General features: G+C 35.9%; 2 protein-coding genes across 3 annotated transcripts; both read left to right on the top strand.

The window, feature by feature from the left end:
- The first annotated feature begins 23,801 nt into the window (after positions 1-23,801).
- Positions 23,802-150,749, top strand: Ric (Ras-related protein interacting with calmodulin). The gene is made up of 6 exons (XM_090403071.1): positions 23,802-23,881; positions 54,410-54,644; positions 72,110-72,166; positions 83,561-83,634; positions 126,912-127,103; positions 150,269-150,749. The coding sequence occupies exons 2-6, from the start codon at positions 54,422-54,424 to the stop codon at positions 150,494-150,496; spliced, it is 774 nt and encodes a 257-aa protein (XP_090259197.1). The 5' UTR covers positions 23,802-23,881; positions 54,410-54,421; the 3' UTR covers positions 150,497-150,749.
- Positions 150,750-218,095: 67,346 nt separating this feature from the next.
- Positions 218,096-568,205, top strand: LOC150100328 (sorting nexin-25-like). 2 transcript variants are annotated; one of them, XM_090402426.1, is made up of 22 exons: positions 218,096-218,630; positions 238,906-239,094; positions 242,071-242,249; positions 259,484-259,612; positions 285,860-286,032; positions 295,875-296,061; positions 310,038-310,111; positions 325,383-325,459; positions 342,168-342,388; positions 350,612-350,651; positions 366,385-366,504; positions 387,209-387,356; positions 424,316-424,506; positions 435,439-435,570; positions 443,474-443,626; positions 470,779-470,892; positions 506,956-507,092; positions 522,824-522,892; positions 541,049-541,189; positions 556,025-556,206; positions 560,042-560,142; positions 567,857-568,205. In XM_090402426.1, the coding sequence occupies exons 1-22, from the start codon at positions 218,577-218,579 to the stop codon at positions 567,947-567,949; spliced, it is 2,904 nt and encodes a 967-aa protein (XP_090258552.1). In that variant the 5' UTR covers positions 218,096-218,576; the 3' UTR covers positions 567,950-568,205. The 2 variants fall into 2 exon arrangements, 1 of the variants encoding a protein (XP_090258552.1); XR_016549234.1 differs by lacking the exon at positions 556,025-556,206.
- Positions 568,206-569,851: the final 1,646 nt, after the last annotated feature.

Genomic DNA, 569,851 nt, shown 5'->3' with positions numbered 1-569,851 from the left:
AATTAGGATACTAAGGCAACTGATGTGAAATCAGCTGTCTCTATATTAAATGTCAATTTAAGGTTAGTATATACAACATCAGCAGAGTCTGAAGATGCTATCTGCATTCAGTCTATTTTTCTGATTTCGTCATTTAATACATTATTTCGTTTATGATGCTATTATACTGTTTTGCAGCATCAGCGAGTTTTAAGTTTTCTGGTTCAATATGCAACTCTAGTTTAGTGACATAACGGTTGCCAGATTACAAGTTATGACGGCTGCTATATAACTGTTTCTAGGGGAACGTATATTTATGTGGTCAATACAGGATGAGGTGATTGTATTTTCAACTATCTCAATCACCTCATCCTGTATTGACCACATAGATATACGTGCCCCTAGAAACAGCTATATAACAGCCGTCATAACTCGTAATCTGGCAACCGTTATGTCACTAAACTAGAGTTGCATATTGAACCAGAAAACTTAAAACTCGCTGATGCTGCAAAACAGTATAATAGCATCATAAACGAAATAATAGTAAATGATGAAATCAGAAAAATTGACTGGATGCAAATAGCATCTTCAGATTCTGTTGATGTTGTATATACTAACCTTAAACTTACATTTAATAAAATATATAACAATGCATTCACAAAATAAAAATAAGCTCCCAAACCACATGGAATCCATGAATAAAAGAAAACATATTAATAGATATACAAAGAAAAGATACCCTATGGAAACAACTTAAGAGCTCACCTACTACAGTTTTACAAGCCGAACAAAAGAAAACGGAATTACTTAACAACACAGATTAGAACTGCAAAAAAAGAAACTATTATAGAAACAAATTACAACAGCTCAGAACGACATAAAAAAACCCTGGCACCTGATCAATAGAATACTGGACAACACACACAAAAACTACTGCCTCAGAAGCAATAAAATACAGTTTTGCTTAAGAATCCAAATCCCTCAAACACTTCGCAAAAAAAACTTTAATCAGCACTTCGTGAGCTCTATCAAAAAAAAAAAAAAAAAAAAAACTTGCAAGAAACATTTTCTCCACATGCAAAGAAATATTCTCCACTAGGATCACAAGCAACTCTATTCCCCACAGTAACAAAAGAACTGTCACTTGCAATTCATCAAATTAACTCTAACAAAAGACCAAGAATAGAAGAAATCAGACTAAAATGCATAAAAAAATCAGTGAACTAACCTACGTCCAGTTACACTAAACTGTTAAAATCTTCACAATGGGGCACATACCTGAAACATTAAAGACTGCATCAATCACTCCCACAAATAAACATGAAAAAAACATTATAAGTAATTGCAGACCCATTACCACATCTGTAATCAACCAAATCATGGAGCACATTGTGTATCGCAAACTCTTTACATAGATAGAAAAATTCCAAATCATCCCTCAAACACTATATGGTTTTCAAAAAAATTAAGAAATAGTTCAGAAGTGGCGTTTGCACTCCATAGTACTTGACTGCTGAAAGGAAGACTTCAGTTCAAATCTAATCGCCAACTACAGGAACGTTTTCTAAGCTTTTTACGGCAGGTTCACGAGATAGTCGATCTCAGGCACGGGCAAGCGGGATTTTTGCCCCATCAACTGAACAAAAATCGACCGTTGAACCCACATCCAAAAATATTGTTTTAGGGTTAGAGACCACGACATGGCGACACTTGTTATCTGTCTCTTTTTTTCCTTTTTTAAAGGAACAGCAACACTCCTGGAAGATTTCAAAAAGCTGCGTTAGATAAAAACTGAGTAGTATTAGTTGTTTTTATTGACCTAACAAAAGCGTTTGACACACCACACCGACACACAAAACCTTGTTGAAGAAATTAATACATATCGTAAGCAGAGATCGTCTACTCCAGTGCTTCAAAGCACCCATGGAAAACAGAAAGCACATTACATATAGAGGAACAGCACACAGCAAAGAGCTACAACTAAGCTGTGGAGTACCATGGAAACAGAATTGGAGAAATTCTGTTCAACACACACACACACACACACACACACACACACACACACACACACACACACACACACACACACACACACACACACACACACACACACACACACACACACACACACACACACACACACACACACACACACACACACACACACACACACACACACACACACACACACACACACACACACACACACACACACACACACACACACACACACACACACACACACACACACGATATCAGCCATCTTCCCCTAAAAAGTAATATCTTCCAATATGCAGACGATAACAATAGTATTCATTCACAACAAGCAAATATAGCTTACACAAATATACAACAGGTCATCAATCTGATCACTAAGAGGCTAATAGAAAACGGCATAAAACCCTGTAAAAACAACTAATGATATTTAAAAATCCCCAAATCCTACCCGCAGAAAATAAATACCTCACTATCCAACATCCAATCTCCTATACACAAAGTGCTGATCCTAAAGCCACAACCATCACACAGGTGAAAACAACACGTTATCTCGGACTTCACTTCGATGCCTATCAAAGTTGGAACAGCCATACAAATTACCTACACAACACACTCAGAATAATAGCAAACAAACTATATCGATTAAAAGACATTGCTTCGAAATACATAAAAATACTAATCTATAAAGCATTATGCGAAAACATTTTAATACTAATCAACATTTTGTTGATTCCTACTTAATCCCTCAGTAGGAAGGGATTAAGTATGTATTTTATGATCATAGATCCGTATGTGTTCACGGGTCGGTTTGCCTGTTCTGAAAAATCCTCTACCTCTGTATGAGACCAGCTAACTCACTTTTAGTCAAAGGAGACCACAAATCATGGACGGTAATCGGACCGAGGACTTTCCGATCAAAGAGCTTCGTCTATACCGACTAAGCTACAGAGGTTCTAAAATGGTAAAATCATCCTGGGAACAAAGAGAAGGGCTGACACTCATACGAGCAGCAAGGACAGAACACAAAATATTTAAGGTGAAACACTGGTGCCACTACATAGTCATGCTAAAACATTACTTAGGTCCAACCTACAGAGTAACCAGAACAACATATTAGATAACAAGACCACAGTCAACAAACTACATAATATATATATACTGTATATATATATATATGAATAATAATCAATATGAAAAAGCCACCCTAAACTTCTACATACCTGACAAGATCAACATATTGCCATTCGACAAGAAAAACCATGAGATCTACAGAGAGCTTAGATATTACAGTCAGACTGGACTGAAAATTAGAGGGAAATTACTCATGCAAACATATAAATCTATAACAAATTCCTCTCAAACACCATTAGAAAGTCACAAATACTCATTATCCGAATCCAACATTCCAGTAGTGCACCCAGAGGAGGAGGAGGCCCTGACCCCAGAAAAAAGAAAAAAAAAAACATTAGAATTTCCAAAAATCTTTTCCTAATTAAAATACTTTATTTAAAATTTATGTTATGTCATGTCTTTTATCTTTATACTACTTATGAATTGGCAATCATTGCAGATGCTCAGTCAAAGGTCCTATGCGATGCATAGTATGTATTTTCAAATCTTTACATACATAAAACTACTCAACTCGGTCCCCTCCTCTCAAGATTAAATCTTGAGTGCGCTACTGCAACACTTTCCCTTTCAAAAATATTAAATTGTGCTCATGCAGTGATAGTCTGTGGGTGCCTGTACTTGCCTCTACATGTAAACCTGAAAAAAAAAAAAAACATTTATATATACATATCTTCATATACACGTTACCGAGCACATACATATTAACAGTTAAATCTACACCTGGTTCGCAATGGGTACTGAAACAAAACCACGAAACCACTGCTATCTATTACCTTCCTGAGATAAGCTCTGCAGAAACTTTGAGGAAGACAGTAGAAATGCCACCCAAATAAACGAGCAAGTATATCAATAAAGAATGTACTCAGTAGCTGACATACTGAATTTTTATCGAGAAATAAAACAATAATAAAAATAATTATGATTAAAAATATCTGCATTAAATGTACAGTATATGTATTAAATACAGAATGTATAAAAAATATTGAAAGAAAAATACAAATGACAAAATGCAGAAAAATTATGTACATAGTACCAGTGGCAGCCCGTGAAGTTTTAAGTGGGGGTGCTGCCTATACAAAATAATTAAAAAAAAACAATTTTTTTCCTAATTAGTAACCAATTTATTAATAAATAAATCTACAGATTTATTTATTTATCTATTAGTAAATTGGTTACTAATTAGGAAAAAAATAATTTTTAAAAAATTATTTTGTATAGGCAGCACCCCCACTTAAAAGTTCACAATATCATTATTATTATTTCTGTTGAATAGTGCATTGTATTATAGCATTGTATAATGAATTGTATGCACATTGATGCCAATCCATGTGTAAATATAATGGATAAATTAGGTAGATAAATAAATTTAGCTAGTTATATTTATATTTATAAAAATTTAAGTCCTCTATATTTTGTGCTGAATCTTTGTATTCTACAGAAAATATCTTAACATGTCTCATTGTTTGCACATGTATATATCTGTATGATAATAAACCTTGTCATTGTCAAACATTTTTATTTTTTTTTATTATTATTCGAGACTGAAAATTAGAGAGAAATTACTCTCTCTCTCTCTCTCTCTCTCACACACACACGCACACACACACATACACATATAAACCTATTCCAAATTCCTCTCAAACACTTACAAGTACACTAACATCCATATCCAAATCCAACCCCCCCCCCTCCATTTTTCAAAAAACTAAACCGTGCTCAAACAGTTGTAGTCCGTGGACTCGCGTTAGTGCCGGATTAAACCCTCTGGGGGCCCCTAGGCAGTCAAAATCTCGTCCCCGTCGCAAATTATCTCGTAATACACCCACTCTAGTGGGATAACATTGAACTAAGTAGTCTGCACGTCGGCCGCTAGATGAAGATGACCATTGTTACACCTGATATCTTAAGAATTTTTTTACTTATCTTAAGAAAATTTTTTACTAACTGACAGCTGACAAATGAGCGTTTAAGAGACAAACTGCAATGTGAGCCTCATATTTATGGTTTATGTACTTTAAGTTGTTAATGGGTACCATTGCATTAATACAGTATTTCCTCTATACAGTCTTTAATGTAAAGTTTTAGTTTCTTTGAGTTGATTCTTTTTTTTTTTTGTATCTTTTGGAAACAATTTAAGAAAGCTTGATTGCAATTTTCTTTCAAGATCAAAATCAATTATTTTGATCCGTTGTCGCAGGGCCCCTAAACGGAGTGGGGCCCATAGGTCGGTGCCTAATCTGCCTATTTGGTAATCCGGCACTGGCGCGTGTACTCACATCTACTTCCTACCCGAAAAAAAAAGCATACATATATATCTTCATATATAAATTTACAAACACGTATATATAAACAGTGAAATCTTCACCTGACTCGTGAATAATATATATATATATATATACTATTGAAATTAGGATTTACTCGGGATGTATACATTTATAAAAATAAATTTAACTGACTAGAACCCGAGAAAGTATAACAAAAACCTGTAATACATCAAGACTAGTTTCACCGGTGCTCCAACTCCTTCAGGTGAGAAATAAAAAACATAAGATATAAAAATAACAAGGTAAAAAACATGGACTTTCCAGCTTAATAAAAAGCAGAATAGTAACAGTCATATTTGAATAGGTGACCGAGTGCTACCGTTGGCATGAGTTGAATGTGTGCGACAGCTAATTTTAGAGCGCCAGTACTGGATTACTGCGCTATGAGAATCAGGCTAATTGTAGCTTAGATTGTTGTTCTAATGTGAAGGGTCCAGAACTATTTCTTTTGATTCGATAATTCTTCTTTCGAATTCATCCTTGCATATATATGCAAGTTAAATTTATTTTTATAAATATGAAAGAATGATCATTAACTCGGTTAACATATATATTTTTTAAAAATAATTGAATGACTAGAACCGAGATTTAAGTAAAAAGGTTTTAATATAAAAACACGACTAGCTTCGGCTTGTAACAGTCATCAGGTGACATTATAAAAGAAAGAAAATAGAAAAAACACTAAAACTTAAATAAACTATGAACATCATAGAGAGTCTCTATACATTATTGACATTAAATCGTTGTGGTTGTAATAGAATACATAACTATCGGATTTAATTGAAAACAACATACAGGTGCAATCTTTCTGGATGTGGCGAAAACCTTCGATAAAGTGTGGCACAAAGGCCTCGTCCACAAACTAATAACTGCAAAATACTCACTAAACCTCATCCATATCATAGACTCTTACCTGAAAGACTGAAAATTTCAAGTGAAACTCCGTGGGCTCAGATCCACTACAAGAAGTATCACAGCAAGTGTCCCGCAAGGCTCCCTATTATCGCCGCTGCTCTTCAACATTTTTATCTCAGACGTCCCAAGCACAGCATCAACCACCATGGCTTTCTATGCAGATGACATGACGATACTGACCAGATCGCTAAGGCCATACCTAGCAACACAACGACTACAAAACGCAGCAACGAATCTTGAAAAATGGTTTCGTAAATGGAGAATTGACTTCAATGCAGACAAAAGCACGGCCATACTATTTACAAGGAAGAAAGCAAACCATCACGGAGCAGTAACGATGTTCAATACTGATATCCCATGACAAAAAGAAGTAAAATACTTGGGAATCAAACTAGATAACCGACTCAATTTCAACTCCCACATCTCTCATGCCTGCAACAAAGCTAACTCAGCAATAAATCAACTCTACCCTCTACCCAATCGTAGAAGCAAAGTCAGTCCAGAAAGCAAATTAAGAATATACAAAGCAATCATCAGACCCATACTAACTTACCGTTCACCAGCGTGGAGCCACACCTCCCCTAGCAACATCAGAAGATTACAAATAATCAAACCAAATGCCTTTGAATGATCTTTGATGGCCCATGGTTTGTAAGGAACACCAGCCTCCACCAAGACGGAAACCTGCCAGACATACCTACGTTTCTCCTCCAGATAGCAACCAAGTACTTTGCTCAGGCATCACTGCATCCCAGCCTACTCATTCGTGAGTCATCAGATTACGATGAAAAAGACAGATGGAAACATAAACGCCCGAAGGCGGCCCTGATCACAGATTGAAATATTTCTGCACAGCCCTAATTAGGGCGAGCCAAGTGCTCAAAACTTTCTTTCTTTAAACAATTAAAAAATACCGATTACGGGATAAAAATCCAAGGGATTGATGTCCATCCAGCCATAGAAGATAGTTGTGATTGTATTTAAAGCTGTTCTTTCGTTTGTTGTATTGTTGGGAAAGTACGTGCTAGTAGCATTTCGTGAACGCCAGTGCATTATTAGAGCTGAATGACTATCTGGGAGATTGTAGCTCAAGATATTATTTAGATGAACAAGATTGAAGATCATTTCCCTAGATTCCACGATTTTTCTCTCCAGTTCATCATTGCAACAGAAGATATTGGTAGATTTTTCCCAGCAGACTTTGTGACTTTGGCTTTCATCATTAGGATTAGCCGAGAAAAGGATATGACTTGATAATGCACTGGCTCTTGTAAGTAATGTCCCTCATGTGTTCTTCCATACGCAATCCAACAGATTTGTCTGTCTGCCCAAAATAAGGAATATCACAATCACACAATATTTGTGTGTGTGTACATATACACACACACACACACACAAATATTGTGATATATATATATATATATATATATATATATATATAGATAGATAGATAGATAGATAGATATATCTAATCAGTTAAATTTTAATCTTATTAATATATATATATATATATGACAGAATGATCATTGACTCGGTTAACATACATAGTTTTATGAAAAATATTGAATGACTAGAACCGAGATTTAATTAAAATTTAATTAATTAAATACAACTACAACGTTTTAATGCTAATTATGTATAAAGACTGTCTATGATGTTCATAGTCTGTTAACCCTCAATGTTTAGTGTTTTTTCTTTTATAATGTCACTTGAAGAAGGCTGTTACAGGCCGAAACTAGTAGTGTGTTTATATTAAAACCTTTTTAATTAAATCTCGGTTCTAGTCATTCAATATTTTTCATAAATATATATATATATATATATATAAATTATTCACTTAACCTTCTGGACTGAATAATTCTCCTGAACAGAAAATGTGATAGCACCTGCCACCTTCAATTGTATATTTATAAATATTATGTATATGTGATGAGAACAATAACTTGTCAATGTCAAAAAAAAAAAAATATATATATATATATATTAGGGTTACCAAGTGATTTTATAAACTTGGTTATTTTACTCCTAATCCCAAGTAAGCAAACAGTTAAGTTTGCACCTGAACGTAGTTGAAGTCTAAAGGTGATGCAACACCAGGGCAACTCACTGTAAAGGTTGGTAAAGCTCTGATCACTATTCTTAGTATTTTCCATAATGTAAAGCACTTCTCACTAAGAGATGTATACTGAAATACATTATGGGTGGGGTCACTACCCAGACCGGTTTCAACCTTTTTTGAGATCTCCTCAGTTAGTCGCTATACCTAAATAAAAAGTTTTAGTAATACACAGCCTTATCAACTTTACCTATACAAGTTGCTACAAGGTGTTTTTATTTTGAATAAGAATCTCTGGAGGAGATAATATAGATGTAAATAAGTTTTTTTACCTTGGGTATTGTATTAGGGTTACCAAGTAATTTTATAAACTTGGTTATTTTACTCCTAATCCCAAGTAAGCAAACAGTTAAGTTTGCGCCTGAACGTAGTTCAAATCTAAAGGTGGTGCAACACCAGGGAAACTAATTGTAAAGGTGGGTAAAGTTCTGATCACTATTCTCAGTATATTCCATAATGTAAAGCACATCTCACTAAGAGATGTATACTGCAACACATTAAGGGTGGGGTCACTACCCAGATCGGTTTCAACCTTTTTTGAAGTCTCCTCGGTGAGTAGCTAGACCATAAATACCAAGGTTTTAGTAATAAAGTTGATAAGGCTCGGTATTACTAAAACCTTGGTGTTTAGGGTGTCACATGCCATCTTGGAATCACAATCAAATTGGAATGCTGAATTGAATGTCTTGTTTTTTTATACTGGTGGTTTATGTATCAGAAGTATCCTTGCAATAATTTTCTTACAAATCGAGCTCTCGTCGAATCGGATGGTTTTTAGGTTATTTCAGAAGATAAACGGTAGTTAGTGTCACTTATGCGTTCCACATGGAAGTATTCACGATCACAAAGCTCAAGTATGGTTATATTATCAAATGTTTGAACAGATATGCTAGTTTGAGGTGCGGTTGATATTTTCTTGACTGCCATCTTTTCAACTTATGACGATTTCGGAATAGATGTGGTGGTGGTAGTATTTAGTTTGTCCTTTGCATTTTGACAATATTTCTGACAATAATCTTTTTTTTTCTCTCCGAGGTATATTTTCGCTGGTAGGTTTGTGAAAAGAAGACTGCTGCTTCATATAAGTTTATTATTATTATTATTATTATTATTATTATTATTATTATTATTATTATTATTATTATTATTATTATTATTATTATTATTATTATTATTATTATTATTATTTATCTTTATAGCTGTCCAAAGGAAGAAAGGTGAATTATGAAGTGCAACAAGTGTCAGAAGGAATTACCGTCCGACGGATGTTGTATAACCTGCAGGAAATGCCATAGGAATCTTCACTTTATATGTTCCGGACTTTTAGAAACAACCTGGCAACGCAAATTTCTTCTCGTTTGGAAACAACCAAACGAGAAGAATTGAAGTGCCAAAACTGTAGTGGGAACAAAGAAACGCCACCACTCACGACGCAACTGATTACGCCAGAGGCCGAAACGGACGATGAACTGAACAGACAACAAAATACCGGTGAGTCTTATAATTTGAGTTCCGTAAATTTATTACTACAAAAAGGTTTAGAAAATATAAAAGCCAGCTTGGTAGATCTTGTCCAAGAACTATTTGATAAACAAATTACAAATAAAATTAGCGAATATGAAGAGTTTGTTAAATTTAATAATTCAAAAGTCGAAGAAGTTGTACAAACGGCAAAAGACATGGTAGTCTTTATTGATCTAACTAAAGCATTCGATACACTTACACATCAAACCTTGTTAGAAAAGCTGAGGCAATAGATGGGCCTCTTCACAGGTGGTTTACAAACTAGCTTCAAAATAGAAAGCATATCACACGTATCGGGTCAAACTGAAGCAGAGAGTTACCAGTAACCTGTGGAGTACCACAAGGAGCTGTACTCTCCCCAAGTCTATTCAACATTTACACGCACGATATTAATCAGCTACCACTCAAAGGTAAGATATTCCAATACGCAGACGATACAGCAATAATATCCATCCATAATAACGGAAGCATATCCCAAACAAATATGCAACATGACATAAATCTGATCACAGACTGGCTCACGAAAAACTCCATACACCTAAACTCAGAAAAGACAAAATTAATGATATTCAGAAATCCACTGACTCGACAAGTTGATAACAAATAAATATCCATCCAACATATGTTGCACTTTCCAACATAAAAAACACACAGAAGAGCAATACCACCACAATCACTCAGGTTGAAACAATACGATACCTTGGAATTTACCTCGATGCAGATATGAACTGGAATAGCCACATAAACCATCTACACAACAAGCTCCGAACAATAAGTGGCAAACTCTACATGTTAAAAGACATAGTTCCCATATGCCTAAAAACACTAATATACAAAGCACTATGCCAAAATATACTAAGACACGTCATAACAACGTATGCTTTCTGTGCACCCTACAAATTAAATAGATTAATGTCGCTATAGTACAAAATGATAGAACTGATCTTTTGTGAACAAAGAGGAAAAACGACCTTATATACAATGCAATGTCAGAACACAAAATACTGACAGCAAAACATTTATGTCACTATGCAGCTTTGCTGAAACATTATTTCGATGCCAACTACAGGACAGTCAGAAATACATACCGTATAACAAGACCTCAGACTACTAATTATATCACATATAAATACAATAATCACTACGGAAAGGCCACGCGAAACTTCTGCATCCCAGACATGATAAACAAATTACCTTTTGAATACAGAAACCTTACAAAATACAATAGCCCTGAAAAGAGCTCAAAGGACATACTATGAACAAGAAACACGCACCCAAAATACTACAAACTTAATGAAACACAATATATTTGTTGAGGCTTCCAGTTCAGCGATATCCCAAAAGTGTGCGCGCGCGCGTGCGTGCGTGCGTGCGTGTGTGTGTGTGTGTGTGTGTGTGTGTGTGTGTGTGTGTGTGTGTGTGTGCGAGCACGAATTTCTCAATCATAGATTTCGTAGCTTCCCAACACAGCAAAAAAAAGAAAAAAAAACCGAATAAATAATAACCAACTGGTATCATCCTCAGATAAGTTTACATATAAGCTTCGAGGATGAAAGCAAAGAAATTAGTTCTCATCCAAGATGTATCATATGTAACCAAGTGCATGTAATGGACGTATCACATGTAAACCTAAGTATTTAATGTATGCTTTACATACATTTGTTTACTTATAATACATACATTAAATACTTAGGTTTACATGTGATATGTACATTATCATATGTAAGTAATGTATCAAATGTAATTGTCGTGACGTTCTATTTTCATGTTGTGTTCTAATTTACCATCTAGTTTCAAGTCACTCTAATAAATAAAATAACTAATTGCGAATTGATCACCGATCCAAAAGTAGGGAAATTTATAATTATACTGCGCCACCCTATTTTAGATTAGTCTATATAAAATAGTAGGATCAATTCTTAATTAAGTTTGCAGTCTTCTCATTAGGCCGAATCATTTATTATTATTCTACTTGGGGTTCCTGCAAGATTCGAATATTTATGAACGGTGCAATAAAAAGGAATTCAGGCAAACACAATATTTAGATTAACAAAATAAAACATTTAATATATGATATATATATAACAAATACAAGAATACTGCTTTAAAATGAAACAATACAATCAACTTAATACATCTTGCTAAGTCACTCATGCCAATTCAATGTTCTAAGCCTTCACATACAATTCACAGCTTCAAAATCACAAGCTCAAGTTAATAAAACGAAACTTCTTATTTAATCAGTCTCCACATATCCATCAGCTATACTTAATGTTTAAATTCACAGGAAGCACTAATCAAGGTAGACGATATTCCAAGCAATCTTATTTCGGACTTTGAACTTCGAAGATATGTTAATGTTAGAATAAACAAACAAGTATGACTACTCTTACCAGATACAATCTTCAATACATCAATTAATTGTGAGCACACTTATGAATTAACTTATTTACGTTAGCGGAACACATTAATAAAAATTCTCCAACGATTTAACTGAACTACTGTTAATTGCGCTTCACTACTCAAAAAAAACACATCAATAAGGCACTGATATCTTTCCTTGTTTACTTTTCTCAAACCAGTTAATTTCAATATAATTCTTCTCAGGGCAACATAGAATTAAGACGTAATCCTAGACTAACTGGAACTAATCAGAATTTTTGCATTGAATGTCCAGTTCTTTATTTATCCGGTTACGGCAATAATCTTCCTTTACAACACAGCTGACTTCACTTACAGCTAAGTATATGATTCACTATGTTTTGGCTCACTTCTAAACACTATTCTCATGAATTCCTGCCTTAGAGAACTTATAATTTTCTTCCGCTTCTTTTGCTTGTATCCTACCTTCCTTCCCGCTCCGCAAAAACTTCCTCTCTTTCCTAATTCAAAATCTTCTATATATAATATCTTTCCTCTCCTTTCAGTCCGAAGGTCACTCTCTATTCGACTCGTGCTTGTTTATTTCATGCGTCTCCATGACAACAAATAAAAGCAAACATTTCGTTAATGTAATACAACGCTCTACTCTTACATAAGTGATTACATAACATTAAATTTTCACAAATAAGAATAAATAGAATATTTGAGCTACTTAATCAGCTCTTTCATTACGTATACAATTATTTATAATACACTTTTCGTTACTTTACATATATATTTTAGTTATCATAAATTTCTACACATATTATTATTTAATAAATTAATAGTAGGTTAAGTTTAGAATAAATATTTAAATAGTAATCCTTAATTAAGGAACAATAAATAATCTTTATACAAATTATGATTAATACATAATAAGCAATGTTAAATGTGAATGAAAAAAAATAAATTACACAACATAGTTTCATTCACAATTTAACATAATCAAATGTATGTAATAACTGTAACAAAAGTATACAATATAGAGTGATTATATCCATTGATATTGTATATATAGAGTGTAAAATTGCAAAGAAACATCTGTAAAAATCATCATTATGAATATTATAATAATATACGTTGTAAAAACAGTTATTGTTATTATTATTATTTAAAAAAAATGTTATGTACGAGAAAGTATTTGTAATGCATAATTGTCTTCATATAATGTATGTAATTTATCTGAGAAATAAAAAAAAATTATTATTATTATTATTATTAATTGAACAAATAAATCCAAAACTTTTGAGTCTCGTGAACATAATATTCGACACTGGTATTATTCCACAACAACTAAAAACTGCAATAATTACGCCAAGTTACAAACATGGAAAAAGAAACTTTACTCAGAACTACAGACCAATAGCTACCCTACCAGTCATTTCAAAAATTCTAGAAAAAAATAACACATTCCAGATTACAGAACTATTTAAAGAAGTACAACATCATCTCACAAAACCAATACGGTTTTCAGTAAACAAAAAGCACCATCACTTTATAAGAAGACATCGCCGACACAATAAAGAAAGCTCTCAACAAAAACAAGAACGCCATCCTTATACTGTTTGGCTTAACCAAAGCATTTAATACACTTGAACATGACATACTACTCACCAAACTATACTCAATAGGTATAAGAGGAACGCTGCATACATGGTTCAGGAACTACCTCTCAAACAGAACACAAGTAACAAAAATAGGTACAATTCACAGCCGGAGTATACAAATAAAACACAGTGTTCCTCAAGTACGCCATATTACCACCCACTCTATTCAACATATTACTATTACTATTATTACTATTATTACGGGCAACTCCAGGGAGTCATTAGACTCATCGAGGGAGGCCCCAAATCATATTCATCACAACTATTTGACATTCATACAGTATCTATCATACCTCGCCTTAAACTCATTCACTGTCACAGCATCCACTACAGACTCAGGGAGCGCATTCCACTCATTCACTACTCTAAAAGTAAAGAACCCAGCTCTAACACCTTTACTAACTACACTTTTGCCCAGTTTCCATGGATGTCCCCTAGTCCTCCCACAACCAGCCCTGTTCTCAAAAATATCTTCTGAATTAATTTTATAGAAACCCTTCAGTAATTTGAATGTCTCAATCATATCTCCCCTCCTCCGCCTATCAACCAATTTTTGCAACCCACAAATCCTCAACCTGTTCTCATACGGTTCATTCCACAGACCTGCTATCATCTTGGTCACTCGCCTCTGGATCCTCTCCACCTCCTCCCCATCAACAAGAAACCTAGGTGACCAAATCTGAGCACAGTAGTCTAGATGGGGTCTTATCAAGGCTCGATAGAAAGGAACAATAACCTGCTTGTCTCTACTTGTCAACGTATTCTTCAGCAACCAAGTGATTTGATGAGCTGTTTTGGTCACTTTTGCAATGTGTCCCCTAAATTTCAATTCCTTATCTACCAACACTCCTAAATCTCGTGCCTCATCAATTTCCTGGAGCAGGGTTCCACCAATGCAGTAAACTGCCTCCAATCTTTTCACCCCAAAATGCATAACCTTACATTTTGCCACATTAAACTGACATCCATTCTCCTTAGCCCAGACCTCCAATCTATCCAAATCATCCTGCAAAATTTTGACGTCATCTGCATTCACTATTGCCCTACCCAACTTCGTATCATCCGCTGTTAATATATATTAACAATGTTCATGACATGGCCATAAGAAGTCAAATATTTCATTACGCAGATGACATCGCACTACTAGCAATCCACACAGACATTAACACGGCCTCTCCAAAGCACAACAAGACCTAAATGAAATCACAACATACTTCTACCAAAACGCAATTCTACGGCACCAAAACACAGATGTTGATAATACACAACCCAAGAATCATACGCCCCGCACCACTATCACACATACCGCTGCATTAACAACAAAAATACTTGCCAATGTCCCGAAATCAAACCTGTAACAAATGCAAAATACCTTGGTCTCTACATAGATTGCCACCTTAAATGGACAAAACATATGGAATACCTATCACGGTATCTGCGAACCGACAAACCTATTACGTGCCGTAGCTGCAAACGTTGTGTCACCGACAGAAAAATTGGCATATTCTGCAGGTGCTGTTGCCACTGGCTGCACACTTCGTGCACGAAAATAGACGCAGATGCGCAAAAGCTACTTATCGAACTTAACCAGCCGTTCTTCTGTTCGCTGTGCCTCCCTTCGGCAAAACAACCTCTGCACATAGGTAAACGTGTCGAAAATCTCGAACAGCACATCAGTGCTTTAAATTAAACTTCTACTTCCAAAATACGTGCAGTCGAAGCTAAACTAGAACAAATTGAAAACCATCGCAACGTAAGCTCTACTTCGCCAACAAAAGAACTACGCGATCTAATCGCATCAACTGTAAACGACTTGATGGAGGCTAAACACAAAAAAACTCAACGCCATCATTTTGCACTTCCCGACCGAAAATGGAAAATCATTACAAGAGGACATCAACAAACTAGCTGAAGAATGCAACATCGATCCTGAGAATATCGTCAGGTGCCATTGTTTCGGGCCTATAAATAAAAGAACGGACGGAACGAACTTTACGCGCCTGGTAAAAGTGACTTGCAACACGCCGACAAGCACATCAAAAATAATAACAGCGATCAACAACAAGTTCAAAGACATCTGTCCCCAATAGCGCATACGTGCACAACCAGACTTATCATTTACACAAAGGGAACAAAGACGCCAGCTTCGAAGACAACTCGAAGAAAAACGTCAAAATGGTGACAACAGTTGGACCATCGACTACAGACAAGATAAACTGGTTAAAAAACAAAGTGATGCCACTAGCAGCCACCATGAAGACCAGCATGCAGGCACCGCATAGGAAATGTGCAAGATCCATGCGGTACAACATATGACTCAGAAAAACCCTACACTTCCACTTCACCAACATCCGTGGCCTAAACTCTAACCTTAATGGTGTCCACTACCACCTACAGTCTACCAAATCCCACCTATGCTTCATGGCAGACACTGAAATCTCACCCCCCCAGCACAACTTCTCTCAACCTTCCAAACTGCTCACCCTTTAACAACTTTCGTCCTAAGGTTGGTGTCTGCGTATACATCTGCTCTGACATACTTTGCCAGAGAGGACCCAAACTAGAATCATCCAACTTTGACCTTCTTTGGTTGAAAATATCCCTTGCCCACTCAGTCCAATTCATCTGCTGCCTCAATCGCTCCCCCAACACAACCAACCACCCTAAGCTCTTTAATTTCTTCTCCCTAAAAATCGATTTTCTCCAATCCCACTTTTCTAACAGGGAAATCATCTTCCTAGGAGATTTTAACGTCCACAACACTAGCTGGCTTTCCTCCCACAGTTGTACAGATCATGCAGGCAGAGATGCTGAAACATTTGCCATCACTAACGACCTTACACAACTTGTCCAAACGCCAACCAGAATTCCAGATAACCCAAACCACCTAGATCTCTTCCTCACCAACGACCCCTCCAAATATTCAGTGAAAGTAGTGATCCCCCCCCTGGGAAATTCTGACCACAGCCTAGTGCGCATCGCCTTCCCCCATGCAACAGCATTTACACAGACACTCCTATACAAGAGTAGGTTGGCATTATAACAGTGCCAAGTGGGACAGCCTCCGCAACTTCTATGTCACATTCCCATAGTTAGATTATTGCTTCCGACCTTCCAACCCAAACATATGCACCGAATTTATTACCAAAGTAATTCTCACTGGTATGAATACATACATTCACACAGCACTCTGAACTGCCATTCCCTAACGAAACTCTGGTTCTCCAATAGGTGTGCCAAGGCTGTAGAGACCAGACACCAGACATACAACAACTGATTGAAATCAAGAACCTTATACTCCTTCAAAGCTTACACCAAAGCCCGTAATAGATGCAAAAAAACATTCAACGCTTCCAAAACAGAGTTCGAAATAGCAAAAAGCAGGAAACTAGCAGCCTGTCCAAATGGGCTGAGCCTTTTGGTCTCTGGCCAAAGCAATTGGCCGTACCTTCTGTCCGACACTATTCCCCCCCCCCCAATCACACCCAGATGGCTCTACTGCATCATTACCCACAATCTTCTGGCTTCATACTTTGCTTCAAATGCATGCATAACTGAGGATGGTAAATATCCCCAAACCGTTCCAGACACCCAACATACAATGCCCCCTATATCCTTTTGTCAAGATGAGATCAGAAAAATACTGTCCATATTGGACACAAAAAAGTCTCCTGGCCCTGATGGCATTCTCCAATTATTCTGAAAGTTTGTACTCCAGAACTGACCCCTATCCTATGTCACACCTATATATATATATATATATATATATATATATATATACTCTCTCATTCCACTGGAATCTATCCAACAAACTGGAAATTGGCCTATATTCAGCCCATTCCCAAGAAGGGTGACAAGTCACTGGCATCCAATTACCGCGCTATCTCACTTACCTCAGTCCTGTCAAAAGTAATTCAAAAAATTATCAATTCCCAACTCCTACACTATCTTGAAGACACTCACCAAATAAATGACCGCCAGTATGGTTCCGCCACTGCCGATCAACAGAAGATCTACTCACATACCTCACCCATCTCTAGATAAATGCTATGGAGACGATTGGCGAATCTCAAGTGGTTGCACTAGATATCTCCAAGGGACACGGTCAACTGGGCGATGGTCAAATGGGCGACGGAATAAAAGATGAAATATGCAATTATTCTGTTGATCTATTACCAGGTAAAAATGAGTTAAAAGAACGGTATAAACAAAACATTGAAAAATCTTGCTTATAATTTTTATTTCTGAGCTTCACTACGTAAGGTGTCTTGTTTGGCAATTTATCATTTCGGCGTTTTGTGTGCGGTTATTTAGTTTAATACGGATTCGCCAGATATTTTGACTTCTATTATTGAAATTTCACATAGAATTACGGTATAAATATAAAATTTGAAAAATCTCGCTTATTATTAAGTTTATTTTATTGTCTGAAGAAGTATTTCTGAGCTTCACTGCGCTTAAGGTGTCTTGTTTGGCAATTTACCATTTGGACGTTTTGTTTGCAGTTATTTAGTTTAATACGCATTCGAAGATATTTTGACTTCTATTAAACAGTAAGACTAGTTGTTGTTGTTGTCGTTGTCTTGTCCTTTGAAGAGTCTTAGATGTTTCCGTGTGCTCTTTGTACTGCTTTGGCTATGTCTGTGATTTTGTTTGTATAGAGCTGTTGTTCAGGATTAGGATCTATTTCTTCCAAGGCTGCTGTAATTGCTGGACAGGTAAAGATGTGAGTGGGTGTCAGTTCAGTATTGGGGCAGTTGTTGCAGTTTCTATATGTTCTCGTATCATCTGTATTGATCTTCATTCCTCTATAATGTCCTGTTCGTAGTCTTGTAATCCTTCTGTCAGCATTGATCTTGGGAATTTGATGTTGTATCACTGGTTTCAATGGAATTAGTTTAGCTTTTGCTAGTGCATTGGCATCAGCAAGAGTTATCATATGAGTTTCTTGGTTGAGTTCTCTGGCCTCTTTGGCTAATTTATCAGCTGCTTCGTTGTGATCAATGCCTACATGAGCAGGAATCCATTGTAAAATGCAACTTTTACCTAAACACTTTAGATGATTTAAGAGTTTATGGATATCTTGTGTGAGCTTGGTATTGCCATTTTTGATTGCCTCCATAGCTGATCTTGAGTCACTGTAAATTATAATTCCTTCAGATTGTTGAGATGATGATAGATTTAAGTAGGCTTCTAGTGCTTTATTTATTGCGTAGAGTTCGCTGGTAAAATTGGAAGCGATTCTCCCAGATCCAACTTTTATTGAAAGTTTTTCACCTTTCGGGAGTAGAAGGAGAACACCAGCGCCTCCATTAATCATATTGGTGTCTGATGATCCATCGGTATAACAAATAACCTGTTTGGAGGATGAAAGAAGGTTGATGGTATTTAGGCTTTTTTCTTTAAGCATTTCTTTTGGTTCTTTTTCTGTACAGAGTTTGGTAAGGTTTAGATTTATGGAGGTATTTGAAGGTAAAGGACTGGAAAATAGAGCTTCTTTGTTTATGTGGACATTTAGCTGATCAAGACCTATTTCTTTCCTGATAGTGTCATCATATTGTAAAGTTAATGATCTGTGAAGCCTGCAAATTTGGTTCCAATTTTCATAAGTTTTTAGGGAGATATGATCACTTTGGTAGCTTCTGATATTATTTATGAATTTTATGGTGGCAAATTTTCGTCTGTCCTCCAGCAGGTCAAGCCCACATTCCTGTTGGGCTCTGATGTTGTTAGTGGATGAGACTGCACCAATGATAATCTTGGATGCTTTTGCTTGTATTTTGTCTAGTTTTTTCTTTACCGATGAGGCCGAAGGAGACCAGATAGGTGCTGCATATTCCATTATTGGCCTTATTAGTGTAGTGTAAGTAGTTTTGAGGATTTTTGGCTTTGCGCCCCAATTTGTTCCACAAAGCCTTTTCAGTATATTTAATTTTTTTAGAGCTCTGTTGGAAGTGTTAGAGATGTGTTGTGCAAAACGTAATTCCTGATCAAGCGTAATCCCAAGTAAGACTAGTTGTTTGTTTGTTTATTACATCGTTTCCGTTATTTGTGTCAACGTTACAGTTACCATGTGCAAAGAACAAGTTTCAGTAAATAAAAGGTATGTATTCAAAATTTATAATCTTAATCGTATACTAAATTGTATACGTGATAAGTAAATTAATTTAAATAAATTTCAAACTCTTGATTATCTCTCAAATGAAACAAATTGCTAAGTACAATTATATAGAAGTATAGAAATATTTCACTATTGATATATTTAAGAATTTTTTAGTACTATTTTTCAAATAGTACTGAAAAAATTCTTAATTATATCAATAGTAAAAACTTTTTCTTAGTTTTATTTTTATATTTATATTTCTTGTTTCTATTCTTCAGAAATGGATAATTCAAGAACATTAAGCCAAAGAGACAAGGAAAAATATGCTTGGAATGGGTATCTTTATGTTAAAGACAAGATTGATAAGAAAGGTTCAATTCAATTTTGGCGATGTGAAAATAAAAACAAAGGATGCAAAGGTAAATCTGGACAAGTGTCAGTGATGGATCACTAATTTCTGAAGAACAGGAACACACATGTAGCAGTTCTGGAAATGCAGCCAGAGTAATAACGCAAGAAGTTAGTACAACAGCCAAAAAAAAAAAAAAAAGCGGATACGACAATGAGCAACCCATCACAAATCAGAACTCAAGTTCCACAAAATGTTTCTTCTGCAGTAGAAGGAATGCTTCCAAATCATAGCAGTCTGTGCAGAAATATTCAAAGAAGAAGATTAAAAAATTTAAAAGCCCCAATTAATCCTGATTCTAGGGAAACAATAATTATTCCTGAAGAATACTTAAATTATGAATTCAGTCCATCACAATTTGAACGTTTTTATTGGCTGATTCTGGATCAGAACAGGTCGACCCCATGAGAATATTAATTTTTGGTCATGAAAGCCGTGCAGTGTGGAGCCAAAGCATGAATGAATTATTTATGGATGGCACATTTTTACTTTCTCCCCCTCTTTTTGCTCACATTTTTGTTATTTTGGCTAGAAAGGATGGAGGTCCTGTTTTATATATTGTTTATTACCTAATAAGACTTGAAACATACACAAAATTATTTTATATGATACATGAAATGTGGCCATTACTAGATCCCGAAAATATAAATGTTGATTTTGAAATTGCCATTCATCAAGCGTTACGTATAGTATTTACACAAGCTAACATAAATGATTGCTTTTTTCATCTCGTACAAAATCTTCGTAAGCATTTAGCTTCATGCAGTCTTTTAACCATATATAATTCTGATGCGCAATTCGCTTTAAATTCAAAAATGATCACTTCGCTTGCTTTCGTTCCAGAACAAGATATTATTTACGCTATTTCTGAACTTGAGAATCATTTATCCAATGAATTTGCACCACTTTTAGAATGGTTTACGAACACATACATAGGTCGTCTAAAGAATAACAGAAGCAGGGCTCTCCGCCGATTTTTTCCTCAAACGTTTGGTCTGTATACCAAAGAACAATAAAATGGAAGCGATAGGACAAATAATTTTGCGGAAGCCTGTCATCGAAAACTGCAATTGAGCTTTGGCAGCAGCGCAAGTCATCCAAATTTATGGATTTTTATAAATGGACTACAAAAAAAATTCATTATTGCATATAACTATAATATGAATTAATAAATTAAAAAAAATTGTCTTGCATTTCATATACTTTTTTGTTTTATTGTATATATGTGACATTTGTAAATATGTTTGTTAATTACAAAATAATATTAATAAATGAATTAAAACAAAACTATATTTTTTCTTTATTTTAATACTGTGCAATTATACTTTTTCATTTTAAAATAATTTTCGGACAACTCTTTTTAACCATCTCTTTCTTAAACGATCCTACAAATTTTGATATATGATATAAACGAAAATATATAATATACATATTTATTAACTAGCTGACTCATTTTTTTGTATGGGAAATTTCAATACAACTTCTATACAATTCGTAATTCTACATAATAAAAATAAACTTAATTATAAGTGAGATTTTTCAAATTTTATGTTTATACCTTTCTTTTAACTCATTTCTCAAAAAAAAATATTATTTAAATTTACCTGGTAATAGATCAACAGAATAGAATTGCATATTTGATCTTTTCTTCCGTCGCCCCCGTTGCCCGTCGCCCAGTTGTCGTGTACCCATCTCCAAAGCCTTTGACGGGGTCTCTCACAAAGGCCTACTAGGCAAACTACCATCATTCCGTCTGACCCAGGACTTCTGTAGTTGGATTGCCAGCTTTCTGTCTGGACACACACTGTGTGTGATGGTGGACGGCTCCCTATCATCTCACCATTCAATTAATGTTGGGGTCCTACAAGGTTCTGTCCTCTCACTAACCCTCTTTCTGCTATATATCAATGACCCACTGCAATTGACCTCCAACCCAATACACAGTTTTGCAGACGACAACACACTACACTCCTTGCTTGAATTTGATAAGCCTTACCCTACAACTCACCTCAACCTACCAAACATCAACCACCACCACCTTCAACTCCGATCTCCAAACCTTCCTACAATGGGGTATGGATGACCGCATAAATTTCAATGCCAACAAAACCCAGTTCTGTACTATTTCCCATAAAAAATGAACCATTTTTCCCAGTATCCTTTTTGATGATACCCAAAATTCCAGACAGTTTGAGATCTTGCTTCTTGAAGTGATCCTCACATCAAACCTCTCCTGGCATAAACGTATCCCAACGATTGCATCCTCAGCCTCAAAAAAACTAGGATTTCTCTTTCGCCCAAGACTTTACTTTCCCCCCGAACAGCTATTAACATTATGCAAAACACAAATTCGCCCGGCTATTGAATGCTGCTCCCACATATGGGATGGGGCCCTTAACACCTCTCTCTCTCTCTCTCTCAAAATGCTCGACTCAATACAGAGGAGAGCAATTAGATTTATCAATGATCCATTCTTTACCAGCTCTCTCCCCCATTTTCACACAGACGTATGGTCTCTGCAGAATGTATATTCTACAAATATTTCCATGGGAAATGCTCTTCTGAAATAACATCAATAATTCCTCCCCCTCAGTACTAAGCTCATTTTGAACAAATGCAGCTGCTAACTTCACTGCCCTCAATGGGCGAGCATATAGTTCACTAACACTCCATTCAAAATTCTTTCATTACAAGACAAAGGGGAATATGAAAAGCAATTTTGCTTCACCCATCTAGCCAGAAATGTTAATGTTAATGAATATATTTCACGCACAAAAAAACATTGTTCTGCTTTCTTGGGTAAATGAATAAAACCAAGCATATATTTTCTTGGTATCTTTGACACACACACACACACACACACATTCATACACGTTAAACTGGATGGATCATATATCGTTGAATACAAATAACCAGCTACAAAGATAACAACATCTAGAACTTTAAGATGCCTGATGACTTTTTGGTCTTGTTACAGGAAAAAACAAGGAGAAAAAAAGTGGGCGGGGTCTTTCGTTATTTATATGAGTCTTCGGACTCCTTGGAGGTATCAGGAATAATAATAATAATAATATCATGTGGTCCCATGTGTAACCGGAAACCATATGACGTATAATCGAATGACGTAGCCTGTGTGAAACTTTCCTAATGCTGTGGCGGAAAAAAAGAATATTTTATTGTCATATTTATGATCGCCTTTCGGTAAATTATTGGTTTAATGCCCATTCGGCATTTTCTGGTTACTGTAAAAGTCTTAAGTGCATTAGCTGTCTATCAGAGGTAACGTTGTAATTATTGATTACCAGGTGTTTTGAGCTGGATGGTCGAGTTATATTTTTGGAAGTTGGCTGGAAGGTTTGTAATGCGTACCTTTAATATTCAGTTATGTGTTTGTGTGCACATGTATTTAATCTTTGAAAGGTGTTAGCGTCATAATTGGGAAAGGAATGTAGAACGTGAACTATTATGTTTAAAGCATTTTGTTAACTGTATATGAGTTTGACATGAACGAGTCTAACACAGAAACATTTCGCCGATGTAATCATATACATACATATATTTGTTGATGTATTTTCATTGGTACGCATTGTACCGTTGACTTTGAGTTTCAATATGCTGTGACGGGTTGCCTCATAGCTATAATTAATTACTTTTTTAGTATAAATTACAACCTCAACGTACCACATAATTAATTTCTAGTAACGTGCAGTAATAATGGCTTTTAATTAGAAGAAAACGTGCATAATAATTTTTAACTATGCAAAAGGGAAAAAAATCACACGGGGAGAAACACTCTTCGTTTGAAAATTTCATAATAGCAAGACTGTTACAGTGAGTTGTCATTAGTGTAGCAGTATACGTAAAAATTTATTAAGTAAAATGAAAAGATAACATGTAATCATTTTAATTGATTACATGTTTTAATAATTTGAGTATTTTTATTATTTTGTTAGCAAGATGAAGAATACAATTATTATTATTATTATAAGGTATCTCCATGGAGTCAGAAGACTCATCGTTGCGGGAGATCTTACGCTCTACACATTATTCCCACCATATCATATGTGTGCAAAGATGTCTACGTGTGTAAGGCATTAGAGGAGAATAGAGATCTGCAAGTTGTCCAACTGTGTCAGGCAGACTGCAAATAACAGTATATAAAAGAACACGCAGGTAGATTATTATGTCTATACACGGATGCTAGGAGTATCAGAAACAAAGGGGGCAGAGTTTGTTGCCTTAGTCAATATGTTGTGACCTCAGATTGTAGGAATTAGTGAGACCTGGCTAATCAGAATCAGACCTACTAACTGGTATCGAGAGTCATGGGTACAGTATTTTTAGGAAGGATAAAGTGGAGAGGAGAGGAGGGGGCATGCTGCTAATGATATTGGATTACTTAAATCCAGTTAGAATTGACACCTATGAATGTAGTAATACTACCAACAATATTTCATGTGGAAGTGAGTTTGAAGCCATCTGATTTGAGGTGGAATCAAACAAGACAAATTACAGACTTGGTGGATCAGTAACTGGTGATGAAGAAATGCATCACTAAATAGAAAAGGTGAGCCCAAAAAGAGTAATCATAATGGGAAACTTTAATTATCCAAATATTGATTGGGCAGTAGAATCTCATGAGAAGAATGAAAATGCATTTATTGAGCTGTTGTGGGACAACTTCTTCAAGCAGCATGTGACAGAAGGAACTCGAGGTTAAAGAGTGTTAGATTTGATTATAGTGTCAGAGGGTGTTTCAGTTAAAGACATAACTATTCTGCTTCCAGTTGGTGACAGTGATCATGCGGTACTCACTTGGGAAGTGACTAAGTTTATGAATGTTCCATTCAGAAAGGGTTACATGCTGAACTACAAAGCAGGAAATTATGACCAACTGAGGTGTATACCGAGTTCAGTGGAATGGGATCTGTTGCTGGATGGAAAGAATATCGACAGTGCATGGGAAGCATTTAAACAATACTTAAATGATGTGATATCAGAATGTGTTCTGAGAGTTTAAAGAATAAATAGAGTAGGAATCAAATGGATGTGTAATCTTATTAAGCAAGAGATTCATAAGAAAAGGATGATGTGGAATCAATACCATTTTCATAAGGATGACGTCCATTATGAACGTTATAAGCAGCAGGCTAGAATAGTCACAACTGTTGTACGTAAAGCAAAATCTGAGTATGAAAAGAAACTGGCTTTGCATGCTAAAGACAACCCACAAGAATTCCATCGATATGTTGTAAGTAAAAGAAAGAATAAATATGAAAGAATAACTCTTCGAAATCCAGATGGCGTGAGGGTTTCAGATGCAGAAAAGGTTGTTCAGTTAATGAATGCCCATTTTGTTAAAGCTATCAACCTTGTGAATGCGACATTGAGCTCACTGTTACCTCTTCACTAGATGAGGAATGCAGGTGTATGAGGATGATCTATTAGAGCTGTTGCACAAATCGAATAAGAATTCAGTAATAGGGACTGATGGGATATTGGCACATGTGCTAAAAGAGTGTTCAGCTGAACTGGTCATTCCTTTGACCAGGTTGTTTAATATGAGTCTCAGAACAGGGAAGATTCCACAGGAATGGAAGGAATGTATGGTAATTCCATTGCACAAGGGTGGTGCAAAGACCGATGTATCCAACTACCGACCAATTAGTATCTCAGGAGTGGTGGTGAAGATTTTGGAAAAATTGGTTAGGGCCTGCATTCAGAAATGGGTTGACAGTGAATCTCTACTTTGCAATGAACAACATGGATTTACTAAGGAAGGTCATGTTTTAGCAACTCACTTATATTCTATAACGATCTTACCATTGAAATAGATGAGGCAAATGGATACACCATGATACTTTTGGATTTTGCTAAGGCTTTTGACAGAATACAGCATCGCAGACTGCTGCATAAATTGGAGAAAATAGGTTTGAGTTATACAATATTAGCATGGATAAGAGGATGGTTCACTGACAGATATCAAAAAGTGGTATATTGGGGAGATCTGAGTCTGCAAGGTATAAGGTAACAAGTGGTGTGCTACAAGGATCAGTGCTTGGTCCACTGTTATTCAATCTGTACATTAATGATATTGGGAAGGATTTGACAAACAACATACAGTTATTTGCCGATGATGCAACGATAGGTAGGGAAATCAGGAATTCTGCTGATATGCAGCTTTGTAGAATGATTTGAATAGGCTGGAATTGTGGGCATGGGAAAATGGGTGTCAGTTCAATGTCAGTAAATGTAAAGCCATTCACATCAGCATGATTAGATATCCAATGTCGTATTATATTGGTGGAATTAGGCTAGAAGAAACTGTGAGACTAGGCATCGTGGAGTGTTAATTGATAGGAAGTTGAAGTTTAGGGCCATGTGGCAAAGATTGCAAATACAACTCAAAACATAATTGCAATGCTGAAACGAATGTTCACATATAAAGATAAGGATATTATTTTGCCTCTTTTCAAGGCCTTGATAAGACTTCACTTGGATTATTGTGCGCAGGTCTGGTTTCCATTGTGATTCTGATCACAACGGAAACCAAAGAGAGTTTTCGTTGTGATTTAAAAACAATATCAGGATTGTGGAATACTGATTATGAAGGCTGATTGAGAATTTGTAGACTGCAGACACTAGCAAATGAGAAAGAGTGGGGGGATATGATTGAGACTTACAAACTTCTGAAATGGTCATACAGGATTTCAGTTGATGGAATTTTTCAATTTATGGAGGGTGGGGAAAGGACGAGGGCATCCTTGGAAGATGAGAATGAAGGCTGCCAAGAAGGGTGTGAGGGCTAGATTGTACTCTCAGAGGGTGATGCATGATTGGAATGGATTGCCATTGGATGTTGTGAGTGCAAGCAGTGTGAATGAATTCAAGAATAAGTATGATTGATGGTGTATGTAGTATGTGGCCTCCCTCGATGAGTCTCTGACTCCCTGGAGGTCTCTCTTAATAATAATGCCTATCATACTTCTCCTTAAACTCATTCACAGACAGCACTCACAACCACCTCTGGCTGTGCTTTCCATGTATTCTCCATCCTCCAAGCAAAATATCTGGTTCCAACATCCCTGTTGCACTCTTGCACAGTTTTAAGAAGATCCCTAATTCCCTCCCTCCCTTGCACTGTACAATCATCAGTATCATTTCTATAAAACCCTTTAATGACTTATATCATATCTCCCCTCTCTTATGCCTATCAGCTAGTTTTGAAGCCAACAGACCTTGAATCTATCCTCATAGAAAACATACCACTGACCTGCAACAATCTTAATCACGTGCCTCTGGATCATCACCACATCTTCATCACCAATGAATCCAGATGTGGCCTTATTAATACCTTATAAAATAGAACAGTAACATTCCTATCTCTGTGTGTGTGTGTGTGTGTGTGTGTTCTTCAACAACAATGTAATTTGAAGTGCTGTTTTGGCCACCTTTGTCAGATGCCCTCTAAATTTCAGTTCTCTGTCCACATCCCCCCCCCCCAAGTCTCTTACCTTGTTAATGTCTTGCAGTTCAATTCCATTAATATAATACACAGCATGTGATCTCAGCCTTATACTTAGCTACTTTAAACTGGCAGACATTTACTTTTTCCTGTAACACCAGCATAATGACCACTTAATAAGTAAATTGATTTGTTTGTGAAATTATCATTGTCAAACTAGTGGCAAATTCACTATTGCAAACAAGGTTTAAATCAAATTGTTTCTTAAACTCATTCACAATTTCTGGGCATGATACTTTTTCAGGCAATGCTCTTTGCTAATAAAGCTGTTCTTCATACAACAGCAAAGAAAACTCTTGAACAATCATGCAATTTCCAATGAATATCCTCCCTACCCTCTCTGTCCCATTCCATTACAAATCTCACTCGCATCATTCAGGCACAGAGCCCTCACTGACTTGAATAGTGGAGAGCAGGGGCGTGCCAGTAGTGTCTGTTGCCTGTGTGCAAAACTTTAGTTGGTGCCTCTATACCCAGTAGCACGCTAGTAGTGTCCGGCGCCTGTGTGCAAAACTTTAGTTGGCACCCCTATCCCCCCCTCCAATAAAAAAATCACTTTAAAAAAACGTTTTTTTTTTTTTTTAAAGTATTTCCTCTTCTTTGGTGCCTTTACTATCCTGGTGCCTGTGTGCATTGCACACATTGCACATATGGCCAACATGCCCCTGGTGGAGAGGTGTGATTACACCACTTTTCCTCCCTGTTTAAGTCTGTGAGGGATCTGCAAATGGCATTTTCTCTCAGAAGAACTGAAGATGGCATCTACATTAGAAACATCGGTAGAAAAGAAATATGCATGCAGAGTTTACAGAATTTAGAGTGATTACAGAAACAGAATGCTGGCATAACTAATGTTGATGATTTGAAGAAAACAGCATACAGATGTTTCTGAATTACGCCAATAATTTGTTATGTTTGAGCAATAGGAATTAAACAGAAAAGTAACCTTGAATGGCAGACAATTTTGCTAGTGGACCAGTATCAAAATGGGAAATTGGACATTGAGGCTTAATTTTTGCCTATGATCATACCCAGTGTTTTTTTTTTTTTTTTTTTTTTTCCTTTTTTTTTTTTTTTTTTTGTAAAGCATTAGGTGTCATTACTCATTCTTTTCTAGCAGGAAAAATTGAAAATTATAAGAATACAAAAAACAAAAAAAACCATATTTACTGATTTTTTTTACTTTATAGTGCGATGTTTTTTTGAATAAGAACAGCAAATTAAATGTATGTTTAACATAGCATAAATTCATTGTACAAGTTTATAAAGTAAAAAGTAAAATGTGCATGATAATTTTAATAAAAATTTTATACACAAATAGAAATTTTTGTATAGAAAATTGTGATTACATGGTAGATTTTATAACAGACAGGGCTTCGGAAATACTATTGAAATCTACTGGTCACAAAAAATGTTTACTTTCCAATAATATGACTTGTGGTGAAAGGTGTGTGTACATATGTATGTATACATATATCCTGATTTAAAGTAGACCCACACTTCACTGTGCAGGCATTCGAAAATTCCACAGAATAGGTTAGTCGATCCTTATTCCAGGATTTAGTGTCCTATGTTTGTAGATGTGTTTGTTACAGGCTGGTTTGCCTGTTCTGAGGGACAAAAAAATCCCCAAGGGAAAAACCCTCTACCTCTGTATGAGACCAGCTAACTCACCTTAAGTTAGTCGGTCTAACTCAAGGTGATGTCCAACTAAAGTTTTGCACATTGATGTCATCACATCATCAATGATGTGACATCCTATCACATCATTGATAGGAATCAAACCCAGGTCTTTCTGACCAAAGGGCTTAGTCTATACTGACTGAAAAAAAAATGTATGTGTATATATATATATATTTTTTTTTTTGTACAATAACTTGTAAAACCTGGTGTGTCTGTTTAGTTTTGCCACTAGTTTTTTTTTTTTTCCCACTCTTCACTGCTTGCTAACTAATTATGTCTTTAATGACTACAAGAATTTGTTCATTTCACTCTCTCATATATTGAAATGTACAGCATCTGAATTTTGGAGAGGAATTATGTAAAGAAATTCTTCTTCCTATTTTTATTTATGCATAGTAGTAGTACGTTGTTTTTCTCAAAGGAACTTGGGTTTTTTTCCATCCTGTATACAGGCAAATTGGCCATGAGAATCCCACAGTTTGCAGACAAAATATACTGTTGGTGGTAAGTGATAGATGGCATTGTGTGCTGATGATAGTAGTTTCGTGTAGTTGGAGGTTTAAGTAAAGGAGATAGTGAGATGTAGTTTAGTAGTGTGTACCCTTCCATGATGAGCCCAAGAATTCCTTGGAGGTGTCACATTATAATATAAATAATAATAAATTTCATATAATGGATGAGCAATATCTGTAGAATCATATAGAAGAAGACTTGCTACTGGGGTGTTTAATTTCCTTAACTAATTTTTGTTTGACATCAGCAGTAACTGACATAAATTCTTTACATTTCATGTCCTTTGATACTGTTTAACAACTGCGCCTCTGAAGTTTTCGAAGACAGTAAATGGTTTATTGAATTTAGTTGTATAACAGGCCGTATTAAAAAGGCATTTAAGGTGTTCAAACATTTTAGAATCTATTTTTCTTTGAAAAGTAGCAAGAGATATACTGCATGAAATTTTTGGTCAAGTATGGCACAGCATTTTTTGCGAAAATTGAACTAGAGGCCTTGAAAATCTGGAAATAATTTAGAGTTTTCAGTAGTCTCAGGATATTTTTTTGAATCATTACAGGATGCAACTTTGTAGTTTCCTTCTGCCATTTGTCTTGAAAGCAGGCTCGGCTCCTGTGTTTTTAATGTTTTCTGGTCCTATTTCTCCAAATCATTCCATTACCTGAGGCCAAAGATCGGTGAGATTAGCTGGGAGGTTGATTGTAGAACGAGAAAGAATGGCAGAATCTATATTGGTGATTGCTAATTGAATGATGAGCCTACAGGTAATGAAGAAAGTGGTTGTGGATAACCTTCTCCATCACTTTTTAATGTACTGAGGTGAGAGCAATGGGACGATTATTAGGTGGCTGACTTTTTTTATCCACTTTTGGGTATAGGCTGGATGTGGGCTTGCTTCCATACTGTTGAATAGATGCCAGTAGAATATGAAAGTTTATATAGATGATGCAAGATGGGTGTCATTTCCGGAGCACGTCTTGAGCACAACCAGAGGAGTACCATCTGGACCAGGAGCAATATTAGTATTAGGATTAATGAGAGTTTTTCTGATGTCGTTAGGCAAAATTTCAGAGGAGGCATGCAGTGGGCAGTTTGTAGAAGTATGGGAAGTGATTTGCTTTGGTCATCCAGGCAGGAGTTGGAGGAAATAAACTGATGCCAAGAGGTCTGCCTTTTCCTTGAGTGAGGTTACCATGGTGCCATTAGGAATGTAAGAGAGGTGGCAACAGGGAAAGAAAGAAGTTATGCCCAACAGCCTTAGCGAGAGACCAGAAGGTTTGACTTCCAGTTGGGCAGGAGGTAATTTTATTGCATTTCATTCTTATGAAGTCTGCTTTGGAATTGTTTAACTTTTTTATACAGGTTTCTGGCTGTTGGAAACCAGGTCTTGGATACAAGTTTGCATTAGAGTGGGGAATGAAGGCTCTTATTCCAGTGAGAATTATTTTGGTTATCAGTTCAGTGCAAGTGTTTGGATCATGAGAGCAAAAAGCAGTAATTTGAGCTTGGAAAAGCAGCATAAAATTCAAGTTTATTCTAGTTGGCACAATTATAGTGTCATGGGGGTATGAGGCTGAGATTGGCTGGTAGGAGGACAAACTGTAGAGAAGGAGACTAGTATACGTTTGTGGTCAGAGTGGCCAAGGGGAGAGCAGACATCCACAGTATATTCAGAGGGAGAGTTGGTTAAGATCAAAAATGTTGGTAAATGATAAGGATTGTTTGGTATTCTGGTTGGTAGATTGACTATTTGTATTAAGTCAAAATATGGCAAATGATTCAGCTTCCGTTCCTGCTTGATCTGTGAAGTTGGAGTAGGGGGAGCCAGTTTGAATTATGGATGTTCAAGTCCCCAAGGAGAACAATCTCACAATTCTCGCACTTAATTTGTATGAATGTAGTTGTAGATTGAAATAAACATTGTTGAGTTTGGAACTAAGACCATGTGGGTTTGTGAAGTGAATCACCTTTTCCACATGTAAACTATTTCTCTTTTGCTTGACTTTTCATAGCTGTTTAAGTTAGGTTGTAATGGAGTGAGATATGAAATATACAGCAACAGATTCTTTACTACAATATATATGGAGAATTTCACTCATCTCTTCTACAAATCATGGCCTTTGCAGTGCTCTCTGACCTACAACTACTTCAGCTTCAACAAAGCACATCTCCACAAGATGTGCTTTGTTGGCTCCCACTGATGAGACCTCAATAAAGGTCGAAACTGGTCTGGGTAGTGGCCCTTCCACTAATTCATAGCATTATACATGTCTGCAAGGAGATGTGTTTTGCATTATGAGAGATCCTAAGGCAAGTGATGAGAACTTATAATACCACCTTTACCATGAGTTGCCCCAGTCCTAAAAGTACTTCAGGTGCAAACTTTGTTTGTTAACATTTGGATAAAGGATAAGACTGAATATATAATTAGTGATTCATTACTAGTTGCTGGTACAAGCAAATGAGAAGAGTGAGGAAACAAAAATTGTAATTACCAAAGTTTAGAGCTGAAAATCTGCTCCCAGGTGTGATAGCGGCAAGCTGAGATGAAGAGCTGCGATTGCAAATGAGATATTATTATTATTATTCAGGCCTCCATGGAGTCAAAAGACTCATCGTGGGAGGTCCTTCCTAAGAACATAGTCTGTCAAGACTCATCGAGGGGAGATCCCCCCCCTTAGAAACACAAAGTCTATCATACCACTCCTTAAACTCATTGACCGTTCTCACTCTCACCACTCCATCAGGCAATGCATTCCACGGTTCAACCACCCTCCACGCAAAGAAACCACTCCTCACCCTCTTGCTCACAGTTTCCTTTCGTAACTTCCAGGGATGGCCTCTTGTCATCACTCCTTCCCGCTGTTCAACCAAGTGAAAAAACTCCCCAGTGTCAACCCTCTCAACAGTTTAAAAGTCTCAATCATATCACTTCTCCTTCTTCTATCCACCAAACTCTGCAGTCCACATTCCCTCAGCCGATCCTCATAACTATCCTTGTACAGTCCTGAAACCATCTTTGTATCCTTTCCACAGTTAATTTATCCCCTTCAAATCCTGGAGACCAAATCTGAGAACAGTAGTCCAAGTGTGGTCTGATCAGAGACTTATACAACGGAATGATAACCCTCTTATCTCTGCAGGTCAGTGTCCACCTCATAATTGCAGCAATCCTCTGTGTTACCTTCACCACCTTTGCAGTATGTCCCCTAAACTTCAGGTTTCTATCAACCCCAGATCTCTTGTCTCCTCTACTTCCTCCAGCATAACTCCTCCCATAGAGTATGCTGCAGCCCATCGATGTTTCCCAAACCTCAAGACCTTACATTTTGCTGCATTAAACTGACACCCCCCCATTCATTTGCCCATCTATCTAGCTTATTCAAATCTTCTTGCAGGGCTACCACATCTGCCCTATTACTAATAATACTTCCTAGCTTCTCATCATCTGCAAACAACTGAATATCCCCTTGCAATCCACTGGCAATGTCATTGATATAAAGGTTAAACAATATAGGTCCTAGTACTGAGCCCTGTGGGACCCCATTTATAACCCTTGCCTCCTTGAAACTGCTCCACCATACACAACTCTCTGATACCTATCAGACAGCCAATCCTGAATCCAGTTGACCAATCTGACATCTAGACCCATGTGCTGCAACTTAAATATCAGCTTATCATGTGGCACCCTGTCAAATGCTTTTGCTAAGTCTAAGAAAATTGCAGTATATGCCTTTCCCTCATCTGATGTTCTTGTAACTTTATTATAAAAGGCTAGAATATTGCTAAAACAAGAGCACCCTTTCACAAATCCATGTTGACTCTCACAGATAACATTACCCTCATCTGCCCAATGTTGTATATGGTCCCTCACTACTTTCTCCAAGATCTTAACAACTACTGATGACACACAGACTGGCCTATAATTAGACATTTCCAGTCTGTTACCACCCTTATGCAATGGCACTATCTTACCTTCCTTCCATTCCCTGGGCACCTTTGCCAAAACCAGACCTTCATTGAAAAGCCAGGTTAAAGGCACTGTCAGTTCCCTGGCACATTCTCTCAAAACTCGTGAAATACCATCCAGTCCCAAAGCTTTACTGACATCCAGAGTACTCAGTATCTGAAACACACTCCCCTATCCCCTCTAGCATTAAAACTGACTCCTCTAGGATGAAATACTCCAATAAAGTGTTCATTGAACAATTCCACTATGTCCTCTGCATCAGTCACTCTATTCCCATTTTTATCCCACAATATCATTCTTCCACAGTCATTTCTCCTCCTACTGGCCAAAGCTAAAAAATTCCCTAGGATTTTCTTTGGATCTTAGGGCCAACCTCCTCTCATATTCCAGTTTCGCTTTCTGTACCACACTAGTCACTCCTCTGGCCTGTGTCATAAATTATTCATGCATCCTCTCTTCACCTGTCTCCTTATATCTCTTCCATAGCCTCTTTTTCTCATGCAATTCCTGTTTAATATTGTTTGTCATCCACTTTACTCCAAATTGTGTCCTCTTCTTCACTCGTGGTATACAACTTACCATTGCTGCTAACAAAAATTCTTTCACAATTTCCCACGCACTAATGATATTCCAGCCTTCCAATTCCTCCCTCCATGAAACTTCCCGAAGTTGACGTCTAAGACTATTATAATTACCTGCTTTGTAATTCCACATAAGTTCCCATCTCTGATACTCCTGCATGTCTATTCATTTTCCAAGTCAAAACCATATGGTCACTCTCTCCAACTGGTGGGAGAGATGTCATCTCAGTTATTATCAACTCTTCTGATGCTATAACCAAATCCAAAACTCTTGAACCTCTTGTTCCCTCTGTTACATGTTGCCTAAGACATTTGTCCCTCAAGAATTCTAGAAAATCCATTCCCTTATTGCTACATGCATCTTCCTCTCTCCAATTTATACTGCTTTGGTTGAAATCCCCAATAACAATCATTCTTCTTGCACCTGCCAAACTTAGCTGTCTAAACATCTCCTGGTCTCCATCCTCTGTGCTCCTGGGTCTGTAGCAACACCCCACTAAATATCCTGTCTTGCCTACCTCTACCTGACACCATATGCTCTCAAAATCATTTGTCTCACTTCCTTCCAAAGCCTCCACTCTTAGAGGACATAGGTCATCACTTATCATAAGCAGTACCCCACCACCACGCTTTCCCCTCCTATCCTGACGAAAAATGCTATACCCAGCGACTTCTATGCCTGTTATTATATCCCCTTCTGTCAACCACGTCTTAGTGATCCCAATAATTTTTGGCCAGGCTGATGCTATCTGCGCCACCAATTCCTCTCCCTTATTCCGGATACTCCTGGCATTAGTATAAAACATATAAATGCCATTATTTCTATGCCCACCATTATCCCTTCTAGACTCCACTGGGCTCAGTGCTACCTGACATCGTCTCCCTTCTCCCAAGTATCCATTCCCACAAGAGGCCACCCATTCTATCATCCTTCCTGGGACACACTGACTCGTTCAGAACAGCAATCTCTCCAGATGCCTACGTCCTTCCTCATTCAAATGTAAGCGGTCTCTCACATACAATTCCTCTCTTTCCTCAAACGCACTCCAAGCATCCACACATTCCAATCATTCTCGCTATTATGCCATTCAATATCACCGCTCTTCTGTTCAGTTCATCATTATCATACCTAGGCAACACGCACACTATTTTTCCTCTCTCTGTCTTCTTTTGTACAGCCTCAAGCAAAAATCTCATATTTCTCGCTGCCCGACTTACATTACCACTCAAATCATTGGTTCCTACCATCACAATCATCTTATCCACCTTTTCACCTCTCTTAATTGCCATAGCCACCCTTTCTATTGTTCCTCCTGGCAGACACTCCTGACGCATCCTATCTTGAACACCACGGATCATTGAGTCGCCATACATTACACCTCTTACCATTCTCTCTCTCTCTCCTATTGTTTCCATTCTCTCCTCTTCTTTCATTCCCATAGGTCTCTCTCTCTCATTCCCTCTCTTCTACTGCTATTCTCTCTTCTAGCATTCCCATACCTCTCTCTCCTACTGTTTCCATTCTCCCCTTGTCTAGCACTCACATACATCTCTCTCATTCCCTCTCTCCTACTGTTTCCATTTTCTCCACTTCTAGCACTTCCATATCCCTCTCTCATTCCATCTCTCCTACTGTTTCCATCCTCTCGTCTTCTAGCATTCCCATATCTCTCTCTCTCTCATTCCATCTCTCTCCTGTTTCCATTCTCTCCTCTTCTAGCACTTTCATATCTGTCTCTCATTCCATCTCTCCTACTGTTTCCATCCTCTCGTCTTCTAGCATTCCCATCTCTCTCTCTCTCTCTCATTCCATCTCTCTCCTGTTTCCATTCTCTCCTCTTCTAGCACTTTCATATCTGTCTCTCATTCCATCTCTCCTGCGGTTTCCATCCTCTCGTCTGCTAGCATTCCCATACCTCTCTTCTACTGTTTCCATTTTCTCCTCTTCTAGCACCCACATACCTCTCACTCATTCCCTCTCTTCTGTTTCCTTTCTCTCCTCTTCTAACACTCCCAAATTTCTCTCTTTCCCCCACTCTGATTCAGCTTGCATTTATCTCTTCCATTCTCCTAATCTTATCTTTCATACTTCTGCTTTCATTCACAAGACATTCCACCTCCTCTTTCAGCTCATCTATCTCCCTCTGCAGGTCAGTCACTCTTAATCTAAATTCACTCTCCCAAACAAAACCATCTCCTAAACTTTCAAAGTCACTCATGCCTTCCACACTATCAACTATTATTTTCTCATTCATACATATATTTTTTTCATTCTCTCCTATCACGTTACTTGTCTTCCTACATTCATTCCCCGTTCCTGGAGCAACAAGGTCGGATATTGATAATTCGACACTTATTTCCTCCCACTGCCTGCATTTTGCACACATATGCTCTCCGCTCTCTTTAACAAGCCATATATCTAATTCTCGAGACGCATACATGCCACAAGTACTGCATGCCACAAAATCCCTTATGATATTTCTTATAATCGAGATCTTAAATGGCGGAGGACTTGGCAATACGCTACTTACAAATGCAGCTGAATCCGCCATCATTCCTTATTGCCGAGTAGCATAATCGTTAATTATTCAGTTAATAAATTCCATTAAATAAATAGAAAAAAAAAAGTACAAACAATTACAAGCAAAACAAAACATTTAAGTACACTAAATAAAATGAAATATAACTAAATACAGTAATGAAAACTTAGCTTCGTTTTGTCTTCCACCGTTATGCATTCAATTCCGACGGTAACCAAAATATATTATATCGCGACAGCAACTAACTTCCAAAAAACAACCACTGAAGTACACTCGTATTCAGAGAAACAATTTAGCACTCAAAAACGTAGAAAAACGGGGGAAAAAACGGACTATTCACCAATTAAAAATCACTTCTGCACAGCTTAAATTCACTGCCACATGCTCAAGATAGTTTACAAGATTTGCAGGAGTGTAGTGTGGAATGAGTTTGATGGATAGAAGTACTAATGTAAGCTGGCTGGTTTGCATTTAAATGGATTTAGAGTTGGGGGGGGTCTTGAGAAAGTATAGTTTAGTTTAGGGTTTAGAAGTGCAGAGTCAAGGAAACTAGTATATTCCAGATGGGTCCAAGCTACCAGCTGTTTGTGGGAGAGTGATCACATGATGCGATATGTAGTTCACCAGGTTCATAATGTTAGTGGGATAATCAATACAAGGAGTAAGGAAAGGTTGAGGGATGAAGGGGGCATCACATTTAATATATACTAATTCCCAGTATTATAGAGATGGCAGTTCATTTCAGGTTATTTGCTGAGATAGGCAAATTAGACTGCATGTCAAGAAGTATGAGTAGGAGTTGTCAAATTAGCACAGTAAATGTAAGTAAAATAATTAATTGGGACTTCCATGGGGACATAGATTGGATAGAGGAATGGTCACAGAGAGGGAAGGAAATCGCATTCACACAGCTGCTAAGAGATAATTACCTGATGCACCATGCAATTGAGTAGACCAGAGCTTCAGAAGTACTGTATTTGATCAAGAAGGGATATGGAGCAGGGAATTATGGCAAAGAAAGGAATCAGCTTGGAGCATTGGCATAGCATAAGTGTTTAGACAGAGAGAGATTGTCAAGGGCTGTTTGAAGAAACCAGTATCAAACTGTATACCCAGAGTTGTGGGGGAGAGGGGAAGTTGTGAAGGAAATGAGAAAATTTGAACATATATTTCAAAGAAAGTGCCTAAGGATTACTCCATTGACTCGTCATAATTTCAGGACTGCCTTTCTATTCCAGAAGTTTGGGAAATTGTTATTCTCAGTCATATTAATTTTATTTTATTCTATAATGACAACCCCTCTCCCATTAGTGTTTTATCCCAGCTATTGTGTGACTTGCATGTTTAGGATTGTATTGTAACAAATTTTTTCTGATGATAAAATTATTATTATTATACAGTAACAAATCATTTACACAGGGAAAATATTTATTTGTAGAATTTTTGGTTAAGTTTCCTAGCCATTGTCAATACAGTTGAAATAGATTAACACAATAAGAGCACTTAATATTGCAGTGACATGACAACATACGATATCAACTGCAGGAGGATTACTCCATCTCCAAACTATTAGAATTCAGAGAAATAAATATAAATAATTGCAATATTAAGAAACATAGGAATGAGGAGCGTTACTTACAGATGACTTCTCAAAAGTTTAGGAAGTTTTGCAAAAGCTTAAGGCAATCATTTTTGTTGAGGTTCAGACTGTGAATGACTTAACAACTTTCTTCATTTAATCTTTCAAGAAGAAAATAACTTGAGCTTTAGTTTGGTTCTGGTGAATTCTATGTCTAGTGGATAAAGTGTGGCCTGCTAAACCAGATTTATCAGTCTGGAAGTGAAATATAATTTTTATGTTCTTTTAGACATTTCTGAGCAGAACAATCTTTCTTCCCATAATAACAAAGGATGCATGAACAAGGAATCCTGTAAACTCCAGGATAAGAGAGGAGATTTGTCTTTTGGAGAGGCTAGGAAAGAATTTAGTTTATGAATTGGATGGAAAGACACTTGTCGATCAGTCTGGTGAAGAAGTCTTGCAGTATGTTAAAGGACTCTCAGAGAAAATTGCAAGACTTCTTCACGAGACTGACAAGTTCCTTTCATCTAGTTTATAAAATTCCTTCTTAGCCTCTCCAGACACCAATATCCTCCTCTTTTATCTTGGAGTTTACAGGATCCCTTGTTCAATTTAGCCTTTGTTATTAGGAACAGACAGGTTTTTCTGCTTGGATTCATCTAGAAGAACATGAAGGGTATATTTTGCTTCAAGAGTCTGATAAGGCTGGTTTAGCCAGCCATACCATACTATATCTTATCTACCAGACATAAAATTCATCGAACGAAACTAAAAGTCCTATACAAAAATTTTCTTCTTCTTCTTGGAAGATTATATGTGAGCCTTATATTCCCATTCCAAACCTCAACAAAAATGACCGTCTTAAAACTTTCCCAGTTTTGGGAAGTCATCCATAAGTAACACTCCTCATTCCTATGTTTCTTAATATTTTAAATTTATTTCCTTGAATTCTAATAGTTTGTAGATGGAGTTATCTCCTGGAGTTGAAAGCATATGTTGTCATGTGCTTGCAGTATTAAGTGCTCTTATTGTGTTAATCTATTTCACCTGCATTGACAATGGCTAGGAAACCTAGAAAATTCTACAAATAAACATTTTCCTAACACAAGTGTTATTCCATTATTGTATAATAATTTTATCATTGCATCATCTGCTTATGTTTCAATATTTAAATCTAAATATTTTTTCTCTTCTTTTATATAAAAAAAAATTGGTGTAAAGTGGATGACAAACAATATCAAACAGGAACTGCAGTTGAAAAAGAGATTATGGAAGAGATATAAGGAGAGGGAAGATACATGAAGAATATAAGACGCAGGCCAGAGACTAGTATAGTGAGGAAGGCAAAACTGGAATATGAGAAGAGATTGGCACTAAGATCCAAAGAAAATTATAGGGAATTTTTTAGCTATGTGGCCTGTAGGAAGAGAAATGATTGTGGAAGAATGACATTGCAGGATAAAAATGGGAATAGAGTGACTGATGCAGAGGACATAGTGGAGTTGTTCAATGAGCACTTTATTGATGAATTTCATTCTGGAGAAGGTTTTAATACTAGAGGGATAGGGCAGGTTCAAGGTTTAGAGGTGCAAGAGGAGAGTGTGTTCCAAATACTGAGTACTCGAATATCAGTAAAGCTGTGGGACTGGATGGTATTTCACCACCGGTTTTGAGAGAATGTGCTAAAGAACTGATAGCTCCATTGACCTGATTCTTCAATAAAAGTCTGGCTGTGGGAAAGGTACCCAAGGAATGGAGAGAAAGTAAGATAGTGCCGCTGCTCAAGGGAAGTAGCAGACTGGAAGTGTCTAATCATAGGCCAGTTTGTGTGTCATCAGTGGTTGTTAAGGTCTTGGAGGAATTAGTGAGGGACTATATCCAGCATTGGGCAGATGAGGGTAATATTATCTGTGAGAATCAACATGGATTTGTTAAGAGGTGCTCTTGCTTTAGTAATATGATTGCCTTTTATAATAAAGCGATAAGAGCAGTTGATGAGGGCAAGGCATCTACAGCAATCCCTTGATTAGTGCACCTAATGCATTCTTTAAAACAGGTGCATTAATCGAAAACACACTGATCGAATATAGTAACCTATTGGAAAATGTATAATTCGTTCCTCGGATTTCTTTTTTGACCCTTAAGTTTTTTTTATAAATGAATTAGGGTATGTCTCAGGGCCTAGTTAGAGGAAAACCGTGAAGCTGAAAGACAATAAAACATATTCAGAATATAAATTTATTATTCTGCTTCTTAACAGAGAATTGAGCTAACGTAGTTGGCTAGCATTCTGTTTCTTTTTTCTAACGGTATGGCCCTATTGCCTCCTCTGCAAATTTTACAGGTTCTCTCTTCACCAGGGTCAGTTTCTAAGCCTTTGCTGCTTAAAAACTTCGATTGTACGAAAACTATTTTCAAATTGTTTCTGTGAAACCTCTTTGGGCTTGTCAGTGATTAAATTTTCTTCATATTCTTCAGGATCTTCCTGCTGTGTATCTAAATTTAGCAGGTTGGAATCACTCAACTTCTTCTCAGAATGAGATTTAATTAACTTAGATTCATTTGAAAAGCCTCTAAAATCATTTGCACAATGTGGAAGAATGTGCTTCCAAACATCTTGCATATTGCTAGCAGTAATTTCATTCAACTTTGCGACTTTATATCTGAGATTTCTCTGATTTGGCTAGAAAAGTCTTGGAAGGCATTCACTTTCAAAAAAAGGGTGGTTTCATTGACATTAAATATTTGTTGATCACAATAGTCTCCTTCTTACACAATTTTCTTCAAAATCTCTGGATATCTCCTTATCTGCACTTGTAGCTTTGCCTGTGATTAGAACATTATGTAGGCTATTTCTCTTTTTGAAATGCTCAAATCACCCAGCACTAACGTGGAATTCTTCCTTCCCATCATTGATAGCCCTTTCTTTCCAGGTTACAAAGAGACAATGCTTTTGATTTAATAAGGCCAGTGTTTAGCGGGATCTGTTTTTGGTTACAATCTTCGATCCATGTAAAAAAAAGTCTAATTCAATCATTATAATACTTTGATTTAGAGTTCATGCATGATGAATTTGAAGCAGCCTTGCCTTTCTCTTTGTATTCAGCAGTTGATTCACCCATTTTTCTGTTCTTGTCCTATCTCTGCTCTGGACTTGCCTTGTTCATTTTTCTTTATTATTTCACGGTTTGCTTCCAGTCAGATTACTTTTCGAATCATTTTCACACTTCTATTTTTTGCTCACTAATTCTTTTACTCATCATTAAAGGTTAGAAAAATAATTTAAAATAAAAAAGTAAGAAAAACAATTGCACGAGATATGATTAGCAAAATGCTATGTAAAGCAGATGACATAAATTTTTGCGGTAAATTTGGAACATAGTGTACATGGAAATAGTGTAGTATGCCATTAAGAAATAACTTTGTAAAATGTTTTAAATCAGTAACTAAATTATTTAATCCTGGTGAGTGATTTTTTAAAATAGTTAGCCATGAAAAATGTAGATCTAAAATTTTTAAAATCGGTAACATTTATTTTTAAGATGTATATAGGCGCACTAATCGAATTTGGGTATCGAAAAAAAATGACGCACTAATCGAAAACACACTAATCGGGGGAACATTAATCGAGGGATTGCTGTACAGTTATTTTTTTTTTTGGATTTTGCAAAGGCGTTTGACAGGGTGTCACATGATAAGCTGATATTTAAGTTACAGCAGATGGGTTTAAATGTCGGGTTAGTCAAATGGATTCAGGATTGGCTGTCTGATAGGTATCAGAGAGTTGTATATGGTGGGGCAATGTCAAGTAAGCTGAATGTTACAAGTAAGGTTTCACAGGGCTCAGTATACTGGGACCTGTATTGTTCAACCTTTATATCAATGACATTGTCAATGGATTGCAAGGGGATATTCAGTTGTTTGTGGATGATGTGAAGCTGGGAAGGGTTATCAGTAATAGTGCAGATGTGGCAGCCCTTCAAGAGGATTTGAATAAACTAGACAGATGGGAAAATGAATGGGGGGTGTTGGTTTAATGCAGCAAAATGTAAAATCTTGAAGTTTGGGTTCTTTCGATGGGAGGATGCATACTCTATGGGAGGAGCTATACTGGAGGAAGTGGGGGGGTGAAATCTGGGGGTGATGATTGATAGAAAACTGAAATTCAGGGAGCATGTTGCAGAGGTGGTGAAGGTAACCCAGAGGATTGCTGCAATACTTAGATGTGTAAAAATAATCATAATTTAAAATTCTGAATATTTCTATAAATTGTTAGTACATTATTAGTTTTGGTTTCATAATATAATACGTATTGTCGGCACTTGCGATGTGCCCGTTAATGATGTTATTTTGTCAAAATGAAATGTGAAGCATTTAAAATAATTTATGTACTTACTGGATTTGGATAGTTGTGTTACTTTCAAAAATTTTATTGTGGTTTAGAATTATTAAGTGCTGTGTTTTGCAAAGACATTCTCGTAACACTAACGGAGACAGCGCTTCAGCCATTATACCTAACTTCTTGATTGCCACTTTCATGGAGAGCGAATGCTCACCGAGGAGTTTGATGGGTGATTGACAGCTCATAGAGAGAGAGAGAGAGAGAGAGAGAGCATTCCGTATCAAGGCAACGGAAACAACAAGAGAGTGTTTGGTATCGAAGTAATGGAGGAAAAACAAGAGAGAGCTAATGGAAGGTTAAGAATGCAGGCAGAGGAATTTTGTTCTTAGAAAGTTTATTTAGTTGTATGTGACTGAGAGGAATATTAATAGAAGATTCTGAAAAAGGAATCATAGAACTATTAGCCTTTAAAGTGGAGGAGTTAAGACTGTAAATAAGTACTGGTAAATAAAAGAAAATATTGCAATTGACATTCTATAGGAATGTTCGAGGAAACGCTGATTGGAAAATTTCATCTGTTTTAAGGATGCCAGATCCATCTGTTATTTCTACTGGAAAAGAAGACGGAATTTAGTAACTTAGATAAAGCAATAGACGAAACCTTTTTTGCTGGTACAAAAATCAACAAAATTAAACTGCATGAAGTAAGAGTACTTATACTTCAGTGAATTCAGAATATCTTACTTCATAGTCAGGAGGAATAAATGTGTGCTACATAAGGGTGATGAGAGAGGATCCTATGGAAACGAAGAGAATCTTATATCTTTGGAAAAAGGCCTTACAAAGAAACTGACTATGAACATTTTGTTATTGTGTAAACAAGGTGTTTAGTCTAGTAGATGTGATTAAGTATATGTTAAACAAACCAGTAATAGAATGAGTCAGAGAATGAGTGATCTCTGAAGTGCAAGTTTATTTTAAAAGGCCTTGGATGCAGTTAATTTTGTACTTAGTTGTGTAATTTCATTTGAAGTGTATATATTGTTTTTATTTTATTAAATGTGTACATTTTTGTATTTGGTCTTGAGGCAGTAATTTTTCGGATTCTGAAAGAAATAGTTAAGTCATTGCACCAATCAGAATTGAACCCTTGTGCATATATAAAAACACTCGGAAATAGAAAGAATCATTGTAGAGAAAATCTGATAACAAATGAGGATTGATAATTAACAAAATTAATGATCTCTAATCATCATAACAAAAATCCTGTCGGCTGCGCCATTTGTTATAAAGAGGTAATTATTTATTATACCTGCTGCGCCAATTGTTTTGATAATTATCAATCCCGTCGGCTGCTCCATTTTGTTATGATGATTAGAGATTATTTATTTTGACAAAATAACATCAATAATGGGCACATTGCAAGTGCCGACAATACGTATTATGAAACCAAAACTAATAATGTATTGGCATAAACAATTAAAGTACCAGTTTTTTTTAAATTTTTTTTTATTATCCCATGGTATTATTACACCAGATCATAGAGGTCAAGTTCATGTATTTTATACAGCACCTTTTCTGGGTTGTTATAGAGTTCACATTTGGAAATATTCATACAGTTTAGCAAATGCATTGGTGATGCTTCCTTGATGTTACAGATTTTGCAGGTGGGGAAGACTTTTATGCCATTGCTAAACGTGATTGGTCTTGTGTGGCTGTTCTTGAGGCGAGAGATCATTGTAGTGGCACTGCAATTAAACTTGGAGTTGATGGTAGCTCCTGGATTTTCTGCTGAGTACCAGTGGTGAGTCATGTCCTGAAGAATTGTTTTTTTTTTATGCTTTCTTTTTGGGTGGTTTTAAAAAGATCGAAATCTGTGGTATCACTTGATGTTGCTGCCATTTTTGCTACTTCATCTGCAGTTTCGTTTCCCTTTAATCCCACATGGGATCCATTGGAAGATTATTTCGGAATCCTTATGTAGTTTATGTTTTTTGCTATGTCTCTAAGTATTTCTTGATGGTTAGCGTAACAGTTCTTAATAGCTTGAAGGACTGCTAAGGAATCTGTGAAAAATATAAACTCCTTTGGGTTTTGTTTGTCCAAATATTACAGTGTTGTTTTAATGGCTATTAATTCTGCATGGTATGAGTTGCATCCAATACTGTTAGTTGTTTTTAGTTCTATATTTTGAGAGCTATAGATTAGTATGCCACTCCCAGAAATGCCATTTGGATTTTTGGAGCCATCTGTGTAGATCTTTATTGAGTCAGGTCCATATTCCATTATTTTTGAAAGCGCTAATGATCTCAAGATTTCAGTGTTTTCTAGGCTTTTTTTCTCATGTTTTCCTATTTCAAAATTGATAACTATATTACTTAAATTAAGGGGATATTAAATCCCACATAGTTTTAAAACCGAATAAGAAACTCAAAGATTGGAATCAGAGAGTTTCTTGCCGAATGTAGTGAACTATAAAGTATCGGCGACACTAGCGTTAGCCAATGCAAGTGATCCTAGTACGTAGTACAATACCGGACGACTCATTGCAAAGGTGGGGGAAGTTCAGATCGCTATTCTTAGGTATTTTCCATAATCTAAAAACACATTTCCTAGGAAATGTATGCTGTTATTACATTATGGAGGGAGGTCACCACCCAGACCGGTTTCAGCCTTTTTTGAGGCTTCATCAGTGAGTAGCTAGACCTAATATCAAAGTGTATAGCGAAAAGAACTTATGTACTCTGCAAACGAGTTTTCCAAACAGGTGCAACCATTAAGTTACTTAAGTATAAAGAGCTAATAAGCTTCATTTCGGCAATGAAAACATTACTTAAATTAAGGGGATGTTAAATCCCACATAGTTTTAAAACCGAATAAGAAACTCAAAGATTGGAATCAGAGTTTCTTGCTGAATATAGTGAACTATAAAGTATCGGCGACACTAGTGTTAGCTAATGCAAGTGATCCTAGTACGTAGTACAATACCGGACGACTCGTTGCAAAGGTGGGGGAAGTTCAGATAGCTATTCTTAGGTATTTTCCATAATCTAAAAACACATTTCCTAGGAAATGTATGCTGTTATTACATTATGGAGGGAGGTCACTACCCAGACCGGTTTCAGCCTTTTTTGAGGCTTCATCAGTGAGTAGCTAGACCTAATACCAAAGTGTATAGCAAAAAGAACTTATGTACTCTGCGAACGAGTTTTCCAAACAGGTGCAACCATTAAGTTACTTAAGTATAAAGAGCTAATAAGCTTCATTTTGGCAATGAAAACATTACTTAAATTAAGGGGATATTAAATCCCACATGGTTTTAAAACCGAATAAGAAACTCAAAGATTGGAATCAGAGAGTTTCTTGCCGAATATAGTTTATAGTTCATTATCGTTACTTATATATACTTATATACGTTACTTATATATAGTTCGTTATCGATACTTTATAGTTCACTATATTCGGCAAGAAACTCTCTGATTCCAATCTTTGAGTTTCTTATTCGGTTTTAAAACTATGTGGGATTTAATGTCCCCTTAATTTAAGTAATGTTTTCATTGCCGAAATGAAGCTTATTAGCTCTTTATACTTAAGTAACTTAATGGTTGCACCTGTTTGGAAAACTCGTTCGCAGAGTACATAAGTTCTTTTCGCTATACACTTTGGTATTAGGTCTAGCTACTCACTGATGAAGCCTCAAAAAAGGCTGAAACCGGTATGGGTAGTGACCTCCCTCCATAATGTAATAACAGCATACATTTCCTAGGAAATGTGTTTTTACATTATGGAAAATACCTTTGATAACTATATTTTTCCTGTCTTGATTTGGAGGAAATGCTGGATAGTTGGCTATTTTATTTGGACAATCCAAAGGAATTTTATTTTCCATGATTTCACGCATTGTTGATTTTTTTTTTATTTTTTTTATTCTGTTTGTTGGTTGTCAATTTTTAAAAAGTTCACTTGTTCTATGATGTGCAAGGTTGGCTCTTTTTTCTACAAATTTGGTAAGATTTTCTTGCCACTTAATTTTTAAAGGAACAAGGTTGGATTTGAATTCTGCTATTTTTTCAGGAGTTGTATTCCTTAGTCCACATATGATTTTAGCTGCATTTTTCTGAATTTTTCTAAGCTTGTCTAAACTGGTTTGTGATGTTTACATCCAGATAGGCAAAGCATATTCCATTATGGGATGGATAATAGAGGTATATGTGACTTTTAAGGTTTGAGCATCAGCTCCCCACTCTTTACCTGAGATACTTTTCATGATATTTGGTCTTCTTTTTGCTCTGACTGCAACATTGTTGATATGTTTATTGAAGCTTAGTAATGGATCCAGAGTAACTCCAAGGTATTTGGCGTTTTCATTAAATGTAATTAGTTGACCGTTTAGCTTAATCTTTGGTCTCCACTTTTTGAGGTGGTTATTAATAGTAAAAACACAGATTTCTGATTTAGTAGGCTCAATTTTGATTTTTTAGTTTTCACAGTATGTAGTTAAACTTTCAGTGGCTTTGTTTAAGCAACCTGCTGCTGTTTCTAGGTTGTTGTGAGCTGAGAATAGGACCAAATCATCAGCAAGCATAGCTATCTTTGTTTCCTTATTTATATTTTTATCTAAGTCATTTAAGTAGATGGAAAAAAGGAGTGGGCTCAAAACGTTACCTCGAGGGAGTCCCTATCTTATTTTCACTTTCTTGGAAAAGGTATTATTTATTCTAACTCGAATTTTTCTATTTCTTAGAAAGTTATAGATCCAGTTAAGAACTTTCCTTTCTATTCCAATATGACAAAGTTCGGAAAAGAGTTTCTGCCTCCACACCTTGTCAAAGGCATTGCTAAAATCTATAAAACCTACAATGGTGGATTTGGTAGGTTTGGTCTGGAAGTTATCTTGAATTGTCTGGGTTAAGTAGAAAAGTTGATTAGTTGTTGAGTGATTTCTTCTAAAGGCAACTTGAAAATAAGGTAGTATATTATTTTTTGTTTAGATAGTTGGAGTGTTATTTTTTCCATTAATTTGCCTGGAATTGAAGTCAGTGAAATTGGTCTATAACTTCCTGGTTGGTCTTGCGGTTTGTTGGGCTTTAAGATTGATATGATTGTGGCTGTCTTTCAGAACTTTTCCTTGTTTTAGGCTATTGTTGTCTAGGTGAAGTAGCCAATCTAGGGCTTGGGAAGGAAGATGTTTGATCATAATTCCTTGTATGTTATCTGGTCCACATGATTTATTTATATCTAGTCTCTCCAAGGCATCTCCCAATTCAGAGATTGTAAATGCATCCCAGAATAGTTGTTTTGATTTTTTGAGTAGTTTGCAGCATTTTTCTGCTGTCGAGCCTGTTTTGATATTTGATGGTCTTTCCTAGTATTCATCTCTAGTTTGCTTATATTTTGAAAATGAAAGGCCAAAGTATTTGAGAAATCCCTATCTCTAATTTTGATATTTCCATCTGGATCTTTTAGTGTGTTAGTCTCACTTGCCTTTGGTAGGTCTCTTTGTAAATTAGCAGTCAGTTTGCAAAGTTTGGTATCTGAAGTGTTTGGATTTAAGCGGTGGCAAAATTTTTGCCACCTAGATATATTATATTTTTGTTTAATTTCAGCATTTATCTTGTTGTACTCAATCCCGGTTTCTGGAGAGCTTTCAATTTTTAAGATATTAAATCATTTCGTTTAGCTATTTTACTGGCAAGTTCCTGGTGTGAACCTTTGTGTAGTGTGAAATAACTTTTCTCCTGTAGCCCTTTGGGATACTTTTCTTTGCTGCATTTAGGATAGTATTCTTCCAAGTTATATAGTCTTTGTCTAAGTCATCATGGTATGTGTGATCTTTCAGCATTTTACTTGCTTCATCCTTGTATTTCTCCCAATTTGCCTTTTGGAAGTTCCAATGATATTTTCTTTTTTGGGTGGGTCTAGTCATTTTTGGGTTCAGATTGATTAATATTGGAGTATGGTCGCTTCCTACTGGTTCCAAAACAGACCAAATAGCTTTGTCATGAAGATCAGGAGACACTGCAGTGATATCTAGGTTATCTTCTGTACCATAAGAATGAGACAGATAAGTTGGTTCTCCACTGTTGAGAGTTATTAGTCCTGTTTCTTCATCTAAAAAATCACTCAGGTTTTCTTCACTTGGGTTTATTTCCTCAGAACCCCATAACAGGTGTTTGTTATTCATGTCTCCTAAGATAATGGAGTTTTCTTCAATGAGATGGGATAGGTTGGAAAGATTTGGTCAGGAGATTTTGTCAGGAGGATGATAACGATTAAATATGTTTAATGGCTTTTTACTTGGTTCCAGTATTTGAATTCCTTGTATTTCAGTTCCTTCTGATACTATGTCTAACTCAAGAACTTTATATGACAAGTTTCGGATTAGTGTCAGAAGCTCTCCTCCATTTTGGTCCGTAGGCCTATCTTGTCATATGATTTCGTAGTTTTTAATGTTTAGTCTGTTGGTTTGTCGAAGTTGGGTTTCCTGGATGCAAATAATATCAGCATCATGTTTGTCAGCTAGTAGTAATATAAAGTACCATAAATTAAACAATTAAAGTAAAAATATCCAGAATTTTAAATTATGATTATTTTTACAGAAGGACGCTGACCTGCAGAGATAAGAGTTATCATTCCATTGTATAAGACCCAGATCAGACCACGTTTAGACTATTGTTCTCAAATTTGGTCCCCAAGATTTGAAGGAGATAAGAGTCTTTTGACTCCATGGAGGCCTGAATAATAATAATAATTCAATTTTTTATTTATTTTTCAACTTGTTCCTTTTTTATAATGATTTGTGATGCAAAATCTTGATTAATAAATATTTATTTTACTATTTCGTATGTGTTTTTTAAATATTGTATCTATCTGACAGCTTGGGCATTGTCAGATAACATCCTATATTCTAACAATGCTTTATTTAAAAAAATAACAAAAAAAAAAAAACAGTTAATCACCATACTTTTCTTCACTTTGATCTGCTTAAACAATGGAGAAGATCATCATCAGCTATTTAATTGTGGCTTCTTTGTTACTTGGAAGTTTATCGTTTAATATGGAACCTTACGCTCCTTTTTCTGTATGCAGATCTATCCAGCCATTACAAGCTGTGGAAACATTTGGAGGAAATTGTTGTGTGGTTGCTCCTGATATTCGAAGATAATTTGTTTGGATCTTGCATAGAAGCCTATTTACCAAATTATTATTAAATCACAACATTTCCTTATTCTTATAGAAATGTTTGTGGGAAGTAAAACATGATTAACGTTAAGTAAACAGGGATGAATAGTGGTACATGTCAATGCTATGTAAGTGCTTTTATTAAAACAAAAAATAAAAAGCCATAAAGTGAAATATATTAGCAGGTGGAAAGATGAAATCACGTGATTCAGAATTGGAGCTTTAAAACTAGGAGCACTATGGAAGATGAAACACAAAAGGTTTGTCCAGTATGTAATAATCAGGAAATGTTGTGATTTCTAATGAGGGCTTCACATATGTGGGAAAAGGACACAAGTTGTTATTTACATGAATCTGTATAGTAAGGTTTCAGGTTTCTTTAAAATATTCATATTTTTAATGGTTGTGGAAAGCTTTCATGTAGTTTCATTTTATTTTGGCTATCAGTTAGTGTGACTGGCAAGACCAGATTTGCCAAATTGTGAAACTTAATCCATTTTTACACTTACACTTTATTTCTGCTTTTCAATTTTTGACTGCAGTGGGTTCATGTATGCATAATGCATCTTGAACAGTGGTGGCTCGTACATAAGCACTGCAACACTGCAGCACCCCCCCAAGGAAAAAATGGAAAAAAGTAAATTTTGTTTGTGTTTATAATATTAACAATGTTTACAACATTATATAAATGCAATACAACATCTTAATGGTTACAGCTTATGTTTCGACATTGATTGAATAGTTAATAATTGGAATTGTTCGATTGATGCCTTAGATTACGACACAAATGCACTGCAATCTGACGCAGTGTTCGAATTATCACATTCGACCAATTGCAGCTTGACTCGCCAATATTTGCTTGCGCTTCTCATTGCATGTCACAAGTGATTCCGACACTGCTCGTTTGGGCAGTGTATTGTATGCTTGCGCACGTTATTTCTGTGAGATACGAAACTTTTATTATTGTGCGTGTTCGTGGTGAACTATTTTTGTAAGTCTTTTATTTTGTTGAAATAACATATAATTATTTATTTATTATAGATACAAGGTTATGACGAGTGTCACTGTTGAAAATATGAAAAGAATTATATTTTTTCAATTATTGTTACACGAAACAAATGCACTGAGAACTAATGCAGTCAGAATTATCTCGCCAATTGCAGCTAGACTCTCCGATGTTCGTTTATGCTTGGCATTGCACGTTACAATTTTCCCCTTAATTTTCCCGTTACCAAAACACCTTTGTGGGCAGGTGCATTGTCCTGATGAAAGGTGATTTTTTCTCTTCTGCAAACCGGGTCTTTTCTCGTGAATTTTTTAATCTAGTCTGGTTAAAAGATCCGAATAATATTCCCCGGTTATTGTTTTACCCTTTTCAAGATAATTAATAAACAAAATGCCTTTAGCATGACTTTTTCTGCTGATGGAACTGACTTTGTCTTCTTTGATGCTGAACAACTGGCTTCTGTCCACTGTTTTGACTGCTGTTTGTATTCTGGTGTGTAACGGTGAATCCAAGTCCATATTAATAAATGTATATTAATATGGACTTGGATATTACTTGGATATTACATCCATAGTAATAAATCATTGCACAAAATCAGTTTTATTCTTATTAAAGTGCTCCAAGCACTGTTCAGAAATTTATATGCGAGTGTGTGTTTTTGATCTGCGAGCAAATGCGGGACCCATATTGCACGAAGGTTTTTCATTTGCAATTCATCATGCAAAATATATCCTACACATTCTTTTGAAATGCCTATAGTCTCAGCAATTTCACTCACTTTGACTCGCTGGTCATCCAATACCATATCGTGCACTTTATCAGTGATTTCGTGTGCTGTTACACTTTTTTGACTTGGATCATCTTCAAAGCTGGTACGGCCATGTTTAAATTTGGCAGTCCATTTCTTAATTGTTGAAAATGAAGGAGAAGATTGCTCATAAACCTTTTTGAATTCCAAATGAATTTCTTTTGCTGTTAAACCTTCTTTTACAAAGAATTTTATAACTATACGATACTCAGTTTTATTCATTTCAAGGAATACAGACAAACACTTTTGCTTCAGACAACTGTATAAAACAAACTACTTGATAGAATGACTTGCAATTTCACATGGATGCTTATGACAGATGTACCAACTTAGAAAACAAAAAATCTTGCTGAAAGTGTTGCCATCTGTTTTCGAAGCCGAAAACTTTTCAGGCCACCCTCGTATTTGTATTTTTCATTTAATCGCTAGTATATTTTTGCCTCCAGCAGTGACTGGTGTATTATGCGACATCCACCATTGTATTTCATTCCATGTTTCAACTGTGTTATTTTTGGCTAAAGTTGGCCAAGACAGCCAATGAAATATAATCCTTTCCTTTAGTGTTATATAGCGATCAGCATTCGTTTCAGTAAAATTATGGAGATTACAACCATGTTAGGAATAATTACTTTAATTTCTGACACACACATAGAGACAAGCTATGTTACATTTCAAACAGTATGCTAAATGACAATGATTTGATCACCAGTTATTCTACTTGGCTGACCTCTAGTGAAAAAAAAAAAAAAACCTACATCAAAACTGTATTCTATTTATAGCATCAGAGAACAAATTCATATAGGTAGTTTTAATACAGCAAAAGTGGTGGTCTAATTCATAATTTAACACGAGTGTTGTTATCTTGGAGTTAAAATCTTAGATTACTTACAGTTCTAATTATAATTAACTGTTAGACCAAAAGATTATGTAGATAGAATATGTGTCATCCATATTCTTGGGATTTTTAGACCACCATTATTGTTAAGATTAAGGTGGTTGATAAGAATTTCACAGGCCTTCTTAAATTTATGCTCGTACCCCGTTTTGGTGTGATGTAAAACACAGGTGCCTTTCCAGTCAATTCTAACACTCTTCATGAAATTTTTTTTTTTTTTCACTAGAGGTCAGGCCAGTAGTATAATGGTTGATCATGCCAGCCTGGTTGGCCGAGTGGTTAGCGTATCCGCTCTCCAGCCAAAAGGCTGCGGGTTCGAATCCCGCCGTGGGCATGGATGTTATGATTGTCTGTGAAAGTACCAGTGGTGGTAGTCGGCGGTAGATGGCGTTGGTGTTAGGTAATGAAGGTTGGTGGAGTAATGAGACGAAGAGTTGTAGAGTAGATGCCCTCCCTCGATGAGTCTTTGGACTCCCTGGAGGTGTGATGTAATAATAATAATAAAATCATTGTCACTTTGGCATACTGTTTGAAATGGAATATAGCTTGTCATTGTATATATGTGTGTATAACTCCAGATGATCTTAATTTGAAGGTTGAAATGGTGGGAAATGAAAGTAATTATTCCTAACACAGTTGTAGTCTATAATTTTACAGAAATCAATGAAATAAGTTCAGCTAAATTGTGTTATTTCACTTGTCAATTTATACATTTAAATTTCTAGTAATACTTTCTGGACATGTGTAAGTTTTATATTCTTCAGTTTCAGAACATAAAATCTTCACAATCCCAACATTCACACAACTTGCTCCAAAAGTGGGTAGCCTTTACCGCAGCATCCCAGTAATTGATCATTGTAATCATGTTAAAAAATTCAATGAAGATGAATTGATAATATTGAAGTTAAGTATTAATTTTAATATTGTACCATTTTTCTCATTATGTGTCAAATCTATGGTAATTTTTATTTGAAATATACTATAGTTTGAATGAATTATATTATTTGCTTGTAAACTGATATTCTACCTAAAGTAGACATTTTTAGGAATGTTTGTTAGCTGATATTCCATTTAACTTTTATTTGCTGCTTGTATTTATTGTGTTTTCTGTAATTTTATTTTTATATTTATAAAATTATTCTTATCTGTTATTAAAAATAAAAAGTTGTTTACTGTGGATTATTCAAATATTATCATAATAATCTAACAAACTCTCTTGTAGAATTACAACTTGGAATATTTTTTATATATATAGAGAATAAACTGCATGCTCTGTGTTAACTGTAATAGTGGCACACCTCTGCCGGTGGATAATCACAATCAAATAAAACAAACTCTTTGTGATAATACTTGTCACATGCAAGTTGGAAGTGAAGGTGCTGCAGTGAGTATGACGCAGCAGCATTCAGAAAATCAAAACCAGACAACCAGAGGAGGGCTGAGAGTATACAAGATTGTGGTCTTAGGAGATGGGGGTGTTGGAAAAAGTGGTAAGAATGATAAGTTTATGCTTCTCTTAGTACATTGTTAACTTAATTTGTTAAAAAAGAAACATAGAAATATTAAATTTAGCACCATGAAAAAATCTTTATTTACTTGATAATTCCAATTTTATCCTTTAATATATGCTGTTTTTTTTTTTTAATCATATTGAGTGTTTTTCTTAGCTTAAATTTTCTAAACTTTTTTTTCCATATGTGTATGCATGTGAAGAAGTTTCTGAATGATAGCAATTAACAGGGTTAAAATTGATTTGAAGTGTTAGAGAACATATAGAAGCAAACAAATGAATCCAAATAATCTGAATTTTCATCAAGTTTTGGGTTTTGGTTCGGTTTGGTTTTAGTTCACTATTTTGGTTGAGTACTGCATGTCTCTACGATGTTTATTAATAGTGTTTTGCATTTTTAATAGTGTAAACAAGTTGACATTTATAGTGTCTTATTCATTGTGTAGCTATGAAATGGATACATCTCCAAGAAAGTATTCAAAAATATGTACTTTTTCTCAGCACACATCCATGACTCAAAGATAAATTGCCAACGAGTGTGGTTTGTTGGTTTGGGTACTGTTAATGCAATTTTAAAGAGGTTTAGGGAGACAGGTACCTTTTTTCTCCTGACAGAAAAAGAAAATATGAACAAAAAAGGGAAACTACACTTAAGATTGTTTACTAGTTAAATTTTCTGCTTTGGACTTAAATAGAAACTTGGCAGCTAGTGGGATTAATGTTTCTGACATGAGAAGCTGTCGAAGATTGTGGAAGCAGGAGGAACTGCCCACAGATGAAAAAGAAAAACTGTTGATGAAGGCTAAATGGATATGCAGGAAAAGAGGCTCCAGTAGGCAGAAGTGTACAAAGATTTGACTGTTGAGAAGTGGAATAAGGTCATATTCTGAAATGAGAACCATTTCTTTGTCAAAAGAGAGCAAGTACCCTATGTTTGTAAATCAGTAGCTGAAATTATCCCTCCCAACTTCAACAAACTCCTAAACACCCAGCTAAAAAGATGTTCTAGGGTTGTTTTACACATGACAGTCCAGGATCGCTTGTGCCTGTTGATGGTATGATGAAAAGTGACAAATACATCAAATTATTGTAGAATAGGGTGGTAACAGATCCAGAAAGGCAAAGAAACTCCTCTTCCAACAGAATTTCACTTCATGCCACACTTCAGAAAAAAGTGCGAGTTCCTCAAAAAAGACATCTAATTGCTTCAGTGACCAAGTAATTTTCCTTACATTAACCCAATAGAAAATTTGTGAACTGTAGTGAAAAAGGGACTGACTTGGAAAATTAAATTGTGATACAAAGAATAACTTAGCACAATCCATTATAAAAGTATGGTTTCAAGATGCAGAAATAAGAAAAATGTATTCGATGTTGGTAGAGTCCATACCTAAGCAAATTAATAAACTTATTAGTAACAGAGCAGCACATATAAATTAGGTATAGTTGGAGTTTAAATGTTATATATTTTCTTGCAAAATTAAAATTAATGTGTAATATTTCCATCTACTTTTTATGCCCAGTTTCCATGTTTGTTGTTAAATTAAGATTCTGTAGAGAGGACTTTTCAATTACATTAAGAGTCACGATGAATGTATGCACTTGAGGTATCACAAGGTATCTTACTACTGTAAACATATTTGCTGTTTATATGCTCACTATCTTCTAATATAATGCATCCCATGCATGCCAGTCCTTTGTGCACTCATCACTACCTTGTGCAACTTTCTTTATGGACCCTTTGTTCTTCTGTCCTTTGAAAAAAAATTTCCCTAGTATCCATCCAATAAATAATATAATATTTCTGTTCTCCAAACCACACTGATCATTATCAATATTTCCTCATTAACAATGCTCTGTACCACATCCTACCTTTATCCAAAGCTTCATTTGCAAATTCCTGTGACTAGATTTGAACAGTGTTCTAGATGTGTGTGGTCCAATCGGTGGCTTATTCAGTAGAACTACCACACCTTAGCTCTGTCTTAGCACTCTCCTGCGTTATCTTCACCACTTTTGTAATGTATCTCCTGAAATTCAATTCTCTATTCATCCATTACCTCAGTATTATTTGTTTCTCCAGTATAGTTACACTAATGTGCATCCTTCTATCTCTGGATCTCAGAGTTCAAAACCACATCCTTAGCTATGTTAATATGTTTGCACCTGGAAGTGCCTGCACATGCACAAACTACTGGCAGGAATTATCTTTAGCACATATATATATATATATATATATATATATATATATATATATATGCCACTTCTGTGTCGAGCAGTTGCATTTTCACAAAGCTTATATGGCATGTATAAGTTGCAACTTTTTTTTGGTAGAATTTTATTTGTGAAATTAGCATTTTTGAAGTGTCTAGATGATATTGATTTGATACCAGCAGGTGAACTCTAATATCAACTATGTCCACCTTTTGGCTTGGATCACCTCCTGTACCCTTTGAGGGTGGCTTTCCACCAATGTGCAACAGACATCAGTTGGAATTTTCCTCCATTAGAGCAGCACTAAGTTCAGTGACAGATCAAGGATGTGCTGCATTGGATCTCATTCACCACTACAATTTATCCCACAAGTGTTCGATGGGATTGAGGTCAGGACTCTGCACAGGTGAGGGTAGTCATTTAACACCCATCTCTTCTTACCATTCCATAACAGCTTTGTGACATGGGGCATTGTCATCTTGATAGTAACATGGGTCCATTCCTTGAAAACTCCACAGTGTAGGTAGCACCTGACTATCCAGAATATCAAGGTATTGAGCAGCCTTCATGGAACCATGGACAATGACCAGTGGTCTGACTCCAAACCAGCTGAATGCACTCCCACCACCAAACTTGACTGTGGGTACAACACACTGTGGTAACATGCGTTCACAAGTTTGCCTCCACACCCTGCTATCAGATTGGAAACAGGTGAACTTTGATTCATAACTCCAGAGTGCCATTTTTGCACCGGTCAGTTGTCCTGTTCACATGTTCTTTGCACCAGACCAGACGAGCTGCTTTGTTTGTTGTTATGTTAAGCTTGTGTATTACTGCTCTTCCATGGAAACCCAGTAAATGGAGTTCTTTTTGTTCAGTATTAGTACTCACCATGGTGTTACTGGTGCTCTAAAAATCATCATGGATGGTCTGTGCATTGTAGCCGGTTTTTGCATGCCACCTGTTTTAACACCCTCCTGTCCCTGTCAGCTATTTTCTGCAGCTGCCCTGGGTATTTTTCCGCACTAGTAATGCCAGAACATCTCCATTTGTTGATCACATTGCCACCCATTGATTTTGGGTGCTCCAGTTAAGCTGCAATGGCATGTATGGACACACCACCAATGTCACATTGGTGGTGTGTGACAAAGAGGACGATGACACCTCTCAAAGTTGCTGAGTTAGCAGCGTGTTGCCATACCTCCTGTATTCAATTGCTGCAATGAAATATTGCGTCCTACAATCTGTACACCAGTTTTTATGTTATCAAACCTGGAATGTTCCATAACTTCAAATAACAGGGGTGTTTGGACAATTATTGGTGTGTGTGTGTGTGTGTGTGTGTGTTCATGTTGATCTTTTTGCTTTACGTAAACTGTGTGCTTTCTGTACCCAATGATTGCATTATAAACAGCTGTTATACGTATTTTCTGTAACTAAATTTGAAAGAGGTGTTAGGACCAATGCATTCAGTTAGTTAATATGTTTAGTGCTACAAACAATCTGGTTTACTTGCATGCTTGCAGCATAATCTGTGGGAGAGGAGTGTTTCCCCCCCCCCCCCCCCGTTATGAGTGTCATTCCAGTTGTCTCTAATTACTGTAATGATTCTAAATTATAGTACATAAACTGTAAATGTTTATGTATTGGATTTAGTGATAAAGCTATTTGTTTTTCTTGTTTCTGCAGCATATCATATGTTTAGGTTGGAATATTTTTCATGTCTAGGAACATTTTTATTCCAGTCTTTGAAAACAACAGATGTAGTAAAAATATCTATCTGAATAAAAATAATACTTCATGTTATAGGAAGTGGTTGACTGCTTAAAAAAAAGGGGGGGGGGAATAAATGTAGGATTTGTCATTTTATCACCGTAAAATGTATACTGATCCTCAGTAAACAAAAGAAAATTCTTTGAAAACAAAGTGAAATACAAATAAAACTGAAATAAATACACACAACAATTGCAACAAATTTTGCAAAATGATATGCTGTTTTCCATCAACCCATGTATTCCCTGCCATGCCTAAATGAATCACGTAATCACATTATTAGTTCATTGGATTAGTCCTCTATAGATGTTTTTATTTTTACTGAACTACTAAATGTATATAGCAGCTGTTTATTATTGGTAAATTATTTATACTTTGCAACAGTGGTGGCCGGTGAAATTATAAGTGGTGGTGCTGCATATACAAAATAAAATAAAAAAAATTCTTTTTTTCCTAATTAGTAACCAATTTATTAATAATTAAATCTGTAGATTTATTTATTAATAAATTGGTTACTGATTAGGAAAAGAATAATAATTTTTTATTTTTATTTTGTATAGGCAGCACCCCCACTTAAAATTTCACCGGCCGCCACTGCTTTGCAAACAAATCTCTTTCCTTCTTGCAATTTTTTTTTTGTTTTGTTTTAATTGTGCCATCATAAATGCACTTATGTGTCTAGAATTTATAGGATCACATGCTATACACTCCACTCAGCAACTCGCAGGACACACTTAACAAATGTTAATTATTAATATTTCTAAATCACTTAGGGAATTGAAACAACGTAGATCCGAATATAAATTAAATAATACTTTAATAGATATTTCCGATATTTCGGCAATGTCTCATTGCCATTTTCTAAAGGAACTTACAAAAAGGCAGGTGCACACAGGCCATAACAATACAGTAACTGGAAATGAAGATCTGAAGCTATCGTTCTCCTAGAAGTCCTGATGGTGCCCTCTGGCGGGCTAAGTAGGCGTTCTTGGTCGTTGGGCTGAAGGTCTGCTGATGTATGCCTCCCAAATTTGGGGCAGTCGCATACAACCAAATTTGTTGAGGTTTGGAGAGTTACTTAGGGCAGAGGCTGATTCCATAAATAATCTTTCGAATTTATATTTGCTCCGGTGTATTATTGTTGCTTTCTTCCACCGTATTCTGTGGTGAGTATCCAGAGCATGGTCTGCAAGACCAGAATGGCTATATTTGTAAAACCGGATGTAGTCCTTGTGTTCAGAAATTCTGATATTCGCTGTCCTGCCTGTTTGGCCAAAGTATGACAGTTTACAACTGCAAGGGACCTGGTATACACCAGGTAAGTCTAGGGGAAGTGGTTGGTCTTTGGTAGAGCGGATAAGGGATGCCAATTTTCTGTAAGGCCTGTAACAGGAGGTGAGGTCATGTTTTTTTAGAATTTTGGTAATTTTTTCTGAGGTGCCTCGGATGTAGGGAATGGTGATGGATTTAGAGTAATCTTTTTGTGGAGGGGAGGAGGAGGGGGGGGGGGCTGTGGTTTGTAGGTTTTAATATTTTTTGGGGGGGGGGTAGCCATTGGCTGAGAAAGTGTTGAGGATGTGATTTAGTTAAGTGTTAAGGACTATGTCGTTAGAACAGATTAGTTTAGCCCTGTTGTATAGTGTTTTTACCACTCCATATTGTTGTGAGGGGGGTGGGGTGGGATTGTTGGTGGTTGGCCAAACAGGCAGGACAGCGAATATCAGAATTTCTGAATACAAGGACTACATCCGGTTTTACAAATATAGCCATTCTGGTCTTGCAGACCATGCTCTGGATACTCACCGCAGAATACGGTGGAAGAAAGCAACAATAATACACCGGAGCAAATATAAATTCGAAAGATTATTTATGGAATCAGCCTCTGCCCTAAGAAACTCTCCAAACCTCAACAAATTTGGTTGTATGCGACTGCCCCAAATTTGGGAGGCATACATCAGCAGACCGTCAGCCCAACGGCCAAGAACGCCTACTTAGCCCGCCAGAGGGCACCATCAGGACTTCTAGGAGAACGATAGCTTCATATCTTCATTTCCAGTTACTGTATTGTTATGGCCTGTGTGTACCTGCCTTTTTGTAAGTTCCTTTAGAAAATGGCAATGAGACATTGCCGAAATATCGGAAATATCTATTAAAGTATTATTTAATTTATATTCGGTTTGTTTCAATTCCCTAAGTGATTTAGAAATGCATAACCAACGTATAAGCCTATCTACGAGAATTAATTATTAATAATTCATTTGCCAGTAATGAAAGTATTTCTACTTACACTTGTTCTCTCCTTTACATTTCTCATTCTTACAACACTTATTAATGATGGTTCACATATTTATACCTTTGAGTAATTCAAATATACCAATCAAATATAGCATTCTCCTTCATAATTTTTCTAATATATCCTAGAACTTGTTATCCCCATTCACACAGATTTCATTACAATGAAAGAATTGTCATGATACATAGCATGTCTCTGCTGAAACCCAAGAACAAATTTCTGCAGAACACGTTTTCTCTCACCCCATCAGATAAGGTGATGCCAAGAGAGCTACAATTGCCCCAACATGAATGTGTTAAATCATTAATTCCATTCGTGCATCTCTCTAGCTTACCTTAAATCCTCCTTTAGTGCTATATCATCATTGCTAATAAACCTTCCAGTATCACTCACATCATGAGCAAATAACTCTCCATGTGACCTATTAACATAAATATTAGCATAAATATTGACCAGTAATGGTTCCAGCTCAACCTTGAACATAACCATTTTCTGTGATACAAATGGCTGATAGCATCAAAGAGTTGTAACTCTTGATGCTGTCAGCCATTTGTCAGTCCAATCTACTAGCCTAATATCTAAACCCATCATCATCCTTTCAGGGATTTATGCCTGATGGCCAGTTAGTATATGAGCTCTTATTAATTTTTCTAAAAAATCTTAATGACTTCAGATGAAATAACTTTCCTATTGTTCAGTACCTCCATTTTATAATCTTCATGTAACACTTCCTTCACTCTTTTACTCCTTAGAAACCTTTCCATTTGCAAGACTTCCATTAACCACCCAGATCAATATCATTCACAGTACATTCCCTTAAAAAGCATAATCTCATATAAACCTTTTTGTTGGCATTCAGAGCACAATAATTGTTTCTTCCTTACTAGTAAGACTAGAGCAAGATAACTGCTATTCTTTGTATGAATAGCAGTTTTTTTTTTAAAATACTTTTTATAGTCGTAAAGTGTAGTCCCTTTGATTTTCTAGTCATTCATTTTATTCCAAATCTTATCTCTCTTACCTTAGTTATTCTGAGCTGAATTGGCCGAGTGAATAATGCTTTGGCTCTGTAACTCATATGTTGAACCTCGCTTTGGACATAGATGTTTGCGAATGTCTAGGTGGCCCATGCATTTCACATTCAGTGGGCAACCATCACTTCCTGCTTAATAGAGACCTTGAAGTAGATTGAAAAAAGTTCCATTAGGTCACTAGAATAGGATTTCCAGATTATCTTTTTTTGAATTGGCACCATGTTCTTTCAAGTTCTTCCATCCATGGTATGGTCTCAAGTTGGTTCTTAGTCTGTTATAATCACCTGACTTGTAATTCTGCATAAATTTCTGTTTTTTTCTGATAGCTGCATGTTTACTCAACTCTACTCAAGACAATGATCACTCTTACCAACCAGGGTCAAAGAAATCATCTTATTTACAAATTATCTTATTTTACAACTAGACTAAAAACTTGATCCTCTACCATTTACTGTCTAAGAAACTGAGTTACTTTATGATTATCAATGGCTAATCTCCATAATCCCTTCTGGGTTCACTGGTTTATAGCAGCATTTTATTAAATATTCTAAAATGCCCAACTATACCCTGCATCTTACACTCCTGAGTCATCAGTTTCATTTCTAAGGCTCCCCTGAATGGACAACTCATCTACTGTTATGTGTAATTGTTCTTCTCCTCCACATGCTCTCAAAATATGCTGCATGTTTCACTTTCTGTTCCTATTAGGACTTCATCTTCTGTTAGGCTTGTTTTACTCCAGTCATCTTTTCCATAGGGAGTCAAATCCATAAACTTATTTCTGATGATCTGTCATTTGTATAGGAAAAGCAATGCATAGTTAGTATTTCTGTTAGCCTTGTATTTCTTTGTGTATAACATTAGTGACACATGTAGAGAAATGCTTACAATGCTGTAGGTTCTGTATCCTCTGTTATATATGGGATTGATATAAAATATATATTATTGCTCTCCCAGTCTGCTCAGGTATACTGTATAACCTCTCCTCACTTAAGTCACAATCTCTCACATGATCATCCCTGCTGCCTTCCACTCTGACAACTGTAATTTCCTCTCCTCAATGCTCACTTAATGAATATACTTTTAACATGTAAACATAACAAACAATATTTTATATACAAATATTTCTGTTTGAATTGATGTTAGTTTCAAACAGAAATATTTGACATAAACATAAGAAACAATAAAATGTTATGGTTTCTTATGTTTATATGTTAAAAGCATATTTATTATGACCCAAATGCTTCTGAAAACTCAATGCTCACTTGTTCAGGACTGCACCTTCATTGTCTGTTGTTTCTTTTATAGATGTAATGCATCTCCTGCATACAGCTCTTATCGACAAATGCACTTCAGAGATCCATATCTCAAAACCTTGCTTCTTACATATTCTTACTATCATGTCATTTTTCACTGCTTTCTCTTCAACTCTGTAGTATTATACCAAGGCAACACACTTATTCTCCCCACATTTTTCTGCTGCAGTCTAATATTTTAATCTTCCTCTATTCAATTTACACTGCTTTTCGGACCCTTCTTACCAGCATCTCATTGATATGTTGACTTTGCTCTCATTGCTGTAGGTCACATACACACAATCATTTCCTCTAGGTAAACACTCCTCTGACATTGTTCTGCAAACCCGAAAATCATTGAATCTCTATACATTATCCTCCTCAATCATTTATTTCGTTTATGCTGTTATCAGCCACTATGTTGTGTCTTTCACTCTATCATTTCATATATTTGCTTTGTTCTTCCACTCTTTTGTTCCTGTTTTTTAGTCACTCATGCCTTTGCTCTGTTAACCTCCTAATCTCTGTTCACTTTTCACAGCTTAGTTCTCATGTTTTCCATTTCCTTACCATCTGCATTTCTATACATGTCCTCAGCACTCAGCAAAAAATCAGAACATATTGGTGAACAAATGTTTTCTTAATAAAGAAAAACTCTGTATCCAACAACACTTTTGCATGCCACAAAGTAGTCATATATCTGTCAACTACTCACTTGATAATAGGCTAATGACAGTCCATTATTAACCTGTCAAAATAAGTTTTAATAGTACAAACTTATGTGTACTATGAATTAGAAAGTTTATGGCCAAATAGGTGAATTGCTGTTATGCTTTTGGTCCTAAATTGATTGTTCTTGATGGAAAATTCTATATACAGACTTGAAGGGAATATTGTGAGTTTCTCAATAATATCCTCTGTTGCTCTGTTTCAACTTTTTCCTGAAAAAGTTTGAATAATAAGTCTTGAACTCTTTTGAAACAAAAAGGAAAAAAAAAAGTTATCTTTTTTCTGTATGGCTATTAAAAAGCCCTTGAAATAATAAATAATAGCATTTGCACATATAAATGTCAGGATTGAAAAAGAAATTGTATAAAAAATCATATAAATGTATGAAAAGTTTTATTATTATTATTACTATCTCAGACCTCCAGGCAGTCAAATATGAAAATGGAATCATCAAGTCAGAATTTTTGGCAAAGCTCTTGATTTCCAGCAGTGTTGGCCACATGGCTTGATCAAAAGAAATAAAATTTCTGCCAAAAATAATTTTCATGTGTTTACTGCATTACTTTCTATTTGTCTAAAAAACATTTTTTTTTAATCTCTAAAGAATTCAGACAGATTGTGTTTCCCCATAAAGGGAAATCTGTTCAAATAGATAATTAAAAAAAAAAAAATCCTATTTCTATCTTCATGTTGACCTGAGAAAATCTAATTCAATGGATTATGCCTCATAAATGAATCTATGGCTTTCATTTTATAGTAATTATTGTTATTATTGGCAGGATCACTTAAGGTTCAAAGTCAAATAATTTGGAAGAGACTTCCACTTTGCCTTTCGGGAATGCAGAGAACTGACTGAGGCTTCTGACCTAATATCCATTCCTCACCTTCATATGGTATGCCCTGTTAGTAGGTATCTACTGGGCACTGAATGAACGAGGATGGGCTTCAGTTTGTGACTTAGCCAACCAAATTGTACTCTCAGTTGACTTTAGCTACAAATGCATATGATAGTAACACATGATGAAATTTCATGCTGGCTTTGCACAGTTAAACAAGGTCCCTGCTGTTTTCATTAGAAAACCTGGGTGAACACTGTAACAAGCTCCAACCCAATATCTAGAAGATGAAGAAGAACATATCTAACTTCAGAAGAACTGAAGATAAGGACCATCAGTATAAGGAGTATTAATGGGAAGGAAATTGAACTTGCAGAAGAATTGAAAAAGTGCAATGTGAACATAATTGGCATTACTGAGACAAAGAAGACAAAAACAGGTAGGATCTTAAACAAGTCGGATAAGTATAGGATATTATATTCAGGCAATAATAATCAAGGAGAAGAAGCAGTAGCAATAGCATTCCACACCAAACATGAAGATAAACTTCTTGATTGGAAGGCAGTTTCAAGTAGAGTTATGTGGGCAAACTTCAAAATATGGAAATGGACAATGAAACTATTTGTTCCTTAAAACCTTCTGTGGTTCCATAGAAGGTTCTAAGGAAGAATTGGAGGAATTTTTCAAGTCATTAAAATAGGCAGCTGACATAAAGAAAATGGAAAAAGTGGTCCTTGTTGGAGATCTGAACATCAGAGTAGGAAATGAATCCCATACAGTAAAATTTTGGGAAAATTTGGAGAAAAGCACAAAGCTAATAATGGTAAGTATTTGCTGGAAGTCTGATCTGGACACGGATTAGTCATCACTAACGCCATGTTGTTCCAACATAAAGAAGTGCATCAATTCATGTGGAGAGAACAATTAAGAAATAAGAAAACTTCTTTGACTATGTGATTGTTGATAGTGATGTTTATTCTGGTTCAGATTACAAGTGTATTGAGGATTTGAAATTGGAAGTGACGATTATAGTGCTAAAAAGGATAAAAATAAATATCACATTGAAAAGAATACTACGTAAGAAAGTCTTTAAAATAATTAAAGTTGAGCATCTTTTACAGATAAACTGTAGACTTGACTATACAAACATTATTGAAGAAAAATAAACTAGATTGAACCCAAACCTTGGAGTCTCAGTGGCAAACTCAGAAGGAACTAACTGATTCAACTAGGGAGGTAGTATGTGGTGAAGTTGTCTGCAAGGGAAAATAACACTCCATGGTGAACAAAAGAGATTAAAGAAGTGGTCCTGGAAAAGAAGAAAGCACAACAAAAGTTCTTAGCAAATAAGTCAGCAGATCCCTTAAAAGAGTGCAGAGAAAAATGTAAGAGAGCTAAGCGATGTGTAAAAGTGACTAAACAAAAGTCATGGGAGGACTTTGGTAAGAATATAGAAAATAAATAACAGGAAGGTGGCAAAATGTTTTGGAGGCTATTGAAAAAGCTCAGAAATGAGTAATAAAAAGAGTACTTTATCAAAGATGATAAAGTTGACATAGAAACTGGAGATAAGGCTATCCCAGATGTCTGGAGTATGACTGTTAAACAAAAAATTTTAAAAAAATCAAGGTTAAAAAAAGCCATCATAAACTTAAAGTGGAAAGGCAACCGGAGTAGATGATATTCAACCAGAAATCCTTAAGTATGGAGGTATAAAAGTTTTGCAGTGGGTACACTGCATAATTCAGAAAGCCTGGTCAGAAGGTTGAATTTCAAATGATTGGAGTAGAGCTCTCATATTTCCCATCTATGAAAAAGGAAATAAAGCTGAATGCGAGAATTATAAAGGAATTTCTCTACTAAGTGTTCCAGGTAAGATTTATACAAGCATACTTGAAAAGAGGTTGAGAAAAATTGTGAAAGAGAAACTTGTAAAAGAACAAGCTGAGTTCAAGCCAAATAGATGTTTGGAAGATCAGATTTTCACTTTACAACGAATAGTTATATATGTTCTGGACTAACTGATTAATACCGGCATTATTTATAATGCCTGACCATTATGAATAATGACAAACAAAATCGGGCACTATAATAAATTTCACATTGTTTATCATAATTTATCACACTGATGGGTCAATGTGATTACTGCTATCATGTGGTCAGGCAAAGTGATAATAATGATACCTTTTTGGCAGTTACAAGCGGTAGGGTTTGGGAGAGGAGAAATTCTTTTGAATTTCTTTTTGTCGGGTGATGTGAAAGGAACTTTGCCCAGGTTACTCAAATTTTTACAAAATTAGTGTATTTGACAATGATAGAAAAAGTGAAAGAGTCGAAAACCAAAGTGGCTTGGCCATATAAACATCATATGCAGACATTATAATATGCATATAGCAATTTGATTAAAAATTATGTTCGCAATGAAGAAATGTTTCAGATATTGCACGATGCCCATATCACTATTGGCCATGGTGGCAGAAACCACATGGAAAAAGAATTAAGTACGAAATATAGTACGAAATGGAAATATAAAAATATTACAAAGAAGATTATTGTAATTTAGGTTAGTTTTTTTTTTTTTTGAAAATCAAATTGCACAAAGGGAATGTAGCTTTATTCGTAACGTCTGCTCTTATTCTTAATGGAAAAAAGTGAAGGGTTTTTTTTTCTTTTTTTTTTTCCAAATCAAATTGTCCAAAGGGAATATAGCTTTACTCATAATGTCTGGTCAATTTAATAAATGAATCAATATTTATCAGACTGCATGGCCATTTTAGTCATTATTTATAATTGCCAGGCATTATAATGATCTATTGGTCATTTGCCCATAACATATGTATATTATGGGCCATAAGTTGGTACTTAAGTTTTGTAGATCTAGAAAAGGCATATAACAAGTTGTGCAAAAAAATGGAACATTATACAGAGCAAAACATAGTCTATATTTGCATAGATTATGTATCAGGAGTAAGATAAGAATACACGTATCTTTATTCTAATTCATCATCTGTATGGATCACATTATTAAAAAAAGGGAAATTATGCCTGATATTAGAATTATGCATGCCAAATTTAGTTTTTTTGCTTTATGCAGATGATATTGTACTCCTGAACACATCTGGTGCAAGTCTCCAGAATTCTCTAACTAAACTGAATAACAGCTGTAACAAATTTGGCATGAAAATCAGCAATATAAAGACCAAAACTGTGAAAATAGATAGGAACCTAGAAAACTTCAGCTGCATTCTGAATAAAAATTCTATAGAATGAGTAAAATATTTCAGCTATTTAGGCACAGTTTTTAGTGAAGATGGCAAGTTAAATTTGGAAATGGACAACAGAATAGGCACAGCTGATATTGTGGGTAGCCAGCTGAATAAATTTATATGGTGGAATATAAGAGCGAAATTAGCCAAAACGCCTAACTAGCAGTACCCAAGACAGTGTTCAAACCAGTTTTAAGTTATGGATCTGATAGTTGGATTAAAAATAAATCACTTGATCAGACTAGCAACCGATAATGTGAGAATTCTGAGAAAAATTAGAGGAGTGAACCGATTGCAGAATCATATTAAAAATGAAGATGTTAGAAAGAAACTTGACATTGTTGGCATTCAGGAATGTGTCAGCAGAGCTAATCAAGAGGAGTATGGCCACTTAAGTAGAATGGGTGAGGAAAGGTTAGCAAAACAAATGTTTTATGCTAAGATGGCCAGAAAGAGACCCAGAGAAAGACCAAGATCTAGGTGTTTTGATACGTCTTGGATGGGAATTGAAACCAGATCTTTCTGACCAAAGGAAACCAGATCTTTCTGATCACTCTATACCAACTGATCTAATCAACCAGTATGAAGATATCACTGTCCAGAATGATATAGTCAATGAGGATTTTTTTCATGTGTCTTCCCTCCATATGAACTTGTTCACATCTTTATGTTGGAACATGGTTTAGCAGTGACTAGTATGTATTCTGAGCAGAAATCCAGCAGATACATATTGTTATTTTCCCTTTTCTCCATATTTTCCCAAAACATTTTATATGCCTGGTGGGATTCATTTCCTACTCTGATGCTTAGAGTAGGAAATGAATTCATTCATTTCCTGCTCTAATGACTGAAAATTTTTCCACTTCTTCCTTAAGAGAACCTTTTGTGAGGCCATAGGCACATAAGTTTCGTTGTCCATTTCTCCATTATAAAGTTTTCCCATATATGCCCCCTGGCACCTATGATTTCCTCCCCCCCTCCCATGTTCCGGACTGGTAGGCCAGTTCTCCTTGAATTCTGATGACTTGAATTTCAAAGACTCGAAATTCAAGTCTTCAGATTTTTTTTTTTTTTCAGGGTCTTTCCTGTTGAACAAATTTTCTAAAATTTTATTATTTTTTTCACCTATATCTTTTGTCTTTTAAATATATTGTTATACAACTTAAATAGTTACTAGTTCACTTGTTCTATTATAGTCAGAAGACTATTTTTCATTCAATATTTTTGTTTTCTTTTGTGAAATCTTGAGATTGTTTTGTTGGCTTATTCATTATTATTATCAACAGATCTCCAGTGAGTCGAGAGACTCATTGTGGGAGATCCCACTCTCATACGCTCAACTCATCATACCTTGACTTAAATGCATTCACTTACCACTCTCTCTCAGGCAATGCATTGAATCACTCACCACTCTCCATGCAAAAAATCTACTGCTCACCACCTTGCTCACATCCACGTTATATTGCTTCCAAGAATGGCCCCTCCATCCTCCTATCTCCAGATATATATTCTATGAAAAATCTCATCCATGCTAATCTGGTAATTACCCTTACCAACTTATATGCCTCAATCATGCCTCCCCCTCATCCTTCTGTCCACCAGGCTTTGTAATTTGCATTTTCTCAATTTGTCCTCATATTCCAATATGGGGGTTTGAGTACCATAGGTGCCTAGGATTTCTTTTAGCACCATTTGTTAGCCGCTGCTCATACTGAACTTTTGCTATCCTTACTAAATGAGTCATCTTCCTTGCTTGCTCTTTGTACTCCTCATGTAACGAATTATCTCCACTCATCTTGTGCCGCCTCCACAATGCCTTTTTCTTTCAGATTGCATGCTTCACCTCTTCAGTCATCCATTTTTATACCTATCTTATGTAATCTCCTGGCCTTTGGAATACACTCAGTCATTGCCTCTGCCAGATAATTCCTGAGTAGAAACCAAGCAGCATTGATTTATTTCCTGTGCAATTTCTCCATTCCATGATATCTCTCCTGAGTTGGCCATAATCACCTCTGCCTTATGGTTCCACATATAACTCTTTCTCACAAAAGTCTTGAGATGGCTGACAACCACCAAAGTAATCACTTTATGGTCACTTTCACCAACTTGAGGAAGATGTGACACTTCATTTACCAGAATATCTTGTAAATCATTAATCCATCTCTGTTAGATACTACTTAAGGTAGTTATCCCTTAACAACTCAACAAATTCATTCTCTTTGGTTCCTGATGCTGTCTCTATTCCAGCTTATATTATCCATAATTGAAATTACCCATAATGATCACCCTTTTCTTAATAGCCAAACCAATTTGTCTAAACATTTCATTCTCACTGCCTTACACATTACAGGTCTATAGCAACACCCTACTAAACATTTCATCCTGTCCACCTCCACTTCACATTATGCTGCTTCAAAACCACTGTCAGCATTTGCTCCTTGCATCTCCACCGGCAAGATGGGTATAACTCCTCTACCATCATCAATAACACTTCTCCTCCCTTTTTGCTTTGTCTGTTCTTCATGAAAGACTGCATAATCCTTCCATCTCTATTCTCAGAATGTCATCCTCATTCGACCATGTCTCACTTATACCAACAATTTTTGGGCAAATGAACTCAATCAGCACTACAATTTCATTCCTCTTGTTTCAAATACTTATAGCATTTGTAAACATACACACTAGCTCATTTCTGTTTCTATAGCATGTCCCACTAACCCCATTTCTTGGACATGACTCCTCTACACTCTCTCTCTCCCCTGTCCATTCCTGTCTATCATCACTGATATTAAACCCCCCCCCCCTCTCCAGACCTAAATGTCATCCCCACATCCTTAACTTTCTTAATCCTTTCTTGCACACTCACACATATGATCCTGAAATTATCTACACTTTTCACTCGGTGTCCTCCCTGTCGATTTTGATCTCCCACGTTTCTTTTTCCACTCTGTGTACCTTCTTTCTTATTCTCTTCACTCGCCTCACCCACCTCTCCATTCACAAACTTGCCTACTTTAATCTCCTGCTCTTTCACAACACCTCTTGCTTGCAGCAACAGTTTTTCCAGCTAACTCACACCAAATCCATTCAAATATAGCCCATCTCTTTCATACAGCTCGAACTCAAACTGTTCCTCAAACTCATCCCACACATTCACAAAATTAACTCCTTTCTCCTCGCATAACTCTGCTAGCATAGCATTCTTAATCTTCACTCACCTTCTCAACTCGCATTATCATTCCTGGGCAGTATTGGCAAGGCAGGCAGATTATTATTTAACTAAACTGATTTTTGAATGATATCTTCATTATTTTGTGATTTAACTATCTGCATACAGCTCTGTATTTAAAACAGTTCTTGTTTAACAAGATATCTCATTTTATTGTGCTCAGATTTTTGTAAAATGTTCATGCCTAAAAATTATTAAAAAAAAAAATGTAATTTCAAGAATCATCTGGCCTTTGTAGATTGAGAAAATACATAGTGAAAAATTATGGAATATACTGACAAGATGAATATCCCCCCCCCCCTTGCACTAAATTGCATTTAGTGCAAGCTGTACAAAGTTTATATAAAGATACAAAAAAAGAAATTACAATTAAGAAATAAATTAATAGAAGAAATTGAAATTATTCATGGTGTGAGACAGGGATGTAATTTTTATGCATTACATTTAGTGCATGCTATATAATAATAGTTGTGGACAAATTACATCCCTGCCTTACACCTTGTTTAATTGTCTTCTGTTAATTTATTACTTCATTTGTAACTTTTGTATCTTTATATAAATTTCATATAGATTGCACCAAATGTAATGGATATTTTTTTTATACATGATATTTCATAATTTTCTCCATGTATACTCTCATAAGTCTGTAACTGTTAAATAAGTACCCAAATTCTCTTTTTTTTTTTTTTTCCAGTAATCTTTTAAGACATAGTTAAAGTTTATTAAAATATAATATAAATGATTGCTTTATTTCCGATTTATTTTTATTATAGCATTGACACTTCAGTTTGTTACCCACAGTTTCTTGGAATATCATGATCCAACAATAGGTAAGGTTTTAGTAAATGAAAATAAATCAGTCATGCGAGAATATTTTAAATAAAGTTGAATTGTATTCTTGAATTTTGATTTTATATTTATGAAAGCTATAAAATGCTAAAAAACAATAGATGATATACTTAGTCGATGGAAATTAGCATATAGAAAATTTGGCATGATAACTTTCATATGTAAGCAAATTTTAAAATTTGCTTATATATGAAAGTTAGCATACTTCAAAGTGTATCATGTATATACATATTTTTAATTTGTAAGATAAAACTCAGAATGATAACTTCCTTTATAACACATAATCAGATATTATGTGTTATAAAGGGAGAACTAACTTTTGAAGGGCATTCAAAGATAATGCAGTATACAAAACACTGCACATTGCAATGACCATTGTTAGGATCTTCTCAATTGTGAGAGGTTTTTTTTTTTTTTTTTTTAATGTTTATCCCATGTACAAGAACCTACAGTACATAAGTGCCCTATGTGAAGTGAGTACCAGCATTTCACAAGATATTTCTTAAACTTGCATTCCCTCTCCATAACCTAATACAGTGTATCCATTAAATTAATAGTCAATTGTAATCATATACATAAAAAAATAATAAATTAAAAAAAAAAGACATGCAAAATTATAGAGAAATCTCCTATTGAGTGTTCTGAATAAAAATGTATGCATGTACATGTGAAGAAGCTGAGAAAATTGAAGATGGAAAACACATTCAACTTTTATCATACTAAAGCTTCATAGAACAGTATTGAGTTATACTAAAGAGTATTTATTTGTCTGGGAGAATGAAATTTACGCAGGTTGTCTATTTTCCTATTTGTGGTTAGGTATTTAGAATGTTCGAAGATGTGTTTAAGGGTTTTGTGTGTGCATGTTATGTATGGAATCTTGATATTTGATGCTTGGCATTCATTGAGCTTCTTAACGTGCAGATAATACTGTTTTTGTGACATAGAGTTGAGAGCAAGTGAGTCAGTATTTAATAATAATGGGTGAAGCAAAGCTCTACAGCTTTAGATTATTACTTCCATAATATTTCTTGGATCTTTAGTGGGAAAACCCTAGGGTTGAATTTTGCTTTTCAGTTGCATGTGAGCTAGCCAGTGTCATATGGAGGTGGCAGGGTTCTTCCTTTTCCTGGCAATTTTTTTTTTTCCCTAAAAATAGAAAAACCAGCCAGAAGAATACACACAATTAACATTCATAGCACTATTCAAATAGAATTAACCATCCTATCATTGCATTAATTAGATTTCAAAGCCAAGTTACTTGACCACGACAGTCTGATCCTGACATGCAAGGGAAAATAAAAGATCCATTGTACTCACTGACCATTAAGATCCAAGACTGGCTTTTATAATCATAATTTTAGGATAAAATGGTTGGTCTCATGATTAAATATATATTCATGCACAGGTAAATTGTATTAGCTTTCTCTAGTTTTTTTAGTTGCAGGATGAAAATCAGTTTCTGGGAATAAAAACTCTGTCACCTCTGTATGAAACATGCTAACTCACATATAAAAATCCCTGATAAACGTTTTTCATAATCTAAATGGGATCAAATCCAGGACTTTCTAACTAGAGCTTATTCAAAATTGAATGAGTTGCAGAGGCTCTCCATCCAATTGCAATATGCTCTAGTCTCCATATGATAAATCCAATAATCTCCATATGATAAATAACGGAAAATTACTAAAGAGAAACAACTGCATATTTGGTTTAATCCTTTATCCAAGTGTAAGCAAACAGTTTGCACCTGAAATATTTTCAGGACTGGGACAACTCGTGGTAAAGGTGGTATAAATTCTGATCACCTGCCTTAGTATCCCATAATGCAAAGCACATATCATTATGGTTATTTATAATGCTATGCATTATGGTAAGGATCAATACCTAGACCGGTTTCGATCTTTATTGAGGTCTCATCAGTGGGAGCTAGACCCAGAGGTGGTGATACTAAGGTGGAAGTAATGCAAAAGTCATATCACCATATATACCAGTTGCCAAAAGGTGTCAACACCTTATTATTAAAATTCTCTGGATTAGAGATAGTAGATGGAAGTTTTTTCACTTGGCTATGCTGCCAATTACATATTTGGTTTAATCTTTTATCCAAGTGAAAGCAAACAAAGTTTGCGCTTGAAATATTTTCAGGACATCTAGTGGTAAAGATGGTATAAGTTCTGATCACTTGCCTTCTGTCTATCTATCTCTCCCTTCCATCTGATTCAGATGGGCTGGGTCTCCTCCTAATGAGGAGTCATGGCAAAATAATGCAGCCAGCACGCCACTCCTCTGCTGCATCCCTATTGGAGGTATTCATGGCTGTAGTCCATGTGCGTTCACAGGACCAGTTTGCGGGATGAAAAATCCTGGCTAAACTTGGGGGAAAACCCTACTGCCCTGAGTGGTAGATCCTTAAGCTCCTCACATCTCTGACGGGAATTGACCTAGGACACTCCTTTCCCATGCATATGATTACGAAGCGCACAGCCACTAGGTTAACCGTGTGAACAATCACTTGCCTTAGTATCCCATAATGGAAAGCGCATATTCTTATGGGAAGTATAATGCTATGCATTATGGAAAGGATCACTACCCAGACCAGTTTCAACCTTTATTGAGGTCTCTTCAGTAGGAGCTAGACCAGGCAGTGGTGATACTTAGGTGGAAGAAATGCATAGCATTATACATGCCCATAAGGATATGTGCTTTGCATTATGGGATACTAAGGCAAGTGATCAGAACTTATACCACCTTTACCACGAGTTGCCCCAGTCCTGAAAATATTTCAGATGCAAACTTTGTTTGCTTATCAAATATGTAATTGGTAGCATAGTCAAGTAACAAAACTTCCATTAACTATATCTTATCCAGAGAATTTTAATAATAAGGTGTTTACACCTTTTGGCAACTGGCATATGGTGATATGACTTTTATATCTTCCACCTTGGTATTACCACTTCTGGGTCTAGCTCCCACTGACGAGACCTCAAAACGGTCTGGATAGTGATCCTTTCCATAATGCATAGCATTATACATACCCATAATGGGGATACTAAGGCAAGTGATTAGAACTTATACAACCTTTACCACAAGTTGCCCCAGTCCTGAAAATATTTCAGGTGCAAACTTTGTTTGCTTACACTTGGATAAAGGTTTAAACCAAATATTTAATTGGTAGCATAGCCAAGTGAAAAAACTTCCATCTACTGAAGAAACCCCCCCCCCCCCACCATTGCCTTTCCATTGTGCAGCCTCTTCTTTCATTCTTTCTATCAACACTCTTTCTCTTCTTTTTATATGATTTGGATTACTGGTATTTTGTCTCCAATAATAATAGATTGAGCATCCTGTACTCATATAGTACTTTCAGCATATTTTTTTGACCACTCCTTGAAGCCATTCCTTGGATCAATTTTTGCCCTTTTCTGTTCAAAATATTGAATGCCAAATCACATATCTCATTCCCAAATCCACCCATAAAGCAGGCAACCGCTCTGTCTCCACAATGCTAATATCTGCCTGTATAGCCTTATTGCAACTTTTAAACATGATCCTAAGAAAGAAATAGATATGCTGTTACATCCACAGCAATATAGGCTTCCATACATGGGGATAGTTCAAAATATTTTCTGATTGATAGTGATAATAATATCAGTCAAAATATGATAGGTGATTATAATAACTTAACATGATTTGCAACTTAATAGTATATATAAAACACTGAAATAATAGTTCCCAACAAGTTCGTTAATCGTAGGATTTACATCTTCAGGGGGTAAATAGTATAACTTAAAGTTTAAACAAGAGAATTAATAAATACAAATCATAACCGTCTGGCTATTCAATAACATTTTATATCAACAGAATGCAGATATAAAATGTTATTGACGTTGAACAATACTGGACGATGTGACGTGTTCTCGTTCATACAGTCCGAGCTCAGATTAAGGTAGATTTTTTATTAGAGCTGACCACACTTGATGGAGAATTAAACCTTGATTTTTATTGCATTGGGTTGGGTTTTTTAGCATATTAGCAGCTTCTTTAAATTTTCTTATATAACTGTTGTTTTCTATGTGTGACATCGTTTTTTTTTTGCCAGAGTACATCGTGTCCAGTGGAAGTGGTATGGAAAGCAAGACCCGTTTTTTTTGTTCTCTTTTGTATTGTACGTCTTTTTGGTGTTCAGCCATGCGTATTTCTCCAGATCTTCCTGTCTGTCCTACATAGCAAATCCTGCAAAAGCAATGGATTTTGTGGACTCCTGGTTTTTTAAGAGGATGATGATGAGGTGGTTTTGGTGGATGTAGGAATCTTGAGATTTTTTCCATAGGAAGATAGGCTACTTTTATGTTGTGTTTGTTCATTAATTTGGCTAGCTTATCTGTAACATTTTTGATATAAGGAAGCGAGATTGCGTTTTTGTAATCCTGTTTTATTGTGTTGTTAGCTGGAGGCATTTTAAGGATTCTCTTGATGGTTTTTGTTTCATGTCCATTCTGTTGGAGGATTTGTGTTAAATATTTTAGTTCTTCATTACATCTTTCTTGTGTGCTGGAGATATTGTGTGCTCTGTCTTGAAGAGTTTTAATTAAGCTTATTTTTTGTGAAGGATGGTGGGGTGAGGTTGCATTTAGAAATCATCCAGTGTTTGTCAGCTTCCTATATACTGAGAAGGAGAGTTTACTTTCTTCATTAATTTCTAATAGAATATCCAGAAAAGGAAGTTTTTTTATTTTTTTCTTGTTCTAAAGTGAATTTTATGGGGTTGTGCAAATTGTTGAGATAATCTTTGAAATTGATAAGTTCATTTGTTGTTCCACTGAATATGATGAAAATATCATCCACATAGCATAGCCATATTTTTGGTTTTTTATGGTAATTCTTAAGAGCATTGTTTTCAAATTTTTCCATAAATAGGTTTGCTAATACCGGTGATAATGATGAACCCATGGCCAGTCCTTCTTTTTGTTCCCAGATTCTATCTTTATAGGTGAAAAAAAGTATTGTTTATACAATGTTTAAAAAGATTCAAGATGTCCGGAGGGAAGAGGTCTTCTAGGAGATTCAAAATTTCTTGTCTCAGGATGTTTGTAAACAAGCTGATAATGTCGAGACTTGCTAAAATGTCTGTTGGATCAATATGTATATCTTTCACTTTTTCTATGAAATGTTTACTATTTTTTATGAAGGAAGATGTTTTTCCTATATGTTGTGAGATCATGTTGGTGAGGTATTTCGCCAAGTTGGAAGTCGGTGAATTTCTTCTATCTACTATTGGTCTTAAAGGTATATCTGTCTTATGGATCTTTGGAACACCATATATTCTTGGTATCAAAGGATGTTTTGATTGTAAGTATTTTTTAAGTTCTTCCATCCAGAAAGGCATTTTTTTTAATTAGATCATTTGTTTTTTTCTGTGTAGGCCAAGTCGGGTCTCTGTCTATGGGTTTGTAGGTGTTAGTATCTTCCAGGAGACTTTTCATTTTGTTATCATATTCTATAGCATTTAAAACGACAGTTGTGTTGTCTTTATCTGCTTTTATTATGACAATATTTGTGTCATCCTTTAACTTTTTAAGGCAAACGCATTCATTGTAAGGTAATTAATGGTAAAGCTGTACTTTCTATACGGATAAGATCTGCCACGTTGTCCGGTAGATTTCTAATTCCTTTTTCTATTTGTGCTATGATATCAATTTTTGGAAGGAAACGTGAAATTTACAAAATGACAAGTTTCATAAATCCTACGATTTATGAAACTTGTCGGGAACTATCATTTCAGTGTTTTATATAACTGAATAATAAAAAAATGTGGTGTAATCACCGAAATATAACTTAATAGTACAGTCAAAAAAAATAAAAAAATAAAAAATCTTCCCAGCTTTCCACTTCCACTTTATCTCAACTTAATGTCATACCTTCAGACTTATGCTCATAATAAAATTTGATAGAATAGTAACTACTGCACAAAGAGAAATAATTAAACAGCAGATTTAATTGTTTCAATATTTTGTCTCTGTCATAGAGACTTCTTCAGGAATACAATGTTTAAATTGCAATAACACACACAAAGCAATAAGTGGAAAAAATGAAATCAGACTATATAAAAACTAAAGTCCTATGAGGGGTTGCCCTCTGTGTGGGTGCTGTTGGCTAGCCTTAATTGTTGAGCAGGAGACCTAAGAATTAAAGTTTCCCAGATCTTAGAAAGTTTAACACAACCAATGAGTTTTGTTGAGAGAGGATAAGTGTAGCAAGAAAACAAACTTGCTACCCTTATCTGTTCTACCCAAGATCAGCTCTCTCCTTTCTCAGTGCCAGGAGTATATAAAGTACCCTGTTCTTGCAAGTTGGCATACTTTGGACTGACAGGTAGATCAGTCGCCATTTATTTAGATGAACACAAAACTTTTATCTCAGTCATAATTATGGTCAATCTGCTAGTCTTTTCTTTCAGACCATGTATTAGATACCACTCACAGGATCTTCTGGGGGAAAAAACATCGCCATACTCCATCACAGCAAATTTAAAAAAAAAAAAAAAAAAATCAGCTAGCGCCTTTTTTAAAAATTTTTTTTTTTTTTATTATTATTATTATTCCCGTATACAGGAATAGGCGAGGCCATTTAGCCCTATCTAACTTTTTTTGGAGACTGAGTGGGCAGTTCAATCTCCACTGGTACCCAATCAGAGACAGATGGCCCAAGGCTATCACTAATTAAGCGGTACGCAGTGAAGAGAGACGGCTCAAATGTGCCGCCATCTCGTGGTCCCTAACCCTAACACAATATATTTAATGTCTGAAAATAATGCGAGTTCTACGGTCAATTTTCTTGAGTTTAAAGGACGAAAAACCCGTGTTTCCGGGAGGAAAAACCTGCTTGCCCGTGCCAGAGATTGACTAACTCAGGAACCGGTCTAAAAAAGGCTTAGAAAAATTTCCTCTAGTCACCGACTAGACTCGAAACCAAGTCTTCCTTCGTGCGGCCAAGCGCGGTGGTGTGCAAACGCCACATCCGCTGAGCTACACAGGCTATTTTTATGTCTATTTAGCCTATTTTTGTTTAAGAGTACCCCTTTAACGATAGCCATAAAACGTGACAAAAACTCCATAAACGTCCACCAGCCCTTTGGTCACAACTCCAATCAATAGAATACAACACAGATACACCAAACCAAAGACAGGAAACATCAAGCCAGCATGACATAGCCTTCACTTCCCCCCACGAGCTCTGAAGACGATGCACTGTCGAAACGGCTCACACCCCATTCTCCCACTCCTGATCTTGTCCCATAATATCCTCCTCCTCCTTCCCCTAAAATTTCTATGTTCACTCCCATCCCAACATATTCTCTGCCCACCTTTAATAATTTTTAAAAAAATATATAAAAAAAACCCAGGTTTTTCAAAAAAAGTTTGCATACCTCTTGCCTCACCAATAATTCTCCCACATCTCTCAAACACCACCCCCCCCACTTCCATTCAGGTCATACTTCCTTCCTTCAACAATGAATGTACATTGCCATATGCCGTAATGCCACTGAAAAAGAAGACAATCAGTAATGCCCTAAAATTTGAATAAAAAGCCAATGACATTATAAAAAAGAGATACTCCTAAACAGAAATAGGCTAAATAGCTATAAAAATAACATTTACTTAGAGGAGTAACATGAGAATTTTCCCAGAAATAATACCTATAAAAAAGAAAGACTGTTTTTGGAATCTGCAGTAGCATTCAGAAATCAAGAAAATTTAAACAAATATGGTTGCAAGAAACTTTCCAAAATTTGGGAAACATTAATCCTCAATGATCCCAATTTACAACTTAGATGTAGGTCTCCTACAAGCACCCAGAGAGCGTACACCACTTAGGACTATAGAATCATATCCACTTGTGCTGCCTTTTTGTGTGATTGTGTGTATGTGTGCTACAAGTGTTAGTTGTACTTCCTGAAGATGTCTTAGTAACTGAGACAAAATACTGGAAGCATTAAAAAATATATTTATTTAATCCTTTCTTAGTGCTGTCAGTACTCCATTCAACCTCTAGCACAGTGGGTCTTAACCTTTTTAGTGATCAGTACTCCCTTGAATCTAAAAATAAGTTCTCAAACCCCCCTTGAAAAATGTGTTTCTATTTTTTCTTTATTTAGGAAATTACATCTATTGCAAGATAATTTATTTATTGAAAAATAAACATATACATTTACATATACATACAAAACAATATCTCAATTTTTAATGGCTATGTTTTTGTTATTTATTCATAATAATACTTTTGAAGCGAGGCTCCTTTTTTGAAAGAGCCATGCATAAGTCATCATTTGCATTTTAAGCGATTTCTGGCTTTTGTTTTTATGTGCAAAAGTGATGAAAATCCCATTTCACACAGGTAGGTGGTGGCAAATGGTAAAAGTGTCTGCAATGCTGCTTTTGCCATCTGTCAATAAAGTTCTGTGTACACCAGAATTGTTCTAAGTCCAGTTTTTCAAATTCCATTTGAATACGTGCATTTGCTCGTATTTCATTAAGATCGTCTTTTATTAAATAGCTGTCGTCTATCAAATCTGGGTCAAAATTTAGAAACTTTTCTCGTACCTCTGGAAATGCTTTCTCGTACCCCCAGGGGTGCACACACCCCAGGTTAAGAACCACTGCTCTAGCATGATGTCCTCCCAGACACATGGGTATTGATTTCTCACTCTTCCAATTCCTCCATTCATGGAGCTTCCCCAAGCTGATTTTTAAGATTATGATAATCATCTGCCCTTCCTTACCCATATCATTATCCACATACTCTGGCATGTCTATTCATCCTCTAAGTCAAAACCACATGGTCACTCTAACTGGGGGCAATGATGCCATTTCTATTCCAATCAGATCTTCTGATGCTGTGACAAAATCCAAAACTCTTGAACCTCATGTTCCTTCTTTCTACTACATGTTGCCTAAGACATTTGTCCCTCAAGAATTCTGGAAATTTCATTCCCTTACTACTACATGCAGTTTCCTCTTTTCAGTTTATACTGCTGTTGTTAAAATTTCCCATAACAATAATTCTTTTCACATTTGCCAAGCTTGGCTGCCTAGACATCTGCTCTACTCTCTCTATGCTCCCTGGCCCATAGCAACTAAATATCTTATTCTGCCCACCTCCATCTCATGCCACATGCTCTCAGAATCATTATTATTCTCCAAATCCTCTATTCTGAAAGGACACAACTTATCACTTATCATAAACAGTACTCCTACATTATGTTTGCCTTTCCTTTCCTAAAAATGCTATGCCCTGCTACTTCTACTCCTGTCAGTATATATCGTCTTCCTTCAGTCTTGTTTCACTGACCCAGTAATCTTTGGACAAGCCGAAGCTATCAACACCACCAATTATTTTCCTTTATTCTGGATACTCCTGGTTTCTATACCTGTCATTATTCTCTCCAGACTCCACTGGATTCTGCAAGTTTCTTGCAATTGAAGTGTGGATTCTGTAATACAGAATCCGCAATTCTCTTAAGTGACTATTCCCCACAAGAGGCCATCCCTGATATCATCTACCCTGATAATTCTAGTTTTCCTGCACTGAAATTCACTTGTTTAGAGGACAACATTCTCTCCAGATACCTACATCCCTTATCATTCAAATGCAAGCAGTCTCTTGCTTACAGTTCCTTTCTGTCCTCAAATGCGCTCCAAGCATCATCATAAGCATAGCCTCTCTTTTGACATATTCTGGCTATTATACTATTCATTATTGACACTCTTCTTAGCTCTGCATTATCATACCTGCGTAATAACATACACACTGTCTTCTGCTGTACAACCTCAAGCATAAGCCTCATATCTCACCACTTTATTCACGCTTCCTCTCAAGCCATTCATTTCCACCATCAGAATCATCTCATCCACTCTTTCACCTTGCTTAATTGCCATAATCACACTGCCTATAGTACTCCAGGCAGACAGTCCTTGGACAATTTTATCTTGCACTCCATGGATCATCCAATCTCCATACATCATACCTCTTACCACTCTCTTCCCTCCTTGCTCACCTGCATCTCTCACTCTCTCCTCTGACACTTTCTCTCCTTGTTCTTCTGCTGACCTGCCTTCCTGTCATCTTTTCATCCCTATTCCTGCAATGTCTTGCTGTCAACTCATTCTTTCTCTTTCCCTGGTCTTCTATTCTCTCCCCTTCTATCATTCCCATAACTCTTTCTCCCCCCACTCTCATTTGCTTTGCATCTGTTGTTTCTCCTGTTTCCTAATATCTTTTCATGCTTAACTCATTCCTTATACATTCTACTCCTTTCAGTGCATCTCTCTCTCTCTTCCCCCCCCCCCAAGCAATCTACCCTTGCTTGACATTCATCCTCCCAATGAAAACCATCTAAAACATCTTCATGTTACATGGACACGTTGCAGCATTTATCGACAAGCTTGAATGTTGAGATGAATGACTTTAAAAGAAGTTAATATAGAAGAAGACTTTGGATAGAGCTTTTGTTGTGTAAGGATTAACAGTAGCTCAAGTTTTGTAGAACATGCTTTTGCCTTCCTCCAGAAGAGAACACTCTTAGGGTTCTTCTCTGAATACCTCCCCACAGAAAGAATTGTATAAATAAAGCTCTGACAGATAATTCATAACTGTCATAATTCTAATTAATTTGATGGATTCTGGTTTGTGTTTATAGTGCAAGTTGCACTTCTTACAACTGCTTATCCGAGATATTTTTTAATATCTTTCACAATACTTGATTGTGAATATTAAAATATTGAAAAATAGTGAAAGATATTAGAATTTTAGTTTTAATTAAACTATGCTGTTCCACTAAAGCTCATTATTTTGAATCGGCATTGATCTTGTGATATATGCTTGTGCTTTTTTTTTCTTCTACTTGCATGAACATGCCTGCAATATGTTAAGTATAGGTTTGTTTTATGAATATAAAGTTTTCGTATAAGTTACAGATAGCATAAGTGTTGAAACAATAAACTTAATGCTCTGATAAATATTACTGTAACTGTGAAAGAAAAAAAAAAAAACTGGGTTAATTGTGAAGTCCTGTGTTTGTCAAAATAAACCTATCCTTTTCATTGATACAAATTTATTTTTTAAAAATTCATTTGCATTTGTTATATGTGTGTGTGTGTGTGTGTGTGTGTGTGTGTGTGTGTGTGCGCGCGCGCGCTCGTGTTCTTGCACAGCAGTGATATAACTTTGGTATAACAAATGGAAATCCATATTTTTTTTTAAGACGAAGCTAAAAAAATTCATATAATGGATCATACTAATAAGGATTTTTATATTTTCATTTTTTTAAACTGATTATGTTTAATGTTTTTTTTTTTTTTTTTTTTTTTTTACAGAGGATGCATATCATCAGCAAGCTGTTATTGATGGTGAAGCTGCTCTTTTGGATATCCTTGACACTGCTGGACAGGTATCAGAGTTATAAATGTGATACACTGGATTGCAGTTAAATTACAGTAAATTATATATCATCCAGTCCTCCTCCTCTTCTGATTTAGCCAGGCTGCTTGTTGGTTTGAAGAATCAGACATAGCATAAGCATTTGCCATATATACTTGGAGGCAAAATTGTAGTGTAATTACTGAATGCTGTTTTTTATATTGTTTATAAAATTTAATTCATTGACCCTTCGGTTATGGTTATATTTAAAGTCTCCATAGCCCAGTCATTAGTAACAATGTCTTTTGGTCGGAAAGGTAGGGTTCAAATCCTAAGATACAAAGAACTTTTAAGGGCTTTTCAACTGAAAGTGAGTTAGTCAGTCGCATACAAAAGTGAGTTGTTCCCTCCCCCCTCCAGAAAGTCGAGTTTTTCATCCCACAAGTTGAAAACCCCACAAAAAACTTTTTTTTTTTTTTTTTTGAACAGCTGGAAGTTCTGATTCATATGGGGAAAAAAAAAAAAAAAAACCCATTCCTTTAGGCATCCATTTACTAATTCTCATGCACAGTTGATTGTTCTACCATGTAGCAATGAGCTGCCTTCCTAGTGTATCATAATCACTTACCTTGTAGTTCCACATATGTCCCCCTCCTAGTCAAAGCTCTCTTAAATACTTTCTTACCTCCCAAATAAACTGTATGATCAACTCATACGGTTGTATGAGTTATACTTATATGTATATGTTATACTTATACATAGATTCTCAGATGGCATTACTAGATCAAAATTTTTGTACCATGAGTCCCATCACATGCTGCTTAAGGTAGCTAGCCCTGAGTAATTGTAGGATTTTATTTTTCCTCATCTTGCAATGCCCTCTTTGCCCTCCATTCTATATCCCCATAGTTGAAATCATCCTCAGTGATTGTCCTTGTATCATAAGATTTATGTATATGCAGTTTATAGACCCACTTAGGTATTTTGTTCCATTAACTTCATATGTCAGGGAACAAAATACACTATGTTGACAAAAGTTTTTGGAAACCTAGTTTTGGTATATAAAAAAAAAAAAGCATTTCAGTTATGTCTACTACCAAGTGGGACCACTTTTTGCCTGAATGAAGGATAGATGCTGTCATTCAGGCCAACCAATATCTTATATGTCACAACAGGAATATTGTTTCATTCATTGCTATGATGCTACTGTGGTCGGGAGTAAATTTAGCTTCCTAATTGTTCTAATTCATCTCAAAGATGTTTGATGGATTTAAGGTTTAGACTGACTCTGAGCCACCTAGTTTCACTTCAACATAGTTTTGTAGAAGCCAGCCTCAGATACTCAGTGCAGCATGGTAGTATGACATAGTACTGCCAAATTACTTCCACAGCACGTCATGGTTTTGGGCATGTCCACCATCGAACCAAACCCCCATCCAACTGAAACCCCCCCCCCCCCCATACCAAATGAGCCTCCATCAAACAGAATGATGCAGTCCTGCTGGAACCATTTCCCAGATAATCTTTACATCCAAATATTATTATGAGTGAAAATTTCGGAAGTGTGATTTGTCACTCCACAGAACCCTTTTTCAATCATCTACAGTCCAGGAACAGTGTGAAAGACACTAGTCCAAACGTCACTTATCTTGGGGGAGCTGTGATGTGTGGCTTTTTAACTGCCATGGTAACCTAAGGCATGCAATTCTCTGTGGATAATTCTAGTGCTGATAGATTTCCCTGCAGCATTTTCCAGGTTGACTGCTGATGACAGATGCTCGAACCTTCTGAGACAGAGCTCATTGATTTCAATAAGTGAGTGTCAGTGGCCTCCCAGGGCATCTTCCTGCTGTGGTAGCACCATCAACTTTCCATCTACGAATGACATAATCAACAATGGCTTTCAGTATACTGAAATGGGTAGCAATGTCACTGATGTGACACCCAACTATCATCTCGTGTTGGAAGTTTCTCAGTTCAGCTGAACTTGACATAGAGTACAGTCCAAAATATGCAGCACATCCCACCTTTTATTACCAGAGTTATGCAGACACTTTCTGAATATTTGCATGTGGTAGGATCTGAAATTTGCATGGAAAGTAAGATGTCCAAATACTTTTTGTCAATTGTTAACACAGTGTATAATAAGATACATGCACCAAAAATACATACATGCATAAGTAACGAAAATGACGCATTTCAACTGAAAGTAGGCCTAAAGCCCTAAATAGTGCCCCAAATTGGGTGTCCAGTTATCGGGCTGAAGTATGGAGGATGAGAGCTCCCCAAATTTGGGAGTTTCATGCAACTAAATTTGTTGAGATTAGGGTAGTTTCTTAAGGCAAAAGCAGATTCAAGAAAAAGAAAGTCTTGCGTATTTACATTTGCTGGGATGGGTAAAGTGACTTTCTTCTAGCATATTCTATGGTGGATGTCCAAAGTGATCAGCAAGTCCTGAGTGGCTGTAGTGATGGATATAGTCTTTATGTTCAGCAATTCTGATGTTGGTTGTCCTGCCTGTTTGGCCATAGTAGGATAGTTTACAACTACAAGAGACCTGATAAATACATGGCAGGTCTTTTCCGTTCCGTGTTTTCTTCTTTTCCTTGATGGGAGTCACAGGGCACTATTGAGGGATCACGTCAGCCATCGGGATACTGGATAGGTTTCTTCCACTATCTGGAATTCACCGGTGAGGAACTGCTTAGGTTGGTGGGCATGCACGTACTCAAACAGAACGGCAAGGCTTGAATCAATATGGCAAGATTTCCCCTTAGACTGTAACCTCCGGTTTATCCTTGGCTTCAGACTGGAAACTCCCTTCGTGGACAGACTCCCATCTCTCTATTCTGGAACTAATCGACACCTCTCCTTCTCGACCTCTTGTGGACAGATCACACAAGATGAAAACAGGAAGCCCTTCTCAACAAAATTCCAAGCCTTATATTCTCAATATCCCTGCAGTTTGGGTTAAGTTTATTATTGGACCCCAAATGTCCCCGTACATGTCTTGCATGTAGTTACGAGAACCTCGTACAACAGCATACGAATGGCGGTTCTTGAACTTTCGCCGACAAAATCCTATTCTTCCCCTTTGATGTCCTTAATCCGGCTACGTGACCTATGGGACTTTTCGACTGATGGAGGCCATCCCTTTTCAATACTGACCTTGAAGGTCACCTGCTACAGGACTTGTAAATACATTTCAAAAGGAACTGCCGACTTACAGACACTACTCTTGGTTTCAAACATCCTACTTCTGCTCTTAAACAATGAACGAGTTAATTCCCTTTGGGCTTATTTCGATCTTTATACAAAGTTTAAACATACAAAACATAGATACATTATATACAAGATTTTTAATGTGTGTTCCTACGGTAAAAATTGATGTACTAGAGATTTTATTAATTTTCATAACATCGAGGTTTTTACACCAATAAAGGGAGTGCCACAGTTATTTTAAACTGAACAAATTGCCTAGGAAAAAATGAATCAGTTAGTCTTAGATAACAGCACCTATCAACTTGTGAAATATAACCCAACTAATTGGATTAAAAAGAAAACATAAGAATTACTTAAATCAGTCACTTCCTGGCTGAAAGATATGGTTAAAAAAAAACTACTACTTCACTATGCTTGTTCCCCGAGAATTTACGGTTTGCCTAAGATTCATAAACAGAACGTACTGCTTCGGCTGATATTTGAAGGTATCAGCATACCCTGTTATCATGTAGCCAAGAAACTAGTGTTAACACTCATCAAGGAGTTGGTAGGTCATTCCCTTTTCCTATATAAAAGAAACAAAACAAATAAAACAAAATTAAGGCTATTACACTTGATACTTTTTTTTTTTGCCTGCAAAAGAGGACACACCAGTGTGTTCGTTGTTATCCCCCCCCCCCCCCCCAAATGCTAACAATTGAAACTTTTGAGTTATGTGCTCTAGATTCCTTCACTTTAAAATCCAAAGTTTGTCTTAAGTATGATGATGTTGTTTCCATTATCTGGTCACATGAGACTCGACATTAGACACGTCAGCCATCTAAACAAACAACACAAATGCCTACAATTCACAGTTGTAGCTTCGTTTCCAAGAAAATCCCGAGTATATGGATGCCACACATTCTACCTACATGGCCTTTTGTTCTAAGAGTTCATTATAATTTACAATCAGTAATGTAGTATCTAGGATCTTCATCTTAATATAACAAACACTTATGCTAAATTATTGTTTAGGGCACCAATATTGCTGTATTAAAAGTATTCCTATTAATATACTCTCTGACAATGTTATAAATAGGATATTGCTTTGATGTAGGTTTTTCACAGGAGGTTAGACCAGTAGAATAATGGTTGATCAAATCATTGTCAATTTGGCATACTTTTTGAAATGTAATATAGTTCTTTGTGTGTGTGTGTGTGTGTGTACACACACACAGGTATCCCTTGATAGCTTGGAGGTCACGAGTAGCTGTGCATTCATATGTTAAGAGTGATATTCTGCACTTTTTTTTTTGCTGTCAGTTTGGTTTAACACATGTTGTGTAAAGGTTTATGATATTTGACAGTAAATTGTATCTGAGAGATACTGCTATTGGTTCCAATTCTTGTTTTTTATTTTGTACAATGGTTGTATTTTATTCAATCTTTTCTAACCTAAACCTTCTTCTATATTAACCTTATTCTATCAATATCCTACCGCCATTTATGTTGTATCCTATTCTTGTTCACACTTATTTTCAACCTTTGTTGCTTTATCTCCGTAATATACTATCGGGTAGCATGTGGTACCTCTGAGGGACAATGGAATTTCCTCGAGATAGAGACAGTATCAGAGTCTAAGATTTTCCTCTCGTAAAACGCCAAGAAATTTATTTGTTTCGCTGCGCCACTTAGCACTATTAGATTATTAAACATTAACAACCAAGAGGTAATCTCTGGACAGTACTTAATGATACCTATCAACTCTGCAGACGTGGCCAAAATATACACTTTTAATATCCTGCATAGGTTCGCATTAATATTTTATAAGCGGTGCATCGGATTCCAGAAATTACACAAAGTCTTTGTTAGAATCAAAAGCAAGGTTTATTATACTCAAAAGTTGATACACATAATAACATAAATTAAAATCCCATCTTAAGGGAGTTTCAGACAAGGTATATAAAATTCAAACACTACTATTATACTAAAAAAATTATACAGTGGCTTCCTAAAGTATGAATTATATTAACCTTCGCTAATGCATTAATCATGTACTATTCTCACAATCAATCTAAAATATGCCCTTTTAATATCCCGCATAGGTTCGCATTAATATTTTATAAGCGGTGCATCGGATTCCAGAAATCACACAAAGTCCTTGTTAGAATCAAAAGCAAGGTTTATTATACTCAAAAGTTGATACACATAATAACATAAATTAGAACCCCATCTTAAGGGAGTTTCAGACAAGGTATATAAAATTCAAACACTACTATTATACTAAAAAAATATATACAGTAGCTTCCTAAAGTATGAATTATATTCATATAATTAATCTTCGCTAATGCATTAATCATGTACTATTATCACAGTCAATCTAAGACTCCGTAGCTCTGTCAGACTACACAAGATAACATTCATATCTTTCACAATCTCTTTATGTTATGCCAATTCTTTACTATAAGCATATCCTTAAATTCATTCAGTATAAAGGCGAACATTAACACAATGACAGATAGTAAGGTAAAATCAATATTCTTCTAAAGTCCTAGCAATACAATCCTATCCTAGATCATTAATGTTCTTCTTCTGTAACATATTAACGTGACACAAATCTTTCATTCCTATTCAGTATAACACTATAACACAAGCAAAGTCTACTTATCTTCCCTTTTCGGTTCTTTAGTGCTTCATAGGTTCACAGGAGTCTGGCCTTCTGTGGACAGCCAGACTTGTTTCTTTTCGCGACGAATACAGCCACCAAGACCGTAGCTGCCTATCGGGAGCTGTCCGACATCGATGGCACTTGCACCCTCCGCTACCACGAGGGACGAACACACAGGAAATCCAGCGAAAAAAAGCCTTGTTACAGGGTCACATGACCCTTATATTTCCCCTATTCTTCGATTCTTGCCCTTTTCGATGTCCAGCCGACTCATACTTGCTATTACGTCACGGCGTCCATTCTCTGCCCTGCTCGTTGCACGTACGCTGACGTCATTGTTTACTTGGGGCGAGACACTCTCTCACGTTACAACTCCGTAACCTTTGGACTTGACTCCCCCCCCCAACCGTTGAATTTGTGCTTACATTCCATAACTCTTTTATACATGTTTTATAATGCTCTGCTAATGTTTTACACTTTCAATATTAAATTAACCACATTCGTGAATGGCACAAAATACATACTTATTTAACCTTTTCATAACAGAACACACTTGATTTATATATACATAATACTTATTCTACACTTAGAGGCACTTTATTGTATTTATCTCATTCTTTTGTTTGGAAAAGCATGTTAGACTGTGATAAGATAGGAATTCATAAATTTCCACTCTATCACAATCTAATACCGCGACCTCCGATGTCAGTATAGTATGATTTAGTTTTTTTTTTTGTTTTTTTTAATTCTTTGTTCAATAATTTCTAGTTTGTAGCTGAAAATAAATAAACCATCATGTGTTACTGAAATAGAGAGCCAAAGGCTTATTTATCATATTTATCATATGTTTTCCATAAATGTAAAGCACATCTAGGAGATGTGCTTTACATTTATGGAAAATACTAAGGAAAGCGATTTGGAGCTTACTCCATCTTTACTACGAGTTGTCCATAAGGTTGCTTGTGCTTGCATCTGCCGAAACTTTTAGTTTCTACATATTCAACACGAAACTCTTGTAGTTTCTATATTCGGCTATGAAATAATGCTGGATTCAATATTAACTTAATTTGTACCATCATGTATTATATTTGCAGTGTTTTTTCATTGTTTCATTGCTTGTTCCGCCGATCCGAAAAAAAACTAAAACTGTTCAAATGACTCTTGATAATTTCTTTTGATAAAAAAATTGCCATAAATAATGTAGGTACAAGTATTTATTAAACATTTACTTTGCATTCATTTTTTATCTTTCCTAAAAGAGTACCATATAAAACGAATTATTAATACAGTAATCGATCATGGACGAATTGTAATTTTTACCATTGATTTGATTAACGCGATTTTGATATACGCAGTAACATCAAGGGATTAATTAACCTCATTAATCGAGGTATACCTGTATACAAGGGTGGTCGGAAAAGTTCTCGGCCTCGACCATAGATGACAACACTATCAGCAAGATAGTGTTGCCATCTATGACTTATGACAGATGTACCAACTTAGAAAAAAAAAAGTTGATACATCTGTCATAAGCATCCATGTGAAATTGCAAGTCATTCTATCAAGTAGTTTATTTTATACAACTGTCTGAAGCAAAAGTGTTGTCTGTATCACTTGAAATGAATAAAATTGAATATCGTGTGGTTATAAAATTCTTTGTAAAAGAAGGTTTAACGCCAAAAGAAATTCATTCGAAATTCATAAAAACTTATGAAACACTCTTCTCCTTCTTTTCGACAATTAAGAAATGGACTGATAAGTTTAAACATGGCCATACCATCCTTGAAGATAATCCACCTGAAGGACATCCAAAAAGTGTAACAACGCTTTTTGAATGTCAGAAATCATTGATAAAGTGCACGACATGGTATTGGATGACTGGCAAGTCAAAGTGCATGAAATTGCTGAGACTATTGGAATTTCAAAAGAATGTGTAGGATATGTTTTGAATGAAGAATTGCAAATGAAAAAGCTTTGTGCAAGATGGGTGCTGCTGCTCTTGCTCACAGCAGATCAAAAATGCACTCGCATGAAAATCTCTGAACAGTGCTTGGAGTGTTTTAACAAGAATAAAACTAATTTTGTGCATTGATTTATTACTATGGATGAGGCTTGGATTCACCGTTACACAGCAGTCAAAACAGTGAACAGAAGCCAGTTGTTCAGTGCCAAAGAAGATAAAGTCGGTTCCATCAGCAGGAAAGGTCATGGTATTGGTGTTTTGGGATGTTTATTAATTATTTCGAAAAGGGTAAAACAATAAATGGGGAATATTATTCCAATCTTTTAACCAGACTAGATGAAAAAATTAGTGAGAAAAGACCCTTTTTGCAGAAAGAAAAAATTATCTGTCATCAGAACAAAGCATCTGCCCAGAAAGGTGGTTTGGCAATGGGAAAATTAAAGGATCTGTTCTATGAATTGTTGGAACATCCACCCTATTCTCCAGATTTGGCTCCCTCTGACTTCTACCTCTTCCCAAAACTAAAACTCTTCCTCTCTGGTCAGAGTTTTTTTCGAATCAAGAGGTGATTGCAGCTGCAGAGGAGTATTTTGCAGATCTTACTGAGAACCACTACAGGAACAGGATGATGGTGCTGGAGCATCGGTGAAATAGATGTATTAGTCTTAAGGAAGATTATGTCGAAAAATAAAAATAATTTTGAAATTATAAATTTGTTTTTTCATAGTTAGGCTGAGAACCTTTCAGACCACCCTCGTGTGTGTGTGTGCGTGCATGCGCGTGCATACTCCAGATACCATATTAAGGTATACTGCGTCATTAAAGTAATTATTGCTAACACAGTTGGTCTCCATAATTTACGAAAATGCATGATTTATGAATATGAATTAGATGGTATCCATCTAATTCATATCCATCCCAATTTGATCCAATTTACGCAGTAGAATTCTATGTGGAATCTTGTCATATACTTTGGAAAAGTCTAGCATTATCACCAAGTAGTCATTTCCCTTATCCAGCTCCATTGTCACTTGATTATAAAAAGTAATGAAATTACTAAAGCAAGATCTACCTTTAACAAAACCATATTGTCTGTTATAGAGTATCATATTTCTATCCACTCAGTCCTGAATTCTGTCTTTCACCAATTTCTCCAATACCTTAACCACCACTCCTGAGATGCTGATTGGTCTATAATTTGCTACTTCTGTTCTGGAGCTTCCTTTATGTAATGGAACTATTTTGTCATCTTTCTACTCCATTGGCACCTTCCCAGTACTGAGGCTTAAATTAAACGGCTTGGTCAGAGGAGCTGATAATTCCCTTGTTCGTTTTCATAATACGTGGGTGGAAATGCCATCTAATCCCATGGCTGTGTTCATATTGATGTCCTGTAATATTTTAAGCACCTCCATTTTTTCAACTTCTCCCATTAATGTCACCACCCAGATGGTACACCCCCTGCAAGATGCTCACTCAGTTATTCAACTATTTGGTTTATTTCTATTACCTCCCCCCAATCACACTTTTTAAAGTCGTCATTCCATATTTTTCCTCCTTTTACTTGCCACATAGCAAAATCACTCTAGGGTTTCTTTTAGCCTCATCAGTTAGTTTTCTCTCATAATTAGCTCTAGCCATCTTTATACCAGTCACCCTTCTTTGTCTGCACCTTTTACTGTTCGTGGGCATGCTGATCAGCTTTTTCTTTATTCCTGACTCTAGCAGGTATACATTCAGTTACTGCTTTCTTCAGACACCCCTTGACCACCACCTATTCACCACCATCTCTCCACTCCAAATTCTGTGGCCTTCAAATTCCAAATGCCATGGATCTGTTGAAAGCTGACTCCTAAGCTTGCCATATTCACCTGCTTTGTAATTCCAAATATATCCCTTCTTAATAGAAAATTCTGCATGTCTGGTTATCTCCCATTTCAAGACTACGTGATCACTTTCTCCAAGCAAAGGCAGCATGGCTAGATTGGTTGGTTAGTGTTATGTTCTCTGATGCAGTGATCAGATCTAGCACTCTTGAACCTCGTGTCCCCCTCCATTACATGTTGCCTCAGGTAATTATCTCTCAGCTGTATAAATTTTATTTCCTTCTCTACCTGACTATTCTTCTACCCAATCTATGTCCCGTGGTTGAAATTGTTATTATTCATAATAATTTCAACCACGGGACATAGATTGGATAAAATCTATGTGGGATAAAAACGGGGAATAAATTACTATTCCCATTTTTATCCCACAATGTCAATCTTCCACAGTCATTTCTCCTCCTACTGGCCACATAGTTAAAAAAAAAAAAAAAAAAAAAAAAAAATTTCCCTAGGATTTTCTGTTGATCTTAGGTCCAATCTCTTCTCATATTCCAGTTTCGCCTTCCTTACCATACTAGTCACTCTCCTGGCTTGTATCTTATATTCTTCATGCATCTACTCTTCATCTGTCTCCTTATATTTCTTCCATAGCCTCTTTTTTCATAGAGTTTCTGTTTAATATTGTTTGCCATCCACTTTACTCCAAATTGTGTCCTCTTCTTCACTCATGGAATACAGCTTACTATTGCTGCTAACAAATATTCCTTCACAATTTCCCAAGCACTAATGATATCCCGTTCCTCCAATTCCTCCCTCCATGAAACTTCCCCAAGTTGACGTCTAAGACTGTTGTAATCACCTGCCTTATAATTCCACATATGCTCCCATCTCTTTGATACTCCTGCATGTCTATTCATCTTCCAAGTCAAAACCACATGGTCACCCTCTCCAACTGGTGGGAGAGATGTCATCTTAATTATATCAACTCTTCTGATGCTATGACCAAATTCAAAGCTCTTGAACTTCTTGTTCCCTCTATTACATGTTTCCCAAGACATTTGTTCCTCAAGAATTCTAGAAATTCCATTCCCTTATTGCTACATGCATCTTTCTCTCTCCAATTTATACTGCTGTAGTTAAAATCTCTCATAACAGTCATTCTTCTTGCACTTGCCAAGCTCAACTGTCTAAACATCTCCTGGTCCCCACCCTCTGTGCTCCTTGGTCTGTAGCAGCACCCCCACTAAATATCCTGTTCTGCCCACTTCTACCTCACACCATATGCTTTCAAAATCCTTAGTATCACTGCCTTCTAAAGCCTCCACTCTTAGAGGACATAAGTCGTCACTTATCATAAGCAGTACTCCACCACCACACTTTCCCTTCCTATCCTGCCGAAAAATGCTGTACCCTGCTACCTCTATTCCTGTTATCATATCCTCTTCTGTCAACCATAGCTCAGTGATCCCAATAATCTTTGGCCAGGCTGATGCTATCAGTGCCATCAATTCCCCTCCTTTATTCCCAATACTCCTGGCATTGGTGTAAAGCATAAAAATGACATTGTTTCTATACCTAGCATTAACCCAGTAGAGTCTAGAGGAGGGTTCAGCATTACCTGATGTCGTCCCCCTTCTCCCAAGTACCCATTCCCACAAGAGGCCACCCCTGTTACCATCCTCCCTGGGACACACTGACTTTTTCAGAACAGCAATCTCTCCAGATGCCTTCATCCATCCTCATTCAAATGCAAGCAATCTCTCACATACAATTCCTCTCTGTCCTCAAACACCCAAGCATCCACACATTCTAATCATTCTAGCTATTATGTATTCAATATTACTGCTTTTCTGCTTAGCTCTTCACTCTAGACCACACACACACACACACACACACACACACACACACACACACACACACACACACACACACACACATTATCTTTCCTCTGTGTGTCTTCTTTCGCACAACCTCAAGCAAGAATATCATATCTCGTGTTGCCCAATTTACATTACCTGTCAAGTCACTTGTTCCTACCATCACAATCATCTCATCCACCCTTTCACCCCTCTTAATTGTCATAACCACACTTTCTGTCATTGCTCCAGGCAAACACTCCTCACGCATCCTATCTTGAACACCACGGATCATTGAGTCTTCATACGTTACATCTCTCACCACCCTGTTCCTAGATTTCTCACGTACATCCCTCGCTCTCTCTCCTCTAACACTTTCTCTCTGTGTTCCCCCTACTTACCTGCCTTCCTGACATCACTCTGTCTCTGGTTCCAGTGCTCACTTATACTGTTCTCTTATACTGTTCCTCTCATTCCCTCTCTCCTACTGTTTCCATTCTCTCCTCTCCTCACATTCCCTCTCTTCCACTGTTCCTATTCTCTCCTCTTCTATCATTCACATGACTCTCTCTCATTCCCTCTCTTCTACTGTTCCCATTCTCTCCTCTTCTATCATTCACATGACTTTCTCTCATTCTCTCTCTTCTACTGTTCCCATTCTCTCCTTTTCTACCATTCCCATAACTCTCTCTCATTCCCTCTCTTATACTGTTCCTATTCTCTCTCTCTCCTCTTCTACCATTCCCATAATTCTCTCTCATTCCCTCTCTTCTACTGCTCCTATTCTCTCTCCCCATAATAATTACCTCACTTGTACTCATCATGCTAATTTGTAAATGCATGTAATCTACATTCTGCCTAATACCACTTGGATTATAGCAGCAACCAATTATATATTTAGTCCTGTTAGCCTCTCTTTCACACCATTTAGCTTCAAATGAACTGCCCTCTGAATCCTTGTCCTTGCAATATACTTTTACTCTTTTTTGGCTTTAATTAAGAGGGCAGTTCATTTGAAGCTATCTGGTGTGAGAGAGGCCAACAGGACTCAGTATGTAATCCCTCCCGCTATCCTGTTTCTTCTGCCCTCTTTCAATTCTATTCATATGACCATGTCTCACTGATGCCTATAACTTGTGGACAAGTTGTGCTCACGAATGTCAGAAACTCCTTAACCTTATTTCAGATATTTCTGACATTAGTGTATATATAAACTGCAATGTCCCCTTCAGCCCATAACCTCCCCTACACCTTGTGTTACTTAGTCCACTAAAGTTAACCTGGGGTGCTGCATTTTGCTTCATGTGATCACTCTTCCACTTTCTCTATGTTGCCTGGACTCATGTTTACTTTCATCTTGTAAACATTCTAGTTTTTCTGACTTTGTACTTCAAAACTTTCACTGAACAACACTTTCTCAAGACTCCTGACACCAAATCCATATAGATGCGAGCCTTATATAAATTCTTCCTTCCATCAAGCTTGCTCCACAAATTGCACACCATTCCTCGTGCACAATCTGTGCACCTACTCATTCGTGAACATAGTGCCATTTCTCAGCTCGCCTCTATTACACCATAGCAACACACAACTTTTACTTTCTCACTCTCCTTTTTTGCATGCACTAGCAACATTTTTTTCTTCTTGTATACTATGCTGGTCACCTGCTAAATCATTTATACTTGCCAAAATGAACATCCTTTACCTTAACTCTCTGCATGTTTATAGCATAACTGACATCCTTTATTTTAGCTTCAGGAAAACAAGATTTTGTCACTCTCCTCAAGGACTCCTCATATCAGTGAATCACCTACAAAATTCAGTCATTATTTTCACTCTTGTGCTCTGCTTTCTCTTCACTTTCTTTTGTTTCTGTGTCATGCCATCTGCCAGGCATTTCTCCAACCACTCAGTTATTATGTGAAGAACTCCACATGAGTGTGCTACTTTTTCATTATTCTGGTCATCCTCTTAATTTTTCAATGTATCATTTGCACAGTCGCTCATACCACTTGCAACACTAACTACGTTGATTGCATTATCATGTTTAGTCTTTACTCACTTCTAACACTTCTTACTCTCTTCACACTTTTGGCATTTGCTCAAAATACTTTCAACAAACACATTCTCCAGTTACATTCTCCTTCCCAAAATCTCTCGTTCTGTAAAGGCCATACATTTGCTGCATATGATTCATACAGCAAATGTAATTGCACATATTAAAATCGCTCGCCATTGTTTTGTGCATCGGCGCTATGCTGCACAATACAGCGTGCAAGAAAACAAATATTAAATCTTTAAAAAATCATCAAATTAAAGACACTACCCTTACAGTTAATCACACAAACACTAATAAATATAAAAATTCGAAAAAGAATGTCTTAATAAGCAATAAAGGAATTAATGAAAGAACTTATCTTTCAGCACTGTAATTCACCACTCTCACTATCTTCCACCCTCTTGCAGTGAAAATTAAAATCAAATATAATCATAGCTGGAGATCTTAATGCCAGAATAGGAATGAAATAAATAAGATAGAAAGATTTTGAGAATGAACAGTAAAACAAAACTGCTGCAAGGTGGTGTGTTGTTAATTAGTAGGAGAGAGAGAGATGGGAGGATGGCTGTTCATTTGGAGGTCTGGTGTGAGATCAAGGCCAATAAGAAAAAATGTATGGTTGGTTGCTGCTACAGGCCAGGGAGTTCTAGGGATGATCTGGAAAATATAGATTGGAAGGAAGAAAGATCACATGGCAGGAAGGATATGAAATTTATACACCTACTGACAGATAACTACTTGATGCAACTTGTGATGGCACTCAGAGTTGCAGGAGTATTGGACTTGGTCATAGGATCAGAAGAGCGATCCATTATTTAGTGTCTTTTAAGTATTGAAAAGATCTTTACAAATAATCAAAAAGCACACTAGAATGGTAAAATCAAAGAATATTGTAAGAGTGATTATTGTAAAGATTGAATGAATGTAAAAATTAGTGACAGAATTTTTACTTAAGTCCCTCTACCCTTTGAGAACTAGGTTGGCCACATTGCTTCTGATTGGAGAAAGTGACCAATCAGTCTTTACTGTCTAGAAGAACTACAAGGCAGGTGATTATGACAAGCTTAGGAGGATGTTTGAATCTGTGTCATGGCATAGTGCTGCAAGGAAAGGATGTTAGTAGTGCATGGGAGATAGTTAAGAGGCATCTAGAAGAAGCAGTGTTAAATTGTATATCTAAGGTAAGAAGGTAAAATCAGGTAGGAGATAGATGGATGAGTAGTATCATTAAGCAAAAGCTGCAGAAAAAGAAAATGCTATGGAGGATATGTAAGGAGAAAGGTGACCAGCAAACTCACAAACAGTACTAGGGTCAGTACTGTTCATAACAGAGATCCATAACATGGATCTCTGTTGTGCAAATTAGAACAAATGGGGATAGATATGACATTGGTTATGTGAATAAGTGGGTTGCTGCTGGACAGATATCAAAAAGTGGTATACATTAAAGTAGAATCCAGGCAGAAGGTGAATAGTAATGTGCCTTAAGGTTCAGTGCTAGGACCACTACTGCTTAATTTGTATGTAAATGGTGTAGGAAGTAATTTGGAAGGAAATATTCAGTTGTTTGCTGATGATGCAAATTAAGTAGAGTAATAGTTATCAACAATGTATAGAGCTTGCAGGATGATTTAAATAAGCTGTCGGTGTGGACAAAAGATAATGGCGTTAGTTTAATTTGGAGAAATATAGAGCTGTGCATTTGGAGATAGATCAATTACAAGCTGTGTACCACATTGATTTGGAATTGTACTCAGAGAAATAAATGAAGCTAGGGATTTAGCTGTTGTAGTAGACAGAGGATTGAAGTTTAGAGGACATATTGCTAAGGTAGCTCATAAGATTACTTGGCTATTGAAGTACACAAAAATAGAGAGAAAGAAGTCATCATTCCTCTTTATAAGCCCTTGATATCTTCACATTTGAATTATTGTGCTCAGCTCTGGTTTGTGGAATGTTCTCTATGATGATGATGGGTTCAGGGTGTGTGGATTGCAGAAGTTGGTTAATAGGCAAAAATGAGGGCATATGATAGAAATATAAGTTACTTAAAGTGTTTTATAGAATTGATGCAAATAACTTAATACTGGTTCAAACCAGTTTTAAGTTATAGATCTGAGAGTTGGGTTAGAAATAAAGCACTTGATTAAAGACTAGAAACTACAGATATGAGGGTTCTGAGAAAAACTAGAGGAGTGAACTGATGGCATCAGTGACAGAATCATATTAAAAATTAAGATATTAGAAAGGAATTTGACATTATTAGCATTCAAGAATGCACCAGTAGAGCTAATCTAAGATGGTATGACCACTTAAATAGAATGGGTGAAGAAAGGTTTAGTTGTTTGATGCCAAGATGGCAGGAAAGAAACCCAGAGAAAGGCCAAGGTCTAGATGGATTGATTCAGTCACAAGTGTCTTAGAAACATGAAATGTTAGATATGACAATATATAGGAGTGCTCACAAGTAATAGACTGATTTGGAGGTAAATTGTTGATAGGAGATTAATAATAATGTAAACTTAATCATGTAGCGCTCTCATAGTAACCTGAACCTTGGGGGTACGTATCAGGAAACTGATGATTTAATGCAGAGGACATGCTTCAGAACTTGACTAGAGGATGCAGAACAAGAAGTCATCCTGGAAGTTGAATAAAGGTGTGGTTAGTAGGGATACAAGGACTAGATTTTTTCCTTGGAAAGTGGAGACTGAATAGAATGGGTTGCCAGTGTCAGTCGTGAATGTTTTTTCTGTTAATGAGTTCAAGGAGAGGTATGATAGATTGTGTGGGTAGTTTGGGTCTCCTGCAATGAGTTTTCAAACTCCATGGGGGTGTCCATACAATAATAATAATAAATGGAAAATGACTCATTGATTATATAATAATTAAAAAAAAATGAATACATTTTATAAACATAAAAAATGTATGTATACATGGTGTGCATGAGGACAAAAATCAAGACTATAGCAAATAAAAAGCAGCAGACCTCTTCCTAGATATCCAAATCAGAAGGAGGCTAGAAATAGATACAGATCACTATTTAGGGCAGTCACAATTATGGTTTCCACCAAATTGGTTACAATAAAATAAATTAACTAGAGAAACAAAATTTAATTTCACTGGTCTTTCCATCTTGCAACTGGTCTTTCTCTCTCTCTCTCTTCCCCCCCCCCCCCCCCTTGGTCTATATCTATCCACCTTTTGGTAGCTGATATCTTTCTATCCTAAATAGATATTCTTTCCATTTTTCTCTATATTCCTTGATCTTTTTATTTATGTCGTAAATATTGTTCTTTTCTGAATGTCTTCATTTCTTATATGATCCAATTTTCTGCATCCTTTAATTGCTCTTAAAAATCTCATCTCTGCAACTTATATTTTACTTTAATCTTTTTTTTAACAGTCCATGATTCTGAACCATATAACAGAGTGGTAGTGGCCATTATTTTATAAAATTTTAGTTGAATTTTTTTTTGTCTTGTTTCCTTATTCTTTTAATTGTTCCACAGATTTTCTGAAATTTCTTTACTTTTTCATCTATATCGTTATCTAAATAATTAAACTTTGTCACCTGTTCCTATTATTTTATTTTCTATGACTATTTTTGATCTAATATGATTTCGACCGTTAAATGCCATGATTTTGTTTTCTTTTTTGAAAATTTTAAATTGTATTGTTGGCTTATTTTATTTAATTCATAAACTGATTTTTGAAGGTCATCTTCATTGCCTTGTAATATAATTTGATCACCTGCATATAGCACTGTATTGATAACAGTTCTTTTAGTTATTTGGATACTTTTTTATTGTTGTTTTCCATATTTTAATAATCTGATCAATATATATTGTGAATAGAATTGGAGATAAGCTACATCTCTTTCTGATGCCTTAATTTATTTCAATATCTTCTGTTAATTTATTACCTAACTGTAACTGTATTTTTGTATCTTTATATAAACTTTGTATAGCTTTTACTAAATGTAATGGATATCCTTGTTTTTTCATTATGTTCTGTAATTTTTCTCTGTGTATTTTATCAGAAGCTTTCTTGTAATCTATGAAAGCCATTATGAGTCTAAATTAAATTAGTCTTTTTTTTTTTCAATAATTTTTAATGCATAAATATTGTCTATATATGATCTTCCATGTCTGAAACTATTTTGTTCTTCTGAGAGGATATTGTTTGCAATATTTCTAAGTCTTTTATTCAAGGATTTTACTGTTAATGTTGTAACCTGTATTTAATGTGCTTATTCCTCTGTTTCCACAATCATCTTTGTGTCCTTTCTTAAGTATAGATATAATCTTAGCTTTTAACCAATCCGATGAAACCTCACATTTCCTCCAAAAGTTATTTATTTTAAGAATCAGTGATGTAAATATTCTCCACCATTTTTCCAAAGCTCTGTATTTATGCCATCTAATCCAGTTGATTTTACACAGTTTATACAATTTCCAGGGATGACCTCCCTGGAAACTGTATAAAGAGGGTGTGAGTAGGGGAGTGAGAAGTAGGTTTTTTCATGCAGAATTGTGAATGATTGGAATGCCTTTCCTGAAAGTGTGGTGTCTGCAGAAAATTTGAGTGTGTTTAAAGCACAGCGTGATGAGCTGTGTGTATGATAAAAGGACCTCCCACATGATTCTTTGACTCCATGGGGGGTCTTGGATAATAATAATAAATTCTTGTAATGTTCTATCCATTGTTTCTCTTTTATTATGTTGATTTGTGCTGTATATCTTTCTTCATCGTTTAATTTCCTTAATATTTTGTAAGCTAAGCGCCTCTATAGTGCAACTGGAAAGAAGACAGTATGTTGTGCCCTTCGATGGGAAAAGGCCTAAGTTTGATTCTCGTTATGACTGGAAGAATCTTTATGTGGGTTTTTCCAATTAAAGGTGAATTAGTCGATAAAATTATGGGAGGTATCAGTGCTTTTTCTCCTGGAAACTCAGATTTTTCATCCTGCATACAGACAAATCGGTCTTCAGAACATGCGCAAATTTTCAAAGAAAAAATACTAGTAGTGGTAGTGAACAGTAGATGTCATTGGTTGTATATGATGATGCTAATAGCGGTTCACTGTAGTTGGTGGATGAAGTGGCTCCACCATTTCATCCACCAAGAATAGGTGCCCTCCTTCAATGAGTCTTTGAACTCCTTGGAGTGTCACGAAATAGTAATAATTGTCTTCTATGTATGTCTTCTTCTATTTTATTAATAAATCTATCCCAAGCATCTTATGAGCTTCCTGTACTAGTGTTTTAGCTATATTTCTTTTGTTTTTGTATATTTATTCTGATTCCTTTGTATGTTTTTAAAGGAGTGACTTATATGCCATTTGTTTTCTTTTATTGCATTTTCTATAGCATTTTCATTTTCTATAGCATATTGCATTTTCTAAAAAAAAAAATCTGGAACACAGTTCCAGATTTTTTTTTTTTTTTAATTTTTTATTTTTCTTTCCAAGGTCAGAAGCTGCTTTATGGATTATCTTTATTAAAGTTTTCCATTATTCTTCTATATCTTCACTGATTTGGGCTTTTTTTTAGGTAATTTGTTAATCATAATTGATACATCATTCTGATGCTTTCTTTTTGTAATAGATATATTTGTTCTCTTTCTGTGTTTTTTTATTTACTTCCTTTCTCCATCTCGCTTGTATTTCTGTTTTAGAGACTACTAAATAATGATATGAAAAAATTTCACTTCCTCTGTAAAAATGTACATCTCCCGCATGTGGAGCTAGTTTCTTATTAGTAATGATATGAATAGTTATTGGTCTTGTTCCTCTGCTATTCCAAGTATATTTATTTATATATATATTTTTTTTTTGAATAAAGTGTTGATTATTTTAAAAGTATTGAAAGTACAGAAGCCTAATAGTTCTTGACCATTCTTATGCAGATTTCCCCATATTTTCCTAAGACATTCGGGATTGGATTATTTCCAACTCCGGCATTAAGATCTCCTGCTATTAATATATAGTCATTTTTATTACATTTATTTAACTGTTTTTGTAGTTCCTCATAAAATTGTTCAGAATCCTCTTTTCTGTCATCTTCAGAAGTGTATATATATATATATATATACACACTCCTTTGATATTTAATTAGCTTGTATTTGATTTTAATTTTATTATAATTCAATCATTTACAAAATTATCAAATTATAAGTTAAATTAAAGGGTTACCAGCCTCATGCAAAAACCCCCCAACCTGAGGACCAGGGTATCTCTCTTAGTCTGTACCTTACTTCTTGACCTAATTATAAAGTAAAAATTGCTAAACAATTTAATTATAAGAAATTTTTATGAACAGAGGATTAATAACTATTTAGGGAAAAAAAAGAAAATGAAGACATTAAGAAAGGATGAATAATATGGAAAAAATTATTATCAGTAGCTTTATGAAAGTCTGGAGACACATAAAAATAAAAAAATACATATATGGGAAAATGACATAAGCAGTAATTCAAAAAAAAAAAAAACTAGCCTTTAAAAGATGGTCATCATCAAATTCCTGCCATGTATCCTCAAGGGGTGTACAGGATATGATAATACTACATGAAAAATTTACATCATTACTAACTTCCTATCTACAATTTTCCTCCAAATCAGTCTGTTACTTGTCAAGACTCCAACATTATTAGATCTTATATTTCTATCGTCTAAGGCACTTTGTACCATATCAGTCCACCTATATCTTGGTCTCCCTCTGGGTCATTTTCCTGCCAACATGGCAGAGAACGTTTGTTTTGCTAATCTTTCCTCTCTCATTCTGTTTAAGTGACCATACCATCTGAGATTTAGCTCTGCTAATGCATTCCTGGATGCTGACAATGTCAAGTTCTTTCCTAATATCCTGTTTTTAGTATGATATCGCCATTGATGCCATCTGTTCATGCCTCTAATCTTTCTCAGGACTCTCATATCCACAGACTCTAGTCTTTGTTCAAGTGTTTTACTTCTGACCCAGCTCTCAGATCCATAAGTTAAAACTGGTTTGAACACTGTCTTATATATACAGCTGCTTCCTACCATGCCATCTTTGTTGATTCTGTTGTCTATTTCCATATTGAATTTACCATCTTCACTAAAAATCTTGCCCAAGTAGCTTAAATGTTTTACTTGTTCCACAGGTTCTCCGTTCACAAAGCAGTTGACATTTTCAGTGATTCTGCCTATTTTCATTGTCTTAGTCTTGTTATTGCTGACTTTCATACCATATCTATTACAACAGTTATTCAATGTAGTCAGAGAGTCTTGCAGACTTGTAGCGAATTTATTTAGAAGTATAACATCGTCTGCATAAAGCAAAGAGCTGACATTAACATCTCCAATTTTGATATCATGTTTAATACCACTTTCTTTCATAATGTGATCCATATAGATAATGAATAACAGAAGGGATAATGTACATCCTTGTCTCACACCAGATTTAACATTAAACCATCTTCCTGTACTTCCTTCAATTATGAAAATTATAAAAGATTATTACAAAAGATGGTTAAGTAATAAAAAAAAAAACAAGATGAAACTGATAGAAAAAGATGAGCATTAGTCAAACCAGAAAGAGATGCAGAGAAAGTTGGGAAAAATTTGTATCATATCTAGAAATGTATATATATAAAATAAGATCCAATGCTTATCAAAAGCACATGAATGCGGATATAAAGAAACCACACATACAAATTGGAAAGGTAAATTTAAAAGCATTCTTAGATTACTTTACAGATATTTGGACAAATAATATTAACATCAAAAAAATTACTCCAAAAACTTACAAAATGTTTTAAATAATATAATAATGTTGAAAGAATTAAAGGACAACCTAATAAAATAAAAATTAAAAAATGGTAAATCGGCAGAAGAAGATGGAATAAACTTGGAATTGGATAAATATCATCATCATCATCAAATGCCTGCCATGTACCCTCAAGGGGTGTACAGGATATGACAGTACTACATGAAAAAATTGCATTATTACTAACTTCCTATCTACAATTTTCCTTCAAATCGGTCTGTTACTTGTCAAGACTCCAACATTATCAGATCTTATATTTCTATCGTCTAAGGCACTTTCTACCGTATCAATTCACCTATATCTTGGTCTTCCTCTTTGTCGTTTTCCTGCCAACCTGGCAGAAAACACTTGTTTTGCTAATCTTTCCTCTCCCATTCTATTTAAGTGACCATACCACCTGAGATTAGCTCTGCTAATGCATTCCTGGATGCTGACAATGTCAAGTTCTTTCTTAATATCCTCATCTTTAATATGATATTGCCATTGATGCTATCTGTTCACGCCTCTAATCTTTCTCAGGACTCTCATATCTGCGGTCTCTAGTCTTTGGTCAAGTGTTTTACTTCTGACCCAGCTCTCAGATCCATAAGTTAAAACTGGTTTGAACACTGTCTTGTATAATACAGCTAATTTAGTGTTCCGACTAATTTCTCTCTTATTCCATATGAATTTATTCAATTGACTTCCCACCATACCAGCTTTGCTGATTCTGTTGTCTATTTCTATATTTAATTTACCATCTTCAGTAAAAATTGTGCCTAAGTAGCTGAAATGTTTTACTTGTTCCACAGGTTCTCCATTCACAACACAGTTGACATTTTCAATGATTCTGCCTATTTTCATTGTCTTTGTCTTTTTATTGCTGACCTTCATACCATATCTATTACAACAGCTATTCAATTTAGTCAGAGAATTTGCAGACTTGTAGCAGATTTATTTAGAAGTATAACATCATCCGCATAAAGCAAAGAGCTGACATTAACATCTCCAATTTTGATATCAGGTTTAATACCACTTTCCTTCATAATGTGATCCATATAGATAATGAATAACAGAGGGGATAATGTACATCCTTGTCTCACACCAGATTTAACATTAAACCTGATAACTAATATTTAAAGAATTGACAGCATATACTAGCAATATAGATTAAATAAACTTTAATATATACTTTCCAATATTTCGGCGAACGTCACGTTGCCATCTTCTTGGGAACTTACTACAAAGACACGTGCACACAAGTACTAATAACAGCAAATGAGACTGAAGCTAGCGTTTTCCTAAAGTCCTGATGGTGCCCCCTGGTGGGCTATATTGGTAGTTCTTGGCCTTTAGGCTGAAGTTCTTGTGATAAAAGTTTCCCAAATTTGGGGCAGTCTCATGCATCCAAATTTGTTGAGGTTTGGCATGTTCCTAAGGGCCGAGGCTGATTCCATGAATAGTCTTTCATACTTGAACTTGCTGCGGTGTATTACTGTGGCGAGTATCCAGAGCATGGTCTGCAAGCCCAGAGTGGCTGTACTGGTGAAATCGGATGTAATCCTTGTGTTCGGAGATTCTGATATTTGCTGTCCTGCCTGTTTGGCCAAAGTAGGACAGTTTACAGCTGCAAGGGACCTGGTATACACCAGGTAGGTCTAGGGGAAGTGTTGGTCTTTGGTGGAGCGGATAAGGGATGCCAGTTTTCTATGTGGTCTGTAACAAGTGGTCAAGTCATGTTTTTTTAAGATTTTATTGATTTTTTCCGAGGTGCCTCGGATGTAAGGAATGGTGATGGATTTAGAGTAATCTTTATTGTGAAGGGGAGGGGGTGGTGGGTTGTGGATAACTGGGTTAAGTATTTTTTGGATTTTTTGGAGGGGGTAGCAGTTGGCTGAGAAAGTGTCACGGATGTAATTTAGTTCAGTGGTTAGGGCTTGATCATTAGAACAGATTATTTTTGCCCTGTTGAATAATGTTTTAATAACTCCATATTGTTGTGAGGGGGGGAGGATTGTTGGTGAATGTATCTGCCTGTATGGGTGGGTTTTCTATAGACTGAGAAAACCAAGGTTCCATCAGGTTGGCGGGTGACTAGTGTGGCTAGGAAGGGGAGGTTATTGTTTTCCTCTTTTTCCAGGGTGAATTTGATTCTAGGGTGTTGGTTGTTTAAGTGTGTTAGGAAGGAGAGGAGTGAATCCGGGCCATGTGGCCAAATAGCAAACACATCATCAACGTAGCGAAGCCATATGGTAGGTTTTTGTGGGGCTGAGTTTAAGGCTTTCTCTTCAAACGTCTACATGAAGAAGTTGGCCAAGGGTGGGGAAAGTGGTGAACCCATGGCTGTCCCCTCTATCTGTTTGTAGAATTTTTCCTGCCAAACAAAATAGCCTGAGTTCATTGTAAACTGAAATAGGGCTGAGATATTGGAAGGAAATTTAGCTTGGATTAGCTTTAAGGTTTCTTTGAGGGGACATTCGTGAATAGGGAGGAGACATCAAAACTGACCATTATGTCATTATGTTGGAGTGTAAGGTTTTCTATACTGGCTTTGAAGTGGGCTGAGTTTTTTATGTGTGATGGTGTATTGCCAGTATAGTGTGAGAGCGCTTTGGCTAAATGCTTGGCTAGTTTGTGGGGGAATCGCTGCCATCCACTATGGGACGTAATGGCACATTTTCTTTGTGTATTTTTGGGAGCCCATATATGCGGGGGGGGGGGGGTCTAGAGTTGTAGGGTTTTAGTCTGTTGGTAATCTCCACAGGCCAAGAAGTGACCTTCTTAAGGAGCCTATGGAGTTTTCTAATTTGTGAGTTGGTGGGATTGTAATCAATGGGGAGGTAAGTGGAACGATCTAATAATAAAGCCTTGAGCTTACCTGTGTAGTCTTTAAGATTGAGTACCACAGTGGCGTTCCCCTTATCCGCTTTGGTGATCACTATTTTTTTATTTCTCTTCAATTCTTGTAGTGCCTTGTATTCACTAATGGATATGTTGGATTTTGGAGGTTTTGCTTTCTTGAGAACACAGGCTACATCCATTCTAATATCGTTGGCGATGTGGTTTGGAAGTTGGCGAATCCCGCGTTCAATTTGGATCATTAATTCCTCGGCTGGTAATTTCTTAGGAGCAATGCCGATGTTGTGACCACGTGACAGAGCATGGAGTGCTTCTGGCTTTAAGGTAGCTGACAAAAGGTTAACAACAGTGTTGGTTTGTAGTTTAGGTTTGGACGCCGAGTTCTTTATTAATTTATCAAACTTGTTGATATGTCGGCTCCGTACTCGTTCAAATTCTTTTTTAGCTGCCGTACATGAGACGTCATGTAGGACCGAACAAAGCTCGTGATTCAGCGTAAGTGAAAGCTCATTTTCTAGCGTTGAAATAGCTCTGTTTATGTTGGCTAGGGAACCGTGTGTAGCGGTAATTTGCTCCCGAAGTAATGCCTGGCTAGTGCGGTTGTAAATACGGAGAGCTTTCTGTGAGATGAAGCGGTGTTTAAATTTAACACAGTTCGGGATGACTTGATTATCACGGCAGTGTCATCAGGACTTTAGGAAAACGCTAGCTTCCTAGCTTCAGTCTCATTTGCTGTTATTAGTACTTGTGTGCACATGTCTTTGTAGTAAGTTCCCAAGAAGATGGCAACGTGACGTTCGCCGAAATATCGGAAAGTATATATTAAAGTTTATTTAATCTATATTGCTAGTGTACGCTGTCAATTCCTTATATATTAGTTTTCATGTTTAACCAGCGTATAAGCCTCTCAACAAGAATAATTAACATTAAACCATCTTCCTGTACGTCCTTCAATTCTAACTGCTGACGTTCAACTCAAATAAAGACTAAGTATTGCTTGATATAATGCCCCTTTGACACCATATAACTGCAGCGTATTGAATAGCTTCTCTCTTGGCACCTTGTCATATGCCTTTTCCAAATCGACAAAACTTAAATACAGATCTTTGTTATATTCCCATGATTTCTCCACTATTTGTCGTAAAGTGAAGATCTGATCCTGACAGCCTTTATTTGGCCTGAATCCAGCTTGTTCTTCACCAAGCTTTTCTTCCACAATTCTTCTCAACCGTTTCTCAAGTATACTTGCATAGATCTTGCCAGGAACACTCAGTAGGGAAATACCTCTGTAATTCTCACATTCAGTTTTATTTCCCTTTTTATATATGGGTACTATGAGAGCTCTACTCCAATCACTGGGAATTCGTCCCTCTGTCCAGGCTTTCTGAACTATGCAGTGCAGCCACTGTAAGACTTTTATACCACCATACTTCAGCATTTCTGGTCGAATATCATCTACTCCTGCTGCCTTTCCACATTTCAAGCCTTTGATGGCTTTTTCTACTTCAAGTATGGGTATGTATTCCTGACTGCATGCCTGGTCAGTGTTTTTTATCACTGTGCTGTCATCACTGCTTGTTTCATTTAGCAGTTTTTCAAAGTAATTACTCCATACTTCAAGGATATCTTTTTCTCCTGTTTTCATGTCACCTTTATCATCTCTAACTCCTTTTGCAGCACTCTTTCCTCCATTCCTAAGCTTCTTCAACAACCTCCAGAATATTTTGCCACCTTCCTGATATTTATTTTCTATATTCTTGCCAAAGTCCTCCCATGACTTTTGTTTAGCTAGTTTTACACACTGTTTAGCTTTCTTACATTTGTCTCTGTATTCTGTAAGAGTAAAAGCTGACTTATTTGCCAGGAACTTTTGATATGCTTTCTTCTTTTCGTTCACTGCCTCTTTAACTTCCTGTGTCCACCAGGGAGTTTTGATTTTTTTATCCTTGCACACAACCTCACCACATGCCTCTCTGGCAGAATCGATCAATGTTTTCTTCAGAGTTTGCCACTGAATCTCCAAGGTTTGATTCCTGTTCTCAAATTCTTTCATTTTCTTTTCAATAATCTTTCTGTATTTTAGTTTACAGTTAACATTTGAGAGCTGCTCAACTTTTATTCGCTTTAAAACTTTCTTACATGTTATTCTTTTCAATATGAAATTCAATTTTATCCTGCTCAAGACTAAATAGTGATCACTTCCAATTTCAAATCCTCTGTACACTCTGGTGTCCTGCACCAGGGAGAAAACATCACTATCAACAATAACATAGTTAATGAGACTTTTCTTATTCCTAGCCTCTTCTCTCCATGTGAATTTGTGCACATTTTTATGTTGGAACATGGTGTTAGTAATAACCAGTCCATGTCCTGAGCAGAAATCCAACAGATATTTGCCATTATTATTAGCTTTGCTCTTTTCTCCAAATTTTCCCAAAATATTTTTGTATGTCTCACAATCATTTCCTACTCTGCTATTTAGATCCCCAACAAGGACCAACTTTTCCTTTTTCATTGTGTCAGTTACTTTTTCTAGTGCGTCACAAAATTCCTCCACTTCTACCTTAGTAGAGCCTTCTGTGGGACCATAGGCACAAATAAGTCTCATTGTCCAGTTCCCCATTCTCATATTTGCCCACATTACTCTACTTGAGACTGACTGCCATTCAAGAAGATTAGCCTCTTTTTTTGTGTTGAATACTATGGCTACTCCTTTTTTTCCTTGATTGTCATTGCCTGAATATAACATTTTGTATTTATTGCTCAGAAAGATCTCACCAGTTTTGGTCTTTTTTGTTTCAGTCACCCCTATTATGTCAATCTGGTACTTATCTAATTCCTCAGCTAGCTCCATTTCTTTGGACACAAGTCTCCACAAAAACACAAGTTAAGAAACTAAAAATCTTACTCAAAAAAGTATCTTCCTGGCCCACTGACGTCACGAAAAAACTTAAACCTTTCCGCTCCCGTCCCCCCGAATATACGGTTTACCAAAAATCCACAAACCCAGTTCCCCACTCAGGCCTATAGTAGATGCCACCAATGCACCTTGCTATAGACTATCTAAACAGCTGGCCAACTCTCTGATCCCCCTCACCAGAAGGTCCCCTTCCTACATAAAAAACTCGACCCACTTTAAAGCCCTCACAGAAAATTTAACCTTGAATAAGACAGACATATTGGTAAGCTTTGATATCTGCTCTTTGTTTACCAATATTCCCTTAATTGACACCTTATCTCTCTTAGAATACGTTTTTCCCTCTGACATCTTAGATCTCTTTTCCTTTGCCATTAACTCTGGGTATTTCTCTTGGAACAACAAAATCTACAAGCAGATAGAGGGAACTGCCATGGGTTCCCCCCCTCTCACCCCCCCTTGCCAATTTCTATATGGAAGATTTCGAAAAACAAGTCATAGACTCAGCCCCACTCAAACCTTCTATCTGGCTAAGATATGTAGATGATGTGTTCTCTATTTGGCCTTATGGCCCAGACACGTTAGACTCCTTCCTCAGTCATCTCAATAGTCTACATCCAAGAATCCAGTTCACTATGGAAAAGGAAAAGAACACTTGTTTACCCTTCCTAGACACCTTAGTCACACGCCTGCCTAATGATACACTTACCTTCACCGTATACAGAAAACCCACACACACAGGCAGATACGTTAACAAACTCTCCCCCCCCCCTCTCAACTATATGGCATTATTAAAACTCTTACCAAGAGAGCCCACAATCTTTGTACCAGTGGAACCACCCTCACTACTGAGATTAACCACACACACAGCACTTTCCTCTCCAATGGCTACAGCGATCACAGTATCAAAAAAATAATCAACTCCTCCCCCATTCCCCGTCCTTCTCGTCAACAAGATTTTAAAAATGCCATCACCATACCCTACATCCGTGGCACATCCAAAAAAAATAGCCTAGATACTAAAACAGTACAACCTACACACAGCTTATAAGCCCACCGCAAACTTGCTACCCTTATCCGTTCTACGAAAGATCAGCTCCCTCCTCTCTCTCTCTGCGTGGAGTTTACAAAGTACCCTGTTCCTGTAAGCTGGCGTACTTTGGACAGACAGGCAGATCAGCATCCATCCGTCTAGAGGAACACAAGTCTTACATTTTCAAACACAACTATGACCATTCAGGCTTGGCTGACCATGTTTTGGACACCACCCACAGGGTATCATGGAAGAAAACCACCATGCTCCACCACAGCAAATTTAAGAAAGAGAGACTTTTCTTAGAAGCAGCAGCAGCAGCAGCTCTCAAAAACCAACCAAATCTCAATAAATACGGTTGCATTAGGCTTCCAAAGATTTGGGAAACACTCATCACCAGAGTTCCTACCTTACATTCCAGGCCACCTACTACTGCCCTTAGAGGGCGCTCTACCTAGATAGGACTTTAGTGTCACCCACGTGGTTGGGCTTAGTATTGTTTGTTATTTGTGTATATGTTACATTAATTGTTTTTGTAATCCCCGTAGATGTCCTAGTGACTAAGACGAAATATAGGAAGTATTAAATTCTATTTTAATTCTTTTTGAGTGTTGTAAAAAATCCATTAAGCCTCCAACATAAATATCAAGTAGGTGGCAAAATATTCTGGAGCTTGTTGAAGAAACTCAGGAATGGAGGAAAGAGTGCTGTAAAAGGAGTTAGAGATGATAAAGGTGACATGAAAACAAAAGGAAAAGATATCTTTGAAGCATGAAGTAATTACTCTGAAAAACTGCTGAATGAAACAAGCAGTGATGTGACAGCACAGTGGTAATAAATACTGACCAGGCATGCAGTCAGGAATACATATACATACTTGAAGAGAAAAAGCCATCAAACGCTTCAAATGTGGAAAGGCAGCAGGAGTAGATGATATTCGACCAGAAATGATGAAGTATGGTGGTCGAATATCATCTACTCCTGCTGCCTTTCCACATTTGAAGCGTTTGATGGCTTTTTCTCTTCAAGTATGTATATGTATTCCTGACTGCATGCCTGGTCAGTGTTTATTACCACTGTGCTGTCACATCACTGCTTGTTTCATTCAGCAATTTTTCAGAGTAATTACTCCATACTTCAAGGATATCTTTTCCTTTCGTGGCTGCACTGCATAGGTCAGAAAGCCTGAACTATGCAGTGCAGATGACTCGATCTACTCCCCAATGATTGGAGTAGAGCTCTCATAGTACCCATATATAAATAGGGAAATAAAACTGAATGCGTGAATTACAGAGGTATTTCTCTACTATTTCTCTACTAAGTGTTCCTGGCAATATCTATGCAAGTATACTTGAGAAACGATTAAGAAGAATTGTGGAAGAAAAGCTGGGTGAAGAACAAGCTGGATTCAGGCCAAATAGAGGCTGTCAGGATCAGATCTTCACTTTACGACAAATAGTCGAGAAAGCATGGGAATATAACAAAGATTTGTATTTAAGTTTTGTCGATTTGGAAAAGGCATATGACAAGGTACCAAGAGAGAAGCTATTCAAAACGCTACAGTTATATGGCTTCAATGGGGCATTATATCAAGCAATACTTAGTCTTTATTTGAGTTGTAAGTCAGCAGTTAGAATTGAAGGAAGTACAGGAAGATGGTTTAATGTTAAATCTGGTGTGAGACAAGGATGTACATTATCCCCTCTGTTAATTCATTATCTACATGGATCACATTATGAAGGAAAGTGGTATTAAACATGATATCAAAATTGGAGATGTTAATGTCAGCGCTTTGCTTTATGCCGATGATGTTATACTTCTAAATAAATCCGCTACAAGTCTGCAAGATTCTCTGACTAAATTGAATAACTGTTGTAATAGATATGGTATGAAGGTCAGCAATAAAAAGACAAAGACAATGAAAATAGGCAGAATCATTGAAAATATCAACTGTGTTGTGAATGGAGAACCTGTGGAACAAGTAAAACATTTCAGCTACTTAGGCACAATTTTTAGTGAAGATGGCAAATTAAATATGGAAATAGACAGCAGAATCAACAAAGCTGGTATGATAGGAAGTCCATTGAATAAATTCATATGGAATAAGAGAGAAATTAGTCAGAACACTAAATTAGCTGTATACAAGACAGTGTTCAAACCAGTTTTAACTTATGGATATGAGAGCTGGGTCAGAAGTAAAACACTTGACCAAAGACTAAGACCGCAGATATGAGAGTCCTGAGAAAGATTAGAGGCGTGAACAGATAGCATCAATGGCAATATCATATTAAAGATGAGGATATTAGGAAAGAACTTGACATTGTTAGCATCCAGGAATGTGTTAGCAGAGCTAATCTCAGGTGGCATGGTCACTTAAATAGAATGGGAGAGGGAAGATTAGCAAAACAAGTGTTCTCTGCCAGGTTGGCAGGAAAACGACCCAGAGGAAGACCAAGATATATAGGTGGATTGATACGGTACAAAGTGCCTTAGATGATAGAAATGTAAGATCTGATAATTTTGGAGTGTTGACAAGTAACAGACTAATTTGGAGGAAAATTGTAGATAGGAAGTTAGTAATGATGTAATTTTTTTCATGTAGTACTATCAGATCCTGAACACCCCTTGAGGGTACACAGCAGGAATTTGATGATGATGATATGTTAAGTGGAACACTTTAAATAAACCAGGTATAGAAATTTTCCAGAATAATAAAATATGCTGTTATTTGCAGATGATTATAATAATATCAGATATGTAAGAAATTTACAAAGTTGCAACAGATATAATTTAAACATTATAGTAGAACAGTGGAATAAAAATATTATTGTTATTATTACGTGACACCTGCAGGGAGTCCAAAGACTCATTGAGGGAGGGCACTTATTCTACAATCTTGTCTCCACCACTCAATCCATCAAATATAATGAACCACAACTACACTAACACCATATACCACCCACCACCACCACCACCATTTGCATTTTCACAGACAATCGCAAACATCCATCCATGCTCGCAGCTCAAGATTCGAACCCGCATCCTTTTTAGCTGCAGAGCGGGTACGTTAACCACTCGGCAGTTGATATCCATAAATAAAGCTAAAACAATTGCATTTTGTGAACAAGCTCCAGTCAGAAGTAAAATAGTTATTAATAATAAAGTAATAGAAGAGATAAATACTTTTAATTATCTCAAATAATGTGAAATATATGAAAGAAAAAGTCATAAAATTAAAAACTACAAAATTTTTACATTATAGAATAGAATGCTCAGTCTGAATATTGTACAAAAAGAAACATGCCAGAATATATACAATATGTACGTTATTATATGGCAGTGAAATTTGGGCAATAAATAAACAAGATCAACAAAGAATAGGAAGGAACAAGTGAAATAAGATTCATTCAGCAGAATACACATTATTAAATAAACAAAAAAAAATGACACTTTATAAAAGAACTAAAAATCAATAGAAGGGTGTAAATCCCCCATGCAATCAAAAATCTACATATAACTTTTGACTCTCCCAAAAACTTAACTAATTACCTACTGTTGACTGGAGGCCTTATTGATAACAATCAGTCGATTATCACATTTTGTATATTATATTATATACTGTATTCTTACAATAAAGTAAGCTAGAGAAAAGAAAATGTCAAGAAAATCATAAGGAAGAGAAAATACATTTACAGTACTGTCCTATATTTATTGATACCGTTAGTTTACATCATCTGTATATGAGAAGAATTGTCTCTGTCAGTACCTACATCAGTATTGTCTTACATGATAGATAACACTGTCAGTTAGTACCTATATCAATATTGTCTTATATGATACAAAACTCTGTAGATGTTATACGTATTACTAACACTAGGCATCAAAATTATTATGACTAACATTATTATCCCTAGACATCAAAAATGAAAAGATAATGTGAAAAAGAAATTCATATTTATTTATAGATATAATGAATCATGCATTGATAAGAAAGAAGCAGCAATATGATTGCTTTATGGTAGCCCAGCCTATACACTAATGAATGAATCATTTTAAAATTTATTTTATGCTAATTACTTAATTTTAACTAATTAATTAATGATTAATTTTATGCAGTTATGATTTAATTCTGCATCTTTATGTTTCGTTACATTTTTCTCGACTGTGAATGGCACTATGTATGGTTTGTAAGCGATGATAGATTTGTGTATATTTTATTGTAGTAAATGATATAACAAACTAGTATCTAGGTATATATTATGTGTTCCTAACATATCTAACTTTTTTAAAAATTTCTTTCGATATTTCTAAGCTACATGGTTTCTTTGCGAGTTTTTTAAAATTTTTGCAAATCTCCAAAAAATTTTCCAATATGTTTATCGAAAAAATTCATGTATAAGTGGACCTGTGCCATTCAAATTCTTGTTGTTAAAGGGTTCAGTTCACTGTATAAGCAAAATTGAATAGAACATGTAAACCGAATGGCCAATATCTGATTTCCTAAACAATAAAATATAAACTAATTAGAAAGAGAAGGCCATGTAGATCTCAAAAGAGGATATTAAATTGAAAATGAGACAGAATAGCTCATATGATCTATATCCATATTTAGCATTGATGATTTGATATTGCTTGCCATTGAAGATTATTGTTTTCAGTGTTTAGTGTTGAATACTCTAGCTACTCCTTCCTTTCCTTAATTCTTATTGCTTGAATATAAAATGTTGTAATGATTATTAGAAAACTTGACCCGTCTTATTTGTTTCAATAATACCAATGGTTTTGATATCGTACTTCTCAAATTTTCCTGCAAGTTCCACTGTTGATACCTCTCCTGGTGGTGCTGCTTGTCTTGAATTCTGCTGATGTTTGGGTGGAGTTTGCTTCAGTAGCTGACTTTTCACTGTTTGTTTTGATTCCCTGATGAAAAGAGCAGGGTCTTGTTTAATCAGACAGTGCCTCCCAGCCATCATGGAATTTCATCATTTTATTTTGGTTTAAATCAATAGAGAATACAGTTTTTGGTTGGCTAAATCCCAAATTGTCAGCTCATCCTCATTTGTTCATTATCCAGATATCTGCAAACAGGATGTATAATGAGAAGGCATGGATTGGACATTTGGTTGATTGCCCACATGCCTTAAAAAGCTAGGTTGTTGATTGTTTAGTGACACCTAAAGTGATATTAGGAGATTCTGGGTATTTGGAGTAATTTGTTTGAAGAATTCTGAAATGAAATGACCATAGTGCATTCCCTGGAAGAAACCTTTCATTTAAACCATCTTGTTCTTCACCAAGTTTCTCTTCCAAGTGTGCTTACACAAATAACACTTGTAACACTCAGTAGGAGATTCTTCTGTAATTCTCACATGGTTTTATTTATTTTTATTTTTAAATAGATGGATACAATGAGAGTTATACTTCAGTCATATGGAAATAAGACTTTTTGTAGCCTTCTTGACTTATGTAGTGTAGTCACTGGAAAACTTTTATACTTCCATGTTTGAGTATTTCGGATCAATTATTTACTTTCCAGCTGTCTTGGCACATTTTGTGATGGCTTTTCCTATCTTTTTCATACATATTTCTTTTAGTATGATATTCATTTTTTTTAATTTTTTATTTTGCTCAAAATTAAGTGGTGATCATTTCCTATTTTGAAGTCTTTTCTATGTTCTTTCTTATATCCTGAACCAGTAGAAAGATCTTATTATATAACATCACAAGACAAGAATACCTTCAGAATATCAGAAAGACACAAAATATTACTTTGTGTTTTCTATCCACATTAAAATATGCAAATCTTTATTTTCGAACATGTTGTTACTAATGAGTTGTTCATACTCTGAACATAAATCTAGTGAGTAATCACTGGTATTAACTTTGCTCTTTTCTCTAAACTTTCCCAAAATGTCTGGTATTCATTTCTTACTCATCTTCAGCAAGAGCCAGGTTTTCTTTGTTGACTCTTTTGTCTGATTACTAGATAAATTCATGTTTCCTAAGTAAAGTATAACTTTCTTTTGGACCATAGGCACAATACACCTTATTATCCTATTACCCACATCACTCTACTTCAAGTTATCTGCTATTCAAGCAGTTTATCTTCATGTTCTGTGTTTGGAATACTGTGACAACTCTTTCTCTCTCTCTCTCTCTATCTGATCCCTGTTTACCAAAAAAAATTTTTTTTATACTGATCCCCATACACGAGAGGGCAAGAGACCTATAAGCACATCAGTGGCATGTGGGATGCAGATTGAGGGCTGAAATAGGTGTTTTCTTTTGTAAATAGCTTCAAGTCGCAATTGTTTGCGAATACTTCATGAGGAAGGCTGTTCCAGAGGACAGAGGGTTACGGAATCAAAGAAGAAGAAGAGGAGAAGCAGGTTTGGTGTGTTTGCAGTTGCACTGTAAAGGGATGCTGGGCAGCTGCTGCTCTTGTATTAACAGGTGCAACTGAAAGTGAAGGAATGATAGTTGCCAATTCACTGGAACCGTGATCATGGAAGTACCTGTGGAATAGACATAGTGCCCAAACACTGCATCTGTGAGATAGAGGTTGAAGTGAATCTGTGAGAGCATGATCATCAGTGAACCTAATTGTTTGCCTCTGGACAGCATAAAGAATTTTAAGGGATAGTTTTAGGTTCACCACAAACATGAGAGCAGTATTCTAAGCACGGGTGGATTTGGGATTTGTATATAGTTAGGAGTTGGTTGGGTGTAAAATAGCCTTTTGAATGAAAGAGAATGTTAGGTTAGGTTAGCTAACATTCTCAGGCTATTGATGTGTTTATGCCAGGAGAAACTGGAATTAAACATCAGTCGAGGCAGAGAGATCTGATCTTGTTTGATACTTGATGTGTTACTGAGGGTAAGGGTAGTAAAGCTGAGATCTTTTTTGTGAGAGAAAAGGCAAGACTATGTTTTGGTGGCATTGAACATGACAAGATTGTCCTCACCCCACTGAAGGATAGTATGAAGATCAATGTTTAAGGCAATCATAGATGGTTTTGTAGTCTGGGATATCAGAGTAGCATGGTTTGTCAAATGAGTGGAGAGTACCGTTGTCAGCAAAGCCATGGATACGATTAATGGTGATTGCAAGTAGGTCATTTATGAACAAGAGAAAGAGTAGGTGATAAGACAGCCTTGAAGCACTCCAGCATTGATTGTGAAGCTTGAAGAGAGGAAGCCATCCACAATGACTCAGAGAAAACTAGCCACTTAATCACAGAGGGTGGCAGGGAGACCAAAGAATGCAATTTGTTAATTAGGACATGATGCCACACGGTCAAAGGCTTTGGAAATGTGAATAGCAATGGCACAAGTTTCTCCATAAAAAAAACTTTCCTTGGCAAGTGTCTAGTGGTGGATGATGTAAGCTAGAGGTCAGCTGTAGATCTTGAATAGCAGAATCCATACTGGTGGTCGCTTATTAATTGGTGGCTTCTAAGTAGTGGAAGAGTTGGCTATTGATGACTCTCTCCGTTATTTTGGAGAGGTCTAAGGCATGGCAGTTGGTTAGTAGTTTGATGGTTGACTTCTATCATGTTTTTTAGGAATAGGATGGATATGAGATTGTTTTCATGCATTGGGATAAGTACCAGACATGCATAGTAGATTGTAGACAATGTAAGATGGTTGTTAATTCTGGAGCACAGTGTTTGAGAATTATTGGAGAGATGCTATCAGGCCCAGGAGACTTAAAAGTATCCAAGTCTATTAGTAGTTTCTTGATTTCTTTTTTTTTTTCTGAAAATATAAGAAAGCATACAGTGTTTGGATTCTGGTATGGTAGAGGTGATTTCCTTGTCATCAGTGCAGCAGTTTGAGGAAAAGAGTGATGCAAGGAGGTCATCTTTATCTTTGAGTGAGGTAACAGTGGTGCCATCAGGATGAGAGAGAAGTGGAAGTGCAGGAGACAGAAGTTGTGTTCAACAGCCTTAGTGAGGGACCAGAAGGCACAGCTTCCATTTGGACAGGAGGTAAGTTTTCTCCTTTTTGGCTTTTATGGATCTGCTGATGACTAATTTGCATATGTTGCTTGCCTTGGTGTAGGTAGGGTATGAAGCTGGAGTTCTTGAAGTGAGCCACTTGCAGTGAGCTAAATTTTTTTTTCTTCAACTGCTTTGATACACTTTCGATTATACCAGAGCTGGGAAAGTAGATGAGGATATGCCTTGAATTGGGGATGAATGTCTTCATGCCAGTGAGAATTTCTGTAACTCCTTCACAGCTGGTGTTAGGATCAGATGAGCAGAAACGATAGTCAGATAAAGAAAAGGAGTAGAAATTATAGAGGTCATTCCAGTTGACTCCTTTGTTAGTACCAGAGGATGCAAAGTTGGGGTGTTTGGAGGAGGGATGTTCTATGAGAGAGGTGATCTCTATACTATATCTGGAAGGAGAACTGATCAAAAAGAGATCCAGAGTATTTGGAGAGTTGAAGCAGGTTATCAGGAATCTGAGTGAGTAGATGTACAATTTGTGTTAGGTTATTACTTATAGCAAAGACTTCAGCTTGGTCAGTGGTGTTGGAATAGGAGAGCAATTGAAATTGTGAAAGTTGAGGTCATCCAGGAAGATAATCTCACTATTTGGGTAGTTGGATTGTAGATGGTCGAGTTTCATGGAAAGGAATGTGAAGAAGTTGATATGGTTATCAGTGTTTGGAGACCATTAAATGCAACAAATGAATGTTACTAAATGGGGAAAGAAACGAAATCTTGAGGCAAAGGATGCCAAAAGCAGATGATTCTAAATTAGCCATTCTCTGGCATGCTATGTCAGATTTCGCAAACACACAGATGCCACCCTTGTGATGAAAAGAATAACAAATTGTGTAGTTTGGACACTGGATGTGGACAGTAGGAGATGTAATTGTGATCTGGGTTTCTGTCAGGAATAAGATGTCTAGTCTTGAAGATTGCAAGTGGTGGTAAATGTTATTTGTTTTTGTTAATGCCATCGATATTAAAAAGTGGATGTGGAAGTGAGTTTTTTATGAAAAAATTCTGAATCATTTCCTAAAAAACTTGATGTGACTTTTTTTGATGGAATTAGTTTATGAGGGAGATTCATTTTTGTCATAGTGTTACTTTCATTGTTTGTAGGAGCCTTCATATGTTTAATAACATCTTTTATAACATGTAACATCTTGATAGTTATCATGTAGCAGTATCTCACATATTTTATTCCTCTTTGTTTCAGTAACCCCAATTTTGTTGACATGAGACTTTTCTTCTGCAAGTTCCACTTTTTTTTTTTTTTTTTTTCCCAGTGAAAATTCAATTGTTGGTGCCTCTCATCTGTTCTAGTGAGATTGAATTTGCTGTTAGTAATTTGCCGATTCATTGTTTTCCCTGGTTCTCAAATGAAAACCGCATTATCTTTATTTAAAATGGACAGTGTTCTACCCAAGATGATGTTTCATCATGTTGGACACATTTTTATTTGTGGTTTTAAACTAGCATAGGATATAACTCAATTGACTGATTCCAAATTGCTATTCCATCTGTTTTTGTTCTTGTCAGTAGGATATCTAATAATGGGGTTTCACCATGAGAAAGGGAGAATTGAGCATTTTGCTCAAAGCCCTGGTAACGTCACATAGCCTATGACAGGGCTATGAGAAGGTCTCCTTCCTCTCATTTATCAATCTCTTTACCTTTATATTTGATATTTGTTCATATTATTTTGTACCTTGTTTGTCAGGTATAGAAAATACCTTTATTTATCCCATCCCCATCCATAAAAGCTGTTATCCTTATAGTACATTTAGCATTAGTACCATAGTTGGGCTATGAGTTAAATAATCTGAAAACCCTTCTTTGAGACAAACACGAACAAGCCATATTGAGCCCTCTGTTAAATATGGCAATGACTAAATGATTTTGCACAAATTTTGCTCTTCATCTGCCACCTAAAGACATTCAACTAACCATTCAAGCCTACAGTGGGATTCCATAGCCTGCTGGAAAGCAGATATGCTAACTGTTCAGCCAGCCAGGTTGTTGATAAACATTCAGTAAAATTCAGTTATATGAAATTATTGTTACTTCTACTCAGTGCATTATTAACAGCTTGCTTCTTTTCTCTTGCTGCTATTCTGACTGATCTTATTTTGACCAACCATAGTAATAATTGAATGTACATTTTTAACTGGCTGACACTTTCAGATATGATAGAAAATTGTCTACTCTTTTTTTTTTGCAAAGAAGAAATTGCAATATGGTTTAATTTTTCTGTACTGTAAAAGAGAAATGCTTAAGCATCCATATTCCATGTTCCCCCCCTTTTTTTTTTGTTACAAATGATTCTAAACATATCCAAAATTTGCATAATGATATCGAAATTGGGGAGGGGGGGAAATAATTTTCACATAGAACAGTAATGAATTGATGGGGGGGGGAACTGAAATGCTATTTTGCAAGTCCTGGTCATGTTTGGTCATTGGTAAGCAAATAAAGACTAACATTGGTAGTTTTACAACCCATTTCATTATCCAGCATCCAGTATTTCCAAGCATTTCTGATACTATGTGTTTAAGTTCATATCAGACTTGACCATACATAGGTCCCTACTGTGTCAGACAGGCACATCTTCAAAAGTTTATGCAGCATGTTAGTTGCAACTTTTTTGTAGAATTTTATTTGCAAAATTAACATTTTTGAACTGTTTAATGGTGTAGAAAATTTCTGATGCAATTCAGATTCATTTCAAGTTTTATATATATATATATATATATATATAAAATGTGTGTGTGTCTGTGCACTTGTGTGTTACATCTTTATTTGCTTTTGTGCACCCAATGACTCAGCTATAAACAGGCATTAACAAGTGTTTACTATATATTTTCTGTAACTGAAAATTTGAAAGAGGATGTCAGGACAAATGTATTTATTTAGATACTATGTTGATGGTACAATAAAACTTTTGCTTGCAGGCTTGAAAGAAAATATTCTGGCCTAGAGATTAGAAAACATCAATATTCATCCCAGTTCCTAAAAAATAAAATCCCAGAGGTTAAGAATTATAGAACCATTGCTTTAATTTCACATGCAAGTAAAGTCATTCTGAAAATGATCCAACAAAGACTGGAGCCATATGTGAATAGAGAAATGCCACAAGAACAGGCAGGCTTTAGGAGAGGAACTAGAGAGCAGATAGCAAACATGAGATGGATTATGAAAAGAACAAGAGAATTTCAGAAGGAAGTATTCATCTGTTTTATTTTATTATAAGAAAGCTTTTGATTTCTTGGATCACAACAGATTGTAGACTATTATAGATCAACGGGAATACTTAACATCTAATTCTCTTGATAAGAGAGCTGTATGACAACCAAGAAGCTTCAATAAAAACAGTCTTTGGAGAAACAGGTAGTGTTTCAGTGGAAAAGAGGGCTCAGCATGGTTGCATATTGTTGCCCTATCTTTTTAATATTTATAGTAAATACATGATGAGAATGGCTAACTTAGACAAAGACCCAGCTGGAATTAAGAGTGGTGGCAGAAAAGTAGATGATACAACCCTTATGGCAGAATCTTCCTTAGTTTCTTCCATAAGGGTTGTATCATCTACTTTGGAGTGGTTGATTCTACTGGTTAAGAGAAAAAAAGCAACAAAGTCGGGCTTAATTTAAATATCAGCAAAAAAAACGTGATTGCTTCTGGCAGTATAGATGAATTTATGTTAGAGGGAGATAAAATAGAGATTTTTGAAACTTATGATTTACTGGGTTCCAGAATAAGAAATGATGTAAATGTGAAGATAAAATTAAAAGAAAGAGAGTCATAGGGAAAAAAAAAGCAATGTTAAACCTGACAAAAATTATGAAAGATAGAGATTTGAGCAAGGCCATGAAAGTTAGAATTGTCAAAGCAAGGGTATTTCCAGTAGTGAGGTATGGATGTAAAAGCTGATTATTAAGAAGAAAGAAAGTGAATTGATTCATTTGAATTATAATACTGGAGGAGATTAAGAATTCCATGGAATTCTTAATCTCCTCCAGTATTATAATCTTATACTCTAAAAAGGTTTTAGAGAGTATAAAGACAATGCTCCTTGGAAACGGTGATCACTAAACGGATGTTAATGTACTTTGTACATATTATGAGATGGATTCCTGGAAAAGGCAGTTATTTTGGAGAAGATTGGGGACATGATAAGGTGAGGAAGAGAGCTGGATGGACAACATAAAGGAACTTAATAATTTGAACTCACTATTGCTGGAAGAAAAGACTAGGCCAAGTGGGTGGAGAGCCTTTGTTCACATGATCATCAAGAGTCAAAAACTACTGGATGGCACTTAATAACAACAGGATCATTTTCATTCCATTTGTCTCTAATTGCATTACTTTTTTGCTAAATGTGGTACATAGATTGTAGATGTCTCTGTATTAGTGATATAATAAAAACTACTTTTTTTCTTGAATGGAATGCTTTTCACTAGGGACATTTTCATTCCAATCTTCAGAAAGAATATATATAGCGAGTAAAAATTTATAAATTCTTGAATAAAAGAAAAAAAGGATCTTGCGTATTATAAGAAGAGAAATGCATCTCTTGATTGCCAACACAATCCCAGCATATGCACGATTTGTTATCAATGAGAAAGAAGAGCTGCTGACAGAAAACAAGGGGGGGGGGGGACTTATGTAATGAAGGTAGGCTTCATGAAAAGGTGGATAATTACTTTGATCAGAAATTATTTACATGTATGTTGCAATGTAAAAAGTGTATACTGATTATCAGTGAATAAAAGAAATTAGAGAACAGCAAAGTGAAATATAAATACACAAATTGTACAAGTGATTGCTGATCCATTAGCCAACAGGTGTTTCTGCCATACCTAGATGAATCATCTGATCAACATTATTAATTCAGTAGATGATCCCCTTCCTGTAGTTATTTACTGAGCTATCAATGTATACAGCTGCTGTTTACTGTTGGTTAGTTATTTATATTTTTCAAACAAATCTTTCCCTCTTCCTATAAGTTTTCTTGCCTTTTCTTGCCCATCATAAATGAAACATCCATATCAAGAGCTCATAGAATTGCATGTAATTTACTCCACCTCAGCAGCTTATAGGACACACACATATATCATGACTGTAAATTGTTAATAATTAATTTGCCAGTAATGAAAGTATTTCTATTCGCACCTGTTTTTTCTTGCCCTTATATTTGATATCCTCACATGGCTCATTAATGTTGATTCACATATTTACACCTTTTAGTAATCCAAATAAGTATTCCACCCAAATATAGCAATTCTCTTTAATTATTGTTTTCTAATATATCCTAAAACACATTCATTTCACCTCTCTATGCAGATTTAGTTACAGAGAACCCGATATGATATATGGCAATGTGAAACATGAGATATTTTTGACCTACCAGAAGGTCAAGGTGGCATTGAAAGTTCTCCAGTTGCCCTGCATGAATATGTTAATATGCTGTATTTGACTTTAATGAAAGCAGGGAACTTGTTTCAGTGTTGTAGAAATTGAAGTTAACTGGAATTTCCAAATTAAGATATTTTAATGAGTAAGTTTTACATGAATTACACAGTTGCATGCATTTTATGAAGTATCATTTGTGCATACATGGAAAGTACATATTAAATTCATGTTTTCTTCAATAAACTTTCTTCTTCCTACATTTTTCCTGAGAAGGCAAAAGACGTATGCTGTTGCATTTCAGGCAGAATAATTTTGCATAGACTGTCTTTCCAGAAGCTGAATGCAAGTTTGTTTTCCTTCTTAAAATTTCAACAGATTAAATTCTCTTAGACTTTTCCTCTCATCTTTTTCTGGTTGGAATGCTTGTCAAGATGTTTTAACTTTTAAACAATTTTTTTTCTGTCACTGAAGAAAGTTTCAGGAGAAACGGAAATATCTTACAAGATGGTTGCCGTCCTCATTTTAGGGGATGACACTTGAAGAAAGTTTTATTGCTTCTCAGTTTGAAAAGTTTGAACATATATTCAATATTGGTATCTTTATGTATGAGGAAATTTTAACTTGATTAAATTATTATTATTATATATATATTTTTTTTTCTGAGAGAATTGTGGTTGGGTAATTTTTGTCCTTTTTTAATCGTCCAGCTCATGAAAAGCTTTAGCCTGTAGTAATATATTAGCATTAGTACTGTGGGATGAGCTAAGGGTTAGGTAATCTAGAGACCAAATACAGAATCTTTTAAAGTCACTATAGGAGTATAGTAAGCGGGACAGTGGTCTTGCACTAGGCAATGAAATTCATCTCCAGCCTAAAAACAAACATTTAGGCTCATGACAGGATTCAAAAACCTATAGCATGTTGGTTGGAGATGGAGAGCAAGTACATTAACTACTTGGCCAACCAAACTGGCAGTAGCAAAATAATTCTTTATTAATTTAACAAGGACATTAATTTCATTACAGTGAAATTTTCTTCATAAATAGGCTACAGACTACTCAATAAGCAAAAAACCCATTTCCTAAAATAAAGAGCCAAAAGGCTTCACTTCGGCAATGCAAATTTATAAAAATTAAGTGGATATTAAATCCAGCATTATTTCAAAGCTGAATATAGAAAGTATGAAAGTTTCGTATGAAATTTGACCAGAGAGAGCTTCTGGAATACACTCACCAATATTTATGAGTTGCCCTAGCTAGACCTTATAGGAGAGATGATCGCTATGCCCAGGTGTCAATATATTCCCCTTCTATTAGTCCATTAGTCCATTCTATTAGTCCATTTTGAAAAGGTTTCACTGGCCTGACAGCTGTTTCAAACAGGTTGGTTTTCATCAGATACCAGGCAGAAACCTTAAAAGAGCAAAAACTCTGAGTATTAAGAACTTTAAACATTGGAGAGGTGTATTTTTTGTAAGCGAACTCTCAGTCAGTGCATAAAAGTATTTATGCAAAAAACGCAAAAAAAAACTAGTTTCTTTGATTTAAAAAAAAAATAAATAAAAATCATACCACCTCTATATGTGATAGGCTAACCGTTGAAGAAATATCTAAGAATAAGTATGATAAATCTCATATGTCCTGATTTATAGTGATTTTCATACTGGTTTTCTTATATAACCTCTATCACCATGTAATATTTATTTGTAACTTTTTTGGTTTTAACAGGTAGAATTTACAGCAATGCGAGACCAGTATATGCGATGTGGTGAAGGCTTCATAATCTGCTATTCTATTACTGATAGACGCAGTTTTGAAGAAGCAGCTGAATACAGAAAACAAATAGAAAGAGTGAGGCATACTGACAATATTCCTATTGTCCTGGTAGGAAACAAGTATGATTTAGAAAATATGAGAAAAGTGAGTTTTTTTTTTTTTTTTTTTTTTTTTTTTTTTTTTTTTTTTTGTCACAAATATTTGCATTTACTCTGAATTATTTCATAGCAAAACTTGTTACAATTGTACATTTTTTTTATTCTCTCAGATTTTAATGAATAAACAGTGAAAAGTGTATTTCTTTAATCCAGGAGTAAGAAAGTGTTAACATCTTTCCTATGATATAAATGAAATGATATTTTTTGTTAGTATAGAAGTATTTCTATCAATCACATCAATGTGGTGACATTAAACTTGGAACATAGCAAGTCTGTGGGATCTTATTATCAGACCTGAAACTCAAGGGTTAGTCAGTCATGGTCTAGAAACTAAACAGTTTTCCCTCATGTCATTCAGGATTCTAATTACCAAGATTATAGTGTCACAATGAGTGAAATCCCTTAAAAATGTTCACAAATAACTGTTCCATAGCAGGATTTGAATTCATACCCGCTTGTAAAAAAAAAACACAAAAAAACATTGGCATGAACTTTTTGGTCATCAGAGATGAATAGCCACTTTTCAGATATGCAACAGTTGATAACTGAGAGAGGTGGGATGATGGTAATAATAGCAAGTCTGTGGGATCTCATTATCAGAATCAAGGGATTTTATTATCAGACCTGAAACTCAAGGGTTAGCCAATCATGGTCTAGAAACTAAACAGTTTTCCCTCATGTCATTCAGGACTCTAATAACCAAAATTATTAGAGTCAAATAACTGTTCCCATAGCAGGATTTGAATTCATACCCTCTTGTAAAAAAAAAAAAAAAAAAAAAAAAAAAAACATTGGCATGAACTTTTTGGTCATCAGAGATGAACTGCCACTTTTCATATATGCAACAGTTGATAACTGAGAGAGGTGGGATTATGGTAATTAATTTATGTTGACCAAGGTGAAAATGCAAGTTAATATCATAGTATTAGCAAGTCATTTACAGAATCAGACTTTGGTTTTCACCTTCTTCTTAAGTAGCTTCTCCAGTTTGGAAGTATGATACACTAGAGTGTCTGATCCGGTTACAGGCAAATTCATCGGAAAACAATTAATCGAAAGGCAGTTCATCGAAAAAGCAATTCGCCGAACGACAATTTAACGAATGGCAATTCGTCGAAAAGGCAATTCATCGAATGACTAATTCCTCGAATGACAATTCATCTAACGACAATTCATCGAAAATTTTTCGATGAATTATGAAAGAATTCATCGAAAAGTAATTTTTCTTGCAAAGTATTGTTTAAAAATCTTCAGTAACAATGCAGAACGTTACTCATGATACAGACAACATATTTAAGTGGTCATTGAAACAATAATAATTATTTTCTTGCATTTTAGAGCATTTAATGTAAGTGTACATCCTGCTTCATTGTACAGTTAGCGATTTATCTGTAGAGAAGACAGGAGTACCACATGCACTTATCTCCCGAATAACCTCGAAAACATGTAATTGCAGTTAATAAGGGGAGGAATAGGCTAAGAAATTCGTTCTACCAAATTTTGTCACAATAAATCTAGTCAATTGAAATTAAAAATTTCATTAAATTTCATCCAGCCAGAGCGAAGTTGCTAATATCATTTAGGAACTTCTTTATGGAAATGTCATGATACAAGTGATCCATTACAAACTAAAACTGAAACATGCATTCAGCTTCTTGTTCTGAAAACTTCTGCTAAGTCTGCGAGTTATTGTATACATAATTTCAACACTATTCTTTGTAGCCCCGAATATAGCTGAACTGAAAACTGGAAGGGTTCGACATTTTTTTGTAAAAGTTTCAAATACGGAATCCAAATAAAATTTTTTCATTAATAAATGTAATAAATAAATAAATTTACTGAGCATAAGTTAGTAGACCTAATACTGAGATGACTAGGCTTTTCCTCCTGGAAATAGGCAAATCGGACAAGAAAAACAATAAAAATCGATATTGTTCTGTAATTATTTGTTAGTAAAGCAGCATTGCTATACCAACAATCATTATATTGAGGAGGATGAGGGAAAATAGTGTTAATCATTAATATTAAGACTACTACTACTAATAATAATAAATTGATTCTTTGATGTAAATATTTTTCACAATATAATAATAAAATATACAGGAATTCAGAGTATAAATATTGGAAAACTTGAAAAAAATTCATTCCTGAAGATTTTTCAATCACGCTTCACTTATTTACTCCTATTTCTGTTATTCCTCAACGACAGGAGTGCCACATGCACTTATCTCCCGAATAACCTCGAAAGCAAGTAATTGCAGTTAATAAGGGGAGGAATAGGCTAAGAATACTGAGGAGTATATGTGGGGGTATATTTCTGGGTTTTGAGGAGGTGATCGGTGCAGTTTGTTAAAAAAATAAATAAAAGGTTAAAATATTCTCTAGGAAAGGAAAATAATAAAATAAGGAATGATGAATTAAGAGTCTTAAAAGAACAAACCTGTAAACCTTTTAGAAGCATACTCATCTGGTGTTATATTTAGATGAGCAGCGGTTGGAAGTCTTATTCGACTTTTGAAGGATGCCAGTGGTCGGCAGATCACAGTTAGAAAACATAGTGCTAAAGGAAATTGGAATTGGGTTGAGTTGTTTTGAATTAAGGAAGAAGCAACTGGCCTTAAATCCCTGCGTGTTTTTCTAATTCGGTTCGCTTGTTTTTCGGCAAGAAAAAAAAACAAGTTTCAGAGAGGAAAAACCTTCCATCCTCATATGAGACAGGCTAACTCACCTTCAGGTTTAAACGCCCTGATAAAGGCGCTTGACATCCTTGATAAACGTAGGATGCTGAAGTCCTTTTCAGCAGTTTCATTAAATGAGCTGTAGAATTTTTCTCTTCTCGGTTTCTGCAGTTTTGTAGAAAATAAGTTTAGGATGGAGGACTTTTTTTTATACATTCACGCCAAGTTTTTTTGTAGTCTTCCATTCTCCAGAGATGAGATGTTTCTTAAAGTTGATTTTTCTGTTTTGGAATTTTCGAGTTGGTTCGAAAATATGGCTCAACAATGTGACCATGCATGATCGCATTGTTGAGCCATTTTTTCCATGAGGAGACAATTACGAAAGTAGTACCTAAATATGCTAGAGAAATTTGTGTTTCCCCAAATTGAGAATGTGTAGGGCCTCATTTTCCAACATGATGGAGCAACTCCACATTATGACGACTGCACGTATCCCAATGCTTGTGGCCACTGCGCAGTCCCGATTTGATTCTGATGGATTTCTTCTTTTGCGTATGTTTATATTTGTGTATAAATAATTAAGTAAAGGAGTTTTTTTTAAGGGGAAGGGGTGGAAAAATATGCTACTGCACTTGGCAGCAAAATTTCTAGGGCCGGCCCTGGGGCCAGTCCTGGTGAATATGTGTTTGAGGTAGATATTGAAATCCCAAGTCGTATATTGTCTGTTGGATTTCATAAGCAGGTGCATTGTCCTGCAAAAGCAACATGCCTCTGCTTAGTTTCTCTAACTGATTTTCCTTCAGTACCTCCTTCAATTCCTTCAGAGCTGCTGTAACAGTTTCACCTTTCTTGAGGTAAGGTAAGGATTACACCATCCATATCCTAAAAGACAATGGCAAGAACTTTCCCTGCTGACTGTTTGGTTCGAAACTTCTTTGTCCATGGAGAACCTTTGTGTCTCCACTCCATTGACTGTTGTTTGTTCTCCGGGTCATAGTGACGAAGCCATGTTTCATCAACGGTTAGAATATGAGCTAAAAAATTTCACGAGGATGAAATCCCTTTATGAAATGTTCTTTTAACATCTCAACTATACCCGCCTCAGTGGATATCATTCACTGCAACCAGTATGCCCTGCCAAAAAATCGCTTTCCAAATGAAGTAGGATAAATAGTAGGATAATAAAAAGATATATACCTCTCAAAATAATCCAAAACAAACCAAAAAAACATTGCACACACACATCTTCGCCCCCACACGCCTTATAATTCATTTTTCGGTGAACTGTATTTTCGATCAATTGCATTTCGATGAATTGTCTTTTCGATTAACTGCTCATCGGTGAATTTCTTTTTCGGGGAATATTGTCTTTCAATGAATTGCTTTTTCGACTAATTGTTGTTCGATAAACTGATTTTCAATGAATTGTTTATTCGGTGAATTGCTTTTTTGATAAATTGTTGTTCGATGAATTGTCTTTCGGTAAACTGTTTTTCGATAAACTCTCCGGATAACGTCTGATCCTCTGCCATTCTTTTGATCTCATAATATCTCTTGTTACCCATCCATTTCTTGGTCTACCATGAGATCTTCTTCCGTCTAATTTTCCCTCCAGTACTTCCAGAGATATTTTCTCAACTGATCCTCTTAATATGTGTCCTGCCATTGTGCACTTTGTCTTTATAAGGTCTTCCACGAGTGCTCTTTTGGTTCCCATTAACTTCAATACCTCTTCATTAGTTTTTTTTTTTTTTTTTTTTCTCATTCCAAGAAATCTTCACTGTTCTCCTGTAACACCAGATCTCAAAGGCCTGCAATTTCCTGATTATAGATTTTGTATATGTCCATATATATACATTTTCACCTTATTCAATATAAGTGCATTACCATAATTTTACACTATAATTTCTCTAGACGATTAATTTTTCTCTAACCAGCAACAGGTGGTAAATTCAAACAGTGATCTCTATAGTTATCAAAAATATAAAGAACTTAGATCTAAAATAATATATGTTAATGAAGTTAAAACCTGCAGTTCAGTGGATAACATCTGCCCTTTTGGTTTTAAAGACCTGGCTTCAAAATTTTTCCTGATGTGAAGAATGTTTCATCTGAAAATAAGTTATCTGGATTCATGTGGCACTCTCAAGGTTTTTCATTCTCCAAGACAAACTGGGAATACGTGCAGTTGTCTGGCAGAGCAGCCTATGTAGATCAGCTTTAACTGTCTTTTCATAGCATTAATTAGGCTATATTAGTATATCATAGCCATGTTACTTGGCTGTGTTGAGCCTAGAAAAATTAAAACTAGAATATTATTATTTAAATATTAATATTAATTATGACCTTAATATGAAGGCCGAAGCGTCGGGAAATTAAAGCAATTATTCCTAACACGGTTGTAGTCTCCATAATTTTACTAAAATGAAAATGGAATTAATATTAAATAAAAGACTGACTGAACAAAAATTTGTTCAGTTAATTTTTATAGTTGTTTAATAATATGAATATGATTTAACATTTTGTCATTACAGATGTTGAAAACATATTCAAATGATATCAAATATAAAACTGAAACTGTATGAAGTGGAGGAGGGGGGGGGAGTATCTGGGTGTCTGTTTCAGCTTTGTTTTCTAGTTTTAACCAGGAGTGTAGTCAGGCCAGGGCGACACCCTGGTACTTCTTTAAAACTATCAAAATTTTTAAATTCATTATAATAAATTAAAAGAATTATAATAATAAGACTTATAATGCAGTTCCAGCTTTCGGTCAAAAAATAGCAGCTTGCCACTATTATTATATTATCTAATATATAATATTATATAATATAATATTAATTGAAATATATAATAATTAATATAATACAATAATAATAATAAATGCCACACTTTATGCTCTGGATTTTTGTTTCCAAGGTAGAGCCCTGGCATTATTTCTATTGGACTACACCCCTCGTTTTAACCAAACAGCAAAAATATCATGGAATACTTCCTGCAGCATTATTCCCACTGCTGTATTTTGTGATTGGTTAAGAGTGTCATTTGTGAGGCAATTCAGTTCATCATCCTGAAGGTTTCTACTTTTACTGCTAGCAGTAGTAAACTTAAAATAGCATTAGTCCAGTGAGATTTAGTCTTTAAGTTAGTGTGGTATGCTGGAGTTAGCTTGCATAAACTGATTGTTAAATGTTCAAGAATTTTGTGAGCTGGTTAAACCAACAGTTGCTATAAACTATAGAGCAGCACATGCTTCAATTCACAATGGCTAGCAGCATTTGGGCAGATATATGGTGAAACAGAAAATCCAACTGAGGCATGTAGAGATCGCTGCTAATTTTACAATTTTACAGGAATATTATTTTTAAACAAACATCTGTTTGATTTGCATGGGCTGTTTCTACTTAAGATAATGACATTTCTATGCTTGATATCTATCAAAGATTTCATGTATCTAGAATTGTTGTGAACCTGCTAAGGTCTTAATTTGGCCCCAGTAAAATTAAGTGGATGTTTGCCAATAATGGAATTTGTTCATACTTCAGTTGGTTGTAATTCTCCAAAAGAGAGAACCCTTCAATTTTTTTTTTAATAAACCCATTTAAAAAAAAAAAAAAAATTACCAGTGCACTGCTTGTTATAGCATATCACTTTGTTTTTATACAGGAGTGTGAGTCTACTGTATAAAACATTACAAGATATAGTTATTAGAGATCAATAAAAAATAAAATAATGAAAAAAAATGCATAATTTGAAATTTGGATGTGCTTCCTATTTTAATTACGAACTTTATTTTCTTCAGTTTATCAGTAAGAATTGAATGCAGAGAACACTGAACATAAACTATGCTTGTGAACAGTATATTCTGTGTACTTAACAGAAATATTCAGTTTCCTACACTCCATGCTAGAATCACCTATATCTGTAGCTAATGCTTCCTAGTTGTCAGTGGCACAGCTTTCTCTGCACAAGTTGTCTTTTTCATTTGTCAAATATTGCATTAGATTGATTACATTTAATTCAGACTTCTTTATGTTTTACTAGAATGCTTTCTTATAAATATGTCATCCTTTCTTTACCTTTTTTTTTATTTGAAATATTGAGAGCAGTATATTTTTTAAATTATATTTTTTTAATCAAGAGCTTTTTTAGCTATATGAAATAAACTAGTCTCAAAGGTAGACTTACTTGTTAGACTGGTTGGATGTGTGATTATCATATCGACTGTCCAATAAACAAGTTGCAGCTTCAAATTCCACTGTGGTCATGGATGTTTGCAAATGCCTTTAGGTGAGATGAATTTCATCACCCAGCATGAGACCACTGGAGACCATTGGAGGTCTGAAGTTTGAAAAAGTTCCATGTTTGGTCTCTAGAGCAGGGTTTCTGGATCTGATAAAAATAAATAAATAAATAAAGATACCAAAAAATATATAAAATCAGTAAAATAAAAAATTAAAAAAAAATCCTTAACTCACCTGTGTATGAATGGACTATAGGTTACAAATAAACCTTTTGTGGGTGGGAGGTGCATCTCTACTATTTGCTAGGTTTTGGTAATTTCTTCAGCCATAAATACACTAAATACAGTGAGAAAAGCATGATTGAAGATTGATGTCTCTTACCTCCCCCCTTCCTTTTTATAAACTAAAACTTTGTTTTAAGAACTATGTGATTTCAGAAGTTTATTATCTAAGTCAGCTAGTGTTTTGACTTCTGTTTTTCAGGTAGACTCAAATTAACAGTTGTTGGCCTCATTAGTCAAGTAGGTTTGAATCACACACTGACATAGATTTGGTGGGAGATGAATTTCATTATCTAGTTTGAGGCCACTGCTACACTTGTTGGAGGACTAAAATTATTTGAAAAGGTTCCATGTTTGGTCTCTAGAGCAAAGTTTTTGGATTATGTAAAATAAATAAAATGTGGAGAAATAAATCCACATGCTGATTTTCCATGTTTTACAACCTTTCATAGGTGTGAGTCGCATGAAAAAAACTCACTATAACAATATGCCAAAAAGTTGTCATCAAAGTACCATAACAAAGTGCAAACTTTCTTCTATAAGAAACTATTTGTTTAGACTCCCACCCCCCCTTGTGAGTTCACTAAAGTGAGAACTGACTGTAGTTACAATGAGTTAATGGTTATTAATATTTGATATATGTTCACAATAAAAAAGTATAACATTACCTGCATAAAATAAAAAAGTTGAATTCTTCCTTGGTTTGATATTAGTTTTAATGCCATTTCATAATGTAATTCATATAAGTGACATCCCTTGATACAGTGGGGGACAGTGTGTTGCTACAGACCTAGTGAATCAGCTGCTAGTGATGATGGACTGCTCCAGATAAACCTAATGGGTATGATTAATCATCATAGCTGAGCAATGAAATCTCATGAGAAGAATGAAGTCGAATTTATTGAGCTGTTACTTGACAACTTCCTTAAGCAGCATGTGACAGGATAAGCTCAAAGAATATTAGATCTGATTATAGTGTTGGGGGCAGGACAGTAGTAAACACATGACTTCTGTCTTTATTTGGTGACTGTAATCATGCTCTACTAACTAGAACATGATCATAGTCAGACATACATATATCATATATACACGTGTGTTGAGGCTTAAGTGCTGTGAAGAATTCATGTTAGAGGTTTAATGGAATATTAACAGCACTGAGAAAGGATTAAAACTAATTTTAACACTTTCAATATTTCGTCTCCGTTGCAGAGGCTTCTTCAGGGATTACAAAAACTTTTTGTAACAACACACACACAAATACAATACAAAGTGAAACTAAAGTCCTATCTAAGTGGTGTGCCCTCTATGGGCATTTGCAGGTGGCCTGGGATGTAAAGAGGGATCTCTGATAATTAAAGTTTCCCAAATTTTGGGAAGTTTAATGCAACTATATTTGTTTAAATTAGGTTGATTCCTGAATGCAGATGCAGATTCAAAGAATAGTCTTTCTTTTTTTTTTTGAATTTACTATGGTGGAGCATGGTAGTTTTTTTCCAGGAGATCTTGTGGGATGTATCCAAAACATGGTCTGCAAGACCAGATTGACCATAATCGTGTTTGCAGATGTAAGAACTGTGTTCTTCTAACCAAATGGATACTGACCTGCCTATTTGTCCGAAGTAGGCAAGTTTACAGGAACAAGGGACTCTATATACGCCAAGCACTGAAAGAGGAGCGAGCTGGTCTTTAGTGGGGCGAATAAGGGTAGCAAGTTTACTGTGGGGCTTAAAAGCTGTATGGAGGTTGTACTTTTTTAATGATCTGGCTATTTTTTTCTGAAGTATCACGGATGTAAGGAATGGTGATGGCATTTCTGAAGAGATGGTCGGGGAATGGGGAAGGATATGATTATTTTTTTAATTCTGTAGTCATTATAGCCATTGGAAAGGAAGGTGTTGTGTATGTGATTGAGTTCAGTTGAAGGGGCAGTTTTACTGGAACAAAGATTGTGGGCCCTATTGGTCAGAGTTTTAATAATGCCATATTGCTGGGAGGGGTGGTGGTGGTGGTGGGAGAGTTTGTGAATGTGTCTGCCTGTATGAGTAGGTTTTCTATATACAGAGAAAGAAAGGTTACCATTAGGAAGGCGTGTTACTAAGGTGTCTAGGAAGGGCAAACTATTATTTTCCTTTTCTATCGTAAACTGGATTCTTGGATGTAGACTATTGAGGTGACTGAGGAAGGAATCTAATGTGTCTGGGCCATGAGGCCAAATAGAGAACACATCTCTACATATCTTAGCCAGATAGAAGGTTTTAGAGGGGAAGAGTCAATGGCTTGTTTTTCAAAATTTTCCATGTAATAATTGGCAAGAGGAAGTGAGAGGGGGGAACCCATGGCAGTTCTTACATCTGCAAACACGATTATGATCAATCTGGCCTTGAAGGCCATGTTTTGGATACATCCCACAGGATCTCCTGGAAAAAAACTACTATGCTCCACCATAGTAAATTCAAAAAAGAAAGACTATTCTTTGAATCTGCATCTGCACTCAGGAATCAACCTAATTTAAACAAATACGGTTGCATTAAAGTTCCTAAAATTTGGGAAACTTTAATTATCAGAGATCCCTCTTTACATCCCAGGCCACCTGTAAATGCCCATAGAGGGTGCACCACCTAGATAGGACTTTAGTTTCACTTTGTATTGTATTTGTGTGTGTGTGTGTGTGTGTGTGTTTACAAAAAGTTTTTGCAATCCCCGAAGATGTCTCTGTGATGGAGACGAAATATTGGAAGTATTAAAATTAATTTTAATCCTTTCTCAGTGCTGTTAATATTCCATTAAACCTCTAACATGAAAATATATATATACATTTATAGGTGTATGTATGAATATTTAGAAAAACAAACATTCAGAAATGTGTATAAAACATTTAGAAAATGTTACATGTTGAACTTCAGACAAGGAAATTATGACCAACTGAGGAGAATGGTATGTTCATTCCCATGATATCAGTTGTTGGATAGATAGAAAGGATATCACCACTTCATGGAAGTACCATATTTTTCGATAGATAATGCACGCCCCCAACATTTTCATCACTCCTTTTGATGTATTGATAACGCACATGCGCCAACTAGTGGTAGAGTTAGGAAGTACAGACAGAGGACGGAGGAATTCTTTAAAAGAACATGCATTGCTAGTAATCGTTCTCTTATAACTAGTTGCATTGTTATTAGATCTGAATTACCCATGGAAGACAGAAGTACTTCTCAGAGAAAATCCTACACAGCACAGTTCAAGCTTGAAGTGGTAGAAGTAGCAAAGGAAAAAGGGAATCGTGAAGCTGGTAGATTTTTCAGTGTTGGAGAAAGTAGTGTTCGTGAATGGCGAAAGGCTGAAACAGTCCTGAAATGTTTACATATGAGGAAACGTGTTATGAGGTTTAGAAGGTGCTTGTGGCCAACCATAGAAAAAAAACTTTGATTGGGTTATTAGTGAAAGAGCTAAAGGCATGAGAATATCCACTGTCCACGTGTTGCAGGATTTCAAGGCCTACCCATCTTGGATTTTTGGAATTATGAAGAGAAACGATTGAAGTGTGCACTCCTCCACTAATGTTGGACAAAATTTGCCATGCTACTGAGAAGCGAAAGTAGTTAAATTTATTTCTTTTGTTTCTGAGAGAAAACTTGTGTGGGGTTGATGCTTGTCACTTTGGGAATATGGATGAGGTTACCGTAAGTTTTGACATGTCTAGTTCTAGGACTGTGAATCTGAAGGGAGTAAAAGAGGTTTCAGTTGTTACAACAGGGCACGAAAGGTTTAACTTTGCTGTGGTTCTCTGCGTAACTGCAGATGGTTCCAAACTGCCACCGATGGTGATTTTCAAAAGAAAGACTGTTCCAAAAGGTTGTGATTCCAAAGATATTATTGTTACTGCTAAAGATAAAGGGTGGATAAATTCCGAGGTTATGAAATTATGGTTAGAGAATGTGTGGTGAAAGAGAAAATGTTATTTTTCAACCCAAAATCTTTGTTAGTGTTGGATTCTTGTAGGGCACACACACGACAGCAGAAGTTAAAACAATTGTAAGTATTCCAAATTGACCGTCATTCCAGGTGGTTTAACAAAAAAAAAACTCCAACCCCTTGATCTTGCAGTAAATAAACCATTCAAAGACAATTTGCAGGCTAAATGGGAAAACTGGATAATGATGAATGGCATCCATGAATATAACAAAACAGGGCAGATGAAAAGAACGTCATATAAAGATATAGTTATGTGGATTGTAGAAAGTTGGGCTGCTGTAAGTGAAAACCGTGTTAGAAATGGTTTCATTAAAGCACAAGGGAATGCAGTGGTGTCCGGTGACAAAGATTATGAAGCTGAAGAAATACCAAAGGAAATTTTTAACGCAATTGATTGTTTTGATATTGAGTCTGATGAAGAATTTTTTTTGGATTTGAATAATGTAATGTTCAATAAATATTAAGTAATGCTTCTACCTTAGTTTTGTTATTACATTTGATTTACCTCTCATACCATTCAAATGTATACTGCACATGTTCATTTTTAACGAATTTAGACTTTTTTGTGTAGATAATGGGTGCATTATCTATCGAAAAATACAGTATTTAAAAAAAATACATCAAGGATGCAGTATTGGAATATTTTCTTAGTTTGAAGAATAAACAGGGTGGTAGTGAAGTGGATGTGCAGTCTTATTAAGAGGAGATTCTTAAGAAAAAGATGAAAGGAATACCATCCATATTAAATTCTTGTTGAGAGGCTTATACGCTGGTTAAACATGATAACTAATATTTAAGGAATTGACAGCGTATACTAGAAATATAAATTAAATAAACTTTAATATATACTTTCCGATATTTCGGCAAACGTCACGTTGCCATCTTCTTGGGAACTTGATACAAAGACATGTGCACACAAGTACTACACAGCAAATGAGAACTGAAGCTAGGAAGCTAACGTTTTCCTATAGTCCTGATGGTGCCCCCTGGCAGGCTATATTGGTGGTTCTTGGCCTTTGGGCTGAAGTTCTTCTGATAAATTTTCTCAAATTTGGGACAGTCTCATGCATCCAAATTTGTTGAGGTTTGGCATGTTCCTAAGGGCTGAGGCTGATTCCATGAATAGTTTCATACTTGAACTTGCTGCGGTGTATGACTGTGGCTTTCTTCCATCTTATTTTGTGGCGAGTATCCAGAACGTGGTCTGCAAGCCCAGAGTGGCTGTACTGGTGAAATCGGATGTAATCCTTGTGTTCGGAGATTCTGATATTTGCTGTCCTGCCTGTTTGGCCAAAGTAAGACAATTTACAGCTGCAAGGGACCTGGTATACACCAGGTAGGTCTAGGGGAAGTGGTTGGTCTTTAGTGGAGCGGATAAGGGATGCCAATTTTCTATGTGATCTGTAACAAGTGGTTAAGTCATGTTTTCTTAAGATTTTGTTGATTTTTTCCGAGGTGCCTCGGATGTAGGGAATGGTGATGGATTTAGAGTAATCTTTTTTGTGAAGGGGAGGGGGGGTGTTGGGTTGTGGATAACTGGGTTCAATATTTTCTGGATTTTTTTGGGGGGGGGGTAGCCATTAGCTGAGAAAGTGTCACGGATGTGATTTAGTTCAGTGGCTAGGGCTTGATCATTTGAACAGATTATTTTTGCCCTGTTGAATAGTGTCTTAATAACTTTATATTGTTGTGGTGGTGGGGGGGGGGGGTTGATGGGATTGTTGGTGAATGTATCTGCCTGTATGGGTGGGTTTTCTATAAACTGAGAAAACCAAGGTTCCATTAGGTTGGCGGGTGACTAGTGTGTCTAGGAAGGGGAGGTTATTGTTTTCCTCTTTTTCCAGGGTGAACTTGATTCTAGGGTGTTGGTTGTTTAAGTGTGTTAGGAAGGAGAGGAGTGAATCCGGGCAATGTGGCCAAATAGCAAACACATCATCAACGTAGCGAAGCCATATGGTAGGTTTTTGTGGGGCTGAGTTTAAGGCTTTCTCTTCAAAAGTCTCCATAAAGAAGTTGGCCAAGGGTGGGGAAAGTGGTGAACCCATGACTGTCCCCTCTATCTGTTTGTAGAATTTTTCCTGCCAAACGAAATATCCTGAGTTCATTGTAAACTGAAATAGGGCGGAAATTCATTGTAAACTGAAATAGAGATATCGGGAGGAAATTTAGCTTGGATTAGCTCTAGGGTTTCTTTGAGGGGTACATTCGTGAATAGGGAGGAGACGTCAAAACTGACCATTATGTGGCAGTGTAAGGTTTTCTATACTGGCTTTGAAGTGGACTGAGTTTTTTATGTGTGATGGTGTGTTGCCAGTATAGTGTGAGAGCGCTTTGGCTAAATGCTTGGCTAGTTTGTATTTTTGGGAGCCCATATATGCGGGGGGGGGGGGTCTAGAGTTATAGGGTTATAGTCTGTTGGTAATCTCCACAGGCCAAGAAGTAACCTTCTTAAGGAGCCTATGGAGTTTTCTAATTTGTGAGTTGGTGGGATTGTAATTAATGGGGAGGTAAGTGGATCGATCTAATAGCAAAGCCTTGAGCTTACCTGTGTAGTCATTAAGGTTGAGTACCACAGTGGCGTTCCCCTTATCTGCTTGGGTAATCACTATTTCTTTGTTTCTCTTCAGTTCTTATAGTGACTTGTATTCACTAATAGATATGTTGGATTTTGGAGGTTTTGCTTTTTTGAGAACACAGGCTACATCCAATCGAATATCGTTGGCGATGTGATTTGGAAGTTGCCGAATTCTGCGTTCAATTTGGATCATTAATTCCTCGGCCGGTAATTTCTTAGGAGCAATGGCAAAGTTCTGACCATGTGACAGAGCGTTGAGTGCTTCAGACTTCAAGATAACTGAAGAAAGGTTAACTACAGTGATGGTTTGTAGTTTAGGTTGTCTTACTTTGGCCAAACAGGCAGGACAGCAAATATCAGAATCTCAGAACACAAGGATTACATCCAATTTCACTAGTACAGCCACTCAGGGCTTGCAGACCATGCTCTGGATACTCGCCACAGAATAAGATGAAAGAAAGCCACAGTCATACACCGCAGCAAGTTCAAGTATGAAAGACTATTCATGGAATCGGCCTCGGCTGTTAGGAACATGCCAAACCTCAACAAATTTGGATGCATAAGACTGCCCCAAATTTGGGAAACATTTATCAGAAGAACTTCAGCCCAAAGGCCAAGAACCACCAATATAACCCGCCAGGGGGCACCATCAGGACTTTAGCAAAACGTTAGCTTCCTAGCCTCAGTTCTCATTTGCTGTTATGTAGTACTTGTGTGCACGTGTCTTTGTATCAAGTTCCCAAGAAGATGGCAACGTGACATTTGTCAAAATATCGGAAAGTATATATTAAAGTTTATTTAATTTATATTTCTGGTATATGCTGTCAATTCCTTAAATATTAGTTATCATCCATATTAAAATGTCAGTTATGAAAATTACAAGGTGAAGTTCAGAAGAGTTGCAGCTATTGTACAGAAGCTAAGTGTGTGAGTATATATGAAAAGAAAATGACTCTGCAAGCTCAAGACAACCTAAAAGAATTTTGTAATTATATTGTAAAAAAAAAAAAAAAGATTAATTTGTTTATGCAGATTGTATGTGGCAGATGCAGAAGAGATTGTTCAGTTAATGACTGCCCATTTTGTAAAAAAAAACTATCAACCTGATATAAGCAACATAGAGCTCAATTCTCTTCTACACTTGCGGTACTAGACCTGTTGCATGAAGTGAATATGAATTTTTCACCAGACACTGATGGAATTCTCAGCATGAATTCTAAAAGTGTTCATGCTGAGACTATTCCTTTGACCTGACTGCATAATTTGAGTTTGAGCATGTGGAATATTCCACAGGAATGGAAAGAATGTTTGATTATCCCATTGCACTAGGGTGGTGCAAAGACTGATGTGTCTAACTAGTGACCTATCACTATTTCTGGAGTGGTGGTGAATATTTCGGAAAAGTTGGTTAGTGATCACATACAGAAATGGGTTGACAAAGAATCTATACTTTGCAATGAACAACATGGGTTTACTAATGGAAGGCTATATTTGACTAACTTGTTCATATTTTATAATAATGCAACAGTTGAGTTATACAAGGGAGAGATTAAAATGGCCATTCCACGAGCATTTCAGATATGCTGGTTCACTCCACCATATAATAGCGAAACCATCTATTCCTTTTGTTTCCTTTAATTTTTTTTTTTTTTTCTATTATCATCGCTATATTGATATCTGTAGTTGGTTTTCTAATTCTAACTCCTTTGTACATTCCTTCATACATTCCACATGGGTACTTTTAAAATGTCCGAGATTTTTAATCATTTGCCTTTATTTATTCTTTCTTGGTTGTTTTTCATTGTTTCTATCCAATAAATTTTCCAGTAAAAGCATCCGAGTTACAGCAATTTTTTACTTGGTAAGGCAACTAGCCTTACTCAAATTCCTCAACCTTGGAAGACTAAGATTGGGGAATCTCTCTTAGTCTGGTACCTACCTCCCAACTTGTCCAGGTAGAGAGTACTTACCAGAAACTTAGCTACCAGTGGCATAGCTCTTGAGGTCATTGGTGTGTGCAAGCCCCCTCACCACATCAAGTTGGAGATACCATTAAGGAGACTTTTCGACTTCTACGAAACCTAAATATACCTCCATATCTTTGAACATTTCTAGTCAGATGTCACATACTCCACTGCCTTTTTACAATTTAAGGATTTTATGGCTTTTTCTACCTCGAATATTGATATACACTTCCTTCCGATGGCATTACCCTTGAACGTTTACTTCTACCATTTCATCAGTCTTTCAGAGTAATTACTCCAGTCGTATAAAATATCTTTCATCTTCAGTTTTCATGTTACCCTTTATTATTTCAGATTCCTTTCCTGAATGCTCTTTCCTCCATTTCTAAGTTTTTTCAGTGCCCTCCACAACATTTTTATAACCTTGTAATGTTTATCTTCTATATTCTTAGTCTTCTTTTGATTTTTGTTTAGCTCTTTTATAGAGTCATTGCTTGACTTTCTTACATTTTTTTTTCCCATTCTCTCAGAGCAAATTATGTTTTAATTGCTAGAAACTTCTGATATGCTTGCTTTTTTTTTTTTCCCTTACTGCCTCTTTAATTTCTTTAGTTCATAACTTCACCACATACCTCTCTGGTTGAATGTTTTCTTCAGTGTCTACATTTCACATCTGAAAGCTCTGTAAAAACCAATTAAAAAAAAAAAACTTTTTTACCTTTCTTTTCAGGATAGTAGTCATATAAAAAGGCTTGATTGGAAGTTTTTTCACTTGGTTATGCTATAAATTAAAGATACCAAGAAATTATATACTTAGTTTAATCCTTTATCCAAGTGTAAGCAAACAAAATTTGTGACTGAAATATAAGCAGGACAGTGCAACTCATATATAAAAGCTATTGACTTCACATCACTTGCCTTAGTATCCTATAATGCAAAGCACATATCTTACGGGTATCTATAATGCTATGCATTATGGGAAGGATCACTACACAGACTGGTTTCTCTATATTAAGTACAGGGTTGCCTCTCCAAAAACTCGTGATATCCCCAGATCATCCAACAATGAGTGACCTAAAGGATCAAAAACTTAGCGTTGTTCCCACTCAGTAACAGGCTCACTCTGTCACTGAGAAGAACTCTCAGCATTTGGCTTTACCCAGTGGCAGGCTAACCCCACCACCGAGCAGAACTACTCATATTTCATCTGAGGGGCAACAGCCTTGCCTCAGTTAACTTCATGGGCTACAGCATTGCCATCCATTACCCCTCTACCTGGGCAACAGCAACAGCTGAGCCTCAGTTAGAACTTCATTCGCTACATCATTGCTATCCATTACTCAAGCTTCCAACCGGTTTCGTCAGTGGGAGCCAGACAGAAAGGTGATACTAATGTTGAAATAATGCAGAAGTCATTTTCATATACGAGTTGACAAAAGGTGTCGCACCTTATTATTAAAATACTCTGGATTAGAGATGGTTGTTAGAAGTTTTTTTTAATTGCTTATGCTAAATATTAAAGATACCAAGAAATTATATACTTGGTTTAATCCTTTATCCTTTTGGCAACTTGTATGTGAAAATATGACTAATTCATTGCTTCAACCTTAGCATCATCTCTGGGTTTGGCTTCCACTGACGAGACCTCAATAAAGGTTGAAACCAGTCTGGGTAGTGATGCTTCCCATAATGCATAGCATTATACATACCCATAAGGATATGGGTATGTATAATGCATTATGGGATACTAATACCACTTTGCATTATGGGATACTAAGGCAAGTGATGTGAAGTCATTAGCTTTTATATAAGAGTTGCCCTGTCCTGATTATATTTCAGGAGCAACCTTTGTTTGCTTACGCTTGGGTAAAGGATTAAATCAAGTATATAATTTCTTGGTATCTTCAAAGAAAGGCTTAATTGTTGATCATTATCCATAATAAAGGTTAATGGTATAACTAACACCAAGACGGGAAAAAATACATTTATTAGATTCAGTAATATTTCACTGGTTTTCTACCCAGCATCATCATCATTTGAGCACAGTGAAACTGTGACAGGCACACAACACTAAACCAAGTAATTGTAGAAACAATTTAAATTGTAACTGACACAATGTCCTTATGTGGCACCCTCTATGAGTTAGATGACTACATAGTTAATTCAGAGAAGTCTGGCTCTTATCTTAAAATGATAGTCTTCCAGATCTGTAGTAAATTAATGCAACCATACTTGTTGAGGTTGGGGGGGGGCTTCATAGCTGATATTAAGCTGCTTCTAAGAATAGCATCTGACCTGTAACGACTTCTATGTAATAAAGATATTTTTCTCCATCATCTTGACCGTATGTGAAAGAGTATCCAGAGCATGGTCTGCCTATCCCAGCTTGCCATATAGATGATCTCAGATGTAATTTTTATGTTCTTCAAGGTGTATGTTAACTGATCTACCAGTCTATCCAAAGTAGCCTAACTTGTAGACACAAACTTTATATGCTCCTGGATGTTCAAGAGGATGTAGTTGATCTTTAGGAGAACATATAAAAGTAGCTATTTGAATGAAAGGTTTAAAAGTAGTATGGAGATCATATTTGCAAATATGATCTCCATACCACTTTCAAACCTTTCATTCAATTATTATTTTATTTTTATCATGTATGCATGGAGTAGAGAGAGAGAAGACTGTTTGATGTAGTGGTTATTATTTTTTTTTTAATTATCCTGTACTGCATAGAATTCTTTGTAAATAAAATTTTTGAGAAAAGATTGTGAGTTACTGGTTCTCTTCATAAATACTTCTTTCAAAGACATCTGCTTTTATGATTTGAAGAGGAATTAGTAGTAGGGATTTGTATAAATATTGTTTAATTTAATTGAAAGCTTGAATTTTTAGTCCCCTTTGCCTCAAATTAACTAAGATCTACTGTGAGCATTTGTGCCTGGATTATTTATTTTTATTTTCACTGCCACACATGAGAGGCTGCAAGTCATGTAGCAATGAAATGCGATGTATGGGCTTAGGTCAAGAGTGAAGTAACTGACTGATTGATTGATATTTCCATTTAAAGAGCTGGAGGCTCTTTGAATGGAGGTAAGTGCAATGAAAGATGATTGAGTTGCTGGTTTGGTGAAGCAGAAGTTCAACTGTATAAGGATGTTGGACAGCTGTTCATGTTGCAGTAGGTTTAGCAGAAATGGTGGACATAATGGGTGCTAGTTCTACTGAACAGCATCCATGGAAATATCTATAGAAGAGACATAAACATGTGCAGAAACTGAAAGATAGAGGCTGAAGAGTCTCATAGAGGAGTCATTAATTCACCAGACTACTCTCTTCTGAACAGCAAGAATTTTTAGTAAGGCATTAGGTGCACCACCACCCCAAATGTGAGAGCAGCATTCTCAGGCTGGGTGGATTTGTGATTTGTACAGGGTAAGTAATAACTGGACAACTGAAAAGTACCATCTTGAACATAGGAGTATGCCAAGTTTTCTGGATTCTATAGAAGTGATGTGATTATTCCAGGAAAGGCTAAGAGTAAGATTCCATCCATGAAGAGAAATCTGATCTCTTGACTGCTTCGTTGAGCATTGCCAAAGATAAGAGAACTAAGGTCTTGATTGTGAGAAAAATGACCAAACTGTGTTTTGGAAGCATTTAAGGTGGCTAAGTTGCTGGTATTGTCCCATTATATGATGGTGTAAAGATTAGCATTTAGGGCACCTGTCGGTCTTGAAGTTTGTTCACTGTAAGGTTTCTTGTATGAGTAGGATGAGTGTCACTAACCAAACTAAACAGGATTTGAGGTCAATGTGAGTAGGTCATTTATGTGTATATGAAGAAGAGGATGAGTGAAATAACAGCCTTGAGGAACACCTACTTTAATAGGAAAATCTGAAGAGAGTGCACCTTCCACTGTTTCATGCAGTGAACGACTTGAGAGAAAATTGGTAATCTAATTGCAAAGGAGTAAAGCAGACCATAAGATGGCAATTTGCTGACAAGCCCTCAGTGCCAAACCTAATCAAATGTTTTGCAAATGTCAAGTGCCACAACACCCAAGTTTCTCCAAACCTTTCCATGGCCCATGTTCATAGTGTGCGATGTAGGTGAGGAGATCTGCTGTGGATGTTCATTGTCAAAATCCATATTGCTGGTTCACTAATGGCTGTAAATATACCTGCATTCATGCTGTAGGATGGATGCCAATGAGTATAATAGAATATATAGATGTTAAAGAACAGGTGTTAGTTCAAGAGTAAATCCCTTGAGCATAATAGTGTAATTGCATCAGGACCAGAAGCCTTTTTGTTATCCAAGTTTTTCACAATACTTTTGGTGTCTTTCTGGCAGAAGGTCACTGGAGGGGATACACTGTTAGGTAAAGGAGGTAATTAATATTGTAAAATTGTTATAGCAGACCTTCCATTATAATAAACTATTTCTTTGTTCACCACAAGTTTTTATTAGTGAGAATTTGATTACAGGATGAACATTTCTGAAAAAATGCAAGAGCCATTCTTCTGTAAGGATTGAGAGTACAAATTGCCTCTTTTTTTTTTAGCAAAAGCACTTCACTATACATACATAGTTGAATTTAATTGGATTGGGTTTCAGCCATGATTGACAGTTTGAACTGAATTTTTTGTCTTGGTAACTGAGAACATTTGAGGAGGCTGTCCATATCATTAACTAATTTTATTACAGCAACTATAATGCATTTATCTGATCTTTAATCTGATGGTATTGCACAGACTTTTTTTGTTTGTTTGTATGTTAGACTTGTAAACATAACCACTGTTGAAAGAATATCTCATCATTCTATTATGTTAGAAAGACCTGGGTTTGAATCCCATTTAAGGTCCCAAGAATTGTTGTGGGAAGGGTTCAACTGAAAGTAAGTTAGCTAGTCTTATATTGGAAGTTGTAGGGTTCTCCTGCCAGAAACTTTGGTTTTTTTTTATCCAGACATAGTAAACTGTCTCAAAGCTTTATTTGCTTTGCTGTAATTCAAAACAGTCATTCCATTAGTGTGTCTCTAAAAAGCACATGCACATATCAGATATGAAGCACACAGCATTAACCATCTATCAACGCTCATACATTTCTGAATAGAATGCCCTAGTGTTGTACATGCAGTGAATTATCATATGTCTTCATTACTTTGTCTTTTAAATCAAGAGTGTGATGTCATGGTTCTGGAGGATGCACTTTTGTGATCTTTACATTAGCCCGAATTTCTTTGTTTACTGACAAAATCATTATTATGAAATATCAACTTCAGATATCTTCATTGTCGGCCCTTACTAGATACCACAAATTGTGAACTTCCACAAACTGCTAAATTATTTAGTCTTGTGTGGTTATGCTATTCTGTACCTATATATGTATCGGTATAGGATACCATATTCACTAGTTTCTATTTTATATTAAGGTTGTGAAATATTGCTGCATAAAATGCATTTCACAGACTACTTGAAAAAAATAAAATATAATGTCAAGATGCATTCTAATTCATCAGAGGAAAACTAAAACTTTTCTCTGTGGTAGATGCTAATTTGCTGAAGTACACATAAATAATAACTGATGAATTTGCTGTTTTAAGGATACTTGTGACATAAGACTGAATGATAAATGCACGTAAACACAAGAAAGATATTTAATTAACCAAATATTTCGGTCTGGAAATAGCAGACCATCTTCAGTGGTATTACAAGAACAGTTTTAAAAAATACAAGCTAGAATACTAACAATAGATCGTTAAAAATAGAACATGCCGCGTGATGTTATATCACTAAGTATTAAGTATAAAACGGAACATTTTGAAGTAGAGACATGATTGGGGGGAAAAATAAAAAAAAAAATTAATGAGTAATCTTGATTAGACTTTCCCAGATTTTTGATGTAGATATACAGTATATCTATATCAAAAATCTGGGAAAGTCTAATCAAGATTACTCATTAAATTTTTTTTTATTTTTATTTTTTTTCCAATCATGTCTATACTTCAAAATGTTCCGTTTTATACTTAATACTTTGTGATATAACATCACGTGGCGTGGTCTATTTTTAACGATCTATTATTCTAGCTTGTATTTTTTAAAACTGTTCTTGTAATACCACTGAAGTCGGTCTGCTATTTCCAGACCAAAATATTTGGTTAATTAAATATCTTTCTTGTGTTTATGTGCATTTATCATTCAATAACTGATGAAAAGTGTATTGATATAACAGTATTCAGCATCAATGTTTTTAACCCCACATACTAAGATAATAATATCAGCATATGAGGTATTGATCGAATTCTTATATGGCTTTGTTGTCTGTGGGTTTAGATAAATATTCACTAGCTTTTATTTTAGAGTGTCATTGTTTTCTGCATTGGCAAGAAAACAACTTCAGTATCCTATAGAATATGTAATTTAGCTAGTTAGGTATAGTTTTCAGCAAAGATGGCAAATTAAATATTTTCTTGTGAATTAAATAAGCAACTGAATAAACAATGCTAGTAAAATGGGAAGCTGCATGCATGTGCTTCCCTCTTACCTACACTATCCGATTAAAAATCTGCTTGGTCCACCCTTTGCTGCTATAACAACCTTCAATCTTTTGGAAGGGCTTTCCACTAGATTTTCTTTGCTGTGGTAGTTCTTTTCCATCTTCCAGAAGAACATTAGTGAGATTGTTTGCCTATGTTGAGTGATTCGACCTGGCTTGCAGTCAGCATTCCGATTCACCTTACAGGTGCTCAGTTGGATTGAGATCAGGACTCTATGTAGGCTAGTCAAGATCTTCAGCACCCATCTCTGTTTTTCTCTTGATCACCCTTCACACCTCTGAAGACAATGCCAAAGCATTATACACTATAATGCAACATTTCTTTTTCTTTCGTTCATTCTTTCTTTCTTGGAGGTTCCATTATTTGTTTTTATGGTTTTAAATATTCCATGTATATTTTTAATCTTTATTTTATTTTACAGTTCAGTTTTAATTCCCTTGTGATGTATTATTTTATGGTGTTCGGTTTTATGATTTTGAAATAAATTTTAAAGTTAGTAAGACAAGAACATGAAGTACTCCAGGCCTACCCCAAGGTATGCCTGAATATACATTAATTATGTCATATTTTTATTCATTAAAATCAGGAAAAAGCCAGTGCTTTCATATCAGGAATGCTCCTTAAGAAAATAAGTTTTGCAATGGTATATTGAATTAAACTATTTTCCTTCAGTGCATGTTATATCATTAAATCTACTACTGATTTAGAAAGCTGTATTTATTTGTCACAATAATTAGTAGCTCATGATCATTCAGTACTTTATATGTGAATAATGCAGTTTTCATAAGTGTGCACAAGAACAAATTAGTTCTGCTCTTGTAACAGTCTTCAATTTTACACTTTAATTTTAAAGACTGAACATTTCAATTCTTCAATAGGTATCGACTGAAGAAGGACAAGCATTATCAAGACAACTGAACTGCCCTTTTTATGAAACTTCAGCAGCATTACGACATTTTGTCGATGATGTCTTTCATGCTTTAGTTAGAGAAATACGTAATAAAGAAAAGGAACGTTTGCTTGCAGCAGAAAAGATGAAAAGGAAAACTAGTCGGTGGAGATGGTTACAGTCAATATTTAGGTTTATTTTTGGAAGGCATAAGTAAATGTTTTGTACAGTAAAAATCATTCTTCATTTTTCTTACCTCAAAATAAGATTAATACCATTTTAATTTTATCTACAGAAAAGATTAAAAATAACAACTTTACTTTGATCAATACATATCATTCGTCAGGCCTAAACTATTTTGTACTATAATATGCATTTGAATATGATTTTGTTTAACTACATTTGGCCTTTAATTTTGTTTCATCACTATCATAACGGTTATGTTTCTTATGCTTTTCTCTTATTCCAGTTCCCATGTATTTTGTTCCTATGTAACTATTAATTGTAAAAAAAAAATATTTTAATGTTAGTTGTACATTAATTAATTTTTGTACTGTATATTAGTATTTCTACATTATTTATTTCCAGGTTAGTGCATTATTTATTTCCACATCGGATTCGTTGCACCATATTACAGTGACTGCGAATTCAGAATTAATTATAAATCTTAATGTATAGATATTAAAGTATCTGTATTGTTTTTGTCATCTTTCATATATTTTATTGTTTAGTGTCTATGCATGTGTGTTTGTATTTTAAGTTACTTTTCTTATGTGTTCATTTTCTATGACTTGTCAAATGCTTTTTATTTGTAAACACTAAATACCCTCAGATTTTTATGATCTCAGTGTCATGTGTTTGAGTCCTAAGTTAGTCATTTTTTGTTGGAAATAATTTTATATATTATTATAAAAGATATAACCGGAAAAACCAATGACCACTAATGTTTCTGAAAACTTGTGCTGGCTTTGTATTTCCAGATTCATTTTTCTACTAAAAAATTAATTTGATTTTTTTCCCTATATGAAATCTGATGAAATTAATTTAAATGTATGCTTTGGTACTCTAGTATAGTAATATATTTTCTTAGAAATCAGGATGAAAATATTGTATTGTCATAAAACTTATATACATTTCATTATAGGAAAAATTATACATCACATCAAAGTACCACAAGTTTGGTTATCTGTAGTGATAGTCACATGGTTTTGGAAATATGCTTTGTTATGCAATGAATTAGTTGTAGTGTCTAGATACTAACATACTTAGGACAGTGTGAAGATATTGTCCAAACAACATTTTTTTCATATTGCCTCATTATGCCATCCTCCACAGCAGATAATTCTTAAAAACCCTGCTTTTATAGGCAAAAAAGTAATCAAGGATCACTTTTCCAGAGTTAGAAATGAAATGATTAGGAGAAGTCTTACTGAGAATGTGGCTCTTTTTAAAAATCTAATGCAAAAGTTCCTCACTGCAATCATTACAAGATTACTCACAGTATGAGGCTGCTATAGTTGGCATTACTTTTTGTAAGTAATATTTCATATAAATTTGTAGTTCTCTAAGAAAATATTGATTAGAAGGGTTATACATTAACTTTCAATGAAAATCTTTTACTTATAATTAGTTGAATAGCTGAAAATAATATAATCATCTCTAGATAATTGAAAAAAACATATATATATATAAACTTTCTTTTGTGTTTTACCTTAAAGAGATTTCTTATATATTTTAATTCGTCATTGAAAGAGCCTCATTAGTATATAAGACTTTATCCAGAGTGTAACTTAGAAAAAAATGAAGTTGACATGATCAGAGACAATTATAAAAAAAAAAAAAAAAGAAATAAAAAAAAAAAGAAAGGAAGGGATGCATTTCATAACATTCTTATACAGTACTGTCATTGATAACACAATAGTTGAATCTTGGGCCATTTCTGGCTCATACCTTGTGTTTTTTTGCTACTAAAAATGGTCGTTTAAAATTGAAATTGAGATCACCCAACTTACTTTAATAGTCTAAAAATCAAATTTCATTGTGTCCAAACACAACAGATGCAAAATTAGTTACTGGACACAGAATACTAAGCTTCATTGAATTCCATCTAGCCATAGTTGAAGTTAGTATTTTGTATCAATTGGAAATTTTGCCACTAAAAATGTTCGAGATTTCCCAGTGAATGTCTAGGATTCCAAATACTGAATTTTCAATAAAAATTCATCTAATAGCCAAGGGATGTTTTCAACTTTATACTGCAACTGAAGTTTGTAGTACCAAGAATGATTTCTTTCTAGTGTCTAAATCTATTTACCTTAAAGGAATATTAGTTTCCCAAAATCTCTCATTTATTACATTCACTTATCTTGGTCGCAAGAATAAAAGAATTATGATTCATACCTGTTACTACTTGGTTATCCTGCTTCCTGAAAAATCTCATGTATGTACTCGCTTCAAACTACTGGCTTAACTTAATGTTCTCCTTGCACAGGTAAAGTAAATTTTGTTTTAAGGAAAATCTTATTTCACAGATGTTAGCATATTAAAATAGGAAAGGCCAAAATAAATTCAAGTTTTTGGGTGTTCATCATTACAAAAAAAAAAAAAAAAAAAAAACCTGCGAGTTAGTGATGCTATATAATGTAAGATTTAATTACCGTTTTAATCATTTTAAATATGATAAAATAATTTATTAACATTTTAATCATCATGATATTAACTGCTTATCTTATATTTATGAGATTAAAATTTTGAAAGTATTTTAGTTAAGTACTGTAAATATCTAGGATAAGTTTTTCTAGTGTTTATAATAATGCTAATTAGTGATATTTTCATTTCTGTGTATGATTTTTTCCTACATATACAGTTAAGAATAGTTTATTGAAAACTCAGGTAGCAAAATTATTTTAATATCTGTTGAAAGTTTTTTACTTGGTTATACTAGAAAGATGCCAAGAAATTATATTTGTTTCATCCTTTATACAAGTAGCCCAGTTGTGAAGTTACTTCATGTGCAGACTTTGTTTGTGTTCTTGTACGTTCACCAACAGATCTAGTACTTTCTTCCTTCCAAATAATAATAACAATAACAACAACATTAGAGTTAGACACATGTGTTTAATATTTTTCTCTTCTCCCACCTCCCCATATGTCACATTCAGTGACACAAGCATAATTTCTCTTTTTTTGTCCCCCCCCCCCACTGTTCCCTAACCTTCTCTTCCCCCCCACTGTTCCCTAACCTTCTCCCCCCCCCCCGATCCAATACTCATGCAATCCGACTGGCATTAGCCAATGAAATATATTCTTCACTATTCAAACACTTCTCACACCAAGTTTTTAAATGAATAAATTTCAAAGATCCTGTATTAAAAAGTTTAGCAATGCTTGTTTTGCACATTTCAGGATGCTGAATCCTGAAATGTGCAAATCAGACTGTTTTTGCAGTATAATGCCACTTGTAAATTTTCCTAATGTTATTGAAGAAAATAGTTATGAAGATCTTGATAGAGAATGGCAACTATTGAAGACTGTAGAAGCATTGAAAAAAGGTCAAGAATTCATGTTTTTTTGGAATAAAGTTTTTGAAATGAAAAATGCTGTAGGAGAACAAATATTTCTTAATTTAACAACATTAGTTAAAGCTGTACTGTGCCTCCCTCATTCATAAGCAGCAACTGAAAGGATATTTTCAGCAGAGATTTTACTATTTCTGAAGAGTTAATTAATTTATCAAAATCTGCTAAAAATAATGAATAAATACTTCCAACATTTTTCTTGTGTGGGAACCTCTGTATATATGTAAATAGCATATTAAATAACTGAAAATTAATGTTACATAAAAATCTAGTACTTTTTTTTTTTTTTCAGATTTACTATCTTTTTCCTGCATAAGTTGGTACAAAATAATTTTTGCTGGGTGGTCACCCTGCTAATGACATTTTATAATGTTCATCTTTGGGTTTGCTTACCTCCTTAAGAGTAAGAGGCTCTGCTTGGTAGTAGGCCTTTGCCTGTCACTGATTGGAGCCACTGCTGAGTTTTCTTTCCTGGAGTGATGAGTTTAGTAGTAATCCTTTTTGCGTTGCTCAGTGAGATTTGGAGTGATCTTATAGATTACTCAGAGTTTTTGGGAGATGTATCCCTGCACTTCAACATATCTTAGTAAAGGTCGAAACCGGTATGGTAGTGGCCCTTCCCATAATGCATAGCATTTGTACATGCCCATAAGGATATGTGCATTGCATTAGAGGATACTAAGACAATTAATGTGAAGTCTATTATATTATCCTCTATATTCAAGTAGCTCAGTTGGGAAGTTACTTCATGTGCAAACTTTGTTTGCTTACACTATAATTTCTTGGCATCTTTAATTTATATTTTGATATCTAGAATATCAGTCCAGAAACTTGAATGTGAAAACCAACTCTTAACCAGATTTTTAGCTGTAATGTTGAGCTGCCATTCCATATGTTGATTGTGGTTATTTGAATTTTGTTGCAGTGCTTAATAGCTCTTGTTTGCCAGTATCTGTTTGTATTTATCCTTAACTGTTTTATGTATTCACTTTATTTAGAATTGATAATGAATAATTCTATATCTGAAATTCTTTTGTCGAAAGTATTTTGGGTTAGAAATTCTTTATAGTATCATGAAAACTATACAGTTATTGTTTTATAATCATAGAATAAATTTTTCTTATTGTCTTCATTATTAGCATTTGCAATATTTAATATATAATGCTTCTAGAAAAAGAAATATGTATTATAATATATAATATTTATATTTTATATTATGAATTTCATTATACAGTAATATATTGTTTATCTGATTGCATCAGGAAGGCAGTTTGCTTTTCTGATAATTGGAGGGTCAGATATTTAAAGTATAATTACATGTTGCTGTAAGAAGGCAGTTGACATGCAAGGATCGGTTGAAAGAGTCATTATTTTGAAATTCAGATAAATGGTAGGTTACTGTACTTTTTCTGGATTACTGAAATTCACCTCAGTGTACAGTTTAAGTGTAAAGGAATAAGGTACATAATAGATATTACATTATGTTATAAGCAAATAGGCCCTCTTACATTTCTATATTTTGTAATATTCAGATATTACACTAGTCAAGTACACTTTATTGGATTGTTACTCTGCATGATTAGTTTCTCATAAGTAACTTTTTTCTTCATTGAGCTATTATTTTGTCAGATTCCTGGTGTGCAGGTCGCTATTATATTTCATTATTTTAAGCCATTCAGTAATGTCATCAACCCACTTATATTTTGGTCTTCCTCATAGTCTTACTATTATTCCTTCAAACACTTGTTTTGCTTTTGTCTCCATTCTGTTTGTCGCCATACTATTTTAGGTTAGTTTTGCTTACATGCACTAGAATGTTAATATCAGTTTTTCTGATATTAACATTCTAGTGCATATTTACATAATTACAGCTCAGTAAAATTTAAGATGATAATGATATATGCATAAAGAAGAAAAAAACTCATTTTAATATTTCCTAGCTAATATCAAGTTTGATACTACTTTCCTTAATGATGAGGTCACACAGAATAGCAATATTCCATAAGAATTGTTTTATGATTTTGATTGCTTGGTTTAGAAATATGATTTTTTGCTCTGTCTTTGTCTTCTGTTTTTTGAAGTCCTCATCAGTATTAAAATAATCCAGGTAAGTAATTCTTAATGGAATCAGAAAATTTACTTGGAACTGATTCCAGACCACAAACTAGATGTTGTATTTCTACATAATTTCCCAATTCAATTTTGAAATTAATTTAATGGATACAATGGCAAGTGGGATACAGTATAGCATTATTGCATAATATCTAGCATTGTGATCTAACATTATTAGGTCCTTTTCCTTATTAGATACATATACAGTATATATACAAGGCTTAGCAAAATAGGAAAAATCTTACTATGAAAAAATATGCACTTGCTTGAGATTTGCCTTTTTTTTTTTAATATGTCCTAATAAGTCTGTGGAAGTTTTATCAAATGTTTAGTAATGCTTCATCAGTGTTTCTTTAACAGATTTTGTTTAGAAAACTTTTTCCTTTTTCTTTAGAAATTTTTTTTATAAAAAAAAAATTGTCACGTCTGCAGCTAGCTACTCACCACAGGAATGTGCTTGTCGAGTCCTGTCAGGGTTCAGCAAATTATGCAAAACTCGAGTTGCCAAGCAAAAAAATTATTTACTGCACACTACCCACTCCTCCCATTGTTGTATATTTCACTAAGTCAGCAGGAGTTCTATAAAGTATTTACTGATGTTTTTTTTTCTGTTTTATTCTTAAAAATATTTTCTTTAGAAAGTAATTTTTTATTGAAGAAAAATATTCTATTTTGTCCAGTCTGTAACTACTTGCCATCTGGCAAAATTTACTTGCCACGGGTGAGTTAGCAAGCATATTTGTTGATCCATATATATATATATATATATATATATATATTAAAAAAAAAAAAAACTGAGTAAAAATAATTCCATGTTTTTCTGAACTAACTGGTCTTCTAAAGTAATATTATTCCATTTTTATTTTGCTTACCATTTTAACACCTGTAATCTGTACTATAAACAGAGACTATTTTTTGGTTAATTTCTAAAATTTTTTCCTTCTGATTCATCTAGAAATTTAATGAATGATCTTTTATTTCATTTATCCTGTCCAATTGATTTCTGCTTACAGACCTGACTGGACTTGGCCAAATTTTACCATAAAAAAATCAGTACCACATACAACATTTAGGATTTTATCAAACTGACATTACTTGTCAGTCCACACTTATAGCACTAAAACTGCTGTAAATAAATATTGTGCTAATGTCAGTTGGTCACATGATAATGCCCATTCCAGTTTATTTGATCTGCCACAATCAAAGTGTAATGATTACTGTTGATGGATGCAAACCTTCCAATTTGCCTTGATGCTGCTGCTAGCTTAAATATCTATAGTTAGCAGTAGGGTTGCTGAGTCTCAGCTGTTTTTCTGTTCTAGTAATGTGAGATTTATTTTTCAAGTTCTGAGACCTCCTAGCAGTGGTGCACCCAGAGGGGGGGTCCAAGCAGCCCTGTCCCTCCCCCCCAAAGAAAAAGGGAAAAAACACTAGAAAAATTTCCAAAAATCTTTTCCTAATTAATAAAATTTGTTTTTTTTATTTATGTTGTGTCGTGTCTTCTGTTTCTATATTACTTATGAATTAGCGATCATTGCAGATGCTTAATCATAGGTCGTATGCAATGCGCAGCATCTACTCAACTTGCCCCCCCCCCCCCCCCCCCAATATTAAACCCTGAGTGTGCTACTGCCTCCCAGGACTTTACTTTCTTTCATAAATTATTTTGTAAATATATTTATTATCTTCCAATACATTTCATTGTCTTCTCTCCCTCTTTTTTTTATTGCCATTAATTCATTTATGCATTGAATAAAATTAGAGGTTTGAAATTAAGTTTTATAACATTTAATTTTGAATTAAAATTTTAAACACAAAGTAAAAAAAAAAAATATATATATATATATATATATATAGCAAAAATATATGAACATTAAGATACCAGATGCATCGAAAATGAAATTTCAACATATGTAATATGAAAAATTCTGAAGAGAAAAGTATAAAAAAGAGCATTTCATTTTTCATTTGAAAAATAGGCTTTTCAAAATATTACAACATTTACAGCTTCATCAATTAATCAACTTGGTATTTTATTGACAAAATTGCTCACCACTAAAAAATATTCTTTTACGTTTTATTATACTCAATCTAATTATCAATAATGCTTAGTATAACATTTTTTTCATTAATTGCCCTTTTCTAGTTAATTCCAAGATACTAAATTCTGTTTTGTAGTTTGATGTTGCATATTTAATATAGCGCTATTAAGTTCTTTTTCAATAGACATAAATAATATTTCATTTTCTGATGCATTAGATTCATCAAAATGTTATGTATGAGATGGAAAAAGTTGTGACACTAAATCTTCAGTTGAATAAAGCAGCATTATTCCATGTCAATGCTGCTGAAGAAAGTAGCATTGACTTGGAACAATTTGGAAAAAAAAAATCATCTGTTTTGTGTTTCAGAATTAAGTAAATATTTTAACTTTTTTTTCACTGCATTCTCTAGTAAGTGTTTATACATATCCTTTGCCACTTCTGAATTTATTCATTAAGTTCTTTTTTTAAGCAGAAAATTTTGAATGACTTCTGCCATTAAGTAAGTTGCATCTCTGTGACTTATACTTTATTATAGGGTTAAGAACTTCTAAAGTATTTTTCTAACTTAGCAATAAACAAAATAAAATTTTCAAACAGAAAGTAGATATTCGATTTGATATTGCCCTTTAAGCTTATTGTTTTTATATAGTACTGAATATTTTATAAGTTAGATTATTCTACTGTAAACCTTTTTTTTTGTCATGAATCATTAATATAATTTTTATTTATGTGTAAATGATTTATTGTATATTAAAAAATATAATTTCGATAATCTTGTGAATAAGTGATAATCATTATGCAACCTTAAGTTATTTTTGGGTAAATGTCCATAAACTGGATTCTTTATAATTAAATGATTAGTCAGAACACCAATCTAGTCATTTTCTTCATAATTAACTGACATTCAATATATAATATATGGTCTAAAAATGTAGTTAATTTAGATTACTAATTTATCTTTTATCTTTGCTAATTGTTAAATTTTTCATTATTATATATTTCAGTTAATTTTTGTCATGTAAATTTTCTGATTTCAGCAGTCATGTAATCATAGTGATCAAACGCAGTACACTAGTATATTTCAAACTGAAAGCATGGTAATCTTGAGAGGATTACCATGCTTTTATACAATATGGTGACATTCTTGAAACATGAAATAAATTCCAGTAATTTTTTGGAATTTACTTAATTCTTTATTGAATTTGTATCATATACATTATAATCATATGTAAATAATTCAAATAAAAAAAAAATTTTTTTTTGCCATCTAAAAGTTTGTTTTTCACTCAGAAAACAAGTACTTTGATATTGCAAATACAGGGGTGTCCATAGTCATTGATACCCTTTGATTGGAAACACATGGGTTCCATTATCTTGTTATGGGAGGAACATTTGTAAAGACTTTCCACCTAACCTAAAATTTCAGTTAGCTGGTTTCATGTGGAGGTGACAGGGTTTTTCATTGTGCATAATATGCAAATCAGGCAAAGGTCAATGCAGTTTATAGACAGAATATAGTAACTTCATAGCCTTAGTTGCTTTAATGCAATCTATGAGGGGTTTCTGAAAAGTAAGGTAACACAATTTTTTCTCGGTACAGAAGTCCATGCTTAAAAAGTCATTCTTTTTAAGGAGGCTGAACAAATGGAGGTCTGAAAGTGCTAACTCTGGGCTGTAGGGAGGGGGGAGGGCAGAGTTTTCCAACGATTACAGTGCAACCACTCACGAGTGGTGTGTGTGTGTGTGTGTGTGTGTGTGTGTGTGTGTGTGTGTGTGTGTGTGTGTGTGTGTGTGTGGAGTAGTGTTGTCATGCACCAAAATCATGCCGCTACAGGAGACCTGGTCATTTGTGTTGAAAGTTGGCTTTCAGTTTGTCCAATGTTGCACAGTAAATCTCTGAATTAATTGTTTCTCCCTTTGTCAAGAAGTCCACCAACAGAGAATGCCTTGGCAATCCCAGAATACTGTGGTCATGACTTTTCGGACAGTGGAAACAGTTTTGAATTTTTTGCACAGAGGAGATTGTGGATGTTTCCAGATCATGTAGTCTTTTTTGATCTCCAGGGTAAAGTGATGAACCAATGTTTCACCAACCTGTGACCAAGTGAGCAAGAAAACAACCCTCGACTTTGTCACTGCATCACAACAGATTCTCCAGACACATCCCCATGCATGTTTCCATGTGCTCCTCTGACATTTGTCAAGGCACCCAGTAGGAGCACACCTTTTAAAAGCCAAAGGACATCATGAACAATTTTATAAACAGTGGACTTACTCAAGTTCACCATGTGTGCAATTTCATGTAATTTCACTTGCTGGTCTTCAAGAACGATACCTTTAATGCATGAAATGTTGTCTTGCTCAAAGTTCCATCTTCAGAATTCTGTCTTGATCAACATTGGGAAGGGCCTGCCTTCCCAATGTCTTTAATGTCACTACAGCCTTTAAAGCTTGCTTTAAATTCATTGTGCCAAAAACACACGGCTGCTTTGACATCACATTTTCGCAATACACAGTAGCCAGTTGTTCACGGTGAATGTCACTTGGTGAAGTTCCTTTTGCTTGCAAAAAAAAAAAAATAATAATAATTTCACGGAGACCTGTTTTGGACCACACTTGCATAGTAGCTACCATCTTGCAACTGGAATTAACTGTGAGGTGACAGTGAACTGCAATGGCCTTTTGAATACTACTAACGAGTATCTATCCACTGTGTTTTATCTCATTCATTTTCACCATTATTAAGGGGAGAAAAAATGTTACCTTACTTTTCAGAAACCCCTCGTAAAACAACCAGCTGCAAATGTATTTTGAAATGAGACAAACCTTGAAGATTTAGGGTATTTATTAGTAGCTAAAATCTGTAGAAGGTAAGCAATAAGATATTGGTTCTTTAATTGCAGTGCCATTTCTAAGTGACAAGTCTGTAATGAATTTCATAATACATGACTGGAAAAGATGCAAAGAATTAATGTCCTTTTGCTGCAAGTCAAATCTCAAAAAATTAATCAATAGTATAGCTGTGTACTTTTTTTTAAGACCTAAACTTTAGTCCTGAAAAAGTTTTTCTCTTGAGGTTTATACTATTTTTACCTTTTTTAACATATTGACTCTTGTGTGCAGTAAATTACATGAACATAATTTTCATACATTCAGTTCTGCTGTATTACATGATTAAATAAGCAGAACATTTACAAGATGTTTGCTATTTATAAAATAGATCAAAGCTTATAAGCCAATAAATAAATGAATGGCTGAATAGCTTATAACAGTAATGCAGTTTATTCAAATAAATCACATTAAATATATTCTGTTTTGTAGCTTGTTTATTAATGTAAATGGTTGTTCAGTAATGAGCATTTTTTTTTTTTTTTTTTTTTTTTTGAGAAAGAGACGATTTAATCTTCACCATATTAGGAAATACTTTTTCAGGCAAAAAGGTTGGAAAAAAAAAAGTTTGTTTCTGTAATTAAACTGAAAATATCAAAGTTGTCTACACTGAGTGGAAGTAGAAGTTGAAATAGTATTGGGTTGATAAAGTAGGTGTGTATTGTAATTTTAGATACATAATTTTCAAATAGAAGCAGAGGAATTTTCTTGTAGTCTTACAAAATCTTGTATTATACTAGACTGCAATGATTTATAACAAAGTACAATTTTTAGTGAATTTGTTGTAGAAGTAAATATATTAGTAAATGATATAAAATGTTGTCTAGCATAGTACTGAATTTGTATTGAAACGTAGCTCTAAGCTTATTAAAACTTTAGATATTAGGTCCTAAATGTAATTAATATAATGTTGTAGTATGATCACTTGTAATCTTAATTTGTGTATTGTGGATAGTTGAAGATGATTGAACTACTATTCACCGTACTACAGTTTTGTCTGTTGGTGCTCTCTTATGTTTTTGATAGAAATTTTATTGCACATAACTATAATTGTCATTTTAATTTCATGTCTACTATTTAAACAAATTTACTTATTTTTTTTAAATTGATCTGTTACTATTTGCATTCTGTTGCTTGAATTGTATTCAAGTTTTCTGCCGAAGTTTATAATCATTGTACATATGGGAGAAAAAAAATGTATTGCAATATTTTAATCAAATTATAAATTCTGATTTTCAGTAAAAATTTGTTATTTTCATACCTTGGACACATCATTAAACATGAAATGCTACATTATTGTAATCTGTTTCAATCACTAATCTGGATTCCCCTCCCCTCCTACCTCTAGATGATTGTTTCTTAGTTAAGATAATAATAGCATTCTAGTAGTAATAGACAAACAACGAAATTTAAATCATTAATTTTTAAGATATTCATATATTACAAGTAAATAACTGTCTATTTGCATGCAGCAAGGAATGTGAATACACTGTATATCTAATTACATTTTTCATTACAATCAGTCAGATTAATATGCATAATTTATTTGATTAAAAATTTTTATTAAGTTTAAGTAAACAAGATGAATTAATCACAGTTCAGATTTTAGTCAAAAACATGCCTTTGTCAGCTGCTCTTCTGTCTTATCAATAATAGATATCTCACATATGCTAATATTTTGTTGTAGATCAGTCACTTGTTATAATACATAGAAGTATTTATTCTTATTCAGAAATAGGTAAATTTTTACTACATCTGTTGTTTCTGAAGACTAGAATAAAAATGTATACCATGAAAAGCATTCTGAACCTCAATAGACTATACTTCAGAAGCAAAAAAAACAAGTAGTTTTATTGTCTCACTAAATACAGGTACAGAGACATTTTCCAGTTTTTGTACTATTTGGCGACAATTATTATTCTAATTAGAGACAACTGAAATGACACTTTCATAAAAAAAAACATTCTTCTCCCACACAGACTCTGTGCTGCATGCATGCAAGCAAAACAGATATCTTGAAATCAGTTTAAATTACATTTGATATCATCAAGACACTCACAAATGCCAATTTTAAAATGCCAAATAAAATTCTACCAAAAAAACAGTTGCAACTAACATGCTGCTTAAGCTTTGTGAAAATGTAACTGCCTGATATATTTAAAAAAAAAAAAGATTAAATGGCGGAAAGCCGAGAGATAAAAAGTAAAAAATCTGTTTAATTAAGCACGACTGGTTTTGTCTTCATAGAAGACTTCTTCGGGTGCGCAATAAGAGGGAACAACCAACAAAAATTGCCAAAGAATAAAAAATTATACATTAAAGCTTTAGCATATTGACATTTGAAGCTGTTCTGTGTATCTCCTCATTTTTGGGCATATGCATGCATTCAACATCTCGTGAACAGCAAAGTTGGATGGCACGCAATGACAGTCTTAGAGATTATAACTGAGGTTGTTGCTAAGATGTATTTGATTGAGGACGATTTCTTTGGATTCCAGAATTTTTCTTTCTAGTTCATCATAGGAGCAAAAGATATTTTCAGATTTGTCCCGTGAGACTGGATGAATGAGGTTTTCCTCATTAGTGGCAGCAAAATTCAGGACATGGTTTGGCAGAGCACTAGCTCTTGTTCTACCGTATGTGACATCTCTTTTGTGTTCTTCAAGACGTAATTCGATGGATTTTTCCATCTGGCCAAAATAAGGTTTATTGCAGTTGCAACAAATTTGGTAAATGCCAGGATATTTCAGGTTGTCATGTTTTTGCTTCAGCCTACTTAGCAAGGAATGGAGTTTCAGAAGAGGAGTGAAAGAAGTCCAGATGTTGTAATTTTTAAGAACTTTGGCCAATTTTGGTGAAACGGAGCTTATATATGGTTGGGATATATAGCCTTTTTCACTATTTTTATCTTAGTATGGCGAGGAGGTGGATTGAAAAGTAACTTATTAACTGCTTGTTTTGAATAACCATTTTACTGAAAGGTAGTAAGAAGAAACTGAAGCTCTTTTTTAATATCTTCTTTTTCATGCAGGAGTAAGCGAGCATATTTGCCTAGCTTAGAGATAATACCAAGTTTTTGAGGTGGATAGTGATGGGACTGTACATGGAAATATCTGTTGGTGTGTAAGTTGGTTTGCTTTAAATTGAGATTTTTAATTTCTCAGAAATACAAGTGAATCTGACATCCAGAAATGGGAGAGAGAGAGATCAATCTCCAGTTCTGCAGTAAATTTGATTTTGGGGTGTTGACTGTTGAAGTGATCAAGAAAGTTCTTTAGAGATTCAGGACCGTGGTTCCAGATTAAGATGTCATTGATATATCTCTTTCATAATTTTGGTTTCAAAGGAAAGTAGGAGATAGCTTTTTCTTGAAAAGATTCCAAATATAGCTAATATGGGCAATAACGGGTTACCCATGGCTATACCAGATTTTTGTTTGTAAATGTTTTTAAACTGGAAATAGCCAGAATTAATACAATGAGTTAATAAAGACTTAACTTTTTTTGATAACTTTCAACAGAATAACCTGGCAACCTGAAATATCCCAACATTTGCCGAATTTAGCGCGATTGCTATAATCCATATTTTGGCCAGGCGAATTACGTCTTGAAGAACATAAAAGAGACGTCACACACTGTAGAACAAGAGCTAGTGCTCTGTCAATCCATGTCCTGAATTCTGCTGACACTAATGAGAAAAACCTCATTCATTCAGTCTTATGAGGCAAATCTGAAAATATCTCGCTGCTAACTAGAAAAAAGAATTGTGGAATCCAAAGAAATCGTCCTCAATCAAATACATCTTGATGAGTATTGTTAGCACAAAGTAGTGAGGAAAAAGTAGAAATTGGGTTATAATTGCTTATAAGAGTAAAAACCTACCTGTCTTTCATTGTTTTCAATTCCTTAACTTTTCCATCTTCACATCTGTTTTTCATTTCCTTAGTACTTCACACTAATGATCCAACAATGAGAGTCCCTTCTGCTTCACTGAAAAAGAGATTACTTCTCTAGGTGAGTGAGAGTTTAGTTACTTAATTTCAAATTAAATCTTGTATTTTGACAGACTACTCTGAAATAAAATAGCCTTGCTATTGTAATTAGTTTAAATATGCTGAACTACTTTCCTTTCCTCCTTGATCCATCTTCCCCTGTTTCTGAAACAGTCTCCTCTACTTTCCTGAACTATAGCTTTTAGCTGTTCAAGAACAGATGTCAGCTGATATCTTCTTTCCTCCTGTCTGCACCTGGCACTGAGATGCTATGTTTGCAACCTTTCATGAATAGCTTTGATATTTAAAAAATGTGATTGGAGTATATTGGCCCATTTAGGCCCTACTTCTACCTACTATTTTATTATATTCAAAAATAATTTTTGATTTAATAATCTTCACATATATCATGTTACAAATCCCGCTCCCCCCAAAAAAGTTCTCCCATATTCTAATTTTTCTCAGTTAGTTTCTAATTTAAAAACTGCAAACTTTTAATCATCATGCATTCTAGTAGATCTGCATTTTTTTCCAAACCCAATTATTGTCCAGGATCTCCTGGAAGTTATTTCTGCTTAGGCCAGAAATAACATAATTTGTAAAGATTAAGTTGTGTGTGTGTGGGGGGGGGGATGAAAGAGAAAGAAAGAAAAAGAATTTGCATTTGTTTTACTATGCAGTATGATTTACAGTAAGTTTGTTTCAATTGCTGCACCCTTTATATTCTATACTGAAAATCTTGGTATATCTTAACCTGTTTCCAAGCTTCGAATGTGTCTAATGTTTGGCATGTTGAGCCCTTAGTTTTCATTATTAATAAAAATACCATATCATAAAGTTTGGCAAATGTTGTTATAAGAATATTTGGTGTTTTTATCCATTTTCTTTTTAGTTTCCTCATCATTTGGCATCCTCTAATTGCAAGTGTGGTAGTTTTTCTGTGTTCATTGTTTAGATATGCTCTAATCATTATAGTTATGTTTAAAAAATAGTAATTATCATACTTTTTGTGTCATAGTAATTTAGTTCTGATCTTATATCTTCATTTACTCCTACCTGTACTTGTTCAGTTGTTTCTATTAATCATTCTGAAGCATTTCATCACAAAACTGTGGCATTTCCCTTCTCCCTTTTTCTTCATAAATCAGCTGTGTGAGCCAAGTGGTAAATTCAACACAGTTTTATTTTCAGCCATTTGATTATTTTGTTGCAGTTCCATATTATTTTAAGTATATTTACTGCTGTCCATCCTTGTCCTGCTCTGAACATTTATAGGTTTCATATACTTTAGGCTGTCTTGTTTTGAGGACTTTAAAATAAGCAAAATTAATTTCGGTTCAGTGACTCTTCTGAAAAAATTATCATATTGGATAATACTTTTTTATTTCCATTCACGTTTGGATTTTGTCATTTTTACCCCGGATGTTCACAGAATCAAAATGCTTGTTTGAAATCAATGAAGCAGCAATATAAATTTGCTTTATGCTATCATTAAATTTGCTATTATGTGGAATGAATGTTGCATCAGTTTTGCCTCTGTTACTTTGAAATCTCACTCATGATTTCTTCAACCATAATTTCAACTGCTCCAACAGAAATGATCCACTATCAGGTGGATTGTAACTCGCCACTTTTTTTTTAAGCCTCCACATTTTCTTTATATGGTCTTATTTTTAGAGGAACCTGTGATATAGTATAATTATTAAGAACAACACGTAAGTCCATAGTAATAACTTTAATTAATAAATAAGGTAGATATTTCGTACTAAAACTAATAGTACATCTTCAGTGTTACAAACAGATAGGAATAGAATACAAGTAACGAACATTCGGTGGATCACCTATTAAAATACAATGTTGTCGGGAGCTAGGAAATGAAAGAAATTTATAAATAATTAATATTTAAGATAATTAGTTTTTTAATGATTACATAAAACAAAAGTCTCCCAGATCTTCGAGAGAGAGAGAGAGAGAGAGGCAATCATTTCGATTTAAATTCGGTCGGTGTAATAAAGCTTCACAACTTTCTTTAAAGAGGTGTTCATATTTGAACCTGCATCTATGAAGATGAATAGCTTTATCCCACTGGATATTATGGGTAGTGGTAATACTGTGTTGTGCTAGACAAGACTTCTGAGGTTTGTTGTAATCAATATAATATTGATGTTCTTTAATTCTTTTTTCCACAGAATGGCCAGTTTGTCCAAAATAAGAAACATCGCATTCACAAGGAATTTGGTAAACGCCAGCCAAAGACAGAGATGACAGTTTATCTTTTGTAGAAGGCAATAAGGAAGAAATTTTGTTGATAGGAATATACGTGGGAATCAACTGGTACTTTTTTAAAATTCTACCTATAAGTTCTGAGATTCCTGGAATGTAGGGGAGTGGAACTCTGCGAACTGTTGAAGAAACCTTAGGTACTGGAACATAAGATTCAATTATTTGTTGGATTTGATTAGGGTGGTAATTATTAGATTCCATTAACTTTTTAATGATGGAAAGTTCTTGTAAGATTTCTGGAGAAGAGCAAACTTTATGTGCCCTATTAATTAGAGATTTAAGAATGCCAAATTTCTGAGATGTATGGTGAGCAGACTTTTTATGAATGTATATGCCAATAAATATGGGCTTTCAAAAGATGCTTGTACATAAGGTACCAGAAGAAGTTCGAGTAAGCAGGATGTCCAAAAATGATAAAGTACCAGAAGTTTCCTTTTCCATGGTGAATTGGATACGAGGATGAAGGCTATTTATCTGTTATAGAAAGGTGGAAAGCTCATCTTCAGTATGTGACCAAGTGGCAAAAACATCATCGACATGATACCAAAGAGATGGTTGAGGGTGAATGGATGAAAACATAGTCTCTTCGAATTGTTTCAAAAAATAGTTAGCCAAAGGTGGAGACAAAGGACTACTCATGGACTACCAATCGTGAATTGCATTGATTCTGCTACTTACCGAATTGCAAAAGTCTTGTCTCATTCTTTAAGTGCTCTCACTGGACATTCCAGATCCTACATAAATTCAACAGATTTCCTGGAAAAAATCAAGGATTTAAAAATCAGAGAGTCTGAGTTGTTAGTCAGTTTCGACATTGTATCTCTGTTTACCAATATCCTATTAGCTGACACAGTCAATTTATTATTATTATTATTAGACACCTCCAGGGAGTCCAAAGACTCATCGAGGGAGAGTGTGCCAACAGCATCGAACGATTGGCCCCTTCCAACTACTAACCGCGCTCAAACTTACTTAACTGAGCCGTTAGTAGCAGAGGCTCTACCAATTGACCAACCTTTATGAAGATTACCCTCCAGATATCGCAAAGATTTTCGAATTTGTTATTCATTCAGGTTATTTTAGTTGGAAAAACAAGTTGAAGGTATTGCCATGGGTAGTCCTTTGTCTCCACCTTTGGCTAACTATTTTCTGAAACAATTCGAAGAGACTATGTTTTCATCCATTCACCCTCAACCATCTCTTTGGTATTGTTATGTCGATGATGTTTTTGCCGTTTGTCACATACTGAAGATGAGCTTTTCACCTTTCTACAATAGATAAATAGCCTTCATCGTCGTATCCAATTCACCATGGAAAAGGAAAATTCTGGCACTTTATCAGTTTTGGACATCCTGCTTACTTGAACTTCTTCTGGTACCTTATCTACAAGCATCTTTTGAAAGCCCACATTTACTGGCAGGTACATTCATAAAAAGTCTGCTCACCATACATCTCAAAAATTTGGCATTCTTAAATCTCTAATTAATAGGGCACATAAAGTTTGCTCTTCTCCAAAAATCTTACAACAAGAACTTTCCATCATTAAAAAGTTAATGGAATCTAATAATTACCACCGTAATCAAAATCCAACAAATAATTGAATCTTATGTTCCAATACCTAAGGTTTCTTCAACAGTTCGCAGAGTTCCACTCCCCTACATTCCAGGAATCTCAGAACCTATAGGTAGAATTATAAAAAAGTACCAGTTGATTCCCACTTATATTCCTATCAACAAAATTTCTTCCTTATTGCCTTCTACAAAAGATAAACTGTCATCTCTGTCTTTGGCTGGCGTTTACCAAATTCCTTGTGAATGCGATGTTTCTTGTTTTGCACAAACTGGCCGTTCTGTGGAAAAAAGAATTAAAGAACATCAATATTATATTGATTACAACAAACCTCAGAAGTCTTGTCTAGCACAACACAGTATTACCACTACCCATAATATCCAGTGGGATAAAGCTATTCATCTTCATAGATGCAGGTTCAAATATTAACGCCTCCTTAAAGAAAGTTGTGAAGCTTTATTACACCGACCGAATTTAAATCGAAATGATTGCCTCTCTCTCTCTCTCTCTCTCGAAGATCTGGGAGACTTTTGTTTTATGTAATCATTAAAAAACTAATTATCTTAAATATTAATTATTTATAAATTTCTTTCATTTCCTAGCTCCCGACAACATTGTATTTTAATAGGTGATCCACCGAATGTTCGTTACTTGTATTCTATTCCTATCTGTTTGTAACACTGAAGATGTACTATTAGTTTTAGTACGAAATATCTACCTTATTTATTAATTAAAGTTATTACTGTGGACTTACGTGTTGTGCTTAATAATATTTATATGGTCTTCCTCTTACCTTTTCTCCCCTCTCAGTTTTCATTCCATACATAATTTCTTGTTTCTTCTTAATTTGTTTTGTCATCTAATGAAGATTTTGGGGAAGGCTGTGAAGCTGTTATGGTGCATTAGTGCTGTTGCTGTCAGTGAGCTGAGAATTAGACAATCCAGAAACTCTTCTCTAGACCACACATGGAACTTTTCAAGCCACTTCAGCGCCTCCAGTAAGCATAGTGGTTATCTTGCACTAGCTAATGAAATTCATCTTCTGTCTAAAGATGTTACAAACATCTTTAGGCACACACACTCTCCAACTGTTGGTTGGGGAGAGTGTGTGTGCATGTTGCTTAAGTAAACAGAAAATTTATTTAAGCAACATATCTGTTCTCCATGTGTATAATGTTCCATTGGTAGTAAATCTAAATGTTGTGATTTAATATTCTTTCATCTGGTTGATTTGACTTCATTTGGAAGTATTTCTAAGTGATGTAATATTTCTTGTTGTTTTCTAAATGTATTTAGGTGGTAGATGAATTTCATCATTGATATGAGACCACTATCCTGATTATTAGAGGCTTGAAGTAGTTTTAAAAAGTTTAATGTTTAGTCTCTAGAGTGGGATCTTCAGGTTATTTTAGCCTTCCTATGGATAGGCAGGTTAAGGGTTAGGTAGGGTTAGTAATTATCACTAAGTGATAATTACTATGCCATCATGTAGCGGAGACAAAATGCTCATGAATGTTTGATTTCATTATATTTCGTATAGTGATAATAAAGAAGTTAGTATGAAAAAGCTGTTTGGTGAGAATGACCATGTGGTTTTAAATGGGAGGTGGTTGGGCAGGTGCATACTTCATTTGAAAAAAAATATATATATATATCAAATTGTGGAACAAGATTGACAAACTCAGGAAATGCTGACCTACCATGGTGTGAGCAGTTGAATTGGAGATAAATCAATAGTGCCCAAGACTTGATTCAAAATCAATTACTGAATCAACTGTATACAATTACTGCATGGGGTTCTGAATTTAAAGTATCATTTCATATTTACAGACTGATGAACCTAAGATCACTCATCAAAATGTGTGTTCAAGCAGTTAACAACACATCCCAAACTAATCATGAAAGGGTCAAAAGCAAGAAACAACTAGTGGCATGTCTAAATAGCAATAATGCTTTCTGATATCTTGCTACAGCTATTGACACTGACCCCCCCCATTCCCAATTTTTGATCTCTTTTGCACTTAATTGGTCCTGTTGCATCATTACCCATAAAAAAAAAAAAGCCAATTTTCCGGTTATATTTGTTTTTTCAGATTCTGCTCTAATCTTGGTAAAATATCATATCATTCCAAACATGTTTGTGTGCTGCATAATTTTATTTAAATTGGAGACTGTGCCACAGAACTGAGGTGGATAGAATGAAAGATGACTAGGGAGTAGCAGGTTCAGTGAGTATGCAGTTCAACTGTAAAAGGATGTTGAACAGCTGTAGTACAAGTTCTTGTAGATCTGGCAGAAATAGACATGGATGCTAGTTCTGCTGAACAATTGGCCATGGAATATCTGTAAAAGAGAGACAATGCAGAAATTATCTTCTCTGGGATAGCAGCCGAAGAAAGTCTGTAAGAGAAGTGTCATTTATCAATTGGATTGCCCTTTTCTGAACATGATCAACTTATCCCTTATCCAACACATTTGTCACTTTATCATAAATTTCAAGCAGATTGCTTGAATTTTATGATATGCCCTTTAAAAACAAGACTGCTCTCTCCACAAACTCATGTTGACTGTCATATATACTGTCTGTCAACCCATCTGTATTCTGTTCTTAACAAGTTTGTCTACCACTATGACCACAACTTGCAGATATACGGACTGTAATTGAAATCTATCCTAGAACCATGCTTGTGATGAAGAGGTACTATTTTGCCTTCTTTCCACTCCTTAGGTACCTTTCCCACTGCAAGACTTGCACAGGTAACTGTTTTCAACTTTCCTTAAAAATATGTGGTGATATATCATCCATTCCCACACAACCTTATTAACATCTAACCAAGTCATGAAAATATAAATTATTTATATTTATTTATAAAAAAAATTGTTTATGATCACGTTTTTTTAATAAGAATTGGATTTTAATATTTCCTTCTGAAATGAGCTCCCTAGAATTAATTGAGAGAACTAATCTGAATACTGAAGGCAGGTTTTTATCATTTGTGGTAATCTTTATATTTTTCATTTTTAAAATTTAATGAATTTTAAAAAATGCAATCCTGATTCTCCATTGAAAAACAGAATATGAAAAATATAATATAAAGGAATGATTAGTCATTTCCTTTTTGAAAGTTTAAGGTGGCTAAATCAGGCATTAAAAAAATCAGCAGCCAGTGATAATAGAAATTAGAAAAGCAAAATTGGATTAAAATTTAAAATTTCGCCTGAGTTAGAGAACTTATCTCTTGGAAAGCAGAATCTCAATGTAGAGGGTCTTCATGAATGCATGATTGCTATTTAGTGTCAATATAAAGTTAATTGCTATGTTGGAACTCAAAAACTGTATGATGAATTTTTATGCAATTTGGTGAAAAGTATGGTATGTAAAACACCCACAAAAATTGTAAATAAATAGTTTAATTCAATAACAAATGGGTACATGAAGAATGAGATTGTCAAAGTGCCTCTGTAAGGAATGTGGTCAGAGCAATAATTCATACTCTTTATAATGGTGTTTCCAGAAGTTCAATTGGTAATAACCATTTCTTCTGTAAAGCTCTCCCAAGTCCTCAAGATTTTGTGTGGGGGGGGGGGGGGGATAAGTTTGAGAACCGCAACACATCTACTTAGAGCATCCCAGTCATGCTTGATAGGATTAAGGTCTGAAGACCTAGGTGGCTATAAACTTTGCTGAGCAAAGACAAGCATTATCTTGTAGGATAAATGTCTCCCCTATCTCATCCACATACAGACAAACATAGGGGTCCAGGACCTCATCTGTATAAGTTGCAACATTCATGCTTCTCTAGTTAGCACATACAGGTTGGTGCATCCACCCACCAAGATGCCTCCCCCAAACCATCACACTACCTCCACCATAAGTATCCCTTTCACAGATTTTAGAGAGATGGTGACATGTCCCTCGTCCTCTCCAGATCAGAGCCTACCAGGTATTGCTTAAGAGCAAATTAGGACTTATCTGTAAACCACACTGACTCTCATTGGTGTTGGGTCCAGTTGACATGCAGCCTGTCCCATTTCAAATGTCCTCTCTTATGATGCAGGGGTTATGTAGACTTCCAGTTTGGCACTGCTGTTTTGTCAAGTAGATAATTGGAAATGTCGGTTACCCACTGCACTTGTAGCCCATGGCCTTCCTTTACTGTATTTCTAGGATGCTGTTTGTGACTGTCGTAATTGGTTCCACAGTCTGTGAACTATGGAATGATTCGCATGTAACCATCTAGCTACCTCTGCCTGACTTTGACCAGCCTCTAGTCTTATGATGGCTCACCATCTGAATTCATCAGTTAAATGATGTCTTGCAACCATATCTCAGAATTTTATTGTGAAATGTTTTGTTCTTTTACTCCAGACACAAAATGGAAAACCATTCCAAAATATTCGCTTTTATGCTATGGTATATTTGCTTATACTGTTCACAGTGTCACTCATTTGTATATGATAACCAGATGCAGCATCACTTTTTACATAATGTACCTGACCTTCATACGTTCCCTTCCCTTCCCACCCCCTCTTGAGTTATCACGATTTTCTCTTTGTTCCTTAATTATTTATAGAACTAATTTATTTTGATGTTATTTACTAAATACAGTTACATCATCATAGTGGAATCTTCTTTATAACTTCATGCATGGTTGAAAGAAAGAGGGAAAAACTTATTAGAAATTACACTAGATATACAGCTGTATATACAGGTATACAGATCCTAGAACGAAAATGTGTTAATAAAATCTTGGATTACTCAAGAAATATTACAGCTTTGTGATCAGTGGAGAAGATTACAACCAATTGAGCACATTTGAAACAGCAATGAACAGTATAATTGGAACACAGATTAAAAGAAGGTAAAAGTTGAGGATAATCTTCATAAGAATAACCATACAACAGCACACCAAATAATTAAGAAATTAACAAAACTTTTTGTTTGTAAGAGCTGGATAATTGAGGTTTTGGATGGAACAAATAATACTGATCATGAAAAATATTGAAAAGATAGTATGATTATTCAAGTGTGATGATAACTTGAACCAACAAAGTCTAAAGGGAATTGCCCCACTTATAACAGAGAACAGTGATTATCCTGTACTTAGAAAAGAAGCAGAAAGAGCCATCTTAAAATCAAGAAAAACAGCAGGAATCGAATATCCCAGCAGGAGTACTTAAAGAAATTAGTGCACACCACAAAATTTGCCGGCGAGTATGGAACACTGCGACCTCACCAAAATACTAGCACACAATTATCCTTATTCCCATTCAAAAAAAAGGAAACAGCAAAAAGTGCAATCATTTTTAGGACAATTAGCTGCATCAGCCACCCAAGCAAAATATTTTTGGACATCAGTATGTGATGTCCAAACATCAATTTTGGACAATGAGTATTACAATAATGAAAGAATTCAAGAGTATAACAGAATGAAAATCAGCTAAATTAATGTGCTTAAAGGAAAGGACTAGTCTAGATGCCACCACATTCTGTAGCATATTGTTAGTTTAGTCCAGCAATGTTAGTTTTTAATAAGCAAACTTGATGCAGTATCATGCCTTGGTTTTTGTTGGTACAGAGTAATTTTTACTCTTCAAATAATGTCTGCATACTAGTGGTAGATGTGTGACTACAAATCCACAGAAATCTAAGACTGAAACTTCTTATTCTTGTTATAACCTAACTATCTTGGCTTTTTAGCAAAATTTACAATTTTCTTTTTCAGCATTGTGCTTTGATATTCCAAGGATTACAGTTTAGATATTACTCAATATCAAATATAAAACTTTTGCTTTGGTTTCATCCAGAATAAGTTATGTTTTAAAGATAGAGCAAACAATGTGAAAGTTAAATATTAGAAATCACACTGGTAATGAAGGCTGATTTAAAAAAAAAAATTGTCTTTTAAGCATGTATATTTCTTATTTTTTGCACCCCCCCCCCAAAAATCTAATTTGAAATTATGCTTTGCTTTTTGCATTCTAAAAACTAATAGAAAATTAAACTATAATTAAATTCATATATAATTAAATAAAATTGAAAAGTATTATAGATAAGATTTATTTCAAACTAAATTATACCAACTTGTTTCGCCAACTATAGCTGTTGGCTTCATCAGGGTAAAAGATATATAGATGTAAGACCACTTAAACACTAAAACTGTTACACCAAAACTGTAAATGAACCGAATACAATTGCATTTTTACAAAATACAGAAGAATGCGTACATCACACGCATAGAGTGTGTATGATCTCACTTGTTGTTATGTAGGAATGTTCTATAATTTGTAGCAAAATTTAATTCTGGCACGTTTCAAGATCTAATGAGGGTCTTCCAGATCTCAGGCAGAATTAATCGTTGGTTTCTATTTAGGTTTTGTTTTGAACAAATAACTGTTGTGGCTTCTTTTATCATTCGGGAGCAGAAATCCTCTTCTAAGTAGGGCATGGAGCTTTTGTCTCATTCTATGGTATGGTTTGTCCTAGAGAAATGAAAGGCTAACCCCGACATATCTTCTCTATTATTCTTTGCGTTTCCTATGTGTTTCTTTTTCCTGATTTCAAAACTTTTAGAAGTCTGGCCAATATAGTTCAAGCCACATGAGCAGGAGATGTTGTAGACTCCAGCATATTTGTAAAAAGGATGACTGTCTTTTGTAGATCTTAAGAATTAGCAGATGGTCTCTGAAGGTTTAAAAAACACCCCTATTCCATGTGGCTTGAGGAGTCTGGCAATCTTATTGGAAACTGTCCCCATATACAGAATTACGATAGTGGAATTATAATGTATATCTTCAGGCTGTCTTTGTGGTGGGTCACAGAAAAGTATCTTGTGGATCAATTTTCTAGGAGATAACAATACCATAGATTGAACTGCATTGGATGGTGTGTGGGGGGGGGGGACTTTTTTATCATTTCTATTTCTATCCATAAATGAAATTGTTTCATATTTCCTGATTTCACTTATCTAGCACTACAGAACAAAATAATAATAATTTATTTATTTATTTATTCTTATGGCAAAAGGAATACAGAACATGTACAGGTCAATGTCCAGTCTGGAAAGCTAATCCAATTGCGTAATCAGTCACCTGGTGGATGTCCTGTAGGCCACCACTGTGAAATTGGTGCCTTGGGCAGTCTTTCACAATATGAGTAATCGTCTGAGCCACAGGAGAACAATCACAATAAGGGCGGTCTAACAGCCTCCATTTATGTAGTAGGTAGCCACATCTGCCCTGGTTAGTTCTGATTCTGTTGATTGATGACCAAATCTTCTTAGGAAGAGCAAAACCAGGCTGCAGAGCACAGTGATCTTCTACCAGGAAGCTGTTGGGAGATTGTTGGGCCAGTATTCTCTCCACATCAGGTATTGATGGCAGGACAGCTGAGTTCATCCATGGACCAGAAAGGATTTCTAGATTTTAGGCAAAGACTAGGTGGATTTATGAGAGTCTGGATGCAGGGACAGGAATGGGTTGTTCGTTGCTTTATTAAATTCTTTAGTCGAGGTTTGTCTTCTCCGTATGTTTGGAGCAATGTTAGATAGGACAGGCAGCCAGGAGAGAGAGAGAGAGAGAGAGAGGGAGGGAGGGAGGGTGCTTCTCACTGTCCAACTAATTGTGCACATGATAGAGTTTAACTGGGTGCCTATAATGTGTGCACTTCTTTCCCAGACAGGGGCACAATATAAATACATAGTAATAGAACAATTTTATTTTTTGTGATATTTTTTAAAACAACCCTTCCACACAAAGTGCTGGCTTCTCTTCGCAGGCTGGACAATAATGCATTTCTTGTCATTTTTTAGCTTGGGTACAAATTCGACGTGGTCGGACGCAGTTTTTTTTTTTGGTAGGTGGGATGCTCTCTAAATAATGAACCTCTTCCAATATAACTTTCTTTGAAACTGGTAGAATCTCTTTTCCAATCAACACTTCAATGAATGCTTTTCTAAATTTTATAAGTTTTATGTTAGAATTAGTTACTTTATGAAAAAATTTGAATGCATTCGATTGCATATATATATATATTTCTATAATATGTAATGCAATTCTTTCCAGCCATCTAATGATCATAGCTGAGTAGTGCGACAGCATTTGATCTCATCAGTGAATCCTTGGCATTCCCTTATTATAATATCGAATTGTTTGGTTTCATCAAATTTTCCATTGCGGTTGGACACCTACCATTTCAACAACATGCATGTTAGAAATACAAAGTACTTCTCATTTGTCTTTCAATTTACATGCTATAGCAGGATCATTTTGCTGCCAAAAAACCTCCCATTTTTTCAATTTTCGATTTACCACCTCTATGGGATTTCCCTTTCTGTTATACTCAACTAAGTTTGATTCACTACTGACGAATTTACACACATATCGCCAACTCAGATACGCTACGACAAGTCGTAGCGTGTCGGAGTACAAATTAACTTGTAGTTGGCTACTGCGAAGAACTTTCTGTTACATATGCCAACTACAAGATAACTTGTGAGACGTTTTTTTCCCAAAAAAAAAACACATTCTGCATGTTTTTTGGTGATTACTATGCATTATAATTAGGGTTTTGATATATATGATATGATTAAATCAAATTGGCTTCTGAGACCCGAACCCTGAAAATTGCCTTGTAATCAACATGTTAAAGGTGGAGTAAAGCAAGGAGATAGGTCGTAGATTTTTGACATCATTTGTATCTTTACCTGGTTTGGGCACGGCAATTATTTTGGCTACCCACCACAGATTTGGTAATTTTCCAGTCATTATAATTTTTGAGAAAAGAGCAGCCAGCCATATTTGACCTTGTTGACCAAGTTGTTTTAGAAACACGGGAAGGATACTGTTGTGTTGCCCTTTCTTAAATTCTATTAATATATGTACAATACGCTGGACATTCCTATCAGCTTGCTACGGAGTAGGACCAGTAATTAAAAATCTGACCATCTCCCAGCCTTTCTTAGCTCTTCTATATAATTAAAAAACGAAATTACATCGTCCATTTCCTCCCCCGAAAATTGAGGAAACACTTGTTGAGGGTTAAAGCACTTGAAGAATTCATCATCATTCATTCCTGAACTACTATTTGGGGTAGACATACTTGCATTCTAAGTTAACAAAATAGTACAATATTTATTCTAAAATTCTAACACTCAACCTTTGCTATGTTCAAATTTCTGGTTAGAATCTGAAACCTACCTACATGTGAAAAAAATTATTTAAATTTTTTGTTTGAAATTCCTGTTTCACAGTCCTGTCGGCTGCGCTTTATGTTGGTCCCCCCCCCCTTTCTTAAATTCTATTAATATATATACCATACGCTGGGTCCTTCCTAAGGAGTCACGTGGTACCTCTAAAACACAAAGGAATTGCCTCAGGGTCGAGCCAAAACCAGCGTGACAAAGTCTTTGAAATCTCGCTTCTCTTAAAGCATTAGGAATATTTATATTTTTTTGCTGCACCACCTAAGCTATTAGATTAAGTTAAACATGTCTTAATCAAGAAGTGATCTCAAAGGTGTACTATGATTACCGACTTGCATTCGTGGCCTATAACATAATCTATTTTCCCCCACTTAGATTCATATCTTTTTTGCAAGCGGTGCATCAGATTCTAATATTCAGACCCTCAGATTAAAGATAGCAAAGGTTTATTTGACACATTAATACAATTTACAATACAAAGAAACTCAATCCAAAACTTCAATGTTAATCAGAGAAAATTATAGATGTCCTTATTAAGTAAGGACATCAAGAAGCAACATCAATATGTTATTTCACAAACTGACAAAACTTGCCTGCAATATTCACATTAATCTTCATATCATATCACATTACTCAGACTAAACCTTGATACTTTCAAAAACATGCACATTAGTTTAACCATATAGGAGTTACCTCACTATGCGTTCTAATATTAAGGTGCTACAGTCCTGACTTAATTATATGAAAATCCTCAATTTCCCTTAATCTATCTCATTTTATAACATCTTAATTTTCTTATACACACTATATAGATAAAGAATTTTCAACGTTACCGTACATACACACTGGTACTCCCCCCCCAACGTTCCTTCAACTTCTAACTGCCATTCTCTGATCGATCTCCCCTTCCGATTCATTTAGTCAGTGCTATGGCATGGATTTCTCTGGTCAAAGGTAAGGCCACACGATCCCAGTATAACTAGCCCACTCCAGATATAACGATGGTGTAAGGCAATTCTGCTTCCATGAGGCCTTGCCTAGATGCTGAGCCCTTTCCGTGGATTGCCTGTCAGTCGAACTGAGATGTGTTCTTTCATCGTACAATTAGGAGCACGTGATCCTTCCAGCTCGTAAGCAGCATATCCTATTACTGCCCTCGGGATTCCTAACAGAACTCTTCGCTGATCCTTTGTCCAAGCACTCCTATACAGAGATGCTTCTCCGTGCAACCATCTACCCACCAGAATACACGAGACTGCCAGCCAAGAGAGAAGAGAAAAAAAAAAGCTTTGTGTGTGTTGGGGGGGGGGGGGGATTCCTAACCCTTTTATATCATCTCCCCCCTATTGGCAATCACCGTAACTCACATAGCTCACCCAACGTGTATAATTTTTCCCACGTGGGTCTCATTTTGTATCGTTTGTTTTTTCTGACCGCTCGCTTCTGCACGTGCCGTGGGTGCGTGACTGCCTGGGCACAACCTTTCTTTCCGTCGGCGTGCCCGCACACTTTGAACTTTTGTTCACAGCAGCTTAATGTAAGTCATACTACAAAATGTATTATGAATTCTAACAAAATATTATTAATTTATAACATATCTCTGGCATTATACAATCAAGTAAGTATTCCTTCCTTGAAATATTCAAAATCTTTTTTCTTTATAATAATGTAATCTATATTTTACCAGTTGCGTACAGCACATATCTAGAAGCAAGCATATTCCCTACAAGGTTTTTCCCTGTTAAATGATGATAAAATTAGAATTCTTAGGAATCTCAATTTATCAAAGTTTAACAATACCATCCACTCCTGCAGCCTTGCCATTCTTGGTGAGTTTTAAGGATACCTATACCTCTTCTTGAGATACTTGGTGTACAAGTTCAGGAAGCTCAGGATTTGTCTGATGGAAGATTGCACAGTAATTTTCCTGATAGAGTTGGGATGTATCTTGGAGGTTTTCAATAAATGATTAGCCATTTGATCAGGAGTTATCTCTATTGTTTTGTGTTGTTGGTTCTGCCCCACCTAATTTTCTCAGAAGTGACCAGCTTTTCAGGCTAGATGTGGTGAAAAAGATTCATGGATGGTTGAGATTCATCTTTCCTTTCTGTTTTTATCCAGCATTGCTATGAGCGCCTTAGCAACAGTCAGGTCTTCAGTCTCTTCATATTTGGCTAAAAGTTCCTCAGTTTCTCTACTCCAGCATGGCATGTATTGTTTTCTGTAGCCTCTAGGAATAGAGGCTTTGGCTGCAGTTTTGATTAGTTTGACAAATCTTGGATAACAATTAGGGGTAGGTGGAATTGCTATAATGACTTGCTCGATTTATTTCTGAAATGCATTCCAATTGGACCTGCAAAGGTTCCATCTAGCGATTGGTGTTCTGCTGATTACTGGGATTGGTGTGCCTGTCTCTATTAGTGTAGGACAATGCTGACTATTAGGGAATCTGTTGAGGATGGTTCTGGTTGTTGGCAAAGGTTGTTGGTCTTTAGAGACTATGCGCAGATCTGGGGTGTAGGTTCTGTTCCATCTGGCTGAGTGGAGAGTTACCTTCCTGCTTGGCGTCATAAATCAAATACAGGTTATACAGGGTGTTCGGGATAAATTTGACATATTTATAATTAATTATATTTTTCCGTAAGTTACATGTATTAACACACACTTCTCTTCATTTAAAAGTTTGGACCCTTCTTCATTCATATACAAGATGTCAGAAAGGATGGATAGCTGGAACCCACCTGAATCATGGAAGAGAATAACTTGTATCATGATGATTCGTGCCCGCCATCAAAATAAGGATATTACGACTGCTGCCCAATGCTCCCTGAATACAGTAAAAACAATCAGGCATGAACTAGAGACTTGCAATGGTGACTACGAGGATGTAGCAAGAAGAAAGATCCCTAGCAGACGATCTGATTGCGTTCGTACAGCAGAATTCCTCGCAAATCTGCAGGAACAGGTGTTGAAGAACCCTGGCATTGGAATTCGGGCTTTGTTCGTGGAGTTGCTAACTGTAGTCAAGCCCTGGATAACAAGGGTAGCCAATGGTAGGCCGTATGTATGGCAGCAGGATTCGGCCCCTTGCCACACCTCTGAGAAAAGTCAAAAATGGTTGTCTGAAAATTTCTACGACTTCACCAGTCCAAATGTTTGGCCTCCAAACTCCCCAGACCTTAACCCCATGGATTATTTTGTATGGGGTGCAGTTGAAAAAGACACCAATCGCACTTCCAGTAATACAAAAGCCCAGTTAATGGATAAAATTAAAACAGTTTTTGCGGCCCTTCCCAGGGAGACTGTAGCATCAGCTTGTTCGAGGTTCCGAAGCAGAATTGAAGCTGTGATCGATGCTAATGGTGGTTATTTTGAGTAAATCTTGTTGATAGTATTGTAATTAACTCTGCCTGTAATGTTTTTTTGTCAATTCATTAAATTTAATAGATACAAAGAAGATTTTCTTTTTCCTTACGAAACTGTCAAATTTATCCCGAACACCCTGTATCTGTGACACATCTGAAAAATTAGCAAAAATCATAAAGAAATAAAATCTCACAATCCTCTTCTAGGGGGAAAGTCACTAGTGGAGTGCCTCAGGGGTCTGTTTTAGGGCCATTACTGTTTAACTTGTATATTAATGATATTGGGGAAGATTTGGATGGAGATATTCAGTTGTTTGCAGATGATGCAAAGTTGGGACGAGCCATGAAGATGTAGTTGTCTTATAAGAAGACTTGAATAAATTGAGTGATTGGGCACAGAAATGGGGATATGAGTTCAATGTTGCAAAATGTAAAGTTTTAAAATTTGGAAAACAAAGATGGGATGCAGAATTTATGCTTGGTGAGGATACATTGTTGGAAGTAGAGGAAATAAGAGATCTGGGGGTGATAGTGGATAAGGATCTAAAATTTAGGGGACACATCGCCAAAATTGTGAAGGCAACACAAAGGCTTCTGGGAATGATGCGGAGGACACTGACGTGTAGAAGTAGGGAGATTCTTGTTCCATTGTATAAGGCTTTGATTAGCCAGCCACACATGGACTATTGTGCCCAGATTTGGTCACCTGGTTTTCAGAAGGATGAAGAGATGTTGGAGAGGGTCCAAAGGCGACTGACCAAGATAGTTTCTGACCTCTGGAATGTTGAGTATGAGGAAAGATTGAGAAGATGCAACTTGCAGAGTCTGGTGTCTCTGGTGGACAGGAGGAAGAGGGAGAGATATGATAGAGACCTACAAGTTGGTAAGGGGTTATTATAGGATCAATGTTGGAGTAGTTCTACAGAAAATAGTGGGAGATCAGGAAAGAACCAGAGGTCATCCCTGGAAACTGTATAAAGAGGGTGTGAGTAGGGGAGTGAGAGGCAGGTTTTTTTCGTGCAGAGTTGTAAATGATTGGAATGCCTGGCCTGAGAGTGTGGTGTCTGCAAGGAGTTGGAGTGTGTTTAAGACATGTATGATGAGCTGTGTGTGTGATAAAGGGACCTCCCAAGATGAGTCTTTGACTCCATGAGGTCTTGGGGGTAATAATAATAATAAGAAGAAACTAGCATCTTTTATCCACTTTACCTTCCACACTTTCTAGAGCTGCCAGATGTTTACTAGGTTGCTTGCAGTTGCAAACTGACCTGTCCTACTAAAATCAAACAGGCAGGATTGCCAACATCCGAATTGCAGAACACAGAGACTGCATCGAGTTCCACGACTATGCCTACTCAGAACTTGCTGGCTATGCTTTGGACACCTGCCACAGATATACTGAAAAAAAGCCAACTTACTCCAATACAGTAAATCTGCTTCAGTCTTAAGAAACTTCCCAAACCTTAACAAATTTGGGATGCACTCGGCATCATACTTTAACCCATTTTAGCCCACTAGGGGCACTATTTAGAAAACTTTAGACTCAACTTTGGTTGCCATGTTACAGCTTCGTTTACCCAGTGTTAGTGCCTATATACACTTATATTGAACTGTGTTCTGTGATGAGAGTAGTTTGAATTTTATTAGTACTTCTGATATTTCAGAAAAGTTATTGTAATTAATATTCAGTATACATTGTAATTTTCTCAAAAAAGTAGTTATGAATATCCAATACATAAGCCTTCCCACAAAAAAAAAAAAATAACATCACATTTTAATTTGTTTCAGTAATGAAACAAATTAAAATATGTTACAAAGCAGATTTCTATAATACAATAGTTTAAAACGATGTCAAGAAATTATATTCTTAGTTTCATCCTCTATTCAAGCATAAGCAAGCAAGGTTTGCAGTGAAATATCTTCACCACTGGGTTCTTTGTATATAGGGCCCAATGGTGTCACATTAATTGCCTTAGTATCTCACAATGCAAGACACATATCCTTACAGACATGTATAATGATATGCATTATGGGAAGGACCACTATCCAGACTAGTTTCAACCTTCATTTGTGGTCTCATAAGTGGAAGCCAGACCCAGAAAAGATACCAAGATGACAATTGACATTTATGTCTTTAAGGGTGAAGCAAAATGCTTTTCACATTCCCCACTATCTGTTATGATTACAGTGAGGGTAAAATTTATGAGCAGTTTGCTCGCCCTGAATGGGCATGGAGATTATGCATCGTTACAGGAGGCTAATATAGCTTTTGGTGTTCTATATTTGAATATGTCCGTTGGCTCGTGTGCTGCAGCTTGCTGAACCAAATCGTTGAGATGTGTGGACGTCTTTAGGAAAAACTTGGATGCTAAGGATTGTAGAAAAGAACGATTGTAGGGAACATTTGTGTCTCTGTGGAGTTGGTTGTTTCTAACATACCACGGGGCATTCAGAATCATTCTCAAGCACTTGTTCTGCACTCGCTGTATTTTGATAATGTTAGTATTAGAGGTGAGGCTCCAGGCCGGAGAGGCATAGGTGATTATAGGACGAATCATCATCTGGTATAGTTGCAATTTGATTCTGTTGCTGAGCTTGCTATTTCTATTAATTAGCGGATAGATCTGAACTATGGCTTTAGATGCTTTTGCGCACGCAGACTTGATGTGTTGGTTGAAAGATAGCTTTTTGTCGAGAATCACACCCAGGTAATTTGTTTCTGTCTGCCAGGGGATTTTAATATTGAATAGTAACACATCCCCTGCAGGAGACATTGGCCTTTTTGAGAAAAGAACGGCTGAGCTTTTCAGGGGGGGTTGACTTCCACCCTCCAGCTTTAGAAGGTTTTCTTGAAGCTTTCTGGTAACGAAGTGGGGTCTGAGAGATCTGGTTAGTATTGCCATATCATCCACATACAGGGCCAAAATGGAATTCATCAGATTGTGTGGGATGTCTGACATGTATACAGAAAACAGCAATGGAGCCAGTAGAGATCCCTGCAGCACTCCAGCAAAGATATGGCACTGGGACGATGTAGAACCGTTGATTTTAACTTGCATTGATCTATTCTGAAGATATGAATGGATTAGATGAACCATTTTTAGTGAGATACCGGCTGAGATAAGTTTGTGCAGGAGTCCAAAATGCCAGATTTTGTCAAATGCTTTGGATAGGTCTAGGAAAACAGCTCCTGTCCACTGGCGGCAGTTGTAGCTGGTGGTGATGTATTTGACAATTCTGTGGATTTGCTGGGTAGTACTATGGTGTTGTCGAAAACCAAACTGTTCTTTAGGGAGGATGTTTAGGTCATTTACTGAGGTTTGGAGTCGTGAGAGGATGACCTTCTCTGCAACCTTACCCAGATTGGAGATGAGACTGATTGGATGATAATTCTGCGGTAAGTGTGGGTCTTGGCCTGGCTTATGTATAGGAATCACATCAGCCAGTTTCCAGGTGGAAGGAAAATAGTGAAGTCTTAAGATTGAATTTATTATACTGGTCAGTTGCACTGTAGCTTTTCGAGGCAGCAGCTTGATCACGCTGTTTGAGATGCCGCCTGGTTCAAGAGCTTTATTGTTCTTCAGTTTTTTTAATAATATCATATAATTCAACAGGTGATGCAGGTGTAATATGGTCAGCACTGGTATCTGGGAGGTTTAGTGCATGCCTGACCTGTCTGTGGATTTTGTACAGATGATTGAAATCTAAGTTGTTACCAAGCTTGAAGTAATGCAGAAATCATATAGTTCCAGTATACAAGTGGTCAAAAGCTGTCACACCTTATTACTAAAATACTCTGGATTGGAGATAGACATTGAAAGTTTTTTCACTTGGTTATACTATAAATTAAAGATGCTAAAAAATTATAGTCTTGATTTTATCCTTTATCCAAGTGTAAGCAAACAAAGTTTGCACTTGGCTCCCACTGATGAGACCTTAATAAAGGTTGAAACCAGTCTGGGTAGTGGCTCTTGCATTGTGGGATGCTAAGGCAATTGATATGAAGTCATGGAAGATATACAAGTAGTCCAGTCGTGAAGATACTTCACGTGCAAACTTTATTTACTTACACTTGAATAAAGTGAAAAAACTTTCAACAATAGTTTAAGGAATTCAAGTAAAAGATGAGAAATTATGCACCAGCTTAATTATCTAATGAAACTCTAATTCTCTAATGCCTTGATTTAAAAATAAACCGGGGATACATCATATGAGATAAGATGTTCAACATCTTATGTTAATAGCATTATGGTGTTTATTTTTTAAATAAAATCTGTGCTAAGTATCCTCTTCAGTTCCATGATATGCTGTAGATTTGATTATTTTCTATTGATTACAATATGTGGTTTTCTAGGTTTTCATAGCTTTTGTATTGAATAGGTAAAGGAAGTATCAAAATATTAAGATGTTCAATGGTATAAAAAATTTAATTCTGGAATTGAAGTCAAGTGGCTTCACACCTATAGGGAAATCTGATGGTACACTTTATTTGGTACAGAGGAGTTTTTTCTGAAAAACATAAGAATATATTTTCTTGTATAAGGAATTAACTCAGTAGTAATATAGTTAAGCATTATGCCATCTGAATAGATAAATGTATTTTTTATTGATCATATCTGATGTAATTGCTATGACACAACCATGGAGTCCCAGGACTTGTTGCAAGAGGTTACACTAGCACTACACAAAAGTACATGACCCATCATCTGTACTACACAATTCACTGTGATATTTTTTATCAATAGTTGCATGTTCTGAGACCTGTGCCTGTTTTGTAGGAGGAATAAAATGAATTTTAAGTAGGAAAAAATCTGCTATCCATACTCATGTAATTTTAATGTTAGGAAGTTAAATGACATATGCCTTCTCTAATTATTAAATTAGAGAGGGCATATGTCAGTTGTCTGCATGTTTAGTCTAGTGGCTTTGTTGTTTGCAACCATATGCCAAGTTAGCTGGTCTTGGACATGGACAGTAGGGTTTTTCCCACCAGTTTATCTGGAGTTTTTCATCCTGCAAGCAGGCAAACCGGCCCCATGAACACGTACAGGGTACAGTCATAGGATATAGTATGGCAAGGAAGGCAATGGGAAACCACCTGGCTCATAGTCATTTCCCTAGATGGTGGCGTACATATAGTTGCCCCCCCCTAAACTTCCGAAAGGCTATAACCTTAATAACATACGTCAGTTGATTGTTCAACTAAAATACCTCTTGTAAAATACATACATACTTTTTTTTTTTTAAATAACGAAGCCTGTGGTGCAATCATAATTAAAAGAAACACATATTAACCACAGTGAAAATTATTTAATTGTAAATATTTCATCCTAAGTATCTTAGGATGCAATTTACAATTAAATAATTTTCACTGTGGTTAATACGTGTGTTTCTTTTAATTACATATATATATATATATATAAACCAGAAATCAGCTATATCATACAGATAAGGAAAATTTCAACTACTTCCCCTGTTAAATATCATGTAACTTTGTAGTTCCTCTTTAAAGTAAGAATGTGTATTAAAAATATTTTATCATATTAAAATTGAATTTCTGTTTGATTATATAATTAAGTATAAATAAATTTTAATTATTTTCTTATTATTCGTGTGTTGTGAATTAAAACACTTAAATAAACTAAACATGGACTGCCAACACAAGTCTTTCTGCCTGTAATTCCTAAAGTAGAAAGTTTCTACCTGTAATAGCAATGATATGTACCTTCTGAAAGGTAAAATATTTTTTTTTTTAAGACAGTGAGTTATGCATCATCAGCCAGTACATCCCCTCTCCCCAATGCAGTAAGGATCACTGTTGTGGTTTTCATCCACAAGAGATTTGTAAACCTCTAATATGTTAGTGTTAGTACCATCGGTGGGATAAGAATCAAGATAATAGGAAACCTCACTCTAGAGACCTAAACATCGTTCAAGCCACTTCAGACCCCTGATAAGTAGCCCAGTGTGAGACCACTGCCCCACTTATTAAAGGCCTGAAGTGACTTCAAAAAGTTCCATGTTTGGTCTCTAGGACAGGGTTTCTGGAGTATGTAAAAATAAATCAATTATACAAAAATATAAAAATTGATGAAAAATGGGGGAGGGGAAAATCCTTAACCCATCCACAGTACAAATGTACTATAGGTTTACTAATAACCTTTCATGGGTGGGAACCACATAAAAAAACAAACTGGGACAGTGGTCTCATATCGGGCAATGAAATTTATCTACCAACTAAACAACTATCTATGCTCACAGCAAGGTTGGAACCCACAGCCTGTTAGTACGAGAGCTGATAGGCTGAGCACAGCTCTTAGCCAACTGAGCCAGCTTTAATTTTACAGATATTTAGAAATGCTGGATAAAGTTAAATATCATGTAACTGTATAGTTAACTTTTAGAGTAAGAATGTATATTTAAAATATTTTATCATATTAATATTAAATTTCTATTTGATTATATAACTAATTAAATATCTAAAATTCTGAATTATTTCAAGAAAATTAAATAGCTTGTAATTATTTTTAACATGTACAGCAAATTCCCAATTTTCTGTAGGTGGATTGATTATCTGGGTTACATAATTTGTCTGTATTTGTAAAAGAAAGTGTGATTTGATTTTATAATGTGGATTTCAATTTGTATGCACAAAGCCATTTGAGAATAGAAGTGGTTAAGATAATTGACTCACTTTCATTTTTTATAATATTCCATTTGATATATCTATCCACATCATATTAAGTTTTACTTGTATTATCTGTTTCTCAATTATTTGTGTTCTCCCAGCATTACCACAAATAATCAGGAGTATTTATAATGTAATATAATGTAAATGTAACTATACAGTTATTTACTCCAAATGTCTATGGCATTTCTTTAGTATGAAATTATAGCCCCCAACTAAAAAAAAAATTATTTTAATATTGTATTTAATGGTGCATTGTTACAATAAAATGGAAATGATTTTAGCATATTTTTGGAATTGTTATAGTTAGATATAATCAGAATTCTAGATTTTCTTACTGAAATATCAGTTATCAGAATTTCTGAATTTTGCTTAATTTAGTTGGTGGTGGTGGCGGCAGCAAGTAAATTCAATTAAACTTGTTTTGGAAGTTTTTCAATTTGATATCAAATTCAGAAATTACAGTTGTGTACTCTGTAACTATATATCTCTCAAGTCTTTACTATGGTTATGGAGGGGAGGAGGAAAATATAATCTGATAACATAATACACATATAAGTAATAAATTAAATAATACAAGGTAGTGATATATAGTATATGAATAAGAGATCGAGGATGGGTTAGTAATGTAAAAGTAAGTTATAAAAAGAATCAGAAGTTTTTTTGAATGCTGCTGTCAAATTTACAATTTCCTATTATCTTAAATAACTATCATCATTTTTTTAATAATACAAATTGCATCTAACAAAAATTATAAGGAATATTAAATTTGTTTTTGCATTTAAGAAAACCAGAAGGTGTAATTAACAATGGAAATTTCCACATTGGTTTGTTGTTAAATGATACTTGTGTTTGCCCAAGCAGTTGAACTTGCCATCTCAGATTATTTTACTGTGATAGCTATTTGAAATGTTGCTGCATGTTGATTATTGTTATTTGAATTTTGTAAAAGTCCAATAAATTTATTTAGTTTTAATGAATTGAATCTGAATATATATTTAAAGAATTTTTCCTTTGTATCCAAATTTGTACGCATAGACTATGCTTTGCACTGGTTTATTCTTAGCTGTAGATTATGATGTACATACTGTACATGCACAAGTTTTTATATGTAAATGTTACAGATTTCCTCTGATTCTTTTCATTAGATCTAGTCAAGAATTTTGTGTAATCATTAGTCTTGTTACAGATTGGTGCTTATTAAATTATAAACTTAAGTTGATATCTTAACTCATTTGTAACTGAAATGATTTACTATGGATTTATTTCTGTAATATGGGTACTTACTCCATCATTACTGTCACAGAAATTATTTATTAAAAGCATATTTATCAGCAGTTCTGTTCATGCATTTGCTTTAATGTAGATATCATTTAGTCGTTCATTTATGGATCACAGATTAATAGAAAAAATTCATTTTTTTCAGCTTGAATTAACAGTGCAATTTAATTTCTAAGCACGAATGGCTATATAACAGAATCAAGAAAGGAGGAATAATGTCTACTTGGAATTTGAAAAATATATAGAAAATACAGTGCCTTTTTATTATCATTATTATTCAGGTTTCCATTGAGTCAAAAGACTCATTACGGGAGGTCCTTCCGAGGAAACAAAGTCTATCATACCACTCCTTGAACTCATTGATCATTCCACTGTTCAGATACCTTTATGTTATGAAATATTCATAATGTTCAAACTTTGTTATGAAACCTGTCCAGCACACTTCTATCACCTCACCAACGAAAGCACCTGTTACTGATATTTTGTCATTTGCCATAAAAGCCTGTGTCATTTGCTGGTTTTGATTTCACATTTAGAATGATCAAAGGATTGATCAAATTAATTAATCAAATAAAAATATATATATATATGACAACAGAATGGTTTATGTGACCTAACTAAGCATAAACTATTGTGCTCACTCTAACAAAGCTGGAGGGAAAAAACAAAAAAAAACTGGTACATGGTGAAAAATAAGTCATTCATTTTAGAACATTGGCATTTGTGGCAAATCTAAAGAACCAGCAGGATCCTTCTTTTGTTATACTCTGTACTTGTTATCAGATGTCCTGGATCTCAAAGCATAAAAAGACGTTCAATCTGAATATGCGATCACCAGTAGTGACATTATCTCTTGAGCACAGCAAACACATACTCAAAAAAAACACAGTAATATTCAAATGTTAGGAAAATGTGTGAAACATGTGCTGTAGTTACAGAAATTTTGTAGCAACTAGACCAAATATCTATCAGTGTCAATTCCAGTATTTTTATAGTTAATTTCCGAAAAACTGAATCATAGAAGTCCATTAAATAAGATTTGCAATAAATTCATTCATTAGGAACTGCATGCCTCCATATTCCAGTAATTGAGAAAAAAAAATTAATGATATAGCTAAATGGTTGGTCTGAGTTGTTGGTTAGCATATCCACTTTCTAACCAGCAAGCTGTTTCCTTAAATCTTATGAGCATGGATTTGTGAATCTGTTAGATGATGGATGAATTTCATGTCCAGTCAGCATATACCCTGTTGTTGGAGGCCTGAAGTGGCTTGGAAAAGTATGATTGGTCTGTAGAATAGTGTTTCTGCATTATCTGATCCATAGCTCATCCCCCAGTACTAACATAAATGTACTCTCGTAGCATCCTTTTGTGAGTGAATATTCACATTAAAAAAAAAAAAATTAAGTAATTTAAGTGCTAGATCAAAATGTTCATTTACTTTCCTTGAGGACAGAAACTGAACAGGCCTCGATAAAAGTGTGTGTGTGTGTGTGTGTATATATATATTTTTTTTAAAAATAGATTTAATGACTTAAAAACAGAGATTACTTATAAAGATTTAATAAGATTAATACAACTAGTTTCGGCTTATAATAGACTTCATCAGGTATTCTTAAAGGAAGAGAATAGTAATAAACATTGAAGTATCTAAAAACTTGAAAATACAGGTAAAAAATCGCTACACATAATTGATACATAAAAAACGTATTTTTTCAAGTTGTTCTAACAGGCGTGCCATTGTTTATTGCAAGTATGCATGCAAACTCACGTGAATGCCAATATTGAACAACTTGAAAAAATATGTTTTTTTATGTATCAATTATGTGTGGCGATTTTTTACCTGTATTTTCAAGTTTTTAGATACTTCAATGTTTATTACTATTCTCTTCCTTTAAGAATACCTGATGAAGGCTATTATAAGCCGAAACTAGTAGTATTAATCTTATTAAATCTTTATAAGTAATCTCGGTTTTTAAGTCATTAAATCTATTTTTAAAAATGTATCACAACAAACCAAGTTGAAGCATATAATCACACACACACACACACACATATATATATATATATATATATTTGTTATTTATTTATTCGTTTGTGTTTCTACTTATTCATTCTGTCTTCTCTCTCAAATTCCATAATCACAAAAGAGCTTATCTCATACTATTATACTTGTATATATATTTTCCAGTTTAATGAAAAACATCTTCAATTCATTTGTTGAAGTGGGTATGGAGATAATTGCTCTGACAACAGGAGTATATTAATTGAGTACTTCCAAAGACACACCTCCAATGCAGATTCCATCTTGCTTTATGGAAGATATGCCATTTGCAATAGATTGAAGAAAGCTGTTGCTTTGATGACAGAACTAGGAATGAATTTTTTGTTCAAATAAAAAGAACAAAAAGAAACAGATTAATGACTGAAAAAGCAAATTCGGTACGGAATGATATTGGATTAAAAAAAAAAAAATCAATACCTCAAAACAAAAAAATCATAAAATAAACAGATCCCCCTACTGAAAAGCATGTTACCATATGTAGAGTACATGCCTATAAAAAAATTTAGAATCTTAACTATAAATGTTTCTGAGATATAAAGAAACAATCCTAATTAACATTGCTTTTATTATTCACAAATTAAATATAGAAAGCAATAATCATTGCTTGAGTAATGGAGGAACCTGTAAGTATAGATTTGATTATTACTATACGGGTATCTCCATGGAATCAGAAGACTCATCTTGGGAGACCCAAACTATTAAAACTATCTATCATACCCATTCTTGAATTCATTAACAGACAAAGCACTCACCACTGAGTCAGGCAGTGCATTCAATAACCACCCTCTTTCTTAATTCCAGGGATGACCTCTTATTGTTCCATCACTATTACACAGCTGAAATATTTTCTCTGCATCAATCTTATGAAAACTTTAGTAATTTAAATGTTTCTATCATATCTCTGCTTATCAACCAAGCTCTCAATCTATCAGTGTAGGGAGCATTTTTTTACACCACTCACCAACTTATTCACTCTCCTCTGAACCCTCTCCACTACTTCATCTTCAAGGAATCCAGGTGACCAGATTTGAGCACAGTAATCCAGATGTGGAAGTATCAATGCCTTATAAAGAGGAATAATAACCTCTATCTCTGGATGTTAGTTTGTTTTTTAATAACCAAGTAATCCTATGTGATATCTTGGACACCTTATCAATGTTCCCTCTGAATTTCAACTCCCTATCCACCAACACACCCAGGTCCCTAGCCTCATCAGTCTCTTTGAGTACCGTTCCATCAATGCGGCACACAGCTGGTAATCTTTTAATCCCAAAATGCATGACTACACTTTTCTACATTGAACTGACATCCATAACCTTTCTTCCATTTTGTCAGCTTATTTAAATCATCCTGCAAACTCTGAGCATCCGATTGATTTTTTTATTGCACTAGCCAACTTTACATTATCAGCAAACATCTTCCTTCGAGCCATTTCCTATATCATTTATGTACAAGTTAAACAATGGCCCAAGCACAGAGCCCTGGGACAAACTACTGGTCACCTGCTTCATCCTGGACTCTGCTCTTCAATACACTACTTTCTAGCATCTCTCCATGAGTCATTCTTTTATCCATATCACCAGTTACATTACATTACAATGAATAAAAGTGAAATAATATAATAGAGAAAATTAAACACATTAGGCAATAATATAGCAATATAAATGATTATGGCATAAATAAGCTGTAATAAAAGGAGCTATTTAAAATTTGAGATCTTTAATAATATGTTAGATACTAAAACGATACCAGGAAATAGAAAAAAAGCAATGATAGCCATAATTCTCAGAAAGGTGAACTCATTAAATGGAAAATTAGAAGGGTAGTATTCTCCTATTTGTGCCCTCAATTTCTTTTGTAAAACTGATAAATATGATTGAAACTGAATTCTTATTTGCGATATAAACATTATTTAAATTAAGCGGATATTAAATCCCATATTGTTTTAAAACCGAATAAGAAACTCAAAGATTGGAATCAGAGAGCTTCATGCCGAATATAGTAAACTATAAAGTATCGACGATCACTAGCGTGAGCTAATGCAAGTGACTCTAGCACGTAGTACAATACCGGACAACTCGCAGCAAAGGTGGTAAAGTTCAGATTTAAGTAACTTAATGGCTGCACCTGTTTGGAAACTCGTATAGCAGAGTATATAAGTTCTTTTCGCTATACACTTGGGTATTAATTTGGTCTAGCTACTCACTGATGAAGCCCCAAAAAAGGCTGAAACCGATCTGGGTAGTGACCTCCCACCATAATGTAATAACAGCATACATTTCCTAGGAAATGTGTTTTTACATTATGGGAAATACCTAAGAATAGCGATCTGAACTTTACCACCTTTGCTGCGAGTTGTCCGGTATTGTACTACGTACTAGGGTCACTTGCATTAGCTCACGCTAGTGATCGCCGATACTTTATAGTTTACTATATTCGGCATGAAACTCTCTGATCCCAATCTTTGAGTTTCTTATTCGGTTTTAAAACAATGTGGGATTTAATATCCCCTTAATTTAAATAATGAATTCTTATTCTTATCTGTGTAGCTCAGTTGGTATAGATGAAGCCCTTTGGTCAGAAAGACAAGGGTTCATGATGTGAGGAACTTTTATCTGGCCTCTTTCGACAAAAGGTGAGTTAGCTGGGCTCATACAGAGATATTGGGTTTTTTATCCCCCAGAACAGGTAAACTGGCCCCGTGAACACACGAATTGCAGTCAGAAGTACTTAACATGGTTCTTCCAGCCAAAGGTCTGATTCGTCAGCCCGAGACCAGATAAAAATGGGGGGATTGAGGTGGTGCCATACGTCTTTATAAAAGGGGTTCATTGCTGTTGTATCATCATATGAAATAAACAAAATGAATTATTATTCTTCATACAACTCAAAAAAAAAGATACTTTCTCCATTAGGCCCACCACAAAACTATTAACCCATGTTCAACAGCAGACCATGTACTTTCCTCCTGTATCGAAATTGGAACTGAAAGATGCTCTCTCCCACTTAAAGCAAAAGACAAGTCCAGGAATTGATAACATCAGACTCAGAGACATCCTAACACGTTATGAACAACTAAATCCTGTACCTCTGAAACTTGTGAACATGATTTTCAGAACTGGCACTATTCTTAAGCAACTAAGATCAGCGATAGTTACACCTATCTACAAAAATGGAAAAAGAAATGACGTTCACAAATACAGACCAATAGCTAACTTGCCTGTCATATTTAAACTTCTTGGGGGGGGGGGGGGAAGCAATACACAAGGCTACAAAACCCTTACAGAAATATAGCATCTCACAAAAGCAATACTGTTTCCAGAAATGGAAGAGAACAACCATGTTATTAGAGGGCATTACAAACGAACTACATAAAGCTCGATAAAAACAAATTTGCTATCCTTATACTCCTTGATCTTACCAAAGCTTTCAATGCTCTTGACCATGAAATACCTAGCCAAACTACACTCCGTTGGAATGAGGGAGACAGTGCATACCTGGTTTAGGAACAGACGGAATGCAAGTAACAAAAGTATACACGTTGCAGCCGGAGAATACAAATAAAGTGCAGAGTCCCTCAAGGAGCAATATTATCACCCACACTATTCAACATAGACATAAATGACATTCAAAACTTGGCCTTACAAAGCAAATATATCAATATCCAGACGACACGGCACTACTAACGGTCCACACAGACATAAACCCTCTACTCTCCAAAGAACAACATTACCTTAACAAAATACGAGGGCTGTTCAATAAGTAATAAGACTAATTTTACTGTCCCGAAAACACTCATCACAATATTAATTTCTCTGGAATAAAGAAAGTTGCTGTCTGTATTAACAAAAGAGGTTGATAGATGGCGTATATGGGTGATGTGGCAGAGTGTCACGTGACTAAATGTGAGCTTGTTGCGGCGCACCCACAAGCCGCGACCAGTCGACGAAATGGAAGCGTCCTTGGAACAGCGTTATGCGATTAAATTTTGTGTGCGTTTGCAAAAATCGGCATCGGACACTTTTAACATGATACGCGAAGCTTTCCACGATGAAGCAATGTCGAGGGCAAGTGTTTTTCGCTGGCATAAAACTTTTAAGGAAGGCAAAATGTGGAAGATCTTGAACGTGAGGGAAGACCTTCAACGTGCATCACAGAGACAATGATCAACACAGCAGCGATTATCATCAAGGAGGAACACAGAATTACAGTATGCCAGCTGTATGTTGTCCTGAATATTTCTGTGGGAAGTGTTCACTCAATCATGGCTGAACATTTGGGACTGAAACATGTTTGCACCCGATGGATTCCCAAACTCTTGACACCGGAACAAATGCAGCATCGAGTGGATGTGTGCACAGAAAGGAAAGAAAGACTGGAACAAGAGGGCGACAACTTTTTAAAACGCATCATTACAGTAGATGAAGCTTGGTTGTATCACTATGACTGCACCCCTTATTGCACCCCTACAATGAAACAACAAAGCAGTGAATGGAAGCATCTGTTTTCGCCTACCCCCAAGAAAGCAAAAACTGTAAAATCAGAAGAGATAGCTACTGACCTCGGAGCACAAGGCTTGGAGCCGATCAAGATTTCTCGTATGTATCGAGCGGACAAGCGTCCCATGCCTCTGGTCTTAGTGGAGATCAGTAAAGATCAGAGAGAAATCTATGATCTCAAAATAGTCTGCAACTTGGTGATCAGGATTGAGCCACTGAGAAGAAAGGCATCGACTGGTCAATGCCATCGCTGCCAAAAATTTGGGCATGCGCAAATGCTATGCAGAGCAGACTACAAATGCATAAAGTGCGGTGGCAACCATCCCTCACATACTTGCATCAAGCCAAAGACCATATCTGCTAAATGTGCAAACTGCAGCGGCCCACATCCTGCCAATTACAAGGGTTGTTCTCTACATCCATCCAACCTCCAAAAGTTTAGACAGGAGTCAGTCCCATACATTCAGAAAAGTATCATGAGATCTGTGCCTGAAATCAAAGCGCCGGTAGTTACGCCAGATAAATCTTATGCTTCGGCGGTTTCCTCACGTAACACCAAGTTACTCCCTGCAACTAGCAGTCAAAACTCCTCAGCAATTCTTGCTGCCTCACTAGGGGAGATGTTAACGGCCTTTAGCAAAACAAATCCAAGCCAGGCCGACACCAACAAATTCCTTAGGAATACTCAGGTCATCTTCTCTATGGTTAATGACTAATCCGGCCTTAACATCAAATTCTATGCAGATAGTATTCTGGAATGCAAATGGTCTCAACAACAAAATTTTGGAACTACAGGAACTTACAGATCATTTACAAATTGATATTCTCCTCATTAACGAGACTCACCTACGTCCCTGCGACAGTCCCAAACTCAGAAACTACTCGTTACTTAGAAATGACAGGCGCAATGCTAGAGGTGGAGGCACTGCCATCTTTGTCAGGAGAAACATCCGCTATAACGAGATTAAGAAGACTAATACATCTAACCTCGAGGAGACAGGCATAGAAATTCATACCAACAATGCAGGCAGCTTAAAGATTTATTCTGTATACAACCCCCCTGGCAAACCACTTCTCCGCTCCGATCTCTCTCAGCTACTAGACACCACTGAAGCAATAATTGTGGCAGGAGATCTCAATTCCAAACATCCTTTATGGAACAGCAAAAGCTTTAACAGCAACGGAATGATCCTCTACAATTTTGCCCCGAAGAGGAATATTGTTATTGCAGGCCCGATCGAGCCAACACATTACGGAGTGATCGGCAAACCTGATGTTTTGGATATTGCTATATTTAACAACATTTCTCATCAATTCCAACTTCAAGTGGTTGACGAACTTAGCTCGGATCACAATCCAGTACTTTTAAGTTTAGGAGGGGAACCTGAGCTCATTCCCAGCCAATCCCACACTAATTTTGCAAAATTCAAGGCTAAAATGAACACTATCATAGACTCAGTACCTACTATCTCTTCCCGTGAAGAAATTGACGTGGCAGTCAGCATCTTGAATGTAAAATACACTCTGGCTTATCCGCAGCTTGTTCTATTTTCACCCCAGCTCAAGCAATCTTACCTCCTGAAGAAATCCTTGTTTTGATCAGGAACAAAAATAGACTCAGACGCCGCTATCACAACACGCTATCTCCGCAAGACCGTCGAGAACTAAATAGAGCGTCCAACCTAGTCCGTTACGCATTAAAAGACCACCGGAACGAGCAATGGGAAAGAAAACTCTGTTCTCTCAATACTGAAGATAATTCTCTGTGGAAGTTGACTAAAGCTCTCCGTACGGATCGCTCTAACATCCACCCATTCACGGAGAAAGAGGTCTGTTTACAGAGATAATGAAAAAGCAGAAGCTTTCGCTGATGCTCTCCAACTTCAGTGCCGTCCTAATTATGCACATGCGGATCTGGTCTTCATTGAGAAAATACACCGTCGAGTACGCACTGCGCTTCAGCAACCTTGTAGCCGTGAAAATATCTGTGCAACCTTACCTAAAGAGGTATACTCAATCATTAAGAAGCTTAAAAACAAAAAAGCCCCTGGTCCAAATGAAATTACCAACAAAACAATTAAAGCCCTCCCACACAAAGTTGTCATGCATTTGGTAGCCATTATTAATGCAATGCTGAGATTAAATTATTTCGCCTCAAGATGGAAACAAGCTGATATATTCCTTATACTCAAGCCTGGTAAGTCACTTCAAATGCCACAGAAATATAGACCTATCAGTCTTTTATCATGTCTAGGAAAAATCGCAGAAAAAGTCATTCTCAACCGACTTAATGGGGAAGTGAATAAAAATAACATAATTCCTAAAGAACAATTTGGTTTTCGTACTGGACATAACACTACACAGAAATTCACAGACTGACTGAATTCATCACTACAGGCTTTAACTGGAAACAGCACACAGGAGCGATTTTTTGGATGTTGCAAAAGCATTTGATAAGGTGTGGCACAAAGGTCTCATCTATAAATTAATTTCAGCCAACATCCCTCTTTACCTTACTAAAATTATTGAATCCTATTTCAAAACCGTAAAATCCAGGTCAAGTTGCGTGGAATTCGATCCTCATTGAAAAAAATCACTGCTGGTGTCCCTCAAGGCTCGCTGCTCTCACCGCTGCTTTTTAACATCTTTGTTTCCGATGTTCCTAGCACATCACTAACCACTATAGCTAGTTATGCAGATGATATGGCAATTCTTAGCAGATCTCTCAGGCCATATATATCTACGCAGCGCTTACAAACTGCAGCAACAAATTTGGAGGACTGGTTCAGAAAATGGAGAATATCTGTAAATGCCGATAAAAGCACTGCCATTCTCTTCACAAGAAGACAAGCATCTCACTTTGGAGAAGTTAAACTTTTTAACACAGCCATCCCATGGAGAACTAGCACCAAATATCTAGGCATTCATCTTGATAATCATTTAAACTTTAACTCCCACATAGTTTATGCATGCAAAAAAGCAAACTCTGCAATTGTGCAACTCTATTCTCTCCTCAATCGAAGAAGTCAAGTCAGTAATGAAAACAAACTACGGATCTATAAAACAATTATCAGACCATCGTTAACTTACGGATCACCGGCATGGGGTCACACTTCCCCCACCAACATCAAAAAGCTACAAGTTATTCAAAACAAATGCCTTCGTATGATTTTTAACGCTCCGTGGTTTGTCAGAAATGCTCTCTTACACCGTGATGCTGATATTCCAGATATTCCCACATTCCTCCATAACAGTGCTGCTGCTTATTTTGCCAAAGCAGCTGTTCAGCCAAATCAACTCATTCAAGAGTCATCTAACTATGACGAACACGATAGGTGGAAACATAAGCGCCCGAAAGCAGCTCTGTTTATCGGTGCAGGGTGCCTCCGTACAGCGCTAAATAGGGTGAGCCAGGTGCTCGCTAATATTTAATACAAGATTATTTCATACAGAAGAAGGGATAGGAGTCCATGGGACTGATATCCATCATGCCACATCAGTTATCAGTTATCAAATGGATTAAACATATAGAATCCCTTCATAACAAACTAAGCACTATTGCTGCCAAAAACTCTTGGTAGCAAAAGATAGACTATTGACCAAGGTGAAAAAAAACAAAACTGACATATGGAATTTGTGAAACAATAGTCAGGTACGATATAACTGTACGCAAACACAGAAAACAGTCACTTACCAAATTTAGAAAAATTCCACTGAAGAATCGTTTCAACAGTGGTTTGAAGACCTGATACAAACCTTGAATTAAACAATACGCTAATAGCAAAACACAAAATCCTGAGTATAAAGAATGTAAGATACTCTGTACCAGTGGCGGCCGGTAAAAATTTTAAGTGGGGGCTGCATATATTAAAAAAAAAAAATTTTTCTAATCAGTAACGAATTTATTAATAAATAAATTTACATATTAAAAATATTTCATCCTCACCACGAACAAACACCAACAATAAAAATTTCGTATCAACAGCAATGACAAGCACAAACGAATATCGGCGTTAGATTGCAGTGTATTTGTTTCGTGTAACGATAATTGAAAAAGTATAATTCTTTTCATATTTTCAACATTGACACTCGTCATAATTCAGCTTTTTGTCAAAAAAAAAAAAAATCAGCTAGCGCCTTTTTTTATTCCCGTATACGGGAGTAGGCGAGGCCATTTAGCCCTATCTAACTTTTGGAGACTGAGTGGGCAGTTCAATCTCCACTGGTACCAATCGGAGATAGATGGCCCAAGGCTATCACTAATTAAGCGGTACACAGTGAAGAGAGACGGCTCAAATGTGCCGCCATCTCGTGGTCCCTAACCTTAACACAATATATTTAATGTCTGAAAATAATGTGGGTTCTACGGTCGATTTTCTTGAGTTTACGGGACGAAAAACCCGAGTTTCCGGGAGGAAAAACCCGCTTGCCCGTGCCAGAGATCGACTAACTCGGGAACCGGTCGAAAAAAGGCTTAGAAAAATTTCCTCTAGTCGGCGACTAGATTTGAACCACCAAACCCTTTCTTCGTGCGGTCAAGCGCTGTAGAATGCAAACGCCACTTCTACTGAGCTACACAGGCTCTATGTTATTTTAACAAAATAAAATAAGATTTACAAAAAATAGTTCACCACGCACCCGCACCAATAATAAACGTTTCATATCTCACAGAAATAATGCCCGCAATAATAAGATACACTGCCCAGACGGCAGTGTATCTAATGACGTGACGTGCATTGACAAGCGCAAACGAATATCGGCGTTAGATCGCAGTGCATTTGTTTCGTAATGTAAAGCGTTAATCGAACAATTCCAATTATTAACTATTCAGTCAATGTCAAAACATAAGCTGTAACCTTTAACATGTTGTATTGTATTTGTATAATATAAGCATTGTAATGTTATTATTTATAAACACAAACAAAATTTATTATTTTCATTCTTTCCTTGTGGGTGCTGCATTGTCGCAGTGCTAATGTACGGGCCGCCACTGAAAAATAAAAATTTCACGAAATTTATTTTTAAGAAAGTTTTGTGTAAAAAATAATAATTATAAAGAAAAAGAGAATTTTTTTCTCAAATGAACTTAGAGATTCTAAGGGATTGAAGAGATTCAGGACATTAAAGTGTCTCAGTTCTTGAGAGAACTGAGACACTTTAATGTCTTGAACCGATTAATTGTTTATTACTTGTTGTTGACTCTTTTAACAAACCCGTGCAAAAAAAGGTTGGAAAAATATACCATTATCAAATCCTTTTAATCTTCACAGTCTGAATCGGTGTCCGAATCACGACTGTGTTCACTTACAATGATCACCAAAGGTTCGCATAATTCTTCGATAATTCCGTCTCTGTCCCAATACATATTTTCCAACGAGGTAACATGAGAACAATATTTTCCCCAGTTTTGAACTGTAATACTTTCAATCGCCTGTTGTGAAATCTTAAAAAAGTTTCAACATATCAATATCCCTAGTTACGTTGCAACGACGAATGAAATTTTTTACTTTTTCCCAAACATACTCAATAACGTTAATATCACAATGATATGGTGGTAGCCTCAAAGCTAGGAATCCATGCTCTTTGAGCATTGTGTTGAATTTAAATAGTTTAGTTTTGGGCGAATGTCTTTTGACCAAATTGGGCAATTCAATTTTTCGCATATCTGGGGAATGTTATTTGCAGAGAGCCAATCTATAAGGACTTGCTTCTTATTAGAAGTTTGGAACTTTGTATAATTGAATGGAGTGAGATGAAGCATTATCAATTATAACAACAGCATTTTTAGGAAGGTTTGGAATCAGTTTTTCTTCTGTCCACTTGTCGAATCATAGAATTCATTTGTCCATGGTAATCTCCAGTAGTTGAATTGGCTTTATGTAGTAAGTTTGAATTTGGTAAAAACCCTATTTCTCCACCCACACACAAAATTATTTTGCGCCTCGACGCATTTCCGATTTGTAACACTCCACATTCTTCTTTAGATTGCCAATATTTTCCATAAGTTAAATTACTGTCAATCCATGTTTCATCTAGACACACAATTTGTCTTTTCTCCTCCCAGAAACGTCGTATTTGCTCTGAAATACTGCGTTCTAGGTAAAACAATGTCACTTCGTTCCATGATAAATTTCCTTTTATTCTGGGACATTTTGAAACAAAATCCGATTTCATGAAGTATTTTCCTTTAAGTTTCTCTTTTCCAAGGAACATTTCTTTTCTTTTTTTTTTTTTTCAACACAGGAATCAACTTCGGAACAGGTGGCACTTTATTCTCGCCCACATAAAATTCGTGAATAGTTCTTTTTATAACGTCTACATCAAAATTATTCAAAGCTACGTTTTCGATGTTTTTTTTTCTCTGGCCCTTTTTAGGAGAATTAAATTTTGGCTTATATTCACCATTTGATTCCCTGTGAATTCTTTTAACAGTCGACTCCGATACACCCGTAATTGAACTTGCAGTTTTTGTGATATGAGAAAGTGGAACAAGGAGACTGGCTGCTAACGATTCTTTTTTGCTAAATGTCAGCACGTTATGCAATATTCTTTTGCAAGAGCTACTGAAAGGTTTAACAGAAGAATTTGTTCACTGTACTGGATCCATCATACAAATTAATAATAAAAAAAAATGCAAAAAAGCGAAAACAAAAACCACGCTACTACAGCGACAGACAAGAAAGCACGTGATTTCGCTTGTTTGCGACCAATTCGTACATCCTTCATTTCTTTCTCCCCTTCAGCATAACTTGACTATTCTTGGCAATTCGCCAAATTATGTTCTAGAAATGAAGTGTGGGCGTATGATATCATTGTTCACCAAAGCAATAGCTATGATTAAGGCTCTAAATAGAAGATACGCTTGCTTGCCGCCATTTTGGATCTAGGGACGCCAACAGTCGCATTCGTTCGAACTCTTGACTTTTTCGACTTTATAGCGGAATGGGAGGTTGTTGTTCTTCAAATTCTATGAACGTAAGAGCCTGTGTAGTTCAGTGGATGTGGCGTTTACACACCACGGCGCTTGGCCGCACGAAGGAAGACTTGGTTTCGAGTCTAGTCGGCGACTAGAGAAAATGTTTCTAATTTTTCGACCGGTTCCCAAGTTAGTCGATCTCTGGCAAGAGCAAGCGGGTTTTTCCTCCCGGAAACTCGGGTTTTTCGTCCCGTAAACTCAAGAAAATCGACCGTAGAACCCACATTATTTCAGACATTAAATATATTGTGTTAGGGTTAGGGACCACGAGATGGCGGCACATTTGAGCCATCTCTCTTCACTGTGTACCGCTTAATTAGTGATAGCCTTGGGCCATCTATCTCTGATTGGTAGCAGTGGAGATTGAACTGCCCACTCAGTCTCCAAAAAAGTTAGATAGGGCTGAATAGCCTCGCCTACTCCCCGTATACGGGAATAAAAAGGCGTTAGATGATTTTTTTTTTGATTTTATATATATATGTAAACATAAATACGTGATAAATTATCATTGACCTGCTTGCTTTTTAAAAGTTCATATTGAAATATAAGAAAAATCTTATGAACTAGCATACAGTACGTTGAAAGTTTATTTTTCACTTGGTTAGACTATATAAATTTAGTTTAAACCTTCCTAGTGTGTGCAAACAAAGTTTGCGCCTGAAAGTATCTTCAGGACTGGGGTAAAGTGGTACAACACCGAACGACTCCTTGCAAAGGTGGAGCAAGCTACCAATACTCCTATCTCAGTATCTCCCATAATGCAAAACACATCTCCTTGCGGATATGTATAATGTTATGCATTAAGGGAAGGGCCACTACCCAGACTAGTTTCGACTTTTATTGAGGTCTCTTCAGAGGGAGCCAGGCCAGAGGTGGAGATACAAGACAGAAGCAATGGCAGGTCATCTTTACCTATAGGAGTTGCCAAACGGAGTGCCACCTTTTTATTAAATTACTCTGGATTTAGAGTAATTTAATAAATTCAACATCTTTCTCTGAGTGGCCCTTCCCTTAATGCATAACATTATACATATCCGCAAGGAGATGTGTTTTGCATTATGGGAGATACTGAGATTGGAGTGTTGGTAGCTTGCTCCACCTTTGCAAGGAAACGCCCGGTGTTGTACCACTTTGCCCCAGTCCTGAAGGTACTTTCAGGCGCAAACTTTGTTTGCACACACTTGGATAAAGGATTAAACTAAATTTATATAGTCTAACCAAGTGAAAAATAAACTTTCAACATCTTTCTCTAAATCCAAAGTAATTTAATAAAAAGGTGGCACACGGTTTGGCAACTCCTTTAGGTAAAGATGACCTGCCATTGCTTCTGCCTTGTATCTCCACCTCTGGGCCTGCCTCCCACCGAAGAGACCTCAATAAAGGTCGAAACTAGTCTGGGTAGTGGGCCTTCCCATTATACATATCCGCAAGGAGATGTGTTTTGCATTATGGGAGATACTGAGATAGAAGCATTGCTAGCTTGCTCCACCTTTGCAAGGAGTCGTCCGGTGTTGTACCACTTTACCCCAGTCCTGAAGATACTTTCAGGCGCAAACTTTGTTTGCACACACTTGGATAAAGGATTAAACTAAATTTATATAGCATACAGTACATATATTGTAAATACTGTTATTCTATTACACAGATCCCCCCCCGTATGTATGTATGTATGTATGTATATATATATATGTAAATATAAATTACTTATAAATTATCATTGTTTCAAAGATAATTACAAGTCATATGTCTAGTTTTGTTTTATTTTATTGTTAATATTATTACATGACACCTCCATGAAATCCCAGGACTTTCAGTTCCGTATTTTAAAGTACGGATTTAGACAATGCAGAATTTCTAAAATTAATAACAGTATTTTATCAAAATCGCTAATTCATATAAAAGCGGTACAACCAATAATAAAGGACAATGGAAATATTTTCTTTACGAATTCACGAAAACTGAATGCTTATGAACGTTATACAGCCACTTCTATTTACTGGTAAATGATACGAGCTCTAACCGCCAAGATAGCTCCAACATAGCGGCAAGTACGGAGGGGGGAACTGTGTAATAGAAGAACAGTATTTCCAATATATGTACTGTATGGAATCGAAAAGAATGGAGATTTCTGATTGCGTTATTTAGCGATGGGGTTAGCATGTTTACGTGGAGAAGAGGACGTGTTACTTTAGACTGAGCCTGATTACATTGCATCCAAGGTTTCTCAGTAATCTCACATTGCACTGGAGGTAGTGATTCCTACTGTACTGTCTCCCCCTCTGCACGAAATGTGCAAGAGGTCAAATGGCCGGCAGGCACCACCCGCAATGAGGACCTGTGGTGGTTTTAAGGTTTTATAGGGAGGTAGGTTTCTAACTGTGGCCAAGTGAAATATTGATACTCCTTTTCCCAAACTAGTAGGTTCTAAGAAGACATTGCTAGTAGACTAACTCAGTCTACAGGACACTTGCTGGCAGGCTTCAAGCCCTGCGGGATCATACATTGCTAGTAGTCCATCTAGGTCTACAGGATACTTTGCTGGCAGGCCCCCGGCCCTGCGGGATTATTATACTGCTTTTAACCCATCTCTGCTGGCAGGAAATCGCCACTTTGAGATGGACAACATCAAAGATCACATCCAGATCCTTAACAAGGAGCAGTCTCTAGAGGTGCTCAAACTTATAATAAGCAAATTAAAAACTGACTGGCCAGGATTTATAAAAGAGTACATTCACTCTAATGATGGAGATGATGAGGAGAATGAGATCTCACAAGAGGATCACATTGCTGCTCTCTCACCAAAATCCCCCTCTCAAAACATCTCTCAAGGGGAACACTCTCACAAAAGAAGAAGAACCATAGAAGACCAGATGGATGAAGACACACAAACATTAGAAGTCCCAAGGAACAAAGAAAAGGTTCCACCAGTAATACTAAGGGACAAGGACAAATGGGCCACTGACACAACAGCCCTTAGGGAACAAAAAATTGCATATTCCTGGGCAAATATTCAAGATGAAGGAGTCAAAATCCAACCAGCCTCAGTCACTGACTACAGACAGCTGACAAGACTAATGGATAACAAAAGTCTCCCATATCATACTTTTGCTTTACCCAGTGAGAGAAATCCCAAGGTTGTGCTTCACGGAGTGACCGAGGGTGTCACCTGTGAAGAAGTTACCACTGATCTTATGAGTCGGAACCTAACACCAGTGAAAGTGAACAGGATGCTTAGGGCAGATAAATGGCCATGCCACTGATACTTGTAGAAATTGATAAGACACAAAAAGAGATCTATGAATTAACAACGATATGTGGCCTCATAATTTCTACTGAACCACTAAGGAAGAGGTCAACAGCTGGGCAGTGCCATAGGTGCCAAAGGTTTGGCCATGCCCAAAACTTTGCAAGGCAAATTACAGGTGTTTATAATGTGGCGAGGGCCACCAGACAGTCATGTGTACAAAACCAAGATCCACTCCAGCTAAATGCGCCAATTGTGGAGGATCTCACTCCGCAAACTACAATGGATGCATTACACACCCAAATAACCGAGGGTTACAAAAAACTACCCTTCCAACACAATTCAGCGATGCTCAAGACAGCCGTGCCAGTCGCACCCCCAGCCCAAACTATCTCTAGCCCAGCAACTCAAGAAAGGAAACAAATGCCTAAAACTTATGCAGAGGCAGCACGAACAAAGGCTACTCCATCTCATGATCATATAGGCTCAAATCTAACATAAGGTACTAACTGACTCACTAGCTACCATACTACAAGAATTCAGTATGTCGAATCCTTCGCTTTCCTCCACGAAAAGATTCCTACAATGTACCCACTCAATTCTTACAGCCCTCAACAATGAATAGAAGAAAATTCCATCCCAACTCTCTCATGATCATGGCATGGAATGCCAACGGACTGAGCACAGCAATAAAACTCTAGAACTACAAGAGTTCTCTCACAGGCATAATCCTGACATAATACTGGTAAACGAAACACATCTCAGACCAGCTAATAATCTCAAATTACGGAACTATACTATGTACAAAACAGATAGACTAATCGGAAGCGGAGGAGGAACAGCTATATACATTAAAAACTAAATAAGCCACAATGTTCTGACCAATCCTCAAACCAAGAACCTAGAGATAACAGGCATTGAAGGTAAAATCTATGCTGTATATAATCCACCCAGCATTCCATTGCTGGTATCTGACTTGGACTCCATTCTCGGCTTCACTGACTCCATCATCATGGCTGGTGATTTGAATGCTAAACATTCAGCTTGGCATTGCTCCACAATCAATGACAAAGGTCGAATTTTAAATAATTACTCAACGCAAAATTCTATTCTTGTAACCGGACCCACAGAGCCCACCCATCACAGCTCAACTGGAAGTTCAGATGTACTTGACATAGTTGTCCTCAAAAACATCAGATACCAATATCAGCTGGAAACAATAAACGCACTTTCATCAGATCATAACCCTATTCTGCTTCAACTTGGTACACAAGAACAATTCTCCCCTCCCCACTATTTCATATCTTGGGACAAACTCTCCAGAATCCTACCTAATCACATTGGCCCAGTCCCTACTATTCACACTATAGAGGAGATAGAAATGGCTGCAAACAACGTTACCAGTCAAATCAAAAATGCAATAAAGTCAATTACCCAAACTACAGTCTTTCACCCTAGTGGACGGATCCCCGAGGAGATTATGGATTTGATTAGACATAAAAACAAGGCCAGAAAGAGGTATTATAACACAAGAGCCCCTCAATATAAAGAAACTTGAATCAATTAAACAGATATGTACGTGAAGCCCTCCAAAAACATCGAAACCAAGAATGGGAATCTAAGCTAATAAAATTAAACCCTGCGGACAACTCCATATGGAAGTTTCTGAGAACATTCCGCACCAAAAGACAACTTTTACCCCCAATTCAAACCTCGAATGGTATAGCTCACACTGATGGGGAAAAGGCGGAGGCTCTGGCTGATAGCTTGGAAAGTCAATGCAACCCCTCATATGAAAATTTGAACATTAATCTCATCTACAAGATTCACCGCCGAGTTAGGCAGGCCATAACACAACAAAAAGATGACCTAGAACCTCTCACACCTACTTCTCCTACAGAAGTTATAAACATTATAACCCACCTGAACAACAATGAAGCTCCGGGCTCAGATGGAAATACAAACGAAATAATTAAACTACTCCCAGGAAAGCCATTGTACATCTAGTCAACATAATTAATGCCATTCTCAGGCTTCAGTATTTCCCTTCAACATGGAAAATAGCAGATGTCACACCAATCAAAAAGATGGGAAAAAATGCTCAACTCCCTGAAAACTACAGACCTATCAGTATTCTGTCTAACCTTGGAAAGATTGCAGAAAAAGTAATCCTCACAATACTTCAATTACAAACGGATAAACTAGGTATAATCCTAAATGAGCAATTTGGATTTAGAAAAAAACCACTCCACCGTTCAACAGATTCACAGGCTGATCGAATACATTTCCGATAGATAAAAAACTAGAAGGCTTCAACCAGAACCTTCATACAGCTACAGTCTTTTTAGATGCTGCAAAGGCTTTTGATAAGGTGTGGCATCAAGGTCTTCTCTACAAGCTCATCACATTCAATATGCCTACTAATCTAGTTAAAATATTCACTCTTACCTCAGAGACAGATACATGCAAGTCAAAATAAATTAAGCTGTATCAACCAGACGCAAGGTTCTGGCGGGAGTGCCGCAGGGCTCACTCTTGGCCCCCTTGCTGTTTTCTATCTATATTGCTGATATCCCTCAAAACCCAAGCTCAACAATCACTGCTTATATGCTGATTATTATTAGCAAGATCTCTCAGCCCAAAACTAGCTATTAAGAGACTTCAAAGCAGCATTCATACGCTGGAAAGATGGTTTATGGACTGAAGAATTTAAACCAATCCACAGAAGAGCTCAGCCATACTGTTCACTAGAAAAAAGCCTCAAATCAAGGAAGATATACATTTACTAGGTGTTAATGTCCCATGGCAGAATACAGTCAAATATCTTGGAGTAATTCTGGATAAAAAAACTACAATTCACCAACGATATAGAACACATAAGTTCAAAGCCATCCAAAGCAATAGCGCAGCTCTACCCCATGATCAAAAGAAAAAGTAAATTCGATGCTCAGAACAAACTGCTCATATACAAGATGGTAATACGCCCAGTCATAACTTATGCATCTCCTGCTTGGAGTCATACTTCGAAAACAAATATTCAAAAGCTGCAGAAAATACAAAACAAATGTCTGAGAATGAGTTTGGATGCTCCGTGGTTCATCAGAAACTCTCAAATTCACACATATATATATATATATATATATATAGAGAGAGAGAGAGAGAGAGAGAGAGAGAGAGAGAGAGAGAGAGAGAGAGAGAACAACCTCCCATTTCACTACTATAAAGTCGAAAAAATCAAGAGCTCGAACGAATGCGACTGTGGACGACCCTAGATCCAAAATGGCGGCAAATAAGCGTACCTTCTATTTAGAGCCTTAGCTATGATGTAGTGATTGTAGAGCAGTGGAGGCCGGTGAAAATTTTAAGTGGGGGGAGGGGATTTGCTGCATATACAAAAAAAAAAAAAAAAAAAAAAAATCAGCGAATTTATTAATAAATACATTTACATATTAAAAATTATCTTGTTAAAAATATTTCATCCTCACCACAAACAAACACCAATAATAAAATTTCGTGTCAATAGTAATGATAAGTGCAAACGAATATCGGTGTTAGATCGCAGTGCATTTGTTTCGTGTAACGATAATTGAAAAAATATAATTCTTTTCATATTTTCAACAGTGACACTCGTCATAATTCAGCCTTGTATCAATAATAAATAAATAATTATATGTTATTTTAACCAAATAAAATAATATTGACAAAAAATAGTCACCACGCACACACACCAATAATAAACGTTTCATATCTCACAGAAATAACCTGCGTAAGGATACTAAAAATACACTGCCGTTTGGGCAGTATCTGATTGACAAAACGTGCAATGACAAGCGCAAACGAATATAGGCGTTTAGATCGCAGTGCATTTGTTTCGTAATCTAAAGCGTTAATCGAACAATTCCAATTATTACCTATTCAATCAATGTCAAAACATAAGATGTAGACTTTAATATGTTGTATTGCATTTATATAATGTTGCAAGCATTGTTATTGTTTATAAACACAAACAAAATTAAAATTTTTCATTTTTTCCTTGGGAGTACTGCAGTGTATCAGTGCTTATGTACGGGCCACCACTGCTCTCTACTATTACAAAGACACTATTTCAACAATGCTTACACAATAACAGAGAATCGAAACACATAACCAGACCAAACACAACTCTCTTCACAACCAGGCGTTATAGAAATTTATATGGAGCAGCCATGATGGAGCATGTTATACTCACATTACTCAAAAACTGGCCATGTATGTGAAACATCTGAACAGTTATAAAACATTAAAAAGTCGAACTATTGAAATTGTATCAGCATTCTTAGAACTGCAACATTTACGATGCATTTCACATAAAACATATTAACCACAGGAACAAATGCTAATAAAAAGTCAATGAAAAAAGAGGATGGAAATCAATATTAGATTACTTCATATTAAATGAAAATACATCAAAATTTTCACTAGACGTTAGAGTTCACAGAGGATATGAAATAAGCAGTGACCACTTCCTTGTTAAAATAAAATTAAGATTACCACCTAAATGGCTACAAGTAACAGGAACAGAAAGAAATATTGAAACATTTGTTTATAAAACTAGATTATTGAATGACACAAATGTACAATGGCTATATGAACAAAGAATTAACCAATATCTAGATAAAATAAAATAAAATGAAGAAATAGAAATAGAATGGCTTAATATAAAAACGATACTAAATGCAGCAGCAAATGAAAGCTTAGAAAAGACCAAAAAATTCAATAAAAGAAAAAAACTGAAGATCTGGGATGATACAATCAAAGAAATAATCAAAAAGAAAAAAGAAGCCTATCACAAATGGTTAAGCAGTAAAAGATTAGAAGATGAAATAGAATATAAAAGAATAAGAGCCATAGCTAAAAGAGAAGTCAGAAAAAGACATAGAGAATCATGGAATAAATTTGTTTCTATAGAACATGATTTATATAAAATAAGACCCAATGTATATAAGATTTTGAAACACCTAAATGCAGATACCAAAGAAAACATAAAATTAAACACTGAATTGAAATTAGAAGAATTTCTAAATTACTACACAGAACTGTGGACAGACAAATATTTTTAAAAAGACAACTGGCAAACAATTACCGAAAATGAAAAGGAAATAACTGAAGAAGAATTAGAAATCAGCCTGAAAGAAACAAGAAACGGAAAATCACCTGGAGAAGATAAGCTAGGTTCAGAACTATATAAATACGCAGGAACAAGATTCAAAGGAATACTCTTATTATTTTTAAATAAAATTTACTCAACTGGTATCCCCCCAATAGAATGAAAAAAGCAATTGTGATTCCTATCTTTAAGAAAGGTAATAGAGATGACCCTAAAAACTATAGAGGTATCAGTATACTAAATTCATGTTACAAAATATATAGCATAATCTTAAATAACAAACTAATGAAATATTCCGAAAACTTTATTCTAGAGGTACAAAATGGATTTAGAAAAGGACGATCATGTATAGACCCAGACTTTTGCCTAAAATTAATAGTAGAGAAAAGAAGAGAATATAATTTGGAGACACATATTACATTTATTGACTTTGAAAAAGCATTTGACAGAGTTAAAAGAAACATATTATTTAACATATTAAAAGAAAGACAAATACCAAATAATATCATAAAAGCTGTCACAAGTATATATGAAAATAATCAAATACAAATAAGATTAAATCACGAGCTATCATATACGAGAGAGATAAACCAAGGGGTCCGACAGGGATGTCCCCTCTCAGCAACTCTTTTTAATATCTACTTAAATGAAATAATAATAAAATGGAGTAAAAAATTACATAAAGGAATTAAACTTTCACCTACAGTTAACTTAAACACTCTCCTCTTTGCCGACGACCAAATAATAATTACAAATTCTGAAGATAACTTAGAGAAAGCAATTTTAAATCTAAATGAGATATCCAAAGATTATGGTATGATAATATCAACGGAAAAATCAAAAACTATGGCCTTTAAAGGACAACCAGCAAGAACTAAAATAGTATTAGATAACAAGATCTTAGAACAGGTGAATTCATTTAACTACCTAGGATGTATGATCACTTATGAAAATGAAAAAGATATAAACATAAAAATTTCAAAATATTTAAAAATAACAGGAGTAATTAACTCTATATTTAAACCAAACCTAGTTCAAAAACAAACCAGGCTAAAAGTATACAATACATTAGCCCTACCGGTCTTAATGTATGGAAGCGAAATCTGGACAATAAAACAAAAAGACAAACAAAGATTAACAACAGCAGAAATGAAGTTCATGAGAAAAACTGCAAAGTCTACCCTATTTGATCACAAAAGAAACGAAGATATTATGAAAGAAATAAACCAAGAGCCAGTAATTGAAAAAAGTAAACAATATAAACATAAATGGATGGAACACGTTCAAAGAATGAAAACAGAAAGATTACCAAAATAAAGGTGCGAATATCAGCACCTAACTCATTTTCAAAGAATGAAAACAGAAAGATTACCAAAACAAGCCTTAAAGTACATGCCATTAGGAAAAAAAAAACCAGGACGTCCTCTTAAACGATTCAACTATGACTTCTAAGGCCGGAACAGGCCATACTAGGCCTAAATCCTTGATACGTATGATGATGATGATGATGATGATGATGGAAAAGAGTTTAGTTAATTGCCGGCCTGGTTGACCGAGTGGTTAGCGTATCCATTTTCCAGCCAAAAGGCTGCAGGTTCTAATCCCGCCGTGGACATGGATGTTTGCGATTGCCTATGAAAATACTAGTGGTGGTGGTAGATGGCATTGGTGTAGAAGATGAAGGTGGTTGCAGTTCGTTGTGGTTGGTGGATTTGAGTGGTGGAGACGGAAAGGGTTAGACTAGGTGTCCTCCCTCAATGAGTCGTTGGACTTCCTGGAGGTGTCACGTAATAATAATAAGTGTTACTCCGACTGGCTTCAGAAAAGCTAACGCTAGCTTTGAAGTCAGTGGATTACTCAGCCTCATCATCCTTTTATTGCGAATATCAGCACCTAACTCATTTTCATAAATATATCATTTCCGTTCCTTGCATCACATCACTCTATTATGCGTGTAATGTTATCTAAATTATTATCAATGGAGCGAACTCATATTAAAAAAAGTATAAATAAAATATATGTTGCTATATGTTGTATATCAATACGCCATACAGTGAAAAGAGGCAGGCAGATAATTGTCGCCAGCTCGTGGTCCCATAACCCTGATACGGTATATTATTTTTCTGAAATAGTCTGGGTTCTACGGTCGATTTTCTTGAGTTTAAGAGGATATAACCCGATTTACTGGGAGAGAAAGAAGAAAAGAAAAAAAACTTGCCCATTGCTGAGACCAACTAACTGGGGAACCGGTAGAAGGAAGGTCTAGAAATGGTTCCTCTAGTTGATGACTAGACTCGAAGTGAGAATAATTTTCTTTTGATGTTTTCCAAATGCCATTCCCACAGTGCCACATTCCTTTCGAATTTATTCTAGGTATTTAGCGAGTTATTTTGTACAATGAAACATATTTTTAACAGGTGTGAGCAATTAAAAGCATTTTAAAGAAAAGATTAAGAGTATTCTAGTAAAGCGATACAACCTTGAAATAAAATCAGTAACCGAAGTATCAGATATATTAATACAAAGAATTGTGGCCACTGCAGAAACGATCATTCCTCATGAAATCAGAAGATAGGCACGACATTTAGTTCAAGACAACATCAGTTTTACCAAAATATTAATGGGAAAGATCAAAACATGTTGAGCACCATCACTCAGAAGAATCACTCAAGTTCTGGAAGCAGCTTTAGGATAATCCAAAATAACAAAATAAAAATGTGTTCTGGATAAATGAGATTAAAAAACAATTGCACAGCATGCGGATGGAAGATTTTGTCATAACCACAAAAGTAATTCAAAGGCAAAAAAAAAAGTAAGCGAAGAAAGGAAGTGTACCAGCGATGGCGATATGCACGGATTTTAGTTCAAATATTTGTCCAATACTCATGCTCGATTGGCTCATCAATTTAAAAACCTATCTATTGTGAACAGGCTCAATCGAAGAGTAGATGACAACCAGTAGGTCTATTCTCAATTTGAAAAACAAAGTAAAATCAGCTCTTCCATGTAATTACCTCGAAATTACATGGAACACTTGGCAAGTGGCCGAGAACACTTGGCAAGTGGCAAATGTTGATTAAAGTGGCCATTGGCCACTTTAAACAAATTTAAGTTATTCACTGTACAGGTATCCTTGCCTAATGCGGTTTTGCTTAACGCGGAATTTGATTAACGCAGCGAAATTAATTGCGACAACTCCTTTATATACGCGGCAATAGTTTTAATTAACGCGTCCTTAAATTTACCACGCTCACGAAAGTCGTGAGAATGATGACGTCATTCCACAACTGGGTCATTCAATCAAAATAAGAAGAGGAAAGTAATTACCTTAGATACCACGCTTTACATAATTTAAAGATTTAAACTTGGTGACAGTAAAAGTAAGATTGCAAGCGAATTTGGTTTTAAATTTCAACGAGTCTACAATACGGACTATTTTAGTTTAATCTGATAAGTATTGTGAGCAAGGAAAAGTTGCATCTACATCTACAAGTACGCAATGCACACGTAACCGAAGTGCTATGATGGTTGAAATGGAAGATCTGTTGATTATTAGTCTGGATGACTGCAATCAAAAGAGAATTCCAATTAGTACCTATAATATCACGGCCATAGCTCCAAGCATCTTTTCAAGAATTTAAAGAGACTTTAGTCTCTTTTAAATATAAAGAAGATAATTCAAAATTCGCAACTAGTAAAGGCTGGCTTGAAAATTTTAAATCTAGGCCTGTACTAAAGAATGTGAAAATAATAGGTGAAACTGCAAGTGCTGACGAAGATGCTGCATCTACATTTCCTGTTGAGCTGCAGAAAATTATCGAAGAAAATTATTACGATTAACCCCAAATTTTCAATGTAGATGAAACTGGTGGGGAAAAAATGCCATCTAGAAATTTTATATAAAAAATAAGCAGTGAAACCAAGCTATAAAGTATCAAAAGATCTCTTAAGTGTTACACTTGGAGGGAATGCTGATGGAGATTTTAAAGCATTCAAAGCTCTTTTGCCTTTGGATACAATGACGCATATGTCCAATCATTCACATACGCGTCTTTTGCAACTTTCAAAGCCTATTTTCTTAAAAAGACATTCTCAAGGGCAGCAGAAACAACAACGGGAGAAAATGCGATTATGCTCCAAGAATTTTGGACAAATTTTAACATTGAATACGCAATTGAAAGCATTCGTGACTCGTGGGAGCAAGTGTTTTCTAGTTGCGTGAGAGCTTTTTAGGAAACCTTTTTGCCAGAATGCGCTAATGATTTAGATGGTTTTCAGAATCCTGTGAACAACGTGGTTGAAGAAATCATTGCAATTGATGAAGACCTTGGTTTTGATGGTGCTGATGCAGAAGATGTTAAAGAATTGATGACTTCAAATGGAAAAGATTTCAATGACAACGATCTTCTTGAAATTGAACAACAACGCGCATATGAAGATAACGAAGAAATGGATGTGAAGATGAGGTTACAAGGGAGATAACAATCAATGAACTCGATGGACTATTTCGCAGTTTAGAATCGCTTAAGCAGCAAGTAATGGATATGAATCCAGATGTTAATTGAAGAATGCTTGTTTCCGAGGTCTAGAGAGTGGTTTTCCTTGTTATCGTAGAATTTATGCTAAGAAATAAACTAAAACTGATCAAACGACTCTTGATAACTTAAAAAAAATTGCAGTAACTAGTGATACAGGTACAAGCATTTTATTAAACATTTACTTTTCATTCATTTTTTTTATCTTTCCTAAAAGAGTACCATATAAAACGAATTATTAATATAGTAATCGATCATGGACGAATTATAATTTTTACCATTGATTATTATATTTGATTAATGCGATTTTTATATACTCGGTAACATCGAGGGATTAATTAATCGCGTTAATCAAAGTATATCTGTACTTCTTGAGAAACTTCGATTAGTTAATATTTATCACGACACCAATTTCTGCATATTGAACAAAAGGGATGTTGAAAAGACTCCATAGGAAGAAAATACCAGTTGTAAATTTACAAAATGCTTTCAAAAAATTGGAAAACACGAAAAATCAACTTACCAATAGAATGGATTGATTACTAGAATGCATTCGACACCTTGCCACATACTTAGATTAGAAAATGACTAGAAATATTTAGAGTGAGTAAAAACATCAGAAAATTAGTATACGAACAGTCATAACGTGGAGAACTCAGTTAATAAAATTTAGACAATCTGCAAGTCAATATTGAGAAAGAAATTTTCCAAGGTGACTCCCTATCACTTCTATTGTTTATCCGAGCATTGATTTCACTAACATTAATTCTAAAGAAAACTAACATTGGATATCAAACATCGAGGAAAGCAGAGAAAATATCACTTCTGTTATTCATTGATGATCTTAAGCTATACGGAAAATCATCTAGAGAAACTGAGTCACTATCGGAATTTTCTAGGAAGACATTTGTGTGTAATTTGCAATACTCCACATAGTTCGAGGTAAAAATAACATGCAACAAAGGAATCACATTTACATATGGAAGGAAAACTATAAACTGGTCCCAAATTTAATCCTACAAATACCTAGGAATTCTTTAGGCAGACTTCATTTTGAATTCAGAAGTCAAAAAGGAAACAGAATCTTCATATCTGAAAAGAGTTGAAAAGATCTGAAGTACGAATTGAATGGAGTAAACACTGTAACAGCAATGAGTATGTGGGCCATCTCTGCAATCAGATGCATCAGGGATAAGTGACTGAAGACAAGCCTATTTAGATGCGCATGATCGTAAAACAAGAAAATTAATGATCGGGAATGATGCCTTGTACCCACATTGTGATATGCATCGGTTATTATTGCCTGGAAAAGTCGAGGAAGTGGCCTTTTCCAAGTGAAGCGAAGTAGAAGAAAAACAACCTTTGAATGTTTATATCAAGGAAAGCATAAAAAAGATGCTAATTGAAGCTAACAATGAAAAGTGTTGAATGTAGTAGATTCGAAAAAGCAGTATAGGATAAAGAAATAGCAAACAAGATAGAATTGTGGACATATGAAGGTCCTCCGTGGACAATATTCGAAAGATATTGAAGGGAAAATTAACAGTTGCTTAATTTGACAATAGCCTCTGCACAGCATCATCATCATCATGCCCCTCTGCAAATTGAAGTATAAATATAAATGCTAAAATGTAGAGGTAATTGTATCTGTCTGTTTTAATTTAAAACCGTAAGTGTAAATTTTAATTTTATGGCTACTATTAATTTTTAAAATTAACAGCCTGTGTAGCTCAGTGGAAGTAGCCAACTTCTAGTCACCGACTAACTTTTTTTTTTCTCGATCGGTTCCCGAGGTAGTCGTTCTCTGGCACGAGCAGGCGGATTTTTCCGCCCGGAAACTCAGGTTTTTCGTCCCGTAAACTCAAGATAATCAACCGTAGAACCTACACTATTTCAGACATTAAAAAAATATTGTGTTAGGGTTAGAGACCACGAGATGGCGGCACTTGTTGAGTCGTTTCTTCACTGCGGGCTGCTTAAATTAGAGATAGTTTGGCCAGCTATCTCTGATTGGCTACTAGTAGAGACTGAGCTACCCACTCAGTCTCCAAAAGTTAGACAGGGCTAAAACGGCCTCCCCTATTTTCTATACGGAATAAAAGGCATTTTTATTCTTTTAGCTGATTTTTTTTATATTTATATTTTATAAAATTATATCGTCCTAATCATAATAACATGTAACAAATGTGCACTTCAGTCATGTAATTTCTTTGAAAAACAATAAACTGTTGTTAAAAATATTATTATTGTTATGTTTGGTGGTATTTATTTATTATTTTTTAATATATTATAAAGCACTACGGATATCTACGTTGTACTTTGTAAAAGGCGCTTACATCGCTACTTTCCGGTGGCCGTTGCTTTAAGTTATGATTATTTGTAGTAAAGTTTCATTTGTAAACTGTAGTATCATGTGACAATATGAATCTTACTGAATGGTTTTTAAGTCCTTTGAAAATTATAATGGACGTTTCTTAACTTACAGCATAAGTGACTAATGTCACTGTATTATTGTGGTAGTTGTGTAATATAAAATTCATGTCCAAGTGTTTATTCGTTAACGATACTTAAGTTTTGATTAAAGCTTTGTTGATCATTTATCATGCAAAGGCTAACTGATTATTGTTTTTTGTGGGTACTCCTTAGCAGATGAGCAGTTCTACCTGAATATAAATATCTTATGTATGACAGGAGTTCATGAAAGTGTTACTCCTTATTATGTGGTGTCAATTTCGCACACTAAGACGTTAATTGCCTCGTTTAAATGTGTGATAATGGCAATGCATAATCGCAGGCCTTGACATTTTTACAGGCGGTTCTTTCGACAATGTATCCTGTTTTCAGTTTCGGTTTTCATCTCTTAAAGGAGAATCCCAAACGAGTAAGTTCATTTGCAGTAACGAACTGCTGTATAGTAGTAAATGTACTGCACAAGAACTTTAGTATACCCTTTTGACTGAACATTGTGACCCAATTCACATGAATAATGAATCATGGAAAATTTAGAATGTTTGTGAACTATTTGTTGCATGTTTGAGAAATGCTGTTTTCTTATGCAGATAGTACCAAAAAAGTGTTTTCTGTCTAAAAAAAAAAAAAAAAAAATGAAGCACTTCCCCAAAATTGTAATGATTGATTAGTAAGTCTTAAAATATCATTTTTGGGGAAGTTCTTCATAATCTGAGATAATAATAAAAACAAAGAAATGATAAGTGAAAAAAAAAAATGAGACCAAAGTGAATTGAAGAAATTGGTGGCAATTGGAATTTTTATTACTTATAATCCCATTACTTCTTCATGCAGAAATGGGAATGTGAGAGTGAATATTCCATTTGTGAAAAAAGTGAAGGAAAATTATTATATAATGCTTCCAAGAAGGGCATATCATGAGTGGGCACTTCACACTGCATAACCATTATTTACACTAAATAATCAATGATTCGCTGACATAGTACATAATCCACTAACCTCAAACTACGCTATTGAACGATCAATACTATTTTCTATTTGAAAAAATTGAGAGAGAGAAAATTGAAAATAAGGATAACAAAATCAGATGTGAGTAAAGAAATGGGATTATTCTTGTAAATCTACTTATAGATTTGATCTCATGCTTGGTACTAAATGATGTAAAGATGTACAGGAAATTGTGTTGTCAGGATTGAGATAAATTATTTGTGATGGTTTCATGGAAGTTTGGAAACTTGTTGCATTCAAACATTACTGAATTTTAATGCCATGGATTTTATTATCACCTTACCTTGGCTCCAGTGAACAAATGGCCTCCCTTATCAAGTTAGTTAACTGATCACTGACTAGCTGTTTGTTATTTTTCTGGTAACATTTGGCAACTTGTATTTCAGTAATTCTGATTGCTTAATTTTGTTGGTGTGATTAGCTATTCAAGGTAAATAACCAGTCTGCTGTCATACTTTGTTTCATTACTTTATATTCCTTTAAACACCAGCAGAGCATCTTATGAGTATGTTTTGTACAATCATTTCCATTTAGGCTAAATTTGAGCATAGTTTAATATGCTGGCAAGCTGAAGGTGTTTTTTTTATGATAATTCAGGTTACTACAAGCTTCTGATGAGCAGGGTGGTTCTCATCATGGAAGTTTGGAAACTTGTAAAGATGGTTTTCATAACACACTGAGTTATGAAAATCATCTGCCACCTAAAGATATTCACAAAGATCCATATCATGGTAGGATTTGAACTCATTGGTCTGTAGTCTAAAATGTGAAGATGCTATTCATTCCAATAGTTGTTACACCTGCAACTATTTCATTACCAGTTAATAAATAGTCAACCTGTAAATAAAATGCTGGTTTGTCACTTACTGCATTTTGGTAACATCACTTTGGTGAATTTACTTGGATTTATGCAAATCCAGTCAAGCAAAATGCATTACATATGACTAACACCATCAATGCCAAACATAGTTTATTTCAAGTTATTCAGCCACTATACACAGAGAATTTTTATAATCATGCACAAATCAGAATTCACTCAATGGTATGTTTTGGTTCCTTGCTCTTTAATTTATATCTCAATATGTTAAAATGTAGCAAAGTAGTATGTAGCAGTGTGCCATGATACTGAACTGAGACCCATCATTTCAATATATGTTGGTAACTTGAACATTGTGAACAGGGGCATGCCAAGGGTATTTGCTGCCCGGGTGCAAACTTTTATCGGCCATCCCTAATACTGCATTGTATAATCCAAATTAGATATTAGCTACATAAAATGTTGCCCTATCAATGTTGCCACCCGGGTGCGGTGCACCCCTTTTACCCTCGGGTTGGCGCGGCCCTGATTGTGAACTTAGAAGTAATGTGTTCACTGTAGCTCAAGTGCAGGGTGTTACATTTTTGCCAGAATAATGAGATAAACAGAACTGTAGTTACTTAAAACTTAAAAAAGTTTTGTGTAGTGTCTTATAAATCTGACAGTATAGGAAAAATTCATATTTCTATATTTCTACAGGCCATAATGTTTCTGATCAAGGAAGAGTGAATCCAAATAATTCTACTCATGGGAAATTAGTCAATGAGAAGCTGCTGTTGAATTTAACAGACTGCATCCAAACTGTAAGCCAATAACAGATAAAAACAGCATAAGTAACATTTAGGGAGGTCCACTGATGATGATACTACAATGACTGCTATCCTTCTGTGAATAAAAGCTTTTGTTTTGCCCTTTTTAGTATTTTTGCTGTGAAGCTAGACTTATGGAATACCCAGTACATTTAATTTTTTGACAGTTCTTCATAGCTGGCATATAAAAAAAAGAAGAAAAAATCTCTTTTACATACTTCTCTTGTAAACAAGAGAAGCAGTTACAAATATCTGCTGAATATGTTTGATAATTCATTGCATAGCCTTAATCTTATCCAGAGGGATTCCTTTGGAAACTCATTGGTGAATGCAGTGCAGTCAGTGGAATATGTCTTTTTACTGGAAAGACCTGGGATCAGATATCCTGCTGATAAAGGATTTTCATCACAAGGCAGATTAGCTGGCTTCATATAGAGTTGATGCTAAAAACAAAGAAGCCATCTGAGCAATTATTACACCAGATGTATTCCCTTCATAGTCTTAGTGGCTTCAATTGTGACCCTTGACAGCAGCATTCAATTCAATGAATTTTCTGGTCCATTGAACAGTGGCATCTGTGGATGAAATTCAGGGAAGATAAGGTTGTTTTTCATCATCCTTGATGAATATTAAGTGAAAATGTATCTTCAAGAAACTGAATGAAATTCTACCAGTGAGGAATGGCTTTAATGTGACCCTAGACAAAAGCAGATTTTAGTTTTTATTTTTTGGTCCATTGTACAGTCACACCTGTGGACAAAATTCAGAGATGATAAAATTGTTTTTTCATCATTGCTAATATCTTCATCACTCCCTGATGAAGAATATCAAATGAAAATCTATCTTCAAGAAACTCAATGGAATTCTACCAGTGAGGTAGAATTTCATTCAGTTTGCAGAATGCTCTTGTGTTTTAGTGGTGTAGCATTATAAAAAATGATAGCAATTATAGAAAACAGTATTGTCTATAAAATGTAATATGAAAAATTTTTTGTATCAGTTTCCAGTATTAAGTGAATTGTCTTGAGGAGGGGAATTGAATGAATGGTGCCTAATCAGTATTTTATCCATCTGTTCCAGCTATTTTAACTGCAGGCATACCCTGGTCATATGGCATGTTAGATTTCAAACCACTGTCATTTTCTTCACATGTAATGGATTAATAACATTTTTAAGCAATCATGTGTGTAAATAATGTAAATAAAGCATTCATTTATGTCAGATATGCAAATGAAAAATTTAGAATAATTTTGCAAATGGAAAAGTTATTCTGAAGAGCTTAGTTTAAGGGAACATTCCAACCAGCTTGATCATTAATCTATACTATTAAAAATTTTCTATTTTGCCAATAAAATTGTCACATTTACAGATAACTGTAATATTAACTAGTGTAGGTGTAGCACTTTTCATTTCACTTAGAACTTTGTTGTTAACAACTCTAAGAACAGTAGTGCTAGGTAATTTTTAGCCTGCAGCCTCTCTCAGTGTTTGATACACCATCATCATGAAGCTTAATCATTTTAATCTTAGCATGTAATATAATATGCTTTACACATCTTCTTTTCACTGGAGCACTAGCACCCTTATGGCTATTAAACTGTGAAACAGTTTAATAGCCATAAGGATATAAGAATAGCCAAAACAGAGAAAGATGTAGGGAGCAATGATATTGTAAAAACTGAATTCACAAAATACTCTACATTGGTTGATTCATGGCAGTGTCTTATCACTAAAGCATTTGTATGAGTGAATGCAATGTTCTACAAATGAGCACTAGTCACAATTGAGAAGCATTGTAAAATTGGATTGTAGTAAAGTGAAGTGTCATAAAGTGGGATATTACTGTACATGGAAGGTGTTTAACTAAGGAATATTATCATAAATTTATACACTTGGGTATAGAAAATCTGATGTGTATTAACCATTTAACTAATGCATTACCATGTCTCATGCCTCCTGATGAAGAAAATCAAAACTATCATCATTATTATTATAATTCACAGTCCTATTCCAAACTCTTGAAACATCTTAGTTATCCATCTCTGCATTCTTTCAAGAATTTTTATATAACAACAACAAAAAAATAAAAAGCAGTGAAATCTTATTATAGTAGTCAAATTGCATTCTGAATGAGATACTTATTTTCTACTGTCAGTATGTCCTTGGGAACTTCATCATACCCAGTCCACTCCAAGGTCCCTTGCTGTCCCCAACTTGCTGTACATATTGACCACTATCATATGATCTTCCATCTCTGAATTCCAAAGTTCAGTTTTACATTTAGCTATACTGAATTATAATATTCACTATCTATCCAGCTATCAATAGATTCATATTCTCCAGAAAGCTCATCACATCAGCAGTGGTTTTCATACTTGTCTTTTAATTATTTACACTATAATTTAAATAATCTGAATAGCAGTAGATCAAACACAGAAACTCTGACACCTGAATTGTAATCTTGCAAAATTCAGAAATGGCATAGTATATTGATTTCTCTTAAATATAACTGTATTACTGAAACATGACCATCTTTTATTAAATACATCGTTACCCTATAAAGAATCCTGCTCTTCTCTATCCAGTCCTGTATCCTAGTAATAAAACCTTGCCATTCTTGAAATGTAAACTGATTTGTAAGTCAATATATTTGCTTTTCTTTTCTTCCACTTTTGTTTTATTTTATCTTCCACATGGAACCATCATACCTCTTCCAGTGTATAACACTCAGCAAATTAAAAAGTCAGAAGTCATCACATCCTGTCTTTCTCCTGTACATAAATGACATACATAATATGACATACTGTACATAAATCACTTATCCTATTCACAGCTTTGCAGATGATAGTACTCTTCACTCACCCTATTTATTTGACAAACTATACAGTACTCTGACATTCCAGACTACAAGATCATCTACAGCTAGTGCCATCTACATACTATCCTTCAAGGGGCGAGGACAACTTTGTTATGTTCAATGTCTCCAAAACACAGACTTGCCTTTTCTCACAAGAGTGCCCAGCTCACCTACCCTTACCCTCAGTAATATACAAGTCACCAGACAAGATCAGATCTCCCTGCTTGGCCTAACCTTTACCTTCAGTCTTTCCTGACATAAATACATTGCATCAATCAATTACCTCCTCAGCATTGTTCAAGAACCTATTTTACACCCAGTCAACTCTTCGCTATGTACCAATCCGAAATAATTCCATGTTTACAATACTCATATGTTTGGGGTGGTGCACCTAAAACTTCCCTTCCCTTAAAATCATTGATGCTGTTTGGAAGTGAGCAATTAAGCTCATAGATGATGGGTTTTTACAGACCCATTTCAACCTCTATTTCACAGGCACTTCCATGGTCACTTATCCAGTGAATTGGCAACCATCATTGCTTCACTTTCTTTTGCACCTGTTAATACAAGAGCTGCAGCTGCCCAGCACTCCCTTTACTGTGCAACTGCAAAATACACCAAACCTGCTTCTATTCAACCCCTTTTTTGTTCCATCCACCTCTGTCCTCTGGAACAACCTTACTCAAGAAGTATTCCCAAACAACTATAACCTGCAACTCTTGAATAAAAAAACATCAGTAAACTTCTATCTCAATCTTCATCTGCACTCCACACATGGTACTAATGTGCTTATAGATCCCTCAAGCTCTCATGTATGGAATCAATATACACACACATACACATAAAATGGGCACTTAAAGTGCTTGGTGAAAACATTCATGCTCGCCAAGCATTTTAAGGGAATTACCAATACCAGACAACTTGTATATCTTCCCATAATGCATAGCATTATACATGTCTGTAAGGATAATATGTGCTTTGCATTATAGGATACTAAGGCAAGTGATACGACATTACTAGCCTCTACATGCACAAATATTTCAGGCACAAACTGTGTTTGCTTACACTTGGATAAAGGATTAAACCAAGAATATAATTTCTTGGCGTCTTCAATTTATAGTATAACCAAGTGGAAAAACTTACAACCATCTCTAATCCAGAGTATTTTAATAATAAGGTGTGACACCTTTTAGCCACTCGTATATGGAAATATGACTTTTGAATTACTTCAACTTTGACTTCAACTTTGGTATCACCTCTGGGTCTGGTTCCCACTCATGAGAACTCAGTAAAGATTGAAACTGTCTGGGCAGTGACTCTTCCCACATCTCCCTAAGGATATGCGCTTTGCATTATGAGATACTAAGGCAAGTAATGTGAGGTCATTAGCCTTAGTATGCAAGTAGCCTAGTCATGAAGTTACTTCATGCACAAACCTTGTTTGCTTACACTTGGATAAAGAATTAAACCAAGAATATGATTTCTTGGCATCTTTAATTTATAAGGCCAAAAGGGATTCAGAAGGCAGTTCATTTGAGTCTATCTGGTGTGTAGAAGCCAACATAATGAAATATGTAATTGGTTGCTGCTATAATCCAGGGGGTATAAGGGAGAATATAAATCACATGCATCAGCATATTAGCATGATGTGATTGCAGATTGAGTAATTATTACTGGGGATTTCAACTATGGGGACATAGATTGGAAAAAGGAATTTATGGAGGGAATGCAAGGAAGGAAATGGAATTTATGGAGCTGCTGAAAGATAATTACCTGGGGCAGAATGTAATGGAGAGGCAAGGTTCGAGAGTGCCTGATCTGATCATAGCTTCAGAGAACTTAATAGTAACTAATCTAGCTATGCTGCATCTGCTTGTAGAAAGATCATCTAGTCTTGACCTGAGAGATGGAGACATGCAGAATTTTCTGTTGTGAAGAGGTATATAGATTTATAAAGCAAGTGAATATGACACTCTGAGTCAACTTTTAGCAGTGCCATGGCATATGAACTTAAAGGAAAGAGATGGTAGTTATCAAAGGGGTATTTGAGGAAAGCAGTATCAGAATATATACCTGGAGTCAGAAGGAGTTGAATGGTGAACGCTACAATGTGCAGGCAAGAAAGTGGGACCTGTTTGGTAAAAATGGGCAAAGCTAATTACAAGAGGAAGCCAGCTGATGAGACCAAAAGAAATCCTAAGGTGTTCTTTTGCTATGTGGGAAGTAAAAGGAAGAATGACTATGGAAGGATGACTAAAAAGTATTGATAGTGGGGTTGTAACAGAAGCAAACCAAACAATGTAATTATCAAGTGAGCATTTTACTGGGGGTGTACCATCTAGGTGGTGATATTGCAATGCCAGATGTGACATTGATGGAAGAATAAAGGTTGAAGAAATGGAGCTGCTTAAAATATTGCAGAACCTCAATGTGAATGCTGCTATGGTATTAGATGGCATATTGTACTGTGTATTATAGGAATGTGCAAGAGAATTATCAGCTCCTCTGACCAAGCTGTTTAATTTAAGCCTCAGTACTGGGAAGTTGCCAATGGAGTGGAAAAATTGCAAAATTGTCTGACTGCATAAAGGAGGCTTCACGACAAAAGTAGCAAATTATAGACTAATCAGCATCTCAGGAGTGGTGGTTATGGTATTGGAGATATTGATGAAGAACAGAATTCAGGACTGGTGGATAAGAATATGAGACAAAATGGTTTTGTGAAGGGTAGGTCTGGTCTTAGTAATTTGCTTACTTTTTATAATCAAGTGAGAATGGAGTTAGATAAGGGAAATGGCTACTGAGTGATATTGCTAAACTTTTTAAAAGCGTGTGACAAGATTCCACATAGAACTTTATTGCATAAATTGGAGCAAATGGGGATGGATATGAATCTGGTGATTTAGATTAGAGAGTGGCTGATGGACAGATATTAGCTCATGGAGGAGTTGAGTCCAGCAGAAGGTAGATGACCAGTGGTGTACCACAGGACTCAGTACTTGATCCTCTGTTGTTTAATTTGTATATCAATAATATAGGAAATATTCAGTTATTTGTTCAAGATGGCAAACTGAAAAGAGCAATGGTAAATGAAGGCAATGCAGAGATCCTGCAGGAAACAGACTAGCAGTAGGGACAGAGGTAAATGGCTGCCAGTTTAATGTGGCCAAGTGTAAGGTGGTGCACAGAAGAGATCAGAAGCTGCATATTGTATTAATGGAACTGAACTGCAGGAAACTGATGAGGCCCAGAGACTTGGGTGTGATTATGAACAGAGAGTTGAAGTTTAGAGGGCATGCTGCTAAGGTAGTGAGAACAGCACATCAAATTACATGGCCATTGAAGAAAATACAAGCAGGCATAGAGAGCTTATTGTTCCTCTATATAAAGCGTTAATAAGGCCACATCTAAGCACCTGGATTCCATGGGGATAAAGAAGTGGTGGAGATGATCCAGAGGTGAGTGACAAAGATTGTGGTAGTTCTATGGAATTCTCCATATGACAATAGATTGACAGTCTGTATGTTTCAAAAACTAGCTGATAGATGAAAAAGAGAAGATATGATAGAAGTGTTTAAGTTATTAAAGGAGTTTTACGTGATTGACACTAAAAACCTTTTTTCAGTACATGGCAGAAAGGGAGAGAACAAGGAGTCATCTGTAGAAATTGTGTAAGAGTGTGGTTAGCAGAGATGTTAGGACCAGACTTTTTGCTTGATGGTGGTTAATGGGTGGAATAGGTTGCCAGAGGTGTTAGTGAATGAATTTAAGGAGAGGTATCATAGGTATTGTGTGAATAATGGATCTCCTTTGATGAATCTTCATTTCACTCCCACTCAGTGCAATCATCTAACTTAGAAATACAGTTTTTCATTGTTGACCCCCAACTATTGTATAACTAGCTTGCACATAGTATTAATTTCATTTAGGTACTTTAGTATAGTGTAGTATTAGTAGTACTTATAAGTCTCCTCGGAATCCAAAGACTCAGTGCAGGATGTTGAACACTCGTGGACCACAATAACTATTTACCTTGCTTTGAAGACACAGCATTGGATTTCTCACCACTCACCATGGCAATGCATTCCACTTATTTATCACTTGCCATGCAAAAATCTTTTTCACTTCCTTACTCACATGACACACTCATGACCTGACTCACACACCCCTCTTTCAAGGGATGGCCTTTTGTTCTCTTAAAACCCACAACCTTATTCAGTAATTCTCCTGAATCTACCTGTTATGCTCTCCAACTAAACTGTTGCAATCATATCACCTCTCCTCTTCCTGTCTACCAAGTTCTGCAGACTACATTCCCTTAATCTCTCCTTTTTCTCCAACAATCACGATTGCCTCTTCACTCTTCCCCCCCCCTCTCCTCTCTTTCCTTATTACCCATATAACAAGGTGACCAGATTAGTGCATGCAGTTTTTTTCCTCCCATCATGGGAAGCCCCTTGTCTTCTGCACTTTCTAATTTCTACTTAGAGCATCTTGAAGAATCCCTATTCTCTTTCATACAACCCCAACCTTCCATTTGGGTTCAATATGTAGATGATGTGTTTGTTATCTGGCCAGACTTGGAAGAATCTATATTTAACTTTTTAAACAAAATCAACACCCTACACCCATGCATCATCTTCACAATGGAAAAGAAAAGGGTGGAAAAATTAGCTTTCCTGGACATCCTCCTTTCCCATATCCCTTCTTGCATCTTTGACTCTTACAAGTTCATTGCCAAAACCCTGAACCTTTCATTTTACATGTTTATTCACTGTGTAAACCTACCTTCACAGGCTACGTGCAGCAAGATTCAGCACATCATCCATCTCAAAAAATAGGCATCTTCAAATCTTTGCTCTACAGAATATATCTACTCCAATTCCCAAGCACTCCAACAAGAATTGGGTGCCATCCAATTCATCTTACTACAGAATGGTTTCACTTCAAGGAAGTTTCATGCATCTTTGACTCTTACAAGTTCATCGCCAAAACCCTGAACCTGTATGGCAAGTCCCTATCCCACATATTGCAGGCATCTCTGAGACGATTGCTAAGATCTTGAAAGGATACAATTTAGTTCCTACATTTTTCCCTCTGAACAAAATCTCCTCTTGGTTACAATCCATGAAAGATAAACAGAATAATGAAAGATAACATCTCTCCCTCCTTGGTGTTTACTAAGTTTAGTGTGAATGCTTCTGCTCATACTTTGGACAAACAGGACATTCTGTTGAAAAATAACACGAATGCCATTTTTATATTAATCACATTAATAAACTAAAAAATTATATTAATTTTTTTATGTTTATTAATCACATTAATAAACATAAAAAAATTATATTAATAAATCTGAAAAATCTGGCTTTGCTCAACATGGAGTGGACACTGACCATGATATCTTATTGCCCAATACTAACCTTTTACATTGCTGCAGGTTTAGGTTTGAGAAATTATTTAAAAAGAGTGCTGAGGCACTTATATACCATCCAAATTTAAATCAGAATGACTGTCTCTCTGTTGCCAAGATTTGGGAGCGTCTCATCCTCAAAAATGGCAAGCAATAGACTGTTTTATTTAGAAATTAATTTTTCATTTAATTTAATATAATGTTGTCATTTCATTATTATTATTATTATTCAGGCCTCCATGGAGTCAAAAGACTCATCGTGGGAGGTCCTTCCTAAGAACATAAAGTCTGTCAAGACTCATCGAGGGGAGGTTCCCCCCCCATAAGAAACACAAAATCTATCATACCACTCCTTAAACTCATTGATCGTTCTCGCCCTTACCACTCTATCAGGCGATGCATTCCACGGCTTAACCACCCTCCATGCAAAGAAACCACTCCTCACCCTCTTGCTCACAGTTTCCTTTCGTAACTTCCAGGGATGGCCTCTTGTCATCACTCCTTCCTGCTGTTCAACCAAGTGAAAGAACTCCCCAGTGTCAACCCTGTAACCACCTCTCAAAGGTTTAAAAGTCTCAATCATATCACCTCTCCTTCTTCTATTCGCCAAACTCTGCAGTCCACATTCCCTCAGCCGATTCTCATAACTATCCTTGTACAGTCCTGAGACCATCTTTGTCATCTGTCTTTGTATCTTTTCCACAGTTAATTTATCCCCTTCAAATCCTGGGGACCAAATCTGAGAACAATAATCCAAGTGTGGTCTCTGATCAGAGACTTATACAACAGAATGATAACCCTCTTATCTCTGCAGGTCAGTGTCCTTCTCATAATTGCAGCAATCCTCTGTGTTACCTTCACCACCTTTGCAATATGTCCCCTAAACTTCAGGTTTCTATCAATCATCAACCCCAGATCTCTTGTCTCCCCAACTTCCTCCAGTATAACTCCTCCCATAGAGTATGCAGCATCCCATCGATGTTTCCCAAACCTCAAGACCTTACATTTTGCTGCATTAAACTGACACCCCCCCATTCATTTGCCCATCTATGTAGCTTATTCAAATCAATCCTTTTGCAGGGCTACCACATCTGCACTATTCGCATCATCTGCAAACAACTGACTATCCCCTTGCAATCCACTGGCAATGTCATTGATATAAAGGTTAAACAATATAGGTCCTAGTACTGAGCCCTGTGGGACCCCACTTGTAACCTTCTGTCTCCTTGAAACTGTTCCACCATACACAACTCTCTGATGCCTATCAGACAGCCAATCCTGAATCCATTTGACCAATCTGACATCCAGACCCATGTGTTGCAACTTAAATATCAGCTTATCATGTGGCACCCTGTCAAATGCCTTTGCTAAGTCTAAGAAAATTGCAGTATATGCCTTTCCCTCATCTAATGTTCTTGTAACTTTTTATTATAAAAGGCTAGCATATTGCCAAAACAAGAGCGCCCTTTCACAAATCCATGTTGACTCTCACAGATAACATTACCCTCATCTGTCCAGTGCTGTATACGGTCCCTCACTACTTTCTCCAAGATCTTAACAACTACTGATGACACACAGACTGGTCTATAATTAGACACTTCCAGTCTGTTACCACCCTTATGCAATGGCACTATCTTACCTTTCTTCCAATTATCTAATTTAATTTTATTTCAAATCACTTAATTTTAAATTTGGATCTTAATTGCTATCCTATTTTATTGTAACCACCCACTAGGTGGCATGTGACTGAGCTCTGTAAATAGAATTATCATTCTTTGTTCTAGATTCACCTTGTAATTATGCTGATGATGATGATTTCAACCAGAGAAATATTTCTAGTTGAAATATTTGCAGTAATAAAAAAAATTATAATCCCTGTCTTACCGGAATGTGTTGTTAATACAAGGAGTGTTAAGGATTTTAAGATATGTTGTCAATTGATTGAACCTCCCACGATGAGTCTGTTGACTCCACGGAGGGTGTAATAATAATAATTTCAAATATATCCCTATCTGAGACATCCAGATGCTTGCCTGTTTTCTATCTTGTACAGTGCTTGATGTTGATTATCATTCATGTTGTTTAGAGAAGAAAACACACATCTGGGGATAATAATTAACTGACTATATATATATCTGTTAAATTTTTGCTGGGTTACAAAGTTACATACAGAGTAGTTCAAAATTCCACGTACAAGCTTTGAGAGAAGGTTGAGAACATCAAAATCAACCATATTCACATAGGAAAGCATGACCGGAAATGCCACCAGAAGGTACTAACAGGGACACAAAGATACAGAAATAACACAAGGCAGTAAGTAGTGTAAAAAACTTTATTAGGCATAACTGAACAGTTCAATAGTAGTTGGATACATAATATGGTAAATAAGGTGCATGTCCGCCATCTCAGTGTTCGTAAAATGACGCATGTTCTTCGTATGACGTTGAAAGCTTGAATGAGTAAGCCCCAATTGCTCACCTGGAGCTCTGGCGAACAGCACCACCTACCGCTTTCGGGTAGCGTTTCCGGTCATGCTTTCCTCTGTGAATATGGTTTGATTTTGATGTTCTTTACCTCCCCTCAAAGTTTGTATGTGGAATTTTGAACCATCCTGTATATATATATATATATATATATATATATATACGACCTATGCATTCAGGCACACCAGTAGAAAGGCAAACAGGCTGTGTAAAAGGCAAGCTCCTAAAGTCCTAGCTTCTACCCTCTCTCTCTCTCTCTCTGTGTTGATGGAATTTTGAGTGTGAATTTTGGAATTTTGCTAAAGATCTCTAGATGATCATTGCCCAGATTTTGGGTAAGGTAAGGGTACATATATTTATTCAAATGTGGAGAATATTGTAGTTCTATAGCCGATTTCCTGGAGTGATCTTTCAGCCCTTTGTTTTTGTAAAATAGAAAGGTTTTCTTCCAGTGACCCATATCAATAGCATAGTGTTTGCTACTCCAGCTCTGCTATAAGTATAAATAATGGACATAATTCCTATGTTCATTTATTTAGATATTAGCTTTTCTTTCTGTTTGTCCAAAGTATGTCAGTTTGCAATAGCAGGGAATACTGCAGACTTTAGAATGATCTAGATGATGTTGATACAGGTAATTAATTTTTGGAATGGTTTAAAGGAAGTCTTTATGTTGTATCTTTTAAGAATGTGTGAAATTTTTTCTGTGGTATCCTGAATGTAAGGGATAGCAGTAAGTTTTTTTGTAATCTAGACTTTGCAGTGGGATGGATGGAGAATTCTTTTGATTTTGGAAAAGGGAAAGCTATTGCTAAAAACAAATGTTTCATGTGTGATTGATTTCAGCAGATAGTTCATTTTGTTCAGAGCAGATGGTTCTAGCTCTGTGCACAAAGGGTTTGATAACATTCTATTGGTAGGGCTGATGATGTGATTGATAATGGATACCTACCAGTGTTGGGTGGGTTTGCTATAGAAAGAAAAGGATAATCTGTTGTGTAGTGTTGTGACCAGAATTTCTAGAAAGGGCAGACAATTAGGGTTTTCTTTTTTAATGGTGAACCTGATCCTACAGTGTTTGCTGTTCTTTTCTTCTTCTTCAACCTTCTGGTTCTGTCCACTGCTGGACGATATTATACAATTTAAGTTCATGTTTCATCCTTTTACTTATAGCTTTACAAATTTCTGCATATTCTATTTTATTGGTGTCATTCAAATCTCTTTTCATATCTCTTCTTTTCTTCATCTGATCTAAGGTTTCCTGTCTTAGTTTTTCCTCTCCTTGGTGCCTTTTTACACCTCCTATTTCTAGTGCACAATTCAAGATAGATTTTGTTAATATTTCATTAGCATCCTCGATGGTAGTAGCTGTGTTTAACTTTTTTAGTTCATTTTTGAGTGATTCTCTATAACAGCTTTTATTGTGCTAGAGGTTTTGTAGATTCACTAAATTGAACTTTTTTTCTTATGAGCTTATTCCGTTCCCATTTTTTGTTGATCCATACTTTTGTCCTTACTAGTCTGTGGTCGCTTCCTGTGTTAAATCTATTAAGCACTTTGGTATTATTTATTATATATCTTCTGTTGGAGAGGATGAAGTCTATTTTATTGTAAGTTTGTCCATTTGGGCTTCTCCAAGTCCATTTTTGGTTGATTTTCTTCTTGAAAAAGCTGCTCATAATAAAGAGGTTATTTTCTTCTGCAAATTCAATGTCTTTCTCCTCTTTCATTCCTCTATCCAAATCCAAATTTACCGATGGAGTTCAGATGGTCATCTCTGCTTCCAATTTTGGCATTAAAGTCACCCATTATAATTATGTAGAATTCTTTAGAATTATTTAATGTGGATTCTAATATTTCATAGAAATCTTCTATCTCTTCATCTGGATGGTCCATAGTTGGGGCATATACTTGTATAATTTTCAGTTGGTATCTTTTATTTATGAAGAGACTTAGTTCAGCTATTCTTGATATTATTTTGTTTACAAACAGGATATCTGTTAACATGTGCTAAAAATGTTTTCAACATATCCAGGCCATATGGACAAATGGAGAATATATTTTCTGGCTGTTATTATTATGAGCTATTCCATGGAGTCCTTAGACTCATTGAGGGAGGCCTTAAGCATCATGCCACTCACTATCCAACATCCGTGCAGTATCTATCATACTTCGCTTTAAACTCGGTCACAGTCATGGCACCCACAACAGACTCACTCACCATTCTCCCAGCGAAAAATATAGTCCTGACACTCCTGCTAACTACACTCTTGCTCAGTTTCCAAGGATGGTCCCTTGTTCTCCCACTGCTAGTACTTTTCTGAAAAATTCCCTCTGTATTAATCTTGTAACAATCCTTCAACATTTATGTCTCAATCATGTTACCACTTTTGCACTTCAACCAATTTCTGTAAGCCACAAATCTTCAACTTGTCCTCATAAGATTCATTCCATAGATCTGATACCATCTTGGTCCCTGACCTCTGGATCCTCTTCACCTCCTTCTCATCTCCAAGAAACCCAGGTGTCCAGATCTGCACATGTTAGTCAAGGTGGGGGCTCTTACCAATGCTCTATAAAGAGGTATAGTAACCTTTTTTGTCTCTGTAATCTGATTAAGTAATCCGATGAGCTGCTTTAGCCACTTTTGCAAATATGCCCTCCTCTAAACTTTAACTCTGTATCCACTAACACTTCCAAATCCTTGGCTTCATCAATTTTCTGGAATATAGTTCCATTAATGTGGTACACAGCTGGTAATTTTTCATCCCAAAATGCATAACCTTACACTTTGCCACATTTAATTGACATCCATTCTCCATTGCCCAGACTATTAGTCTATGCAAATCATCCTGCAGAATTTTAACATATCTTGATTAAGTATTGTTCTATCCAGTTTGGCATCATCTGCAAATAACTGAATAGTTCTCAAATCCTTTTCTATATCATTAATATACAAATTAAATAGTAATGGCCCCTTGACCACAACTCCTGATATTCTGATCAGTTGGTTAATTTGCTTCATCAGTCTTGGACCCTCCTGTATGCAATGGAACTATTTTCCCCTCTTTACACCCCCCCCCCCCCAGAACTAACCCAGAGCAGAGACTTTGGTTAAACAACATGGTCAAAAGGCACTGCCAATTCTCTAGCACCTTCTTGTAAAAACTCAAGCTACCATCTAATCCCATAGCTGTATTCACATCAGTCTATCTCTAGTTCATTTACTTCAGTTGCCATATAAGCCTTTGCTTGCTTGTTATTGAAATGTCTCCATCTGGATGATATACTTGTGCAAAGTGTTCACTTAGTAATTCTACCATTTCTTCTGCTTCAATTACCTCACTACCATTGGAATTTGTTAAAATTATTCTTCCATAATCATTCTTTGTTTTACTTGCAACATACCGAAAGAACTATTTGGGATTATCTTTGACCTGTACTATTAATTTCCTTTCATATTCTCCTTTTGCCTTTCTTACCACCCTTCTGGCCTGTGCTTTTTACAGTTCATGTGCCTGCAGGTCATCTTTCTTATATTTTCTCCACAAATTTTATTTTATTTTTTTGTTTGTAGCTCCAGCTTAATGATGGCAATAATCCATTTAACTCCCATTTAATTTATTCTCCTAACTCTAGGTATACAGTCTGCAATTACTTCCCTCAAACATTCCTTTACCACTTCCCATGCACTATCAACTCTCAGTTATTGCAGTTTCATGTGCCATGGAACTGATCCAAGCAATCTCCTAAGCTTGTCATACTTATCAACCTTATAATTTCATATGTACCCTCTCTTAACTGAAATTACAAGGCTGGCTACACACACATTTAGCCACCTCTCATGTCAAGACCATATAATTACTCTCACCAATGATGGCAGTATGGTCATATTGGTTATGGACAAATTCTCTGATGCAGTTACTAGATCTAGCACTCTCAAACCCCTACTGCATTCCATCACATGCTGCCTGAGGTAATTATTCCTTAGTAACGACGTAAATTCCATTCTCTCCCTCCAATATAGTATAGTCATATTTTGAGTAATATATGGCTGTTTATTTTGATGGGTTTATGTATATTTGTGAATAGGGAGACTATATCCAAACTTACCACATCAGTATTTTCAAGGATTATGACTGATTCTTGATATGGGAGGCACTGAAGTCATAATGTTGTATATTCATAATTAGGAAAATCAGTACTGTTAATTGTGGGTCTCAAAAATGTTTTCTTTGTGTATTTTTTTGTCAGTTCATAAATCCTTTGGGGAGGGGGGGTTGTTATAGCGTTGGTTCTTCCCCCCCACACCAGTCTTCATGGAACACTAAAAAAAACAAAAAAACAGCCTTGAATTCTTCTCCACTCAAACCAACATTATAGCTGTGCTGTGTTGATTATGTATTCTCCATTTGGCCACATGGCTTTGATATGTTCTAAATATTTTTTGTTTATCTTAAGAGCCAAACACTCTGGAATCTAGAAAGAGGGATAGTAAATCCTTTTATGTTTTTATAGCCGGGTACGAAACTCGGATCGAAATCCATAGAGTTTTATGCCAAAAAAAACTATCGGTGAGCCCAAGTGTAAATGATCACTTCAGTAGTACAACACCAGGGCAACTCCATGCAAAGGTGGAGCAAGCTCCGTCATTAACTTTAATATTCTCTCATAATGTAAAACCCAGCTCCTAAGAGATGTAATATATTGTTTTACATTATGAGAAGAGGTCACTACCCAGACCGGTTTCAACCTTTTTACTCATCAGTGAGTAGGTAGACCTGGAATATCAAGGTTTTAAGTGAACACGAACTAACATACCTCTACTTAAAACCTTGATATTCCAGGTCTACCTACTCACTGATGAGACCTCAAAAAAAGGTTGAAACCGGTCTGGGTAGTGATCTATTCTCATAATGTAAAACAATATATTACATCTCTTAGGAGCTGGGTTTTACATTATGAGAGAATATTAAAGTTAGTGATGGAGCTTGCTCCACCTTTGCATGGAGTTGCCCTGGTGTTGTACTACCGAAGTGATCATTTACATTGGGCTCGCCGATAGTTTTTTCGGCATGAAACTCGATGGATTTCGATCAGAGTTTCGTACCCGGCTATAAAAACATGAAGGGATTTACTATCCCTTTTCGCTGGTAAAATAGCCTTTCGGCTTATTAAACTCTGGAATCTGTTTTGTCATTGAAAAAAAATCAAACAATAATTGTTTGTCCTTTCTTGATGACCTGGTTATGAGGTTATTCAGGAAATGCTTATTATTTTTTGTCTATAGGAAACCTACCCATACTGTTAGCTGCATCCATTAATTAGTATGCCCACAGATACGAGACCCTTGGATACTTCTGTGCATGTCAACAGAAGGAGAATCCATATTGTGGGATGAGTTATTTATTATTACACATCGGAAAATTAACACTTCTCTTTTATGATCATTGTAGTTTTTACAAGTGGTAACTATTTTGCTTGTATGGAAAATTTTACCTATAAAGTACGTAATTTCGCATGTTGTCGACCAAATCAATTATCGCCTTATTTCTTTCTCTCCTTCGACATAAATTGACTCTTCTTGGCAGTCTGCCAACAAGAGCTCTCCCTTCTGTAGTCGGACTATAGTAAGGTGTTATTGAAACCTTAGTAATTAGAGCTAGAGCCATTTGCTCAGACCATATTAGCCTTTCTATTGAAATCATTCATATATGGGATTTTTTTAATGTATATGTATCTCCCTTTCCATACTCAATTCTCTGTCCATTTCCTCCACCTGACCCCCCCCCAAAAACCTGGATCACAAAAACTCTTTCCTTCCTCCCTTGCATCTAGGATACATTAGGAAAAAATTTCACATATTTTTAGGAGATATGAATTTCCTTTAAACCATACAAAAAATTGGCTACCCTTATTTATTCACCAAAAGATCCTCTCCATCATCCAGATCATTTAGGTATCTACAGTATTATCTGTCCTTCAAACTGACGTATTTTGGACAAATAGGAAGAATAGCTAACATGTGATAGAATGAACATAGGAACATTGTACATTATTTACACTAAAGCTATTCTGGAATGGTAGAAGACCATGGCATCTACACAGATGATATCTGTTGAAAGAAAACTTCCCTGTTATACAGAAGCAAATACAGATCTGAAAGACCATTCTTGGAATCTCCTGACTAGCAGTCTTACTGTACTTTACCCAAAATCTGGGAGGCGATCACCTTGAGATTTTCAGAGGAACAAGCAAGATTCCATCACCATATTCATAGATTATATCAGCTGGGACTTAGAATCCTGCCTTTTACACTCAATCTTTGTTTGCCTTCTTGCTGTTGTGCTTTCATGAATTAGAAATGTGTATATCTTTGTGCCTGTGAAGATGGTTTGGTGACCATGTTAGCTATTGGTCTAAAAATTTAATAACTAAATAAAGTTAATTATCATCCCTAGATGTGTTCTCTAGAAGACATGAGTGGCTATCTTCAAGTTGAGATCAAAAGATATCACTCTTTCCCAACTAGAAGTATAGCTGAACACCTTGTTCACATTCACAATTGGTAATTAATTTCTGAAATTCAGAACTTTTGATAGCTTTTACTACCTGTGATAGTTATCTCTTAGAAACTACTGAAATTCTTTCTTTAATCCTGTTAGCAGATTCTGCTTTCCGGTTTATTTTGCTATAACTGTTATCTCCTATGAACCTTACCTCTGGTATTCTTGCAAAGCTGATTTTAAATAAGCTAATTTTACTGATTAAGGAAATAAGTAAAGATTCTTAATATTTCCAGGTTTTATCATTCTTGTATATACCTGTTAGAATTTTGAAGACCTTCCCACTTTTTTTTAGTTTTGTGGAATTCTCTCAGTATGCTCTGCTGGCAACTTAATCATATTTATGATTTTTTGATATTCATCGCATTTTGAATTATTAAAGGGAATTAATTAAATTTAAATCTTCTTCTCAAACGAAACAGTTTTTATTTTGGATCATAGTAATTCTGAAACCTAAAAAAAAATATATATTTTAGCTTAATACAAGTTTTAATTCAAGACACCACAAAATATGATGCATTGATTATATGTATTGCCTTATATTATTATACATGTTTCTCTTATATTTATTTACATTGATCACAAATTCATGCCCAGTAAAAAAAAAAAAGCTTGTTAACAATAGCCAGGTAGATTTGTATTTATAACATTTATTTTTAAGATGTTAAAGAGCTTTGTACATGATATGTCATTTAAAATTATTACAATCCTTACAATTATCATGTTGTTCTTTCCAGAGTGTTGCACTAGTATTAGCAGTATTGTTTACTTTCCGTTACTGGGAATTATTAGGAACAATCTTAAAACTTCTGATATATGTTGGAGCTTCTTTATTTGGTGCCATCTTGGGATTCCTTTTCTTCATCTATACAGGAGAAGAATATAAAGTAAAGAAAAGAGCATTAACAGACCACAGATCATTTCAGGTTAGTTTTGTCTTCATCATCCATTTTAATATTGGGCCCAGTTGCTTGTCATTGCCACGTAACTTCTCTTTATGTAGAAAATTTTTTTGCTTGGTTAAAAGTAATGAGTATTTTTGATTTAATCCTTTATCTAAGCCTAAGGAAACAAAGTTTGCATGTGAGGTGGCAGTTAGGCTACTTTTATATAAAGGCTATTGACGTCAGTTTCATAATGCACACTAACTTCTTTTGGGATGTGTATATGGTTACTTATATACAGGGGTTTTGGCAGGGGTCAGCAACATTTTTTTGAGTGAAGAGCTATTTTTTGATCTGATTGATTTGATTTGCATTTTTAACAGTTTCTTGATTTATTTGTAATATAGTTCAGATTCAAAAATGTTTGCTTACAGAAATACATTGAACCCAAAACAGAGAGAAGTTCATACAAATAATTTCAAATTTATATACATGTTCATATTATTGCCATTTAATAATATAACATCACTTATTTAAAAAGTTGGATGATATATAATATGAATTCACATATTTATTGCAAACACTATGTACTCACAGATATTAGTTTGTTCCTGTTTTAACTATTTTTTACTCATCACTTCTGCAATGATTAACCTTTGCCACCTTGCAGTACGTTTGCTTTGCTTGTGATGTGCAAGCAAAGTAAACTGAAAATGTTTACTGCATGCACTTGCTGTACATGTAGGTTAAAAGTTAAAGAGCTGCATGTTGCCAACTGCTGCATTATGGAAGGGGCCCTACCCACCTGATTTTGATATTTATTGAAGCTTTCATTGGTTCACAGTAAACACATCATAAGTGCCTTGGCTTCAGTATCCAATGGTACTGACAATCATCCTACTGTCATTACCATCTCCTCTTTATTATCAACTCAAGCTTCATTTGCAGGAGTTTCTCCCACTTCCTTACAGATTAATAGATACAGAAAAAAAATAGCTGATGAACTTCAAGTTGTACACAGAGAAGAAAGCATACAAAAAAATAAAAAAATGAGAAAGAAAAATCATGGTGTTATATGAGTTTCTGTTAGTGCAGAGGAAAGAAGTTGACATCAGAGTTGCTGAAAGTGATCATTCCCTCCCTTCCAGGAGACCTTTACAACTGTAAACTTGATAACTGCGACACACAAGCTTTGCCACACTTCTGTAGACATTGGTTACTTTTTTTTTCCTTTCTTTTACACTTGCCAGAGGTGAAATTTTATTTTGTTGATCAGGAAAATGTAGATTGTATGTTTTACTTGGACTGGATAAAAATTAAAGTAGAGGTCTCCATCAAAGATGACTAAAATTTGTAGCTTACTTACCATTTGCATAAACTGCATAATGAATTGTATAAACTGCAGAGCTGATTGTAAAAGTTGGGATGTAAACATTTAACCAGTTCACTGGAAAGGAACCATGTATGACCGGTAATGAAAAGCTGTGAAGCATTGGATGTTCATTATTGTTTGCTGAAAATAATTCTTGAAGGCAGTTTCTCTGTTTACATTTTAAACTTGCCAAGAAATTATATTCTTGTTTAACCTTTTATTCAAGTGTAAGCAAACAAAGTTTGTACATGAAATATTTCATGCTATTTTACTGATCTACAACAAAGTTGTAGAAAGTTTTCTACAACAAAGCACTTCCTTTCAAATGTGTATTTGTACTTCTGAAAGGAATTCTGCTTTGCATTATGAGATACTAAAGCAAATGATGTGAAGTCATCAGCCTCTATATACAAGTATCCTAGTTGAGAAGATACTTCACATGTAAACTTTTTTTGCCTATACTGGGATAAAGGATTAAATAAGAATATAATTTTTTTGTCAAGTTTAATTTAATTTCTAACTGGATAAACTTTCTACAACTGTCTCTGATTCAGAGTATTTTAATAATAAGGTAATACACTTTACTACTTTATGAAAAACACATGCCTTCATTAATTCATCCTTGATTCTTCTGGGTCTGGCTCCCACAGATGACATTTAATGTTTTAATAATCTTTGGGCTTTGCTTCCTGGAGTAGAGCATTTCTGCTTGGTAATTGTATCTCAGTTGGTGCTTGCATCCTCTGTGCTTGGCTGCCAGAAGATAGAATTATAGTTCAAATCTAGTCACCCACTGTAGGAACTTTTTCAAATTCTTTCTTCGACCAGTTCTGAGTTAGTCAATCTCTGGCACAGGCAAACAGTTTTTTTCTCCTGGAAACTTGGGTTTTTCATCTTGTATACTCAAGAAAATCAACTGTAGAACCCACATTATTTTAGACAGTAACAAATCCTGTTAGGATAAGGTACCTAGAGATGACAGCACTTGTTTGCCAGTCTCTTCATTGGTGTCTGCCTGTAATTAGTGATAGTAATGGGCCAGCTATTTCTGATTGGCTACTGGTGTCAAGAATTGAACTGCCCACTCAGTCTCCAAAAGCTAGATGGGGTTTAAAGGCCTCGCCTACTATAAGCTAATTCCTTTAATTCCTTATAAGAGAATTAAAGGTGTTAGCTTATTCTTATACTTGGTAAAGTATTAAACAATAATATAATTTTTTGGAAAGTTTAATTTAACGGAATTTGTTATAATATTTTCACATAGTAAATAAGATTTTGAGTTATCTAAATTAAATCTTTATACTGTATATTATATAATTAACTTTTAATTTTTTCTTATTCCTATTTATTTAGTTTTTTTTTATTTATTATTTATTTATTTATTAGTATTTATTTGTTTTTCTGTTTACAAATTGTAAATAAACCATGATGATGATGATGATGATGATACCGTATACTAATCATAAATTTCAGGTTATTGTCTAGATTTCACATTTACCTTAAAGCATATTTAGCTTGTTATCTCCTGGTTGGGAAATACTTCTGATTTTAAAATGACATGCTATTTACCATTCGATTTAGAATAGAATATTTTTATATTAAAGTACTTGTTTTATTGAATATTTTAATGATTTCTTCATTTATAGGATGAATTTGAAGATCAGATTATTTCAAAGACAAAAGATATTCAGAAACGACAAACATTAGTATCTCGGAATGTTGATACAGTTATAAATGATATAATTGATCTTGCAGTTAAAGACTTTGTCAGCTGGTGGTATAAAGATCTAGTGACAGAGCATCAATCATTCATAAAGCTTCTGAAGTAAGTTCAGATTTTCATTACACAACTTAAAACATTTTTTCATGCATTTATACTTTTACTCTATAATAATAAAAAAAGAAAGAAAAGTGGAGTGGAAGGAAAAAATCAGCAAGCACAAATGCAAGTGATTTCAGCATATGCCTAAACTGTCAAAAATATTTTCACTTGTACTAGAGCAAGTGAACCTTTAAAAGTTCACATTTTGGTAGTATAGGTTCCTGTTCCTCTGCTTGGTATACTTGTACTTTCAAAAGCATGACTATGAGCCTAAAATTAGCCATACAAACACTTCGACATTCCATTTGAGACAATATAGTACCAGTGATGGTTCATTGAATTGAAATTTATTCCATTCAAGAAAATAGATAAAAGCCATATATTCATTTGCATGAATTACATAGCCAGGTATGACTTAAGCATTCTAGATAAACAAATGCTACATTAACATAGGACTCTGTCTTACTCTGTGATACAAAATTTTAGGAAGCAACACTAATGAATTACATTTTCTACTAGATAAAATAATACTGAAGCTTTTTTTTTTTTTCTAATGTGAATCTTGCCCATGAAAGATTATAAATGGAGAGGCTAAGGATTAGATAATCCTGCTTTAGAGATCTAACATGGAAATATTTCACACTACTTCAGGCTTTTAGCAGGATGTTAGTGTCACACTGGGTTAGAGAATTTATCTACATTTCCAAAAATTGGGACTTAGTCTCACAGCAGCTTCATAGGTGAGGTGTTAGCAAAGCGGTTTAGTTTTTAAGTCATCCAAAAAAAGCCATTCAAAAAATCAGTCCACAGGTCTGTCTCCACTTTTCAAAGATGAACTGCTGAGGGTAATAAACAATAGTGTTATAAGAATAGAATTAGTTCCAGATCCTAGAATATAATTTAAAGTTTTAGGTCTTGTATTGCTTAAATCTTGGATTAGTATTAGTATAGAATTACTAACATCAGATATTCATCATCATCAAATTCCTGCCATGTACTCTCAAGGGGTGTACAGTATATGACAGTACTACATGAAAAAATTACATCATTACTAACTTCCTATCTACAATTTTCCTCCAAATTAGTCTGTTACTTGTCAAGACTCCAACATTATCAGATCTTATATTTCTATCGTCTAAGGCACTTTGTACCGTATCAATCCACCTATATCTTGGTCTTCCTCTGGGTCGTTTTCCTGCCAACCTGGCAGAGAACACTTGTTTTGCTAATCTTTCCTCTCCCATTCTATTTAAGTGACCATACCACCTGAGATTAGCTCTGCTAATGCATTCCTGGATGCTGACAATGTCAAGTTCTTTCCTAATATCCTCATTTTTAATATGATATTGCCATTGATGCCATCTGTTCACGCCTGTAATCCTTCTCAGGACTCTCATATCTGCGGTCTCTAGTCTTTGGTCAAGTGTTTTACTTCTGACCCAGCTCTCAGATCCATTAAGTTAAAACTGGTTTGAACACTGTCTTGTATACAGCTAATTTAGTGTTCCGACTAATTTCTCTCTTATTCCATATGAATTTATTCAATTGACTTCCCACCATACCAGCTTTGCTGATTCTGTTGTCTATTTCTATATTTAATTTACCATCTTCAGTAAAAATCGTGCCTAAGTAGCTGAAATGTTTTACTTGTTCCACAGGTTCTCCATTCACTACACAGTTGACATTTTCAGTGATTCTGCCTATTTTCATTGTCTTTGTCTTTTTATTGCTGACCTTCATACCATATCTATTACAGCAGCTATTCAATTTAGTCAGAGAATTTGCAGACTTGTAGCAGATTTATTTTGAAGTATAACATCATCTGCATAAAGCAAAGAGCTGACATTAACATCTCCAATTTTGATATCAGGTTTAATACCACTTTCCTTCATAATGTGATCCATATAGATAATGAATAACAGAGGGGATAATGTACATCCTTGTCTCACACCAGATTTAACATTAAACCATCTTTGTGTACTTCCTTCAATTCTAACTGCTGACTTACAACTCAAATAAAGACCAAGTATTGCTTGATATAATTCCCCATTGACACCATATAACTGCAGCGTATTGAATAGCTTCTCTCTTGGCACCTTATCATATGCCTTTTCCAAATCGACAAAGCTTATATACAGATCTTTGTTATATTCCCATGCTTTCTCGACTATTTGTCGTAAAGTGAAGATCTGATCCTGACAGCCTCTGTTTGGCCTGAATCCAGCTTGTTCTTCACCAAGCTTTTCTTCCACAATTCTTCTCAACCGTTTCTCAAGTATACTTGCATAGATCTTTGCCAGGAACACTCAGTAGGGAAATACCTCTGTAATTCTCACATTCAGTTTTATTTCCCTTTTTATATATGGGTACTATGAGAGCTCTACTCCAATCATCGGGAATTCGTCCCTCTGTCCAGGCTTTCTGAACTACGCAGTGCAGCCACTGTAAGACTTTTATACCACCATACTTCAGCATTTCTGGTCGAGTATCCAAGGGTGGTCAAAAGACTCATTGCAGGAGGGACCGTTCTCACACAAAAATATCATCACATTATACCTTAAATCCATTCATTGTGTGTGTGTGTGTGTGTGTGTGTGTGTGTGTGTGTGTGTGTGTGTGTGTGTGTAGAGTGCAGACACTATGAATGGATTTAAGGCATGATGTGATGATATTTTTCTGTGAGAACGGTCCCTCCTGCAATGAGTCTTTTGACCCCCTTGGATATCTTATGTTAGTTATTCTATACTAATACTAATCCAAGATTTAAGCAATACAAGACCTAAAACTCACTCAGGCAATGCATTCCACTCACCAATGATTCTCCATGCAAAGAATCTGCTCCTCACACCATCTGTGTACTAGCTTCCAGGGATGGCCTCTTCCCACTACTTTATGAAAAATTTCTGCATTAATCTGGAAACAACCTGTCACACCAACTTGTAAGTCTTAATCCTTTCCCCTATCTCAATCCTATATCTTCTGTTCACAAGGCTCTGCAAATTGCATTCTCTCAATCTCTCATTATAACCCACACTCCATAGACCTGACACTAATTTAATGAATTTTCTCTGCACCATCTCTAAGATATTCTCATCCCTTTGAAATCCAGAGGAGCAAATCTGTGCATGGTAATCCAAATTAATACATTCTGATCAAACCTTTTATTTCAGCAAAGAGATTTTACTTCCCTTATACAAAGGAACTAAAATCTCTTTGCTTTAGCATGTCAGGGTTCTCTTCCTGATTGCCATAAATCATTGACATCTTCACATAATTTTAGCAAAGCAATTCCCAAACTTTAATTTTCTGTCAATCATTGCTCCCAGATCCTTCATCTCTTCCACCTCTTTTAGAATTTCATCATTAATTATATATTCTGCATCCTCCCATCCTTGCCTACCAAATTTCAAAACATTGCACATTAAAATATTAAATTGACAGCTCCTCTTTCTTGTCCACTCCCACAGTCTGTATAGATCTTCCTGTAAGGCCACAACATCTACTCTATAATAAATTTAATTTAATCCTTTATCCAAGTGTAAGGAAACAAAGTTTGCCTCTGAAGTATCTTCAGGACTGAGGCAACTAATGGTAAAGGTGGACCAATCTCTCATCACTATGCAAAGCATATCTCCTTGCAGACATGTATAATGCTATGCATTAAGGGAAGGGCCACTACCCAGACCGGTTATTGAGGTCTCGTCAGTGGGAGCCAGACCAAAAGGGGTCTCACTTATTATTAAATAACTCTGGATTTAGAGAAAGATGTTGGAAGTTTTTTTTTCACTTGGTTAGACTATAATAAATTTGGTTTAATCCTTTATCCAAGTGTAAGCAAACAAAATTTGCACCAGCAGTATCTTCAGGACTGAGGCTACTCATGGTAACGGTGGACCAAGCTGTCATCACTACTTGTCTTAGTATCTCCCATAATGCAAAGCACATCTCCTTGCAGACATGTATAATGCTATGCATTAAGGGAAGGGCCACTACCCAGACCAGTTTCGATCAATCAAACCTTTTATTTCAGGGATGGCCCTTTATTGAGGAGACCTTTGTTTGCTTGACGAGACCTCAATAAAAGTCTCATCAAGCTAACTTGTGCAAACTTTGTTTGCTTACACTTGGATTAAACTAAATTTATTATAATCTAACCAAGTGGAAAAAAACTTTCAACATCTTTCTCTAAATCCAGAGTAATGTTGTGTCCCATTCTTGTTTATTTATATATTTCCCTTATACTTTACTTTCCTTTGTATATCTTATCCTTTTTCTTCGTGTATCGTCACCTCCGTGCTAGAAATCTAAACTCTTGCTCCTCTTAGTATCCTAAAACATTTATTTTTTAAAGCTGCGCCATTTAGGATATTTAGTTTATAAAGAAATTTAAAACAAGAAGCAAATTCCTAAATAAGTCTAGAAGTGAAATAATCATGCAGTCGTAACCTCGATCTCGTAACTTAACTTTTTATCCCCCCCCCCCCCCCCCCGCATGCCTAGGTTTGTACGTTATAACAAGCGGTGCATTGAATGGCAATTTCAGACAACTGAATATTTGATAAGCAAAAGTTTATTAAACTCATAAATACAATACAGGACATTAAATTCTAAAAACTACAATTCAATACTAAGATGATACAATGTTAATAAGATAAGCAAAATACAAAAATTGAAAATTCCGCACTAGCACATGGGATAAGCTGTTATGCTTCCACAAAGGACTCTACGCACAAAAGATAAAGGGGCTTTCCCGTCAATGATTAAGTTGGCTTAAATCTTTCACCTACTTAAGCACAATAATATGACTCAATAATTCAATTAGACACAATTGGATTACACACAATAATTTACGAGAGTTATGTGGGCTTAACAGTTCCGTTACTATAATGAACGCCACATTCAGTTCTCTTGACCTTTCTCAGTTAAGGGTAAATTACACATACTAGTATCTATACACACTATTGCTCGTTCAGTAATACTGATAAACTAGTTCCCTCTTTCTCTATACTATTAAGCGAGCTAAAGTCCTAGTTCAACTCTTATTCAAGTCCTTCAATTGCTTAGTAATACGAATTACAATTACAGTCATATTAAATTAACAGAATTAACATAAAACTTTTCACAATACCGTTTGATGAAACTCTTCTACTAGACATTGCTTGTCTGCGATTCCTGAAGAAAATTTCCTTCTGTAGTGGGACATATTTGGGGTACTTCGGAACATGAGGGCCATCTCGGTTGCAGAATATCAGGTTTCTTCTAAGGAAACACGATCTATCTGCTGTTCTGCAGTCATCAGATTTGCCATGAGGATATCCACAATTTCCACTGATAGTCCTTTAGACTAGGGTTGGCTTAGTATGTGGTAAATACCTTTCTTCCCGACCATGTGGTGTCCTTTGTTCTCGATGGTAGGAAAACGGGACCTAAATCCCACTTACTAATATTCCATGTGGTGGCGGACGGGACTCCTGACCGTCACTCAGGAAACTGCATAAGGTATCCTCCAAACGAAAACTGGCAAAAGACCTTGTGTGTAGGGGGGAGTTTCCTAACCCTTTTATATTATGACCCTATCAGCACCTCCTGCAATTAATCCCCCCCCCCCGACATTTGGATACGTTTCTCGTAACCTGATAGGGTGGCATCTCCCTGCTGAACTTTCCATCTTTGGTGGGCCATGTGCATGCGACTGACCCGTAGCAGTGTCTAAATCGGAAACTATGACCTTGGACTTTACTTCGGTCCTAGGTAACCCTATGAGTCAGCTCTATCAAACTTTCTCAGCTCACCCATTATTTCTAAGAATTAGCATAACTTATAATCTCTTGTTTCAAGTGTATAACAAGCAAGCAAGCCTTTTACATGCAAAATTCTTATAGCTAAATACTGTAAATTAATTATCTCATTTTTCTATTATTATACAGTCAATGTTCTTATACGAGTTAACAATTATTCTTTTCAATATATTTATTTCATTTTATACTTAGATGCAAGCACGATTTTCTTTTTAAGGTTTCTACTTGTTAAATTATGATCAAGTAAATTCTCCTATGAAGTTTACAAAGATCACAAATTTAACAGTAATTTAATAATAAGGTGAAACACCTTTTGGCAACTCGTATAGGTAAATATGACTTTTCCATTGCTTCCACCTTAGTATCACCACCTCTGGGTCTGACTCCCACTGACGTGACCTCAATAAAAGTCAAAACCGGTCTGGGTAGTGGCCCTTCCCTTAATGCATAGCATTATACATGTCTGCAAGGAGATGTGTTTTGCATTATGGGAGATACTAAGACAAGTAGTGATTGAGAGCTTGGTCCCCCTTTACCATGAGTTGCCTCAGTCCTGAAGATATTTCAGGTGCAAACTTTGTTTGCTTACACGTGTATAAAAGATTAAACTAAATTTATTATAAGAAATATTCCGGTAATTGGACCACATGTTTATTAAGATAAATAACAAAAAAACAAACCCGACAAGTTTCATAAGTCGTTTGACTTGCATCTTCAGGGAGTCAAAAGGTAACTAAAAGTTTAAACACAAGAAATGAGAAATTACTCAAAATAGTTCATTCTATGCAGTTGTGGCTATCTAACTGTTCATTAAATTAAATATCCGAATGCAGATTCAGTGCAATGCTAAGTTTGAACAATGCTGGATGCTGTCAAGTTCTGTTGTTCACGTTCACATTGTCCGAGGTCTGACCTGGGTATGTTTTTTATCAATGCTCACCAAACTTGGTGTAGAATTAGGCCCTGGTTTTTGTTGCATTGCATTGGAATTCTAAGCATGTTTGCAGCTTCTTTAAAATGAAATGTGCACTGTTCTTAATGAAAGATGTTGTTTTTCCTATGTGTGGTAAAATCATGTTGGTGAGGTGTTTTTCTAAATTCATGGTCGGAGAGTCTCTTCCATCACTATCAGTCTTAAAGGAATACCTGTCTTGTGTATTTTTGGTACACCATATATTCTTGGAACTAATGGGTGTTTTGATTGTAGAGTTCTTCTGTCCAATTGGGTATCTTTTTGACTAGATCATTGGTTTTATTGTGAGCCTCAGCAGGTGGGATCTCTGTCTAAAGGTGTGTAGGTATTAGAATCTCCAAGAAGAGTTTTCATTTTTTTGTTAATCCTCAGAGTTCAAATCTACCTTTGCATTCCCTTCATCCACCTAAATTATCATGCTATTTTTGTCTGATTTTAGTTCTTTGAGTGCTGTATATTCCATGTAAGGTAGGTTCCTGGGTGGTAATTTGCTTTGTAATAGCAATACTGTGCTCTGTATGTGGATGAGATCTGATATATCACCAGGCAAATTTCGTATTCCTTTCTCTATTTGAGCTATGATGTCAATTTTTGGTAAGTAGTGTGGTGTTAAAGCGAAGTTGAAACTTTTCAGAAGTAGATTTTTTTTGGTTCTTGATAGGACTCTTGAAGAAATGTTAATTACTACTTTGGAGTAATCTAGATGTTTTCTTTGTTTTTCTTTTTCTTGAAGTAGTACATTAAATTTTTTAATTAAATTATACTTCTTTTGATCAGAAATCACTGCAGCTTTGTATGTGATATTGTCAATGTTGTTCCACCTAGGTCGGATGGAATTGATGTGGATAACTCATTGTGTAGAATAAATGTATCTTGGCTTATTTGTGCTAGTTCTGATCTAGTGGCTGTAATCCTTTCTAGAGAAAGGATTACAGCCACATTATGTAGGCCAGACGGGAAGATCAGGGGAAATTCATACGAACAAACACCAAAAAGAAGTGCAAAAAAGAAGAGAACACAAATCAGGCCTAGCATACCATATGACTTCCACTGGCCATAATGTACTCTGGCAAAAAAAAACATGTCTTACATTGAAAAAAATTGTTATGTAAAGAAATTTAAAGAAGCTGCAAACATGCTTAGAATTCCAACGCAATGCAACAAAAACCAGGGCCTAATTCTACATAGAGTTTGGTCAGCATTGATAAAAAAATATGCCGAAGTCAGACCTCGGACAATGTGAATGTGAACAACAGAACGTGACAGCAACTAGCATTGTTGAAACTTAGCATTGCACTGAATCTGCATTTAGATATTTAATTTAATGAACAGTTAGATGGCCACAACTGCATAGAATGAACTATTTTGAGTAATTTTCTCATTTCTTGTGTTTAAACTTTTAGTTACCTTTGACTCCCTGAAGATGTAAGTCAAACGACTTATGAAACTTGTCGGGTTTGTTTTTTTATTGTTATTTATCTTAATAAACATATGATCCAATTACTGTAATCTTTCTTATGAACTGCTAAACCACAGAAACCTTTGCCTTAAATTTATTATAGTCTAACCAAGTGGGAAAAAAATTCGAACATCTACTCTGTTTTGCTTCTTAGTTCTTCCCAACTTTGCATCATCTGCAAACAGCTGCATATCTCTAATTAAGCCTGCCCCAATATCATTAAGATATTTGTATGTTAATGATATTAACACACAAATATGGTATTATACAAATTAAATAATAATGGCCCCAATATAGATCTCTGTGATACTTCACTAGTGACTTTAGTGACTTTTCTCTTTTTTGTGATACCACAACCTGCTGAAACCTGACAAACAGCCAATTCACTAGTTGCTTCCAATGCCATCTGTTTCAGTTTAATTACCACTTGTTGTATGGCAGTCTATCAAAGGCATCTGCAAAATCCATACCACTGTATAATCATCCCTCTTATCCATTGAATTCATCACTGTTGTAAAACATAATCTTCCCCTAACAATCCCATGCTGACTATTATAATGAAAACTGTTATCTATCTGAATTTGTATCCTACTCATCACCAACCTCTCACACCTTAAACACAGCCACAGACATACAGATTAGCCTATAATTTGTACCCTGATCTTATACCCCCCCCCCCACTCATCCCTTCTGTAATACTCCACTAGTCACAACTTGCTGAAACCTGAGAGATAGCCAATTCACTAGTTTCTTATCCAATCTCATCTGCTTCAGTTTAATTTAATTACCAGCTTGAGGTATGGCAAGATGTGACAAGGGTGCGTCTAATTCCCTGGAGCATTACTTCCAGACACATGGTGATATATTCGCAAGTCCTGTTGTTTGAGTAACATCAAGTTCACTTAATTCCTAACTCCTGTTCATTCACTATCAGTCCCTTCTCCATGACACCCTCTGCACTTAATCTTTCATGATGTCACATTCATGAGAATGAAATATCCTGATAAATTGCTGAAGATGCAGAAGCATCTGTTCAGATATCCTTGAGTTGAATGAATGTGAGAATGGGAATGATCAAGTGATGCCAAATGGAGTTTTCCAGGTCTCAGAGAAAGAGATAGTCATTGTATGACATGAAGGTAGTTGTGTACTCAAGGGGGTTATTGCAGTTAATGTACACAAGTGTAAGAAGCATCAGAAATAAGGATGAGGAGTCACTGGCATTGGTCTGACTTAGCCAAAAATTGTCAGCATTAGGCAAGACTTGGTTGATGGAATATAATAAAGTTATAAGTATAGAATGCAAAAAAGTAATGTATTTTTGGGAAGGATAAAAGGAGCTGGATGAGAATATGGATGTTGCTGATGAAAGCTGAAAAATTGCAACCATGTAGTAGCAACAAAATAGACTTAGTTGTTGTTATAGGCTAGGAAAATACACAGAAAGATATGGATGCCATGCATTGATTAATTAGCATGGTAAATGCAAGGTGAGCAATCATTATGTGGGTCTTCAACTATGGGGACAGAGTTGAAAGAGGAATAAATAGATGGCACGATGGAAATGGAATTTATTCAGCTACTACTTGATGGAAGAGAGAGAGAGGTCTGAAAATGCTGGATCTAGTTATAGCATCAGAAGATACATCTATAACCAAAGTTGACCACTGTGCCTCTTATTGGGAAGAATGATCATGCATTCTTGTTTTGGAAGGCTGCGAAATATGTGGCATTTTCACTTAAGAAAGGCTGTGTGTGTGTGTGTGTGTGTGTGTGTGTGTGTGTGTGTGTGTGTGTGTGGACCTACAGAGATGTTGATTATGACAAACTTAGGAGGCAATCTGAAACAGTATTGTGGCATAAAAATGCAAGAAAGTGATATCAGTAGTGTATGGGAAATTGCCAGAGTAGTTTTTTTTGAGGAATTTGGTTTAAATGTTATATCTTATAAATATTAATATAATAAAAAAATATTTTTATTTTTTTGAGTTGTCATAATCATTATACTGTTATTTTATGTCTTGTAATGACTTAGAATAAATTAAATTTTCATTATTAATTTTCCAGTTTAGTCTGCGCAGTTAGCCTAGTGGCTGTGCATTTTGCAACCATATGGCTGGGGAAGGAGCGTCCTAGGTTTGATTCTCGTTGGTGACATGAGGAGCTGAAGGATCTTCCTCAAGCATAGCCAAGTTAGCCAGTCTTGAGGGTGGACAGTAGGATTTTTTCCCCAGTTTATCCTGGGGTTTTTCATCCCACAAAGCAGGCAAACCGGCCTTGAGAACTCAACACTACACAGCATAGGATACACTGGGGCATAGAGCTGACTACCTTATCCTGTGAACGGTTTGAGGTCTGATGATTAATAAACCCTTGACACCACAAGATAGAAGAGGGTAAAGGGAAGATGACATGAGATTTTCCAGTGTATTTATACTCATTCTTTCACTTCCCCTTTGATTCTAATTAGTGCAGCTTTTTCAGTTGAAAATTTTTGCTGCCCACTTGAGATAAAATTTTTATGGAAAATAACTTGCGGTCTAATTCAGTTTGACACTCCTGTCTTAATGCATAGCATACATATACACTGAAGAAGAGAATGAGTTGTGCATTATGAGATTCTGAGACCATTTGAGTGAGTTGCCTTGAACTCACTTTCTATAGCCAGTTACTGAATTATATTTCTTGACAAGAAATTATATTCTTCTTTTCATCCTTTTACCCAAGAGTAAGTAAATATAAATTTACATGCAAAATATCTTCACCACTAGGCTAAAAGGATGAAAAGAAGAATATAATTTCTTTTCAAGAAATATTATTAAGAGAGACCTCAAGGGAGTCAGAGACTCATCAAGTGAGGCCACATACTACACACACACACGAGCTATCATACTTATTCTTGAATTCATTCATACTGCTTGCACTCACAACATCCAATGGCAGTCCATTCCAATCATGCACCACCCTCTGAGAGAAAAATCACCCCCTTCTTAGTGGCCTTCATTCTCAACTTCCAAGGATGCCCTCTTGTCCTTTCCCCACCCTCCATAAAATGAAAAATTCCATCAACTGAAATCCTGTATGATCCTTTCAGAAATTTGTATATCTCAATCATATCACTCCCTCTTTCTCTTGTTTGCTAGTGTCTGTGGTCTACAAATTCTCAATTTGTCTTCATAATCAGTATTCCACTCTCCTTTGCACTCTCTCCACTCGATCAGAATCACAATGAAAACCAGGAGACCAGACCTGCACACAGTAGTCCAAGTGAGGCCTTATGAAAAGGCAAATTGACATCCTTCTCTTTACATGTTAAAGTTCGTTTTAGCATTGGATATTATCTTTTGAGCTGTATTTGCAGTCTTTGCTACATGGCCCCTGGACTTCAACTTGCTATCTATTAACACTCCAAGATCCCTACCTTGATTAGTTTATTCTCGCATAATCCCACAAATATAATATGACATTGGATATCTAATCACGCCTGAGTGAATGACTTTACATTTACTGACACTAAACCGACACCCATTTTCCCATGCACACAATTCCAGCCTATTCAAATCTATAATAAATTTAGTTTAGTCCTTTATCCAAGTGTAAGCAAACAAAGTTTTCACCTGAAATTATCTTCAGGACTTAGGTGAGGTAGTAACACCGGGCAACTTTGAGCAAAAGTGGACCAAGCTCTCATCACTCCTTGTCTCAGTATCTCCCATAATGCAAATCACATGTATACTGCTATGCATTAAGGGAAGGGCCACTACCCAGAATGGTTTCAACCTTTATTGAGGTCTCGTCGGTGGGAGGCAGACCCAAATGTGGAGATACTAAGGCAGAAGCAATAGGAGAGGTCATATTTACCTATAGGAGTTGCCAACAGGTGTATCATCTTATTATTGAATTACTCTGGATTTAGAGAAAGATGTTGGAAGTAAGTTTATTTTTCACTTGGTTAGACTATAATAAATTTAGTTTAATCCTTTATCCAAGTGTAAACAAACAAAGTATGCACCTGAAAATATCTTCAGAATTTAGGTAAGGTAGTGCAACAGCAGGCAACTCTGAGCAAAGGTGGACCAAGCTCTCATCACTCCTTGTCTCAGTATCTCCCATAATACAAAGCACATCTCCTTGCAGACATGTATACTGATATGCATTAAGGGAAGGGCCACTACCCAGACCGGTTTCAACCTTTATTGAGGTCTCGTCAATGGGAGGCAGACCCAAATGTGGAGATACTAAGGCAGAATACATATAGCAGTATACATGTGTGCAAGGAGATGTGTTTTGCATTATGGGAGATACTGAGACAAGGAGTGATGCGAGCTTGGTCCACCTTTGCTCAGAGTTGCCTGGTGTTGCACTACCTTACCTAAATTCTGAAGATATTTTCAGGTGCATACTTTGTTTGTTTACACTTGGATAAAGGATTAAACTAAATTTATTATAGTCTAACCAAGTGAAAAATAAACTTCCAAAAATCAGCAGTATTCCTGATTACCCTACTTTGCATCATCAGCAAATAGCTGTATATCACTTGTCAAATCCTTCCCAATATCATTAATGTATACAGATTGAATAACAGTGGACCAAGCACTGATCTTTGTGGTACACCACTTGTTACCTTAAATCTTGCAGACTCACATCCCTGTATACCACTTTTTGATATCTGTCAGTCAGCCATCCTCTTATCCATGCTAATATTCTATAACCCAAACCTATTTTCTCCAATTTATGCAACAGTCTGCAATGCTGTTGTATTCTGTCAAAAGCCTTAGCAAAATTCAAAAGTATCATGGTGTATCCATTCCCCTTGTCTATTTCAATGGTAACATTGTTATAGAATGTAATCAAGTTACTAAAACATGACCTTCCCTTAGTAAATCCATGTTGTTCATTGCAAAGTAGAGATTCACTGGAACCCATTTCTGAATGCGTGCCCTAACCAGTTTTTCCAAAATCTTTACCACTTCTCCTGAGAGACTAATTGGTCAGTAGTTGGATACATCGGTCTTTGCACCACCCTTGTGCAATAGAATTACCATACATTCCTTCCATTCCTGTGGAATCTTCCCTCTTCTGAGACTCGTATTATACAACCTGGTCAAAGGAATGACCAGTGCAGCTGAACACTCTTTTAGCACACGTGCTGTTATCCCATCAGTTCCTGTTACTGAATTCTTATTCAATTTGTTCAACAGCTCTAATACCTCTTCCTCATACACCTGCATTTCTTCATTTAGTGAAGGGGGAACAGTGAGATCAATGTTGCATTCACCAGGTTGCTAGCTTTTAACAAAATATAATTCAGTAACTGGTTATAGCAAGTGAGTTCATACTAATATTGTTGCTGCAACTGGAGTTAAGTGTATAACATAAACCTTTGTAATATCAGTATAAATGCCACACATATTAATGTTGCATTGATTTCATTTTTAAACATCCTTCATCCAATAACATAATCAAATTTAGCAGATGCTTTAGCTGATATGTGCATTATGAGATACTGGGACCATTTGAGTGAGTTGCCTTGAACTCACTTCCTATAGCCAGTTACTGAATTATATTTCTTGACAAGAAATTATGTTCCAAATTAAAAATCATATTAAAAAGGAATGCAATTCCATTATTAATTTTTTTTAACTGCTATAAATGCATAAAAAAAGAGCAATAAAGGCAGAGTAGTCATAATCATGGTGCTTTGCAAATGAAAATTCTCTTTTGTCCTGTCTCTCTTTCTCTGTTTTTCCATCCTTAAAATTATGAATTTTCAGCCTTTCCTGGATGAAGTTACAGGTAACCCTCGTATAATGCAGTTTCGATATAACACAGTCTAAAATTGTAGTAACCCTTGTTGAACGCAGTACTTATACAACACGGTTCTGATAAAAATGCGGTCTACAAATTGTAGTAACCCTTTATCTTTTCATATGTTTTTCACCGTGCGACTTAAAAATCATATTTTATCTTCATTAAATTTGTGTCTGCCTGTATCCCACATGTAATTATAAGTAGCAAATTTATATTAGAAGAAATACCCTTTAGCATGCATGTGCCTCAATTGTTTACCATATAAAACCTTTACTGTTGAAAATTTTCCTCGTTTCTGCCAGGAAAGTGCATTAAAAATCATAAGTGTGTTCATCTCAAGCTGAGCACTTTATTTTCTGGTGAGTTACATACAATATGTAATGATTGCTTTTTTTGTGTAAAAAATTATTTTTATAGTAATGGCCACAAACTGCGATGAAAGGGAAAAACCAACATTGAAAACAAAATTAATTTCTCTCGAAGAAAAATATTCAAAATCTTGGATCGGTTGAAAACCGGAGAAAAACCAGGAGTTTTTGCAGGGACTTTGAATTTAAATGAATCAACAATTCGAACAATCAAACAAAATGAACATAAAATCCGAGAAAGTGTTTATTGCTGGGTCAGTGATTAGTACAAAGCGTGTTGCTTGTGTGCACGATATTCTAATGGAAAAATGGAGAAATCTCTAATGATTTCGATAGAAGATTGCACCTCAAAAGAAAATTCCTATGGATGGAAATCTTATTAAATAAAAAACTCTCAAAGTTTATAAACATTTATAGTGCAGACCAGGTGTTCATTGCGGATGAATCCAGGTTATATCGGAAAAAAGTGCAAAAACGCACCTATATTTCGAAAAATGAAAGATCAGCTCCTCAATTCAAAGTTTTCAAAGATAGAATTACTTTGCTGTTTTGTAGTAATGCATCAGGTGATTATGTGACAAAACCAGTGTTTATTAACCACTCCTCAAATCCTCGTGCTATGAAAGATTAAAATATGCACTATTTTATTTTGCCTAAAACATTTATGCATTATATTATGCTCTAACATATATCTTTATAGTAAAACTTCTTACATTATAATCTTTTTACAAAAAAATGACATCTTTCACTTTTAATTAATATTACAAAGTTTGTATTAGTACAATTCTTTAAACAAAATTGGTATATCTTCACTTATTTACGAGCATTTCCCCTTTTAGTTTTTTTCTTTTTCTTGTTAAATTCTGAATGAGATATTTCTTAGTAAAAATATTTTCATTCAAAATTCAACAAAGATTTCCCCCTTCCCTAAAAAAATTTTTTCCAAAAATTTTATTTGTGTTTCCCCCTCACAATCTCTTGGGGGGGGGGTCTTGATCTTGACTTAGTAGCTCGTTTCTTCCATATCTTTCTTGGACTAAATATGTACTTTATCTCATTTTGTGTTTTAACCTCATGATTACACTTAGGTTTACTGCTGTCCTTCAATGCCTTGGGCCTAAACAATCCTTTCTTAGTTTTTTTCTCAGAGCTTACACAATCTGTTAGTAAATGTGCAGCCTTTGTGGCCAGTGTTAAGTTCCAACATAACAGACTACTTATAGCTTTTCTAAGCAGGAAAAGAAAACAGAGGAAGTTTGCATAATTAAATTGCCGTTGAGATTGTGTACTAACTTCCTGTCTTCTGTGCTTGTTTCTTCCCTTTCTGTTATGGAAACTCTTGGATTCGCTATCTATCTCAATATAGTTCATTCCGATTGATCTTGGACCATCCAGCCCTAACTGTTGTTCTGCACCACACTGGTTAATTGCCAAATAAATGCTTAACATTTGATTATTCACCTCTGAATTTGAAGATATCTCAGAATCAACCTGGCTAATTTGAGTCGCTTCATCAGCTTTATCATTCAGTGTAACATTGCCTTCACTTTGTCTTTTCCCCTTTCGTGACCTTTTAGTCCTATTCCTATAATTATGGTTCTCTCCTCTGGACCGTTTGTTGCCTATTAGGAATATCTCATTTCTTGAGAAGTTGCAAGAGAGCCTGTATCTCTGAAGAAAGTTAGTTCCTAAAATTATCTGAACGTTAGGGCAGGATGTCCTAGGGAGGACCAACAAATCCTGCCAAACAGACATTTTGAATTCAGGTAAGTACAAATTTATTCTTACCTTCTTGGTTGCATAAACTTTGGATGTTGTTAACCCTGATATTTTGATCGGTGTTCTCAGATCAGAAATCCCTTGCCACACACTGGATTTTATTCTGTGAAAGTAGTCTCCTGTTATGACAGAGGCCTGAGAACCAGTATCCAACAATATGTCATAATGAGGTGCTCTTACTGCACCTTTTATTATAATTTTTGACCTTCCTTGATGTTCATAATCCCACTGTCTACATTTATACCTATGAGGAGTCTGCCCAAACTTTGACTCATTATTTCTCATGGAGGGTCCCCTGTTATAAAAACAGTTTCGAGCTATATGTTCGATCTTACTACAACTGAAATATTCGAGAATTCCCTTTCTGTTTCCCCTTTCATTATTTCTCTCTGATCGAAGTAGAGATATTTCAGAGGTCTTTTTTGTCACCGTCACCAACTTCTGCATAACATCATCATCAAATTGATTCCACAAGGGCTGTTGAAGTCTTTCGACTTCTTGTCTGATTAATGCATCAGTCTCCTCTGGTTGAGGGATAGGTGACTCTGAAGACGTATCTGGGACTGCTGCCAGCTGTTTCAGTACCACATCAAGACGGTCTACTAAGGGCTGTTGAAGTCGTTCAATTTCCTGTTTCACCATAAAACGTCTCCATAATTTTCAAAAATGCATTTATGCATTATGTGCAATGAAGTTTAAGTACAATTTGTAATTTTTATATTTTTATACTATGTATTTGTTTCATAGTTTGTTTTCTTAACTTATATGAATTACCTGAATTAAATAAAAATATATTTTTTGTTGGATATGTCGTTGTTTATATAATTTAAAAAAACAAAACAAAACGAAAAACGATTTCAGAACATACCCCTGCTTTTTCTATGTGATCTGAGACTTGCATAGCACGATTTATATAACGCGACATTTCTGCGGAACCTAACATCCGCGTTATACGAGGGTTACCTGTACTGTAAAAATTAATTGCATTAATAAAATAAAAGAATGCATTTTTCACTGAATTCAGATGGTAACTATTATTATTTCTATAGACATGAAATTTGGCTTGTTCTTATAAATACTAAGGAAAGATTAAGAAAGATTGATGATGTGAAATTGCTTACCAATGATGTTGTTGTGAAAGTGCATCATCATTTTCAGCACATTCGATTTGCTAGTGGGTAAGTGTTTTTTTTTATAATTGAAGATTATCATTCATTTAAATTATTTCTTTAGTTGTTTTAAGTTTATTATTATAGTTATTGGTTCAGATGTGATTGGCAGTTTTGCTGTTTATTATTATTATTGTTCCATGACACCTGTAAGGAATCAAAAGACTAGTGGGTAGGTGTTTTTATATAAAGATTATATATGAAGGTTATGATTCATTTATACTGATTTCAGATGTAATTGGAAGTTTTGCTGTTTATTATTATTATTAGTCCATGAGACCTCTAAGGAATCAAAAGACATGGGGGGGGTGAGGGCACTGCACTCTACACAATCTGCTGTCTAACCATCTACTCATAATGCCATCCATTGACCACTAATATTTTTTTCTCTCTAAATTTAATTTCTGGGGTGTTTAAGGGTCAAAGCTGTATAACTGAGAGGAGACCTCCACGTAGCCTTTAAAGGAATGCGGAGAACCAACCAGGGCTTCTGACCTAATGTCGAATCCTCACCTTCTCGTGGTGCACCCTGTTGGGTATCTACCTGGATACTGAACGAACGAGGATGGGCTGGCAATTTGGGATTTAGCCGACCAGATTGTATACTTATTGGTTTAAACCACAATATTAAATGATGGTACAACATGATAGAATTTTATGCCGGCTGGGGCGTCGCCCAGTTAAACAAGGCCCCCGTTGTTTTCACCAGGGAACCAGGGCAAACAGCGAAAAGTCAGCTACTGGAACAAATTTAAAAATGCACCCCAACTCAACATCACCAGAGTTCAAGATCGATACTATCAACATAAGAAGCCTGAATGGCAAAGAAATGGAGCTAGCTGAGGAATTAGATAAGTACCAGATCGACATAATAGGGGTGACTGAAACAAAAAAGACAAAACTGGTGAGATCTTTCTCAGCAATAAATACAAAATGTTATATTCAGTCAATGACAATCAAGGAAAAGGAGGAGTAGCCATAATATTCAACACTAAATATGAGGCTAATCTTCTTGAATGGCAGGCAGTCTCAAATAGAGTGATGTGGGCAAATATGAGAATGGGGAACTGGACAATGAGACTTATTTGTGCCTATGATCCCACAGAAGGTTCTACTAAGGTAGAAGTGGAGGAATTTTTTGAGGCTTTAGAGAAATCAACTGACACAATGAAAAAGTAAAAGGTGGTCCTTGTTCGCTGAATAGCAGAGTAGGAAATGATTGTCAGACACACAAAAATAACTCTTAGTAAGGGAATACCATGAGTAGACATATAAATACAAAATTAATGATGGAAAATCTCACATAAAAAGATTTTTTTAATAGTATCATTTTGAAGATTCCTGTAACACAGGCAGAAATTATACTAGTAAAAAAATATTTTTACGTGAGATTTTCTGTCATTAATTTTGTATTTACATACAAAAATATTTTGGAGAAAAGAGTAAAGCTAATAACAATGGCAAATACCTGTTGGATTTCTGCTCAGAACATGGACTGGTTATTACTAACACAATGTTCCAACATAAAAATGTACACAAATTCACATGGAGAGAAGAGCAAGGAATAAGAAAAGTCTCATTGACTCTATTATTGTTGATAGTGATATATTGTTGATAGATGTTTTCTCCCTGGTGCAGGAAACCAGAGTGTATAGAGGATTTGAAATTGGAAGGGATTACTATTTAGTCTTGAGCAGGATAAAATTGAATTTCGTATTGAAAAGAATAACATGTAAGAAAGTTTTAAAGAGAATAAAAGTTGAGCAGCTCTCAGATGTGAACTGTAGACTAAAATACATAAAGATTATTGAAGAAAAAATGAAAGAGTCTGAGAACAGAAACCAAACCTTGGAGATTCAGTGGCAAGTCTTGAAAAAAACCCTGATTTATTCAGCTAGGGAGGCATGTTTTAAAGTTGTCTCTAGAAGGATAGAAAAATTAGAACTCCATGGTGGACACAGCAAGTTAAAGAAGCAGTGAAGGAAAAAAAGAAGGCATATCAAAAGTTCCTGGCAATTAAGTCAGCTTGTGCTCTTAGAAAATACAGAGACAAAGGGAAGAAAGCTAAACACTGTGTAAAATTAACTAAACAAAAGTCATTGGAGGACTTTGGCAAGAACATAAAAACTAAATATCAAGAAGGTGGCAAAATATTTTGGAGGTTATTGAAAAAGCTTAGGAATGGGGGAAAGAGTGCTGTAAAAGGAGTTCGAGATGATAAAGGTGACATAAAAATGGGAGAAAAAGATATCCTTAAAGTATGGAGTAATTACTTTGAAAAATTGCTAAATGAAACAAGCAGTGATAGCACAGTAGTAAAAAACACTCAACATGCATGCAGTCAGGAATACATATCCATACTTGAAGTAGCAAAAGCCATCAAAGGCTTAAAAAGTGGAAAGCCAGCAGGAGTAGATGATATTTGACCAGAAATGCTGACATATGGTGTTATAAAAGTCTTACAGTGGCTGCACTGCATAGTTCAGAATGCCTGGACAGAGGGATGAATTCCTGATAAATGGAGTAGAGCTCTCATAGTAGTCATATATAAAAAGGGAAATAAAACTGAATGTGAGAATTACAGAGGTAATTCTCACATTCAGTTTTATTTCACATTCAATTTCCCTCCTAAGTGTTCCTGGTAAAATTTATGCAAGTATACTTGAGAAACGGTTGAGAAGAATTGTGGAAGGAAAGCTTGGTGAAGAACAAGCTGGATTCAGGCCAAATAGAGGCTGTCAGGATCAGATCTTCACTTTACGACAAATAGTCGAGAAAGCATGGGAATATAACAAAGATCTGTATTTAAGTTTTGTCGATTTGGAAAAGGCATATGACAAGGTGCCAAGAGAGAAGTTATTCAATACGCTACAGTTATATAGTGACAGTGGGGCATGATATCAAGCAATACTTGGTCTTTATTTGAGTTGTAAGTCAGCAATTAGAATTGAAGGAAGTACAGGAAGATGGTTTAATGTTAAATCTGGTGTTAGACAAGGATGTACATTATCCCCTCTGTTATTCATTATCTATATGGATCACATTATGAAGGAAAGTGGTATTAAACATGATATCAAAATTGGAGATGTTAATGTCAGTTCTTTGCTTTATCCGGACGATGTTATACTTCTAAATAAATCCGCTACAAGTCTGCAAGATTCTGTGACTAAATTGAATAGCTGTTGTAATAGATATGGTATGAAGGTCAGCAATAAAAAGACAAAGACAATGAAAATAGGCACATTTGTTGAAAATTTCAACTGTGTTGTGAAATGTGAACGTGTGGAACAAGTAAAACATTTCAGTTACTTAGGCACGATTTTTAGTGATGATGGTAAATTAAATATAGAAATAGACAACAGAATCAGCAAAGCTGGTATGGTGTTAAGTCAATTGAATAAATTCATATGGAATAAGAGAGAAATTAGTCGGAACACTAAATTAGCTGTATACAAGACAGTGTTCAAACCAGTTTTAACTTATGGATCTGAGAGCTGGATCAGAAGTAAAACACTTGACCAAAGACTAGAGACCGCAGATATGAGAGTTCTGAGAAAGATTAGAGGCGTGAGCAGATGGCATCAATGGCAATATCATATTAAAAACGAGAATATTAGGAAAGAACTTGACATTGTCAGCATCCAGGAATGTGTTAGCAGAGCTAATCTCAGATGGCATGGTCACTTAAATAGAATGGGAGAGGAAAGATTAGCAAAACAAGTGTTCTCTGCCAGGTCGGCAGGAAAACGACCAGAGGAAGACCAAGAAATATGTGGATTGATGTGGTACAAAGTGCCTTAGACAATAGAAATATAAGATGTGAAAATGTTGTAGTCTTGACAAGTAACAGACTGATTTGGAGGAAAATTGTAGATAGGAAGTTAGTAATGATATAAATTTTTCATGTAGTACTATCATTTCCTGTACACCCCTTGAGGGTACATGTCAGGAATTTGATGATGATGATATACTTTGTTTGCTTACACTTGGATAAAGGATTAAACTAAATTTATTATTACTTTAGTAAATTTAAAGAATTTCTTGCTACTCCATTCCGATGCAGCAAAAGACATGGAGGGGAATTGTACATTGATGACAGAACAGTATTTAAGTATAATAATTTTAGTTTAATCCTTTATCCAAGTGTGAGCAAAGAAAGTTTGTGCCTGAAAGTATCTTCAGGACTGGGGTAAGGTGGTACAACACCAGGGCACTCCTTGCAAAGGTGGAGCATGCTACCAACACTCCTATCTCAGTATCTCCCATAATGCAAAACAGATCTCCTTGCAGATATGTCTAATGTTATGCATTAAGGGAAGGGCCACAACCCACTAGTTTCGACCTTTATTGAGGTCTCTTCAGTGGGAGCCAGGCCCAAGTGGAGATACCAGGCAGAAGCATTAGCAGGTCATCTCTACCTATAGGAGAGATGACCTGCTAATGCTTCTGCCTGGTATCTACCTATAGGAGAGATGACCTGCTAATGCTACTTCATGAAACCCAACAGAACAATACACAGCTTGGGCTTTCAATTTGTGCCTCACTCACCCTCTTTGCCAGAACTGACCCCATCTGACTATTTTCTATTCCCAAATTTAAATAAACTTGAAAGGAACAAAACTCACCACAGATGAAGCTGAGGACTGGTTTATGCAACAAGGAAAAAACTTTTTTTCTCAGAGGATTACAAATGATGCAGTAGCATTGTAACAAGTGTATAACACTTCTTGGAAAATATGTGAAATAATGTTTAAGTTACATGGTTCCACCTCCCAATTACATATTTGGTTTAATCCTTTATCCAAGTGTAAGCAAACAAAGTTTGCACCTGAAATATTTTCAGGACTGTGGCAGCTCATGGTAAAGGTGTATAAGTTCTGATCACTTGTCTTAGTTTCCCATAATGCAAAGCACATATCCTTATGGATATATGTAAAATGCTATGAATTATGGAAAGGGTTCCTACCCAGACAGGTTTCGACTTTTATTGAGGTCTCCTCAGTGGGAGCTAGACCCAGAGGTGGTGATACTAAGGTGGAAGTATCACCACATCTGGGTCTAGCTCCCACTGACGAGACCTCAGTAAAGGTCGAAACTGGTCTGGGTAGTGAATCTTTCCATAATTCATAGCATTTTACATATCCATAAAGATATGTGCTTTGCATTATGGGAAACTAAGACAAGTGATCAGAACTTATACACCTTTACCACAAGCTGCCACAGTCCTGAAAATATTTCAGGTGCAAACTTTGTTTGCTTGCACTTGGATAAAGGATTAAACCAAATATGTAATTGGTAGCATAGCCAAGTGAAAAAACTTCCATCAACTATCTCTAATCCAGAAAATTTTAATAATAAGGTGTTGACACCTTTGGCAGCTGGTGCATTACTTTCTCCTTAGTATCACTACCTCTGGGTCTAGCTCCCACTGACGAGACCTCAATAAAGGTCTAAACCAGTCTGGCTAGTGATCCTTTCCATAATGCATAGCATTTTACATACCCATAAGGATATGTGCTTTGCATTATGGGATACTAAGGCAAGTGATCAGAACTTATACCACCTTTACTATGAGTTGCTACAGTCCTGAAAATATTTCAGGCACAAACTTTGTTTGCTTACACTTGTTTAAACAATTAAATCAAATATGTAATCGGTAGCATAGCCAAATGAAAAAACTTCCATCAATGGTTCCACCTCAATTCCTTCGTGATGATTATCACAACTTTTCAGCATGCCCTTGTAAATTTTGAAATGCCACTTATTGAAATCTTCATGTTAAACTAAGTGTTCATTTTAAAGTGGTCATTAAAATCAAAAATGACCAGAAAACTAAAGCAGTCCATCAATGTTATAATTGGTCGCAGTTACCAGAGGATGAGAATACAAGTGATGAACATTGATTTTGAGGGAGAGGACAAAGCTGGTGTGAACACATCAGCTTCCTAATAGGACCAACGCCCAGCGATAGCTAGAATAAAATGTACTGCTTTCTCAGAAAAAAATTAAAGAAATATGGCAGAAAAATACAGTATTTCTTTAACTTTGAAGTTTAATTAATTATTATTATTATTATTATTATTATTATTCAGGCCTCCATGGAGTCAAAAGACTCATCGCGGGAGTTCCTTCCTAGGAAACACAAAGTCTATCAAGCCTCATTGTGGGAGGTCCCCTCCTAGGAAACAGTCTATCATACCACTCCTTAAACTCATTGACCATTCACGCTCTCACCACTCCTCACCCTCTTGCTCACAGCTTCGTTTCGTAACTTCCAGGGAAGGCCCCTTGTCATCACTCCTTCCTGCTGTTCAACCAAGCGAAAGAACTCCCCAGTGTCAACCTTGTCTCAACAGTTTAAAAGTCGCAATCATATCACCTCTCCTTCTTCTATCCACCAAACTCTGCAGTCCATATTCCCTCATTTCCTGAAACCATCTTTCACATTAAAAGTGATAAAGTTTGTGTGTGTAACAACATTTTGTGTTTGAAAGATTCTTTATGCATAAGGTAAAAAACTATTCTGATATAGACTTTTTACTTTTTTATCAAAATTTTTTGATTTTAATGGTTTGTACATATTTAGTTCTTTATGAAGATTTCACATAAGTGATTAATTTAAGCTAACATAACATTTTGGAATATACACATTAATTCTAGAATTCCATTTTTTTATAATTTCAAAGGAAAGAACTCTTTTAGTTCTTTCCTTTGTTTCCTGTTATTGTTCTATTTCTTATGATTTGTACTTTTGCATATTTTGATTTTATTTTTATTATTATTAATTGACACCTCCAAGGAGTTCAAGGACTCATCATGGAAGAGCACTCTACTCCACAACTCTGTTTCCTCTACTTGATCCTTCAACTATACAGTGACTACTACCATCAACAAGTATCTACAATTGTACACAAAGGACCTACCAGTCCTTTGTGTACAATTTCCCACCATTTCCTTTACTCTCTTTTCTCATGATTTCCTTTGTTCTATTTCCCATGATTTCCTTGAATGTATATCCCACCATTTTTGGTATGTTTATACACCCTCTGTAAAAAAGAAACCGAACTTTTCAAAAATAGACGAAACTAGTGGTGCCACCTGTCGTATCTTTTTGTTATCGAAAGCGGCAACCTTCATTAGTGTTGTATCAACTGCTTATGACGTTTCATTAGAAGCCGAGTTATAGTGCCAAGAGTGACAGTGTGTTTCGACGAACGGTCGGAAAACGAGTTTCAAACAGAGAGCTGCGATTGACTTTTGTGTTAAACTTGTTAAAAGTTTTAACAAAAAAAGAGTCAAATGCTTCAAAAAGCATATGGTGATGAATGCTTATCCTGTACTCAAGTTTACGAGTGTTTTATGTGATTTCAAAGTCGTCATGAGATGCTTGAGGATGATGAAAAGCCGGGCCATCCAAAAACTGGACTGAGCAAAGTTAACAAAAAGTGCATGATTTCATCAAAGAAAACCTGAAATCATCCGTGAGATTGATTGAAGATGAATTGGGGATTCCAAAATCAACTGTGCACAACATTTTGGCCGAGAGTTTGGGCCTTCGTAAATTGAATTTGAAATTTGTTCCCCACAAGTTGACCGACGACCAAAAAATGTATTGAATTAAACACTGCAAGGACCTCATTAAAACCACTCATATGGATTCAAACTTCCTTGAAAGGATCATTACTGGTGACGAAATCTGGTGTTTTGAGTATGATCCCAAAACAGATCTGCAGAGTGGAGACCACCAGAAGAGGGGCATCTGAAAAAAAGTCGCTTGGAGAAGTCAAAAGTAAAGACAATGCTGATTTGTTTCTACGATTTCAATGGCATTATCCACAAAGAATTTCGTTCTGCCTGGCCAAATGGTCAATGATGAGTTTTATCTTGAAGTTTTGAAGCGATTATTAGTGAGAATTCTTCGCGTATGGCATGAATATCGTGATGCAGGCAGCTGGTCACTTTTGCACAATAATGTACCATCTCATTGTGAGACAGTTTTAGAGCAAACACCAAGTTTGTGTGTTGGATCACTCACTGTATTCACCTGATTTAGCATCTTGTGACTTCTTTCTTTTCCCCCGACTTCATTTATTGATGAAAGGAAAGCGATACAACACCATTGAAAACTTTCAAGCAGCAGTAACCATGACCCCCAACAGTATCCCAAAAACTGATATAAAATACTTATTTAACGAATTAATTGACCGTGCCAAATGCTGTATCGAAGCTGAGGGAGAGTATATTGATTGAAACAAATGATTTGAATAATTATAATTGGCCTGTGTTTTATTTTCCATCAAAAGTTCAGTTTATTTTTTGGACAGAGGGTGTATATGGTCTTGCTATGCATAAATACTGTTCTGTCATCATTAAATAATTTCTTGCTGTACCTTTTCCCTACTGATTGATGTCATTTGCTAGGAAATTTGTAATAGTTAACTTAAAATAGCATTGGTTTTATAAGACAAGCTAGGACTTTTTCCATAGTTCATTATGGTGTATCATTTTGCTGTAATGTTCATCTACTATGCTACTTTGCAATTCATTCTCTTGTGCTTTGTTTAAGTGACTTCACTTTTTAGTACCATGTGTGCATGCACACGTTCTAACACCTTGCTAACTACACTCTTGCCCAGTTTCCATGGATGGCACCTAGTCCTCCCACCACCAGTCCTGTTCTCAAAAATATCCTCTGAATTAATCTTATAGGAACTCTTCAGTAATTTGAATGTCTCAATCATATCACCCCTTTTCCACCTATCAAACAATTTCTGCAATCCACAAATCTTCAACCTGTTCTCATAAGGTTCATTCCATAGACCTACTATCATCTTGGTCACTCACCTCTAGATCCTCTCCACCTCTTCCCCATCAAGAAGAAACCCTGGTGCCCAGATCTGGGCACAGTAGTCTAGATGGGGTCTTATCAAGGCTCAATAGAGAGGAACAATAACCTGTTTGTCTCTGCTCGTTAAAGTGTTTTTAGCAACCAAGTGATTTGATGAGCTGATTTTGCCACTTTTGCGATGTGTCCCCTAAACTTCAACTCCCTATCTACCAGCACTCCCAAATCCCTGGCCTCGTCAATCTCCTGGAGTACAGTTCCACCAATGTGATATACTGCTGCTAATCTTTTCACCCCAAAATGCATAATCTTAAACTTTGCCACATTAAATTTTCATCCATTCTCCTTAGCCCAGTCATCCAATCTATCTAAATCATCCTGCAAAATTTTGACATCATGTGCATTCACTATTGCTCTACTGAACTTTGCATCATCTGCAAACAGATGCACAGTTCCTCTCAGATCCTTTCCTATATCATTGATGAACAAATTAAATAGTAGTGGTCCAAGAACAGAACCCTGCGGCACACCACTAGTCACAGACTGTCTTTTGGACTCTACTCCTAAATAAACTACTCTCTGATATCTCTCCATCAACCACCGTCCTATCCATCTCACCAACCCTATATCCATCCCCATATGCTGCAATTTACTGATTAGAATTCCAAGTGGTATCCTGTCAAAGACTTCAGCAAGGTTCAGCAGTATCACTGTAAACCCATTATCCTTATCCAGTTTAGCCGTCACTGTGTTATAAAACGTGAGCAAGTTACTGAGGCATGATCTACCTTCACAAAACCATGCTGTCCCCCATACAGTATCCCATTTTCATCTATCCATTCCTATATTTTTCTCTTGACTACTTTCTCCAAGACCTTGACAACGATTCCTGATATGCTGATCAGTCGGTAATTTGCAACAGCAGTCTTGGAAGAACCTCCTTTATGCAGTGGAACTTTTCCCCCTTTTCCACCCCTCTTGGGACTAACCCAGACCCAAGACTCAAATTAAACAAAATGGGCCAGGGCACTGACAATTCTTTAACTGCTCCACGTATGACCCAAGCTGGTGTACCATCCAATCCCACAGATATATTCACATTAAGGTTTTGTAATATACTATTCGCCTCAATTCCTGTATAAACTATTGGTTCCTTCATTCCTGCAATATCACCACCTGGATGATATACTCTTGCAAAGTGCTAGCTCGGTAATTCCACTATATCAACTGATTCAGTTTCCTCCCTATTATCAGCATTGCTTAAAATCATTCTGCCATATACATTTTTTCTTTTACTTGCAGCATATCGAAAAAACTGTTTGGGATTCTCTTTAGCTTGCTTGGCTAATTTCCATTCATAATCCGCTTTTGCTTTTCTTACCACACTCATTACCCTTTTGGCCTGTGCTTTGTACTGTTTGTGTGCCTGCAGGTCACCTTTCTCCTTAAATTCCCTCCACAGTTGTTTCTTTTTTTGCAGCTCAAGCTTAATGGTGTTATTCATCCATTTAACCCCTACTTGATTTACTACCCTGACTCTAGGTATACAGTCAGCTATTACCTCCTTCAAACGCTCCTTTACCACTTCCCATGCACCCAGCCCTTGCAGTTTTACATGCCATGCACTGAACCAAGCAATCTCCTAAGCTTGTCATACTTACCAGCCTGGCAATTCCACATGTACTCTGTATTAATTGAAAATTTCATGCATTTAGCCACCTCCCAGGTGGCTAAATACCAACTGGTATGGATAGTGGTCAATAAAAGCTGAAAAATTGCTGAGAGTCCTAAAGTCCTAAGGATTTTAAGTAATTTCCTAAGTATTTTTATATATTATTTATCAATTTTTTCCTTTTTTGTAAGCATATTGCTCTCCAGCTTAATTTAATTTTATTACCTAATAGTAGGTAATAATAATAGGACTCTAGCTTTGACGTAGTAAGTTTTTTTTTTTTTTTTTTCCATCAGAGGTCTGGTCAATAGTTGTAATTGGTCAGTAACTTTAGCATGCCATGTAGATTGTAGTGCAGCTTGTCTCTTTGTATATGTGTATACTCCAGATGATGACCTTAATATGAAGATTGAAACATCGAGTGTTTATTTTGGTTTATATTAAACTTAAAGTTTTACTCTAACACGGTAGTTGTTTCCATAATTTTCGAGATAATCATATATATCATTGTTTGGGGGACTCGATCATTAGAGGTGTGATGTCTAATAAAATACACATAACATGCTTTCCTGGTGAATCAGTGAAACAAATAACTGATACTTTGCACAGAAAGAAAGAAAGAATGGGCATCAGAATTAGTAGTTATGGACACGAATAACTTATTTGATGAAAAAAGGATCATTGATAGAGACTTGAGGAAGTTGTTGCAGGAGTTAGAAGATAGTGAACTTTTAATCACAAAAAGATTGATTTATTTTTAACATATACAAACATAGCTTGAAAAATTTTGAGATGGCTCACTATTAGCAAATATCTCACTAGTCAGGTGTCAGCCTGGGTGAAGCACCATGGTAACCTAATATCATTGGGTAATGTGTCCGTTGAGTCCAATTAATTATTGCCGAGTAACACTACCAGACTGTTTCTTGCATTGTGTTCTGTGAAACCATTGGGTTTTACAGAAACTTGTAGAGGGTTCCTCTGCTCATAAGGGTATTTCTAACTTGTTTTAGATGGAGTTTTTGAAAAAAAAACCTTCAGAATAGGGAAAATACTATCTGGTGAAACCGTGTGTGTATATTGAGGAAGGGGAAGGGGTTTGAAAGGCACAGTTTCTATATTGCTAGGGTGCATGAGTCACTAGTCACTATGCTGCAGGGAAAGCATTAATGTGATTGTTATGATTTATTAAATTTATTTACCGATAAACAGCGTAAGTTTAGGGTATTTTTTTACCTTCATCATGATAGTTAGAGATCATCCAGATACTTGTTATGATCTTGTTATAGTAATTATCTATGTTGGAACGAAGACCTTCATATTCCACTCTGTTCAGAATTCCTACCCTATCCAAGACATAATTTTCAAAAAAAAAAGTTTGCCATGATACTAAAAATAAATAAATAAATAAAAATCGTAAAACTTGCTTTATTCTTTTCCCAAAACAAGATCAACAAAGCTCCAGACACTTGCAAAACCATCATTGAAAGGACAAAATGTAGAAAACTTGTCATCTGTGTTAGTCATAATTGTGCCTTCTAGTCTCACACAAAAACTGTTGAATGCATTTTCCATCCATCTGTGTTCTTGCCTCTTTCATCCAGGTGATAGTATTGGAAATCACCTTAATATAAAGCTGCTTTCCTGGCATCATTCTTTACTTGAGGAATATCAGTGCATACCTTGTGTGGCCTTTTCCCAAGAAGACATCAGAAGAATCATGATATACCTGAGCATCAAAAAAGATTCTAGGTGTGATAGCATCCCACAGTGTTCCCAAGAGATATGCTCCTGAATTAGCACCTGTTCATCTCTAAACTATTATACTTAGCTGGCATCCAGCAGATTTGCCAGTCATCATCAAATTCCTGCCATGTACCCTCAAGGGGTGTACAGGATATGACAGTACTACATGAAAAATTTACATCATTACCAACTTCCTATCTACAATTTTTCTCCAAATCAGTCTGTTACTTGTCAAGACTCCAACATTATCAGATCTTATATTTCTATCGTCTAAGGCACTTTGTACCGTATCAATCCACCTATATCTTGGTCTTTCTCTGGGTCGTTTTCCTGCCAACCTGGCAGAGAACACTTGTTTTGCTAATCTTTCCTCTCCCATTCTATTTAAGTGACCATACCACCTGAGATTAGCTCTGCTAACACATTCCTGGATGCTGACAATGTCAAGTTCTTTCCTAATATCCTCATTTTTAATATGATATTGCCATTGATGCCATCTGTTCACGCCTCTAATCTTTCTTAGGACTCTCATATCTGCGGTCTCTAGTCTTTGGTCAAGTGTTTTACTTCTGACCCAGCTCTCAGATCTATAAGTTAAAATTGGCTTAAACACTGTCTTGTATACAGCTAGTTTAGTGTTCCGACTAATTTCTCTCTTATTCCATATGAATTTATTCAATTGATTTCCCACCATACCAGCTTTGCTGATTCTGTTGTCTATTTCTATATTTAATTTACCATCTTCAGTAAAAATCGTGCCTAAGTAACTGAAATGTTTTACTTGTTCCACAGGTTCTCCATTCACAACACAGTTGACATTTTCAATGATTCTGCCTATTTTCGTTGTCTTTGTCTTTTTATTGCTGACCTTCATACCATATCTATTACAACAGCTATTCAATTTAGTCAGAGAATCTTGCAGACTTGTAGCGGATTTATTTAGAAATATAACATCATCCACATAAAGCAAAGAGCTGACATTAACATCTCCAACCTTGATATCAGGTTTAATACCACTTTCCTTCATAATGTGATCTATATAGATAATGAATAACAGAGGGGATAATGTACATCCTTGTCTCACACCAGATTTAACATTAAACCATCTTCGTGTACTTCCTTCAATTCTAACTGCTGACTTACAACTCAAATAAAGACTAAGTATTGCTTGATATAATGCCCCATTGACACCATATAACTGCAGCGTATTGAATAGCTTCTCTCCTAGCACCTTGTCATATGCCTTTTCCAAATCGACAAAACTTAAATACAGATCTTTGTTATATTCCCATGCTTTCTCAACTATTTGTCACAAAGTGAAGATCTTATCCTGACAGCCTCTATTTGGCCTGAATCCAGCTTGTTCTTCACCAAGCTTTTCTTCCACAATTCTTCTCAACCGTTTCTCAAGTATACTTGCATAGATCTTGCCAGGAACACTCAGTAGGGAAATACCTCTGTAATTCATACATTCAGTTTTATTTCCCTTTTTATATATGGGTACTATTGAGAGCTCTACTCCAATCATCGGGAATTCGTCCCTCAGTCCAGGCTTTCTGAACTATGCAGTGCAGCCACTGTAAGACTTTTATACCACCATACTTCAGCATTTCTGGTTGAATGTCATCTACTCCTGCTGCCTTTCCACATTTCAAGCCTTTGATGGCTTTTTCTACTTCAAGTATGGATATGTATTCCTGACTGCATGCCTGGTCAGTGTTTTTTACCACTGTGCTGTCATCACTGCTTGTTTCATTTAGCAGTTTTTCAAAGTAATTACTCCATACTTCAAGGATATCTTTTTTCTCCTGTTTTCATGTCACCTTTATCATCTCTAACTCCTTTTACAGTACTCTTTCCTCCATTCCTAAGCTTCTTCAACAACCTCCAGAATATTTTGCCACTTTCTTGATATTTATTTTCTATATTCTTGCCAAAGTCCTCCCATGACTTTTGTTTAGCTAGTTTTACACACTGTTTAGCTTTCTTATATTTGTCTCTGTATTCTGTAAGAGTAAAAGCTGACTTATTTGCCAGGAACTTTTGATATGCTTTCTTCTTTTCCTTCACTGCCTCTTTAACTTTCTATGTCCACCAGGGAGTTCTGATTTTTTTATCCTTGCACACAACCTCACCACATGCCTCTCTGGCAGAATCAATCAATGTTTTTTTCAGAGTTTGCCACTGAATCTCCAAGGTTTGATTCCTGTTCTCAAACTCTTTCATTTTCTTTTCAATAATCTTTCTGTATTTTAGTCTACAGTTCACATCTGAGAGCTGCTCAACTTTTATTCGCTTTAAAACTTTCTTACATATTATTCTTTTCAATATATACAATTCAATTTTATCCTGCTCAAGACTAAATAGTGATCACTTCCAATTTAAAATCCTCTGTACACTCTGGTGTCCTGCACCAGGGAGAAAACATCACTATCAACAATAACATAGTCAATGAGACTTTTCCTATTCCTTGCCTCTTCTCTCCATGTGAATTTGTGCACATTTTTATGTTGGAACATGGTGTTAGTAATAACCAGTCCATGTCCTGAGCAGAAATCCAACAGATATTTGCCATTATTATTAGCTTTGCTCTTTTCTCCAAATTTTCCCAAAATATTTTTACATGTCTCACAATCATTTCCTACTCTGCTATTTAGATCCCCAACAAGGACCAACTTTTCCTTTTTCATTGTGTCAGTTGTTTTTTCTAAAGCGTCAAAAAATTCCTCCACTTCTACCTTAGTAGAACTTTCTGTGGGACCATAGGCACAAATAAGTCTCATTGTCCAGTTCCCCATTCTCATATTTGCCCACATTACTCTACTTGAGACTGACTGCCATTCAAGAAGATTAGCCTCATATTTTGTGTTGAATACTATGGCTACGCCTTCTTTTCCTTGATTGTCATTGCCTGAATATAACATTTTGTATTTATTGCTCAGAAAGATCTCACCAGTTTTGGTCTTTTTTGTTTCAGTCACCCCTATTATGTCGATCTGGTACTTATCTAATTCCTCAGCTAGCTCCATTTCTTTGCCATTCAGGCTTCTTACGTTGATAGTACCGATCTTGAACTCTGGTGATGTTGAGTTGGGGTGCATTTTTAAATTTGTTCCAGTAGCTGACTTTTCGCTGTTCGCCCTGGTTCCCTGGTGAAAACAACGGGGGCCTTGTTTAACTGGGCGACGCCCCAGCCAGCATGAAATTTTGTCATGTTGTACCATCATTTTTTATTTTGGTTTAACTAATAAGAATACAATTTGGTCGGCTAAATCCCAAATTGTCAGCCCATCCTCGTTCGTTCAGTATCAAAGTAGATACCCAACATGGTGCACCATGAGAAGGTGAGGATTGGACATTAGGTCAGAAGCCCTGGTCGGTTCTCCGCATTCCTTTAAAGGCTACGCGGAGGTCTCCTCTCAGTTATACAGCTTTGACCCTTAAGCATTTGCCAGTCCTATAGCACAAACCAATATTCAGCTCATTCCAAAAATGGAGATTAATGTCTGCTGTCAAATTATTAACCTGCTATTCACAGCTCAATGCTCTCTCTCTCTTAAGTGATGGGAGCAATCAACTTCAACATCTGGAGGATCATCAACTAATTACTGACCACCGATATGGATTTTGCTGATCATGATTCCACATCAGACCTTCTTACTTACATTATCCTTCTCTGAACATGTCATGGATACATTTGGAGAAACCTATGCTGTTATATTTGATATTTCCAAGTCATTTCATAGGGGAATGGCATTGAGGGCTCCTTAACAAATTGCCATCTTGTAGGCTGTCTTCTTCCCTTTGCAATTGTATTGCCAGTTTTCTCCTCGGTTATTTGCTGCATGTAATAGTGGTGAATGTTCTTCTTCAGATTCTCTAATGTAGGATCTATTATTTCCTCATAAACAACCTTTTCTCACTGACTCAAACTCCAACCACAGTTTTGGTAATGAAAGCACTTCAGGATGGTGATGAAGCTTTGGCGGTACCAGCAAGCATTCCTGCTGTAAATGTTGGAGGAAATGCCAACTAGTTTGCACCTATATACTCATGCATCAAACCTTGCAGTGCTCAAACATCCAAGCTTCAAGATCATCTACAGTAAATATTGAACACTAATTTCCACACCATCTTTCAGTGGGACAATAACAACTTAGTTGGCTTCAATGCTTTCAAAACACAGATTTGTCTTTTTTTCTCAAAAAAAAGACCCTTTTTTTTTCTCACAAATAATGCCCAATTAACAGTTTAGACTAGATCTTTTCAGACTGACTTAGCCTTTTTTTTTCCTGGCATAATTGTATTGCATCTGTAGCATCCTTGGTTTCCAAAAAACTTGACATTATTTTTCATTTATTATCTAAACAAATCCCCTGTCCAATTTTGGAATACTACTTGCACATTTGGTCAGTTTTCTAAAACCTCTCTGCACATTCTTGAAGTTATCTAAGATGAGTGCACTTTAGTTGATTGACAATCCCTCTCTTATAGACTATCTTCAGCCACTGTCTCATAGATGGCCAGTTTCCACATTGTCTCTTCTACAGATATTTTCATGGCCACTGTTCAGCAGAACTGGCATCCATCATACTCTCCATTTCTGCTAACCCTACAGATATACAAGCAACAGCCAACTATCATCCTTTTTTGTTTGAACTGCTGTTCCAGTCATCTTTCATTCTATCTACCTCATCAGCATGGAACAGCCTTCCCCATGAAGTATATCCCAAAGACTACAACTTGGGAAGTTTAACATGCCATATTTATTTAGATTAGGCTGGTTTACTTTGTACCCCTTAAAGACCTTTCATGTACCCATGGGGGTATGAAACATCTTTAAAGGATATAGGACACATTTTTAAAATTTGATTACCTTTTTTACATGTATATTTTGTTGCCATATTGAGGCAGATAAGTGCAGGTTAGTACTGTAATTAATTTTTCAATAACTCAAATATCTAGAGGAAGGTTTAATAAAAATGTGTCTTGGCATTTATAGCCTGACCTCACTTGGGAGTGCATCTGGTTGACAACATGATCATGTTCCAACCACATGTTTGAACTTTTGCATTAAAATTTTAAATGCAGATAGTTGAAACCACATAGTTCAAAGTATCTGAATAAATTTGCTAAATTTTTGACTCATTTGTTGTTTTAAGGATTAAGGATGTTAGTATTCTAGCTTGTATATTTTTTAAACTGTTCTTGTAATACCACCGACGATGGTCTGCTATTTCCAGACCGAAATATTTGGTTAAATAAATATCTTTCTTGTGATTACGTGATTATATCATTTTGACTCATTTGTATCTTAAATTGTAACAGTCCTCAGTGATTGTTTCACCACCTGTGCATACATCTACATATATTTAATTATGTTTGTGTCACAAGTTATCTTCTTGACTTGGAGTCCATCTATGGTTAAAAATACTTGTAAAAAAAATAGAACTGGATTTCACCAAATTAGCTTCTTCCTAACAAACAATTTCACTCTTTCTGTTATTATTGAAAATTTAGGTTTCGTAATTTTTGTTTCTACTGTATGCATATTGGATTTGTATATAGCTAAAAATGTATTTAATAATTTAAAAAAATATTTCACTTGTTTGTATATTATAATGGGCATGTTAAAAAATACATACCTTTATAATTATCACATTTGAATGAAATATTATAACTTCTCCCAAATTGCCTTTGCTTGATGTTACTAAAATTTTAAAAGGAGTATGGGTACTGAAAATTTGGGAAACATTGCCATAGAGTACTGTATTCTTGTGCATCCATTATTGAGCATTGACAAACTTCTTCAGTACCTCTACGAACACTGAAGATGCTGATTGATATACTTTGCTATGCTGTCTTGGAACCTCCTTTATGCAATTAAAGTATTTTTCCGTCCTTCCACTTCATTGAGACCTTACCAGAGTTGAGACTTAAACAGCCTGGTCAGTGGCAGTGTCAATTCCTTAGTGCATTCCTGTAATATGCAGATTCTGCAATGCCCTAATTACTTCCAATTCATGAACTTCTATTCCAATATCAGTTTCTCTTACCTCTATCATTGTATTATTCACCTAGATCATAGATCCTTGCAAAGTAGTCACTCAGTAATTCAGCTATTTGAATCTACTGCTGTCACTACCTTCCTGTCTGCGCAGTTAAAATTTGGGGGGATTCAGATGGTGCTGTACTTCCCCATAAAAGGGGTCTCACGACCGTTATATCATCATACGCTATAAATCAATAAATCACCTTCCTACTATTAGCATTCATAAGTTATTCTTCTGTAATTATTCTTTGTTTCATTTGCCACTTAGCATCAGAAGAATTCAAAGATTTATTTTTGGCCTAATTTCCTCTCATTGTCAGATTTTGCCTTCCTTACCTTGTCGATCAACCTTCTTTCTGTGTACGTCTTGTAAGCTCCTGCTTAATGACACTACTCTACTCATCCATCTAGCATCCACCTGTGTATTCTCCTTACCCTGGGTATATGGTCTGACATTGGCTCTTTCAAACACCCTTGACCATCTCCCATGCAATCCTAACACATTCACCATTTTCCATGCACTTATAACATCCTTCCCTTGCAGATCCTTATGCCACTGCACTGCTTCAAACTAACTCCTATGCTTGTCTTATTAGGTTTAATGGAATGGATACATCAAAAAGGAACAATAAAATACAAGTTTATTAGATCCTATATTTCATCTTTATCATAGGGACAACATCAAGGATTACACTCAACAAGTGGGAAAAACTCCACTCAAGTCCTACGAGGGACACCCTCTGTGGGGTTGTTGGATATCCTTAGCTGCTGTGTGTGTGTGTGTGTGTGTGTGTGTGTGTGTGTGTGTGTGTGTGTGTGTGTGTGTGTGTGTGTGTGTGTGTGTGTGTGTGTTGGGGAGGGGGAGGAAGGTCTAAGAATTACACTTTCCCAAATCTACAGATAAGACTAAGGCTACAAATTATAGAACAATCTGTGTTTCTGGGATTGTTGTTAAGGCATTAGTGAAGTCGATGAGGACTAGGATTGATAATAGCAGTCTTCTGTTTGTTTGCATGAGTTTGTTAGGTAGAAGTCAAGTTTCAGGCAGTCTGCTTATGTATTACTACAAAGTGACAAATTCACTCGATAAAGGAGATGACAAGATAGTAGCTAAACTGAAATAGATGGGATTCGATAACAAACTAGTAAGTTGAATAGCTGATTGGCTGTCAGACAAGTATCAGCAGGTTTTATATGGAGGAGTGGTATCCCAAAAGAGTGAATTCACTAGTGGAGTGCCACAAGGATCTGTTTTGGGAACATTATTGTTTAACTTGTATATTAATGACATTAGGACCGGTTTAACTGGAGATGTGAAGCTGTTTGCCAATGATCCAAAGTTGTGAGTGGCGTTGAGAAGTAGAGCAGATGTTGTGGCTTTACAGGAGGATCTGAATAGACTATGTGAGTGGGCAAATTATTGGACCTATCAGTTTAATGTTGCAAAGTGCAAGGTCTTGAAATTTTGGTAGGCAAAGTTGGGAAGCAGAGTATACAGTTAATGGAGAAACTTTGAAGAAGGTGGAGGAGATGAAAGATCTGGGAGTGATGGTGGACAGAGACTTGAAGTTTAAGGATCACATTGCTAAAGTTGTACAAACATCCCAACAGATTATGGTAATAATGAGGACAACATTGACATGCAGAAGCAAAGAGGTTATAGTTCTTCTACTGTGCACAGATTTGGTCACCTGGTTTTCAGGGTGATGCAGTTGTATTGGAGAAGGTCCAGAGAAAGTTTACTAAGTTAGTGTCAGGTATGAGAAGAGATTGAGGGAATGCAACTTATAGAGCCTTGTGAATAGAAGAAAAAGAGGGGATATGATTGAGACATGTATGTTGCTGAGGGATAGTTACCAGATTAATATGAAGAAGATATTTCATACAGCAAATGGAGGCATGTGTTAAACCAGAGACCATCCAAGGAAGCTGTCTAAGGAGGGTGTGAGCAGGAGAGTGAGGAGCAAGTTCTTTGCATAGACAGTGACTGGTGTGAATGGAATGGAATGCATTGCCTGAAAGTGTGGTGAGTGCGGAAACTGTGAATGTGTTCAAGACACTGCTCAATGATCTTTTGGCATGAGAGAGTATAGACTTCTCATCAAAGCCTTACATAGGATAGCCATTACCTCTTTGCTTCTGCATGTCAATGTTGTCCTCATTATTACCATAATCCATTGGGATATTTGTACAATTTTAGCAGTGTGATCCTTAAACTTCAAGTCTGTCCACCAGCACTCCCAGATCTTTCTTCTCCTACACCGTCTTCAAAGTTTCTCCATTAACTGTATACTCTGCTTCCCAACCTTGCCTACCAAAATTTCAAGACCTTACACTTTGCAAAATTAAACTGATAGTTCCAATCATCTGCCCACTTGCATAGTCTGTTCAGATCCTCTTGCAAAGCCACATCTGCTCTACTTCTCAAGATCATTCCCAACTTTGGATCATTTGTAAACAGCTTCATCTCCAGTTAAGCCAGTCCTGATATCATTAACATATCATTAGTATAGACTCTACTTCTGCTCTACTTCTCAAGGTCATTCCCAACTTTGGATCATTTGTAAACAGCTTCACATCTCCAGTTAAGCCAGTCCTGATATCATTACCATACAAGATTTCTATATGGAATATTTTGAAAAACATTCCGTTGTTGTTTCAATAATGTTTCCAAAGTAGATTCATGTAGCATCCCAATTAATGACCTTCTTCTGTTGGGATACCAATCCTCCATATACAACCTGCTGATACCTGTTTGACAGCCGGTCAGCTATCAAACGTACTAGTTTGTTATCTAATCCCATCTGTTTCAACTTAGCTGCTATCTTGCCATGTTGTAGTCTATCAAAGGGCTTTGAAAAAACTAAGTACAGCACTGTAATATGCATCTCCATTATCAAGTGAATTTTTTGCCTTGCAATACGTAAACAGATTGCTGAAACACGAACTCTCCCCCAAGAAACTCATGCTGACAATCATAAAGAATACTGCTATTATCAACTGATTTCTGAATTCTGGTCCTCACCAACTCCTCTAGTACCTTAACAATAATCCCAAACACATTAGATTGGCCTATAATGATGAATAATTAATTTTATTGGACATTCTTTCAAGACGTGATATACTGTCAAATCCTATTGCTTTAACATCAAGTTTACTTAATTCTTCATATAATTCCTGCTCATTCACTATCAATCCCATCTCTGCCATACCCTCTTGCACTCCTGCTTTGCTTTCACGAGGATGAAATACACTAAATGGATCATTAAATAATTCAACTAGAGATCCTCTGCATTGCAAGTGTTGTCAACTGACATCCTCCTCCCATAGTCATTTTTCTTTCTATTTGCCATGTATTGAAAGAACTCACTAGGAAATTTCTTAACTTGATTAGCTAATTTCTTCTCATACTGCACTTTTGCTACCTTTGCCAACCAAGTTACCATTTTGATCTGCTCTTTGTACTCTTCATGCAATCGATCATTACTAACATTCATCTTATGTTGCCTTCTTCTTTCATATTTCACACTTAATCTCTTCATTCATCCATTTTACTTCTACTTATTTATCCTTTTCACCTTTAGAATACACTCACACATTGCTGCTGTTAAATATATCTTAATCAATGTCCATTCAACATCTATATTCTTCCCACTCAATCCTTTCCATGTTATAGCAGCCAATTGTCTCTTAAGTGTTTCATAATCAGCACCCTTGTAGTTCTACACACATCCTTTTTTATAGAAATTTTCAGGTGACTGGATGCAACTTAGTGATCACTTCATGGTCACTCTTGCCAACTGGGGGATGATTAGACATTCACAATCACAGTCTCTGATGACATAACTAGTTCTAACATACTTAACCTTCGTGTGCCCTTTCTTGTGCTGCTTAAGATTGTTGTACCTTAAGAACTCCAGAAATTCATTCTCCTTATTCTCTGATGCTATCTCTTCATTCTAATCATTATTATCCTATTTGAAATCATCCATAATGATCACCCTTTGCATGCTCATTAAGCCAAGTTGCCTATGCATTTCTTGGGCTCCACCTTCCATGTTGCTTGACCTGTAGCAACACCCCACCGAATATCTCATTCTATCAACGTCCACTTTACACCATACTGATTGAAGACACTGCCACACAGTTTCCTATCTTCATGAAAAATGTCATATCTCTCCATTTCTATTCCCATCAAGATGTCATTATCATCCAACCATGTTTTGCTCATTCCAACTATTTTTGGGCACACAAAAAATCAATGAATGCAACAATTTCATCTCCCTTATTTGTTACACTCCTGGCATTCATAAATAAACATAACAATTTTTTATTGGTCTATAATCAGTCCTACTTATGCTGTCCCCTATCTATCTGTGACTTCTCACCTGCTCCTGTCTGTTCATGTTCTGCCTGATATAGCCTTAAAGATTCAACCCCCCTCTCTCCTCCATGTGTTTATGGTCATTCCTTTCCTATACTGACCATCCACATATGTGCATTCATTACTACTTTCAGAATCCAGTCTTCTTGCTCTGTAAGAAGACTGGATTCTTCTTACTCTGTAAATTGGGGTAGACCCTGGCCTATCCCATTTCCCTGTCCAACTTGCTTTGCTGTTCTCACATCTCCATTCACAACCATATCAGTCTCACCTAGTTTAATCTCCTGCTCATTCACATCATCTTTGACTTCCACTGATACCTTGCTTGAATCACCCATTACACTTCCTTCCAGCAGCAACCTTTGCAAATGAATCACTCCAAACCATTCATGTTTAGTCTGGAGCTCTTTTACAGTGCCCATCTCTCAAATTTGTCCCATACATGCACAAACTATACTCCTTTCCTCTTCGCACATTTCCATTAACATTTCATTTAATAACTGTTCTCCATGTAATTCTGTAATTCATCATCATATCTGGGGAACAAACTACCCTTCCTACCACGCTGTTGTATTTCACTCTCCTCAATAATCTACTGATATCCAATCTCACATAAAATGACATGGTTGGGCATAGGGTTCCCCCTCTGCCTAACCATGTCATTTGTCTTAATCACAACCACTAATTCCCTTGCACACTTACTTCTCATATATAGTGCTTCAATCACCCTGTTCATTTTTCCTCCTGGAAAACATAGCTTATGCACCCTCTTATCCACCATACTTTTATGATAAAATCTCCATATAGTGCTATTCTTAATCATTCACTGCTTCTTTCTCTCCACTATCTTTCTTTTTAATTCTTTTGCACTCTTCTGTTTGTATTCACTATATGTTTAATTTCATTCTGTGCATGCCTCATTTCATTCTTCAACTCTTGAATTCCAACAATCACTTCTGCTGTTGCTTTGTCAGTCAGACTTTCTTCCATTTCCACAGCCATACCAGCGCTTGCTTCATCAGTCAGTCACTTCTGCTTCCATAATCATGTCCAGTTTTCCTTTTTAACCAATTCCATATTCACAATCAAACTCTCCATACTCATATTCTCACCATCACTTTTCTGGCTATCATTCTTAGTCTTACTTTCATCACTGCCTTTTCCCTTTCATCTGATATTCTTTAATTCTGGTTCCTAACTTGCATTTAAATTACTTCAATTCATTAACATATCATACTTTCTACATGCCCTCATTCTCTCACATCTCTTGTTTAATCTCTCAAGGAACACATCTGCCATATTCTCCCATGCATGCATATTACATTCCCAGAAACGAACGATGTTGGTGAAATCCACAACACTTAATGCACTTAACTTTCACACCATATGTCTGCATGACCTTGTTCTAACCACCATTTTCCCTCTGTTAACTGTTATTCTGAAAAAGTGTTTCAGATTGATTAACTTCGAAATGCAAACACATCACACTCAATCTTAACCAAACCAGACTAAAATTATGATAAACTTACACTAAAGAAGTTATAATATATCATTACCAGTTAATATTGAAACTTATCTTTTTTTTTTCACAGCCCATACATCATAGGAGACAGAACTGTTTGCTCTCTGATGATGAATTATTTACTTTCATATTTATAAATTTAGGGACACAAAAACACATGTGTTGAACAGATTATTTTATTAATTACTAATAAAATAAGACTTGACGTTTTGACCTCTGTATCAAGGTCATCATCGGAAGGATACAAGTGTATAAGGAACCAAGCTACATGCTCTAGCCCTGTACAATTTTTTAATTATTATTATTATTATTTTTTATCACTAGAGGTCAGGCTAGGGAAAAGGATTAATTAACTACGTAGATTTAGTTTACCAGTATACAGGGCTAGAGCATGTAGCTTGGTTCCTTATATACTTGTATCCTTCTGATGATGACTAATAAAATAAAACGTCAAGTTTTATTTTATTAGTAATTAATAAAATAATCTGTTCAACACATGTGATTTTGTGTCCCTAAATTTATAAATATGAATGCTGATCACCGTGTAACCTTAAAAGAAAGAATTATTTACTTTGTTGTTTGAGATTTTTGAGAGTTGAATTTTTCATTGTTATTTCAACAATTTTCACACTATCATGATGTTTGTAAGAAATTTAAGGTATTTAAGCTCTCTTTCTCCCCCCCCCTCCATACATATGATAATTTTATAAAAATCTAACTATATCCATCAACAGTTAAAGCATAATTTGAAACATTGAACTGTTTTTGGGATTATATACTGTGTTGCATAATTTTATCAAATAGTTCCATTCCACTGAAACCAAAACTGAAACAACTTTGCAGCTTTTAATTAAGAACGTGAATACTAAATTCCATCAAATTTAATCCAGTGATTTTTACTGTTATTAATATCAGTTTGAACTATTTGCTAACAAAAATATCCTGAATGAAACCAAAATGAAACAATATATGCATATTTTGATGTATATCATTAGACATCATATTTATTAGAATTTGATTTATCCAGAGACACGTAATAGCAGTATATAGTTTCAACTTATTTTGTCTATGTGAATGGTCAAACAAACAGTTTGAAATGAGATGACCAGTGTTTGTAAAGCTTCCAGATACTAAATTTCAATAAAATCCATCCAGTCAGAGTCCAGGAATAATGTATATAGTGATGGACAATTGAAATGAATCATGAATAACCAGTATACTGTTAACATCACCTTTCTCTTCGGTACTTTATATTGTAATTTTGTATTTATTTTTTATATTTTCATGGAAGAAAACCACATCTGTTCTCAGCTTTGTGTTGGACTTTTTTTTTTTTTTCAGGTCTCTTGCTTTCTCAACATTTGCTCTGAATTCTTGACCTCTATCAAAGTCATATTCTCCAAGTAAATGTGCATAGGTAGTTCATAATAAAAATGCAGTGAACTGTCAATCATTTAACTTTTAAATGGGTTAGTGTGTCATCTGACTTCTTGTACAGCACATTGTTATTATACCTTCAGTTATCCAACCAACATACTGCTCTGCTGCTTGATTGTATAATAGAGGGATTATGTAAAACATTCCACAGTTAACTGAAAAGTGAACCTTGTCTAATGCCCAATGGTAGGTTTCTCTTCTACTATCTTGCTAAAGCCAATGGTGAAAAACTGACCAAATGATATGTTATTCCTCAATCCATAATCTTCTGTGATACAGTTTTGTATATTTTTAGTAATAAAGTTTGCATTTAAAGGAGCGTTGGAATAGTAAATGATGTATGTACATTACATGCAACACATCACCATATTTGCAATTCAGAATATTACTGTACATCAAAGTATTTATAGTTAATTTTAAACTTAAAAATTACATATTATAAATGCATTAACTCGCTTTTTTTAAAACAAGAACATTTTAAAAGCATGTCTTTTTAAAGTAATACTGCCAACTGCATTTTCTGATGAATAAATTTGGTCATAAGTATTTAGAATTTTAGTGAAATAAAAAAATATTATATACATGAAATTTTGTGCAGGCCACCAGCAGAAAAAGTACCATATATGCTGTCTTCTTTTCTTGCTAAAAATGAAGAAGAAATACAATATGCTCGTAATATTACTGATTTCTTCCTTACCATTCTACTTCCTGTTGAATATGCAAGATGTCGTCCTCTACGTCATCTTTTACGAGAGATTACAACTCAATTTGGTATGTTTTTAAAAGTTTAAGATTATGTATATATAATTTTATTAGTAGTATTATTTCATTTTTATCTTTTTTATATGATGATGATTATATTTTTTATAAATGATGATTCTTGCTTTATAAAAAAGCAAGAATCATCATTTTTGTACACTGCAGGCAATGAAAATTTAGAGGCATGAAGTTGTTTGGAAAAGTGCCATATTTAGTCTTTAGAGCAGGATTTCTGGATTATCTAATCCTTAGTCCCTACAGTACTAATGCATTTACTGTGTATCCACAGTATTGACATAATGGATCCCCCCCCCCCCCCAAAAAAATAATAAAATAAATAAAAAAAATTTAAGAATACATGACAGTTTAATTTATTCTAGTATCCTTCCCAGTGTTTAACATTATCACCAAGCAACTCTATAGTTTCCCTCAAATCATTCCCATTATCATTAATGAATAAAATGAACAGCAGTGATCCAAGTACAGAGTACCTTACAGTACACCATTGGTCACCTGCCGTTTCTTTGATTCAGGGTTACTGGGTACCATATGCAAACTGCACTTTTTTTTTTTCTTCAGTAGAGGTAAACAGTTCAGTCTCCTGCAACGTACAGTCTGTGAAAAAATATACACTCCGATGTTAATTGTTATTGATGTTGATATATTATAACATTTGTGTAATTTTAGTTTGGTTTGGTTATGATTGAGTGTGGCTTGTTTGCATTTCATAGTTAATCAGTTTCAAGCACTTTTTCAGAATAACAATCAAATGGAGGCAAAAAATGGTTATAAGAACAAGATAATCCAGATGCATGGCACAAAAATGGAGCATGAATTTTACCAAGATTACCAGAGGTGTTTGTTGAGATATTAAACAACAGATGTGAGAGAGAGTGAGGGTTTGTAGAAAGCGTGATGTGTTAATGGCTTGTGGTAATTTGAATGAAAGGTAGGAACCAGAAGTGAAGAATACCAGATGAAAGGCTAAAGACAATGACAGATGTAAGACTAAGAATGATGGCTAGAAGAGTGAGGGTGAGAATTTGAGTGTAGATAATGTGATAATGCATATGGAAATTATTAAAAAGGAAAACTGAGAGTAATTGCATTAGTGTGCCTGACTGATGGAGCAATAGCAGGAAGGACTGCTGGAATGCAAGAGTTGAAGAATGAAGGAATCAAGATGTGGAATAAAATGAGGCATGTACAAAATGAAATTAACCGTGTGGTGGATACAAATGGAAAAGTGCAAAAAGAATAAAAAAAGATAGTGGAGAGAAAGGACTAGTGAATGATTCAAGAATAGCACTATATGGAGATTCTATCATAAAAGGTGTGGTGGATGTACAAGTTATATGAGAAGTAAGTGTGCTAGGGGAGTTAGTGGTTGTCGTTGCACATAGGGAAAATGTGAGATTGGATATTAGGAGATTGTTGAGGAGAGTGAAAGATAACGGTGTAACAGGAAGAGTAGTTTGCGTGTTGCCCAGGTATGACAGTGATGAGTTGTGGCAGAGAGCAAAGATCTTGAATGGAATATTAGTAATGGAAATGTGTAAAGATCAAGAAGTTCAGTTTGTGAATGTGAGAGACAAGTTTAAGGGACGAATGGAACAGTATAAGAGCAATGGACTAAATATGAATGGTTTGGATTGAGTCATTTGGGAAGGTTGCTGCTGGAACAAAGCATAATTAGTGATGTGAATGAGCAGAAGATTGGACTAGGTGAGACTGAGGTAGTTGTGAATGGAGAAGAGAAGAGAATGTGAGAACAGAATGCAAGTTAGACAGGGAAATGGGTGTGGGCCAGGGAGGTCAGGTAGACAGTGTAACGAGAGCAGATTTACAAAGTAGTGAAAGCTGCACCTATGTAGATGGTCAACATAGGAATGGAATGGTCAGGAATACATTGGTGGTTGGTATGGGGGAGGGGGCTATGGGGCAGGCAATCACAGATGGAAACAGCATGAGTGGGACTGGTTATAGAACCAAGAAATTAATTACCATATTTTTCCATGTATAAGATGATACTTTTTTGTAAAATTTTTATACCAAAAATTGGGGGGGGTCATTCTTATATGTGGGAGTAACTAGTTGAGAGACCTGCTGTGGCGAAACTGGCGGTACCTTGTCTCCACGAACAGGCTTCTGCCAATCACTAGCCTATGTTAACTCTGTCGATTGACGTCATTAATGGCTGATTCTGAATAAACCGATCAGAATTCTGAAAGCATTCATACATCTGCAACTCATTGGCAGTAAGTTAATGTATTAATAATATTTTGAGCACTAGCTCATAAAAATGTCCAAAAATAAAAAACGATTGTCATATTCTTCAAATTTCAAGTTAAAAGTTATCAATTACGCAAAAGAACATGGAAATAAAGCTGCAGAGAGACAATTTGGACCTCCTCCCACTGAGTGTATGATTAGACAGTGGAGATGTTTAAAATATTAATTTCTTAATTTTGGGTTCGAAAAAGTAGAGTTTGTCTTATACATTGGGGTGTCTTATACACTGAAAAATACGGTATGTTTTTATTGATCCCATGCATGAGAGGTCAAGTGACCTATAGGCACATCAGTGGCATGTGTGGGGGTGTAGATGAGGACTGAGATAGTTTTTTTTTTTTTTTTAAGAGCTACAAGTTGAAATATTTTGGGAATACTTCATGAGGAAGGCTGTTCCAGAGGACAGAGGTTTACGGAATCAAAGAAGAAGAGGAGAGGCAGGTTTGGTGTGTTTGCAGTTGCACTGTAAAGGGATGCTGGGCAGCTGCTGCTCTTGTATTAACAGGTGCAACTGAAAGTGAAGGAATGATAGTTGCCAATTCACTGGGGCAGTGATCATGGAAGTACCTGTGGAATAGACATAGTGCTGAAACACTGCACACATAAGATAGAGATATTGAAATGAATCTCTAAGAGAGGATCATTAATTAGCCTGATTGCTTGCTTCTGGATAGCATGAAGTATTTTAAGGGAAGTTTTAGTACATGATCCCCAAATTTATGAGCGGTATTGTAAACATGGAATTATTTCGGATTTGTACATAGCAAAGAGTTGACTGGGTGTAAAATAGGTTCTTGAATGAAAGCGTGTCAAGCTTCATGAATGCTTAGGAGACCATTGATGTGATGTGTTTATGCCAGGAAAAACTGGAGGTAAAGTTTAGTCCAAGCAAAGAGGTATGATCTTGTCTAGTGACTTGTATATTACTGAGTGTAAGAGCAGGTGGCTGGGAACTCTTGTGTGAGAAAAGGCAAGTTCGTATTTTGGGAGCATTGAATATAACAAGGTTGTTCTTACCCCTTGAAGGATGGCACTAGTTGTAGATGATCTTGTAGCCTGGAATGTCGAAGTACTGCATAGTTTGTTGAATGAGTTGGGTGAGTGGAGAGTACTAGCAGAGCAGTGAATAGGATAAGTGGTTATTGTAAGTAGGTCATTTATGTACAGGAGAAAGAGAGGAGGTGATGAGACACAGCCTTGGGGCACTCCATCATTGGTGAAGATATAAGTTACAAGGTTAGTTGTAGATCTTGAAACATAAAATTCATACTGGTGGTTGTTGATTAATTGATGGGTCTCTAAGTAGTGGAAGAGTTAGCTGTTGCTGATTCTCTCTCCATTATTTCAGGGAGGACAGATATGATGGCAGTTGGTTGATAAATGACAGTAGACTTCTATTAGTCTTTTTTTTTTTTTAATTTGAGTACGATAGATATGAAATTGCTTCCATGCATTGGGATAAGTACTAGATATGTATAATAAATTAGAGATGATGTAGGACAGATGTTAGCTCGACAGTGCACCCACATACCACTACTTGGACTCCCTCTCCAGGCACTACATGGCATACTCTTGACTTGTTAATTTGCTGAGAATATGAAGTTTCTTGGATGCTGAGGATGCTATTGATGTGATGTGTTTATATCAGGAGAGACTGGAGGTTAACATTTGTCCAAACAGAAAGCTCTGATCTTGTTTGTTGATTTGTATGTTACTAAAGGTAAGGGTAGGGGAGCTGAGATCTCTTTTGTGAGAGAAAAGGCAAGACTGTTTTGGTGACATTGAACATAACAAGGTTGTCCTCCCAATTGAAGGATAGTATGAAGATTAAAGTTTAAAGCATTGGTTGTAGATGATCTTGTAGCCTGCAATGTCAGAATAATTGCATGGTTTAACAAATGAGTAGGATGAATGGAGAGTGCTATTGTCAGGTAGTTCATTTATGAACAAAAGAAACAGAGTAGGTGATAGGGACTTGAGGCACTCAGCATTCATTATGAAGCTCGAAGAGGGGAACCCATATACCATGACTTGCAGAGAACAACCAGAGAGAAAACTAGCTACCCAATTACAGAGTGTAGCAAGGAGACCAAAGGATGACAGTTTGTTAATCAGGCCATGATGCCACACACGGTCAAAGGCTTCGGAAATGTCAAGGGCTTCAGCACAAGCTTCTCCGAATTTTCCACGGCATGTACTCTGCGATGGGTAATGTAAGCTTCAAGGTCAGCTGTGGATCTTTAATGGTGAAATCCATACTAGTTGCTGATTAATGGTGGACCTCTAAGTAGTTGAGGTGTTGGCTGTTGATGATTGACTTCTATCACCCTTTTAAGGAATAGGATGGATATGAGATTGCTTCCATGCATTGGAATAAGTACCAGATAATGTAGTAGATTGTAGAGATGATGCAGGATGGATGTTAATTCTAGAGCACAAGCTTGCACCTGCATAGCCACCCCATGTCAAAGCCACATGATCACTCCCCAGTTGGTGGCATCATGGGTGATGACATCTTCTGTTATCACTGACTGAGATGATGTTTTCAAGTCTAACACTTGAGCCCACATATTGTCAACTACATGGTGCGTAAGATAGTTATCCTCAAGGAATTCAATCTCCTTACTCACATGATATTCCTACTTCCAGTAGTTAAAGTCACCCATTATTATCATCTTTCTGTTATTCCAGTCTCATTTGCCTGAACATTTTTGAATTATCTTTCTCTGCATTCCCTGGCCTGTAGCAACATCCTACTAAATGTCTAAAATTTGTGCTTATCTTGACCTCACAGCAAATGGTCTCAAAGCCATTATCATTACTGCTTTCTTCAAGATCTATATTGAGAGGACACAGCTCTTCTGAAATTATCAGTAATACCCCCACCCCTCTTTTATCTTTGCTGTCTTTTCGAAAAATGCTATAACCATTATATTCTATTCCCATGAATATGTACATCTTCTCTTAACCATTGCTTGCCAACACCAATGATTTGTTGCTAACTGTATCAAGGTCACAAACTTTGCATCCTTATTCCAAATACTGCTTGCATTGGTGTATAAGCACAGTAGCTTTCTCATAATCTCCCTTTTCTTCCCACAATTCCTTATCCCATTATTTATGTCTTTTGTATCTGCTGCTCACATTGAGGCAATCCCTGTATTCCCATCTTGTTTTTCTCTGATTTTCTTGTTTATCTCACACCAATTCTGGTATCTTACACTCACAGTCCCATTATCTAGGTTTCTCTTTCCCTGTCTGGCTACACACACTCCTTTATCAGTTTTCATCAACAATCTACCTAGCTTCACACTACCACTCAAATGTAGACCATCTGCAGTAAACAGCTCTCTCCTACAAACAACTATTTAAATTTATGTGCTAGTTTGAACTCATGCTCTTGATACTAAACATGCTATTTGGTCAATCTCTTGATCTTGAACATGCTCTTGATACTGTTATTCTCAAACCTTTTCTTCTCTTCTTCTTCCACCTTTTGGTCCTGTCCACTGCTGGACGAAGGTGTCTTCCCATGGTTTTCCAGACCACTTGGTTTTCTGCCTCTCCCATCTATCTCACTCCTGCAACTTGTTCCAGTTCATCCTTTTGCCATCTTCTTGGTCTTCCTCTTTGCTCCATCCATTGGTCTCCACTCTTTTGTTTTACAAGTTCATCTCCTGTCATTGCATCTAGCAGTATGGCCAGCCCATCTCCACTTTTTGAGATATATTGACCATTTGGCTACAAGAGTCAGACACATTAGACCCTTTCCTCCATCCCTGAATCCAGTTCACTATAGAAAAAGAAAATAATAATAACCTGCCTTTTCAATGGCATCCTTCTCAAAAGATGCCATTGAGAAGACCATACATGTCTTCTCAATGGCATCCTTTCTTTCTCATTTTACGGACAACTCACCCATACCAACAGATACATACATAAACTTAACCCACCATTCACCCTCTCAACAGTATGGTGTTATCAAAACCCTTGCTAATAGAGCCTCCCAACTGTGTTCTACCGAGGCTGATCTTACTGCTGAACTCTCCTTTATTCACCAGACTTTCCTGTCCAATGCCAAAAAGGTCAACAAATTAATTGTTCCTACAACCTCCTCTCATCCCTCTCAACATTGACTACAGTAATGCTATCATTGTTCCTTATATCCAGGCTACTTCAGAATAAATAGCCAGAACTCTAAAAAAAAAAAAAGAAGTACAGTCTCTGCACAGCATTCAAACCTTATTTAAAGCTGGCCACCCCATCTGTTCACCTAAGGATCTTGTTTACCCAAGGATCCTTTGTAAACAAGGTTTCTTTGTTTACAAAGTTCCTCCTTCCTGAAACCTATCATGTTATGGTCAGACTGGGAGATAGGTTAACATCTGCCTAGAAGAATACAAAACAATTTATCTGTCGCCATAGGTATGGTCATCAGAGCTTGCTGACCATGCATTTGGATACACAGAAACAAATGAGAAGGGGGGGGAACTACTATGCTTCACCTCAAAAAATACAAATTTGAAAAACTTTTTTTAGAATCAGCAGCAGCATAATTAAAAAACTGACCTAATCTTGATAAATATGGTTGTATTAAACTTCCCAAGATTTGGGAAACTAATTCGTAGGGCTCCCACCTAACACAGCTAATGCTAGCCAACAGTGCCCATAAAGGGCACTCCTCATAGGACTTCAGGCTTTCAGTCTAATCTTTTCCACTTAATGTTTGTGCAAATTTGTGTGTGTTTTTGCAATTTTCATATTGCTTTTCTGATGATGTCTCAGTGACTGAGATGAAATATAGCAATGATTAAACAGTTGTTTAATTATTTATATGTGCTGTATTTATTCCATTAAACTCTATAATACTCTCTCTCCTACCTTCAAATTTATCCCATACATACATACATACTCAGGTCATCTTCCTTCACATTCTACCTATCATGCCATTAGCAATCATTGCTCTTTTCCTCATCTCTCTCTCTACTACCATATCTTGATAATAATTCAAATTTTCCCTGTCACTTTTCTGCTTCACTGTTTCAACAGCACTTGCAAATTCCATGCTACCCCATTCACACTTCCTTGCTAATCATTTGTTCCAACCTGCACAGTCAACTCCTCTGCATTTTCTCTCCTCTCTCTCTCTCCATAGCCTCAATTACTCTTCCTATCATTGCTCCTCTCAGACACATTTTAGAATCCTGTTCCATTTTCATATCTTTCACCATAGAGTCCCCATACAGAACTGCACTACTGTCCAACATTCCACTGCAATCATAAAAAAAATCATCTTTGGCTCATTTGCTACTGGCACCTAAACATCTAAGGATACAACATCTAAACTGATATTGTATCCTTGTTTCCACCTCTCAGTTTTCCAGCATCTATCAGATTCCTTGCTCTTGTGAGTTATCTTATTTCGGACAAATTGGAAGATCTGCTTTTATTCGTCTAGAACAGGGGGTCTCAAACTCAAATGCAACAAAGGGCCAGTCAATTAGATGTATATCAGATGTGGGCCATATTCAATATTATTCTGTGAACCAAAACATAAACTAAAAAAAAAGAAAGGCTCTAACAAAGGTCCTTTTGTTGCCAGGTCTTTAAGACTTATGTAAACAGTTACACCACCATTTAAATTTTTAATTTATAACCGTTTTTATTAATTTTGATTGTTAATATTTGGTTCTTTTTTTTATACTAAATATGAGACATTTTATTGGACCATGATTCTTTATAAATATATGTATATAATCGTCTACCAATTTTGCCAGCTGGAGTCTGTCTGGCTTCTTCAGAGCGAGAGTGGTTACACTAACATTAAATGCTACAACAGAAGAATGCAGTAACGACCTTAAAATCAGTTTAAAAAAATTGAAAAGGACAGGTGACATTAAGAGCATAAAGCATGGAGACTTAATCATTGTTAGTAGATCTTGTTTTTCTAGTTTTTCACGTAATTCAGTTCTGCTAAATATAGTGAATTTATTAAGCTTTTCCAAATGTCTTTTAATATCATGCCTTGATTTCTGTTGAGATTGTCTCCTGTCCAGAGTACCACTGCAGCTTCTTTAAAGTTTCTACATTTGAAATCTTCTTCAATATTTGGCATGGAGCTGTTGTCCCAATCAGTGGAATGGTTCGAAATTGAGAAATGATGGGCTAATCCTGAGGTGTCTGTTCTGTTGTTGTTGACATCTCCAATATGTTCTTTTTTTCATATTTCTAGGCTTCATGATGTTTGGCCTACATAATTCAGTCCACAGGAACATAGGATGTTGTATACTCTTTCTAGTCATATTTGTAGAAAGCGACGCTGTCCTTAGGAGATCTTAACATGTGCTGTGTAGTTAAAATAGGTTTAAAGGCAACCCTGATGTTGAAAGACTTCATGATTTTTGCTATTTTGGTGGAGACTGAGCCTGCATAAGGTATGACGATGTGTACTGTGTCACTTGAGGTTGTCACTATGGGTTGTTTCTATAGAAAATCTTTTGAATTATATTTTGTGGATAACCATTTTTGGATAGCGTTTTTGATATGAGTGAGAGCTCATCAAGTAGATCTTTTTCTTCCGTGATGATATTTATTGCTCTGTTTTTGAGCATATGTATAATGCTAAGTTTTTGTGCATAATGATAAGTAGATTTAAAATGAAGATAATGTTCAGTATTTTGCTTTGGCTTTTTCTATTTTGATTGGCTTTTTCTTGGGGTGATGATGACGCATTGGAGCTGTCTAGTTGCGACAGAGGTGGGAGAGTTGTTGGGCAAAAATTACAATTGCTTTGGCATGTGATCAGAAGGCTTAGCTGTCATTTGGACAAGATGCAAGTTTCCTGTTTTTTTGCTCTTACAAAGTCTGTTTTGGAAGCATTGATAGTTTTCTTGCTGCTGTTTCAAGCTTGGGTATAAGCAAAGAAGATGGAGTTCTTGTTGATCTGTGGTATGCTCAGTTTTTTGCTTGCATAGCGCATCTTCTGGAGAAGCAAGATTTACATGGGGGGGACAGCAATTTAGAATGGTGTGGGGGGAATGTATACTTTCATGCCAAGATAAGGATTATTTCAGTGCATGTGTATAGGTTGGAAGGCCAAAAACAGTAGTCCAACCAAGGAAATGCATAGCAGTCATGAACGTCATTCCCCTTGTTACTCCTACAATGCCAGACTGCTCTTCATAGAGAATGGCTGTATGAGCATTGGAGAGATAAGTACCTAGGGGATATATAACATTCAAAGTGTACTTGGAGGGATCACTAGTGAGGAAGAAATCTAGAGTATTTGGAAAGTGGTTGGGGTTATCTATTATTCTGGCAGGCATCTGAAACAATTTTTGAGGTCTTTAGTGATGGCGAATGTTTCAGCACCTCTACCTGCTTGGTCTGTGTGATTAGAGGAGAGCCAAACTGTTGTGAACATTAAAATCCCTCAGGAATTCACTGCTAGGAAAGTTTAGCTGTTTGCTGTATGAACAGTAATTCTACAATTATTGGTTTTAATTGGTTAGTTAGGAAGAACTGCTTCATATTTATAAACTAAATGTTTATTTTTTTATTAGTTTTATATAGGTTAGTTGACCTAGTGTGTGATCCTGATTACATCAATCAAAAACTAATTGGATATCTAAAATGGCAGCAGGAAGAAATGGAAAGGCATAATCGAACATATGCGTATGCTGAGACATATGAAGATTTCATTGATTTGATCAATCAGTCCAGAGAAGTGGAAGATTTAAAACAAATGAGGTAAAATGATATTTATATTTTATTATGATATTGGGTTAAATAATTTAAAAAATCTACTCTACAGATCAAATATGACACTTTTTCATGCTGTTTCAGGTGTAACTAGAGCAGTTGTCTCCCAATTAATAATAGAATTCATATATCATCTAAAATTCTATATGAAAATCTCTTATATAGCCTGGCCTTCAAATTTAGATGATAGTAATGTAAAATATATACAGTATATAATCCTCTCACAGCTGCCCCAGGATTGAGTTGGCAATCCTGGGGCAGCCAATTAAATGTTTGTGCTTCTAAAGTATTAATACTCAGCTGAAGCACCAGAACTACCATTTATGGAAACAGCTCATACTATGGACAAATTGGCTTGACTATAACTTTCGTTACCAAGTGCAACATCACCATCCTTTTCCCTTTGAGAATCTCAGAAAGCTTCCCACCCTAATGGATATTCCTGCTGCAACATACTCTGTCAGTGCCTGGAGGCACTCTGGTATATTTCTATGCAGAGAAAGGCATATTAAAGCTACAATATTGGGCACTCCCTATGTGAGTCAGGTTCATTACTCTCTCTCTCTCACACACACACATTGCCTTTTACCTTCACTGCTCTGTAAGTTTTCAGCATCTCAAAGACGAAAGATACTATCAAAAATAATGGTAATGTTGCAGTTGAGAAAAAATCCCATGCAAAAAATAAATAAATAAAATTATTCCACTTACTACATCAGAATTTGTAACCTTAATGGAAATGACATGCTCCACCACTTACATTAATATATTATAATATACATTAAAGATGCCAAGAAATTATATTCTTGGTTTAATCCTTTATCTAAGTGTAAGCAAACAAAGTTTGCCCCTGAAGTAATTTCAGGACTGGGCAACTTATATATAGGAGTTGTCCAGTCCTGAAATCTATATATGAGTTGCCCAGTCCTGAAATTACTTCAGGCACAAACTTTGTTTGCTTACACTTGGACAAAGGATTCAACCAAGAATATAATTTCTTGGCATCTTTAATTTATAGCATAACCAAGTGGAAAAAACTTCCAACATACATTAATCTGTATTATTAGTATGATGATATAGTGGCTGTGAGTTCCATATGGGATGTATGGCACCTCTACCATATGAGGCCAGCTAACTCACCTTTAGTCATAACAGACCAAATAAAGGTTCCTCGTGTCATTGACGGGAATCGACCCAGGTCTTTCCGACCAAAGGGCTTCACCTATGCTGACTGAGCTACGGAGAACCTAGAGAGTTTGCTCCTGCCTCCCACTGTATGAATGAATGCATCGGGGTTGTGGAGGGATTGTGGTAGCAATCTGTCGTTAAGAAATTTCTAAAATTTGGTTTTATGGATAATTTCAAACAACCGTAGATCCATTTCCTCTGATTCACTTCACCCTCTGCCACATTAATACATGATCTGTTATTTCTCATAAAACCTGAAATGATCCTCAGAAAATACTGTTCACTTCAACTATCCAAAGTAAATTCTACATGATTACCTCATGATTATTTCCATAAGAAAGTAATTCTCATGGAAAGGATTAGACGTTGGTTATGCATTTTTTACTAAATAATTTAAGGAAATTACAACGTCAACTAGGATATCCATTAAAATAAATTTTAATATACTTCAATATTTCGGCAACGTCATGTTACCATTTTCAAGAAACTTAAGAACAAGACACGTGCATGCAGGCACAACAAACAGTAAGTGAGGAAGAAGCAGGAAGCTATTATTTCTCCTAAAGTCCTGATGGTGCCTCCTAGCGGGCAATGTTGGTATTCTTGGGCGATTGGGCTGAAGAGAATCAGTTCTAGACTTCCATCTATCTTCCCACAAGCCAGTGGTTTTTTCAAAGTTTAATTTGGCCACTGAGACCTGTGCATATAATGTGTGTGCTGTAGTGGTTACATTCATTTCTTCATCATTACGTATTATAATGGTGACATCATCATATGCTGATTTTCAGATGTGGTTCTGTTATGCTGGTTTGTTTGTAGAATCTGGTGTTGGGTATTTTTTAAAGAAAGGTTCAATTAATAGGGTATATAGTTATCCAGAAAGAGGTCATCCTTGCTTAATCCCTCGAGAGGATGGTAAATTGTAGGTGAGCTGGTTATTGATTTTTAAACAGAAAAGTGCATCCCTGTATATCAGTTTTACTTTTTCACTAATGAGAGAACCATATCGAAATGGCTTTAGGATTTCGTACAAGGCTAATGAGTACTAGCTTTCATTTTGACTGTTTGCAGTTTGGATGAGATCCTGGAGTAGAATAAGTTTGGTGTTGGTCAATAACTTTGGGCAGTGAGGACTTTAGTTGGTTTGCAATAACTTTAAAAATGATTTTGCAGACTGTATTGATTAATGAGATTGGATGCCAGTTTTGAATGTCTGTGTGGTCTCCCTTCTCTAGCATCAGTCATGCTACTGAGGTCATGACATATTGTGAAAGCCCATCGTGTAAGCTTCTTGCAGTGTTTTAAGGGGAAGTGGTCCGAGTTGATCCCAGAAGACTTTGAACTTTATTGGGAGTCCATTAACGCCAAGAAATTTGTTCTTTGGCAAGGATTTGCATGCAGTTTTGAATTCATCTAGGATGATCGGTTTTTCTAAGTAATTCTGGTCTGTTGCAAAAATTATTTTTGTTCTTTTCAATATTTCATAGATGGCCTGAAGAAATGTTCCTATGAAGCTGTATGTATTCTTGTAGCATTGTCAGATTTTGGAAGTGATTTTATTTGGATCTTCTGTGATGCTGCCATCTTGTAGCATAATTGCTGAGATGTGGTTTGCTGCCTTGTTTTTTTTTTTTTTTCCCAGGGAGAAAAAATATTTTGTATATGCATCTGAAAGATTTTTGTGTGTGTGTGTGTGTGTGTGTGTGTGTAGCAATATAAGTAGGGCACCCTTTGCAGATTCTAAGTTTCTTTGTACGGCTTGGAGGGCAGAGCGATATTCAGGACTTTCTTCTGGGAGATGCTGGAGCTGTTGTTTAACTTGTCAGATGCTAATGTTCCTCTGTTGATTCTTCTGGTGGTAAATCTGCATAAAGGATTTTATTTACTTGTGATTTTAGGTAAGGCCACCATGTTTTCATTGGTTCAGTATTTGCTTTTGCAAGAGTGACGGTAGATATCAAAGCCTGAATGTTTAATTACATAATCTGAATCTTGCAGGAGGGTATGAAGATCCAATGGTAATCTCTGTACAGGCAAGGATATTTGTATTAAATACTACAGGTTTGCAAATAACCTTTCATGGGTGGAAGCAATGTAAAAAAAAAAAAAAACTTGTTCTACTGCTTGTCCAACCAAACCAAGCAAGTTATGAAAATGAATCTACAAAAAAGACTGGCAGTAAATTGTATCTGTACACAAATGCCAGGAGCTCATAACAATGCTTTCGAGAAAGAGAGAGAGGGGAAAGAAAAAAACAACATAAGTAATTTATTGAATGGAAAAAGATATCTGTACTACATAGAAATTGCTGTAGGTCTGAGATACTATTTTTAGAATTAGCATTGGCTACAAAGCACATCTCTACCCTCTACAAGTATGATGACTACATCTGTTTGTCAAAGATCAGGGCAACAGTCATTCTGAGACTAAATATAGTCTGACTTCTCCAAATTAATTTTATGGTTATTTGGCTCCTAGAGAGTGTCTTGTTAGGATGTTAGTTCTTTTTCACTTACAATTTGAATTGTTTCTACATTTGTCTAGTTGAGTGTTGTGTGCTTGCCATAGTTGTAATTTATGTTCTGATGATGCTGGGTAGAAAATCAGAAAAATATTAGCAGATTCAATATTTATATATTTTTTTTCTCTTGGTGTTGTTTATACTGTGAAGCACTGTTATGAATAACCACCAACTGACACCTGTACCTATCGGTATGTAAATGCCAGGATTATCAGGAACAAAGGGGTTGCATTTGTTCCCTTGGTGTAGCCTCAGATTGTAGGCATTAGTAGGCCTTGCTTTCACATGCAGATATACTAACTGGAATCAAGTGTTGAGTGTATGGTATTTTTAGGAAGGACAGACAAGATAGGAAAAGAGGACATATGCTGCTGTTAAATTGTGAATGAAACTATGTTGTGTAATTTATTTTTTTTCATTCACATTTAACATTGCTTATTATGTATTAATCATAATTTGTATAAAGATTACTTATTGTTCCTTAATTAAAGATTACTATTTAAATATTTATTCTAAACTTAACCTACTATTAATTTATTAAATAATAATATGTGTAGAAATTTATGATAACTAAAATATATATGTAAAGTAACGAAAAGTGTATTATAAATAATTGTATACGTAATGAAAGAGCTGATTAAGTAGCTCAAATATTCTGTTTATTCTTATTTGTGAAAATTTAATGTTATGTAATCACTTATGTAAGAGTAGAGCGTTGTATTACATTAGCGAAATGTTTACATTCATGCGTTGTCATGGAGACGCATGAAATAAACAAGCACGAGTCGAAGAGTGCGTGACCTTGGAACCAGAAAGGAGAAAGGGAGGCAATAAGAATTTTATAGAAAGAAAAGGAGAGAGTTTGAAGAGCCTGAAGGAAAGTAGGATATAAGCAAGGAAGTGAAAGAAAATTGTAAATTCTTTAGGGCAGAAATTCAAGAGCATAGTGTTTAGAAGTAGCAAGGAACGTAGTGAATCTTATACTCAGCTGCAAGTGAAATCAGCTGTTGTTATAGAGGAAAACTGATGTCGTAATCGGATAAATAAAGAACTGGACATTCAATGGGAAATTCTGATTAGTTCCACTTAATCTAGGATTACATCTTAATTCTATGTTGCCCTGAGAAGAATATAATGAATTTAACTAGTTGCAGGAAAGTAAACAAGGAAGGATATCAGTACCTTATTGTTGTTTTTTTTTTTGAGTAGTGAAGCGCGATTAACAGTAGTTCAGTTAAATCGTTGGAGAATCTTTATTAATGTGTTCCGCTAACGTAAATAAGTTAATTCATAAGTGTGCTCACAATTAATTGATGTATTGAAGATTGTATCTGGTAAGAGTAGTCATACTTGTTTGTTTATTCTAACATTAACATATCTTCAAAGTTTAAAGTCCGAAATAAGATTGCTTGGAATATTGTCTACCTTGATTAGTGCTTCCTGTGAATTTTAAACATTAAATACAGCTGATAGATATTTGGAGACTGTTTAAATAAGAAGTTTCATTTTACTAACTTGAGTTAAGAAAGCTTGTGATTTTGAAACTGTGAATTGTATGTGAAAGTTTAGAACATTGAATTGGCATGAGTGACTTAGCAAGATGTATTAAGTTGATTGTATTGTTTCATTTTAAAGCAGAATTCTTGTATTTGTTATATATATCATATATTAAATGTTTTATTTTGTTAATCTAAATATTGTGTTTGCCTGAATTCCTTTTTATTGCACCGTTCATAAATATTCGAATCTTGCAGGAACCCCAAGTGGAATAGTAAATAATTCGGCCTAAATAAATGAGGCGACTGCTAACTTAATTAAGAATTGATCCTACTATTTTGTATAGACTAATCTAAAAATAGGGTGGCGCAGTATAATTATAAATTTCTCTACTTTTGGACCGGTGATCAATTTGCAATTAATTGTTATATTGATAAGAGTGACTTGAACCAAGATGGCGGATTTAGAACATAACATGAAAATAGAACGTCACGACACTGCTAATGATATTAGATTTGAGTCCAGTCAGGGTAGGAAGCAGCTATGAATGCAGTTTCATTACGTATTTAGTAGCAGTGAGTTTGAAGCTATCTGATGTGGGGTTGCATCTAACAAGATAAAATACATGGTGGAGATGTTACAGAAGATGAAATGCATTAGCAAAGTAATCTGATGGATGCTAAATGAATAATCCTTCTCACGGGCGAATTTAATTATCTGTATACTGACTGGATATTTCTAAACACTTCCAAATGGCTAACACATGTAGAAAAATCCAGAATTTATAAAAATAACTCCAGTATAATTTATCCAATGTAACATGGACATTATCAGGGTAAAAAAGAGATCAGTAACTACATTCAAAACACGAATCAGATAACATGAAACATGTAGCATGTGCTTGCTAGCTCATTTCTCAGTCATAGCTGAGTTTGACTGAAAAATGCACTATTAGAGTGCAAGGGAAGAAATGGAATTGTTTATGCTACTAAAATTAAATAATCTAATCAATATTATTAAAAAAATTATGAACAGTTAATAGTAATTACTTCCAAAGCTTTGAAATTGGCATACAATCAAAGCAGTTAAGTGTTAGATGATTTCATAGTATTTCAAATGTTTCAAGGATTCTAAAATTTCACTTGTTGGATTCTAAAAATGCAATGTAGCCCTGATGTTCTTGGATTCTAATCTTAGCAGAGTGGCTGTGCTGTCCAAAGTAACAAAGCTGACATGAACAAGGCACCTTATAGACACCTGGTAGGGAGAGAGGTGGTGATCTGTCCTCGGTAAATGGTAGAAAAAAGTACATGGCTTCCAAGTTGGTTTGGTGTGGAGGGTCTGTGCTATTTTTTCAGACGTTCTTTTAAGGTAGGGTATGGAAATTCTTTTCACATCATATTGTAGTCTGCCTAATGGATGATAACTGTCAATAATTTTTTTGAATTGTAGTTTCAGTAACCAATAGTTACCAGAGTGTTATTTTATTTAATTTATCTAAATGAAAGGAATCAGAAGAACAGATTACACAAGCCCTGCATAGAAGAATCTATCTTCTATGATGGGGATGAATGGAAGTATGTGCCAATAAAGGAAGGTTTCTGTAAACAGAAAATTAAACACCACCTATATGGTTATGGATTATTAAGGTATCCAAAAAGGGAAGATTGTTGTTAGATTTGTGGTTAATAGGGAACTTGATATAGGAGTACAAGGAGTTTATTTTATACAGAAATTTTAGTAATTCTATCTGTGGGTGAGACTGTGAAGATATCATCAGTGACATGAAGCCAAATACGAGGTTAAGTGAAAATTATATGGATGAGTTGGTTTTCTAGATATTCCATAAAATAATCAACCAAAGCAGGTGAGATAGGACTGTATCACTGTTTCATTTATTTCTTAGAACAATTTATTCCGCCATGTAAAATTGCCTGCATTGTTGGTAAATTTAAAAAAGTTTACAATGCATTCAGTGAAATCAATTTGTAAAAACTTCAGTTTGTAAAAACTGAAGAGTCTCTTTTTAGCAGTATGTTGGTGAATAGGGAAATCACTTCAAAAGTGATTTCCCTATTCACCAACAGATGAATGGATCTTCTATCCAACAGACATAGATCTTTAATTTTTTTTTTCTCCAAGTCAGTTCTGCTCTTAATATAGAAGTTAGTTTGGAATTTGAAGAAGACGAGGAAGATGTTGGCAATATGAAAAGTGGGAGAACCAATACTGTTCGCTATTGGGCATAGTGAATAGCCAAATTTATGAACCTTGAGAAGACCTTAGAGACATGGCAGATGAGCATGATAAATTTATAACATCTCAACAGTAGTAGCATTCCAAGATTGTACATAGTCTTATAATTTTTTTTAGTTTATTGATTTGACTCTTTGTTGGATCCCTGATGATCACATTGTATGTTAACTTATCCCTCAGTAGGATATTGATTTTATGATTATACTCCATGATATCCATTACAACAAATTGGAATATGTTGAATTTCAGGCCATGTTAGGACTATATGAAATGAGACTGCAGCTAGGTCATCTCATTTTTCAAGCTTTCTTTCACCATCTACCTGTCTCATACACTGATTAATAGCACATCATAAGACAAACTTTTATCCTAGTGACAATAACCAGCTCCATCAACCCAAGCCTAAATCAAATCATGGCAGTCTAGTCTATGCAGGTACAGGGACCATAAAGAGGAAGTTGTTCTTTCTCAGCCCTGCATAGTTCATAGTCATCTTTCATAGTTTCCTTCCTATTGAGGGAGTGGGGTGGCAAACCTGTGTGTGAGTTCTGTAGTACTGGACTATTATTCACATTTTAATTGACTGCTCTTGTTTGAGCAATGAACACAGTCACTGTTTCAGTCATATTTATAATGAATCTGAGCCTTATACACTGCAAATTTTATCTGATTCATCAAGTGTTTATATCATTTTTAAATTTTTATAGAACAACAATATTTATCACTTTATATAGATTGTGTACATATTGTAATGTATTTTTGTTTATAAATGCAGTAATTTTATAAAGACTTTATTACCTGGTTAGTTTTATCTATTATTTTTATAAACATCTTACACTTGCACTTTTATACACCTTTTTTACATTTGTTTCTTTATACACTCATTTCTCTACCTGTTTCATTATATTTGTTTATTTGCTTATTTATTAAGTAATTATTACCATATGTACTGCAATGACTGGTATTGGCACCATATGACCTTAGTTGTTCTTGTGCCACTAAACCATTAACCAAATCCTACATTAATAGTGCTTGTTTTAAGTTCTGTTGAATTTTAGGATTTTCTGAGTAGTTGGATTTTTACTATTCACTCTGGTTCCCTGAGAAAAAATTGTACCTAGGTCTTGTTAAGCTGAGCAGTGCTCTGGCTTGCATGACATTTGATCATCATCGTCATCAATTTCTTGATATGTAACCTCAAGGGGTGTTCAGGCTACTATGATAGCATTACATGAGTAAGTTGACATTATTATTATTAATAATTGCCTATCAATAGTTTTTCCTCCAAATTATTCTGTTACTTGTCATCACTCCAATATTGTCTTATCTAATATTGCATTCTTCTAAGGCATTTCTGACTGAATCAATCCACCTAGATATAGGTCTTCCTATGAAGTCTTTTTCCTACCATCTTGGCATCAAACACATATTTTGCTAACCTTTCTTCCCCCCCCCCCATTCTGTTTAAGTGACCATACCGCCATAAATTAGTCCTACTCACACATTCTTGAATTCAAGCGATTTCAAGTTTCTTCCTAATGTCTTAATTTTCAATATGATTCAGAACTCTCATATCTGTGGTGTCTAATCTTTGATCAAGTGCTTTATTTCTAATCAGACTCTCAGATCCATAACTTAAAACTGGTTTGAACACTGTCTTGTATTTTATTTTATTATACTTTGTGCTGATAGAGCAGTACTACTCTTACATAATATCCAAAAGGACTTAAGAAGGCCGAAGTCTTTACATAAAAAGAAAGATTACAAGGGTATCAGCCAATGCCAGTCCTTGATATCCTATTTGTCATGTGCTGATGGTAATGCTAGGCCACCAGTGTACCCCTGCAGGGCCTTCAAAGAAATAACTTTAACATCACTCTTGGATAAACCAAATAAAGACAACTCTCTATAGCTAGCGGCACTCCACATGCCTTTCATAGAGACGGTGGTACTTGTAAAACGAGGAGCTGCCCTAAACTCCCCTTCTATTTGCCTGGCAAGGTCAGCATTTCGCTTGTAGTGCTTGAACCTTGCTCTTGTTTCAGTAAGTAAGTGAGCACCCAGTACTCACTACCTGAACATCAATCACCCAAACACCACCATCTCTCCTCATTACTATATCTGGCTTTCTAATGCCAGAAGTTGTTCTACAGTGTGGTTTAACTGTGGTCTCCCAACGTTTGTTATTAAAACAGTTAGCCAATATGGAGACCACAGCATCACGTCTCTGCACATGGACACCATGATTCCGGAAACAGGATTGGGAAATATGAGACAAAGTCTTGCTGTAACGGCAGCCAGCCGTTACAGCTAATGTCTTCACTGCCCCATCGGGCTGTGCAGGCCCTAGTGGGCAGGGAAAACTCAAAACCTGGAAGTAATCTAGTCCCGTCACATACCCACTGATGTTATGTGGGTACCAAGTGTGACTCTTTTATGTGTACCCATAGACAAGAGGTTGGTTGATCAACCTATAGTACATTAGCACCGTGTATGGTAGTGGGTTGGGAAAGGAGGAACTTGTTTACATTTGATTTAAATGATTGTAAATTGTATTCCTTGAGAAACACACCGGGTGGAGAGACCATTCCATAGTGCAGCAGTTGCAGGGATGGAGGAGGAGGAGGAAAAGAAACTTGTTCTGTTTGTTTCTAGGTGTACTGTGAAGGGATGTTGAGTAGCAGCTGCATATGTTCTATGCTCAGTACTGAGCGGAGGAATTATTGATGTTATTTCAGATGAGCATTTCCCATGGAAATATTTGTAGAATATACATATTGCAGAAACCAAACATCTGTACGAAAGTGGGAGGAGAGAGTTGGTAAGAGATGGGTCATTAATAAGTCTAATTGCCCTCCTCGGTATTGAGTCAAGCATTTTGAGGACGTTTTTAGGGACCCTACTCCATATATGGGAGCAGTATTCAATAGCTGGGTGGATTTGTATAATGTTAACAGCTGTTCAGGGGTGAAGTAACGTCTTGAGCAAAAGAGAAATCGTAGTTTTTTTGAAGCTGAGGATGCAATGGTTGTGATGTGTTTATGCCAGGAGAGGTTCGATGTGAGGGTAATTCCAAGAAGAGAGATCTCAAACTGTCTGGAAATTTAGATATCGTCAAGAAGGATACTGGGAAAAAATGATTCTTTTTTTATGGGAAATAGGACAAAACTGGGTTTTATTAGCATTGAAATTGGTATAAGGTTATCCGAACCCCATTGTAGGATGGCTTGGAGATCAGAATTGAAGGTGGTGGTTGATGTTCTGTAGGTTGAGGCGAGTTTAATAGGATAAAGTTTATCAAATGAAAGTGAGGAGTGTAATGTGCTGTCATCTGCAAAGCTGTGTATTGGGTTGGAGGTCAATGAAGTAGGTTGTTGATATATAGCAGGAAGAGGGTTGGTGAGAGGACAGAACCCTGCAGAACTCCAGCATTAATTGAATGGTGAGAGGATAGGGAGCCATCCACGATCACACAGTGTGCGTCGACAGACTCTACTAAGGAGGTGCCATCTACAGAACTGTAAAGCAAAAATGTCCATCTCTTATACTCATCTCTTGCTGTCTCAATCTGGGCACCCTGATACTGAGTCTACCCCTTCACATGTCTAAAGTCCTCGTGGATACTATGGCTATGAAAAGCCTCTCTACAGATAGGAGAGGATGAAGCTGCAAGTTTTCCTATTCTAGATAAGCAGAGGATGTGGAATCAACCACCTTAGTGATGGGACCCTGAGCCCTCTGTCCTTCACCCAAGCATGGAAATATGCTATTGGGGTGTCTGGCAGTAATCGGAGCCATGATCTAACGGCAGCATGAACAGTCCTATCCATTCGGAACAGTATTGACAGTACCTACCAAGAACCAACTTGTGGTAAAATCGAGGTAGGAGATAATAGGACAGAATAAAGAGCTTTGCTGTGGCTTAAGAGGAGCTCGCCTCAAAATGGTAAGCCCAGACTCTAAGGTAGAAAGGACAGAAGACTTCCCTTTGGAGTGAACATAACACCAAGGTATCTCAAGTCCTCTAGGATGGTCAAAGCATGCAATGGTATCGTGTTCAGAGAAAACTCTATACTCTTGACCTTTAGCTTTTTGTCGTGACCTGAAGGTACAAGAGCTAATGAACTAGATTTCCCAACATTAATATTCAGGCCTCTAATATGAAAGAAGTAAACTGCCTGGTCAAGGAGCTCCTGCAAGCCTATCTTTGTGGAGGTTACAAGAATAAGGTTGTCAACAAAGGCCATAGCATTGAAGAAAGAGGCATGCAGAGAGTAACCAACATGGTTAAGAAGAGAGTGAAGAAACTCATCTATGATGCAATTGAAGAATCAAGGAGATAGAGGGTCGCCCTGACAAATACCCCGCACCGTGGATATTGTGGTCACACAGGCCCCTGTTGTGATAGAGATGGAACCATCTATATAGAGCTCCCTAACATAGGTAAGAAAAGGTTCTGGACATCCGGCAACAGGTTCTTCCTGCTATCCTATTCTCTAAGGATAGCAGGAAGGGAGACTATCAAAGGCCTTTTGGAGGTCCAGGGATGTCATATATAGAGAGAGACAAGGCAGTGTTGGGAATCTGAAAAAAGAGAGGAAAGGAGGTAAATGTTCTTGGCACAGCCATCCAAAGGGATAAAGGCTTTCTGCTGGTAGTTGCGCCGTACATATTGCTGTTGTCATCTGACCAATATTGTATAGAAAAGTCTAAGAATCACTAGTGATATAGTAATAGGCCTATAGTCTGAAGCATGTGTAGAGGTTTCCTTCTTGGGAATAAAAATAGTTCTTGAGGCACAAAGATATGGTGGAATCACACTTATAGAGAGAAGAAGATCTATTAAGTCCTGTAGGAAAGGGAGAAGCACCCTACAAAGTCTTGATGCTGGGAAACTATCTGGTCCCAGGGGCAGATGAATTTTTATTTCTTGAATGGATATGGGACGATAAAGCTGTGATACATTTGTTTGTTTATTATACACTTCCAGTGTATAATAAACAATAATTCCAGTGTATTATACACTGGAAGTGTATATAACATCTGCATAAAGTATACAGCTAAATTTCATATCATCAATTCTAATATCAGGTTTAATGCCATTTTCCTTTTTAATGCAATCCATAGATGATGAATAAGAATGGAGGTAATGTGCATCCTTGTCTTGCACCTAATGTTATATCAATTCGTTTTCCTGTATTTACTTCAGTTTTAATTGCTGACTTACAACTTAAATATAAACTGTGTTGCTCTGTATAATGTTCCATTTAATTGTAATGTTTTGAAAAGCTTTTCTCTGGGCATCATGTCATATGCATTTTCCAGATCTACAAAACTTAAGTACAGATCCTTGTCACATTCCCATGATTTTTCAAGTATTTGTCATGAAGTGAAAATATGATCTTGACAATCTCAGTTTGACCTGAACCAAGATTGTTCTTCTCCAAGTTTCTCTTCCACAATTTTTCTCAGCCTCTTTTCAAGTATGCATGCATAAATCTCACCTATAAGAAAAAAAAAAAAAATGCACTTATGCCTCAGTTGACTGAGCAGTGCTTCAGTCTTCATGGCATTTGATCATGTTTTACCATATTTGCAGAGCTTGTATAATTTTGTGCTAGCTCACCAATCAGACAACAATGTCACTAGTCGGTTAGGTGTATTCTACCACAGTTGTCTAATATATCATAGTCACATGTTTAATCCTGCATCAAGTCAATTTCTAAGCTTCTGTTAATGCTATAGATAATTTTACCCCTTCAATTCTGCCCCTTAATAATATGTTTGGCAGTCTTTCTGGATTTATTCTTGAAAGATGTCCAAACCAGCTTAGTTGGCTTTTTTTAGTGCTGTAATTATTGTTTCTTTAAAGTTAAGTTCTTTTCTGACTTTTTCACTTGTTTTTCTTTCTGTCCAGTTTGTTCTGTTGATTTTTGTTAGGCATTTCATTTCAAAAGCATTGAGTTTATCCATTTCTTTTTTTCTTAAGATCCAGCATTCTGAGCCATAGAGTACCGTAGGAATTATCACTGTTTTATATATCTTTAATTTGAGTTCATTTCGTATGCTTTATCACTAATTTTTATGTAGTATCTGATTTCCTGTGTATCGAGAATACAGGGACTAGTTTTTTTTTCACTTTTCAATTTCAATCTATTTCAATCGGTCTACATTCCCTCAGTCTGTCCTCATAACTAACATCATACAGTCCCAATATCATCTTTGTTATCTGCCTCTACACTTTTTTCCAAGGTTTATCCCTTTCAAATCCAGGGGACCAAATTTGAGCACAGTAGGCCAAATGTGGTCTGATCTTTTGTTGGCTAAATTCCAAATTGCCAGTCCATTTCTCATTCGTTCAACATTTCGACAGATACCTGCTCTTCAAATACCTACTGCTCATGCTAAATAAATAAATTCAGAAATTATTACATTTAAAAGAATTTTGCTAGTTAAGCATACTTATTTTTTCATTATACTAATTTGAAATCATATCATGTAGGTATTCCATAGTTACAGAAATAATGCAAGCTACTACAATAAATCATATAAAGAGAGCAAAAGGAATGGATGTGGGTAAGTAGTTTAAATTAACTGGATGCAGTAGACTGACATAATGAATTGAAATGGCAGAATTATAAGTCATACACTATGTAGTGGGAGCAGTATTTTTGATTTTCGTGATTTTCAGTGCATACAATTAAAGAGAAAATGAATAAACAAATGAAAAGTATAGTGTACTATAATCAGTGATGCTAATAATAGACATGTAGGTAGATCTGCTCAAATACATTTAGAAGAAAACTAACACCCAGTTCCATGACTGATAAATCAAGTCTTGCCAGTCGCACCATTTCTACTACACAGGATTCAGTGGGGAAAAAAATCAGTGTTACACCAAAGCCATTTTTTTATTGGAAAGATTATATATATAAACCCGGGGCAGAGCTGACTACTACCGGGTGCGTCCCCAGGTGGCGGATTGGGGAACAGCCTTCAGATATGGAGGCTAGCTGCGATATAAGCAGAGCAATCTGGCGAATAAGCAGCCATGGACCAACAGCGACTGAGCTATCAGGGCATGGAGGAGCAGAAGTGGCAACTCTGTTTCACTTAAAACCTCACAAAGCCCAATGACAACTCGGTGACATGGCGAGTAGTGCCGCCATTAAATAAGCACCTGCTGGGGTCACTGCCCCTGACATTGGGAAGTAGCATTGTCAGTACTGACACAAGGTTAAAACCAAATGATGACGGAAAAGCTTGTGATCAGAGATTTGCAGATGGCAATATGATTATATTGTGTACGTCTGTAATACTGCAGAGCAGAAAGCAAACGGAGAAACTACTGCTCTACCTTATCTCCAGAACAACCACCATGGCGTGCAAACCCTTACAATTGGCCCCAAGTTCCCGGCATCCCTTAAATGAGACGGGTGCGAAGAATCTCCGGGCTCAAAATGGTGTCCACTTTTAAAATTGCAACTTGGAATGTCAGAACTCTGTATGAAGCTGGCAAATTAAGAAATGCCACAAGAGAAATGAAGAGGCTGGGCATCCGGATTTTGGAAATTTGCGAGACAAGATGGCGAGGATCTGGAAAGTGTCAACAAGATAATACGACAATGTATTACTCTGGGAATGATGAGAACAAACATCGACATGGTGTAGCTGTAATTGTAGATGAAGAAATCAATAAATCAGTAATAAATTGGATTCCATTTTCTGAAAGGATAATGCTGTTACAACTTAAGGGAAACCCCATTAACATAAATATCATCCAAGCTTATGCACCCACATCTGACAAAAGTGAAGAAGATGTTAAAGAGTTTTATGAACACCTAAAAGAGATTAAAAACCTAACAAAGAAACATGATATAAACATAATGATGGGTGACTTCAATGCAAAAGTGGGAAGAGGGGGTGATGGAGAAATTGTTGGCGAACATGGCTTAGGCACCAGAAACGACAGAGGAGATCGCCTAGTCCAGTTCTGTCAGGAAGAAGATCTAACAATAGCAAATACCTGGTTTAAACTTCCACCCAGAAGACTGTACACTTGGAAATCGCCTCAAGATAACCAACATAACATTGTCAGAAATCAAATTGATTATATACTGATAAATAAAAGATTCCACAGTAGTATAAAGAGTGCAAAGACTTATCCTGGAGCAGATATCTCATCAGACCACAATCCCATAGTTGCAGAAGTATGTCTTAGATTAAAATCAGCTAAAAAATCACAAAAGAAGAAAAAGAAAATTGATGTAGAAAAACTGAAAGACCCGAACATAAATAAAAGTGCCAAGACACAGCTTAACCTGCGATTACAACAGATTAACATAGAAGAAAATAAAAGTGTGGAATCTCTTTGGAATAGCTTAAAGAATGCCATCGTAACAACAAGTATTGAAGAAGTAGGTTATGTGAATAATATAAAACAACAGGAATGGATGACAGATGAGATTCTTTCTCTTATTGATACAAGAAGAATGTACAAAAACAAAGACCTTGCCAGGTATACAGAAACACATAACATCATCAAGAAAAAAATAAAAGAAGCCAAGGAAAATTGGATGAAAAATTTATGTACTGAAATTGAACTGCTTCAGAAGAAACATGATAATTTCAATCTGTATAAGAAAATCATCTGCACGGTTAGCCTAGTGGCTATGCGCTTCGCAACCATATGCCTGGGGAAGGAGTGTCCTAGGTTCGATTCCCGTCGGTGACGTGAGGAGCTGAAGGATCTTCCTCAGCCATAGCCAAGTTAGCCAGTCTTGGGCGTGGACAGCAGGGTTTTCCCCCCAGTTTATTCTGGCGTTTTTCATCCAGCAAAGCAGGCAAACTGGCCTTGAGAACTCAACACTACAGGCCATAGGATACTCCGGGGCATAAGGCTGACCACCTTATCCTGTAAACGGAGTGAGGTCCGATGATCAATGGACCCTCGACACCGCAAGGTAAAAGAGGGTATAAGGAAGATGATGATAAGAAAATCAACGAAATTTCTGGAAAACTGAGGAAAAAGCAAATAGTGTCTCTAAGAGAACTAGAACTCTTCTTCTAGAACTATTTTTCCATTTTCGAAAATGGAAAAATAGTTCTAGAAGAAGAGAATAAAGCACAGATTTGGATAAAATATGTAACAGAACTTTTCAATGATACTAGACAGAAGCCTATAAATATAAAAGATAACATTCAAGGACCAGCAATAATGAAATGCAAAATAGAGAATGCTATACGAACAAGTAAAACAGGAAAAGCCAGTGGACCAGATGGTGTGCAAACAGAATTTTTAAAATTAATAGAACCAGATAACATCAAACTTCTTGAAAAACTATTTAATAAAATATATGAAAGTGATGAATTTCCATCAGATTGGCTCAAATCTACATTTATCACTGTCCCAAAGAAACCCAAAGCGAATTCCTGTGGTGACTTCCGACTTATTAGTCTAATGAGCCAAACATTAAAAATATTTTTGAAAGTAATTCAGAATCGTATTTATAGAAAAAGTGAAGAAACTCTAAGTGACACACAATTTGGCTTTTGGAATGGTTTTGGTACTAGAGAGGCCCTTTTCTGTACCTAAATGTTGATACAAAAATGCATAGAAAAACAGAAATCTGTCTTTATGTGTTTCATAGATTTTGAAAAAGCATTCGACAAAGTCAGACACACTAACTTAATAGAAGTCCTTCAACAAATAAGGCTAGACGAACAAGACATAACAAATAACATAACAAATCTGTATTGGAATCAGTCAGCTACCGTTCAATTAGACAACATTACCACCAGTGATATTAACATCAAAAGAGGAGTGAGACAAGGATGTGTGATCTCACCACTCCTGTTCAACATATATGCAGAGGTAATCTTTAAAAAAGCATTGGAAGAATGTTCAGAGGGAATCACAATAAATGGAAAGATTGTTAACAACCTTCGATATGCAGATGACACCGTGCTAATTGCAGATAATATTATGGATCTCCAAAAACTCATTGACAGAGTATACATAGAAAGCCAAAGAATGGGAATAAATATAAACATCAACAAGACAAAATACATGATCATCAGCAAACATCCAGCCTCATCAATGAAACTGACACTCAGTGGGAAAAATATTTATCAAGTGTCAAGATATAAATATCTTGGTTGCTGGCTTAATGAACGGTGGGATCCAGAAATAGATATAAAGACAAGGATTGAAGTTGCACGGCAGTCCTTCATGAAAATGAGAACACTATTCTGCAATAAAGACCTAAACATGGAAGTCAGATGCTGAATGCTGAAATGCTACGTGTGGTCTATTCTGCTCTATGGAGTTGAAACATGGACATTGAAGGCAACAACCATCAAGAAAATCGAAGCCTTTGAGATATGGCTATACATAAGAATGCTAAAGATATCATGGACAGAAAAAATTACCAATGAAGATGGCTTAAAATCCATTGGCAAAGCTAAACATCTTGTACAAATAATCAAGAAACGAAAAACATCATATCTTGGCCACATCATGAGAAACAGCAAATACCAACTTCTACAAACTATTTTGATAGGAAGAATTGGTGGCAAAGGAACTAGAGGAAGAAAAAGAATATCATGGTTTGACAACATCAAGACGTGGACAGGAAAGAGCAGTGCACAACTGCTCAGATTAGCACAAGAGCGCAGTTTGTTCGCCAAGATGGTCGCTGACCTTCGATAGAAGATAGCACAATAAGAAGATATATATAAATAGCCTATATTGCATAATGTCTCTCACGATGTTAGAAGTTAACACAGTCTTGAGGAATATCAAGTGCTTGATCTTGCTTATTTTAATAATACAGTGGAACCTCAGCTGTCAAAGAATTCGGTTCCCGAACATATTTTCCGAACAAAAAATGCCCCGGTTTCCGAACAGAATTTTGGATCCCGAACAGGCAACCACGTGTTCTGTGTGCTGAGCTGTAAGGCAGGAAAGTGTCAGTTATGTGGCAGCCTTTGTTCAGTGCAGACACCTACTCGAATTTGCAGTGAGTTTTCTTTGTGTTTTGTTGTTTTTTTTTCCATAAATTATTATTAATGAAGCTGCCAAGGGGCCACAGAAGAATAGTGATAGCAGCAAAGCAAAAAGAAAAGTTGTTAGAACCATGATAGAGATGAAAAAAGAAATCATATCCAAACATGAAAATGGCGTTCAAAAATAAAGAGGCGATCAATTTTCGTCTATATTTTATCTATTTATTGCGTTTATTCTTTTCATGCAAGATTTTATGCATTTTCATTATGTTTGTATAAGATCTTAATAAGATCGTATATAAAGATGATCGCATAAGATCATCTTATGCATGAAGTACTGTTGTAAAGGTTTAAATAAACAATCATCTGGGGTTCGGGAATGAATTAATCCATTTTACATTAATTCTTATGGGAAAATGGTTTCAGTTTTCGAACAATTCGGTTTCCGAACAGCCTTCAGAAACAAATTAAGTTCATCAACTGAGGTTCCACTGTAATTTCATTGCCATGTTCTTTGATTTCTTCTGTGGAAGTACTGCTCAGATTTATGTGCTTATCTAGACACTTTTTTTTATCCTATATTTGTTTTTTAATGGATCTTAATTAGGTCCTGATTTTATTTTCCCTAGATCAGATATCCAATCTAGGGGAAATAAAATATTTCACCCCATACTCAAGTCCTATTCAAGCAACCTCTCATATATATATATATATATATATTCTGCTATTCTTTAGACTACTCCTCCTGTATTTAACATCACATTTCATAGTGCACACTATATTTGTCAAATGTTATTCAATTTTATGCTTTAACTGATGGTGATCTTGAAAAAGGACTGGAAATCCTGCTCCCTTTAAATAAATATTTTCAATGTAAGAGTATCTATATCTTAATTATTCATAGTTATGTTTACTATGTACCTATATTTCAAGATATGGAAATGTGTTACTGCTACTTTGAAATAATTAGCCATCACACTTTTTCATATAGCCATAGGGAAAAAATGCAATTTTTTTTTCACTTTCAGTTCACTCTTCCTCCTTTTCTAGAGCCATGTACTGTCACCCCTGTCTTTCAGTATAATTGTGCTTCATGTTATTTATATATTCGCCTATTGAGATCTTTAGAGATCATTTATTCTGACTGATATACGAGGTCTAACAGAAAAGTAATGAGATTTTTTATTTTTATTTTTTTATCACAACTGTCAGCACTGTTGAACTGATGATGATGTGGTATGTTAAAATATCTCCCACTCTTTCCATCAGTACCGGATTCTTGTCAGTAGGTTAAACACCTGTCAAGTTATTGTGTTTTTAGTAAGTATATGCCTTGTACTTTCATCATGAAAATGGAAAAGTAACATCATAAATAATGTTGTGCGATTAAATTTATGTTAAACTGAATGACTGCTACTGAAACATTCAATAAAATTACATGGTATGTGATAATGATTCTTTATCAGGTGCTCAAATATTTAAATGGCACAAGATGCTTTTGGAGGGTTGAACAATGCCATGATCCACGGAAAATTTGTACATCCTGAAGTGATGTCAATCAAATTTACCACAAAGAAATAGGATGCAAAAATGCATCCTATGGATTCATCCAGAGATCAAATGATTGGATCTTGCATCACAACAGTGTGCCTTTTCATTCTGCTTGGGCAGTTCATGAGTATTTAACTGAAAGTTGCATTCCAGTGTTTGAACTGCTGCTGTACTTGCCTGACTTCTCTCTGTGCGATGTTTCTTTTCTACAAGCTAAAAGCAAGATGAAAGGTACCCATTTTGAGGCTGTAGAAAAGATCCAAAGAGCTGTGACAGGGACCATAAATGAGCTAACAGAAGAGGACTTCCAATCCTGTTATACCACATGCAAGGAATGTTCGATCTGGTACATTTCATGCTGAGGAGTTATTTTGAAGGTGACCAAGATGTATCAGATGATTTAATTGAATGCATGTTTTATACAAATTTTGTCATTACTTTTCTGCTAGACCTCGTATGTATTTTCACATGAGCACTGGATCTGATTTTGCAGCTTTACTACTGTATATCATTATAGTTTCTTACCAAGGGTAATTAAAATATTTACTTTAAAACTTTTCACTCTATTCCATTATGTTGTAATATTTTATTTATCTTCTCTATTTAATAAACACCATTTATTTATTTATATATCATTTAAATATATATATATATATATATATCTTTTATCATATATATATTTCTTTAACTTAATATTCTTCTTGTATTTCCTTTTTTTTTTTTTTTTTTTTTTTTTTTTTTTTTTTTTTTTTTTTTTTGTGGTTCCCCTTTTGACACATGGCATTAATACCCTAGTTGAACAAATAACTTATTCATATCATAACTTAACCACAGTTTGCAGTCATGGCCAAAAATTTTCTATTAAGCTTCTTAAATCATTAATAACTTCTGGGTTCCCACCTTACAGGTCCGATTTTATTTAAGATCAGTGCATTGCAAAAGATTAAACTGAGTTAGAAACGTTGTATAAAAAAAACAATCAACATTTAATAATAGGTCAAAGAATTATAAACAGTGCAAGTAATTAAAGCTTCATTCACCAAAGAAATCCTAATTCTTAAACAAGTATTCAAACACAATATTCAAAGGACTCTCATATATATATTCTCAGTTAAACTCAATTTAGTACATTCCACTTCACAATTACTAAAAATTCTTCACACATAACAAGGAACTATTTAGGTGCGCATAGCAACAATAATTAATATTCTAGCATGCACCACACACATCATATAACTCCTAAGCTGTCACTCTTAACTATAAAGACTTAGTTATATGATTGGCAATTATACCGACATACTTTCATCCCTTCTAAGTTAAACATTTCAACAAGAAATTAATTCAGCATATACAAAGAATAAAATTCAAATTAACCCAATTTCATCTTAAGGAAATTTACTACGCTCACGTTTGGCTTGTTTACGGTTTAGCACAGATCAATGGGTGACTCATGCACATAAGAAAAATTGCTACCTTTTTTATTATATACTAATGAGTTCAGCAGTTCTTTGGGGGAATTATCTAAAATCACACACATAAAGAAAATGAACGTTACAGACTCACGTGGGTCTCTGACTGTCATGCATACGTCTTCCCTCCTTGTTTGTTATTTTCTTTCAGTGCTTCAGTGGTCTCTACTCTGTTCCGGGTTTTTACTTCTTTCCCTTCCTTTACAAGAGTCTCAGGGCACCGATGAGTAGTCACTTCATCGGTGCCCTGAGACTGGATAGGTTCTTCTGGCATCTGGAAATTGACTGGCAAGGAAACTGCGTATGACAGTGGGCATGCACGTACTTGAATGGAGTGGCAAGGCTTGGATTCACACGACAAGATTTCTCCTTAGATTGACCTTCAGATTATCCTTGGCTTCGCACTGGAAAACTGTCTCAGATGGACGGACTCTGTCTTTCCCCTCCAGACTTACAGCACCTCGACTTCTCGTGGGTAGATCAGGCAAGATGAAAATAGCAAGCCCTTCTTAACAAAACTCCGAGCCTTATATTTCTCATTGCCCCTGCACCTTTTTTTCAAGGTTATTGGACCCCAAATGTCCCCGTACATGTCTTGCGCATAGTTACGAGAACCTCGGACAACATCACGAGATTGGCAGTTCTCGAACATTCGCCGACAAATCTATTCTTCTCCTTAGACGTCCTTTATCCGGCTTTGGCCTACGGAACTTTCCAATTGATGCATGCTGCGCCCTTTCAATACTGACCTTGAAGGTTGCCTGCTATAGGACTAGTAAATACTTTTCAAAAGAAACTGCCGACTCATAGATATTACTTTTGGTTTCAACATCATACTTTTGCCTTTAAACAATGAGCGAGTCAATTCCCTTTGGGCTTATTTTGGTGTTTATACAAAATTTGACCATAAGAAACATAGATACACTTTATACAAGGTTTTTAAGGTGTGTTCCTACTGTAAAAATTGATGCACTAGAGTTTTTATTATTTTTCGTGATATCGAGTTTTTACAATGTGCAACAGTTGTACAAAAATGAAGCCAACCATTTCCCTCTCTGTATTCTAGTAATTTGACAACATGCATCTGACATTTGTAATTGAAGATTTTTGTAAATGCCTAGAAAATATTGTCTTCAGTTTGGAGTATCTCTGTCAAGAAATAGCAATTATTTGTTCCTCCTTCAGTACTATTTGTAAATTTAATTTTTTCATGTTTGCTGATTAAAAAAGTAGCCATTCTGAATCAACAAATGCTTTCTAAATATCACTCCTTGCTAAAGCAATAAAATGTTAAAGATATTTACTTCAAATAGTGAATGGAAAGTTTTTCTTATCTGAAACAGTTATAATTGCATCATCTAAGTAATTCTCATCATCATCAAATTCCTGATATGTACCCTCGGGGTGTTATGATAGTACTACATGAAAAGGTTACATCATTAGTGACTTCCTATTGACAATTTTCCTCCAAATTAATCTGTTATCTGTCAGGACTCCAGTATTGTGATCTTATATAGTTTTGGTCTTCTAAGGCACTTCATGTTGTATCAATCCACTTAGTCTTCTGGGTCTTTTTCTGACATCCTGGCAGAAAATATACTTTTGCTAACCTTTCCTCTCTCATTCTGTTTAAATGACCATACTACCTTAGATTAGCCTGCACATGCATTCTTGAATGCTAACAATGTCAAATTCCTTTCTAATATCCTCATTTTTGGTATGATGTGAATAAATAACATCTGCTATTGATGTTATCTGTTCACTCTCCTAATCTTTAAATGAACTCTCATACCTGTGGTCTCCAGTTTCTGATTAAATATTTTATTTCCAGCCCAATTTTCAGATCAATAAGTTAAAATTATTTGGATCACAGTCTTGTATACTGCTGATATAGTGTTTGTACTAATTTATCTCTTATTACATATAAATTTATTCAGTTGGCTTCCTACTATATCAGCTTTGCTAATTTATTTGTCTATTTCCATATTTAATTTGCTATCTTCACTAAAAATTGTGCCTAAATAGCTGAAATGCTTTGCTTGTTCTATAGGTTCCATTCAGGATACAGTTGATGTTTTCAGTGTTTCTACCTATTTTCATTGTCTTTTTATTGCTAATTTTTGTACCCAATTTATTATAGCATTTATTCAATTTATTTGAGGAATCTTGCAGACTTATACCAGATTTATTTAGGAGTATGTCATCAGATGCAATAAAACAGAGGGCTGAGGTTAATGTCTCCAATTTTGATATCAATTTTAATGTCATCTCCTTCATAATGTGATCCCTATAGATGATCAATAACAGTCCAGATGTTATTGATTTAACAGAAAGATGGTTTGATTTAACATCAAACCCATCTTTCTGTCCTCTTTCATTCTAACTGTTGACTTACATCTGAAATATAGATTGTGTATTGCTTGATATAATGTCCCTTTTGCACCATATAATTATAGCATTTTGAACACTTCATTCTTGACACCTTGTTATATGCCTTTTCCAGATTTACAAAACTTAGAATCGGATCATTGTTATATTCCAATGATTTTCCAACTATTGTCTGAAAGTGAAAATCTCATTCTTAAAACCTTTATTTTGGAATGAATGCAGTGAATACAGAGAATATTTCTCCAAGTTTCCTTTCCCCAATTTTTCTTAGCCTTTTATCAAGTATGCTTGAATAAGTCTTAACTAGGACACTCATTAGAGAAATTCCTCTGTGATTTTCACTTTCCATTTTATTTCCCTTTTTATAGATGAGAACTCTGAAATCTCCAATTCATTCATCTGGATGACTTTATCACCACACCTTGTGAGTTATGAAATGTATCAGAAATAAAGGAGTTTTTGAGGCATTGGTCAGCTCAATGGAGAACAGAAATTATTGGCATCAGTTCAACATGGTTGAGATAAAATGATACATAAAATTTAAGGGATGTTGTATTTTCACACAGGATAGGGCAAGAGAAGAGATGTTACTGATGACACCCAGGAAAAACTTCACCAGACCAACCGATGATAAGGTGTAGTTTAGGTCTGGAGGATACAGGTCATATGAGGCTATTTGGTATTGAGATAGTGGCCAACAATACAAAATATATTGTTGGTTGTTGTTGCTGCTGCTATAGACTAGGTCATGCACAGAAAGATGTGGATGCCATGCATCAGCAAATAAACACGAGTGTAGTGTGAGCAGTTATTATGGGAAAAACAATTACTAAGGGATAATTACCTGAAACAGCATGTAATGTAGGAAATCAGGATTTGAGAGTGCTGGTTTTGGTAAGAGCTAACCACAGTGCCTCTGATTGGGGAAAGACTGCTTCAAAAGAACATCCAACCTACTGCCTATCTGCTTTTTTGGATGCAGTTTATCTGCTATCATCATCAGTATCTCTCTCTCATCCTATCTTCTCTATCTTTGCTGAAAATATAAACCCTTTGCATTCTATCCTTATAACTACATCATCTGCTGTTAGCCAAGTCTCACTAATGCCTAAATTTTGTCAACACTATGAAACTCTTCTCACTTGTTTCCGATACTTCTGGCATTAGTATTTAGAAACTGCAGCATCCCTTTAGGTCCTCATCCATCTTTATTTCCTGAATTGACTACCCTACTCAATATTTTTGCTTTAGAAACTAGATTCTGTACTTGGCATTCTCACATTCACTGTCCTCATGGGCCTTCACACAAACTCACCTGCTTCAATCCTAATTGCTTAGGTTTTCCTGAATTTGCACTTTAGCATGTTTGGTGAACAAAGCTCTTTCTCTCTGGACACCTAACATCAAAACCATTTAGATGCAATCCATGAGCATTATGCAAATCCTTCTTTCTGTCAAACACAGAGCACAGATCCATAAATCCTATCTGCTGCCATACACAACATATCAGAATGCACAACACGTTGGAATGCTGCCAAAATCTGATATGTTGTGTTCCTAGATGTGTAGTGCACTGTTATTTGAGCTCTTTGCTTATCTTTTATTCTCTGTCAACTTTTCACATCACCAAGCTTCCCTCTCAAACATTGAGCTGTTGTTTTGATGGACGATTTCCAGTCATATATGAATACCTGAGTGACATAGTTTCTGTAACATCTGCACCAGAACATTTTGCATCAGCTCAGTCACTTAGACTATGCTTTTGGTCCATCGTTACACTGAATTGCATGGGCATGCAATTCAATGACAAAGGGGACAAAGTCCAAAATCCACCAGTTCGTGAAATTGCTGGGACTCTTTGCATACTGGCTAAAATATTTGCTATTATTTTGTTTCTTTGGCTTTTGTCTGACCAGTTCAATATTTTGCTGATCATCCCCAGCCAGACTCCAAAATCAGTAGTTTTCTTATGCACCTTCTTTAGTTGAAGGTCACAGAGGGAATGTTATATGCAATCTCTGTAAAAACAGGGAATGAACATTAGCACAACACTGCTTTGCAGATGCAAGTGGCAGAATGCTTAAAAAATCTGATTTCAAGTGGTCACCAACTAATGTGGGAGACAACTTTCACGTCCACACACCTGGTTTCGATGGAAGCTGCAGTGGTTATGAATCATTGAAGATGGTTTCAAATTAAATGGATATTGAATCCAACATTATTTCAAAGCCAAATAGAGAAACTACAAGCGTTTCATGCCGAATATAGAAACTATAAAAGTTTCGGCTGATCCAAGCATAAGCAAACCTTTCATGGCAGAGGCAATTTGTAGTAAAGGTGGATTAAGATCTGATCACTATTCTTAGTATTTCCCATAATGTAAAACACATCTCCTAGCAGACATGTATGATGTTATACATTATGTGTGTGTGTGCGGGGGGGGGGGGGGTCACTACCCAGACTGTTTTTGACCTTTGTTGAGGTCTCATCAGTGAGAGCCAGACATGCAGAACTTATACTTTACCACACGAGTTGCCAAATAAGGTTGTCACATTACAAAAGGTACCAAGAATTACCAAAAAAAGAGAATCAAAGGTCTTCACTTTGGCGATGCAAAATTATTCAAATTAAGTGGATATTGAATCCAACATTATTTCAAAGCTGAATAGAGAAACTACAAGAGTTTCATGTAGCCCCTATCATGAAAGGTTTGCTAACACTTGGATCCACCGAAACTTTTGTAGTTTCTCTATTCAGCACAAAACTTTTGTAGTTTCTCTATTCGGCTTTGAAATAATATTGGATTCAATATCCACTTAATTTGAATAATTTTGCATTGCCGAAGTGAAGCCTTTTGGCTCTCTTTTTTCAGCAATTCTTGGTTTTGTGATGTGACAACACTTTTTTTGGCAACTCATATGGTAAAGTATAAGCTCTGCATCACTTCAACGTTAGTATTTACATCTGGGTCTGGCTCTCGCTGATGAGACCTCAACAAAGGTCGAAACTGATCTGGGTAGTGAACCCCCCCCCCATAATGTACATCTCCTTTGAGGACATCATATATGTCCTCAAAGGAGATGTGTTTTACATTATGGGAAATACTAGGGATAGTGATCAGAGCTTACTCCACCTTTACTACGAGCTGCCCCTGTCATGAAAGGTTTGCTAATGCTTGGATCCGCCGAAACTTTTATAGTTTCTATATCCGGCATGAAACTCTTGTAGTTTCTCTATTCGGCTTTGAAATAATGTTGGATTCAATATCCACTTAATTTGAATAATTTTACATATCTGAAGTGAATTGGCTCTCCTTTTTTTCAGTAATTGAAGATGGTTTTACAAGTTCAAAAAAATGTTCACTAGAAGTGAATTTGTTCATATCAGTGGGAAGTTTGTAAAGCTGGAGTCAGTGTGCTGAAGAGAAAGATCCCTTCGAGTCATATCATCCAGTCACTTAGTCAGTGGTGGACAACAAACAGATGTAAAGGTAGAGCTCTAAAACTGATGTGCATTTCCAAATGTCACAAAAGCTCATGTAAGAAGTAGGTAGATAAGGAGTTCAATAAATTCATGTGACTTTGAAATTAATATAATTATTAATTATATCATTTTTTCATTTAGATGTCTAAAATGTTCAAAAACTAGAGTTTTCTAAGAGTTCAATAAATTCTTCATATTGTGAAATACAGGTAGAGTTTACTATTAAAAATGTTCAACAAACTGTACAGTTTCATTTAAAAAGTGTTCATTAAAATTGTCATATTGTGATAAGTACAGGTACAATTTCATATATAAGGAGTTCAATAAATTCATGTGACTTTGAAATTAATATAATTATTAATTATATCATTTTTTTCATTTAGATTTCGATAAAAAATAAAATAATTTTACTGTGCAAATTTCAAATAAAGCTCTTTCTAAAATATTTTAAAATAAAATTATTGACGAATATTCTCCTGTTGGGTTACCTTAAGGAAGAGGTGTATGTAAAAAGCCCCAGATAATACAACAGCAGAAGGACATTTGTGCCAAAATTAGAGTGCTGCTTCTTTCTATGGGACATGCCATAGAAAGGTGCTCTTCTTTGTGAAGTCGAAAATGGAATGCATTTATGTGATGTGGTTTTTCATAACTAATAAAAAAATCTCCAGGTTATGTATTTCATCATAACAAAAAAAGAATAAAACTAATTAATAAATAAAAAATCTATTAAATATTTAAACCCCTTCATGACTCTTGGGCCACCCTGTACTTCCAGTATCCATCTATGCTGTCTTCCTCTTGCATTTCCATTCTCTCTTAATCTCTCACACTGCTACTATTTCCATTGCCAAATGCTTCAGTCTCTTCTGTACCATTCTCCTGATCTTTCCCTTCACCTCTTATGATCTCTTGCTTGCATCACACATTGCACTTCCATCTAGCAACAGTTTCTCCAATTCGCTCACTTCAGAACATGCAATCTGTTATTTTGTAGAATTCCATTCTTCCCTCAGATACATGCCATACATCCACAAACTGCACTCCTTTCTTCTCACACAACTCTGCCAGCATACCATTCATGAATTTGGCTCTCCTCAATAACCTCCTGATATTCATCTGCCCTTACATTCTCCTTATGGCCATGTAAATCATTTGTTCCCACAGACACCACTATGGCACAGTCTTCAGCATTATGAAAGCTATGCCTATGATACTTAGATGAAAATTCTATGTTAATAAACTTTTTTACATGAGATTTCATCCATTTCGATAATTCTTTTAATTATGCAAACTCATGGTAATTCATTATTGAAATGACCATCCATATACTTAGCCAATTTCCAGGTCACTTTCCACTTCTTAAAAATTAGGCCATTTCCTAAAAATATGGAATCATAAAAAAAAAAAAAGTTACCAAAGTGAAATATCTTTTTTTTATTTTTATTTTTTTATTTGCAACTCTCTACAAGCAAAGATGTTATGTACTTCCCAACCCACAAGATGTTAGTTCAAATTCCACTAAGATGTGGGTGTTTTTGAATGCCTTTAGGTGACAGATGATTCTCATTGTCTGCTGAGCAATTTTTGCATTGATTGTTGGAGGTGAAAAAAATCATCTTTAAAAGATACTATGTTTGGTTTCTGAAGCAGAAATTCAGATAGGTGCCATCCTTGTGGTGAAAAGAATTGTGAAGTGTGTAATTTGAACATCGAAGGTGGACAGTAGTGGCATAGTTACTGTTTTGGATATCTGTCAGGAGTAAGATGTCTGGTTTGGATGACTCAGATGATGGCAAATGCTTTTATTCTATGTCACATGCAGAGCAAAGAATGAAATATTTAATTTTTACATCAGTCATTTGTTTGTTTTTAAGTAATTTTAATAATTTAGTTTTATACAGGTGAATATTCTACCAGATTTTTAAGCTTCTACAATGTACTTTTAGATAAAGAGTTCAGTCCTCAGACAACAACAAAAGGTGATTTGTTGCAAGCAAGAAATTTGAAACGGTATCTTAATCAGGTTTGTGCATGTTTTGAATTATTTATAGACAGCTGGATTGAATAATCAGTGAATTAAGTAATATTTAGGTTGTTGTAACATTTTTTGTGTCAGTTAATTGCTGCTATGATTAAAGTTTAAGAATGTATGTGTATCTTTTTAAAGTATGAAAAAAGAAGCCATTAAACATTTATTCATTGAAACAAATATAATTTATATATACTAAAGGATTAATGTTATTTTTTAAATGCTGAAATAAAACATGTAGATATTGAAATTAAATATTCTAATTTTATATTTCATCATAGATTTTTTTTATATTTCATCATTATAAATATTGCATTTGTTTTACTGCTTACTTTCATTGTTCTTTTATCATTTATGCAGAATTGTGCTTTTACATTTGTTTTATGCTTTTGAATTTTAAATTTATTGATATGATTCTGATAACTGTCAGACAAGCTTTATACTATGAATTATTAAGAAATTAAATTGATTTCAACAAGTCTAGTTCCATATACAATATAGTCACTTTGATGAAAAAGCAGCAATAATCACCCATATCTGATGAAGCATAATTTGTTAGGTGATCCATATTATGTTTTATAATTCAACTTAGTTCATATTTTTATTATAGTCCAGCTGATTAGAAGTAATTTAGTTTCCAAATATTAAAAGATTTATAACCAGATTTATAATATATGCATACCATAATGAAATCCTTCATTCTTGACAAAAAGCATATATACTGCCTTTTGTCAAGAATGTGGTCTTCACATTATGGTGTTTATTGACTTAGAAGTCAATAAACACCATAATGTGAAGAACAAACAGCAATGGCACCCACCTTAATAAGATGTAGGACCTCCTTTTGCTGCGATGACTGCAGCAATTCCTACGCGGCATACTTTCCACAAGCTTATGATAGCGATCAATGGGAATTTTGGACCATTCTTCCTGTAGGCATGTAATGAGGTTTTGGACTGTTGTGGGGTGGACCTCTATCATTCGATGCTCCTGTTCATCCCCACAGATGTTTGGTAGGGTTAAGATCAGGGCTCTGTGGAGACTAGTCAAATGTGGCTGTGTGCATGTCCACAAACCACACAGTTACAGCAGTAGCCTTACGACATGGTGCATTGTCTTGCCGAAAAAGACAATGGTCATTTCCATAGAAACACCACAAAATAGGAAGCATTGCATTGTCCAGAATGTTCAGATACCTGTTGGATTTCCATGTTCATGGCACTACAAACAGCGTTCTGAGGCCAAACCAGTTAAAAGAGGTCCATACCATCATACTGCCACCTCTGAATTTCATAGGGTTACACACTCTGGATGTGGAATTTTCTCTTTGCACCACTGAAGATGATGAAGCAACTTCAGTGGTGTAAAGAGAATGTACAGTGGGATGTGGAAGCTTGGAAAGCAATGTTATGGAGCAACGAATCATGCTACACTTGTCCATCTGCTCAGTAACGGGTGTAGCGTGATCCATCGCTCCATAACATTGCTTTCCAAGCTTCCATGTTCATTCTCTTTGCACCACTGAAGATGATGCTTCATTTTGGTTTGGTTAATGTTGGACTCACATATTGTGGTCCTACCATGGAAACCCTTGTTGTGAGCTTCAGTTCTGAACTTTCATGCAGATTCATGTTCCAGTGGATGCCTGGAACTTCCGTAATTCAGTGTGTGTTGATGAATGAATGGCAGTCTTTACATATTATTCGTTGTAGCACCCTATGGTCATGTTCATTGAGTTTGGTGGGGTTGTCCACTGCAGGTTGCACTTGCAGTTGACTCCCAGCACTTTCATTTCAGTATAGTATCACTGATTGTTGACTTGAGATGGCATCTTATCATAATGCCACTTTCAAACTCCATCATTTCCCTTCTCATAACAATTTCACCGGAATACAGTTGCACTGACTTGGGAACGTCATATTCCTTCAATTTATACTAGCTACAAACACAACTCATTACATGGCACAATGTACCTTACCGATGGGTGGATGTCCGTTGACTTCTTTCCAAGCAGTATATTTTTATTTGAGTATTTAACAAGCATATTATTGTCACTTCTTCCTCTTCTTTTTATTTTCAGATTAAAAAAAAATTGAATAGTATAGAAAGTACCAGTTAGATTCCATAAAAATAAATGATTTTGAATTAAGTTTAACTATTAACACTCTTTATTCAAAGTGAAGGCACAATATGTAATGCAACCATTTTACATTATATATGCAGTATGTAAGATGTTGCATTTTTAATGCTCTTGATTGAAATGAAGATATTGTGCTGTTGGAAATTGAGTGTTAATAGTTAAGAAATTAGAATAATTCATGGAGTACATTACAGGAGTTTGAAAAGTAGTGAGGCTTAACATTCAGTGAATCACTAATGCAGCAGTCATGTATATATATATATTCATGAATGTATATATAGTAACGTATATATGTCAATAATACATTACTATATTTCATATGATGGAAAACAATATTTCATATGATTAAGACAAAAATGTGCAGAAGAATTTTGTGATGCTTAGAAAAAATGATCAAGAAATATTAAAAACATTATGGAATGCCTAATAAGAGAGTAGCAGTACTCTGATGGCAGAAGCATTTTATAAAGGTATATATATATATATATATATATATATATTTTTTTTTTTTTTTTTTTTTTACAAAGTCTTCCCATGACTTTTGTTTAATAAGTTTACACAGTGCTTTGCTTTCTTGCATTTCTCTTTTTATTCTTGAATATCAAAAGTTACTTACCAGTAGTGGAAGTATGAAAGCGTACTTTTGATATGCTTTCTTCTTTTTCTTCATTGCCTCTTTAACTTTCTGAGTCCACCATGGAGTTCTGATTTTTCTGTCCTTGCAGACAACCACATGCCTCTCTGGCTAAATCAGTCAATGTTTTCCTCAGGGTTTGCTACTGAATATCCACACATAGAGAAGGGAAACAAACCATTGCCGTTATTCAATGCAAGCATGTGTTTAAGAAGTGGAAGTAATGAAAAAAATCTAAAATGAAGAATAAATTTGAAAAGAAAAACTTGTCCAATTCTGAGGATATTTCAGAATAAATGTTTATCATTGCTGTCCAAATAGCCGACATAAAGCTTTTATCAGTTTAACATAGGAATAACCTTTAAAAAAATATCTTTAATGCAGTTGTTGCAATAAAAATATTTTGATATTTTTGTGATATACTGTTTTGTATTTTCATTTTTTCTCTGTAAACATTATATATATTTAATATTTACATTGTGTTTCTAATGCTATTTACATTTTATACATAGTTTTGCTACAGTATTATACAGTAGTATTTACAGTATTTGCTACAGATCAAAAAGTGTCTGTCTGAACATCATTGTCATATGTAAGATTTAAAGAAAATTGGAAATAGGAAATAAATGAATTGGGACTGCAATGTCAAGGATAGTTTCTAATGTGTCCCACAGTTTAAAAAGATGGAAGATCTCTGGTGTTTAGATTTAGAAATAATGCTGTAGCAGTTATTGCTCTGAAATCAGCTTATCATGTCTGTTAATTACATATGTTGTTTTGGCAAGTTTTCAGGTTTTGTGGGATGTTTCTAAAATCTTTGATCTTTATGAACCAAACTTGGTGAGTGAAATCATAGACGTTTAGTGTATACTCCTCCACTGAGGCTTAAACAATTTTCAAATAGTAATTAATTAGTATAGAAACACAGTTTGACATTATTAAAATATCGCAAATAAATCTTCTTATAAAGGTGTGATTTTCTCGGTGTTATAATTTGGTGTTATGTAAGATAATCATACTTGTAATATTATCATGAACTAATATTATCAGAAATAATTATCATCAAGAAAGATCAGTAAACATAAAATTTGCCTCAAACAGTTTTGTAATAACATTGCACAGCAGCTTAATCAAGGAAGCAGTAAGAATTAGATAATTCATGGAGTACATTTCCTAAATTATCTTGTCTTTGGTGTGTGTGTGGGGGGGGGGAGGATAAAAATAACTTTTTTATTGGTTTGCAAAATTTTGCTACATTAGAAGAGACAAATCTTCTAACAATATGCAAGCCATGTTAAAGTGCAATTAATGTGCAGTTAACTAAAGCAGATGAGGTTGGATATTAGACTAGTGCATAGATGGCGAACCTATGGCACGTCCGAGAATTTTGCTGGCATGTCAACAATTTACAGGTGATATCCTTTTATATGCTTATAAATGATTCAACTTTTTTTTAAATTATTACAATACATACAAGTTAAATTTTGTTTTATACGAGAGAGCAGCTATGAAACATGCATATGATTGGTAGGGTATTAACAAAAGATCACGCGACCTAAAGACAAAGGCAAGCTGACTGTTGTTGAGTTGAAATGATAATTCTCTTCAACCAAATTCCATAACATCTGCAAATGTCATAACAATATTCATAATATATTTCTTAGTTTTAACACATTCACAATGTGGTGTCGTTTATTGTTCCGAAGGAACTTTTCATTACCAGCGAGCTCAACTCACACAAAGTTTCAACCCTTAGTTGAATTTTGTTTCAAGTTAGCCTTTGTGATCTGTCATAATGTCATCTCGAATTTCAAATGCAACAAAACAAACATTTATTTCATGTAATTGAAAAGTCGGACAATAGTTTTTAGTTAGATACTGCGTTTCAGTGCAACATATGGATTTGCTTGAGTTTATACAGTGTAGTTTCTGTGAGAGGGGGATGTGATTCACGTCCCCTCTCATAGAAACCTTTTTTATTCCCACTGTCTCTAATTGCACTATATTACACAGACTGCAAAAGCCTCTGTAACTTATTCAGGAATACAATAAAACTACTTGTTTTCTTGCATCTGCAGTATAATGGCTGTTGGGGAGGGCATGTTGTTACCACGGGGAACGAGTTACTATATTACTATCGCCTGGACGTGAACATGTTTAAACATTTTTCGTGTGAGAAGTATATGCAAAACCTTTTAATGTATTTTTTCATAAAGTGAAATTAGGGGTGCGAGGTCAAGTTATATTCGAGTAAATACAGTAAGCATTTTGCCGAGGTTAAAAATATGAGGCTTATTTTCTTGAATGGCAGGAAGTCTCAAGTAGAGTGATGTGGGCAAATATGAGGATGGGGAATTGGACAATGAGACTTATTTGCGCATATGGTCCCACAGAAGGTTCTACTAAGGTAGAAGTGGAGGAATTTTTTGATGCTTTAGAAAAAGCAACTGACACAATGAAAAGGGAAAAGTTGGCCCTTGTTGGGTATCTAAATAGCAGAGTAGCAAATATTTGTCAGACATACAAAAATATTTTGGGAAAATTTGGAGAAAAGAGCAAAGCTAATAATAATGGCAAATAACCCTGTTAGATTTCTGCTCAGTACATGGACTGGTTATTACTAACACCATGTTCCAACATAAAAATGTGCACAAATTCACATGGGGAGAGAGAAGTCTCATTGACTATGTTATTGTTGATAGTGATGTTTTCTCCCTGGTGCAGGACACCAGAGTGTACAGAGGATTTGAAATTGGAAGTGATCACTATTTAGTCTTGAGCAGGATAAAATTGAATGTCATATTGAAAAGAATAACATGTAAGAAAGTTTTAAAGCGAATAAAAGTTGAGCAGCTCTCAGATGTGAACTGTAGACTAAAATACACAAAGATAATTGAAGAAAAAATAAAAGAGTTTGAGAACAGGAACCAAACCTTGGAGATTCAGTGGCAAGCCTTGAAGAAAACCCTGATTGATTCAGCCAGAGTGGCATGTGGTGAGGTTGTCTGCAAGGATAGAAAAATCAGAACTCCATTGTGGACACAGGAAGTAAAAGAGGCAGTGAAGGAAAAGAATAAAGCATATCAAAAGTTCCTGGCAAATAAGTAAGCTTTTGCTCTTGGAGAATACAGTGACAAATGTAAGAAAACGAAACACTGTGTAAAACTAGCTTAGCAAAAGTCATGGAAGGACTTTGTCAAGAACATAGAAAATAAATATCAAGAAGGTGGTAAGATATTCTGGTAAGAAAATTGCTAAATGAAACAAGCAGTGATAGCACAGTGGTAAAAAAACACTCAACAGGCATACAGTCAGGAATACATATCCACACTTGAAGTAGAAAAAGCCATCAAAGGCTAGAAATGAGGAAAGGCAGCAGGATTAGATGATATTCAACTAGAAATACTGAAGTATGGTGGTATAAAAGTCTTATAGTGGCTGCATTGCATAGTTCAGAAAGCCTGGACAGAGCGATGAATTCCCGATGATTAAAGTAGAGTTCTAATAGTACCCATATGTAAAAAGGGAAATAAAACTGAATGTGAGAATTACAGAGGCATTTCATTACTGAGTGTTCCTGGTAAGATATATGCAAGTATACTTGAGAAAAGGTTGAGAAGAATTGTGGAAGAAAATCTTGGTGCCGAACAAGTTGTATTCAGGCCAAATAGAGGCTGTCAGGATCAGATCTTCACTTTACGACAAATAATTGAGAAAGCATGGGAATATAATTAAGATCTGTATTTAAGTTTTGTCGATGTGGAAAAGGCATATGACAAGGTGCTAAGAGAGAAGTTGTTCAATACGCTACAGTTATATGGTATCAATGGGGCATTATATCAAGCAATACTTAGTCTTTATTTGAGTTATAAGTCAGCAGTTAGAACTGAAGGAAGTACAGGAAGATGGTTTAATGTTAAATCTGGTGTCAGACAAGGATGTACATTATCCCCTCTGTTATTCATTATCTATATGGATCACATTATGAATGAAAGTGGTAATAAACATGATATCAAAATTGGAGATGTTAATGTCAGCTCTTTGCTTTATGCGGATGATGTTATACTTCTAAATAAATCTGCTACAAGTTTGCAAGATTCCCTGACTAAATTGAATTACTGTTGTAATAGATATGGTAGGAAGGTCAGCATTAAGAAGACAATGAAAATAGGTAGAATTATTGAAAATGTCAACTGTGTTGTGAATGGGGAACCTGTGGAACAAGTAAAACATTTCAGCTACTTAGGCATGATTTTTTACTGAAGATGGTAAATTAAATATGGAAATAGACAACAGAACAGAATCTGCTGGTAGGAAGTCAATTGAATAAATTCATATGGAATAAGAGAAAAATTGTCAGAACACTAAATTAGCTTCCTGAGAAAGATTAGAGGTATATACAGATGGCATCAATGTCAATATCATATTAAAAATTAGGATATTAGGAAAGAACTTGACATTGTCAGCATCCAAGAATGCGTTAGCGGAGCTAATCTCAAGTGGTATGGTCACTTAAACAGAATGGGCGAGGAAAGATTAGCGAAACAAGTGTTCTCTGCCAGATTGGCAGGAAAACGACCCAGAGGAAGACCAAGAAATAGGTGGATTTATGCGATACAAAGTGCCTTAGACGATAGAAATATAAGATCTGATAATGTTCGAGTGTTGACAAGTAACAGACTGATTTGGAGGAAAATTGTAGATAGGAAGTTAGTAATGATGTAAATTTTTCATGTAGTGCTATCATATCCTGTACACCCCTTGAGGGTACATGTCAGGAATTTGATGATGATAAATATTATAAATAAAATAAAATATTTATAAAATTATAAATAATTATTTACATATATTTATAAAATATTATATATATATAATAAATTTATAAATAAATAAATTAATTTTCTATTAATTTTTTCCCTATTAAAAACTGCCTGGCATGTCAGCAACTCGATTTGTAAATTTTTGGCACGCGCATCACTTCAGCAACTCGATTCATAAACTTTTGGCACCCACATATAAAAAGGTTCGCCACCACTGGACTAGTGCATTGAATTAGAGATTGACTATCTGATAGGTAACAGCAACTTGTATATTGGGGGGGGAGCAATATCTCAGAAGAGGAAAGTCGCTATTGATGTGTGCTAAAGCGATCTGTTTTAGAGCCATTGTTATTTAACCTGTATGCTAATAATATTGGGAAAATTTGGATGGGGATGTTCGCTTGTTTGAACTGATGCAAAGTTGGGAAGAATTATGAGGAGTACAGCAAATGTTCTGGCCTTACAAGATAACTTGAATAGATTGAGTGAATGGGCGTGGAAGCAGGAATACCAGTTCAATGTTGTGAAATGTAAAGTTTTAAAATTTGTGAAACAAAGATTATTAGTATTATTATTACAGGTGACTCCAGGGAGTCCTTAGACTCATCGAGGGAGGCCCTAAACATCATGTCCACACAACTATTCGGCATTTTCACAGTATCTATCATACCTTGACTTGAACTCATTCACTGTCATAGCACCCACAACAGACTCTGGCAGCTTATTCCATTCATTTACCACTCTAAAAGTAAAGAACCCAGCTCTAACACCCTTTTTAACCACACTCTTGCCTAGCTTCCATAGATGTCCCATAGTTCTCCCACCACCAGTCTTAATCTCAAAAATATCCTCTATATTAATCCTATAAAAACCCTTCAGCAATTTGAATGTCTCAATTATACCCCCCCCCCCCTTTTCTGCTTATCAACCAATTTCTGCAACCCACAAATCTTCAACCTGTTCTCATAAGGTTCATTCCATAGACCTGCTATCATCTTGGTCACTTGCCTCTGGATCCTCTCCACCTCCTCCCCATCAAGAAGAAACCTAGGTGACCAAATCTGAGCACAGTAGTCGAGATGAGGCTTATCAAGGCTCGGTACAGAGGAACAATAACTTGCTTGTCTCTGCTAGTCAAAGTATTTTTCAACAACCAAGTGATTTGATGAGCTGATTTAGCCACTTTTGCAATGTGCCCCGCTAAACTTCATCTCCCTATCTACCAACACTCCCAAGTCCTCAGCCTCATCAATCTCCTGGAGTACAGTTCCAGCAATGTGGTATACTGCTGCTAAACTTTTCACCCCAAAATGCATAACCTTACATTTTGTCACATTAAATTGACATCCATTCTCCTTAGCCCTGAACTTCAATCTATCCAAATCATCCTGCAAGATTTTGACATCTTCTGCATTCACTATCGCCCTACCCAACTTTGCATCATCAGCGAACAAATGAACTGTTCCTCTTAGACCCTTCCCTATATCATTAATGAACAGATTAAACAGCAGTGGTCCAAGAACAGAACCCTGTGGCACACCACTAGTCACAGGCCGTTTTTTGGACTCTACTCCTGAATAAACTACTCTCTGATATCTCTCCATCAACCACCCACCTATCCATCTCACCAATCCTATGTCCTTTCCCATATGTTGCAGTTTATGGATTAGACTTCCATGTGGTATCCCATCTAATGCCTTAGCCAGGTTCAGCAATATCACTGTAAACCCATTACCCTTATCCAGTTCAGCCGTCACCTTGTTATAAAACTTGAGCAAGTTACTGAGGCATGATCTACCCTTCGCAAAGCCATGCTGTCCCCCATACAGTATCTCATTTTCATCAATCCATTCCTGTATTTTTTCATTTTTCCCTTGACTACTTTCTCCAAGACCTTGACAACAACTCCTGATATGCTGATCGGTCGGTAATTTGCGTCCTCCTTTATGCAGTGGAACTATTTTCCCCTCTTTCCACACCTTCAGGACTAAACCAGACCCCTGAGACTCAGGTTAAACAACATGGTCAAGGGCACTGATAATTCCTTAGCCGTTTCACGCAAGACCTGTGCTGGTATACCATCCGATCCCACAGATGTATTCACATTAAGGTTCTGTAATAGACTATTCATCTCCACTTCATTCATTACAATTTCCGTATAAACTAATTGTCTTCCATTCTTTCCGTGTCACCACCTGGATGGTATACTCTTAGAAAAGTGCTCACTCAGTAATTCCACTACTATCAACTGATTCAGTGACCTCCTTACCATAATCATTTCTTAAAATCATTCTGCTGTGTACAGTTTTTTTTTTTTTTTGCTTGCAGCATATTGAAAGAAGTGTTTGGGATTCTCTTTAGCTTGCATAGCTAGTTTCCTTTCATAATCTGCTTTTGCTTTTCTTACCACACTCGTTACCCTTCTGGCCTGCGCTTTATACCGTTCGTGTGCCTGCAGGTCACCTTTCTCTTTAAATTCCCTCCATAGTTGTTTCTTTTTTTGTAGCTCATGCTTAATGGTGTTATTCATCCATTTAACCCATACTTGTTTTACTATTCGGATCCTAAGTATACAATCAGCCATAACCTCCTGTAAATGCTCCTTGACCACTTCCCATGCTTTATCAACATCCAGCCCTTGCAGTTGTGCATGCCATGGCACTGATCCAAGCAATCTCCTCAGCTTGTCATACTTGCCAGCACGGTAATTCTACATAAACCCTGTCTTAATCGAAAATTCCACACCTTTAGCCACCTCCCATGGTCATTATTATTATTATTATTAAACAAGACCTCATGGAGTCAAAGACTCATCTAGGAGGTCCTTTTATCTCACACACATCTCATCATACCGGGTCTTAAATACATTCAAACTCCTTGCAGACACCACACTCTCAGGCAAGGCATTCCAATCATTCACAACTCTGCACGAAAAAAACCTGCCTCTCACTCCTATACTCACACCCTCTTTATACAGTTTCCAGGCATGACCTCTGGTTCTCCCCTGATCTCCCACTATTCTCTGTAGAACTTCTCCACCATTGATCCTATAACAACCCCTTATCAACTTGTAGGTCTCTATCATATCTCCCCTCTTCCTTCTCTCCACTAGACTCTGCAAATTACATCTTTTCAATCTTTCCTCATACTCGACATTCCAGAGGTCAGAAACTACCTTAGTCAGTCGCCTTTGGACCCTTTCCAACATCTCTTCATCCTTCTGAAAACCAGGTGACCAAATCTGGGCACAATAGTCCATGTGTGGCCTAATCAAAGCCTTATACAATGGAACAAGAATCTCCCTACTTCTACACGTCAGTGTCCTCCTCATCATTCCCAGAAGTCTTTGTGTTGTCTTCACAATTTTGGCGATGTGTCCCCTAAATTTTAGATCCTTATCCACTATCACTCCCAGATCTCTTATTTCCTCTACTTCCAACAATATATTCTCACCAAGCATAAATTCTGCATCCCATCTTTGTTTTCCAAATTTTAAAACCTTACATTTTGCAACATTAAACTCACATCCCCATTTGCTTGCCCAATCACTCAATTTATTCAAGTCTTCTTGCAAGGCCACAACATCTTCACTACTCTTTATGGTTCGTCCCAACTTTGCATCATCTGCAAACAACTGAATATCTCCATCCAAATCTTTGCCAATATCATTAATATACAAGTTAAATAGTAATGGCCCTAAAACAGATCCCTGAGGCACTCCACTAGTGACTTTCCTTTTCCTGGATATTGCACCCCCATACACAACTTGTTGATACCTATCAGATAGCCAGTCTCCAATCCAATGCACTAATCTAATATCCAACCCCATCTGCTCTAGTTTGACTGTCAACTTATCATGAGGTACTCTATCAAAAGCTTTTGCAAAATCCAAATATATTACTGTGTATCCTTCTCCTCTGTCCAAGGAAGCAGTCACTTTATTGTAATAAGTAAGTAGATTACTAAAACACGACCTCCCTTTAGCAAATCCATGCTGTCCATCAAAGATTATACCATTGTTGTCAACCCAACTCTGGATCCTAGTTCTCACAAGCTTCTCCAACAACTTAACCACAACACCTGACACACAGATAGGCCTATAGTTTGATGCTTGAGTTCGATCACCTCCTTTATGAAGTGGCACAATCTTGCCCTCCTTCCACTCTTTAGGGACTCGTATTAAAAAAATATGTCAAGGCAGGTGTCAACTCTCTGGCACATTCCTTCAGAATACGCGGTGATATATTATCAAGTCCCACAGCCTTATTTACATCTAGTTTACTCAACTCCCCAAACACCTCTTCCTCACTTACAGTCAGTCTCCTCCCCATCATCAACTGCTCTTAATCTCTCCATGAAGTCACATTCACAAGATTGAAAGATCTTTATGAACTGCTCATTAAGTATCTGGGGGTGGGGGGGGGGGGGGGTGGGGGGGGGGGGGGGTGGGGGGGGGGGGGGGTGGGGGGGGGGGGGGGTGGGGGGGGGGGGGGGTGGGGGGGGGGGGGGGTGGGGGGGGGGGGGGGTGGGGGGGGGGGGGGGTGGGGGGGGGGGGGGGTGGGGGGGGGGGGGGGTGGGGGGGGGGGGGGGTGGGGGGGGGGGGGGGTGGGGGGGGGGGGGGGTGGGGGGGGGGGGGGGTGGGGGGGGGGGGGGGTGGGGGGGGGGGGGGGTGGGGGGGGGGGGGGGTGGGGGGGGGGGGGGGTGGGGGGGGGGGGGGGTGGGGGGGGGGGGGGGTGGGGGGGGGGGGGGGTGGGGGGGGGGGGGGGTGGGGGGGGGGGGGGGTGGGGGGGGGGGGGGGTGGGGGGGGGGGGGGGTGGGGGGGGGGGGGGGTGGGGGGGGGGGGGGGTGGGGGGGGGGGGGGGTGGGGGGGGGGGGGGGTGGGGGGGGGGGGGGGTGGGGGGGGGGGGGACACACTGACATAATGGTCAGTTTTGATGTCTCCTCCCTATTCACTAATCCCACTCAAAGAAACTCTTGAGCTCATCCAAGCCAAGTTTCCTCCCGATATCTCAGCCCTATTTCAGTTCACAATGAACTCAGGCTATTTCGTTTGGCAAGGAAAGTTCTACAAACAGATAGAGGGGACAGCCATGGGTTCACCACTTTCCCCACCCTTGGCCAATTTCTTTATGAAGACATTTGAAGAGAAAGCCTTAAACTCCGCCCCACAAAAACCCACTATTTGGCTTCGTTATGTGGATGATGTGTTTGCTATTTGGCCACATGGCTCAGACACACTCCACTCCTTCCTAACACACTTAAACAACCAACATCCCAGAATCCAGTTCACCTTAGAAAAAGAGGAAAACAACATCCTCCCCTTCCTAGACACTTTAATCACCCGCCAGCTTGATGGATCTTTGGTTTTCTCTGTTTACAGAAAACCCACCCACACTGGCAGATACATTCACCAGCAATCCCCCCCCCCCCCCCTCACAACAATATGGGGTGATAAAAACACTATATAACAGGGCAAAATTAATCTGCTCAGATGACAAGGCCCTGACTATTGAACTAAACCACATCCTCAACACTTTCTTAGCCAATGGCTATAACCCCCAAAAAATCCAAAAACCTATAAACCACAACCCCCCTCCACAATAAAGACTACACCAAGTCTATCACTATCCCCTACATCCAGGGCACCTCTGAAAAAATAACTAATATCCTCAAAAAATATGACCTTACTTCCTGTTACAGACCATATAAAAAGTTGGCATCCCTTATCAGCTCTACCAAAGACCAACCACTTCCCCTAGACCTACCTGGTGTATACCAGGTCCCTTGCAGCTGCAAATTGTCCTACTTTGGCCAAACAGGCAGAACAACAAATATCAGGATTTCAGAACACCAAGACTACATCCGGTTTCACCAGTACAGCCGCTCTGGGTTGGCAGACCATGCCTTAGATACCCACCATAAAATTTGTTGGAAGAAAACGAAAATAATCCATCGCAGCAAGTTTAAATACGAAAGATTATTCAAAGAATCTTCAGCAGCTCTAAAAAGCGTTCCTAACCTCAACAAATTTGGGTGCATGAAACTGCCCCAAATTTGGGAGACTTTCATTATGAGAACTTCAGCCCAACTGCCAAGACTACCAAATTAGCCCGCAAGAGGGCACCATTAGGACTTTAGGAACAGAATTAGTTTATTACTTTCTTCCTCATTTGCTTTGTTAGTTCCTTAGTGCACATACCATATCTTTATGTTCCTGAAGATGGCAATGTGACATTGCCGAAATATTGAAGTGATTCATTAAAGTATCTTTAATTAATATACTTCATATGCGTTGTTAATTCCGTAAATTAATTACCAGTTAAGTTGGTAAGGGGTTGCTGTAGGATTAACATTGAAGAGGTTTTTTCACAAAATGGTGGATGATCGAGGAAAAAGAAGAGAATATCCCTGGAAGCTGTATAAGGAGGGCATGAGCAAGAGTGAAAAGCAGGTTTTTTGCATGGAGAGTTGTGAATGATTGGAATGCATTGCCTGAGAGTATGGTGTCTGCAGAGAATTTGAATGTGTTTAAAGCGAGGTGCGATTAGTTGTGTGTATTACAAAGGGACCTCCTAGATGACTCTTTGACTCCATGGGGAACTTAGGATAATAATTATAATAACAACAACAATAATAATAATTGATGGATTTTGTTATTATTATTATATGGTATCTCCATTGAGTCTGAAGAATCATTGTTAGAGACCCAAACTAAATATTTTACACTCAAAACCTAGCATACCTCTCATTAAACTCATTCACATTTCTGGAAATTCATTCCACTCATTCACCATGAAAAAAAAAATCTAGTTTGTGCACTCCTACTAACCAAACTCTTACACAACTTCCATGGAAGAGATCTAGTTCTCTGTTTGTCATAGATTAAAAAATTTCCTGTGCATCAATTTTGTAAAACCCCTTTAATACCTTATAAGTTTCTATCATGTCCCATCTTCTGCCTGTCAACAAAATTTTGTAATCCACAAATCTTCAACTCATCCTCATAGGGAGTATCCATAGACCTGTCACCATCTTGGTCACTCATCTCAGAATCCTCTTTACTATTTCCTCATCCCCAAGAAACCCATGTGACCAAATCTCTACACAATAGCAAGATGCAACTGAATCATAGCCTTATAGAGAGGGGTATTAACCTCCCTATATTTAGTTGTTAGCATGTTTTTCAACATCCAAGTAATCCTTGGAACTATTTTGCCAACTTTTGCAATATGCACTCTGAACTTCAACTCTGTCCACCGTTATCCCCTAATCTCTAGCCTCATCAGTTCAGTACCTGCATTCCAGTACCATCGATACGATACACCTCATGTAACTTTTTTCAGTCTAAAGTGCATAACCTTACATTTTGCAACAGTAAATTGACAATCATTTTCATTTGCCCACAGTGTCAATCTATTTAAATCATCCTGCAGGATATCTACATCATCTTTATCAACAATTGCTCTCCCGAGTTTTGTCATCAGCAGACAACTGAATATGTGTGGCATTTGCATACATGCATTTCAACATCCCCTTGTACTCACTACCTTTTTGTGTAATGTCATTATGAACCTATTCAAATCAGAATCCTGTGAAATTGTATTCAGCATTGCATGAACATTTCTGTATACATGCTCATTTATCCCAGTGATGGCTAGACATATGCTTAATTGCTCCCCCCCCCCCCCCCAATATCTCTGGTTTCCCTGGTTTTGCACTTCAAAACTGTCACTAAACAACTTGTCCAAACATCTAACTCTAAAACTGTTTACATGTAACCCATCAGGCAGATATATAAGTGTTTTCATCCATCAAATTCACTCCATAAATCTATAATAATATAAATCTATAATAAATCTAGAATACCTGGCTTTCACCCAGGAGTCCCCGGTTTGATTCCTGGCATGGGAGGGATTTTGGTTGGCCAAGTGGATAGTGTATCCACTCTCCAGCCAAAAGGCTGTGGGTTCAAATCCCACTGTGGGCATGGATTTTTGTAATTGTCTGTGTGGAAATACGTGGTGTTCGGTGGTAGAGCAGGTGCCCTCCCTCATTGAGTCCTTGGACTCCCTGGAGGTGTCAAATAATAATAATAATAATAATAAATTGCACACCTTTCCTCCTGACAATAAGAAATATATATATATATAAATTTCCTCCTGCCAATCTTCTCATTGACTCATTAACAATCATGGCCCTTATTCTTGGCTCTGTCCTGTCATACTGAGGCAGAAGACTCACAGTCTTTGTCTCCTGACTTCATTTTCACTTCTTTCAAAAATTTTTTCATATCTTCTCTCATTGCATATCTCTCTGTTTTCAAATCATTTGTTTCTGTCATAACAGTCATTTCTTTCACTTCTCCCTTCTGCAAACTAACAGCTTCACAAACATCCTTGATCTTTGCACATGGGAAACATGCTTTTGTCATTTTCTCATTAAGTGTACCTCTTTTCATAGAATCTCCACAGAATATCTTATTATTTTCAGTTTTTTGCACTTTCGCACTTTCCCCATTCACATGGTAATTCTTTCTCCCATTGCTCTGGCTTCCATTTGGTTCTTTGAAAGATATGGGTTGATTAACTATAATGTAAAACTACATTTAGTATAAAACATATAAATTCTATAAATTCACAAAATATAAGAGTAATCGGGAATAAGTCCTCTAAAAATGTCAGCCTGGTTGGCCGAGTGGTTAATGTATCTGCTCTCCAGCCAAAAGGCTGTGGGTTCGAATCCCACCATGGGCATGGATGTTTGATTGTCTGTAAAAATAATAGTGGTGATGGTCGGCGGTAGATGGCGTTGATGTAGATGATGAAGGTAGTTGCAGTTGGTGGATTGGTGGAGATGGAGAGTTGTAGAATAGGCGCCCTCCCTGGATGAGTCTTTGGACTCCCTGGAGGTGTTATGTAATAATAATAATAAAATAATAATAAAAAAAATGTTTCTATCAAAGTTTCACATAGTTTACTCACATTTTTAAGTCCCATTGTTAAGAATAAATTTCTCGACAGTAAGCAGTCAAGTATTGTAATTTTTTTATATACAATTTATTTATTGGTACATAAAGGAAAAACCACTAATTTGTGTTTTTTTTTTTAGTTAAGATTTGCAAAAGGTTTGTGCGAGAGACGTATCAAATATCTTGGTGGCCCTGACTATTTGTCATCTGCTCTGGAAGGCCGAACATTTTTTTCTGAAGAAAAAGCTTCCTCTATTCCTGGGCGAAAAGTACTTTCTTTATCAGTCATCATGGAATCTTCTTATTGTAGACGATACCTTTCCAAATTCATGGAAAAAGAAGAATCCCATTCTTTATTGGGGTGCAGTAATTTAAATTTCTTTAGTTTTTATTTTAAAAACATATTTCCAGATTTCTCATTTTTGGATTTTTCAATTTGAAATTTATTTTAGGAAGAGTCAAGTTAATAATTAAATTTTATTTTAAAAACATCATGAAAAACTTCATACTTCATTATTTAATTAAAATATTTAATTTAATAAAACATAGTTATTTAATGCTATTTTTAGTCATCCTGTTCATTTAATCATGACCTCACTGTAACAATTATGACTTATTGACAGTATATTTGCTAAGACTATTTATAGCAGAATGGAATAGAATCTCATCAAAAACTATAATTGCTGTTTAAAAAAACACTACATATGCAAACACATCTGCATATAAAAATTAAATTACAAAAATGCTATAATATTCCTGATGGGAGCCAGAATTATGGTGCTAAAGCTAGGATGCACTAGAATGGTAATCCAAAGTTGCATCATTTTATGTTAAAAACATAAACTGCAGAAATTGTAAATTCAATCCCATAAAAACATACTGATGCTTATGCAATATTTTATTTTAAAAGTATGAGTTATTATAGTTGTCGCGAAATGTTATCAACAGCTTTCTTCAATCCATGACTAGATGAATGCCTTTCCATTCTTCTTCAATTCTTGGACGATATCTTGTAGTCTCTTGATGACTATAAATGTCCATAACATCATGATATCTTATCATCCCATCTCACCACTGGTCTACCTGTTTTCTAAAGAAACCAGGTAGACTAACGATTTAAAAACTCTACTCCTTGCATATATATACAATACTTTTTTAATAATATCCACAATAATTAATAATTATTGTAAATAATGAAATATTTGAAATTAATAATTTTCTGAATATGTATAATAATAAATCAGAAGGATGATTACTAATTATTTGTTTATATCTACTTTATTACCATCAGTCATCATAAAATTCCTGATATGTACCTCAAGAGGTATGCCAGTACTACATAAAGAGTTCTGCATTATTGCCGACTTCCTATCGACACTTTTCACATTATTCCTTTATCTGTCAGGACTCGAATATTGTCTATATGGATAGGATATTATATCTTATATTTCAACCTTCTAAGGCACTTCTAACATCGGCTAGATCTTGGTCTTTTTTCTTTTTATCCTAACAGTTCTGCTCACACATTCCTGAATGCTAACAATGTCAGGTTCCTTCATAATATCTTCATTACTTAATACAATTCTGCCATTGATGCCATCTTTTTTCCCCCCCTAATTTTTTTCAGCACTCTACCTAATATCATAAATTAAAGATGCCAAGAAATTATATTCTTGGTTTAATCCTTTATTTGAGTATAAGAAAACAAAGTTTGCATGTGAAGTAACTTCACGACTGATCCACTCATACATAGAAGCTAATGACTTCACGTTACTTTCCTTAGTATCCCCATAATGCAGAACAAATATCTTTATGGACATTTGTAATGCTATGCATTATGCATGTCCATAAGGATATTGAGAATTTTGATTTTGTGTTTTTATTGGGATTAGACTCGTTAAACGTGTTCAAACATGTCTACACATATAAGGTACTAGAGAAGAATAGAGATCTGTAAGTTGTCCAACTGTATCATACACACACACACTAGAGACACAAATATACAAAACATGCAGGTAGCTTATTATGTCTATACACGAATACTAGGGGGTATCAGAATCAGAGGGGTAGAGGTTGTTGAGGTAGCAGAGCTGATCTCAGGTGGTATGGTCACTTAAACAGAATGGGCGATGAAAGATTAGCGAAACAAATGTTCTCCGTAAGGTTAGCAAGTAAATGACCCAGAGGAAGACCAAGATATAGATGGATTGATACGGTACAAAGTGCCTTAGATGATAGAAATATAATATCTGATAATGTTGGAGTCTTGACAAGTAACAGACTGATTTGGAGGAAAATTGTTGATAGGGAGTTAGTAATGACGTACATTTTTCATGTGGTACTATTATATCCTGTACACCCCTTGAGGGTACATGGCAGTAATTTGATGACGATGATAATACCATTCAAAAGTTTATAGACCTCTATCATATCACCCTTCTTTCTCCTGTTAACCAGCGTCTGTAATCTACACACTCGCAATCTGTCCTCATAATCTAAATCTGATAATCTGGATATAATCTTTATAGCTCTTCTCTGCACCCTTTCCACAGCTTCTTTATCCCCTTGGAATCAGGAGACCAATTCTGTGCACAGTAATCCAGGTGTGGTCGTATTAAACTCTTATAAAGAGGCAAAATGACTTCCTTATCCTTACATGTCAAGGTTCATTTCAGCGTTGTAAGTATCCCCTGAGTTGTATTTGCAGTTTTGCTATGTGACCCCTTGCCTCCTCAGTTTCTTCTGATAACATGCCGCTGGAAATCGAATCATGCCCAAAGTGCATAACTTTACACTTAGTAACCGTGAACTGATAGCCATTCTTGTTTGTCCAAATTTCCAGCCTATTCAAATCATTTTGTAAGTGCCGAATATCAGTAGCATTCCTGATTGCCTTGCCTATCTTCACATCATCAGCAAACAATTGCATATCTGATGTTAGACTCTGCCTGATGTCATTAATGTATAGATTGAACAAGAATGGCCCAAGGACTGAACCCTGAGGTACACCACTGGTCACCTTAAATCTGGCAGATTCACACCCTATTATATAGGGTGTGAATAGATAAATCGATCACGAGGACTCCGAAGTAGAGGAGTTTTATGGTCAACTTAATGCAACAGTCACCATAGTGAATAGAAAAGACCTTTTGATTGTACAGGGCGATTGGAATGCCAAAATTGGAACAGACATCGGCAAGGATTATCTCCCATATGTCGTACCGTATGGCTATGGGGAGACAAACGAAAGAGGTTTTGAATTGGTCAATTTTGCCTCACAAAATGAACTTACCATTACTAACACTTTATTTCCCCATAAACCTTCCAGAAGATGGACATGGACTTCCCCTGATGGTAAAACACACAACCAAATTGACTTTATCCTTGTAAGCACAAGATGTAAAAACTCCCATCAACCTCACAAGAACCAGATCATTTCCTGGAGCCGACATTCGCAGTGACCAACCACAACATGGTCATCGCAACTGTGAATATGAAAACGAGGGAATGATTACCTACAAAATCAATTCGTAAAAGATATAATATTGAAAAATTAAAAGATCCCCAAATAAATACACTATATAAATACAAATTAAAACAAATTTTTGACACAAGCTTCAAGAAATATAATAGTATCGAATCTTAAACCAAATACTTCTCAAAAGATAACTGAGACAGCTGAAGAAATCCTTGGATACAAAAGGAAAATAAATAGACCATGGATAACCAAAAATATTTTGGACCTATGCGATGAAAGAAGATATTTGAAATCTCATATTAATAGTGGTGATAATAGAGAACAGTATAAAAATATTACTAAGATTATTAAAAAAGAAATCAAACATGCTAGAAACTTATGGATATTGAATGAATGCAAAAATATAGAAGAGGACTTAAATAAAAATAATTCTAAAAGTGCTTTTCAAATTATCAACAAGTTAACCAAACCTTTTACCGCAATTAATTGGAGCATAGAAGATGAAGATGGAACTCCTATCACGGATAACCAGAAAATAGTTGATAGATGGAAATGTTACGCAACCAAGCTTTTTCAAAAGGGCTCTCAACTGACCGATGATATTTTGGACGGAATTTTGCCAGGAGGTTCAGAGGAAGGAGATTACCCGATATTAAAAGAAGAAGTTATTGCAGCAGTTAGCTCCTCAAAAAATAGGAAAATCCCTAAAAAGGGAAACAGCAATAAATGTAACAACTATAGAACAATAAGCCTTATTAGTCATCCAAGCAAAATCCTGTTAAAAATACTATTGTCAAGAATCGAAAAGAAAATAGAAAGCAGACTATCAGATGAACAAGCAGGTTTCCGGAAGTCCAGAAGTACAATTGACCGTATTTTTACAATACACATACTAGATGAAAAATACATAGAACATAACAAAATAATCTGTCACAACTTCTTAGACCTTCAAAAAGCTTTTGACTCAATATGGCACGAGGCATTATGGTATTGACAACAAAATCATTAGGATTATTAAATCTCTTTATTCCTCATCTGATATAAGAATTGAAATTAAAAATTACAGCAGTGAACTGTTCCAGGCAGAACGGGGTGTAAGACAGGGATGCACGTTGTCCCCTCTTCTTTTTAATTGTTTTCTAGAATATGTCATAGATGAAGCTCTTTATGAATATGACACTGGAATAGTAGTTGGCGGACGAAAAATAAATAACTTGCGTTTCGCTGATTATATCGATCTTCTTGCAGAAAGTGAAGAAGAATTACAAGAGATAACCAGCCATGTTTTCGGAACATCAAAAAAATATGGATTATACATAAACCTACAAAAAACAAAAACAATGATAACCTCAAAATCAGACATTGAATTCTTAAAGATAGAAATTGGCAATAAATAAATTGAGAATGTAAAGAAGTTCACTTATCTAGAAAGCACGTTGAGTCTAGATGGTTGTTCAAAAACTGACATTAAATACCGAATTGCTAAGGCAACCGTGGCCCTACAGAAGTTAAAACCATTGTGTGGAGATAACAGAATAGCAATCACAACCAGATAATTGACACCTTGGATTCTGTCCTCTTATATGGTTGTGAGGGCTGGACTTTATTGAAGGAAGATGAGAGGAGACTCCTGTCTTTCGAAATGAAAACTTACAGAAGACGTTCAGAATTCCCTATACCACTCACGAAACCAATGAAAATGTCCGAAAACTGATTGATTTAATAGATAGGAGAAAAAAAGGGAAAATATTCTGATAGTCATCAGAAGAAGACAGATGAAATGGTTCGGACACATGAAGAAGACTAATGGCATTCCAAAGCAAGCACTAGAAGGAATCATTCCGGGATCAAGGGTTAGGGGCCGACCTCGATTAAAATGGACTGATAACATCAAAAAATTGACAAATTCCTCCCTTCCTCAACTGACATCAAGAACAAGAAACCGAGACAACTGGAGGAGGCTAGCAAAGAGTATCACCTACCAGCCGTGAATGACCCAACGGTTCATTTAGGACTATGGGAGAAGAAGAAGAATAGATAAAGGTTGGGCAAGGTTGTGTAGCCTTTTTGATGGCATTTTCTCAACATGTCCATACCATTGAAATTGTCTTCTTTTGATCTTTTCTATTAATAAGTCTGTATATTTTAGGTCTTGTCTTACAGTTTCATTTGTTTTCTTTTCTGTCCATTTTGTTTTATTTATTTTTCTGATACATTTCATCTTGAAAGCCTCCAGTTTTCATATCACTGTCTTCTTGAGTGTCCAAGTTTGTGAAGCATATAGCACAGTGGGTATTATAATTGCATTATATAATTTTATTTTTAGTGGTTTGAAGATTTTATTATTTTTCCAGATTTTTCCTAGCTTATTAAATGATAATCATGCAGTCGATATTCTATGTTTAATAGTGGTCATGGTATCTAAGTGTTCTGTTATTATTGTTCCTAGATAGTTGAATTGTTTTACCTGTACAATTGTTGATCCATTCAAGGAGAAGTTTACTTTTTCTCCGTTTTTTTTCCAATTATCAAGATTTTTGTTTTGTGTGTATTTATGATCATGCTGTATTGTTTAGGTTGGTTATTAGGTTCACCATTTTTTCTTTTGTGTGTGCTATCATTACAATGTCATCTGCATATTTTATGTTATTAAGGTTATAACCATTTAGGTTGACCCCTTTTTCTCCTTCCAAGGCTTGGTTTACCATATCCTTTAGGTAGATGTTAAAACGGTATGGGGATGAAGAGATGGGACATCCTTGGGCTACTCCTTTACTGGCATTTATTTTATCTGTTGTTATACTGTTGAATTTAATTATTGCTTCTGTGAGACTATAATATTTTTCTAACTCTATGGTATCTTCGTCGATTTGTTTCTGTTTTAATATTCTTAGTAAAGTTACTCTGTTTATTGAGTCGAATGCCTGTTTAAAATCTACTAAACAGTAATAGATATTTTTGTCATGTTCCCAGTATAATTCTGCTAGTCTTTGTATTATGAGATCTCATCCAATGTGGAGCAATTCTTTCTGAAGCCTGCCTATTCTTCACTAAGAATGATCTCATATGTGCTCTTTATTCTGTTCTGTAATACTCTTGTAAATATATTGTAAATTAGTATGATAATTCCTGTTCTCCAATCTTCTGATATTTCTCCTGATTTAATGATTTTGTTGAAAAGTGTGGTAAGGAATTTTAAAGTTGTTTGCTTTCCTTCTTTTCACAGTTCTGATTGAATTTGGTCTATCCCTGGTGCTTTGTCAGATTTCATTTGCTTGAGAGCATTCTCCACCTCTGATGGAAGGATCATTAAGGCATCATGTCTTGAGTTAGTGTGGGGTTTTGTTATTAGGTAGTTATTTCTTTCATTCTTAAAAGTTTCTTGGTAGTGTTCCATCCATATTGCTTTTATCACATTTGGATTTCCTGTTTCCATGCCCTGATGGTTGATCTTTGTTAAAGGTAGTGGTGAAAAGTTTTTTGGAATTTCTTTAATTGTGTTATGTAATGTTTCTGAGTTATGGTGTTTATATGCCTCATTGTTTTTTTGTTTAGCCAATTTTCTTTAGCCTGCCTGCAGAGTTTATCAATTTCGTTTTTGAGTTGTTTATATTATTTCTTCTTGTTTTCTTCTGAGGTATGTCTGTTTATTTTTGTTTTTAGTTTTCTTTTTTCTTCACATTTTTCTAAAATGTCAGATGTTATCCATTTATTATTGGGTCTCTTATAAATTCCTGAAGTTTTCCTTGCCAAGTTAATATTTTTTTCCCTGTTTTCCAAAGGTTTTCGGTTTCATCTGTTTGAGTCCTATTTATTTCTTCTATTTTCCTAATGTAGTCTAATCTTATTTGGTTATTTTTTTAATTTTTCCATGTGGAATTTATCAGTTCTATTTCTTTTATAGTTGACTTTGAATTTTATCCGTATTGTTGCAGAGAGGAGTTCATGGTCTGTATCCAGCGCTAGGCTTTTGAGTGTTCTTACGTTTTTGATTGAGGTTTTCCATTTATTTCTAATTAGGATATAATCTATACAGTTTTGTATTTCTGTATCTGGTGAAATCCAGGTGTATTTAAAACTAGGTCTATGGTAGAACATTGTGCTTGAGATGACAAGGTTGTTTTCTTTGCATTAATTGAGCATAGTTTCTCCCCTTTTGTTTTTGGTTCCTATTTCATATTTCCCCATTACATCTTTTAGCTCTTCTCTGAAAGTTCCAATCTTAGCATTGAAATCTCCGATGATCAATAAGATGTCTCTGGAGTTAGTATTATGTATTTCTTTTTGGAGATCATTGTAGAATAGTTTGAGGTCTTCTTCATTCTCACTTGCGTCCAGTGCACAAATCTGAATAACCTTTATGTGTAGTCCTTTTTCTTTGGCTTTTAGTCTAATTCCTATTTTTCTGGATGAGATAGGTTTAATATCTGTTATACTTGCAGCAAGATTTTTTTTTTATTAGAATTGCATCTCCTTCTCTATGAGTTGTCTCATCTTCCCAAATAGAATAATTTGCCCTCTGGTATGTTTAGGCATCCTTCTCCTGTCCACTGAGTTTCTGCGATTCCTATAATATCCCACTTTATCCTTTTCAGATTCTCTTGCAGAATTTGGAGTTTTCCTGCTTTGTATAGAGATTTGATATTTACAATAGCTATATACTTATCACATTTTGCTGACCACATAGAAGATTTCTCACATGCTATGCGAGGCTCGTGTTGTTGTGTTGGCTACCCCATACGCGGTAGTGCAAGATGTATTCAATAATCGTGTAATCCATGGAAGTTTTTGGCATTTTAGTATAGCCAGCTTGCCATTCTTCTGCCACACCCTTTGGTCCATAGCTCCTTATTCTTTATTCGGAGCAACCCATTGGGGCTCCCTCATTCGCCACCCAAGGGACGTGCCCAAGCTTTAAAATTCCACCATATTAATTCCTCCCCCATATTAAAATATAGTTCATTTTTGCTTATAGGTGAATTGAGAGGCCAAAGCAGTGACTTATTGCAGTGGAAGGTTTGCTATTGTGAATATATATATATATATTTTTTTTTTTTCTTCTTTTTTTCCCTAATGTGTATAAACATATTGGTCTATATTAATTAGGTTTTGGGAAGCAGTAGAAGAAATGAAGCAGGCAGACAAAGTAGGATATTTTTATATATTTTGAAATAAAGTTTATGTGATGAATAATACACTCAGTGGACAAACATTAGAGATAGGGATGACGGAAGTTGTCACTGGCAATCGCCATGCAGAGTGACACGTACCCAAACTGGACACAGACAGTAAATAAGTAGACATCGGGGCTTCACAACAGTGTATCGCAATCAACGAACATGAATAAATGTGGTAGTCTGTTTTAGGGTGTGGCGATCTTATCGACTTTGATCATGGATGTATTATTGGTACAAGACACATTGGTCATTTTTTTCTCAAGTGGTAAGAAGCTTAGGTTTCTCGAGGACAACTGTATCACGGGTTTACCTCAAGTATATACCCTCAACAGTCATACCAGCACCCAGCGAGCAAGTGGTGGCTGACTACACTCCATTGATGACTGGGGTTGAGGTAGACTGTCTAGTCTTGTACAGACCAACTGCAGGGAAACAGCAGCACAAATCACATCCAGTTTCAATGTTGGAGGTCCAAGGAGTGTCAGCAAGCAAATGGTACAACGTACAGTTCATACCATGGGCTATGGGAGGTGACTCCCTAATCATGTACCACTGTTGATAGCTCGTGTTGCGTCTTGCCTGGTGTGTTGGGACCATCAAAACTGGATCTCCACAGAGTAGATCAGAGTCGTGTTGTCTGATGAATTTCATTATCACTTGCAAAACTGATAGGAGAGTGTGGTGTTGACAGCATGAGGCCACAGCATATACATGGCCTCATCTTGCCAGGTCGGTTCTGTGATGGTTTGAGGAGCCTTCTCATGTGACACATTAGGTTCTTTATATGTCTGAAGAAGTCCTTAAACACTGCAAGTTACCAGAATGTGCTGGCTGATCACCTATGCACTTTCATGACCTTCGTGCATCCTACAGCCGATGATCCTTCAGCAGAACCATGTGCTGCCCCCACACCAGGCCACAACCACCCAGGCATGGCTCAAGGAACACCCATCTGAATTTGGGACCACCCAGTGGACCAAAGTCCATTTAAATAGAAACCTTTGTGTTGCCATAGAGTGAACTATCAAATCCATGTATCCAGGTCAATATCTAAGGCAAAGTTGTGGACAATGCTGTAAAAATGGCCGGAATTACCTCCAGCAACACTCTGGCATCTGGCAGAGTCAGTGCCTCAGAGAATACAGACTGTTATTCATACTAGAGGAGGACTGACATGCTATTAGGGTATGTAATGTTTTGTCCACTGAGTATAGAATGTCCTTTTAAAATCATATCATAAAGGTAAAGTTCTGCAAATTTCGAATATCGTTAATTGCTTTGAGTTCCTATTATCATAGTGTGTACCTATTTTGAATGAATTCCTATGATTTATGGATATGACAGAATACAACTTGTATTCTTATCTTATTGTTTCTTTCCTTAGACAATGTTTGGTATTGTGTTTAATATAATCTGTTGTATTCATATTGGACTTCATAGTATTAACAACACCAACTTGAATTCATTTATTGAAACTTATGTTTTGCTGGTTTTCTAACCAACATCTTCAGAGCACAAATAATAACGGTGACTAACTTATATTAAATTAAATTATAGTTATCTTGGCCAGATAACTATAATTTAATTATTTGGAGAAGTCTGATTAAATGGTTTTAGAATGCCTGCCCCTTAGATCTTTGGAAAATTAATGCAGTGATATTTGTTGAGGTTGGAGGAGTGCTTCATAGCTGATGGTGATTCCAAAAATAATCTTTCAGGCCTATGTAATAGTTCTATGTAAGAGTTCTATGTAATAGTGCTGTCTTATTCCGTTTAATCCTGTGTGACAGGGTATCCTGAGTATGGTCTGCCAGTCTCGACTTGTCATACAGGTGATCGTGGATGTAATTCTTGTGTTCTTCAAAGCAGATGTTAACTATTTACTAGTGTCCAAAATAGGCTAAACTACAGGGATAAGGAATTTTGTACACTCCAGGATGTACACTCTGGATACTCCATCACATAGGATTAAATAAATATGTGCTCCAATTCAAATGAAAAGAAAAGAGAAGAAATAAGAAACATTGCATTGACAGAAGAGAATAAAGATTCGAAGTGTAATCACCTTAGTTTTTTTTTATATCTGATCCACACACAAAAGTCACAAGACCTGTTGCAGATTCTGGCTTCCTACTTCTATTCCAATTCTTGCATATCTGATCATGGTAAATGTCCTCCAACCATTCCAAACACTCAATGTCGTGTTTGACCTTTTGCCAGAAAGAGATATCAGAAAAATTTTGCTCAAATTGGATACCAAAAGTCTCCTGGCCCTGATGATAGTCTTCTGATTGTTCTAAAAGTCGGTGCTCAAGAGTTTACTCTCACTCTCTGTGAGAGTAAACTTTTTTATATTGAAAAGAAAAATACATAAACGTTTTAAAAGAATCAAAGCCAAACAGCTTTCAGAATTGAACTGTAGACTCAAATAATTAGAGGCCGTGTAGCTCAGTGGAAGTGGCATTTGCACTCCATGGCGTTTGATTGCCCGAAGGAGAACCTAGTTTCAAATCTAGTCGCCAACTAGAGGAACATTTTCTAAGCCTTTCTTCGACCAGTTCACAAATTAATTGATCTCTGCTACAGGCAAATGGGTTTTTTCCCACTGGAAGCTCAGGTGGTTTTAAGGACCACACAATGGCAGCACTTCCCAGCTGTCTCTCTTCATTGGTGCCAGATATACTTAGTGATAGTCTTGGGCCAGCTATCTCTAATCGGCAGTTTGGCAGAGATTGAACTGCCCCCCCCCAGTCTCCAAAATTTCATCATCATCATCATCAAATTCCTGATATATATACCCTCAAGGGGGTGCACAGGATATGATAGTACAACATGAAAAATTTACATCATTAACTTCCTATCTACAATTTTCCTCCAAATCAGTCTGTTACCTGTCAAGACTCCAATATTATCAGATCTTATATTTCTGTCTTCTAAGGCACTTTTTACTGTATCAATCCACCTGTATCTTGGTCTTCCTCTGGGTCTTTTTTCTGCCAACCTAGAAAACACTTGTTTTGCTAATCTTTCCTCTTCCATTCTGTTTAAGTGACCATACCCCTGAGATTAGCTCTATTAATGCATTCCTGAATATTGACAATGACAAGTTCTTTCCTAACATCCTCATTTTTAATATGATATTGCCATCGATGCCATTTGTTCATGCCCGTAATCTTTCTCGGAACACTTATATCTGCGGTCTCTAGTCTTTGGTCAAGTGTTTTACTTCTGACCCAGCTATTAGATCCATAAGTTAAAATTGGTTTGAACACTGTCTTGTATACAGCTAATTTACTAGTTCTAATGTTTTGGCTAATTTCTCTCTTATTCCATATAAATTTATTCAGTTGACTTCCTGCCATACCAGCTTTGTTGATTCTGTTGTCTATTTCCATATTTAATTTACCATAGTCACTAAAAATCGAGAAATGTTTTACTTGTTCTATAGGTTCTCCATTCACAGTGCAGTTCATATTTTTGCTTCTGCCTATTTTCATTGTCTTTTTAGTGCTGACCTTCATACCATATCTATTACAGCAGTTATTCAATTTAGTCAGAGAATCTTACAGCAGATTTATTTAGAAGTATAATGTCATCTGCATAAAGCAAAGAGCTGACATTAACATCTCCAATTTTGATATCAGATTTAATACCACTTTTCTTCATAATGTGATCCATATAGATAATGAATAACATAGGGGGATAATGTACATCCTTGTCTTACACCAGATTTAACATTAAAACATCTTATACATTCTTCAATTCTAATTGCTGACTTACAACTCAAATAAAGACTAAGTATTGCTTGATATACTGCCCATTGCTGCCATATAACTGTAGCATTTATAATAGCTTCTCTATTGGCACCTTGAAAAGTAATATTAGATGGGCGCTCTTCAATGTACTAGATGAAGAGATCAAGGAATGACAGCTATATGGAGAATACTCATATGTAGTAATGATTACATTGTTCCCACCAGGAATATCATCCTTACTTTCAGCACACCCAAACTATCAACTTTTGCAAAAGCAGGATATCTAAACTGCCCAATTAGGTTCTACATTCCAGACTTTTTGCAATATTAAAATTATATCTCAATGCCTGTTGTAGCTCTCCCATCTCTGCCTAATGCGTGAGAACAAAAGCTCTAAAAAGACACCAAAATACCCTAATTATGAAGGAGATCACTAACCTAACCTAACCATGCATACTCCCAAGCATGCCAAAGGTGAAGGATGAAAATGAGATCTGAAAACTGAGCTTAGCATCCATCCATACCAAGAGGCAGTATACCACAAAAGTTGCAGCATCCAGTGGTTAACTGCATTACAGACAACTGTAATGGTGTCGGTAGGATGTTAACATGTATGGTAATCCCACAGTTTCCTTGAACTACAGCATCCTCAAATGGTATGATTTGCTTGTTGTCCTCTATAGCACATAAATAAAAGAGTAAAATCGATATGAGCTCATTCCTTAAGCCATGCAAAAAATGGCATGAGAACCCACTAATTAAAAAAAAAATAATAATGGAATGTGCACCACAGAGGATCAAAGGCATGCATCCAGTCCCATTAATAAATGGCTTGGATACCTCCATTCCCCCCAGAAGATAAAACCATTAATATACCTAGTGTCCTAGCATTTTTCATGGATCAAAACTTCATCAGCATTCTACCTTTTATCATGTAATTACCCTCCTCTTCCATTAATCCCTTAATGGTGAATTAAAGCTATTAGCAAATTAGCTGTAATGGAGTGACCTTCTTGACACTTGACTTAAAGTGTTCCGTGTTAACTGAAATTTCCTTTACTGTCTTTCGATATTTGACCTTTTTTTTTTTTTTTTTGCTGCACAATTTATTGTCTCTCTTTTCAAAAATGAACAGGAATTTCACATGTGTGAAAATAGAGATCAGCCTTTGCATTGAATGTGTTTAATAGTAGCAAACTTGCTGTCTTTTATTCTTGAAATCAGTAATAGAACAAGACAATTTACGTTCTTTCATCATCACCACCAAATTCCTGATATGTATCCTTAAGGACAATTTTCCTCCAAATCAATCTGTTACCTGTCAACACTCCAACATTATCAAATGTAATATTTCTGTCTTCTAAGGCACTTTTTATTGTATCAATCCATCTATACCTTGGTCTTCTTCCTGGCAAAGAACATTTGTTTTGCTAATCTTTCCTCTAATATTCTCTTTAAATGACCATACCACCTGAGATTAGCTCTGCTAACACATTCCTAGTTGCTAACCATGTTGAGTTCTATCTTATTATCCTCTTTGTAATATGATCTGATGCATTATTAAAAAAAAAAACAACAACAAAAAATGAGGATGTTAAGAAATAGTTTCTCCAAATTTCTCCATGGCCTGAGTCCAGAGGTGAGTGGTGTAAGCAAGAAGATCAGTTGTAGAACAAAAGTGATGGAATTCCTACTGCCTGTCACTGATTAGTTGGTGTGACTCTAGGTGGTTCAAGAGTTGGTTGTTGATGACCTTCTCCATAGTTTTAGAGAGAACAGAAGTGAGAGCAATTCGGTGCTAGTTCATTGGTTGACTTTTATCACCTTTCTTTGGGATGGGTTGTATGTAGAGACCTGTTTCCATGATAGGATAGAGGCCAGTTGAATAGGATAGATGTTAGTTCTCGGACACAATTTTTTAGCACAATAGGTGAGATACCATTAGGACTAGATGCCTTGCTTGTGTCCAGGTTATTTAGGATTCTTCAGATTTCATTTTGTCAGAAGACTATGGGTGACATGAAGGGAGCCGTTCGTGGTAGAGTGGAGGGAACTTGGCCCCAGTCTTCAATGCAGGAATTAAAAAAGTTTTGCCAGTAAGTTGGCCTTGTCTTTAAGTGAGGTGACTATAGTACCATCCAGATGTGAGAGTGGAGGAAACTTTGGTTGGCAGAAGTTGTGCCCAATGGCCTTGGCAAGAGACGACCAGGAGTGACTGCCATTTGGGCAGGAGGCAAGTTTGCAGCATTTGGGCATTGCGAAGCTCTTTCAAAACTTTCATGGTAAGCAGAGGTTTTTTCTTTTCTCTTTTTGAGAACTTTTTTTGAGAACCAAAGCTTGGACGGTGACTGAGAGTTTGGAGTGGAATGTGGGATGAAAGCCTTCATTCCTGTGAGGATGATTTCTGTTATTCGGTCTAAGCAGGTGTTTGGATGAGGAGAGCCAAAGCAGTAGTCAGACCATGGGAAGGAGGAATAGAAGTCATGGAGGTCCTCTCAATTGGCACCTTGTAGTGCCAAAGGACACAAAACTGAACTGTAAACTGGTGGATAAATGTCATTCTGTGGCAGAAGAGACTTGTATGAGGTTGTGGTCTGAGTTACCAGGAGGGGAACCAACAACCATATTATACCTGGAAGGAGAGTTTGTCATGAAGAAGTCAAGTGTGTTGGCAATTTGAAGAGGGGGGAGGGGGTTTGTCTGGTATTTTGGTCGGAAATTGATGAGCTAAGATAGGGCATTGCTGGTGGCAAACACCTCAGCATCCCTGCCTGCTTGATCAGTTTCACTGATCAAGCAGGCAGGAAAAGGGAAGCCATTGTGAATTGTGGACATTGTGTTCCCAAGAAGGAGGATCTCACTATTGGGGTATTTCGACTGCAGAAAGTGGGGCTTTAGAGAGAGATAGTTAAGGAGATCAGAGTGGTTGATGGTGTTTGGAGATATGAAAAGGGCAGGTTGGTTTGGTAGAGAAATTCTGAGCCAAAGTAGATGAAACAGTGGGGATTCAAAGGTTTGTGGTCTCTGGCATGGTATGTGTCTGTTCTGGTGAATGCACAAGTGCTGCCCTTGTGGTGGAAAGAGCTGTGTAATGTGTAGTTTGGGCAGTCGAGGCAGACAATGGCTGAGGTTGCTATTTGGGTTCTGATAGGAATATTACTTCTGGTTTAAATGACTGTAAGTGGTGGTGTACATTGTTTATATTGCTGTTAAGGCCACGGATGTTGGTGAAGTGGATGTGGAAACTTGTTTTTTGGTAAGAATTAATGTTTGTGAGTTGTTTGATTGGATTTCCATTGTTTTTTATGATTCTTTTGGTTGGATTTTTGATGTTTGTTATGGTTGTATTTTTTTATGAGTTTTTTTTAACTATTTTTTGTAGGAGAATTTTTGTGATCCACAGTTAAATCGCATTTCTTTGGGTTGTGGTCCATTATATTTGATTAGGAAGAAATAAAGAGAAAGTGAGGCATGCAGTAAGAAGTGACAGACTTGCAAACATACTGCTCACGCACAGGAAACTCATTCTCCTGTCTATACGTGGCCTCGACAGTTCCTCCTGCAGCTACAGTATCTGGTCTCTCTCCAGTCACAAATTGCCAGAATACTTGGCTGCAGGATTTTTTACTAGCTGATCAGGAAGCCCCCAGGTGCATTATTATCTGGTTCTGTCCCTTGTATCAACCAGCAGCCAGCCTGCAGAACCATTTTACTGCTGTACCCTTGAATGGAGGGTGGTCTGGGCCCCCCTGCAGTGAAATTGGTATGTCTTTGAGGGTATCACTCTCACTGCATGTGGGAAGAGTGGTGGGGGGGGGAAGAAACTGGAACCCTTTCTTGAGTGACCAACATGGCTGTAGCCACTTAAGGTCTCTAAAACACATTTGGTATGATTTGCAGGTGTTCCAAAGTAGTATAAGCCGATTTGTTCTTTTTTGTCAGCTTTCTCTCCATTCACAGCACTAAAATACTATTGGTTGGGGGGGGGGTGAGTCATTTAACAAAGAAGGTTTGACAAATATGTAACCATCATTGTCATCACTTCCTCATATATATATTCTCAGAGTACACAGAATACTTTGATAGTACTACACAATCAAGCTTATGTTATTACTTACTGACTTTCTATCAACTGTTTTCCAAATAGATTAATTTGGTAATCTGTATTGGTCAGATCTCCCATATTGTTAGATCTTAAATTTTGGTTCTGCACCTAGATTTTAATCTTCTCTTGAATCTTTTCCTAAGATTCCAGAATCAGACACCTGTTTTGCTAATTTTTCCTCTTCCATTCTGTTTTAAGTGACCATACTACCTTATATTAGTTTTGCTCATACATTTTTGAATTCTAATATTGTCAAGTTCTTATTCAATTTTTATATGATTCTGCCATTTAGATCATCTGCTTACTGACCTAATTTTCCTAAAAATTCTGATATCTGTCACTTCCAGTTTCAATCAGCTGCTTTATGACTATCGTTACTTGAGATCCATAAGATAAACTTCTTTTGAACACTTTTTTGTGTAAAAAGTGTTCAAAAGAAGCTTGTTGTTTTGGTTAGTTTTCCCATTTCAGTATCCATTTCCATAGTTCATGTGTCATATTCACTAAAAATTGTACCTCAAGAGCTGAAATATCTTTAGGTATGATTTACTACCTGTTTTTATAGTTTTTTTTTATTGTTGCATTTCATATCAAATTTGTAGCAATTATTTCACTTTAGTTATAATCTCAAAAACTCATAGCACATTTATTTAGTACAAAATCATCTGCATATAAATTTAAGAGCTGAGTTTAAATATATCATATTTGATAATAGTTTTTATTCCATTTTACTTCAAAATGTCATATACATAGTATGCTCCCTTAACTTTCAAACGCTCTTTATATACATCTTTGTTCTGACTGCTTTAGCTTTCAATTTAAATATAAACTACATACAGCTTTCTATACTGTCCCATGTATATCATGTAGTGTAGCTTTTTGAACAACTTCACTTGTGGCAGCTTATAACTAGCTCTACTTAAATAGAGACATTTTTCTTAGCTTTTTCCTATGTATTCATGCATATATCTTAGATGAAATACTCATTTGGAAAATTTCTCTATAATCATACATTGTTTATTTCCCCCTTTTTTTTTTTGTATGTGTGTGTGTGTGTGTGCGCGCGCGCGTGCTCATACTCCAACCATCTGGAAGTCAGTCCTCTGACTACACCTTCTGAATTACGTAATGCAGCTCCTATAATATTTTTAAAAAAATCTATATTTGAGTATCTCTGGTTGAATATAATCTATTCCACCCTTTCCATATTTCAATTAGTTATTATTATTATTATTTTTTAATTTATCTATGATACCAAAATGTACCCATGAGTGCATTCTCCTGGATATTTTCTACCACGTTTGTGTTTTCAAAGTAATTGCTGCAGATATCATCTTCAGTTTTTATGACCTTTATCACCTCTGTTTCTTTTTTGCATACTCTTTCTTCCATTTTTAAGTTTTACCCTCCTGTAACCTTCAGAACATTTTGTTTACCTTCGTGATATTTGTTTATCTGCTATGTTCTTTTCAAAGTCTTCCTTTTTTTCGTTACTCCTGTTTAGATACTTTTCATATAACTATATGTCTTTTCATTTTCTCTATATTCTTCAAGAGCTATGCTGACTTACTTCTGAAGAACTTCTAGCATAGTTTCTTTTTTTTTCCCCAGAATGGCCCTCTTCCTTGATTCTTGAAGTTCCGATTTTCCCCTCTTGCAGCTTTACCACATGCTGTCCTGGCTGAGTCGATTAAGATTTTCTTCAAAGTTTGCCATTTGGTTCACTAAAGATTGGTCCTAGTTTTCAAACTTTTTTTCATTGTATACGAGTCTACAATTCATCTCTGAATACTGTTCAGCTTTGACTTTTTTAAAGCTTTTTACATATTCTTCTGTTCAGTATGATATTCATTTTTATCTTACTCAAAACTAAATGGTAATAATTTTCTTCACCATCTCACCTATATATCTTATTCTGAACCAGTATGAAAATATCACTATCAACAGTAATAGAGTCAATAAGAACTTTTTTCTTATTTCTTGTTTTCTTTCTCTCTCTCTGTGTAAAGTTTTGCACACCTTTTTATTAGAACACAGCAGATACTAACTTTTTTATTCTTTCTCAATTTTCTGAAACATTTCTGTATGTCTAAAATTCATTTCCTGCTAGCGTTCATTTTTCTTTCTGTCAAAAGCTGCACTCTCTATTTAATCAAAGAATTTCTCTACTTCACCACCACTGATATCTTCCATAGGATCAGTCACATTTAAGTGATACAGCGATGCATATTAATATGTGAAAGGTTGTGTGGTGGTGGAGAAAATAAGTATATAACTTATCTGTTGTGTAATTTTTTTTTTTTTTTTTTGTGCTGATTTAGCTAATCTTGGGTTGTGATCATGCTGTTGGTTTTATTCTCACAAACATAAAACTCACTGTTCAAATATGTTTGGTAGTGTTACATGTAATATTGTTGCCCAAGGAGTATTATTATTATTTTCCTGATCTCCATGGATCACAAGACTTATCTGGGAGGTCATCACAAAGTCTAACCTACCACTCTTTAAACTCATCCATTGTCTGCACATTCATCACCCCTCTCAGGCAATGCATTCCATGCTCCTGTCACAATAATAATCCTTCAATAGTGTAAATGTCTCGATCGTATCCCTGTCTTCTCTCCACCAAACTCTGCGGTCTGCTCTGCCCTCATAATCAACATTCTACAGTCTGATATCATTTTTGTTATCCATTTTTGCACCTTTTCCAAAGTTTTATCTCTTGTGGTCAGTAGTGACCTTCTCAACATTGCAGCAATTTTCTGAGATGCCTTGCAACATGTCCATCTCTATCCACAATCATCCCAAGATCCCTTGCTTCCTCCATTTTTTCCATCAAGTGAGTATGAAGTATCTTATCTGTGGATCCCAAATGTTAAACCTTACATTTAATTGCATTAAAGTGATATCCCCATTCGTTTTCCCACTTTTTCGCACTATTCTTGAAGAGCCAAAACATTAGCACTATTACTAATAACACTCCCAAGCTTCACGTCATTTGCAAACAACTGAATATTACCTGTAGTCCTATGACAACATCATTAACATAAAAATTGAACAGCATTGGCCCCAGAACTGAACCCTGTGGAACTCCACTTGTAAGCTTCCTCCTCCCTGATACTGCTCTCTCATATATGAGGGTGGTCTGCCCTGGCCTCAATAATATTTATAATTCTTTATAAAAGAAGGTAAATATTCAAGGCCGTATCAGCCTTGAAGATGATTCACATGAAGGACGTCCAAAAAGTGTAACAACACCAGAAATCATTGATCAAGTGTATGATATAGTATTGGATGACTGGCGAGTCAGCCAAATGCATGAAATTGCTGAGATAGGCATTTCAAAAGAACATGTATATTTTGCATGAAGAATTGCAAATGAAAAAGCTTTGCGCAAGATGGGTACCATGCTTGCTTTTGAGCAAGCATTTTGAGAGAAGTGCATGAGAAAAGACCTGGTCAGCAGATCAAAAACGCACTTCATGAAAATCTCTGAACAGTGCTTGGAGCATTTTAACAAGAATAAAACTGATTTTGTGAGTCGATTTATTACTATGGATGAGACTTGAATTTACTATTACACACCAAAATCCAAACACCAGTCAAAACAATGGACAGAAGCTGGTTGTTCAAAGAAGACAAAGTCATTGACAAAGAAGACAGAGTCAGTTCCATCAGCAGGAAAGGTCATGGCATCGGTGTTTTGTGATGCTAAAGGCATTTTGTTTATTAATTATCTTGAAAAGGGTGAAACAATAACCGGGGAATATTATTCCGGTCTTTTAACCAGACTAGATGAAAAAGTTCACGAGAAAAGACCTGTTTTGCAGAAGAAAAAATCGTCTTTCATCAGGACAATGCACCTGCCCATAAAGGTGTTTTGGCAATGGGAAAATTAAGGGATCTGCACTATGAATTGTTGGAACATCCACCCTATTCCCCAGATTTGGCTCCCTCTTCTCAAAACTAAAACTCTTCCTTGCTCAGCATTTTTCTTCAAATGAAGAGGTGATTGTAGCTGTAGAGCACTACAGGGACGGAATAATGGCGCTGGAGCATCGCTGGAATAAATGTATTAGTCTTAAGGGAGATTATGTTGAAAAATAAAAATAATTTTGAAATAATAAATTTGTTTTTCATTGTTAGGCTGAGTTCTTTTCAGACCACCCTCGTACAACTCTCTGATATCTACCATAGAGCCAGTTACCAATCCAATCTGCTAGCCTGATATCCAAACTCGTTCAATGCAACTTAAAAATCAACTTGTCACCTTGTCAAATGCCCTTGAAAAATCCAAAAAAATGAGTGCATGCCTTAGCCTTATCCAATGCTCTTGTTACATTATTGTGAAATATTACCAGATTACTAAAACAAGAGTGTCCTTTAAGAAATCCACTCTGGCCTGCATAAATAATATTGCCTTCATCTGCCCAATTCTGTATACGAGCTCTTACCAGTTGACTCCTAAATCGTAACAACTTTGCAGGCTTATAATTTGATGCCTGCATTCTAATGCCACACTTATTCAATAGAATTATCTTATCCTCCTTCCACTCGACAGGAACCTATCGCCTTGTAAGACTTTCATTAAATAGCCAAGCTAATGGCACAGTCAGTTTCATAGTGCATTCCCATAAAACACTGGATGAAATTGCATCCAGGACCCTGCCTTATTAACATTGGAATACATCCTCTTCCTTGACTTCTAACACTTAATCATGCATTATCCTTCAAGGAGCTTGCTGTATGAAACACTCTAATAAAGTGATCATTAAATAGCTCAACTAAATCATCTGCTTTATTCACCCAATTCCCTTCTCCATCCAGCAAGGTAATGTGTCCACAATCATTTGTTTTCTCCTACTCACGATTGAAGAAAAACTCCTTGGGATTCATATTGGATTGCAGCACCACTCTCCTCTCATAATCTAATTTTCTCTCTTTACAATATTAGTCAATTTCCTACCCTGAACCCTATATTCCTCATGTAACTGTTGTGCACCTCTATGTTTATATATCTTCTATCTCTTCTTCAATTCCACTTTTATTTCTCTTGGCATTCATTTGACTCTAAATTGCTTTATCTTCTTCACTGGACGTATACAGTCTGCCATTTCTATCAATAACGTTTTCTTAAGTATCTCCTGGGCACTAAAGACCACTGTTCCTTCAAATTCTTTCATTCGTTATACTAATATGATTTCTAAGTCTATGATAGTCACCTACCTTATAATTCCACATAGCTTCCTTCTGTTTTGATAACTCAAACAAGCTGATTTCTAAGTCTATGATAGTCACCTACCTTATAATTCCACATAGCTTCCTTCTGTTTTGATAACTCCTTATGCCTATTCATCCTCCAAGTCAGGACTACATGATCACTTTCACCAATAGGGGGGATGAGCATACCATCTCAGTCACGATCAGATCTTTTGATGCTTTGACCAAATCCAAAATTCTGAATACTTGTGTTCCCTCAATTATGTGCTGCCTAAGACAGTTGTCCCTCAAGAAATCCAAAATTCAGTTCTCTTATTTACTGCTGCTGTCTCCTCTGCTCAGTTTATATCACTATAGTTGAAGTCCCCCATAATGATCACTCACTTTGCGCTTGCCAAATTAATTTGCTTAAACATTTCCTGCTCATTACTAGTTATATTCCCTAGTCTGTAGCAACATCCCACTAAATATCTTGTCATATAAACATCAATCTCGCATCATATACTCTCAAATTCCTTAGTGTTATTTCCATTGAGATTCTCCACCCTGAGAGGGCACAGTTCATCTCTTTTCATGAGTAGCACTCCACCACATTTACCTTTACTATTCTGTCAAAATATGCTCTACCCTTCAATTTTTATCCCTGTTAAAACATCCTCCTCAGTTATCCAAGTTTTACTTATACTAGCAACTTTGGAGAGGTTGAGTTAATAATGTCATAGACTCATTCCTTTATTTCTAATGCTCCTAGCATTTGTATGGAGAAATACTAGTGCATTGCCAATATTCTTATATCCAATATTATTCCCCTTATAGTTCACTTGACTGTGTAATGTATGTACACTGTCTTGTTTCTCAAGCCACTGTATCCAAATGAGGATATAGTGGTTGAGTCCCTCTAAATGCCTGTGCCCTTCTGCATTCAAATGTAATTCATCTCTTGCATATAACTCTCTTCTATCCTCAGACTAAATCCATGCATCCACATATTTCAGGCCTCTTTTCCTACACATTCTCACTATCATATCATTTGTTATTACTGCTCTTCTCCTCCACTCCACATTATCATACCTGATGAACACATTCATCTTTCCTTGGGTACATTGCTGCTGCACTCTAACATCAACCTCCAATCTCGCACTACATGATTAACACTACCTCACAGGTCATTCTTCCCAACCATTGCTATCATCTTCTCCACATTTTCACTCTTCTTCACGACCTCATTACATGGTAAGCACTTCTCTGGCATTCTATTCTGAATCATTGAATCCTCGATACGTGGTGCTTTTGAACAGATTTATTTATCTTCTCACTGGTATTCCTGACTCTTACAACTTTCTATACTCTCTTGATTTTCTTCAATTTCCACTTTTTCCCTGTCACTCCCATTTTCTCTCCTTCCCCTCTCTCTCTCTCTCTCTCCCTTGCTGTCTGATGCCATTCCCTTAATTTACTCTGTTTTCTCGCACTAGCCAACCTCTTCATACTCTTAATGTCTTCATTTGTCCTCCTCAATTCATTCTTCATTCCTTCCATCTCCTTTCTTAGCAGTTTTCTCGCACTAGCCAACCTATTCATACTCTTAATATCTTCATTTGTCCTCCTCAATTCATTCTTCATTCCTTCCATCTCTTTCTTAGCAGTTTTTATTTCTCTCTGCACACGTCCTGCTTTCAAGTTGCATTCCTGCACATAATCATGGCCACCAGAAAAACCATCTGCTACACTGCCCAAAATTAAATCCATGTGTATGTCTTTAATGTTCTCCTCACCCTCCAACATACTACTGGTATCCACAAACTGAATTCCACCTATGCACTATCTTCCCTGCCACTAAATGGTGAGGTCAAGATACTTCTGTCTCACAGCACCTCCTGTTGCCCACATTTCAAACACACATCATATTTTTATTCTGCACTGCCACATTTTTAAACAATGGGATGCATACGCATAGCAAGCAACAAAAATAAAATTCATGCAGTTCATGTTACCATCATAGATGTACTTGTGTCTGTCCATCTAGTAATAGTCTATCTTTCCAACAGCAGTAATAGTCTATCTTTCCAACAGCAGTAATATATATTGTTCTGATAATATATTGAATTGTAACAGCAATAATATATTGTTCTGATAATAGAAACTGAAATAATTATTTCATGCCTAAATATTGTATGCCTAAATGGCAAACTGAAGCCATTTAGGCATACCAAGAGTTCAATTATGATGTATTTAACTGTCTGACATAAAAGTGCTGTTTAACTGATATACAAGCCAGGGCAACTCTGATGCCAAAGGTTATGATGCCAAAATTTGCGTAAATTTTGAAACTTAAATTATATATCAATCATATAAATTATATTGTTTGTATTTGGCTATAAAACAAGAATGCATTTATAATATCCTTCGTATTAATATTTCAGCTTTTATTATTTCTAATGTAAAGTATTTGCTTATGCTTACTATTTTATTAATAATTATAAATTATACGATTGATAATTACAGTGTCTGCTAAATTCTAAATATCTTATAGTTGCAGCACGTGAAAATTTATTATCTTTAAAAATATTTGTTTGTTTTTCCATCCACTTTCTGTTATCGAATTCTGTAATTCATTTTTAGACTGCTTGGCATCAACTTGGAAATGATGTTGTTCAGACCTATATTAACAATCCAAGTAGTAACATAAGACTTTCGAAGAATATCCTGAAAGGAATTGAAGCGTTCATGATGGCCAATAAGGTATTTTTTGTGGAAGAGGCCTATAATTTCTTTCAAGTAAAATTTGACATATAATTGTATTAAAAAAAAAAAAACTAATATACTAATTATTTCTAATAAAGAGAAATAATTGTCTTCATTTCTTTTTTAATCTTTGTTTTATTACATGCCAAGTACTTAATTTAATTTGTAAACATTCCTGGTGCTTGAGAAATTATAGGTAATATAGTATCTAGCTTCCACACCATTGACTTTTTAATGATTGTCTAGCTCTGCTGTGAATCACCAGATACAGTGATAACTGTTATTTCATCTTTGATGAAGTAACAATTATTTCATTAACGTTTAAAAAATGTTATGATTCTTTCAATTCCTCTTGTAATGCATTTTTTTTTTTTAATTTTATCTTTGGCTGGTCAAAATAATCTGTATATTTGAATTAAAAAATTAAACAATTGCTGTTAGGATCAACTTGAAGCAAATTTGCTTCTGTCACAGGCATTTGAAATATATATAGCATTGGTAAAATTTTTCTGCAAGTTGAATGGTTTCTTCACATTATTTTGCCCATTTAGTTGGTTTCCAAATTCTCTTTTAATATATTATTTTAAACAAAATTTTCAAACACACCAGTAAAATTTTTTGTCTTGTAAGCATTGAATTGCTTACAAGACCACTCCTGCAAGTGTTCCAAGAAATAGTCTCCTGATGTTCTAAAGCAAAATAAATTTTATGTCGAAAAGAACCTTCACAAAAAATAGAATTAGTAGTAGATTAGATAAAGAATTTTGCATATACATGTAATTTAGGCAGAATATTTATGCCAGTGGCATTTGATACTCAGAATATGGATTATTATTACTCAGAAGCTGTTTCAGATATTTATATAGGTAATTTTTTTTATATTATTTATATAAGTATTCACTTTAAGACAACAGTTACAGTTGAGAAATCGTGGGAATATGACAAGGATCTGTACTTAAGTTTTGTAGTTCTGGAAAAGGTATATCTTTAACTTTTTTGTATCCACCATGGTGTTATTATTTTTCTATGAGGACAGAAAAATAAAAACACCATGGTGGACACAAGAAGTTAAAGAAATCCTGGAAAAGAAGAAAGCATTCCAAAAGTTATTAGCAAATAAGTCAACACATGCCCTAAAAGAGTACAGAGAAAAATGTAAGTGAGCTAAGCTATGTGTAAAAGTAGCTGAACAAAAGTCATGAGAAGTCTTTGGTAAGAGTAGGGAAAATAAATATCAAGAAAGTGGCAAAATGTTCTGGAGGCTATTCAAGAAGCTTAGAAATGGAGAAAAGAGTACAGTAAAGGGAATCAAAGATGATAAAGGTGACATGAAAACTGAAGATAAGAATATCTTACATATCTGGGGTGATTACTGTGAAAGACTGTTAAATGAACCAATTAGTGACAGAACTGTACTAGAAAATTTTCAAGAGGAATGCAAGGTGGAGTATATATATCAATACTTGAGGTAGAAAGCCATCAAAAACTTGAAATGTGGAAAGGCAACTGGAGTAGATGATATTCGACCAGAAATGCTTAAGTATATATTTACATGTATTTATTTCATGTTGCCAGCCTGGCTGGCCGAGTGGTTAATGTATCCGCTCTCCAGCCACATGGCTGTGAGTTTGAATCCCACTGTGGGCATGGATGTTTGTGACTGTCTGTGAAAATACTAGTGGTGGTGGTGGTCAGTTTGATGGAATTGGTGTAGGTGATGTGGTTCGCTGTAGTTGGTGGATTTGAGTAGTGGAGACAGAGAGTTGTAGAGGAGATGCCCTCCCTCAATGAGTCCTTGGAGGTGTCATGTAATAATAACAATAAAAAACAGAGTGTTTCAAAAGGGCTATTTACCTTCTATTGAATGACAATAGAAGGTAAATAGCAATAGATGAACAATTTTTATTATCATGCAATTGTGGCATAACACTTGAAGTTTCAACACAGATAGATATGACTGCCTCCAGTAATTCTTCAGACATCTCATTTCAGTCAATTTCCTGCCACACGCAGCAGAGCATATCTAGCATAACTTCAGCAATGCTGGCAGTAATTCTAGAATGCAGCTTATTCAAATTGTCTGGTAGTGGTGGTACAAACACTCAAGCAAAGCACCACGAGAAAACATCTAACAGTGTAAAGACAGAGGAATGCAGTGGCATGCTACAGGTTTCCCCTCTACTAATCCATCTCCTGGAAAATGGGTGTTGCGGTATGATCTTATGTCTGTTAGGTAATGAGGAGGTGCTCCATCTTGCTGAAAATGTAAGCATCCGTCGTGGTCATCGTTGTCCAATTGTGGTAATAGGTACCCAAGTAGCATGTCAGATACACACCACCAGTAAGGTGGACTCCAAAAAAAGAAGGGTCCATGCACTTTCTTCTTGCTTATGGCACAAAGAACATTAGCCTTTGGTGTGCCGCAAACATGTTCTATGATGGGATGTGGATTTTTGTTTCCTTAAATTCTTAGTTGTGTATTTACTTGCTCACTGATGTGAAAAGTGCACTCGTCACTGAAAACAATCGTGTCCTAAAAGTCATTTTGTTCTATCCTACTGATCATTTCTGTGTAGAAATCCTGGCATATCTTCTTATCGTCGTTCTTCAAATATATGAGCATAAATTTGTAGGGCCTTAAATGTAGATGCTGTCATAAAACACACTACACAGTCACATGTAGAATTCCAATTTGACAAAATGCCCATCTGGTTTGGCTTTCTAGGGCTTCTCTGGAAATTTCCCGAACTTCTTCCACAACAGCATTGGCAGCACGTGTCCTGTTGACCTTGGATGATGCACAGAACAGCTTGTTTCCAGAAAATTCTTGTCACATGTGGATTGTGCACCTACTAGGAGGTTCTTTGCTGTATTGTGTGTGGGAGTTCCTCTGAATTCGTGTTGCAGACTTTGTTTTCTCAAACCAAAACACACACCATGCTCACTCTGCAATTTTTTTTCATGCCATCTTTATTAGATGACAAAAATTAGATGAAAAAAAATTGCTAATAAAGTTACTTGGCCAAAAATTGATGTGTTTCACTACATTATGTCACTCACTCAGCTTTTGTATATCTTCCAAGATATTCTTTGTTCTCCTGCAACATTGTATACACCCTTTTGAAACACCCTGTGTGTGTGTGCGTGTGTGTTCATAGGAGACATTACTTTTGTAATGCCTTGTATTTTTTTTATTATTATTATTTTGATTCATGCATAGCAAAAAGCTTTACAAGTCACTGACTGGACAGTAGTAGTCTCTAGTTCCACCACAGTGAATGGCACTACTATCAGTTACAGAAGACTGCTCACTAATGGTTCAGAATGGCAGCATTTTATAAATGCATATATGAAGCAAAAAGTGGTAATTAAATTTCCTTACTGTGATAGATGAGTGTGATGAAAAATAAATATCTGTTTGAGAAATATGTGTGGAGATGATACTTATTATCAGCAGTTGATAATACTGAATTTGGTACACCAGAAATTTGAAGGAAGTCATCCTCTTTCTCTCTTCCACAACAATACCCAACCTCACACCAATGTGCAACAAGTGATAAAATCACAACAATTGGCTGGACTAACCTTGCCCCATCTAACCCATTACCTGTATCTGGCAACCTCTGATTTCCCTTTGTTTGGCTGCCATTTAAAGGATACATTCCGATGCCATTTTGCTAAAGACAAGAAACTAAAACAAGCTGTTTCTGACAAACTCCAACCTCTGAGTAAAAACTTTTACAGGGTTGGCATGCACCGTATCATGTAGCAATGGCATAAATGTATAGAGAATGATGGAAACTTGTTGAAAAATGACAGTATGCTTATGATAAATGGAGGCTAATCCATGTAGAAGCCATGTTAAATAAATTTTCTGAAGGAGGGAACAAATAAGAGGCATTATTTTGTACCATTCCTTTGTATGTGAATGAACACAATACCCCTGTATTTGAGTTGCCTCAGAGGCTTAAGGCTATTTACAGACTGGATTTTGATTGTAAACTGAGATCAGTATTTTATTATAATTAGGTAATAACGTAATCACTTATTAATTTAAATCTTTTTATTTGTAGAATTTTTGGCTATGTTTCATAGCCATTTTTAATATAATTATAGAGAAACAATCACAAAAAAGAGAAAATCAATTCAGTTAAAAGTGTGTGCAATATTATATGCACTATCAGCTGCCAGAACAAATTGTACAAACGGATAGAAGGAGCAGCTGTGGGGTCTCTTATTTTCCCAACTCTAGCTGATTACTTGGCACATTTCAAGCAACATATTCTGGACTTCTTTCACCCATCAAATTTAGTATGGATATGTTGATGATGTTTTTGTTGCATGGAAATCCTCATCCAATCCTCATGAATATCTTAAAAAAAAAACCAAGAATCAAATTTACCCTGGAAGTAGAAAATAACAGTTGTATTTCTTTTCTGAATGTTCTCATTCTGCTTCACCAAATGGTAATTTGAAGTTCTCAGTATATAGAAAACTAACTCATACTGAGAAATACATTGATTCTAACTCACATCACACCCTTGTCTGAAATATGGTGTTATCAAATCTTATCAATAGTATGTTCTACAGATTCTCTTCTAAACAAAGAAATGTATAGTATCAGAACTATCTTTATCTCTAATGGTTATAATACAAAAACTATCAATAAAATATTCAGTAATTATGGCCATTGGCTTAATCTGTCTCAAGAAAAAATTACCAGAATTTGTATTTCATATGTTAAAGGACTTTTAAAAAAAATAGTAAGCCTGCTTCAACAGGTTGACTTCCATCCAGTTCGCAAAATTATCACCTTTGTTATCTTTCCTAAAGACAAATATCCTCCTTTTTCTTATCCTGGTGTTTAATCCCCTGCTCTTGCAGCTTGTTATATGAACAGACTGGTCATTTTGCACAAATTCATCTTGAAGAACATCAAGAATGTATTTCACTTAAAGAACCCAATACATCTATTTTAGAAAATCACAAAATATACAAAGCATAGGATTTATACAAAACACAGGATTCAGTAGAACAAAACCAAAGTGTCATAAAAGTTATTTTCTTCTGGAAAGCCTGTACAAAGAAAACTATGATGCATACGTTCACAATCCAAACCTTAAAAACAATTACTTTAAACTTTCTCAATTTTGGGAAGTTATGCTGACTAATCTTCACTATTCATGATTCCATAAATTGTAATTAATTGTTTTTATTTAAAAATATTTTATTAACTAATTTATTTTAATTATTTTGGGATATCTATTAATGCAGATGGAGCTATTCTCCTGCAGCCAATAGTACATATATTATACACTTTCAATTGAATTGATCTCCTTTTTTTTTGTGAGTGTTTTCCTATAACTGTATTGAAAATGGCTACGAAACATAGCCATAATTCTACAAATAAAAAGATTTAAATTAACTTAAGTGATAATGTTATCAATTAGTTATGTTGAACTCTTCAACTTATGTCTCGATTTTTAGATCAGCAGTATTTTAATTTGCTCAATTCTCAGTTTGTTGATATTACATAAGGTCTGTGAAGGTTCATGACCTTAGAGTTGATTCTAATTGCCAAAGTTTCTGAAATACATAATTTTATTGCATTCTCTTAAAGATCATGAATAGCAGATGTTTCATTTCTTGACTTATTTGCATTGTATTTTGTTACAATTTCTGGTGTTGGTAGTGTTTTTTGGTCATTTAAAATGACTTGACTATTTTACCCTTTAAAATGTCTGTGCTATTTCAAAAAGATTTTCAAAACAAAATCATAGATACGCTGTTTGGAAAGAAGTTAATGGACACTAGTGTGCAGAACAAACAGCCATGCTCCCACCTAAATAAGATGTAGGAGCTCCTTTTGCTGTGATGACTGCAGCAATCCTACAGAGTATATTTTCCATAAGCATAGAATAGCAATCAATGGGAATTTTAGATCATTCTTCCTGTAGGCATGTAATGAGGCATGTAATACTGTTATGGGACAGACATTACTTGACTTCTTCCAGTGCTCCAGTTCATCCTGCAGATGTTCAATAACATTGAGATCAGGGATCTGTGGAGGCCAGTCAAATGTGGTGATGTTCACAAACCACACAGCAGCAGCAGCCTTATGATGTGGTGCATTGTCTTGCTGAAAGCGACAATGGTCATTTCTGTAGAAACACCACAAAGTAGGAAGTATTGCATTGTTCCAAATGCAATACTTCCATCCAGAATGTTCAGATACCTCTCAGAGTTCAGTATTCATGGCAGCACAAACAGAGGTCCAAGGCCAAACTAGCTTTATGAAGGGTCGGTCATGCCTTAGTAATTTACTATATCAAGTCAAGAACTATCCAACATTTGTGCAGTATCTCTCATCCTTGCTTTGAACTCATTCTAAGACTGTAGTGGCAAATTATAGACCAATCAGTATCTTAGAAATGGTGGTGAAAGTAGTGGAAAAAATTGATCAAAAATAGAATTCAGGAATGAGTGGATAGGAATATGATACTTTATGGGGGGGAAACATAGCTTTATGAAGGGTCGGTCATGTCTTAGTAATTTACTAACTTTTTATAATGGATACCGTTGTGGGACAGACATTACTTGACTTCTTCAAGTGCTCCAGTTCATCCTGCAGATGTTCAATAGCATTGAGATTAGAGTTCTGTGGAGGCCAGTCAAGTGTGGTGACATTCATGTTCACAAACCACACAGTAACAGCAGCAGCAGCCTTATGAAGTGATGCATTGTCTTGCTGAAAGCAACAATGGTCATTTCTGTAGAAACACCACAAAGTAGGAAGTATTGCATTGTTCCAAATGCTATACTTCCATCCGGAATGTTCAGATACCTCTCGGAGTTCAATATTTATGGCAGCACAGAGGTCCAAGGCCAAACTAGGAAAAACAGGACCATACCATCACACCATCACCTCCGAATTTCATAGTTGGAATCTCACCCTCTTGTAAGAGGTGTCACCAGGCATCCACCACATCCATCCATCTGTTTAGTAGAGGGTTTAGCATGATTTGCTGCTCCACTAACACAGCTTTCCCAAGCTTCCACTTCCCACTGTATACACACTCTCTTTGCAACACTGAAAGTAACACTGCATGTTGGTTCTAGTGATGTGGGTCTTGCATATTGTGATCCTACTATGGAAATTCATGTTGTGAGTGTTAGTTCTGAATGTTTTTGTGCAGATTTGTCTCCCAGTCAGTGCCTGGAACTCCATGTTCAACATGTCGGCTGATGAATGGCAGTTTTTACATATCCTTCATAGCACTCTATGGTCCCATTCAGTGCATGTGGTGAGTCATCCACTGCAGATTGCACTTGCAGTTGACTCCTTGCACTTCCAGCTCAGTTTGATAGCACTGATTGTTGACCTGGGATGACCTAATTTGTCAACCATTTGCCGAACAGATAGGTTTACAACATGGTACCCTATCACAATGCCTCTTTTGAACTCCGTCAGTTCCCTTCTTGCAGCCATTTCACCTGGACACAGTTGCATTGACTTGGGAGTATCATATATTATTTGCTTTTAAACTTGCATTGAATTCTTGAAATGACTTGGGTGAAACACTTTATGGCAACTTTCTGAATAGCAGATGTGTGGATGTCACAGAAGTCTTATTGATAGCTTAAATGAAGCTAGAAAGAACAAATAGATTGACACCATCAAAAGGCTGAACGTTAAACATTCAAGCAGGAAAGCATGGAGCCTCCTTAAAAAGTTGGGTGGTAATTCCCATCGCCTCCAAGCGAAAACTGCTGTTAGTGCCAACTGTATTGCCAATGGGATAGTGAATCTGTCCGGAGCTAAATCAGAAAAAAAATCACACTAAAATAATTAGAAAGGAATTGACTAGACTTAAAGAAGGGTGTTTTGAGGCGACCAATCTATCGAATCCATTCACTAAAGAAGAACTTCTTGCTGCACTACAGGGAGTGAAAATTGGTAAAGCACCTGGATTTGATAATATTCACCCTGAAGTTTTAAAAAACTCTGGACCAAATACAGCGGTATGGCTGACAAAATTCTTCTCTAATATTTTACAGAGTGGCAAATTACCAGCAGAATTTAAAAAATCGAAAATAATAGCCATCCTGAAACCTGAAATGCCTGCTGATAAACCTGAAAGCTATAGACCTATAGCACTGCTCAGTGTCTCTCTTAGTCTATTAGAAAGACTTATTTACAATAGAATTAGTACTATTATTATTGACACCCCCCCCCTTTGTAAACAAGCAGGTTTTAGGCCTTGCACAACTGTGAAGATCAAGTTTTGACCCTAACGACTCATATAGAATCTGGATTCAAATAATGCCTTAAAACTGGTGCAGTCTTTATAGACTTGACAGCTGCATATGACACTGCATGGAGGAACAGCATGATCTACAAGTTCCTTAAAATAGTGAAATGTAAAAAAAAAAAAAAAAAAAGACCCATCTGATCAGTGCTATTCTGTCTAATAGAACAATACAGGTAGTTATGGATGATGATGTGAGCAAGCCAAGAACACTTAACAATGGACTCCCACAAGGGTCAGTTCTAGCCCCTCTTCTATTCAATTTGTATATTTCTTACCTTCCAAGGACAATCACAGTAGAAAATTCATATATGCTGATGATCTATGCATCACATCCCAACACCAGAACTTCTGTACTATAGAGCAGTGCTTCCCAAACTTATGGATGTAAAGGCCCCCTTTTGAAAAATTAAAATATTTTATGCCCCCCCATTGAAAAAAAAATTGTAATACAGACATATCTTATTATAATATTTATTGTATTTATATTGAATACAATTTATATTCAAGATTTTGCGTTTGTAAGCTTTTTTGTGATTCTTATCAATACCTTTGAAATGAGACTTATATGAATAAGCATATATTTACTAATATTCATTAAGCACCGAAATATGCAGGAAGCAAAATTTGTGAACCAACACCAATGTGTGATTTTTTCCATTAAAATATAAAAAATAACAAAAAGAAATAATAAATAATAGAAATTAAAGATGTTTCTTTTAAGATTAAAAAAAGAACTGCTTAGTCTTAAAACATTTTAAATTTGTTTTCGTTATTTCACGGCCCCCTCAACAAAACTTGTGGCCCCCAAGGGGGCCACAGCCCACAGTTTAGGAAGCGCTGCTATAGAGCACATACTAACCAGTGACCTAGAGGAGCTAAACCACTTCTTTGAGAAGTGGTGTCTTATTCCAAACACTACCAAGCTGAAACATGCTGTTTCCATTTGAACAATAGCATGGCACATGACATCTTAAGAGTGCCACTAAATGGGAACATACTACTGCACAATTTCAATCCAAAGTATCTGGGCATAACCCTAGACAGAACCCTCTCCTTTAATAGACATTTCTCAAATATTGCTGCCAAAATCAGGACTAGAAATAACATACTGCATAAACTTGCCGGAACAACCTCGGAGAGGGCTTGTACTCCCACATTAAGGACATCTGCTCTGGGCCTTGTTTACTCAACTGCTGAATACTGCTCAGCTGTCTGGCTGAACAGTGCACCTGCTAGATTAATTTATATCATCCTGAATCAGACAATGCATATCATTTCTGGAACAAAAAAGACTACTCCATCATATTGGCTACCAGTTCTAAGCCACATACAACTTCCACAACTATGGTGCCAAGACAACCTGGTTTGCAATTATGACAAAATTTGCCAGAATTCACTGCTTCCTATGCACTCTGATATTGACAGCTTTACATCACAGAGGCTTAAATCAAGACACCCACCTATTATAATGGCACAATGACTTGTCACTGCGGGCTATGATGCAACAGCAGCATGACACATGGAATGAACTGCCCAAGCCCCAGTAATCTGGCAGACTGTCTTTAACCCAAACAGCTCTCCATCAGGGTTTGACCTACTTCACAAAATATGGACCTCCCTAAATCCATATTTTTTGAGCTTCCTTGTTTACTTGGGAAATAAGACCAAACTCATCTTGTGACTGTGGTGAGGATAACCAAACTGTACAACATATCACATTTGACTATCCTCACAGAGCCTACATAGGACTTGTAACTGACTTCATAAATGCTGTTGAATTTAGACATTAAATTTTAATTGTATATTTTTATGTGTATATATGACTAGTGTCACTTCACACTATTGTATTCTTTCATACATCTTTTATGCATTTTATTGTCTTGTACTACATCTTTTTTTTTTTTTTTTTTGTGTGTGTGTGTGGGGGGGTGGCATATGCATGTATTCTTCTTAACCAAACACTAAATAAATAAAATTATTGAAATGCGATTGAATTCATGAATTATGAAAGAAAAAGTCAATGAATATACAATTCACAAATCTGGATATCCAGTATTTCCCATCATTTCATATAATCATATTACCTCATGGCTATCTAAAGGTCTCTAAACTGATAAAGTCTCTACTAATTAGCTCAAGATTTAGGATCAAAAATGGAGGTAAACTATTCAGACATGTAAAAACATTTAATCATATCACTGTGATTTCTTAGTTTTTTTTTCAACAAACCTATTAATGTCAACATTCCATCCCACGGCACTTGGTATCATTCATTCCTTACTTTTAAATTATCAGTTTTTAAATTAATATATTTAATGTAGATATTCTTTTATTATTATTAGTTTCCTGACCTCCATGGAGTCGCAAGACTCATCGTGGAAGGTCAACACAAAGTCTAACCTATCACTCCTTAGACTCGTCCGCTGTTTGCACATTCACCACCCTCTCAGGCAATGCATTCCATGCTCCTACCACTCTCCATGCAAAAAACTAACTGGATGATCTTGTAGCTTAGGACGTCAGAATACTGTGTGGTCTGTCAAATGAGTAGGTTGATTGGAGAGTAATACTGTCTGCAAAACTGTGGATGGGATTAGTAGTTATTGTGTGTAGATAATTTATGTACAAGAGAAAGAGAGTAGTGATAGAGCAGAGCCTTGAGGTACTCCAGCATTAGAGGTGAAGTTTCAAAGAGAGAGCCCTATTGCAAAGTCATGGTAGAGGGCTCCCTCTTGAAGAAGAAGAAAGAAAGCTGACTACACAGTTATGGAGGGGTGCAGGGAGACTGAAAAATGGCAATCTGTTTAGTAGGTTTCAGTGCCACACATGGTTGAATGTTTTGCAAATGTCAAGGCCAACAGCACCAATTCTCTGAACCTTTCCATGCTACATGTCCAGTGGTGGGTGATGTAAGCTGCAAGGTCAGCTGTGGATCTTGAAGTACTGGTGGTCACTGATTAATTTGTGGCGCTCTAAGCAGTGGAGACACTGGCTATTGATGGCTTTCTCCATTATTTTGGAGAGGACAGAGGTGTTGGCAGTTTGTCTATAGTTTGATGGTAGATTTTTATCACCTTTTTTTTTGGAATAGGATGGATGTGAGATTGCTTCCATGCATCGTAATAAGTATCAGATATGTGTAATAAATTATAGAGACGATGTAGGATTGGTGTTAGCCATGGAACACATTTCAGAGCAATTAAGGAAATGCCATCAGGACCAGAAGACTTTTTAGTATCCAAGTTGTTTAGTTGTTTCCTGATGACTTTTTTTTTTGTCGAAAAACCATAGGCACATGGTGCCTGGATTCCAGTATTGTAGGAGGTGATTTTCCTTGGTCATGTATACAGAAGTTTGAGGCAAAGAGTGATGCCAGGAGGTCAGCTTTATCTTTGGGTGAAGTAACAGTAGTGCCATCAGGATGAGACAGAGATGGAAGTGCAGGAGAGCAGAAATTGCATCCTCACGGCCTTAGCAAGCAACCAGAAGGCATGGCTTTCATTTTGAAAGGAGCTGAGATTTCTACTGTTGGTCTTTATGAAATCAGATTTGGATCTACTAAGGACTGATTTGCATATGTTGCATGCTTTAGTATAGGCAGAGTCTAAATCTGGAATTCTTGGTGCAAGCTGCATCCAGTAAGCTGAACTTTTTCTTTAACTGCTTTGATATATTTTTGGTTAAACAAGGGCTAGGAAAGTGGATGTGAATTATGTGTTGAATGGGGGGGGATGGAGGCCTTCATAATAGTGAGAATAATTTCTGGGACTTGTTCATAGCAGGTGTGTTAGGGTCAGTTTAGTGGAAGCTATAGTTAGACCATGGAAAGGAGGAGTAGAAATTCTGGAGTTCTGAATTTGTGGATCTTTTGTAGTGCCGAAGGCTAAGTGGTTGGAAGATGGGCACAATCTAATACAAATCCCCTTTCTCACACAGTATTCTGTGTGAGAAAGGGGATTTGTATGAGATTGTGGCCTGAGTTGTTAAGAAGGAGAAGTGACTTCTGCAGTGTATCTGGAAGGAAAACTAGTCAAAAAAAGAGATGAAAAGTATTTTGAGAGTGAAGAGGGTTATCAGGGATTTGAGTGCATAGATGTGCAATTTGTGTTAGGTCATTACTTATATCAAAGACTTCTGTTCCTTATCCTGCTTGGTCATTGGTGTTGGAGTAGGGGAGCCCGTTGGAATTGTGGGTGTTAAGTTTGCCAGGGAGTTGACCTTACTATTTGGATAGTTGGATTGCGCGTAGTTAACTTTAAAGGAAAGGAATGTGAAGAGATCTGAGTTATTAGTGTTTGGAGACTGGTAAATGCAACAAATAGAAGTTACTAAATGGGGGCAAGGAAATGTTGAGCCAGAAAAGTCTTATAAACATCTATCTCACACCATATACCCTCAAAACCATTAGTATTATTTCCACTGTGATTCTCTACCCTGAGCAGGCACAGTTGTATCTCTTATCATGTGTAACTCTCTGCCACCATGTTCACCCTTCATGTCCTGCCAAAATATGCCTTCAGTTTCTATTTCTGTTATAACATCCTCATCAATTAACCAAGTTTCATTGATACCCAACAACCTTTGCAGAGGCTAAGGCAATCAATGCCACAACTTATTCCCTTTCTTTCTAGAAAAACCAGTGTATTGCCAGTATTCTTGTATCCATTATTACTCCTCTCGTATTTCACCTGGCTGTGTAATATAGTATTCACCCTCTTATTTCTAAAGCCACTAGCCCCCACATTAAGCTATTCCTGCTACATTTCACCTGTCCAATTCTAGTTTCCCTGCCTGATACACTCACTTGCCTAAAACACAACAGTCTCTCCAAATGCTTACACCCTTCTGCATCCCCCCGGACACATTGCTGTTGCACTATCTCTACCAACAACGTCAAATCTCGTGGTACATGATTTACACTACCTCTCAGTTCATTCATCCCAACCATCACTATCATCTCCTCCACATTTTCACCCCTCTTCTTCACCAGTGCCACTCTCTCTATCATTCCATGATGCAAGCACTCCTCTTGCATTCTATTCTGCTCTGTGCACCATGAATCATTGAATCTCTCCATACATGGTGATCCTAACAAATTCATTCATCCTCCTCTCACTGGCATCCCTGACTCTTACAGCTTACAATCTCTCACTGCTTTCTTTCCTGTTCTCCCTACTCCTTCTCATCTGTCTATCACTTATTTGCTTCCACACTCTCTTGACTTTTACAATTTCCTCTCTTCCACTGTCTCTCCCATTTTCACTCCTTCCTCTCTCTTTCTTGCTCTCTGATGCTTTGTTTCTACACTCTCAACTTTCTTCAATTTCCACTCATCCCTTGTCTCTTCTCTTTTTTCTCCTTCCTCTCTTCCTTGCTGATGCCATTCCTTTACACCTACTCTCAATCTCCTTGCACTAGTCAACTTATTCGTCGTCCTAATATCTTCATTTGCTCTCCTCCACTCAGTCTTCATTTCTTCTATCTTCTTTCTCAGCAGTTTTATTTTTCTCTGTACGCATCCTGATTTCAAGTTACGTTCCCACACACAATCATGGTCATCAGACAAAACCATCTCCATCTTCTACACTGCCCGAGATTCTCCCCACCCTCCAACACCCTACTGGTATCCACAAACTGAATTTCACCCCTTTCTCTGAGTAATATGGAAATTTCACTAAACTTCTTTTTGAATTTGAAAACAATATTTACATTTCGATCTTTCAAGTGTACAAAATATCATCACCCAACTTCACTGAATTATTCTTGGCACATTTGTAGCACATAGTATTCTATTGCTTTCTCTTTCCTCTATTTTGCAGCAGATGCATTGGTGATGTCCTGAACATTATGGATAAAGATGCTATGCTATGCTATCTTTATTAGACTTATTTAATAAATTCAGCACCATGCTAAATTATAAATAAAATTTTGTTAATCTAAAACACTGAGGTTTTAGTTTATTCACATCAAAATCTACCACAAGCCTACAGATGTAAGGAACTATCTGCATTGAATCATACCCACCTTCACTGTATAAATAAATCCATAATTCTAACATATTTTATAATCAGCTAACACCTTTTCTTCCCTTATAGGGAGTAGATGAAGTTTTTTAATGCTATCTAGCTTTTGGAGACCGAGTGGACAGTTCAGTCTCTACAGATAGCCGATCAGAAAGTCATATAAATTTCCTACATTCTTTATGGATTTAAATCATAAAATTAAATATATAAAGCAGATATTCCTGAACCAATATTAGCAATAACTAATTAATTATTTATGTGGGCATTGCAAAAAATCGAGAGGCGTTTAAATGAACAGTGTGAGAAAAAGAAAATTAAACAAGAAAATAAGAAACAACAAAGCAAGGAAACAGGTAAGTCAGGAAATAACGGAATTAGGTATGATCAGGTAAGTGACGTTGTGAGTAAAAAGAAAGAAGTTATTTGATATGGTGACTATAATAAAACATGCTACTGATGTGCGAGTTATAACATCGAGTTTTCCTGGAGCGAAAATTAAGAATATAAAGAAAGCAATTCAAAAATAGAAAAGAAAAGTAAACAAAATCGTAGTTGTGTAGTAGGTACTAGCGATTTAACTGGCGATAAGTTCAGAATGAGAGAGGACATGAAAAGGTTGTTGGAAGAGGCGAGAGTGAAGAGTGAGAAAGTGAAAATCGTCAATATTTTACCTCGCTATGATAAAAATGAATTAAGAAGAGGAGCTATGATGGCAAATATTTTGATGTGTAGGCTGTGTAGAAGGAATGGATGCGAGTTTTTGGATGTGTGGAGTGAGTTTGAGGGAAGATTGGATTTGTTTAAGTGTTACGGCTTACACCTGAATGCGTTTGGTATCAGGAGTCTGGAAATACTAATAACTGGTATGAGACTTACATAGAGTCAGGGAAACTAAATTATAAAGGGAGGAATGGTGTGAATGTGAGTGTAAGAGCGACAATGTTATAATATTATTATTATGTGACACCTCCAAGGAGTCCAAAGACTCATCAAGGGAGAGTGTGCCAACAGCATCGAATGATTAAAACCCTTCCAACTACTAACCATGCTCAAACTTGCTTAACTTTTTGCAAGCCATTAGTAGCAGAGGCGCTACCAATCAACCAACCTTTGCTGGTCTGTGTTAATATAATATAACTGTGTTAATGATGGGAATGGGCTTTATCATGGAAATGTTGGCAAGGAGAGAACGATTTTGGCTTTGTATTCATCCAGTTCAGACCCATCAAACATGTGCAAAGATGTCTACATATGTAAGGCATTAGGGGAGAATAGAGATCCACAAGCTGTCCAACTGTGTCAGGCAGACTGCAGACAAGAGTATACAAAAGAACAAACAGGTAGATTATTATGTCTGTACATGAATGCTAGGAGTATCAGAAACAAAGGGATAGAGTTTGTTGCCATAGTCAGTATGTTGCGCCCTCAGATTGTAGGCATTAGTTAGAACTAGCTATCAGAATCAGAAACTGGTATTGAGTGTAAAGGATAGAGTATTTTTAGGAAGGATAGAGAGGAGAGGAAGGGATGTGCTGCTAATGATATCAGATGACTTGAATCCAGTTAGAGTTCAGATCTATGATTGTAATACTACTACTAACAATATTTCATGTGGCAATGAGTTTGAAGCCATCTGGTGTGAGGTGGAATCTAACAAGATCAATTACATAGTGAGTGTTGTTACAGATCTAGTGGATCGGTTGCTAGTGAGGAAGAAATGCATCACCAAATAGAAAAGATGAACGTGAAAAGAGTAATCATAATGGGAGACTTTAATTATTCAAATATTGATTGGGTAGCAGTAGAATCTCATGAGAAGAATGAAAATGCATTTATTGAGCTGTTGCGGGACAACTTCTTCAAGTAGCATGTGAGAGAAGGAACTCGAGGGCAAAGAGTGTTAGAGATGATTATAGTGCCAGAGGGCATTTCAGTTAAAGATGTAACTATTCTGCCTCCCGTTGGTGACAGTGATCATGAGGTACTCACTTGGAAAGTGACCAAGTTTATGAATGTTCCATTCAGGAAAAGGTTACATGCTTAACTACAAAGCAGGAAATTATGACCAACTGAGGAGTATACTGAGTTCACTGGAATGGGATTGGTTGCTGGATGGAAAGAATATCAACAGTGCATGGGAAACATTTAAACAATACTTAAATGATGCGATATCAGAATGTGTCCCGAGAGTTCAAAGAATAAATAGGGTAGTAGTCAAATGGATGTGTAATCTTATAAAGCAAGAGATTCGTAAGAAAAGTATGATGTGGAAGGAATACTGTGTGCATAAGGATGACATCCATTATGAACGTTATAAGCAGCAGGCTAGAATAGTTACAACTGTTGTACGGAAAGCAAAGTCGGAGTATGAAAAGAAACTGGCTCTGCATGCTAAAGACAACCCACAAGAATTCTGTTGATATGCTACATGAAAGAACAACTCTTCTAAATCCAGATGACATGAGGGTTACAGATGCAGAAGAGGTTGTTCAGTTAATGAATGCCCATTTTGTTAAAAGCTATCAACCTGGTGTATATAACATTTAGTTCACTGTTACCTCTTCACTGGATGAAGAAACGCAGGTGTATGAGGATGAGGTATTAGAGCTGTTGCACAAATTGAATAAGAATTCAGCAATAGGGACGATGAGATATCTGCACGTGTGCTAAGAGTGTTCAGCTGAACTGGTAATTTCTTTTACAAGGCTGTTTAATATGTCTCAGAACAGGGAAGATTCTGTGGGAATGGAAAGAATGTATGGTAATTCCATTGCACAAGGGTGGTGCAAAGACCAATGTATCCAACTATCAACCAATTAGTATCTCATGAGTAGTGGTGAAGATTTTGGAAAAATTGGTTAGGACTCGCATTCAGAAATGGGTTGACAGTGAATCTCTACTTTGCAATGAGCCAACATGGGTTTACTAAGGGAAGGTCATGTTTTAGCAACTTGCTCACATTCTGTAACAATGTTACCATTGAACTAGACAAGGAGAATGGAATCAGTTTGCGGTATAGAATATTAGCATGGATAAGAGGATGGCTGACTGACAGATATCAAAAAGTGGTATGTGGGGGCGAGGATGTGAGTCTGCAAGATTTAAGGTAACAAGTGGTGTACCACAAGGATCAGTGCTTGATCCCTTGTTATTCAATCTGTACATTAATGATATTGGAAAGGATTTGACAAGTGACATGCAGCTATTTGCTGATGATGCAAAGATAGGTATGGTAATCAGGAAGGATGCTGATATGCAGTACTTGCAGAATGATTTGAATAGGCTGGAATTGTGGGCATGGGAAAATGAGTGTCAGTTCAATGTCATATATATAACCTCATTCACTTTGGTGTGATTAGATATCCTATGTCATATTATATTGGTGGGATTATGCTAGAAGAAATCAATATATGACATTTTTGTTTGTTGCCAAAGTACTTGATGACCAGTAGTGATATTGTGGAATGCCAGGCCTGGTTTATGCTCTCTTCTTTTTTCAACATCTTTTACATGTTTATACATGCTGATCTCTCCCAACCTTCCTGTCTGGCCTACATAACAAATGCCACAAGTGCAATGAATCTCATAGATACCTCATTTTTTCATGGGGTGATGTGGACGTTTTGGTGGATGTAGGAATCTTGAGATTTTTTATGAAGTTATAAAAAAGCCATTGTTGCATTATACTCACAGAGCAATGCAGCCACTTTGTCTGTAACATTCTTGATGTAAGGCAATGCGATTGCATTCTTGAAATCTTGTTTAAGTAAGGGAGTTGCAGGAAATATATTAAGAATTTTTCTGATTGCCTTGGGTTTGAAACCATTAAGTATGAGGTTCTATTTGAGGTAGTGTAGTTCTTCATTCCTTTTAATTGATGTGCTTGATATATTGCCCTGTCTTTTAAAGTTTTAATTGTGTGTGTCTTTTGTAATGGATGGGGATTTGAAGCTACATTTAAAAATCTTCCCATTATGGTAGGTTTTCTGTATATAGAAAAGGATAACCTTTATTCTTAATACATCTACTGCAACTTAATATCTTAATACTGAAAACTTCCCACAGAACTGTATAAAACTGTTTGAGTTAAAATCTAAAATTGACATAAGGTACTGTAGATAACAATTTAATTAAACGAAAGACTCAGAAACTGAGAAATACTATAATTAACATCTCCCAAGAAATAAATGTTTCTTGGGAGATGTTAAATAAATAAATGCAATAACAAACTTCTAAAAAAAAATTAGGCAGAGGTGGAATACAAAGATGGTTTCAGGATTGTACAGTGTTAGTTATGAGGATCAGCTGAGGGAATGTTGACTGCAGAGTTTGGTAGATAGAAGAAGGAGCAGTGATATGATTGAGATTTTAAACTGTTGAGAGGTGGTTACAGTGTTGACACTGGGAGTTCTTTTGCTTAGTGGAACAGCAGAAAGGAGTGACGACGAGGGGCTATCCCTGGAAGTTTCGAAAGGGAGCTGTGAGCAAGAGGGTGAGGAGTGGTTTCTTTACATGGAGGGTGGTTGAACCATGGAATGCATTTCCTGATGGAGTGGTGAGAGCAAGAACAGTCAATGAGTTCAAGGAGTGGCATGATACACTGTGTTTCCTAGGAAGAACCTCCCAAGGAGACCTGAATAATAATAATTAATTAAGAAAATGCGCTATTTAAAACAGAAAAAATATTCAAAGCATGGTGCAATGTATTAATTATAATTATTTATAAAAAATAAAAACATGAAAAGAAAATATGAAAAATTACATGACCATTAGTTCATTTTTGCCAGTATACAAAAAACATTCACAGAACTAATAAATAACAGAACAGCCTCAAGGTAAGTCAGCACATAGTTTAACTAACATGGTTACTTAAACTATGTGCTTCTGACATAATGTCCAAACCTCTCCTTCTCGTGGTGCACTCCATTAGTAGGTATCTTCCGAATGAACAAGGATGAACTGTTAATTCAGAATTTAACTAACCAAATTATATTCTCATTGAATTAAACCAGAATACAAAATAATGATACAACATTATTTAATTTCCAATGGGGCATTGCCTGGTTAAACAAGGCCCCACTGTTTTATTCAGAGAACCAAAGCAACCAGTGAAAAGTCAACTTTTGGAATAAACTCCACAAACTCCAAATCATCATTAGCAGTAGAATTCAAGATTCACTTTCCTCATGGGCATGGATGTTTGTGAATGTGTTTAGATGGGAGATGAATTTCAGTACTAGGTGTGAGACCACTGCCACACTTATTGGAGGCCTGAACTGGCTTGAAAAATTTCTGTTTCTTCATAAAGAAAAAAAATACAAAAAATATATATAAAATCATTAAGAAATAGAAAAATACTAAACCCACCTTTATGCCTCTATAAACTTATAGGCATAAATGCACTATAAGTTTATAGAGGCCATTCACAGGTGGAAGCCACATACAAAAAAAAGAGAGAAAAAAAGAATTAGGACTGGTAGAATTGGAGAAGCATAAAGGCAACATAATTGGTGTCACCAAAACAAAGAAGACAAAAACAGGTCAGATTCTTTTAAATAACAAATGTCATATTTAGCCAATAATGATCGGGGGGGGAAGGAAGGAGTAGCTACAGTATTCATCACTTGCACTACTGCTGTTCTGGACTAACGAACTATGCCATGGATAGAGATAACTGGATTCAGTAAAAAACCTTCCTTTTATACAGAAGCAGGTATAAATTAGAGACACTATTTTAGACCCTGCCACTGTGCTACAACATTCTCAAAATCTCAACAAATTCACTTGTTCACTTTAACAAAATTCTTGAGAGACTGTCATATTGAGACCAGCAAGAGTCCACTGCACCCATACAGGATGAGAGTTATTACTGTAGGATCCCTTGTTTTACATTCAGTTTGCATTTACCTTTTTGTTGGTGTGCCTGCACATGCTTAGTATTCTTTATGCCCATGAAGATACTTTGGTGAGCAAAATGAAAGATTGGCTTAATAATCTAATTAACTAAATAAATTTAGTTAATTATCTCCAGACATCTGTTTTCTCCGCTAAACATCAACATGAGAGATAACAGATTAATTTGGGGAAAAATGCCAATAGCAAGTCAGTAAGTTAGCAGTTCCATGTAGTATTAGCATAGTATTGCTATACAACCCCCCCCCCCCCCCCTTGAGGGTGCATATCAGGAATTTAATGATGATGGTAATGATTTTGTATGGTGGTTCACAGTTGTTGACAAGCAGTAAAAAATTGTGAAAACTATGGAAATTACTTAGTTATTAAAGTATTGCACATAATTTTATGTGTAGTTCTTATTTTAAAAAAGTGTTAATACTATTTCCGAATTGAAAAGATTTTTTAATTTAGGGTCCAGATGCATTTTTTCAAGCTCAAGAAGAAGTTTATGGTATTCTTGAAGAAAGATATTATCACTCATTTATTGTCAGTGATATATATCATAAAATGATCACTGATGCAGAAAAGAATGGCATTGATTTCACACACATTTCAGAAGGTAAATTAATACTTTTTTTTATGTTTGTATATAGTGTCTTTTAGTGGTTTTTTTTATTTAGATTTTTTTTTATATGTAGATCATATTTTGCATTCATGATTATTCTTATAAGCATTCCTCAGTAAGCTAAGGAACAGTTATTATATAATAATTATCTAATATATTGTAATATGATGTATATTTTATATTGGTTTCCCACACGCAACAGGTCACAGAATTTATAGTGCATTAGTGTTGTGAATGAGGAGATGGTTAAGGAGAAAGAAAGAAAGAATCTATTAAGTTTCTTGAAAACTTGGGGGGGGGGTTTGTATTCCCTGGGAAAATATGGGAAATGTTAGTTCCTTATATTTAGAATTATCTATGTACAGATGTTGACCAGCGGTTGCTAGTGTTTTTACATGATTACAGGAAAGTGGAGGAATAGTAGTGACAGTTCAGTAGAGCAATGTGCATATAAAAAAGACTACTGCAAAAAACAGAGCACCTTTGAGAAAATGACTGGATGGAGCCTGGAAGAGATGGGACCTGGACTTCTTAGGCAGATTGATGTTATTCTCTACACAATGAAAAATTCTTGGGGAGATTTTGGCTATGCCATCCCAGATGTGACAATGGTATTCTGAGATTGGTCAATTTGGGATTTAGACAGTGTCAGTTTAGCAAGAGAGATGGTATTGTGAATAAAGAAAAATATCAAGTTTTTGATGACTAAGTTATCTTCACCCCCACTTGAAAAAAGTGAAAATATGGAAGATCTTGCAACCAGTGGTGGCTCGTCCATAAGAGCTGCAGAGCTGTATTCAATGCAGCCCCAACATTGAGTATACTAGCCAGTACTACTTGCTAGTATACCCAATGCTGGAGCTTCATTCAATGTAGCCCTTATGGATGAGCCACTGCTTGTAACTATAGTCATTTGAGTATTACAAGGCTTCTCAAATGAAGAAGCTGAAATACTGTCTGTATCAAACATCAGATCCTTTGGGAAAAGACTAGTCTTTTTTTAGAAGCCATTTTTCTTGTGAAATGATTGTACAAAGAAAGCTGTGGAGACTTGCTTCATCACCTGAATCTGAACAGACATGGACTGAAATTATCTGTCTTATGGGAAATTGTTCTTCATAAATCTCACCATAGTCAATAGGTATATATCTATATATATATGTAACTTGTTTAATAAATGTCGTCAGGACCAAATAAGCTCACATGTTTTCATTGGTGAATCTTCATTTTGTTGCTTGTGCATATTTAGATTGAATTTTATACTGACAGTGCTCGTGATATTTAAGTGAAAATTCTATGAAATAAAATTCTCATGCAAGTCATCCATTGTTAATTACTGTCTTTAAAGATTTGAAGTTAGAAAGAGAAGGTCATTGATGTATAGGAGGAAGAGCATGGGTGGAAATGCACAATCTTGAAGTATTCTTGCATTGATAAAGAAATTTAATGAGAGGAAACCATTCAATCATTTTTGAATGGGTATATATTCAGGTTGTGCTAAGTGTGTGTCACACATCCATAAAACTCATGAAGAAATAAGTTTTAAGCAGTTACTTATTTGAAATCAATTTATTTTTTATTTATATTAGATATTTATTTGAAATAAATGGTCATGAACTGTTACAAAGATCAAATCATTCACAGTGTGACTATAAATCAGATAAGGTGAGTGATGCTATTCTCTACGTGGACCTGTGATGAAGCATCTATATGCATTTTTTCTGAGCAGGAATTGTGAAGCATGTTTTCTGGTGCATTTTCACAAGAATTAAAATCATGATTACCTGCAGCTAAGATGGGAAGTGCAGTTTGTTATTCAATGTGGTTTCCTGTTAGCTAATTGTGTATTTTTTCAACTGACATTTATTTTTAGTTAAAGAAAGTAAAAAAAAGTCTACTTCTTCCAAATTTATGTAGCATTTAATGACTTTGCCACTTGGAAATGAAAGATTGAACCGATGTATCAATGAAATGGTTTTTTTTTTCATAATAATGTAAGTATCTTTTGATACAAATTTAATGATTTTTAATACCCTCTTACCACAGCACACTCACTGGAATATCCCCCATATGCTACTTGCAGCTGTTGAGAGTACTGAGGAGAGAGAGAGAGAGCAATGGGACAGTAATTTGATGTGTAACACACTGGATAAAAACTTGTTTCCATGTTATTGGATAGATGCCATGATAGCTCATAAAGATGATTCAGGATGACCAGGAGACTTGCCTTGTCAGTTGGATTCCACTGATGAGACCTCAATAAAGATCAAAACTGGTCTGGGTAGTGGTCTTTCCTTTAATGTTTTTGCATTATGGAATACTGAAGCAGCTGAAGTCAACAGCTTCTATATACAAGTAGCCTATTTATGAAAATACTTCACAGACAAATTTTGTTTGCTTACACTTGAGTAAAGGATTAAAAGAGAATATCATTTCTTGTCAAATATAATTTACTTTGTGACCAACATTTAGCACACTTGTATTTAAAAAAAAAAAAAAAAAGAAAAGAAAAGCATACATAGTATTGTGAAAATGAGGATATATTTATGTTCTTGTGTGTTTGTGTTCTTTCCATGAATATTACAAACATATAATACAGTATGCATTATTAATAAATAATAATTCAGTATTATGTACTTATTGGGATATAAGTTTTCAAATAAAAATAAAGGCAAAAAATGTCATATTTCAGTCTAATTTTTCTTCTAAGTAAAAGATTAAAGCCATTAATAGTACCTGTTTACAGGGGCGAATGCTGGTCTTGAAATTCATGCTTGCTCTTGTTATCATTCAGAGAGTGAGAGGAGTGATTGAAGTCTGATTAGCGGAATAATGAATTACTGACCATTTAAAACTATATATTTAGAAATTTATGTACATTTAATCATACAAATACAACATTTATTTTACAAATGATATTCTATCTTTTTCAATTTAGCTACTTGAATACAAATTCTACCCTACGGTTCTTCTTTATGAACTGGTCAATAACATCGTCATAAAAAGTTGGTTGTAACTTAATTTTCCCAAGCAACACACACACTTGTAAAGGCTGGCTGAAGCTACTTTGACTGCATATAGCCTGTGTTTAAGACTATGTGAAGGAAGCAGAAATGGCTATGTGCATGCTTGAAATCACAGTGCTGCAGCAAGGACCTGGAAACTCCCACAACTGAGCAAGCCAAGGTAGCTTTGACTAGGCGAGCAAGCATTGGCCTTCAATACACAACGCAAAGCTCACTTATTGCTGTGCAAGCTTAAGACGTTTTCTGTCTACAAAAATAAAAGCTTAAGTGGAATGCTTATAAATGCATGCATTTATTAACAAATAAATATTACTTCTTTCTCAAGTAATGAGCTTGCGCAGCAAGCATGGAGAATTTGCCCCTGCTTGCTTAATTGACCATAGTTGTATTTCTTTTGTCAAAATTCTTTCTGATTATAAAATTAATTGCAGTAATTAATAAATTTTTCAGTACATAATTTGCACAAAGTAAGTTAAGCATAAAGATTTTTTTAAAAAAAAAAGTAATCAAATCATACTGATTACTTTCAGCTACTTTTATTAGCAAATAACATTGCTTAATTTATACAATATTAAGATTTCAATGCAGGCATCAAACTTTTAAAGTTTTAGTATAATGTAAATCATACCAAGAAATATAGTACGTAGAATTCCTAGTTGTGTCCTTCCCCACATAAGGCACTTGTTTGTAGTGGAGGGGACCTCCAGCAATGTACTGCCCCTTTCTTTTCTTTGCTTTTCTTGTATTCTTCGCTCTACTTCTGAGTCTTATTATTATTATCCTGTCTTCTATCCCACCATCAGTGGGATCCAATATCATGCCCACTGTGTTTGCCATGCAGTGCAACCAGAAAAGAAGATCCTAATAGTCTTATACTATGAGGTGCTACATAAAATTTTAGGGAATTTGAATAGTGCAGACAAACTGGTTGTAGTGTGGCCTTCTGGTTATAAGGGGCAAGCAGCAAGCACCCTTTGTGGATCAGTATGCCAGCAGTCTGCAAGCTTGAGAGGCTGTGTTCTTGGGTTATGTGCATTTTTGTAACATAGTGTTTTAGTGGTTTGGCAATTTTCTTCTCAAACTGAAATGGTGGATTTTATGGAGCAAGGTATCTGTATGAAATTTTGCTTCAACATCAAAATAACTTGCAGAAGCCTATCAAATACTTAAAGAAGTTGCCAAATTTACTGCAATCAAAAAAAAAAAAAAAAAAAAGTGCATCTTTAGCTGCAATGTCAAGTCAGGTTTTTTTTTTTTTACATCCAAGGCATTATCCACGAACCCCCCCGGTCAAACTGTCAATGGAAAATTTTACTGTGAGATTTTGAAGGAGTTAGGGGTGCATTCAGCACAAACATTCATGGGGCACTGCAAACCGTGATTTGTTGTTTGACAGCACCTGGCTTCCAAAAACATGATAGTCCTCCTCCTCCTCCTCCCCCCTCCCACTTTAATGGACACAACACTTTGTGAGATAGTGCCAATACAAATGGATGAGGTTGTATCATTCAGCAAATGTTTGACAATAATCACCTCTCCCTTCTTAATAAAACACTCAATATTTGCCAGAAGAAAGGCCAGTGCTCCCCTGCCTGGACCAGGCTAACTTGAATACTTTTTGCCATCTTGAAAAACTTAATGCTGAAGCAGTCAGTCAAACAGCTATCAATGAAGCAGTGAAGTATGTAATATTGTAGTGTTCAGATAGCCCACAATTCTGTTATCTCAATTGCCACTGTATCTAAAGCCTTAGCAGAATCCTGAGCACTAATCAGTCAAAGAGATAAGGACAAAGCTTGGGGTATATTCAGATCCTACTGCCATCAATTCTTATTGTTATCAAATGTACTCTGGCTAAAACACATTACATTAAATGTTAGACTCAAGAGCAATATTGGATCCAATTTGTCACCTATTAATCAAACAACCAGTGCAAAAATTGTATGGGATAAAATCTGAAAAATGAAGGGTAGATATTGTACACAAGCTAAAGTCATTGCAGACAACTTCGGGAGAAAATCTCTGCGACAGCCTCATATCCTCCTTAATTTTTAATATTCAAAGAGCAGCAAGGGAAACATTGGTTAAATTTTTCTACCAATGGGCTAGAGTCATGCAATCAGCCATTCACTAAGGAAGAACAAAAAAGAGCTCTTTTATTGTCTCATGCAAGGCAATAGGTCCTGATGACATCCATTATGAGATAATGAAACATCTTTCATTGTCTTCTGTGGAGCTCCTTCTCTTACTATACAACAGAATACTTACAGAGGAAACATTTCCAGATTCTTAGTATAAGTTAATTGTCATTGCCATCCCAAAACCAGACCAGCTGTTTTTGTAAGATATTGGAAAAAATGGTTAATGCCTGACTTCTCTGATATTTAGAAAAGCAGCGATCTTTTCTCCAATGCACAATGTGATTTTAGTGGACATTATTATTATTATTATTATTATATGGACACCTCAGTGGAGTCCAAAAACTCATTGCAGGAGAACCAATCTGTCATACTTCTCCTTGAACCCATTAACAGAGAAAGCACTTGCAACTCATCTGGCAACATCTTTCAATGGTGTGCCATTTTGTCCATTTTGAAGCATGTATAAAAGATGCATTCTTGAAACAAAAACATCTGGTATGAGTATTCTTTGACATGGAAAAAGCTTATTACACAGCTTAGAGATATGGCATATTAAAAGATGTCTATAACTTATATCTCAGGGGACACCTTCCTCTTTTTATTAAAAACTTTCTGCCTAGCTAAGTCTTCTAAGTCCAGGTGGAAAGTATGCTGTCTCAGACCTCAAAAAGGGGGATCTCCCCCCAAGGCTCTATCTTAAGTGTGATACTCTTTGCTTAAAGTTAACTCAATCACTAAACAGCTTCCTCCCACAATAGGCAATGCTCTGTATGTTGATGACCTCACAATTTATTGTCACTCTTGTAACATGAGGATAATTGAAAGACAACTCCAACAATAACTTGATCGTATCTTTTTGTGGGTTCTTAGTATTGGGTTTTCAGCAGAAAAAAGTGTCTTTGTAGGCTTTTGCCAAAAATGCACTCTTCGTCCAAATCCTGAGCTAAGAATCAAATTATTCTAGCAGCAAAAGAAGCCAAATTCTTAGGACCTCATCTTTGACAGAAAGCTTACATTCTTAGCACACATGTCATCATTAAGGAAAAAGTGCAAGAGAATGCTGAGTCTCCTTCACACTCTATCTTATACTGAATGGAGTGTGGTCACTCTTCATTGCTTCACTTTTATTATGCTTTTGTACGTTCATAGCTGGATTATGATTCCAGTCTACATTTCTGCAAGGTAGAGATGGTTTATAATGGTTGAATACTATCCATAATCAGGATATACAAATAGTTAGACTAAACCTGTTCTGTCGCTTACACAGAAACAGTTGTCTCTTAACTATACCATAAAAAATAGTCTCTTCCAGAGCATCCTACATGAACTAATAACTTTTTTCTGATTGGGAGGCTCGTTATCATGCACATCACACTGCCATTCTATTCTTGTATACATGTTAAAGAGATTATGCAAGCTATTGGTATGAATGTCGATAACATAACAGCATTCTTCCATGGCATGTTTGCACTCCATCATGCAACCTCTCACTGCGCCAATTAAGGAAGTCTTACACTTCATAATTTCTCTATATGCAGTTATTTAATATACACAAAGCAGAGCACTTTGATCTGAGACCCCTGTTCATTGTGCTGCTGTATTTCCTAACTTTATCATATCCAGTCAGATCCCACTTGACTGCAGTAGTTATACAGCTGGGTTGTATGGAATTCAGCTTGTGCATATAAAAGAAAATGCTACCAGAAGTGTCGGATTTATACAGACTCATTGCGTTCCTTACAGGCTACATCCTCTCCTGTCTACAATCCACATCCAGTGCTTTTCAATTTAAGTTGCGAATTGTATGCATTTGTGCTGTTTGTTTAGGTGGCTGAGGAAAGTGTCTAATGTCTGGCTGCCATGGGACCAGATAGCGAAAACATTGTTAACATATCTAAGCCAGTTATTTTATTTTATTTCATTTTTTTTTCACTAGAGGTCAGGCCAGTAGAATAACCTTTGATCAAATCATTGTCTCTTTAGCATACTATGTGAAATGTAATATAACTTCTCTCTCTATATATGTGTGTGTGTATATCCCAGATGATGGCCTTAATATGAAGGTCAAAACGTCGGGAAATTAAAATAATTATTTCTAACACAGTTGTAGTCTCCATAATTTGTCTGAAATGAACATTCCCTTTATTTCTAGTGTTCCTAGCATTTGTATACAAAAAAACCAGTGCATTGTTATGCTGGCTTATTTAATGGTATTGATTCACAACACCGAATAATTAGAAAATAATTAATATTTATTTACTCATTAGCTGATATTTTGCTGGTATTATATCCAGCATCTTCAGAGCACAAGAACAGTTGATCACAGTACACAAAACAACAACAACAATTTGGTATAAGTAGGATTAGTTTTAAAAAAATGTTTTAAAGCTGTGATTCCAAAAACAATTTTTCTGACTTATAATGACTTCTGTAAAGCACTTTTGTTTTCTTCTATTTGATCCTGTGTGAAGGGGTATCCAAGGCATGATCTGCTAGCCTAACTCAATCTCAAATCAAATCTCTTGTTAAACGATTCACACTACCTCTCAGGTCATTCATACCAACATTACTACATCTCCTAATACTCTCATTCTTCTCACACATCCAACTTCTCCAGCCTCCTAATCTCTTAATTCACCCTCTTGTACTCAGACTTAATTCCTTTTATTACCTTTCTCAGCTGTTCTATTTCTCAGGCATTTTGCTGAAAGTTTTGTGTAAAAAAAGGTTCCTGGGTTGGATAAGTTTTTTTTTTTTTTACTAATTAATTGTAAATAAGTGTGTTTATGTATAAGAATTGCATTAGAAGTTGTATGCATGCAGTGTTTATAGCATGTGGACTTGTTTAAGTTTGTTTACAAAATCATTAAACTTAAAGTAGAGTATAGTAACCGGCGAAGAAAAGATGGTGGTGACTTCTTCTTTACAAGAGTTTAATTTTGATTTTAGTCATTTTGGGAAATGTGAGGTGTGCTATATTTATTCATTAGATTATGTAGATAATTTATGGATATTTAAGGCAAATAGAAGGAGGACATGTGCAAAGTGGGAAAAATTGGTAAAAAAAAGTTACCAATTTTTGAAAATGAAATGAGCAACCTGCTAAGCTTAACAATCAATGATAGTAAGGATGATGAAAGCAATATGAATGTAGCAGAAGTCGAAAAACAGAGTGCAATTAATGGTAAGTTGGGAAGCATCATTGATGGTGAACAAGCATGTATGACTTGCAATATAACTGAGAGAGTGAATGAGAGCAAAAAAAATTATACAAGATTTTAAAGTTGAGTTGGTGAAGATGAGGCAAGAGATGAAATGGATGAGGAGTGAAATGAAGAGAATTGTAGATATGTATGGAAGAGTGAAGAAGACAAAAACAAATAATATTGGTATGAAAGAGGTATGAAAAACCCATGAGCAGCACTATATGGGAAATCAATTATTAGAGGTGTGGTAAACAAGAAGATGCACAAGTTTTGTTTTCCTGGAGGTAAAATGAATACAATGATTTTAGGCATTGGATATGAGGAGTAAGCAAGCAAAATAGTTGGTAGTGGTAATAAGGACAAATGATGTTTCCAGGAACAAGGAAAACGTAATATTGGATATGAGGAGGTGGTTGAGAAGGATAAAAAATAATAGTGTGATAGGAAAGGTAGTCATTGTGTTGCAGGTATGACGGTGATGAGATGAGGCAGAGAGCAAGAATTATGAATGATATGTTAACAAAAATCTATGAAGAGAAAGGAATGCAGTTTGTTAATGTGTTGAATGAGTTTAAAGGAAGAACTTGACTATATATGAGTAATGGATTACATTTGAATGGTTTTCGTATGAATCATTTGGAGAAACATAAGGAAGGAGAGATTGAAGTGGTGCTTATGAATGAAGATGTTGGTAGCATCAGTGTAGAGAATTAGAGAATACGTGTGCAAGACAAACAGGGAGACTCAGGTTGGACAAAGGAACACAGCATGAGAAAGGTTGATGCTCCAAGAGGATATTAATGCATGTGTAGACCAAAATGAAAGTGGATCAACTGAAATGTAGGGAAAACAGTTGGATTTGAAGAAGGTTCTGGGATGAGGAAGGAGAAAAATAAATGGCTCGAGGAAAGTATGGAGAAGTCGCATTTAATAAGTGGTATCGGTGAAACTTGTTATAGATCCAGGAAGTTGGATTTATAACAAGAGCTGTTACGTTTGTATACAAATTATAGCAATATTAGGAAAATGAAATAGTTGCATTGATTGAGAATGTTTACCCAAAAATTGTTGGAATAAGTGAGACATATTTGGATGAGGATGATATCCTGACAGGAATAAAAATGGAAGGGTACAATGTATTTTGTGAAGATAGAAAGGGTAAAAAGGGAGGTGGAGTACTGTTTATGATGGAAAAAGAATTGTCTTACAAGGTAGAGATGCAAGGCAGAAATAGTGCTAGTGGTTTGATGCAGTATGGTTTGAGATAGAGGTGAATAGAATGAAATACTTAGATGTTGTTATAGACTTGGTAATGTGGACCATAAATTAGTGACCATAAAACATATAATCAAATTAGCCAAGCAAATAACAAAAGAGTGAATCATGGATGATTTTAATTATGGCAATATAGACGGATGATGAGATAGCAACTGGAAGTAAAGAAATTGAGTTTCTTGAATGTTTGAGGGACAATTACCTGATGGTCTTGGATTTGATCATCTTGTCAAAGGATGCTATTATAAATGAGAAGTCAAATCATCCTCCAGCTGGTTAAAGTGGTGACCACAAAGCGATTACATAGGTGGTTGCCAACCACATGAGGACTGTTGTGAGGAAAGGGTATATGTGTAACTACAAGGCTGGTGATTATGAGAAGATCAGGAAACAGCTTGCAACTTTGGCATGGAATGAGAAGTTGCGAGGAAAGGAGATCATTGCTGCTTGGGTGCTATTCAAGAACTGTGTGTAGCAGAAACAATGTCTAAATATATTCCAAGTTTCAGAAAGTTAAATAAGGATAATGTGAAATGGATGAATGAAGAAATTAAGCATGCAATACAGATGAAAAACGTATTATGGAGGCAGCATAAGAGGAGTGTTCATTTCCATCAGGATTGCGAAGAACAGGCAAGGAGGGTGACTCAGTAAGGATAGCAAAAGTCTAAACAGCGGTTAGCTAATGAAGCCAAAAAAAAATCCTGATGGGAGTTATTTCAATATATAGCCAGCAAAAAAAAAAAAAAAAAAGATTTTTAAAGGATGACATTGATTGGAGAAAATGGTATAAGAACAACTGTAGAGAATATAATTTCGATATTTAATGAGCAGTTCATAAAGGTCTTTCATTCTTGTGAATGTGACATCATGGAGAGTTTGAAAGCAGTGAATAATGATGAGGAGGAGAAACCAACTACAAGTGAGCAAGAGGTATATGGAGATCCTTTCTTTCATGTTTACCTGGTGATCAGAATACATTTTGAAAAATTATGGAGACAACTACCATGTTATAGAGTAAAACTTTAGTTTAATATAAACCAAAATCAACACTCGACGTTTCGACCTTCGTATCAAGTTCATCATCTGGAGCATACACAATATATACAGAGAAACAAACTTCACTACAATCTACATAGTTTACTAAAGTTATACTGACCAACTGTTACTACAATTATTGGCCTGACCTCTGGTGAAAAAAAGAAAAAAATTAAAAAACCTTTACTACATCAAAGCTAGAGTCCTATTATTATCTATTAGGTTACAAAACTAATTTGGGTGGAGAGCAACATGTTTATATATATATATTTAAAAAAAAAAAAGAAGTGATTATACATATAAATTTCAACCAATTGGTATTGAATAGTTTCCTAAAGTATGCTAAATACTAAGTGGGCTGAATATGTGCCATCCAAATTCTTGTAATTTTTATGCCACCATTATTGTTGAGATTAGAGTGGTTAATCAGAATTTCACGGGCTTCTTTAAATTTTCTTTTATACCAGGTTTTTGTATGATGTAAAGAGAAGGTACTTTTCCAATCAATTTTGTGTAGGGTGTTGAGAGCATGATCTGAGAGGCCTGCTCACCAAAATTGTTATATTTAATGTGTCTTTTGTGTTCTTTTTTATGTATAGGGATTGTATGTCCAGTTTCACCAATATAAGGTAAGTTACAGGTGCAGTAGATGCAATAAACTCCAGGATGTGCCAGTGGGAGGAGAGGATCCTCCCATAATAGATAATAATAATAGGGCTCTAGCTTTGATGTAGTAAAGGTTGTTTTTTTTTTTTTTTCACCAGAGGTCAGGCCAATAATTGTAGTAACAGTTAGTCAGTAACTTTAGCAAACTATATAGATTGTAGTGCAGCTTGTTTCTCTATATATATTGTGTATGCTAGAGATGATAACCTTGATATGAAGGTCAAAATGTCGAGTGTTGATTTTGGTGTATATTAAATTAAAGTTTTACTCTATAACACAGTAGTTGTCGCCATAATTTTTCAAAAAGGTATATGGGGAATTGAGCAAACTTGATGTTAATAAGGCTGCGGGACTTCATAGTATATCACCACATATTTTGAAAGAATGTGCGAGGAAGTTGACATCTACCTTGACATATTTGTTCAATATGAGTCTTACAAGTTCCAAAGGAGTGGAAGGAAGGCAAAATTCATAAGGGAGATGACAGAACTCAAGCATCAAATTATAGTCCAATCTGCATTAGGTGTTGTGGTTCAATTGTTGGAGAGATTAGCAAGAACAAGGATCCAGAATTGGGTTGACAACAGTAGTATTATCTTTGATGGACGGCACTTATTTGCTAAGGATTAGTCATGTTTTGATAATCAGCTTACTACAATAAGGTAACAGCTGCACTGGATGATGGGAATAGGTACACAGTAATGTACTTGGATTTTGCAAAGGCTTTTGATAGATTACTGCATGATAAGTTGATAGTCAAACTAAAGTGGATGGAGTTGGATATTAGAATAGTGCATTGGATTGGAGATTGACTATCTGATAGACATCTGCAAGTTGTGTGTGGAAAAGTAATATCCCAGAAGAAGAAAGTTGCTAGCGGTGTACCTCATGATTCTGTTTTAGGACTGTTGTTTAGCCTGTATTATTATTATTGTTCCGCGAAACTCCAAGGAGTCGACAGACTCATCGAGAGAGGCCCTAACATCATGTCTGGAACAACTATTCAACATTCACACAGTATCTATCATATCTTGCCTTGAACTCATTCACGGTCGTAGCACCCACAACAGACTCTGGAAGCTTATTCCACTCATTCACCACTCTCCAAGTAAAAAACTAGCTCTAACACCCTTGTCAACCACGCTCTTGCCCAGCTTCCATGCATGGCCCCTAGTCCTCCCACCACCAGTCATATTTTCAAAAATATCTTCTGGATCAATCTTATAAAAACCTTTCAGTAATTTGAATGTCTCAATCATATCACCCCTCCTTCGCCTATCGTCCAATTTCTGCAACCCACAAATCCTCAACCTATTCTCATAAGGTTCATTCCACAGTCCTGCTATCATCTTGGTCACTCGTCTCTGGACCCTCTCCACTTCCTCACCATCACGAAGAAACCCTGGTGCCCATAACTGGGCACAAAGTCCAGATGGGGTCTTATCAAGGCTCGATACAGAGGAACAACAACTTGTTTGTCTCTGCATGTTAAAGTATTTTTCATAAGCCAAGTGATTTGGTGAGCTGTTTTAGTCACTTTTGCAATGTGCCCCCTAAACTTCAACTCCCTATCCACCAGCACTCCCAAATCTCTGGCCTCATCAATCTCCTGGAGTACGGTTCCACCAATGCGATATACTGCTGCTGTTCTTTTCACCCCAAAGTGCATAATCGTACACTTTGCCACATTAAACTGACATCCATTTTTCCTAGCCCAATCCTCCAAACTATCCAAATCATCCTGTAAAATTTTGACATCCTGTGCACTCACAATTGCTCTACCCAACTTTGCATCATCAGCAAACAAGTGAACACTTCCTCTCAAATCCTTTCCAATATCATTGATGAACAAATTGAAAAGCAGTGGTCCAAGAACAGAGCCCTGCGGCACTCCACTAGTCACAAGACATCTTTTTGACTCCACTCCTGAATAGACCACTCTCTGGTATCTCTCCATCAACCACCCTCCTATCCATCTTACCAACCCTATAACTATCCCCATCTGCTCCAGTTTACTGATTAGGGTTCCATGTGGTATCCTGTCAAAGGCCTTGGCAAGGTCCAGTAGTATCACTGTAAACCCATTACCCCTATCCAGTTCAGCTGTCACTGTGTTATAAAACGTGAGCAAGTTACTGATGCATTATCTACCCTTCACAAAACCATGTTGTCCCCTATACAATATCCCATTTTCATCTATCCAATCCTGTATTCTTTTCTTGACTAATTTCTCTAAGACCTTGACAACGGTTCCTGAAATGCTAATCGGTCGGTAATTTACAACAGCAGTCTTGGAACCACCTTTATGCAGTGGAACTATTTTCCCCTCCTTCCACCCACTCGGGACTAACCCGGGCCCGAGACTCAAATTAAACAAAATGGTCAAGGGGTACTGACAATTCTTTAGCTGCTTCTCGTACTACACGAGCTGGTATGCCATCCAATCCCACAGATGTATTGACATTGAGGTTATGCAATAGACTACTCACCTCCACTTCATTCACCACAATTCCCGTATAATCTACTGGTTTATTCGTTTCTGCAATGTCACCACCTGGATGATATATTCTTGCAAAGTGCTCACTCAGTAACTCAGCTATCTCAACTGATTCAGTTACCTCCCTACCATTGGCATTCTTTAAAATCATTCTGCCATGTACATTTTTCCTTTTACTTGCTACATATCTAAAAAACTGTTTAGGATTCTCTTTAGCCTGCATGGCCAATGTTCTTTCGTAATCCTTTTTTGCTTTTCTTACCACACTCGTCACCCTTCTGGCCTGCGCTTTATACCGTTCATGTGCCTGCCGGTCACCTTTCTCCTTAAATTCCCTCCATAGTTGTTTCTTTTTTTGCAACTCAAGCTTAATGGTGTTATTCATCCATTTAACCCCTACTTGATTTATTATTTGGACTCTAGGTATACAATCAGCCATTGCTTCATGCAAGCACTTCCTAGCTACCTCCCATGCACTATCAACTTCTAGTCCTTGCAGTTGTACATGCCATGGCACTGAGCCAATCAAACTCCTAAGCTTGTCATACTTTCCCGCCCGATAATTCCACATGTACCCTGTCTTAATTGAAAATTCTACACCTTTAGCCACCTCCCAAGTCAAGATCTTATGATCACTCTCACCGATTGGTGGCAATGTGGTCATATTTGTTAGAGCCAAATCCTCAGATGTAATTACTAGGTTAAGCACTCTCTGACCCCTAGTATTTTCCATTACATGCTGTCGCAGATAGTTATCCCTTAATAACCGCATAAAATCCAATTCCTTCCTCCCATGTGTCCTCTTTTCTCTTTAATCAATGCGACCATAGTTGAAATCTCCCATAATAATCACCCTCCTTCCACTCATTTCTTCTATTTGCTTGTACATACTGTCACCACCATCTTTTCCATCACCTGGTCTATAGCAGCACCCAATTGTATATTTCGTTCTGCTAGCCACAATCTCACACCAAATGGCCTCAAATGTGCTCTTTTCTCTATCCTGCAATTCAACTTCTATTCTCCTTGGCTGTAGCTCATCAGCTATCATCAACAATACTCCTCCCCCCATTTTATTCTCTCTGTCATTCCTGAACACACTATACCAATCACATTCAATCCCACTAGCTATATCATCTACAGTCAGCCATGTTTCACTAATACCAATAACCTGTGGTCTGCAAGTGCCAACCATGGCCAAAAACTCTTCCTTCTTGTTCCTAATACTCCTAGTATTAGTGTACATGAATTTAAGACCCCCCATTAGCCCCAACCCTACCTTGATGCCTTATATTAACTATCCCACTCTGGTTTGTTGTACTTATTTGCTCTAGCATATTATATTCATTCTTACATTCAACTGCCTCCCTAAGGACTGTATATCTACTCCCCCCCCCCCCCTTAACAAATCTAGTTTCCCTGAATTTGCACATCCACTACATTCAGCAACACTCTCTCAAGTCTTCTTACACCATAACCATTCAAATGCAGGCCATCCATCTTATATAGATCCTTTCGCCCATCAAACTCACTCCACACGTCCACAAATTCCACACCACTCGTCATACATAACCCACTCATAAAGTCATTCGCAATTATGGCCCTCCTTTTAAACTCACTGTCATACCGTGGCAAAAGACTAATCATTCTAACTCTCTCACTCTTTTCTTTTGCTACCGCAAACAATTCATTCAGGTCTTCTATCATTTCCATTTTATCTCCTTTCAAATCATTCGTACCTGCCACAACAATCATTTCTTTTACCTTTCCTTTTGCTCTCTAATAGACTCAGTTACATCCTTTATGGTCGCACCAGGTTGGTACGATTTTGTCAAATCCTCTACTAACACACCTCATACTAACGAGTCTCCATACAGCACTCTATCCTTCATTTTGTTCATGTTCACATTCATATGCCTATTTTTCCTGTCATACCTTTTATTACTGGTTGGTTCATTCAGTCGACCTTTGTTCATGCACTCTAGCTGCTGTTTTGCCCTTTCTATCGCACCATTCAACAACGCGATCTCACTCAATGCATCTATCTCATCTTTTTTATTCTCTGAGAAACCATTAATACTATCATTCACACTTTCTACGCTCTCATAATTCTCATGTACCACCTTGCCGTTTCTTGTCATATCGCTATTTTCTTCATTCTGAAGTTTGACAAAATTATCACACTCACGATCCGAAATACACTTCAATTCCTCATTCTCCCTACATTTTCTACACACATTCAATCCTTTATTATCATCTATCCACACTCCGACTGCACTTCGTAAAGCGTACATTTCACAGCTAGTACACTGACTCATTTCTTTTATACTACCGTTCTTTGATAAAGATGGCGAACCATCATTACTGGCTGCCATTTTCCTTCGTACAGGTGCCATAATTATTGCAATGTGTTTTATCAAATAATAAGTTATAACACACCAAAAACACACAAATAGACACACTAAAATATGCAAGGCAAACAAAACCACGCAATATTAAGTAATTTTATCAACGATAACTGAAAATAATACTTACCTTATCAGGAGCTTGCACGAACACTACACACTACGATATCCCTTATGTTAATGATATTAGGAGAAAACTTGAATGGGGATATTTAGTTGTTTGCAGTGATGCAAAATTGGGATCAAACTATGAGGAGGGGAGCAAATCTTCTGAAATACAAGAAGACTTCAATAGATTGAGTGATTGGGAATGGAAATGGGGAATGTCAGTTTAGTGTTGGGAAATGTAAGGTTTTAAATTTTGGGAAGCAAAGATGGGATGTAGAATTTATGCTTGGTAGGGATATATTGTTTTTGGTAGAAAATAAGAGATCTTGAGGTGCTGGTAGATAAGGATCTAAAATTTAGTGGCCACATTGCCAAAATTGTGAGGAAACACATCAAATTCTGGGAATGATGCAGAGGACAATGATTTATAGAAGTAAGGAGATTCTTGTTCCATTTTATAAGACCTTGGTTAGGCCACACATGGCCTACTGTGGACAGATTTGGTCCCTAGTTAATAAAAGGATGAAGAGATATTGGAAAGGCTCCAGAAGCAATTGACTACTTTCTGATCTCTGGAATGTTGATATGAAGAAAGGTTGAAAAGATTCAATTTACAGAATGATATTGGGAAGAATAAGAGGTCATCCTTGAAAGCTGTATAAGGAAAGTGTGAGCAAGGGAGTGAAAAGCAGGTTTTTTGCATGGAGAGTTGTTAATGATTGGAAATGCCTTGCCAGAATGTGGTGTCTGCAATGAATTTTGAATGCATTTAAGGTTAGGTATGAGCTGCCTGTATGATAAACAGACCTCCTAGGTGGATCTTTTACTCTATTGGGTCTTAGGATAATAATAATAATAATTTCTCTCTTTCCTTTTTCCTCTCACATTCCTTCTTCATGAACACTATTCTGGTTAAGGTTTGTTTTTTCTAGATTTATTTGGTGTCACCATATTTTCTATCAACTCCTTTTTTTTGTCTCTTCCTCCTCAAATTTCATTTCATATATTCTTCTTGGTATTCTTTCTACATTTTTTGTATTTATATGTTCCAAACCACTTCAAGTGAGAGTTCACAAACATTTCTTCAACACATTCTTGTCTCAAACCATTCCTATTGTTAACATTTCTTATCATCAAATTCCTGTTATATATTTATATATATATATATACACGCTCAAGGGATGTACAGGATATGATAGTAATACATGAAAAATTTACATCATTATTAATTTCCTATCTACAATTTTCCTCCAAATCAGTCTGTTACTTGTCAAGACTCCAATATTATCAGATCTTATATTTCTGTCTTCTAAGGCACTTTTTACTGTATCAATCCACCTATATCTTGGTCTTCCTCTAGGTCTTTTTCTTGTCAACCTAGCAGAGAACACTTGTTTTGCTCATCTTATCTCTCCCATTCTGTTTAAGTGACCATACCACCTGAGATTAGATCTGCTAACACATTCCTGGATGCTGACAAGGTCAAGTTATTTGCTAATATCCTCGTTTTTGATATGATATTGCCATTAATGCCATCTGCTCAGGCCCCTAATCTTTCTCAGGACTCTCATATCTGCGGCCTCTAGTCTTTGGTCAAGTGTTTTACTTCTGACCCAGCTCTCAGATCCATAAGTTAAAACTGGTTTGACACTGTCTTGTATACAGCTAATTTAGTGTTTTGCCTAATTTCTCTCTTATTCTATATAAATTTATTCAGTTGACTTCCTACCATACCAGCTTTGTTGATTTTGTTGTCTATTTCCATATTTAATTTATCTTCTTAATTATTTCTGCCTATTTTCATTGTCTTTATCTTTTTAATGCTGACCTTCATACCATATCTATTACAATAGTTATTCAATTTAGTCAGGGAATCTTGGAGACTTGTAGCAGATTTATTTAGAAGTATAACATCATCTACATAAAGCAAAGAGCTGACATTAACATCTCGAATTTTGATATCAGGTTTAATACCACTTTCCTTTATAATGTGATCAATATAGATAATGAATAACAGAGGGGATAATATACATCCTTGTCTGAATCCAGGCTTAACATTAAACCACCTTCCTGTACTTCAATTCTAATTGCTGACTTACAACTCAAATAAAGACTATGTGGCATTTTGAATAGCTTCTCTCTCTCTTGGCACCTTGTCATATGCCTTTAACAGATCTACAAAACGTAAATACAGATCTTTGTTATATTTCCATGATTTCTGAACTATCTGTCGTAAAGTGAAAATCTGATCCTGACAGCCTCTGTTTGGCCTGAATCCAGCTTGTTCTTCACCAAGCTTCTCTTCCACAATCCTCCTCAACTGTTTCTTAAGTATACTTGCATATATCTTACAAGGAACACTCAGTAATGAAATACCTCTGTAATTCTCACATTCAGTTTTATTTCCTTTTTATATATGGGTATTATGAGAGCTCTACTTCAATCATCTGGAATTCATTACTCTGTCCAGGCCTTCTGAACTATGCAGTGCAGCCACTGTAAGACTTTTATACCTCCATACTTGAGGATTTCTGATCGAATATCATCTACTCCTGTTGCCTTTCCACATTTCAGACTTTTGATGGCTTTTTCTACTTCAAGTATGGATGTGTATTCCTGACTGCATGCCTGGTCAGTGTTTTTTACCACTGTGTTGTCATCACTGCTTGTTTGATTTAGCAATTTTTCGAAGTAATTACTCCATACTTCAAGGATATCTTTTTTCTCCTGTTTGCATGTCACCTTTATCATCTAATTCCTTTTACAGCACGATTCCCTCCATTTCTGAGCTTCAACAACCTCCAGAATATCTTGTAACCTTCTTGATATTTATTTTCTATATTCTTACTAAGGTTCTCCAATGGCATTTGTTTAGCTAGTTTTACACAGTTTATTATTATTACGTGACACCTCCAGGGAGTCTGAAGACTCATCGAGGAAGGACACCTACTTTACATCTCTCTGTTTCCACCCCTCAATCTACCAGTGCCATCTACTGCCTGCCGCCTACACTACTGGAATTTCCACTGACAATCACAAACATCCATGCCCACGGCAGAATTCGAACCCTCAGCCTTTTGGCTGGAGAGTGGATACGCAAACTGCTCGGCCAACCAGGCCGTCAGCTTTCTTACTTTTGTCTCTGTATTCTCTAAGAACACAAGCTGACTTATTTGCCAGGAACTTTTGATATGCTTTCTTCTTTTCCTTCACTGCCCCTTTGACTTCCTGAATACAATTTGGTGTGTCCACCGTGAAGTTCGGATTTTTTTATCCTTGCAGACATCTTCACCATATGCCTCTCTGGCTGAATCAATTAATGTTTTCTTCAGGGCTTGCCACTGAATCTTCAAGGTTTGTTTCATGTTCTCAAACTCTTTCATTTTTTCTTCAATAATGTTTGTGTATTTTAGTCTACAGTTAACATCTGAGAGCTGCTCAACTTTTATTCTCTTTAAAACTTTCTTAAATGTTCTTCTTTTCAATATGAAATTCAATTTTATCCTGATCAAGACTAAATGGTGTTCTCTTCCAATTTCAAATCCTCTGTACACTCTGGCGTCCTGCACCAGGGGGAAAACATCACCATCAACAATGGCATAGCCAATAATACTTTCCTTATTCCTTGCCTCTTTTCTCCATTTGAATTTGTGCACATTTTTATGTTGGAACATTGTGTTAGTAATAACCAGTCCATTTCCTGAGCAGAAATCCAACAGATATTTGCCATTATTATTAGCTTTGCTCTTTTTCTCCAAATTTTCCTAATATATTTTTGTATGTCTGACAATCATTTCCTGCTCTGCTATTCTCTGCATTCCTTTGAAGGCTATGGAGGTCTCCTTTCAGTTATATAGCTTTGACCTTGAAGCACCCCTCCATTTTTTACTCTATCTCTTTTTTTTTCTCAACATTGTCCTTAAAACTTACATTTTCATATTTTGTATTCTATTTCTGATATTTCTGTTTGTTAGTCTCTATATCTCTGCTACATTAAGAAAAAATATACTAAAAGTAACTTCTGTTAATCAAAAGCTTGCACTTCAGTGGAAAATTACTGTCCTAAAGCAGACTTATACCATTTAAAAATGGTTTGGTCCTGTGAAATCCACTTCCTTATCTTTCTAATCTAAACTTTCATCACTAGAAAGTACTTCCCAAATGTTTTGGAGTGTTCACTACACTTCAGGATTTGCCCATTGAGCTTATCTCTATGATTTAAAACCCTGTTTCCACTCTTCTTACTATAATAGTTCTGTATTACACTGTTCCATTTGTCCAATTTATTCTGTAAATCTTCAGAATATGGCCAAATCGTCACATCATCTGAAAACACAGCTATTTCTCATTTCTAGTCATTGACTATGTGCATGACACTATTCATCACAACAATGAAGATAAAATGCTTCCTTGTCACAATCCATTATTAAGTGTAAACCACTCCAATTTTCCAAATTTAGTTTTTATAAAATTTAAAATTTTATAAAAACATTCTTGAACATGATTATTTCTTGTTTTTATAATGCCTATCTTTTCCAAACTAGTTCTTGTTGAACCCAATTCTTCTTGGCTTTCCGTATTAGGCAATTGTTTGCTTGTAACATTTTTAAGGGTTTAAAAAGTCTTCTGCCCATCTCCTCCTGGGTCTTTCTCTTGATCGATGTCCCTTTGGTTTATATTTCCAAACAATATTTGGCCATCTGTCCTCATTCATTATTTCCATGTGGTTTTCCTAGTTCTTTGTATAGTTTGTGATGTTTTCTGTTATGTTAATTATGGATAACTGTTTTCTTATTTCTTCATTTCTTAACATGTCTATTCTTTTATAGCCTGCAAGCAGTCTTAGGAACTTCATTTCTGCAGCTTCCACTTGTCTCTTATCTCGTTCTCCCCCAAGTCCATGTTTCACTTCCATATTTCAGAATTGGTTTGGCTATTATTTTATGTAGTTGGGTTGTTCTAGACATCTGTTTACTGAAGTGTCTATTCAAATTTCCAATGGCTGCTAGGAATTTTTGCTTTTTATATGCGATGTCAGTTTCTCCATTGGGGCTTATGTAATTTCCTGGATATGTAAATTTGTTCACTCTTTCTATTACTCTGTTGTGGAAGTTTGCATCTTTTAATTTCTTTACTTTGAAATGCTTTTGATTTTGTTTTCTTTATTGAGATTTTCATGTCATACTGTTCTATTGTTTTGTTCAATACGTGTAGATTTTTCTGTAATTGTCTTCATTTTCAGCAAAAATAACTTTATCGTCAGGTTAAAGGCTGATTAATTCTTTATTTCCTATTTTAATTCCTATGATTTTGTTTTTCCTCCATTCTCTTGAAATATTTTTCATATATATATATATATATATATATTGAAGAGTATTGGAGATAATCCACTTCCTTGAATGAGACCTCTATTTAATATTAAAATTAAATACAAAATTAATAATTAATAACGGAAAACTCACATAGAAAGATTATTTAATAGTATAATTTTTGCCTGTGTGTCACAGGCATCTTCAGTACATTCTAAGCTCAAATTAAACAATAACTGACAATTCCAAAAAGCGCCACCTAAGTAGCTGGTGTAAGATAACTAAAAAGGTTAATACATTTCCTAACAACAAGAACAAAAAATAATAATAAATAAATAATAAAAATAAAAAAATGCATACAATAAAAAGTTAGGAAAGATTAGCTGATTTATAAAGTACTATCTCCCATAAAGGGGATAGGCGTAAGCCGTCGGATCTGTTTAAGTTTCTTTATAAAGGCGTTCAATGAGGAACTGACTTTTGTGAAGGACTCTTGTTTTTCTCCAATGAACTCTATGTCTAGTGAAGATGGCATGTTCTGCAAGTCCAAACTTTTCAGGTTTAAAATATTCAATATAAGATTGGTGTTTTTTTAGCCGAATAGAGGTAGATCTTCCTGTTTGTCCGAAATAAGATAATCCACAAGAGTACGGAATCTGGTAGACACCTGGATAATTACGGTGTGGAGGCTTGTCCTTAGGAGAAGTGAGAAAGGTGAAGATTTTTCTAAACGGTCAAAAGGCAACAAAAAATATTCAGTGGTTTTAAAACTTTTGCTATACATTCACTAATGCCTTGTACATAAGGGATAGGAATGCACGTTATTTCTTCTGTATTTGAAGAGGAAGACATCTTAAAAAATCTACTCAAAGCTCTTTTAATGAAGCAATTCTTATAACCATTAGATAGAAAGGAAGAAGTTATATATTGCAGTTCTTTCTGTAAAAGATCGTCTGAAGAACAAAAGGAGTGGGCCCGATGAACCAGTGTTTTAATAGTTCCTGCCTTTTGACTGGGATGGTGATGAGATTCAGCATGGATATAATGACCTGTATGAGTCTTCTTTCTATAGGCTGAGAAATGTAGGTTACCATTCTGGTTGACGAAGAATTAGAAGATCTAAACAGGCTAACTGCTTATTTGATTCTACTTCTAGGGTAAACTGGATCCTAGGATGAAGTGCGTTTAACTTAGTGAGAAACTGTTGAAGTTCATCAGAAGAATTCCATACAGCAAAAATGTCATCGACATATCTGAACTAATGAGTAGGTCTGGGAGAAATGTTGTAAAAGATACGTTGTTCAAAATGTTCCATAAACAAATTGGAGATAGCAGGAGAAAGAGGATTGCCCATTGCTGTTCCTTCAATTTTTACAACTTATTTTTAAAGGAAAAATAACCAGAATGTATTACAAAATCAAATAATTTTACAATGTCTGAAGGAAATTCCTGTTGCATTAATTCAATGCAATCTTCAGACAATCTTTTACAGAAAGAACTGCAATATATAAGTTCTTCCTTTCTATCTAATGGTTATAAGAATTGCTTCATTAAAAGAGCTTTGAGTAGTTTTAACACGTCTTCCTCTTCAAATACAGAAGAAATGATGAATATTCCTATCCCTTATGTACAAGGCATTAGTGAAGCAAAAGTTTTAAAACCACTGAATATTTTTGTTGCCTTTTGACCGTTTAGAAAAATCTTCACCTTTCTCACTTCTCCTAAGGACAAGCTTCCACACCTTAATTATTCAGGTGTCTACCAGATTCCGTGCTCTTGCGGATTATCTTATTACAGACAAACAGGAAGATCTGCCTCTATTCGGCTAGAAAAACACCAATCTTATATTGAATACTTTAAACCTGAAAAGTCCGGACTTGCAGAACATGCCATACAGAATGTCCCATGAGGAACAAAAGTCGGTTCCTCATGGAACGCCTTTATAAAGAAACATGTGAAACTTTACTTCATTCTCCTAACTTAAACAGATCTGACGGCTTACGCTCATCCCCTTTATGGGAGATAGTACTTTATAAATCAGCTAATCTTTCCTAACTTTTTATTGTATGCATTTTTTATTTTTATTATTTATTTATTATTATTATTAGTTTGTTGTTGTTGTTAATCTTTGTACGTGAGTTTTCCGTTATTAATTTTGTATCGATATGTCTACTCACAGTATACCTCTTTTAAAATTTATTAAAATTAAAATTAAATTAATTTTAATATAGCTTTCTTCTGTTATATTTGCTATTGCTTTTGTGGTTTGAGGTGGAACTTTCAATTCATACAGTATATTGATTAATTTTGTTCTGTTGATTTGATCATATGCTTTCTCATAATCTAGAAAGGCCATATATGTTGGCGGGCTATATTCTATTATTTTTTCTATAATTTGATGTAAATGTGGGATCTGTGCAGGATCTTCCTTTCCTAAAGCCGTATTGTTCTTCTCCAATAATTTCCTTGGCCCATGATGTTAATTTACTTTTAATTATATCTAGATATATTTTATATCATGTATTTAATAAGGATATTCCTCTGCAGTTTCTGCAATCCTTTCTGTTTACCTTTTTTGAATATGTTTATGACTATTGCTGTCTTCCATTCTTGTGGAATGTTTCCTTCTTCTCATATTCTGTTTAGAAATTTGATTAATCGTAATTGAAATGGTTCAGAACTGTATTTGTATTGTTCTGAATTTATTCCATCTTCTCCTGTAGCTCTTCTTTTTTTAGTTTTTCCAATATTTTCTTTAGATTATTTAACTGTATTGGTTCTTCATTTGTTTCTTGACTTATTACTTGTTTTATTTCAATTTAATTATTATTTTTTAGTATTTTTATATATATTTTATAATATATTATTATTGTTTAGAAGCTGGGTGTAGTGATCGGTCCATTCTTTTGTAGAGGGCTTTCTAATTGTAGATCATCCTTTGTTTCTTGAGTCTTTTTTTTTTAATGATTTTATAGCTCTTTAGTTGAGGTCCATTTATGTCATTCTCTAATCTTGATACAAATTTTTCCCAGTCTTCTGATTTTCCTGGTTTCTCTTCTTGCCATTGCTCTGATTCTTTTTATATTCTATTTCATTTCCTATGGTTCTGTCATTTAACCGTTTAAGGTAGATTTCTTTTTTCTTTCTTATTAAAGATTCTATTTCTGGGTTCCAGGTTCATAGTCCTTTCCTTTTTCTTTGCAGTTTTGTTCCTATTGTTTCATATGCTGCTTGTTTTACTATTTTTTTAATGTTTTGCCATTCATTTTCTATATCTGTATCTTTGTTTATTTTCTTTGTGTGATTTGTAAGTCATCTTTGATATAGTTCTGATTTACTGTCTTGCTGTAACAGTTCTATGTTAAATTGCTCCTGCTTTTGTTTTTGTGTTCTTGTGTTGTTTCTGTTTCTCTGGTGTGGGATCTTAATAGTACTGATTAATATATAGCAGTGAGAGTCGATATTGCATCCTCTGTATACCCTGCAATTTCTTGCCAAAGTCTTTAGTTTTTCACCCACTATTATATAGTCAATGTTACTTTTATATCCTCTGGCTTCCCATGTATATTTATCTTTATGTTTCGTTATTATTATGTTTATGTCATTTTTATTATTTTATTTATTTATTTGTATTTTAAAAATTTATTTTTTACAAAGTCTGGAAATTCTGCTCTAGAATCCAAACATGAAGTTTTTCAAGTCATTTCAGGCTTTCGATAGACAGGGAAGGGTCAGGCCAGACTGCGTGATGAAATTCTTCTCCAACCTAAAGACAATATCAAACATCCATGACCATGATAGGATTTGAAACTGTGGCTTGCTTGGATAGAGAGCAGATGGTATCTGGAGAGTTCATCGAAAAGGCAATTCATCGAAAGACAATTCATCGAAAAGGCAATTCATCGAATGAACAATTCATCAAACGACAATTTGTTGCAAATGCAATTCATCGAAAAAACAGTTCACTGAAAATTTTAAATTTTCGATAATGTTATGAGAAAATTGATCCATTTAGAACAAAACCTGAACTGTGAATAAGGAGATTACAATGCTACTTTCATAGGGAAAAATTATAGAATAATATGGTTTCTTATAGTCTTTCTTGTCCGATAACTGTTTCATGTCTGTTCATGGGACTGATTTGCCTGTTTCCGGAAGAAAAGCCCAGCCGTATCTATATTATGCCAGCTAACTTACCTTTAGCAGAACAGGACTGATAAAAATTATGCGTAAATGGGATCCAACTACCCAAGTCTTTCTAACTAAACGGCTTCATTTTTACCGACTGAACTATGCAGGCTTCATTATTATTATTGTTGCTAGTAGTAATATGCGACTTCAATATAGCAATTATTATGGGATAAATTTTACTCGGATTCGCTGTTTGAAACTTTTACAAGAAAATGTCGAACGGTTGTTCCAGTTTTCAGTTCAAAGCGACAAAGAAATAATGTGTCCAAATTACAATAACTCTCTGACTTAAATGACTTAGTAGAAGTTGTTGGTACAAGAAGCTGTCTGCATGGTTCAATTTTTGTTCTAAATGGATTACTTTTACCATAACATTATTAAAAAATTTTAAATTTTCGGTGAATTGTTTTTCGATGAATTGCATTTTCCACGAATTGTCTTTCGATGAATTGCATTTTCCACGAATTGTCTTTCGATGAATTCGCTTTTCGATGAATTTTCCTGTAACTGAGCAGATATATTACAATAGACTAGCAAATACATGAAGAAGAAAGGAAATTTATAAGTTTTGGAAGGATAGTTATCTTTGATAGCATGTAAAAGAGGGAACTGGTAAATGCTGAATATGGTGACCTTATGTACAACTGTAAATAAGGCACTTTTGTACCTCTGGTTGAAGAAAGAGTCTGCACAGTTGTTTACAGGAGTTGATGGGAATGTAGGGTTTTCTCTTAGAAAATGATGAATCTGAAAATGCAAAGTTAACTTGAATTGGTATTACAGAACTGTAAATTTGAAATAATATAATGACGGAGAGAACTCAAGGGAAAGACATGAATACTGCATGGGTAAAAAGCGCCAAATGATACTTGAGAAGAACAGTGGTTTACAAATCCCCAGAGTTAGAAGCTTAAATTGAATGCAAGTTAAATGGATGAATAGCATTATTAACTAGGAACTACAAAAAACAAATAAGTATGCATGAGACAGATGGGTCATTCTATTGCCCAAGTGGTAAGAACCCTAGGGTTCTTGAGGGCAACTGTATCAAGGATCTACTACAAGTATACCATCAATGGATGTACCAGCACACAGCAAGCAAGTGGTGGCTGACAACAGGGCATTGATGACTGGGATTAATGTAGACTGTCCAGGCTCGTACAAAGCATCAACGAGCGAGCAGTATGGCATACCCATACCCTGCATAGAATGGGCTACAGGAGCCAGCACATCATCAGGCATTGCCGTCACCTGGTGTCAGGATCATGAAAACTGGATTTCTGCGGAGTGGACCAGAGTCGTGTGGCCTGATGAATCTCATTATCAGTTGTACCAAGCTGATGGGGGGGAGAGGGGGGGAGTGTTGACAGCATGACCACCAAGGTCAGCTATGTTTAAGGAGATGGTGGCTCTGTGATGGTTTGGGAAACCTTCTCATGTGACACATTAGGTCTCTTAGTGTGTTTGGAAAAATCCTTAAACACTGTGAGCTACCAGCATGAAAGCTATAAAAGTGTGAGCTACACACTTTTATGGCTTTCATGCATCCTACAGCTGATGGTCTGTTTCAGCAGAACAATGTGTCACCCCCACTGGGCCACAACCACTCAGACATGACTCAAGGAACACTCATCTAAGTTTGGGATCATCCACTGGACCCAAGGTCCCAAGATTCAAATCTGATCAAATTTCTCTCTCTCTCTCTCTCTCTCTCTCTGGGATTCCATAGAGCAAGACATTAGATCTATATATCCAGGACAATGTTTAAGGTGCAGTTGTGGACAATGCTGCAACAAGCATGGCTCGAATTACCTCTGGCAACTCTCTGGCATCTGGTGGAGTCAATGCCTTGGAGATCACAGGCTGTTATTTCTGCTAGAGGAGGTAGGAATTTAAGTTAAGGAGAATAATTTAAATGCAGATAAAAAAACAATCATAGTTTGGTAGTGTTATTCAAATTATAGAACAACTGCTTTGTTAGCATGTATCATATAGAAATGGTATAATACCTGGTTACTGAGGTGTGTGTGTGGATGGTATGGATCTTAAAAATATTGCAAATTTTTATTGTTAATACAGCAGTAGGATGAATGGAATATCCGTGCATGTGTAAAATAGTGTGAATTAGTAGTACCTTTGCCATGGTTGTTTACTGTGAGTCTTAACTTTAATACAAAATCATAGAGATGAGTGAGGTCCTTGCACAAAGGTCAACACCAAAAAAGATGATAACAAATTATAAAGAAGTTACTATTTCTGCAGTGGTCACTGAAGTCTTAGAAAGTTTAGAAACAGATAATAATAATATGAACCTTTACTGGAAATAACATGGCTTTGTGAAGAGGATATTTTGTCTTAGTAATCCACTTACATTTTTGAATAAAGTTACTTGAGTTGGATAAGGATAGTGACTACACAGTAATACTACCAGACTTCATGTAGGCTTTGATAGAATACTGTGCTATAAAATCATTACATAAATTATTGAGATTAATTGAGATAAATTATTAAGATCATTACATAAATTGCTGGCCTGGTTGGCCGAGTGGTTAGTGTATCTGCTCTCCAGCCAAAAGGCTGCGGGTTCAAATCCCGCCATGGGCGTGGATGTTTGTGATTGTCTGTGAAAATAATAGTGGTGGTGGTTGGGGGATAGATGGCATTGGTGTAGATGATGAAGGTAGTTGCGGTTGGTGCAGTGGTGGAGACAGAGAGTTGTAGAGTAGGTGCCCTCTCTTGATGAGTCTTTGGACTCCCTGGAGGTATTATGTAGTAGTAGTAATAATCATAATAAATTAGAATGCTTGGAAGTAGTTTGTTGGTATAGACAAGAGAGTGTCATGCCCAACAGATATCAAAAAATAAGGTATAGGGAATCTGATTCAAAGAGAATGAAGGTGATAAATGACTGCCATATGTCTCTATCCATGAGTTAGTATTGTGAATTTGTATTAATTATATTCTGCTTGACAAGGAAAATATGCTCTAAACAAAAGAATCAAGTAAATGCTAACTTCAGTTTAGCAGCAAACTATAAGAGATAGTTTGCTGCTAACTGAAGAGGATAAGATTGTTAGAAGATGGAAAGAAATCTACACTTTTCTACACTTAAAATCTCACTTTGATGAGATTTTAAGTGTAGAAAACAATGTAACTGACATTGTAAGAAGTTCAATACTGGAAAAGAACCTCTTATAAGCATAATTTAAATATTACATTTCAACCTGTATCTTAAAATGAAATAACAAACATAATAGAGAAAATGAAAAGTATAAAGGATTTGAGCAATGATAATATAGCAATAGAAATGCTTAAGACAACTAAAGAAACTACTGCTGATAAACTTCAAGTGATCTTTAACAATGCGCTAGAGACTGAATTGATGCCTAAATAGTGGAAAGAAGCAATGATAATTATAATCCTTAAGAAAAGATATCTCACTAGATTTGAGAATTGGAAGGGAATTAATCTGTCAATACCTGCAAAAATTTTGTAAAATATTGATGAATAGGATTAAAAATGAAGTAGAGAAGATATTAAGGCACATAGCAGGTTATAGAACTATATATATATGACATTTTTACTTTAAGGAACATCATTGAACATAGCATAGAACTTAGAAGCCCATTATACCTGAATTTTATAGATTTTGCTAAAGCATTCGACAGTATTGGTAGAGAAACTTTATTTAATTTTTAAAAGTTATGGAATTCCTGACAGATATATGAGAATAATCAAAGAAATATACAAGGAAAGTAAAAGTTGTGGTACTGCACTGCAAGCAACATCTTGAATAGCTTGGGATAAGATCTGGTATTAGACAAGGTTGTGTAATGTCTGGTTTATTGTTTAACATAGTCAGTGATTGGATTATGAGAAAAGATACAGGTGCAAGAAGAGGAATTAAATGGAATCCTATGTCACAGTTAAAATATCTAGATGATGTTGATGACATAGTTTTGATATCATCAAAATACAATGATATACAAAGAAAATCGGAAGACTTTTATAGAACAGCTGAAATGATTGGTCCTAAAATAAATATGACTAAATCAAAAGTTCTTAAACTAAACAGCAAATGCCACAAAGAAATCAAAATCAATCATCATGCTATAGAATAAGTTAAGAATTTTCCATGCTTGGGAGCAAATGTAAATACTCAAGTTGAAACTGATAGGGATATAATGCATACTAATAAAAGCTAATACTGCTTTCAGAATAAATAATATATGGAAATCATCCAAATATAATACTAAAATAAAGATCTTCAATAGGAATGTTAAGGCGATATTATTATATGAATCGGAGACATGGAAGCTGATGAAAAAACAGGAAGCTAAATTAAATAGTTTTCAAACAAAATGTCTGCATAAAACATTAAAAAATATATTTTGGGCCCCAATGTGTAACAAAGGATAATTTATATAAGCTGACTGAGCAAAAAAAAATAAAAAATCATTGATGAAAAATACATACTGAGAATGGACAGCAGAGAGATTCCTAGCCTTCACATGGATCTGAGAAGGAAAATGGAAAAGCAGAAGGCCTAAATTATGGCAGAGATTGATAGAAAAAGGAAAGAAGAATGGCTGGCTGGCAGAGCTGGAGAGAAGCTGAACTTGGTGGTTCCGGACAGAGGCATCTGGAAGAAATGGATCTTGGCTTTATGAGCTATGAGACACAAATAACATAAGTATATTCTGAATGATTTGAACGGATGATGGTTAGGAAGAAATGGCTCATGAGAGTATAAATTTGAGACTTCAGTAAATTATTATTGTGGACAGAGGAGAATGAGTGTCATTTTAATGTTATTGAAATGTGATGTTGCACTAGAGAATGGAGAGATTGTATGTAGGCTGTGTAACATATTGGTGGGATATGCTTAAGTAAATTGAGAAGGCTAAGGATATAAGTTTGACAGTGGATAGAGCTGAAGTTCAGGGAACACAGCATAGGTGGTAATGTAGAGTACAAAGGATAGCTGTTGTGTTGAAAAGAAAACTGAGAAGTGAATAAATTAATTATTGTTCCTCTACTAGCCTTGATTTGAGTGTATCTGGGACTATTCTGATAGTTTCAGTGTTCTGGAATAACTTAGGGATCTATATGCAACTTATAAACATATTATAACAATAACAGCGGCAGTTGCTGCTGCTGTTATTGTTATAAGTTGCATATAGATCCCCCTAAATGCATTTATTTAGGTATTCCACATTTTAGAAGCACAAAAAATGGAGTAAAATGAAACTTTCATATATAATATATTATTCCATGCTGTTATTTTATAAGATTTTAGCTTCAATATACTTTTTTCCTCCATTTGTATTCCCTATATCACTAAGAAGATTGTAATTATTATTTTTTTTTATTTGATAACTGAACTGTTGGTTATAAATTAAATTTATGTTACACTTTGAAATTAGTGCTTTAAATTTGTTCAAATAAATTGTTACTTTAATTTCAAAATATCTATCTATTCTATCTATCTTTCTATATATATATATATATATATATATATATATATATATATATATATATATATATATATATATATAAACAAGTTACAACGAAAAATTGAGGAAATTAAGTTTGCAGAATCTAGTGAAGTGGGGATTAGGGATATGATTAAGACATTTAAGGTGGTAAGGGGTTATTAACAGTTCAATGTGGAAAAATTGCTGGTCTTTGTAGTCCTCATGGAATTGGTTATTTCCACTTCTCTTATGCTGCCTCCATAATGCTCTTTTTCTCTGTATTACATGCTTAATCCCTTTATTCATCCATTTCACACCTACCTTATTTAACCTTCTCACCCTTGGAATACATTTAGACATTGCATCTACTAGATAGTTTTTGAAAATTCCCCAAGCTGCATTGATCTCTTTTCCAGCTAACTACTCATTCCATGCTACACCTGCAAGCATTGCTAAAGGGAGGTCATGTTTTAGTAATATACTTATTACAATAAGGTGACTGCTTCCATGGACAGAGGAGAAGGATACATAGTAATATACTTATGGAAGGATGACATTGATTGGAGAAAATGGTATAAAGACAGCTGTTGGAGAAGGTGTGGCTAAAATCTTATAAAATAACAGCATGGAATAATATATTGTATATGAAAGTTTCATTTTACTCCATTTTTTGTGCTTCTAAATTGTGGAATATTCAAATAAATGCATATATCCTAATTTAATGTATATTAATGATATCCAGGAAAAGGAAAGTTACTAGTGGTGTGCCTCAGAGGTCTGTTTTATGGCCCTTGCTGTTTAACTTGTATATTAATGATATTGGTGAAGATTTTCATGGAGATATTCAGTTGTTTGCAGATGATGCAAAGTTGGGACGAACCATGAAGAGTAGAGAAGATGTTGTGGCCTTACAAGAAGACTTGAATAAATTGAGTGATTGGGAATGGGAATGCGAGTTCAATGTTGCAAAATGTAAGGTTTTAAAATTTGGAAAACAAAAATGGGATGCAGAATTTATGTTTGGTGAGGATATATTGTCGGAGCTGGAGGAAATAAGAGATCTGGGGGTGATAGTGGATAAGGATCTGAAATTTAGGGGACACATAGCCAAAATTGTGACGACAACACAAAGGCTTCTGGTCTGGGAATGATGCGGAGGACACTGACTTGTAGAAGTAGGGAGATTCTTGTTCCATTGTATAAGGCTTTGATTAGGCCACACATGGACTATTGTGCCCAGATTTGGTCACCTGGTTTTCAGAAGAATGAAGAGATGTTGGAAAGGGTCCAGAGGTGACTGATTAAGGTTGTTTCTAACCTCTGGGATGTCGAGTATGAGGAAAGATTGAGAAGATGCAACTTGCATTGTCTGGTGAACACGAGGAAGAGTGGAGATATGATAGAGACCTACAAGTTAGTAAGGGGTTGTTATAGGATCAATGGTGGAGAGGTTCTACAGAAAATAGTTGGGAGATCAGGGGAGAACCAAAGGTCATCCCTAGGGGAGTGAGAAGCAGGTTTTTTTTCATGCAGAGTTGTGAATGATTGGAATGCCTTGCCTGAGAGTGTGGTGTCTGCAGAGAATTTGAGTGTGTTTAAAGCACTTTATGATGAGCTGTGTGTGTTTGATAAAAGGACCTCCTAGATGAGTCTTTAACTCCATGGGGTCTTGGGTAATAAAAAAATAATAATAAAGTTTTTAGTAGAATGAAGGAGGCAGGGGGGAGAACAAGAACAGGATGATTAGTCTTTTGCCATGGTATGACAGTGAAATGTTTAAAAGGAGTTTAAAATTGCAAATGACTTTATGCATTGGTTATGTATGACGAGTGGTGTGGAATTTGTGGACATGTGGAGTGAGTTCAATAGGCGAAAGGATCTATATAAAATGGATGGCTTGCATTTGAATGGATATGGTGTAAGGAGACTTGAAAAAGTGTTGCTGAATTTAGTGGATGTGCAAAATCAGGGAAACTAGATTTATTAAGGGAGGGGAGTAGATATATAGACCTTAGGGAGGCAGTTGAATGTATGAATGAGTATAACATGCCTGAGCAAATAATGACAACGAATCAGAATGGGATAGTTAATATAAGGCATCAAGGTAGGGATGGGGCTAATGGGGGGTGTCTTAAATTCATGCACACTAATGCTAGGAGTATTAGGAACAAGAAGGAAGAGTTTTTGGCCATGGTTGGCACTTCCTGACCACAGGTTATTGGCATTAGTGAATCATGGCTAATTGTAGATGATATAACTAGTGGAATTGAATGTGATGGGTATAGTGTGTTCAGGAATGACAGGGAGAATAAAATGGGGGAGGAGTATTGTTGATGATAGCTGATGAGCTGCAGCCAAGGAGAATAGAAATTGAATTGCAGGATAGAGAAAAGAGCACATTTGAGGCCATTTGGTGTGAGATTGTGGCTAGCAGAACAAAATATACAATTGGGTGCTGCTATAGACCAGGTAATGGAAAAAGATGGTGGAGACAGTATGCACAAGCAAATAGAAGAAATGAGTGGAAGGAGGGTAATTATTATGGGAGATTTCAACTATGGTCATATTGATTGGAGTGAGGAGAGGACACATGGGAGGAAGGAATTGGATTTTATGCGGTTATTAAGGGATAACTATCTGCGACAGAGCATGTAATGGAAAATACTAGGGGTCAGAGAGTGCTTGAACTAGTAATTACATCTGAGGAATTGGCTGTAACAAATATGACCGCATTGCCACCAATTGGTGAGAGTGATCATAGGGTCTTGACTTGGGAGGTGGCTAAAGGTGTGGAATTTACAATTAAGAGAGGGTACATGTGGAATTATTGGGCTGGATAGTATGACAAGCTTAGGAGTTTGATTGGTTCAGTGCCATGGCATGTACAACTGCAATGACTAGAAGTTGATAGTGTTGGGAGGCAGTTAAGAAGTGTTTGCATGAAGTAATGGCTGACTGTGTACCTAGAGTCTGAATAATAAATCAAGTAGGGGTTAAATGGATGAATAATACCATTAAGCTTGAGCTGCAAAAAAAGAAACAACTATGGAGGGAATTTAAGGAGAAAGGTGACTGGCAGGCACATGAACAGTATAAAGCGCAGGCCAGAAGGGTAACGAGGGTGGTAAGAAAAGCAAAAAAGGATTACGAAAGAACATTGGCCATGCAAGCTAAAGAGAATCCTAAAATAGTTATTTTGATATGTTGCAAGTAAAAGGAAAAATGTATATGGCAGAATGATTTTAAAGAATGCCGATGGTAGGGAGGTAACTGAATCAGCTGATATAGTTGAGTTACTGAGTGAGCACTTTGCAAGAATATATCATCCAGGTGGTGACATTGCAGAAATGAATGAACCAGTAGATTATACAGGAATTGTGGTGAATGAAGTGGAGATGAGTAGTCTATTGCATAACTTCAATGTCAATACATCTGTGGAATTGGATGGTATACCAGCTCGTGTCGTACAGGAAGCGGCTAAAGAATTGTCAGTACCCTTGACCAGTTTGTTTAATTTGAGTCTCAGGCCTGGGTTAGTCCCAAGGGGGTGGAAAGAAGGGAAAATAGTTCCACTGCATAAAGGTGGTTCCAAGACTGCTGTTGTAAATTACCGACCGATTAGCATTTCAGGAACCGTTGTCAGGGTCTTAGAGAAATTAGTCAAGAAAAGAATACAGGATTGGATAGATGAAAATGGGATATTGTATGGAGGACAACATGGTTTTGTGAAGGGTAGATCATGCCTCAGTAACTTGCTCACGTTTTATAACACAGTGACGGCTGAACTGGATAAGGGTAAAGGGTTTACAGTGATTCTACTGGACCTTGCCAAGGCCTTTGACAGGATACCACATGGAACCCTAATCAGTACACTGGAGCAGATGGGGATGGATATAGGGTTGGTGAGATGGATAGGAGGGTGGTTGATGGAGAGATACCAGAGAGTGGTTTATTCAGGAGTTGAGTCCAAAAGACGGCTTGTGACTAGTGGAGTGCCGCAGGGCTCTGTTCTTGGACCACTACTTTTCAATTTGTTCATCAATGATATAGGAAAGGATCTGAGAGGAAGTGTTCACTTGTTTGCTGATGATGCAAAGTTTGGTAGAGCAATTGTGAGTGCACAGGATGTCAAAATTTTACAGGATGATTTGGATAGTTTGGAGGACTGGGCTAGGAAAAATGGATGTCAATTTAATTTGGCAAAGTGTAAGGTTATGCATTTTGGGGTGAAAAGAATGGCAGCAGTATATCACATTGGTGAAACTGTATTCCAGGAGATTGATGAGGCCAGGGATTTGGGAGTGTTGGTGGATAGGGAATTGAAGTTTAGGGGGCACATTGCAAAAGTGGCTAAATCAGCTCATCAAATCACTTGGCTTCTGAAAAATACTTTAACATGCAGAGACAAACAAGTTATTGTTCCTCTGTATCGAGCCTTGATAAGACCCCATCTGGACTACTACTGTGCCCAGTTTTGGGCGCCAGGGTTTCTTCGTGATGGGGAGGAAGTAGAGAGGATCCAGAGACGAGTGACTAAGATGATAGCAGGTCTGTGGAATGAACCTTATGAGAATAGGTTGAAGATTTGTGGGTTGCAAAAATTGGTCGATAGGCAGAAAAGGGGTGATATGATTGAGACATTAAAATTACTGAAGGGTTACTATAAGATTGATCCAGAAGATATTTTTGAAAATAGGACTGGTGGTGGGAGGACTAGGGGCCATGCATGGAAGCTGGGCAAGAATGTGGTTAACAATGGTATTAGAGCTAGGTTTTTTACTTGGAGAGTGGTGAATGAGTGGAATCAGCTGCCAGAGTCTGTGGCGGGTGCTACGACTGTGAATGAGTTCAAGGCAAGGTATGATAGATTCTGTGTGAATATCGAATAGTTGTTCTTGACATGATGTTAGGGCCTCCCTTGATGAGTCTGTTGACTCCTTGGAGTTGCCCGAATAATAATAATAATATATCCATTCATTGAATGATTTCAGTATCTCATGCATTCTTATATGTTTCTCTGTAGACACTACTATTGTACTGCCATTTGATTTATTGTGGCATATCTGTTAGGATTTATGACTTGTGTATTCCCTCAATTGGCCTTTCACATCAAGCTGTTTCAATGTTCCTTCTAGCCTTTGTACACTCTAGTGTCTACAGAGACACTAAAAACACCTCAACAGGTGATTTCTAAGTTTTCATTTCTTGCACTGACCATTCTGATACCAGCTAACTGACTTTGCTCATAATTGCTTGGTTTAAGTGATTGGTCACTTATGGCATTGAATTATGTATGCATGTCTACATACATCATCCCTCAGTATCTTTCTGCTTAGGGATGGTGTATGTGTGAATGCATTACATGGCCTAAAATAGTGACACTATTTCTAATAAAGTGGTGGATACCATAGTTGTTAAAAGAATGCTTAATAAATTTGTGACTCATAGCATTGTATACATTCAGATAATTCATTCTATATAACCTCATTTTGAAATGTCAACTTTTAAAGATGTGTATGTCTGCTTATGTATCAGTATGTGGTTGATGTTATCTTAAGTTATTTAGATATTTGCTGGTAGGCTATATAACCATTAAATAAATTACCTTATTTAGATATCCCTGAAGAGCCAGAAAGTCCAGTAATTGATGATCCTGCTTCAAAAATAATGAAAGAGAAGTTTCATGTGTCATTATTTGATCATTCTAGTCATGCTAGAAATCAATTACATCAACTGGAAAGTAGGTTAGCTGATAAAACACAAGCTTTACAAGCACTGAGAGGAAATAATAAATCTGATTTAAAGGTATAGAAAAATTGATATTCTAATGACTTTTCTTCATATATAATTTTATTACAAAATTAGAAGCATCCATTAATTAAACATATCAAGTATATCAGTTATCAAAGTAATCAACCATTGAAAAAGCTTAACACATTACACATATACACATCTTATATGTCAATAAAATTTCTTTCATACCAAAAATATTTGTATGGCTTTTTAATAACTGCTAATAATAAGCTGATGGATTAATAGGACCAAGGAGATGGATACACAATAGTATACTTAGATTTTGCAAAGACTTTTGATAGATTACTGCATGATAAGTTAATAGTCAAACTAATGAATGGGGTTGGATATTAAACTAGTGCACTGGATTGGAGACTGGCTATCTGATAAGTATCAGCAAGTTGTGTATGGGGAGGCAATAATCCTGAAGAGGAAAGTCACTAGTGGTGTGCCTCAAGGGTCTGTTTTAGGACCATTGCTGTTTAACCAATAATAATATTGGGGAAGATGTGGATGGGAATAGTCAGTTGTTTGCAGATGTTCTGGGCTTACAAGAAGACTTGAATAGATTGAGTAAATGGGTACATGAGTGGGGATGCCAGTTCAATGTTGCAAAATGTAATGTTTTAAAATTTGGGAAGCAAAGATGGGATGTAGAATTTACACTTGGTTGGGATATATTGTTAGAGTTGGAGGAAATAAGAGATCTTGGGATGATGGTGGATAAGGTTCTAAAATTTAGAAGACACATTGCCTAAACTGTAAGGACAAACACAACAAATTCTTGTAATGATGGTACACTAACTTGTAAGGAGATTCTGGTTCCATTGTATAAGGCCTTGATTAGGCCACATATGGAGTACTGTGCACAGATTTGGTCACCTAGTTTTCAAAAAGATGAAAAAATATTGGAAAGGGTCCAGAGGTGATTGACTAAGGTAGTTTCTGATCTCTGGAATGTGATATGAAGAAAGGTTGGAAAGATTTTTGCATGGAGAGTTAATGATTGGAATCCAGAGTGTGGTGTCTGCAGAGAATTTTGAATGAATTTAAGGTAAGATATGAGCTGCCTGTATGAAAATGGACCTCCTAGATGGATCCTTTACTCCATTGGGTCTTAGGATAACAATAATAATTACTTCTTCCTTTCCTCTTTCCTCTCACATTCCTTCTTCGTGAACACTATTCTAGTTAAGGTTTCTTTTTCCTAGATTTATTTGGTGTAGCAAGTGGGGGATTTGAACTCAGGTTCTTTGCATCATAGGAGGGAATTAGATTCAAAAAATCAGGGGATAATATGATGATATATGAAGAAAGTTTTCAGCTGGGATGCAGAGGGCTCTATGTATCCTACAGAATATTCAAATTAAGCATGAAAAAGAAACTGTGACAAACATTTAGACTGCAAAACTGAAGCATATGTATACTTGCATTACAAGGAATGCATGCATGACTATCACTTTGACTTGCTTCTGTCAATGCAGATTTATGATTGACTTATTAATGACTTGCTGTAATAGCTACATTTCTATATTTTTGGCAACTAAGTTATACCTTTCTCTTTCAACTTGTTTCACAGCAATACAGAACTTAGTGGCTACTCCCAGCCAACTGTTCCTGTAATTTGATAGCCTGATTACAGGGATTGTTATTGGAGAAAATCAAGAAACATCATCATCCCAAAACATTTGTCACACTAGCCAAGTTATTAAAGCAAGACTACCCCTTCCCCAACAAACCCATGCTGTCTCTCTTGAAAGATTTCTATTCTCTTCGATCCAGATTTGTATTGTCTTACTAACCAGATTTTCTAACACCTCCACATTCCTCATCTAGTATACACACTGCCTAATAGTTTGATACCACTGATGTGGATTCTCTCTTGTGAAATGCCACTGTTTTTCCCTCTTTCCACTCTTTTGGGACTGTTCCTTTGCTGCACTCTCATAGAACAACCTCCAAGTCAAGTGCACTGCCAGCTCCTTTGTATATTCCCTTAATATGCAAGGTCCCATCTAGTCCTATGGCCTTATTAATGCCAAACTTGCTTAAAATTCTATACACTTCACATTCCTGAACTGTCAATTTTCTTTCCCTTTTCCTGTTTTTATTTTAACCCCCCCCCCTCTCAATTATGAAATACACTGACAGAATACTTTTTTAACATTTCCATTACATCATCCTTGGATATTATCCATGTAGCATTGCTAATAACTAAAGTCAATTGCCCATATTGATTCCCTTCTTCTACCCGTTACTTAATTGGAGAATTATTCAGGATTTTGCTTTGCTTTCTCAGCCAGTCTCCTTTCATATGCCAATTTCTCCTTTCTCACTATACTTGTCACATAATTCATCATTAGCTGGCCTGGTTGACTGAGTGATTAGCTTCAGAGAAAAGGCTGCAGGTTCGAATCCTGCCATGAGCATGGATGTTTGTGATTGTCTGTGGAAATACTAGTGGTGGTGGTGTGTAGTAGATGCCATTGGTGTAGTTGTGATTAGTTGTAATTGGTGGATTGAGTGGTGGAGACAGAGAGTTGTAAAGTAGATGTCCTCCCTCGATGAGTCTTTGAACTCCCTGGGGGGTGTCAGGTAATAATAATAATAATTTTTATTTCTATTTTATCTATCCTCCTAGCCTTAGGAGTACAATCCAGCATTTTCCTAAGTACTTGAACAACTTCATAATAAGTCACTAGTATTTTTCTTTGGTTTATCACAATTTCCCATTCTGTTTCACCTATACCTTTTGTTGAAGCTTGCACCTGCCTAGCTACTTACCACATCAAAATCATATGATCACTTTCCCCAGTTAGTCACGTCATGGTTACATCATCTGTTGCTACTGTATGAGATTATATTATTAAATTCAATGCTGTGTCCCATGTGTTGCTTCAACTACATGTTGCTTAAGGTAGCTATCGCTAAGCATCTTAAGAAATTCAGACTTCTGTATTTAAGTTTAATGAATTAAGATTGAAATACATGTTTAATGGTTCCAGTATTTCATTTATGTCACAGAAACAGCATAGGAGATACAGTATGCAAATTGTAATGATGTATACAAACAACACAAAATGTAAGTGAACAATATTAGAATGTAAGCCTAAAGTCCTGCAAGAACCAACTCTCAGTAGGCTTCATATCTACTTCATGTGCCTTTCCACATTTCTGTTATTAGAAATTCAAATACTGAAGTTTACTCAGATTATATTCCTCCTGGATATTTTTTACTACCTTCTGTCATTACCTCTTTCTTTTAATAAATTTTTCAAGATATGACTGTGAAGTTTTCAGAGATGGTCTCAGTTGGGAGGATGAATGGCAAACTAGTGGCTAACTTGCAGAGAGAGAGAGAGATGAGCTGAAATGAAAGTGGAATGTCTAGGAAATGAGATGAGAAGTGTGGAAGATGCGATTAGGTGAATGGAAGGGATGAATGCAAGGCAAATCAGAGTAGGAGTGAGAGAGAGTTATAGGAATGATAGAAGAGGAGAGAATAGGAACAGTAGAAGAGAATGAAAGAGAGTTATGAGAATGGTAGAAGAGGAGAGAATAGGAATAGTAGAAGAGATGGAATGATAGAAGAGGAGAGAACAGGAACAGCAGAAGAGGGAATGAGAAATAGTTACGTGAATGATAGAATAGGATCAGTGGAAGAGAGGGAATGAGAGAGTTATGGGAGTAATAGAAGAGGAGAGAATTGAAACAGTAGGAGAGAGTGAATGAGAAGAATGCGAGGGAGCACTGGAACCAGAGATAGAGTGATGTCAGGAAAGCAGGTAAGTAGTGGAACACAGAGAGAAAGCATTAGAGGAGAGAGAGAGAGTGAGCGATGCAGGTGAGCAATCGAGGAAAAGGGTGGTAAGAGGTGTAATGTATGGGGGGGGGAATAGAAGAGGAGAGAATAGGAACAGTAGAAGAGAATGAAAGAGAGTTATGAGAATGGTAGAAGAGGAGAGAATAAGAATAGTAGAAGAGATGGAATGATAGAAGAGGAGAGAACAGGAACAGCAGAAGAGGGAATGAGAGAGAGTTACGTGAATGATAGAATAGGAGAGAATAGGATCAGTGGAAGAGAGGGAATGAGAGAGAGTTATGGGAGTAATAGAAGAGGAGAGAATTGAAACAGTAGGAGAGAGTGAATGAGAAGAATGCGAGGGAGCACTGGAACCAGAGATAGAGTGATGTCAGGAAAGCAGGTAAGTAGTGGAACACAGAGAGAAAGCATTAGAGGAGAGAGAGAGAGTGAGCGATGCAGGTGAGCAATCGAGGAAAAGGGTGGTAAGAGGTGTAATGTATGGGGGGGGGAATCGATGATCCGTGATGTGCAAGATAGGATGTATTTGCCTGGAGGAACGATAGAAAGTGTGGCTATGACAATTAAGAGGGGTGAAAGTGGATGAGATGATTGTGATGGTAGGAACGAATGACTTGAGAGGCAATGTAAATTGGGCGGTGAGAGATATGAGATTCTTGTTTCAGGTGGTACAAAAGAAAATGCAGAGAGGAAAGATAATGTGCATTGCCTAGGTATGATAGTGATGAGCTGAGAAGAAGAGCAGTAATATTGAATAACATAATAGCTAGAATGTCCAGAAGAGAGGATTGGGATATGTGTATGCTTGGAGGGCATTTGAGGACAGAAAGGAATTGTATGTGAGAGACCGCTTGTATTTGAATGAGGAAGAACATAGGCATCTGGAGAGAGATTGCTGTTCTGAACGAGTTGGTGTGTCAATGCAGGGTGGATGGTAGCAGAGGTGGTCTCTTGTGGGAATGGGTACTTGGGAGAAAGGGGACGACATCAGGTAATGCTGAGCACAGTGGAGTCTAGAGGAGATAATGTTAGGTATAGAAACAGTAGCATTTTTATGCTTTATACTAATGCCAGGAGTATCTGGAATAAAGGAGAAGAATTCGTGGTGCTGATAGCATCAGCCTGGCCAAAAATTATTGGGATCGCTGAGATGTGGTTGACAGAAGAGGATATAATAACAGAAATAGAAGTAGCAGGGTACAGCATTTTTTGGCAGGATAGGAAGGTAAAGCGTGCTGGTGGAGTACTGCTTATGATAAGTGATGACCTATCCTCTAAGAGGCTTTGGAAGGCAGTGACACTAATGATTTTGAAAGTATATGGTGTGAGGTAGAGGTGGTCAAGACAGGATATTTAGTGGGGTGGGGATCAGGAGGCGTTTTTCTGCCAACCTGGCAGAGAACACTTGTTTTGCTAATCTTTCCTCTCCCATTCTGCTTAAGTGACCATACCACCTGAGATTAGCTCTGCTAATGCATTCCTGGATGCTGACAATATCAAGTTCTTTCCTAATATCCTCATTTTTAACATGATATTGCCATTGATGCCCCTAATCTTTCTCAGGACTCTCATATCTGCGGTCTCTAGTCTTTGGTCAAGTGTTTTACTTCTGACTCAGCTCTCAGATCCATAAGTTCAAACTGGTTTAAACACTGTCTTGTATACAGATAATTTAGTGTTTTGGCTAATTTCTCTCTTATTCCATATAAATTTATTCAGTTGACTTCCTACCATACCAGCTTTGTTGATTCTGTTGTCTATTTCCATATTTAATTTACCATCTTCACTAAAAATCGTGCCTAAGTAGCTGAAATGTTTTACTTGTTCTATAAGTTCTCCATTCACAATGCAGTTGATATTTTCAATGTTTCTGCCTATTTTCATTGTCTTTCTCTTTTTAATGCTGACCTTCATACCATATCTATTGCGACAGTTATTCAATTTAGTCAGGAAATCTTGCAGACTTAGCGGCTTTATTTAGAAGTATAACATCATCTGCATAAAGCAAAGAGCATACATTAACATCTCCAATTTTGATATCAGTTTTAATATCACTTTCCTTCATAATATGATCCATATAGATAATGAATAACAGAGGGGATAATGTACATCTTTGTCTTACACCAGATTTAACATTAAACCATCTTCCTGTACTTCCTTCAATTCTAATTGCTGACTTACAACTCAAATAAAGACAAAGTATTGCTTGATATGATGCTCCATTAACACCATATAACTGCAGCGTTTGGAATAACTTCTCTCTTGGCACCTTGTCATATGCCTTTTCCAAATCTACAAAACTTAAATACAGATCTTTGTTATATTGCCATGATTTCTCAACTATCTGTCATAAAGTGAAAATCTGATCCTGACAGCCTCTATTTGGCCTGAATCCAGCATTCTTCACCAAGCTTCTCTTCCACAATCCTTCTCAACTGTTTCTCAAGTATACTTGCATATATCTTACCAGGAACATTCAATAATGAAATGCCTCTGTAAGTCTCACATTCGGTTTTATTTCCTTTTTTATATATGGGTAATATGAGAGACCTCTACTCCAATCATCGGAATTCATCCCCCTGTCAGGCCTTCTGAACTATGCAGTGCAGCCACTGTACGACTTTTATACCTCCATACTTGAGCATTTCTGGTCGAATATCATCTACTCCTATTCCCTTTCCACATTTCACTATCAACAATAACATAATCAATGAGACGTTTCTTATTCCTTGCCTCTTCTCTCCATGTGAATTTGTGCACATTTTTATCTTGGAACATTGTGTTAGTAATTACCATTCAATGTCCTGAGCAGAAATCCAACAGGTATTTGCCATTATTATTAGCTTTGCTCTTTTCTCCAAATTTTCCCAAAATATTTTTGTATATCTGACAATCATTTCCTGCTCTGCTATTTAGATCCCCAACAAGGACCAACTTTTCCTGTTTCATTGTGTCAGTTGCTTTTTCTAAAGCATCAAAAAATTCCTCTACTTCTACCTTAGTAGAACCTTCTGTGGGACCATAGGCACAAATAAGTCTCATTGTCCAGTTCCCATATTCTTATATTTGCCCACATCACTCTATTTGAGAATGCCTGCCATTCAAGAAGATTAGTCTCGTATTTAGTGTTGAATATTATGGCTACTCTTCCTTTTCCTTGATTGTCATTGCCTGAATATAACATTTTGTATTTATTGCTCAGAAAGATGTCACCAGTTTTTGCCTTTTTTTTTTTGTTTCAGCCACTCTTATTATGTTGATCTTGTACTTATCCAATTCCTCAGCTAGCTCCATTTCTTTGCCATTCAGGCTTCTTATGTTGATAGTACCGATCTTGAACTCTGGTGATGTTGAATTGGGGTAAGTTTTAGGATTTGTTCCAGTATCTGACTTTTTGTTGTTTGTCCTGGTTCCCTGCTGAAAACAACGGGGGGGTATTGTTTAACCGGGTGACACCCCAGCCTGCATTAAATTCTGTCATGTTGTACCATCATTTGAAATTTTGGTTTAAGCCAATAAGAATACAATTTCGTCGGCTAAATCCCAAATTGCTAGCCCATCGTCATCCATTCAGTATCCAGGTAGATACCTAACAGGGTGCACCACGAGAAGGTGAGGATTGGACATTAGGTCAATAGCCCTGGTCGGTTCTCTGCATTCCTTTGAAGGCTGTGTGGAGGTCTCCTCTCAGTTATATAGCTTTGACCCTTAAGCACTGCTTCTTTAAATTTAGGAATTAGAAATAGTCAGATGGAGCCGGGTCTGGTGAATAGGGTGGATAAGGCAGACATTGAAAGCCCAAGTTGTGTATTGTCTGTTGGGTTTCATGAGCAGTGTGAGCAGGTACATTGTTCTGCAAAAGTGGCATGCCTTTGCTCGGTTTCCTGCACCATTTTTTCCACAGTTACCTCCAGAGATGTGGTAGAAAGTATCCATGAGGAATGCAGTCGTGGGTGTATATTTCAGTATTGTAGGTAGTAAAAATCTAGGAAATGTAAAAGGATAGAAGTAGAAAATATTTGACTATCAATGGAAGAGCCATTTAATAAAGTGCCAAGAGAAAAACTGCTTAAAAAATTGTATATATACACACATGTTTCTTGAAAATATGCTTTGGAAATAGCAAGGGTGGTCAGATGATTCTCCAAATCTTTCCATGACTAAAGTTAGTAACTGCTGTACAATGAGAAATGCAGAATCCACATTGCTGATTGCTAATTGATGGGTATATAGATAGTGAAGAAGCTGGTTTTTGGTGACATTCTCCATTTTTTTCTCTCAAGGAAAATGAAACTCAATATAAGAACTAGAGGAATTTTCCAGTTGAGAGTGTTTCAGATAATATTTATCTAAACATGCTTGAGAGAGGAGGCAAAGTAAAACTGTGAAAGGAAAATTTCTAAGGCTAAACCAATTAGGGATTGTCAAGATGAGATTTTGTTATTTAAGAAAAATATTTCAGAGATCATGAATAGAACATGGATCTGTATCCAAGTTTTATAGATCTGGAAGAGGTATATGATAAAGTGCCAAGAGAAAAGCTGTTTAAAACACTATAATTTTATTTTTTTATTAACCTCAGGCCTGAGAGATTACAAACATGTAACATATCACTGCTGTGTTATGTTACATGTTTTGTTACAGTTATGTTACAGTGAGGATATCTCTATACCTGTAGCAATACCTAATGTGAGAATTGAAGCTAAAGAATCAGAGGTATTAAATATATTGCAAAATTTAAATGCAAACACTGCTGTAGGCTTAGATGGAATATCAGCTCGGGTGTTGCGTGAATGTGCAAATGAATTGTCAACCCCCCCCCCCTCTTACTTGGATATTTAATTTAAGTTTGAACTCTGGTATGGTCCCTAGGTAGTGGAAGTTAGGCAAAGTGGTTCCTTTGCATAAGGGTGGTTCTAAAACTGCGGTAGTTAATTACAGACCAATCACCATCTTAGGAGTAGTGGTAAAAGTATTTGAAAAGTTGGTTAAAGACAAAATTCAAGAATGGGTGGATAAGGATATGATACTCTATAGAGGCCAACATGGTTTTGTTAAAGGTAGATCCTGCCTTAGCAATCTATTAACTATTCATAATAGAATAACATCTGAGTTGGACAAAGGAGCAGGCTACACAGTAGTACTTCTGGATTTTGCTAAGGCTTTTGACAGAATACCCCATAGAACACTGTTCTATGGGGTATCCTGTCAAATTGGAGCAGATGGGAATGGATATTAAATTGGTGATATGGATAGGAGAATGGCTCAGGGAGAGATACCATAAGGTGGTGGATCCGAGTCCAGAATGAGGCAGGTGACCAGTGGTGTGCCTCAGGGCTCTGTGCTTGGGCCAATGTTGTTTAATTTGTATATAAATGATATAGGAAATGGCTTAAAGGGAGATATTCAGTTGTTTGCTGATGATGCAAATTTGTGTAGCACAATAAAAAATCAAGCTGATGTTGAAAGTTTGCAGGATGATTTAAATAAGCTGGTAAAATGGGCAAAAGATAATGGATGTCAGTTCAATGTGGAAAAGTGTAAAGTCCTGCATTTTGGGATTAAAAGATTACCAGCTGTGTACTAAATTGATGGAAAGGTACTCCAAGAGATTGATGAGGCTAGGGACTTAGGGATGTTGGTAGATAAGGAGATGAAGTTTAGAGGACACGTTGCTAAGGCGTCCAAGATTGTACATAGGATTACTTGGTTGTTGAGGAACACACTGACATCCAGAGATAAAGAGGTTATTATTCCCGTTTATAAAGCATTGTTACTTCCACATTTGGATTACTATGCTCAGGTCTGGTCACCTAGATTCCTTGGAGATGAGGAGGCTGTGGAGAGGGTTCAGAGAAGAGTGACCAAGTTGGTGAGTGATATAAAAAATGCCCCCTACATTGATAGATTGAGAGCTTGTGGATTGCAGAGATTGGTTGATAGGCGAAGAAGAGGGGATATGATAGAAACATTTAAATTACTGAAAGGTTTTTATAGGATTGATGCAGGGGAAATGTTTCAGCTGTGTGATAGTGATGGAAGAACAAGAGGTCATCTCTGGAAATTAAAGAAGAGTGTGGTTAACAAAAGGTGTCAGAACAAGGTTTTTTGCCTGGAGGGTGGTGAACGAGTGGAATTCATTGCCTGACTTAGTTGTGAGCTCTTCGTCTGTAAATGAATTCAAAAAGAGATATGACAGATATTGTTTCGCTAGTTTGGGTCTCCCGCAATGAGTCTACTGACTCCATGGAGATACCCGTAATAATAATAATAAATAAATGCCTTCCTCCAAACTTATAAGACAACAAAATGCAAATAATCAACTTATCTATATCTAATCAAATTTCAAACCCTACCATATCAGTTTTATCTTCTGTTCTACCATTTTTTTTAGCAAAACAGCTTTTCTCCTTCAGTTTTTAAGGATTTGCAGCTCTTTCACAAATAACTGATTTGAATCAAAATTCTATTAATGAAATAAAGAGCCAAAAGGCTTCACTTCGGTGATGTAAAAATTATTTAAATTAAGGGGATATTTAATTCCACAATATTTCAAAGCCGAATAAGAAACTCTAAGAAATAATGTGGGATTAAATATCCCCTTAATTTAAATAATTTTTACATTGCCGAAGTGAAGCCTTTTGGCTCTTTATTTCATTAATGTATTTGTGCACCTCTTTAACAACTCACACTGTAAAGTATTAAAGCTGTTATCACTACAATCTTGGTATTTATTGGTCTACCTACTCACTGATGAGACCTCAATAAAGGTTGAAACCGGTCTGGGTAGTGACCTTTCTCCCTTAATGTATAACAACATACATCTCCTAGAGGATGAGTTTTACATTAGGGTTAATACTAAGAATAGTGATCCTAGCTTTATCCACCTTTACTACGAGTTGCCTGGTATTGTACTACCCAGGTGTTTGCTTATGCTTGGACCTCACCGAACTTTTATAGCTTGCTATATTCGTCATGAAACTCTTTGATTTATATCTTAGAGTTTCTTATTAGGCTTTGAAATAATGTGGGATTAAATATCCCCTTAATTTAAAAAAATCAAAATATGATCCAAATCACCATATTTATGTATGTGTACATTTTTTTAAAATTTGTTTTAGATGATGCATGTATTGGAGAAAGAAATTGATGAAATGAGAACTGAACAGCATCTTCTTAAGGATCACATTGAGAAGACTGAATCGTGGATTAAATATCTTGGTCAGTGGCAGGCCACTATTCAGGAATTTGATGTAAGCATTTTTGTCGTTTTTAGTATTTTTTTAATTCATAAGTTTAAGAGTCATTTAAGCATCATGACAGTTATCTCTCTTATACTTGTGAATCAACAGTCCCACTGATAATTTAAATGTGAAATAAGTGTGAAATTGTAGACAGAGTTTCATTGCACTATGAAGATGAATTTTTTTTTTTTTTTTTTAATTTCTTTTTAACTTCTCATTAAAATTGCTTACATTTGTAACAGAAACAAAATCTGTCACAGTTATTTAAAGGATATTCCTTCTGAATTAGGTCTAGGTTTATTAACAGACTAATTAAATATTAATTTTATGATATAATGAGTGAAAATCAATTCTAAATTCTTGATTGATTGGTTAATCTCTAAACAGGACATTAATAAGATATATATCTTCAGAATATGTGATTTTCTTGTTTAATTACTATCCCCTTAATCCCAGGTTTTGATAACAATAACTGAAATATTTCAGCACAGTATAGAACTTTATCTGGAGGCACATCCATTCAGAGGTGCATGAGGATTTCATGGAAAGCATGACTGTGACCAAATTTAATATTCTGTTCGAAAATCTTACCTGAATTAATCTCATCTTTCCCTTACATACCAAGCTCAGTGACTTGTCACTGCCAAGAAACTTGACATGAATTAATAATTTATTTCTAGCTTGCTATATTAATTTGTAATAAATTTTACTTAGATAAGTGGATTAATAAATATCAGGAAGGAAATTGTTAATTTCTTTAAACTTTGTTTTGAGAATCATCAGTTTCCTGATATATATATCCTCAAAGGAGTGTACAGGATGCTATGACAGTACTACATGATTGAATTATGTTATTACTAATCTCCTATCAACAATTTTCCTCCAAATTCATGTATTACTTATCAGCATTCCAATATTGTCGTATCCAATATTTTGGCCTTCTAGTATACATCTGACTGAATCAGTCCACCTAGATCTTGGTCCTCAGTTGTATCTTTTTCCTGCCATCTTTAAATCAAACATTTGTTTTGTTAATCTTTCTTCTTCCGTGCTGTTTAGATGATCAAAACCACCGTAGATAACCTCTGCTCACACATTCCTGAATGCTAACAATGTTAAGTTCCTTCCTGATATCTTCCTTTTTAATATGATTTTGGCATTGATGCGATCTGTTTCATGCTAATTTTTTCTCAAAACTCTCATATCTATGGTCTCTAGTCTTTGATCAACGTCCTATTTCTAATCCAATTCTCACATCCAAAAGTTAAAATTGGCTTGAATACTGTCTTATATATAGATAGTTTAGTTTTTTCCTAATTTCTCTCTTATTCCATATAAATTTATTCAGTTGACTTCCTACCATACCAGCTTTGCTAATACTGTTGTCTGTTTCCATTTTTAATATGCCATCATTACTATGCATGCATAAAATCATCAATAAAATTGCTGATTTTCATGCCAAATTTGTTACAGCTGTTATTCAATTTAGAGAATCTTGGATACTTGCCCTGGATTTGTTTAGAAGTATAGCATCATCTGCATAAAGCAAAGAGCTAAGTTTGATATCGCCAATTCGAATATCAGGTTTATGGCTACGTTCTTTCATAATGCAATCTATATAGATGATGAATAAGAGCAGAGATGTGTACACCTGTGCACCCTTGTCATGCCTTTTCAAGATCTACACAACTTAAATGCAGAATCCTTGTCATATTCCCACAATTTCTCAATTATTTGCCTTAAAGAAGACTGCAGCTTGTTCTTCTCCAAGTTTCTTCTCCATCCTCTTCAAATTCCAGTAACCAGATCTCAGCACAGAAATCTAGATGTGGTCTGATCAAAGTTATCAAATCTAGATGTGATAACTGATCAAAGCTTTATACAATGCAACCAGCACACTTACCTCTCGTGATCAATGTTCTTCACAGATTTTGCAGTATATCCCTGGAACATTAAATCATTATCCATAATTACCCCAAGATCCCTTGCTTCCTCCACTTCTTCCAGTATAACTCCACCAAGTGAGTACAAAGCACTCATCTATGGATCCCAAATTTTAAAACCTTACATTTACTTTACTTGCATTAAGCTAGCATCCCCATGCCTTTGCCCACCTTTCCAGCTTCTTCAGATCCTCTTGAAGAGCTAAAATATCAGCACTAATAACCCTCCCAAGCTTCACATCATCTATAGATAACTGAACATCTCCCTGTACTCCTGTAACAATATCACTGACATAAAGAGTGAACAGCAATGGTCCCATGACTGAACCCTGTGGAACTCTACTTGTAACCTTCCTGCTCCCCTATATACAACTCTGATATCTATGAGAGAGCCAATCACCAATCCAATCTACTAACCTGATATCCAGATCCATATAATGCAACTTAAAAATCAACTTGTTATGTTGCACCCTGTCAAATACCTTGAAAAAATCCAAAAAAAAAGACACTGTATGCCTTACTTTCATCTACTGCTCTTTACTGTATTGTAAAAGGTAACCAGATTATTAAAACAAGAGTACCCTTTAATAAATCGATGCTGGCCTGCATAAATAATATTACCCTCATCTGTCCAATTCTATGTATGAGTTTTTACCAGTTTCTCCAAAATCTTAACTACAGAAGAAATACAAACAGGCCTAGTTTGATACCTCCATTCTGCCACCACCCTTATGCAATGGTACTAACTTACCCTCCTTCCACTCTCTAGGAACCTGCACCATTACAAGAATTTCATTAAACAGCCAAGTTAATGGCACAGTCAGTTCCATAGCACATTCTCTTAAAACACATTGTGAAATTCATCCAGTCCCCTAACTGCCTAACTGACATTTAGCATACTCAGTATTCGGAATGCATCCTCTTCATTCATTTCTAACACTTCACCACTTATTATCCTTCTAGGAATAAAGCCTGTAGTACCAGGATGGAACACTCTAATAAAATTATCATTAAATAGCTCAATTATTATTATTATTATGTGACACCTCCAGGGAGTCCAAAGACTCATCAAGGGAGAGTGTGCCAACATCATCGAACAATTGTCCCCTTCCAACTACTAATAGAGCTCAAACTTGCTTAACTTTTGCGTGAGCCATTAGTAGCAGAGGCTTTACCAATTGACCAACCTTTGCTGGCATGTCATCTGCTTTGGTCACCCGATTCCCATCTACATCCTGCATCCGTCCATTATCATTTTTTCTCCTGCTTGCCACATAGTGAAAAAACTTCTTGGGATTCTCCTTTGATTGCAGTACCAGTCTCCTGTCATATTCTAATTTTTCTCTCCTTACAATACTAGTCATTTTCTTAGCTTGAACCTTATATTCCTCATGCAACTGCTCTCCACCTCTCTCTATGCCTTCCGTAATCTCTTTTTCTCCAGCAATATTCACCCTTTTATTCTTTTTGTCATCCATTTGATTCCAAATTGCTTTATCTTCTTCACTTGAGGCATACGATCTGTCATTGCTATCAACAATTTTTTCTTTAATATCTCTCATGCACTAACAACCTTTCTTCCTTTAAATTCTTTTATCCATTTCACTGCTGCAAGCTAGTTTCTAAGTCTATGATTGTCATCTGTCTTATAATTCCACAAAAGCCTCCCTTCTGTTTTGATAACTTTCCATGCCTGTTTTGATAACTTTTCATCTTCCAAGTCAGGACCACATGGTTACTCTCACCAATGTGGGAGGGAGGGGGGAAGTATGCCATCTCAGTCACAGTCAGATCTTCTGATACTATGACCAAATCCAAAACTCTCAACCCTCATGTTTCCTCCACTACATGCTGCCTTAAGACAGTTGTCCCTCAAGAAATTCAAAATTTCATGTCCCTTATTACTGCATTCCACCTCTTCTGCCCAGTTTATATCACTATAATTGAAGTCCCACTGAAATTCTCCACCCTGAGATATCATGAGTAACACTCCACCATGTTTACCTTCTGTATCATGCCAAAATATGCTATACCCTTCAATTTCTATCCCTGTTAGAACATCCTCCTGAATTAATGAAGTTTCAGTGATACCGACAATCTTTGGAGACATTCCCTTTATTCCTAATGCTCTTAGCATTTGTATACAGAAAAACCGGTGTATTGCCAGCCTTCTTATAGGCATTATTACTCTCCTCATACTTCAGCTGGCTCTGTAATATAGTGTACACCCAGTTATTTCTCAAGCCACTATCCCCCACATGAGGCCATTCCTACAACATTCCATCTGTGCAATTCTAGTTTCCTCCTTGACACACTTGCCTAAAAAACAACAGTCTCTCCAAATGCCCGAGTCCTTCTGCATTCAAATGTAATCCATCTGTGGCATACAGCTTCCTTCTACCTCAAACATACTTCAGGCATTCACATATTCCAGACATCTTTTCCTGCTCATTCTTGCCATTACACTGTTCTTCTCCTCCACTCTGCATTATCATACTGGGGCAACATGCTCACTATCTTTCCTCAGACAGATTTCTGCTGCACTGTGTTTAACATCAACCTCAAATCTTGTGTTACATGATTCATGCTATCTCTCAGGTCATTCATCCTAACCATTACTGTCATCTCCTCCACACTTTCACCTCTCTTCACTGCATTGCCCCACACTCTGTCATTCCACCAAGCAAGCACTTCTCTGGCATTCTATTCTACACACTCGGAATCATCGAATCTCCATGCCTGACACTCTAAATAGATTCATTCATCCTTCTCTTACTGGCATCCCTGACTCTTATGGCTTGCAACCTTCCTCTGCTTTATCTCCCTCTCTATCCCATGCTTCTCTACTCTCTTATCTTTCTGCAATTTCCTCTCTCTCTCTCCACTGTCTCTCCTATTCTCTCACCCTCCTCTCCCCCTTGCTCTCTGATGCTGTTCTTCTTACACCTACTCTCGTTCCTCTCACACTAGCCAACCTTTGTATCCTCCAAAGATCTTCATTCACCCTTCTCAACTTAGTCTTCATTCCTTCCATCTCCTTTCTTAGCAGGTCTGTTCCTCCCTCCACACATTCTGCTTTCAGTTGCCATTCTCTCTCTCTCTCTCTCTCTCTCTCACACACACACACACACACACAACACACAATGATGGCCATCAGACAAACTATCTCTATCTCTAATCACTGGTTCTTAACCTTTTAGTAGTTGCAGCCCCCAAGTTTGTAGTAACATAATAATAATAATTAAACTCTTTTTTAAATAGTGGTTTTACCTGATTATGATAACAAAAAAAAAATCAGAAATCAACTTAAATGTATTTTAATGAGACCTCAGTTGTTGATCACTCTCTACTAATTTGTCTAGTCTTGCTTCAGTTGTGTTACTCAATGCTGTTCGCATGCAGGAGTCTATTTGGAGTCGATTCCATTCTTTCGTTTTAATATTTACCATTGTGGAAAATCCCTTTTCACACAAATATGTAGAAACAAACGGCAACAAATTTTGAATGTCAATGGTAAACAGGTGTGGATATTCCCTCTGGATATTTAATAGTCTTGTCAACAAGAATTCCCTCCAGATATATATATCTAAAATTGGACCAAACATTTCTTCTTGAAAACAGAGATCAGACTTAAATCCTTTGTCAATTCCAGTAGTGTGTCATCATCCATTGGTAATAAATTTATAATTTTGCAGTATGGATTGACTCGCAGTGTTGCCAGCAGCAAAAGAATTAAACTGCATAATTCAGATTACTAATACAAAACAATACAAGTTTGAAACAAAGTAAAATAAAGAACAAAAAATAATTATTTTAAGAGGTTTCAACATTTTAAACACTAGAAATGTTCTATAAATTTTCCCCGGCTCCCAGATAAGAATCACTGCTCTAAACTATCCAAGTCTAAATCTATCTTTTGACAAGATAGATAAATATAAACACTTTAATATACTAAAAAAATGACAGGTATAAATTTATTAGAATACTACAGCCTATATGAGAAAAATGATAATAAGCATAAAAAGAGATAAGATCAAAACCAAAACCTCTGAAGTAACAAAAGGACTTAGACAAGGATATCCCCCTGTCCCCAGTATTATTTGGAATATATATAAATGAAATAATCAAAGAATGGAGGTTAATTAACAAAAAGGAATCCAAATAAAAAAATAATTTCATCTTAGATTCCTTACTTTTGTAGATGACTAAGTCAGAAATTGAGGACAATCTACAAAAAATTGTATATAAATAATAATAAAACAATATAATACTAATTATCATGATTATGATTCAGGACCTCCACAGAGTTACAAAACTCATTGTGGAAGGCTCATTCCAGAAAACACACTGTATCATATCACTCCTTGAATTCATTCAAGGAGCCTATGTAGCTCGGTGGATGTGGCGTTTGCACCACCGCACGAAGGAAGACTTTGTTTCGAGTCTAGTCGGCGACTAGAGGAAATTTTTCTAAGCCTTTTTTCGACCGGTTCCCGAGTTAGTCGATCTCTGGCACGGGCAAGCAGGTTTTTCCTCCCGGAAACTCGGGTTTTTCGTCCTGTAAACTCAAGAAAATCGACCGTAGAACCCACATTATTTCAGACATTAAATATATTGTGTTAGGGTTAGGGACCACGAGATGGCGGCACATTTGAGCCATCTCTCTTCACTGCGTACCGCTTAATTAGTGATAGCTTTGGGCCATCTGTCTCTGATTGGGTACCAGTGGAGATTGAACTGCCCACTCAGTCTCCAAAAGTTAGATAGGGCTAAATGGCCTCGCCTACTCCCGTATACGGGAATAAAAAGGCGTTAGCTGATTTTTTTTTTTTTTTAAAGAATTCATTCAATGAATATGCTCTCACCACCCTATTAGGCAATGCATTCCATAGTATAATGCATCAGTCTCTCAAGAAAAACTAAAACAATGGCATTCCAAGAAAAAATGACCACATGAACTAAAATAGCAGTAGACTATACAATAATTGAATAAGTCAATAATTTTCTGAGCTATAAATTAGGTTACAGTGAAGATTTAGACATTTCTTACAAAATTAACAAAATAATAAACAAAACATTAAGGCCAGCAAATACTCACAAAAAAAAAAAGCACACTAAGAATGTATAATATGTTATCAAAACTAGCATATTATATGGTAGTGAAGCATGGACAATAAAAGAAGGAGATCAGTAAAGATTTCCTTCTCTTATTGTCTGCAGCAGAAGTGAAATGCATGAGAAAAGTTATACAAGAGTAGATAAAAAAAAAAAGAGAAATACTGAAAGAACTAAACCAATCACCAATAATGGGAAAAAATAGAAAAATACAGATGACAGGATGAAAAAAACATGGCAAACGAATGAAATGCTGGATCAAGACTGAAACAGGCCATCTGGCCTAGATTCATGAAAGGAAGATGATGAGGAAGAATTTCATCAGCCAGTGTCAGTCTACTACCCTACTTTCTAGAAGCCTGAAGTGGCTGGAAAAACTTCCATATTTTGGTTTCTGGAGCAAACTTTTTGGACTATGTAAAAATAAATTAAATATATATATAAAATTATTAAAAAAAAAAGTAGAAAAAAATCCTTAGCTTCCCCATGGTACAAATGTACTATAGGTTCACAAAAACCTTTTTGTGGGTGGGAGCTACATAAAATAATCTTGAAGTACTTAATTGAAAATGTTCTCTAAAACAAGAAACCAAATTTTAGATAATAGTAGTACTGTTTGGTGTTGTAATGTTGCATACTCCCATCTTCAGTCTGATCTGCTTTCAAAATGATTTCAGTTAAATGGTAAACTAAGAAAATTCCTTATTTTAGGTATTTTTTAATTAACTGAAGTTTTTTATAGTTTTGTTATTTATCAGTATTGTCATATTTTTAAAAGATATTAATTTGATATTCCTCTGCCATGTTTAAAGTTTACTTATCAAGTTTTTAAATGGATTGTTTGTGTTTGCTAGATAGCCAAGGAAAATGATAAACAGGTTCCTTACTTCAATGTACTGGTTCATCTATGTAATCTTCATGAACCACCAAGCTCTTCGGAAAGTGTTGGCTGGGTTGTGTGCAGAAATATTGCTGCTTTCCATCATTTGCATCAAAAATTAGTTCCTGTAAGTTATTTTAAATCATCTAATCTTTCCTAAATTTATTTTGTTTAAATATATACATTTTTTTTTTAATAAGTTAAGAAATTATTGACCTTTTATAGTTATCTTACATTATCTACTGAGGTGATGCTTTTTAGTATTGTCTGTTAATATTTAATTGCCATTCTGCAAGTGAAAATTCTATGCTAATAAAGTTTTTTAGATGAGTTTTCCTCCAGTGTTATAATTCTCTTTCATTAAACATAATATTGTGCACATTTTGTAAATGCATTTAATAGGATGCGATATGACACTTGTTTGTAGATTGATTGAGTTGGAAAGTGATGATTAGGTAGTAAGAATAATATATTGGTTGGCTGACCAGAAGATAGTTAATGAATGTAGACAGTGTATTGCTACAACAATTAGTTTTAAATTCATCTGATATAAATGATCCTACTTTACAACATGCAAAATATCCAGTTGTTATCTGAAACAGTATGACCTTATCCATTGTTTTTATTTATTGGTTTTATGGTTATCATAATGAACAAGACAAAGCATGTCTACAAATTGTTAATAATAATAGATCAGCCTGTGTAGTTCAGTGGAAGTGACTGTACATCCCCAGTGCTGGATCGCCAGAAGACCTAAGTTCAATACTATTGCAAACTAGGGGAACTTTTTGTAAGCCTTTCTTTGAGAGGTTTCCAAGTCAGTCAATGTTTGGCATGAGTAAATGTTTTTCTCCTGGAAACTCTGTTTTTTTTTTTTTTAATATATATATATATATATATATATAAATTCAAGAAAATCAACCATAGAACTTACACCATTTTAGACAATAACATATTACGTTAGGGAACAAAAGATGATGACACTGGTCTTCTGTCTCTTCAGTGAATGCCACTTAAAATTAGTGTTAGTCTTGGGCCGGCTATCTCTGATTGGGTACTAGTGGAGATTGAACTATCCCCTCAGTCTCCAAAAGTTAGGTAAGGCTAAAGCAGCCTTGCCTATTCCATATTAAGGGAATAAAAGGCATTAGTGGATTTCAGATATATATATATATATATATATATATATATATATATATATATATATATATATGTTAAGAATACCAAGCAATTTTTAAGCCTGGTTTTTACTCCATTTCCCAAGTAAGCAAACAGACAAATAAGTCAAGTTTGCGCCTGCAAGTGATGCAAGTCTAGCTGATCCTACAGGTAGTGCAAGACCAGGACAACTCGTGGTAAAGGTGGCATAAGCTCCGATCACTAATCTTTATATTTACCCTTAATGCCAAAACACATCTCCAAGAAAGAGATGTATGATGTTTTGTATTAAAGGCAAGAGGCCACTACCCAGACCGGTTTCGACCTTTATTGAGGTCTCATCAGTGGGAGCTAGGCTAGAAATAGAAGTAGTGGCCTCTTGCCTTTAATACAAAACATCATACATCTCTTTCTTGGAGATGTGTTTTGGCATTAAGGGTAAATATAAAGATTAGTGATCGGAGCTTATGCCACCTTTACCACGAGTTGCCCTGGTCTTGCACTACCTGTAGGATCAGCTAGACTTGCATCACTTGCAGGCGCAAACTTGACTTATTTGTCTGTTTGCTTACTTGGGAAATGGAGTAAAAACCAGGCTTAAAAATTGCTTGGTATTCTTAACATTTATTATACCCAAGGTAAAATACTTTCTACATATATATATATATATATATATATATATATATATATATATATATATATTAGGATAACCAAGCAATTTTATATGCTTGGTTATTTTAGCTCCTAATCCCAAGTGTGCATATATATATATATATATATATATATGGTGAATTATAATAATGTTTGAAAATTATTGTAATATAATATTGAAAGTTATCTGAATTCATGGTGATCCTAATATTTAATACAATACATGCATTTAACAAAATAAAAAAGCAAAGCTGTTTTGACCAATTATCTCTTTTAGCCTACTTATAAATGAGATTTAATTAAGGCAAGATTATTAATTTGACCTACCAGTGTGCATTTTTTCAAGATATGCCATTTTTACCATCAAAATGCGCATAGGTATGTAAAATTAATAATCCTTCCTTAAATAAATAAAGCTCATTTAATTAGATTTCTTTTCACCTAGTTGTGATAGATCGGCTGCTCTGTTTCTTTTTTTAGTTTGATGTAATATAATGTTTTGTAAATATTCACACAGCCAATTCTTTTCTATATTTATCATGAAGAAAACATATAAACATTCTTACTGGTAAATATTGTTAACTTTTATTCACTCAGTCTTTTAATTTCCTCCTCCCCAATAATTTTAACCCTTAGCTATTTGATATATATGTTATAATGACATTTTTCTCTTTGTAAATAATTATGTTAACGTTGAAAAAATTCCTTTCAGAAGAAATTCCCTTTCAATTTTAAAATGAAGTGCGAGTGAATGATATCACTCAAACAAACCTGAGTTCGATTGTCATAATGATGTGAGGATTCTTTCTATGGGTTTTTTTTTTTGCTTGAGTGTTAGTTAGATGATCTCATATGGTGGTGACGGTAGGTTTTTCTAATGGAAACTCGAATTTTTCATCCTAAAAATGGGAAGATCAACCAAAGAATACATGCATTTAACATAATAATATACTCTTAAGGTGGATTGTTTAGTGTAGAGTGATGGCCTTTTGTGATAAGTCCCGATAATCTATGGAAGTGCTGTATGAAGTTTTTTTTTTTACTTGGTTAGAAATTAAATGAAACTTGCCAAGAAATTATTATATCATCATCATTAAATTCCTGCCATGTATCCTCAAGGGATGTACAGGAATTATTATATTCTTGTTACTAGAAATTATTATAATCTTGTTTAATTCTTTCTCCAAGTTTAAGCAATTTTCACACAAAGTTTCTTCATGACTAAATTATTTACATGTAGGAGCTGATTCATCATCATCTTTGTCATCCACCCAAGGCAGGTTGAGGTTGTTATGAACACTAACTTTCCAGTCCATCTATTGGAAGCCAAGTTATTTAAACTTCTGTAAGAGTTCCTATAAGATGTATAAGTTTCTTTAAGACTTCTGTATGATTCTTCCAGAGGCTGATTACTTCACATCAGTTGACTTAGTATCCCATAATGCAAAGGACACTTCCTTTTGGACTTACATAATGTTATGCATTATGGGAAGAGCCACTACCCAGAGTATCCTCTTTGAGAGTGTCCTCAAAAGGACACTCTCACATAGCTCAAAAATCTCAGTAGAGTCTCAGCAACTCCTAAAATACTCAACATGTGTGGGAAATGTAAGCAGCAAAAAGTTTTTCTAACATTTTTGCTGCATATATTTTCTCCTCGTGATGATCATCATGAGGAGAAATGTATCTTACAATAACAGATTATTGATCAATGTGACATATTGTATGTATTGGTTATGTGACATATGCATTGGTGGATAAGAATTTAAAGTTAAGGTCACATAGCAAAAGTTGCAAATATAACTCAGAGAATAATTTCTATGTTGAAGCAAACCTTCGCATGTAAGGATAAGGAAGTAATTTTGCCTCTTTATAAAGCTTTGATAAGACTACACTTGGATTACTGTGCTCAGATTTGGTAAATCTCCTGGGTTCCAAGGGGATAAAGAAGCTGTGGAAAGGGTGCAAGAAGAGTTACAAAGATTATATCCAGATTATGGGATTTAGATTATGAGGACAGATTGCGAGTATGTGGATTACAGACTCTGGTTAATAGGAGAAAGAGGGGTGATATGATAGAGGTCTATAAACTTTTGAATGGGTGTTATAGCATTTCAAATGATGAAATTTTTCATTATATAGAAGGTGGGGAGAGAACATGCGAACATCCATGGAAGTTAAGGTTGTTCTCAGTCAAAAAAGGGGTAAGAGCTAGGTTTTTCTATCAGAGAGCAGTGAGTGAGTGGAATAATTTGCCCTTAGGGGTAGTGAGTGCATCTAGTGTAAATGAATTTAAGGAAAGGTATGATAGCTGGGTTGGGTAACTTACAGCCTCCCTCAATGAGTCCTTGACTCCCTGGAGGTCTCAGATAATAATAATAATAATAATAATAATATTAGGAACAATAACAGGAATAATAACAGAATCAACAGGCAAACTAAAATAACCAGCTTCTTTTAAATTTTCAAAAATATATTTTTTACTTTTTTAGCCATTAAATCAATAATTTCATCACATGTTGTTTTTAGATAAATATGGTGACTAATACAAACCCAGAATTCCCATAACTAATAATCAACAAGAAAAGAGTCAAGTTGAACAATTAGTTATAATAATTCAAGAAAATTTACATTTATTATTATTATGATGATTCAGGAACTCCATGGAGTCACAAGACTCATCATGGGAAGCCCACCCTAGAAAACAGAATCTATCATATCAAAAATCACGCAAAACTCATATCACTTCTTGAACTTATTCACCATTTGTGCTCTCACCACACTACCAGGCAATGCATTCCATGGTTCAACCACCATCCATGCAAAGAAACACTCCTCACCCTCTCGTTCAGGACTTTCGCAACTTCCAGAGGTTCCCCCCCCCCTTTATCCTAGCTCCTTCTTGTTCCACGAAATGAAAGAACAATAGAATGACATCTCTTTTATCTCTGCTGGTCAGAGATAAAAGAATTGCAGCAGTCTTCTGGGTTACCTTCACCACCTTTACAATATGACTGTTGAATTTCAAATTTCTATCTATTATCACCCCCAGATCTCTTGCCTCCTCCACTTCCTCCAACAGAGTATGCAGCCTCGCATCGATGTATACCAAACTTCAAGACTTTACATTTAGCTGACTTAAAATGATGCCCATTCATTTGCCTATCTTTCATTTTATTCAATGCCTCTTGAAGGGCTACCATATCTGCACTATTACTAATAACCCTTGCCAGCTTCACATCATCTGCAAACAACTGCAATCCATTGGCAATGTCATTGACATAAAAGTTAAACAATGCAGGTACCAGTACTGAGCCCTTTGTGACTCCACTTGTAACCCTCTGCTTACTTGATATTGTTCCATCATACCAGGCAACAATCCAAAATCCATTTTACTAACCTGACATCTAAATCCATGTGCTGCAACTTAAATACCAGCTTATCATGTGGTGCCTTGTCAAATGGCTTCGTAAAATCCAGAAAAATGGTAGAATATGCCTTTCCCTCATCAACCGCTCTTGTAACTTTATTATAAAAGGCAATCAGATTATTAAAACACGAATGCCCCTTAACAAATCCATGCTGACTCTCACAGATAACATTTCCCTCATCTGCCCAATGCTGTAAGTGATGATCATTCACTAATTTCTTCAAAATGTTAACAACTACTGATGAAATACAAACTGGTTTATAGTTTGACACTTCTACTGCCACCCTTATAACAATAGCACGATCTTACCCACCTTCTACTCTTTGGGTATCTTTCCCATCGTCAGACGCTCATTAAAAAGCAGTCAACAGAGTTTCAGTTCTTTAGCACATTCTCTCAAAATGCATGACAAAATCTCATCCAATTCCATTACTTTATTGGCATCCAGAGTATTCAGTACTTGACACATACTCTCTTCTAAACCTTGGACCAGTCCCACCTCTCTCTCTCTCTAGTATTAAAATCTACTATCTCTACGATGAAATACCCCAATAAAGTGTTCATTGAACAACTCCACTATGTCCTTTGCATCAGTTACTCTATTCCCATTTTTATCCAGCAGTCATTTCTCCTCCTCCTCGTCACATAATGAAAGAATTTCTTAGGATTTTTTTTTTAATCTGAGGGCCTGTTTCTTCTCATATTCCAGTTTTGTCTTCCTCACCATGCTAGTCACTCCCTAGCACATCTACTCCACCCATTTCCTTATATCTCTTCCATAACCTCTTTTCTTACCTGCAGTTTCAGTTTAATATTGTATGTCATCTACTTTACAAATTATTGTAAAGTAGATTGTTTGTTTTAATATTGTTAGTCATCTAATTTACAAATTGGGTTCGTTTTCACTTGTGGTATACAACTTGCATTGTTGCTAATAAATATTCCTTCACCAGTTTCCAAGCATTGATGATATATAGCCCTTCCAATTCCTCCATCCCTGGGACCTGCTCTAAGCTAATTTCTAAGGTTATTATAATTACCTGCCTTATAATTCTATATACATTCCTTTCTGTTTAATACTCCTGCACGTCTCCTCTTCTTCCAAGTGCTAGGGACAAAGATGCCATCTCAATTATAATCAGCTCTTTTGATGCTATGACCAGATCTAAAACTCTTGAACTGCATTTTCCTTCTACCACAGTTTCCTCTTCCCAATTACTGCTGTAGTTAAAATCTCCCATAACAGTCATTCTTCTTGCAATTTCCCAGCTCAACTGCGTAAACATCTCCTGCTATTCACCCTCTATGCTCCCTTGCTTGTAGCAACACCCCATTAAATATCCTGTCCTGCCCACTTCTACTTCGCACCATATGCTTTCAAAACCATTAGTACCATTGCCCTCCAAATCCTTCACTCTGAGAGGACACATCACTTATAAGCAGTACTCCACTACCATGTTTTCCTTTCCTATACTGTTGAAAAATGCTATACTGTGCTACTTGTATACCTGTCAGTATATCATCTTCCATCAACCATGTTTCAGAGATCCCAATAATCTTTGGACAGGTTAATGCTATCAGCATCACCAGTTCATCTCCTTTATTTCAGATACTCCTGGCATTAGTATAAAGAATCAAGGCATTGTCACTGTTTCTATACCTATCATCTCCTCCAGACTCTACTGGATTTAGCATTACACAGTGTATCCTCCCCCTTCTCCTAAGTAACTATTCTCACATGAGGCCACCTCCTGCTACCTTGATAATTCTAATTTCCATGCATCAATACACTGACTCTTTCGGAGAGCAATATTCTCTCCAGATGCCTTGTTCAAATGCAAACGTCTCTTGCATACGGTACCTTTCTGTTCTCAAATGTCCTGCAAGCATCCACATAATCCAAGCCTCTCTTTTAATACATTTTGGCTATCATACTATTCATATTGATGCTCTTCTCTGCAGTTTTACATTATCATACCTGGGCAACACACTCGCTATTTTCCCTCTCTCTGTCTTCTTCCATACAACCTCAATCATGAACCTCGCATCTCTCGCCACCCAATTCACACTGCCTCAGGTCATTCGTGCCACCACCAATGATCTCTTCCACTGTTGAATTTTTTTTTCACTTGGTTATATTATAAAGATGCCAAGAAATTATATTCTTGGTTTCATCCTTTATCCAAGTATAAGCAAACAAAGTTTGTACATTGAATAACTTCACGACTGGGCTACTTGTATACAGAGACTAATGACTTCACATCAATTGCCTTAGTATCCCATAATGCAATGCGCATATCTTTACAGACATCTGTAGCTACCACCACCACCACCAAGACTGGTTTTGACCTTTATTGAGGTCTCATTGGTGGGAGCCAGAACCAGAAGTGATACCAAGGTTAAAGTAATGCAGAAGTCATATTTTCATATACAAGTAGTCAAAAGGTGTCACACATTATTATGAGACCTCAGTAAAGGTCGAAACTTGTCTGGGTGATAGCTCTTCCCATAATGTATAGCATTATACATCTCCATAACAATATGTGCATTATATTATGGGATACTAAGGCAATTGATATGAAGTCATTAGCCTCTGTATACAAGTAGCCCAGTCATGAAGTTACTTCATGTGCAAACTTGTTTGCTTACACTTGGATAAAGGATAAAACCAAGAATATAATTTCTTGGCATATTTAATTTATAGTATAACCAAGTGAAAAAACTTTCAGCATCTCTGTCTCTAATCCAGAGTATTTTAGTAATAATGTGTGGCACATTTTGACTACTTGTATATGGAAATATGACTTCTGCATTTCTTCAACCTCGACATCATTTCTGGGTCTGGCTCCTACGGATGAGACCTCCATAAAGTTTGAATCCAGTCTAGGGTAGTAGCTCTTTCTCATAATGCACAGTATTATGCATGTCTATAAGGATATGTGCATTGCCTTAAGAGATACTAAGCAAATGATGTGAAGTCATTAGCTTCTGTATACCAGCAGCCCAGTCGTGAAGTTACTTCATGTGCAAACTTTGTTTGCTTATACTTGGATAAAGGATTAAACCAATAATATAATTTCTTGGCATTTTTAATTTATATCGCTTCTACTCTTTTACCTCACTTAATTGCCATAGTCACACTGTCTAGTGTGCCTCCAGGCAGACACTACTCTGGCCTTCTATCTTGCACACCACAGATCATTGTTTCCATACATCACACCTCTTACCACTTTGTTTCTTCCTTGCTCACCTGCATCCCTCACACTTTCTCTCTCTCCTCTGACACTTTTTCTCCCACTTACCTGTCATCTTTTCTGGTTCCTGCACTGTCTTGTTCCCTCTCTTTCATTGGTTCTCCTATTCTCTCCCCTTCTATCATTCCTACTCTGATTCACTTTGTATTCATTGTTTTCAGTCTCCTAATGTCTTCTTCACACTTATCAACTTATTCCTGATACATTCTACTTCTTTCAGTACATCAATCTCTCTCTCTCCCCCCCCCCCAAGCTACCTACTCTCACTCAACATTCATCCTCCCAGTCATTACCATGTTCCAAAACTACACCATCATATAAACCTACTACTCCCTGGTTTTATGGTCTCATTTACATGCCACTCATTTTCCTCACACTCGATCATGCTATACATCTCTCTCAGTCAATATTCACCTGTTTCTGATGTAACATTGCCAAGGTCCATTGTCCTAATTTCTAAATCACAAATTTCTTGCCTTTTTTGCATTTTATGCAGACATGGACTCTTTGTTTCTCACCTGCCACATTTCTAACTGCTAGGATGCAAACATGCCAGAAGCACCACATATTACAAAATCCTGTAGTATGCTGTGTAAAATGTAGTACTTAAATGGCAAAGGACTTGGTGATAAGCCATTGGCAAACTGAACTGCAGCTGCCATCATTACTCAAACACTGCACAAAGAATACTAACAAACTATACTAGAATATTACATTTCATACAAATTCCCCAACTGTGAACTACCCACAGACTATACTTTCTGTATAAATTAGATTCCAAATAATTTTCAAGTAAAACTCTAATAAATTATAACAAAAACCTATCTTTTTTTCTGCTGATACCTTGTAATACATCTGACTATAACATCTCCTTCTGGCAAACCAGAGGTGAATTTAAAGGTGAATTAAATTTTTGTCATCACCTTGAAATATTAATCTTCATTCTACCAAAGTATGTGACTGCAACAATACATTGAAGCACCTGTCTTCAGTATTCTTAAGTTGTAAAGTGGATCCACCTTATTCTCATATGGTTTAATTAAAACAGGGTTTCGCCAATATCCTTAAAGCCATCATTGGCATAAGTGCAACCTTTATTTGAAAAATGCTTGCATACAAAAAAAATAAACATATTCATTTGATGGAGAATATACTAATCACTCTCAATTGTACTTTTTATCATTAATTTTTGTGGAGTGAGAGAGTCCTTGGGGAAATACCATACTTGATTTTTATATTTCTGTTTTGATTTTTTAAATGAACCTTTCCAGTGTTGACAGTTAACATGTACTTTTTGAACTCTAAACAAGATATCATCTTTAGTTAAAGTGCTCCATAGATCCACATCATTGTATTTTGTATAAATATTTTGTTGATGCTTTTCTGTATAGCAGTGTGAAATAGTGGAATTCGATATAGTTACCTTAGGAATATCTATAGGAATAGTTTCTGCTTTATAGTGTGCTGTATCAGTAGATGTAATTGCACTAGAAATATCTGTAGGAATGTTTGGTACATCAAGCTTAAAATATGTTTCATCTTTGAGTGAATCAACTAAATAATCCTCTAATAATTTTTTTTTTCTCTAATCACTCTTTTTCTTCTTATAACCACTTTCAAAACCACTCTTCATTTTTAATCCTAAGCAAACATTTATTTCTGATAAGTAAAAACAAATATTTTGAAATTTTAGTAAATGAAAGCTATTCACTGTTACTTTCATTATGGTATTGCCAAGGTCATTATGCAAGTTAATTATTTATTCAAATTATTAAATTGTTTACTTTAATGTTTAATACCTACTTCAATAATGAAGTAGGTATTAAACTTAAAGTAAACAAGAAGAGTTTCATGTTCACTTTAACAAGATCACACACTTATATTAACATAAAGCATGGAAAGCAAACTAATTCACTTGCAGTTAAAAAACAAAAAAAAGAAGAAGCAGGAAGAAACAATCAAATGCCAAACACAGAAGCAGATCAGAAATAAAACTGTGGCCTATTTCAGTTTTGATAAGCAATGACTATTAGGAAAAGGTGAAGGCTGGTCATCAATCAAAGATGCAACAAATACTTGTTGCATATTTCATCGATGCGGAATCTAGTGTAAACCACAAAACTTGCAGTAAACAAAAAAAAATTAGCTACCTGATTATGCTCCACTGCTCCTCACTCCCCTGCTCATACTTTTCTTATACAATTTCCAGTGATGGCCTCTTGTCTTCTCCTTGTCTCTCCTCATTCTTTGAGAAACCACATCCACAATAATCTGGTCATAACCTATTATCAACTTATTATATCTTGATCATATTTTCTCCTCCTCCTATCCACTAGTTTACATTTCCTCAATCTTTCTTTGCACTCAACATATCAGAGACCAGAAACAACCTTAGTCAATTGTCTCTGGACTCTTCCCAGTATCTCTTCATCCTTTTCAAAACTATGTAACCAAATCTGTGCAATAATCCATATACTGATCAAAGCCCTATACAATGGAACCATATTATCCTTACTTATAATATATGCATAAATGAATAAATAGTTCACATCATGTTGCATGTCTGTGCCGTTCTGTTTCAAAACTAAAGTAAAAAGAAAAATTATCAAATGATTAGATTTCATCCTGAATTTTAATGAGTGTGTTTGTATGTGTGGGCATGTGAACTGGAGAGTTTCTATTATGATTTTATGCCATGTAATAGTGAAGACAAACAGTTACATAGTCTTAATTTGTTTCACATATATCATCACACCATTTCTTTAATGAAAAATGTCATGAGTTATCTGTATATTTCACTGCTATATACTGGTGTGCACTATAGCTATATGAAATGTTTAGTATACAAAGATATATATATGTATATATATATACAGAAATATGTATATAACAACAACAATTCGTGGAGATCGTTTGTTAAATGATGGTGAATCAGATTACTCTGTTATGCATTAACAAGTAAATGTTTCCATCAGTTGGTCTGTAAAGAGCAAAAGTAATGAATATAGATAAGAGTAGATGTATAAGTAGTTTTTTCAATCACTTTAGTTGATTTTTCTGAATTGTTTCTATTAGAGATCTTTGCCAGCCTTCTTCAAGAATGACAGCATTTGGGATATAGTCATTCCATATACAGTATGGAATGTATGCATCGACAAGTATGGAAAAGCATCAACAAAATGAGAATATAACAACAACTTGCTTCATTTAACCAGTAACCTCTACTACATGTAGTGTTAGAAAAATTACATAATCCTTCTTCAAAAATTTAGTGCTGATGAAATAGGGCTATTTTATCATGCCACACTGGATGGTTCCTGGCATAATAAACACACGTTTATGTGCTTATTATGCCAGGAACCATCCAGTATGGCATGAATTTGGATCATTGAAAGGAATGGATCATGCAATAATGTTATGCTGTTCAAATATGTCAGGAACTGATAAACAAAAGCTTATTAAAAAAGTGCCAGACCTTGATGCTTTAAAGGATTAAAATGGAGAATTTGCCAGTTCAGTATCATGTGAGGCAAAAATGCATGGGTGACATCTAAATTTTTTAAGAATTCACTTATGAGTTGGGACATAGAATTAGGATGGAAATCAAGAAAAAAATTTGCTGCTTGTTGACAACTAAGGAAGTCAGTGCAAATGATATTGACCAATAGTTGATGAGAAATAAGCAACAAAACCATTCAAAACTATTATTGCTCACTGTAGCTTTAAACAGTCATGGATATGCCAAATATGGCCAAGAGTAAAAATTGACATCCCATTAGATGTAAACCACATTATAAACCATGAAGCATTTGCATCCATCGACAGTAATCTTCACTACTATTGAAGATTTTTAGGAGGACATTAGAAGATGAAGAAAGTGATAAGGATGACACTCCCCAGCTTCAACAAGTGACTATTCAGTATGCTAGAAAATTTATTACTGGATGATGAATCTGTTTCAACAGGGAAACAGTGCTATATCTGCACTTAAATACGTCACTGATTTTGTTTAATTTCACTCAAAAAAAAGAAAAAACTGCTATGCTCGATCAATTCATTCGCTGCTAAGAACTGCATGTGTAATTATTAATAATTACACATGCAATTCTTAATTAATTAAAGTCATTAGCTTATCTGTTAGTAATTTTGCTATGCAATAATGAAAAACTTGTCTAAACTTGTATTTTTTCATATATACGTATATCTTTTAATCTCTTGACATGCACCTTCATTTAATTGGAGTAGCCTCTTATTTGGGCCAAATTATGCCATTCCCAATGTGGTCCTATTAACCAGAATATGTTGTATATCCTAATATTGACTGAGGGATGTTCCATGTCTGGGAACATAAATGTGGCTTTGAGGCAATTGGCCTCAAAGTCATTATCATTACTGCTTTCTTCAAGTTCCACATTGAGAGGACACAACTCTTCTGAAATCATCTTTTCTTTATCTTTTCTGTCTTTTTGAAAAATGCTATAACCATCCCATTCTATTCTCATGATCATGTCATCCTCTGTTAACCATATCTCACTGACACCAATAATTTGTGAGCTAACTAACTAACTCTATCAAGGCTACAAACTCTTCACCCTTATTTCTAATATTCCTTGCATTGGTGTATAAGCACAGTAGCTCTTCCTTGGTTCCCTGTTCCTTCCGACAATTCCTTATCCCATCATTTCAGTAAGTTGACTGTTGATCCCACTGAGAACATCCCCGCATCCCATCTTGTCTTCCTCTGTCACTTATCTCACACTAATGTTGGTATCTTACATGCATGTTACCACAGTCTAGTTTTCATTTCCCTGACTAGCTACATGCTCTCTTCCTCTCATCAGTAATCTACTCAGCTTCACACTACCACTGTCACTCAACAGACCATCTCTAGCAAGCACCTATCTCCTACCTTCAGATTTATCCCACACATCAACAAATTCAAGTCCTCTTTTCCTGCATATTCTAACTATCATGCTATTTGTAATCATTGCCCTTCTCCTCGGCTCCCTACTATCATAACTTGGTAACACACAATTGTCCCTCTCATGCTTTTTCACTTCACTGTCTCTAGCAACACTCACAAATCACATGCTACTTCATTCACAATTTCTTGCAAATTATTTGTTCCAACCAGCACAGTCAACTCCTCTGCATTTCCTCTCCTTTCTATAGCCTCACTCATTCTTCCTATTGTTGCTCCTCTCATATTTGACACCTGCTCCATTTTCACATCTTTCACTATAGAGTCCCCCATACAGCACTACAGTACTTTTCCACCATTCCACTGAAGTCATTCTTCTCTGACTCATATATGCCACCATCCATCTTACGGTTCCAGCTACCTTAATTCTACTAATTAACCTGCCCATGCCTTAATTCATTCCCTCAACCTCACTAATTCTTTTCTGATATCCTCACTTGTGTTCATATCTTTTGTGCTATCTTCTTTAACATTCCTCATTCCTTTTTCTACCATTCCATCATCTTTCACATCTTTCTCTGTCTTACTACACTCTGCTATGTCATTTACGACACACTACATATGTTACTTCTGGCTCTCGCTACATTCATATCACTCATGTTATTCATGCTACCATCGATGCATTTATTCAGTAGACTGTTTGTTCACTTTTTCATAAATTTCTTACTATGCATTCACTGCTCTTTTACAGCATCTGTCTTTGCTATCAGACACCACTCATTCTTCTTGTTGCATTCTCTTTACTATCACCTTCAGTCACTGATACATTACTACCAATCAAGTCTGCATTCAAATCACACTTTGCACACACACCACTTTTTCCATCACCTTAGAAAGACAATTTATTGACTCATCACATTTATGTGCATAATTTACATAAGTGAACATAATTTGTGTATGTCTCACATTTCACGCAATGATTGAAATTAAAATTTAACTCTTGTAGAGACAAAGTTACTGCCATCTTGCTTTCAATGCTGGTTAGTATACCTTGCTTGAAGTTTAACAATTTTATAAACAAACTCAAGTCCACATACTACAACTGTTGCACATGAGCACACAAATATCCACAATTGATTAGTCAAAAAACCGATCTGGACCTTCTTTCACAAACCATCTGTCAGCATACCACAACCTGGTCATTTATTATTATTATATCTCTATATTTATATATCTTTATAGATACATAGATAACTATATAAATATATAAAGATATATAAATATAGAGATATAATAATAATAAATGACCAGGTTGTGGTTTGCTGACAGATGGTTAATATTACATTGCTATTCAGTTCAAAGATATAGAAATATAATAAAAGAAACACAGCATACAAATCATTCATTCAAAAACAAACAAAGAAAACAGAAGAAATGTACAAAAATAAAAGATATATAGCAAAAAAACAGTAAAAAAAAAAGTTCAAGATTCTTGGGGTGTTATTAATAAAATAGAATATGTACATAGTAGACAAAATACCCTACAAAATATGTTTCAAACTGGCTGGGTCTCTTCAGCTGTCAGACCAATGAAACTTTTATCAAGTACACTAATAAAAGGTGAATATACTGATGCTTGAGCTGCATTTGTGTTCTTTTCTGCTTATGTTGATCTCTATAAAATTTGGAATGAAATATTGCAACCACCTACACAGAACAGACTTTTCAACATGGAAGATCATTTATAGATAATGTCATCATCAAATTTGATATGTACCCTCGGAGGTGTACAGGATAATTATGATAGTACCACTTGAAAAAGTTACACCATTACTAACTTCTGATCAACAATTTTTCTTCAAATTAATCTGTTATCTGTCACGACCCCAACATTATCAGATCTTATATTTCTGTCTTTTAAGGCACTTTTTACTGTATTAGTCTGTCTACATCTTGGTCTTCCCTTGTTGAGCCTTTTTAAAGATAGATTGACTACTGTCTAGAATGGTTGAACTTGCAGCTGTAGTTTCGATTTACACAGGTTGTTAAACTTTTTGATGTGCTTGTTTTTTTTATTTTTTGCAATTCTTTCTATGCAGAAGCTTCTAAGATGTCCGAGAGAATAGACCAAAGTTCAGGTTTGAGTATCGTGGAAAGCTCTGATTGTAAGGAGCCAATGGTGGCATTTGTCGTGGAGAGGATGGCACGCATTGCCGCGATCTGCTCTCATAGTAATGCAAGGCTGGCATATTTATATATGTGGAGGGATTTTTTTGACTGAAATATGATTTTTAGTTTAATGCAGTTAGGTATCACTCTTGTATCCCAACACCTTTTTAAAAAGGCCAGCCAATTTAATTGCCTAGATAAGCGTAGTTTTGACTTACTGTATTGTCTTGATTTGTGTGCTATTTCTTCACCTTGAATTAAAGGCTTAAGTGCTGTGAGGACATCATGTTGGAGGCTTAATGGAATATATACAGCACTCAGAAAGGATTAAAACACATTAGACTCAGTCACCTCAGCAGCCTGCATCCAAGAATCCAGTTTAAATGGAAAAGGAAAATAACAATAGTTTACTCTTCCTAGACACCTTCCTAATGGTAACCTTTCCTTCACTGTATATAAAAAACCTACACATACAGGCAGATACATTCATAAACTCTCCCACCACCACCCCTCTCAACAATATGGCATTATTAAAACTCTAGCCAAGAGAGCCCACAATCTTTGTTCCAGTGGAACCATGCTTTCAACCGAATTCAACCACATACGCACACATCTTCCTTTCCAATGGCTACAGTGATTACAGAATTAAAAAAATAATCAGTTCCTCCCCCATTCCCTGGCCATCTCTTCAGAAGGATTTCAGAAATGACATCATCATACCCAACATCTGTGGCACATCAGAAAAAATAGCTGGGTCCTTAAAAGAGTACAACCTCCACACAGCGTTCAAGCCCCACCATAAACTTGCTATCCTTATCTGTTCTACCAAAGATCAGCTCCCTCCTCTCTCTCTCAGTGCATGAAGTTTATAAAGTACCCTGTTCCTGCAAGCTCGCTTACTTTGGACAGACGGGTAGACCAGAACCACCCGCTTAGAGGAACACAAATCATACATTTGCAATCACGACTATGGTTATTCCGGTCTGGGATATAACCCAGAGGATCTCCTGGGAAAAAACTACCATGTTTCACCATAGTAAATTCAAAAAAAAAAAAAAAAGAAAGACTATTTTTAGAATCTATGGCAGCACTCAGAAATCAACTGAATTTAAATAAATACCGTTGCATAAAACTTCCCAAAATTTGGGAAATATTAATTATCAGAGAAGATCCCACCTTACATCCTAGGCCACCTACAAATGCCCATAGAGGGCACACTACCTAGATAAAACTGTAGTCACCCACAGGTTTCACTTAGTATTGTTATATTTGGGTGTTATTACATTAGTTTTGTTTTTGTAATCCTTGAAGATCTCTCAGTGACTGAGACTAAATATTGGTAGCATTAAAATCAGTTTTAATCCTTTTCGAGTGCTGTATATATTCCATTAAGCCTACAACATAAAAAACTTGCATAAATCTTACCAAGAACACTCAATAAGGAAATACCTAAGGAAATAGATTCTCACATCCCTTTTTATAGATGGGAATTATGAGAGCTCTGCTCCAATCATTCGGAATTCTACCTTCTGAATGCAATGCAGTCACTGTAAAACTTTTATACCTCCATATTTGAGCATTTCTGGTTGAATTCATCTACTCCAGCTGCATTTCCACATTTCAGGTTTGTGATGACTTTTTCTACTTCAAGTATGGATATGTATTCCTGACTGCATTCCTGTTGGAAGTTTTCTAATACCATGCTAAAAACTGCTTGCTTAATTTAGCAGTCTTTCAAAGTAATTACTTCAAACATCGAGAATATCGTTATCTTCAATTTTCATGTCAACTTTATCATCTCTGATTCCTTTCACAATACTTTCTCCCATTTCTAAGCTTTTTTCGGTTGCCACCTTCCTGATATTTATTTTGTATGTTCTTACCAAAGTCTTCCCATGACTTTTGTAGCTAGTTTTATACAGTGCTTTGCTTTCATACATTGTCCTTTGTATTTTCTAAGAGCACATGCTGACTTACTCAGAACTTTCCATATGTTTTATTCTTCTTTTCCTTGATTGCCTCCTTTTTCTTCCTGAGTCTGCTATGGAGTCCTTGCAGACAGCCTCACCATATGTCTCTCTGGCTGAATCAATCAATGTTTTCTTCAGGGTTTTCCACTGAAATTCCAAAATTTGATTCTCGTTTTTAAATTCTTTCATTTTTTCTTTAATGATGTTTGTGTATTTGAGTCTACAGTTCACATCTGAAAGCTGCTCAACTTTTTTTTATTTCAAATTCTCTGTATACTCTTGTGCCCTGAACAAGTGAGAAAACATTCCAATAACTTATAACATAGTCAATAAGACTTTGCCCATTTCTTGCATCTTCTCTCCATGTGAATTCATGCACATTTTTATGTTGGAACATGGTGTTAGTAATAACTAATCTATGTCCTGAACAGAAATCCAGGAGGCATTTACCATTATTATTAGCTTTGCACTTTTCTTCAAATTTTCTCAAAACATTTCTCGATATCTGGTAATCATTTCCTACTCTGTTGTTTAGCTCTCCAACAAGGACCAACTTATCCTTTTTTATTGTGCCAACTGCCTTCTCTAATGCCTCAAAAAATTCCTCCATTTCTTCCTTGGAAGAACCTTATGTGGGACCATAAGCACAAATAAGTCTCTGGAAGAAGAACACCACTCTTTTACATCACAGCAAATATAAGTATGAAAGACTATTCATTGAATCTGCCTCAGCTTTAAGAAACTTTCAAAACCTCAACAAATTTGGGTGCATGAGACTACCCCAAATCTGGGAAACATACATTTTAAGATCATAAGCCCAATGACAAAACACCTAATTTAGCCCACTAGGGGACACTGATTAGGACTCTAGGCCTGATTTCTGTTATCTTTATTCAGCCTCATTTGTTCAGTGTTAGTGCCTGCATGCACATGTCTTTTTTTTTTGTTATCCCTGAAGATGGCAGTGTAATATTGCTGAAATATAGGAAAGTATTAAAGTTTTTTATAATTAATATTCTAATATACGTTATCATTTCCTGAAAAATTAAAATCTGCAAATAAATATCATTGTCCAGTTTCCCATTCTGATTGCCCACATCACTCTACATGATATTGTTGCCTGCCACTTAAGAAGATTATTCTCATATTTAGTGTTGAATAGTATACCTGCTTCCTGTTTTTCCTGATCTCATCTCATCTCCCCTTTTACCCTCTTTTATCTTGTGGTGTACAGGGTTTATTAATCATCGGACCTCAAACCATTCACAGGATAAGGTGGTCAACCCTATGTCCCGGTGTATCCTATGTCTGTAGTGTTGAGTTCTCGAGGCAGTTTGCCTGCTTTGCAGGATGAAAAACCCCAGGATAAACTTGGGGAAAACCCTACTGTCCATACCCAAGACGGGCTAACTTGGCTATGACTGAGGAAGATCCTTCAGCTCCTCACATCACTGACGGGAATCAAACCTAGGACACTCCTTCCCCCAGGCATATGGTTGCAAAGCTCACAACCACTAGGCTAAATTTTTTTCTTCTTCTTTTTCTTCTTTTAAATTTTTTGTCTTCTTTGTTTCAGTCACTTCTATTATGTTGATCTGGTACTTCCAGTTTTTCTACTAGTTCCATTTCTTTTCCATTGATACTTCTTACATTCACAGTACCAATCTTGAACTCTGTTGATTTTGAGTTGGGATGTGCTCCAGGATTTGTTCCAGTAGTTGACTTTGCAATGTTTGCCCTGGTTCCTTACAAAAACAGTAGGAGCCTTATTTAACTAAGCAGAACTCCAGCTGGCATGAAATTCTGTCATGTTGTACCATCATTTTACATTGTGATTTAAGCCAATAATAATACAATTTAGTCAGCTAAATCCCAAATTGCCAGCTCATCCTTGTTCGTTCAGTATCTGGGCAGATACCTAACAGGGGTGCACATCAGAAGAAGGTGAGGATTGGACATTAGGTCATAAGCCCTGGTCAGTTCTCTGCATTCCTTAAAAGGCTATTATTATTATTACATAACACCTCCAGGGAGTCCAAAGCCTCATCGAGGGAGGGTACCTACTCTACAACTCTCCGTCTCCACCAACTTCAACTACCTTCATTATCTACACCAAAGCAAACTACTGCCGATCACCACCACTAGTATTTTCACAAACAAACATCCACGCCCCACAGCAGGATTCGAACCCACATCCTTTTGGCTGGAGAGCGGATATGCTAACACTCGGCTAACCAGGATGCTATGTAGAGGTCTCCTCACACACAGCTTTGGCCCTTAAGCATCCCATAGATAAAATCTGTTTTAAAACAAATTGTTGAAAGAGATGAGAATATAATTTGGAGATATATTTAGCATTTAAAGATTATGAAAAAGCTTTTGATAAATAGAGAAAAACTGTAGAGTATAATGAAAAACAACAAAAGATGCCATTACATTTATTACAAACTATACAAAGTTTATATAAAAACACAAATACAAAGTTACAATTAGGTAACAAATTAACAGAAGAGATTGAATTAATCAAATTGTAAGAAAGGGATGCCGTTTGTCTCCAACTATGTTTTATATATACATATATTGATCAAATTATTAATTAAAGAAGAAACAATAAAACATGATAGGAACAATGAATAGAATTTATAAAAAAAAGGATGAGAAATCCAACTTAAATTTTATAAAGTAATGGCCAATCCTACTCTGTTATATGGTTCAGAAACGTATTAAAAGGAAAGATCAAAGTAAAATGCAGGCTGCAGAAATGAGATTTTTAAGAACAATTCAAGGATGCACAAAATTAGACTATGTAAAACACGAAGCCATTAGAAAAGAGTTAAGATATTTACAACTTAAATGAAATGATAAAGGAATACAGAGAGAAATGGGAAGAGCATTATTTACAATTGAAAGATATCGGCTGCCAATAGAAGTGGATAAACATAGACCAAAGGAAAAGAAGGAAAGAGGAAAACCAGTTGCAAGATGGAAAGACCAGTGCTTGCCTAATGCCTAATCCTTGATAAGAAGAAGAAATAGAAGTTTTCAAATTTTTGTGAGGTTCTTAGAAATAAACTGAATGAGCAGTGCAAGCATAGATATATTAATCAATATGTGAAGAGCAACTCATCATAAATATTTCTAATAGGCACATAAGCCTATACGATCTTCCAAGTATCCATTGATTTCATTATATATAATAGCAAATATATTTATGCTCTTATAGCAAATGCTCTTATATAATAGCAAAAACAATGAACGGTCTTTAGAATAAACATGGAAATTACTATAGAACATATAAAATATTTTAAGACAATAAAATCTGAGGAGTATGCTGGGTTCTGCACTATGGCTTCAGTTGTTGAATGTTGAAATATGGGAAGGATATTGACAGTGCATGGGGAAGTGTTTAAATGATGTGATATCAGAATGTACCCCCAGAGTTTGAAGAATAATTAGAGTAGGAGTGAAATGGATGTGTAATCTAATTAATTATTATGGGGGATTTCAATTATGGTAACATTGATTGGAAGGAAGAGAGGACACATGTGAGGAAGAAACTGAATTTTATTCAATTATTAAGGGATAACTATCTGAGACAGCATGTAATTGAAAATACTAGGGGTGTGAGAGTGCTTGACCTTGTAATAGCATCTGAGAATTTGAATGTAATGAATATGACCATGTTGACACCTATTAGTGAGAGTGATCATAAGGTCTTGACCTGGGATGTGGCTAAAGATGTGGAATTTTTGATTAAGACAGGGTATATGTGGAATTATCGTGCTGGCAAGTATGACAAGCTTAGGAGATTGCTTGGTTCAGTGCCATGGCATGTAAAACTACAAGGGCTGGATGTCGATAGAGCATGGGAAGTGGTCAAGGAGCATTTGTAGGAGGTTATGGCGGACTGTATACCTAGAGTCCGAATAATAAATCAAGTAGGGGTTAAATGGATAAATAACACCATAAAACTTGAGTTGCAAAAAAAAAGAAACAACTGTGGAAGGAATTTAAGGAGAGAGGTGACCTGCAGGCACATGAACAGTATAAAGTGCACGCCAGAAGGGTAACGAGTGTGGTGAGAAAGGCAAAAATGGATTATGAAAGGAAATTAGCCATGCAAGCTAAAGAGAATCCCAAACAATTCTTTCAATATGCTACTAGTAAAAGAAAAACTGTAAATGGCAGAATGATTTTAAGGAACACTGATGGTAGGGAGGTCACTGAATCAGTCGATATAGTGGAATTACTGAGCGAGCACTTTGCAAGAGTATATCACCCAGGTGGTGACGTTGAAGGAATGAAGGAACCATTAGTTTATATGGGAATTGTGGTGAATGAAGTGGAGTGAATAGTCTATTACAGAACCTTAATGTGAATACATCTGTGGGATTGGATGGTATATCAGCACGGGTCTCACGTGAAGCAGCTAAAGAATTGTCAGTGCCCTTGACCCTATTGTTTAATCTGAGTCTCGGGTCTGGTTTAGTCCCAAAGGGGTGGAAAGAGGGGAAAATAGTTCCACTGAATAAAGGAGGATCCAAGACTACTGTTGCAAATTACCAACTGATCAGCATATCAGGAGTGTCAAGGTCTTGGAGAAAGTAGTCAAGGGTAAAATACAGGAATGGATTGATGAAAGTGAGATACTGTATGGGGGACAGCATGGTTTTGTGAAGAATAGTTCATGCCTCAGTAACTTGCTCAGGTTTTATAACTCACTCACAGCTGAACTGGATAAGGGTAATGGGTTTACAGTGATACTGCTGGACCTGGCTGAGGCATTTGACAGGATACCACATGGAATTCTGATCCATAAACTGCAACATATGGGAATGGATATAGGGTTGGTGAGATGGATAGGTGGGTGGTTGATGGAGAGATATCAGAGAGTAGTTTATTCAGGAGTAGAGTCCAAAAGACGGCCTGTGACTAGTGGTGTGCTGCAGGGTTCTGTTCTTGGACCACTGCTGTTTAATTTGTTCATTAACGATATAGGGAAGGATCTAAGAGAAACAGTTCATTTTTATTCGCTGATGATGCAAAGTTGGGTAGGGCAATAGTGAATGCAGAAGATGTCAAAATGTTGCAGGATGACTTGGATAGATTGGCATTCTCGGCTAAGGAGAATGGATGTCAATTTAATGTGACAAAATGTAAGGTTATGCATTTTGGGATGAAAAGATTAGTAGCAGTATACCACATTGGTGCAACTGTACTCCAGGAGATTGATGAGGCCAGGGACTTGGGAGCATTGGTGGATAGGGAGATGAAGTTTAATGGGCACATTGCATACGTGGCTAAATCAGCCTCATCAAATCACTTTGTTGTTGAAAAATACTTTGACAAGCAGAGACAAGCAAGTTATTGTTCCTCTGTACTGAGCCATGATAAGACCTCATCTCAACTACTGTGCCCAGATTTGGTCACCTAGGTTTCTTCTTGATGGGGGTGATAGAGTTAGAGTCATTTACAACATTATAGTGGTAAATGAGTGGAATAAGCTGCCAGAGTCTGTTGTGGGTGCTATGACAGTGAGTGAGTTCAAGGCAAGGTATGATAGATACTGTGAGAATGTCATATAGTTGTGTGGAAATTATGTTTAGGGCCTCCCTCGATGAGTCTAATGACTCCCTGGAGTCGCCTGTAATAATAATAATTCTTTAATTTCATTTCATTATGATTTCATGATCTGTTATTCATGGATAAGGTGATTAGCCCTGTGCTTATAAGCATAGTATTCTTTTGTTTGAAAATTGCATTTGTTCTACTGGCCAGTTTTTCTGGATGGAAGACGAAAAAAAAAAAAAAAAATCTGAATTTCTGGGAGGATAACCCTACCACCACAATATGAAACCTGTTAACTCATCTCCAGTTGAAAAGCCCTGATAAAAATTCTTCACATTCCAGATGAAATTCGAACACAGGTCTTTCCAACCAAAAAGCTTTGTCTATACTGACTGAACTATGGAGGCTCTTGAAGGTAACTCCTTTTAAACTTATGTATGGAAATGAAATAATTATACTGAAGTTAAAAATTTTCATTTTATAAAAAAAAAATCTCTTATATAATAGCAAAATCAATGAACGGTCTTTAGAATAAACATGGAAATTACTATAGAACATATAAAATATTTTAAGACAATAAAATCTGAGGAGTATGCTGGGTTCTGCACTATGGCTTCAGTTGTTGAATGTTGAAATATGGGAAGGATATTGACAGTGCATGGGGAAGTGTTTAAATGATGTGATATCAGAATGTACCCCCAGAGTTTGAAGAATAATTAGAGTAGGAGTGAAATGGATGTGTAATCTAATTAAGCAAGAGATTCGTTAGCAAAGAATGATGTTGAAGAAATTCTGTGTGTATAAGGATGATGTCCATTATGAAAATTATAAGCAGCAGGCCAGAAGAGTCACAGGTATTGTCAAAAAGCTAAGTCCATGTATGAAGAGAAACTGACTCTGCAAGTAAAAGAATGAATGAATTTGAAAGAATATCTACTGAATGCAGATGGTATGTGGGTGACTGATGCAGAAGTTATTGCCCAGCTAATTAGCAGTCATTTTGCTAAAAGCTATCAATCTGGTATATGCAACATTGCACTCACCACTACCTCTTCACCGTATGAGGAAACTCGTCGATCATGAGAAAGTACTAGAGCTGTTGCACAAACGGAATAGGAATTCTACAATAAGGACTGATGGGATATCAGCACGGATGCTAAAAGAGTGTTCAACTGAACTAGCTATTCCTTTGACCATGCAATATAATTTGAGTCTCAGAACAGAGAAGATTCCACAAGAGTGGAAAGAATTTATGGTGATCCCTTTGCACAAGGGTTGGTGCAAAGATCGATGTAGCACTATCGACCAATCAGTATCTCAGGGATGGTGGTGAAGAATTTTGAAAAGTTGGTTAGGGCTTGCATTCAGAAATGGGTTGACTGAGAATCTTTACTTTGCAATGAAGCATGGGTTTACCAAGGGAAGGCCATGTTTTAGAAACTGGCTCACATTCTGTAATAATGTTACCACTGAGTTAAACAAGGAGAAATGTATACACCATGATACTTTTGGATTTTGCTAAGGCTTTTGATAGAATACAGCGTGGAAGAATGTTGCCTAAATTGGAGAGTATGGGATTAGATCATGGACTATTAGCATGGATAAGATGATGGCTGACTGACAGATATCAAAAAGTTGTGTATGGGGGTGTGAATCTTTAAGATTCTAGGTAACCAGTGGTGTGCTTCAAGGACCAGCCCTCGGTCCATTGTTGTTCAAACTGTACGTTAATGACATTGGGAACAATTTGGTGTGTGACATATAGCTATTTGTGAATGATGCAAAGATAGGTAAAGTAATCAAGAGTGCTGCTGATACGTAGTACTTGCAAAATGATTTGAATAGACTGAAATTGTGACCATGTGAAAATTTCTGTCAGTTCAATGTTAATAAATGTGAGGTCATGCACTTTAGTGTGATTATATATCCAATGCTGTATTATATTGGTGGGATTTTACTAGAAGAAATTGATCAAGCTACTGATCTTGGAGTTTTAGTAGGCAGGTAGTTGAAGTTCAAGGGTCATATAGCAAAAATTGTAAAGATAAGAAAGTCATTTTGCCTCTTTACAAGGCATTAATAAGATCTCACTTGGACTATTGTGCATGGGTCTGATTTCCTTGGTGATTCTGATGCAGTGGAAAGAGGGGGGCGGAAGAGAGAAAGAGTGTGTGCGCACGCGTACGCGCATGCAATGGAGCATGCCAAAAATGATATCAGGATTGTGGAATACTGATTATGAAGACAGGCTGGGAATTTGTAGGTTGCAGACAGAAGAAAGAGGGTGATTGAGAGTTACAAACTTCTGAAAGGGTTATATTTCAATTAATGGAATTTTTCATTTTATGGAGCATGTGGAAAGGAGACGAGAGCATTCTTGGAAGTTGAGGATGAATGCTACTAAGAAGGGAGTGAAGACTAGATTTTTCTCTCATAGAGTGATGTGTGATTGGAATGGATTGCTGTCGGATGTTGTGTGTGCAAGTAGCATGAATGAATTCATGAACAGGTATGACAGCTGATGCGAATAATATGGCCTCCTTCGATGAATCTCTTACTCTCTGGAGGTCTCGCTTAATAATAATGATAAAATCATGAGATGATTCTGGATCTTTGGAGATTAGCAGTTCATATGATGCAGGGGTAGTTACATCCTGTACTTCCAGATGACAATGACATCATCAGTGTACCAGAGTTAAAATTTCGGATATTTGCTGGTTATGTTAATTGCTTTTTTTTTTTGTCTCTAGAATCCTTTGAAAAAAGGTTGTAGAGTAGCAAACAGACCATTGGACTTAAAATTCCTGTAAGGATGATGATCCTGTGAAGAAATTTGTTAGGTTTCCACTATTACCACATGGCATCCTTTGAGAAAAAATGCAGTTAATTTATTCCAAAAATTTTGTCTCTATTAAATATAAATTATTAATGACAGCACAGGTCAGAAAAATTCAAGTATTTCTGCATAAGACACTCCCAACATTTGCAGATCCATTTCAACTGTGTGTGTGTGGGTGGGTGGGTGTGGGGGAACCTATCTAGTCTTTTTTCTAGTTGGTTAATCCTTATAAGAACAGAAAATAGATTTTAAAGGTCAGTGTTTACAGGAAAGGTGCTCACTTGGATTGGTGTTTCATGCCCAGCCACATCTTGATCATTCAGAACCAAAAGACTTTGTTAAGGTGAATGGCTAATCAAAGGAACTGTAAAAGGATGCAAAAACAGTTACTCTACAAGAAAGGTTGAAAGTTTCTATACTATCCATAGAAATGAGGAAACGATAGGCTTATATAAGTCTACTATTTGCCAGTATAATTTCATCAAGTGAGGCTATTCAAAACATTCTAAAGCAAAACTTACAGCTTTCTGTAAAGAAGTTATACTCTTCTACTTACTGAAAGTAGAATGTAGGCCATTGAAATAAATATGCAAGTGTGTACAATATTCTATCTCTTATATGATACTTTATCTCAGTTATCCAGATATATTCATAAAAAAAATAAAAATAATTGAATTGCTAGACTTTGAATGTCAGAGAATTAGCTATCCGAACTTATCTTAACCAGATGGCATTATGAGAAAACAACATACAATCAAGAAGGAAGAAACAAACTCCTGTATTAGAGATGCTAATACAGGAGTTTGTTAACAAATCATTAAAACTAAAATGAACATAATTATCATTCCAACTTTGTGCTTTCACAAGCTTATGCAGTGGTTACAGTGGATATGTATATGCTGTGAATAACATCCAGTAATACAACAACTGTTGTATGAAAACTTCAGTTAAAACCTTTGATGGTATGACAAGTCACTCTGTGTGCTTGCTTCTAATATGAATTAAATGTATAGGATTTTCATTTTAAGTGTTTATAATATTCTTGAAATGCAATGAAACTAATTTCAAGGCCAGTAATAATTTTTATGTTCTTTACTATCATATGGTGCAAAATAATTTTATGTTACTGGTAATGCTGCTTAAAGTAACATTAATAGTTAATTCTCATATTGTTTCTTTAGCATTAATCAGCCATATAAACAAAATTCCATATCTAACTTAAGAAAGCTTTCAACCACTTACATGCACACATTGTTTTCATTTATAATGAATGCATGACTTATTTTGTATTAACATTCATGTTTTTTCATAATTTTCAGGCTGCACCTTGGTTAAAAAAAATAGATCTACCAAGCCAGAGTAAGCCGCGATTCAAAGGTTATGATCAGCAATTTATGGGAAAAGCAAAGGTTTTTTTACAAAATTTTTTAACAGTATGTTACTTCCATTTTACTAGCATTATATTTCAAAACTTCATATACTTTTATATATATTATTTTCCCATGTAAAAAGAAATTTGAAATGAAACTGCCCCCCAGTTTCATTTCAAATATAGAATGAATGACACCATTGAATACTGTACTACAGTCATTTCAAGTGCACAGCAAATAGGAAAAATGTCAAGTAATAGTTACCATTGTCTTTTAACCCAAAAATTTTATTTTACTAGAAGAGTATTTATTTAATTGCCTATCATTACTCTATTCATCATCTGTTTTGCAGCACTTTGTCTCTCATATCTCTTTAAACACTATGTACTTGTTAAATGCCAACTGAAATCCACACATTTTTGTTTTCAGAAACAAATCCAAAACTCAAATGCCATCATTGTTGTAACACAAGTTACAACTTTGGAAACAACAATTGCAGAGTGCTTACTGTATTTCATCACCCATCACCATTCTTTTTGTAGATTGTTCACTCTTTTTTGTGTGTTCGTATGCAGTGGGGGGGGGGGACATTAGTTGGACATTCCAGTGCAGATTCTTGGCATGTTTTCACATAATTTGTAAGAATTGCATAGCATTGCTAGTGAAGACAGAGATTTCGACTTCTAGGCTATCATTCAGTATTTATTATTTCTTATACACAAGCATCTGATTTATGATGATTAGGATTTCTATACTTTTCCAATTGCTGTCTTCTGCTATGGATGTCATTGAGGTAATCCATGACAGAAGGTAGAATAAGCAGCCTTTGCATGTTAGTCTTCATTTTTGAAATTATGGATTCTACAACCCTGTTAGAATAACTCTTTTTATTATCCCAACATTTCGATCTTCATATCAAGATCATCATCATCTGGAGCATACATAAATATACAAGACATACTGCATTACTCACTGGCATGACCTCTAGTGAAAACAAATAATTACATCAAGCTAATTTAATTTTTGATTACATGAATAAATATTCTTGCTTACAGATGGTAAAGATGGTTTTCCTCCCAGTAACAGTAATGTCCTAAAAAAAAAAAAAAAAAAAAAAATATATATATATATATATATATATATATTACAACATGAATAAACTTTCTTATAGAATTTTTTTTTTTCCCTCCTTAACAGTGATGTCCTATTTTTCAGTATTAAAGTTATTATAATAACTAATATTTAAGGAATTGACAGCGTATACTGGAAATATAGATTAAATAAACTTTAATATACACTTTCCGATATTTCGGCAAACGTTACGTTGCCATCTTCTTGGGAACTTACTAAAAAGACACGTGCACACAAGTACTAATACAACAAATGAGACTGAGGCTAGGACGCTAGCGTTTTCCTAAAGTCCTGATGGTGCCCCCTGGCGGGCTATATTGGTAGTTCTTGGCCTTTGGGCTGAAGTTCTTTTGATAAAAGTTTCCCAAATTTGGGGCAGTTTCATGCATCCAAATTTGTTGAGGTTTGGCATGTTCCTAAGGGCCGAGGCTGATTCCATGAATAGTCTTTCATACTTGAACTTGCTGCGGTGTATTACTGTGGCTTTCTTCCATCTTATTCTGTGGCGAGTATCCAGAGCGTGGTCTGCAAGCCCAGAGTGGCTGTACTGGTGAAATCGGATGTAATACTTGTGTTCTGAGATTCTGATATTTGCTGTCCTGCCTGTTTGGCCAAAGTAGGACAGTTTACAGCTGCAAGGGACCTGGTATACACCAGGTAGGTCTAGGGGAAGTGGTTGGTCTTTGGTGGAGCCGATAAGGGATGCCAGTTTTCTATGTAAAACTTCATCTCCCTATCCACCAAGACTCCCAAGTCCCTGGCCTCATCAATCTCCTGGAGTAGAGTTGCACCAATGTGGTATACTGCTGCTAATCTTTTCATCCTAAAATGCATAACCTTACATTTTGTCACATTAAATTGACATCCATTCTCCATAGCCCAGAACTCCAATCTATCCAAGTCGTCCTGCAAGATTTTGACATCTTCTGCATTCACTATTGCCCTACCCAACTTTGCATCATCAGCAAACAGATGAACTGTTCCTCTTAGATCCTTCCCTATATTGTTAATGAACAAATTAAACAGCAGTGGTCCAAGAACAGAACCTTGCGGCACACCACTAGTCACAGGCCGTCTTTTGGACTCTGCTCCTGAATAAACTGCTCTCTGATATCTCTCTATCGAGCACCCACCTATCCATCTCACCAACCCTATATCCATTCCCATATGTTGTAGTTTACGGATTAGAATTCCATGTGGTATCCTGTCATATGCCTTAGCCAGGTCCCTTATCCTGTTCAGCCATCACTGTGTTATAAAACTTGAGCAAGTTACTGAGGCAAGATCTACCCTTCACAAAGCCATGCTGTCCCCCATACAGTATCTCATTTTCATCAATCCATTCCTGTATTTTTCCCTTGACTACTTTCTCCAAGACCTTGACAACGACTCCTGATATGCTGATCAGTCGGTAATTTGCAACCGTAGTCTTGGATCCTCCTTTATGCAGTGGAACTATTTTCCCCTCTTTCCACACCTTCGGGACTAAACCAGACCCGAGACTTAAATTAAACAACATGGTCAAGGGCGCTGATAATTCTTTAGCCACTTCACGTAAGACCCGAGCCGGTATACCATACAATCCCACAGATGTATTCACATTAAGGTTCTGTAATAGACTATTCATTTCCACTTCATTCATCACAATTCCCGTATAAACCAATAGTTCCTTAATTTTTTCAATGTCACCACCTGAATGATATACTCTTGCAAAGTGCTCGCTCAGTAATTCCACTATATCGACTGATTCAGTAACCTCCTTACCATCATCATTCCTTAAAATCATTCTGCCATATACATTTTTCCTTTTGCTTGCAGCATATTGAAAGAATTGTTTGGGATTCTCTTTAGCTTGCATAGCTAGTTTCCTTTCATAATCCGCTTTTGCTTTTTTTTACCACACTCATTACCCTTCTGGCTTGCGCTTTATACTGTTCATGTGCCTGCAGGTCACCTTTCTCTTTAAATTCCCTGCACAGTTGTTTCTTTTTTTGCAGCTCAAGCTTAATGGTGTTATTCATCCATTTAACCCATACTTGTTTTACTATTCGGACCCTAGGTATACAATCAGCCATAACCTCCTGTAAATGCTCCTTGACCACTTCCCATTCCCTATCGACATCCAGCCCTTGCAGTTTGACATGCCATGGCACCGATCCAAACAATCTCCTAAGCTTGTCATACTTGCGAGCACGGTAATTCCACATATACCCTGTCTTAATCACAAATTTCACACCTTTAGCCACCTCCCAGGTCAAGACCTTATGATCACTCTCACAAATGGGTGGCAACATGGTGATATTCATTACAATCAAATTATCAGATGCTATTAACAGGTCAAGCACTCTCACACCCCTAGTATTTTCAATTACATGCTGTCTCAGATAGTTATCCCTTAATAATTGAATAAATTCCATTTCCTTCCTCACATGTGTCCTCTCCTCCTTCCAATCAATATTACCGTAGTTGAAATCCCCCATAATAATTACCCTCCTTCCATTAATTTGTTTATGCATACTATATCCACCATCTATTCCATCACCTGGTCTATTGCAGCACCCAACTGTATATTTTGTTCTGCCAGTCTCAATCTCACACCAAATAGCCTCAAATGAGCTCTTTTCACTATCCTGCGATACAACTTCAATTCTCCTTGGCTGCAGTTCATCAGCTATCATCAATAACACTCCTCCCCCCATTTTATTCTCTCTGTCCCTCCTAAACACACTATAACCTACACATTCTATCCCACTAACTATATCATCTTCCGTCAGCCATGTTTCACTAATGCCAATAACCTGTGGCCAGGAAGAGCCAGTCAAGGCCAAAAATGCTTCCTTCTTTTTCCTAATACTCCTGGTATTAGTATACATTAAATGCAGAGGTCCCTTTGTCCCACCGCTATCTTGATGCATTATTCTAACTATCCCATTCTGATTTCTTGTCCTTATTACTGGCTCGGGTACATTATATACATTCTTACACTCAACTGTCTCACTGATATCTGCATATCCACTCCCCCCCCCCTCCTTGGTAGTTCTAGTTTCCCTGGTTCTGCACATCCTTTTTCACTTCATTCAGCAACTCTTTTTCCAGTCTCTGCACACCAAATCCATTGAAATGCAGGCCATCCATCTTGTATAAATCCTTTCGCCCATCAAACTCATTCCACACCACACCGTCTTCATAACCTGCGCATAAAGTAATTTGTGATTATGGCCTTCCTTCTAAACTCCTCTCTGTCGTACTGCAGCAACAGACTTACCATCCTAACTCTGTCACTCTTTTCTTATGCTACCTTTAACAATACTTTCAAGTCCTCTCTCATAAAAAATTTATCTCCTTTCAATTCATTCGTACCCGCCACAACTATCAATTCTTTCACCCTCTGTTTTTGCGCTCTAATACTCTCACTTACATCCTTAAATTTCGTACTCGGTAAGTACAATTTAGTTAAACTCACATCTATCACTCCTCTTAATAACGAGTCACCATACAACACTCTTTCCTTCATTTCAGAAACTCTCCCACTCTTATGCTTATTTTTCCTTTCAAACACTTGTTTATTTCCGTTAGCCGAGGCATTCTGGAAAGAATTTTGCAGGTGCTCTAACTGCCGCTGTGCACTTTGTATCACTGCACGCAATCTAGCGATCTCACCTCCCTTCAAATAATTCCTCATTTTTTTCATCATTTAAACCATTTTTCTCTCTCTGTATAGTTGCTTTCACTCTCACTTTGATCACCGCTCTCATTGCCATCTTGTACAACATCACAATTCCCTATTAAGCCACTATTTTCACTCACATTCTGGCTTTCTTCAACCATAACTATCTCATGACCTGACACATACTTCACTTCCTCACTTTGCTTACACTTTCTGCACATTCTCCCACCACTATCACTTTCCATCCAAACTCCAGCTTCCTCCGGGAATGCATACATCCCACACACATCACATTGGACAAACTCCCTCACATTACAGTTTTTGAACAAAGGCGTCGTATTTTTGGATGCCATTATCTTACGTCGCATTGGCACCATGTCTATTCTATGAAATGTATCATTAAAATACTAAATTAAATAAAACGGAATTCACACCAAAATCACACAGACCCAACAAGCTATCAAAAATAGACAATATTACGTTATGATTTAAACCAATATTCCAATTTTCACTCAAAATTATACTTAGCTTTCGGGAGCTCTCTGAAAACACTACACACCCTCTAGTTGCTGGTTATAGTTTTACTGTAGTCTGGTTTGCCTTTGTTTTTTATTGAGGTCTGGTAGAGAATTTTGTTAATAGTGTTTTGGCTGTATCCATTTTTTTGAAAAGTATTACTGATCACTTTAAATTCGTTTTTCAGTGCCTGTTCACTGGATCAGATCTTCAAATCCCTGTTTTTAGGTATTGATGATGCCTAGTTTTTGTGTTGGGTGGTGGTAGGAGTTTATGTGTATATATGGCAAGTATGTGTTGGTTTTCGGTAAACAGTGAAGGAAAGATTGTCTGAGGGAAGACGTGTGACAAGTGTATCTAGAAACGGTAGTGTGTTATGTTTTTCAATCTCAATTGTGAACTGTATGGTATGTTGCAGGTGCAGTAAACACGGTATACTCCAGGGTGGGCCAGCATAGGGAGAGGTTTTTTGGATGAGTTGAGTAAGCTTTTTAATTTTGCAGTGGTTTAAAGGTGGCTTTGAGGTTGTATTTTTGTAGTACTCTGTTTATTTTGTCTGATGTCCCTTTAATGTAGGGAATGGTTATAGTTTTACTGTAGTCTGGTTTGTCTTTGTTTTTTATTGAGGTCTTGTAGAGAATTTTGTTAATAGTGTTTTGGCTGTGTTGTGTTGCTTGTTTAGGTGGCTAAGGAAAGTGTCTAGTGTCTGACGGCCATGAGACCAAATTGCAAAAACATCGTCAACGTATCTGCGCCAAACTTTGGGTTTTAAAGGGGAGGAACCTAGAGCAAGTTGTTCAAAATGTTCCATAAAATGGAACATTGTATATTTATGTATGCTCCAGACGATGATCTTGATATGAAGATCGAAACGTCGGGATAATAAAAAGAGTTATCTGACACGGTTGTAAAATCCATAATTTCAAAAATGAATGCTGATCACCGTGTAACACTAAAAGAAAGGTTTGCATGCTAGTCTTGAAATCTTCGATTTCCACAATCATAATATAACATTAAATAAGTAATTTCCAGCAAATAATCTAGGAATTTGTGTGTGTGTGTGTGTGTGTGTGTGTGTGTGTGTGTGTGTGTGTGTGTGTGTGTGTGTGTGTGTGTGTGTGTGTGTGTTTTTCTGGCTGTTTTTTAGGATGAGATATTGGTTTTGATTAGGTTTTGGTTTAGACATTTTAAAATTAAAGAAATATGAAACTTAAAAAAACATAATAACATTTTTGATGAACAGGAAAGTCTTTACACTTCCTGTGATTCCTTTGTTTATAACCTAAAAAAAACTTCTTAACATATATGTAATACCTTCACATGCTTTCCAAATTTCAGGTCCCCCCACCACCTCCCTACATTCCAGGCCCTTCACTGACAGACATATGAAAACAACTCCACAGCAGCAGTCTTGACTATCCCAACCATCCTAATCTTTTATGGCTAATTCTGGGAATATAGAAGAATATATGAGGGGAGAGTGGTAAGTTCTGATAAACACCTAGAACAAAAATTATATTAAAGCAACTGATATGACCACAAGAAAGAACATACTGGTAGCAGAGTTATGAAGGTAACTTGTATTCTTATATCCTTGTGCTTTCTTTCTTGTGGTTATATCAGTTGCTTTAATATCATTTTTGTTGTAAGTGTTCATCAGAACTTTCCAGCACCCCCCCCCTCGTATCACCTGGTATAGTTCTTGCTTTGAAATAAAATTTTCTATCAAATTTGCAAATATATCAAAGATGAAAGTCTGAGTCTCTGTAACTTAGTCAGTAATATCATTACTCTTTGGTTGATGCAAAGAACCATCATAAGGGCTTTCTATCTGAAGATTAGCTGATCTCTTACAAAAGTTTTCAAGGATTTTTGCTTTTCCTCTTGAAAACTTCAGTTTTTCATCCTGTTAAGCAGACAAACCAGCCAGAGAATACAAGCAATTAACAGACCCAGAAGATTATGTAGATAGGATTAACCAACCCAGGTGTTTAATAACGGCATTACAGGTTCTGTAAAGCAGCTTACTTGGCTGATAGTTTTGAGCCTAACATGTTCAGAAAAAAAGAAGAATGAAAATCTGTGGCTGCTTTTCTGCTGTAAAGGCTTGCATAAGGAGAACAACAACAGTAAGCAAATTATGTGATACTGAAAAACTTTTGCAGGACTTCACTGCCATGGAACTGAATAGTAACATGATCAACATAGCATACAAAATGATAGCTTTGAGTGAAACAGAACATAAATTAGATTCTAAATGTTTACTGGGTTAAAAAAAAGAGTGCAGTTTTATCTTAAGGTTATATTTGATTATATTTGACTTAGTTATGAATTACAAGAATCTGTGAACAGTAAATATTTATTAACTCTTAAAATACTGAATTCCCTCAGTAGTGTATTATCTTTAGGTTAAGAAACAAATGGCTAAGATTTTGTGTAACAACAGCTAATATTTGCACATGACAAGTTACTAAAAATAGTGTCCAAACAGGATTATCTAAATTAAGTGTCAGCAGGTATAAAAAAAAAAAAAAAACAGTTAATCACTTTCTTTTATTACATTTCAAAAAAATAAATAAATCAAATTTTTTGTACCTTCAGTGGACATACAGAATACTATAACAGTACAACACATTTAAGCTATTATTAACTTTCTAATGAACAGTTTCTTCAAAATTAAGATCTTATTTGTCTCTAGTATTGTCAGACCTTACATTTTATTCTTTGAAGGTACTGCTAATTACATCAATCGATAGAGATTTGCTCTCTCTCTATGGGTCTTCTTCCACCATTCTGGTACAAACATCTGTTTGTTAACCATTCTCCTACTGTGCTGTTTAAGCATCCTATATAACTGTTGATTAAATCAACTTCATTTTTGAATGCTAATAATAAAGTTCCTATTCTATATCTTTAGTTTCAATATAATTTGATTGCACCATCAATTCTACCATATGTTAACACTCTGCTTTCCTCAGAACGCTTATATCCATAGCAGATAGTCTTTAATCATTTGTTTTATATTTAATCTGAGTTTCAAATCTATCTATTAGTTAAAATGGGTATGAATTATGTTTGTTTACTGCTAATTGATGTTTTTGCTACTTATTCCACCTAAATTTATTCAGCTGGCTCCTCACATCAGCTTTATCTGTTTACGTACTTAATTTTCCATCTTTAATTTATATAATTGTTAATTACCATATTTAATTTCTACACTAAAAATCACATTAAATAGCTGAAATGTTTTTTTACTTGTTCTATATATTTATGATTGAAGAATACATTTAACGATTTTCATGTCCTTGCCTATTTTTTTATAATTTTTTTTTTCTATTTATTGCTGATTTTCATACCAGATTTGTCATAGTAATTATTCAGATTGGTTAAGGAGTTGTAGTGAATTTACTGTACAGAGGATTTGAAATTGGAAGTGATCACCATTTAGTCTTGAGCAGGATAAAATTGAATTTCATATTGAAAAGAAGGACATGTAAGAAAGTTTTAAAGTGAATAAAAGTTGAGCAACTCTCAGATGTGAACTGCAGACTAAAATACACAAACATGATTGAAGAAAAAATGAAAGAGTTTAAGAATAACAACCAAACTTTGGAGATTCATTGGCAACCCCTGAAGAAAAGACTTATTGATTCAGCCAGAGAGGCATGTGGTGAGGTTGTCTGTAAAGATAGAAAAATCAAAACTCCATGGTGGACACAGGAAAGAGGCAGTGAAAGAAAAGAATAAAGCATATCAAAAGTTCCTGGCAAATAAGTCAGCTTGTGCTCTTAGAGAATACAGAGACAAATGTAAGAAAGCTAAACACTGTAAAGCTAAACAAAAGTCATGGGAGGACTTTAGCACGTACACACACACACACACACACACACACACAGCACTGATATATAACATGTTTTGTAATCTCTCAGGCCTGAGGTTAATAAAAAAAATAAAATTATAGTGTTTTAAACAGCTTTTCTCTTGGCACTTTATCATATACCTCTTCCAGATCTATAAAACTTGGATACAGATCCATGTTCTATTCATGATCTCTGAAATATTTTTCTTAAATAACAAAATCTCATTTTGACAATCCCTAATTGGTTTAGCCTTAGAAATTTTCTTTTCACAGTTTTTCTTTGCCTCCTCTCAAGCATGTTTAGATAAATATTATCTGAAACACTCTCAACTGGAAAATTCCTCTAATTCTTATATTGAGTTTTATTTTCCTTGAGAGAAAAAAATGGAGAATGTCACCAAAAACCAGCTTCTTCACTACCTATATACCCATCAATTAGCAATCAGCAGTGTGGATTCTGCATTTCTCATTCTGCAGCAGTTACTAACTTCACCCATTTCTGGACACATTAGTCATGGAAAAATTTGGAGAATCATCTGACCACTCTTGCTTTTTCCAAAGCATATTTTCATGAAACGTGTGTAAACATACAATTTTTTAAGCAGCTTTTCTCTTGGCACTTTATTATATGGCTCTTCCATTAATAGTCAAATATTTTCTACTTCTATCCTTTTACATTTCCAAGATTTTTACTACCTGCAATACTGAAATATACACCCACGACTGTATTCCTCATGGATACTTTCTACATCTCTGAAGGTAACTGTGGAAAAAACAGTGCAGGAAACTAAGCAGAGGCATGCTGCTTTTGTAGAATAATGTACCTGCTCACACTGCTCATGAAACCCAACAGACAGTACACAACTTGGGCTTTCAATGTCTGCCTTATCCACCCTATTCACCAGACCTGGCCCCATCTGACTATTTCTAATTCCTAAATTTAAAGAAGCGGTGCTTAAGAGTCAAAGCTATATAACTGAGAGGAGACCTCCACACAGCCTTCAAAGGAATGAGGAGAACCGACCAGGGCTATTGACTTAATGTCCAATCCTCACCTTCTTGTGGTGCACCCTGTTAGTTATCTACCTGGATACTGAAATGATGACGATGGGCTAGAAATTTGGGATTTAGCCGACGAAATTGTATTCTTATTGGTTTAAACCAAAATTTCAAATGATGGTACAACATGACAGAATTTAATGCCGGCCGGGGTGTCACCCAGTTAAACAAGACCCCCCCCATTGTTTTTGCCAGGGAACCAGGGCAAACAGTGAAAAGTCAGATACTGAAACAAATCCTAAAACTTACCCAAATTCAACATCACCAGAGTTCAAGATCGGTACTATCAACATAAGAAGCCTGAATGGCAAAGAAATGGAGCTAGCTGAGGAATTGGATAAGTACAAGATCAACATAATAGGAGTGACTGAAACAAAAAAAAAGGCAAAAACTGGTGAGATCTTTCTGAGCAATAAATACAAAATGTTATATTCGGGCAATGACAATCAAGGAAAAAGGAGGAGTAGCCATAATATTCAACACTAAATATGAGACTAATCTTCTTGAATGGCAGGCTAATAAGAAGTCTCATTGACTATGTTATTGTTGATAGTGATGTTTTCTCCCTGCTGCAGGACACACAGAGGATATGAAATTGGAAGTGATCACTATTTAGTCTTGAGCAGGATAAAATTGAATGTCATATTGAAAAGAATAACATGTAAGAAAGTTTAAAGTGAATAAAAGTTGAGCAGCTCTCAGATGTGAACTATAGACTAAAATGCACTAATATTATTTAAGAAAAAATGAAAGAGTTTGACAGCAGGAACCAAACCATGGAGATTCAGTGGCAAGCCCTGAATAAAACACCGATTGATTCAGCCAGAGAGGCATGTGGTGAGGTTGTGTAGAAGGATAGAAAAATCAGAACTCCATGGTGGACATAGGAAGTTAAAGAGGCAGTGAAGGAAAAGAAAAAAGCATATCAAAAGTTCCTGGCAAATAAGTCAGTTTGTGCTCTTAGAGAATACAGAAACAAATTTAGAAAGCTAAACAATGTGTAAAACTGGCTAAACAAAAGTCATGGAAGGTCTTTGGCAAGAACATAGGAAATAAATATCAAGAAGGTGGTAAGATATTCTGGATGTTGTTGAAGAAGCTCAGAAATGGAGGGAAAAGTGCTGTAAAAGGAATTAGAGATGATAAAGGTAACATGAAAACAGGAGAAAAGGTATCCTTGAATTATGCAGTAATTACTTTGAAAAACTGCTAAATGAAACAAGCAGTGATGACAGCACAGTGGTAAAAAACACTGACCAGGCATGCAGTAAAAAATACATTATCCATACTTGAAGAAGAAAAAGCCATCAAAAGTCTGATATGTGGAAAGGGATCAGGAGTAGATGATATTCGACCAGAAATACTAAAGTATGGAGGTATAAAAGTCGTACAGTGACTGCACTGCATAGTTCAGAAGGCCTGAGAGGGGGACGAATTCCAGATGATTGGAGTAGAGGTCTCTCATATTACCCATATATAAAAAAGGAAATAAAACTGAATGTGAGAATTACAGAGGCATTTCATTACTGAATGTTCCTGGTAAGATATATGCAAGTATACTTGAGAAACAGTTGAGAAGGATTGTGGAAGAGAAGCTTGGTGAAGAACGCTGGATTCAGGTCAAATAGAGGCTGTCAGGATCAGATTTTCACTTTATGACAGATAGTTGAGAAATCATGGGAATATAACAAAGATCTGTATTTAAGTTTTGTAGATTTGGAAAAGGCATATGACAAGGTACCAAGAGAGAAGTTATTCCAAACTCTGCAGTTATATGGTGTTAATGGAGCATTATATCAAGCAATACTTTGTCTTTATTTGAGTTGTAAGTCAGCAGTTAGAATTGAAGAAAGTTCAGGAAGATGGTTTAATGTTAAATCTGGTGTGAGACAAGGATGTAAATTATCCTCTCTGTTATTCATTATCTATATGGATCATATTATGAAGGAAAGTGATATTAAAACTGATATCAAATTGGAGATATTAATGTATGCTCTTTGCTTTATGCGGATGGCATTATACTTCTAAATAAAGCCGCTAATTCTGCAAGATTTCCTGACTAAATTGAATAACTTTTGTAATAGATATGGTATGAAGGTCAGCATTAAAAAGAGAAAGACAATGAAAATAGGCAGAAACATTGAAAATATCAACTGCATTGTGAATGGAGAACTTATAGAACACGTAAAACATTTCAGCTACTTAGGCATGATTTTTAGTGAAGATGGTAAATTAAATATGGAAATAGACAACCGAATCAACAAAGCTGGTATGGTTAGAAGTCAACTGAATAAATTTATATGGAATAAGAGAAAAATTAGCTATATACAAGACAGTGTTTAAATCAATTTTAACTTATGGATCTGAGAGCTGGGTTAGAAATAAAACACTTGACCAAAGACTAGAGACTGCAGATATGAGAGTCCTGAGATAGATTAGGGGCATGAACAGATGGCATCAATTGCAATTTCATATTAAAAACGAGGATATTAGCAAATAACTTGACATTGTCGGCATCCAGGAATGCGTTAGCAGAGCTAATCTCAGGTGGTATGGTCACTTAAACAGAATGGGAGAGGAAAGATTAGCAAAACAAGTGTTCTCTGCCAGATTAGCAAGGAAAAGATCCAGACCAAGATATAGGTGGTTTGATACAGTAAAAAGTGCCTTAGAAAATAGAAAAATAAGATCTGATAATGTTGGAGTCTTGACAGGTAACAGACTGATTTGGAGGAAAATTGTAGATAGGAAGTTAGTAATGATGTAATTTTTCATGTAGTACTATTACATCCTGTACACCCCGGGAGGGTTTATATCAGGAATTTGATGCTGATGATGATGAAATTTAAGCAATGTGAAATGATTAAATGCAGGGCTCTAGATTCGTAAAATGAATTGGAGCCTCAATTTATTAGTCTTTTTGCAATTGCACTAGTTGCGTTTTTTTTTTTTTTTTTTTATTATTAGATGCTTATTTTAACAATTTTAAGTTATTTTTCTTGTTATCTTATTATTTTTTTTTTCCAGATCTAATTATCTCAAAATTTCTTGACTATTTGTCTTGAAGTGAAAATCTAGTCTAGTCTTGAACAACCCTTATTTGCCTTGAAGCTAGCTGGTTCTTTTCCAAATTTTTTTCAACAATTTTTTTGCCTCTTCTAAGTATACTTATGTCTCACCTAGAAATCAGTAGTAAACTTTTCTCTATATCTGATATTCAGTTTTGTTTCTCATTTTATACAGTCAGTTCTCATTGCAGCATACACTACTATACGAAACTACAAAAAAGTCCCAAAAAAAGCCCCATAGATGCAGTCTATTGCTAAGAGAACTATTGTAGCTAAATTTCTGAGCTATGTTAAGAAAATATAACTACTGCTGAATCTCTGGTTGAAAAAAGTTTCATGTTTGGTATTTTTAGCAGCTGAAAAGAACACTAACTTGTGGGATAAGAAAGTTATTTTTTCATTTTACAAGGTCTTGATAAGACCACATGTGGACTACTGTTCTGAGGTATGGTCACTTGGTCTCCATGCTGATGAGGAAATAGCTGAAAAGATCCAGATAACTAAGATAATACATGGCTTTTGGAACTTTGCAGATGAAAACAGACTAAAAGAGTGTGGCTTCCAGTTTGGGAATTAGAAGGAGCAAAGAAGATATGATAGAAATAAGCAAACTGGTAATTGGGATCTTATGGTACAGATACAAGAAGAAAGTTTACAGTTCATGGTGGGTGGGTGGATGTGTGCATGTAGAGAGAAGAGCTCAGGGTTATCCCTGGATGCAAGGTCAGGAAGCATGTGAGGTTCAAATTCTTCTTGTAGCATGTGTTGAGTGAATGGAATAATATGCCAGTGGACATCATGAGTGCATCTTTGGTAACTGTTTTCAAGGGGAGGTATGATTGGTATTAGACATTGCATGACTGCAGAGGGCTCTTGATGTATCTCTGACTTTCTCAAGTTTATATGCGGGTGTTTAAAAGGGTGTATACAACTTTGCAGGAGAACAGAGAATAACTTGGAAGACATACAAAAGCTGAGTGCATGTCATAACATAGTGAAACACATTTTTGGTCATGTAACTTTATTACCAAATGACAACACTAGATGGCATGATACGTCACACCATTTGAAAATGGCAACTTTTGATGGTGCAGAGCAAGTTGGTTTGAGAAAATGAAGTCTACAACACAATTTCAGGGAAATTTTTTCAAGTCTCCCCCCCCCACCACCACACACACACAATATGGCAAATCGTGCACAATCTACATGTGGTACAAGAATTTTGTGGAAACAGGCTGTTATGTGCATCATCCAAGGTCAACCGGAAGGCCACATGCTGCCGATGCTGTTGTGGAAGAAGTTTGGGAAAGTTTCCAGAGAAACCCTGGAAAGTCAATCAGATGGGTGTCTCATCAAATTGGAATTCCACATGTGACTGAGTGGCATGTTTTACAACAGCATCTACATTTAAGGCCCCACATATTTACTTTCATACAACATTTGAAGAAAGATAAGAAGATATGCCAGGATTTTGGTACTGCTTGAAATGTCATTTTGTGTCCTTCAATATTTAAACTTTTTACTGCATAATTTATTGTCTCTTCCTAAAAATAAAAATGAATTTCACATGTGTGAAAATGAATAGAGTGACTTGAGGCATTGGATGTGAGGAGCAAACAAGCCAAGAGTTGGTAGTCATAGTACTGACAAATCACTTGACTGTGAATAACAAGAATGTAAGATTAGATATCAGGAGGTTGTTGAGAAGGATAAAAGATAATAGTGTGATATGAAAAGTAGTCAGTGTGTTTCCCAGGAATAACAACAATGATGAAGTGGAGAGCAAGGATTATGAACGATATGTTAGTGGAAATGTGTGAAGAGAAAGGAGTGCAGTTTGTTAATGTGTGAAATGAGTTTAAAGGATGACTTGAACTGTATAAGAATGAACTGCATTTGAATGGTTTTAGTATGAATTGTTTGGAGAGACTGCTGCTGGAAGGGAGAGTAATCAGTGCAGGAAATGAATCTGAGAAAGTATGAAACTATGTGAAAGTACAGGAGAGATTGAAGTGGTGCTAATGAATGAAGTAGTGGGTAGCAGGAGTGTAGAGAAAGAGAGAACAAGTGTAAAGACAAACTGGGAAACGGGGGGGGGGGGACTCGGGAACACAGCATGAAAACAGTTGATACCCTAAAAGGATGTGAATGTGTGTGTGTAGATAAGAAGGAAATGGGATGGCCTGCAATGTTGTTATTATTATTATTATTATTATTATTATTATTACCACGGGCTACTCCAGGAGTCCTTAGACTCATCGAGGGAGGCCCTAAACATCATGTTCACGCAGCTGTTCAACATTCTCACAGTATCTATCATACCTTGCCTTGAACTCGCTCACTGTCATAGCACCCACAACAGACTCTGGCAGCTTATTCCACTCATTTACCACTCTAAAAGTAAAGAACCCAGCTCTAACACCCCTGCTAACCACGCTCTTGCCCAGCTTCCATGGGTGACCCCTAGTTCTCCCACCACCAGTCCTGATCTCAAAAATATCATCTGAATTAATCCTATAGAATCCTTTTAGCAATTTGAATGTCTCAATCATGTCTCCCCTTTTCCGCCTATCAACTAGTTTCTGCAACCCACAAATCTTCAACCTGTTCTCATATGGTTCATTCCATAGACCTGCTATCATCTTAGTCACTCGCCTCTGGATCCTCTCAACCTCCTCCCCATCAAGAAGGAACCGAGGTGACCAAATCTGGGCACAGTAGTCGAGATGAGGTCTTATCAGGGCTCGGTACAGAGGTACAATAACTTGTTTTTCTCTGCTCGTCAAGATATTTTTCAACAACCAAGTGAGTTGATGAGCTGATTTAGCTACTTTCGCAATGTGCCCCCTAAACTTCATCTCCCTATCCACCAACACTCCCAAGTCCCTGGCCTCATCAATCTCTTGGAGTACAGTTCCACCAATGTGGTATACTGCTGCTAATCTTTTCACTCCGAAATGCATAACCTTACATTTTGTCACATTAAATTGACATCCATTCTCCTTAGTCCAGAACTCCAATCTATCTAAGTCATCTTGCAAGACTTTGACATCTTCTGCATTCACTATTGCCCTACCCAACTTTGCATCATCAGCGAACAAATGAACTGTCCCACTTAGACCCTTCCCTATATCGTTAATGAACAGATTAAACAGCAGTGGTCCAAGAACAAAACCCTGTGGCACACCACTAGTCACAGGCCGTTTTTTGGACTCTACTCCTGAATAAACTACTCTTTGATATCTCTCCATCAACCACCCAGCTATCCATCTCACCAACCCTATATCCATTCCCATGTGTTGTAGTTTACGGATTAGAATTCCATGTGGTATCCTGTCAAACGCCTTTGTCAGGTCCAGCAGTATCACTGTAAACCCATTACCCTTATCCAGTTCAACCGTCACCTTGTTATAAAACTTGAGCAAGTTACTGAGGCATGATCTACCCTTCACAAAGCCATGCTGTCCTCTGTACAGTATCTCATTTTCATCAATCCATTCCGGTATTTTTCCCTTGACTACTTTCTCCAAGACCTTGACAACGACTCCTGATATGCTGATCGGTCGGTAATTTGCAACCATAGTCTTGGATCCTCCTTTATGCAGTGAAACTATTTTCCCCTCTTTCCACGCCTTCGGGACTAAGCCAGACCTGAGACTCAGATTAAACAACATGGTCAAGGGCACTGATAATTCATTAGCCGCTTCATGCAAGACCCGTGCCGGTATACCATCCAATCCCACAGATGTATTCACATTAAGGTTCTGTAATAGACTATTCACCTCCACTTCATTCATCACAATTCCCATATAAACTAATGGTTCCTTCATTTTTTCAACGTCACCACCTGGATGATATACTTTTGCAAAGTGCGCGCTCAGTAACTCCACTATATCGACTGGTTCAGTGAACTCTTTACCATCGTCATTCCTTAAAATCATTTTGCCATGTACAGTTTTTTTCTTGCTTGCAGCATATTGAAAGAACTGTTTGGGATTCTCTTTTGCTTGCATAGCTAGTTTCCTTTCATAATCGGCTTTTGCTGTTTTTACCACACTCGTTACCCTTCTGGCCTGTACTTTATACCGTTCGTGTGCCTGCAGGTCACCCCTTTCTTTAAATTCCCTCCATAGTTGTTTCTTTTTTTGCAGCTCAAGCTTAATGGTGTTATTCATCCATTTAACCCCTCCTTATATCACCATTCGGACCTTAGGTATACAATCAGCCATAACCTCCTGTAAATGCTCTTTGATCACTTCCCATGCTCTATCGACGTCCTGCCCTTGCAGTTGTACATGCAATGGCACTGATCCAAGCAATCTCCTAAGCTTGTCATACTTGCCAGCACGGTAATTCCACATATACCCTGTCTTAATCACAAATTTCACACCTTTAGCCACCTCCCAGGTCAAGACCTTATGATCACTCTCACCAATAGGTGGCAACATGGTCATATTCATTACAGTCAAATTCTCAGATACTATTACCAGGTCAAGCACTCTCACACCCCTAGTATTTTCAATTACATGCTGTTTCAGATAGTTATCCCTTAATAATTGAATAAAATCCATTTCCTTCCTCACATGTGTCCTCTCCTCCTTCCAATCAGTGTTACCATAGTTGAAATCCCCCATAATAATTACCCTCCTTCCACTCATTTCATCAATTTGTTTATGCATACCATCTCCACCATCTATTCCATCACCTGGTCTATAGCAGCACCCAACTGTATATTTTATTCTGCCAGTATCAATCTCACACCAAATAGCCTCAAATGAGCTCCTTTCACTATCCTGCAATACTTCAATTCTCCTTGGCTGCAGTTCATCAGCTATCATCAATAACACCCCTCCCCCAATTTTATTCTCTCTGTCCCTCCTAAACATACTATAACCTACACATTCTATCCCACTAACTATATCATCTTCCGTCAGCCATGTTTCACTAATGCCAATAACCTGTGGCCAGGAAGTGCCAATCAAGGCCAAAAATTCTTCCTTCTTGTTCCTAATACTCCTGGCATTAGTATACATGAATTGCAGTGTTCGCTTTGTCCCACCCCTATCTTGATGCGTTATTCTAAATATCCCATTCCCATTTTTTGTCCTTATTGCTGGCTCAGGTACATTATATACATTTTTACACTCAACTGTCTCACTGATGTCTGGATATCCACTCCCCCCCCCCCTCCTTGGTAGTTCTAGTTTCCCTGGTTCTGCACATCCATTATCACTTCATTCAGCAACACTTTTTCCAGTCTCCGCACACCAAGTCCATTCAAATGTTGGGAAAACAGTTGGATTTAAAGAGGATTCTGGGATTAATAAGGGGAAAAAGCAATGGCTCGGGGAAGGTATGGAGGAGTGACATCTAAAACTTGTTATAGATCCAGGAATGAGCTGTTATGTTTGTATACAAATGCTAGAAGTATCAGAAAAAAAAAGGGAATGAAGTGGTTGCATTGATTGAGTTCGTACATCCAAAATTTGTTGGAATAAGTGAGATGTGGTTGAATGAGGATGACTTCCTGATAGAGATGGAGAGTTGACAGAGTAAAAAGTAAGTGAAGTTCTATTGATGATTAAAAAAAAAAAAAGAGTATGTTCATACAAGGGGGAAAGAGTGGCAGTGGTTTTGGCAGTATAGTATGATATAGAGGTGAATAGAATGAAATACTTAGTCGGATGTTGCTATAGACGTCATAATGTGAAGCGTACTTACCATGTAATGCATAAGCAAATTAGCCAAGCAAATAGAAAAGAATGATCGTTATTGAATAATTTTAATTATGACAATATAGACTGAGATGACTAGATAGTTTATCGAGTTTTTAAGGGACAATTACCTCAGTCAGTATGTAACAGAGGGCACACAAGGATTGAGAGTCTTGGATTTGATCATCTCATCACAGGATGTTGTTATAAATGAGGTGTCAAATTTCCCACCAGTTGGTGAAGAGTAACCATGAAGTGATTATACCATTATTGGTGCCAGCCATATGATGACTTCTGTGAGGAAAGGGGTATATGTGGAACTACAAGGCTGGTGATTATGAGAAACTCAATAGACAGCTTGCAGCTATAGTATGGAATGAGGAGTTGGTTGGAAAGGAGATCATTGCTGCTTGGGTGATATTCAAGAACTGTCTAGTAGAAGCAATGTCTAAACATATTCCATGTGTCAGGAGATTAAATAAGGTAGGCGTGAAATGGATGCATGAAGAGATTAAGCATGCCATACAGAGAAAGAAAGCATTATGGAGACAACATAAGATCGGTGGTAATAATCAATTCCATGAGGAGTACAAAGAACAGGCAAGGAGGGTAACAAAAGTGCAATATGAGCAGCAGTCATCTAATGAAGATAAAAATAAACCCTAGGGAGTTCTTTCAATATGTAGCCAGCAAAAAAAAAAGAATCATTATAGTAGGATGGCATTGATTAGAGAATATGGTATAAGGACAACTGCTGTGGAGGATATAGTTGATATATTTAATAAGCAATTCATATAACAATCTTTCATCCTTGGAAATGTGACATCATGGAGAGTTTAAGAGCAGTGGATATAAGGAGGAGGACTGACTGAGTGAGCAAGAAGTATATGGGGAAATGAGCTAACTTGAAGTTATCAAGGCTGTTAGAATTGGTATATCATCATGTATTCTGAAGGAAGATGTCAGGGAGTTGACATCTGCATTGACATATTTGTTTAATATGAGTCTTACACTGAGTTAAGTTCCAAATGAGTGGAAATAAGGCAAGATTATATCACTTCATAAGGGAGGTAACAGAACTCAAGCATCAAATTATAGGCAAGTCTGTGTGTCAGATGTAGTGGTTAATGTTGGAGAGGCTAGTAAGAACCAGGATCCAGAATTGGGTTGACAACAGTAGTATTATTTTTGATGGACATCATGGATTTGCTAAAGGGAGCTCATGTTTTAGTAATCAACTTATTACAATAAAGTGATAGCTGCTTTGGACAGGGGCGATGGATACACAATAGTATACTTAAATTATGCAAAGGCCTTTTAATAGATTACCACATGATATGTTGACAGTCAAACTAAGTGTATTGTGTTGGATATTATACTAGTGCATTGGACTGGAGATTGGCCACCTGATATGTATCAGCAAGTTGTTTATGGGGAAGCAGTATCCCAGAAGAGGAAAATTGATAGTGGTGTGCCTCGGGTGTCTGTTTTAGGACCATTGCTGTTTAACCTGTATGTTAAAGATATTTGGGGGAAAATTTGAATGGGGATATTCAGTTGTTTGCAGATGATGCAAAGTTGGAACAAATTATGAGGAATAGAGCAGATGTTGTGGCCTTACAAGAAGATTGAATAGCCTGAGTTAATGAGCACAGGAGTGGGAATGGCATTACAATGTTGCAAAATCTGAGGCTTTAAAAACAAAAACAATGATGGGATGTAGAATTTACAAGGGTGGTCTGAAAAGTTCTCAGCCTGGACCATAGATGGCAACACTATCAGCACGATTTTTTTTTCCATTCTTGTGTAGAGGCTTAAGTGCTGTGAGGACATTATGTTGGAGGTTTAATGGATTTTTTACAACACTGAAAAATAATTAAAATAGAATTTAATACTTCCTATATTTCGTCCTAGTCACTAGGACATCTACGGGGATTACAAAAACAATTAATTTAACATGCACACAAAAACTTACAATACTAAGCCCAACCACGTGGGTGACACTAAAGTCCTATCTAGGTGGAGCGCCCTCTAAGGGCAGTAGTAGGTGGCCTGGAATGCAAGGTGGGACCTCTGGTGATGAGTGTTTCCCAAATCTTCGGAAGCTTAATGCAACCATATTTATTAAGATTTGGTTGGTTTCTGAGTGCTGCTGCTTCTAAGAAAAGTCTCTCTTTCTTGAATTTGCTGTGGTGGAGCATGGTGGTTTTCTTCCATGATACTCTGTGGGTGGTGTCCAAAACATGGTCAGCCAAGCCTGAATGGCCATAGTTGTGTTTAACGATGTACGACTTGTGTTCCTCCAGGCAGATGAATGCTGATCTGCCTGTCTGTCCAAAGTACGCAAGCTTACAGGAACAGGGTACTTTGTAAACTCCAGGCAGAGAGAGAGAGGAGGGAGCTGATCTTTCGTAGAACGTAAGGATAGCAAGTTTGCAGTAGGGCTTATATGCTGTGTGTAGGTTATACTTTTTTAGTATCTTGGCTATTTTTTCCGAAGTGCCACGGATGTAGGGTATGGTGATGGCATTTTTAAAATCTTGTTCACGAGAGGGACGGGGAATGGGGGGAGGAATTGATTATTTTTTGATACTGTGTTCCTGTAGCCATTGGAGAGGAAAGTTCTGTGTATGTGGTTAAGCTCAGTAGTGAGGGCGGTTCCACTGGAACAAAGATTGTGGACTCTCTTGGTAAGAGTTTTAATGATGCCATATTGTTGCGAGGGGTGGTGGTGGGAGAGTTTGTGAATGTATTTGCCTGTGTGTGTGTGGGTTTTCTGTATACAGTGAAGGCAAGTGTATCATTAGGCAGGCGTGTGACTAAAGTGTCTAGGAAGGGTAAACAATTGTTCTTTTCCTTTTCCATAGTAAACTGGATTCTTGGATGTAGGCTGTTGAGATGACTGAGGAAGGAGTCTAACGTGTCTGGGCCATGAGGCCAAATAGAGAACACATCATCTACATATCTTAGCCAGATAGAAGGTTTGAGTGGAGCTGAGTCTATGGCTTGTTTTTCGAAATCTTCCATATAGAAATTGGCAAGGGGGGTGAGAGGGGAGAACCCATGGCGGTTCCCTCTATCTGCTTGTAGAGTTTGTTTTTCCAAGAGAAATACCCAGAATTGATGGCAAAGGAAAAGAGATCTAAGATGTCAGAGGGAAAAACGTTTTCTAAGAGAGATAAAGTGTCAGTTAAGGGAATATTGGTAAACAAAGAGGAGATATCAAAGCTTACTAATATGTCTGTATTATTCAAGGTTAAATTTTCTGTGAGGGCTTTAAAGTGGATCGAGTTTTTTATATAGGAAGCGGAATTTCCGGTGAGGGGGAACAGAGAGTTGGCCAGCTGTTTAGACAGTCTGTAACAAGGTGCATTGGTGGCATCTACTATAGGCCTGAGTGGAGAATTGGGTTTGTGGATTTTTGGTAAACCATATATTCGGGGGGGACGGGAGCGGAAAGGTTTAAGTTTTTTCGTGACGTCAGGGAGCCAGGAGGTTACTTTTTTAAGTAAGATTTTTAATTTCTTAACTTGTGTTTTTGTGGGGTTGTGTTCTAGCAGGATGTAGGTAGCGCGATCGCGGAGGATAATGTTCGTTTTATGATTGTATTCGCTGGTATTAAGAACGACTGTGGCATTACCCTTATCTGCTCTGGTGATGACGATACTTTTTTCTTTGCATAGTTTCAGGAGAGCCATGCGTTGGGCATATGATAAGTTACTTTTTGGAGGCGAAGAGTGAGCGAGGATGTTGGCTACGTCGAGTCTGATGTTGTTGGCTACCTCTGACGGTAAGCGACCGATTTTTTTTCCAAGTTGGTACATCTGTCATAAGCATCCATGTGAAATTGCAAGTCATCGTATCAAGTAGTTTGTTTTATACAGCTGTCTGAAGCAAAAGTATTGTCCTTGAAATGGATAAAATCGAGTATTGTCTGGTTATAAAATTCTTTGTGAAAGAAGATTTAACAGCAAAAGAAATTCATTCGAAGTTCATAAAAATTTATGGGCACTCTTCTCCTTTGTTTTCGACAATTAAGAAATGAGTTACCGGGTTTAAACGTGGCCACACCAGCCTTGAAGATGATCCACATGAAGGACATCCAAAAAGTATAGCAACATGAGAAATCATTGATCAAGTGCACGAAATGGTGTTGGATGACCAGAGAGTCAAAGTGCATGAAATTGCTGAGACTATAGGCATTTCAAAAGAACATGTAGGATATATTTTGCATGAAGAATTGCAAATGAAAAAAGCTTTGGGCAAGATGGGTGCCACACTTGCTCACAGCAGATCAAAAATGCACTCACATGAAAATCTCTGAACAGTGCTTGAAGCGTTTTAACAAGAATAAAACTGATTTTGTGCATCAATTTATTACTATGGATGAGACTTGGATTCACTATTACACACCATAATCTAAACAACAGTCAAAACAGTGGACAGAAGCCAGTTGTTCAGCGCCAAAGAAGACAAAGTCAGTTCCATCAGTAGGAAAGGTCATGGCACTGGTGTTTTGGGATGCTAAAGATATTTTGTTTATTAATTATCTTGAAAAGGGTAAAACAATAACCAGGGAATATTATTCCGATCTTTTAAACCAGACTAGATGAAAAAATTCGTAAGAAAAGACCCGGTATGCAGAAGAAAAAATCATCTTTCAATGCACCTGCCCACAAAGGTGTTTTGACAATGGGAAAATTAAGGGATCTGCACTATGAATTGTTGGAACATCCACCCTATTCCCCAGATTTTCTCCCTCTGATCTCTATCTCTTCCCAAAACTAAAACTCTTCCTCGCTGGTCAGCGTTTTTCTTCGAATCAAGAGGTGATTGCAGCTGTAGAGGGTATTTTGCAGATCTTACTGAGAACCACTACAGGGATGGGATAATGGTGCTGGAGCATCTCTGGAATAAATGTATTAGTCTTAAGTTTAATAATGTTGACAAATAGAAAATAATTTTGAAATTATAAATTTGTTTTTTCATTGTTAGGCCAAGAACTTTCAGACCACCCTCTTACTCCTGTGGGGATATATTGTTGGAGGTTGAGGAATAAGATATCTTTGGGTAATGGTGGATAATGGTCTAAAATTTAGATGACACCTTGCCAAAATTGTTAGGACAACACAATGAATTTGGGCAATGATGTGGAAGACACTGTAGAAGTAAGAAGATTCTTGTTCCATTCTTGTGCCTTGATTATGCCACATATGGAATATTCCCTGGTTATTGTGCATAGATTTGGTGACCTGGTTTTCAAAAGGATGAAGAGATGTTGGAAATGGTCCAGAGGCAATTGACTAAGGTAGTTTCTGATCTCTGGAATGTTGAATATGAAGAAAGGTTGAAAAGATGCAATTTACAGAGTCCAGTAGTTAGGAGGAAGAGAGGTGATAGATATGATGATGTACATGTTGATAAGGTGTAATGGTGGGTTAGGTTAGAGCAAGATAGTGAGAAGCAGGTTTTTTTGCATGGAGAGTTGTGAATGATTGGAATATAATGCCTGATAGCATGGTGTCTGTAGAAAATTCAAGCGTGGTTAAGGCACAGTGTGATGAGCTGTGTGTACAATGACAAAGGACTTCCGAGATGAATCTTTGACTCCATAGGGTGGGATAATAAATAAATAAATAAATAATCAATCCTGAAACACTGGAGAACCTCAAGCAGTAGTGCAGAATACATCAGGAATGTCTTCTTTCATTTTCATTTGTTGATTGACAGACATTCTAAATAGAATACTGGCATTTCTTTTACAGGCTGATACAGTATTTATGTCAAAATAATTTTTTAATTTATAGTAATAGTAATCCCAGTTTCACTTTTATTATCTAAAAATTATAAATTATTTGATGTAATTATCATGGAGAAAAAAAAAAGAGAAGGATTTGAAGTTTTTTTAAAACAAAAAAGGTGCAAATGTTACATAATTCATCAACTTTTTTTTTTGGAGGGGGGGGTACCCACCTTTTTGGCTTGCAGATATTTCAGATAACTTATTTTCAAAACCGTTCACAAAACAATTGTTGTAAACATAGATCACTTGGGGAACATGCTCATACATTTTAGTGTAAAATAGTAGTAAAAGTATAGCTACTTCAAAACTGCCTATCTAACCTAGCAGTAAATGTATTTTCAAATGTGCAGTGATGTCTTCTTTGTACTACAAGAAACTATCAGATGACAATAATAAAAAGAAGAAATAATGGAGTATTATTTCATTGAGTGAATTTACGGTGTTCTTTTTTGTTTTTCCGAAAGGAAAGTGCACAGGATTATTTTCGCTACTTTTGTCAACTTAACACATCTGAAATTATTATTATTATTATTATTACCCCAAGAACTCATGCAGTCAAAGACTCATCTGGGAGGTCCTTTTATCACACACATATCTCATCATACCATGTCTTAAACACACTCAAACTCCTTGCAAACACCACACTCTCAGGCAAGGCATTCCAATCATTCACAACTCTAAATGAAAAAAACCTGCCTGTCACTCCCCTACTCACACCCTCTTTATACAGTTTCCAGAGATGACCTCTGGTTCTTCCCTGATCTCCCACTATTCTCTGTAGAACTTCTCTACCATTGATCCTATAATAACAACCCCTTACCAACTTGTAGGTCTCTATCATATCTCCCCTCTTCCTTCTGTCCACCAGACTCTGTGAATTACATCTTCTCAATCTTTCCTCAGTCGCATTTGGACCCTTTCCAACATCTCTTCATCCTTCTGAAAACCCAGTGGCCAAATCTGGGCACAATAGTCCATGTGTGGCCTAATCAAAGCTTTATACAATGGAACAAAAATCTCGCTACTTCTACACGTCAGTGTCCTCCTCATCATTCCCAGAAGTCTTTGTGTTGTCTTCACAATTTTGGCAATGTGTCCTGTAAATTTTAGATCCTTATCCACTATCACCCCCAGATCTCTTATTTCCTCTATCTCCAACAATATATTCTCACCAAGCATAAATTCTGCATCCCATCTTTGTTTTCCAAATTTTAAAATCTTACGTTTTGCAACATTGAACTCGCATCCCCATTTCCGTGCCCAATCACTCTATTTATTCAAGTCTTCTTGCAAGGCCACAACATCTTCACTACTCTTCATGGTTCATCCCAACTTTGCATCATCTGCAAACAACTGAATATCTCCATCCAAATCTTCACCTATATCATTAATATACAAGTTAAACAGTAACGGCCCCAAAACAGACCCCTGAGCCACTCCACTAGTGACTTTCCTTTTCCTGGATATCGCTCCCCCATACACAACTTGTTGATACCTATCAGATAGCCAGTCTCCGATCCAATGCACTAGTCTAATATACAACCCCATCTGCTCTAGTTTGACTGCCAACTTATCACGAGGTACTCTATCAAAAGCCTTTGCGAAATCCAAGTATATTATTGTGTATCCTTCTCCTCTGTCCAAGGAAGCAGTCACTTTATTGTAATAAGTAAGTAGATTACTAAAACATGACCTCCCTTTAGCAAATCCATGCTGTCTATCAAAGATTATACCATTGTTGCCAACCCAACTCTGGATCCTAGTTCTCACAAGCTGCTCCAACAACTTAACCACAACATCTGACACAGAGATAGGCCTATAGTTTGATGCTTGGGTTCGATCACCTCATTTATGAAGTGGCACAATCTTGCCTCCTTCCACTCTTTAGGAACTTGACTAAGTGCAAGACTCGTATTAAAAAAATATGTCAAGACAGGTGTCAATTCCCTGGCACATTCCTTCAGAATACGTGGTGATATATTATCAAGTCCCACAGCCTTATTAACATCTAGTTTACTCAACTCCCCATACACCTCTTGCTCACTTACAGTTAGTCTCTCCTCCCCATCATTAACTGCTCTCAATCTCTCCATGAAGTCACATTCCCAAGATTGAAAGACCTTTATGAACTGCTCATTAAGTATCTCCACCACACATTCTGCAACAGCTGTCCTTATACCATAATAAATTTAGTTTAATCCTTTATCCAAGTGTGAGCAAACAAAGTTTGCGCCTGAAAGTATCTTCAGGACTGGGGTAAGGTGGTACAACACCAGGGCAACTCGTTGCAAAGGTGGAGCAAGCTCACAACACTCCTATCTCAGTATATCCCATAATGCAAAACACATCTCCTTGCATATATGTATAATGTTATGCATTAAGGGGAGGGCCACTACCCAGACTAGTTTCGACCTTTATTGAGGTCTCTTCAGTGGGACCAGGCCCGAGTGGAGACACCAGGCAGAAGCATTAGCAAGGTCATCTCTACCTATTATTATATTACATATTATTATAGTCTAACCAAGTGAAAAATAAACTTTCAACATCTTTCTCTAAATCCAGAGTAATTTAATAAAAAGATGGCACACTGTTTGGCAACTCCTATAGGTAGAGATGACCTTGCTAATGCTTCTGCCTGGTATCTCCACTCGGGCCTGGCTCCCATTGAAGAGACTTCAATAAAGGTCGAAACTAGTCTGGGTAGTGGCCCTCCCCTTAATGCATAACATTATACATATATGCAAGGAGATGTGTTTTGCATTATGGGATATACTGAGATAGGAGTGTTGTGAGCTTGCTCCACCTTTGCAACGAGTTGCCCAGTGTTGTACCAGCTTACCCCAGTCCTTATACCATTTTCTCCAATCAGTGTCATCCTTCCATAATCATTCTTTCTTTTGCTGGCTATATATCAAAAGAACTCCTTAGGATTCTTTTTGGCATCATTTGCTAATTGCTGTTCATACCTCTCTCTTTAGCTCCCCTCACCAACCAAATCACCCTCCTTGCCTGGTCTTTGTAGACCTCATGGAATTGGTTATTTCCACTTCTCTTATGCTGCCTCCACAATGTCTTTTTTTTTTTGTATCGCATGCTTAATCTCTTTATTCATCCATCTCACACTTACCGTATTTAACCTTCTCACCCTTGGAATACATTTAGACATCGCATCTACTATATAGTTTTTGAAAATTCCCCAAACTGCATTGATTTCTTTTCCAGCTAACTCCTCATTCCATGCTACACCCACAAGCTGTCTCCTGAGCTGTTCATAATCACCCCCCCTTCTAGTTCCACATATACCCTTTTCTCACAGAGGTCCTCACAATAATTATAAGAATGATATTAACTTAACTGTAACAGAGTTGCAACCTTCTTGACTTAGAAGAGTGAACTGTGTTACCTGGAAATTCCAAGTAAACATTTTGGTTGTTTTCAAGATATGTACACTTTGGAAGATTTGTTACTGAAAATATTGTGGAAATTATTTTTGCACTAATTTCCAAAACCTGTGTTAAACAATTATGTTAAAATATCCTGGTAAAAAACAAAAACAAAAAAAAAAAAGATGCTATCAAGGAACATTTATTGAAAGATGGTTTGAACATTATTTTTTTTTCTTGCACTTTTTATGAAAATGTCTTATCATTATACTTACAGATTTATATACAATGTTGTTTGTGAACAAGTTTCTCTGCTTTTATGAACAAGTAATTATGTTAAATTCTATTATATTCTTATTTTGAGGCTAATTTTTAAAATATCATAAATTTACTTAAATATAAAGAGCCAATAGGCTTCATTTTGGCGATATAAACATTATTCAAATTAAGGGGATATTAAATCACATTGTTTTAAAACTGAAAAAGAAACTCAAAGATTGGAATCGGAGAGTTTCATGCCAAATATAGTAAACTATAAAAGTATCGGCGGCCATTAGCTTGAGCTAATACAAGTAGTCCTAGTACATAGTACAATCTCAGGCTACTCGTTGCAAAGGTGGGGAAAGTTCTGATTGCTAATCTTGCTATTTTCCATAATATAAAAACACGTTTCCTAGGAAATGTATGCTGTTATTACATTATGGTGGGAGGTCACTACCCAGACCGGTTTCAGCCTTTTTTGAGGCTGGAATAAATTTCATATTCAGTAGTATATCAAATGAACTCATAGTTGAAAAACAAAACAGATTATTATTGTTGTTGTTATTGTTATTTGTAGAGTGGTCATTTCACTAATAATCATCTTGTTTCTTAACCGTTGTAAAATGTACAGTGAAATTATCTGAGACACTTAATTTAAATTTTATGTGCCTTTTGAAGGATTTGAATCACAAGTCCCCACCATGACCACTCACAATAAGTGAATTATAAATAACTACTTTCTTCTAGTTTTGTGTTTCTTACTTCGTGTGTATTTCACATTTGAGTATCTGAAATCTGTAACTTCACTTTATCAGTCCAGAAATGAAATGAAATAATTATTCTCTTATCTATATCCACTATTTCTTTGCAATTTTATTATTACAACCACTATCATATTTTCTTTCTGGGTTCACAGTTTTAAGTTCTTTAGGAAATAGCAATCAGCTAAATTTTTACAAATATATTACCTGTTATTGTCTATACTTAAAAAGTCATCTTTATGTCATGAAAGTCAGACATGAAGGTTAATGTTGTTTTCTGTCCTTAAAAAAAAGAAAGAAAGAAAGCTGAACAGCATGAAATAATTTTTCTCCACTTCTCTTTATCTATAAGGAATCTTATTTTTTTTCTTTGAATATGCCATAACAACATTATTTTTTACTTTGCTACATTGTGGTAAAGAACAATATTAGTACTACTTTGATATTTTCTCATCTGTGGCACACACACTGCCATAAAAATTTTAAAGACAAAGTTTCACTATCGGCAGACTGCATTCTTATTTACTGAAAATTATCTTATAGTAGGCAAATTTAAAAAAAAAAATATCGAAAGTGAAATTTCAAATTTCACTTTTGATATATGCACCTGTATATATTTTGAAAGATAACCTATAGTGAAAGTATTGCTTCTTCATGCTTGCTGCACAAAATCTAAACAAGCAGAAAATATGTACACAACAATCTACTTCATAACTAGTTATTTCAATTTGTAATGAGCGATTCTAGGAAACCAAGAAAGTTGAAGTGCAAAGAATTTGTAATGTTCTCTGTAAAATAAAATCGTAAAAGTGCAGACCTTTGCACAGTCTGTGAAGTATTCTTCGAACTATGATTATGAATAAAAAATAAACAAAATTTAATTTCGAACATACATGGACCGTTTTTTTTTTTTTTTTTTTTTTTTTAAATTTGGATTTTCATCATCATCAAATTCCTGCCATGTATCCTCAAGGGATGTACAGGATATGATAGCACTACATGAAAAAAATTACATCATTACTAACTTCGTATCTACAATTTTCCTCCAAATCAGTCTGTTACTTGTTAAGACTCCAACATTATCAGATCTTATATTTCCATCATCTAAGGTACTTTGTACCGTATCAATCCACCTATATCATGGTCTTCCTCTGGGTCGTTTTCCTGCCAACCTGGCAGACACTTGTTTTGCTAATCTTTCCTCTCCCATTCTGCTTAAGTGACCATACCACCTGAGATTAGCTCTGCTAATGCATTCCTGGATGCTGACAATATCAAGTTCTTTCCTAATGTCCTAATTTTTAACATGATATTGCCATTGATGCCATCTGTTCATGATTCTAATCTTTCTCAGGCCTCTCATATCTGCGGTCTCTAGTCTTTGGTCAAGTGTTTTACTTCTGATCCAGTTCTCAGATCCATAAGTTAAAACTGGTTTGAACACTGTCTTTTATACAGCTAATTTAGTGTTCCGACCAATTTCTCTCTTATTCCATATGAATTTATTCAATTGACTTCCTACCATACCAGCTTTGTTGATTCTACTGTCTACTTCCATATTTAATTTACCATCTTCACTAAATATCATGCCTAAGTAGCTGAAATGTTTTACTTGTTCCACAGGTTCTCCATAACACAGTTGACATTTTCAATGATTCTGCCTATTTTCATTGTCTTTATCTTTTTATTGCTGACCTTCATACCATATCAGTTACAACAGTTATTCAATTTAGTCAGAGAATCGTGCAGACTTGTAGCGGATTTATTTAGAAGTATAACATCATCTGCATAAAGCAGAGAGCTGACAATAACATCTCTAATTTTGATATCAAGTTTAATACCACTTACCTTCATAATGTGATCCATATAGATAATGAATAACAGAGGGGATAACGTACATCCTTGTCACACCAGATTTAACATTAAACCATCTTCTTGCACTTCCTTCAATTCTAACTGCTGACTTACAACTCAAATAAAGACTAAGTATTGCTTGATATAATGCCCCATTGACATTATGACTGTAGCATATTGAATAGCTTCTCTCTTGACATATGCCTTTTCAAGATCGACAAAACTTAAATACAGATCTTTGTTATTATTATTATTACGGGCGACTCCAAGTAGTCCTTAGGCTCATCGAGGGAGGCCCTAAACATCATGTCCACACAACTATACGACATTCTCACTGTATCTATCATACCTTGACTTGAACTCACTTATCGTCATAGCACCCACAACAGACTCTGGCAGCTTATTCTAAAAGTAAAGAACCCAGCTCTAACACCCTTGCTAACCACATTCTTGCCCAGCTTCCAAAGGTGTCCCATAGTTCTCCCACCACCAGTCCTGATATCAAAAATATCATCTGAATTAATCCCATAGAAACCCTTTAGTAATTTGAATGTCTCAATCGTATTTTCCCTTTTCCGCCTATCAAGTATAATTTCTGCAACCCACAATAATTTCAAATAATTTCTGCAACCCACAAATCTTCAACCTGTTCTCATATGGTTCATTCCATAGACCCGTTATCATCTTAGTCACTCGCCTCTGTATCCTCTCCACCTCCTCCCCATCAAGAAGGAACCTAGGTGATTAAATCTGGGCACAGTAGCCGAGATGAAGTCTTATCAAGGCACAGAGGTACAATAACTTGCTTGTCTCTGCTCATCAAGGTACTTTTCAACAATTAAATGAGTTGGTGAGCTGATTTAGCTGCTTTTTCAATGTGCTCCCTAAACTTCATCTCCCTATCCACCAACACTCCCAAGTTTCTGGCCTCATCAATCTCCTGGAGTACATTTCCACCAATGTGGTATACTGCTGCTAATATTTTCACCCCAAAATGCATAACCTTACATTTTGTCACATTAAATTGACATCCATTCTCCTTAGCCCAGAACTCCAATTTATCCAAGTCATCCTGCAAGATTTTGACATCATCTGCATTCACTATCGCCCTACCCAACTTTGCATCATCAGCCAACAAATTAACTGTTTCTCTTAGATCCTTACCTTTATCGTTAATGAACAAATTAAACAGCAGTGGTCCAAGAACAGAACCATACGGCACACCACTAGTCACAGGCCATCTTTTGGACTCTACTCCTGAATAAACTACTCTCTGATATCTCTCCATCAACCACCCACCTATCCATCTCACCAACCCTATATCCATTCCCATATGTTGTAGTTTGCAGATTAGAATTCCATGTATTATCCTGTCAAATGCCTTTGCCAGGTCTAGCAGTATCACTATAAAACCCATTACCCTTATCCAGTTTAGCCGTCACCTTGTTATAAAACTTGAGCAAGTTACTAAGGCATGATCTACCCTTCACAAAGCCATGCTGTCCCCCGTACAGTATCTCATTTTCATCAATCCATTCCTGTATTTTTCCCTTGACTACTTTCTCCAAGACCTTGACAACGACTCCTGATATGCTGATCAGTCGGTAATTTGCAACCGTAGTCTTGGATCTTCCTTTATACCGGTGAAACTATTTTCCCCTCTTTCCAGACCTTCGGGACTAAACCAGACCTGAGACTCAGATTAAACAACATGGTCAAGGGCACTGATAATTCCTTAGCCACTTCACGCAAGACCTGTGCCGGTATACCATCCAATCCCACAGATGTATTCACATTAAGGTTCTGTAATAGACTATTCACCTCCACTTCATTCATCACAATTCCTGTATAAACTTATGGTTCCTTCATTTTTTCAATGTCACGACTTGGATGATATACTTTTGCAAAGTGCTCGCTCAGTAACTCCACTATATCGACTGATTCAGTGACCTCCTTACCATCGTCATTCCTTAAAATCATTTTGCCATGTACAGTTTTTTTTCTTGCTTACAGCATATTGAAACAACTGTTTGGGATTCTCTTTAGCTTGCATAGCTAGTTTCCTTTCATAATCCGCTTTTGCTTTTTTTATCACACTCGTTACCCTTCTGGCCTGCACATTATACCTTTCGTTTGCCCAGAGGTCACCCCTTTCTTTAAATTCCCTCCACAGTTGTTTCTTTTTTTGCAGCTCAAGCTTAATGGTGTTATTCATCCATTTAACCCCTACTTGTTTTACTATTCGGACCCTAGGTATACAATCAGCCATAACCTCCTGTAAATGCTCCTTGACCACTTCCCATGCTTTATCAACATCCTGCCCTTGCAGTTGTGCATGCCATGGCACTGATCTAAGCAATCTCCTCAGCTTGTCATATTTGCCAGCATGGTAATTCCACATATACCCTGTCTTAATCGAAAATTCCAAACCTTCAGCCACCTCCCAAGTAAAGCCCTTATGATCACTCTCACCAATAGGTGGCAACTTGGTTATATTCCCATGCTTTCTCGTCTATTTGTCATAAAGTGAAGATCTGATCCTGACAGCCTCTATTTGGACTGAATCCAGCTTGTTCTTCAGCCAGCTTTTCTTCCACAATTCTTTTCAATTTTCTTGCATAGATCTTGCCAGGAACACTTAATAGGGGAAATACCTCTGTAATTCTCACATTCAGTTTTATTTCCCTTTTTATATATGGGTACTATGAGAGCTCTACTCCAATCATCGGGAATTCGTCCCTCTGTCCAGGCTTTCTGAACTATGCAGCGCAGCCACTGTAAGACTTCAGCATTTCTGGTCGAATATCATCTACTCCTGCTGCCTTTCCACATTTTAAGCCTTTCATGGCTTTTTCTATTTCAAGTATGGATATGTATTCCTGACTGCATGCCTGGTCAGTGTTTTTTACCACTGTGCTAACATCACTGCTTGTTTCATTTAGCAGTTTTTCAAAGTAATTACTGCATACTTCAAGTATATCTTTTTCTTCCGTTTTCATGTCACCTTTATCATCTCTAACTCCTTTTACAGCACTCTTTCCTCCATTCCTAAGCTTCTTCAACAACCTCCAGAATATTTTGCCACCTTCTTGATATTTAGTTTCTATGTTCTTGCCCAAGTTCTCCCATGACTTTTGTTTAGCTAATTTTACACAGTGTTTAGCTTTCCTTCTATTTGTCTCTGTATTCTCTTAGAGAGCACAAGCTGACTTATTTGCTAGGAACTTTTGATGTGCTTTTTTCTTTTTCTTCATTGCCTCTTTATCTTCCTGTGTCCACCATGGCGTTCTGATTTTTCTGTCCTGCAGACAATCTCACCACATGCCTCTTTGGCTGAATCAATCAATGTTTTCTTCAGGATTTGCCACTGAATCTCCAAGGTTTGGTTCCTGTTCTGAAACTCTTTTATTTTTTCTTCAATAATCTTTATGTATTTTAGTCTACAGTCCACATCTGAGAGCTGCTCAACTTTTATTCGCTTTAAAACTTTCTTACATGTTATTCTTTTCAATGTGAAATTCAATTTTATCCTGCTCAAGACTAAATAGTGATCGCTTCCAATTTCAAATCCCCTGTACAGAGGATTTGAAATTGGAAGCGATCACTATTTATTCTTGAGCAGGATAAAATTGAGTCCTGCACTGGGTAGAAAACATCACTATCAACAATAACATAGTCAATGAGACTTTTCTTATTCCTTGCCTCTTCTCTCCATGTGAATTTGTGCACATTTTTATGTTGGGACATGGTGTTAGTAATAACCAGTCCATGTCCTGAGCAGAAATCCAACAGGTATTTGCCATTATTATTAGCTTTGCTCTTTTTTTCAAATTTTCCCAAAATATTTTTGTAAATTTTTGTAAATTGTAAATTTTGGATTTTCATTCATTTATAAAATAATTGACCAAAAAAATTATTTGGAATAAAGTTCTTAGAGAATAAAACAAACACAATTAGCCTCAAAAATTGATAATGACAGTGGTTTTCCAAGGTGATCCAATATTTAAGTGAAGTTATTTTGTCCTGGTATTAGAAACTGTAATTATACAATAAAAGTAGAAAAAATAAATTGTAGGTATTTAGTCTATCTGATACAACTAAGACTCCACTTACCAAGCATATGGCAAGGAATTTGCTGTAGATAACTGAAACACTGCTGTGAGTGCAAATTGATCTGGTTGCTTGTTCTCATCAGCATGAAGAATTATTGCACTTTGTAATGAATGTGATGGCCAATTTGCACTTCTTATCCATGTTCTTTCAACAGATAGTATGTATCATATCGTATTCAGGTTTTAGTGCACATGTATACATGTCCTAGTCAGTAAGGAGGTTAAACAGTTAGCAAAACAAGTGTTTAATGCCAGGTGAACAGGAAAATGACCCAGATAAAGACTAAAATATACATGGAGTGATACAATAAGAAGTATAACTTATTTTAACAGTATTAACACCACCAAACAAGCTGTTTTATAAAAAATAGTCTACACTTTTTATGATTTTGCTTTATAGAGAATATTACAAGTATAAGTTCTTTGCACTTCAACCTTCTTGATTTTCCAGAATCACTTTTTATTTTTAATAAAATAGTTATATGTTGTTGTTAATGCCATTATAATAAGTTATGAATAATGTTCAACACCTGAGCTTGTGTATTAGACAGTATTCCTGATAGATAACTAATTTGGGAAAATTATTGATAGGAAGTTAGGTAATGGGAACTTTTCACGTAGTACTGTCATAATATCCTGTACACTCCTTGAGTGTATTCAGGAATTTGATGATGATGATAATAGTGTGGCAAGTGTGTGGAATGGGCTTCATTAAATGTTATGATTGCATCTTTGATAAGTGGAGAAATATGATAAGTATTTAAGTATGATTCACCCTCAGTGAATTCTTAGATTCCCTGAAGGTGCATTCATAATAATAATTTTTTTATTTTTAAATGTTATAAGTGAATACTACCATGTATTTATATGTTGTGATACTACAGCTGATGTTTTATTGTGACCAGGATTTAATATCTTTTATTTATTCTTTGTTATAGTTAGTAGTAAAACATGATGAACTGAATAAAAGCGAAGCTCTCTATAGTTTTCTCAGCCCAAGTCCTGACCATCTTAAATGTCCATTGTCACCACCCAAAAAGCCTTCAAAGTTCAACATTATACAGTTTTTTAGAAGGTTGGTAATGCAAAAATACATTTTTTCATAAAAAAACAAAACATTCTAAATGAAATTGTACCTTATTTTTATTAATTCTTTCTTTCATAGTTATACAGTGATCAACATTCATTTTAAAAAAAATATATGGAAAGAACTACAGGGTAATGGTAAAATCCAAGATAATCACTTGACATTTCAACCTTCACATCAAGGTTATCATCTGGAGTATATACAAAAAAACAAGCTATGTTACAGTCTACATAGTATGCTAAAGTCACACTAATTTGGTCAACCCTTAACATTATCAACCTGACCTGTGGTGGGGAAAAAAAAAAAAACCTTACTACTTCAAAGCTAGAGTCCTGTTATGTGTTTGGTTAGAAATTACTAAGAGATAAATTAAGCTAGAGATTACTCATAGATACGTTACAACAAAAGCAGTATTAATGGTATCCAGTAAGAGCTGAAATTATTGCTTAGAGTCCTAAAGTGAGGGTTTGCTGTTGAAGTTATGTGGACTGAATGTGTGTCATCTATATTCTTGGGATTTTTATGCCACCATTATTGTTTAGAGTAGAAGGATTGATCAGAATTTCACAGGCTTCCTTAAATTTTCATTCAAACCAAGTTTTTGTATGACAGTGTTAAGAGCATGATCTGAGACGTCTCCTTTACCAAAATGGTTAAATTTAATGTGTTTGTGTTTTTTTTTATTTTTTTATTAGAATTGTGCATCCAGTTTCGCTAATATAAGGTAAGGTACGGGTTCAATGGATACAGTATACTCTAGGGTGTATAGGGTAAGTTAGATTAGACTAAGGTTAGGGGGGGGAGGAGGAGTTTAATATGTTCTTTAATGTTACAGATGGTTTAAAAGTAGCATTAAGGTTGTAATGGTGTAGAATTTTATTTAGTTTATACAATAATCCTTTAATATATGGGATAGCTATGGTTTTGCTGTAATCTATACTATTTGCATTTTTAGATATAGTTTTATAAAGAATTTTATTAATAGTATTTTTTGCAGTAGCCAGTGTTTATAAAGGTATTGCATTTATAAACTCCTCCAAGGACCCCCCCCCCCCCCCCGAAATATATTGAATCTATTGCCTTAATCTGAATCTAACTTACCTTATTCTGGTGAAACCAGACACACAATTCCAATCCATAAAAAAAAAAGCAACACATTAAATTTAACAGCTTTGGTAAAGCAGGCCTCTCAGATCAAGCCCTTAACATATTACATCAAATTGATTGGAAAGGTACCTGTTCCTTACATCACACTTCTTCCCATCCATCTGTTGGGTAGAGTCTCATCAAGATAGGCCCTAACATCTTGATGGTAGTGTGAGGGTGCCCCATCTTGTTGAAAATAAAAATCCTCATCCTTAACTGCATTCTCCTATCTGGATCATCTTCGTCGAGAGCGTGTACTCTTCTTGGAATGTAACTTTTCCAATGACTGCGCTTCAACATGCGATGGACACTTGATTTTGATACTCCTATCTCACGGGACGCTTGTCGCACAGATTTTCTTGAGCTTTGACGATACATTTCAGTCATCCTTTCTTCTGTTGCAGGCCTCGTAGCTGTTCGTGGTCTTCCTGAATGTTGCTCATGGACATTTTGAACAGTTCCATCTTCTTCAAATTTATCTCTAATTCGAGTGATGGTAAGTCTCGTAGGTGGATCTTGTTGAAATTCTCTTCTAAACTGTCTTTGCACTTCCACTATGTTTTCATACTTCCAGTAGCATTTTAGGATAAATTTTCTTTCCTCGAAGCTTGGTCTGGTTTCAGCCATTATTTCAAATCCGTTAAACCCAAAATAACGAAAATTAAGTGAGTTATCAGCTGTTGAAGTGTGTATACATTTTTTTTAGACACCCTGTATTTCTTTGTGAGATTTTGTAGGTTTTAGAAGTGTTGTCAATTTTTGGTTCGTGGTGAACACCAGCTTATAGTTGGTGTGTTTGAAAATTTATTTGTAGGCTTTGTACGTGTTCTGGATGTATGGCAATTTGATGATTTTTTGTGTTAGGAAGTTTGTTTGGGTTTTTGCTGTTTTGTTGGCGTAATTTATTAGCTGTGTTAGGTAATTTTGATTTTGAAAAATCTGTGTTAACTTCTTTATTTCTGTGTTGAGATAATTACGTGTAGTCGAAAACTTGTAAGCATTAGGATGACTGATTTCTTAATAGAATAAGGATGGTATGGGTTAAAGTGGAGCCTTAACATAGCTGTTTCTTTATGTATCTGTGCATACTCCAGATGCTGACCTTGATATAAAAGTTTTAAACATTGAGTGATTACTTAAACTGAAATTATACTGTAACACAGTAGTTGTTCTATATAATTTTTTAAAAATAAATGTCAATTAGTTATTTCAGCATTTCAAATATCGTGATCAAGTACTGGAGTAAAAGCTATATCCCCTGAAAACATCAGTTTTACATTTAGGTAGGTGATGAAATCTTTACAGATCAAAACTCGTGTGCAGCAGTCTGGACACGTTAACTGCCACTTCTGAAAAAAAAAAAAGACTTACTGTTACCAATGAGCAAATCCTGCTATTGGCGATATCTTTAAAAATTTTTTTTTTTTTTTTTTCACTTGGTAAGAAAGTGAATTATATTAGACAAGAAATTTTATCCACAGTTATTTTAATCTTTTGTCCAAGCATGGTCAAAACAAGAGTTTGTGTTTGAGGTATCTTTATAATCAAGCTGCTTGCTGTATGTAGAGGTTTTTGACAGCACATGAAATTGCCTCAGTCTTTTGTAATGTATAGCACGCATCCTTCTGGCTGTGCATTATGAGAAGGGTCATTACCCATCCCCTACCCAGACTGGTTTTTACCTTTGATCTTATCAGTGGGAGCTAGGCCCATGGAGATACTCAAAACTAAATCAATTTATTTTCATATTCAGTTAGCAAAATGGTGTCACCATATTATTAAAATGCAGTGAATCCCTGCTTTATGATTTGTTCAGTATACAATCAAATAATTTTACAGCAGACTCTTCATAATAAAAATAAATTTCACTGTACAATTAAAATATGCACTTTATGGTGACCTACGTTACATCTTTTGGCTAATGCAGTCATAATCACTGATTATAATTGCATCACCCAAAATATGCATGAAATAAGTTAGTGCAATAGGAGCATTTGTGTGGTGGATTGGTCAGCAGTTTCTTGATGCTATCCTGTGTAACGAAAGGCTACAACAGTGGATTACTCAGCATTGATTAGTGCAACCTCAGCAAAAATTAGTGAGACATGGCTAACACCAGATGATGTAGTCATGTTGAAAGAATGTGATGGATTTAGTATTTTCAGGGAGGATAGGGTAGACGGGACAGGCAGTGGAGTACAGCTAATGATAGCAGATGAATTGCAGTCGAGAAGAGTAGGAGTCACTCAGGCAGATGGCAGTTCTTTTTAGTCAGTATGGTGTGGATTGAGGCCAATAGGACAAAATTGGTGCTGCTATAGGCCAGGGATGATGTGGAAGACATGCATCAGCAGATTAGTGCAAGTCGAGTAATTATTATGAGGACTTCAACTTTGGACACATGGATTGGAAGGAGGAAAGATAACATGGCAGGAAGAAAATGGAATTTATATACTTACTGAGAGATAATTACTTGAAGCAGAAAGTGATGGAGAGGACTATGAATACAAGAGTGTTGTATCTTGTTATAGGATTAGAAGATTGTCCATAACTGAGATAACTTAATTATGGACAGGTTAACATTGCCTCCAATTGGGGAAAGTGATTTTGACATGTGAGGTAGCAAAACATGTGAAAATTCCAGTTAAGAAGGAGTATATGTTAAAATATAATAAATTTAGTTTAATCCCTTATCCAAGTGTGAGCAAACAAAGTTTGCACCTGAAAATATCTTCAGGACTGAGGAAAGGTAGTGCAACACCAGGCAACTCAGAGCAAAGGTGGACCAAGCTATCATCAAGGAGTATATGTGGAACTACAAGGTAGGTGAGTGTGATACAATTAGGAGGCAACTTGTATCAGTACCATTGCATACAGATCTGCAAGGGGAATGATGTTCACAGTGCATGGAGGATATTTCAGGGGTATCTGGAGGAAGCAATATCACACTGTATACCCAAGATTAGGAAGGTAAGTTGGGTAGTTAGATAGATGAGTAATATCATTAAGCAAGAGCTACCAAAAAAAAAAAAAGATGTCTTGGAGAGTATAATAAGGAGAAAGATGACCAGCATGGTAATGAAGGCAAAATCAGATAATGAAAAGTAGTAGTCAAGCAGATGAAAGAAAATCGCATGGTTTTTTTCATTATATAACAAACAGGAGGAAGGATAGCTTTAGTTATCCTTCCATAGTTATAACTTTGAGCCTCCGTAGCTCAGTCAGTATAAATTAAGCTCTTTGGTCAGAAAGACCTGGGATCGATTCTCGTCCATGATGCGAGGAACCTTTATCTGGTCTTTCGACTAAAGGTGAGGTAGCTAGTCTCAATGGCCATAGGTACATAAGTGCCTGTTAAAGCCATTGATGATGATGAATTATAACTTTAGTGAGTGCAGATGTAGAGAGGTAACAGAGGCAGACGAATTGTTGAACTTCTAAGTGACCATTTTGCAAGGGTATATCATCCAAGTAAAGATATTGTTATGGCAGAGGTGATAGGGACTTATGTGAGAACAGAGATTGATGAATTGGAGGTATTTAGGATATTGTAGAATCTGAATACAGCTGTGGGAATGGATAGGATATCAGCTTGCATTTTAAGAAAATGTGCAGGTAAAATTCTGATGCTTTTGACAAGGCTGTTTAATTTAAGTCTCAGTTCTGGCAAAGTCATAAGAGAGGAAAATGTAGAGCAAAATAATTCCTTTGCATAAAGGAGGATTTAATGTAGAGCAGAAAATTATAGACCAATTGGTATCTCAGGAGTGATGGTAAAAGTACTGAAAAAGTTGTTAAAAAAGAGAATTCAGGAATGGGTGGATAAGAATATGATACTCTTATCCAACTTTTTATAATAGAGTGACTTCTTAGTTGGACAAAGGGAATGGCAACACAATGATATTGCTGGATTTTTCAAAGGCATTTGACAGTATACCAAATGGAATTCTGTTACACAAACTCCAGCAAAAGGGGATGGATATGAAACTAGTGAAAAGTGTGGCTGACGAACAAATACCAAAAAAAGATTACTGGTGTGCCGCAGGGCTCTGTGCTTGGACTACTGCTGCTTAATTTGTACATAAATGATATAGGAAATAATTTGAAGGGAACTATTCAGTTGTTTGGTGATATAATTCACCAAAGATGATATAGAGAGCTTGAAGGATGATTTAAATAGGCTGACAGTATGGGAAAAACATGGCTGTCAATTTAATGTGGAAAAGTGTAAAGTTATGCACTTTGGAATACGGAGATTGCAAGCTTTGAGGGAATTGTCATCATCATCATCAACAACCATGTGCTCAATGCCTGTAGGTGTCTGATGCCATCTTGATATGACTCTTCCATTGCATTCTGTTTTGTGCAAGATGACTCAATTTGTGTACAGGGTTTCTGCACCGTTTGAATGTCATTGCCCCATTCTCTGTTTGGCCTTCCTCTTCCTTCAGTCATCCCAAACAGCAGCTTTTTTAATTTCCTCTCATCATTCATTCTACATATATGGCCAAATAGATGTAGTTTCCTTTTGATTATTTTCTGGATCAGGTTTTCTTTTGGTTGTATTTGACTATATTATTATTATTATTATTATTATTATTATTATTATTATTATTTGACACCTCCAGGAAGTCCAAGTACTCATTGAGGGAGGGCATCCGCTGTACAACTCCATTTCCACCATTCAATCACCAACTGACCACAGCTACACTAATGCCATCTACCGCCAACCATCACTGGTATTTCCAAAGACAATCACAAGCATCCATGCCCACGGCAGGATTCAAACCCACAGCCTTTTAGCTGGAGAGCAGATATGCTATCCATTAGGCCAACCAGGGTAGCTGGTTGGCCGAGTGGATAGATATTTCATTGTTGTTTGCTTTCTGGGTCCAGGTTCTTTCAGATTCTCTCTGGAGTATCCAGGCCTCATATCCATAGAGCATGCTGCTGAAAGTTTCTGCAATAAGGTGTTTAAGCAGTTTAAGGTGTATCTTTATAGCTCGGCTCTTCCATATTTTGTCCATGGCTTTTAAGATAGCTGTTGCTCTGGCTATTATACTTCATATTTACAAATTTAGGAACACAAAACACATGTTGAAATGATTATTTTACTTATTATTAATAAAATAATAATTGACATTTTGACTCCTGTATTGAGGTCATCATCAGAAAAATACCCGTGTATATGAAAACAAGTTACATGTTCTTGTACTCTATAAAAGTAAATTGGATCTACACTCTTAATTGATCTTTTACTTAGCCTGACTTCTAGTGGTTAAAAAAAAAAAAAAAAAAAAAAAAAAAAAAAAAAAAAAAAAGCCACAATAAACCCTGCTAAAGTCCTCCCATACTAAGCTTTTCTTCTGAATTTGAACAGTTCAGGTTGCTATTGAATGTTAAAAAAAAAACAAAAAACTTCAAGTCTTCTTTGTATTGAGATTTTTCTTTGGCTTGTTCTGGTTGCTATAATGGTTGTAAATGGGGTCCTCTACATTCTTGGAATGGTTAGACCGTCATTTTTGTTCAGGTTAGGATTGTGTTTGAGCATTTCACATGCTTGTTTAAATTGTCTCTCGAACCAGGTTTTGGTGCGGTGTAGGGGCTTGGTACAGAATTGATTGGAAAGGTACCAAGCCCCCTACACTGCACCAAAACCTGGTTCGAGAGGAAATTTAAAGAAGCATGTGAAATGCTCAAACACAATCTTAACCTGAACGAAAATGACGGTCTAACCATTCCTAGAATGTAGAGGATCCCATTTGCAACCATTATAGCAACCAGAACAAGCCAAAGAAAAATCTCAATACAAAGAAGACTTGAAGTTTTTTGTTTTTTTTTTAACATTCAATAGCAACCTGAACTGTATAAGTCCTGAAGAAAAGCTTAGTACAGGAGGACTTTAGCAGGGTTTATTGTTGTTTTTTTTTACCACTAGAGGTCAGGCTAAGTAAAAGATCAATTAACAGCATAGATTCAATTTACCTTTATAGAGTGCAAGAGCATGTAGCTTGTTTTCATATACACGTGTATTTTTCTGATGATGACCTCAATACTTTTCCACATTAAATTGACAGCCATGTTTTTCCCATACTGTCAGCCTATTTAAATCATTGAAATGTCAATTGTTATTTCATTAATAATAAGTAAAATAATAATTTCAACACGTCTGTTTTGTGTCCCTAAATTCGTAAATATGAATGCTGATCATTGTATAATCTTAAAAGAAAGAGTCTGGCTATTATAATTTTTACCTCTTTTTTAGGGTCCAAGCCATGTGTCATGTGGCATCCAAGATATGTGAAGTGTTCCACATTTTAAAGTTGAAATCCTTCTTTGGTAACTTTGTTCAGTAACTCCTGTTGTCTAAATATCATTGTTTTAGTTTTTTTTTTTTTTTTTTTTTTTTTTTTTTTTTTTTTTTCAAAATTGACATTTAGTCCATATCTTTTTCCTTCTGTGTATAGTGTTTGCAGTGTCCGTTCCTTCTTTAATCGTATGTAGTGTTCTTCCCAGATGTGTGATGAAGATGATTGGTGATATTGGGTCCCCTTGCTTTGTGCCTTGACTAGTGGCAAACCAATCTCCAGTCACACCTGTTATCCTGACTGTTGCTTGTGCTTGGCTATTTAGATCTTTCAACAGGCAGATCAATTTATTGTCCACACTATAGGATTCCAAGACTACCCATGTTATGTTTTGATCATTATTATCAAAGGCTTTTTGGAAGTCCAGGAAACAGCAGCATATCTTTTTGTTCTTTCTTCGGGCTTTCTCTGCTATTAGTCTTAGTGCGAGTATTTGTTGCACTATACTTCGATCTTTTTGAAATCTGGCTTGCTCATCAGGAAGATGTGCCTCCATCCCTTCAGGTGTTCTGTAAGTATTTTCACCAGAACTTTGCCAAGATGATTCATTATTGCAAGGGTTCTGTAATTGGTGCATTCTAAAGCACTGTCTTCCTTGTGAAGAACACCAAGACTGATTTCTTCCACTTTTCAGGGGCATACCCTGATCTTCACATTTCATTACATAGCATATGCATTTCTTTTACAACCCATTCTCCTCCATATTTTAGCATCTTGCCTATTATGTTGTCATTATTATTATTACATCACACCTCCAGGGAGTCCAAAGACTCATCAAGGGAGGGCATCTACTCTAGAGCTCTTCGTCTCACTACTCCACCAACCTTCATCATCTAACACCAATGCCATCTACCACTAATACCACCACTAGTAATTTCACAAACAATCACAAACATCCATGCCTACGACAGGATTCAAACCCACAGCCTTTTGGCTGGAGAGCAGATATGATAACCACTCAGCCAACCTTGAGATGTTTTATAGCCTTGCCCACCTCCTCTTCCAAGATGTCATTTTCAAAGACCTCTGCTGGTGGAGAGATTGCTTTTAGTTCTTTGATTACTTCTGTTGCAGCATTATTTAGTTGATTTTTATATAGTTCGCTGCAGTATCTCGTCCATCTATGTATGATTTCAGTCTTGTCCATCAGTACTTTATCATCTTCATCTTTGAAACCTCCTGTTGATATTTCTTATAAATTTATAGTCCTCTCTAGTTTTGTGTTCTCCATAGTACTGTTCAGTATCTTTGCATTATCCTCCAGCAATTTGGCTTTATCAGATCTTGCTGCTTTCCATACTTCATTGCATTTCTGACAGTATAACTCATCTGCTGCCTCTGAAATATCTTTTTTAAGTTGTTCTCTTTTCTCTTGTACCAGTTTCAGGGTTTCCTGAGTTATCCATTTCTTGTTGATCTTCTCTCTTTCGGGAATTACTTCCTCTACCGCTTTTTTAGTGTAGTCAGTTGTTCTGCTCTTGTATTTATATTTTGTTTTTCACTTGTGGCCTTAAGCATAGTTTCCAGTAGGTCCTGATATGCTGTTCTTAACCTGTCTTCATTTAGTCTTAAGATGTCCTGGCTTTTTGGAACTTTCCTTTGTACTTCTGTTTCAGTTTTAGTCTTATATTCGCAGTCACTAAGCTGTGGTCCGAATCAATATCAGCTCCTTGGAATGATCTGCACTGTTGAACTGATGTTCTCCATTTCTGATCTATTAATATCAGGTCGATCACATTCCTGTGCCTGACATCAAAGGAGCAGCATGTCCATTTAGGGCAATCTTTTTGTTGGAACTTCATGTTGCAAATCATGGTGGCGGCATGCTGCAGGGCTCTGTGCTTGGACTACTGCTGTTTAATTTGTACATAAATGATATAGGAAATCGATGAAGTCAGAGATTTGGGGATAATCTACTACTATCCCCAAGTCAGAGATTTGGGGATAGTAGTAGATTGAGAGTTGAAGTTTCGAGAGCATATTGCTAAAATAGCCAGGATAGCGCATAGGATTACTTGGTTATTGAAGAAACATGCTAAAAAAGTAGAGATGAGGGATTTATCATTCTTTTTTATAAAGTCTTGATACAACCACATTTGGATTAATGTGCTCAAGTCTGGTCACCTGAGTTTCTTGGAGATGAAGTAATGGAGAGGATCCAGAGGTAAGTGAGCAAGATGGTGAATGGTAAGTGGAATGTTTCCTATAAGGATAGATGGAGGATTTGTGGATTGCAAAAGTTGGTTGATAAGTGAAAAGAGGAATATAAAATCCTTTAAGTTACTTAAAGCATTTTACAGAATTGCATGGGAAATGTTTCAACATGTTGCTAGAGGGGCAGAATGCAAAATCTCTGAAAGTTGGGCAAGAGTGTTGTTAGCAAGGACCAAATGTTAAAAAGATCAAATTTTTTGCTTGGAGAATGGTTCAGATCTTGCTGCTTTCCAGGATCATCTGATTCACAACTGACATGGAATGGGTTTCCCAAGTCAGTTGTGAGTGCTTTGGCTGATCATGGTTTTAAGGAAAGGTACAATAGATATTATGTTGATAGTTTGGATCTCCCATGATGAATCTTAGGACTCCATGGAGGTGCCCATGCAATTAATATATTATATCTTAAAAAAAAACTTTTTCTAAAAAAAAAATTTTTTTTTGTAGAAAAAAAAGTCTTTAACAATATATACTACAAAAAATTCAAGTTTCATTTTGCCATGTCTCTAAGAAAATTAACTTGATCGACCAGTAAAAAACAAATGATATCAATCATTTGCTTACTCGAATTAAAAAATGACTGAAATTTTACTCATCTTTAGTTCCATGCCTGTACTACCAAAATATCCATAATTTAGCCACTTCAACATGTCCTGTTGTGGACATAATGAGGCTTCCATCTTATCATTTGATTGGATCTAGCTTAGATGTCTACTTGACAAATTATAGTCTACCTTTTGCAATGGTAGATAGTAATTTATCTACTATAAATTAGATAAATTTATAGTAGATAAATTATCTACTATAAATAGATAAATATAGATGTATTTATCATGTCCATCATGGAATGAAAGTCAGAATGGATAGAGTCTGACCATTGCTAGTTTATCCACATTGTTCCTCCTATATGCAAATGACTTCACAAATACCTCCATTGCTATCCATAGTTTGGCTGATAATAGTACACTTAATTTCTCCTTCCCTTCATTTACCATACCTTGCAGTGTTAGAATATTCCAAGCTTCATGATCATTTTTCATGGTCATTTTTTCCCCTGGAATCTCACTTCACTTTCATTTATGTTTGATAATACCCAGATCCCCAGGCAATATCCAAGTTGAGTTCTTGAGCTAACTTACAATTCTAGCTTTTCACAAGCATGTCACATCTGCAGCCTTTTAATTCTCCAAAGAACTTAAAAGTTGCTGCTTAAACACTCTCAGCAATACAACTGCTAACCTTATACAAGTCCCAGTCCATCCCTCTCAGTGTGGGACTTATGTTCATGGTGAAGGGGATCCTTTCAATGATATATCTGGCCCTTTTCATTCTTACTCTGTTTCTATATTTCTCTTCTGATAATCTTTGTTTTAATTCTGTTGTTTGCTTTCCTGTTCTCCAGATTACCTTCACTGGGATCCAACCACTTTTTGCCATGCAATGCAACTTTGAGACATCTGGAGGGGGGGGGGGATTTGGATGGTGTGCATGAACTGTCAATTTGTTTAATGGTAATGATTCACAACACAAGAATAAGAAGAAAATAATTAATATTCATTTAACTTATTTGCTGATATTTCACTGGTATTATATCCATCATCTTTAGACACACTCCTAGATGGCTCAGCTAGTGTGCTTGCCTGCAAGGGTCAACCATAAGTGTAGTAAACCTCCTTCCCCCATAGTCAAGGGACCAAGCTCAAGGCTAGCTGCAGTGCTGTGGTAACCCTGACGTTCCACTTCCGGGTGCATTTATTGCTTGCCAGATATTGGTCATCTGTGTAGATTCATGGTAGGTCAGGATCTCTAGCACTGAACCAAAATCCTTTTGAGCATGAATTCTTCATTCTCATATTTTTCAGAATCCTTGCAAGGTCCAACCAAGTAAGCAACCATGGATATATATCTTTTGATAGCAAAAATAAGAAACAGAAAATGCTTGATGCATATCTAAATGTACAATCATTTCTTATTATCCATGCAGTAGGTGAACTACCAATAAGTAACCCGTTGCTCTTCTTTACTCAGAAGGGTTTAGAAGAATTTGCAGGATTTCTCAAAACAATTAAAAAATCACATTTTGGTGAAAAACATAATTTAAGGTAATACTAATTACACTCTCAGGGGACCCTGGAACCCCTAGAGAGCATGTCCCCTGGGTGGCGGATAGGGGAGCCCACCATGTGTGTGTGTGTGTGTGTGTATATGGTGGGGTGGTCCAAATATACTGAATAAGGACTAATGGACCAACAGGGCCATAAGGGGCAATCATCTTGATTGTAAGGGAAGCGGCACTCCCATGGACCCCTAGCTGGATCTATCCTCTCTTTCTTCTACTTTGAGGAAGAGCCACTTACTTTAATCTTTCCTATAAGGCCTTATCAGCCAACTCTTCTTACTTTATGACCCTTATGCTATTAGAGTACTCGAGGGCTATGGGGTCTTTTCATTTCTGGCCTTACAACTATGCCCTCTCTATAAACCTTATTATATTTCTTCTATAATCTACTCTTTCCCTTTCAATATACCCTATTCCTCCTATGGGTTTAAATTCGGAAGAAGGCTAGTTCAGAAGCCTTAAGGTAGCAGCCCTACCACTGAACTATTCCATCATCAGGCTAGTCCCCTGACATGGAGAACATAATCCTACTTGTAAGCTGACAGAAGAAGATAATCGGATTGAATCTATGGGAAACAACCCTGGAATGGAAAAGGGAAAACGAAAATATAATTCACATAGCAAACTGGAATGTAAGAGGAATAGCATATAAAGAAATAGAATTAGACCCGTTATTAAATGAAAGAAATTTTAAAATAGCAGTAATCACTGAAACAAAAAAGAAATTAAAAGGAACTATGAGAACTGAAAATTTTAATGTGATATACAGTGGAGGCGACAGCAACCAAAGAGCACAAGCAGGAGTCATGATTTGGATTCATAACTCCCTTTCAAAACAGTTAAAACATTATAAATTATGGAATGAAAGAATAATAGAAGCTAGAATAAAAATAGATAGAGGCTATTTAACAATAATTGGTTTATATGCCCCAGAAGAAGGAAGAGGAACAGGATAATATTGATTTTTATAATCAGCTACAAAACATATATAATAAAATAAATAAAAATGATTACATAATTTTAGCAGGAGACTTAAATGCAAGAATTGGAAACACGAAAATTAATAATAATATAGGAATACATGGAGAACACACTCTAAACAGAAATGGTAAAAAATTGATTGACTTTGAAGTTTATAATAACCTAAAAATAATGAATTCCTTCTGTAAACATAAAGACATACATAAATATACTTGGGCAGCAAGAGGATGGAAATCAATATTAGATTAAATGAAAAGACATCAGAATTTTCACTAGATGTTAGAGTTCACAGAGGATATGAAATAAGCAGTGACCACTTCCTTGTTAAAATAAAATTAAGATTACCACCTAAATGGCTACAAGTAACAAGAACAGAAAGAAAAATTGAAACATTTGTTTATAAAACTAGACTATTGAATGATACAAATGTACAATATCTATATGAACAAAGAATTAACCAATATCTAGATAAAATAAAACAAAATGAAGAAATAGAAATAGAATGGCTTAATATAAAAATGATACTAAATGCAGCAGCAAATGAAAGCTTAGGAAAGACCAAAAAATTCAATAAAAGGAAAAAACTTTGTATAGTCTGTTTCATTTTTTAAATAGTACATAAATTCTGCTCTAGAAACCAGGGCCAGCCACTTCAGGCCTCAAAATAAGCAGGGCAGTAAATTTTCTCACATCAGGAGATGAAATTCATCTTTTACCTAAAGACAATCACAAACATCCATGTTACTGTGTAATTCATGCAACTTGTCAGATAGAGAGAGAGAGAGAGAGCATATTAACCAATTGGCCAGCCATGTCAGATTGTTTATGATAATGACCTCTCTGTCTCCCTTCTGAATAAAATAAAAGCAGTACCTACTTGTTCATATTATGCGATAGATATTAATCTATTTCCCAGCCATATTTCCACTGTTTATATATGTGATATTGAAGTAGCATGGAAGTTATTACTTTTCTTCCTTTCCTTCATGGATGCCTTGTTGGAAAATTGATCAGGCTGATTGGAATGACTTGCAGAATTTTATCCTGAGCCAAATGTATCAATGAAGTTGTGATGTATGTAACAAATTGTATTGTCCAGGCAGCAACAGCTGCAATTCCAAAAACATTATCTCAGTTTCCACCATACCTACAACTACAATGGAACTTCAGATGCCAAGCAAGAGGAAGGAGGGAAATATCAAGACAAAGCATATAGTGTATTTTGTACATAACCTATCACATTAAACCTGATGGGCTTTTTAAATGTGCTAAGGCCCAAGAAGGGAGACGAGTCACTGCCATCCACCTACCACCCCATCTCACTCACCTTAGTCCTGTCTAAACTAATGGAAAAATCATCAATTCCCAACTCCTACACTACCTTGAAGCTGCCTGTCTAATAGACAACCTCCAGTATGAATTCCGTCGCTACCGATCAACAGGAGATCTGCTCACATATGTCACCCATCTCTGGACAAATGCCATAAAGAAGTTTGGTGAATCTCAAGCAGTTGGACTTGATATCTCCAAGGCATTTGACCAGGTGTGGTACAAGGGCTTACTAAGCAAGCTGCCAGCTTTCTGTCTGGATGCACACTATGTGTGGTGGTGGATGGCTCCTTATCCTCTCACCATTCAACTAATGCCAGCGTTCCTCAAGGTTCTGTCCTCTCACTAACCCTCTTCCTACTATATATCAATGACCTACTTCAGCTTACCTCCAACCCAATACACAGTTTAGCAGATGAGAGCACATTGCACTCTTCCCTTTCTTTTGATAAATCTTACTCCACACAACTCACTTCATCTTACAGAATAGCAACCACCACTGCCCTGAATTCAGACCTCCAAGCCATCCTCCAATGGGATTCAGATAACCTAGTCAATTTCAATGCAAATAAAACCCAGTACTGTCTTATTTCTCATAAAAAAGAACCATTTTTTCCCAGTATTATTTTTGACAACACCAAATTTCCAGACAATCTAAGATTTCTCTTCTTGGAATTACCCCTCAAGCCTCTCCTGGCATAAACACATAACAACCATTGCATCCTCAGCTTCTAAAAAACTAGGATTTCTCTTTCACTCAAGACGTTACTTCACCCCTGAACAGCTGTTAACCTTATACAAATCACAAATCTGCCCAGCCATCGAATACTGACTTATTAATGACCCATCTCTTACCAATTCACTCCCTCCACTTTCACACAGAAGTTCGGTCTCTGCACTATGTGTTTTCTCCAAATATGTCCATGGAAAATGTTCATCCGAAATAGCATCAATAATTCCCCCACTTAGTACTAAGCTCATTGGAACACGTGCAGCTGCTGCTCAACATTCCTACACAGTGCACCTTGAAACCCACAGAACATGTTTCTTCTCTTCCTCCTTCATCCCTGCAACTGCTATACTATGGAACAGTCCTCCTCTTGATGTGTTCCCTAAGGAATACAATATACAGTCATTCAAATCCAATGTGAACAAGTACCTTCTTTCCCAACCCATACACTGTACTAACGTACTAGTTGATCTACAACCTCTCATGTATGGGCTCAACATAAAAAAAATAATCAAAAAAAGGCCAAAGCACATTGTGTTACACATCAAAAGAAATCTTGGAATCAGTATATATTATCTGTTAATGAAAATAAAAGAAAATTTTAAAAAAATAAAAAATATGCAAAAGTGTTATGGAATAAAATCCAGAAAATTAAGAAAAATTTATCTGACAGTTTCATATGTTAACAAATCCTCGGTACTTTAAATGCAAAACTTTTAAAAACTGTATAATTTTTACATCGATTGAGTAGATTAGATGAGTTGCATTGTATATTTAGATTTTATTATATGCGGTATAAAATGCTATTATGTGCTTTTGTTTTTCTTCTCAGTGTACCACCAATTGGGCAAACTGACAGAAATGATGATGATGAACTAAGATTTTTGGATGAAATGGATAGGTAAATAGATTTTTAGCAGTAGATACTGTGCATTTATCAACATTTTAATCACAAATAATAACTAAGAAATTGCAAATGAGTTATAATATTCCTGAATATATTATCATTGTCATAAATATGTCAGTGAGGTTTGTGTTTATTGCTTTCCTGAAAACAGAGCAGAATATACTTCCTTGTCATTTTTTGGCAGAAATTACCATCTAGAAAAGAGAGGTTATTGCTTCTATTGGATTCCAGGGTGAAGGAGATTTTCCGGCTCTTAAGGAAGGCAAAGATCTGGAATAATTTTCCTTGCTATGCAGATTACCATAAAAAATGTCATCTTTTAGACTAGAACCAAAGTTTTGTTATCTTTTTTCATAGCAATTAGCTAACGACTCGCATTGCTCATAAATAAACTAGTTCCTCCTACTAAAAGGAAAGTAATAGAGGAAGCTCCATAATCATTCCATTTGGCTGTGTCTGATTTATGAATTTGAAGTAAGTGATGTTGAGCAAATTACCAGGAAGTTTCACTATATCTGAAATAATTTTAGTCCATTACATTCTAAAGAATGTAATGGACTAAAATAAGAATGCACGTTTGGGCATTCTTGTACATTCTTTTTGATTTATGATGGCCTTCCAGAGAAAATACTATAAGAACTCTTCATGAAATAAAAGTTTTTAGTAGGAAAGAAAAAGCTATCTGTTTATGGCAGTAGAACAGTCCCTTTATAATGAATAAGGTGAAAAGTTAAATTTAATTAGGATTTTAATTGAAGGATATTAAGAGTTGAGTATGCAATTTAAAAGTTATGCAATTAAAAGTGGTGAACATGAGAGACAGTGATAACTGAGTGCAGAAAATACATTCAGATAATTGAAAAATGTAAAAACCAAGAACAAAAAAATTAACACTGAAAAGATGAGTTACAAAAATTTTGGATTTGAAAGAACTGAGAATAGAAACCTGTTATATAATATTAAGCAGGCAATGAACGTGAAGGTGCTGCCATTTTGTTAAAACGTCATCAGAACTAAAAAAAAAAATTGAAAACTAACTGTAGGCTAGCTGCATGGCTTTTTGTGAAACATAAAGGGGCTCGACAATCGTTAGGCCACATGCGGCCCAAACGTGCATTTTTGGCAGCCCATCAAAGGTTGACGTTACTTACATGGCATGCAGCCCATATGTTGAATTATTTAAATAATACATTTTATAATATGAATAATAAATTAAAAATAATTTCATACCTATGCTCTGTGATATCACTGTGCAACTTGGCGTGAGTGAGCCATGTGAGTCATCATGAGCAGGGTTAACAAAGGCGACTTCATCCGATGACAACTGAGATTTCGGTGCACTCTTGCAGTCATGTTCCCTGGTCCGTCTTTTAATATAATTCAATAACATCAACTATTATTTTCAGAGGATATATATTTGTTAAAAATAATTTCAAAAATAGTTCAAGAAAATGTAAAATTGCAGATGAAGGAAGAAGGTTTAATTTTGATTGGAACAGCAAGTACTTCTTTATTGAAAATGGGGATAAACCCCTTTGTCTTATTTGTCATAAAAGTGTTGCTGTTATGAAAGAATATAACATCAGACGTCGTTACAAGAATGTTGCACTTTATCTCGTAATCTCATACTTTAAGTCTTTCTGTGTTTTTTAAGATTGATATGATAAAAATTGATAACTTAAGTATTTTTTCACTCACTATTTTCTCTTAATTAAACACTTGCAGCCCTAATTATTAAAAATAAAAGTTGAATGTGGCCCACGAGTCTGAAAAGGTTGCTGACCCATGTTCTGGAATATTCGGAAATTGGGCTGGTTTGAGAGTACAGAGGAGTAATTTATTTTGTTTAATTGCCACGAGGGGGCTCTGTAAATAGGATGCATTTTTGAAAATTATAGAGACAACTACCATGTTTGAATAAAAACTTTAGTTTAATATAACTAAAATCTACATTCGACGTTTCAACCTTTATGTCAAGGTCATCTTCTGGAGCATACAACTATACACAGAAAACAGGCTACACTACAATCAAACTGGTTTGTTAAAGACACTGACCAACCACTACAACAATTGTTGGCCTGACCTCTGGTAGGAAAAAAAATATATATATACATCAATGCTAGAGTCCTATTATTAGTGTTATCTGTTGGTTGTAGAAATACATTGGGCACAATAACGAGTATCTATCTATATACATATATTAACATCATGTACACATTCCAGCCAGTTGGTATGGAATGGTTTCTAATACTAGCTGAGGATTGGCTAGAGTCCTGACTTATGTTGGATATTACATATTAGGTAGGCTGAATGTGTGCCGTTCAGATCCTTGGAATTTTCATGCCATCTTTGTTGTTGATATTTGGGTGGTTTATCAAGATTTCGCAGGATTCCTTAAATTTCCTTTCGTACCAGGTTTTTGTGCGGTGTAAAGAGCAGGCGCTTTTCCAGTTGATTTGGTGTAAGGTGTTGAGTGCGTGGTCTGAGAGGCCTGCTTCACCATAATGGTTATATTTAATGTGTCTAATGTGTTCTTTCTTGCATATAGGGATTGTCTGTCCTGTTTCACCAATGTACGGTAAGTTACAGGTGCAGCAAATGCAATAGACTCTAGGATGTGCTAATGGGAGGAGAGGATCCTTAGAGGAGTTGAATATGGTTTTAAGTTTAGTGGGTGGTTTAAAGGTGGCATTGAGGTTATAATGTTGTAGGAATCTGTTGATTTTTTCCGATAACCCTTTAATGTATGGGATGGCTATGGTTTTACTGTAATCTAGATTCATTTTTATTGTAGTTTTTTGGAGTATTTTATTAACAGTATTTTTATTATAGCCATTATTTATGAATGTGTCACTGATGATTTTTAGTTCTTGTTTCAGGGCTTGCTGGTTAGAGCAAATTGTTGTAGCTCTGTTTTTAAGGGTGTTAATGACTCTCCATATTTTTGTGATGGGTGGTGATATGAATTAGCATGTATGTATTGGCCAGTGTGTGTCGGTTTTCGGTAGACCATGAAGGATAGACTTCCTGAAGGAAGACGTGTGACTAGTGTGTCTAGGAACGGGAGCGAATTTTGGTTTTCGATTTCGATAGTAAATTGTATGCGTTCATGTTGTTTGTTCAGCTATTCCCCCCCCCTCCAATCGCTAACTTCTACATGGAAACCTTTGAGCAAAGGGATCTTGATTCCGCCATGCTAAGACCGACAGTCTGGCTTAGATACGTTGACGACGTGTTCGCGATCTGGCCACACAGGCGACAAACGCTAAACACATTCCTTAGCCACCTGAACAAACAACACGAACGCATACAATTTACCATCGAAATCGAAAACCAAAATTCGCTCCCGTTCCTAGACACACTAGTCACACGTCTTCCTTCAGGGTATCCTTCACGGTCTACCGAAAACCGACATACACTGGCCAATGCATACCACCACCCATCACAAAAATATGGAGTCATTAACACCCTTAAAAACACAGGTACAACAATTTGCTCTAACCAGCAAGCCTTGAAACAAGAACTAAAAATTATCAGCGACATATTCATAAATAATGGCTATAACAAAAATACTGTTAATAAAATACTCCATAAAACTACAATAAAAATGAATCTAGATTTAGTAAAACCATAGCCATCCCATACATTAAAGGGTTATCGGAAAAAATCAACAGAGTCCTACAATATTATAACCTCAATGCCACCTATAAACCACCCACTAAACTTAAAACCATATTCAACTCCTCTAAGGATCCTCTCCTCCCATTAGCACATCCTGGAGTCTATTGCATCTGCTGCACCTGTAACTTACCGTACATTGGTGAAACAGGACGGACAATCCCTATATGCAAGAAAGAACACATTAGACACATTAAATATAACCATTATGGTGAAGAGGCCTCTCAGACCACGCACTGAACACCTTACACCAAATCAACTGGAAAAGCACCTGCTCTTTACACCGCACAAAAACCTGGTATGAAAGGAAATTTAAGGAATCCTGTGAAATCCTGATAAATCACCCAAATATCAACAACAAAGATGGCATGAAAATTCCAAGGATCTGGACGGCACACATTCAGCCTACCTAATATGTAAGATCCAGCATAAGTCAGGACTCTAGCCAATCCTCAGCTAGTATTAGAAACTATTTCATACCAACTGGCTGGAATGTGTACATGATGTTAATATATGTATATAGATAGATACTTGTTGTTGTGCCCAATGTATTTCTACAACCAACAGATAACACTAATAACAGGACTCTAGCGTTGATGTATAATTTTTTTTCCCCACCAGAGGTCAGGCCAACAATTGTTGTAACAGTTGGTCAGCGTCTTTAACAAACCAGTTTGATTGTAGTGTAGCTTGTTTCCTGTGTATAGTTGTATGCTCCAGAAGATGACCTTGACATAAAGGACGAAATGTCGAATGTAGATTTTAGTTATATTAAACTAAAGTTTTTATTCAAACACGGTAGTTGTCTCCATAATTTTCAAAAATGCATTCAGATCACCGTGTAAGCCTAAAAGAAAAGCCGTAAATAGGATCTTTTTGTGTTTATGGCACATTGATTGTATTGCATGCATGGATATTTCAGGAGTGGAATTTTTGTTTTTTCTGGTATTTTTTTCTTTGTAATAGGAAGTAGATAGTTAGGTATGGGAATACTACAATCACGATAATGTTCAATTAAGTGAAACCTAATAGAAAGAATTTTGGACAAGTTAAGATACACAAATACACAAACCAGGCTATTCCCATATGTCCATAATTCCATACAAGCATTCCACAATGTTTCCCTTATCTAAGTTTATTGCGTTTCTAATAAAACCATTGTTAAAAAATTTATGATAAAAAATATTGATAAACTCTTCCAAAACATCAAGCAAACTACCATAGCACCCAGTAATATTCTTTCTTTTTTATATGCTTCATATTCATGTGCTAACATCGATGTGCCCAACACCCTTGACAGAGTCCACACCCTGTTTACATATGACCACACCTTATTGGAATGTACAAAATTATCTCCTACATTTAGTTTTGTACATCTTTCTCTCCCTAATAAGAGTAATAATCTCAGCAAATTACTTCAAATTTAATGAACAATTTTACGAACAAATTTTTGATCTTCCTGTGGTCAGAACATTAGCAGTAAACTCATTGAACTTTTTCTTCGCCATGTGGAAACATAATCCTTATTCCCCTTTCTATCAATTGGCATCTCTCGTTATAGTAGATATGTGGATGATGTTCTGTGCATTGGTAATACAAATGCCAAAGAACAGTTAGTATTAGTTCATTCTTTCAACACCTTTAGCCTCGAATTAAAGTTTGCTACACCTTTATATATAAAGAAAAGAAAACCATAAACTTCTACAAACATTGGAAATGTTTGCATTTCACCTCCTATCATCACCCTTACTCTTTCAAAAAATCTGTCATATTAACACAAGTCATTAACACCTACAAATATTCATCTTCTGTTACCGCTTAACACCAAGAAATTTTCATCTTAAGAGATCTTCAACTACACTATTCACTCAGTGTAGTTGAAGATCTCTTAAGATGAATAATTTCTTATTCATCCAAAATCACATACATATAAAGAAAAGAAAACCATAAACTTCTACAAACATTGGAAATGTTTGCATTTCACCTCCTATCATCACCCTTACTCTTTCAAAAAATCTGTCATATTAACACAAGTCATTAACATCTACAAATATTCATCTTCTGTTACCGCTTAACACCAAGAAATTATTCATCTTAAGAGATCTTCAACTACACTATTCACTCAGTCCAAAATCACATACCTTCTTTTTCTTCTTCTTCAACATCACATATAGCTTTAAAATTCTTATATATCCAAAACATTTATAAAGCTGAAATGAATATTCATATTACAGAATTGTTTTCACCACTAACATCAAACTACAAAATTTACTAAAGCATAAACCACAGTAACTCCTGACATGATATTATGCTATAATTTAGTTTAAAAGTTTAAGTGCTATTCAGGATACAACACCTGTTATATTGTAAATATCCTTGCATGCAATACAATAAGAACATATCCTTGAAATCAAAAAGATCACCATTTTCAATTTCCAAGAAAATGAATCCAAATTACGTTGTTTCTGAATTGCTAGCAATAAAAACCATCTAATGTGCCATAAACAGAAAAGGATCCTATTTACTGCCTCCCTCATGGCAATTAAACAAAAAAAACTTCTCATTACTTTACTATATATTTTCTAGTTACTGGCATATATTTTGTTTTTTCTTGGTTGATCTGCAGATGCGTTTACTTTGCCGCCTTTTCTAAACTCATAAAAGTTTTTGTCGTGTTTTGTGTCCTTCCTATAATATTGATATCATCTACATATGCCAGAATTTGTATTGCTTGTAGAAAATAGTCCCCCTTGTATTAATACCAGCATTTCTGAAATCCTTTCCAAGTACTATATTAAACAATAAGTGAGCTAAGGTATCCCCTTGTCAGACACTATTTTTTTATATGTATTGAATCAGTCAACATGTTCTGAATTTTAATCTAGCAATGGGTGTTTCTCATTGTAGCTTTAAATAAGGCAATAAGTTTCCATGGTGAAACCAGAACAGAAACAATGTTCTGGTTTGAAACAAGCTCATTTCCATTTCAGAGAGCCAAACAGAAGATTTTGCAGTTGAAATAATACCAATAATTGCTAAAATGGAAGCAGCTATTACAAAACGTAAGAACAATAAAACAATAATGATAATGATATAAGCTGAATTAATTAAAAATGCAGGTATAGAACATTTCAAGTAGTTGTTTTAACTTATTACCAAAATCTGGATTAATGAAACAATCCCAGATGAGTGGAATCTGAGCATCATATGCTCTGTCCATAAGAAAAGTGATGTAATGATCTGCTCTAATTAGAGAGGAATCACTGGTGAACATGAAAATGTTATTGTTGATTATTAATATGGATTCCACCAAGGAAGATCTAGAAATGACCAGATTTACATTATATGCCAAATACTTGAAGAATGCAATGAATTTGGAATTGAAACACACCATCTCTTCATAGATTTTAGAGCAGCATATGATAGTACAGACAGATCTAATTTATTTATTCCATTTCCTCATCCCCATAAAACTAGGTCAACAAATATGTGCATAGTAATTTAGATGTAGACACATATACCGTATATTCCAGCATACAAGTTGACCTGGCGTATAAGTCGATATTGGAATTTTTTGAGTATATTGAGTTTTTATAGTATACTCGTCGTATAAGTCGACTTGAAAAATTTCTTTAAAAATAAAAATTATGACAGTTTTTAAGTAAAATTTACTTAAAATGATATTTACTAGCCAAACAGTCTTTTAATGTGGGACATGTTCAAATCCCATTTAACGGAGAGCACAAAATCTTTATTAAGAGAGAATAATACCAATATGTCAGTGATTCCAAGTGGGTTAACTGAAGTCGTAAATGTTTGTATAAACAAGCCATTTAAAGATAGTTTACAAAAACAGTGGAATGCGTGGATGCAAGGAGAGAAAAGTTACACAAAAGGAGGACAAATGCGACATGCGTCTGTGGTAACTATGTGTGAATGGGTAGCGAAAGCATGGGATGAAATAAAACCAGATACAGTAATAAAATCTTTTAAAAAATGTGCTATATCTAACAAATTATATGGCTCGGAAGATGATTTTGTTTACAATGATGACGAAATTATTGCTAAATCTGATGGAGAAAACTATTACAATTTATATGACGATATACTGTAAGAAATTACAGAACCAGAGTACAATGAACTTTTCATACATTCAGATGGTGAAAATTAAAATTTTAATTATGTAGTAACCTACCTATTTTCTTTTGTAAATAAATAATTTTTTCTGTAAATAAATTTGATATAAGTTGAAATATTTTTACTTATTTACATTTTGTATATTGTTAATATATTTAACAGAGTAATATATTACTCTGTTAAATACGTACTAGTTTTTTCTTGGAAAGCAATCAATTTTTGACCCAGCGTATAAGTCGACCTAAAAAATTTAGTACTTTTTTTCAATCTGAAAAGTCGACTTATACGGCGGAATATACGGTAATATAAATGTGAGGGGTATGAGTGATTGGTCATCATCTATGTTATGACAAGATAAATAGATTTTATATTTATTGTGAGCTGATATTGTCTAATATTTAGTTTCAGTGTTACCATGTGATAGATGAGCGTAAAACACAGTGTTTGAATAAATTCTTAAGCAGTATTACCTTAAATTCACTGCTTCATGTTATCACTTGGGTACAAAATGGCAGTGAAAGGTAGGTTGTTGCTTGCATAAAACACAAATAAATAGTGTGGATTTTTCAAGAATGGTATGGTGCCGTGAATGTACTATGTATGCATGGGAAGATGCTACAGATGTGTTATGTGGAGAGCTTTCATAAGAGAAAGAAGCAAATGTGGGTGTGCAGGAGTGCATTATTCTGATGGATCACGAGTCTTGTATAAATCAGAATAGAGAACATGGTATTGTAACTAAAATGACTGTTTTGGAGGAAGATTATTATTATTATTATTATTATTATTAGACAACTCCAGAGAGTCCAAAGACTCATCGAGGGAGGACACCTGCTCTACAACTCTGTCTCCACCAACTGACCGCAACTACACCAACACCATCTACCACTGCCACCACTAGTATTTCCACAGACAATCAGAAACATCCAAGCCCATGGCGGGATTCAAACCTGCAGCCTCTTGGCTGGAGAGCAGATACACTAACCACTCGGCCAGTGCAGATACTAAGAAAGCGTGTGAAACTGATAGTGAAGAAAAGTGAGTGATATGGACATTAAAAAACAGTACAATTTACAGTAGGGTTGACAGCAAACAAGCTTGTGTGACTGATGATGAAGTAGCAAGACTGAATAATAATGAAAAAAGGATGCAAGGCTGAGTTGGTAAGAATGATGTAAGAGATGAAGCTGATGTGGATTGAAATGAAGAGAATTGTACATATATATATACATTTCTTTCTTAATCTTTCCCTCGTTTACCTTTACATATAACATAGCCGTTATATGAGGATAAGGTGGCTGGCCTTATGCCTCTCAGTGTATCCTATGTCTGTAGAAGAATTATGTTCTCAAGGCCAGATTGCCTGCTTGCAGGAGGAAAAATCCCAGATAAACTGGGGAGAAAAACCTTACAGTCCACGTCCCAAGATTGGCTAACTTAGCTCCGTCTGAGAAAGATCCTAAGCTCAGTGACGGGAATCAAACCCAAGACACTCTTTTTCCAGGCATATGGTTGCGAAGTGCATAGCCACTGAGCCAACCACACAGACATGTATGTATGTATATTGCCTGCCTATATATATATGTATATATATTTCTTAATCTTTCCCTCGTTTACCTTTACGTGTGAGAGTCTCTATTCCTTATAACCACAACCGTTATACGAAGATAAGGTGGTTGGCCCTATGCCTCCCAGTGTATCCTATGTCTGTAGAAGAATTATGTTCTCAAGACCAGTTTGCTTGCAGGAGGAAAAACCCCAGATAAACTGGGAAGAAAAACCCTGTAGTCCACACCCAAGACTGGCTGACTTAGCTCTGTCTGAGAAAGATCTTAAGCTCAATGACACTCTTTTCCCAGGCATATGGTTGTGAAGTGCATAGCCACTCGGCTAACCATGCAGACATGTGTGTGTGTGTGTAAAAGAGTAAAGAAGACTAAAACGAATGTTGTTAGTATAAAAGAGGCAGGGGCGAATGCTGGTCTTGAAATTTATACTTGCTCTTGTTATCATTCAGGGAATGAGAGGTGTGATTGAGTCTGATTAGCAGAATAATGAATTACTGACCATTAAAACTATGTACAGGTAATCCTCGTATAATGCAGATGTTAGGTTCCGCAGAAATGCCACGTTATATAAATCATGTTATGCGAGTCTCAGATCACATAGAAAAAGTAGGGTTATGTTCTGAAATCGTTTTTTTTTTTTAAATTATATAAACAACAATGACATATCCAACAAAAAATATATTTTTATTTAATTTAGGTAATTCATGTAAGTAAAGAAAACATGAAACAAATACATAGTATAAAAGTATAAAAATTACAAATTGTACTTAAACTTCATTGCACATAATGCATAAATGTTTTAGGCAAAATAAAATAGTGCATATTTTAATCTTTCATAGCACGAGGATTTGAGGATTGGTTAATAAACACTGGTTTTGTCATGTAATCACCTTATGCATTACTACAAAACGGTAGAGTAATTCTATCTTTGGAAACTTTGAATCCAGGAGCTGATCTTTCATTTTTCGAAATATAAGTGCGTTTTTGCACTTTTTCCAATATAACCTGGATTCATCCGCATCGAACACCTGGTCTGCACTATAAATGTTTATAAACTTTGAGAGTTTTTTTGTTTAATAAGATTTCCATCCATAGGAATTTTCTTTTGAGGTGCAATCTTCTATCGAAATAATTAGAGATTTCTCCATTTTGCCATTAGAATATCACGTACACGAGCACTTATTGACTCGGCAATAAACACTTTCTCGAATTTTATGTTCATTTTGTTTGATTGTTCGAATTGTTGATTTATTTAAATTCAAAGTCCCTGCAAAAACTCCTGGTTTTTCTCCATTTTTCAACCGATCCAAGATTTTGAATATTTTTCTTCGAGAGAAATTAATTTTGTTTTCAATGTTGGTTTTTCCCTTTCATTGCAGTTTGTGGCCATTACTATAAAAATAATTTTTTACACAAGAAAGCAAGCATTACATATTGTATGTAACTCACCAGAAAATAAAGTGCTCAGCTTGAGATGAACACAGTTATGATTTTTAATGCACTTTCCTGGCAGAAACAAGGACAATTTTTCAACAATAAACGTTTTATACGGTAAACAATTGAGGTACATGCATGCTAAAGGGTATTTCCCCTAATATAAATTCGCTACTTATAATTACATGCAGGATACAGGCAGACACAAATTTAACGAAGATAAAATTTGATTTTTAAGTCGCACGATGAAAAACATATGAAAAGATAAAGGGTTACTACAATTTGTAGACCGCTTTATATCGAAACCACGTTGTATAAGTACCGCGTTATATGAGTATGCATTACCTGTATTTAGAAATTTATGTACATTTAATCATACAAATACAACATTTATTTTACAAATGATATTCTATCTTTTTCAATTTAGCTATTTGAATACAAATTCTACTCTACAATTCTTCTTTATGAACTGGTCAATAACATCATCATAAAAAGTTGGTTGTAACTTAATTTTCCCAAGCAACATGCACACTTGTAAAGGCTGGCTGAAGCTCACTGGCTAGAGCTACTTTCACTGCGTATGGCCCGTGTTTAAGCAACAGGGTGAGATGACGTGGAGAGAGTGGAAATGTCTGTGCTCGCATGAAATCACAGTGCTGAAGTGAGGACCTGGATGCTCCCACAACCGAGCCAAGGTAGCTTGACCAGCGTCGGCCTTCGATACACAAAGCAAAGCTCAATTATTGCCTCGCAAGCTTAAAACGTCTTCTGTCTACAAAAATAAAAGCCTAAATGGAATGCTTATAAATGCATTCATTTATTAACAAATAAATATTACTTCTTTCTCAATTAATGAGCTTGCACAGCAAGCATGAAGATTAGAAAAGAAAATTAGCAAGCATGAAGAATGAAAAGAGGTAACAAAAGACTCACAAGTGATGTACAGGGATTTGATTATTAGAGTATAGTGAACAAGAAATGCACAAGGTTTGTTTTCCAGAAGGTAAAATAAATAGAATGATTGAGATATTAGATATGAAGAGTAAGCAAGCAAAAAGGCATGGTGGTAGTAATAATAGTGGTGGTGGGTGATGGGAGAATGACTGGGAACAAGGAGAATGTAAGACTGAATATCGGTAGTCAGTGTGTTGCCCAGGTATAAGACTGATGAGATGAGGTAGGGAGCAAGGATTATGAATGATAAGTTAGCAGAAATATGTGAAGATAAAGGAGTGCAATTTGTTAATGTGTGACATGAGTATGAAGAAAGAATTGAACTGTATAAAAGCAATGGACTACATTTGAATGGTTTTGGTGTGAGCATTTTGAGAGACTTCTGCTGGAAAGGAGAGTAAGAAAATGAGTATAGAGAATGAGAGAACAAGTGTGCAAGATAAACAGGAAAATATGGACACTCAGAGTGGACAGGGGAATGCAACATGAGAAAAGTCAGTGCTCAAAGAGTGTGAAAAAGTGTAAATAGAGAAGCAGGAATGGAATGGCTGGGATGTAAGAGGAACAGTTGGGTTAGAAGAGGATACCAGGATTGGTAATGAGAGAGAGAGGAATGGCTCAAGGAAGACATGGAAAACCCACATCTAATAAGTATATGCCAGTTAAACTTGTTATAGATCCAGAAACGACCTGTTATGTCTGTATGTGAATGCTAGAAGTATGAGAAACAAGGGAAACGAAATAGTTGCCTTGATTGATATCGTTCATCCAAAAATTGTTGAAATAAGTGAGACATGGTTGGATGAGGAGATAACATCCTGACAGGAATAGAGATGAAAGAGTAAGATGTTTATCATAAAGATAGAAAAAGAAAAAAGGGAGGTGAAGTGCTATTGATGATTTAAAAAAAAATAAAAAAAAAGGAGTTTGTCCATATCAGGTAGAGGTGCAAAGAGAAAATAGTGTGTGAGATAGAGATGAATAGAATGAAATACTTAGATATTGCTATAGTCCTGGCAACATGCAGGTTAGTGATGACTATGAAATGCATAAGCAAATGAGAATTACCTCAGATAGTATGTAAAAGAGACATGCAAGGATTGCAGGTCTTGAATTTGATCATTTCATCAGAGGATGTCATTATAAATGAGGTGTCAAATCTCCCTCCAGTTAGTAAGAGTGACCATGAAGTGATTACCTGCATAGTTGCCAGCCATGTGAAGATTTCGGTGAAGAAAGGGTATATGTGGTACTACAAAGCTGGTGATTATAAGGTGGAAATGCATGTTTGGAAATTATGGAGACAACTACCGTGTTTGAATAAAAACTTTAGTTTACTATTACTAAAATTTTACAATTTTTCCCCACCAGAGGTCAGGCCAACAATTGTGGTAGCGGTTAGTCAGTGTCTTTAACGAACCAGTATGATTGTAGTATAGCTTGTTTCCTGTGTATATTTGTACGCTCCAGAAGATGACCTCAACATAAAGGTCGAAACGTCGAATTGTAAAATTTTAGTAATAGTAAACTAAAGTTTTTATTCAAACACGGTAGTTGTCTCCATAATTTCCAAAAATGCATTCGGATCACCGTGCAAGCCTAAAAGAAAATATAAGGTGGAAAGGAGATCAGTGCTTCTTTGGTGCTATTTAAGAACTATCTATTAGGTTGTTGCAAATGAAATGGCTGTTGAATGACTGTCAGGTTTCTACTGGTTGCTGAAGAAAGCGAGCACTGAGGTATATGCAAATTTTTTGTCATGTGACAACATCACACGAGGGTGATGCAATTGTAGTATTTGTTTCGTTCAATGAGCATTAAACATTGAATACCACCGACATCAAGCCAATCATGGAACTCAGTCAATTAAGGTTGCCATACCTTTACGGGTTCAAATTGGGAAATTCTGCAGTGGCTACAGTAAAAAAACATCAATAAAGCATTCAGTGGAGGAACAACTAATGAGAGATCCACTTGCCGTTGGTTTGCAAAATTTTGCTCAGGAGATTTGAGGCTACAAAACGAACCCCGTGGCCATCGTCCTTCTTCCATTGATTTGAATGAATTAAAGGATTTAATCGAATCAGATCCACAACAAACTGTACAAGAGATCGCCCAGACACTAAATGTACACTTCTCAACTGTTTCACAGCACTTGGCAATAAAAGGAAAAGTAAGGAAGCTCGACAAGTGGGTGCCTCACGAACTCACTGATGAAAACAAAGCACGGCATTTGGAAGTGTGCTCTTCTCTCTTAAGAAGTAAAGAAGAAAGGTTCCTGCAACAAATTGTGACTGTGGATGAGAGGTGGACATTCTATGACAATCGTACACGTTCGTCGCAGTGGTTGGGAGTGAAAGACACTCCAGGAAGGACTCCAGAGGAAGGGCACCTCTGCATCCAATGAAGATGTTTACTGTATGGTGGTCTTCTGCTGGTGTTATTCACTACTTATTCCTTCCACAATGTGAAACGATAAATGTAGCTTGATATTGTACAGATATGCGGCAAATGCATGACAAATTGTGCCTTAAGCAACCAGCACTTTTGAATAGACATGGAGTAAAAAGGTGGCACACCGTTTGGCAGCTCCTATAGGAGGAGATGCCAAACGGAGGAAGGGCCAATGCTTCTGCCTGGTATCTCCACTTGGGCCTAGCTCCCACTGAAGAGACCTCAATAAAGGTTGAAACTAGTCTGGGTAGTGGCCCTTCCCTTAATGCATAACATTATACATATCCACGAGGAGATGTGTTTTGCATTATGGGAGATACTGAGATAGGAGTGCAACAAATTGTGACTGTGGATGAGAAGTGGATATTCTATGACAATCGTACACGTTCGTCGCGGTGGTTGGGAGTGAAAGACGCTCCAGGAAGGACTTAAGCAACCAGCACTTGTGAATAGACATGGAGTAAAAAGGTGGTGGCACACCGTTTGGCAGCTCCTATAGGAGGAGATGACCTTGCTAATGCTTGTGCCTGGTATCTCCACTTGGGCCTAGCTCCCACTGAAGAGACCTCAATAAAGGTTGAAACTAGTCTGGGTAGTGGCCCTTCCCTTAATGCATAACATTATACATATCCACAAGGAGATGTGTTTTGCATTATGGGAGATACTAAGATAGGAGTGTTGGTAGCTTGCTCCACCTTTGCAAGGAGTTGCACCACTTTACCCCAGTCCTGAAGATACTTTCAGGCGCAAACTTTGTTTGCACACACTTGGATAAAGGATTAAACTAAATTTATTATGGAGTCCTATTGCTTCACGATAACGCCCAACCACATACGGCAGTGTCAACCATACAGCAAATCAACAATTTGGGATACAAAATTGTGCCTCATCCTCCATACTCTCCTGACATTTCCCCAACAGATTACCATTTTTTCCGGCACTTGAACCATTTTTTGTCCAAGAAATGCTTTACCAATGACGCATCAATTTATCAGGCAGTGGAGGACTTAATGACTTCCAGAGACACTGATTTTTACAAATGTGGTATAAATGACCTTGCCACACATTGGCAACAATGCATTGATACTGCTGAAGGTTACTTTGATTAAACAGGTATTCTTCTTCTTTTTATTCTCTTCTTTTTCATTCGTCCTTAAAATCAGCCATTTCATTTGCAACAACCCAATAATAGAAGCAATGTCTAAATGTATTCAAAGGGCCAGAAGTTTTGAAGAAGGTAGGTGTGAAATGAATACATGAAGAGAGAGATTAAGCATGCAATACAGAGATAAAAAAGGCATTATACAAGCAACATAACATGAGTGGTATAATTCTATAATGAGTACAAAGAACAGGCAAGGAGGGTGATTAGGATGGTAAAGATAGCATAAGTGTAGTATAAGCAACAGTTAGCTAAAGAAGCCACAAAAAAAAAATCTAGGGAGGTCTTTTGATATATAGCCAGCAAAAAAAAAAAAAAAAATTGGTAGGATGACATTGATTGGAAACTGCTGCAGAGTATATAGCTGAGATATTTAATGAGTAGTTTATAAAGGTCTTTCAGTCTTGTGAATGTGACATATGCAGAGTTTGAGAGTAGTGGATGGGGAGGAGAAGGAACTGTAAATGGACAAGAGGTATATGTGGATTTCAGTAAACTAGATATTAATAAACTGGGGAGTTGATGATATATCATGATGTATTTTAAAGGAATGTGCCAGGGAGGTGACATCTGCCTTGGTATATTTGTTTAATATGAGTCTTACATTAGGTCAAGCTCCAGTGGAGTGGTAAGAAGACAGGACTGTCTTCTTTCCACTCCATATTTCCAGTTCCATCTATTATCATTAACATACAATTAAAATAGTAATGATGATAATACAAAATGCATGTGGCATTCCACCAACCTGTGTGTCAGATGTTGTGGTTACAGTGTTGGAGAGGGTAGTGAGAACCAGGATCCGAATTGAGTTGACAACAGTGGTATTATCTTTGATGGACAGCACTTATTTGTTGAAGGGAGGTCATGTGTTAGTAATCTACTTACTACAGTAAGGTAACAGCTGCATTGGACAAGGGAGATGGATACACAGTAGTGTACTTAGATTTTACCAAGGATTTTGGTAAATTACCACGTGATAAGTTGATACTCAAACTAGAGCAAGTAGAGTTGGATATTAAATTAATGTATTGGATTGAAGATTGGCCTGTCTGATAGGTGTCAACAAATTGTGTATAGGGGAGCAATATCCCAGAAGAGGAAAGTCACTAGTGGTGTGCCTCAGGGGTCTGTTTTAGGGCCATTGCTGTTTAACCTATATGTGAATGATATTGGGAAAAACTTGAATGGGGGTATTCAGTTGTTTGCAGATTATGCAAAGTTGGGATGAACTATGAGGAGTAGAGCAGATATTCTGGCCTTAGAAGAAGAGTAGGCTGAATTAATGGGCACAGGAATGGGGATAACAGTTCAGTGTTGTGAAATGTAAGTTTTAAAATTTGTAAAACAATGATGGGATGTAGAATTTACCTCTTGGTGGGGATATATTGTTGGAGGTGGAGGAAATGAGATGCCTTGGGGTGATGGTGGATAAGGTCTAAAATTTAGAAGACACATTGCCAAAATTGTTAGGACAACACAACTAATTCTGGCAATGATGCAGAGGACACTGACTTGTATAAGTAAGGAGATTCTGGTTTCATTGTATAAGGCTTTGATTAGGCCACATATGGACAGCTGTTCACAGATTTGCTCACTTGGTTTTCTAAAGGATGGAGAAATATTGGATAGGGACCAGAGGTGATTGACTAGAGTAGTTTCTAATCTCTGGAGTGTCAAGTATGAAGAAAGGTTAAGAAGATTTACAGAATCTAGTGGATAGAAGGAAAGCAGTGATATGATAGACATACAAATTAGTAAGAGGTTGTTATAAGATTAACATTGAAGAGGGTTTTCATAAAATGGGGGAGAACAAGAGGTCATCTCTGAAACTGTATAAGGAGGGTGTAAGCAAGGGAGTGAGAAGCAGGGTTTTTGCATGGAGATTTGTGAATGATTAGAAGGCATTGTCTAAGAGTATGGTGTCTACAAAGAATTTGAATTTATTTAAGGCATGGTATAATGAGCTGTATGTATGGCAGAGGGACCTCCCACAATGAGTCTTTGACTATGGGGATCTTAGGATAATAATAATAATAAATAAATGTTTAGAAGTATCAAAGGCTTATAAAGAGGAATAATAACTTTCTTATCTCTACTTGTTAATGTCTCTTGAAACCTTGTTTTCTTCAGCATCCAAGTGATCCTTTAAGCTGTGTTGCCCACTTTTTTGCAATATGCCCTCTAAATTTGAACCTCATGTTCACCATCACCCCCAAATCCCTATCACCAGTTTCTTGTAGTATGATCTCAGTAATGTAATATACAATCTGACCATTATCCTTTACATATGCTGTCAGTATGTTTAAATTATTCTACAAAATCTCTCCATCACCTTAATTATTGCCTTGCACAGTTTAGCATCATCAGCAAACATCTGGATATCACCTCTTCAGGTCATACCTGATATCATTAATGTACAAGTTAAACCACAGTACCCTAAATGCAAGGTCCTTTCCTTTCAAATTTCAAAATCTTACACTTAGCAACATCGAACTGTAAGGCTGCAGCATCTGCTCCACTCCTCATGGTTCTCCCCAGGTCGGTGTCATCTGCAAGTAACTGCATATTTCCAGTTCCATCTATTATCATTAACATACAATTAAAATAGTAATGATGATAATACAAAATTCATGTGGCATGCCATTAATGACTTTCCTCATTCAGTCTATCTCCAAATCAACCCAATTATGTTTTAATTTTAAAATAATTATATCTGTATTGAGATTAGATAAATGTTTCTTTTGGCTTTTCATTTATTTCCAGTAAAGAAGATAAGAAAGATTCTATAGCCGAACCCCTGTATTCACTAATTGGTGAAATATTTGAATTGAAAGGTGTTGTCAACTGGCTTAGAAGAACGCTTATTATCTTTGTCCAGCTTGCATATGGAAAGACAATTAACAGGTAAGTAAATAGTAGTTACCATTTTGATTTTAACTTAATTTGTTAATGTTGATTAATCCTTTGATCGTTAAGTTCCAGTTTCAGGTACTTTACTCCAAGTTTTTTTTTTTTTTTTGTAGAATTTCAAGACTTCATGTTTAATTGGGTATAAAAAGTATTTATTACAGTTTTTATACAATGTCAATGTTTTACTAAAAAAAGAATATTTAACTAATAAATGATTTTTATACATGTAACAATAACTATAATAACCTACAAGCGGTAACATTTCTTCAGAAGTTTCAAATAGTATGATAGATTTTGAAGCATGGTGAAGCACACAACCACCCTACCTGGCAATCAGGCCACCACATACTTCACATTTCTTTGCAAACCTTCTTTCCTAAAACTGATCTTGTGCAACAAATGGCACATTTTCTTCATGGCTCTGCTTGCTTTGTAGTAGGGGTATATATTCTGGTTCCTGTCAGTCTGATTGGGTTCCTTCCTTTAGCTGGTCTTCTGACTTTCTTGTTAGCTCTTGGAGTGTGGTAGGTTTCAATGTGTCATGAGATCCAGCCTAAAAGCTATGTGATCACGCTTACAACCTAACTTTGTGTAGTACAAAAGCATTGTACACAGAGATATGTAAAATGTGTCTGAATATTTTTACATAGTATCTCTGTTTGTTCCATGTAGCAAGATAATATGAAAGCCAGTCTAAATGATCAACACCTCCCATGGTGTTGTTGTACTGTAATACCACAGCTGGTTTTTTCACTATTCCTCTCCTTGTCTCTACTTCCTCCATTTTGTTCCCATAGATGGTGCTCACCATAGTTACATCTTTCTAGTTTTTCCATTTCATGGCAACAATCTTTCCATGTTGAAAGACACAAATTTCTCCTTTCTTCAAGTTGAGTTCTTCAGGTATTTTATTTTCAGTACATCTTTGCAGTCCCATAAACATCAGTTTTTTGGTAACTAAGTGGTCTGCGAGCTCGGAACTGTTGAAACAATTATCTAAGGTAATGTAGTTCAGCAGAAAAGCTAAGGTAAACAATTCATGTACCAAAAGCGGCATTAGGCAATAAACTGCATACCTGAGTGCCTTTACCTGCACAAATTATCAGTTCATATACATAGCCGCTGGATGATTCACAAAGTTCCAAGCATTTCAAACCAAAACAAGAGTGTTTCAGCAGCATGCACTGTTTCTGACCAAATTGGCCTTTGTGTAAAATAAGGCTTTCATTCACACAAATATCTTGTTATGGTGTATAAACTTCCTGGAACTTCTTTTTTGAGAGAGTTAAAAAAAAAGCCTATTTTTTTTTAGCTTTGGTTTGGGATAATCAGAATCTTTGTTGGCAAAGTGTAAAAATTTCATTATTAAGGAATACCTACATTTAGACATCACTTCTGAAAAAAATGGTATCTTGATCATCCTTTTTTTAGACCAATACTATTTTATTTCTGATTTCTGAACTATGCTTTGAAGCAGTAATAGTGCTAAAAACACCTTCATTTCATTGCTGTCTTTCTAGCAAAAACAATGAGAAAAACTCTTAAAGATTGTAGCAGCAATGAACTGCATAGCAGAGCATCTGCCACATAAACAATGTGGCAGATGTCCTGCACTTCTGCAAACCCGATGTCGAAGCCATTTTTTTTACGCCACGTGCGTCTTTCAACATACTTTCATTTCTAGCAAAGTAAACAAATTTCTTTTCTCACAGGGACCAATCGCCCTGTATGTATAAGCAAGAAAACTAAATCATAAATTCATCTAGTGCTGTTATAATGATTATAAAACAGAAAAAGTTTACAGAAATGTGCTCAGAGCATTAGTAATGCTACCAATGAATTATGGAAATGCACTCACAGCGTTAGTAATGCTAAAGAAACTAACGCTGTGAGTATATAATGCTAAGCATATTCAATGAATATGCTCAGCATGCATGTAACGGTTAAAGGATTAATGAAAATTCTGTATTTGTGTATGAGATTTTGAAATAAAAACACCTGTACTCAAATCCCTTCTCTGAGGAGAATTTCATAAATAGATCTGTGTGAGGGTAGGACCCATTCACCAATTTAGGTGAAAGCGTCTGTATATTTTCTCTAAGAAATCTGATTTGTATTCTCATAGCCATGCAAATTAGTTTAAGGGTACACAAATTTATATAAAATATGTCCACAGCTGCTTCAATTAATTAGCTAAAAATAGTAAATTCAAAATTTAGTTTTAAAATGGCACCGAAAATTCACAAGAAACATAATGCTAAGAAGAGTAGCGAAGTTGAGAATAAGAAGGCTTGCTCCACTAAGGAGGATACTGAAAATATTGAGGAGGTTATTAAAAATGAATTAACCTCCAAAATAGCAAAGTTAAAGCAGGTTATTAGAGAGACAACACAGGAATTACAGAAAGTCAAGCAGTGGTTGAATGAACATAGGAATGAAAAGAAAATTACACAGCGGAGTAAGAAACAACAAAGCAGTTAGTAAATAAAGAAAATCAGATAAGTAATGGAGATTGTAAAATGAAGGATATTATTTAGTATGGTGACACTATCATAAAACATACTGTTGATGAGCAGGTTATAACTTCAAGTTTTCTCAGAGCAAAAATGAAAAACATAGCCTATACAATTGAAAAACAGAAAAGAAACATAAACAAGATCATAATTGTAGTAGGTACTAATGAATTAACTAGCAATAAGATCAGTATGAGAGAGGATATGAAAGAGTTGTTGAAAGAAGCGAAGGTGAAGAGTGAGAAAATGAAAATTGTAAATATATTACCTCAATATGATAAAAAATAAATTATGAAGAAGTCTATGATGGCAAACAATTTGATGCTTAGGCTCACAAATCTTGTACAAGATAAGATTTGTATGAGAGGGGATGGCCTACACTTGAATGTGTTTGCTATCTACACTTGAATGTGTCTTGAAAAACTAAGAACTGCTATGAGACCTAACACAGAGAGTCGGGGAAAAGAAATTATAATGGGAACAATGGTGAGAATATGTAAGAGGACAATGTTATGTAACTGTGTTAATGACAGGAATGGGCATTATCGTGGAAATTATTACAAAGAGAGAAAGATTTTGATTGTGTTCATTCCATTCGGACCTATCAAGCATGTGCAAAGATTCTACATATATAAGGCACTAGAGAAGAACAGAGATCTGCAAGTTTCTGACTGTCACACAGATAACGGACAATAGTATACAAAAGAACAACCAGGTAGATTATTATATCTATACACAAATTCCAGGAGTATCAGAAACAAAGGGGTAGAGTTTGTTGCCTTGATTGTGACCTCATATTGTAGTCATTAGTGAGACCTAGCTGTCACAATCAGACATACTAACTGGTATTGAGTGTAAAGGGTACAGTATTTTTAGGAAGGATAGACAGGAGAGGAGAGGGTGTGCTACTGATGATATCAGATGACTTGAATCTAGTTAGTATTGAGACCTTCTTGTGGCAGTAAGTTTGAAGCCATCTGGTATGAGGTGTGGAAAATCTAACAACATCAAATACATAGTGGAGTGTTGTTACAGACCTGGTGGATCAGTTGCTAGTGATGAAGAAATGCATCTAGTTAAACTACTAGTAAGTTTTTCATGTGGCAGTGAGTTTGAAGCCATCTGGTATGAGGTGGAAAACCTAACAACATCAAATACATAGTGGAGTGTTGTTACAGACCTGATGGATCATTTGCTAGTGATGAAGAAATGCATCAATAGAGACAATGAGTGCAAAAAGAGTAACTATAATGGGGGACTTCAATTATTCAAACATTGATTGGATAGCAGTAAAATCTCATATGAAGAATGAAACTGAATTATTCGCCTGTTGTGAGATAACTTCAAGAAGCATGTGACAGACAGAACTTGAGGCCAAAGAGATTTGATTATAGTGTCAGAGGGTGTTTCAGTTAAAGACGTAACTATTCTGCCTCCAGTTGGTGACAGCGATCATACGTTACTCACTTGGAAAGTGACTAAGTTTATACATTGATACAATGTTCATTTCCGGAAAGATTATATGCTGAAGTAGGAAATTATGACCAACTGAGGAGTATACAGAGTTCTGTGCAATGGTATCCATTGCTGGATGGAAATAATATTGACAGTTCATGGCAAGCATTTTAAAAATACTTAAATGATGCAATATCAGAATGTGTCCCGAGACTTCAAAGAATAAGTAGGATAGGAGTCAATGGATGTGGAAGGAATACCGTATGCTTAAGGATGGTGATTCTTGTAGACAAGCTTATACGTTGGTTATGCATTACCAAATCACTTAACGAATAGACAACGTAGATAAGAATATAAATTAAATTACTTTAATAAATATTTCTGATATTTTGGTAATGTCACGTTGCCATCTTCAAAAGGAACTTACAATAAAGGCACGTGCATGTAGGCACTACAGTAACTGAGAATGAAGTGTTGAAGCTATTGTTCTCCTAAAAGTCCTGATGGTGCCCCCTAGTAGGTTAATTAGATGTTCTTGGCCGTTCGGCTGAAGGTCTGCTGATGTAAGCCTCCCAAATTTGGGGCAGTCTCATACAACCAAATTTGTTGAGGTTTGGAGAGTTTCTTAGGGCTGAGGCTGATTCCATAAATAGTCTTTCGAATTTGTATTTGCTACGGTGTATTACTGTAGCTTTCTTCCACCGTATTCTGTGGCGTGTATCCAGAGCATGGTCTGCAAGACCAGAATGGCTGTACTTGTGAAAACAGATGTAGTCCTTGTGTTCCGAAATTCTGATATTCGCTGTCCTGCCTGTTTGGCCAGAGTAAGACAGTTTACAGCTGCAAGGGACCTGGTATATACCAGGTAGGTCTAGGAGAAGTGGTTGGTCTTTAGTGGAGCGGATAAGGGATGCCAATTTTCTGTATGGTCTGTAACAGGAGGTCAGGTCATGTTTTTTTAAGATTTTGGTAATTTTTTCCGAGGTGCCTCGGATGTAGGGAATGGTAATGGATTTAGAGTAATTCTTGTTGTGGAGGGGGGGTGTTGTGGTTTGTAGGTTTCAATATTTTTTTTTTGGGGGGGGGAGGGTAGCCATTGGCTGAGAAAGTGTTGAGGATGTGATTTAGTTCAATGTTTAGGGCCATGTCATTAGAACAGATTAGTTTAGCTCTGTTGTATAGTGTTTTCACCACTCCATATTATTGTGGAGGGGGGGGGGGATTGTTGGTGAATGTACCTGCCTGTATGGGTGGGTTTTCTATAAACTGAGAAAACCAAGGTTCCATCAGGCTGGTAGGTGACTAGTGTATCTAGGAAAGGGAGGCTGTTGTTTTCCTCTTTTTCCAGGGCGAACTTGATTCTGGGGTGTTGGTTGTTTAAGTGTGTTAAGAAGGAGAGGAGGAGCGTATCAGAGCCATGTGGCCAAATAGCGAACACATCATCAATGTAGCGAAGCCATATGGTTGGTTTTTGTGGGGTAGAGGCTAAGGCTTTTTCTTCAAAGGTCTCCATAAAGAAATTGGCCAAGGGTGGGGAGAGAGGTGAACCCATGGCTGTCTCCTCTGTTTGTTTGTAGAATTTTCCCTGCCAAACAAAATAGCCTGAGTTCATTGTGAACTGAAATAGGGCTGAGATATTGGGAGAAAATTTAGCTTGGATTAGCTCTAAAGTTTCCTTGAGTGGGATATGTGAATAAGGAGGAGACGTCAAAGCTGGCCATTATGTCAGTATGTTGGAGTGTAAGGTTTTCTATGCTAGCTTTGAAGTGGGCTGAGTTTTTTATGTGTGATGGTGTGTTGCCAGTATAGTGTGTGAGCACTTTGGCCAAATGTTTAGCTAATTTGTATGTGGGGGGGGGGGGGGAATCAATGCCATCCACTATGGGACATAATGGCACATTTTGTTTATGCATTTTTGGGAGTCCATGAATATGAGGGGGGGGGGGTATAGAGTTAAACGGCTTTAGTCTGTTGGTAACTTCTCCAGGCCAAGACGTGACTTTCTTAAGGAGCTTGTGAAGTTTTCTAATTTGTGAGTTGGTGGGATTGTATTCGATAGGGAGGTAAGTAGCCCAATCTAATAGAAGAGCATTAAGCTTACCTGTGTAGTCCTTTTGGTTAAGTACTACAGTTGCATTTCCCTTATCCGCTTTGGTGATAACTATTTCTTTATTATTCCTCATTTCCTGCAGAGCTTTATATTCCTTGTTGGATATGTTGGTTTTTGGTGTTGGTGATTTGATTTAGAAGGCGGCAGATTCTGTGTTCGATCTGGATCATAATATCCTCACTAGGTATTTTTCTGAGAGCAACGGCGAAGTTGTGGCCACGTGAAAGCGCGTTGAGTGCTTCAGGCTTCAGGGTGACTGAAGAAAGGTTGATTACGGTGTTGGTAGGAAGTTTTGGATTGACGGTCAAGTTCTTTTTTAATTTTTCGAATTTTTTCATCTGTCGACCTCGTATTTTTTCAAATTCTTTGTCTGCACCGGTACACGAGATGTCATGTAAAATTGACCAAAGCTCTTCTTCAAAAGCACGAATAGCTTTGTTAATGTCTGCTAAGAGAAACCGTGTGGCGGCGATTTGTTCCCGAAGCATAGCGTAGCTGACATGGTTGTAGATACGGAGAGCTTTTTGTGAAACAAAACGGTTGTTATATTTGTTGTGTTGTTCTTTATGTTCTATCTTAAATCCTTATCGTACTAATTAAGCCTGAAATCTCTAACTTATCTCTCAGGGCTGCTTCTCTATTCGGAACTTTGACAAAATTTATTTATTTTAGCTGCGCCAGCCAGAGTCCTAGTACAGAAGAATTCTTGTACAAAGAAACTTTCCCAGAGTTTAAGTATTACCTAATCTTATTAAAGAATTAAGTGCCTATAGAAACTTCAACATTTCAGTCATGGCCTAAACTTTCTAAACTTTCTTTAATTTCCCCTTATTCACAGGTTCAAACTTTAGTGAGTGATAATTTCAATCTCATGCTCAGACAAACTCAGACTTACATAGAAAAAACATGTTTATTAATTAACAGAAATTCATACAATAAACTTTTACATATCAAGGTATGTCATATCAGAATTCTAATTCACTAGCTGAGCTATAATGTTCATTAATTAATTATCTAAACACTCTAATTTTACACCTATAGATTAAGTAAGCACATATTTATCATGAAATAGTAATTCAGAATTCTAAGTAAAACTTGCTAACAAAGATCAGTTTACATTCAACTAAGTGTTGCATACGCTCAGGCTTTCAGACTACTAGTCCAATATAATTAAATTAACGCGTTACTGAGCACAAAAGTCACTTAAAAGTTCTCTTTCTTCTCAAATTAGAAATCTGTTCTTCTCTCTTTGCCCCCAATACTAATCGTTACAAGAATAAGGAATTTACTGTACTTTACCAGTGTCCAGAGGATATCGCGCTTCTTTTCGCCCGTCCTTTGTTGTCAGATGCCTTTCTGCTTTATCGAGTCACGTCCACATGGAGATTTTGCTGATCAACACAAATCGCCATTCCTTGCACTTTGCCGCATATACGCTCGTCTACTGGATCGATATCATCATCTCGGCCGTCCTTTTTGAGGAACTTATTCCACTGTTTCACATCAGTAAACTTTTACCAATGGCCCTAGTTGGTGTCTGTTGTCAGCTCACGTATAGCATGCCCAACTCCTTCAGCTAGCAACTGGGAAGGAGAATACTTCCGGCGCCGTCGATCGGTCAACACACTCTGCTGCTTGTCCACACGAGAAAACAGGAACAGAAAAAACAGGGGGGAGGGGTCAAACCCGAGTGAACACACTTTTTATTCTCCTTTTTAGCGCCCTCTTTTCATAATGGAGGATCTCTCACTGTGCTCTCCTATTCGCCCCTACGCGATTGCATCACACTTCTGCTCCTTGAAGAGCGCTCGTTTTGCCGAACACGAGTTCGGCTCGCCTTCCATGAACGCTTCCGTTGCGCCGTGACGTCATCGTAGGCAGTTAGCTAGCAACCTTTGAACCTTTGTTTGCACTTAGATTTACATTCTTATACAGTATAATTTAGACATCAATAATTTTAACAATATAATGCTATTTTGACATACAATTTTCTCCTCGACTTTACTTCTTTCTAAGGTAATTGTAACAGGTTTTCTTTTATATTTTTCTTACTTAACTAATAGTGCAAACATTTCTAGCTCAGAATTTTTGTTTCTTGTTAAATTTTGAATGAATGACTTTTTGTTGAAAGAGTCCCCATTCAAGATCTAACACAGTGCTTGAATTTTACACAATTCAGGATTACCTGATTATCCCTGCAGCATTTTAGGAAAGTTAGACGATTTAATTGTCTAGACAACTTCATTTTACCGTATTGATGATTCATTTTACCGTCATCCACGGAGATGATCGCATCTCCGTGGATGATGGTGATTCTTGTAGACAGGCTGATATGTTTGTTATGCATTACTAAATCACTTAAGGAATAGACAACGTAGATAAAAATATAAATTAAATTACACTTTAATAAATATTTCCGATATTTCGGCAACATCACATTGCCATCTTCGAACTTACAAAAAAGGCACGTGCACATAGGCACTACAACACAGTAACTGAGAATGAAATGATGAAGCTATTGTTTCCTAAAAGTCCTGATAGTGCAAAGTAGGTGTTCTTGGCCGTTGGGCTGAGGCTGATTCCAGAAACATGACATGACCAACAGGAGGTCGTCATGTTTTTTTAAGATTTTGGTAATTTTTTCCGAGGTGCTAAACAGGGCTAAACTAATCTGTTCTAACGACATGGCCCTAAACACTGAACAAAATCAAATCCTCAACACTTTCTCAGCTAATGGCTATCTCCCTCCGCCCCCCCAAAAAAAATCCAAAAACAAAAAGATATTGAAACCTACAAACCACAACCCCCCCCCCCCACAACAAGGATTACTTTAAATCCATCACCATTCCCTACATCCGAGGCACCTCAGAAAAAAATTACCAAAATCTTAAAAAAACACGACTTGACCTCCTGTTACAGACCATACAGAAAATTGGCATCCCTTATCTGCTCCAACCACTTGCCTAGACCTACCTGGTGTATACCAGGTCCCTTGCAGCTGGAATTTACTGTACTTTACCAGTGTCCTGAGAGGATATCAACATTTTGCTAAAAGCTATCAACCTGGTGTATGCAACATTGAGTTCACTGCTACTTCTTCGCTGAATGAAAAAACTCAGGTATATGAGGAGGAGGTATTAGAACTGTTGCACAAACTGAATAAAAATTCAGCAGTAGGGACTGATGGGATATCAGTGTGAGTACTAAAAGAGTGTTCAGCTGAACTGGCTCTTCCTTTGACCAGGCTATATAATTTAAGTCTCAGAACAGGAAAGACTGTACGGTAATCCCATTACACAAGGATTAGGAAAATAAGGATGTAATTTTGCCTTTTTAGAAGGCCTTTGATAAGACCTCACTTGGTATTGTGCACAGGTCTAGTCTCCTGGTTTTCCATTGTGATTTTGATACAGTGGACAGAGTGCAAAGGAGAGTGTTAAAAATTATATCAGGATTGTGGAATACTGATTATGTTGAATACAGATTGAGAATTTGTAGACTGCAGACACAAAAAAACAGGAGAAAGAGGGATATGATTGAGACTTACAAACTTCTGAAAGGGTCATACAAGACTTCAGTTGATGGAATATTTTATATTATGGAAGATGGTAAAAGGACAAGAGGACATCCTTGGAAGCTGAAAATGAATGGCACTAAGAGGGTGGGGGGGGGGGGTGAGATCTAGATTTTTTCTTTAACAGAATGGTGCATGATTGAAATGGATTGCCGTTAGATGTTGTGTGTGACCTCCCTCGATGAGTACCTTACTCCCTGGAGGTCTCTCTTAATAATAAATCTCTTAATCCTATTCCAATGATCCAATAATGCTAAATTTTCTAGAGGTATTATTATTTGAATTCCAGAAATGAAAAAACTGACTGCAGAACACAGGAATAATATACCTGTCTCATAGCCTTACTGCTTTGGCATATGAGGAAATGAAATATTTCTAAAATAACACAAATGCTATTGCATTAGTCATATTTTGGAAATTGCCTGGAGATATTTAATTCAAACACTAGTATAGATGGAATAGTAAACAACTAAAAGCTGTTAACTTTCAGTTCTATAAAGTAAAACAACTAAATAAGCTTATGTACATCATTTACATAGTTTCATATTACATGCAAAAGCTATTGCAACCATAAAATGGATGAACGTAGAATGCATGATCATGATACAAAAGAGAGAGAAACATTTCCATTTCACCAAAAGACAAGTTGCCATTGTTTTGTGATATAAGCAGCTCACTAATAAAATAAATTAATTTTACATATTTTTATTTCTGCTCTTAGTAAACAGGAGAGAGAGAGAGAGAGGAGTAACAGTTAATTCTTCATATGTGAAAGCAGTAAGGCTGTGAGACAGGTATATCATGCCTACATTCTGTGGCCAGTTTTTTCTGTTACTCACATTTGACTTAGTATACCATGTTTCCACTATTATTGCTGGATATAAATCTTATGCACTGTCTGTCACTGATATTAATTAATGAACTGCCATCTGTTAGCAGAAGGATGCAACTAGCAATTCAAGCTGTACAAATTACATAGCAGAATATTTCCTTAGACAGAGTTCAATAATTGTTCACTAAATTTAGCTACATGATAACTTTTGATAACTGGGATGGATCCTCAAAGTGTTAACCAGTGTTAAAAACACATAAAACAGTGTGCAAAAAATGCACTTTTTTCACACACACACACACACTGTATATCTAAGATAATGAAATTCTTTCTTCTAAATAACAATCCTCAACATAAACTTGCTTTGGTCATTCTTAAATTAATACCTATTCAAACTAACTCCCTCTTTCTCACAACTGACAACCTCACCTCCACTTTTACATTAGCTGTATCTCTCTCTCTCTCTCTCTCTGGTCACCATTACATGCTCACTATCTAACTAATGTGATCATTAGATTACATCCTCTTTACTTAATTTTTCCACAGTGAAACAAAAATGAGAATATAATCCTATACTAATTATATTAGATTTTACTGGACACTATTTTTAACTTCAACTCAAAATGCAAACAAAAATAATTTGCAAACTCAGTGAACTTATGTTTGTCAAATGTCATAACACAATTAAAATTTTATACTTTGGAGAGAGAGAGAGAGAGAGTGAGAGAGCTGGATTGCTGAAACTACACTACAAGATTTAGAAAACACACAGAATCTAGATATATAACAAAAAAAAAAAAAGAAGTTCAAAATGTCTTTTAAGCAAAATTAAATACAATGGCAAAAATTGGGGGGGGGGTTGCACCATTGTATTAGTTCTTGACCATTAATATATAAAGACTACTGAGTACAGATTAAATTTCATTTAAATTTTAGAAAGAAAAGGTAGGAAAAAAAAGTAAAGAAAGTCAGAGCAGACTGGGGGGGGGGGGGTCTCTAATTGCTGAGACTACTACTTTCGTGCTGTTCTTTTATTCAGAGACAAATTGAGTAATAGATGTTTTGTATATAGGTGGTGGATGACACTGGAATGCATGACTAGAAAAAAGAGAGAACAATACAGACATTGATAATGAATGAATTTAAGTATAATAGGCATGCTGAGGGAATGAACATGCTTTAATGAATCCTCTGATTCCATAGAGAAAGTTGACAATAACAGTAATAATTGTGCATCTAAATAAAGAGCCACTGTAACTCATTTGGCATTGATGATGATGCCTCTGACTGGAAAAATGTTGGTTCAAATCCTATTTAAGATATGAAGAATGTTTAGAACAGTTTTCAACCGAAGATGAGTTAAACAGTCTCATATGGATGTGATAGGATATTTCCTCCCAGAAACCTGATTTTTTTTTTTTCATCCCACAAAACAGGCAAACCAGTCAGAACACATGCAATTTAGCATAATACATTGGCTTGTGACCGTAGTTACTTCAGCCATTAATCGAAAAAAAATAACTAAATTACCAAGCATCTGATAGATATAACAGACATCTATCTAATCCCATCCCATCTTACCTTACATGTTATGCTCATTATGGTATTAATATGAAATTAATATGTCATATTAATACCATAATGCAAATATGTAATTCTTAGCTTATTACTGGGGTGCTTAAGGGTCAAAGCTGTATAACTGAGAGAAGACCTCCACATAACCTTTAAAGGAATGCAGAGAACCGACCAGGGCTTCTGAGCTAATGTCCAATCCTCACCTTCTCGTGGTGCACCTTGTTGGGTATCTAACTGGATACCGAACGAACGAGAATGGGTTGGCAATTTGGGATTTAGCCGAAAAAATTGTATTCTTATCGGCTTAAACCACAATATTAAATGATGGTACAACATGATAGAATTTAATGCTGGCTGGGGCGTCGCCCAGTTAAACAAGGCCCCCGTTGTTTTTGCCAGGGAACCAGGCCGCTACTGGAACAAATCTGAAAGCACACCCCAACTCAACATCACCAGAGTTAAAGATCGGTACTATCAACATAAGAAACCTGAATGGCAAAGAAATGGAGCTAGCTGAGGAATTAGATAAGTACCAGATCGACATAATAGGGGTGACTGAAACAAAAAAGACAAAAACTGGTGAGTTCTTTCTGAGCAATAAATACAAAATGTATATTCAGGCAATGACAATCAAGGAAAAGAAGGAGTAGCCATAGTATTCAACACAAAATACGAGGCTAATCTTCTTGAATGGCAGGCAGTCTCAAGTAGAGTGATGTGAGCAAATATCAGAATGGGGAATTGGACAATGAGACTCATTTGTGCCTATGGTCCCACAGAAGGTTCTACTAAGGTAGAAGTAGAGGAATTTTTTGATGCTTTAGAAAAAGCAACTGACACAATGAAAAACGAAAAGTTGGTCCTTGTTGGGCATCTAAATAGCAGAGTAGGAAATGATTGTGAGACATACAAAAATATTTTGGGAAAATTTGGAGAAAAGAGCAAAGCTAATAATAATGGCAAATACTATGTTGGATTTCTGCTCAGGACATGGACTGGTTATTACTAATATCATGTTCCAACATAAAAATGTGCACAAATTCACATGGAGAGAAGAGGCAAGGAATAAGAAAAGTCTCATGGACTATGTTATTGTTGATGGTGATGTTTTCTCCCCGGTGCAGAACACCAGAGTGTACAGAGGATTTGAAATTTGAAGCGATCACTATTTAGTCTTGAGCAGGATAAAATTGAATTTCATATTGAAAAGAATAACATGTAAGAAAGTTTTAAAGCGAATAAAAGTTGAGTAGCTCTCAGATGTGAACTGTAGACTAAAATACATAAAGATTATTGAATAAAAAATGAAAGAGTTTGAGAACAGGAACCAAACCTTGGAGATTCAGTGGCAAGCATTGAAGAAAGCCCTGATTGATTCAGCCAGAGAGAGAGAGAGAGAGAGGCATGTGGTGAGGTTGTCTGCAAGGATGGAAAAATCAGAACTCCATGCTGGACACAGGAAGTTAAAGAGGAAGTGAAGGAAAAGAAGAAAGCATATCAAAAGTTCCTGGCAAATAAGTCAGCTTTTGCTCTTAGAAAATACAGAGACAAATGTATGAAAGCGAAACACTGTGTAAAAAAACACTGTGTAACTAGCTAAACAAAAGTCATGACTTTGGCAAGAACATAGAAAATAAATATCAAGAAGGTGGTAAGATATTTTGGAGGTTGTTGAAGAAGCTTAGAAATGGAGGAAAGAGTGCTGTAAAAGGATTTAGAGATGATATTGACATGAATACAGGAGAAAAAGATATCCTTGAAGTATGGAGTAATTACTTTGAAAAACTGCTAAATGAAACAAGCAGTGATGACAGCACAGTGGTAAAAAACACTGACCAGGCATGATTTTTAGTGAAGATGGAAAATTAAATATGGAAATAGACAACAGAACCAACAAAGCTGGTATGGTAGGAAGTCAGTTGAATAAATACATATGGAATAAGAGAGAAGTTAGTCAGAACACTAAATTAGCTGTATACAAGACAGTGTTCAAACCAGTTTTAACCTATGGATCTGAGAGCTGGGTCAGAAGTAAAACACTTGAACAAAGACTAGAGACTGCAGATATGAGAGTTCTGAGAAAGAATAGAGGCATGAAGAGATGGCAATATCATATTAAAAACGAGAATATTAGGAAAAAACTTGACATTGTCAGCATCCAGGGATGCGTTAGCAGAGCTAATCTCAGGTGGTATGGTCACTTAAACAGAATGGGCAAGGAAAGATTAAAAAACAAGTATTAGCAAAATAAGAGGAAGATATTCTGGTTGAAGACCCAGATATAGGTGGATTGATACAGTACAAAGTGTCTTAGACGATAGAAATATAAGATCTGATAATGTTGGACTCTTGACAAGTAACAGACTGATTTGGAGGAAAATTGTAGATAGGTAGTTAGTAATGATGTAAATTCTTCATGTAGTACTATCATATCCTGCACATCCCCTTGAGGGTACATGTCAGGAATTTGATGATGATGATGATGATGATGATAGTTTATTACTTGCAGTTGTACATTTTCAAAAGTTGTAATTTATAAAAGTGTGAACCTTGAATTTTAATGAACACTTAATTTAAACATTTTGAGTATTATTTATTTTTAAAAAATGTATATAACATTTATGTAACCAGTGGTAAAAATATTGTTCATATTGAAGCAGTCTATAAGTAAAGAAGTAATTTCAATTAGCACATCATTTACAAAATAAATAAACTTAGAGAAAAAAAATCTTCAAAAAATAAAAAAATTGCAAATATGTACATTTTCTAGACAATTACATGAAACTGTAGCATGGATAACTTCAGAACCAATGCTTCTCTACTACTTACAAATGTTTCGCGACTCTATATGGCCGAATGGTGAGCTGATAAAGCCGTTTCCATCAAGAAATGATCGGGAAAAACGAGAAACACGAGAGCATGCAAAGCAACAGTTTTTAAATAATATTCCTGGTAAGTTCATTTCTGATTTCTTTTTAAAAATTTTTTCCCCTCATTTCTTTCTAATAACTGTTTTCAGTATATCCATAGTTTCCTCTCACTCTTTCATGACATTCACTCTAGCACAATGGTTCCCAACCTTTTTGACTCATGGAGCCATTTTTAGACTCAATTTCTATGGCGGAGCCCCTTAGGTCCATACAATAAACTCAATTCCTCCAATTTAATCATTACATCCAATTCAATTCAAATGCATATTCGTTCATTATTTTTTATTCGAAATTTTTATTATTCATTATAGAAGACAATTCCTATTTAATTTTACTAACTACAGTGCAACTAGAGTGCATTGTAGTGCAACAGTATGCCTAAATTAAGACAAAATTTAAAATAACGTATAAATATTTAATGAGACACCTGTTTTTTTGCACAGTTTTCTTATTTTAGGTTCAGTTGATGATAATTGCAGGCTTTCTGCATTTAAGCGGCGTCTGTATTTTGTTTTGGTACCTGTATAGGCAGAGAATCCTGATTCACAGAGATATGTAGTTGAGAAAGGCAGCAATACTAATTTTGCTTTCTCAGACAAGATTTTGAATTCATCTTGTAAATGCAGCCAAAACTCCGGTAGACTTTGGTTTTGAAATGCGATTTTAGTTCGCTGTGAGATATCAAATTAATGAGGACCTTGTATTCCACTGAGTTTAAGCTGGGTGTTTTTTTTTTTCACGCTGAACACATTCAGTACCCATTTAAAGTCATCAAGCACTTTCTCTTGAGCTGTCAGAAAATAATGTGCAAACGAGTCTTTCAAAGCTTCGAGATGCACTTGAATATTTTTCTGTATTTTTTCTTGAATCTTGATGTTATTTTCATTCAAGAAGCTTTTTGTAAGAGGGAAGCAAAGATAAAAATGAGTTTCACATCTGCCAAAATAAATAATGAATCATGAAATGACCACAGATCAACCTTTGCAATGAATATATTTTAGTAATAGTAAATTTCCTTCACTTTACTGACCATTTTTTGCAAATTTTCAAATGTTTGTTTCATTTAAAATATTTTGCCAAATATTTATATTTTTAAACAACATTTAGTGAAATAAATATGATATTTTGCTTTCTTTCTTTGCAAAATACCTTTATATGGATCATCACATTTCAATTTTAGGAACGATTTTTATTTTTTTTATTTTTTGTAGAATGCACATTACTATAACATCCAGTGCTTAACCATTGTTGATATGTTGAAAATATAATAGGAAGGATATCCTGTATGGAATGATTAAAAATTTATGCTCATTTTTAAGATTTTTTACTGCAACTCCTCTCCCCCCCCCCTCCTCTTCTGGAACTCAGTTACATAACTACTTTAAATTTCTATTGGTTTGAAAGCTTTCAGATAGTATTCAAAATCTCTTATTTCAGTTTACTATATTGACAAAAAAAAATAAAGCAATAATATTGTTGTATATTCGAAGCCTAATTCTGTACTCTTTCTTTGCATGTGAAATCAGTTGTTCAACGGTCTGCTGAAATTATTCAAAGTTTTAGCAATACTATGCTATATTTTCAATATGTAAAACTATTTATGCATACCACACAAAAGAAAGTTCAGTTGTGTTATTTTGTTTCTTTCTTTAAAAAAAAAATCTAAATATTACTATTTCTACTGCTGCTGGTTGCTATTTCTGAAATATGTCTTAGAAATGCTGGACAATAATCCTCTTAGATGGAGGAAAAGCTAAAAGTCTTAGATTACTCTTACTGCTTTTGTAAAACACAAGAGAGAAAGATTCCCAGAAGTTACACTAAATTGCCTCAAGCAAGAATGTCTTGTTTCGTTTTCAGACATCCTAACACAGAAAAACTGACATTTCTTTTACAGGCTGATGCCGTATTTATGCCAAAAATGGTTTCTTTATTTAGAGTGATCAGATAAAATTATCTTGAAAAGAGGATTTGAATTTTTTAAGAGAAGAGGTGCATATTTTTTACATAATCATTTCTTTTTTGGATTGGAGGGGGGAGAGTTAGAGACCTATTCAGTCTGCAAGCAATTGTTACAAACGTAAATCACTTCGGGAACATGCTCATGCAGTTTAGTGTAAAATAGTAGCAAATGTTTAACTATATCAATAAGGTCGCATATCTAAACTAGAAGAAAATGTCGTTATATCTGCTGATGTTAGAACTCTTACATAAATATTTTTTCTGGCATGAATTCTCTATCAGCTATAATGTAATCAATTTACAGATTTTTGCACTCTTGTATTGACAAAAGAAATATGTGCAGTAATTTCTTCTTTCTACTACAAGAAAAAAACAGATAATAACAGAAGAAAATTGGATAGTATTTTGTTTTTCATTGGGTGAATTTACAATGTTCTTTCTTTGTGTTTTGAAATGAAAGTGCAAATGATTATTTTCTCACCATTTTTGCCAATAGAAAATCTGCTATAATTATACGAGTAACAATTAGTAATAGTGCAGATGTGGTAGCCCTGCAAGAGGATTTGAGTAAGCTAGATAGATGGGCAAATGAATGGGGTGCCAGTTTAATGCAGCAAAATTTAAGGTCTTGAGGTTTGGGAAACATCGATGGGACGCTGCATACTCTATAGGGGGAGTTATTATTATTATTACCCCAAGACGTCATGGAGTCAAAGACTGCAGGGGAGACAAGAGAGCTGGGGTTGATGATTGATAGAAACCTGAAATTTAGGGGACATATTGCAAAGGTGGTGAAGGTAACACAGAGGATTGCTGCAATAATGAGAAGGACACTGACCTGCAGAGATAAAAGGGTTATCATTCCATTGTATAAGTCTCTGATCAGACCACACTTAGACTATTACTCTCAAATTTGGTCCCCAGAATTTGAAGGGGAATTAACTGTGGAAAGGGTACAAAGGCGGATAACAAAGATAGTTTCAGGACTGTACCATGTTAGTTATGAGGATCGGCTGAGGGAATGTGGACTACAGAGTTTGGTGGATAGAAGAAGGAGAAGCGATATGATTGAGACTTTTAAACTGTTGAGAGGTGGTTATAGGGTTGACACTGGAGGAGTTCTTTTGCTTGGTTGAACATAATAAAATTAGTTTAATCCTTTATCCAAGTGTGAGCAAACAAAGTTTGTGCCTGAAAGTATCTTCAGGACTGGGGTAAGGTGGTACAACACCAGGGCAACTCGTTGCAAAGGTGGAGCAAGCTACCAACACTCCTAACCTTGGTTGAACAGCGGGAAGGAGTGATGACAAGAGGCTATCCCTGGAAGTTATGAAAGGAAACTGTTTACAAGAGGGTGAGGAGTGGTTTCTTTGCATGGAGGGTGGTTGAACCATGGAATGCATTGCCTGATGGAGTGGTGAGAGCGAGAACGGTCAATGAGTTGAAGGAGTGGTATGATAGACTTTGTGTTTCTCGGAGGGGGGGGGGACTCCTTCCCCCCATGTCCATTCACTCAGTCTATTCAAGTCTTCTTGTAAGGCCACATCTACTCTACTCCTCATAGTTCATCTGGTTTTCCTCACAAGTTTATTTTTTTTTAATTTAGTATACAGAAGAAATTAATTATTAATTACAAAGCACAGTAAAAAAATGAAAATAGCATAAAAACATGAATTAGAAGATCTTTGAATGTAATACTTGTATTATACATGAAGCAGAGCAGCTGTGTTTTGACATTTTTTTAATAAAAAAAGTAGATTTTTATGTATTTATATTAACTATGTGCCTTATTCTTAAGAATTAAAATTCTTTAATTTTAATTAACCAACATCCATGTAGGAAATTTTGAAAGGCACATGACATTAAGAAATTACTTTTTTTGTCCTTGATAACAGAAATGCTGAATGATTTAGTTGGACCGCAAAATGCCAAAAAAGGAATGATTAAAGTGTTTGATGCCTTTCAAGATAAGAGACTAAACAAACAGCTTTTTTATGTAAGTTGGTTTCTTTTTAAGCAGTATATTAAATATTTTTTAATAAAAAAAAGTAGATTTTTATGTATTTATATTCATATTTCTGTATATTAAAGTTGTTCATACTTTAATATACAGAAATATGTTTCTTTAATCATTGCTCTTATCAAAAAATAGAATTGAGTATATTGGGATTATAGTTTTTAATTTTTGATTTATTTCAATTAATATTTTTAAAAAAATATTAAGAAAAGACAAAATACAGTAGTTGGGATTTCTGAAATATAGTTTTGTGTAGCAGCCCTATTGTAATCAGTTCCTAAAGGCTAATGAATCCAGTAAGTTAAATATATAGATTAATAATTATTTGGAAAAGAATACAGGTAACCCACAATTTACATGGATTTGCTTTTATGCAGTTTATTTCTACCAGTGTATACATTGCAATGCACTTGCACTCATGTCTGCAGCATATTATCCAGCATGCCACCTCACATTTGCAAGTTTAAAATTCATTTAAAGAAACATTTAAAACAAAGTTATATAAATTTCAGTTCAGTACACTTCTGATGCTATTGTTTCCACATGTACATAATTTATTACAGGTTTGATTTTCACCTTTATTAACTATGTCAATAAGACTGGTGAAGTAAAGTCACAATAATTGAAAATACACTATCACATAAAAAGAGGCATGTTTTTAACTTTGAATCCAAACCGATACAGTTTGGATACCAAGTTAAAAATCATGAACTCGAGTCCAGTTTTAAGATTTTTGATGCTGCACATGAATTTAAATTAAGCTGGTCAACACTAATAATAGTCTTCAAAGATAAGGATAAAATTAAAGAAGCGAATGAAACCATTCAAGAATTGAGAAAGTTAATTGCATGGATTGAAGATTTAAATCAAGAATCGATATCTGCAAGCACACAAATAATACAGTTTTGTCTTATGAGAGTAAATATGAACTGTGTGTTCATTGTGTAGTATAGGTCAGTTCATATGGCTGGGCATTCTGAGCAGTGTAATTTTTTTTTTTTATCTTGAAAATCAATAATAATAATATCTTCTTGATATTGGAAGTGTGTTAGTTGCATAACATGTAGCAATATTGCTGTAGAGGACTTTTTGATGACATTTCTGCTATTCTGTTTATATTTTTTCTTTATAGTGTAATGTAAAGTGGTCAAGCTCAGAAATATTGTAATTATGGTAATGTTCAATAAAATGTGATTTCAAAGAATGAAATGTATCTAACGTAGCTAGTATTGCATCCAAGTTGACAATTAAATTTGTAAACAACACTGTGACATGGTAATGTTAGATAGTTTTATTAGTAGATTTTTGTTTTAATGAAGTTTGTAATTTATACTAGTAGTGAAGATGGTTTTGTAATTAGAATCATCCTGTAATCCCTGCTGCATAAAACAATTGGTCACATTGAATACTCTTAAACAGTAACTACTTTAAACCAAGAAATTACATCTTAAAAACATTTTACATTGTCAAAAATATCCACAATAAATTATAAACTATACTGTTTTCAGTATAGTTTATAATCATGTTTTTCCTTCTTCCCAAAGAAACATTTCAAAAACTTGACAGATCTTAATATTCTCATATATTCATAACATCTACAAAACTGATCAAACATTCTGGTTATAAAATTGTCTTTGCCACCAATGACAAATTGCAGACCTTACAAAAAAAATAATAAAAGAAACTATTTGTTCATTTTACTTTGCCACAATGTTGTTTACAAATTTAACTGTTAATTATTATATGACTCCTCCGGGAAGTTCAAAGACTCATCAAGGGAGGGCACCTACTCCACAACTCTCTGTCTCCGGCACTCAATCCACCAACTACAACGAACTGCAACTACTTTTGTCATCGACACCATCGCCATTTACCGTCGATCACCACCACTAGTATTTTCACAGACAATCACCAACATGCATGCCCACGGAGGGATTCAAACCCGCAGCCTTTTAGCTGGAGGGCAGATACTCTAACCACTTGGCCAACTAGGCCAAAAGTTGGAAAAAATTCCTCTAGTTGGCAACTAGAATCGAACTCGTGACACTCTTTCTTCGGGTGATTTAGCGCTGAGGAGTGTAAACACCACTTCCACTGAGCTACACAGGTGGCATTAACTGTTAATCCAAATGCAGTATTAGCTACACTTCAGATCCACAATTTGTTCTTTGAAATAACATCAACTGAACATTACTGGGATTACAATATCCCTATCCCTGACTGCTTATATTACAGTACAAAGGGGAAAAAAATACAAACAGCATAAAAAATGCATCCTGAACAAAAATTCCACTGAGGCAATATCGTTACATGTCATACAATTCAAATATATTCTCAGTATTGATAAGGATACTATTATTGATCTTATCCATTGTACATTCCTTAGTGTTCCCCCATAATGAGGTATCCATTGGGATACTGAACAAATGAGAATGGGCTGGCGATTTGGGACTTTGCTGACCAAATTGTATTCTGTATTAGCTTAAACAAAATCCCCTGTTCTTTGTGTCAGGAAACCAGGACTAAGAGTGAAAAATCAGCTACTCGAACAACCTTAAACATAACAGAATTTGAGATAGACACCACTATTATAAAAATTATTAATGGAAAAGAGGTAGAGTTCACAAAAGAATTGCATCTTACCCAAACAAAGAAGATAAAAACAGGTATGACATTTCTAAATAATTATATGATGCTATATTGAGGCAGCAGTGATAAAGGAAAAGAAAGTATAGCTATAGCATTCAACAATAAATACAAATATAAACTTCTTGAATGGCAGGCAGTTTCAAGAAAGTCATGTGGGCAAATTTTAAAATGAGATATTGTTTTGAGCCATTAAGAGTAAACAGCTAATAAAAAGAAAAAGCCACCTCTTGTGGATGATGACTTCAACAGCAGAGTGGAATATCCCAAATATGTAAAAATATTTTCAAAGAATTTGACAGAATTAATTAATAATGGTAAGCAAGTACTGTTAGATTTATGTTCAGGACATTCATAATGATTGCATTATGAATACCATGTTCCAACATAAATGATGTGCATAGATTCACATAGAGAGAGCACACAAGAAAAAAAGAAAAAATCTTATAGACAATGATGTATTCGGGATACAAAAATATATAGGAGATCTGAAATAGGAAGTAATCAAAATTTAATTTTGATCTGGATAAAAATGAATATTTGTATAGGAAAGAAAAATATTCAAGAAACTTTTGAAAATAATCAAAGTTTGGTTTTTTGCTATTTTTTAAAATAAATCTAAGAGTCAATTCTGCAATTGCAGTTTCTGAAACAATAAACATTTCTTGCTAAACAGATGACAACATCTGGAACTCAATTGTTTCAACAGTCCTGAAAAAACAATTATTCAGTTCATAAATGTTTTGTGTCAGTTCATAAATAGTGTCCTGTATGTAACTCCAGAGAGGAAAAGTCAAGGAGAGTTAGATCCTGTGACATGCAGGGCAGGCTGTAGGTCTCATTCATCCAATCCATTGGCCTTGCAATTGCACATATTCAAAAGGATTGTCACAGTATGATTGGTGCGAGGTAGTGCTTCATCCTTTTGAAAGACATTGTATTTGTCCTCAAGGAACTGTGGCAGTAATCTTTTGCCAGCATGTCACAATACAGGCTTCTGGTTACTGCTTTTTTAAGGAAAAAGAATGGTCCCTAGATTGTCACGTATCAGAACACAATGTTATCTTTTGGAGTATCCCTTGAATTCTCAATGGTGATAAGTGGATTTTCAGAAACATCACATGTGATGTTTCTGAAAATTCACTGTTGAATTTCTGAAGCACACTGTTGACAGAAAGGTTGCATCCTCCTCAACATTGGCTATCATGTCTGTGGAAAATATGTAGCAGGCGTCTGTATCATTTGGTGTAATGGCCTGCAGTAAGTGTAAACAGCACAGTACATTCACTTTTCTTTTCGAGTCTTATAGACACAGGATTATGACTGACAAGGTGCATGAGATTGACATAAATGAACCTTTTTGCCTTGTTGACTGATGTTATTTAGGGACTTGACTTGCTTACCAAATGAATAGAACCTCTGCACTCCAACCAATAGGATGCGAGTTCAAATATCTGCAGGTATGGATTTGGAATTAAATGTCTTTAAGTGAGGGACAAATTTCACTGCCTGATGTGAGACTATTATGCTGTTTATTAGAGAATGCAAATAACTTGAAAAAGTTCCATGTTTTGGCTATAGAGCAGGGTTTCTGGATTATCTAATCCTTAGCCTGCCTATGGCACTAATGTACAGTAGGTTTACAACCTTTCATAGATAGGCTTCACATTTAAAAAAATATAAATAATAATAATCAATGCTTCTTGCTAATTCTTTTCTGCCATATAAAATTATTATATTTCTGCAAGTATCACCTCTGCTTTGAATTGTATGCCTAGCTTTAATTACTCTATCTCTGAGGAAGACAACTTCACTGTTTAGGAAAGTTGGACTAAAGAAATTCGGCATTTAAAGAGAGGAAGTAAAAGAGTTCAGAATGGTTAGTGGCATCAAGAGAGTAATAGAGACATCAAATGAATTTGGCTGAGTAGAGCAAAGAATGAGATTTTCAGCCAAAGGTCAAAGTTAAGTAATTCTAGGTTGGATACTCTTTGGCATGGTGTCAGAGCAAACATATCCACAGACACTACCCTTGGGGCAGGAGGAGTAAAAGAATCTGTAAGTGGTGAAAAGTTTCCTGATTGCTTACAGCATAATGCTACTATACTTGGCAAGCAATTATATTCTTGTTTTAATCCTATGCCTAACCATAAACATGAAGTAACTTACAAGTAGTTTACTTGTATATAGAGGCTGTTGAGTTCACATCAGTTGCCTTAGTATCCTGTAATGCAACTTTTTTTACCTTTATTGAGGTCTCAATAATTAGGTCTGGTTCTCAGTGATAGTTCTCACTGAGAACCAGAAGATATCTTCTTAGGTCTCACTGAGACCTAAGAAGATAACAAAGTTAGATCAGTGTGCAGAAGTCATATATTTTCCATATACAAGTAGAAAAAAGCATATCACTCTATTATTATTATTAGTAGTATTTAATATACTCTGGATTAGAGATAGTTGTAGAGAAAATTTTCTCACTTTGTTATAATGTATACTTTTCTTGAAAAGGAAATTAGTTTTTGTTGTAATCCTACGTTCAAACAAAAGTGTGAAGTAACTTCACAGCTAGTCTACTTATATATATAGAAACTTCTGACTTCACATCAATTATCCCATAATGTGAAGCACACCTCCTTTCAGACATGTTTGTTGCTGTGCATTATGAGAAGGGTCTGTTATCTTCCTAGGTCCAGCTCCCACTGAGGCAACATCAATAAAGATCTGGGTAGTGACTTTTTTTCCCATAATGCATAGCAATATGCACACATTTGAAAGGAGGTGTGCTTTGCATTTTGGGATAATACTAGGCAAGTTGATGTGTGAAATTAGCAGTCTATGTCTAAACTGGTTGAAGTTACTAGATGCTTATGCTTGGGCATCAAATTAAAACAAGAATATATTTTTTATGTGATTCCCAATCATGAAAAGTCGGGCCTACACAGCACAAATATACATTTGTACTGTGAGTGGGCTGAAGTATTATTTTTAATTAATTTTATAATTTTATTTTGAATTTTGTTATTTATTTTTACATAGTCAAGAAATCCTGCTCTAGAGACCAAACATAACTTTTTCAATCCACTTCAGGCCTCCAAGTAAGCAGCATGGTGGTCTCGCATCAGGCATTGAAATTCAGCTCCCACCAAGGTTAGTCACAAAAATCCATGACCAAGGATTCGAACCCGCAACCTTTTAGTCGGAAAGCAGATGCGCTAACCGCTTGGCCAACCAGGCCAGCAATTTCTTGTCAAGTGTATTATATAAAGGTGTAGGTGGAAAAGCTCAAATGAATAGTGGTTGAAATTTTAGTTTCCTCTAGGAAAAGTAGGTGGCATTTTACAGACTGAAGATGTAAGTGAACACTGGTGAGGTTGGAGCTGAGACCATATTTGCTTTTGAAGTTGATTTCAAAGGCTCTGTGGGAGTTTGATGATGACCATGTGTTGCACACACACATTTCCTATTCAGTGCTTGTATTCTGGTTTCCACAGCAGCTGTTGGAGCACTTGATTTCCAAACTAGCATTCCTTATTTATGGTCAGTAATCCAAAACAGTCATCTTTGATATCTTCCTTTCAATTGTTCTCATATTTGACAACCTTGTTCGCAGTGAGCGAATCATAAATTTTGGTCACACTTGTATGTGCGATATGGAGAAAGTGCTTTTGAACTTATTGTTCACAGCTGCTGTTAAATCTGACATGCTCATCAGTAGGTCATAATTGTGGGAAGTTCATTCCTTTTTTTTTTGTTTTTTTGTTTTTTTTGGGTCCATTCAGTGGCACCTGACAATTTTTCTGGGAATCAGAATTGTATTTTCCTATCTTAATGATATCCTTTAGCACTTCATTAGTTTCTATTTGAAAGTTGAGAATGTTAGTTGTTGTGAGCTTTTTATATTCAATCTCAATCAAGTTGTGTGTCAACGGCACACAACTTGACTTCAGTGGGGAGGGGGGGCAGATTTTCTCCAAAGTGCTAATTGTGAGGAAGTCCAAGCATGGAGAAATTCATTGCTGGAGAAAGTCTTGTCAGTAGTGGTGAAGCATTGCCTTAGGCTGTCAGTGCATTTTCAAGTTCAGTGCTGTTTTATTGACAGAAGAAATTATAGTTGAGATTAGTGTGCAGTTTATGCTAATTCATCAAGTTGTGCATTGCAAGCATGCAACCAATGACAGCAAAAATCACACAAAATCACACACACACACAATTTTTTTGTGATGCCTCATCTGCAACCATGGTGCATCGTAACATTATTGGATTTGTTAGCACTGCTTGACTTCAGTAAGACCCAAAGCATTTTGTCATCATTGGGCTTTGTTGCCACCATCTTTGCTTTGTATAGTAGATGTAACTGGCATTTGCATATGGCCAATATCAAATAGAGAGAAAAACTATTTTTAAAGACACTAAAAGTACTTATAGATTGCATAGGAGTATTGAATTCACCATCTTTGGACCTTCTGTTGTGATTTCATTTGATGAATATTTTGAGATGAAACATTTCTGAAACCGATAAAATATGACAGAACAACTTATTTCAAAGTGCAACCCATTGACCTATCATAAGAATCCTCATGCTCATTGGATTCATATTCATTGACTAAAAGCTAGCTATTTTTACCTACATTATGGCTAGAATCTTGTGTATTGTACGATGATTTTTGAATTTTTTTATGTTTCTTATTTATTTTTGTATGTAGTTTGGAACCCAACTCCAATAAAAAAACAAAACAAAACATGGAAATGTTTTTAAGCCACTTCAAGAATCCAATAAAGGGAGCAGTACTCTCACATTAGATGATGATGACTAAGGACAATCACAAATATCCATGCCCATGCCAGGATTTAAACCCACGGCCTTGGTTGAAGTGTTGTTAGTACATTAACTACTCGGCCAATCAGACCAGCATTCAGCCTGCATCATTCAATTTATTGCTTTCAATACCAGAACAGTCCTTATAAATCATATTCTTAAATTATTATACACAATGCTTACTTATAGTTGCTTTTTATTATTATTTAATAATTTCTATAAATATTTCAGAACATACTGGAAGCCTTCATTTATGAATTTGCTCCTGAACTTAAGAGGTGGAATACTGAAAGAACACCATATTGTGATAAAGTTGATATATGAAGAAGTTTTCTACTTAATTTTATCATGACATAATTTATTACATATTTTTAATTACTAGCCATTTGCTTGGGAAGTTGATCTTCTCTAAATAAGTGAAATCCAAATAAAAAAATTAAAAACAATCTATTTTGCTATGTAAAAATTGTAATATTGTAATTGTAATATATTTTATACATTGAAATTTTTGTTGTATATGTATTTATGTTAATTGTATATAATTGATTCAGTAAACTGTACATCATGTAAAGAAAATGAAATTAAACACTTTTAAATTATGAATATGAAATTTCATATTTTAAGTCTATGTATAATTTGCATATCTCTCATATGAGGAATGCAGCAGAGAGGTGCAGAATACGACATGGTGGAGACGCATGGTAGTCAACAATCTCCTGGAGGGAGAAGACACCTGACAGGATATAATTTGTTTAATGAAACATTTACTGACATAAGATCAAACCAATTACAGTGTCTTGAAAGAAGATTTAATTTTTCGTTATATTCCTTCCACATTATTTGCTTTTTTTTTTTCTTTTTTCTTTTAAGCTCATGCTTTATATCACTACTCATTCACTTAATTCTAGTGTGGTTTAATCTCCTGACCACTTCCCATACACTACTAACATTCTTTCCTTGTAGCTTCTTGAGCCACAGTATTGCTCCAAGCTATCTTTTAAGTTAGTCATAATTACCAGATTTCTAGTTCAACATAAACCCCTTCTTGAATGAGAATTATGCATGTTTAGCAACTTCCCAGAACAAGATTGCATGGTCATTTTCCCTGATTAGAGACAATGTCTACTGTTGTTATAGATAGATCTTATGATGCTATTACGAGATTCAACACTCTCAAACCCCCCTGGGCCCCCTCTATCACGTGTTATTTCAGGTAGTAATCTCTTAGTAACTATATAAATTCGGTTTCCATCTTGCCGTTTTGAAATTGCCCACGATAATTGCTCCTCCTGCATTCATTATGCTAATCTGCTGATGCATGGCATCCACATCTTCCTCTGGACCTCCAGGTCTATAGCAGCAACCAACAATACATTTTGTCCTATTGGCTTCTGCCTTGCAGATAGCCTCAATTGAATCATCTCCCTCACAACTAAAATCCTCCTGTTTTATTCTCTCCATCCTCCCTGAAAATACAAACCCCTTACATTCTATCCCTGCAACTATATCATTTTGTTTCTCGTAGACAGGCTTATACGTTGGTTATGCATTATTAAAACACTTAAGGAATTGAACAACGTAGTTAAGGATATAAATTAAATTAAACTTTAATAAATATTTTCCGATATTTCGGCAACGTCACGTTGCCATCTTCTAAAGGAACTTACAAAAAAAGTTACGTGCACGTAGGCACTACAACACAGAAACTGGGAATGAAGAGATGAAGCTATTGTTCACCTAACAGTCCTGATGGTACCCTCTAGCGGGCTAAGTAGGTGTTCTTGGCCGTTGGGCTGAAGGTCTGCTGATGTAGGCCTCCCAAATTTGGGGCAGTCGCATACAACCAAATTTGTTGAGGTTTGGAGAATTTCTTACTGCTGAGGCTGATTCCATAAAGTCTTTCAAATTTGTATTTGCTACGGTGTATCACTGTAGCTTTCTTCCACCGTATTCTGTGGCGTGTATCCAGAGCATGGTCCACAAGCCCAGAATGACTGTATTTGTGAAAACGGATGTAGTCCTTGTGTTCCGAAATTCTGATATTCGCTGTCCTGCCTGTTTGGCCAAAGTAAGACAGTTTACAACTGCAAGGGACCTGGTAAACACCAGGTAGGTCTAGGGGAAGTGGTTGGTCTTTAGTGGAGCGGATAAGGGATGCCAATTTTCTGTGAGGTTTGTAACAGGAGGTCAGTAGAAGGCCTGTAGAAGTTACCAACAGATTAAAGC

This window comes from Typopeltis vanoorti, chromosome 13, assembly GCF_054136105.1.
Source record: "Typopeltis vanoorti isolate ZY-2024b chromosome 13, IOZ_Tvanoo_1.0, whole genome shotgun sequence".
In the NCBI taxonomy this organism is placed as follows: Eukaryota; Metazoa; Arthropoda; class Arachnida; order Uropygi; family Thelyphonidae; genus Typopeltis; species Typopeltis vanoorti.
The sequence above is the reverse complement of the archived record's forward strand: the minus strand, read 5'-3'. Positions and strand labels throughout refer to the sequence as shown.

Bases quoted from the DNA above. Each gene is read 5' to 3' on its own strand.
- Ric (XM_090403071.1), top strand. From the start codon at position 54,422: ATGCTCTGTGTTAACTGTAATAGTGGCACACCTCTGCCGGTGGATAAT. The intron at 83,635-126,911 runs GTATCAGAGTTA...TGGTTTTAACAG, and splicing joins TCCTTGACACTGCTGGACAG to GTAGAATTTACAGCAATGCG. The intron at 127,104-150,268 runs GTGAGTTTTTTT...ATTCTTCAATAG, and splicing joins ATTTAGAAAATATGAGAAAA to GTATCGACTGAAGAAGGACA.
- LOC150100328 (XM_090402426.1), top strand. From the start codon at position 218,577: ATGTATCCTGTTTTCAGTTTCGGTTTTCATCTCTTAAAGGAGAATCCC. The intron at 259,613-285,859 runs GTAAGTGTTTTT...AATTTTGTGCAG, and splicing joins CACATTCGATTTGCTAGTGG to GCCACCAGCAGAAAAAGTAC. The intron at 310,112-325,382 runs GTAAGTAGTTTA...ATGTACTTTTAG, and splicing joins AGCAAAAGGAATGGATGTGG to ATAAAGAGTTCAGTCCTCAG.